Source organism: Thamnophis sirtalis, unplaced genomic scaffold (genome assembly GCF_051295495.1).
Source record: "Thamnophis sirtalis isolate CommonGarterSnake01/CBP01778 unplaced genomic scaffold, rThaSir2_p1.2 scaffold_7, whole genome shotgun sequence".
NCBI classification, from domain to species: domain Eukaryota; kingdom Metazoa; phylum Chordata; class Lepidosauria; order Squamata; family Natricidae; genus Thamnophis; species Thamnophis sirtalis.
The window spans coordinates 31,051,680-31,612,488 of NW_028261387.1; the positions used below are offsets into that span (position 1 = coordinate 31,051,680).

At 40.0% G+C, this 560,809-nt stretch overlaps 8 protein-coding genes and 1 pseudogene across 17 annotated transcripts; 5 read left to right on the plus strand and 4 right to left on the minus strand.

Annotated features, from left to right (window-relative positions):
• Window positions 1–10,512: 10,512 nt before the first annotated feature.
• On the plus strand, window positions 10,513–28,244 carry LDLRAD1 (low density lipoprotein receptor class A domain containing 1). Of its 2 annotated transcripts, none has more exons than XM_014055560.2 (6): window positions 10,513–10,680; window positions 11,084–11,138; window positions 13,603–13,767; window positions 21,720–21,857; window positions 25,463–25,591; window positions 27,220–28,244. In XM_014055560.2, exons 1-6 carry the CDS (start codon window positions 10,660–10,662, stop codon window positions 27,366–27,368), a joined length of 657 nt encoding a protein of 218 aa, XP_013911035.2. In that variant the 5' UTR covers window positions 10,513–10,659; the 3' UTR covers window positions 27,369–28,244. The 2 variants fall into 2 exon arrangements, with proteins under 2 accessions (XP_013911035.2, XP_013911036.2); XM_014055561.2 differs by having other exon boundaries at window positions 13,606–13,767.
• Window positions 28,245–28,420: 176 nt separating this feature from the next.
• On the minus strand, window positions 28,421–40,518 carry LRRC42 (leucine rich repeat containing 42). The gene is made up of 8 exons (XM_014055557.2): window positions 40,310–40,518; window positions 39,260–39,750; window positions 37,695–37,826; window positions 34,590–34,708; window positions 31,145–31,233; window positions 30,385–30,498; window positions 29,553–29,637; window positions 28,421–29,181 (listed from the first exon to the last, which is right to left on the minus strand). Exons 2-8 carry the CDS (start codon window positions 39,733–39,735, stop codon window positions 28,928–28,930), a joined length of 1,269 nt encoding a protein of 422 aa, XP_013911032.2. The 5' UTR covers window positions 39,736–39,750; window positions 40,310–40,518; the 3' UTR covers window positions 28,421–28,927.
• A 273-nt stretch (window positions 40,519–40,791) lies between these two features.
• Window positions 40,792–51,856, plus strand: IFT25 (intraflagellar transport 25). The gene is made up of 5 exons (XM_087719632.1): window positions 40,792–41,281; window positions 45,192–45,298; window positions 46,573–46,641; window positions 50,385–50,428; window positions 51,541–51,856. The coding sequence occupies exons 1-5, from the start codon at window positions 41,184–41,186 to the stop codon at window positions 51,646–51,648; spliced, it is 426 nt and encodes a 141-aa protein (XP_087575758.1). The 5' UTR covers window positions 40,792–41,183; the 3' UTR covers window positions 51,649–51,856.
• DIO1 (iodothyronine deiodinase 1) lies at window positions 51,541–56,496 on the minus strand. Of its 2 annotated transcripts, XR_015697265.1 has the most exons (5): window positions 56,100–56,496; window positions 54,188–54,331; window positions 53,375–53,574; window positions 51,853–52,898; window positions 51,541–51,630 (listed from the first exon to the last, which is right to left on the minus strand). XR_015697265.1 is itself a non-coding variant. In XM_014055558.2 (4 exons), exons 1-4 carry the CDS (start codon window positions 56,428–56,430, stop codon window positions 52,830–52,832), a joined length of 744 nt encoding a protein of 247 aa, XP_013911033.1. In that variant the 5' UTR covers window positions 56,431–56,496; the 3' UTR covers window positions 51,541–52,829. The 2 variants fall into 2 exon arrangements, 1 of the variants encoding a protein (XP_013911033.1); XM_014055558.2 differs by having other exon boundaries at window positions 51,541–52,898.
• Window positions 56,497–62,053: 5,557 nt separating this feature from the next.
• On the minus strand, window positions 62,054–76,394 carry YIPF1 (Yip1 domain family member 1). Of its 2 annotated transcripts, none has more exons than XM_014055555.2 (10): window positions 76,141–76,394; window positions 73,414–73,490; window positions 72,368–72,531; window positions 71,283–71,363; window positions 69,376–69,463; window positions 69,150–69,266; window positions 67,636–67,802; window positions 66,275–66,457; window positions 64,817–64,914; window positions 62,054–62,303 (listed from the first exon to the last, which is right to left on the minus strand). In XM_014055555.2, the coding sequence occupies exons 2-9, from the start codon at window positions 73,442–73,444 to the stop codon at window positions 64,822–64,824; spliced, it is 924 nt and encodes a 307-aa protein (XP_013911030.2). In that variant the 5' UTR covers window positions 73,445–73,490; window positions 76,141–76,394; the 3' UTR covers window positions 62,054–62,303; window positions 64,817–64,821. The 2 variants fall into 2 exon arrangements, with proteins under 2 accessions (XP_013911030.2, XP_087575767.1); XM_087719641.1 differs by lacking the exon at window positions 76,141–76,394 and adding an exon at window positions 73,794–73,917.
• Window positions 76,395–76,406: 12 nt separating this feature from the next.
• On the plus strand, window positions 76,407–104,881 carry NDC1 (NDC1 transmembrane nucleoporin). Of its 6 annotated transcripts, none has more exons than XM_087719633.1 (18): window positions 76,407–76,556; window positions 78,786–78,906; window positions 79,480–79,581; window positions 80,173–80,353; window positions 81,257–81,395; window positions 85,228–85,336; window positions 87,260–87,311; window positions 88,241–88,373; window positions 88,632–88,724; window positions 89,090–89,171; window positions 89,918–90,076; window positions 94,441–94,698; window positions 94,818–94,936; window positions 96,691–96,741; window positions 97,292–97,355; window positions 100,277–100,377; window positions 103,418–103,578; window positions 104,579–104,881. In XM_087719633.1, the coding sequence occupies exons 1-18, from the start codon at window positions 76,524–76,526 to the stop codon at window positions 104,640–104,642; spliced, it is 2,022 nt and encodes a 673-aa protein (XP_087575759.1). In that variant the 5' UTR covers window positions 76,407–76,523; the 3' UTR covers window positions 104,643–104,881. The 6 variants fall into 6 exon arrangements, with proteins under 6 accessions (XP_087575759.1, XP_087575760.1, XP_087575763.1 ...); XM_087719634.1 differs by having other exon boundaries at window positions 85,231–85,336; XM_087719637.1 differs by lacking the exon at window positions 94,441–94,698.
• A 13,083-nt stretch (window positions 104,882–117,964) lies between these two features.
• Window positions 117,965–408,471, plus strand: GLIS1 (GLIS family zinc finger 1). Its single transcript, XM_087719642.1, has 12 exons — window positions 117,965–118,021; window positions 118,872–118,965; window positions 119,640–120,040; window positions 239,635–239,830; window positions 255,861–256,956; window positions 342,612–342,773; window positions 358,958–359,068; window positions 362,587–362,719; window positions 374,996–375,146; window positions 399,609–399,778; window positions 405,298–405,465; window positions 407,864–408,471. Exons 3-12 carry the CDS (start codon window positions 119,788–119,790, stop codon window positions 407,998–408,000), a joined length of 2,577 nt encoding a protein of 858 aa, XP_087575768.1. The 5' UTR covers window positions 117,965–118,021; window positions 118,872–118,965; window positions 119,640–119,787; the 3' UTR covers window positions 408,001–408,471.
• An 18,851-nt stretch (window positions 408,472–427,322) lies between these two features.
• DMRTB1 (DMRT like family B with proline rich C-terminal 1) lies at window positions 427,323–443,466 on the minus strand. Of its 2 annotated transcripts, XM_087720789.1 has the most exons (5): window positions 442,984–443,466; window positions 442,624–442,794; window positions 440,861–441,099; window positions 438,748–438,892; window positions 427,323–428,196 (listed from the first exon to the last, which is right to left on the minus strand). In XM_087720789.1, the coding sequence occupies exons 1-5, from the start codon at window positions 443,405–443,407 to the stop codon at window positions 428,096–428,098; spliced, it is 1,080 nt and encodes a 359-aa protein (XP_087576915.1). In that variant the 5' UTR covers window positions 443,408–443,466; the 3' UTR covers window positions 427,323–428,095. The 2 variants fall into 2 exon arrangements, with proteins under 2 accessions (XP_087576915.1, XP_087576916.1); XM_087720790.1 differs by lacking the exon at window positions 442,624–442,794.
• Window positions 443,467–452,167: 8,701 nt separating this feature from the next.
• LOC106539395 (solute carrier family 25 member 3 pseudogene) lies at window positions 452,168–454,600 on the plus strand (annotated as a pseudogene).
• Window positions 454,601–560,809: the final 106,209 nt, after the last annotated feature.

Here is a 560,809-nt window from a genome sequence, read left to right on the forward strand (position 1 = left end):
AAGGCTTCCTGAGGAGGGGTCTTACCACTGCATCCTTTAATAGTTGCGGGAAAAACCCCTCCTGCAAAGATGCGTTGGTAATCGTCTGGAGCCAGCCTCGTGTCACCTCTCTGCTGGTCGAAACCAGCCAGGAGGGGTACGGGTCCAGTAAACAGGTGGAGACACTCATCGCTCCCATGGCCTTGTCCACTTCCTCCTCAGGGGTGACAAGTTCAAACTCATCCCAAAAAATCTGATTAAGACTAACCCTCGGCATCTCGGCTGGTACTGCCCAAGCGGAGTCCAGGTCTGTCCGAATCTGAGTGATTTTATCCGACAGAAATTGAACAAACTCCTCAGCTCTTCCCTGCAAGGGTTCCCCCACCTCCTCACCTTTCAGGAAGGAGCGGGTCACCCTAAACAGGGTGGCTGGGCAAGATTCCACGGATGCAATAAGAGCGGAAAAATGTGTACATTTTGCCGCCCGTATCGCCACTAGATAAGTCCTAATAAAGGCTCTTAATAGTGATCTATCAGACTCAGAGTTACTAGCCCTCCAACGTCACTCTAGGCGTCTCTTTTGACGCTTCATTTCCCAGAGTTCCTCGGTAAACCAAGGTGCCCTCCTGGATCCACTGCCGTGGAGAGGCCTCAAAGGCGCAATCCAATCCAATGCTCCAGCCACCACAATATTCCAAGCAGCGACCAAAGACTCGGCCGGATTGCGGACAAGGGAGTCAGGTATCTCTCCAAGCTCCCTCTGAAATCCCTCCGGGTCCATCAGGCGCCTGGGGCGGAACCACTTAATTGGCTTCACCTCCCTGCAATGGGGGAGTAGTGTCCTGAAGTCAAGCCTCAGCAAGGAGTGATCTGACCATGACAAGGGCAAGGTCTCTATTCCCCTTAAATCAAGATCACGTCTCCACTGCCCTGAGAGAAATACAAGGTCAAGCGTGTGTCCTGCCCTGTGAGTCAGAGTCTGAACTACCTGGGTCAAGTCCATGGTTGTCATGGAAGCCATGAACTCCTGTGCCCCATCTGAGTGTTCACCAAGAGACGGCAGATTAAAGTCCCCCAATACTATTAGTCTGGGGAACTCCACTGCCAACCCATCTACTGCCTCTAGCAGCACAGGCAGGGCTGTCGTGACGCAGCTGGGAGGCAGGTACGTCAACAGCAAGCCCAATTGAATCCTTAGGTCCAACTTCAAGAGGAGAGACTCACACCCCACAATCTCTGGGGCAGGGATCCTGCGAGGAACTAACGACCTTCGGATGATAACTGCTACTCCCCCACCCCTTTACTGGTGTCGTGGTTGGTGGAGCACCTGAAACCCATCTGGGCACATTTCTGAGAGGGGAAACCCCCCCCCCTCTTGGTCCAGCCAGGTTTCGGTTATACATGCCAGGTCTGCCTCCTCGTCTAATATTAGATCCCGGATGAGGGGGGCTTTGTTCACAACCAACCTGGCATTTAGCAACAACAATCTGAGACCAGGGCCCTATACTCCTCTGCCACCAGATCCTTGAGTTGAGCCTGAGGGGCCAGAACAAGCAATCGCTGTAATATAGCGAGTCCTTCTTCCCCGGTAATGGCTAGCCCTACAGCTCCCATCATATCTGCCCCTCCCAGTCATGACCGAAATGCTCCGACGTCCCTCTATCCCCGTAGACCCCTCCCCCTCTCCCATGGCCCCCATTCTTCCCGGCAGGTCATGTATTCCATTCACACAAGGACCAGAGGTGAATCTGGGCCCCCATCCACTTCTGCTTCTGCACTCAGTGGAGGGGACTCCGGGTCGCATCCCCGGTCCTACCATACTCACCAATCAAACACTCTCCTCAGACACGCTGCACACTAATTACTAAAATACAATAGAATAAATTAAAAGTGGGAACATTTTCTCTCACATTCATACACTCATACACCCAGCAAACCGGCTAAAATGCCATTCCTAATTAGATAGGCAATTAAAATAATTTAAGAACGGTAAAAATTAAATGTCCTGGAAGGGAAAGAGGGGGGGAGGAGCACTCAGACAGAGGCGCTTGTGAGCGGTGGCCAGGTCCAGGTGCAGCGTGGCAGGCACTGGCTGGATGACCTAGAAGAGGGCTTTCCAGATGGTGTATTGCAGAGGCCCCATGTATTTCAATGTGGGGAAATCCTCATAGGCGAGACTCGTTTCGTGGATCTTCCCCTTCAGCCTCTAAGAGAGAGGCGATGCCCGCCAGGAAGTTGTGCCTGTCGATTACTGCCAGTCTTTTCTGCAGGAACTGGTTACGTTCCTGCACTCTACACAGCTGCAGGCTGTAGCGCTGGATCTTCTGCTCGATGTCAGTCAGCGCCTGGGCCGAATTGGCCTCCAGCTCCTCCAGCATGGCCTTCTGGCATTCACGGAGCAGCCAATGCAGCCACTCAGAGGCCTCGCCGATGTGCCCACGCTCGCTGTCCCAGAGGGTCTGCAGCTACTCCTTCAGCTCCTTCACAAGGATGTAACCCACCACGGCAGGGCTATAGTTCGTCTTCTTCCACAGTGTGCCAGTGTAGGTCGGTTCATCCGGCGTGCCCAGAGGCCTCCCCGAAGGCCTGTTCCCCAAAGCCGGCCCGCCGCTTCCCTTGGCGGGGCCCAGCAGCAGCATGCAGTTGAAGCTGAAAGTGCTGGCCTTGTTGTCCCGTTTCCTCTTATTGGTGGCCGCTGCCACCGCTGAAGCGGCGGCCGAAGTCACACAGGGAGCTGAGGCCGCGGCGGCCGAAGAAGGCCCCGCCCAGCGTTGCCCAAAGAAGCCGAGGCGGAGGAAAGCCCTGCACGAAAGTCGGTGCACGCTGCCAAACCGGCAATGTCCTCACACAGATCCCTTCTCCTTCCAGCTGTCGCCTTCCACTGCAAACAAAGTCCATCCCATCCATGGCAAGACAGGAGGAAGGAAGCGGCGAGGGAGCGAGGGAGCGAGCTGAGAGCTTCCTGGTCACCGCCCTGAAACTCTCCAACTCTCTTTCTTCCTTACAGTTCCTGTGTAGATTGAAAGAAAGTTGTACATTCTCTGTTGGAGGCTCTTCAATATATTATAATTAATTTGTTCAGTATGAGAAACATTAACAAAACCATAATCGTCATTCTACGATAAATTCATTGAAAGAGCCAGTAGTTCAGTATTTATAATATTCAGCTTTTCTTTCTTTAGTAGGCATAGCCTACTTCAATGATATTATTATACAAAACTTAAGGTTCTGCTCTGAGAACAATTCTGAAAATTCCTCAGCGGGTTAGATGGGAGAAGTAAGCTTTTCTAGGCTAGATAATCTCACAATAAAAGCTTTCTCTAATTCCCTGCTATCAATATATCACCATAGCCTGTTAAAAAAAATGAAGCCAATTGTATAGGATATAGGAAATACAAGTGCAGAAATTTCAGAAGTTTCAAGAAGTAATGTCAACACCTGACAGGTAATGAACTTGCTAATTAAAACAATTACAAGAACCTCTGATCAAAAGACAAAACTAGTAGAAAATTTAGATTTGAATGAACTTAATTTTTTGCCCTTCATCTCATAAAATCTCCAGGAATAAAGTTTGGGGAAAAAACTGATTGAGAGAATATGGTTTCTTAGCATTTTTTTAAAAAAAGGAAAATGTTGTATATCAACTTTTCAAGATCATTTCAATCCTAATGTAAACAAGTATAAAATTATACATACTTCAAAATATATCTTTAAGAAAATATGTGTTTCAAATTATACCTCAAAATTAGTTTGACCTAGTCATGCTCAATGAATCTGATTTAAGCTACAGTGAGATATCTGAATCTTTCATAACTATAGAGATCTATAAAATATATCTGTTGTGGATGTAGTTCTCAATACATGGGAATTATTCTGGTCCTTCCCTCTTTGCTGGACAGAAGAACATTTGGAGTTATTTTAAAGTCTGGCAGAACTCCATAATCTGTAGATTGAGGCAGTCATAGCTGTGATTTCCCAGAACTTCTCATTGCAGTGTGGATATGTCTGGAACCTAAGGATGTCTAGCTAATTAAGATATGAAAAATCTATCTCATGAGAATTCTGGTTTTTAATAAATTCAACCAAGAATCTGTAATAAGATGTCTTTCACTGTATTGTGATAAGTCTCCTGTATTGAGACTGATAAGGACTGAGGCTTAAACACCTAATTCTATAATTTAAACAGAAATAAATTATAGAATTAGGTGTTTAAGGCTTAGTTCTTATCAATCTGGGCACCAAATTACTTTGAGTGTAATTTGTATTGATTTTTTAAAAACTTCTCCAGACTCTTGCTTATGAAGTTTCTGGTTGAGAGAACAAACAACATCCTGTGGTCTAGGTTAGAACATTTTTTTTTACTGAGTTACAAGCTGTATAACTCTGCCATGAATAGCTTTGTTATTTAGCTCCTTACAATTGAATGTTTGCCTAAAAGATTTTAAAGCAAAAATATTTTATATTTTTCCTTTTCTTTAGTAAACTTTGATCTTATTTGTTTCTTGTGAAATTTGGCTATCTCCCAAAGAGTGGTGGAACCATGGAAGGGCTGTATAGTCTAGCCAAAAGCTTATAAGCTACATGGCCAGGAGGTTGAACAAAAGAAATTATTTCATTCCCCCATTCCATTTTTCCCTTTTAATCACAGAAACAGCATAGATGATGACAGGTCTACCGTATGTTTTTGGAGTATAAGACGCACCAAGATTTTGAAGAGGCAAATTAAAAAAAATGTTTTTGCACTTTGCAGACATCCCAAAAATGGTCAATTTTTCACGAAAATGGGCCCATTTTTTTAAAGGGCATGCATAGCCTTTAGGAGGCTTGTAGAGTGCTCCTGGGGACTGCCCCCCCCCAAAAAAAACGAGCAAAAAATGGCCCATGTTTTGCAAAAATGGGTCCTTCTTTTGTCAAAAAAGGCGCCTGTATAACTGTTAGGAGCCTTGTAGAGTGCTTCTAGGGCCTGAGGGGGCAAAAATGACCAAAGAACAGTCTGTTTTTCACTCATTTTTGCCCTTCCCAGCCCCCAGAAGCCCTCTGGAAGCCTCCTAAAGGCTATGCATGACCATTTTTGCAAAGGGGGCAGGGTTTTGGATGGCCAAAAATGCTGTATTCAGTGTATAGGACACACCCAGTTTTTCACCCTCTTTTCTGAGGGAAAAAGGTGCGTCTTATATTTCGAAAAATACGGAGTATAAAAATTCTTGCGCCATTATGATTGGGGGGGAAGGAAGATACCATATGAGTCACACACTAAAAGATAAATGATTTTATTTGCGAAGTACCAAGCCATTATCCCTAAGGTGACCAGATTTTCAGATTGGTAAAGAGGGACACCATTGACCGGGGGGGGGCACGGGGGGGGCGCTTGATTAAAAATTTTATATTTTGTCAAACATGACCCCAGGACACTGAAACCATCATAAATACAAATCTGTTGCCAAACATCAAAATTTTGATCACGTGACCATGAGGATGCTGCAACGGTCGCTAAGTGTGAAAATGGTCGCTAAGTGTGAAAATGGTGATCAGACACTTTTTTCAATGCCATTGTAACTTTGGTCACTAAATGAACTGTTTGAGACTTGCATTATAATGCCTTATGCCAGCTTACATTTTCAAGAGAGAGAAGCTAAACTCCTTGTTAGAATTGAAATAGAAATGAATAGAGTAGAGTAGAGTAAAATAGAATAGAATAGTTTATTAGCCAAGTGTGATTGGACACACAAGGAATTTGTCTTTGGTGAATATGCTCTCAGTGTACATAAAGAAAAATAAAATAGTAAGATAGTGGGATCCTTGCTGCACCAAGCCTTCACTAATCCTCTCACTTTCATCAAAAACAGTAAAAATCACTCATGCTTTTTTATTTCTATTTATTATTTTGCTATGGCCACATATGAATATATATGCACATTCCAAACAGATTTTCTTACTAAACAGCCACCATTCTCATCCATAGGCCACTAAATGCCTCACCAACCTTTTCTGTATTCTTTCATTTCCTTCCATCTATTTTATTTATTTAATACAGAGTAGATTAGGCTGTCAGCCTTAGTCATTCTTCTAACATGACAACAATTCTTACCAACAAGGACGGTATTGGCACATTTTAGCTAATGCAACCTAAACATAACCAAAGCCTATTTCACTTCAAGTATGCTAACTTTATTCTATGCCTTCCCACGCATTACATGGCTTGAATGTTTGCGGATCGCCACCAAATTGCACAGGTGGTTGTTCTACCAGATGGACATCCTTACTTTTTCTTGAAAACGGGAGAGAGGCTGCCTTTCCTAGTCTAGCCCCGTAACAACAACCCTACGAGGTAGGCTGGGTTTTTTAAAAAAGCGAGTGTCGGAGAATTCTGCAACTGCATCACCTCTTCGCTGCTCTCGCTTCCCAGGGAGCTCCCTTTCCTCTCACCAAGCAGCCCGTTCTCGGAACAAAACGGAGAGGCTCAGAGGCGGATACGCCTGGCAGTCAATGGGGACGGTGCTGAGAGGGGCGTGCGCTGGGAAAGGGAGCTTGCACGGTCCGCCTCTGAGCCTCTCCGCGCAGTCACCCCCTTCCCCGTCACGCCCCCCACCCCAAAAACAAACCACCAGCGCTCCTCCCGCTCCCCCACTCCCCAGGCCTGCAGCGCCTTTTCTTCCCGTTCGGCTCCGAGCCACCGTCACAGACCTCTTTTGGCTCCGCTCTAGGCACCGGCTGCCGCACCACCGTCCTCCCCTCCATCATTCCCCCTCCTCCCAGAGCACCACCGGAAACATGCCAACCTCAATATGGATGCAAAGGCGTCACATCGCTGCTACCCATGTTCACGAGGCGCCGGGCATTGCAGGGCGCAGAGGAAGCCAGCAGACAGACGGGACACTTGGGGAGGGGGGAAGGAAGAGATCCCATCCAGGGTGAAAAGAGGGAAAAGCGGAGAGCCTACCCTGGATGGGATCTCTTCCTCCCTCTCCCCCCCCCGGTCTCCCGTCTGTCTGCTGGATTCCTCTGCGCCCTGCGATGCCCGTCTGGGTTGGCTTCCTTGGACACTCAGCTGCCACCCCCACCCCCCACCTTCCCTCCGACCAACTGTCAGTTTATTCTTTCTGCACGTGAAAGCGCTTTAGTCAGTGGAGTGTGCACTGGGAGGAATCTCTCTTCTCCTCCCTGCACGGACCCCACGGTGCCTGCATCAGAGCTCGGGCGGGATTCAGGTGAAGGAAAGGACTTTTCTTTTGCCGGCATCAGAGCTCGGGCGAGCAAAAGCAAGTATTTTAATCAGTGGGCTATGCGCAGGAACGAATATATCCCCTCCTCCCTGCACGAATCCACTGAATAAAGTGCTTCCTCTGGCCCGCCTGATCTCTGCTGCGGGCGAAAGGGAGCTGGGAGGACAGGAGATTCCTCCCTCCATGTGAAAGCGCTTTAGTCAGTGGAGTTCGTGCTGGGAGGAATCTCTCTTCTCCTCCCTGCACGGACCCCACGGACCCCAATTCCACTTTTGGCCTCAGGTCTATTTACCAGTTAGAGGGTCTGGAATTGATCGTTGCCAGTTGGGGGGCGCAGAGGAACCCAGCAGAGAGACGGGAGACTTGGGGAGGGGGAAGGAAGAGATCCCGTCCAGGGTGAAAAGAGGGAAAAGCGGAGAGCCTACCCTGGACGGGATCTCTCCCTCCCCCACCCCCCCGGTCTCCCGTCTGTCTGCTGAGTTCCTCTGTGCCCTGCGATGCCTGGCGCCTCGTGAACATGGGTGGTGGCGATGTGACGCCTTTGCAGGTGCCTCAGTTGATCGTAGGCGGATCTCGATGAGGAACTCAATAATGCTGGCACATAAAGCTTTCCCCCCCCCCTCGGAAACTGAAGCTCGTTTAAAGAAAAAGGGAAGGGCGGGCAGCCTCACGTGAGTGAGTAACTCCGGCGGTGGGAATCAGGAGGCTTCGGGTGGGCAGCGGCGCTTCCCTTGCAAATGGGGATCAGCGCACTCGGCGCCTCCCCCTCCCCCGGGAGGAGCTCTGCAGCGGGACAGACGAATGGAGGGGGAGATCACCCCTTCCTTCTCCGAGCCCCCAAACCCCATCTTCCCTGGCCTGCACCCCTGCACCCAGGCTCCTTTGGGTTTGGGGCTAATCCGAATGGGTGGAGCAGGGGATCCCCAGGGCGGAGGCCTCCCGGTGCAACTGTCTTCCGCAGCTCCGGAGCTAACCTTCGCCTTCCCGCCCAGGATTGCAAGGCTGGAGGCCTCGGCAGCAGCCACCCCCACCCCCAGCCGGCCAACCCTCGCCCGTACCATGAGTTTACCAGCCAGGTATCCATTGAGCTGGAGGGCAGGCACCGTGGCTTCCTTGCGGCTAGTCTCGCTGCTTTCCCCGGGCTCGGCTCCATTTCCTCCCCGCCCATTTTCGCTCCCTCGACTGAGGCCTTCGCCCCGCCCAAACCTACCTGCCAGCGGACCCTTGCTACGAACCTCCGCAAGGAGAACCGATACACATGGCTGCCTCTTTTCCCTTCCGCGGCCACTTCCAGCCTGCCTTCTCACATACTGGTCAAGCGCTTCCCACCCGTCCTTCGCTTTGGGGATCCTTCGCTTGCTCTCTTCGGCGCGCTTTGCATTTTAGCCCTCACTTCTCATCTCTGCCTCCCTGGCTCAGCTGCGCCCTCGCTTCCCCCACCCGCCAATGATCATCCCAGAGGCTGCAAGCAGAGACTAAAGGAAGACCGCATTTCAGTTAGCGCACCTCGGAGTCACCGATGCCGGCTTCCCCGCTGCGACTGGCGGGAACGGCAATGAAAGCTCAGGCTTCACTCCTCCCCGTCTGGGGCTGCGGCTAACAGGGACGGCCAAGCGCTTTCCTCAAAACCCCCGCCTTCCACACACACTCGGCTTCCAAAATCCGGGGAGTTGCGGGGTGAGGGACAATCTTCTTCCCCTCTCTCAGGTTGCCCAGTCCCCCCCCCAGTTCCTCTCATGAGTAGCTCGCAAGGGAAGGCCTTCCCTTCCCTTGCTAAAGGCCACCGCCGCCCACCCGAAGCGGCGAAGCCTCCCGATTCCCACCGGCACCGGAGTTACTCACCAGGGCAGTGCAGCAAAAACAAACAGCGAAGGCGAAATGAAATGGAGACTCGTGAGAGTCACGACTCGCGCGGCATGCTTAAGCGGACTCCAGCCAATCAGTGAGCTGGCTGGGATGGAAAATTTTAAGCACCCTCGTGCGTGCTTAAAGTTTTCCATCCTAGCCAGCTCAGTGATTGGCTGGAGTCCAGGCCAATTAAATCAGTGAGCGGCAGGCTGGGCTGGCTTAAATTTGTAGGTAGCATAGAACAGAACGATGAGCCAGCCCAGCAGCTGATGGGCGGGAGCTGCGAGCGCTCAAAAAAGCGTGCCTTTTAAAAAAGCGGGCGGGACGCGGGAAAATGTATCAAAAAGCGGGGGTGTCCCGCCAAAAGCGGGACGTCTGGTCACCTTAACAAGGTAGGAAGATCAAACTGGGATGTGAAATCTAGAAAGATTTTGACACAGGTTTATCTCGGGCTTTCTGCCCTAAAGCTTAGCTATGTCATTATTCTGTATGTTTTATTTAGATCTTCTGCAAAATTAGTCCTCTGCGCTTATTTTAAGTAAATCTGAGGTTAAATTAAAACACAGAAAGATCTTCAGGCAATTTTTAAAGATTGCTCTTTCCACAGCAAGACAAATGTACTTATCTCAAAATTTAAATAGATTATTTTTTCTAAAATTTCTGTTACTGTGACAATGGGCTGTATATTAATCTATTACATATAGACTGAACACCATATGAATGTTATTAATGAACTGTACTATATGTAGTAATGTGTTGTATGTAGCTCTTGAGGCTATCTAGTTGAAAATCACTTGTAAGAAATAAGATACTTCAAACAGCTAAATCAATGCTGTTTAAAAAGTATCTTCTTTAATTTTTTTAAACATCTCATACCATTAAAGGTTATCCCAAATTTTAAAACTAAATTGGTGGTTTTCCTATACCAATTACATTATAAATTACACTGGTCAAAGAAAGTTTAAAAAATGCAACTATGAACTACTTCAGTAACAGAGTTCTAACTTTGGCTAATTAAGAACAAAAAACACTCAAAGACTGAAAAAGATGCTCACATCATGTGTTTATATCATTATAACTTTACAAAGAGGTTGTGTTTCACAACGGTTGCCTTTACAGATAAATAATTTAAAAGTTAAGTTGGTTTATATCCTGAGCTTTCAAAGCAACATCATACTTGCCTATAATTAGTTTGTTCTTGCCTATAAATACATTGTTGCTATTTGTAAATTTTACTTATGTGTCTAGCAGTGGCTGAATCATTAGTCATTTTCTTTGAAAGCTGAAAGGGACAACATAAATCAAAGGAGATTTTTTTCCTCTTTGTGCTTACGGTACTTCCATTTTCTTCAATATGATGGGGATGAAGTCCTATGTAAAAGAAGAAAAGAGTCATTCTCTTTTGTTCTTTTGTTTCTCTTAGTAACCAGGTAACCCAACCCCAGGTATGTAATCTGGTGGTTTGGTCTCCTAATCAACACAGCATTTAATAAAAGCTAGCTCCTCTTTCTGTCTTGAGTAGCAACACCATTTTAACACTGATGTTTGAATGGTCAGAACAATTTTCTTTTTCTTGTCAGTATAATCCTGCTTGGCTTCTAGAAGGAAAATGAACAGAATTTACTCACAGGTAATCAGCCATATCTTTAGGATAATTATAATTACCCTTATGGATTAAAATAACAAATTTTGTTTTCTGTAAACAAGCTACAAATGCTAGACTATCATGTGCAGTTACTTTAGTAATAGAAAGTTGAATGGAATATAATTGAATATATTTATTGACACGATTCTTCAAATATGCATAAGGATATATGATGTAGTATTTTTTAATTACTTCAGTTTTTTCTTTAATTTTATCCCAGCAATAATACCCTGTATAATAACCCCAATGTGTTGCAATGTGCTTCATGGTAAAGCATCTTCAGAGCTCCTGAACTTGGCCTCTACTGCCTTAACTGAGGTAGCTAATAAAGTAGTTACTTGCTTTAAAGATCTTGGCTCAATATTTATTTTATTTTTATTAATTATAGAATTTTGATACGGATTCACTGGGTTCAACCAAATCCCATCTCACTGATATGAAAGGTAAAAAGTTCTGAATACTTAATTCAGTGACAAAGTACTAGATGCTTATTAAGTATGGTGAAGTGATTTTTTTGGGGAGAGTAGAAAATACACAGTCACAGCACACAAATACACACACAATTAATGATGCCATAGGAATTTTTTATAGTTTTGAATTAGAAAATTGTTAACAGTATATAAATATGTTAGAAATAGAAAATGTTACCCATGCAAAAATGACTTCTCATAGGTTATAACTAGGAAATGTATATTATGAAACTTGGAACAGAGAGAGGTATTATGATCTAATTCCATATTAAATCTTAATTTAATCAATTTAATAACATTTGTGATTTTAAGGTACTAGAATAGTGGATGGATGGATGGATGGATGGATGGATGGATGGATGGATGGATGGATGGATGGATGGAAAATGTGGCTGTACAAATGGAAAACAGGATAGCATTTTTAAATCATTATTATTCATCTTTCACTTCTTTATGTGCATATATTCCCAGTCCTACTAGCTGGGGATTGTGTCAGTGATGATCCAAAACTACTGGATGAAATAAAATTGTACAAGGATGTACTAACATTTTACTACTTTGAGTAAGAGAGTTTGTAGACTTTCAAGATAGACACATAAAAGGATAACAGTTATTATTTTACTTAATTTTTCTAAAGCAATTTTATGGCCACCCAACTTACACAAAGCATACAAAAAGGGAAAAAATGATAACCAACAAATACAAAAAACATATATAATTAAAAGCTAATAAGCAAAAATAAAAAGAGATGATTGTGGCAGAGGTATACTATAATTCCTCAGCATGGCGCTCTACACACCTGATCGTCGTACAGGAAAGGAAGCAAGTCTTCCCTGCCTTTCTAAAAGTCTGTATGTACATCCATATCTACGCTAAAGAAAAAGAGACATATGCACTTGAGAAGGAAATGGGGAAAATAAATGGCACGATTTTCCTCTAAAATAGCATAAATGGAAGGATCTGATATCACTCATCAGTACAGAATAACATTAGAAATATTGAGAAATTTATTCTCTGTTGAGCTACTTAAAGATTGAAAAGCCAAAACCCAAAATGTGATAAATATATTCCATGTGGGCTTGGAATCCTGTTTATTTCCTTAGTTTTCTTGCGATGTTCGTTGAACAAGAGGCGTAGCTTGGAACACACCCTTTTAACTGCAGAAGAATCAGATTCTGTCTTCAATCTGTTAATGTTTGTAAAACATTACAAACAGGAGGTTTAAAAAAAACTTTTCCAAACAACCTAAAGAATATTGCCTGAATAAGGACCCTACATTTCTAAAATAAATGGCATAAAAGACAAATGTTTTTATTTATTAGATGTTACCATATAATTTGATGAAGACCGATTTGGAATTCCGCCTGGACAAAATAATCTTTGTGTTCCATGACATTAAGGCAAAAGGAAGTCCATTAGATGAATGTTTCTCAGTTTCAGGAACTTTAAGATGGGTGGACTTCAATTCCTAGAATTTCCCAGCCAAAGTGAAGTCCACCCATCTTAAAAATTCTGAAACTGAGAAACACTGCATTAGATTTTGCTTTAAGAGATTTGGAGAAATGAAAATATTACAAAATTCATGCTGTTACAAGGTAAAGATAAAGGTTTTCCTTGCACATATGTGCTAGTCGTTCCTGACTCTAGGGAGCAGTGCTCATCTCCGTTTCAAAGCAGAAGAGCCAGCACTGTCCAAAGAGGTCTTCATGGTCATGTGGCCAGCATGACTAAACGCCGAAGGCGCATGGAACACTGTTACCTTCCCACCAAAGGTGGTTTCTATTTTTCTACTTACATTTTTTTTTACATGCTTTCAAACTGCTAGGTTGGCAGAAGCTGGGACAAGTAATGGGAGCTCACTCCGTTACGCACTACTAGGGATTCGAACCACTGAAGTACTGACCTTTCTGATCAACAAGCTCAGTGTCTTGGCCACTGACCCACTATGTCCCACCATGTAGCTATACAGGCTTTATTTTTAATGTGAATAGATCATATGGTTCATGACAAGAGCAAAGACTTTTAAGCATATAAATATTTTATATGAAGGAAAAAGTAAAGTCTCCTGTAAATCAGGTTCAGATGATGGCTAACCTCTCTGTTGTTTTCCTGGCAATGATACAGAAGTACTTTGACACTGACATTTTCAGGAGGTTCTTTTAAAAAAAAAATCCCATCAAGCTACGGTCCTGGCGTTCCTAGTAATCTCCCGTGCAAAATCCAATCAGGTCCAAGTTGCTTATGTTTTTGTGATCTGCCATGGTCAGGCAAGCACTAGTCACTGTATGGAGCAGATTGCAATGATGCTAGAATCCATGTATTTTCTCCATGACACTCCAAAGGTCTTCTGTAGGTATTTTAGAAAGAAATTAATTATTGGGAGCTGGCAGGAACCAATAATATGCGCGTGAATTTTACAGTAGTTTTCTTTCAATAGCAGGTACCACTCATGACCAACCAGACTGCTGCAGAAAGTGTTTTTCATGGACCCTTTGCACTCGACGATGCATCTGTGTATCTGCCATTAGTCTTATTATACTTGGTATTATCATTGCGATCATCGCATTGGCTGTGACCGTCGGCATTCCTCCTCCTACCCCAGGTCAGTTATTTCCAGATTTCAGTTTTAGTCTGACATCTATACCACAGGAAGAACAGTCGTGGCTCTTTCAGTATGTTGGATGCAGAGGTGATATTCGGCAGGTTCTCACCAGTTCTGGAGAACCAGTATCGGAAAGTATGAGTAGTTCGGTGAACTGGTAAATACTGTCTCTGACTGGCCCCGTCCCCATCTATTCTCTGCCTCCCAAGTCCCAGCTTATTGGGAGGGAATGGAGATTTTACAGTATCCTTCCCCTACCATGCTCACCAAGCCATGCCCACCAAGCCATGTCACACTCACCAAGTCATGCCCACAGAACCGGTAGTAAAAAAGTTTGAATCCCACCACTGGTTGGATGGTGACAGTGTTGTCTGAAATATCAAGAGTTAGAAGAAAAGAGAACTTGATTGTTTATCAATATAACCAGTAATGGACATTTTTAAAGCACAGTTTGATATGTCATCAGTAACCACTTCAGAGGGTCTCATACGCTTTTTGTGCTCTTTGTAAAGTTTCACGGTCAGGGAAATATCTATTGCTTGTAATATTTATATAGTGGGTGGTTTTTTTATTTAGTATTCTAGGTATTTTCCATAAACAGGTGTCTATGGACTGATTCAGATACTCTGATTTCGAAACAGCGTTGCCATGGTTGCAGCTAGATACTAGAAATGACAATTCTAGCCTTATGACCTAGCATCAGTAAGTCTCTTATGAGTCACTATTGACTTTTCAAACATAACCATGGAGTTTTCTTGGCAATAGGATGGATATGTTTTGTCATACCATCTTTTAGGGCTTCATAGTCGTACAAACCAACCCTGATCCTGTTTAGTTTCTGGGCAAAGCTAGGTCAGCCAGCTCCTACTATATGTACTCAAGTGAATCAACATAAAACCCATAAATGAATCACTTGATCACCTCTTTTTCTGCCCAACTGACATGAGCATGGCAAGATTGTTATGTGGGTTTAGACTAAACTAGGTCCACTAAATCTATGGAAGCTAAACCATACAATTATTATTTCCCTCTTAATAAAAATGCATCTATTTCTTTAAAGAAACTAATTTTATGGAAAACCACATTTATATTATGCAGGACAGCATGTCACTATCAAGAGCAGTGAAGGTAGTGCAGCCTCATATACTATTTTTGTCCCTCTCCATCCCTCATTTACCCATTTAAGTGGGAAGGTCTAAAATGAGATCCTAAGGTTAGCAGTACATCAGTTAGATGCAACCTTCCTTCAGATTTCCCTCCTCAAAGTGGGAAGATCAGGGTGAAGGTGGCAAAGTCACCTTACATAACCTTTCTATCAGGGGTGGTATACACTTACTTTACTTCCAGTTCGCAAATGTGAGTGTGCATGCATCCTTCTGCGCATGCACTTTTGGTGAAAAAATAGCCTAAATGGGATGCCATAGAGCCAGGCTACTTGTTTCGGCTACTGGTTTGGGCGATCTGGTTCGAACTAGTAGAATACCACCTCTGCTTTCTATGCTTATACATGCTGTAGTAGAGTATAAAAGGGGCTTATTAGATAGAGATAGGGCCACTCTCTTAATTGTATGTCAGCTATGTAATTATCCAAATTGCTTTTTTGAGTCAGATGTGTAACATCCATAATATAGCTTATAATTGGCCAACATTTACCTAAATGAGTGTTAATAGTTCCACTTTGATATACACTGTCATTTTGCAATTCACATCAAGTTCCACACCTTTTGAAGATGAGTTTGACTGCCACTAAAAGGTATATGATCTAATAAAATTAATCATGTGGCTGTCAAAACACTAAGTGCTCAATGCTTTGTAGGACACATATGAAATATATGTAGATGTATCTAATTGTTTTTCAAGTAGACCAATTCTCCTTTAATTCTCATGCTGCTCTAAGTTCAAAGTTGCTTTTATCACCATATAATTAACGTATCTGTTACAATATTATATAACTGACATTTTATAGGTATTCCTCGACCTGCAATAGTAATGGAACCTCCCCATTACAGCTAAAACGGTCTTGAAACGGCTCGTGTGACTAACCTGATTTAACAACTTTTGCAGCAGACATTAAGTGATTAAGTCATTAAGTAAACCAATTGTTCACTATGGCTGGATTTGCCAACAACCAGAAGTAAATGCTGTTTTTTGGCAAAACATTGTAAAACCCGATCACAGGACCACAGGACTAGAGGTGGTATTCAGCAGGTTCTGACCAGTTCTGGTCAGAAATTTCTGGTAGCAGAAATTTTGAGTAGTTCAGAGAACCAGTAAATACCATCTCTGACTGGCCCCGCTCCCATCTATTCTCTCCCAAGTCCTAGCTGATCGGGAGGGAATGGGGATTTTGCAATAACCTTCCTCTGAAGTGGGGAGGGAATGGAGATTTTACAGTATAGTTCCTCTTCCACACCCACCAAGCCACGCCATGCTCACCAAGCCATGCCCACAGAACCGGTAGTAAAAAAAAATTGAATCCCACCACTGCACAGGACACTGCAAAAGACTGCAGATCTAGGCAGTTGCTAAGAGCCGAATGCGCAGTCACATGACTGCACAGGGGGTCAGCCACCAGAATTTTGGAACTGGGTTGTAAGAACTCCTGGGGAGGTCCATCATAACTTTCAATGGTCCCTAAGCCACTGGTCATAAGTCAAAGAATACATGCATACACTTCAATTAATATTTGACACATAGTATATGTGACAGGATATGTGTCATGACATATGTGACATGATAAAGGCATACATCTTTTAATATTCGATTTCCAAACTTCATGTAATTCCAATTATTGGCCAGAATGGACTGAAGAGGGGGCTTAGCCATCTGATCTGGAGATCCACTAATATGGGTATGGAATCTGTAAGGTAATTACAGTGTTAGGGAGACTGACTATGCTCTCCTGCAAATGATGTTTTATGGTTTTAATGGTTTTACTGCTTCTAATTTTTGATTATTTGTTGCATAATTTTTGACTATTTGTTGTACAGTACTGTTCTTTGTGATTTTAACTTTGTATACTGCCTAGAGTCTTAGTAACTGTCTATTTGTTCTGTGACAGTTCTGTAGAAATTACCATGTTTCCTTGAAAATAAGACTTTTGACCCTCGAAATAAGTGCTTGGCCTTATTTTCAAGGAGGTCTTATTATTTTTTAGGTGCAGGAGGCGGCGAGCGTGGTCACTTCATGACTGCTGCTGTGTTGAAATATTTTTGGGGAGGGCTAATTTTCTGGGGAGGGCTCATTTTAGTGCATGCGCTCAAAAGCCCAATTGGTCTCATTATCCAGGGAAGTCTTATTTTCAGGGAAACAGGGTATGTTAAATTCAGTTTTAAAAGAAAAGTGGAAAGAAGAAATTATAGTATCTGAAGATTAATCTGTAGATCTAAAGCCTGGCCCGCGACACCGGCCTCTCCTTCACCCAGGTCAGCAACTGGTTCAAGAACCGGCGGCAGCGCAACCAGGGAGGCGGTGGTGGTGGAGCGGCCGGAGGAGCCGCGGGAGGAGGAGGAGGCACGCCCAGCAAGAGTGAATTGGATGGCAACCCCAGCACCGAGGATGAGTCTAGCCGTGGTCCGGAAGAAACGGAAGCCACGCGGGGCCTGTCCGCCAGCCAGGAGGGACTCGCAGGCCCCGGCAGCCTCTTCCTCCCTGGGGCCTGCACCAACACCTCGTCCACCCTCCTGAACGGGAACTTCATCACTGCCAGCTCTCCCCCCGCCGTGCTCCTCAACGCGCCATGCTCCTCAATGGGGCTCCGTCATCCAGACCCCCACCGGAGGTGTCATCCTGAACGGGCTGATGCTGGGAGACAACCAAACAATCACCCTCAGCCCCGTGGCTGCTCCCAGCCCGCCCATCCTCCTGAATGGCTCCGCCAGCCTGCTGAGCCCTAGGACCCCCAAGATGAAGGAGATGGGCAAAGCACCCCCTGGAGACCCTCTCCCCAGCCACGGTCATCCTCAACCCGGCAGCTCTCCAGGGAGAGGTGAAGTCGGAGTGCATGGACCCGCTGGCGTTCAGGGTGGAAATGAAGCCGGAGACTGCTGGGCAGGGGGCAGTTCTCCCTCCCCTCCTATCTCTCCCGGAGACCTCCCCGCTCCTCTCCGAGCACAAGGGGGCGCTGTTGGCTGCGGTGCCCATGCCCCAAGTGGTCCCTTCCAATGAGGAAAGCCCCACAATCCCCCTGTTCCCCATAGCCCCTCAACCGGCAGTGCCCCAAAGTCCGCAGATTGTGCCTCTTGCTAAACTGCTACAGTTAAGTGACTGTCTGGGGACAAGACCGTTCGGAACCACTGATCGGGACTTCCAATTTTTTTACCGTTCCTAAATTATTTTAATTACCATCGATTTAGGAACGACATTTTTTAGCTGGCTTGTTGGGTGTATGAGTGCATGAATGTGAGAGAAAATGTGCCCACTTTTAATTTAATTATTGTATTATTGTATTTTAATAACTATTGTGGGGTGTGCCTGAAGAGAGTGTTTGATTGGTGAGTATGATAGGACCGGGAGTGCGACCTGGACTCCCCTCCACTGAGTGCAGAAGCAGAAGTGGAGGGGGGCCCAGACTCGCCTCCCATCCTGGAGTGAATGGTACGTGTGGCCTGCCAGGAAGAATGGGGCCATGGGGGAGAGAGGGGGGTCTACGGGGATGGGGGGATGTCGGAGCATTTCGGTTATGACTGGGAGGGGCAGATATGACGGGAGCTGTAGGGCTAGCCATTACCGGGGAAGAAGAACTCGCTACATTACAGCGATTCCTTGTTCTGGCCCCTCAGGCTCAACTCAAGGACCTGGTGGCAGAGGAGTTCAGGGCCCTGGTCTCAGGTTGTTGCTGCTAAATGCCAGGTCATTTGTGAACAAACTGACCTGGCATTTAGCAGCAACAACCTGAGACCAGGGCCCTGAACTCCTCCGGGATCTAATATTAGACAAGGAGGCAGACCTGGCATGTATAACCGAAACCTGGCTGGGCCAAGAGAGAGGAGTTCCCCGCTCAGAAATGTGCCCAGATGCGTTTCCGGTGCTCCACCAACCACGACACCAGTAAAGGGGTGGGGGAGTAGCAGTTATCGTCTGAAGGTCGTTAGTTCCTCGCAGGATCCCTGTCCCAAAGATTGTGGGGTGTGAGTCTCTCCTCTTGAAGTTGGACATAGGGGTTCAATTGGGCTTGCTGTTGACGTACCTGCCTCCCAGCTGCGTCACGACAGCCCTGCCTGTGCTGCTAGAGGCAGTAGCCGGGTTGGCTGTGGAGTTCCCCAGACTAATGGTACTGGGGGACTTTAATCTGCTGTCTCTTGGTGAACACTCAGACGGGGCACAGGAGTTCATGGCTTCCATGACAACCATGGACTTGACCCAGGTAGTTCAGAGTCCAACTCATAGAGCGGGACACACGCTTGACCTTGTATTTCTCTCGGGGCAGTGGAGACGTGATCTTGATTTAAGGGGAATAGAGACCTCTATTGTCATGGTCAGATCACTCCTTGCTGAGGCTTGACTTCAGGATGCTACTCCTCCATTGCAGGGAGGTGGAGCCGACTAAATGGTTCCGCCCCAGGGGCCTGATGGACCCGGAGGGATTTCAGAGGGAGCTTGGAGAGACTCCCTTGTCCGCAATCTGGCCGAGTCTTTGGTCGCTGCCTGGAACGTTGCGGCAGCTGAGGCACTGGAACAGATTGAGCCTTTGAGGCCTCTCCATGGCAGGGAAGCCAGGAGGACACCTTGGTTTACGGAGGAACTCTGGGAAATGAAGCGTCAAAAGAGATGCCTAGAGCGATGTTGGAGGGCTAGTAACTCTGAATCTGATCAATCACTATTAAGAGCCTTTATTAGGACTTACCTAGTGGCGATATGGGCGGCAAAATGTACGCATTTTTCCGCACTTATTGCGTCCGCGGAATCTCACCCAGCTGCCCTGTTTAGGGTGACCCGCTCCCTCCTGAAAGGTGAGGAGGCCAGGGAACCCCTGCAGGGAAGAGCTGAGGAGTTTGTTCAATTTCTGTCGGATAAAATCACTCAGATTCGGACAGACCTGGACTCCGCTTGGGCAGTACCAGCCGAGATGCTGAGGATTAGTCTTAATCGGATTTCCTGGGATGAGTTCGAATTGGTCACCCCTGAGGAAGTGGACAAGGCCATGGGAGCTATGAGTGCCTCCACCTGTTTATTGGACCCGTGCCCCTCCTGGCTGGTTTCGACCAGCAGAGAGGTGACACGAGGCTGGCTCCAGATGATTCTAACGCATCTTTGCAGGAGGGGTCTTTCCCGCAACCATTAAAGGAAGCAGTGGTAAGACCCTTCCTCAAGAAGCCTTCCCTGGACCCAGCTATTTTGAAAAACTATCGTCCTGTCTCCAACCTTCCTTTTTTAGGGAAGGTTGTTGAGAAGGTGGTGGCGCTTCAACTCCGATGGACCTTGAATGAAACGGATTATCTAGACTCCTTTCAGTCCGGTTTCAGGCCTGGGTACAGCATGGAAACCGCTTTGGTCGCCCTGACCGATGAGCTCTGGCGGGCCAGGGATAGAGGACATTCCTCTATCCTGGTGCTTCTTGACCTCTCAGTGGCCTTCGATACCATCAACCATGGTATCCTTCTGCAACGCCTAGGGGAGGTGGGAGTGAGTGGCACCATTTTACGGTGGTTCTCCTCTTACCTCTCTGACAGGTCGCAGTCGGTGTTGGTCGGGGGGCAAAGGTCGACCCCCTAGGCCCCTCAAATGTGGTGTGCCACAGGGTTCGGTCTTGTCCCCCCTCCTATTTAACATCTACATGAAGCCGCTGGGTGGATCATGCGACAGCACAGGGTAAAGTACCATCAATACGCAGACGATACTCAACTGTATCTTTCTGCCCCGTGCCAGCTCAGTGTAGTGGTGGACGTGATGTGCCGATGCCTGGAGGCTGTTAGGATCTGGATGGGGGTGAACAAACTTGTGCTCAATCCTGATAAGACTGAGTGGCTTTGGATGCTGCCCCTGAAGTACAGCTTAGACAGTCCATCCTTAACCCTGGGGGGTGAAAATTTACGCCCCTCAGAGAGGGTTCACAATTTGGGGGTCCTCCTGGATTCACAGCTGAAACTGGAGCATCATCTATCGACTGTGACCAGGGGGGGGCTTTGCCCAGGTTCGTCTGGTGCACCAATTGCGGCCTTATTTGGATCGGGAGGCACTTCAAATGGTTACTCACACCCTTGTCACCTCAAGGCTGGATTATTGCAATGCGCTCTACATGGGGCTACCCTTGAAAAGCGTTCAGAGACTGCAGTTAGTCCAGAATGTGGCCACGTGAGCGATATTGGGTGCACCGAGGTACACTCACGTTACACCTGTCCTCCACGAGCTGCACTGGCTACCAATTGGTCTCCAGACACAATTCAAGGTGTTGGTTATCATCTTTAAAGCCCTACATGACTTAGGGCCAGAGTACCTTCGAGACCGCCTACTGCCACATACCTCCCAGCGGCCAGTAAGATCCCACAGATTGGGCCTCCTTCAGATGCCGTCAGCCAGACAGTGTCGGCTGGCGGGCCCCCGGAGGAGAGCCTTCTCTGTGTTTGCTACGACTCTTTGGAATCAGCTACCCCCACAGATCCAGACCATACCCACTCTCATGGTCTTCAGGAAAGCTGTAAAAACTTGGCTGTTCCGGCAGGCCTGGGGCTGTTGACCTCACTGTTAGAATGAATGCATGAGGTGTTGCTATTTTAAACCGTTTTCTTTTGTTATGTGTTCGTTATGTGTCTTTTTTTTCCTTTTTTTCTTTTTTGTAAGCTGCCCGGAGTCCTTCAGGATTGGGCGGCATATAAATTTTATTAATAAATAAGTAAATAGATAAATAATTTGAATTGCATCAAATTTCATAGAAGTATATACAGCAGTACTGTTAGTTCTGATTATTGAGTGTCAGTATTTACAATTTGTTTGCTCTTGGTTTTATTTTTCAGTTAACCGTTTATGTGTGACTACCAGTAAGCAGACAGGCTTTTTATGTGATAACAGAGAGACCTGCATTCCAGCCAGTGAAGTTTGTGACACAAGACAAAATTGTGCCAATGGGGAAGATGAGCAAAAAGCATTATGTAGTAAGAGCTTTATGTTGTGCTTTTCTTCTTGTTCTCTTCACATCACAATATTTTTCTATAGGACACTTTAGACCAGGAGTGTCAAACTCGATTTCATTTAGGGTTGCATCAGGGTTGTGTTGGACCTTGGGGGGCTAGGGTGGGCGTGGCCAGGGTGGGCATGGCCAGTTTGATGTCACTTGTGTCAGGGGCGCCTGTGTGGCCCGAGAACTCTGCCAGCGAAAATGGCTCCTGAGCACCATTTTTGGCTGCAACGGCGTCCTGCAACTCTCTGCCAATGAAAAAGGAGCTCACACGCAGCCCTCACGCACTCCATTTTCAGTGGCAAAGGCACCGGGGGCCAGTTCTTCACTGTTTATAGGTCAACCCCAGGCCAGATATAAGTACCCCACAGCTGGATCTGGCCTCTGGGCCTTGAGTTTGACTCCCCTGTCTTACACTCCTTGTAAAGGATATGTGATTATATATTCTGCAGTTTTAATGTTATTTTTTCTATTTAGAAGGGAATGTTTGGTCATTTATGCTATACCTTAAAACAAACAACTGGCTTACTATAGGGCTACAAGATCTCAAGGTCCAAAATTGGTGTACAAGTGTTCTTAAAGTAATATAGAAAATATGTAAATATGTTAGCCCATGTGCACATTAATTTCTATATAACTTTAAGCACACTTGAATAATAAGTCACATAATATCATGAGTAATTTCTCCTCAATAACATCTGAATTTGAATATTTGTGGTTTTCAATTGAATCTAATATTCCTTTTCTAAGTAAGATCCCTTCATTCCACTGCTCTAGCAAATAATGTAAACATTACCTAAGCTGAAAAGAGAGCCATATTATCAGGGTAAGCACAATATTACTGAAAAGCCGAATATATATAGTACAGGAAGTCCTGAACTTAAACCATTCATTTAGTGACCATTCAAAGTTACAATGGCACTGAGAAAAATGTGACTTATGACCATTTTTCACACTTACAGCCATTATAGCATCCCCATAGTCACATGATCAAAATCCAGATGCTTGGCAGTTGCAGTGGCCCAGGGTCGTATGATCATGTTTTTTGACCTCCTGACAAGCAAAGTCAGTGGGAAAGCCAGATTCACTTAACAACCATGTTATTAACTTAACAATTGCAGTGATTAATTACTGTGGCAAAAAAGGTCATAAAATAGGGCAAAACTCGATTAGCAATTATTTTCTTGCGAACATAAATTTTGGGCTCAATTGTGATTGTAGGCTGAGAACTATCTATAGTAACCTAAGTTGCTGTACTTTTTGAAACAGAAACATTATAATAACTACCAGAAATGAACCAAGAATAAAATGATCTCAGACCTCTTTTATTTCTTCGGATGTCTCTGTGCATATTTCTCATTTCAGCAAATATTTTTAATACAGTTGCATTGTCCTGCCAACAATATGGAAGTTTGTGCTTTAGTGTCAAATCTTGTTTGCATTCATCCTCTGCTCCAATTCATTTTTCCTCATCTTATTCCCAGTCCATATGGTCAACCAGGTTTTACTATGTAATTATTTGAAGATGAGCCCATTGGGATTATTTTTAAAAATCTGCTAGCATAATTCAGGAAAATACAGCAAAGGACAGCAGGAAATGAGAAGTTAGAAGGACTTCTCATTGACTTTGGATAGCTTACATTATATCTGAATATTCTAGAACATTATGTTTTAAATTAGAATTAGGCTATGGACAAAAACAAGATTCAAATGTTCTGCATTTCTTTAGCCTCACCACTACAAGCTCTAGGTGTCCCTTTTTGGAAAATTGATCCATTTTGTTTTAAGATTGCAATTAACAGATTTGATCTGAGAAGTTGATTCTAAATGAAATGTGTCAATAGGTGTTGATCACCATCCCACCTCACACTTACTTTATTTCCACTTTTTTCAGAAGCTAGATTTAGAATAAAGCATACTGACTTGACATCTTAAATTAGGCTGAACTGGAATTACGTAGTAGTTTATGATTTAGGAGGTTGTGGGAAGCCAGCCTTTGTCTTAACATGTCTGAGCACTAATGAGTTGTATTGTGGAAAGAATTTTAATTCAAAATTAGATTTATTTGTATACCTATACGGTCTCTAACCCTCCTTTTGATAATTAACTTGACTCATAAGTAACTGAAACTAGAATACTGTGTTGCAAACAAAGTCAATACAATGTTGCAAAGATTGCTAATCCACTTCCTCCATTCATATAATGGCCAGGCTAACCTAATTAATCTGGCAAATAATAGCAGGCAGGGAAAACCCTTTTCCAATACAGAGTTTCCCTGGGTACACAGAAATGGCATCCAAAGTCAGCACATAAGCACACACCAAAGGAAAAAGATTTACATGCACACTAAGCAAAGTAAGATAAGAACTTTTCCATCAGACCTGAACATCTACCAAACAAGGGCACACTTACATACACCGCACAAAGGACCATCTCTCCTATAAATATTTCTAGTCTCTGTACCCCAAATTGTAACTACCTCAAGTGCTGCTTCTATGTTCTTGAATAAATTTCTTCCTCTTCAAGCAGCTGAATCCTATGTCATTCTTACACAATCCCAGCTGAGATTCCGACTAGAATATTCTTCTCACAGTAAGCTCTCTTTAGAGTTGAACATGCTATGGTCGCGTCACATGATATATCACGACTTTCCCCCCTCCCTTCACTAATCTGGATGTGGGCCAGAAGTGGTATTCTGCAGGTTCTGACCAGTTCTAGAGAACTGGTAGCGGAAATTTTGAGTAGTTCGGAGAACCGTTAAATACCACCTCTGACTGGCCCCGTCCCCACCTATTCTCTGCCTCCCGAGTCCCAGCTGATCTGGGAGAAATGGGGATTTTGCAGTATCCTTCCCCTGCCATGCCCACCAAGCCATGCCCACCAAGCCATGCCATGCCCACTGAGTTATGCCCACAGAACTAGTAGTAAAAAAATTTGAATCCCACCACTGACGTGGGTGTGGGCAGCACATGACACATCTGGCCCAAGGGCCGTGAGTTTGACAGCCCTGATTTAGTGTGATTTGTTTGGTTTTGGTTTAGTATATTGTGTGAATACAGACATTTATGGATTATTTAATAAATCATTGCACAAACTGCAAGTTTGATCAATGCATCCTATTTTGGCATGCAAGCTCATTTTACCAGGAATCTCTACTTTTGTACAGTACTCTCTAAAAGGCCATTCTCATGGGTGAAAAACAGTTCAGAATTCAAGGGGACAGTTTAACTAAGCAAAACCGGATTATTATTTTTTAGACACACTTTAGAATTACAATCAGTATATACAAATATTTAAACTTGGCATTCAAAAGGTTTAAACCAAAAAAATACAACTGAAGTAATCAGGTTTTTTTAATCATCAAATTTATTCTGCAATAAATATTTCAACAACTAATAGCTTGCATTTCTAAGCAAAATAAGTATTTCATCAACATTGCGGGGATATCCTTTATATTTACTTGTCAGGTCTAGATTTATTTGTTAGCATAATGTCTTTTCTTGACTGGTCACATTTTAAGGAAACTTCTTTTTTTTTTTTTTACAACAGTATAAGCTTACATTCATTTGTTTGTTTTGGTAGGTGATTTGCCAAAAAGCCTTCCTGGACACTTGATATTTTATTGCAAGAATCCCAGGCTTTGGATCTATGCCGACAAAAAGTGTAATGGATTTAATGATTGTGGAGATTGTTCTGATGAAATAGGGTCACGTGAGTCCTTTATTTGCTGAAAAATTAAAGTCATGGTTTTAAATATAAATGAATATTTTAAAGCTTTAGTTGTCTCCCACAGGGTTTGTTTTCCATTAGTTGACCTTGCCCTCAACATACATACACACTCATACACAAACATATACAACAGAGGGGAAACAGAAGACTAGTTATTCAAGTCAAGAGCAAAGGAATTAAGTGTAACGCAGCATAGAACTATGCTGTGCTGGTTGGTCTGTTCCTGTTTTGTTGATGTTCTTCCTTATACAGGTCGTTTGACTTTCTGGCCAGTAGATGAGAAAAGAGTTGGCTCCATAAGGAAAGGAGTCCCTGTAGAGGTGGTATTCAGCAGGTTCTGACCAGTTCTGGAGAACCGGTAGTGGAAATTTTGAGTAGTTCGGAGAACTGGTAAATATCATCTCTGACTGGCCTCAGCCCCATCTATTCTCTGCCTCCCGAGTCCCAGCTGATCTGGGAGAAATGGGGATTTTGCAGTAACCTTCCCCTGGAGAGGGGAGGGAAGGGAGATTTTACAGTATCCTTCCCCTGCCATGCCCACCTAGCCATGCCACGCCCACTAGGCCATGCCCACAGAACGAATAGTATTTTTTTTAAATCCTACCACTGAATCCCTGTGAATTTTACTCTGCTAGTCATTGCGAACTCTAGGGGAGGTGGGGCAGTGCGCATCTCCATTTCAAGGCCATAAGCCAGAGTTTATGGATGGCTATACAGCTAGTCCTCGACTTACAACAGTTCATTTGGTGACCATTCAAAGTTACAATGGCATTGAAAAAAGTGACATGACCATTGTTCACACTTATGGCCATTGCAGCATCCCCACGTGAATTACAATCGGATGCTTGATAACTGGTTCATAATTATGATACTTGCAGTATCCTGGGGTTATGGGATCACCTTTTGTGACCTTCTGACCAGCAAAGTCAATTGGGAAGCCAGATTCACTTAATAACCCTGTTACTAATTTAACAACAGTGACTCACTTAACAAAGGTGGCAAGAAAAGTCAAATTCGTAAAATGGGACAAAACACATTTAACAAATTTTTCACTTAGCAACATAAATTATGGACTCCATTGCGGTCGTAAGTTGAAGACTACCTGTAATTATAAATTGATCAGCTCCCACTAAGGGTTTTTAAAAATACCTGTTCCATTATGGTCTATGCATTGCTTTCTTTTCTGTACATGCTCTGCCACACCATACAGGCATAATATATTCAAGAAGTAATACAAAACTGGCAGATCATTTTTGACTAGGAAGCACAATGGAAAGTAAAGTGCTGTGAGTTGCTGTGTCATTTGTTGACCAACAGGATTTCTCCCTGAAATAGCCTCGTAAATAAGATCAAGAGATTGCGTTGACATACTGTAAATATATTTAAAAGACTCAGAATTTTCTTCGGCATACGATTTCTCTAATCTTGAACCTTTCAGGTGTGTTACGGCTAGCGTTTTCATAAGTCTAAGTAAGCACTGTCCACAGCTAATGTTTCAGAGTTCTGGGTGGGGGACACTTAGGTAGGATTAACCACCAACCACTGTTATGATTTTTGGGAAGAAAAATCCTATTACTTGAGTTCATGTGTGTGTATTTTTAATCTTGTAGAAGCCAACTGTCCTCCTTGTGGACCTGAATCTTGGAGTTGTACCCTGGTGGTCTTCCATGATTATTGTACCTGCATTCCTAGAAGTTTTTGTCGAGATGGAATACAACACTGCTTTGACTGGTCTGATGAATACCGCTGTACAAGATAAGCAGAGGATGGACTATAACCTTGGACAAACTAAAAAAACAATCCACTGAGAACCAGGCTGTTGTGGAATTGCAGTTAATTTTAAAGGGACCTCACAAAGAATGTTTTATTCAGTGTTGTTGCTCTTCACAGCATTTGCCCTGCTTGGTTGCAGGGGCCGTTTGTTTGGCTCTGTATTCACCTAGTTCTCACAGTGAAGCCATTTATCCATGACAGACAAGAGGATTTTGATTTTCACTCAGTTTGCCACAGAGCCTGACACGGCTGTTTCCGGATCAGCAACTTGCTTACATTCAGTCTTTATAATCTTCAAATCTTGCACAGATGCGCAAGTACCAATAAAAAGCACCTTATTTGTAAATGAGAGGTTATGAACTTTCACCTTATATCAGCTTCCATTGTTTATGAGAGAAGTGTTTAAATATACAGAACAGCCATGTCTGATATTTAGATAGCAGGCTAGGAGAGGAGCGATACTAGCTAGAAAAAGTCAGGGAAAGAAATCACATAATTATATGCAAAGAAAAGGCTGCCAAATTTATGAATACCTCATCCCACATTCCTAAATATTTGAGATTCTTTTCACAGCAATTATTTTAATACAGGTAATTCTCAGTTCAGTTCATTTAGTGACCAAAATTACAACAGTATTGAAAAAAGTGACCATTTTTCGCACTTACGACTATTGTAGTATTCCCATGGTCACATGATCAAAATTCAGATGCTTGTTAACCGATTCATATTTACAACAGTTGCCATGTCCTGGGGTCAGCTTTTGCAAACTTCTGACAAGCAAAGTAAATGGGTAAGCCAGATCCACTTAACTATCATGCTACTATAAACTTAGACCCTCAAGACTCTTCCTGATTGTTCTGGGTGCTGCTTTTATTCACCTGTAAGCCAAAATTGCTAAACTCCTGTCAGGGAACCTATTTCTATACTGCAAATGTGTGTGTTTGCATGCTTCATTTAGTGAAGAGAATAAAGCCACCCTTCATGTATTTGGATGTGCTTGGCCTGGCCAGGACAATTTGTAATGTGGAAAGGTTAAACTTAGTTGGCGAGCTCCGAATTTTAAAACCTGAAACTGCACATGCAGTCTTGTATTACTTCCCCCCCCCAAAAAAAGTACAAATATATATTTTTGAACATCACAATTTACATAAACAGTTCAACCATAACACTTTTCAACCCTTTTGTTTACTGTATCATATTTAATTTCTTGTGGCTAAGTCTTGCCCTGTTTCTTCAGATACAACACACAAGAATGACTTGCATGAATTAAGACGTCCAACAAAAATCAACACTAGGGGAAAAAATGAATCATAGCTAGTATCATTTCCATCAGTTTCTCAGTGAATTCTCCTTATGTTTACCCAAACATGGTAAAGTGTTCATTTATTGTATGTATAGAAGTATAGCAAGTGTTTCATTTTCTTTACAGTGGTTTAAAGTTGATTTCTTTCCAGTCCATCAACTGCAAAAATAGAATGCACCATTTATTTTCCAAGAGAGACAAAGCTGAACATCAGCCAATTAAGTTTGAAATGTTCACTTTATTCAATAAGAGTTTAGCAGGTCCCATTCTGTCTGTGAAAAGCTAAAGAGTTCTGATTGAAGGGGGTGTTTTTTCTGCTCCGCTGCAGTTCTCCTTCTCTTTGGGAATTCTTCAATCATTTCCATGTCTCTTTGTGGTAAGAGATTATCTGATGTCTCTGTTCTTTCTTTGTAGAACTGCAAGTTCTCAGAATTTTCTCTTTGCTTTCCCTCTAACAGTGATTCTGGAGGTCCTTGTGCTCTGGGTCTTTTTCCATCTGCAAACAACAACAACAACAACAACAAACCCCTCATGAAGTGGTCACAACTGCATTGTTATGTTGTTATGTTTGGGCTAGCAGCATCAAGAAAAGAATATTAACTTATATAGATAAGGCATTTTGAAGGCTTCCAAAATGTTCAAAGGATTACTGCTTTTAATTCTTCTAGTCATTTTAAATGAAGCCTGAGGAAAGGGGGAATCTTATTTCATAAGGAGAGCAGTTTTTAAAAATCCATTTCAAGTTAACTGTTACCATCTGTTTCTGTACAAACCCTTTAGCTCACAGCTTCAGTGAGCAAAAATATACCTCGCTTTTTTAAAAAGTAGTTTTAGATTGGAAACAACTGCCTTTATTGAATTACTTACAGAAATGTTGAGCTGCTAGTCTAGATTTTATACTTTCTTTGGAGTTAACTACTTCTAGGACTGTATGTTTCCACTGCAAGATAACCTGAAAAAGTTAATTTCAATAGTGAGTACACTGATTTCTGTATGACAATCAATCTAAATGCAAAATATATTACTTAATTGTGTATAAATTATGATACTTAGGATGAACAAGTGTCATTAATGTCAAAACTAAGTGATAGCTAACTGAATTGAAAGAATATGCATTATAATCTCTGTAATAACTATCCTTTACAGTCTTAAACCAAAAATAATAATTCATTTAAAAATACATTTTTTGTTAAATAATCATTCTAAACCTCTCTCAAAGAAGGGCACTAAAATTAATTATATATTATATTACATAATACTTGTAATAGTATACAAAACTATAATTAATATTGGTAGAATATACAGTTATATATATATATATATATAAAACTTTAATGCATCTAAATAACAGAATATTAAGAATGTATTGTATAATTTTTATGCTAAAATAATGTATAAAAACTGAGAAAATGGAACAACATTTAATAACATGTCAAAGGACTGAGCTAGTTCTATATTAATATATTATGTATGTTTCTCCAAATGTTACTCATTTAAATATTTTTTGATTATATAAGCAAAGGTACATTTTTGCACTTCATCATATCTTCTTGTACTTATACTTTATGAGTAAAATATTCAAGCATTAAAAAAGAAAATATGTCTTTGTTATTGATGTCTGACATTTTAAAAATATTCAGACCCACAAATTCATCCTTTTATTATTATTAAAAATGGATATTAGTAATTTAGGAAGTACCTGCTCTGCCCATCCTTCTGTTTTGCAGCTGCTATGATCAAATTCTTTCAAAGGGATCTTTGAGTGGACTAGTTCTATGAGCATCTGGATTTGATCAATGACTTCTTTTGTGACCTAGCAATAAAGAGAAACCAAATTAGATTGGCTATGTTCGTGTCATATACAATGATGTCTAATGGTTTGGCTTTTCAAAATGTTTAAATTCAGCCTTTTTGTTTGTAAACAATGCTTTGTAGCTTAGTGCAATGAGGTGACCACACTGACTTCATTTATTTATTTTTACTGATTGAAAGAATGCCTAGCTCCAGATGATTCTGGGTGCAAACAAATGATATATATCTAGAGGAACTCAGTAAAACAAAACAAAGTCATAGCAAGCAAAATCTTACAGGGGCTTTCACGCTACTCTGTCCCAAGACCTAGAAACAAGGATTTCACCACCTCATGGAGTATAATCAGGGTGGAATATCATTCCAGAGGGCACGTACCATGAGGAGCCCCCAACGGAAGACACTGTTTTACAGAAAGGACTCAAAGCACACTGATTCTGCCAGATCTTATCAGCATGTTTTCTGGCAACATTTAAAACAAATCATGGCTTAAGATTAATATGTGAATCCACCCATTCTATAAAACAAAGAAGTCAATGACAAGACTTATGACAAAACAGAAATGTTGACCTTTTTTATATGTGTGAATGTATGGTGTGTAAATATACATGTGCCTAAATCTAGATGTTAAAGTAAACACTTCTTTTTACCCTGAGGCCAGTTCCAGAGAGATCCAAATAGTTCAATTTCTTGAAAGGACGCAGACACCGAACTCCTTTATTTGTGATTCCTGGATTATCTATATAAAAAAACAATACCACATTAAAATTATACCTGTTATATACTCTAAAGCAATGGTTCCCAACCTTCCCAATGCTGCAACCCTTTAATACAGTTCTACATGTTGTGGTGACCCCCAACCATAAAATTGGTGTCTCGGTTCCTAAGACCATCGAAAATATGTGTTTTCAGATGGTCTTAGGCGACCCCTATGAAAGGGTCGTTCGACCCCGAAAGGAGTCCCGGCCCACGGGTTGAGAACCACTGCTCTAAAGGGTGTACAAGATAAAGTACCGTATTTTTCAGAGTATAAGACGAACCTTTTTCCCTCAAAAAAGAGGGTGAAAATCTGGGTGCATCTTATACACTGAATACAGCATTTTTGGCCTACCAAAACCCTGCCCCCTTTGCAAAAACGAACCTGCAGAGGGTTTTGGAGGCTTGTAGAGTGCTCCTGCCCACTCCAAAAAACAGTCCTTTTTTTTTTTTTTTTTGCTCTCCCCAGCCCTCAGGAGCACAAAGCTCTGCATGCCCTTTTTTTTCTTTTTGCAAAAAATGAGGTGTGCAGAGAGTTTGGGAGGCCTGCAGAGTGCAAAAAAATGTTTTTTAATTTACCTCTTCAAAATCATGGTGTGTCTTATTCGGTGTGTCTAATAGTCCAAAAAATACGGTAAGACAAAACTACCTAAATGTTTCTTAACTTGACACTTGTTAGAAATACTAAACAATACGCCAATTAAGCTATTATTGTTACTTAACTGAAAGGGGTTCAGAAAGCTTCACTTCCTTGCCAAAAAGGACTACATTTTAACAAGTATGGTTACATTAAGAGGCATTTTAGGAATTACAAGAAAATGTGAACTAGCAAACCATGGATTGCCAAACATAGGAGCAATAAGATTGAGTAGGATAGGTGCCCTATAGATCCCATCTTTCAAGCATTGTCATGATCAAGGCTTATGAAATGATATCTTCTTGACTGCAGCTCCTCTTCTTTGAAATACTATCTCTTGTGGTTAAATTAGCCTTTATTTTGTTATATTTTAGGAAAGCCATAAAATCTAACATTTTTAGAAAGACTTGGAAGGGGATCTGTGTGTTATTGTTCTGGGTGGGTTTAAGATCTATGTAATATTGTTTGTGCTATGGAAATTATTAATTTGTTATACAGTCTTATTGTTTTAATATTCTTATTGTAAGAAAGGAATATAAACCACTCGGAGTCCTGTTGGATTAGACTGGCATCTAATTCTGATACAAAACCTGAGAAATATCAAATTTCAGGACAGGCATTTGCACCTTTTCTTTCCCACAAGTAGTCCTCAAATTACGACCACAATTGAGCCCAACATTTATGTTGCTATTGGAGACATTTATTAAGTGAACTTTGCTCCTTTTTTTGTCCTTTCTTGTCACAGTTGTTAAGCAAATATTGTAATGGTTAAGTTAATAACACCGTCGTTGAGTGAATCTGACTTTCCCATTGACTTTGGTTGCCAGGCTACAAAAGGTGATCATATGACCCTGGGGCACTGTGACCATCATAAATATGAGTCGGTTGTCAAGCATCTGAATTTTGATCACGTGACCATGGGGATGATACAGCAATCCTAAGTATGAAAAATGGCCATGTCATTTTTTTAGTGTCGTTGTTACTTTGAATGGTCACTAAACAAACAGTTGTAAATCAAGGATTACCTGTATATGAATAAAGATTAGGTATTTGCTATCAAATACTCCTGTTCCACAAAACTCCAGAAAACCTGGATATTGTGCCATCTTGTTTGCTGTATTCAAACTAGGAACCATTTGCTCAAGGAAGTTAGGAACATATAAGCTTAATAGGCTAAATTAAATTAATAACAAATCATTTATTTAACTTGACCACTGAAGTCTTTCAGCAATGTACAGCAGAACACAAAGACGAAATTAAAATTAAAAATAGTAAAAATCTAGGATTTAAACTCTGTTTAAAATAATGTCTTCATTTTGTTAAACGATCAATTTGGCAGTGAATGAATTCTAAAGAAGTAGAACAGCTTCAGAGAAAGATTAACTATGAGCCATTTACAAGATAACCTTGAGAAACCATAAGCAAATCGCCTTAATTAACTAAGAGGATCAAATAGAAAGGGATATATACTCATATAAGCCGAACATATCCCAATGAGACTATAAAGTTGAATTACTAGTCCTTTGCCTGGAAACAAATTGGCAGCCAGTATAATGATGTTATCATATGCATAATGGGAAGTCTTTGACCAAGCCATATGCTGTATTTAAATTTCTAAACAAGACATAAAGACATTCCCATGGGAGGGTATTTAGATTAGTCAAGGTGGAGCTAGAAGAATGCACAGGAAAAGGGTCAGAAAAAAAGGTAGATCCGGATGCACACCCCACACTGTGTTTCTGCTTCTTTTGGAAGTGTCATTTTGTTCAGTACAGGGAAATCTCTCTTGCCTACATTCAGTTTCAATTTATTATATATTTTCTAGCGTTAGATAGTAGATTTTGATCCAACACCAGATTACCCTTAACTAATCCATTACCTGAATTCAAATGAGCTATGCCAATTATCTAAGGTGATACAAAGAAATAGATTTTAAATCATCACATGCAGATAATATCCAACATCAGATTATCTGATAATGCCCCTCAACAGTTCATATAAATATTGAAAACCACCAGTGATTGCTATTATGAAACCAACTATTTCCAAACAACACTACCTCAAAGTTTATCTGGAAGAGAACTGGAACAACTAAAGAAAATTGAGATTTAAATAAAAACACACCCAAAGAACTTGAAGTCTTTTGAGTAACCTTCCAAAGTATTCGAATAATCTATTGAGTCTTGATGCTATTCATTTCAAACATGAAGGAGAACATTGCTGATTTTGTAGCAAAAAATAGTAACTTGTTTCTCAAAGTTCAGTTAAGGACAGGAAGGTACAGGCAGTCCTTGACTTACAACAATTGAGCCCAAATTTTCTGTTGTTAAGCAAGACAGTTGCTGAATTTTGCACCATTTTATCACCTTTCCTGCCACAGTTGTTAAGTGAATCACTGCAGCTTTGAAGTTAATAACAGGATTGTTAAGTGAATTTGGCTTCCCTACTGTCTTTGCTTGTTAAAAGATCGCAAAAAGTGATCCCGTGACCCAGGGACACTGCAATTGTCATAAATACTTGCCAGTTGCCAAGCATCTGAATTTTGCTCACATGACCAATGAAATGCTGCAATGGCCCTAAGGGTAAGAAATGGTCATAAGTCACTTTTTTCAGTGTCCTTGTAACTTCAAATGGTCACTTAATGAATAGTTGCTAGTTGAGGACTATCTGTAATCTGCTCTCTAATCTTAATTTATACTTACAAGACAAATCCAATACTGAGAGATTTTCAAGTCCTCTTTTCATCACTCGAACTCGTGCTGTCATTCTGCGAAGCCCAATATCTGATAAGCAGTTATCTTTCAGGAGAAGGTGAGTTAGACTGAAGTAAAATGTAAAAATTGCAGTTTTTACAGAAATACCTGGAGTAAAATTAATTGTTAAAAAGCATTTCCTGAAAAGTATCAATTATTGTTTCAGGTTTCCTCTCTCATTTTAAGACCAGCGTGAACTTTTTATGTAATCACAATGCGTGACCCGTCAAAAGCGCGGACGGCAAAAGCGCGATCGACAAAATCGCGCCTTTGACGTCATCACAGCGCGACGAAAAAGATCGAAAAATTCAAATAAAAATTAATAAAAATTAAATTAAAGCAAGCCGATTCACATAAAGGTAAGGGTTAGGGTTAGGGTTAGGGTTAGGGTAAGGGTAAGGGTTCGGGTTAGCTTTAGAGCGTTAGCGTTAGCGTTAGGGTTAGGATAAGGGTTAGCGTTACGTTTTTCGTTACTTTAACGGTTAGGTTTAGGGTTAGGTTTAGGGTTAGGTTAAGAGTTAGGGTTAGGGTTAGGTTTAGGGTTAGGTTTGGGGGGGTTAGGGGAAGGTTTTAGCTTTATTTTTACATTTTTTCGATCTTTTTCGTCGCGCTGTGATGACGTCACAGCGCGCTTTTGTCGAGCGCGATTTTGTCCTACGCGCTTTTGTGGTGGAACCATCACAATGATCATACATTAATAATATTCACAAAAAGAAAATGTTCTTCAGAAAACACATTTTAATACCTTAAAGTTTATTTGTTTCAGAAGTGTATATAATAAACCTGGTTAATTTATTGGGTTAGATTTATTTAATCTAACCCAATTTGTTGTATATGTCTAAAATTGCAAATTTGAAAAAACTTCAAAGAACTGTAAATTAAATAGGTATGACACTATTAATCCAAACTTATGATTTAATTATTTAAACAGGGCTGTAAAAAGCATTTAAAAGAAATGGTCTTTTTGTATCACATGGGTTATAGTACACGTATGACATCGGCATGAAAAAAGTACCTTTCTTTCTTTGAAATATTTAAGCAGTCACATCCTTTTAAGACTCTCTGCTTCAAAAACTGTCCTCAGTTCATGTGCTATACACATACATGTGCATGTCCAGGTAACATTTCTGCATGGGCTATTAGTGAAGAAGTTGGTGAACATGTCTATAGAAACAGCTGTTGTTTGAACTATAGACCAGATTTAGATACTGCACTAAATTATGTTTTGATTAATCTGGTATGTGGAGTAACCTGTAATTGCTGAATTGATACAATATCCCAAATCATAACTCAAACAGCAGTTTCATTACCGCTCAGTAGGAGCTCTATCATCCATCCATCCATCCATCCATCCATCCATCCATCCATCCATCCATCCATCCATCTATCTATCTATCTATCTATCTATCTATCTATCATCTATTTACAGAGAGATACCAGTCATCTCCCAGCCCTCAAATTTTAAGAGGGTGTACCTCTGTGGCACATGGAGCTGCATCAGTGGGCACGCAAGCCATAGGTATCATGGGTACACCCTCTTAAAATTTCAGAGCTGGGAGATGGAAAGCCTCTGGAGCCTGGGGAGGGTGAAAAACAGAGCTACCGGGCCCACCAGAAGTCAGGAAATGGGCTATTTCTAGCCTCCAGAGGGCCTCCAGGGTGGTGGGGGAGGCCATTTTCACCCTCCTCAGGCTCCAAAAGGGGGCACAGCGCGGAGAACATTAAATTATGGGTGTGGGCACCTGCACATGCGTGTGTGTGTGTGCTTTTGGCACCCAAGGGGAAAAAAGGTTTGCCATCACTGGGGTGTACAGTAAATTCACATGCTATATGATGCTAAACTGTAATGAAACCTGTTTGATTAATGATTTGGGATATTGTATCAATTCAGCAAACACACACACACACAGCAATATTGTATCAATTCAGCAAACACGTAGGCGCACACATATTTTATCTGGTTTTTCTCCTTAATCTATCTATTCTTGTAAAACCAGAAAAATTTAAGTACTTCCTCCTATGGAAGGAAGTGTCTATAGAGATTTTCAATCAACCAGTTAGAATTAAAGAAGCTTCTTGGATGAAAAGCAAAGGGAAAACAATCAAGAAAGTCTAGTTGCCTTTTGGGAAAAGCATCTTTGATTCTTCCTTCTACATTTTTTTCTGCCATGAAGTGCATCCTTGAGAAAGAAGAAAGCACTTATTTATAATGACCTGTATAGAGAGGTAATATACAGTCATAGTTCTCGACTTACAACCAGAAATGAGCCCAAAATTTATGTTGCTAAGCAAGAAGTTGTTAAGTGAGTTTTGCTCCATTTTATTTTTCTTACCACACTTGCTAAGTGAATCATTGCTAAGTGAATCATTGCAGTTGTTAAGCTAGTAACACGGTTGGTCAGTGAATCTGGCCTCTACATTGACTTTGTTTTTCAGAAGGTTGCAAAAGGGGATCGCGTGACTTTGGGACACTGCAACTGCCATAAATACGAACCAGTTGGCAAGTGTCCAAATTTGGATCATGTAACCATGGGGATGCTGCAATGGTCACTAAGTGTGAAAAGCAGTCAAAAGTCACTTGTTTCTGTGCTGTTGTAACTTTGATCAGTCACTAAATGAATGGTTGTAAGAAAGACCCAGAATCAAATCTAGCATGACCCTTAGAAACTCTGTGGGTCAGTGGCTCTGTCTCTCTCTCTCAGCCTAATCTACTTCACACGGTTGTCACTTCGACGAAAAACAGAGGAGAAAGAAGGGCTATGCATGCCACTTTAAATTCCTGAATGGAAAATGAGATATAAATCTAACAAATAAATAAATAGTGGCATTTAGCATGTTCTTTTAGCTAGCACATACAAAATCAACCATTTGAATAAAAATTTTCCAACAAGTGAAATATGTAATAATGTATTCCATTTGTAAGATATGTAACAGGTAAATGAATTTCAGGCTTGTTATAATTAAATCTGGAACTGATTTCAGTTGCCCTAGTTCTTTGAGCAATAAACAAACAAATGAGAATGCTACTTTCTCTCACAATTATTATTACTGTACCTGGACAGACTTTCATTGGTGACATGCTCTAGCAGCTCATGGTCATCTCCAAGTTTACAACAGGACAAATCCAAATATGTCAGACCTTGGAAAGATTTAATTTCTTCAAGTTTTTCAGAGATAATTAGAGAACTGTAAAGAATAAAAACAAAAATGTAAACTTAGCGTTGTATTGGGCACTGTCTTCTATTGCTGAAAATTTAATACTACTAATCATCTTTACAAACAAGATTATTTTCTACAATATTTTGTTTGGTTTGGAAAGTAGTTTGGGCCTCATATGTTTTGGGAAAAGCAACAACAGATTTTGTTAATGCCCAGCCTAAGCCACTTCTAATTATGCTCAATTCCATTTCAATATAGTATTGAAAAGAAGTCATGGAGAAATGTGATAGTAAAATCATACAATACAGTCAGGATCTCAGAAGTAATCTGTCTAACTTCCTGTTTATGCTTGTTCTATTAAAGCAAGGATTATGCTTATTATTTAAAGCACAACTACCATAATACCAATTTTCTTTCATTTACAATTTACAAAGCATCTCAACAAAAGGCAAATTTGATGAAGGTACAGCTGGGATCAAAATAGTTAGGTGCAAAACTGCAAGGAGTAAGCCTTAATTCATTTTCTTTAGATGTCAATACAGTTTATTTTCAGTTGACTCTGTTTAAGAAGGTTGTAAGTATTCCTTTGCATTTAAAATCTACAGTAATACTATAGAAAATAGGATATTTTTTTGGGGGGTGCAGATACATCAACTTCTATAATTCTCAATAAGCATGAAGTCTTAACACATTTCTGGGGTAAATTAAGTTGAAGAAGGCTACCCTGTATCTTTTGTAAACTTATTTATACGTTTACAACATTATTTCTCATATAAAACAGACACTACAGCAGCACAATTTTAAAAACTAATGATAAAATAATAAGATTATCTTATAAATATCAAGCCAGTATGATGGGATTCGAACCTGTGCTGTATTACATCTTAGGCAGATGTCTTAACCATTAAGCCACAGGTCCTCCTCCTTATCAGCTGAAGCCAGGGAAGTAGGTATATATTTAGTGTCACAATGCCTGGTATGCCCCAATTATGGGAGGAAGCTAACTGCTTCCATTATCTGTCTATCAGCTTGTCACAAGAGACCATCACGACAGAAACCCAATATTTTTTTTACTGTTGCCTTTGTTACATTTGTGTTGTATTTGTGCTGATAAATAAATAAAGGGAGACTAGTATAGATCTATTTCAAGCTATTTAGCTCTCATCAGCTAGCCATACTCTTACTGGGATTCGAACCTGTGCTGTATTACATCTTAGGCAGATATCTTAACCATTAAGCCATATATATATATATGTGTGTGTGTGTGTGTGTGTGTTTTATTTGTGCTGATAAATAAAGGGAGACTAGTATAGATCTATTTCTATTTTTGTGACTATATATATATATATATATATATATATATATATATATATATATATATATATATATATATATATATATATATATATAATTTCATTAGCGTACAAATATACTACTATTAGCAAACAGTATGCGCTTACCCATTTCTCAAGCATAGTTTCTGAAGCACTAAGCATCCATAAGCATTAGTGAAGGTCTGCAAAGCACAAAGCCCTGTTTTTGATTCCATGAATTTCTGCCTGGCATCTGCAGCATAGAAAAGCTTTTCTGCTATCTGTTCTGGAAAGTCATTCAGTGAATCAACATGATTAATATTGTCAGCAATATAGCTCAGGACTAGGCTGAAGAGAGACTTGGAAGAATAACGAAGACTTCCCTCCTTTGTATAAGTAAAGATAAAATGATCTGTCCTTCCATTGTCATTTTCCTTGTTGACACAAAGCTCAACCGAGAATTCTTTGGAGAACAATCTTGAAGGCCTTGAATTTGGAGTATAATTGATTCCTCTTCCTGCAGCTTGATTTATCATAAATAGCTGACCATTCTCTCGAACGTATATAGGTTCTCCTTCTGGTTCTCCTTCTGGAACATTTTCGGCACCAAGATAGCATGACATCCTGCTTTCAGATTTCTGGAAGAAAAAGTCAAAATGAACAAAGTAAAGTATTAAAGAAGCGGAGTAAATTTCCAAAAGTTATTTCATTTTTGGCTTTTTTCACTTATGCAAAGTATTTTTATACATAAATATGTTAATCTTAAACACCCAAGCTGAAGGAGCTTCCCAAAAGCATAGAGATAATTGTATGCCATTATGTCCTTGCAGAAGACAAAAAAAAAAAATCCATTAACAGCTGTCCTCATTTTAAAATCATAATCTTAAAGCAGTATTTCTCAATCCTGCAATTTTAAGATGTGTGGACTTCAATTCCCAGAATTCCACAGACAGCTTAATTGCTTGCTTGCTGTCTGTGGAATTCTGGGAGTTGAAGTCCACACATCTTAAAAGTTGCCAAGCTTGACAAACACTAGTCTATAAAACAAGATGAATCCAATCCATGAAGAAATGAATATACCTGTTGTCCAGAGGAATTTCTGAATACGCTTACAGCGAATTTGTATGACTACAAAGGAGCAGTTAAGCTTCATTTATTGCCAGCATTTTATTTAACCAGCAAATCCTTTCAACTTACATGCAATATAGCCAGGGTTTGTTTCGATTTCAGCAGGGGAACATTGGAAAGAACCGGCACAGCAGACTATCCAAATCCACTATGAGGTGCGCAGGTGGGGAATCCACCGCCCCAATCCGGCGCCTCCCCACGAGGGAGGTTTGTGTGAAACCACCCCAGAAAATACAAAAATGTAAAAGAAGAATCACTTGCCCCCACTTTAGACCGCGAGATTAGCGACTGAAAAAAAGCAATGCGCATGCGTGCCTGGGCGGAGACCCTAGAGATGAAAATGTAGAGCCGTTTTCCGAGAACGAGAGCTCTTTTTGTTTCTTTGTGTGTGTGTGTGTGAGAGAGAGAGAGGGAGAGAGAGAGAGAGAGAGAGAGAGAGAGAGAGAGAGAGAGAGAGAGAGAGAATTTAATTTCCCAGTCCGTGTGGTTGAACGCCTTTGAGTGTTCACGTACCACACTTTGAAGGGCATCACATCGCCATACCCTTTCCTATTTTACAATATATAATTGAAAGAACTACTGCTCATGGATTGGTTTCCCGCACGATACAGTTGGACTAGAGCGCTTGCCAATTTTAATACTTGCGGACTTCAACTCCCAGAATTCTCCAGCCAGCACGATTGGCGAGAGAATTCTGGGAGTCCAAGTCCACAAATCCCTGGATTAGGGGATCCCTGCCGTCCCTGCCACTCTCCAATTATTGTGCCTCTCTTTCACTGTTTGATTTCATACAATGCCCTCAGCCACAAATGATCTAACCCAGATTTTAGGACGCCACTTCCGGGCTTTTAGGCTAGGTGCTGCTAGGCAACTGAGCCGCTCGGCTGGTAGGAGGGAAAAGAAGGGACGGTTTGAGGCGGCCGTTGGCGAGGCTTGAGCAAGGATGAAGTTTACAGATTACTGCCTCAGCTCCGAGGGAGCCGATGTTATTTTAGCAACGTCCGGTGATGAAATGTACCCGGCGGAAAACATCATTGACGGGTGAGCCTTGAGCCTTCGGGGTCGTGTTGAATATTGAAAGGATTGACTCGGGATCTCGGGAGACTTTCCTTTTCTACTCTGGCGACTTTTAAGATGAGTGGACTTCTACTCCCAAACTTTATTTTATTTTTTATTTATTTATTTCGTCAAGCATGAATTAGATCAGTGTTTCTCAACCTTGGCGACTTTAAGTCCTGTGGACTTCAACTCCCAGAATTCTGGGAGTTTAAGTCCACAGGACTTAAAGTCACCAAGGTTGAGAAACACTGAATTAGATAACAGATATAAGTATACACATGATTATGAATACATGAAATGAATATGAATAGAAGGGAATATTTGGACAGGCACGGTAGGCATGCTTGTGTGCTTATGAAACACCCCTTAAAGACCTCTTAGGAATAGGATGAGATCGACAGTAGACAGTCTAAGGTTAAAGTTTTGGGGGTTTGGGGAAGAAACCACAGAGTCAGGTAGAGCATTCCAGGCATTGACCATTCTGTTGCTGAAATAGTATTTTCTGCAATCAAGTTTGATGCGATTTACCATAAATTTATGGGGAATTGAGTGGAAGAAATTAAAAAAAAACATTAAGCATGGTAAAGTCATTTTAAAGTTGCCAAAGTGGAAAAAACACTGCCTGTGGGAAAGTGGAAGGTGGAAAAAACACTGCCCGTGGGAAAGTGGAAGGTGGAAAAAACACTGCCCGTGGGAAAGTGCAAGGTGGAAAAAACACTGCCTGTGGGACAGTGGAAGGTGGAAAAAACACTGCCCTTGGGAAAGTGGAAGGTGGAAAAAATTGCCTGTGGAAAAGTGGAAGATGGAAAAAACACTGCCTGTGGAAAAGAGGAAGGTGGAAAAAACACTGCCTGTGGGAAAGTGGAAGGTGGAAAAAATTGCCTGTGGAAAAGTGGAAGATGGAAAAAACACTGCCTGTGGGAAAGTGCAAGGTGGAAAAAACACTGCCCGTGGGAAATGGAAGGTGGAAAAAACACATCCTGTGGGAAAGTGCAAGGTGGAGAAACACTGCCTTTGGGAAAGTGGAAGGTGGAAAAAACACTGCCTGTGGGAAAGTGCAAGGTGGAAAAAACACTGCCCGTGGGAAAGTGCAAGGTGGAAAAAACACTGCCTGTGGAAAAGTGCAAGGTGGAGAAACACTGCCCTTGGGAAAGTGGAAGGTGGAAACACTGCCTGTGAAAAAGTGGAAGGTGGAAAAAACTGCCTGTGGGAAAATGCAAGGTGGAAAAAACACTACCCGTGGGAAAATGGAAGGTGGAAAAAACACTGCCTGTGGAAAAGTGCAAGGTGGAAAAACTTCCTGTGGGAAAGTGGAAGGTAGAAAAAACACTGCCCGTGGGAAAGTGCAAGGTGGAAAAAACACTGCCTGTGGAAAAGTGGAAGGTGGAAAAAACACTTCCTGTGGGAAAGTGGAAGGTGGAAAAAACACTGCCCGTGGGGAAATGGAAGGTGGAAAAAACACTGCCTGTGGGAAAGTGCAAGGTGGAAAAAACACTGCCCGTGGGGAAATGGAAGGTGAAAAAAACACTTCCTGTGGTGAAGTGCAAGGTGGAGAAACACTGCCTGTGGGAAAGTGCAAGGTGGAAAAAACACCGCCTGTGGAAAAGTGGAAGGTGGAAAAAACACTTCCTGTGGGAAAGTGGAAGGTGGAAAAAACACTGCCCGTGGGGAAATGGAAGGTGGAAAAAACACTGCCTGTGGGAAAGTGCAAGGTGGAAAAAACACTGCCCGTGGGGAAATGGAAGGTGAAAAAAACACTTCCTGTGGTGAAGTGCAAGGTGGAGAAACACTGCCCTTGGGAAAGTGCAAGGTGGAAAAAACACTGCCTGTGGGAAAGTGCAAGGTGGAAACACTGCCTGTGGAAAAGTGCAAGGTGGAAACACTGCCTGTGGAAAAGTGCAAGGTGGAAAAAACACTGCCTGTGGGAAAGTGCAAGATGGAAAAAACACTGCCCGTGGGAAAATGGAAGGTGGAAAAAACTGCCTGTGGGAAAATGCAAGGTGGAAAAAACACTACCCGTGGGAAAATGGAAGGTGGAAAAAACACTGCCCGTGGGAAAGTGCAAGGTGGAAAAAACACTGCCTGTGGAAAAGTGGAAGGTGGAAAAAACACTTCCTGTGGGAAAGTGGAAGGTGGAAAAAACACTGCCTGTGGGAAAGTGCAAGATGGAAAAAACACTGCCCGTGGGGAAATGGAAGGTGGAAAAAACACTGCCTGTGGGAAAGTGGAAGGTGGGAAAACACTGCCTGTAGAGAAGTGTAAGGTGGAAAAAACACTGCCTGTGGGAAAGTGCAAGGTGGAGAAACACTGCCCTTGGGAAAGTGGAAGGTGGAAAAAACACTTCCTGTGGGAAAGTGCAAGGTGGAAAAAACACTGCCTTTGGGAAAGTGGAAGGTGGGAAAACACTGCCTGTAGAGAAGTGCAAGGTGGAAAAAACACTGCCTGTGGGAAAGTGCAAGGTGGAAAAATCTCTGCCTGTGGGAAAGTGCATGGTGGAAAAAACACTGCCTGTGGGAAAGTGCAAGGTGGAAAAAACTCTGCCTGTGGGAAAGTGGAAGGTGGAAAAAACACTGCCTGAGGGAAAGTGCAAGGTGGAGAAAACACTGCCCTTGGGAAAGTGCAAGGTGGAAAAAACACTGCCTGTGGGAAAGTGCAAGGTGGAAACACTGCCTGTGGAAAAGTGCAAGGTGGAAAAAACACTGCCTGTGGGAAAGTGCAAGATGGAAAAAACACTGCCCGTGGGAAAATGGAAGGTGGAAAAAACTGCCTGTGGGAAAATGCAAGGTGGAAAAAACACTACCCGTGGGAAAATGGAAGGTGGAAAAAACACTGCCCGTGGGAAAGTGCAAGGTGGAAAAAACACTTCCTGTGGGAAAGTGCAAGGTGGAAAAAACACTGCCTGTGGGAAAGTGGAAGGTGGGAAAACACTGCCTGTAGAGAAGTGCAAGGTGGAAAAAACACTGCCTGTGGGAAAGTGCAAGGTGGAAAAAACTCTGCCTGTGGGAAAGTGCAAGGTGGAAAAAACACTGCCTGTGGGAAAGTGCAAGGTGGAAAAAACTCTGCCTGTGGGAAAGTGGAAGGTGGAAAAAACACTGCCTGAGGGAAAGTGCAAGGTGGAGAAACACTGCCCTTGGGAAAGTGGAAGGTGGAAAAACACTACCTGTGGAAAAGTGCAAGGTGGAAACAACACCGCCTGAGGGAAAGTGGAAGGTGGAAAAAACACTGCCTGAGGGAAAGTGGAAGGTGGAAAAAACACTGCCCGTGGGAAAATGGAAGGTGGAAACAACACTGCCTGAGGGAAAGTGGAAGGTGAAAAAAATACTGCCTGTGGAAAAGTGGAAGGTGGAGAAACACTGCCCTTGGGAAAGTGGAAGGTGGAAAAAATACTGCCTGTGGAAAAGTGGAAGGTGGAAAAAACACTGCCTGAGGGAAAGTGGAAGGTGGAAAAAACACTGCTCGTGGAAAAGTGGAAGGTAGAAAAAACATTGCTTGTGGAAAAACAATGTGAAAAACACTGGCTTCAGAAATGGCCAAGACTCAAGAATGGTGACAAGAATTTAAGATTTTAAAAATGTCTTTGTTATGTTATATGTACAGTATTATTTTTCAGTTTATTTATTTGTTAAATTTATTTGCCATCTATTCCTGAGGCAGCTTGCAGTAATATAGTTTCCTTTTCCCCAGAAAGTCTAAGGAAAGTATATATTTTTTGTTTCTCCAGTTATCCCCACAACAATAAATCCCCTTAGCAACAGGCTAAGAAATATGGGTAGGTTCACCCATATGAGTGAATATTGTGCTAAGCTGTGGTTTGTTTAATTATGTTAAAACCATAGTTTCATTTTGATACATAGCCTATGATGAATAATTGCATTTTATTCTCTCCTAATAGGCGATCTGAAACTTTTTGGACCACAACAGGGATGTTTCCTCAGGAATTTATTATTTCCTTTCATAAACGTGTGACCATCAGCAAACTGACAATTCAGTGTTACTCAGGTAAATTATAGTATGCTTATGTTTTCAAATTATGTGTCTTTTCTGCAATTTTATATACTCATTTTAATGTACTATTCCATAATGTAGTTGTATACTTCATATAATGAAAAAATAGTCATGCATTTATACTAAGGAACACTGTATAGATATTTCCACTTTAGAAGAATTGAGCCATAGCTCATAATATTTTTATTATTCATAATAGTTGTGGAGGCAATTCTCTTTATAATTATAATTCTTTCTGGGTGTGCATCTTTGAATATAAAATGAGAAATTAGAACTCTCCCATACTTGTATTTTGGGATGAATACGTTTAATTTCTGATTAATGTAAACCATTCTGTAATAGGGATTTTGAAACAAGAATAACCCATCAGGTTTTTGGTGACACAAACATGCTAATATCATTAAATCAGATTACAGGTAGTCTTTGACATATGATCACGACTCTGCCCCAAATTTTGTTGCTAATTGAGATGTTTTTAAAGTGAGTTTTACCCCATTTTTCGCCCTTTCTTACCACAGTTGTTAATCAATGCAGCTGTTAAGTTAGTAACACGGTTGTTGAGTGAATGTGGCTTCCCCCTTGACTGTGTGCTTGTTCCTGCATCCGTACAACCTCATATAAGCCCAAGTATATGCTATTCAACAAATTATAAGTTTTGTCAACGTTTTTAATACTGATCAGTCACTTCAAAGGAAACTCTAGTTTATGGTATGTATGGTTCTGTAAATCTATATAGTTATGTGGGAGATAAGAAATGTGTGTGATTTTTTTTTGTTTGGGTGATCCCTAGAACCCATCTAATTGCATGTTTCTGAAAAGTGTGGCCAGTTTCCCAGAGTTTTAGGAGAAAAATCGCCTAAAACTGGTTTATGCCTTAAAATAAGGTGAACACAATTAAAGAAAAGAAAAGCCTTTTCCAAGCCAGATTATGATGGTCCCAATATTTTATAGCATTGTCCTCTTTATATAACTCAATCCTCCATCTGCAAAAGGTGTCCATAACAAATTATTTTTTGTACATGGAGGGGAATATATTGATCACATATTTCTCATGCTCCTCATATTTGATGTAGCCTAGCTTTCTAATGTATTTTAATGATTCTTTATCTGATAATTTTCTTTGGTGAATTGTAAAAATGAAATTAGTTTTACAAGTACCCTTTTGTTAGAGCCTTGTGTTAAAGAATTATTGTATTAATAATTTTGAAATATGAAGGTGGAACTAGTATTTTTACAATTAACAAGATTTTTAAAAATATTTTCTTTAGTGAAGAGGTTACGCATTGAAAAAAGTGTATCTAAAGATCCAGTTGATTTTGAAAAACACATTGAAAGAGGTAATTATACTTAATATTGTTATGATTCAGTGAATGATCATACTGAAATCTACCGAATTCAATCAAGTCTGAGGACTATGGTTATTGAAAAGAAATTCTGTTCATCTCAATTTTTGTATAACATTAGATTAATAGTATACAATTAAAAGTTCAAAGGAGATATTGCATTTTTTAAAATTTCAGTATTAGCTTTGTAATCTGCAGAACCAAAGGCTATTTCAATATATTTTACAAGTTGAGTTGTTGCACTTAGCAAACACAGTTGATTCTTTGTAATGCATTATCCAATTATCAATTTCACATATGCTCTGAATTGAACCTGACCTTTTCTTTGACATTTGACTATAGGTAAAAGTCAGTGCCCCGAATTCTTCTCCATCTTGTTAGGGAAGAATAATCCACAACAGTGGGTGATATTTTAAACTCCATTTCTGTTTTTCATTATATATACCATTACGAAATAGATAGAAAGATAGACAGGCAGACACAGATAGACAAACACAGTAGTAGAATAATATACCAATAAGAGCTATGGTATCTCTGAGGTTTTTAAATGGAGGCTGCACAGCCTTTTCTCATGAATGATTTAATTGCTTTTCCTGCACGTTGCAGAGAGTTGGACTAGATGTTTCTTGTGGTCCCTTCCAACTCTACAATTATATGACTATGATTCTGACATACATATATACATCAAGGTGTGAATGCTGACTTATTTCTTCATTGGCTGACAGTTAATGTGCTTAGAAATTAAAAAGTGGGTTAACCAATTTAAACAAAGAAACCCACCAGGTAATGATTTCTTAATGGCAAAATGCATATGTAAGAATGGTGAACCCCAGTTTTAGCCACTCCCTTCTTTGATTTTTCTACAATGATTGCTCTGCAATGATTTCAAAAGACTTCAAAAGCAGTAATAGTTCCGTTTATAAAAAGAGAGAATGGGACATACTATCAACCTAATAATCTACTAAGCATTAGCAACATTTATGCCAAATATTTAAATACAAAAATAGTGAATTGGCTGGAAATAGGACAAGTCCAGAGAAATAGGCTGATATTAGACCCAACATACCTTGATCTTGCCTTTATTTTAAGTGTATGGCTAAAGTAGGATTTGCCTATATGCTGCTTTTGTTGATTTTAAGTTTGCCTTAAACTAAAAATCTGGGCCTAAGACATCAGATAAGCTCATCAATTCCATTATAGATATATGTCTATTGTTATTGTTGCTTGAGCTTCATGAAAAAGCTTGTCTAAAAATCCAATTTATTTCACAAACTTACACAACTAAAGTAATTAACTTGGTTTGGGAAGGTAGATAGGATTGTATGTTGGCATCACTGTTATTTACTTTTTACATAAACTCTGACCATCTATCTGAATACTCTGACTCCCCACCCCGCCGCCGCCACAACAGCAGCTCATATGTTTCAATAAGCCAAAAATGGTAGTTTTATCTCAGACTTTCATTGGACTGAAACATGCCCTAAGATCATCAACTATGTACTGTAGGGACTGTGTAAAGGCAAAAATATTGATATTGGCTAAACGTATTAGAATTCAGAAGTAGTAATTTAAATGGCCATCAAATCAAATAGGTCAAGGTGTTTAAATATCTTGCAAAGTTTTTTTGATGTCCAATAGATGTGCTAATCTGGATTATGTAGTCCAGAAAGCTCCAAAATCAGCTTCGGCAATTGGAATATGTTTTGATGAAGGGATGCCTGCTACCTTAAAACTATTTTCTGCCAACGGCTGATCCTAGCATTTTAATAGTATGTAGCTTGGGCCTTATGGCAATAACTCAAAATTAGAAACTTGTGCATTCAAAAATTTTAAAGATCATCTTTCATACAGTAGCCCATATCTTGTTTTAGTGTTCACCTCCTTTGCGGGTTGGAGTTAATTCAGATAATAACCAAAATATGAATAATTTTCTTTTCTTCTTGGTTAACATGAATATTTTTACCCACTGGCTTAACCCCACAAACATTAGAAGATAATTTTAATACTAGATGGAGGAGATACTTATCAGAAAAAATACCCTGCATTTTTATGAATTCTCTCAAAGATCCTTCTTTGGGACACAAGCAGGCTAACAGTATTGATGCAACAGGTTCTGGACAATTACATTAGTCCAATTTGCCCAGTGTTGTATTTTTAAGTAAACAGGCTCCCTGTTCAGCCCTGCAGTGTGCTTAAATTTTACCAGAGTTTCTAAATTGGAAATTCTAATACTAGATCATTTTAATACCTCGCCATCAGCTGTTTAAGGCAGATATAAAAAAATATCCTGCAGGGCTCAATCATATTGACAGGAGGTATTAGGAATCCACTGCCCTTTATACTGGAGTTTTTTTAATAGAGATCTTAGATCCTGCTTCATTTATCTTCAGATAGTAAAATATCCAGAACTGATCTATTATATACCGCCATTTTTTTATTTGGCCAGTGAGATTCCAGCTCTCCATATTATTAAGTTTTGCTATATGGTATTACTTTCAACATAGGAGCATGGTGGCCTAACAGTTAAGATACTGGGCTTGTTGACAGAAAGTTGGCAGTTTGAAACCCAAGTAGTACTAGATGACAGTTCCCATTCTTGCCCCAGTTCCTGCCAACCTAGCAGTTTAAAAGCTTGCAAATGCAAGTAGGTAAACAGGTACCACTTTGGTAGGAAGGTAACAATGTTCCGTGTGCCTCGGTCATGCTGGCCACATGACCATGGAAGTGTTTTTGGACAACACCAGCTTCCTTGGCTAGGAAATGGAGATGAGCACCACCTCGTAGTGTTGGGCACGACTTGGCAGGGAAAAACTTTAGCTTTATTATTTCCAACATCTCATAATGATTCATACTTGCTGACTGAAATAAAAACCTTGATTAATTGTTGAATAAATTATTGTATTGTTGTGTATATACCATACATGCAGCTGTTTTAATTTTAAATTGTAGTATTACCAATACTAACTCAAGAATTGTAGTTCTTTGAGATTAATTTACTTCATATTTTAGTTTTAGGGTTAAAGTAAGTAAGATCTTTATTACGGTCAAAGACCAGCAATGTACATTTGTCTTTACACTATATTAAAATACTAACATTAAAATATAATTAAAAGTATTTACATTAAAAGTGGATAATAACATTATGGTCCAAAGATTGTTAAATGTATGTCCAGATAATTGGTACAAGATGGTACTATACTGTAGCCAATTTTTTTCTTATGGACATTGCAGCAGCACAGAACTTTGCTACTGCATACGTGGTAACCGGGTTAGTGTCCTGGAGGAGAAAGCCTAGATAAAAATTGTCTGCCCTCCCTGGCAATCTCTCTAATAAGGGGAGAATATATGCAGACCTACAAGCTCTGTATAGCTCGCAGTTTAGGGTTAAAGTTTTAATTTTAAATAATATTTTGAATTTAGTAATATTAATATTAAACTCTTATGAAGTTTAGGATCAGTTTTAATATTGCTAATACCTTGCCCAATATTTTATATTTATATAATATATAAATATAAATTTTATTTTGTTTTGTGATTCTTTTCTTTGATTGCTTTTGTTTTATGTTGATCGAGATCAAAATAAAGACTAACATAAAGATATGGGTTAATTGTTAGAGATTGACTTTTAAATTTTTTAACTGGCTTAAGTATTAGTTCCAATAAAGATGTAAGATTTATATTTTATATTTATATTTTAATTATTTTGTATAGTTAAATTGTACCATTTTTATTTTCAGAGCTACAATGTAAAGATGGGGAACTACAAACAGAAGATTTTTCTGTAAGTATCTTTCATTTAGTATTAACACAATATAAAAGATAATCACTTTTTAACTTGAGTTTGCATTTTTTTTAAAAGTAGAAGTTTGAAAATATTCATTAAATTTATTTTGTAATCTGAAAAAGACTTTCAGAAAAATCTGAAGAATATTTTTATGTTTACACTATGATATAAATCCATTATCAATTGGCAGCACTTAAGCAACTCTGGATAATCCTAATCATGGTTAAACCTGGTTACTTCTTAGATGGGAGAATTCTAAGAAATATAAGGACCACATGCTGATCAGGTAACTTAAAAATGAATAAATGGAGAGAATAGCAAACCACTTTCATATTGCTGGAAATAAAACAATGTGTTCCTGTTGTTACCAGGAGCTGTTTTCAGCTTGAGGGATTTTTTAAAATTATTTTTATTGCATGATCTGTGAGAAAATCTAAAATACACAAATGGCAGCCAATCCCACATATCTGAAATTACTTAGTTAATGCTAGCGAATATTGAGAATTGTTTTTAAAAGCTTGCTCACATTAATTAGTTACTTATTTACATGATGCACATCTAAGCATATTTACTGAGAAGCAAGTTCCACTGTGCTAGTGGAACTGTTGGTTACATGTTTTTTTTTAAATATTGTAGGCTTTGTACTGTATAGAACTGTTAAGACGCATTCATGAATGTTGATAACTTAGCATTTTGGATGTTGCAATTTTAGTTTTGTGTGTAAATAGGGAACTGTACTTGCAATTACATACAAATATTTAACTTCAAGATATGTAGTTATTCATTCTCTAAGGTTGTCCATTTTCTACAGATAAACGTCAAGCAAAATGGTAATAACGTAGGGACATTCTGTTCCTAACAATCCAAAACATCTGCCAGCAAATCATGACTGGGGAATCAGAATATAGTAATATTTTATAAAGCCACAGTAATGTAGTACTTCATATATTCCATTTTCAACATTTAACAGCAAATGTTTAAATGCACTGAATATGTTTATTCACTTACACTGAAATTTTCCTATGGGAATTAATGGTATTTTAAAATGCTGTATGTCATTACATCATACCTATAGTTTATTGCTGTTAATATTTTTTTCTCTTTGATAGTTTCCTGAGATCCAAGCAACATATCTTCGAATCATCATTTTATCTGCTTCTGATGCTTTTGTGTCAGTTCATAGGGTAATAGCAGAAGGACTATCAGATGAAAGTTAAATTCAATATTCAGTTTATAACACATTAAACATTAAGCCTTTTAAAAAATGTAGCAGGCATTAACTGCAGTTGGTATTTAATCTTTTCAATGGAAATTTGTTAAAAAATTTCAACAATGAATATTATTATATAATATTTATATGATGATGTACAGTATATTATAGATGAAATAGAGTAATAAACAAGAATGTTAAATCATTAAACCTTCTGTTATGTTGTCCAATATCTTCAGTTTATCTTAATTGATAAGAAATTGACTTCATTTAGTCTGGGGCAATCTTTCCTTTTAGACCACCAGGTTCCACTCCATCATTTTATCTGTATTATAAGATGATACCATATTTAAAGAAAACAAGTTCAACCTGGACGGAGATTTTTGGACCAAGTTTAATATTGCATCTTGTTTCTATAAATATTTTTCCATATCAGGTCATAGTTCTCTTCTGTTTTAAACTATGACTATCATAAACAAATATTAATAGAAACAAAAGTAAGAAAATTATTACAACTATTCCATTTAGAAAGTTCTTCTCTGCAGACATCTTTAAAACTGGATTTGATTGTGCTTCTGTCCTTAAGTGGTTTGGCTTCAAAGGATCCAATGCATCTTTACATGGTAGGAGTTTCATGACAACAATCATGTATATTTGTCTGCTACAAGTGGCAGCAGTGTTCTCCAGAAATTTGATTCTATACAAAGACTGCTGCTGTTCAGATCCAAAGATTAACAATTCCGAATACAGCTCTTATAGAAGAAACATAATTGAGAAATGTTGCACTCCTGTCACTAAAGGAGAGATCACTGCTCTGTGTGACTATCTAGAGACTGCTATATATAAAGCAACCCATCATGTTATCCTATTTCAATTGAATAGCTTGCTTCACTAAAAAAATCACCACAAAGATATTTTTCAAATGTGTAAAACAGCTTGTGCATCTGCTACTGGCAATTATAAGAATGGAGATTAGCATTGGCAGGTAATCTAGGGTAAATATAATAAATAGATCTTACATTATTGTTTAATTGAGAGTTTATGACTGCTGAATATTAATGATGTAAGGTTTTCACCATTTTTTTCCCAAATAAATATAGCCCTTTATAAATAAAAATACTTTTTAAAATGTAATCAGGTAATGGAGTGTATGTGCTGCTCAGAAACAAGTTGCTTTGAGGTGTTCTTTTACAGGTAAAACTGTTCCAAAAATTGATGTACTTCTTGTGGGCAATAATTCCAAGGTCCTGGTCTACCCTGTAAAAGGGAGGGGGGAAATTCAGTGACTAATTTCTAAGGACAGGAATATAAAGTATAGGCAAGGGATGTAAAGTAATATAAAGAGATTAATCATTATAAAATAAATAGATTAAAAGATTAGGCTTTTAATGAAAGCATACATTGTAAGAATATGAGCATGTGGCAGTAATAATAGGATGCCAATTATTTCAGAATTGACTAGACAAGATTACATTTTCACATTGAATTGGATGCTACTATTTTCTTTCAGTTATGGAAAATGAACAGCAAAACACAAAATGTTACATGAAAATATTTACAATATTAATAATATTAATAATAATGCATATTTAAAATAGTTCAACTGTTTTAGAAAAAAGAACACTAGCTAGCAGTCTCCCCACACTAACTCATCTCTCCCACAAGGTTTCAAGTACATGTTTAGCTTTGCAAACTTGCACCACACATAAATATGCAATAACTTTTCTTTTTACCTTATACACAACTTTTCCCTTTTGAAGCACATACAGTCTCTCTGGCAGAGCTGCATATTTGTTACTGCTCAGGTTTTCCATTGTGTCTAGAACCACTGGACATAAGGGTTCCTGTTTTAGGAGCTTCTGTGCAGCCATTATACGATCTTGAAGGGTTTGGTGACTTTTAATGACAATATTGTTCTTAAAGGCCCATCCATCTAAAATAAATAATAGTTCTAACAGGAATTAGACTATCAATACTGGATATATTCATCCTTACATTTAGTAATAGAAGTGGGATATGTAAGAGCTCAGATTTCTTGGTTTTTGTATTCCTTTTTTTCTTCCAGAAGTGCAAAATCATGAAACCTGTTCACTCTCATGGGCTATTATAATGACTATACCTAAATGACTCTACAATTGTCTTATCATCTTCCAGAGTCTGCTGCCTGATAAATACACAGTGAAAGTATGGCTTTGATACTATGAATTTTATAATTTTTTTGCTTCTATTCATGCAGATAAAATGTTATTAGGTGTTAGAGAAAGCAGTGAGGGTGCTGTATCTTAGCTGTTGAGTCTCAATAGCAACCTTTCTTAAATTACATTTGACTTAGACAATCAAATATTGATCGTTTCTGAAGATTATACATACAGTATTAGATACACTATAATTGTTTACCAAGTTAAATTAGCTTCCTCAATCACATAATGTTAAACCTGTCCATTAAGCTCTATGATTTATATTTAAGAAGAAATGCATCCAGATTGTTAACCTGGAATACAATCATTTACAATCTAATGCCTAGATTTTTAGCACGCTTGCCTTACCTGAGGCATGAGCTTCTTCAATGTAGATTACAAGAAAATCTGCTACAGATTTGAAATCTTCAACAAGTTTATTAAACTCGCCAAATCTGAATATGAATGAAGGTCAGGTACAACTTCCAAATGTTAGAACCAAAGGCCTGTTACCTGCAAGAAAACAGATCAGTCTTGAAAGGTAAAGATGAGAATAAGGATTGTTATAGTTTTCATTTATTCAGGAGTTATTTACAATTAAAATGCTACATATACAGTAATTTTAAGAATTTGGTTACATTCTTCTGTATATGAGATACCTAACATTTAGTGGCTGATTAATATAATATTTGAGAGATTTAAAAGGGCAATATGCTTTAATGGTAGACTTTTATTCGGTGCCATTTTGAACAAGTTCCCAGTCAAACTGGGGAATTCAGGGACTTAAAGTCCACACATCTTAAAGGTGCTGAGGTTGAGAAACATTTGGTCTAGAAGCCTCCATGTATTCATTCCACCACATGCAACCTTTATTAAGACCCTGCTAATGTCACATGAATAATTTTGCCAAGAATATTTTATGATGGTACAATTCTAATTCTCAATAAGCATTATTGGATAAAGAACAACATGTTTTGTTTTTCATAATGAGCATCTACACATTGTATGAAAATGTTGCATGTATTCAGCAGGAATGTTATATGTATTCAGTAGGAATGTTGCATGTATTTGGCAGCATGTATTTCAATTTAAAATGGCCCTTTTCCATTTTTTCTAAACCCAACTATATTTGCAAGCAGAGCAAAGATTTAGAACATTATTGGCATCACCAATAAAAATCCTCTAATTAAAATGATCTATTCAACATTGCCTCTGTTTGAATTTTATGATATGGTAAGCTATTTTTGTTTTTTAACTTATGTTTGTACTTGCAATAAAATTGTGTATTATAATGTTCTAATTTTTATTTGAGTATCTGTACAATCTCTTGATCTAAGTGATGACCACCATGAGTATGTTCAAAATAAAACTAAGCCAGGATTTGTTGAAGAAACTTTAGCAGCTTGATTCACATTACAATTAAGCAAAAACATAAAATTATCTCTGTTCTTCACATCACCCTTTATCAATATCTTATCAAATGTATTTTTGTTTCTCTAAAATATTTTGATTCAATTACTTATAGTAACTATTTGAATTATGCAGAATAAGTGTACAATGCTAGTTGTTTAAAAGTTGAGTTTTATCTTAATTTCCAAAGCAGTGCAGTTAATTAGTTACTATGAAGTAGAAGCCAATAACTTATGAATATGTTAAGAGAAAGGCAAAGTGCAGTTTGTGTTTGTGCTGGCAAGATGTATATGGATTACTTCAAGCTTTATCATGCTCTTTTTCTTTTTTCTTTTCTGTTAAGGCATTTGTTATATTTTTAAAGAAAAAAAATCTGAGGCATAGATTGCATGCATTTATTTGAATGTGTGTATCTTTGGACCCAGTACAGTAATAAATGCATATGCATAATCTTGTATATCCATATGCAATATGTAATATGTTACTTAAGAGAGTCATTTTGCTTGCATCAATCATGCATATATAAAGTTAAATTATTTCCTGTTAATATGTCAGAATTAAACCTGTAAAGTCTGTTTTTCCCCTTTCCCTTTTGGATTGTGAGCCGCCCTGAGTCCCCCCAGGGAAAAGGGTGGCATATAAATAAACAACCATAAACAACCATAAACAACCATAAACCACTCAACTCAACAATTCTAATGCCACCTTAACATTTTCCCCAAACATTTTAACATGTTTTATGTCAATTTCAACTGCATGAAAAAAGCGAATTCTGTCTGTTTAATCAATGGTTTTAAAATGCAATTCTATTTCACTTATGTTATTAGCAAATGCCATATTTCCCAAAAGCATTATCCTGGTGTTTACTTACCTTTCATGAAATCTAGAATGCGATGCATTTTCCCACTGAGATCTGCTACAGGGGTGTTAGGAGCAGGACAGCCTTGAAAGGCTTCATCTTCCAGCCTCTTCCATTTGACTTTCAAGACAAAGAGTAAGTAAGGGAAGCTGAAGAAAGTCGGACCCCAATTGTCATAGATGAATTTTGGGTTGTCTCCCATGCCATTCTTTTCTCTCTGCTTCAGGAGATAGCTCTTCACAGTACCTGGGAAGAAGAACATGCAGATTTTACCAATGACAGTGGACAGACACACATGCAGAAGAATCCAGAACCTCTGTATAAATCTCTTCATTCTGAACATCTTGGCAGAAGAAGAGGCTGCTACATTCTGCAAAGTAAAATTCAATGTGGAGCAAAGTGAAAGGGGGGAAAAAGGAGAGCCTGAGCTAAAGTTAATAATTGCTAGGCTCGTTAGCTGCCTCAAATGACCAACATCATAGCAGTTATCAGTTCTTTACCTTGAAGAAAATCCAAAGCCCTTAACAGAACGTTGGTGAAAATAAATAATGTTGTAAGGTTCAACATGTTTGAAAACAAGGAATATATAATCTATTTAGGAATTGAAATCCAGCGAAATTTTCCCTGGAAATAACTATAATATTAGATTTCTTCCTTGCAAAATCAATGACCCGACTTTTCTAGAGGGTTTAATCAAAATAGAAAACCATCTAGGGCAACAACTCTTATTGATTTCAATAGATTTTGCCTTGCTATCAAGTATTCAGAAGTTTATCTTGTTTTTATCTTGCTTAACCTTCAAGGAATACAAATGTGGGATATTTAGGACTTTCTATTTTATCTTGTATTCACTGCCCAGTTCCTTGAACAGACTTCTGAAAAGACATGCTCAAAGCACCTTATTTTGATCATATTCGCAATTCCCACAAATTGTTTTTGAGCATCAACTATTTTCTGAAATATGCAGGATGAAGCCTGCATATTCAGATATGGCTTTTTCACAAGTGTAGCAATACCTTCCCTTATTTATAAATACTGGTGTTCCATCAGTGCTGTAAGATAATGATTTTCAAACTGGGCAAATTTAAGATGTGTGGGCTTCAACTCCCAGAATTTCCCATCCATGCAATTTTTTTTAAAACCAGACAAGCTAATAGCTTCACTGGGGAATTCTGAAAATTGGAACCCACACATCTTGGAGTTGTCAAGTTTGAAAAGCAGTGCGGTAAGAGATGGTGCAAAAACCTGGGAATAATGGAAGGAATGCTGACAATAAACAACCAAGAGATAAGAATTTGTTTCTGAACAAACCTACCAAATTTTCTAAGATTATGTACCATATCCATAAATTTGACGATAAAAATTCACTAAATAAATCTGTGAAGTTTATATCTTGCTGAAAGTACTTAAGAAGGGCTTATCCCTACAGTATACAATTCTTCTAATCTATATCATATCTCACAAAACAGTGAGTAACCAAACCAAATATCATTTCTGGGTTTCCAGTGATAAGAATATCAGTTCCACACAGTTCTCTTTGTATGAGAAGAATAGGGGAATTTTCTCAATAGCTCATCCTGCCTGCTTTCCTATATTTGTTGCATACTTGACAATTGGCTTTTCAACTTTTTATCTATAGATAATGGTTCATTTACTGACTTGTTATGAGTAATGCAACTCCACCCTTGGCAGCAAATATTGTTGCTTTCCAATTAGCATTTGCTTTCCAATCCATTCCTTTGAGAATTTCACCAGAGCATTGAAGGATTCCTGGTAGATATATCTATTCTATAGCAAGTAAAATCAATTAATTTCAAGTAAAGGCTGTTTTAAAAATAGTACTGTTTTTCGCCAGCAAAAATTAGATCAGTGTCAGTGGGATGCAATCAGTGTGCTCTTGACTGATAATTGGCAATTACCATCAGAAAATAAGCTACTCCAGTGAAATTTCATGTGAAGATATGAGGATTTTTTAAAAATCCAATTTTCACTTTTTTGAGTTGAATGTATGAGATCCCAGTTCCACTTGGTACATTCATGTGGACTCACTAAGGTTAAACACGCTTGAAATCTTTTCATTATTGTTGTTTCTGAATGTTAGTTGCCAGTTATGGTATATTATCTTGTATATTCTTAAATGAACTGGTTTTCAGCTAATGATTAATTTTTTTGGTGCAATAACAAAGACCCTTGGCTCTGATTTGGCCAACTGACTGGCACGTTATCCAGGGATATGGTACCAAGACAGTGAATGGCTTGGGTTTAGCCAGCTGCCTGACAGTGACAGGAGTTGAGGCAGTGAGAAAGATCTGACAGAGGAATATGGGAGGCAGACCACCTGATCAATCTACTGCATTCAAACCAGAATGATCTGCAGACTGTAGTTTAAGATCCAGCACCTCTGTTCCATGGAATACCGAGTTGTGGGGTTGAGCTGCCAGATATTGCAGTTTTCTGTCAAAGATTCTATACCACCCCCAGTGCATGTCAGTTATTTTGGGGGCTAGTTTTAAAAATTGGTTTAGAGCTCTTCTGAAATAGATGGTTCCAAAATCTGCAGTAAAACTAACGTATAGTACACAGACTTAAAGTTTGGCTAATCAATATCATACAGTAAACCTTAAGTAGAAGACAGGGAAGTTCTTCCAACTAATGTGCTTATTTGCTTTAAAACACTGGTTTCTCTTCAGATCGTATAAATCTTTCGCTTCAAAACACAGGTACAGAACAACTGTACTTTGGTTTAGTTGAATTCACATGAGGGTTTCCTGAATAGTATCGGAAACATGTGACTGCACTCTCTAAAAAATAACTTGCTGTTCAGATATATTTTTTAAAAATTCCTCTATACTTAGAAATCAAAGGAAAGAGATGTCTAATGTTAGCTTGTTGAGCACTACTGTATTTCCACAAGTTTGGTTAATATTATACAGCAATAGCATATCAGAGATAAATCCATCCCATACATTAAAAAAAAAGATAAATCCATCCCTGATAGTTTGAATAATTTTCAAAGAATTTCTTCTTGGTTTTAATTCTCCAGAAGAAAGCAGTATTTGATGCAAAAGAAGTTTGTTTCTGAATTGGATCCCTGGTCCATATAATCCAGCAATCTGTTTCCACAGTGGCCAACCAATTGCACAAGGTACCTCACTGGTCTCCCAGGAGGAGATGGCTTTTAAGAGGCAGTCACACTGCCATGAAAGCTAGTATACACCGATCATCTTGACTTTGATAAGTTGGGCCAACTGTCTATGAAACCAGGAAAGCTATTTTATCTCCTATCAGGGAATTCCATAGTTGTGTTTTGAAAAATATCCTTTTATCTGTCCTGATTTTTTGTCCAGGATTCATATTCAAAGATTTATTGTTTGTGGTCTTATGCCTTAAAATGTCCTTGTCAACCATGTCTTTAAAGGGATGGCATTGTCGGCTGTTATTTATTTCTCAACTAATCTCTTCGGATGAAAAGGCATTTTGCTTCATGAGAGTCAGCCAAGTATTCTTCTATGTACATTTGAAAAAAGAATCCTTTTTAAAATCCGTCAGTGCTTGGAAATATCACTACATGTACATGTACAGTACTGGCTAGAGTTTGGCAGAAAGGTTAAATTAGCCAAGATTTGTGTAGTAGCTATGAAGCTTTGGCCTTGCAGAATTTGGTATATTATATTATATTATATTATATTATATTATATTATATTATATTATATTATATTATATTATATTATTATTATATTATATTATTATATTATATTGCTGTTAAATGATCAACAGATAGAATTTAAAACAAGTTTTTCACCCAAAGTTCACAGAGTCTTCACAATTCTTACCTATGATGTAACCAAATTACAAAAAATGGCTGAGATAGCTATAGTTCAAGGACAGAAAAAAACCTGTTTTTATTGCACTGATTTTATTACAGTCTTTAAACCAGATAATGGTATTCAGATAAGGACTGGGAAGAAAGATAAGTCTTTGGTTAAAAGGTTGGGCAGCAAACCAATACAAAAATCTGTACAGGTAATTCCTCTAAATTCAACAAGGTTACATCTGAATTCTGTGTACCTTTGGCATATAGCCACGCGGGCCATTCATTTGACCACGAAAATTGTCTTTGGACAACACTAGTTCCCTCGGCCAGGAAACGGAGATGAACACCATGCCTTTGAGTTGGATCTGGTGGACAGGGAACCCTTTACCTTACTTCTGCCTGGCATTAATTAAATAATCTATTTGGCAAGCAATGATATCAGTTCCAGGCAAAAAAGACAATAATTCTGTAGTTATACAACTGTTTTAAACCAATGATCTATAAATATCTTTGAAGGTTGTTTACTTGTGTACTCTTTGGTTTTAACAAATGTAAAATGTATTTCATAAAGTCTAATGATCTTCCTTCTAGCTATTTGTCCTAAATAGCATGGTGAGAGTGGAAGTTGTTGCATTACAGGGCAGCAGAAAATCCTAAACTTATATAGAAGTGATTTCCAACATCTCAAATGTAGGATTGTTGGGAATATAATCTAACGGTTGGGTTGGCAATATATAAACCAGGTAACAATGCTGTACCTGTTTCTTTAAATCATACTGTAAAATTTGATTGGTTGCTGTTTTCCTCAATCGGCCATAAGAGGGAGCCAGAATGACTGTTAGCCCTCTGTTTGTTAAATGCTGGGCGGATCTGATCTGTTTTGGAAGCTGGCTGTTAGAAAGTGCCGTGAGCTATTGTAAGTTTTGCAACCGCTAGCAAACTTTGAGTACCAGACTGTTTGTATGATTATGGACTATGTTATTTGGATTATCCCTTAACTGAAAGACATTGATGACTGTCTTATCCGTGTATGACTTGGACTGTTTGATGGACTCTGATACCTCTATTTCCACGAAAGTAAAAGCCTATTTAAACTGCAGTGTCTCTGTATGCTGGTTTGTGTGTTCTCCAACACAACTCTCACAACGCTTCTCTGAATGCACTCACTCTCCCAACGGGGAGCTTACCTAACAAGGATGATCATCGAAAAGTTCTATATATTCTTACTGTATCTATATGCAGAAGTATACTTAATGGAAAGTTTCTGTAACTCTTGGCCATGTTAAATGATCCCTACAAGTGAAATTGCTTTCGGGAGGGGAAACATTCTGCCAAATTGTAGACTTGTAGTGGAAAAGATTATAGACGTAACTATTTAAAAATGTATATAGAGCTTTTCATTTTATTAAAAACATTAGATTTACAATAAAATGATCAAAAGAAAATAAAATACAGTGAAATAAGTTCATTAAAAAATGAAAGCCAAGGGAATTCAACTATCTTGGTATAGCTAAATTGAAGAAATAGTAGAAGTCCCAGAATAAAATGATTTTTGTTGACAAAGTGGAAACCTGTCCAATGTCAGTGAGAGATTATTTAACATATATAGTCCTCGATTTACAACTGTTTATTTAGTAACTGTTGGAAGTTACAACAGCACTGAAAAAAGTGACATGACAATTTTTCATACCTACAACCACTGCAGCATCCCTGTGGTCATGTGATCAAAATTTAGAAGCTTGGCAACTGGCTCATACTTATGACCGTTGCTGTTTACCAAGGTCATGTGACCACCTTTTGCAACCTTTTGACAAGCAAAATCAATGGGGAAGCCAGATTCACTTAACAACCGTGTTACCGGCTTATCAACTGCAGTGATTCACTTAACAACTGTAGCAAGAGAGATTACAAAATGAGGCAAAATTCACCTAACAACTGTCTCACTTAGCAGCAGAAAATTTGGGCTTAATTGTGGTTGTAAGTCAAGGATTATCTGTAGTAGCCTCACACTGGAGAATACGTCTGTCATATCATTGCTACATGAGCATAAGCAGGACATTATAGCACAGGAAGGAAGCCATCCCCTACAAAACTGTAAATACTAAGTACAGTTGACTTAATTTAAAAAAAAACATGGTTCCTAACGACAACAAATGTTCAACAGTAATTAGTTTAATTTGGAAAGTTTTAAAATCATGTTCCATTTCCTTCTGTGACATTTTACAGAAAAGCAGACTGTATATGTTTTTATAGACAGTGTGTCTGCATTGAAACAGTATCTAGAGACATGAAATCCCACTCAAAGTTTCCTCCTGGTCCAGGTTTCATTTCGGGTTGCTTCTCTTTGTGCAGCAACAAAATCACTCTCAAGCAGACCAATTCAGCTGATTCATAGAAATCTCCTAGGTGATAACAGAAATTCTAAAGTTAGTTGTAATGAGTAGACATTTAAAAAAAGCCACAGAATTCACCCTCATTGACACTATTAGCCAGTATCTTAGATCACTACCAAAACCTTATTTAAGAACCATGCCACATATAGTTTTGTAAGAAAGTAGTTCATAATCAGAGACCAGTCAATATTTCTCCCATATTGGTGGAAGAAACAGGGACGTTTTCCCAGTTCCTAAATCAAAAAAATTCAAGAAGGCTAACACAGTACTTCAAATAAGCAACATCAAGTGACTAAATAGCCTTGAGATCAACCTTAATAGCACTATGGATTTGGCTCAGAATCAAGTTGGCAACTACTGCAGTTCTTTCAACTCTACTGTTGTTATTAGGTATATTATGTAACAAAAGTATTTCTGGATTGTTATCAACTGCTTCCTCCATATGAAATGCACTGCATTGGTCCAAATGAAAGATTGCATGAGAATCAATAAATAAGGATTGGCACTCTCAATCTAGGTTCAACCATAATCAGTGTGTTTGACCAACACTGGGCGGACTCAATAAGTGCCAGGCCTCCAGTGATAAAACTGATATCTCTAGCATGTACACCTCCTTCCGAACGAGCTTCCTATACTCTTTCAGATCATCAGAACCACCAATTCAGTAGGACCTCCATCTTGTCAGATTTAAATTGCTTGACTATCATTCAACACATTATTGCCTCCAGACCAACTGGTGATCCATGGACCACTGGTGGTCTGTGGGAAATTTTTTGGTGGTCCACAGAAAATGTATTTGCATTTTTTATATTGCATTAAATCAGGTGTCCTCAAACTACAGCCCCTGGCCGGATACATGCAATGAACATTTGTGTTGCTGCAGAAAGTCTCCCCCTTCAGGGTCTTTTTCTACAGGTCAGAGGGGGGAAGAAATTCCGACCTGGGCTCTGCTTTAGCCTCCTGGTGCCAGGGTTGACAAAGGCTGGAGGGAAGTGCCGCTGGTGGCAAAGAGCCAGAGGACTTGTTCCAGTGGGACTCATCATGGCCTGGAACTGGCTGACCATCTCAACCCACTGAACCTCCAGGTGCCAGTACATGGCCTTGCACTCCCACAAGTCTTCCCTCTGCTTGGAAAGCCTATGTTTGTAGTCCTCAGTGAGGTGCTTCTGCTGAGCCTCCTTCTCGGTTAGATCCAATTTGAACTGAGCCAGCTGCTTTGCCAACTCTTTCTCGTGGTGGCTGCTTAGCTCCAACAACTGCTTCCTGTTGGGGTCCTAAGGAGCCCGGGTGGGGAGGTGAGGAGTGGCTGGGAGAGGAGGAATGAGTAGAGGCCGTCAAGGCGCCCCGTGATGTGAGTGACATCAAGTTGGCCACATTGACCCAGTCACATGACCATCTAGCCACACCCATCCAGCTGGTCATTAGGCAGATTATATTAGTGGTCTGCAGGGTTTCAAATTATGAATTTAGTGGTCCCTGAGGTCTGAAAGGTTGGTGACCCCTGTTCCAGACTGATCAAGCACATACACTCTTGGCTCAGAAGAGAAGAAAAAAGCTGAATATTATCTGCATATTGGTAGAACCTTGTCACCAAAAGCTTGATGATCAGTTCCAGCAGGCTCATACAGAGATTGAAATAGACTGGAAGACAGACTGGAATTTTATGATTAAAATGTTATTTACTGGGCCAGTTTTTAATTGAGTTGAAAGTTCAGGCTTTAAGCAGACATGGGGATATTCGGTATACTGTTGTACCTCCTTATTTCTCTACAACAAAGTACAGAAATGGCTTGCTAGAGTAACAGAGCAGTGATAGTGAGCCTTTTGGGCATGGTCAGGTGTGGTCTGCTGGGGGTTCAGAGGGGTTAGGGAGAACCTCTAGCTAAGATTATGTGCAGTTTGGAGAACCCTCAAATCCCACTCCTGGCTGACCCTGCTCACTCCACTCCCTTCCCAGGAGTCCCCACGCAGCCTGTTTTGGATGCAGTGTGCGCGGAGGCTCGGGGAGGGCGAAAAACAGGCCTACCAGAAGTTCGGGAAGGCCAGAAATGGGCCTGTTTTCCAGCCTCCAGAGGGCCTCCGGAGCCTCAAGAGACCATTTCTGGCCTCCCGGAGGTTGAAAGAAAGCTTCCAGAGCCTGGGGAAGGCAAAAACGCCTCCAGTCGGTATGGTGCAGGAAGCTGATTAGGCCACGACCACTATGGCCACGCCCATCCAGCAAACAGGCAGAGAACTCCTTGTTAAAATTTTTGAAGCCCACCACTACTCTATATGTCAAAAATTTAGAAAGTGCCTAACATGACTCAGCTGGCATGTCACCACCACCCCCAATCGTTGCTTTGTGTAAGATGCTCTTGAGCTGTTGTGCAATAAAAGACTTCTACAACAGCCAGGAAAAATGTGCTTGAAATAACATCTAAGAATTGAAGCACATTGAACTGCATGTATTACTGCTTAAATTGATACCACTTGCAGTGAGGCCCGGTACACTTAAAAGTTTTTCTAAGCAGGTAATTTCTTACCATATTTACTGAGCCTTTGTTACTTCTATTGTTCCATTAGGTGGAAATACTGTAGTCAATGAAAGGACTTCCAGTTCAGGGGCATCAAAAAAGTATGCCTACATTAATGGGGAGCAAGAAGGAGATATAAGAATATCACGGATATCACAATCCGATATGTTTGTATAGGTAATCCTCAATGTATGACCATTCGCTTAGCGATCATTCAAAGCTACGATAACCCCCTAAAAAGATATTTGCAATTTGGATTTGAAGTAGGGTTGGTTGGCCACCGCCCCATAATCACATGATCGTGTTTTGGAAATTCGGTAACAGGCCCACATTTATGGAGGTGTCCCACAGTGATAAGTGATAAGTGATCACGTGATAAGTGATCACGTGATAAGTGATCACGTGATAAGTGATCACGATGTACTTCTGGTTTTTAGCAAAAATGCCCATTGTGGACAATGGATTTGCTTACCAGTCACAGCACTCATTTAATGACTACCTCAAAAAAAGGTTGTAAAATTGGGTACAGTCATGGGATGACCCGCTTCATGACTGGCATGACTTACAAGTGTAATTCCATGCTCAATTACAGTTGTAAAACAAGGACTACCTGTAATGTACTTGGGCAGGGAACAGTCAACATCGAAATAACAAAATATTCAAAGATGACCAAGATAGAAGATGCAGAGTGTCAGATATGGGAAAACAATACCAAATCACTATTTATAGTAGATATAACTGAAAAGTATAATACAGGTAGTCCTTAACTTACAATAGTTAATTTAGTGACCATTCAAAGTTACAACAGAACTGAAAAAGTGACATGTCCATTTTTCACACTTACAACCTTTGTAGCCAACCTATGCTCATGTGATCAAAATTCACATGCTTGGCTACTGATTCACACTTATGACCATTGCTATAACTAAGACCATGTGATAATCTTTTGCAACTTTTTGACAAGCAAAATCAATGGGGAAGCCACATTCAACACAGTAACAACCGTGTTACCAGCTTAGCAACCGCAGTGATTCACTTAACAATCACGGCAAGAAAGCTCATAAAATGGGGCAAAATTCACTTAACAAATGTCTCACTTAACAGCAGAAATTTTGGGATCAATTGTGGTCATAAGTTGAGGACAACCTATAGTAAAGATGAAAAAGGAAATAAGCCAAAAGTTACTTAGTAATTGAAAACTGTTAATTTTCTCTCCAACCAGCTTCCTGGGATTCTCTTCCAACAAGCTTCTAGAGATATTTAAGTAACATCGTACACTTACATGCTTATGGATACACACAAATATACAATATATGATGTAAGTAGCTTGCAAATATTCTGATTGTGTTAATTAGCCATGTCATTGTCTAATTCTACAACAGCTAATCAAATCTAAATAAAATCAATATTGAAAAATAAAAATGGAATCGCTGAAAATAATACTTGACAAGTTGAGAGTTGTCATACCAAGCAACCAACAGCCAGTAAGGCATGAAGAAGAACAACTGTTACAATTGTAGCCATTGCGATTCTCCGGTTGTCATCTCTCACGGCAGGCCAAAATGTCATTACTAGAACAGATCCTGAAAGACACAGAGCAAATACTACCAGAACCCATCGGAGAACTTTCTGTGGAATGATCCATAAAATCTGCAAGGGGAAAGGAAAGAAATAAAGTCCTGGCTTTACTGGCTGCAAAGTAAAACATTTTAATCTGCTATCCTAAATACCATCCAGGTACACCCTCAGCATCACCTGGGATAGAGAAACCTGACGTACAGGAGTAGCACATTTGTCTCATCCTATCTGCACCTCACGACAAGGAACTCCATGGCAGAGTCCTGTACACAGACAGAATCCTGTATCACAGAGTCCTGTATCTTTGTCCAGTCAAACAGTTGTTATTACGGTCTGCCAGCAGCCTGAGGAGCTGGCAGCAGAATCAGACAGTGAGGAGGTTGGGGAGGAACATGCGCCAGAGAGGGGGTTATGGCCATTTGGTAGTTATGTGCTGCTTCCAGAGTCTGACATCAGCGAGGCAGAAGAACAGCGTGAGCCTGTTACCACTGTGCGCATGCGCAGAGCTTCCAGAAGGCAAGAACAATTAAGACAAAAAGACTCGGGAGTAAAACTTGGAGATGATTGGCCCCTCCCATAAGACATAAAAGAGGAGCCAATGGATGTGCGCCTTTGCAGGAAGCAATTTTGTTCATTCTGGTTGGTTCAAACTCTGAGAAGCTCAGTTTGACTCTGTGCTCTGCTTGGTCTTGCAAAACTAATTGGCAATTAGGTTTCTGGCAGCGTTTCAAGAGAGATAAAGGTGGGTGCTTATCAACAGTATCCTGAAAGACTGTGGCAGACATCTGTCGGACTCTTCACAGACTGTTTGTGAATCATTACAGGCTGTGAATGACCATAATTCAAAGCCATTTAAATAAAAGAGGGTTTGGGAGACTAAAAGAGGGTTTGTGATTTATGCTTTATCAGGAAGCCTAGGTCAGAACAGTTTTAGCCTCTCTATCAATACACATTTGTGAGAAGAAAGGCTGTGGTGTCTGTCAACTTCCAGAGATTTTGAAACCTTTCTCCAACTTGAAGACCTCCCCAGTAGGTGGGTAGGGACTGCAATCCCTAGGGTTCTCAGCTGCCATAACTAAATCAAGAAATAACAGCCTAAACAATTAAACAATTATGTCCTGCATCACATAATACAGATATGTCAGTTAAACTTTGCATGTGGGATATAAAAATCTGAGACTGGTCTATTTAGCTATTCCACATATTAGCCACATTGTTCTTCCTAAAATACTTAATTATACAATACTTACCGCTGTTGGTATGTAGATGAAGAGTGAATAGCCATAAACACACACAATCTCGAGAAACGAGTAGGAGACAATGTTCACAACTTTATTATTTCTCCACATAAGGAATCCCCAGAGAGCGAGAGGAACTAGCCAGGCATAAGCATAGATGGCTGTCGCAGCTATGGAGACTATAAAGACATGTATTTTAGGATTAACATTCATTTCAAGATTAACAGGCATTTTACATTATAATATGTTTGGCTTCAAGAGCTGCAGAGTAAACTCTGCAAGAACCAGTGATATCCTTCCAGATGTTCTTTTAAATTTATTAATCTAAATGAGGACCTTCACGCTATATACCAAACCTTGGAAAGTGACAATTTTTCTATCCCATCACTTTCACGTCAATGTGCCAAGCGACACATCTTTTAAAATGGAAACCCCAGGACAAATGAGCAATTCAGGACAAAACTGCTAATTAAAGAATTTAGCAGGAGATAAAGTTAGAGTCTATGGCAATATAATTCTGGGCTAAATATCCAACTTGACAAGTTATTTGTTTCTTAGTTTATGTGAGGGGTGATTTATCTTTAGCTCTTCTCACAAGTACTGAACCCATCCATTCTGGTTACTGCTGTGGCTTACAACATGGAGAAGGACACAACTGGTCTTTCCTTGTCTGGCATGGATCCAGGAACCACCTGCCCCAGGCTGGTTTAGAATACATCCCGGCATAGTTAGCCAAGCAAATGCATCTCTTTCACCAGTGATGATTCATGTTATTGAGCTTGGCATTCTCATGTTCTCTTCCTAGACTCCATCCAAGTACGGGATCTCTTCACCCTTCAGATGTTTGTGAGCATCTCTCTCCTGCCTTCTTCGGATGTCAAAGCTGTACAGATGCTGTACTTCCCGCCCACCCACCTTTCGGCTACCTAGAGCTAGAGGCACTGATTCCAGGGTTTGGCTGCAATGCCAAGCCTCCTGTGGGTGGTTTGTTTGAGCTCAGCATGTCAGTTTTTTTCTGTCCTGAATGATGCCTATAGAGCAGTGCTGGCTAACCTTCACTGCCAACAAGGGCCGAAAACGTGCACACAGCTATAATGCAATGCGTGTGTGACCCATCCCCCCATATGCACCCCCCATACCCCTTGTGCATGCACCCAGCCCCTCACACATGTGGGGCAGAGACCCGAAAACCAGTTGGCCTGTGGGAGGCGTGTGCACATGCGCAGCAGAGCTTAGCTGGTGTGACTGCTTGCATGCCCGCAGAGAGGGCTCTGTGTGCCACCTGTGGCACGTGTGCCATAGGTTCGCCATCACGGCTCTAAAGTGAATGATGCTTCTCCTCCCTATTGGAACATGTCATGGATTCCTTCCTCCTGCCACCCCTGAGAATCAAGAGCTCCTTGCCTGCGTTTCAACATTTCGGCTACAAAGAAATCTGCAAACTGGTTTGCCACAATTCCCGCACCAGACTCTTCCATTGAATAAAAACTGAATAGATATGAACTGTTTGAAATAATTTTACGAACCTTTGCGGAAATCTGGCACATAATGAAAATCACGTTTACCCAGATGGATGAAGAATTTTGAAAGGTTACCGCTAATTGCAACAGCAAAGACTAGGGTGGCACATATCCAAAACGGACCTTAATTGAGACAAAAGCAAATTCCCAATGTAGTTTCATTTATTTATTTGTATTCAGCGCAAAAGCGGGAGAAGAACCCTTATTCAAAAATTATATTGTTTGCACATACCATAAAGATCGGGATTACTCCGAACATACAGTCTCACGAAGTTTTTCCCTGGCACTGGAAATACAGAACCTTTGATTCTGTCCAAAACCTGATAATAATTAAAGCAGCATAGATCATATGGCTGAAGATAAATAAACTGTTTAAATGAAAGAAATATTGAATACATTTTGGATTTAACAAAGCCATCTATACATTGCCCCATTGGAAATCAGGATCTTGGGCAAATTAAGTATGGTTTATTCAGTCAGAAATAAACAATGTGCAACATACTGCTCGCATTCATACATCAAGTAACCAAAAGCAAACAAATTACATTATGATTTGGATAATTAAATCCAGCCATTTTCTTTCTAATTTTTTTTTAAAAGCCTTGTTAGTTCCCTTAATCATAGGTTTGGTTTGCAAATAAGCTAACTCGTAAATTGGTATGTGCTTGCTTTGAGCATTTAATGAATTCAGCCATTGTAGTTTAATGTTAGGTGCAAGCTGGTTGCATTGAATTCTGGGGAAAAAAAACAATACTTAAAAAAAAACTACAATGTGGTGATGGCTATAAGTGAGAGAAAACAACAGAGGTCTTTTCTCCTTAAGCAGCAAATAAGGGTTTATTAGATCTAAACTACATGCATGGTAAGGTATACCAATGGACAGTTAGTAACTGATTCAAAGATCAAACAAGATGGAAGGGGTATGCTGTATAGTAGAAATGTCAACATCCAAGATTCCTTAGGAAATATGTCTCTCTCGCAAGAACATCTAGTACTAGAAGAAGTAGTTAGAACTTAGCTATAGGAAGTCATGGAAAAGCCACAGAAATATGGCAAGCAACAGGAGAAGAATCAGTCAAGGTGCCAATCAAGCTATGGCAGTAAATCTGGAAAGCCATGCTAAAGAGCTACAATCTGTGTAGTGGCCAACAGATTGGAGGAGGTCAACCTATTTCCAATACTAAAAACAGGCAACTTAATAGAATATGCAAACTATTGCACAATATCCTAAATTTCACATATTGGCAAAGTAATAGGTCATACAATGCATAAAGAAATGCCAAAAGTTCAAGATGGTTTTTAAAAAGGACAAGAAATGCAAAACTTGATGTCAATTGCAGTATCCTGGGGTCATGTGATCATCTCTTGTGACCTTCTGACAAGCAAAGTCAATGGGAGCCAGATTCACTTAACAACCAGGTTACTAACTTATCAACTGCAGTGATTCTCTTAACAATTGTAGCAAAAATGTTTTAAAATGGGGCAAAACTCACTTAACAAATGTCTCACTTAATAACAGAAATTTTGGGCTCAATTATGGTTGTAGGTCGAGGACTATCTGTATGAAGAACAAGAAAAATCTTTAAAAAATAATACATGATCATGAAAAATTAGAAAAATGATGATCATATCCACAAAGTTCTATTCCAACTATTTAAATTGGCAGCAAGAAGCAATGGATATTTGGAAGGTTTTCAAAAGGATAGTCATGTATACCTTTTCCTTAAGTCACATATGGACAAGGAAGTAGCAAAATAAACACAGAGCAGGATCTGCTATGCAAGATTGGCTCACGGAAACAAAAAGAAAAAAGAAAACTATTTCATTAAAGTAAACACATTATGCACAGTTGTAGGATCCTACCAGTTTAACAACTGGTTTGATGATTGCATGCTTTGCCTGTGCATTTTTGAGAAAACTTGCCTTCCTCATTACTGCTGGGGAGGAAAACAGCTGAAGCGTGGCAATCCACTCTGTCATGCAACTCAGCTGAGAAGATACTCTTGTCAGTAAAGCCTGTAGGGGTGGGTGGGTAGGTGGGCCCAGCTGATCATCGGAGCTACCTGTTTGCCCGAACCAGTCTGAACTAGTAGAATCCCACCCTGATTATGCACATACACATATGTGGAGATAACAAACCTGGTACGTATCCACATCAAAAAATGTCTGATAATATTCAAATGTCCAGAATGGAGCACTTTTCTTCTGCCCAGCAAGCAACTGGAAGACAGGATTTTAAGAAGAAAGTACAGGTTTATTTCTTATTCAAATATATTATTTACACATACAAACAATATCACTTATGACAGAAACAGGAACCTCTCTGGATAAAGTTGAATTTGGCATTTGTGCTGGAAAGCAGAGCTTTCAGAAAAATCTATGCCATATACTCTACGTTAGGGTTACTTACATTGTGTTAATTCTACAAACTCATCTCACTGAAAGCACATGCATGTATTTTTGCCAAGTCTCTTATCAGAGAGACAGACAACCTGGAATCAACCTGGCCAAAGCCCAATAATTTAGACCACACTGTAGTGAACTAAAAGAATATATTTGTGAATGAGGAAATGATTTGATTCACGGTTTTACCCAAGCCCAGTTATTATTCATTTCTTCATTCCCAGTCATAGATGCATATATATATTTTCAATTTGTAGGCTAGATAGCTGTGAATTTACTCAACCCATCTCAAAGTCAGTGTAGAAGTTCAGATTTAATATTAAACACAATCAAGTATTGTTACTATTGTCCATTGGCAGGGACAAAAATCCCTTCTAAAGTTATTGGAGTGGAGATTTATATCCAGTTTGCATTGCTATTAGAAGTGAAAAAAGTCATGCAGAATATCCTAAAGTTAAAATTAATCATAATCTGTTTACACATAAGTGTAACCCTAATCCTTAATATTGACTTATTAAACCAGAAATGCAAACCAAGATTGTAACAATGGCAACAACACCTTTGTATATCAGCACAATGCTAATGGATGATTCAAGTCAAAGGTAACACTTCATTAAGGGGGAAAATCCCTCACCCCATTAGATGGTTTCTAGCTGCGATCTAAATTTATAGTACATGAATCATCCCAAGACTATTGTTTCCTGCAGAGAGATGTCCTTAATAGTTTTATTGCTTTTTTGTACACAATATGTGCAGTGTTTATTAACAATATGAGGAAGAATAGCAGTTTGCCAGATAGAATCAGTATGCTTTCATCAAACCTCAGTTTTATCAGAATCATCTGTCTCCAGAAGTTCATCGTCTTCTTCTCTTCCAGATTCTTGCAAGTGTCCATGTTTTTTCTTTGGTTTTTCAGTAGGTTTATCAATACTTATAGTGACAGCATCTGGATTGGCTGCCAACAAATTGGCTGCATCGTCAAATTCTGAAAATCAAACATTTCCTGCAAATGACTTTATTTTTCTTAGCATTTCCTCTCAAGGCATACAGCTATATGGTATTAACTCTTGCATCTTATTCTAAAGTAAATATATTGTCAAATTACCAAGACGTTTGTTTACCCAGTTAAGCAAGGCTTTGGATCCGTGCCCTAGAACTGAGTTCACCAGAACTGTTATTTATTTTAAAAAAAAAATCATTATACTGTATTCTGAAATTTAATATAAAAAGCAGCACCACAAAGCAGAGACCCAACAGGGAGACTTGTAACAAGTAGCAGTTAAACTAACAAACAATACTTACCTAACATCAGGAAGGCGTATTACACCTTCTCGGTCACTTGAGTTAATCTTATTGTACAACTATAACGAATATGCTTTGAATGAAACCAATGCACATCTACTGCATCTCCTGTTTTGGTCAAGGAACAATTAAATGCCGAAGGAGAAGCTGGCATTAGGTTTAAGCAGAATATTTTGTGGAGAAGATAAAAAGAATGAAGTACATATGTCATTTGAATTCCTTGGTGCATTAAAAAAATTACACCTTGAGATAATTCCCATTGGGAAAGGATAATTGTATTCAGTTTCACAATGATAACATTGCTTGTTGAAAAATAAGTGGCAGCACCATGCATTATAAATGAGCAGAGATTAAATTTGCAATGCAAAGCTACGACCAGTCGTGGGATTCAAATAATTTAACAACCGGTTTTCTGCTCTAATAATTTCTTCCAATAACCAGTTCATCAAACTGCTCAGAAAGTTAACAACCAGTTCTCTCAAAGTGGTGCGAACTGGCTGAATCCCACCACTGGCTACAACACAAAACAATCTAAAGATTTTGGAAACCCCTTTTTGAAATGTACCTTGGAATTTGAAGTCATCCACAGCAGCCATTCATGCAGTGATATCCTTAGTTTGTTAATAGGAATTGAGCAAAATCCTGAAAAATATAAAGGGAACAAATATTGTCTAAGACTGAAAACCATAATTCTATTCTTCATTGTTGAAACTGATTTCCAGAGCTCTTGCAGTTATTCAGCATCATACAACAGCTTCTTCATTTCATCCAGAACACAAACTTGCCACAAACATTGAGAGGATACATTAACCTACTGGGCAGAAATGCCTGCATCTAATAGGGAAAATGCAAATACTCCAAACCAGTACTTTATAAAGGAAATTATCTCTTCTGTCATCTTCTATTAATATTATTAATTCAGCCAATTTGACTTGAGATAAATACCTTTACATATCTCAATTTAACTGGATAAAAAGAAAAAAAAGTATGACAATCAAATTGTACAGAGAAGTCATAATCCAATGTGTAGTTGAGTTCCCATTATGAGTTGCCCTGGTAAGAGGTATGTGTGTCCACAGTTTAACTTCCTACTACCAATAACGGAAACTCACTGCGTGACTTTGCACTAGTCACTCTTTTGACTTGTGGGGGAAAATAATGGTATGTTTACTGCCTTAAGCCTCAGAATGAAAGGGATTAAAAATTGGTGAATTAAAGCAATTTTAATGCAAGGAAAAGAACACTCTGGCTGGCATTTAGTCAGAGAAGAAGTGATGCAAAACTTGATTTTCCCTTCCTTCTTACAAGGAACTCTTATACTTGCATTTGGCTAATAAAAATTTGTATCTCTAGCAGATGTTGAAAAAAAATCTCATCTTAACTGTATTTGGAGCACAACAGATTTTGTTCAACTTTCACTTGTATTCTGGTTATTCCATGAAAAATATAAAGCAAAAGCATTTACTTTTCCAAATAAAATAATTCAGTTTATAATCCACAGTACTGTACAACATTATACGAGAAAACTTAGATAATGCTTAAGGGATTTTGCAGCAGCACTGTGAAATGTAATCATATTTGCTGCAGTATGCTTTAAAAAAAAAATTACACAGAAATCTGTATCTGGGTTTCCTTTCTTTCCAGCACACCCTATACTCTGTCAGTGTCACACAAGGAGTACAGTACCCTTAAAGGAAACTTATCATCTGGCCGCATCTTAAGCCCAGGAAACCTCCATCCTCCCTTTGTCCATGGTTGCAAACTTACAATTAGGAAGAAATAAAATTGCAGATCAACACCTACAGAAATCTGCTTCTAATTAGTTAGGATCATTTAAAGAAAAGCAGATTAAGAATTGCTCTTATGTGGGGGAAAGGGGTTTGATCCAACCACTCTCAATTTCTTGAGCAGAGTTTACAAGGCTCCTATGTTGACATTCACACCTGACATCTCTTGGGAGTTGGTGTGGGGGGGTGGGTGGAATGGGCTTTTGCTAGCCAAACACGGATTTTATCCCTGTCCCTAAAGACAGGCCACAGTCAGAGTCCTACTACCCAACCACACCACCAGGCGGCGCCGTCGCTACCTCCTCGGGGCAATACAACCCCGATGGAAGACGCTGAGAACCAACCTGTATTGCTGGAAACAGCAGGCACTAAAGTAAACCCCTCCCTCGTCGCTCTCTCCCTCCCTCTCCTCCCTTTAAAGAGACAGCAGCAATCAATTGAGAATGCATTTTTCCCTAGCTTGGTACTCTTAAAATGTGCCCCAATGATGTTCTAATTACAGGAACAGTTGCAGATCACGAAAGCATTACGGAAAAGGCTAAATTAAATGGTAAAGCTTTTCCAGAGCATAAAAAACTTAAAGCCATGGCAGTTTAAAATATAGTGGATATGTTAACCTTCCAGGTAGCAGAGTCACTTTAAAGAAGAAAAAAAAAGACCAGAAAATCCATTTCCTGAATTGGCTATGACGTGTCAGCAAGTAGCCGACTGTGGATGCTCTTAGGAGTTGAAGCAGAATTGGATTTGAGTAGAATTTGGATAGGAGACCACTCGGCAATCCTAGAACTGTCAGTCAGACCTGTGTTCCTCAACCTCAACAACTTTTAAGCTCTTTGGACTTGCTGGCTGGGAAATTATTGGGAGCTGAAATCCAAATCTCTTAAAAGTTGCTGAGATTGAGAAATGCTGAGCTAAACTGGGAAGTTGAAAAGCATCTTGGCAAAAGGTGATAGCAAAAAACTTCCATATCGTTGCCAAAACAATCTGCATGAATACAGTGGTAGATTAAGGCTCACTGGTGCCCTAAGCACTGACAAATCTTGATGCTCCCCTCCTTTGTACATAGTGCACATCTTCATTGGGTTTTTTTTTCTTTCTCAACTTTGTGGTGCCTCCTTGGGCCTGGTGCCTTAAGCATGTGCTTAGTCTGCTTAATGGTTAATACACCACTGCATGAATATAACCGAGAAATGACCAAGAGAAAATCTTGTAGATTTCATTTCCCTTACTTATAATATTACTTATAATACTTATAATATATATTACTTATAATAAGCCTGTGAATTCCGGCTAGGAAGCAAACCACATTTAACTGTAGTGGCTCTTCTGTATAAGATCTTCCAATAAACATTAATTAGTCAAAGATGCAAATATATTTTGCATTCTCCCATGAGAGACAAAAGGTGTCTTTTTAAAGTCCGACTTCGAAAGTGAAAAACTCAGGAATTCTATATAGAAGTTATTGGTCCAATTAAATGTGATTTTAATTTTTTTTTGCCACTCACTTTTAGTTGCTTTGATGTGGGATTCCGGCTTAAAGACGCCCCCCTCCCCACACTGTTGTGATATGGTCTCGGCTTTCTTTTCTTTTCTCACTACTTCTCGTCCCGTTCTCCACTTTTGCAAATTTTCCGAAAGGGATTCGTGGATTAGACATTCGATCACGCGGAGGAAAAAAAGTCGAGTTCTACTAAATATATAACCCTAACCCCTTTATCTGTCTGTTTTTGTTTTTGCTGATGGTTTTTCCCCACCACCACCAGGAACGGCGTTACGATGTGTGGTCTTAAAAAGACGTCATTGAAGCTATTGCCCTACTACTGGCAGGAGAGCGGTGGTTGCTGGGAGTACATCCGGGAACCGATACCGTTCATTGCCTTTTTGCACGATGGGAGATGTTTCAACGCGGGAACAGCTCAGTGTACGTATAATTCCACGCTCGTATTAAACGCTCCTAAAGACTAAGCGCGCACGCTGGTCATCCACATATTCATGACTGCGATGATTTCGTGATACAAAAGCGTGTAAAGGATACTTGCTTTCTCGCACGAGAATCTGCAACTGCTCTTATGCGTTTAGGGGATTCGTGTCAAAACGCGCCTGCAATGACTCAACATAGATATGAAAATATAAAGATGCCACGCTTTTTTAATTTTAATTTTCTATTAAGCTGGACATTTTTTCCCATCCATGGAAAATCCTGAAATTGCCACTGGCCGATCCTTTTTGCTTTTAAAGGAGCCGTAATGCTGTCAGCAGGTTTTCAATGGCTGGATTCACGTGGGAAGCTAAGCCATAGGCGGTTATTTTGCACATAAACGTGCAAATCCAGTAATTGTGATTTACAAAATATGGCTTTTTATTCTTTTGTGAAGCCAGCATTGTCTTTCATTCAACAATTCAAATAAACCATAACTTTATCACTAAGTTTATGTAAGAAACTAACCAGTATGTTAGGTCCTGAAGCTTTCTTTTTTTTGGGGGGGGGTGTAATCTTGTTAGGAGAAGGGGATAGAAATTTCGCTGAATTGCTAGTGCTGGAAGATTTCTCCTTTTAGGGAATTGAGCATGGAAAATGGAGATTCTGCTCATCACTTTAAAAGGAAAATAACTTGTAGTCTTTCCCAATCTAGTGCCATTCAGATGAATGGTGGGTTGCCCATTTTTTATTACTAGTTCACTCATGCGCATGCGCTCACTCACACGCATGACGTTTTTACACAGAAGCATCCAGGCAGAGCCTCCCACCGCTACTACCGGTTCGCCTGATCCAGGCTAAACCGGGAGCAACCACCCTTTGATTCAGATGTTTTGGAATTACAACGTTCAGAAGTCCCAACCAATCTTTGGCCAAGTTGGTTGAGAATCATAGAAATACTAACACATCTGAAAAGCAGGAAGTTGGGAATCTGAAGGATTGTGGCATATTTAATTATATTTTTATCCCATTCATCCTCAGTAAGGTCACTACTACATTTGCATATTTTGTCAGTATGCAATAATTATTCAGTTCTGCAACTGAAAAAGCTTACCTATTAGAGCATCTCTAATAAGATAATTAAAAATATCCTCCAAAATAATCCCAAAGTAAATTACATACACATGAAGGGCCACTGATCAGGCTAGCTAGCAGGTCAGGGAGAAAAAGAATTACGGTAAATGTAACCAGTCTCAATAAAAGTGATGGACTGAGCCCCCTTTCCCATCCTTTTCATTACAGTAGATGGTGCTTTTAAATAAAATACTATCCAAGTATGTTAAATCTGTTTTAGATACAATTGGCCTAATTTTCCTGTGGTAGACAAATACAGCTCTTTTGTAGATTGACAACTATACATGCCTTTGAAAACTGCTTAGACAACCCCATGTGCCAAAAAAGCTTACCGGAACTTGAATTGTAAACATTCAGCTGTGTGAATGGAGCTTTAGAATCAGAACCATAATTTTTCATAACTTTTTCCTTTGTGCTTCACTCTGCCTATATAGATTCTGAGATCATTGACTTCCAAGGTTGAAATCCTCTATGATTATGAAAGTGCCCTCTTTCCCACAGCCTCTGGATAATTTTAGTGAATTTGCCACTCGCAATGTATTTCAGGCATGTGTTCGTGCACCATACTGCATCTAGTTTGATATGAAACAAGGGTTTTTAATGGAGTATCCTGAGGGGCCCCCTTGTTTGCTGGCCCCCTGGCCAATGCCCAAGTCAACTTACACTATTTAGCAAATTCATGCTTCCTCTTTTATTGTTATTGAAATACAAAAGATCAAAATAAAGTCTGTGGAAGCCTGGTAGTGGTCTAGGTCATCCTGCCTGTGGTGTAAGAAAGGATGGGACTTTGTAGCTGAGTTTAAAAAAACAACTAAAGAAAGAAATGATTACCCTATTTTGTCCCTGTTTCTGCCTCCAATTCCCATTCCTGGATACTAGACGAATGGTATTAGGTGAATTTCAAATTAACTCCCCTTGTTCTGGTGACCTACCGTATAACAATCTCGGGTTAAAAACTATTTAAGTTATTCCACTGTGATCTCAGTTTGGATTTATGTGACATATTTTATATAAAGCTGAGTATGTTTGGTGGCCAGAATTTTTATTTTTAAACGCCACGTTTATCTTTCCCCAACTATCAGATTTTTTCCTCCCTAGATCTTAAGATGGAGAGCAGCAGCAAGCATTGCTTGGTCTGTGCTATTGCTTCCTCTGTGTGTGGCAGTGTTCATCAGCATTACCACTATTGACCTCTTCCATCCTGTTCAGTGGATCACAGGTATGTACAAAATGTACCCAATGTTGGATAACAGTGCTGCAGAATAATACAGCTGCATAGTATTTTGTTGTATTTTAATCACGCTGCTTGGTACTTATTATGTTGATAACACTTATGCAGCATTTCAAATTGATTGTCACATCTCTGATTATGGTTTATGATAACCTCTAATTTAATTAGAGGTTTAGTTAAAAAAATCTGACAAAATCTTGTCAATTTAAGAGAAACTGCCAGAATAATTTAGTTGCCTTTTGCCAGCTCTTAGCTTTTACTAAAGTTAGATAAAACTAAGATTCAGGGAAAGGCAGCTAAAATTTTCTCCTGCATGCATGGATCGTACATAAAACCATGGGATTCTCAACACTGGGTTGAGAATTGTGTTAGAAACTGTAGAGTCTTTGGTGCTTTCTGAGCTTGGTTGTTTTCTTATAGACATTTCATTATCCAACTAGGTAATATCTTCAGTGCAGATGATCTTAGGACGTTATTCAGACGTATAGGTCCTAAACTGTTGTTCCAGTTATAGCTGCTTTATAATCCTTTCTCAAAAGGAATTCACTTTTTCTGTTCCAGATTCTTTCAATGATTTATATACATCCTATGTGATCTTTTGCATACTCCTGCTGTCTGTGGTGATACTGGTAATAAATGTCTTCAATGTTCAGTTTCACGCAGGTGGGTACTGAAAGCCGTATCGAATAAGATGCACCGCCTGGCCCTGATTAGTGTCCTAAAAATATCCTTACTTTTAAGATACATTTTGGGGTCTCTCTTATTCTATAATCCAAAAAGAAATTGAGTTATTCTCCTAATTGTTCCTTGAGTCATCAGTATCTTAAGAATTCTCACAAAGCTTTATCATTGAAAAACTTCTCTAATGGGCAGGGTGGTTTGAATATGAATACCTTTCATATTAAGAGCTATCTAAGAGCCGAGGTGGTTACTGCAGGCTGCTTCAGCTGACTGTTAGCTGCAGTTTGGCAGTTCAATTCTCACCAGCTCAAGGTTGACTAAGCCTTCCATCCTTCCAAGGTGGGTAAAATTAGGACCCAGATTGTTGAGGGCAATACGCTGACTCTGTAAACTGCTTAGAGGGGGCTATAAAAGCACTATGAAGCACTATAGAAGTGCTATTGCTATTGTTATCTAATATTAAAATAAATGCTGTGGTTGGAATGCCATGGTTTGGAACATAATGCAATAGAAGGGAAACCTAAGGAGTCATTTAAGGAGGAGATGGTTAATGTTGTTTTCTTTATTTTGCAGTTGTGCCTTCTATTCACTGCTCCCGTTTAGCCCTAATAAGCAAGATTATCCACCCGCAGCAGGTGATCCACTCAGTTGCTCATGCTGTGATGGGGATGCTGGTGGCTTGGTGTGCTGCAGTTATGACCAAGGGGAAATTCCTCTTTTTGTCCATGCCCTGCACAGCTACCACTACAGAAAGGTATAATCCCAAAGCTTTCCATTTATACATAACATGGAAAAATGAATAAAAACAACATGACCAAAAATTTTACAATACTATATTTATACACTTTGGCTCGTCCAGGGATCTTCTCCTGGCAGTTCTGTGATCTTTGTTTGCCAGCAACAGACAAGCCATAGTGGATGGCATAGCAGGCTGGTGGGTGTGTTTGTAATCTTTCCCCACTGCAAGGAGAAAATGCAGATTTTGGGTTTGGACATCATGTTTTTTGCCTTAATTAATAAGTTACTCATGTATGTTGTAAAAAGCCCAATAGTGATCTTTCTCTCCTCTGCCCCCTCCATTTCAAGTGTGGCAATAACACAAATAATTTTGTTCAGACCAATTCTTTAGGATTAAATCGTCGTTAAAAAAATAATTGACATCAGTAAGCAGAAATATTTTCTTTGGGCTACCTTTGAGTAGAAGTCACATTGTGGCTTCTTGCTTCTGAGACGTTAATCATTGAGGAAAAACTATTTTCACGGCTGCTAATCACAGTCCTGTAACATTTGTACATTCCTGTCAGATAGTGCTAAGACACTTGTGCTGTGGGAAAGATCTTGTGTGAAATTTTGCTGCGTTGTTTTTAAAACAAGGGGAATTAGTTTACAAAAAAGAGGATTCCTATCCCTTCCAAAAGTACTAAATTATCATGTATTTAAATCAACCTTCTCCATTCTCATGATCTCCAGATATTTTTGAACTTTTATTGAATGGAAATTCCTGGAGGTCTGATCTCAGCATATCTGGAAGTTTGCAACATTCCATATAGATCTTTTTAAGAAATGCAAAATCAGATGATATATTTTTGAAAGGGAAGCAAAGAATAGAGTTCTGCGTGAACTGTATGCAAACACTAAAATTGCTGTTTTGCTGCAGTGCTGCTGATGCTACCCTTCACACATGCTTGAATGAATATCATCTCTTCCTTTTACTCCTTGGAGCTTTTATGGGTTACAGTTACAGTCTTCGATATCTTGTCAACAATTTGAACTACCTCCCATTTCCTGTCATACAAGTAAGTTCATAAAATATAAGTGTACAAAGACTTTACATCTGATCTGCAATAATGCCCAGGAAAAGAGCTTTCCTCAAAAAATACCTACAACATTCCCACATTAGGCTAAGCCAGTGCAGGCTTGGCTTTAGCGTGATGGATAAACCCTTTGTTATGCTGTAGTTACTTTTTTGTTTGTTTGTTACATAGACAACATAATCACATAACAATAGAAAAAGAAAGGCAGAGGGAAAAGAAAAAAAAAAGGAAAAAAAAAAACCCCACACACAAAAAAGAAAAAAAAACCCATCATCCCATACAGTATGTCATTTGATTACAGGTGCTTTAACCTTTATCATTCTTATACATTCGTTGTTTCATTTAATCGTTTTTGGTTTCGTATCGTTTCTTACTCCCCTGCCTATAGCAATCCATCCCTACTACCTTTCCCCTCCATACACACACCCCATATCTCTCTGTTATATATTTAATAGACGCCACAATAATCTAGGGTTAAAAAAAAAAAAGGGAAAAAACACAAAAAAGAAAAAACAACAACCATGCTTTAGTTACTTTTATAGGATACATTCACATATTACCCTAAACCCACACAATCAAGTCATATAATGGCTTGTTGTGATGTTTCAGCTCTTAGGATGAAAGCTGGGACTTACATATAGGGAGATACAATTTAATGAGGACAATTTAACTACATGTGACTTCTTAACCAGAACAATATGTTTTCCGTCCTATTTTTTTTTAAGCCTGTCCTTCTCAGGATTGTTAGGCAATTTTACAACTGGCTACTTGGGAGTTACCATTTATTTTCATTATTTATAAGCCATTCCAATTAATTCCCTATGCAATTATTGAAAAAGGAAGTATAAAACAGCTAGAACCTTAAGACAACAAGGTTGTTATGCAACTTTACTTATGTATTGTAAACTGTTTTTATGAAGTTAGCAGTATCTCTTTGTGTGTTAGCTAGAGAATAGTGCCTAAAAGTACATGCTAAGTTAGAACAAGAGCACTAAGTATTTGTATATAGCTAGCAAGACCATTTATTTATACACACAGACATATACCGTATTTCCCTGAAAATAAGACAGGGTTCCCTTGCGAACTGGCTCCCAAAGAGTCGGGCACAGCCTCCGGGGCGAAGCAGCCATAAGATGACCACACTCATGAGCAGCTGCCCAGCAAACCCCCTTTCCAGCCAGGCAGAGCGCCATTCACTGACCTAGGGAGTATCTCTAAGGCGCCAAGGCATGTGGTGCTCTGCCCGCTCCCCAGCTCTTGTGGCTTGGCACATTAGGGATACCCCTTAGGTCAGTGCATGGAGCTCTGCCCGGCTGGTGAGGGGGGTTGCACAAGTGCCTGTTCTACCCCTGCCGCGCTCCGAGCATAACATCTTCTCCGGCTTCGAAACTCCAAAGCCCGGCTGCCGAGTCTTCCAGCAGCGGCCACTCTAGGAGTGCGCTCTATGGTTGTGGGCCGGCTGCCGGACAGAGAGTCTTCCATCAGCCTGCTCGCGCAACCCCCCTCTCCAGCCGGGCAGAGCTCCATGCACTGACCTAGGGGGCGTCCTTAATGTGCCAAACTGCGGGAGCTGGGGAATGGGCAGAGCGCCACGTGCCTGTGCTTTAGGGATACCCCCTAGGTCAGTGAATGGTGCTCTGCCCGGCTGGAGAGGGGGTTTGCTGGGTGGCTGCTCGTGAGCATGGTCACCTTATGGCTGCTTCGCCCCTGAGGCTGTGCCCGGCTCTTCGGGAGCCTGCTCACAAGGGAGCAGCTGCCCGGCAGCTCCCCCCTCTGGCCAGGCAGAATGCCACTCCCCAACATAGCGGTATCCCGAAGGCACCAAGCAACATGAGCGCCTTCCCTCCCCTGGCTCCCGCGGCTTGGTGCCTTCAGGATACCGCTAGGTTGGTGAGCGGTGCTCTGCCTGGCCGGAGGGGGGGATTGTCCAAGGGGCTTATTTTCGGGGGTGGGCTTATATTTTTGCCCATGCGAAAAATGGGCGAGGTCTCACTCGCCAACTTCAGGCTGGTGTTTTCGGCTTAAAGAGTGGTCGGAGCTGCCGTCTTTCTATAAATCTTGGTGGGGTGTATGTAGAGTGCTGGCTTTGTTTCAGTATGTGGATTAATTAGTTGTGTGGTTGTATCATGATTGGTAGATTGGTGTTGATTGGTGCTGGCTGTGTGTCCGTTGTTGTTTTGTGTTGTAACGTCCTGGATGGTGAGTGGGGCTCGTTGATTAGGGCTGGTTTCCAGATGTCTGGTAGGTGGGAGGTATCGTCACATTTATTCATGTTGTGGGGGTGTTTCTCTATTTTGATAGCTTCCATAATTATTCTCTTGTTGAAGTGTTCAGTTTCGGAGATTAATTTTGTTCTTTCAAAATTAATTTCATGTCCTGTAGCTTTATGCACGTATCGCAGAACACAAGAACGCAGTAAGAAAAAAAGAAAAAACTTCCTCCCTTTTCCAGCAAGCTACAGGACATGAAATTAATTTTGAAGGAACAAAATTAATCTTCAAAACTGAACACTTCAACAGGAGAATAATTATGGAAGCTATCGAAATAGAGAAACACCCCACGACATGAATAAATGTGATGATACCTCCCGCGTACCAGACATCTGGAAACCAGCCCTAATCAATAAACGAGCCCTACCCACCACCCAGGCCGTTATAACACAAAACAACAACGGACGCACAGTCAGCACCAATCTACCAATCATGATACAACCACACAGCCAATCAATCCACTTACTGAAACAAAGCCAGCACTCCCCACTCCCCACCAAGATTTATAGAAAGATGGTAACTCCGACCATGCTTTAAGCCGGAAACACCAGCCTGAAGATGGCGAGTGAGACCTCACCGAAATGTTGCAAATATCTTTATTTTTTCTCAATAATAACTCTCCAGGTCAATTTTAGCAATTTATTTATCGATGGGGAAATTTTTTAATCTGATTAAATATATTTGGTTTATTTTAGTCTATGACTTATATCAGAAAATTTTAGAACTTGAACAGCTTCGTTGAATTTCAACCTTTGTATTTTTTGCACATTGCTAAAATTGTTTTAGCCATTGGAAAAAAAAGTAGGTATTCTAATTTGTCTACATCAGGTTTATCTATTTTGGAAGACCTGCTTAGTCATCAGGAAAACCAGAAATGGAAGACCTGTTACATGATGTGATCAGGCTCTTTTTAAAAAAATTTGAAACCAGAGATACAGCTGCATGAATTCACATAAAGTTGCAAGAATGTTAGTGCAGTTTAAAATCCAAGTAGAGAAAAAGGGTTCTATGTACAGTAGTTGGGAAAAGTGTCTGATCAATAATATTGAGCTCCAAACTTGGACAAATATATCTGAAATTTATCATTTCCACTACCAAATATGCTGCTGTGTGCGAAATACACCTTTGTTTTTTAGATGAAGGAAAGGTCTTAGCATAGTCTTAACTTCATATGTACCTATGGTAGACCATAGAACCCTATGTTTTACTGTCGAAATGTATGGAAAAAAATGACTTTGCCAAAGTACACCTAGTGCAACCTCTTTGTACTGATTGCCTGTCATGAGATATGTCATAAAGCAATAAAGCACGTATAAAAAGTATATTGATGTGTAGCTGCAATACATAAATTAAAGTCCTACCGCTAGCTAATAAATATTTTACCGTATTAAAGTAGGGAAAAAATAAAACTTTAACCTGCAACTTTATCAGGCAAGCTCCTATAATGTGGTAGGATTGGAAGATTGTCCAATTTAAAGCATGAAAAAGGTCATCACGTTCAATATGATATTCCATTCAAAAATATATGTGTATATTTTTTTCAGCAGTACAAATATCTGCGCTTCAGAAGATCTCTTCCCCTGCTGGCAAAACATAGTTGCGTGGAGTCGCTTTATATGGTTAGGAACTTCTGTGCTGTTTATTACTTCTTTGGTAAGAGTTCCTTCTCTATCCCTTCCTTTCCTGGTGTGCAAAGCGATAGAAAGAGGTGAGGCACTGAGGTTGGTTTTAAGACAGGATGAATCTTAACTTTTGGTCCTGGGATCAATGGAAGAGGAGTTATTGCAACTGTTTCTTTTCTTTTTTTCTGTATATCCATATGGGCAATATAAATGTGGGAGGAGCCCAGGGGTGGGATTCTACCGGTTCAGACCGGCTTGGGCAAACCAGCAGCTCAGACTATCAACTGGGAGCAAACTGGTTCGCTCCGACTTTCAGCTGGACCTGCCCACCGCCCTTGCGCTATATTCACCTATATTCCCTTTTCTGAAGCCCAGCTGATAGGCGTGGCAGAGTGGATTGCCGCGCCTCAGCTGTTTTCTTCTCCAGCAGTAATGCGGAAGGGGATTTCTCTGTAAACTGCATGCATGCACAGCGCACGTCAGGCGGATGCTCAGTGAACCGGTTGTTAAACTGGTAGGATCCCACCCCTAGAGGAACCTATTTATTGCATTTACTGTATATGGTGCCCTGTTACAGAAGTTCAAGATTATGTACATAACATGCCCTCTCATTGTTTCTCACAACAATCCTGTGAAATAAGATGGATGAGAGAGTGACTGATTTTGCTAATGACTGACACTGGACTTGAACCTAGGTTCCCCAAGTCTGGGTCTGATTGCCTTGACTATTTGTTGTGGCCCAGCAGGAGCTGTTGGAGCTGCCGATGGACTCCGATAGCGAGGACCCCTATGAGTCTGCTATGGAAGATGTGGAGGAGCCTGGGCAGGGTTCAGACTCAGAGCAGGGACCAGAGAGGCTGGTTGGCCATCAGGAGGCGCCTGAGGCATGGATCAGTGGGGAAGATCAAAGGGAGTTTGTCCCTGACGCCAGGCAACGAAGGGCGGAGAAACAGGCAGCAGTTATGGAGACAGACTCATAAGAGATAATCAAGCCCAGGTGGTTGTGGCTTGGCCCCTCTCAAGAGAGTATATAAGAAGAGATTTTGGGAGGAGTCCTTTTGCAGGACACATTCGTAGTAATCTGGAGAACTCCTTTTCTGGTCTGCCTTGTATTCCCGTGTCTGTTGGAGTCTGGGTTGCTGCCAACGTCTTGCCAGTGAGTCGCGTCTGGGCTTTCAGCCAACAGGATTATAATTGCTATGAATAAAGAGTGGCAAACAGCTACGCCTGTGTCTGTGTTCATTACCGGACGGAGGGGGGCCAGAACAACTATCATTATATCATTCTGGCTCCCTAGAAAAACTGGCCATTTGAGGAATACAAGAAGATTGTTCTGTGTGATTATTTTATTTATGCCAAGTATAGCAGCTACTTTTCGGCAACTGAAATCAGATGAAGTCCATTACTATGACTTCAGAAGTCCCAGTTAATAAGAACATAGAAAAACATATTTTGCTGCAAGATGCAAGAAGCATTTCTTGGTGCGTTGTTGAGTAATGTAAAACGTGAGTTTGTGTATAAATGGTGATCTGAAACTACTCAAGAAACCAGGATCGCGCTCTCCTCCCCTCCATACTGATACTTCTGTTTGCATTTTGATAGTATTGATAGCACCCTTAAGATGTCACAGAAGGAAGATGTGTCTTTCTCTGTAGGGTTCAAATTCAGTTCTCTATCCCTGGAGCAGTCTATACATATAAGAAGGTATTTATATTGGGGTGTGATCCTGACATAATGAGACTTTGAAATCAGTGGAATAGGTTAATAATAACCAATCATGCCCTGTTGATAGTGCTCAGATTATTCTAACTGAATTTGGACATTAAAGTATATTAAAAACAAACTCTTTGGGTTTTGTATTGGCAGTATAATTTTTTTGCTGAAAGTTCTGCATAATTTATCAAAGCAAATTATGTAATGTTACCCATTGATTGTCCTGTTTATGATTTCTCAGGTTATATTCCAAGGACATGGATAATGACCACAATGAACCTTCGTGCTGATAGGTTAGTACCTATAAACATGTATTTAGGTTGAATTGTATCTTCCCTACTCTATAAACTATAAAAAGCAATATAAGTGCTTCCAGTTAAGTTCACAGGTTGTGATGAAGTGTGGGATAAAGTTTGCTTTTTAAGTGTGTTTTATTGGTGAGGACTTAAAGTGCTTCTAAGAAGGGATTATATTCTAAGAATGTATCTGTAAATTGAAAGGATTCTGTACAATGGTTTCAAGGGACACATATTTTCAGGTGACAACATGAATCCAGTAGGGCTATAAATTATTTCCGTGAAACATTTGTTTGATAACTTTAATAAGTAAATTCCTTAAAAAGATTTTCCTAAAAAAAACAGCATATCCATTTTTCTAAAACATGGGTGATGATATCAACGCAATAACAATATATTGAGCATTCATCAACCAAACTTATTCAAAACACATCTTTGAATATTCAATTTGTTCACTTACATAACTTACAGGTAGTTCTCGACTTGATTGTAATGAAGCTTGTTCACCATAGTCATAAGTCGTGACAGTCGTAAAGCAGGTCACTCATGTGACCAACCTGATTTTACAATGGCGGTCGTTCAACAAACACCACAGTTCTTTAGTGAACCAATTATTTGCTATTGGCTGGTTTTGCAAGATATTGGAAGAGCCAGTTTTCCGTTTTTCTCATGTGACTGAGAACTGCAAACTGTCATATATGCCAAAATTCATCCATGTGGCCATGGGGATTGGATTATAAGTTCCCCTGGGGAGGTCTAGCTTTGAATGGTTGCTAAGCAACCAGTTGTAAGTCGAGGATTAGCTATACTGTGTTTAAGGCTCAGAAGTTGTGCTTTTGATAAACTGCTTATATATTCATATCGCACCCATCAAATTGTATGAAGGAAATAAACTGTCTATTTTTATTTGTTTAATGGTCTTTCAGCAATCTCCCTCTTCTAGACACAGTGGCTGGTCTCCTGGATTTGTCTCTTCTGTATCATAGCTGGTTATGTGGTTTGTTTCTACTCATGACTTGGTACATTGCATGGCTTCTCTTCAGAATTTTTTCAACTGAGGTGGGTGCCATAGGCCCCCTGCTACCCAAACACACTATCCCTGCTCTCAAAGTAGCTTTCATTTCAAAAACCCCGCTGTTTAATACAACTACTGTTATAATAAAGTCAACATCATGGCATTATATTGAATAGATAACATTCCCATCAGTGTGTTGATTTTGCTATTTTGACAAGCTTGCAAATGAGTATTGTGCCTTAAGTAACATCCATAAAAGATGGCCTCTTGCTTCAGCCGCAGTAAATGTGTTCTACTTTCAGGCACATCACTTTCCTGTCCAGCCAACCTTTGCAGAAGAAGCAGACCAGTGTTTACCTAAAATCTTAAACAGCAACCCCCCACCCCTTTTAAAGGTATGGCTCTGGCTGGATGTGGAAGCTGTCAGGCGGTATAATTATGTGTGTGATTATAATAGAAATTATACAAGGAGAATTTGGCAACAAAATCGAGTTTTTATTATTGGTTGGCATGTCAAAATCACAAATTAGCTGTAGGTTATCCTTACTTGCAGAAGCTAGATTGGCACCTTGTCTGTTATCAAAGCCAAGCAAACTAACTTGTGTCTTAATTCAATTTGTGAATCCAACCATATGTTCTGATTGCTCTTTTTAAAGTTTTTTTTTAAAAAGAAACTTTGTATGATTATGGTTCAACTCTGGAAATTAAAAAGCAAGATAGCCAGCTTTGCACTATTTCTAAAAAAAATATTTCTCTGTAGTTTTTGGCTTTACAGGACCTGATGTTTCTTTCTCAATATTCTTCTGTGCGTCGTCAAGAGGTGTTTAGCTTGAGCCAACCAGGTACTTGAAAAATTACTGATGTTTTCCTAAATGAAAAGGAAGGTAATAAAGAGTGAGAAGTAAATTGGTTTCCTTTGAGAAGAGTTTTGTTTGCATTTGATATTTTGAATGTGAGCATGACATAGCTTTACTTTTTTATTATGAATATTTAGTTATAAAATTTACTTATACATTACTTATATAGATTTTTATAGAACCACATATTTTTGGGACTTCAAAGTATTTAAGGTCAGAAGAAAACTGGCTTAGAAAATATCTTAAGACAATTATTTGTACTTTTTGTCCATTGGTGAATATAAAGAGGTATAAAATAGAACATGGCAATTAGAATAATTACCTTGCACATTTTTCCTAAACTGTTGTTGGTCAATAAACCCATATAATGTTGTGTTATCACCTCTGACATTCCAGGATGTGTAGGCTTGATTCTGATAACCTAACAGCTTAGGAGCAATAGAATCTTGATTAAAAGTTTATATTGTATGGGGATGTAAATTCTGTACCTCACACATTGCTCCATTAATTTTTTTCTGGTTAAATATTTTGGATTAGAAAACTGTTTGTCATATTGTTGACTGATGCTGTTGCAACAAATGATTATTTCTATTAATATTAGTAAAATATGTTTTTTGTCAAATAAGTGGTTTTCTTTCTGTTCTAAATCTGTTATCATAAAATCAGAATTAAAGGCACTATTTAAGGTTATTGTTATAGGTACTCATTGGCATTCTGTGTATCTCTGACAGGTGGACATCCATACAACTGGACTTCAATTTGCGGGGAGTGTTTGAATCTACTAAGTGATCTGACACAAAAGCTGATAATCCAACAAGAGATTGCAGCTGCAAATGGAAGGTTGAAACAGCCATCTGCAGGAGACTTGCCACAGTCCTTCAGTTCTCCAGGTAATGAACAATGTTTAATCCAACAGCTACCCAATCTGAGTTGCCAAGATGATTGCTAGGTGGCAGCAAAGAGGTAGAGATATTTCTTTGCTGCCATCTAGTGGTCATTTGGATTTGCAAAATCAAAATCTGGTAGCCTTAGCCTTGCAGTTTTTTGAGCCTTTAAATCACACCAAGTCTGTCAGATAGGAAAGAACTGCATTAGAAAAAGAGTTGGCTAGTGTACTAATGTAGCATTCATGAAAGTGTGAGAGAAAAAGCAGAGTGGGTTTCACTGGCATTTTAACTTTTTTTGTCTGATAACAAGCAACATGCTAATGAACTGCTTTAGAGTTAATTTCTTGGTATAGTTTCATTGGCATAATTAAATCATGTCATGCCTCCCCCCCCCCCAAGATCCCATGGCTACATTTTGGACACTTGACAACCAGCTGACATGGCAGCACACCACAGTCACATCACCACAATTTGTGATTTTTTTTGCCAGTTTCTGACAAAAGTACCCATTCGGGAGAATGGTTTGCATCTACAACCACGTGATTTGTTTAATAGTCACCATAAAAACAGTTGTAAAATCAGGTATGTTCATATGGTACCTAAGCCTATGACTTTCCAGTCCCAATTGTGGTTGTAAGTTGAGAGCTATCCGTACTCAGATATATCATTGTGGCAATTTAAATTGCTGTGGTCTATGTCCTAATACAGTGATGGGTAAACTTTTCCGGATCAAGTGCCCAAAGCATGCGTGAATGCGTGCGTGCGCACCCAAACCCCCAAAATGCAATGCATGTTCACCCCATGTGCCTGTGTCCTGTGCACGTGCCCCATCCCCATGCAGGCGCGTGTGGCCCCGCGTATGCATGTGCATCTCCCACATGCGTGAGCGGCCCCCCACACACCCCACACCCCTGTGCATGTGCAGCAGACACCCGAAGACCAGCTGACCAGTGGGAGGCATGTGCATATGCGTGGCAGAGCTGAACTGGGGTGATGGCTCAAGTGCCATCAAAGAGGGCGCTGCCTGCCACCTCTGGCATGCATGCCATCGGTTCGCCACCACAGTCCTAATACATTGGGTTTATTCAACCCACATTATCAAGGATAACCATGACAAGTATAATTAAATAACCTCAGAAGAATGGATCTTTATTTTTTATCCCACAATCTATAGCTGGTAATCCACATGTGGCACCTTAGCATCTCATTTGCAGTTCTCAGAGCTAGCATTGCAGAGGTTTATATACAAGTAGTCCAATTTCAGTTATTCTATGTTTTAGCTTTTTTGGATTCCCCCCTCCCCCCCCCCAATTCAAGAATTTAACACTTTTGAAAGCAAGTATTCTCATTCTTGGGGACGTGGTGGCTAAGAGGCTGAGCTTGTCGATCAGAAAGGTCAGTGGTTCGAATCCCTAGCACTGCATAACAGCTTCTGTCAACCTAGCAGTTCGAAAGCATGTAAAAATGCAAGTAGAAAAATAGGAACCACCTTTGGTGGGAAGGTAACAGAATTCAGTGTGCCAGCCACATGACGACGGAAACGTCTTCAACGCTGGCTCTTCGGCTTTGAAATGGAGATGAGCACCGCCCCCTAGAGTTGGGAACGACTAGCACATATGTGCGAGGGGAACCTTTACCTTTATTTTATTCTCATTTTTATTGAATGTCCACAATACCCCAAATCAGGTCAAAAGAAATATTTGGGGCCACTTTTTTAGATGAGGATGGTCAGAGTTGAAATGGAAATAATTTCAGATTCTCAATTCTACTCTCAAAATCCTGAAATAAATGGGCCCTCCTCCTCCTGATAACATCCTAAAATAATCTTCAAAGATCTGAAGACTGAAAGGCTCCTAGCTACTTTGATCATTTAAACCCTATTCATTTCTATTCTGTACCCTTAATATAATATCTATATTGCCAGCTATTATTGATAATCAAAAGATACAACATAATCTCCAGGTGTAACTTGGAGATTCATTATTGGATTTACACTTTTCCATAAGTCATGGTTTGTCTTAACCATGGCTTGTTGAAGAAGCCTAAATTAAGCTATAAATTGTGATTTATAAACCAAAGCAGCGGAGTTCAGACAACTAAGTCAACCACAATATATTTAGTCTCTCTCTCATTTTCTGTATTCGTAAATGTCCTTTCTGCAATGCCATTTAATAATAATCGCTTCAGCTGCTGTAAAATCATATGTACACATCTATTTAAACTACTTCCACAAATCTGTTTCAAAATGTGAATCTAGAAATGCGAAAAATCGGAGAGAAGTAAGATGTTTCTTAATAAAATCATGTTTGATTCATCAATTTTCCAATTTCAATTTAATAAAATTTGTATGCCGCCCTCTCCCTAGGGACTCTGGGCGGCTTACAGACAGATAAAAAACATTTAAAAATTTAAAAATAAAGGTACATCATTAAAATTGCACATCATCCATTCAGTGTAGGAGGGGCTGGACGTTTATCAACAGCCCCAGGCCTGCCGGAACAGCCAGGTCTTGGTGGCTTTATGGAAGGCCGGGAGAGTGGTAAGGGTCCGGATCTCTACGGGTAGATCATTCCACAGGGCTGGCGCAGCTACAGAGAAGGCTCTCCTCCGGGGAGTCGCCAGCCGGCATTGTCTGGTCGACGGCACCCGGACGATGCCCAACCTGTGAGATCTAGTTGGTCATTGGGAGGTATGTGGCAGGAGGCGGTCTCTCAGGTAGCCAGGTCCTAAACCATGTAGGGCTTTAAAAGTAACGACTAGCACCTTGAAGCGCGTTCGGAGACCAATAGGGAGCCAGTGCAGCTCGCGGAGGATGGGTGTAACATGGGTGTATCTAGGTACACCCAATATTGCTCGCGCGGCTGCATTCTGGACCAACTGCAGTCTTCGAACACTCTTCAGGGGCAGCCCCATGTAGAGCGCATTACAGTAATCCAGTCTTGAAGTGACGAGGGCGTGAGTGACCATTCGAAGTGCCTCCCGGTCCAGATAGGGCTTCAACTGGTGCACCAGGCAAACCTGGGCAAACCCCCCCCTGGTCACAGCTGACAGATGGTGTTCTAACGTCAGCTGTGGGTCCAGGAGGACACCCAAATTGCAGGCCCACTCTGAGGAGTGTATAATTTCACCCCCCAGGCTAAGAGGTGGAATTTTTGTCCTTGGGAGGCAGCATCAATAGCCACTCGGTCTTGTCTGGGTTGAGTGCAAGCTTGTTCGCTCTCATCCAGATCCTGACAGCCTCCAGGCACTGGCACATCACTTCCACTGCTTCGCTGAGTTGGCACGGGGCGGACAGATACAATTGAGTATCGTCCGCATATTGATGATATTTGATCCCGTGCCGGCGTATGACCTCACCCAGCGGCTTCATGTAGATATTAAATAGGAGGGGGGACAGGACCGAACCCTGCGGCACCCCATATTTGAGGGCCTAGGGGTTGATCTCTGTCCTCCAACCAACACCGACTGCGACCTGTCTGAGAGGTAGGAGGAGAACCACTGTAAACGGTGCCTCCCAGTCCCACCTCCCGTAACCGCTGTAGAAGGATACCATGGTCAATGGTATCGAAGGCCGCTGAGAGGTCAAGAAGCACTAGGATAGAGGAATGTCCTCTATCCCTGGCCCGCCAGAGATCATCGATCAGCGCGACCAAAGCAGTTTCAGTGCCGTAACCAGGCCTGAACCCCGACTGAAAGGGATCCAGATTACCTGCTTCATCCAAGGTCCGTCGGAGTTGAAAGGCCACCACTTTCTCAACAACCTTCCCTACAAACGGGAGGTTGGAGACTGGACGGTAGTTGTTTAAGATGGCTGGATCCAGGGAAGGTTTCTTAAGGAGGGGTCTCACCACCGCATCCTTTAGGGGGTGTGGGAAGGATCCCTCCTAGAGAGAGGTGTTAACAATCCTCTGGATCCAGCCACGTGTCACCTCCCTGCTGGTCGAGACCAGCCAGGAGGGACACCCGTCTAGTAAACAGGTGGAGGCACTCACCGCTCCCATGGCCTTGTCCACTTCCTCAGGGGCGACAAGTTGAAACTCACTCCATAAAATCGGATCAAGACCCTCCCCCGGCATCTCGGCTCGTGCTGTCCAAGTGGAGTCCAGGTCCGTCCGAATCCAAACGATCAAGCCCATTCCGAGAAGAGTGATATTTTAATATCGATTTAGCATAGCCACTTCACATCTCAGCAGTCTTGCTTTTCTTAGTGGAAATTGTACTAGTAATTTTCTTTTGTGTTTCATACAAGTTACAAAAAGAATTAACTCCGTTATTCGCTGTATCTAAGTTAGCAGCTGCCACTTATTTTGTTGGTGCAAGGCATCCTGAATGTAGCTTTTTAAAATATGATTCCTTGCTTGGAGCAGCTCCTGAAGAAAGCTCATTCCAGACGCCAAGGACCAGCATATTTCCTCGAGCCCATATGCATTCCCTGGTTAAATCGTCTCTGTTGCCCTTAAAAACATCACCTGCATCTGATCTTGGAAGCAATTTAGGATCACCTTTTAATACTTCCCTTTTGGGTCATAAGCCTGGACTGTTGGAGTTAAACTCTCCTTGGCATGGATCTGTCCAAAGTCCCCATATTATGAGAAGAGGACCAAAACTATGGACATCAAGTTCAGGTAGGAAATATTATTATGTCAATTTTGATCTGGATCATCCAGTAAGATAATTATTAAGGAACTTTGTTTTAAAGAAATAACCTTTTTTTAAAAAAAAATGGGATGGATTTTTCTTACAGATCTGCAATTGACAGGCTACCCCGATGAACCTCACCCAGTGATGGTGGTTGCAAAAGATGCTAAGGAAGCAGCAGAGCCAGGTTGTTTCTACATGTGGTTACAGAACAAGAAAGAACAGGTATTAACCACAAGTGAAACAATGCACAGTATATTTTCTTTGTAGGTGGTCCTTGGTGACCTCCTGTTGGCTTCCCCAGTGATTTTGCTTGTGGGAACCAGTGTGAATATCTCAAATGTGACCACTGGATGCTGCAATGTTGTATTTGCAAGCCAAGTGCCCAGATTATGACGATTGTAGGGATGCTACAATAGCTGGAACTCCAAGGATTGGTTTTAGAATAGAATAACAGAGATGGAAGGGACCTTGGAGGTCTTCTAGTTCAACTTCCTGCTTAGGCAGGAAACCCTACACCATTTCAGATAAGTGGTTATCCAACATCATCTTAAAAACTTCCAGCGTTGGAACATTCACAACTTCTGGAGGCAAGTTGTATCACTGATTAATTGTTCTATCTGTCAGGAAATTTCTCCTTAGTTTTAAGTTGTGTCTCTCTTTGATTAGTTTCCACCCATTGCTTCTTGTTCTACCCTCAGGTGGTTTGGAGAATAGTTTGACTCCCTCTTCTTTGTGGCAGCCTCTCAGATATTGGAACACTGCTATCATGTCTCCCCTAGTCCTTCTTTCTATTAAACTAGACATACCCAGTTCCTGCAACCGTTCTTCATATGTTTTAGCCTCCAGTCCCCTAATCATCTTTGTTGCTCTTCTTTGCACTCTTTCTAGAGTCTCCACATCTTTTCTACATCGTGGTGACCAAAACTGAATGCAGTATTCCAAGTGTGGCCTTACCAAGGCATTATAAAGTGGTATTAACACTTCACATGATCTTGATTCTATCCCTCTGTTTATGCAACCTAGAACTGTGTTGACTTTTTTGGCAGCTTCTGCACACTGTGGTCATAAGTACCACTTGCTAAGCACTGCTATAAGTTCAAACAGTTGTTGAATGAGTGGTTGTTAAGCAGGTGTACTTATAGTGCATTTCTTTCTTTTTTTACATAGGAAGGATTAATTCCAATCATTTTAAGACTTGGGTATATTTATAGTTCAGGATCAATCAAAGTGGTGCTTCCAGATACCCAAATATCTGTCTTAGCACAAAGCTCCTTGATTCAGCTGATATTTTATAAAGATTATTTTAATTGAAAGTGACCATGTTAAGAACATAACTGATAGCATCATATTGTGGATCCAGCTAGTGTGCTAGAGAGACCTCCAGGGAGCTACTTTAAGTTTTGGTAAAAATGTATTTTTTAATTGACAATTGTCCCTCAGGCCACCAATTTTGAAAATAGGCACATCTAAGACAATGATTTGTATATACTCTTAGAATTCCAGTTGTGCTCTCTGTTGTCCACCCCAGTACGGGTTGTCCTCTACTTACAACCACAATTGAACTCAAAATTTCTGTTGCTGAGACATTTGTTAAGTAAGTTTTGCCCTGTTTTACGACCTTTCTTGCCACAGTTGTTAAGTGAATCACTGCAGTTGTTAAGTTAGTAACACAGTTTGGCGTTCCCATTGGCTTTGCTTGTCAGAAGGCCATAAAAGGTGATTACATGACCCCAGGACACTACAATTGTCATAAATATAAATCAGTGGCAATGGTTATAAGTGTGAAAAAATGGTCATAAGTCACTTTTTCAGTGATGTTGTAACTTTGAAAGGTTACTATGAACTGTTGTAAGTCGAGGACTACCTGTATAGGAGAAAAGCTTTGATTAAAGCTTACAACTGGAATTATATATTATATATTATTCTGAATTACTTCATATATTCTTTAGCACTTCATAGATTTCTTTTTCTTCCAGATCAGAAATTTCTTGTCAAAACGAGTCCTGATAATGTATTTTTTCAACAAGGTAAGACAGCATGTGTAAGTCAATAATTGGCCTTTTTAGGATAGCAAGTATTTTTACTAATAGCAATAACACTTAGAATTATATACCACTTTACAGTGCTTTACAGCCGTCTTTAAGAGTCAGCATATTGCCACCAACAATTTGGGTCCTCATTTTACCCATCTTAGAGGGTTGAGTCAACCTTGAGCCTGATGAGATTTGAACTGCCAAATTGCAGGCAGCGGGCAGTCAACAGAAGTAGCCTGCAGTACTGCACTCTAACCACTGCCCCACTGTGGCTCCTAATGCTTTTCTTTAATTCTTAAACTAGAATTTTGTACAATGATTTTTGAAATGGTACTTTGGAAACTTACATTTTAACTACTGATTTAAATTTTAATAATTGATTTAATTTATCAGCAACTTGGTTTGCAAGGATATTAGAATTAATTGGTTGAACATTGGAACTATTAACACATTAAATAGAACTCTTGCAGATTAAATTTGCTATTAGTATTTAAAACCTGCAGCTAACTTCATTAATTAATTTGCAAAACATTTTATTCTCCAGCACCCTGAAGCATCAATCCAAGCCCTGTTTTCGGATACCCAAATACATATTTGGGCTTTGGAAGGTAATCTCTTTATTTTTAAAAAAGTTTTTTTCATTGTATTATATTTCAAAGGAAAATTACAAAAAATAAACAATACAGAAAGTAAACAATGAAACAATAAAACACTCTATTAAAAGCTTAATGAACCACCAAAACCCCACATATCCCTAAACAAGATTTTTTTTTTTTAAAAAAAAACAATAAAATAATAGGAACAATTTCTTTATACCTGAAACATCTCCCAAATAGGTAACACGTTGCCATATATCTGTTACTTGCCCTGCTTTTTAAGGTCATTGAATATCACAGATTCATCTTTAGGTTGCTTTTTAAGCTATACATACACATGCCCTACAACTTTTGGGGCGCCCGGGACCGGTTCCTTGAAGAGAGGTTTTTCCATGGCCCAGAGGGGGCGTGGTTTCACATGCTGCCTGGATCCCACAGATGGGGCTTCACTTGTTTGTATTGTATTGTATTGTATTGTATTGTATTGTATTATTTGTATGCCGCCCTTCTCCGGGAGGACTCAGGACGGCGAACAATTCAAGGGGGAAAAAAAGGGGGAACATAAAAAACAAAATACAAATAATAAAAGTAGACAACAGTCGCACAACCATACATGTCGAGAGGGGAGGGAACTCATCACCCCCAGGCCTGCCAGCAAAGCCAGGTTTTGAGGGCTTTTCGGAAGGCCTGGAGAGAGGTGAGGGTCCGAATCCCTGCGGGGAGTTCATTCCAGAGGGCCGGAGCTGCCACAGAGAAGGCCCTCCCCCGGGTAATAGCCAGGTGGCATTGGCTGGTAGATGGCACCCGGAGGAGGCCAACCCTGTGAGATCTAATGGGTCTGTGGGAGGTAATTGGCAGCAGGCGGTCTCTCAAGTACGGGTTTGCACGGGCCAGTTTCTGGCATGCCGCAGATCAGTGCTGGTCCATGGATCGGGGGTTGGGGACGCCTGCCCTACAGGACTGAAAGGCCTAACCCTATCATTGGCTTTGGGTAGACTAGGTTAGACCTTTATGGAGATGGGCGGTAGATCAGTGAACAGGGTATTGCTTTTCTTCAGATCCCCCTCTATTCCAGCAAATAGCTCATCTACGCAGTCTTTGGGACTTTACTTATCCAGGGGTTTGTAAAAATTGTGTTTAGATTTTTGGAGACATTACAATTTAACCAGGCAGAGAATCCTCCATTGTTACTGAAGAATGGCTGCCACACAGTTTTCATAAAAGCCTTGAACAAGAGATTGGGAAAATCTCTCCCTTAGAAACCTGGATATAAATTGCATTCTGAAGGTGAAAAAAAATCTTCACCTTGTTCTTAAGATTTTTATAACTTTGTTTGGAACATGTTCAGTAAATCTTCATAAAGAAGCCCTGAAAAATCTTGCTTTCTTTGAAGTAGGAGTGGCCAAGAATTTGAAACATCTTTCTGCTTTTTATGATCTCATACCTGCTGCGGTGGCTCAGTGGCTAAGATGCTGAGCTTGTCGATCAGAAAGGCCGGCAGTTCAAATCCCTAGCACTGTGTAAGGGAGTGAGCACCCGTTACTTGTCCCAGCTTCTGCCAACCTAGCAGTTTGAAAGCACGTAAAAAATGCAAGTAGAAAAAATAGGAACCACTTTTGGTGGGAAGGTAACAGCGTTCCATGCGCCTTCAGCATTTAGTCATGCCAGCCACATGACCACGGAGACGTCTACGGACAGCGCTGGCTCTTTGGCTTTGAAACGGAGATGAGCACTGCCCCCTAGAGTTGGGAACAACTAGCACACATGTGCGAGGGGAACCTTTACTTGTTGCTTGCTTGCCATAGGCAGAGGTATCCTCTTGAATTTGCTATAGGTACTGTCGTTGATTACAGGTGGCCTTTTTCACCTGTTGAGCTGATCTTGCAGATCCCAACTATCTTTCTTCTTCACCACCTAGCTTGATTTCTGCCAATTTTTATGGCTAGATTCTAGATTAGGGTCCTTTTTAAGGAGTATTAGGGTGGGGCATTCAGCTGGAGGACTCCATGCTGGTATCCAAATCAAACTATGCTTGATAGCAGTCTGAGTAATTTTAAGAAGGGGAATGTCTCAATAGCTCATGGCAGTGGCCTCTTCCTCTATGTAGGAGTTAGGAAGAGTCTCTACTGATTCAAAATTTCTTATCAGTTTCATGATTAGGGAGGAGGGATTTTTTCTAATTAGGTTTTGGCAGAATTGGGCTTCAAAGTTTTCCACAGATTGAGGAGAATACATTAGCCTTTGGGGAGTGGAAATGCCACCAAGCTTCCTTTTCTCTGTTCTCTGGAGTTGTGATCAGAGGTCGTATTCAGCAGTTTCTGGAGAACCGGTAGCAGAAATTTTGAGATGTTTGAAGAACCGGTAAATGCCACCTCTGACTGGCCCCGTCCCCATCTATTCTCAAGCTCCCGAGTCCCAGCTGATCGGGATGGAATTGGGATTTTGCAGTAACCTTCCCCTGCAGTGGGGAGGGAATGGAGATTTTACAGTATCCTTCCCCTGCCACACCCACCAAGCCACATCACTCCCACCAAGCCACACCCACAGAACTGGTAGTAAAAAAAAATGAATCCCACCACTGGTCCTGAGGAGAGGGTAGATATATTTTTTCTGGGGGATACAATATCAGCTGTGCATATTTTGAACATATTGATTTGTTACAGTATCTGAAATGTTTCTTGTTAGTGTACAAATACTTCAACACCCAGAATTCTCGCAATGACCATGTTGGCTGGGAAATTCAGAGAGTTGAGATTTAGAAATCCGGTAGCTCTCCAAGTTAAGGGGAGATTGGTTTTACATTCTTGGAAAGAAAGAATAGTGAAAATAAATATCAAACTTTTGTAAATTAAGAGCCCCATGAAAAAACACTGCAATCTTAAATTTCATAATATTTAACCGGTTGGAATTAAAAATTACTCTTTTTTCTGAAGGTTTATCACATCTTGTAGCAACCTCATTTACTGAAGATAGGTATGGTGTTGTTCAGACGACACTGCCAGCAATTCTGACTACTTTGCTAACTCTTCAGGAGGTAAGGAGCCTTAATTCTTTTCACAGAAAAGAAGTATGAAGTCATAACATACTACTAGAAAAATGATTATGTGCTGTTTCTTTTAAAGTCTATTAAATGTTTTTCCTATAGTTAAAGTGGGTATATTGGTTAGGCTAAAATCAAAAAGATGCTTTTAAGGGTAAAGCGGGCTGTGATTGTAGCACTTCTTCTGCAGCACCTTAAAACAGCTATATCTTTTTTTGAGATCACATAGCTACAGAGCTATGTATGTACATAGCTGGAGAATTCGTATTTGATTTAAGGAGCTGCAGACAAGTGCTTTCCTCCTGTCCTTATACTTTCTGAAACGTTTTTTTGGCCTTTCAGTGGAAAGCATGCAAAACCCGTTATTCTGTTTTTATCCTCTATAAGTCTAGTGTTAGTTGTTTAAACAATATTGGGCAGAACAGTATTTTTTGATTGACAAAATGTAATTCTATTCCTCATGGGGCTTGGCCTCCAAAGTTGATACTAGCATTTTCATCATTTAGGGCAGCGGTTCCCAAACTTTTTCAGTCCACCACCCCCTTGGTATTACAAATTGATCCTCAGTGCCCCCCACCCAGTGGTGGAATTCAATTTTTTTTTACTACCAGTTCTGTGGGCGTGGCTTGGTGGGCGTGGTTGGGAGGGTCATATGATTGGGCGGTTTGCACAACAGAAGGAAGATAGTAACAGTAAAATTCAAAACTGTAACAATTAATTGCACGTTTATTCAAAATCCACATGCGCACACGCTCACAACCAGCAAACCGGTTGTTAAAGGTAAATGAAGCCCACTTCTGGATCAATTGTGATCATAAGTCAAGGACTACAATTATATGTATAATTATTGCAGGTAATTGCTGTAGTCTAGCAAGATTGTAGGTGAGCAACAATAAAGAATGCAATAAGGAACGCAAGAGGTGTCTTGTGAACACTGGAGAGATGTGCCAGTGCCTCCCAACACTGGAGAGATGTGCCACTTCCCAAATTCATTTTTGTTCCCCACAATAGGTTGCTGATCTCAAAATAATGGATAATAAGCAATACTAATTTGCACTTTGTAGCTATGGTTGAAATAATATGGACTTATGAAGAAAATGCCACTTTATAGCTAGTACAACTGATGATTAAAGATATTTCACTCATTAATGGGAATGAGATCAGGGCAATGACAATTCATTTTGTGGGGGAAACACAAGGATGTAGTCAGGTCATGATGTTAAACTGCACTGTAAGCTACTTTTGAAAGGTGTGTCAATGCTTGAGAACCACTTGTCTCAATTCCACAAACTATTCTGAACAAAATGTTCCTCCCCCTTTTAGCAGATCAGCCAGACAGCTAATGCTATAAAAATTATTACTAATTTAAAACACATTTTCTGGAGTATTTCCAGCAGTGGGCAAGATTAAGATTGTTTATTAATCAGATGATTTTAAAAAGAATCCTATTAACAATACTAATAGTATAGAAAAAAATGTGCATCTATGAAGTAGCTGCAAAATCATGCCCTGCTCCAGCATGAAAGGATTACAATCCACAACCTCTTTTGTATGCTGTTCAATCCTTATTTACATAAGAAAGTAGCCCAAGCGGAGTAGACACTCTTCCCCTTAGAATCACATTCCAAAATTTCAGCTTCCCCTGCAATTTTTTACGGAGGCAGCAGCTCAGTTTCTACACAGCATATGGGACAGGACCTTCGGCTCTTGCGAAGCTGTTCACCCACACGCCCATTCGTTAAATAACCGGGCCGCGGAGAAGGAAGGGGGCAAAGCTGTCGAGAAGCGGGGAAGACAACTCCATCGCTATGTTTAGGGGTTCATGGCTGCCCCCCCTGCAGCTGGAGCAGCAGTTTTAACTGCCAGTCTCGCACGCTGAAGAAGAACCCAGCCCTTCCACCTGTTGAAGGCGCACGCGAGACCTGAGCTTCCCAAAGGTGCGGCATTGCCGGTTCCTGGTGAGGCGAGACTGAGCCACCACTTCCACACAAGCCACGCAGGGAAGGACTCTTGCTTTCGGTCCCATCGCATTCCCTTCCGCGCCTGCGCGCTAAGCTAGGCAAGTCGAGAGTACAGTACAGCAGAACACCTCCAGCACTCCTGCCACCTCCCTTGCCTCTTACCGCCCCCATACAACCCCCCTTGCCTCGTAGCGCCCCCCTAAGTCATCCCACCCACCCCCAGGGGGCAGTACCACCCACTTTGGGAGCCACTGGTTTAGGACTTACCACAGTTGGTTTGCATTGGAGAAGACACGGAAAGAATTTGCACAAAAAATATCTAAATTATTAAACTTGTATTAGCTTAGTTAGTTTTCTGGGCATTATTTTCCTTGGTTCCTTGTGGTTCATTAAATATTGGAATAGTATGTGTGTAGCCCTTGAAATTTGTAAATCATGATTTATTGATAATTACTTTTTATAGACTGGCTTAGCATGGACAATGTCTAGCAATTAACAGTCATTTTCTCATAAGGGAAATTTTTTTTTTAAAGAATTGAATTATGTTAGTTAATTTTTAGAACCTTGATCTTTCTGATTTCTGAATTGTTTTAATACCTTTGATAAACATTTAGTATTTACTAAATGTGTTGGGTCATCTTTCAGAGATACTTTTTTATCCAAACAGAGAAACAGAATGATGATATATGGGCAAAAAACACTGGGAGCAGGAGTGTTTTTGGCTTCTGATTTCCTACTGGCTTCCCAATTGACGTTGCTTGTGGGAAACTGGCAGGGAGTATCAGAAATATTATGTGGCTGAGTGTGGTGGCCCTGCACTAGCCAAAAGTTTGCAAATACAACTGATCTGAAATTCTTTGAAATTCAATTCCATAAAAGTAAGGAATTTCTTATTTTGTACGCATCCTTCAAGTTAACACATTTTAAGTACGTTGATTAAAAAATCATTGCCTTATAGTGTACTATTTTGGATAATTGAAGCTTACAAACAGACAAGAGTTTTAGTAGTACGTAAATTGTCACATAAGACTTTAAATGTCAGCATGTTTATTGGATTTTTTTTTTCATTCTAGGTTGTAGACAAACACTTCAAACTTCCTCATGTTTCCAGCAAACCTCCCAAAACTTCAGGAAATCTTGCAGACACTTCCTACAAGACCCTTCGATTTGCTTTGAGATCATCACTAAAAACTGCAATCTATCGGATAACCACCACCTTTGGAGAACATTTAAAGTGAGTTTGAAGGATCTAAAACTGTATTCGTGTTCATTTACTAATGTGCTAAAATATATTATGGATGAATGAAAACCGTGATGGATTGTTATTGGGAAAGATGGGAGGAACACTATCTACACTACCTTGAGCTCCTGAAGAAAATATGGACTTTAATGATCACATTGAAATGTCTATGGAGATTCTCAATCATCTAGATCAGTGTTTCTCAACCTTGGCAACTTGAAGATGTCCGGACTTCAACTCCCAGAATTCCCCAGCCAGCGAATAGCCAAGGTTGAGAATCACTGATCTAGATCATGGTTGTTCCAAAGAGATTTTTCAAAAAGCCTTTTTTCTTTGGTTTTTTTCTTTGAAAACATTTCACTTCTCATCTAAAAAGCTTCTTCAGTTCTAACTGGTGGGGAATAAAAGGATTTATGTGCTTCTGGATATAACCAGATGACTGCAAAGAATATAAAAAGGAAAAAAAAACCAAGAAAGGCCAGTTGCCTTTTGGAAAAAGCACCTTCAGAACATCACAACGAAATGTAATGCATTGTTATATCAATTAAATAAGTATTACAAAGAACAGCAGCCACAACTAAGCCTGTTTTACCTATCTAAAAAAAAGTCTATACTTCCTCTGAGCTTGTATTGAAAATAATTTGGAGTGAGCTTAAGTACATTCAGCTGAACATGCTTGAGATCCTTAGATTCAGGGTGGAAACACTGAAGTAGAGCCAGCAAGGCAGGTACCCTGGAGGCAAGTGCTCTTCAGACATGTGCTCTTAACAAATGTCTGAATAGGGCTTAAAGCCATGTCAGGATTGGAGGAAATAACTCACATCTGAATTTGCTTTCTTAATTTTCTTATTTTGGATCCCTTTTTTTCAGCCAAGGCTATTTAGAAAAATGTTCCAGGAGGTCATCACAACTTTTTATAGTGCGTATTTTAATGCATCTTGGAACAGGTTTTGCAAAATATGTTTTCTGATCTCTCTCTGTCTCTCTTTTTTAGTGCAGTGCAAGTGTCTTCAGAACATAAGAAAAGACTGCAGCAGTTCTTGGACTTCAAGGAATAATAGAGAAGCCAAATTGCACATACTATTGGAGATGGATAGTAAGGTTGCAGCAATCTCTGGTCAAAACAAAATTAAAGTGACTTGATCTATCATACTGGCTTCTCAAATATGTACTTTTTTTCCTTTTTGGCAACTCATAAGTTGATGTGTATGTATTTTGTAATACATATACATGTATTTTTTAAATTTTGGGATTGTTTCACTCTGATATTTTGTATAATAAAAAGATATTTAAAGTACATGCACTTTGGACTAATTGAATAATATTTTGATTTAATATACTTCCTGAGGCTATTGATCCTCTATGATTTGACTTTGCATTGGTAACTGTTGAGAAAAGTTAAATTCTCACAGATCTGATTGTCACCCAGTTGCCACATACATACAGATAAAATAGGCTTCCAGAGTTTATGGCAGCGGTCTCAAGCTGTGGGTCGCAACCTCTTTGGGGGTCGAATGATCCTTTCACAGGGGTTGCCTAAGACCATCCACCTCCACCGGCGTCATCCATGTTCAGGAGCGCGTCCTGAAGCGGCAGGTGCATGAAGAGCACTGGATGGCGAAGCAGCCTTGGCTCTGACGGACGTCTGAAGTGAGCGCGGTCGGCAGTGCTGCTTCAGCCCAGTCGCCTGCACAGGGGATCGAAGACGCCCAGAGAGCAGGAGACCGGCAGGGCAGTCGGGCCACCTGCTTCAGCCAGCAGGACAGGCTCTCGCCCAGGCCGGCACATGCCGGGATTCAAGCCGCCTTGGGCCTGGATGCTGCCTTTACCGCCCCCGCCGCTGGTCCTGTCCTGCGGGCTAAACTGAGCTCGGAGGCTTTTTGGCCCCCAGGAAGGGCTGGCAGGAGAGATCGGAGGGGAGGACAGGCCCTGCCCACCCATTCCTTCCGTCCCAAGGAATTCCACTCGGGACGTAAGCACAGTTTGATGTATCTTAAGCCCCTGTTTAAAATCCCATTTAAAGGGCAACTTCTTAATCTGTGTTAAATCGATTGCTCACATGAATTAATCGCTATGCGCTCCCACTCCTGGTTGTAACGATTCTTGAGAAAGAAAGAAAGAGAGGGAGGGAGGGAGGGTTGGAGGGGTGAGGAATGGAAAGAAAGAGAGAAGGAAGGGTAGGAATGGAAAGAAAGAAAAAGGAATGGAAAGAAAAAAAGGGAGGGGGGAATGGAAAGAAAGAAGAAAAGGGAGGGAGGAATGGAAAGAAAAAGAAAAAAAATGGTGGGTGGATGGGGGGAACGGAATGTAAAAAAAGTAAACTTAATAAAGTGAAACTCACGTAAACCACGAACTGCTCCTGGAGGCAGGCAGGGAGGTCGTTTTATCCTGGAAAATCCCAGCCTGGCTGATCTCCCAAACCAAGATTGGCAGATTAATCACTATGCTTTAATTATGTTCAATTTGTAATAATGAAAATACATCCTGCATATCTGATATTTACACTATGATTCATAACAGTAGCAAAATTACAGTTATGAAGTAGCAAATAAAATAATTTTATGGTTGGGGGTCACCACAACATGAGGAACTGTATTAAAGGGTCGCGGCATTGGGAAGGTTGAGAACCACTGGTTTATGCCATTGGCTAGAGACCGATTACTGCAGATGAGGTTTTTACATGCTCTTCAATCAAAGACTCTTCTGAAAAGAAGGGAATGCAACTCACAGAATTCCTCAAAACATGGGCATCATTGATTGTTGTGGCCCAGCAGGAGCCGTTGGAGCTGCCACCAGACTCTGACATCGAGGGGCCCTATGAGTCGGCTCTGGAGGATGTGGAGGACCCTGAACAGGGTTCCAACTCCGAATGGGCGCAGAGAGGCTGGTTGGCCACCAGGAGGCACCTGAGCCTTGGACCAGTGGGGAGGAGACAAGAGAGAGTGAGCCGGATGCCAGTAGTGAGTTGTTCCTGGATGCACAGCATCGAAGAACTAATAGGCGTCAGGAACAGTTGTGCAGTTACAGGAGGTAATTGCATTCAGCTGGTGGTCATTAGGCTCCTCTCCAGACTATCAAAATACTCCTTGTGCACACGCCCCTCTTTGCAGAAGTCAACGCAGGATTGAATGTCGGAGGACATTACTGTGAGCTTGGCAGGCTGGATTGCTGCCAAGCCTTATCTGTGTTTATGCTGCCCAAGCCTGTCTGTGCCAGTTTGCTGCCAAGGACCTGTCTGTCTGTTAATTAAATGCCATAACTTATCTTTGGCTCGGAGTGTGTGTTGGTGTGGGACGAGGGGAGTCAGAACAATTGACTGTTGATTGAAGACTCTAAAATCGTACATCTAATGATTTTTATGGTGGAATCAGAATAGAGAAGACCTCTGTGAGTTAGATTTCTGGACTTTATAGACTGGCACAGTCTGCCATGTTCTTTTAGGTTTTCTTGTGCTTCTATCAGAATCAAGTGTCTAAAACATATTGTACCCAAAAGAACAATCTGATGTCTAATTCTATTCTATACTTGTTATGCCTTATTGAAAACTTAGGAACTTTTTTCACGGGGTTGCTTAAATAACATCTCTGGGAATTTGGCTTTTCTTTGTCCTCAATAATATGCATCCGTCTAGCTAGCACATCACAATGAGTTATAATGTTACCATCAATTTCAACAATGAGTGCCATATGGTTTTTGCTGTTCCCTTAATCTTTGCTTTAGTTCTATTCAAGACGCTGGAAAATTTTCTAAAACAATGTAATCAAGTACTGTACAGAGGAGCCTCTGTCCCATTGCCCCTTTTACCTATCCTTTCTCCATTAAGTAGGATGATCTGGCCCACCCTTTCAGTGGTCTTTCAGTGGTTTCAGTTAATGATTGAATGCAAGCAATCTGAAATGGGCCTTAAGAATTTCCTGAGGATTTTCTGTTTTGTTAGATTTGCAAATATTTTGGAGAACCTTTCTAATTAAGTGTTTTCATAGTTTTCTCATGATTTTTTTTCAACAGAATTAGATATGTTTTTATTTCATTCAAAGCAGAATGTGAGCCTCTAAACTTGTTGAAATGTTTGCTTCTAAGTTGCAGTATTATATATCTGAAAAACTCTGGGCTTGGAAACAATCATCATTATTAGAAGTGTTAATCTAGGTCAAATAGGAGAGCATAGGTATCCAGCTCCAAAATAAGAAAAAGTTAAGACGTTCCTATTCCTACATACAATAGTTCTCGTCATAATATGTTCATACTTAATATTTTTGGGAATAGATTAGAAGAACAAATTCTACAATTCCCTATTTACCAAGGGCGGGCGGGTTGATCAATAATAATTTACCAAAAGTTTCAAATTCAGTTTGAAGATAGTATTGGAGCACGGAATGTTTATTGGCTTCTAATTTCAAAGGACAGTACCTAAACTTACTTTATGTTAAGTATGACATTTCTCTTAAATCCATACAGTAACTTTTCCACCAATTTTATTTTTTAGCTATTCAATAATTTGCTTAATTTGGGGGAGGGGGGAAACACATTTAACTTTTCCAGAACTTGTATAATAATTTATTTCAGTTTCAGTCTTGCAAATTCTAAAAACGAGTGATTTTCCTTGTTTAAAAACTGAATTTGAATCTGTCTATTGATCATTTCTTACAATGATCCCACAAAGCACTTAAATTCTAAATGTCAATCTTTGCATTTGGTTGAATTCAATAACATTTGATCACAGATTGATGATCCATAGGAACCTGGGCCAGTTGATTTAATTTTTCCTCTCACTATAATATTTAACATGTAGAACATAAATACAGTTTTTGCTTTATTTGAAATTCTGATCTATAAAAAGCTAATCTGGAATTGTGCAGATTTTGTTTTTGCTCATTCTAAAAATCTATTGGTAGCATTATATTCAGCATTTGTTTCTCTATAGCAGAATGATGAGTGGACAGGATCACTAAGAACATACTGCCATCTCAGAATAGAAGTAATTTTTGAGGTTAAAATCTGAAATGGGCCTTAACATGGGCCTTTTCATTTTGTTAGTTTTGGAAATCTTTTTGCTGGAGATTTGGAGAAGCTTATAAGACCCAATTATCTAAATAACTTGTTTTGAAAACATGTTAGACAAAAGGTTATACTCTTAAAGGTTTTTACTAAAAGAATTTGTGCTAGGATTATTGTGGAAAATACTTCAAGTAGTATTGTCTTAAGCTAGGAGTAATTCCTTTGCCACTGCTTTCTTTTGCTCATATAGAAATAATAAATGTGGTTAAATATATTCCACTTAAAAAGGCAAATCCTTTGTGAATAAATTAAAGTATTTCCCCATATTATTTCTCCAACCTGTTGATTTTTGTGTGTTGATTCGACTAAGGAAAACTGGCTGTTCAAGAGAACAGAAAAAGCTGACCATTGTAACAGTGGTGTAAACTCAGCAATAAAAAGACCATCCAGAGTTAGATAACACAATGGTTATTGTTTTCCAAAATCATCAGAATAGTATAGTGCTCTTTATGACTGGCAGGAAAAAACAGTTTCCAGAAGGCATTACATCCTAAAAGTAAATTAGCTACTTCACATTATTTCCACCCTTTCTTTGATATACATTCATTCATTCATTCATTCATTATCCATCCCAAATATGAAGAGTTGGATGTCATATTTGCAGAAACAGAGGAGATAATTAGAGCAGAAAATTTAATGTAGGTTGCCTTATATATGGTATATACTTAAAAGAAAAGATTTCTTAACTTTTCCTCCCTAAGTTTTCTTGCTTAATTTTTGAGTTTTCTGTTTATATGAAAGTTAAGCAGTGAAATGAACATGTCCCATCCACATAAAGGAATCCTGAACAACTAATCAATTTTCAGAATATCTGTTGATAGAAAACATAGTGTGAACTTTTATTGTATTCATTTGAAAAAAATTATTTAATAAGGAGGTACTTATTTACCAGGGAAGTATGTGCTATTCCTCACATAATAATTGTGTTTTCTTACATTTTAGCTGCTTAATGAAACATACTGCTTTATGAACAGATTTTTAAGACAGAACAGAAATGTCACAAAGTTCCTGCATTAAATCCATAATGATGTTTTATTTATTTTATTCTTATTAATATTTTTGAGATTACCGAAACTAGAAATAAGTGGTTGCATCTGTGTTTGCTTTTTGGCACATCTTTTAAAAGTTGATCCAAGATTTTCTCTGCACTCTTATATAAGAAATTCCACAATCAGATTGATTGACCAAAACATTTCTAGACTACTTTTCATTAAACAAGATCCTGAGACAGTTTATGATTAAAAATGATTCACAAATGATCAAATTAACTTAAAATTCATGAAACTGTTGAGAGAACTCAAATCTTAAACCACTGCAGAGGAGCGATGTTGAGTCATTCTATGTGAAAGGTATTTGTCAGCAGTTTTCAGTTAAGTAAATTAAGAGATCAGATAAACATACTATTCATTTTGCTCTGGAGAAAAAATACAACACACTCACAATACAATTCTTCTAAGTACAACTTTCTTTTACCAGAAGAGGTCACTGTTCTACACTTTGTGTAAGTGTGCCAGTGTATTCCTGCCCTTAATGGCAGATATACTTTCTGTTGATAGTCCAGGCAGCACATTTATAACCCCGGGCAATCAAGATGTTTGGTTATAACTTTCATTATCCCATCCAACCTAGTCATAATTCAACATAAGTAGGGGGGGAAAATGATGGAAGGCTAATCTAGGCCTTAGCTTCTGAGTTGAAAACCATGAAACTCCAGACATAAAGGATAGGAAAACTTTCCTTTCTCCAACAACTTATAAAATTCTGTAAGTTAAGGGGGGGAACCAACATTTTAAAAGTTGAATGTCGACCAGTATTAGGTTTCTTGGAATTACTATGTTTTTGTTTGCTTAGAAAGAGCTACTCTGTGGATATATCTTCTGCAAAATGTGAACTTGTTCTTACATCCTTTAGTTATCCAAATTTTTACAACCCAGATATGGTAATTTCAGCCAGACACAGAAAAAAATAACTTGCATGGGCTGAGAAAAAAAACAGAGATGGTGAGGCATAAATTAGGGAAAAGTTAAAATTAGCTAGCATATGTAAAACCTACAAACAGGGAGCACGGCATAATTCTGGATAAGACAAAAAAAAAAAGATTACATTTAACCTGTGGCTCAAAAATTATCCACCCCTAGACTATTTATCTTGAGTGATTTGTTCAATGTTTAGACTCTTGAGGTATTATATTTATCTAAACCATAATTTGTTTTCAGATAGAGTAACCATTTTGGAGAGAATATAAAAGATTAACTTGTATAGAGTAGTCCTTTAAAATATGTGATTGTAAAGAAGTTTCAGTCTGCAGCACAGGCATCTATCTGCAGGGGAGGTGGAAAAAAAAGTCAAGATGGTGGCTGCACAATTCAACCACAATTAAAGCTGCACCTCTTTAAAGCCCAGATGTTCCCCTTAGAATGATACAATAATAACACTCTCCATCTGATTTCTTGTATACGGATGGCCTTCAAGTTCATTCTACTTCCTCAGTAGCATTGTTTGAGAATTCTACTTTGGACTAAGACATTATTTGAGCAAAGTGTGCCTTCAAATCAGGGTTGACTCCTGCCTAAACTAAGTCCTGCAGTTTTCTTGGCAAGATTTGGAAGTGGTTTGCCATTGCTTGCTTCTCAGGGCTGAGCAAGAGTGACAGGCGGAAGGTCACCCAACTGGCTGTGTGCCTGAGGTTGGACTAGAAGTCAGAATCACCCAGTATCTAATCCGGTGCCTTAACCACTATATCAAAGTGGCTCAGTACGCCAAACTAGCTCAGGATCAAAGCATTATCAGAAAATAACAATTAGATAATTTGCAAAAACCTAAATTATTGTCAGATGGCAGCAAAAATACACGGAATATCCAGTGTTACCAGCATTAAGAGTTGTTGTTGTTTTGTGTGTGTGTGCAACATAGGGTTTATAGTAGGCTCATCAGAGGAAGATGGTATTTTAATATCTTGCATCCACATATATGACAGACTGGATTCATATAACTCTAATATTGCTTGCTTGCTTGTGGATCATCACTCTAATGTGTAAACCCAACAAATAGGTTATGTTAGTGGCTGCTTGATAGGTTTAATTTGAAATAAAAGATAAAAACCTGGATTTTGCATAACACTTGGATGAATTCAGTTTGAAATCCATTTTTCCTTAACAACCTCTTATTATAGCATTTTGTCAATTTTTTTAAATAGTCATAACTATTTAAAAGCAGAGGGATTTTAAAAGCAATAGCTATCTGAAATTTCTGTTGTGTATTTAGTCAACTGGTTTATGGTACACAAACACCAACTGCTGAAAAAACTGTGCTCCTATCTAGTAGCTTATCTAGCCTTCCCAGAGATTCTTGTACAATTTGTGCACACATCAAAGCACTACAGTGTAGCTCTTGTATCACTGCGTGAGAGGTGATTAACAATCTCTCCATTTTTATAGCTGCAAATTGGTAGTAAAGTTTTAGTTCACTATAAATTTTTGGAAAACTGCAATTGCAGGGCTGGGCAGATGGAAACAACTGCTTCTGTAAAGCTCTGTAGTAGGAAAAAAGCAGGCGATTATTAATTATTTGATTTTCTATTATTGCACTTTTATTATAAGCAAAGGAGGCAGGGTTCCATGGGACTTTCTGCTGAAATAGTTTGGCAGACGTTTGGTACAATGTACTCTGGCTACAGAAGAGGGACACAGCTTCCTGCCTTCTTCAAGCAGTGAAATAACTTGGTTGAGATTTGCTTGGACTCCGATAGGTACCTTTTCTGTATTTTCTGCTAGACAGTTGTGTCATTGTTCGGATGCTTCGAGTTACACTGAGATAAGATGGGTAGCCTATAAATTTTATAAATAAATAAATTCTTCAAAAATAATTACTAGCACATAAATAATGTTCCTGTTGAGAGAAAATTGTGTATTTAAAGTTGAATGATGGAGAATACACCTCAAGTGTTGTTGTAATCTGGACTTGGAAGATGTCATGTGTGTTAACTTTTTAACATTCCTGGAAAGAAGCCCAAATGTTAAGTTTTTTTTTAATTTAAACTAGTTTTAAACATGATAGTGAAATCTTAGTGCTGACGGGTAATACATGAAGTTGATGTTGTTGACAAACTAAGAACAATTGTTTGCTTTTCCTGAATGTGTGTCAGTACATTACATGCACCTCCAAGTTGGTGGGATGAAGGCAACAGAGTGTTGTTTTGTAAGGTAGTTTCTAGACAGGAAATACTAGGTTCCATAGAGAATGTTTGGATAAAATTGGGCATGGTTGCAATCGTACTATATTGGACAAGATGTATCAAAACTGATCAGTAGTACATAGCATGGAATCAGGAGTGAAATGCTACCAGTCCGGACCAGTTCATCGAACCGGTAGCAAAGATGCCAGCTGTTCGCGTGAACCGGTAGTAAAAAAAATGCAACCATTTTGAATGAACCAGTTTTTCCGATGGTAAGTGGATTTCACCCCTGCATGGAACACCAGCATAGCTAAGTCTGGTGATACAGTTAACATATGCACAAATGTTGGTCATGTGAACATGGGGATACTGCAATGGCTGTGAAAACTGGTCATAAGTCATTTTTTTCAGTGTTGTGACTTTGAATGGTTACTAAATGAATGGTTGTAACAAGGGCTACTTGTGTTTATTACTACAACACATTATGCAAAAGCCTTTACCGTCTAATGGCATAAACTGGTTGGGGAAATCTATGGGTCCTCTGGGGATGGCCGTGGCACATGGATGATTGCAACATAGAATGTAAGAGGAACAAAATGGCAAAGTGAATGAGAAGGTACCTTTTAGAAAGCAGATAAGAATAGAGAAGGGTATAATGAAAGAATCACTACAAAAATTAGGATGAAAGAAAAGTATTAATATGTTCACAGGGAAAAAAGGTAACCTAAGGACAAATGTAATTCATAGGTGCTATGAAAATATTGAAAAATTAAAGTGTCCAGGTATAAATAGCATAACTGGAGAAATGGAGGAGGTTTGCTTATGCAGTGACTGTTTAATGTGCATTTGAAAATAGCTGTTTTGCTTGACAATTGGAAAAAAATTAAGAACAAATAAAAAATAGCAAGAATGAATGCAAAAGATTACATGGAAAATAATTGGATAAGCAGGGAAGATGTTTGGAGGATTTCAATTAAAGGATATAAAAGTGACATTAAGTAAAATATGTAAAATACAGGCTTTATCGCAGTGACGATGAAAACCAGAGTTTTGCTTTTTCAAGAGTAGCAAATCAATTATATCTATGATGGAAAACTAACGTAATTTTGCTGAATGAAAAAGAGTACAATAAAGCACATAGGCATGAAGTACAACATATTTTGCATGAATATGAAGCTGGAAGTTGATCAATAATGTATAAGTAATACTACAAGGAATAAGGCTTCCAAAAGGGCAAGTAGAACAATTAGCAATGATTCAATATTGAGGAGGGGGTGAGACAAGGTAGTGTGATATCCCCTTGGTTATTTAATTTGTTTGTAGAAAAAATGTCTAAGTAATGCTTGAAATGATTCATCTAACAAGAGTTGTCACTAAGAAGACTGCTTATCCATGGAATACTCATCTCTCCCGGGACTAATAATAAATTCACATTGGTCAATATTACACATGGCTTCCCAGAAAAAGCTAATTAACTTTATAAATACCTAATCCACAAGAAAACACGGAAGCAAAACATTTTGGTTGTAATTTGTTTTGTTTTATTAATTTTCATTATTAACTCATTAATTTCAATTAATTATAAAGAAAGCAAGCTTCTGGTAAGTGTCAGAGTAAAGAATACTAAATCTTTTAAAGCAAAAACAGAATTAAATGCTTTTTGACTGATATATTTCTAAAATATTTTAACATTTTTAGAAGTAGGTTTATTATTATTTTGTCTAAATTGTATATATTGCTCCTTCCAGGTTCTTTATTATTAACTGCATTTATGATATAGTCAATATGTTAACAGACAGAAGGACCTAGTTACAGAGCTGAGGTGACACAGTGGTTAGAGTACAGTACTGCAGGCCACTTCAGCTGACTGCTATCTGCAGTTCGGCGGTTCAAATCTCACCGGCTCAAGGTTGATTCAGCCTTCCATCCTTCCGAGGTGGGTGAAATGAGGACCCAGACTGTGGGGGCAATATGCTGACTCTGTAAACCGCTTAGAGAGGGCTGAAAGCCCTATGAAGCGGTATATAAGTCTAACTGCTATTGCTATTGCTATTGGTTGATTTGAAAAAAAGAAAATAGCTACATAGGATAGGATTTGGTGAGTGTTTTAATGATAGAACACAGACACATGACATATGATGATATTTTTGGGATATTGTTTAAAATATGTTTTATTTGCTTTTTTGTGTGTGAGTTGCTAGAAAAACTATGTTGAGATTGGTGACTATAGAATGATGCTTAAATAAATCAATAAAATGATATCATTTTCCATATACAATAAGATTCAAATTTTTAATAATCGGCTGTGATGGATAGGACTAATGAGAGCTGGGTAGGACTAACAAAAGTGAATGTTTAATTAGTTTTTGGTATTCTAAGATCTGGAAGATTCCTGATTCCATGATTGATTGATTGACTGATTGATTGATTTATGCTGCCCATTTCACTGATACAGTGTGATTCTAGGCGGTTTACAACATATTACAATGATTTAGGGTTATATGCTGTCCTTGATTTATGACCATTTGTTTAATGATAGTTTAGAGTTATGATGATCCTAAAAAATGTGATTTAGAACCTGTCCTCAAAATTATGACCACAATACCACCCCCATGGTCAAATGATCAAAATTTGGGTGCATGGCAAACAGCTAGCATTTAGGATAGTTACAACATCCTATGATTATCTGATTGCTGATAAACCTAGGATGTTTTAGTAACCATAAGATGTATAGGATGTTGTATTGACAGAATTGGGATTATCTAATCTTGTGAAAAGAAGGATTAGGGTTGACATGATAGTAGTGTTCCAATATTTGAGGGGCTGCCACAAAGAAGAGGGGATCAACCTATTTTCCAAAGCACCAGAAGGCAAGAAACAATGGATAGAAACTAATCAAGGAGAGAAGCAACATAGAACTAAGGAGAAATTTCCGAACAGGGAGAACAATTAACCAGTGAAACAGTTTGCCTTCAGAAGTTGTGGGTGCTCTTATCTTTGGAGGCTTTTAAGAAGAGACTGGACAGCTGGTTTTCTGAAATAGTATAGCATGTCCTGCTTGAGCAGGGGGTTGGACTAGAAGACCTCCAAAGCCTCTTCCAACTCTGTTATTCTATTTACAATTTGTGACCTTCCCAGCCAGCTTCCGACAAGCAAAGTCAATGAGAGAAGCTAGATTCACTTAACAACTGTGGTGATTTAATTAATGGTTGTGGTAAAAATGTTAATAAAATTGGGTCCAGTCACAGATAGTCCTTGACTTAAAAACACAATTGGGAAGGGAATTTTGGTCACGAAGCAATGCAGTCATTAAACAAATCATCAAGTCAAGGACTATCTATAATACATTTTCTGGTCTTATTATATGATGCATTTGAAGAACAGTAATACAATTGTAGTTCACTTGGTATATTATTTCTTTAGATTAAAAAAAATCTGTTTCATGTCTTCAGGGATTGTGCTATTATTTTTGCTTTCAATAGAATGCTAGGAATGATTCGGGAAATAACTGATTGTAATATTATTATAGTTTCTAAAATTGGCACTGGTTTGTATGAAGTAATAAAATGACTTATTAAAATCTGCAAAATATTGAAGTTGCAACAATTTGAGGGAGGGAAATACTGTCCAAACCCTTTAACAATTTTGGATGTTTGCTGTTGATTAAACTGTCATTATTCAAGTTAATATTTTTAGAAGCAAGATATATTTGCATGCATTGGCAGGAGTGGGGAATAAGAATTAATACTAAATGCTGGATTGATAAATTCTCATACAAGCCATTTTCAATTATTTTTCATGCAATGAATTGTTTATGTGGTGAGTTTTAGTCTCCCTTTTCCCACTTTGAACTTTGATACTGAGAAGAACCTATTTTGCCTTATGTTACCTGCTGTTTTGAAGGGCAAGCTTGTTAGCCTATTGGTTATTTCATTACGTGCAATCCTATTTCATGCAGGTGAACCAGTCTTGCAAAAGCATAACTAGTATGTTACCTAATAAACAGTAAGGCCTTATTCAGAGGAAGTGTTTATGTGCAAGAATAGACGTTCGCTCAATTTAATGAGGAATTTGGGAAATGTAGTCCTGTTATTTCTTCTTATAGGATAAATACAAACCCCAGCCTTTTGAACAGCATAGGTAAAGGTTCCCCTTGCACATATGTGCTAGTCGTCCCCGACTCTAGGGGGCGGTGCTCATCTCCATTTCAAAGCCAAAGAGCCAGCGCTGTCCGAAGACGTCTCCATGGTCATGTGGTCGGCATATGACTAAGCACGGAATGCTGTTACCTTCCCACCAAAGGTGCTCCCTATTTTTCTACTTGCATTTTACATGCTTTTAAACTGCTAGGAAGTTGGGACATGTAACTAGTGCTCACTGTTAGACGTTGCTATGGATTTGAACTGCCGATCTTTCTGATCAACAAGTTCAGTGTCTTAGACACTGAGCCCCCGTGTCCCTTCACTTATATACCAATAGAAGAGAATATTTGTAGCTCAGGATTGAACTGTGGGGTTCTTGATGCTCTCTCTAAGCCTAGTGGTTTCCTTGCAAAAGTTTCATTACCGAACTAGGCAACATCATCAGTGCTCAACATCCATGGAGATTTTCAGTCCTCCAGGACAGTTCATCCCAAAAGTGCTTTTTCAAAAGGCAACCGGACTTTGTTTTTCCTTGAAGACCTTTCGCTTCTCAAGCTCCAAGAAGCTTCCTCAGTTCTGAATGATTGGGGAAGCGCTAGCGCTCAAAGATTAAAAGGGAAAAAAATCAACACGCCAATATTGTGCAGCGATGAGAGTGCTGCGGATTGGCTTTTGGTGAAAGCCTTCCTTAGAGAATTGGTGAGGCGGGTCAAGAGCGCAGGGGCAAAAGTGTCGAGTGGCCGGGCCACGTGCCGACGGGCGCCACACTTTGCACACGTGCCTGCCCCTTTTGCACGCTCACTCTCCGGCTCGCACCGAGGAGGCGGGTCCCTCGGCGGCTCCTCTCGCCGCCCAATCTGGCTCAGGGGCCGGGTTTTGCTCAGCCACCGGCTCTTCGGAAGGGCAATCGCCAGGTTGCTTTAACCCGGAGTTTGGCGGCGCGGGAGAAGCACTGGGCGACGGGCGAGTTGAGGTTAAGCGAGGGGCCGGCCGGCTCGCGCCACAGATTGAACTCGGGAGCGCTCGCGCGAAGTGATACTATGTGCCAGCGTCGTTGCCTTGGGTAATGTGTGTGTGTTTGTGTGCGTGTAGACCCGGGCAAGAGCAACCCTGTAGTAGTTCTCTTGAGCGAGAGGCGGACTCGCTTTCTCACCTGCAGGGCACGGGTGTTTGGGCGGCTTTCCCAATTTCTTGGTGTTGCAACTGATTAGATGAGAGAAATCCCAGTTCCGCTATTCTCCTAAGGGGAAAGTATCCTACCCGGCTGGATTGGAGGCGCTGGGTTTTAAATATTGGCGGAACATCTGTTTTATGATACCCGGCTAGCTACTACGTTATTAGGCCAGCCTGGTTCCTGAATGATAAAAAGCTTTCGGTTTCTGTTAGAAGGCTTCGTTTAATCGACTTAAGACAGTGAAGATAAAAGACGAAGATGTAGGCAGTTCTGCTATTCGGGAAGGGTGAAGCCATCTTTCTCTTCGCTAATCGTCTTGCACCAACAGTGGGGATTTTATATTGCTTACATCCTTTTGTTGCAATTTAGCCTGATTAGTGAAGGTTGAGGAAGGAACCGGCAGGATCGAAGCATCCAAATCCTACACCCGCTCTTTTTTTTTTTCCTGAAAGGGGAAAAAAGTTAGATTGTCCTGTTAAAAAAAAAGAAAGAAAACCCACAGAATCTCTTTAAACTTTCTTCTGGCTGCAAATATCCAACTGCAATTATTTTCTTTGGAAAACCCCAGGTTTTGGGTTGGTAGTATTGTTCTCTATAAACAGACTTTTAATTTAGATTATATTGGGGATTAGTTGAATAGTGGTAGAAAGCTATAGCTGGTCAAGACACCGACTGATTCATCCGTTTGGAGTTTTAAATTTAGGGGAAATTCTTTTTTTTTTGTGGTGCATCTGATTAGAAAGCTCTTGTCGTAAATCATCAGGAAATGGAAGGAAGCTGTTAGGTTGCTGAATTATGCTGGATGGTGGTGTTAAATCCTGCCACTTAATAATGTAAGTTATAACTCATGGCATACTTGTTTAGCTACTTTGTGTTTAAAATCGTGCCTTTCCTAGTAATTGCAATTAATTACCGAAGACACAGCTTGAACCAATGAATAATCTCTTCATTTTCTGCATCTAAGGAAGAGAAATCATAACATGCTGGAATAGAGGGATGGTTACATAGTTCAATGAATCTCTTGCTAAGTTTGTACTTTACATAATGAATAGCAAGTTACATTAACAAAATAAACAGAATATTCTTCTAATGCAACTCTTCTTTAGAGTTGTTTGGGTTATTACACCAGTTAATGAATAGAGTTAAATCCAGGATCGCAAGGCAAACCATCTGGGTTTGACCAGAGAAGCTGATGCTACAATATAGTAATTTGACTTTAAAATTTTATAGGACAGCTTGTTTGAATTGCAGTGGAACTAGGGCAACTGCTCTGTTTGAAGTCAATAAGGGTTACTGTGCTACAAAAATGTGTTACTTTCCAGTTTTCTGATGTTAATAATTTTGCAGCAAGTAGTTTAAAATTAAAACCAATCAACCAATTTATCTTCTAGCTTAAAAACCCATTTCTTTGTGGTCACCTTTCTCTTGCAGCAATGAGTGGCAAGTTTAAAAGTATGAGTTCAGTCAGTAAAAGGCTGCTTCTAATTTATTTCCCATTTATTGACAGATTTCATTGCTCTGTATTTTGCTGTTTTGTGCACTCCTCAATATAAGAGATTTGGAAGGGTCCGTCTTGAAGAGGCATGTTACACACTATGCATGATGAGGTAGTAGAAATCCAACAGTAGCACAGCATTCTCTGAAGTCCATGACAAATGTCACGTTATTCCTATGAAGAAGCTACTCCAAGTCAACTTTTCCAACAGTGGCACACTTTCTTGAATTCCCAAATGTCTTTTAAAATCACTGTCAGTAACAGCAGCGACAATGCTGAAATTCAGAGGAGCCCACCTGAACTCACAGGTTTCTTTCCAAAACGATCTAGCATCTTTGAGAGATTTCCTGTTCTCCAAAGAACACAGGAGACAAGATGTCCTAAAATTGCTAGAGAAGATTTCCAGCAGAAAGGTGAGGTTTTTTTTAAAACGTTCATCAGAAAATATTTCCTGTAAGATACATATTTTCTTTCCTTTGTCAGATTAATATTTGTTAACAGTATTCATACATTTACCAGTACTTATGCAAATATCCTTTACCTTCTTTCTTGAAGAACATTTAGAGCAGATTTTCTTTATAGTTCACAAATTTATATCACAATATGTAAATAATTGCAAGTGTAAGGTTTGCAAAATACTATTGTGAAATGAGTATCAGAGAAGGAAACCTCTTTTTCTTTCATTTAATAATAATATGAAACTGTCACTCTTTAATGGAAACTCTGTTGGCAGATCTATTTAATGTTTTTATATAAATATTATAGTTAATATAACTACATTTCCATTTGGAATGTGGCAGTTCTTTTACAATGCACCATCATTTTATACTGTGTTTATTGTAAAATGATAAACACCTTTATCATAAGTGTTCTTTCTCAGAGCTTGTGAGTAGAATGGTATTTATGTAAAAAAGTTAACCTGAATGATGCAGGCAACAAAAATAAGATGAGTATAGATAGTTCAGAATGAGCATTGATAATATTTCTATCTAATCAGCTGGGTCAAAATTAATCTAACATGCTAATTCAGTTATTTTTCTTGATGTCAGAAATAAATTGGTGTGTTCTGGCCTATCATTCCTCCTTAGTTTTGTTAATTCAGCTTTTAATCTCAGCTCCCTCATTGTTTCACAATCTAGAAACATAAATCAAGGTTCTCTAGATAGTTAAGAAGAAGTACCCCACCTCAGCTATAATACTAAACAAACCTAGGTTTGAGGTTACATGACTTTCCTAGTTGTTCCCTCTAGCAGAAAAAAAACAATGGTCAAGCAACATATACAATCTTTTTAAACAGAAATAATCTGCATTTATGCACATGGACACTAAGAAAGTTCAATCAATTTTTGGCACATTAGGTATCTTGAGATCTACTTCCTTCAATACATTTTAAATTATTGCTTGATTTTCCCCCTCTCTGGTTTGTGTTCAAAACACTGGCCTGGAAGCTATGATTTTGCTATGTGTCTTTATTATTAACCCACTCCTGTCTCCTTTAATCTCAGAATTCTCAAAAATAACCAGCATTATAAATATTGTGAATAATGCATTATTTTCAGCAAAGCACATTTTTAAATGCCCTTGAAATCCTTTAAGAAAAAAAGCAAGAACATTTGAGACATCAGCTTTATCTTTTGTAATATTTGTAACAACTTTAGATAGATCATATTTATAAGACCAAAATCTATGTAATTTAACCTTTGGTTTTCAACACAGGCCCACGGAAATGGAGAACCATAAGAGCAATATCCATCTCCTGTTATTGTTCTGGAGTAGTTACCATATTTTTCAGAGTATAAGATGCACATTTTCCCACTAAAACAGGGTGAAAATTTGGATGCTCTTATATAGTGAATGTAGCCTCGCCCACACTTTGGCGTCTGCCTCACAGCAATTTGCCTCCTTGCAGCAAACAGCAAACAGCCTGTTTCAGTTTCAGCATAGCCTGATTAGCACAAGCAGCTGATTGTTGGTTGGATTGGCCTCCCAAGGATCAGCTGTTTCAGGCTGCAGGAATTGCCATTACCTATGGCCACCTCTGCACGCCCCATTTTCAGCCTCCACATCCCATTTTTGGTTTCCACGCACCCCATTTTCCGCCCATTCTAATCCCTGCCACCCGGAATGGGTGGAAAACAGGGTGTGCGGGGGTTGAAAATGGACTGTGCGGCTTAAAATGGGATGTGGAAGCCAAAAATGGGTGTGCAGAGGCAACAATAGGCTATGGCAATCCTTGGGAGGCCCGACAATCAACTGCTTGTGTTAATCAGGCTGTACTGAAACTGAAATGGACTGTTTGCTGTTTGCTGCAAGAGGCAAATTGCTAGGAGGCCGAGGGAGAGGCAGATTTTTTTTCTTGTTTTCCTCCCCAAAAGCTAGGTGCGTCTTATACTTCGGAGTGTCTGATACTCTGAAAAATATGGTAATTCTTTGTTTCTGTGACAGCAGATTGCCATCCTGATTGTATGTTTCTCCAGGCTTCTTTAAAAACAATCAGAACTATTCCGCCTGTCTGAATTTGCACTGATGATACAGTTATTTGAATAATGAAAAGTCTGCTAGAAAACAACCAAGTGTCAGAGAGCACCAGGGACTCCCTCATATCAGAGTTTACAGTAAATTCAATAGTTCAATTCTTTTCCACTTCTCTGAGCTCCTCATTATTCCACTAGATAATGCTCTGCAAGTTTATTAATGGGGCAGTGGGAAATAATGCTTTACCCATTCCTTTTTTTTAATCCATTTATTTTTTCTCTCCCACTTAATCTTTCCATGTCTTTCTTCTTTCTTTTAGTTGCTTCTTCTCTTAATGAAAAAGTCCCGAATGTCATAATCGTTCTAATGGTATAGTTGCTAAGTTGCTGAATTCCAAATTGGGAGGGGGGAAAAAAGGAAAAGTCTTCAATGTGTTTTCTATAGAGCCTTGGATCATATATTTTATCTGCTAAAAAGAAGGCTAACATAAAAATAGTTCAGTAGAAGATAATATCTAGCAACGAAAAATAAAAGATATTTCTGAAGGGATGCAGCAGTAACATATGTTCTCAAAAATCTTCATAGGGCAATCCTATTTTTTAAAATAAATTCCTTGGCAATATTCTTGATGGTGAATTACTAGTCCAAAAGATGTGGAAAATTTAAAGAATGTTGTGTAGACAATTTAGCTGGTTGCTGAAATGCACTTTGGTCCTTTATACTACTTAGTGCATTTGCATTGAGTTGAATGTGACTGGTGATATATTTTAATGTCTTGGATGAGGAAACTTTTATTTCTTTTTCTGGGTAGCAGGTGATCATTTAATTTCTATTATGATTTCCCTTTTAATTTAAAATTACACCTATTTATTTCCTTTTTTTAATTAAAAAGTAAATTCATCAGCTTCTTAGTTGCCAGTTTTCTCTCTGGCCTTTTTGCCTAAGGTCATGTCTTGGAGGGAGTTAAGGAATGAATTAGAGTCATTACCGTAATTGTTTGATGTAATTAAGAAGAAAAGGGTTATTTCTTTAAAACTGGGGATAGGTGCCCTGGCAGCCCCCTTTTTCTGCTTTAGAATGCTCATACTGAGGAAGACTTCAATTACATTTAGCTATCCCATCATTAAAATAGTTTTTAAAAAGATTTATATGGCCACCCATCTTAAAACACAGCTTTGAACAGCCATACATGTATTGGGTTGTTGTTGTTTTCTTGCTTATCCCACCATGGATTTGGTATGGATACAGTTTGATACAATTTGATGCACCTCACCAACCATTCACAAACTGATTCTCTCTCAGGGGTGGTACTAGGCCAGCAGAGATTGGACAGTTTAGGCTCATGCAATCACACGCCCTCTCCTCTGGTTTCAGGATATGTTTGTGGGCTTTTCTGCTTGGGCAACGGGAAATACAAATTATTTTAGATTGAATACTCTCCTAGTCCAGTCAAGTCTCTGAGCCGATCCCAGGTTTGATGACCTGGATCAGTCTGAAAAGCACCTGCCCAATGATGGTGGTGGTGGCAGCAGTGGATGGGAGTGGTACAATGAAGAAGGAGAGACCGAGCTGATATCAATAACCAGTTGGGTTGCATTTGGAGTCAGGACCTGACCGTCTTTTGTGGTAATGAGCGCTTTAGCTTAATTATGCACTGTGTGAAGAAATATTTTATTTTGCTTATTTAAATATTTTCTAAACCAGTTTCTTTCACTAGCCATTGATTGTTGTGTTTGGAAAATTCCCCCCTTCCCCATTTCTCCATGACATGCATGATTGATAATGTTTCCTTATATGTCTTTTTATATTCTAAACATTCTCAGATACATTAGCATTCTCCTAAAGGCAAGTGTTTGATTTCCCTCAATTCGTTTTCACTGCCTTCTCTTACATTTTCTCTAGATCTATTATAACCTTTTTCAAATATGGCCATCAAAACTATGGAGTTTTTTCAAAGTCTGACATACCGTAGATCTGCTTAAAGGCATTACAGAGTTGACAGCTTTATTTTGAGTTCTTTTCCTAAGGATCCCTCTGACTGAATTGACTTTCTCAAAGCTACTAATTATTCATTATGACCCCAGATCTTTTTTCTAAATAGTTACAATCATTTAGTCCTCTATCAGTATATGTGTGAGGTTAGAAGGGTTTGCCTCACTGTGCATCACTTTACACATACCTGGTCCTGTAACCATTGATCTGCCACATCATTCTATGAGATCAATAGTGATAAGTAGCCTTATTTTTCAAAATTATTCCTATATCATATAGGAAAAACAATGTAAGTTGTTGTTGGAATCCATACTTGTAAGAATGTCCAGTTTCATCTTTGTAGGCAATTCAGAGACTGCTTGAAGCAGTTCAAAGAAGCGTAGGTGTATAATGCACACAGTAAGAGTTAGTTGTGGATAGGAGTTACATGCATTACTTAAATAGAGGGTCAGTTTGGTCTACTGGTAAGGCTAGAAAGCATGAAACCATGAGTTCAAGTGCTATCTTAACCATGAAAGTGAGCTGGGTGAGCTTGGCCAGTCATTCCCTCTCAGTCCAAATCACCTCACAGAGTTATTGTTGTGGGGAAACTAGGAAAAGGAAGATGTGTTGAATATGTTAACCAACTTGAATTATTTGTAAAAATAATAAAGATGGGATATAGATAAACAGTAGAGCTGCTTGATATTTTTCAGTTGCATAAATTTAAGATTTGCTCTTTGTTATAACTCAGTCCTAGTCTAAATTATTGTGCTATCCAGTAAATATCTGTACAATTGATTTATATTGATTTGATTTATTTGACTAATTCTACACATTCCAAGTTCTTTGTGTGTGTTCTGTCTTGGTCTTAATAATACCCTGCAAAACAAAGTAGACCCATATAGTAACTATGAGAACTCTGGCCTGGTGACCAGCTTCAACTCACTATATACTTTATCCAACCTTTTCTTGGTTTGCTTCCAATTTCATTTGGAATTGAGAATACCGTAGTTTTAGTATTTTAACAATGTACTGAACTACGCTGCTTGTATTACCATTTTATTTCATATAGAGATAGAAAGAGACACATAGCTGCGTGTTTATATATCTGTGTGCAACTTAAAATCAATATTAAATAAATCAATGTAAAGTATATGATTTGACATTGTGTGCAGATTTTTAAAAATCTAAATTGTGAAGGAATGGTCAGCAGTAAGAAATGGGAGAAATCTCTATCAAAATTGCTTCTTTTTCACTTTTCAGAGGAAGAAAGAGCTTATGTTTTTTTAATCTGAATTTCAAACGTGGAAAATCTTAATTTTGTTTGGGAGTTTATTAGTCAAAATGCCAAAGTCACCTTTGTCGTGTTTCTATTGTGGCTGCATTAAATTAAGTTTAAAAAATGCATAAGAGAGAGTGGGTTGCTTGAGGTGAGGTCATGTTTATAGATGAGGTCATGTTTAAATTGGACAAATCCCAAGTCTTGCACTTTCTGCCTTACATTGACTGTTGCTAGGATGGGAGAAGTTACATAGAGAGCTTATTGCTTGCAAAGTGGCTTTGAAATTACACTGGATTACAAAACATTAACATCAGGGCTGCAAATATATCTAGAGCTACAGATTGCCCACCCTGATTTAAAAGTGTTTTTAAATATTTGGTTATTTAAAATCATATGATGATAACACTATTGTAGCAATACATGGACAATTCTTCATTGTTTTTCCTTCCAAGCTTCTCCAGAAACATATGGTTTCTGAATGAATTATAGCTATGGATGGATTTTAACAATTCAGTTTGTCTTGAAAGATAGCATGACAGAAGAACTGATTATAGCTTTTATTTTTTACAAGTTATCTTTCTACATAGACACTCTGGGGGATCATTTGGGCAAGTATCCCATGGTATGATAGTACATTGTGGTAGAATGCTGGAAGAAAGATGCTATATTTGAATGCTTTCTTGAGAATTTGATATTGCAATAGGAACACTTTGACTTTGAGTTGTGAATAGCAGGAGTCATGGTGGCACAGTGGTCATGGTGGCACAGTGGTGGCACAGGAGTCATGGTGGCACAGTGGTGGCACAGTGGTTAGAATGCAGTATTACAGGCTAATTCTGCCAATTGCCAGCAGTTTGATTCTTACCGGCTCAAGGTTGACTCAGCCTTCCATCATTCCAAGGTCGGTAAAATGAGCCAGATTGTTTGGGGCAATATGCTAACTCTGTAAATCACTTAGAAAGGGCTATAAATCACTATGAAGCGGTTTATATGTCTTACTGCTATTGCCATGTCTACTAAAGAGCAATCTAAAAAGACATTTGTCAAATGATATTTGCAGAATACTTGTGGGAGAGGAGGCAGACAAAGATAGAGTCACATAATATTAATTAAATTAGAAAAGGGTTTTTATGAAGAATTAATTATTCTTCCTGTACCATAAGTACCAAAATAACCACATTATAATATAAAAAGGAGGAAATGAAGCTTTTGGTAGCCAGTATACAAAGATTTAATTGCAGCTATATATTATCTGAAAGTAGCTACAACAGAGGGTGTGATAAGCCATAGAAAATATTATATACTGCCACTTTAGAGAATTCAGGATCCTCAAAATTCAATATGAAAAGAAGCAAGTAGTAATGCTGTTCAGAGCATTCTACAGCGACACTTCACTAATAAGTTAATGGGAGTATAGGACTTCTCCCCAGTCATGAAAGTAGCATCTCATCTACAAAGTGTTGGAAGGTTTTTGAAGACCATTTCCAGTTGTCTCCATGCAGGAAATCAGAGAAAAAGCTGTTTTAGAAAACGAATAGCTGCTCACTCATGGTCATATACCTTACAAAATGCCAATTTCAAATGTTTTGCACAATCTTCATAAATAGCAATTAGAGCCACATTGGTATATGAACAAATCAACAGTTCGGCAAAATCTAAAAAGAAACCAGAATGGCACAAAAGGGTGGGCATGCGCTCATGTTCTCCATAATTTGTCATTAGACAAATTATTCTAAGAAATGCATGGTGGAATAAATGTAAAGAAACCTGAAGTTAAGCCAGATCTTTTAGCAATTAAAAAAAAAATCTCCGAACCAAGATGGAAGGGTGAGCACAATAGGTAGTGATGGCATTATTCATGTCAACTAACCCAAATGTTTAAGGACAAAGGCAAATTATTATTCCTGGCCTGTTAAAGAGCGGGTAGAAAATAGATAGATAGGTAGGTAGGTAGGTAGGTAGGTAGGTAGGTAGGTAGGTAGATAGATAGATAGATAGATAGATAGATAGATAAGATAAAATAAGATAAGATAAGATAAGATAAGATAGGATTTGAATATTTTGAAAAATATATACATTTGCATTAAAATCATTAAGGAAAACAACTTTCTGAAATAGTAAATTTTCTCTATTCATAGCATATATGTAAAAGCTCATTGTATTTAAATTCTGTTCCAATTCTATCTTTATGTTGGATTTGATAACTTTTGCAAAGTAGTTGCCAGGTTTTCTCAAACTTCTCTATATTGTTAAGGCATATTCTGTCTGAATACTTCCTTATTTACACAACACACTTCACTGCTAACCTGGAAAAAGGCTCTCCCCATTTTTCTGTGGTTTAATTTGTGTTTTATTAAATGATTATTCATCACTGATGATTACTGGGAAATAAGCTGCTGTATGAAATACTGTAAACCAATTTATGCCATCTCAGTTTTCATGTGTTTTTTTTATTTATGAATTGCAAGAGCTTATTCAAACCATTGCAAAGTAATGAAGCAAAGTCTATCTGGCCAATTGGTGCATTAACATAAATATTGCAAGGCTTGATGTTGCTGGCTGATTTTGATTGGTTTTTCTTCTGCTGTGTTTGAATGGGGCTTTGATGGGTTTATGCAGTTTCTTAACCAAAAAAAACAGCAGTAAAATAAGTCTCAATTATTAATATATTTCAAGAGTTGAGCAAATGATTTTCATATTCAAGGACATTCTAGGTAGTGACAGATGTCAGGATAGCAGCAAGATGAGAATTGATCCAAAAAGCAAAATAATTTAATTGTGTTTTTTTGCATGTTTACTTTGGGGAAAAATTGCCCTAAAAAGACATTAGCAAATACTGTAAAACTAACTTTTAATGCACATTTCAATTGCTGTTATTGTAAGCTCTTCAGGGGTTGAATATTTAGTTTATTCTGAAACTTTGCTGCACTACATGAAATGTGACACCTAGGACTTAGCATTTTAATACTTAGACAAAATATGTATAATAGTAGATGATGTATTTTGCCTGCCTTACAGATCTGAAGAGGTTAGACATTCTGACTAAGGTACTCAGTATCCAAAGTGTAAATCGATGCTTAACTTTCTAAAAAAAATAATAATCTTTCAGTAATCAAATAATTTTACAAGTGAGTGCATATGCAAGAATAATATATGCTACAAAACTGGAGCCAAGTACTTTCCCGGCAACTGGTGTAAGGCCTGAATTTCATTGCCAATATGTGTCAGTGATTCATTGCTATTCTATGAAGTATTCCACCGAAAAGGTTAAAAATTAAAGCCACCAACTTGTGGGTGATAAAAATAACAGCGTTAAATAGTTCATAGAAGTGAAATTGAATAGTATTCATCACCAAGCCACACTCTGTTTTAGATTTCTTTAAATAAAATGCCACCATAAAAATCTTGCTTTTGTTTAAAAACATTCTTGTTTTTGGAGGGAATGACAAGGCTGCCAAATAAGAAATGAAATGATTCTTTAGGTAGATGTGCTCTTAGTACTTAATGCCTAACATAGAACAGGTTTCTTTATAATATATTTAAGTAATAATTCTTAGGAATGTGGGATGCCTAGAGCAAAGCGCTTAAATAAAGTGTTGTTTTAGATATCTAGGAGCAGGTTTATGAAACACTACAGGATAGTTGTCTGGGAAGGCAGAGCCTCACCATTCAGAGCTATGAGCCTAAAAACAGCTCAGGAGAGCAATGTTAAAATGTTAAAAAGCAAAACAGAGCATCCTGATATTTGCCTAAAACACCTAATGCTTTTGGAAAATAGTTTCATGCATGTAGAGGAGAAACTGCACAATTTTTAAATGGTTTTCTTGAGTTTTAGTCTCCTCTGCTGCCCTATTGAGCAGCTGAGTTTAATTTATTCTGACTTGCACACTGAGGGTAGGCATTTGTAAGACCCAGATAAAATTTGCTGTTTCCTGGAATTGTCTTATGTTGGTGAGTAAATCCAAAATAGTAGTGCTTGAAGAAGGCTCCTGATGAACTAGACCACCCAACTACTTTCCCTATTTTTTTTTAGTAAGTCTTGACTCATTCTGACCAAGCAGTTGAATCTGGGTCAATTGTTGAACTAACGTGAATTGCAATGAAAAAAAAAGCATGAATTGATTTATTGTTTCATGTTGTCTCAGAAGCTTTATCTACTCTAAGGCACCCTATCTCAATTTAATGGCTTCTAAATTATTGGAACTGCAGCCCTCAGAATTCCCATCTTTCATGCTTTTGTCACACTGGCTGGGGATTCTGGGTTTTAGAGTATCAACACATCTGGAAAGTGTCGGGTTAGAAGATTTTGCTATAGGGGATATATTGCATACTAAGGATTGCTAGAGCTGCTTCTATTTTAAATCAAAGGAAGTTTTTTTTTTCAAAGAGAAGAACTTGGCTGTGAAGTTTTTATGGAATGCTCATCCCAGTTGGACTCGAGGAACAGACGCTACAATCTTATATGGATCAATCTTGTTTTGTTCCTCCTGCATTAAAAATATGGTGATGTTGAAGGTGGGGAGGAATGATACAGTGGAGATTTGTGGTCACCTTTGCCTTCAGATGGTATATTTAGGTTCTTTGTACTATTTCAACAACAGTAGCAAAATGTTAGAAACACTGTTCTAACGAAATCTGCAGTAGGATGGGGGTACACAAAATCTTTTTAAACCTTGACATAATAATATGATATTGATGGTTACACACTCAAGCAGATGTTTAGACTGGATTTGGCATTTTTGTCCAATTATCGAGTCCTTCCAAAGGACCTGGGACAGGCAGATGTTGTTTAATAATATTAATTATATCGTTGCAGAATGTAAGCTGTTCCAAGTAAAGATGCCTTTTGTAATTGACTGATGTTGACTTTATCAATGCCAGTGGTGTTCAAATGGTGCTCCGAATATATTGAAGTTACATCCTAGGCACCTATTACTATTGGTACTATCTTTGCTTTCTTTTGCCTTCTACTTCTATTTTCAAATCTCTACATTTTATGATTTTTCTCCGGTTCTTCTATTCTGCTGTCTCCAAGTATTTTATTGCTACTAGCCAGACTTTATTATTATTTTTCTTTATACAGAGAGCCAGATGTTTAAACTAGATTTTGAATTTCTGTCTACCTATCAAGTCCCTCCTAAGGTCCTGGGATAGACAATAGCAATAGCAATAGCAGTTAGACTTATATACCGCTTCATAGGGCTTTCAGCCCTCTCTAAGCGGTTTACAGAGTCAGCATATTGCCCCCAACAACAATCCGGATCCTCATTTTACCCACCTCGGAAGGATGGAAGGCTGAGTCAACCCTGACAGAGGTTGACAGAGGTTGTTGATTAATATTAATATTATTTTATATATTATCACTTCCTCTTTTGTCCATTTTCATAACGTATAATCACATGTATACTATTACATAGCCAATATCATGTTGTGTTAATTAATAATTACATCAGTTCATCTTGCCATCAACTCCCGGAAAAATAAAAATAAAAAATAAAAACCAATTATTGGCTCTTCCGCTCTCCATACACCATATTTATGCCTTATCCAACACTTTCTTCTGCCTCTCTCCTCCCCCTCCCTACCTCCTTTCTTCCCTCCATCATCCTTTTCTACTCTACTTCCCCTTCCTTTCTCCTTCTCCTCTCTCCCTTTTCCACTCCTCCTTATTCTCTTCATCTTCCCCCCCTTGCCCTCTCTCCTATCCCTCTCTTCCTATCTTTCTTCTCTCCTCTGCTTCCCACTCTTCCTCTCATTCACTTGGTGTATTTCAGCTTCTGAGCAAACTCCATTCTGTGTTGATGGTATTTATACTTCCATTTCAATATACATAACATATCTTTGTTTTAAAAAATAAGAGAAAGACAGTATACATGTACAATCATATTACTTTAAAACCTAACACCCCTCCTCAAGCCTAATATACTTCCCTCCCTCCCCCCTCCCCCCATGACCCCCCCAACCTTCCCTCCCCTGACTTCCCAGAACCAATACACGGTATAAGTCTTTAACAAAAATAGTCTAAAATATATTTGAAAAGAGAGTAGAAAATTAATAACGTCTTTAAATTGAACTTAGCTCCTCCTTGCTAGGCTAACTCTAAACAATTTATATCATTCCTTATCTTAATCATAAGCTATCTGGAATTTCTTAGTCCCATATTTATTTTGAGTATAATCAATCCATTTTTTCCAGTCTTGTTTATATCTCTCGTTTGAATAGTCCTTAAGATATGCAGATATTTTACCCATCTCGGCTAGGTTTGTGACTTTCAATGTCCATTCTTGGATAGTAGGCAAATCTTCATTCTTCCAGTATTGCGCCACCAACAATCTAGCTGCAGTTATTAAGTGCAAAATCAAATTAATCTCTACAGCTGTACAATCAGTAATTATACCTAACAAAAATAACGGCGGGGGGGGGGGGAAGAACTTTATCCTTTTTTAAAGAACATAATCCACCATATTTTTATCCAAAATGCCTTAACCTTTTTGCAAGTCCACCATATATGAAAATATGTAGCATCCACAAAGTCACATCTCCAGCATTTAGGTTGTAAATTCGGATACATAGAGGCCAACTTTTTAGGATCTAAATGCCATCTATAAAACATCTTGTAAAAGTTTTCTCTTAAGTTTTGGGCTTGTGTAAATTTTACATTTCTTACCCAAATCCTTTCCCATGTATCCAACATTATTGGTTCTTCAATATTTTGGGCCCACTTTATCATATAGTCTTTGACTAATTCTGTTTCCGAGTCCATCTCTATTAATACATTATATAATCTCTTTATATGCATTGGACTTTGATCTCTTATTTGTTTAAGTAAATTATCCTCGACTTGCATAAAACCAATTTTTTGATCTATTTTCCATCTGGCCTGTAGCTGCCCGTACTGAAACCATGTTTGGATTACCTTTTCCTCTTTTAATTCATCGAAGGATTTTAGTTGTAATGCACCCCTTTCTAGGGTAAGAAGCTGTCTGTAAGTAATTTCATCATGTTTTTGTACTATGTTCATATTTTCTATTGCATGTCTGGGAATTGCCCACATGGGTATCTTATCATTTAATTTTTATTGATATTTTTTCCAGACCCGCAGTAGAGCATTCCTTAAAATATGACTTTTAAAATTCTTGTCCACTTTTTTGTTATATAACAGGTAAGCATGCCACCCATATACCAAATCATGCCCTTCGATATTAAGTATTCTATCATTTGGTAAATTAATCCAATCACTAATTACAGATAAAACTACTGCGTTGTAATATAATTTTAAATTGGGTAATTTCAAACCTCCCCTCTCGCGCACATCTTGCATTATTTTTAGTTTTACTCTCGGTTTCTTCCCTGCCCATACAAATTTATTAATACCCTTCTGCCATTCTAACAGGTTCACATCTTTTTTAAGTATTGGTAACATTTGGAAAAGAAATAAAAATTTAGGTAAAATATTCATTTTCACTGCTGCTATTCTTCCAAGCAAAGATAACTATAATTTCTCCCATTTTTTCATCTCTGTCTGTATACTATGCCAAATTGGTTCATAATTATACTTGTATAGCTTCCTGTTTGAAGTTGAAATATGAACTCCTAAATATTTGACCTTTTTAACTATTTCACATCCTGTCATTCCTTCTAGTTCTTCCTTTTGTTTAGTATTCATATTTCTGGCTAATATCTTTGTTTCCCCTAAATTTATTTTAAATCCTGACACTTGACCATATTAATTAATCATATTTATTAAGATCTTACTAGATTCCTGCAGTTGGGTTAATATTATAACCAAATCATTTGCAAAAGCACGCACTCTATATTCTTGCTGCCTAATCTTAATTCCCTGTAAGTCCTCTGAACCCCGTATTTTATTCAACAATAATTCCAAAGTTATGATAAACAATAATGGGGACAAGGGACAACCCTGCCTTGTACCTTTTTCAACTTGAAAAGAATCTGTTAAACTTCCATCAACTATAATTTGAGCTGTTTGATGTTGATATATTGCTTTGATTGATTGTAAGAAATGTTCTATTTGCATTTTTTGCAATGTTTTCAGCAGGAATTGCCAATTAACTTGATCAAAGGCTTTCTCAGTATCTCGAAATATGAGCACAGCAGGGATTTGGTTATTCTTTCCCAAATATTCTAGTGTATTAACAATTAGTCTTACATTACTTCTCATATGTCTCTCTTGAATAAAACCTGTTTGATCATTATGAATCAATTGCTGGATAACCAACATTAACCTATTCGCTAGTATTTTGGTAAAGATTTTATAATCTACATTAAGTAATGATATAGGTCTATAATTTTTTGGTTGAGTAATATCTTGATCTTCTTTAGGTATCAGGGATATAAAAGCTGTCTTCCCTTCCATTAACTCATATTAATTCAAATATCTTAACTCAAATGTTTACCATATTAACATCATTATACCTCCAGTTTTAATTACCTATAGTTATTTAAACATCCTTCATCCTTAGCTTGCCAAAGAATTAATCCATAACACATGCTGACATTTCATTTACTTACTTGTAAAATCCTCTATTAACATCAAATCCTCATATCCTATTTTAGCTGAACATCCATAATATTTAATTATATCATATATCATAACATTTTCCCAGTATTGATTAACATTTGATTGTATGTATTTTATTTAGTTTTTATAATAGTGATAATTATTGTAATTAATACTCTTTATGTATAATCCAAAAATGTTTTCTCATATCCAATTGTTATTTATCATATCGACTCCACATTATATACATTACTATCAATATCAATTATTATTCAGCTATATCTGTTACAAAGAGAGCAATTAGGTTTAGCTAGATTTCAATTGTATTCTTCAATCTATCAGCCAATTCCACATTATATACATTACCATCAATATCAATTATTATTCAGCTATATCTATTACAAATTAAAGTAATCAGATTTAACTAATTTTAAGTTGTATTCTTCCATCTGTCAGCCTGTGTCCCTCCAACAGCAAAATTTTCTCAATCCAATTGCCATTCGTTGGATAAATTTACCAAATGTTTTTATAAGCAAGTCCAGACAAAGATATCTTCACATCTTTTGGCTCTGAATGTCAGTGATGAAATAATAATGTTGTCCCGGGCTTGTAAAACTCTTCAAATTGACTTTAATTCTCAAGGGTGGAGTTTTCATTTCTCCTGCACTCTGTCTCTTTAAATGAATCTTCTTTATAGCTCCCCCCCTCCTTTCTTCCTCTGAGATAGACCAGACACCATTTCTCACATTTTCCATTTGTATTTCAGGAACATTCAAACATTCAACGATCTCAGTTTTTCCTTCATATTTTAAAATCAGATGATCCAATTTTCTTTCCAATCTCTGAAAAGAGTCAAAAAGCTCTCGACATGCGGAAAAAAGAATCTGGAGTGAGACCTTAGAAGTATTTTCAGACGCCATGATGTGTCGTAGTTAGAAATTGCAAGTAAAAACACGCTGGAAACTGCAATCTTATCTGATCGTAAACACAGCCAAGTAATAAAAATGTCAGATCGTGAAGGGCTAATTAGTAGAAAGTTGACTTTACAATCCACTTAGAAAGAGTCAGTGGGGAGGGCTGCCGAAGCGTTCCTTGAAGCATTTAAGAAATAAAGTAGCCACCAGCCATAAATCCATTAAAAAAAGACCAATTCGCCGCTAGATTCTTCTATTTTTTGGTTTCAATTAGCTTAAACTTTTAGTGCGGACAGTCTCTCTTGAATAATAAAATCAGCTTACCAGATGACATCACTTCTGCCATTCTTAGGGGCAACCTGCAGTTTCAGTTAGCATGCAGCTAATCCAGAAAGGAATTGGCACGAGGGGTTAATACCCCCCCCCAGAGACTTTGCGAATGTCTCTGAGGTCCTGGGTCTCCCCTCACCTTCACTGTCGTCTCCGGGACAGCTAGGGTCCAAAAAACCCGTCCAAAAATCCTTCGGAATAGAGGAATTTCAGGAATAGCCTGAAACTCCGTCTTCTCACTGCTAAGCCCCGCCTTCTTCCCTTGTCTTCCAAGATGGGGGTACCTTGCCTTCCACTTGAATCTTATTAAATAATTCCATAAGAGGTTCTACCATTTCTAATTGTAGATTTTTATAATAAGCCGCCGACAAGCCATCTGTACCCGGAGCTTTCCCTGCCTTTAACTGTTTGATTACCTGTAGAATTTCCCCCAAAGTTATTGGTTGGTTCAATCTTTCCCTCTGCTTATCTTTAACTATGGGTATTTTTTCTTTGTCCAGGTATCTATCTATATCTAGGCCTTGAATTTTATCACCCTTGTACAATCCTATAAAAAATTCACGAAAGACCTTTTGAATCTCATCCTGTTGATACACTTCCTTCCCTCTATAGTGTAATTTCGCTACGTTACGAGATTTTTGTTTTTTCTTAATCAAATATGCTAACCATCTACCAGATTTATTTGCATTACAGAAAGTTTTATGTTTTGCATATAACAGATTGGTAGCTACCTGGTCTGAAATCAGCATATTAAATTGGTCTTTTAATAAAGTAATTGCTTCTTTAATCTTTTTATCTCCTGGTTTTAAAATTAACTCTTGCTCTTTCTTCCTAATTTCATCTTCCAGTTCGATTCGCTTTCCCCCCTGTTTACGTCTATGTAATCTATTTAGATTTATTAAAGCTCCTCTCATATACGCTTTACTTGCATCCCATACTATTTCCATAGATGTACCCTTATTCATATTAAAAACAAAGTATTCTGTTAACAATTTTTTACATTCATTAATATATTTCTCATATCTAAATAAATTTTCATTCAATCTCCAAGACCTTCTTGGTTGCGTCCCAACTCCCAACTCCATCCAAACCGGATTATGATCTGATAAAACTCTGGAGCATATCTTTGTTTTCTTTACCCTAGAAAGCAAATCATTGGTAGTTAGTATGAAGTCAATCGTAGAAAAGGATTGGTGTCTATCAGAAAAGAAGGTAAAATCATATTCTTCTGCATTCCTTTCTCGCCAAATATCTCTCAGTTCAAAATCATCTATCATGTCGAAAAAGGACTTAGGTAGTTTTGCTCGCATTTGAGTATTTTGCTGAGAAGACTTCTTGTCTTTCTTGGTATCCATAACACCGTTCCAGTCACCCAATAGTATGCAGGACCTATAATCCCAATGTACTAATTTAGCATGGAGCTTTTTATAAAATCTATCTTGTTGTTGGTTGGGAGCATATATTCCCAGTAGCAATATTCTTTTACCTTCTAATACCAGATCTATTGCAATGTATCTTCCTTGGGAATCTGCTTCAATTAATTCAGCTCTCATATCCTTCCTTGAATAGATAACTATACCATTTTTCTTCTCTGGAGCAGAAGCTATAAAGTGTTGTCCAAGTCTTATATTAATCAAGTACTTTTGATCAGTTGATCTAATGTGAGTTTCTTGCAAGCAAATTATATCATACTTGAATTGTTTAAGATAGTGATTTATTTTCTTCCTTTTCTGTGGGGAATTTAATCCATTAACGTTCCACGTTAGGAATTTAGTTGTCATCTTTGGCTCCCTGAAGCTTTTTTAGAGCCATCTGGACATCCTGGAATTTAATCTTTGGCCTGGCTCCTCCCACTGGTTCTAGTCTGATACCTGTAGCTTCTTGACCGGTGGCAGGTGTTTGTTGTAATTGTTGCTTTTTTAATTCTTGGTCCATTGGTCTGGTAATCACACGGGTTTGTCTTTGTTCCTTGGCTCCTTGTACTTCTGAGAGAGAAAGTTGATCCAACCCTGTGTAGTTTGCTGTCTATCTTGTCCTTCTTGTTCTCTTTCTCTGGGTCCAGGCGGGGGTGGGATGTCCAGCCTTCAATATGTTATTGTAGAAGTCTGGGGCCTTCCATACTGAATTAAGATGGTATCTTTGCCCTGATAAATGAGTGCTAAACTGTCTGGCGCATCCCATTTGAACTGTAACTGATGATTTTTAAGCTCTTCAACTAAAAAAGCGTAGTCTTTCCTTGATCTCAGCATTTTAGGTGGTATCTCCTTCAAAACTGTCACCTCCTGACCCCCAATTTGAAGCTTAGTTTTATAAGACTCTTGCAATATTGTATTCCTCCTGTCTCTTGTAGCAAAATACACCACAATGTCTCTTGGTAATTACTTTTGTCTGGTAAGCCCGGAGTTTACACGATAAACCTTTTCAATTTGCCATTCAAAATTCCCACCTGGCCTTCCCATCAAATTATCGAAGGCTTCTGAGAAAATCTGTTTCAAATTTTCTTGATTATTTTCACGTAAACCTCTTACTCTTAATGCAAATTCCATTTGCCTATACTGTAACAAAATAATTTCATTTTCAGCATCTCCAACTTTTTGTTGAACCATATCCATTTTTGATGCCAAGTTGGTATTGGAATCGCTAAGATCTTCTAGTCTCTCTTCAATTCCAGACATGTATCCTGATAGAGAATTAAAAGCCCCCAAGATATCGTCCCTGATCTTCTGATCCCGCGTCACAAGTTCATCAGACAGTTCTTTATAAGCAGCAGATATCTCTTCCTTAATTTTTGTTTCAATCGCAGCTGCATGATTTTTAAAAGCTTCGGCCAATTCTTTCTGAAAAATTTCTTTAGTCAGAGGCTCCCCTGCAACAGTAGGGGGGGGGGAAGTAGTGACTGTAATTTCGCAACAGGAGCAGGCGAGCTGCCCGCACTTTTAGAGATATTAGAAGGGGGGAGGAGGGGGGGAACCTTTTGCCTAGAAGCCATTCCAAGTTTAATCTTCTTCAGCCAATTAGTAAGTCTATGCTAGCCGATTGTACAGCAATTGCTGTTTAGTTTAGTGATAAATCACTTCCTTTTCTTTAAATGTTCTAAGCTCCGTAGAAATATTTTCAAAGTCCGACCCGTGCTACGAAACTGCTTGGCGCCATTTTGTATATCTCTTTAGAGATATATCTCTTTAGCAAGTAATTTATCAGAAGGAATTCTTGTAAAAATGAAGCTAAGGATTAATACATACAATTAGAAGTTCACGCGTAGAGAATCTGCCCGTTCTGAAATCAGTAAATCAGATTTTATGCTTGTGCTGAGGATGAGTGGATTGCCTTTGTTCTGCAAATGAAAGCAGAAGAAGTTCTTGGCGCGGAGAATATTATGCTGACGGGTGCCCTTCCTCCCTTTCCCAGATTTATGGTCTGGGAAAGTTAGTTGGCGCGCTGCCCAAGCATAATTAGCTCACCTCCTTCTAAGACCGAAGAAGAGGTAATCAAGCTGTCAAACGACTGATGAATTGCTGTTCAGAGAGTTTAACGCAACCAAGAATCCGGAGCTGTTAAGAACAAGCTCCCACAGGCAGCCCCCCCACCGGAAGTCATCACTTCCTCTTGAAGTTTAAATTGAAAGCCGAAATAGAATTCTTTATTGAGAATCTTTTTTTTATTTTTTTCTCTGAACAACATTATAGTGTAGTTCATCCCAGTTATGTTCTTATTATCAGGTGGGACTTCATTTAATAACCAAGAAAGAAACCACTCAACTCCATTTGTTTGAAATTAAGTGTACTTTTACTAATTACAAATGAACAGTTGCGAAGCTAAGCTGAATCTGGTTAATTAGGCGCGAAAGCAAAGAATACCATGTATAATTCAATCCCCTCCCCTTGGCACCCCAGTCCATAGTCCAATTATAATTCACCCAACAGTCAGGTGGGAGATAACTTCGAAAAACATCACCAGGATGGAATGCTGGACAGTTAACCTTGGCGGGAAACTCCTTCCCTCCACATGCGCAGTAAGATGGTCAGATCAGCATCTAGAATCTTCCTCCAGCACATAATGATTCCCTTCCCAAATACCATGCTCCCCCTCCCCGTTTCAATGGCAGCTGAAGCAGCAGCAAAGCAGAGGCTGACATCCGGCCCTCCTCCAGAAAAGGGCGGTCAGACCTGCAGAAACGAAAAGAACACAAACAAATCGACAGACAACAACACATGAAAGAGAGAAAGGGGAAGGGAGAAAAACAAAAGGAAAGAAAATTAGGAGACTGTCCAATAATCAGGGCTTGTCAGGATAGGCAGTGTAGAACTTGCGGAGCAGATGAGGCGCTCGAACATGGGATCCATCAACCCATTCAGTGTGAGATGGGGGAAAATGCGTCCAAGCCACCAGGTACTGGACACGGTTTCGCTGTTTACGAGAGTCCAAAATCCCACGAATCTCGAAATGCTGCTCTCCCTCTATCCAAAGCGGTGCAGGTGGAGGAGGGAGAGGTGTTCTGAAAGAAGAAGTGTGGAGAGGCTTCAGGAGATTAACATGAAAAACAGGGTAAACCCGGTTGAGATGCTTAGGCAACTGGAAACGGACGGAAACAGGGTTGATGATCTTGACAATGGGAAACGGGCCAACATACTTGGGGCCCAATTTCTTTGACTTCTGGGGCATCTGAAGAAATCTAGTGGATAAATAAACTTGATCACCAACTTTGTACTCATAGGGCTGAGTCTGTTTCTTATCAGCCTGTTTCTTATGAGCGCGGTGCGCAGCATCTAGAGTCTGGAGAGTCAAAGGCCAAATGGCCCGAAGGTGATCACTCGGACAGCGAAGACACCTGCGGCTGCTCGCGAGGAATCTCAGGAATGGGTACAAAATCTTGGCCGTACACCACACGAAAAGGGGTAAAGCCAGTACTGCTGTGCATGGAATTGTTGTAAGCCACCTCAGCGTGAGGCCCCAAATCCACCCAATCATCTTGCTGGTAGTTGATGAAACAACGTAAATATTGCTCCAGCACAGAATTAGTCCTTTCGCAAGCCCCATTAGTTTGAGGGTGGTGGGAGGAGCTTAACCCCTGGGCAGAGCCAATCCGCTTGAGAAACTCTTCCCAGAATAGGGAGGTGAACTGAACACCGCTGTCCAAAATGATGCAGTCGGGTACCCCATGTAAGCGATATATATGAAAGATGAACATCTTAGCGAGAGATTTAGCTGAAGGGATCTTGGAGCAAGGGATGAAATGAACTTGCTTGGAGAATAAATCCGTAACAACCCAGATTACTGTGTGTCCTTGACTCTCCGGAAGTTCAACAATGAAATCCATGGAGATCTCCTTCCACAGGGCTACTGGGCGAGCCACTGCCTGGAGCAACCCCTGGGGCTTACCCGGAGGGCGTTTAGCAGCGGTACAAATGGGGCAACTAGCAACATAAGCCTCAATGTCTTTTTTCAGTGAGGGCCACCAAAATTGCCTCTTGACGAGGTGTAGAGTCTTGACAAATCCAAAGTGTCCAGCTATCCGGGAGTCATGAGCCCGTTGAAGAACAATGGCTCTAATGGACACAGGGATGTATAACTTTGCCCCAATCCAAGGCAATCCATCTTTCATAGTGCATTCATCCATGTGTTGCTGGAACCAGTCATCCTCAGTAAGGGCCTTTTTTAGGTTAGAAAGAAAGTCCTCAGTGACTTCTACTTTAGAAGTTGTTTGACTTCTAGTAACAACAGGAGCGCCGAGGCTCTTTGTGGGAATGACGACACTGAGCTTTGAACAGTTGTACTGAGGGAGCCTGGACAAAGCATCAGCCATAAAGTTTTTCCCTCCTGGAATGTATTTCAAGGTAAAATTGAATCTATTGAAATGCTGAACCCAGCGCATCTGCTTAGGAGAAAGTTTTCTGGGGGTTCTCAGTGCTTCCAAGTTTTTATGGTCAGTCCACACCTCGAAAGGGTGCTTGGCGCCCTCCAGAAAATGGCGCCACGTGGATAAAGCCCAGTGAACAGCAAAAGCCTCTTTCTCCCAAATGGCCCAACGTCTCTCCGTGTCCGTCAGTTTGCGAGAGGTGTAAGCTCAGGGTTGTAATTTACCTTGGTTATTAGTTTGAAGTAGTACAACTCCCACTGCCACATCACTAGTGTCAGCTTGGACCACAAAAGGTGCATCCATGTCCGGGTGTTTGAGAACTGGTTCCTCCGCAAAGAGGTGTTTCAATTTCTCGAAAGCAGCTTGACAGTCCATAGTCCAATCCAGCGGTTTGCTAGGTTTAGGCTTGGCCCCTCCTTTCGACTTAAGGAGGTTAGTTATAGGGAGAGCTATCTTAGCAAAGGAGGGAATAAATTGATAGAAGTTAGCAAAACCCAAAAACTTCTGTAATTGCTTACGTGTACGTGGGGCCTCCCACTTGGTGACATATCTGACCTTAGCGGGGTCCATTTCAATTCCCTTGTGGGAGATGCAATAGCCCAGGTAATCAACCTTCTCCTGATGAAATTTGCACTTGGACAATTTGGCATAGAGTTCCGTCGCCCGGAGTTTTTTCAGAACTGTGCGAACAAGTTTCACATGTTCTTCACGTGTTTCCGTGTAAATAAGGATATCGTCTAAATAGACCATTACGCTTTTGTAAAGATGGTCATGTAAAACCTCATTAATTAACTGCATGAAGACTGCTGGTGCCCCCTGGAGGCCAAATGGCATTACCCGAAATTGGAAACAACCAAGGGGGCAGTTGAAAGCAGTTTTCCATTCGTCCCCCTCTTTAATTCTGACTCTATAGTACGCTTCCCTCAGGTCCAATTTAGTGAAAATTCGGCCCTTCCCCAGTTGGGCCAGCATGTCCTTCATCAGTGGTAAGGGGTACAGGTTCTGAGCAGAGATGCAGTTTAAATTTTTGAAGTTCATACATAATCTGAAGGAGCCATCTTTCTTTTCCCTGAACAATACTGGAGCTGCTAACTTGGGCCTTGCTGGCTTAATGAAGCCCCGTTCCAAGTTTTTTATCAATAAATTTCCTCATTTCCTCCATCTCCCTAGGGGTCATGGAATATATTTGGGGCTTTGGAAGCTTTACTCCAGGTAAAATATCAATGGTGCAATCAATGGGTCTGTGAGAGGGTAATTTATCAGAAGATTTTTCACTAAAAACATCCTTGTGGTCCCAATATTCCCTTGGTATTTGTTCCTCCCCTTCAATCTTCTCCTGCCCCCTGGCTGCCAGTGAGGGGGTAGTAGTATCAGAGGCTGGAGCTTCACCTTTTCCCTCTGGGGGTGTGGATGTTCGAATCCGCAACCACCCCTCCCTCCAGTTATGCGCGGGTTCCATCTACGGAGCCTGGGGAGTCCCAGAATAAGGGGCCGGTCCATGCCAGGCGCTACAATAAAAGTTATTAGCTCTTGGTGGGTGCCCATACACATCTCGATGGGTTCAGTGGAAAAATGAGCAGGACTGCCTCCTGCAATAGAGCCATCTATTTGGCAAAAAGCAATAGGGATTTTTAAAGTCTTTAGTTTCAAGCCCAGCTTCTCAACCATTTCAGGGCTTATCATGCAACGGGAACACCCAGAATCTTAACAGGGCCAGAGGTTTTTCTGTTGCGCCAGAAGAGGGCACTCTAAGCTCAATTGGGATAAGCATAGGGCCAGAGCGGGAACTTACCCAGCAATGAGAATTTTCATCATCAGTGTTGTCAGACGAGCTGGGGCTTTCGTCTCCCTTCTCCTCTGGCTCGAAGCGTCGAGAAACATTTTCAGCAGCGAAGGCGGCCTCCTTCCTCTTGCCTGGAGCTTTCTCAGGTTTCCTTTCCCTCCGGGGGGTTGGAGCGGGTTGGGTCAGCTTGATGCGGCAATTCACAGCACGATGCCCCTCCTTTCCACAGCGGAAACAAGCGGAAGACTTGGCTTTGCCTGCAAAACCTCCCCTGCCCTCACTTCTTGGGGGGGCTTTAGGGGGTGCTGGGGGGGATTTCTCAACTTCTCCCTCTTCCATGCAATGAAGCCTGATTAAGTCTAACTCAATGTCTGCAGCGTTCTTATACCAAGCTTCCAAACGACGGGGAAGGCGTCTGTTTATGCATTGCTGGCAAACATCTTTATCCAAGCCATCAGCGAATCAATCCAGCAAGGCCTCTTCCGACAACCCCCTCATATAGGCTGACAATTCCTGGAATTCCTGCACATAGTCAGGCACAGTTTTCTTTCCCTGTTTAAGGGTCGTAAATTTCAGACTAGCGCGACGCTCGGTCAAAGGATCGGCGAACCTTCTCCTCATGGCTGCCATAAATTCATTAAAATTCCTCAGGAGAGGGAAATTACTATTATGTAGTCCGACCAGCCAGTCAGCTGCTTTCTTCTCTAAGGCCATTAACACCATTCTCACTTTAGATTCATCTGTTTCTAAATCAGGCCCATATATTTCCATATAATTCCAGACCTGAATAATAAACAACCCGAGACCTCTGGGTTCTCCATCATACTTTACGCTTAAGGGTGGGACCTTAGCCATCCAGCATCGCCTGCTCTTGGAATGTCTCTAGCCGCGGGGGGGGGGGGATTTTGGTTCTGGGTTTTCTTGCGCACATCCCCCTTCGGCCCCTCCAGTCTCCCTTAAGCTATGCAGTGAGTACCTTTTCTCCAGTTCCTCTGTTGGTTCCCTTTCCACAGCTCTCTCTCAAATTCGGCATTCACTCCATGCCTCTTCAAGGAGCCTCATGGCGTGGGAGATTTTGTAGTCTTCCTCTCCAGAGCCACTCCAGTCAGCCACTGGCTTTTTCTTTGGCCTTCTTCTCGTGACTCCAGCTTGTAATTCCTCAGGTCCCTCTTTCTGTCCCACACCCCAAGTTCATCTGGGACGGACAACAGGTTCTTCCACTCTCAGTTCGGCTAGTCTTTCTGTTAGAGATGGTCCTGCCATTGCACCCAAGTCTTCCTCTTGGTCGCTTTCATGCAAAGACATTTTCTTTTCTTTTTGTGAGGTAGTTGTTCGCTCCGGGTTGGGTGCGAGGTGAGATTCAGCTTATTGTCAGGTGCGACTTCATTTAATAACCAGGAAAGAAACCACTCAACTCCATTTGTTTGAAATTAAGTGTACTTTTACTAATTACAAATAAACAGTTGCGAAGCTAAGCTGAATCTGGCTAATTAGGCGCGAAAGCAAAGAATACCTTGTATAATTCAATCCCCTCCCCTTGGCACCCCAGTCCATAGTCCAATTATAGTTCACCCAACAGTCAGGTGGGAGATATCTTCAAAAAACATCACCAGGATGGAATGCTGGACAGTTAACCTTGGCGGGAAACTCCCTTCCTCTACATGCGCAGTAAGATGGTCAGATCAGCGTCTAGAATCTTCCTCCAGCACATAATGATTCCCTTCCCAAATACCATGCCCCCCCTCCCCGTTTCAATGGCAGCCGAAACAGCAGCAAAGCAGAGGCTGACACTTAATGTTCTGTGGTTTGCAAAGTGGTTTGCAAAGAAGGCAATGCAAATGTTACAAAAGAAACATATTACCTTAGTTTATCATGTTTTTGAAGCTTCTGAATCAATTAGGTTGCATATTGTTCGGGTTAATACCACTGTAGTGAGCTTTCCTTTCTTAACAAGACAGTATCACATGACATGAATTTCCTTTTTTTTTTGTTGTATAATAAATTTTGCATACAGCTGATATATATTGAGGCCATAATAGCAATTTTTTCTATAAATCTTAAATATTTTTTTTACTAAGTTAAAAAGATAAATGCAAAACAATGTAATGAAAGAGTTAGAAAAGTGAAAAGGAGCAAAATACCAATCAAGAGTAAAATAGAAAAAGGAAACAGAATGATGATTAAGGAAGCAACTTCCAATCTTCATACGTGTTATAAGGGTATTTAAAACTGTTTCTTCTTCCAATATTTTTCCTTCATTAATCAATAAATCCAGAAATCATCCAGTTCATTTTTATCCATTTTCAGCTTCTCAAAACATCTCAACTGGCTTGGAAATTTGGGAATTGCCATTCAGCCTGGGGAAACACTGACAGAGCTGTACATGAACCAAATATTTTATAATATTTATGGTACTAAGAGTCTGGACATTTTTAAAAATACATTGCTATGCATGTGTAAATAACTAATATATACAACATACACATATACACATACTGTAAGGTGACCAGATTTTCAGATTGGTAAAGAGGGACACCTTTGACCGGGGGGGGGGGGGGTTGATTAAAAATTTTATACGGAGCAACAAAAATTTTCATACAACGCAAAAATAGTATTGTAATATTTTTTTTATTTCAACATAACTACAATTTACAAATATAATACGAAGTAGGAGAGGAAGAAGAAGTGTGGAGGAGAGGTAAGAGAAGAAGAAAGAGGTAAGGGAAGGTAGGTAGAAGGGAGAGAAAAAGAGGAGGGAGGGAGGAAGAGAAAAAGAGAAGGAGAAAAGATAGGAAGGAGAAGAAAAAGGGTAGGAGTAGGGAAGAGGTAAGGGAAGGAAGAAGGGGACAAAGACAAGGAAGGAAGTAGAGAAGGAAGGGAGGGAGAAAAGAAAGAGAAAACGAGGTGGTGTCTTAGCAGGTAGGAAGGATGGTAAACAAAGCATTTTAAACTATACCTTATAACCTTCCAAATGGAATAATAATAATATAAGAATGGCAAAGAAAAAGAATAATTATGCTTTATATTTTTACTGTCATTTATTATCTTACAGGCAGGCAGGCTAGGAAATGGAATGAACGAGCGGGCAGGCAGGCTGGGAAACGGAATGTTTAGGCAGGCTAGGAAACAATGAACGAGCGGGCAGGCAGTCTGGGAAACGGAATGAACGAGTGGGCAGGCGGGGGGAAACGGAATGAACGAGTGGGCAGGCAGGGGGGGAAACGGAATGAACGAGCGTGCAGGCAGGGGGGAAACGGAATGAACGAGCGGGCAGGCAGGGGAGGAAACGGAATGAACAAACAGGCAGGCGGGAGGAAACGGAATGAACGAGCGGGCAGGCAGGCTGGGAAACAGAATGAACGAGCGGGCAGGCAGGCTAGGAAATGGAATGAACAAGCGGGCAGGCAGGGGAAGAAACAATGAATGAGCGGGCAGGCAGGCAAGGAAACAGAATGAGCGAGCGAGCAGGCGGGCAGGCGAGGAAACGGGGACGGGCACGATTGGCAACGTCACGCCCATCCCCTCTCAAAAGGATTCGGCTCGGCCACCGCTTCCTCTTCTTCTTCTTCTTCCTCCTCTTCCTCCTTCTCCTCCCCGTCCAAGCGCCAACACCACAGCCGTTTGCCATCACAGACCGGTCCACCTGTCACTGTCTGTGACCCGGTTCGTGATGGAAGGAGGCAGGAAAGCGCGGGGCACCGGAGAGCTCACCCAGCTGGAGGCTCTGCACGGCCGTCAAAGCAATCTCCACCGCCGTGCGCAAGGGCAAGGCGCAACCTGTAATTTTGCCAGAGGTCTCTGGCTGGCCGCAAATCCAGCCAACGGCGATGAATCCCCCCCTCCTCCCTGCATCTCCTCCCGGGTTTCTCTCTCAGGGTAGGGAGGCCGCAAGCTGGCTTTCCCCCTCCCGCCCCGCCCCACCTCCTCCACTAGCCTTCCCTTGCTAAAGGCCGCCGCCGCCCACACGAAGCAGCAAAGCATCCCGCCGGAGTTACTTACTCACCAGTGGAGCAAGCAAACGGCGAAGGCTAAATGAAATGGAGACTGCGCGGCGTGCTTAAAGTTTTCCATCCGCTGGAGTCCAGGCCAATCAGTGAGCGGCAGGCTGGGCTGGCTTAGAAGATTACGGAAGAGTGAGCTAGCTAGCCGCTAGCGGCAGGTGATGGGCGGGGGAGCGAGCGAGCTGCGAGCGCCAAAATAAAGCGGGGTTTTTCCGGAACGGCCCGGGACGCAGGAAAAATTATGGGAAGGCATGCCTGTCCCGCCAAATGCGGGACATCTGGTCACCCTAACATACTGCCATATATAAATCTGTGTCTACTTCTTATTCCTGGTAAGAAATCCTTTATTTCTTTTGTTCTGACATGCATATTATGCCCAAATACATTTGAATGAAGAACATAGAAATACTATTTCAACAATCAGCATAGCATGTTCAACAGATTTCAAAAAAACATTTTCAAGCAGAATTTCACAGGTTTTGTCCATTTTTCTTGGAATTATTTTGTATTGCTTTATGCAATATAGTAATGTATTTCAGATTTTTGGGTAGTGTGGGAACAATTAGATATGATAAAAAAAGCTTATTCTTGTGCTACTGATTACACTCACTATCTTTTTCCCTACCTCAACTAATAGGGTTTCTCCTTGCCAAAACTTGATTTCCCCCCTTCTCTAAATGGCAAAAATTCTGTTCTGTTTCTGATTGCTCAGTGATTGCTACAATGACTTTTTTAGCATGCCACTAAGATCACAGCCTACAATTTACTTCTATGTTTTCTTCTGTGGGAAGACCAAAAAGCTAACTTGCAAATAGCTTCTTTAGAAGTTCAGTTAGTCACACATTTTTAAGACATTCCAAAAATCCTAGTAAGCTCCTTCTGAACTCATTCGGTTGACTACTAACTGAATCAAACATTTAAAAGCTCTCCTTTCAGATTAGATTTCACGTGTTGGTCTTTAGGGAAATGGGTTTTTCATTTTATTTAAATAAAAAATGATTTTACAGATTTGCATCACTTTATGTAATTGATACCTGGCTTTCCTATTTCTTATTTATTTAATAAAATAAGTTCAATTAGACACACAGAGAGTGTTTCTAAAACAGTTTTAATAAATATGTGCAGGACAAATTAGGAAAGACAACTTATTAATAAGATTTTTCAGAAAGGAAACCTTCCTGATGAGGTTATAATGTATAGTTTGTTATAAATTTGTGAGAGGTTATGCATATGATTTTGTTTCTGACTACTAAATGTATTAGAAATAAAGTTCATATAAAGAAATACATAGAAATATAAACAAATGAGCTTCAGGAAATTTCTTATAATGTTATCTTCTAAGATATATTCTTATATGTTCTTGAGAGCCATTTCTTTGAATAAGGGTATGTGTGTGTGGTATGGATGTATAAATGTGTGTAAGAGAAAAATTCAAAAACTAATTAAGTGGTCAATACAGTGGTTCTCAACCTTTTCTTCACTAGGAAGGCCCGTTAAATACCTTTTGTGGCCACAAACAACGGCCACAGATCCCCGAGATCTAACTCAAGATTTAAATCATAACATTTGTTCAAGTCTTTGCAGACCTTCTGTGACAACATCATGCCCCCCCCCCCCCCCAGTGGTGCACGGACCACAGGTTGAGAAGCACTGCAGTAACCCATTAATAAAAATAATAATGAAGTCCAGACAGGAGTAAATCAACAGTAAGCATTTTCAGGATTAAACCCAGGTTTCTCTTACAACAGTGAACAATCACACAAAACATATAGCGCTCTACATGTTTGTAGAGGCTGACTTAGCAAGAAGAAAGCACTCATCCTTTCTCTGTGATCTAAACTATTAGTTAGCTGGTGTATTGTTAATTCAGAAGGCAAGCAGAAGGCATTCTAACATATACCCGAGACTGTTTCTTTGACCCTTCATTATAGAGCCATAGGCCATGTTGCAATGGAATGTTATTCAGCTCTCTGTTCGGAACATTAAGTCAAGAAGAAAATTGCCCTGTGCAGAAGGAAAAGGAGTCTAAAGGAATCAAGTACAATCATGTAAAAGGCTTACTATGGAGGATAATTTTACATTGATGAGAAATTTTACTTCTCTTTCTGCAAATCCCGGCCAAGGATTTACTGCTTTTTCTCTAAGGTAGCACTCTCAAAGCATCAAGAACTAGAATGAGGGACCATAGTAATTTAAGCCTACATTTATGATTTTCTTCCAAGAAGCAGTCATATCAAATAGGACTAACTGGACCAAAGATTTTTCTGTAAAGGTCCTTGGGAGATATACAGCATAGCTCTTTAAAAATATTTATTAACTTCATAGTACTTATACATTTTCAATCAGTATAGATTCTTGAAGCCACACAAGGAAACCTTACTCCCTAATCCTTGCTCACATAAAAGCAACAACTAGGTGGTCATCAACAAAACTCACTATGGACAGAAAGACTGTCAGGAAAAAAAAACATTTTGAGAGATTTTTGAAACACAAGATGAGCTGGAGCCAAGTATAGGGCATTCCATCATGTGGGAGCTACTATAGAGAAGCTGGCCTTTGGCCCTCACCCTTTTAACTTCTCAAGGAACATTATTTAGATATTTAGACTGCACTGGCAGAATCATGCTCCGTAAGGTGGTCCACAATATTCTTTGGGTTGGAAGAAGGTGATGCACTCCTGGCCCCGAAACAGCCTATGTAATTGCATCCTCATATCTTCTTCTGCCCGTCACAGTGTCTAAATGAACCCTGGGAGGCTTACTTACAGTCACTCATGTCTTGGTCACTTCTTAGATTATTGCAGTGTATTACACTTGAAAATCATTGAGAAATTAACTGGTCCAGAATGTGGTGGTACATACAGTTTTGAGCTTCCCTTGGTTTGCCTATATTAGATAATTGCTGCATGAACCACAGTGGCTTCCATGTTTTTTTCTATGATGAATTCAAAGTACTAATTATCATCTTTAAAGTCCTGTATGGCAGGTCCCCAGCTTCTTCTTGACAATATCTCAGGATAGACTGGATGCATTCCTTTAAAATGTCCCCTGGCAGGACATAGGAAGCACTTTTTCCACAGAGGTCCTTACCCTGTGGAACACCCTCTTTCCCATGTTTTCTGGCAAGCCCTTGATCTCCTAGCTTTTTGGAAAGCCTTAAAAAGCTAGCTCTTCTCTCAAGGGCTGGGATAAAATGAAGTTGGATCCCAGTCATTTGTGTTTCTAATTGTTAGTGGGTTTAGGACCATTCATTGGAGCCCCGGGGATTCTTTTTAGATGTTTTGGAATTTGATTTTATTGTTTCCTTTTGTTTTATTATGGCTTTATGAGCTGTCCAGAGTTGTGATACATAAGATAGGCAGCCATACAAAGCCTTACAAATAAATAACTACAGCTGAGCAAGTACACCTGGAAAAAAAAGTTAATCTGTCTCTCATTTAGCATATGTGGAGTCCTTAGAAAAAAGCTCCCATGAGCTAGTACAGAACAAAAAGGGAGTATTTTGCAACAGATTCAAACCAGAGGTTCTAGTTACGTCAGCCACAGAAGTATACTGTACAACTCATCAGTCCGTGTTGGAAGATTACACTTTACCAGTTTCAGAATAGATAGAAAACTTAAAAAACCATATTGCATGAACTTTATAGTTACAGGTAGCCTTGTTTAGTGACCATAATTGACCATAATTGGTTTGTTTTCAGGCATGCCTTGTCCCAGATGGTTCCTCACTCCAAGGGATGTGACTAGCACACATATACCATGTGCAGGATGTTTGCAGAACATAGCTGGGCAAAACTAATTTACTGAGATCCCCTAATAAACCTATAAAAAGAACATCAGGTGAACAATAAGCTTAAGTGTCAATTATGAGCAATTATTTTCTATTAAAAAAATTCAGAAGGAATGTATGGGCAAGTTCAGTGAAATTTCTTACAGTTTAGTTCATCCAAATGTTAACTTTAGATGTGGTCTGTTGAATGCCTTAATAAATACATTATGAGGAATAATTAAACCTTAATTTAATTGGGGTTTGAGAAAAAGAAGTGTGTGATTGTGCAACTGCATACATATTTTGGATTTTTAAGTTAAGATACTGAATTTAAATTGATATTAATGCTTAGCACAGATTTTCTCCAGGATTATCCATTCCCAATCTGTTTCTTCAGGTCTTGCAATGGTGCATGTTCACCCATCCTCATTGTAATTAAATCCATCCGCTAGATTCCTTTTCTCTCTTGCCTTCCACCTTTCCCATATTATAGACTTCTCAAGAGAGCTATATCTTTACATGTGTCCAAACTATAGTAATTTAAGACTAATCATTAAGACTATGCCCTGCAGGATTATGATCTTTGTAAATGTAACATAGCTGCTTAGTTCTCTTTATATATTTATAGTAGCAAACTATATAGACCTCTTTATAGTCTCCAAAACAATATTGCAGGCTTACCCCATCTTCTATTTATAATACATAATAGGTTCTCTAGATCAGCAATTCTCAAAACATTTTGATCTCAGGAATCTTTACACTTTTAAAAGTTTTTGAAGACTTCAAAGGACTCTAGTTTTTGTGGGTCCTATCTATTGATATATACTGCATTTGAAGTTAAAACAGAGAAAATGTAAAATATTTATTTATTTGACCTCGCACCTAAAAGCGTCTCTGGTATCTCTAGTGGTCCCCAGAACACACTTTAAGAATTGTTGGTCTAAATAAGATGATTTTATAGCATAGTTGCCAGCTTGAGAAATGGTTGTGCAGATCCTGCTATCGTATCAAACTTTGACGCAATGATAGTGTTTAATAGGTGCCTTACAGGCATGACTCTTGTGTAATCATTATCTATATATTAGCATTATGTAGATCAAAATTGCTTAGGTGCACAATTAATTGTGAACACTTAAAACATTTCTGAACACACAAAACAATGTATTGAGTTCCATTTTAAGATGTTTCAGGTCAGAGGATACATATGTTTTTATTTTCTTATTTGTGGCATAATGTGTTCAAGGCAGATTTATGTCACAACCTTTGTTTATTGACTTGTCCTTTTTCAGCATGAAAGTAATGGAACATGACAGATTATAGTTATGAGGCATGTGTTTCTAATTAAATTACACTAGCATCAAATCCTGATAAAAGAACATACTTTAAAGGACAGGTTACTAAAAAGGTTAGGATAGTTGCTTGATTGAAAATTTTGTAAAAAATTATCAATTGTTGGCTTTTGATTGACTATCATCAAAATTACATGGTTACAACATTTGGATACTGTCTAAAAGAAGGTGGCTGAGTTTGTCAAAATAACTTGCTTGCCTTTTTAGTAATCATTTCTTAAGTAGATGGTATCAGATAAGACACTTATTTTAAAAAGTGTCTTGTTAAGTTTGAGTTTGCAGCTTAAATTACTACTCTGTGTATTCCTATTTGTAAGTGTGCTGCATTGTCTTCAGAGGGGTTATTTTCTTGTAAATATGATTTTAATATTATATCTTTATTCATTCCATACTATTGTGTTTATAATTGATTTACTTTCAAAATAACAATTTCCATTTGCCTCCCAGAATTTATTTAGATTCTTTTAATTTACTCCGGAGGGACGCAGTGGCTCAGTGGCTAAGATGCTGAGTTTGTCGATCAGAAAGGCTGGCAGTTTGGCAGTTCGAATCCCTAGCGCCGCATAACAGAATGAGCTCCCATTATTTGTCCCAGCTTCTGCCAACCTAGCAGTTCAAAAGCATGTAAAATGCAAGTAGAAAAATAGAAACTATCTTTGGTGGGAGGGTAACAGCGTTCTGTGCGCCTTTGGCGTTTAGTCATGCCAGCTACATATATGACCATGGAGATGTCTTCAGACAGCATTGGCTCTTTGGCTTTGAAACTGAGATGAGCACCTCCCGCTACAGTTGGGAATGATTAGCACATATGTGTGATGCGAACCTTTACCTTTAATTTACTTTGAATTTTAAAAGTCACCTTTTAAAAATACTTTTTTCACTTTCAATTAATCTGAAAGATGATTTACATGGGTTTGCCACTGCATGAAGCTATGATAGAGACCCACAATTACTCCTAGATCCTTAATGTATTAACCTACATGATCCACAGTATAGTTACTTGTATAGTTTACATTGATAGGAAGATATCCAAAATATATAATAATGAATTAAATTAATTTAATATAATTAAATTTAATGTAAATTAAGCCCTTAATTTAGGGCTTTTCCATGCAGTAGCCTTTATCTGCTTGGCTTCTGAATGCAAACTGACCAAAAGCAAAGAAACCAGCTTAAGAAAACTTTTTCTGAATTTCAGCCCGTTCCTTTTCTTTGGTAACAGAGATGTCCAGTTGTTTGAACTTTGCTAAATTTCTGCAGAATCTTCCATTATAGTAGAAAACAGTAGGGCACCCAGTTTTCACATTCACTAATGCAAAAAATTACCAATTTGAAACCAAACAGAAGTAATTATTTTGTCTGAGTTGGGCAATTTTCTGGTAGGCTATTCTTAAAAAGAAATCTGGCAACAGACTTTTGAAATGCTGCTCTTTTCTTCTTTGGTCTCCTCAAACTCAGTGAAAAGTTCTGGAGTGAAATTGATAAAACATTTGCTGGTTTTCCATGTTACCTTAAGTAAGAGAAACAAAGATAAAACACCCACCATTGATTTGTTTTCTTTGTTATTTTAACAGCACTCAAGTGGATATCTTGGAGAAAGAAAAATCAATAGTAAAAAAAAGTAGTTTTTGCCTTGTTTTAACTGGTGATGTGAAGCAAATATAATATCCATAATGCCATGGACTGCATGAAAGATTATGGAGTGAAATCTGAAAAATACTTTTATTTTAAAGTTACTTTTTATGCAGCACCAGATTAAAAGGTAGTGGAAGGGCAACCATCAGGGTTCTCAAAGAAGATGTTCCTGTCACATGTGCACTGACCAGTTTGAGTGGGGTACTTGCCACAATGCAGTGACCCCTTTTGGAAAAAGCACCTTTGGGAAAGGGGTGGGCTTCAAAAAATTCAGCAATGGATTCTCTGCCCAGTTGCTGGGTGGGTGTGTCCATGGTGGGCATGGCCTAGTTGGCCTTCTGCACCATAGTGGGGGACGTTTTCTCCTTCCCCAGGCTTCCTTGAACGCTGGGAGGGCAAAAACTTCCTCCCCTGGGCTTCTGAAGCCTTCCAGAGGCTGGAACCAGGCCAGTTTCTGGCCTTCCGGAACTTCCAGGAGGCCCATTTTCCCTCCTCTCTGAGTCTCCGCGTGGACCCTGCACTTATCTCACATCCATAGCGGGCTGGATGGAAACTCCTTGGAGGGGTGGGGGGGGGCAGCCAGGGGTGAGATTTGGAGGTTCTCTGAACCTGCCGTAACATTAGCTACAGGTTCTCCTGAACCTGGGCAAATCCGTAGCAGCCCACCCCGGCTTTGGGACAACCATGACCTGGATGATTGAGAATCTCTATAGACAGCAGATTATCTATTCATCAACTGCAGTAGTAGACACTGGATTTAGGCATTATAGGAAACACAGCCAGATGTTGCATTCCTTGGAGGTCCAAGAATGGGTTTAGGATGCCAGTTAATATTCTTGCCATCCAGAAATGGTAGTTGGTTCATACTCGTTCTGGACCAAACAGGAAGTATGGATCTGCTCTTAACCACATTACAATAGCTTTTTGTTCAATGAGTTCAGTGCCACATTAATTGTTCTTTACCCATTTAGAGTCAAATGTGCTGAAATCTGGATCTTTTATATCTCAGTCTAAAGATGTTTGAAAAGTTGTTGGAATAAGAAGGCAGCTTTGTATCCAGAGAATGCTTGTTTGTTTAACTCCTGTACAAGTTTTCTGTTTTATATTAGTTCTTTATTGTAAGCTTAAGATGTCAGATTTCCTGTAATAAAATAAAGATGCATATGCATTTATAATACATTTGTTTAATCCAAACAAGAGAATTAGGATAGTATGTGCAGAATTGCAGAATGTTCTCAAAATGTGCTCTAATTCCAGATATGGTGATTTTTGTTAAACTTCCTAATTTTGTTCACAAATTCAGTTAACATATTTAGGAATTCTTATTTAGCAATTCAGCATGGTCACAAAGTTGAACTTAGAGATGAGCTCTGCATGGAGAAAAAAGAGTATATTCTCTTACAGCAGAATATAGGAAAAGTATCCCTTTGCCTAACGCGATTATGGCTTTTTAGTGGCATTTAATAAATCCATTTACTCAGATTTAATAGATTAGATTGAAACATCATATTAAACCATCATTTAATCATGATATGTGGAGTAAACAATTTATTGGTAAAGGGAGGTCATTGTTTAAATTTCTAATTTCAAAGTCAGATTGCTTTTAAGAAATCTTCCTAATGTTTAAACTGAAATCCATTCCCATATAATTTAAACTCATTTTTCTGTGACTTTTCTCTGGGTTGATCTAGAATAGGCTTTATTCTTAAGTACTTACAATAGTTAAGGACACATTTCACACTTGTGGCTGTAAGATAATTATTAGCAAAACTGTGAAACAGTACAAGGGCCTTAATTCTGGAAATATGGTACCGTGTTTCCCTGAAAATAAGACAGGATCTTACTTTCTTTTGACCCCCAAAATAAGCACTTGGCCTTATTTTCAGGGAGGTCTTATTATTTTTGAGGTGTAGGCAGCGGTGAGCATGGATACCTCATGGCTGCTTCTATGTTGCAATTTTTTTCAGAGGGCTTATTTTTGGGAGAGGGCTTATTTTAGCTCATGCACTCAAAAGCCCAATTGGCCTTATTATCTGAGGAGGTCTTATTTTCAGGGAAACGGTATAAAATTATACTACATTATTTTTCTTAAAGGTTATCTCATTAAATAAAAATGCATAGAGGAAAATCAAAACCAGATGCATTTTTATTTGATATTGCAAGTTTTATCTTGTACATAGAGAAAATGTAGGAAGGTAGTAATTTTTAAATATCAAATTATGGAAAAATGGTCAGGTCCATGTTCTCTATATTAAGTTTCCTTGCAAAGTATTGTAATGAATTGAAATGTAGTGTGTCAGGGTAGCATATATTTGCCAGTTCATGTTGCGTTTACTGTAAAGATTGCCAATTGAAAATTAATGACAATTCAATTTTGTTTTTAATGAAAGAAAAATACATTTTAGCCAATACTTTATTAGAAAATTTCACTTTTGCAAACATGGGAAATGTAAATTATGTTGTATAATGATAAAAACAAAAACAAAATTCAGGGCTTTACAATGATGCATTTTGTTTCATGGATTTCATTAATAATTTTTAGTATTAGATAGGAAGACTATGTTTAATAATACTCCACAAGAAATAACATTGGTTTACATGCAGCAGAAATTAGTGTGATATAGTAGAGTGCGTTGTATTGCGCCAGAGATACTTGTAATCAAGTATGCAGCTACAAAACTAATGGATCTCTTCTTGGCTAATCTACCTTGCAGAATTATTGGGAATGTGGAGATGAATATATATGAAGCTGTGATAAGAATGAAACAAACAATATTTTTGGTGGCTAAAGCAAGAATAATATAAATTGTGTATAAAATTTTTGATATCTATGGAACATAAATATGGCATTTTCTTATTTTGAACGACTGTTCTCAAATATTGGTTCTGAAAAATGAATGACATAGATATGTGAACAGACTTATTATGTCAAACATGAAACATTTCTGAATAATAGTTATTTGAGATGGAAATTAAACTAATGAGATGAGATAGACTTAAGGGAGCAAACTCAGGAAACCAGCAAGAAGTAAAGCAGAATTTTGCTACTAGCAATCCATGAGCAATGGGTTAGGACTCTCAAATAATTTTTAATATCTCTTATAGGTACATTTTCTTCTTTGAAGCATGCAAAATTAGTTCATATTATGTTTCAAAATGTTTGTTTTTTATTTTCCCCATACACACACACACACACACACACACACACACACACACACACACAACTTTAATTCTTCTTCCCCCAAAAGGACCTATGTATGTATGTATGTATGTCTGTCTGTCTGTCTGTCTGTCTGTCTGTCTGTCTGTCTATCTATCTATCTATCTATCTATCTATCTATCTATCTATCTGTTTTGCAAATGTGTATTTTATTTTTTGATAACAGCTGTTAATTTGCATGATGATAAACCATGAATGTGCTATTGTTTTATGAAAGAAAAAGATAGATGAGCTCATGAAGTAAAAGTATTAAGTATTTAAGATTATTCAGTTCTGCCAATTTTGTTCAGTAATCAGAATACAATTTATTTTGGGCCACTGATAACTTTCATCTCCTCATTGGTTCCAACCATGCAGTGGCAGTATATTTTCAGTATATTAAATGGTTTTTTTTTTATGAATCCCAAAATATTTGTTTAACCAGATTCAATAAACTTGCAAAAATGGCTTCCAGTGACTTTCTGGAGCCTTATGAAAAAAATAGGCAAGATATCTGTCTGCTTTTAATTTTAAACAATTGTCCTTCAATTAAACTTGAGTTATTCTTATTAAGCAATGACATCATGGCTCAGTGTTTTATGCAACATCTCACAGCTTTCATTTCACCTATTAACCTGATAACAATTCCAGTTACAAGTGGCACAGATTAGAGGTAATCAGAAATATTACCTCTAGAAACTAGGATCAAACTCATAAAATAAAACAAGGACAAACATTAATATATTTTTTCAAGGGATTCTCCGACTGATAGATACTTTCTATGGGTTACTGTACTCCATGTGGTTAAGCTTTATGAACTAAAAGTATATTTAAGTCATACATAGCATGAAAAGTTGCTATTTTAACATCAAACAAAACATTTATAAGGGCTGTTTCTTTTCTGTAAATAATTTTATATTATTCCTGGTACAAAATAGCAGCCACTGAGTTAGCTAAGAAAATTAGTTGAGAAAAGTCAGTGTGAAAGAGAGAGTGGTGCAAATGTTATTACTAAAACAAATGTATTTGTCAGATAAATGGCACACTTTAAAAATAATTCAATTACATTGTCATGTTCTTAAGTTTAAATTATAATTTCTGGAATTTCCTTCCCATAAATTGAAAACCACGCAGTGGATTACTAAAGGCAGTGCTATATAAGCAGGTTGTCTATTTTTTCTTACTCAAATCTTCTACAGAAAATGCTCCAACTGCTTGGAGCAAATTCGGAAACTATGGAGAGGGAAACAATATTGGATCCACCCATACTGACTGTTCCACTGGAAGGGCACAGTTGGCTATACACTGTGTATTTAAATTTTGTTATGGTATAAAACATAACTACAAAATATCCATTGTGATTTTTCTATGTTGACTTTTGTTCTCCTTATTTCTCATTACCCAGGCAGTGGAAATGTGGAACACTCCACAATTGCTCTTCTAATGTGAGAAACAAATTAGAAATTACAATTTTGCATTTCACTCTTTTGATTAACTTCTTAGTGTTTAAGATGGTGGCTCTGTGATCGTATCATACAGTCTCTGAATCACATGAAAAACATGTGGAAAATATATTGATGATACCAACATCACTCATTATTAACTCATTATTAACATCAGAGTACCATACCTTCAATTCTTTACATGAAAATTACATACATATCCCTTAGAAATATTTCCTGGAAACCTTGAGTATTCAGTGAGGGGAATTGATTTTCCTCACAGGATTACTTTAGGCAAAGATTGGTAAAAGGTAATAAATTACATGAAAGGAGGGGAGAAAATATAACTATCACACTTTTTAAAGCAAAATCCTGACACTACCTCCTTTAATCTTTATTTTGAAGTAATAAAGTAATGAAGTAAGTAATTTTAATACATTATCTATGTCATTTTTAACAACAAGAAAAAATGTCAATCCTTCCACCTGAAGACAAAGCCATCATTGGATTAGGAATCATCTCAGGGCAAATTTAGTGGTGAATTTGAGAATACAGAAGTTTAATCAGCTGCTATGGAACAAATGTATGGTCTTAAAAATACTTACAGAGTTGTAACTGAAAGTAAGAAGATGGAGATTGTGTGAGGTTGACATTTGTCTGTTTAAAGCCATTTAAGAAAAATTCTCATCTACTGAGTGCCTATCAAGAATACTTAAGTAGACAAGAACAAACCCCCCCCCCCAATCAAAAGAGGGGAACATGGGTATTCTTATTAATATTACTGAAATAATTATTTATGGTTCTCCAAAGACTGAAGCTTATCTGTAATACTTCTCATATATAAGAAAGGGGATAAATTATATCCGGCCAATAAATACCCAGGAAGGCTCCCAAGTGTGATAAGTAAATTATAGTTGAGCTTTCCCCCCCCCCCCTTGAAAATGCCTTGGCTGGCTTGAGCAAGAGAAAATTCTGTACATGTTTAAGCAGGATATAGAGAAGAGAAGTCAACATTTGATCATTTTTAGTTTGGTACATGTTAATAGAAAAACATCATAGCCCCTGAATGGAACGCTGTACACATGCTTTTATTGATTTAAAAACACAGTTTGACTCCATACTTAAGGATAGGCTGGGCTGGAAACTGTTCCACTTAAGATTTACTTTTAATTAAGAAATTACATGAAAATATTGCCATGCCATGAAAATATTGCCATGCCATATCATAAAATTGCATGAAAATGTTGCCATTTTGTGCCAAAATTTCTATACAGAAAGGATTACATTTTGACTTTTCTTGTTATTATCAGAACTCTAAGTAAAAGGGAGTTTCATCTTCAACAACTGGGTAAGGACAATGTGACTCAACAACAGAAATTGGATTTAGAAGAAAGTTTTAGCCAAAGCAACTAGTTTTTAATGAGAAAAAGCTAACCAATGGGTACCCCTCAAAATCAAGATTATGATCTTTTCAAAGGTGGTCTGGTGTCAAAGCAATTTCTGGGAAATACTGTAAATGGAAATTTAATAGAGCAAGTCAGGTGCTGTGCATATCTTGGGCTGACTTTCAGTTGCTCTGGACCTTAGAGCAAACAAATTAGGTTAGCTGCGGAAAAGGCCAACAGGAGTGCAAGGGCTGTATGGGGTTTCTTCTATTCATGAGGAAGACATTCTATACTAACAATTATTAATATATTTAAAGAAAAAAACAATTTTTCAAAAACAGTATGGTTCTTCCGTGTACTTATGAATAGTTAAAATGTCAAAAGCCTTATTTCAAACATTTGCTGTAAAATTTCTAACACAGCTACACAACGTGACTCTGGTTGGCCTGGATTTTTTTCACTCAGTTGTTGGCTTGAATGAAATGTTCTTCAAATTCCTTAACTTCTTTGATACCATTTGAGCATTTAAATAAGTCTTTCAAGTCAATTTGTATTAGTACTGGCCCTTGATAGAACCATACTGGAATTAAAAAAAACCTCAGCGACTATCTGCCATGCTTTGGATTGGGGTTAAATAGGAAGCTGCTCATCTCAGCAACACAGCTCTGAGATGTAGCATGCTTAAGTCACTACAGAACCATCAGTACTTCCTAACAATAATCCTGTTTTGGAGCAAAGATGTCCATATGAGATTCAAGAGATTAAATTTCTAACTGATGTACTTCTATTTTCAGCAGGATTCCCTACTCTAATTTTTGTGATTCTCCTTGTACCTTAAACTTGGTGGAAAAGAGAATTATATCTACTACCTTCTTGACTAGCATCCCGAGGCCACTAGAAAATCCCTATTGGCATTTTACTCCACTAGAATATATTAGATCAGCCTAGTTTATGTGAATTGCTAATCTATCTATGATATTCTTAGTTTTCCCTTTGACTGCTGTTTTTTTAAAAAATAATCTCTTTACTTTGGTTTTTTGTGTGTGCATAATGTAGTATAATAACCTGAAATCATATTATGATACATGATATTTTAAAGCAAAATTGATGTGAACGTGAGTGCAATGTACACATGCCAAAAGCCTTGCATAGACACAAGATGTTCAAGGACATGCTCCCTTCATAAGGCATATACATTATTTTTTTTCATTAACTCGCTGCTTAAAGTTTGTACAATAACAAGGTTTTCTGAAGCAGGAAGCTAAAAGTAAGAATGTGACAAGACAAAATCAAACACCATTTATGTATTTCATGTCGACTGATAGGCCACTTCAATAGTCGATGAAACGCAAGTGGTGTACACAACAATACAGTTTAACATAATACAAAAAATATTAAGTCCTCATCCTGAGGAATGTCATATTGAAAACAATAATGTTCTATAAAACGGGAATCTAAAATTCTAACAGTCTTTGAAGGTTTCTAAAATAAGCTAAATCTTAGCAAATATTCCGAGTGTTGATCTGATTTGATGCTGAGGGATCACAATAAATGAATGTAAAGAGATTTAAGAGCGCAATGCAAATTCGACCCTTGTTTTGCAATATATCACCTCAGCTGTAAGCATCCTAATAAATCTAAGAAACCCTATTTTTATCATTTTGTTCATTTTTTTTAATAGTCAAATTGCTTTCTAAAGCCTTATTTTATTCATTTTTGCAATGCTGGATAAATGATGATTTGCCTAAGGCTATCCGTTCTGTGATGAAGCCCGGATTTAAACATAGTCCAATAGCCTTCATGAACATCTTGAATTTGTTGTATTAATAAACCATAGTTTATCTTATTAAATGTCCGAATCTTTTTGGCATTCTGCCATAACCATTATTTATAATGTACTGGTTACTTTTATATGACACCATACGTGCAATATAAAGTCAGTTTTATTTAAATTCATTTATGTAGGCTTTTGCTCCTGTTATCAACTAGTGAAGGATTTATTATCCTTAATTTCTACTTCATTACTGTTCCAACTGTTTCCATTTCATTCGTCTTTCTGTTTCTTTATAGGAATATTGTAGGAAAACTAACAGCTTTTAAGTAATCATCATGATTTCAAGTACTAAAACATAATATATATAAAGAACAAAATCTAAAAAAGGACAATAGAACCACCATAACAATGAAGTAAAACCAAAAGCAATTAATGTTAATATACAGATATAATTCATGATAACTCTGGTGAAATGAAAATGCCCCTGCCTAAAATCATAAATAACAGGATTTGTTCTTGAGAAGGAATTTTGCAGTGAGATGCTGTTGCCAAAAAACTGGTCAAATGCAGGTAGTCCTCAACCACAATTGAGCTCAAAATTTATGTTGTTAAGTGAGAAATTTGTTAAGTGAGTATTCTCCCATTTTGTGACTTTTCTTGCCACATTTGTTAAGTGAATCACTGCGGCTGTTAAATTAGTAACATGGTTGTTAAGTGAATCTGGTTTCCCCATTCACTTTGCTTGTCAGAAGATAGAAAAAGGGAATCACATGTCACCAGGACACTGCAACCATCATAAATGTGTGTCAATTGTCAAGCATCCAAATGTAAATCATGTGACCGTAGGGATACTGCAACAGTCATAAGTGTGAAAAATGGTCATAAGTCTTTTTTTCAGTGCTGTTGTAATTTTGAATGGTCACTAAATAAACTGTGGTAAGCCAAAGACTATCTGTACAGAAGAAAACTTCTATTAACTGTTCCAACTGGTGAATAGGTTCCCATGAAAAATTGATGGTTTTCAATACACTCCATTGTCAGTACAGGTAGCCCTCAACTTAACAACAATTCATTTAGTAACTTTTCAAAGTTATAACTGCATTGAAAAAAATGACTTATGATGTTTTTACACTTCTGACTATTGCAGCATCCCCATGGTCACCTGATCAAAATTCAGATGCTTGGCAACTGACTCATATTTATGACAGTTTCAGTGTCTCAGGCTCACTTTTTGTGACCTTCTGACAAGCAAAGTCAATGGGGAAGCCAGCTTTATTAACAATTATGCTACTAACAGTGATTCATTTAACAACTGTGGCAAGGTTGTAAAATGGGGCAAAATTCACTTAACAAATGTCTCAATTTAGCAACAGAAATTTTGGATTCAATTGTGGTTGTAAGTCAAGGACTACCTATAGACTTAAGTTTATCAATACAATAAAAAAATCTGCAAATGCGGAGGAGCCTGTCGCCGTCTGGAGCTCAACGGAGCTCCCCTCAGAGTTCTGGTCTGTATATCTAAAAAGATCTATAGATATCTCCCCTTTCTGGCAGAAAGGGGCAGGGAGTAGCTCAGTCGTTAGGATCTCTTTGTAATTCACAGCCCTTTTTTTCGCTGTGAACGGAGAAGAGGTTCAACAATAGCTGAGCTTTTTTTTACTCCAGCCAGTTCTTCTCGGCTGTTTCTTTTCAGCCCTAGGCAGGTTGCCCCCCCCCCCCCTCAGGACAAAGTTAAGCTATTTAAGATTAATTCGAGAAGGGACCATTCCTGAGAATTTTTTTTTAAAATTACTATTCAAATACCAGCTTCAATTTTGTAAAAGGCTTTCTTATGCAGCTGCGTTACAAGATGGCGATTTTATAGCTTCTGTGTTTGATATATGACGTACTCAATCAGCTCTATTCTCCTGAAGACTTCTCCTTATCAACTGTTAAAAGTCTATAAATAGTATCCCATTTAAAACCGAGGGGAGCAGAGACTTTGTTTGCTTGCTTGTTTGTTTGTGCGGTTTTTTTTATAATGGCTCCCAAATCGAAGCAGTCTAAGCGTTTCCTTAATAATATATCTCAAGAAATTGTTACAAAATCGCTGCCCTTGCCTCCCACGCCCTCTACTGGAGATTTCTTAACGCAAGAATTTCTTTTTGAAACCCTTAAAGAGTTCAGACAGGAAATTAAACAACTTTTATCGGACTTATATGATAAACTGGATGCCAAGATTGCTCAAACAAGGGAAGATATGATCAGAGTTATGACTGTTATGACAGACTATGTTGCTGTAATGGAGGACAAATTGGAACTTTTGGAAACAGCTAACTCTAATTTGACATCTAAAATTCAAACGTTACAACAGGAAGTTGAAAATGCTCAAAAACAACTCGTTATGATAAATTACAACAAGACTGCATTTGCAATAAGAGTCAGAGGATTGCGCGAAAAGGAACAGGAGAATTTGAAACAGACCTTTTTTGAGGCTTTCAGACGTTCGGTGGGAAGTCCGGGATTTAACTTTGATTGGCAGATTCAAAAAATTTATCGCCAGAACTCGTGTGTAGCAAAACAACGACAGCTTCCGAGGGACATAATTATATATTTCACCACAAGAGAATCCAGAAATGCGATAATACAGAAGTTCTACAATAACAGGCTGCGAATCGATGGACAGGACTTGATTGTTTTTAAAGAAATACCATCTCAAATATTAAGAGCAAGGAGAGACTACACTTTCTTAACTGAAAAACTCAGAGATTCTCAGATACAATATAAATGGGAAGTGCCATCTGGTATCACAGTCACATTTGAGAACCAAAAATATCGTCTCAATTCTGTTTGGGAAGCCCGAGATTTTTACTACAAAACTCTGAAGGCGGGACTTCCGGATTCACGCGGACTTGGAGAAAGACAAGGAGAAGGAGAAGATAAGCAGCGGGACACATGGCTACAAGGCGGAGGGTGTTGCTTTCCCCTTCCGGAAGGGCACAAGAGTAAAGAATAAAGATCCAGCTATGCCTTTAAAATACTTCTTAAATTTTTAATCTGAATAAAATTTCAGGACTCCTGTCTGGTATAAAATGACAAAGCTGTATACCGATGAGATATTGAGACTGAAAGAAGAGGTGCTGATTTTGGACATATACTGTATGGGACTTATATAAGACTTGTTTGAATCTTAATTTAAACTGCGCATGATCTATTCTCTGGGGCGAGGAGAGCGGAGATCGTAGTTTTCTTGGATTGTGGTTTGGGATGAATGGAGTCGGGTGGCGCAGGGTAGATGGAAGGGTAGTGAAAGTTCAATTAGATTACCTTGATCCAGAATGTAAGCTGATTTTTGTATAAATTGTTATTTGAATACAAGGTTAAGAAAGATTATCTGGAGAGTCTACACGAGGGTGGAGTAAATATGAGAGGAGCAATGGATGAGGATAAAATATATATGTGGACACGGGTAAAGGCAGGATGGGAGGTATAAAATTTATATGCGGAAGCGGGTAAAGACATTGTTTAAGATTTTAAAAATAATGAGAAGCTGAGTTTAATGTTAGAGAGTTTATTGACTTCTCTTTCTTGGGGGGGGTTCCCCCCTTTTTTCTTTTTATTATTCTTTTCTTTTTTGTTCTTTATTTTTTTTTCTATTTTTTATTTTTTATTATTTTGTAACTTCTAATCTATTTGGTTTCAATATACTCCAGACTTTGCTTGATAAAGAATGATGCCGGGAATGGGATCTGGGAAGTCGGAAGGGGGTCAGGGAGGGGGGTTCAGGGGGTGGGTGGGTGGGGGAGGGTGGAAATATAGACTCAATTTTCAGAACAATGAATGCACTTGGATACTGTTGCCTTTTTTTTCTTTTTTTTCTTTTCTTCTTTCTTTTCCTTTTATTTTTCTTTTGTTTTAGTACAAAACAAATAGACCAATGAATACTAGAAATACACCGAAGTGAGGTGTAGAGGGAAAGAAGAGGGGGGAATTAAGAGGGAGTGAGAAGGGAATGTAAGGAGGGTGAGATGGTGGGAAGGGGAGAAAGGAATGGTTGAGGGGGAGGGGAAGTAGAAGAGGGGATTGTTGGAAGGGAGAAATGAAAGTTGGAGGGGTAGAAGGAAGGGTGTATGTAGGATAGAAGTGTTATGAGTTGTTTATTGCTTTTTTTTTAACTGCACAGTATTTAAGTGATTGTATAAAGGAAAAGGAAAATGTAATAAAAGATGTCAATTTAAAAAAAAATCTGCAAATGCAAAGAAGATTAAAGCAAAAAACTACATAGAACATAAGGGGAAAAACAGAATTATCATTTTTATACTTCATTCTATTGAATAATAACCACCTTATTCTTTTCCCTTCCTCTTTGACCCTTTTCAATCTTTAAATCCATAAATTCTTCTTGCAACAAAAAGTCAATATAAAGCTTCAAAAGTTTTAAAAACATATTTATCAACTTTTACCTGACCAAACTGGTTACTTTAACAAACCGACCAAGCTTTATCACTTTCATAATCAAATATTCTTTTCTGGGTACTTCATTAATCTTCCATCTTTTTAGCTTAGATTGGTGTTTCTCAAACTTGACAGTTTAGGATGTTCAACTCCCAGAATTACCTTGCCAGCATTCTGAGAGTTGAAGTCACACATCTCAAAGTTTCCAAATTTGAAAAACGCTTGTTTATATCTCCAAGTCATCTAAAATTAAGATTGCTAATGTGATAAAGATGGATAAAGTTATGAAATTCTACTATATATTCTATTTGTATAATGTATGCCACATTGCACAACTCACAAAATTAGTTCAATTCAAATGTAATATCAAACTAAAGTTACTTGGTATGAAAAGTTGGTGAAGGACATTTAGGTCTACATGCTCCTTTTTTCTCTTTTTGAATTGCAATTCTTTCACTTTTATCCCTTTCTAGTTATAGTACACTATTGTCTACTATTTCACTTCAGATTTTCTATTTTTTATTTTTGGACAGGTGTTTTGGATTTGTTCTCAATCTAGGTAAGTACTTATTGAAAATTTGAAGCAAATTGTAATGAGCCAGGATCACAGGAAGAAATCATGGTACATGAATTTAGAAGTAAGAGGAAGCATATGAGTCTAAGGGTCTTTCAAATGTTAAGTTGTGCTAAATTTTTATATATGAGACAGTCATCTCTTATGTACCTCTCACACTTCCATTAAAGGTACCCAATAAAATAGTTCATTACTTTTTATATCCTCAATTTTATCCAAAAGATCTATGGCACTTTGAATAGATTTCTTACTTTATCTTTGTAACATACTTTGATGATTATTTAGGCTCATGACCCAGGGTTAGGGTTAGGGTTATAACGTTTTCGCGTCCCACTATGTTGTTTGTTTTGTTGCGGCGCGTTTTCATTGGCGCGGTTTTGTCAGCGTGCATTTGTCCAGCGTGCATTTGTCGGTGAACCATTTAGGCTGATGTACAGTTGTTTGTTCAAATACATCACCTGACAGAGAAAAAAACCACCCCACATTTTGTTTTTTGTGCCTTTTACCCAAAATACAGTCTAAAATGAAGAAATGATATGTTAGACCACAAAGGTTAATTCATAGGTGCTCCTATGCAGAACTGCTGTTTTGTGAAAAGATTTATGAACTTGAAGGAAGGTTCTATCAACAACTGAGCTCAGCTTCTTAAAACCTTGGGAGTAAAGCTCTGTTTCCTTCTGAGAATAGACCACACAGTAACAAGAAACTCGTCATCTGTCTCCAAGCATTCCAGAAGAACATCTGTAAACTAGTAACAGTCATAGATTGTTGACAGAATTCAGTGTGTTAGCTAGTTAATATGCAGATATGTCTCCCAGCTTGCTATTATGGCTTTCCAGTCCTTTTCATCTTTATTCCTGATTCACCAAAACACTTGCTTTAGTAGCTTAGGGCAAGTACCAAGCTTCATGTGTAGGCAGAATATTACAGACAAATGCAGAGTGGAATGGTAGTATGTTTAAGAAACCGTATATTATAAGAAACCAGAAAAATAAACAATAATAAATACATACTTAAATAAAAGAAGCCATATGTTTCAGGATGAAATTATGCTCTTGGTTAATGTATCCTAAAGAGAATTATAGTACAGGGTACCTAGATTATGTGATAAAAGTTTGGTTAATCTACATTTCAAGCTAAAGAGACATGCTGTAATAATTTATCTTGATTTGTTCATTAAAAGACAAGTCAGAAAATTTCAAAATATTTAATTTTAAAGATTTCTTGCTTACTTTCTATAAAATGCTACTTGGAGACCAAAATGCTAACTATATAAATCCCTTTTATTTTTGCCAAATACATATGGTCCCAATTAAATGTAACAGGTGTGGAAAGAGAAATGCAATATTTAAACTAATGGTGATTCTGTAACTTAGGCCTGGCAGAAAGATACTAGGAGTGTACGTGAGAATTAACAAAGACAAATTTAAATGGTAAAAGTGGATTCATTATCTTCTGAAGCAGTTTTTTTTAAAAAAGACATTCAACTCAGTTTAGTCACATTAAGTTAATACAGCTGTCAGGACACTGACACTATTTAACATAACATTTTGTTCATTACAAATTTTCATTCTGTATTTTCAAGTGGTGTCCCAATTTTCTAATTCGTTCCTATCCTACTAGTAGTTTCGTTTTTCAATTTGTCTATCATTAAAAGTGGTATACAAACTTGGGGACAATTGATGGCTTTTAAATTCTACTTTTAACTGGCTTTAATTCTGATTTTCAACTGTATCTTTACGGCTTTTATCTGTAAACTGCTCAGCATCACTTAAGAGGTATGGGTGGTATATACATTTGATTGATAGACAGACAGACAGACAGACAATTCAATGACACTGCCTGACCTGTGATTCATAAATATTTTATTTATGTATTAAGCAAATGTAATAGCTTCTCTTCTATTAAAAGGAACCCCTGGTATTGATATTAATATATAAATGGTTCTGTGTATTAAATAATTACAAATTCTACAACATCTTTGTTCTAGGTTGAAATTTCATTGAAATTAGCCAGTGTTGTTACTACCTCTTCCCTCCATTTTCCAGAGGAAGGAAGGGAATGGTCACGTGTGGGTATTCTCAAAGCCTGATTGGTCCAAAGACTGAGAGCAAACACTTAAATACTGGTGCCTTCCAATCCTAGCCCAGTTTCCTCTCAGTCTACTTGGTCCAAGTGGTGTTGAGAATATTCCATGGTAGGATCTTTATTTATTCCAATCTCGTCTCATTTGGCTTAATTGGGCATTTTAAAAAGTTTTTCCAAATTCCTAAATTTAGCAGCTGCTGCCCTAAGGGACAGTTCTCTGCCTCGGGCAGTTGGGGAGGGCCCTGTGGGGCATTCTGCCTCCCCCCGTGGGCCCGGAGCCTCAGCCCTATCCCTGGGGGTGCGGGGGTGCCATCTCCTTTGTTAGCGGCTGCGCTTGTTATTTGGCGTTTTAAAAGCAGCAGTAGCGCCGCGAGGCATCTACAAGCCATTTGTGGGGCCAACGATCATCGGATCGGCCTCCGCGTTGTCTCGTGCTTCTCCCTGACTGCTAGGGGCCTCTGGGGGAGGGAGGTGCGAGCCTAGACACTGCGTGGCCTCCCCCGATCTCTCTGAAAGCGGTGCGGGTGCCTGGGAGCCCGGCTGAGCCGCTGGAGGCTTGATTTGGCCACTGGACTTGTGGGGAGGTGTCCAGCGGCCATTTTGGATTGCCGCCATGTGCGTGAGGAGCGCGCTTTGATCTGTGGCTGCTCAGGTCTTGTATTTTACAGCAGTCAGGAGGCCTCGGTCCCGATGGGGCCTATAGTGCCTTGAAGCCCTCGTTACAGCATCGGACATGTGAGTAGCCATGGACGAGAGGGCTGAGATTCCCCAGGGCCCGGAGGTGGGCCCGATCAGGGGTGGAGAAGGCAGGGGGCAGAGCAGGAGGTTCCCCCCAGGTTCTTTGGCTGCCCAACACCCATCTAGGTCCTCCATTAAGGAGGAAGCCAGGAGGCACAGGGCGATTGAGAAAACTTTTGCAAGGGCAGAGAGACAGGCCAGGTCTACTGGGCCCTTATTCCGGGATAGATCAAGGTCTCCTCTGGGGTCTCTTTCCGCACACTCTTCTCCTAGGGGATTTAGCCCTTCTTCTCCCTTGGTCTCTCCAAATAGGTCTCATTCCTATTCCAGGAGGAGGAGGTCCACCTCTCCTTCCCCTTCGAGGGATCCATTGGAGGGTACATCAAGGGGGGCCTGCCCCTTGGGCAGATTGGCTCCACAGGGGCCTAGCTCTGCCTTTGGTGATATAGAGGATTTGGAACAACTCCCTGAGGGTCTTAAGAGGCTTATTTCTGCTGCCATTTCACGGAGCATTGCCCAGCGGGATAAAGGCTCTTTTTCTTCCAGACATGGGGGGCTAGGCAGGGCCCAGTATCGGGTTTCCTCTCCTTCCATGGTTAGCGAAGTTTCGGTCATGGAGGTGGATAATCTCCAGGACATGGGCTTCTCAGATGACGAGAATGCGGGTCTCTCAGATGAGCCTTCCTCTGCAGGACTCTTTGTCCCAGCCATGTTCAAGATTCCCTTGACAAGGCACAAAAGACCACCAAGGTGGGGACTGGGGATCCTTCGGTGCTCCCACCTAGGGATCCTGACACGGCCATGTTTTCTCCCACGGCCACTAACAAGGAGGAGATTCCGGCTCCTCCCCTGTTTCTGGAGGTCTTGACCAACCAGTGGGCTCGCCCCTCCAATTTCTTGGCTCCTGGGAGTAATGACCGCTGGCACTATAACGTGGAGCAGACCTTTGCTCAGGCCGTTCAGCTGCCGGCCATCGACACCCCGGTGACCGCTCTTGTCTTCTCTTCTCCGGTGGTATCAGGCGATGCGGCGGATAAATTGAAGCCGGAGGATAAGCGCGCGGAGCTTACCTTGCAGAAGAATTTTAAGGCCACAGCATGGGCTATCAAGTCCACGGCCTCGGCCTCCTACTTTAACCGCGCCACGGTCATGTGGCTTAAGCAGCTCCAGGAGCGCATTCCCATCCAGGATGAGCGGCTACACCAGGATCTCTTCAAGATCATGGCGGCCTGCCAGTTTTCCGCTGATGCAACCCTGGACACGGTCAAGTTTGCGTCCAGTGCTTTAGCTACTTCTGTCACTTTTCGCAGGCTCCTTTGGCTGCATCACTGGCAGATGGATAACAAGGCAAAGTGGAACTTGGCGGGCGCCCCATTCAAGGGGCCTAATCTTTTCGGGGAGGCCCTCGACTCCATTCTGGTCAAGAAGAAGGTTCTTCCATCTAACGCTAGGAAGCCCGAAACTAGGTCTCATCCTTACCATAGGCAACAGTATAGGGCTACGGATTATGACTATAACCAGCATTTTTCTTCTTTCTGCTCTGACAGGCAGTTCCCCAGGTCGTCCTTTCAGGACAGAAATCGTTTCCAGCACCAGTCCAGGCGGCCCTTTCATGGAGGAGGCGGCCCTCAGCAGGGGGAAGTGACTTGAACCTGAGTCATCCCATTGGCGGCCGCCTTTCCCTCTATGCAGATCAATGGGATGAGATCACATCAGACGCTTGGGTCCGAGCCACGGTTCGTCACGGTCTCAGATAAGAATTTCTCTCCACCCCACCGAATCTCTTCAGGTCGTTCCCTCCGTCTTGGAGCCTGGAGCGCCGCTGCCTGATGGGTCAGGCCATTGCCCCCCCTTCTCGACATTCGGGTGGTGGAGGCAGTTCCTCTAGAGGAACAGGGCCTGGGCCACTACTCCAACTGTTCGTGGTTCTGAAGAGCATGGGAGGCTGGAGGGCGATTCTAGACCTCAAGCGCCTGAACCGTTTCCTAGTGTACAGGCGTTTCAAAATGTCCTCCCTCTGCATTCTCAGAGATGCAGAGATGTTATTAACTTCTTTTTTTATTTCTTTTGTCTTAATATATTTTAGACTGTATTTGTTAAAAACCTATACCTATACCTCTGGGAAGTCGGGGGGGGGAAGAGAGGTGAGGTGTTATGGGGGAGGGGGGAGGGGGGATATATAGTATGTGTTAGATCTTAAAGTAACGCTATTGCACTTGTATACTGTTGCTCTTTAATTTCACTGTAAAAATAGGACAAGCTGAATATATTAATAGATAGTAGAAATACACCGAAGGGAGGAGTAGAGGGATAGAAGAAAGAGGGGTAGAGAGGGTGGGAGAGAGGATGGGAGGGAGGGTGAGAAGGAAGGGAGGGAGTGTACTGGGAGAGAGGAGTGGTAGAGGGGGAGGGGAAGTAGGGTAGAGGGGAATGTTGGAGGGAAGATGGAAAGTTGGAGGGGGCGAAAGAAAGGGTGTATGGAGGGTCAAAGAGGTAAATTGGGTTTCTATTTTGGGGGGTATTGTTGACAAGAGGAATGGCTGTGTTTATTGTTTATTGTTATATGGCCCCGGTTATGCACAGTATATATGTGACTATACGAAATGAAAATGGAAAATAAAAACACATTTACAAAAAAAAAATGTCCTCCCTCAAATCTATCCTTCAGGGCATCAGGAGAGGGGAATTCTTGGCTTCCGTGGACCTCACGGAAGCCTATCTTCACATCCTTATTCTGTCCTCTCACCGCAGGTTCCTGAGGTTCTCTCATGGGACCCGCCACTACCAATACAGGGCTCTTCCTTTCGGGCTGGCCTCGGCTCCCCGGACTTTCACAAAGGTTCTGGCAGCCCTGGCAGCTCATCTACACTCCATCCCAGTGCAGCTCCAATGTTATTTGGACAATGTGTTGGTTCAGGCGGAGTCTCTTCCTCAGGCCATCTCGGACCTTCGGCTCACCATTCGGAGCCTTCAGAGCCTGGGTTTTTCAGTGAACTTTCCCAAAAGCCACCTTTCCCCCTCCATGTGCATTCTCCATATAGACTCTGTGTCGGGGGTGGTGCATCTGTCCCAGGAACGTCAGGGCATCCTTCGTCAACTGGCAGGAAGCGTTCGCGGAAGTCGGTTAGTTTTGATCCTCTCTATCGCAGTTATTGGGCAAGATGGTCTCTTGCATTGGAATTGTCCTGTGGGCCAGACTTCACCTTCGGCCTCTCCAGTGAGAACTCATCCCCTTTCAGATGGGGCGATTGAGCAATTCTCTTCGGACTCTCCGCCTCCCAGGGGGGGTGGCTTTCCCTGGACATTCAGCGGGGCTGCTGCTTCTGGGAGCCAGACAGGGTGACCGTTACCACAGACGCGAGTCTGTTCGGGTGGGGGGGGGCTGGTGGGTTCTCGGATGGCTCAGGGCAGGTAGACGGCCTCGGATCTCCGCCACAACATAAATTGGCAGGAGCTGAAGGCGGCCCACCTGGCTCTACGACACTTTCAGACCTCGATGGAGGGGCGTCACGTGCTCCTTCTGACGGACAATGTGTCCACCAAGGCCCACATCAATTGTCAAGGGGGGACGCACTCTGGCTAGAGGCTCTGAGGCTAGGCGCCTGGGCGGAGAGACACCTGTTGTTTTTGTGTCGGAACACATATCCGGGCTGTCCACCGTCGAGGCGGATTGGCTGAGTCGGGCGACTCTGGACAATGGCGAGTGGCAGCTCCATCCGTCGTTGTTTCGGAGGATCTGTCAGAGGTTCGGGACTCCTCTGGTGGATCTGTTCGCCTCACCCACGAACTCCCAACGTCCTTGGTTTTTTACCTGTTTCCGGTGCAGTTCTGTGGAGGCCACGGACGCCCTCGGGAGCAGGTGGCCCTAGGGCCTTCTTTATGCATTCCCTCCCATTCCCCTCATCCCGGGGACCATCAGGAAGGTGGTAACAGAGAAGGCTCTGATCATCGTGGTAGCCCCTTATTGGCCTAGGAGGCCTTGGTTCGCAGACCTAGTCCAGCTGTCGGTGGCCCCTCTGTGGAGGATTCCATGGGAGGAGGTGGTCTTGCAGCAGGGGCCCCTGCTTCACCCGGAGCCCCAGTGGCTCCATCTTACCACCTGGCTCTTGAACGGCGGCTGCTGAGGGGGGCTAACCTGTCCTCCGGGGTCATTCGTACCATCGAGGTGTCTCGGCATCCATCGACGACCCGTATCTACAATTCCACCTGGGTGGCCTTTGTCCGGTGGTGTGCTCCTCTTGGCATTTCTTCTGACAGGACCACTATTCCCAACGTCTTTAACTTCCTGCAGAAGGGCCTTGACGACGGGCTTTCACAGAATACATTGCGCTGCCAGGTGACGGCTTTGTCTTCGGTCCTGGGGAGTGTGGGGTCTTCTTCCCTCTCCCATGTTCCCCTGATCAAATGTTTTCTGAAGGGGGCGGCTAATCTCAGGCCTGCCCCCGTCCACAGGTTCCCCAAGTGGGATCTTCCCCTGGTGCTCAGGGCTTTGAAGGGGCCCCATTCGAACCTCTCTGGTCTGTTCATCTACGGTTCTTGTCACTGAAAGTGGCTTTCCTGGTAGCGGTTACCTCCGTCCGACGTATTTCGGAACTGGGCGCCCTGTCTTCCAGGGACGACCTTTGCCATTTTAACCAGGACAGGGTGGTGCTTTGCCTTGATCCTACCTTCATCCCGAAGGTGAATACTCCCCTTCATAGGGCTCAGGAGATCGTCCTGCCCGACTTTTGCCCGGGCCCATCCAATGATAGGGAGAGGCTCTGGCATCTGTTGGACGTGCGCCACGCTCTGTGGATCTACCTCTGGCGGACCGAGGGGTACGTAGATCGGAGGCCTTGTATGTTTCATTCCAGCTGGGAACGTTGGGTTCTAGGGTGTTCTTGGCCACCATTGGCCGTTGGCTGCATCAGGCCATTGCGGAGGCCTACGAAGCAGCTGGTCATCCGGCCCCATCAGGCATCATTGCCCATTCTACTAGGAGTGCCACCACCACAGTGGCGTGGGCCACGAGCGCCCCGTTTGAGGACATTCCTCAGCCACTTGGGCTTCTCCGACGCCTTTCATCCGACATTATCGTCTGAATGCCTTCCCTTTGGCAGACGTGTCCTTTGGTCAGAGAGTCTTGTAGAGGGTGGCGGCTGATGCTCCCATTGGGCCCTAGTAGTTTTCTTGTTCTCCCTCCCTGGGACTACAGCTTGGGTATGTCCCACATGTGACCATTCCCTCCCTTCCTCTGGAAAAAGAACGTTGGTCTTAACTGAACGTGTCTTTTAAGAGGAAGGGAGGGAGTGGTCACGACCCGCCCTGAGTGTTGTTCCGTTGGGGCCGGGGGTGGGTGGGTGGTCCTGGGTTTTTTTGTTGTTGTTGTGTTTGTTGTTTCAGTTCTACTGTTCGCCTTCGAGGAAACTGGGCTAGGATTGGAAGGCACCAATATTTAAGTGTTTGCTCTCAGTCTTTGGACCAATCAGGCTTTGAGAATACCCACACGTGACCACTCCCTTCCTCTTAAAAGACACGTTCAGGTAAGACCAACGTTCTTTTTAAACCTGTATCTCCCTCTGTTTGCCTTGAAATACTGTAGACAATATATTTACTATATAATTGTTCAACAACTGCAGTATGTTTGGATATGTTCCATTAAAAGTATTAAGCAGAACATAGGAGCATGGTATTTGAAAACTACCTCAAAGTAAATACAACCTGGAATGGATATCATTGGTGGAGATATTATAGCAATAGCAATAGCATTTAGACATATATAGTGCTTCACGATGCTTTACAGCTCTCTCTAAGCTGTTTACAGAGTGAGCTTATTGTCCCCAACAATCTGAGTCCTCATTTTACCCACCTCAGAAAGATGGAAGGCTGAGTCAACCTTATGACTTCCAAACCACATTTTATGGCTATGGATCAAGGTTCTTTGGCATTTAGCTTGCTAGATCACCTTACTGAATTGGGAAGGGGACAATGGCCAGCAAGACAAAGTCTCAATTACTTGGTTGACGTTACTGTTCAGTTCTGTAAAGCTGTAATAAAAGCTATAACGACTTTTAGTCTTTCCTATTCTTATTTGCCTTTTTCTCTCTCTATTCTGTGTCACACTTTAATTTCCTAGGTGGGAAATACAATATTTTAAGCCGGTTTTTGGACATGACTCTTATAGAGTGAAGTGTAATGTTCCAACCCTGAATTTATCAATATTACATTGCATTATTAATGTACGTATAAAGAGTGTGTGTGTGTGTGTGTATGTATGTATGTATGTATGTATGTATGTATCTGTATGTATCTGTATGTATGTATGTATGTATGTATGTATGTGTGTGTGTGTGTGTGTGTGTATATATATATATATATATATATATATATATATATATATATATATATATATATATATATATATATATATATATATATATGTATGTATGTATGTTATATTTGTGCTGATAAATAAATAAAGGGAGACTAGTATAGATCTATTTCAAGCTATTTAGCTCTCATCAGCTAGCCATACCCTTGCTGGGAATCGAACCTGTGCTCTATTGCCTCTTAGGCAGATGTGTTAACCATTGAGCTACAGAGCTTGAAGGAGTCGAGCTCTGTAGCTCAATGGTTAACACATCTGCCTAAGAGGCAATAGAGCACAGGTTCGATTCCCAGCAAGGGTATGGCTAGCTGATGAGAGCTAAATAGCTTGAAATAGATCTATACTTGTCTCCCTTTATTTATTTATCAGCACAAATATAACAAATGTAACAAAAAGGCAACAGTAAAAAATATTGAGTTTCTGTCTGGATGGTCTCTTGTGACGAGCCGAAGGACAGAGAATGGAAGTGTGACCTTCCTCCCATATTTGGGCATACCAGGGGTTGTGACTTTAAATATATATATATATATATATATATATATATATAGATAGATAGATAGATAGATAGATAGATAGATAGATAGATAGATAGATAGATAGATAGATAGATAGATAGATAGATAGATAGATAGATATATATAGATATATATATAGATATATATATATATATATATATATAGATAGATGGATAGATGGATAGATGGATAGATGGATAGATGGATAGATGGATAGATGGATAGATATAGTATGTATGTATGTATGTATGTATGTATGTATGTATATATGTATATATGTATATTTATGTATAGGTGAAAGTAAATGTTCCCCTCACACATATGTACTATTCGTTCCCGACTTATGTATATAAATACACATATAAATTACCTAATTAGCTAGCAGTTTGAAAGCATGCAAATACGGACAGATTAAGAAGTATCTCTTTGGTGTTCTATGCACCTCAGCGTATAGCCATCTGGCCACATGATCACAGAAATGTCTTTGGACAATGTTGGCTGTTTTGACCCCCCTCGTCCTACACCAAAGCACGCCGAGACAAAGATACTGCAAGAATTTATTGACACACAGACAAGACGTTGGCAGCAATCCAGCACAGTCCAGGCCTTGGCAGCAATCCAGCTTACCAAGCTAGCCCCAAGAGTTCTCCAGCTCAAGTGAATACGTTGACTCCTACAAAAGGGTGTGTGCACAATCATTCCTTTTATAGTCTTGAGAGGAGCCTAATTACTACCAGCTGAGTGCAATTATCTCCTGTAACTGCGCAACTGTTCCTTACGCCTATTAGCTCTTCGGTGCCGAGCATCCAGGAACAACTCCCTTGGCTCCTTCCCACTGCTCCAATGCATGACATCTGGATCACACTCCCTTGTCTCCAGCCCACTAGTCCAAGCCTCAGGCGCCTCCTGGTGGCCAACCAGCCTCTCTGCGCCCTGCTCGGAGCCGGAACCCTATCCAGGGTTCTCCACATCCTCCAGAGCCGACTCATAGGGCCCCTCGCTGTCGGAGTCTGGTGGCAGCTCCAACGGCTCCTGCTGGGCCACAACAGTTGGCCCTCTCAGCCAAGAAATGGAGATGAGCTCTGCACTCTAAAGTCAGAAACAAGTGGACAGGGAAATCTTTACCTTTATTTTTAATATACATATATCTGACATTAATTTCTATATACTTCAGGTTTTTTTTACAAAAGAATTCATTTTCAAAATGTTCAACATTTGAGCAGTTTGAAAGTAACCAATACAAAAACTTAGAAAGGAAGTGATAGCAATAGCAATAGCACTTAGACTTATATACCACTTCACAGTGCTTTACAGCCCTAAGCAGTTTAAAGTGTCAGCATATTGTCTCCAACAATCTGGGCCCTCATTTTACCGACCTTGGAAGGATGGAAGGCTGAGTCAGCCAACTTGTGATCATTTCAGATTGAATGAGTGTATTAACAATGCGAAAGTGCATCTATAGTTTTGTAAATGTACATATATTCAGCATGCCCGCAACTGGAAAATTGGCTTCTTTTGTGGTCTTTCAAATGAAGGTAACAGTATTTTATACAAATAAGGAGTGTTTTCTACTTCATTGTTAGATTTGGTTCTGGAGCACTGTATAAGCTGCTGCTGCTTCCATCCTTTTGATGTTTTTGTTTGTGTTGCTACTTTCTTCCAATAGCTACAGTTTCTTTAATGTGATTGCCTTTTTAGAAAATTAAATTTCCTTTCAAGTTTGTAATGTAACAATTTCCAAAACATGTTTACTGTGCTCCATAAAAGGATGATTATTTTGGTGTGTTTTCCAAAAGTAGGCCTTTCTTGCTGCCAAAACAGAGTGAAGCCATGACTTCTTGTGCATCAGTGAACATGGAATTTAGTCTATAGTATAGAATGGAACAGTTGTTGCACTGTGTTTACACTGAGTGACATTTGGTTCTACACAATTTCTGCTTTTTAATCATTCTTTTGTAAGGTTTCTGCCTAATCTGGGCAGGCAATTTGTCTTGAAAGTGTTCACTCTACTGACTTAAGAAGGAAAGAGTTGTTGATATGCAGGAAAGAAGTAGGTCCGAGTCATACCTGCTTGCTCTTACCAGGTGTTCAGTTCTATAAAACTTTGAGATACTTTGTGCATAAGTGTTGCGATAGTGGAGAATAAGCAATTAAATATATATTCTGGGTTTTTTTTTGCATCAGTATTAGTTGTTTTAATTGCATTTGTAAGAAACTGGAATCTTGATTATTACCTGAAAAGTTTTCTTGGCATAAAGGGATGTTGTTTTGTGATTGGGTGTTCCACGTTATTTGTATAATGAATATTTGTTTTTTATACAGCTTAGAGAAATGAACATAATTAAGTTAAATAAACATAATTTTGATGCAATAAAATTAAGAATCACTGGAAAATCCTGCACTCTTACTGCTTTCTTCCTGTCAATTTTCAGAGAGATAAGTAGTCTAAAAGTTATTTGAATTCAGTTGTGCTAACATTGCAAAGTCGATTAACAGGTGCAAGTAAGAATATGACTAGAATGATGCAAAGACAATACTTTGAATGTGCCAGTTGAGACTATAGATCAGGGGTCCTCAAACTACAGCCTGGTAGGCCGGATATGACCCGCCGAAGCCATTAATCCGGCCCACGATGAACCACGAGGCTGCTCCACCCACATTGCCCCACCTACCCTCCAGCCCCCACCCACCTTCTGGAGGCTGAGGAGGACAAAAATGGGACACGTGAAGGCCTCAGGAGGCCAAAAATGGGCCTGTGTTTGGGGGGGCAGAGTGTTTCTGGAGCCGAGGAGACCAAAAATGGTCCTATTTTTGGCCTCCCCGGCCTCCAGAGAGAGGGAGGGAGGGAGACAGAGAGGCAGACAGACAGAAACACACCCCTCCCCCACCAAGGCAGCCACATCCTTTCATGACCACCTAGACACACCCACCCAGTCACCTGACTACCTAGACACACCCACCCAGTTACATGACCATTTAGCCATGCCCACCCAGCTACAGCCAGCCAGTCTGGCCCCCTAATAATCTGAGGGACCGTGAATTGGCCTCCTGTTTAAAAAGTTTGGGGATCCCTGCTATAGATAGTTGAGAACAGCCTTGAGAACTGAGCCAATGTTCCTTAGCCTTGGCAACTTTAAGCTATCTGGACTTCAGTTCCCAAAATTCCCTACGTAGCATCCTGAACGTTACAACATCCAACAGGAAAGTAGTTCCTTATATCTGCTATAGATGGTGATAGAACAGCATGGAACTTTGGAACTCAGCAGAAAGCTTTCTGTTGCTCTTGTTTTTTGTTTTTAACTTTTGCACTAGTACTAATAGAGGCAAGCAAAAAAATGGAGGTCTCATATGGATTATTCATTCTTCCCAGCGAATGCCAATCCTCTATTCCATGTTGTCCGGTTCATTAGCAACACATTTAGGGATATTCACTCGCGTTGTGATATTGTATGATTACTTTTGCTGGGATATATGTTGTATGGAAAGTAACCCTCTCAGTAGCATTGCTATGGTGTTGAATCCAAAAATGTGGTTGAACCATTAAGCATGAGTAGTTGTTAGATGTAATAGTAGAAAACTAAACTAGAATGGTTACTCATTTGAAGTGGCAATGCTCGTTCTGCATTCAAAACATTTTTCCTCCAGATCATCTTCTGAATAGTCTGTCAGTACTACCCATTTTTGATCATATTGTATGGCTTGCCTAGAAAAAAGTTGCAAGTGCCAAGAGATTTATATAATCTAAAATGATAGTTGCTGTTATTTAGAACACATCTGTCTTGTTAGAGGTTTGGTTGAGTTATTTTGGAAAAATGAGAATATCCAGGAAAATAAGAGAATAGCTTAAATGACAAAATGTTGGATTTAAATAGCACAGAATTTTCTTCCCTACCCCTCCTATTTATCACTTAAATTGCTTGAAGCATATTTCTTAGAAATAGTCAAAATACAGACCCAGACATATTTTATATTTAATGCATCCCTGCTGGTAGTTTTTTTGGATGCATGACGGTTCTGCCAAATCTGTGGAGATGTTTAGATAGAAAACATTGAGTAATGAAAGTCTTGCTGTGAATTCATTATGGATAGTGCTGCAGTAAGTCAGAATAGTGCTTTGCTATATCTTTCTCCTTGCTCAATAGTTAGTCAAAGTGATTGACGTATTGCTGATCAGCTCTTGAGACAGGTGGCAATCGGTGTTTGGGCTTCTCTTGAATGAGATGTCTGTGTCTGCATCAGTAGAAAACAGCTTGATGAACTGGAGGGCAGTTGAATTGCAGAATGGGACAACTCGCTGCAGACAACTCGCCATGGTCATCTTGCTGTGGCTATCTTTCCAGGGCCAACTCACCATAGGACAACTGCTGTGGGACAGCTCCATGTGGGAAAATTCCACATGGAAAAATTCCATGTGGAATAACTCAACATGATAAGACAATTGTAAGGCAAACTTGGAGGTGGAAGAATACACTTTGAATTGAAACAGTAGCAAAACAGTTTGGCTGTATAGCGTATTTGTTATTTTGAGACATAATGCAAAGGTGAGTAGGTAACTATGAATTGCAAAGTTCTTTAAGAAGAGTGAAGTGGAGACAGAGGGAGAAAAAAGCAGACATTATGTAATTTCGGGAGACACATAAGAAAAAAATTGTGCATCTGAACTTAATATTTAACCAGTTGAGTGTACAGAAATTCATCAGGAATGTCAACAAACAGAGAATTAATATGTCTTGCTACACAGCATTCCTAAAACAAAGTGTCAATGCCAATGAGATAATTAGCAAATTATCTCATTGCAAAAGAAGATCATTTTACCTCATGAGGGTTTCTTTTAAGCATATATATATATATAATGTATTCAGACATCAAACTTTCATTATTTTTTTGCTATTACATTAGCATGAGTGCATTCACCAGAGAATCTGGTCTGTTTGGTTCATTTATACACTATGGGACAAGTTAATTTGGCACCACATTTCTTCATTTAGAATTTTGAACCAATGTTTGGTTTAATTTACATTACATACATGTTTGATGAATGTGCAGAAAATGAGTTGGATTTCACAGTACATTAATTCTTCTGCTTAAAATTGTCATATTTGAAATGAAGAACATGGTATTCTTAAGGAGCTGTTGCTATGCAGAACTGTGATTTGTTGAATCAGCATGTTGGAAACATATAAGATTAATTGTATGTTGGCAGCAATGTACATAATTCATTATCAATAAGTATTTTGGAGATGAATTTTATTGAAGTCATTAGAAAAGACATAATTCAAGTAGCAATTCATACATTTTCAATTTCATGCATATTTTGTTTCATTTAATGAAACAAATTTAGTGTAAATTTAGTAATATACTTTTTTGAATGATGAGGGATGTGAAATGACTTCTTTTAAATTAAATTATAAAACAAAGTGATGGCAGACTTTGTAAGTATAAAATTAAATATTGTATTCCAGTTTTTAGATTAAATGGACCTTCATTTCAAAATTTAAGACAAGCCATTTATTGATAAAGCATTCCTCAAATTAAACAAACCCTAGTTTATTCTGGTAAAGAAGTAACATCTGTCCTGCAACGTACGGGGAAGAGCAGAGTTAAACGTCTCATCAATTTGGAGCCCCCCCCACTGCCGCATGAATTCCATTGATTCTTATTTAGCACCAGTTTAGCTTTGACCATTAGTTGACTAGATGCTTGTATAGATGTAGTGATAATAAACTTTTCTGTGCTTTGAAATTAACAAATGCTCCTAGGTTTTGTTTGCTCCTGACAGCACCGAATGAGAAAGCCCTACTTCTTCCTCTGTTTAAGTCTACTCACTCGATTAGATCTGGCAAAAGAGGTATTTTCCAGGTCCCAAGAATTTAATATTATCATCTGGTAGGACCTGGTGTGCCTTTTCTTCAACAGTATTTGTCCTCTTCAATACTATTTCCCATGAAATCAGATCAACCCCAACTTTGCTTTTCTAAATCCCTTAAGAACTGCCTTTCCCCCATGGTTGGGAAGTAGCTGAGTAGCTTACAAGGCAATAAAAACACAAATATAAAAACATTAAAATTAATAAGTTAAATAAAATTAGAAATCAAGAACACTAGTAGAATCCAGGTGGGATCATTTTTCTTACTCTGGCAGCCATCTCCAGCACAAAGTGCTTCCATTGAGCCCCAAACCAATTGATAGAGTGAGGTTTGACGCCTTCAAGAACATCAAGACGGTGATCTCACCTCCAGCAGCAAGATGTTTCAAAGGGCAGGAGCCATAGTAAAAATGCTCTTCTCCTAAACTCTGCCAGCCAGAATTCCTTGAATGATTATTAGCTGCTTTATGTAATATAGGCTGCCATATAAATCTAATGAACAAAGAAAATAAATAAACAATTGCCTCCATTTATAGGAAATAATATTTAATGAAACCAACATTCTTTTCTAGCTAAAATGTCTAAAGCTAAACAAGTAGGGAGTCAATCACAACTTCTGTTCAGTTATAAAGCTAAATGAAATTCTTCTCCCACTCCTTCAAACCCCTTAAAAAATGCCACGTCCACCTAAAATTCTCTCCTAAAAGCACAGGGTTAAGCTTCGGGAAGGTGTATGGAGTCGGCTCTATGATTTCCGAGTCTATATTTCTTCCTGGCCAGTTTACAGCTAGAAAAATCACATTTCTTCTCAATATTTTCTACCATCAGTATTATTTCTGTGTCTAGATTTCTTCACAATGAATCTGCTGCTACAAGTGCTTCTTGTAGGTTTAAAATATTTAATGTCCGTTTAAAAAAAAGAGTTCTGCGGTATGACTAGAAGGTTTGTTGCATTGATTAACAATAGGAACTTTTTGAAGTGTTTCTTTGGGAATTCTATTTGTTAGAAGCAGAATCAAGACAAATTTTTGTCATTAAGATTTTAATGGTTGATCTTTATTGTGTTACTTTATATCTTCACTTTTCTATTTTTGTGTAGTCTGCATTTTATTGTTAATCACTTTGGGTGCTGAGACTAAGTAGAAAGGGAACTTATTTTATATTCATTAATTCATTCATTTAATGTCAATTTGTATAGCCCACTGGTTATGTGCTACTAGGGACAGTGAACAGGATGAAAAACAATCAGTTGACATAATTAAAAAAACATCCTGCTGGGAAAAAAGGGCCACAATTACACAACAAACCATCTCAGGTTTGATAGTGATCCCACTCAGTATCTCACCCCAGTGCCTATGGAAAGAGCCATGTCTTTTGCTGCATAGCAAGGTTAGGTCCATCTGAATCTCATGGCTAGATATAGCAAGAGAGACATCATACCTCCTAGGTCCATGATGACGAACTTATGACACGTGTGCCTGAAGTGGCACATGGAGCCATGTTGGCTGGTATCCGCAGCATCGCCTGATCCTCTTCCAGGTTTCTGGTGTGCATGCGTGCATGATAATCAGCTGTTTTTTGTGCACAAGGCAGTGCTGGAAACTGGAAGAACTGGTCTTCCATTTTCAGATTGGCCATGCACGCCAGTAACCGGAAGACAAGCTGGCTAATGTGCATATGTGCACCAGAAACGGGAAGTTCATTTCCTAGCACGCGCATGCCCACTAAACAACTTTTCTTCCAATGCACATCCCTGAAGCTTGCATGCATGCGCCCTCCCTTCACTGTCCTAGGTCTTATAAGTTGACATTGCATAGCTGGGTTCTGAAGGATGGGATCTTTTAGATCTGTTGTAACTAGCAGATACAATTGGAGAGATCAAACAAGCAATAGCCTTTTATGCGTAGATTGTGTGAATGTCTTACCTTGTGTGTTTGCTGTTTGCTAATTGCTCTGAAGGCCTTTGTCAGTTGGACTAGATAAAAATTTAATGCATAGCTTGTGGAGGCATTTTTGTAAAGCTGCTTCTGTGATTAATGTAATTGTTCCATATGTTATAGAGGTGATGTTTTCGAATTTTGAACTTATTGTGTATGTCTGTTTTATGCAGTGAAGTATCAGGCAATCATGCTGCAGTATTGCAAGACTATTTGGCTGTAAAGGAAATAATTATGCTATATTAAAGAGGCATGGTAGATAAAGTGAATTGGAAACAAAATGGTTCCCACATTGCACTATTGGATTGCTTAGAAAATGTAACCTATGTTGACAATTCAGAATTTATTATTCATGATCTTTTCAATGCTTAAATCATATTGAGAATTGATTGATTTTCTTATACCAATTTTCAGATAGGCACATCTGTTCCTATCAAATCTTCTCTTAAAGTGCGGTCACCCTTCACTCAGGTTTGCCGAGGAAGAGCAAATTCTTCATTAGTTTTCGCTATCTGGAAAAGCCTAGAAAGAGACAGCTGCAGCATGTGACACTGTAAACATTCATTTAGCAGTAGTGTGGAGGCCTCAGCATGGTGGAGTAGGATTTACAGCATCCCTGGAGCCCAAGTCTTTGTAAAAGGAGACATCCTTGTGCTAGATAACAGGGATTGTATTTTGTTTATAGGAGACTTTATATCTACAAAATCAAAATGGAACTAAAAGCTAAATTTTTAGTCCTGTTGTTCATAACAGAAATGTAGTAGGGATTCCAAATAATATATTTAGATGTTCCTATTTTTATTCTAACTCAGTACATAGAAATCATCCCAATATCCCAATGTATGGTTTTCTGGTTGTAATTTTTGGTTGTTCTTATTAAACATATGTTACTGCTTTTATTCTTTTGTTTTGTTTCAATAGTAAACATTGGTGCCTGTTCTGACCCCCTCCGTCCAGTGATTAACGCCAACACAGGCTTAGTAGTTTGCCACTCTTTATTTACAATTACAATCCTGTTGGCTGAAAGCCCAAAACACGACTCACAGGCAAGAACTTGGCAGCAACCCAGACTTCAATAGATAAGAGATACAAACAAGGGCTTCTCCAGCTTGTTATGAATGGTTGTGTCCTGCAAAAGGACTCCTCCCAAAGTATCTTCTTATATACTCTCTTGGGAGGAGCCAAGCCACAACCACCTGGGCTTGATTATCTCTTATGAGTCTCTCTTTGTAACTGCTGCCTCCGTTTCTCCGCCTTTCGTTTGCTGGCGTCAGGGACAAACTCCCTTTGATCTTCCCCACTGCTCCATTGCCTGACATCAGGGACAAACTCCCTTTGATCTTCCCCACTGCTCCATGCCTCAGGCACCTCCTGGTGGCCAGCCAGCCTCTCTGGTCCCTGTTCTGAGTCTAAACCCTGCCCAGGGTCCTCCACATCTTCCATAGCAGACTCATAGGCTTCCTCGCCATCGGAGTCCATCAGCAGCTCCAACGGCTCCTGCTGGGCCACAACAGGTGCCTATTGCTAATTTTGAAGTGGATAGTAGGCATCTTGAGTGAAATCACTTGTTCATCATTAATTATTACCACATTCCTATCAGAAAACCTGTTTCAGATTTTATTAAGAAAGAAGATGCAGTAGCCAATATTTACGTTATTAAGGGCGTTTTTTTTCCTTGCCAAAAATCCTATTAGACTCCACATTCCCAACTGGAATATGAAAAGTAACATGCTTTAGTATAATTGAATGGAATTAGCATTCGTGTCATTATTATTTTATTTTATTATTGTGTTATTTTATTTTATTTTATTTTACCTGTTTGGAGGCTTTCTGATTCATGGTGAAACTATAATTTGTAATTGGTACTAAGACAGGGACGTGCAGTCACTACAGGCAGGGGAGGCAGGGCCTCACCAGTGTCCTCAGGAAAAGGAAAGGATTTTAAAGAATTTTTAAAAAATAATTAAAGCCAAGGTAGTTGCTACCAGACTCCAAGTCACAATGGCTTGGAGTCTGCTTAGTGTTAACTATAGGAGGAGGCGAGAGAACTAGGGGCCTCCTTTGCATAAGGAATTTTTTGCCTTTTAAAAGTTAAGCAAGGGTTAAAAAGCGAAAAATTTCGTATGCAAAGGAGGCACTGATTCTCCCGCCTCCTGATCTGGGAGCAGTGAATCATGCCTTGCACTTGAGCGACTGCGCAATCTAGCAGCAGGAGCCTTGCTTGTAAAACGCGCCTCTGTGAGCAAGTTCAACTCTCCACTTTGCATTGCGGGAGCTGCCAAGAGCAGAACCATCAGAAGACTTAGAGGTCTCTTATTTCCCCATTAACCTGCAATATCTTTAACTAGCTAACAGTTAATATACATTTAAATTTGTACTGAAATATTGGTTTTACAAGTTTTTTTATGTATCAATATCTATTTTAGTTTAAATTAATATTTGCAGAGAATGATTCTCAAAGTATTCATACAGCTGTGGCTATGGAAAATGATAAGATGTTAAAATGTATTCCAAATAATTGTCCGGCAGGGCACTTTGCATCGCGGGAGCCGCCAAATGCCTTTGCCGCAGACCCGGGTCTTGGCGGCTCCCCGATGCAAAGTGTCCCGCCGGGCACTTTGCATCGCGGGAACTTCATCGGCCGCCGCTGCCGCTTCCTCCACTGCCACCGCTTTCCCCTCTGCCCTGGCCGCTGCTTATGCCGCGTTCGGAGTGCTGCCGTTTCCAAAAGCCCTGCCGAAGCCCCAGCACTGTGTCCGCTAGAGAGCGAGACACATCCTGCCTGTATGGCGGACACAGCGGCGGGGCTTCAGTGGGGCTTTTGGAAAGCCGCGCCAGGGCTTTGCCTCACCAGCCATAAAGCTTACCGCACGTCACTGTACTGAGAATAGTATCAATAAAGAAAAAAAAATAGTGTGAAGAGAGACTTTTATAAGTGACCAAACAATCAAACAAACGAATGAATAAATAAATAACCCCATTCAACAGGGGATTCACCCATAATTGTTGAGGATAATAGATTCACTTCCTGAATATGGGTGGGAGAAATTGTATACATAAATGATATGATGAATGCATGTAAATTCTCCTTGTTTCATATATATTGGTGGAAATATGGTACATACTGCATTCTAGATTGTGGGACAAGGAATAGAAGGTGAAGATTTGTATTATGTGGTGACTTGCTCCTGATGGATCAGAGTTAACTTTTTTAGGCAGACGTTAGTCCAGTTGCATGTTAAACTGGTGTCAGATTTGATTGTTGTCTTTGTGGAAGTGATATCCACATTTCAGTTTTCTGTCTAGGAGAATGGTGTGGGCTAGGATAATTACCTCTATTGCACAATATTGAAAGAAATCCAAGCCAGCTTTTGGACTTGGATATACAGTGTTTAGCAAATGAAAACTGGCATCCATAGTACAGGCTTCAGGAGAGAATGAGATAATTTTAAAAGGATTTGTTGTATCAGCTGGGAATACTTTGATATTATGGAAAATAAGAAGAATCTGGGGAAGGTATAAAGGGAGAGCATTAAAAATATGAGCAACAATAGGCCATTTTTGAAAAAATGCTGTATTTGCCTCTCAGCTTTGTTCTAATCTCTGTCTTCTCTGTCACTTTCATTTCAAGTCTGTCAGACTTCCTTAGTAAACAAACATTAAGTTCAGCAAAAATGTCCTTCTAAGAGACAACATCTTAAAAGTAATATGAGGATTTTGTTTTAATTCCATCCATAACCTAAGGCTGTCTGCTTTGGTGGTTAGAATTGATTTCTGTTATGAAAATAATTTTCATAATTTTAAACATGTTAATCTTCCAATAGGGATCAATTAGATATATCTTGTTGGATTTTTGCCTCAGAATCTTATTCAGCAATAGATGCATCTTGATTCAATTTGTGCCAAATGGTGGGACAGCATGATGTAAACATCTTGGTTTTTTAAAAGAATTCTTATGTAAAGTCAATTTATAGCTATCCTGTCTTGGCTTTCAATACCTTTCTTCTTTGAATAAGTGATACAGACAATTACTGTTTTCTCCATTGTTCTAAAGAATATCCCATGTTTTTCCAAACAATTGACAATTTACGTTACAAATGGGAATCAGCCATTGTTTCTTTGCCCTAGTGATCCTCTAGATTCTTCCTATCATAATACCTAATCTAACTGTTTGTTACATCATAGAATCCTCTATATGAAGACCAAAAGTAGATACATTTCATAATTTGGACATCAGCCAACCTTTTCCTCTCTCTGCTACTTGAACACCACTGCCCATCTCCATACTTCTTTCTTGACGTTTTGGTACTATGTCCTCCAGACTGCCCATTTTTCTTGCCTACTTTTCCTGTACCCCTATATTTTCTTTTTGAACAGTTTGTAACTCTTCCACTGCTGCGTTTTTTTAAAAGTAGTCCTGAAATGCAAACTGATTGCATGTTGGCAAAATAGAAGAATGACAAGGAAGTGGCATATTACTGTTGTAGTGCCTTCGTTTACCGAATGCCCATAAACACGTCATCTGCTTGTTTCAATTGTTTATTATTTTATCAATATTTTTCTTTTAAAAATACAGCAATCTTGTCTAGTTTAGCCCACCACAATAGTATAGAGAATATCAAAAGCAAACTTTACAGGCCCCATTTTTAGTGTGTTTATTTAGGCAGAGACACTGAAGTTTCTGAAGCTCTTTTTTCTGGGTGTTTCTGAGATAAGCTATCTATTAGTTGTTTGTATTTAACATTCATTCAATTACTTTATCACACCATTACAGCTTTAAAGCAGGGAGACAGACAGCAGATTCAATAATGGAAGTCCAGAATACAAAATAACAGTGTTGGAAGGGACCTTAAAGGTCTTCTAATCCAACCACCTCCTCAAGCAGGATCCCCTGTGCCATTCTGGACAAATGGCTGTCCAATCTCTTATGGAAAACCTCCAGTGAGGGAGCATCCACAATTTCTGGAGGCAAGCCATTCCACTGATTAATTGTTTTCACTGTCAGGAAGTTTCTCCTTAGTTCGTAGGTTGCCTCTCTCTTTGATAAATTTCCATCCATTACTTCATGTCCTGCCATCAAATATTTTGGTAAATGGATCAATCCCCTCTTCTCTATGACAGCTCCTCAAATATTGAAAGACTCCTATCATGTGTCCCCTACTCCTTCTGTTTGTTAGACTTAACATACCATTTATTGTATGCTTTAGCCTCCAAACTTCTAATCAACTTTGTTGCTCTTCTTTGCACTCTTTCTAGAGTCTCAACATCTTTTTTGCATGAAAAGAACCAGATGCAGTATTCCAAGTGCAGTCTTACCAGGACAGTATAAAGCAGTACTAGCACTTCACACGATAGTACTTCACCTGCATCAAGTCTCTTTGGGTTCAAAGTTTGAAACTTATCAGATGGCAATGGAACTACCACATTTACATATTTTATCATAACATAGTGTATCATGGTTTAACATCAGAGTTTAACATTACTTGACATCAGCAGTACTGGAACCTTCAGTAATCCAACTCTGAAAAATAGAATATTCCAGATCCATGTCACTATTTCTAATGAACAGAAATATACTCCAAAAATTGCAATTGTGGCAGAATTTATAATTAAAATTTACAACAGGAGTTTCTTAAATTTTGTGGGTTAATAACCACAGCCTTCAGAAAATATAACAAAGAAAAGGAAGAAACCAAAATGATGTGTTTCTGTGGAAACTAAGTTTTAATTCCTAAACAGAAAAGAAAATCAACAAATAACATTCCTAACAAGATTACTATTGGCAATAAAAAGCCCAAAAAACAAATCCTAAGCCTACTTTAGGACACTGGCTTTGCAAAGTGTCTGAATAATGTATGAACTTTCAAATTCCTCAGAAAATCAATATTTGCTGGGTGGAGCAAGGAGGATGGAATATACTGCTTTGGGAACTGTACTACCCAGAGACTAAATAAATGCAGATTCCAGCAGAACTGCTATTCTGTCCATATTCCTTGCATTGAAATATCTTACTATAGTCTGTAATTCTTGCTCCCTTCATCATGCTGTGAGGGCTCAGCATGCGGGGAGCTGGCCTTTTAAATAATTTCAGAAGGTGCGCTAGTTATTTATCTCTCTTTCTTGTTCCCACAATTGTGGGTCTACTAGCCGCTTCAGGGGAAGTGGGAAGCCACGTAACAAGGAAATTGTCATGAAATATAAAGTTATCAGTGAGGATTGGTTGTACTACTTTCAATAATGAAACTCTCTGAATATTGTTTAATGGGAAACATAAATAGGAGATTATAGTAGCCTTCAAGCCCTACATATGATTGTCCCTTTAAAATCTGTTTGGTGATTCTAGGAAAGTGTCTGGGCTAGACTAGACTTTGTTGTAGGGCTATAAATCTCTTCTAAAGGTTATAATTAATCCTAGAACTGTTCAAATTAACTTTAGAGCTTGCTCCATGTAGAAGTGATCCTTTAAACCAAGGATTTAACAGTTTATGGTGTTTTGTTCTCCTGGTTTTCTGTTTTGGAATCCCCTTCAGCTGCTTCCATTACTTTTAAGCAGATTAGGTTTCTTTCATGAGAACTCTTTTGGCTTGGAAATGGGAGGTCAGTTCCAGGTTTGCTTGTTGATCACTTCCTTAGCTTTGGAATAATTCACACATCTTTATGAATAAGGAAATGTTCTATTTGACTGGATTATCCATACTGCTTATAAATGCGCATGTGTATATAGTCCACACCTTCATAGATTCTGCTACATGTCATTGGGAGAGAGGAAGTGTTGATATAAAAATGTTTTAGAGAACTTTTTCCCCTGTACGCTGCTTGGAGAGTCCAAGCATGGGTTAAACTCAGCCAATCTGCCCAGGACCGAATTGAAACTTTAGCCACGCCTCTGGTGTTGCCTTGACTTGCCAGATTTTCAATTCAGTCAAAGCCTAGTGGACGCGTTTTAGTTTCTTCAGTCCTTTATAGATTGCTTGGACTCTCTAATTTTATTTTAATTAATTTTTTTGCTGCTAATTTTGGATTTTCCTTCCTTTTTCTTCCATTAGAGAGCAGGAGCGGTGAGAAGTACCTCTTATTTTTCCTATTTGTTTCCCTTTCTTCTCCTCCCTCACCATTCCTGGCTCCCACGGTGTCCCGGGCTCGCTCGGGCGCTGTGGAGGTCGCAGGCAGCTGATGGTGGAAGCGTGGAGTCGTAGCGTTGATGCCCACGCAATCGCGCTGTTTTCCTCTCTCCTGTGCGATTGTTTTCTGGCAAGGGTTTTCGTCTGTGCTCGCTGTGGGAAGCCAGCTGCTGGTGTGGAGCCTTGACAGGTTTATTTATTACTTCCATCGGCCATTTTGGATCACTCTTTTTTGGTGCGGCTGCCATTTTGTTTCACGTTTTCCTGCGTTTTCTTGCCTGCCAGTGCCCTTTTCTGCCCTGCTCACAGCAGATCGCTGCGTCAGACTGCTTGTCTGGACCTCTGGTGGAGTCTTTGTTTGCGATTGCTTCCCTGCAGCTTGAGCTTTCCTTGGCCTCAGCGGTCAGGTTTGTGAATCCTTGATCTGCGCTGATGCTGGGAGTGATTGACTCACACACAATCTACTGCCCTCTGCTTATACCAGGTCCGTCTGGCTGCCGCCCTCAGTGCCTCCACCTCGGGATTGTTCCAGGGTCACTAGGGTGGTGAGTGAAGAGCCCCTGGTCACCTTCCAGTTACCCAGATTGCCAAATGGCAGAGCAGGGCCCTGGGGATCGTAGCCAGCCAAGCCCCTCTACCAGCAGGGTTCTTCTTAGGCAGGCTAGCAAGGCGGCCAGGGAGGCCCTAAAGGCAAACAAGCCTTACACCAGGCAGGATAAGCAGCTGGGGCCAGGCCTTGATAAGGATGCCCTTTGGCGCCAAAAGGCCTTGGAAAAACAATTCCTCAAGGCCCAGCAGCAGGCCCAGGCTTCCAATCGGTCTCCTCCCAGGGATTCATCACCAGAGGCCAGACCAGGGGAAAGGCCTCCCATCTCTGATAGTGAGGGGGAAAGGCAGGAATTCTGCCCTCAGGTCTCGCTAGCTATGGCAACTTCCCCAGGCTTTTCTGCATGGTCAGCTTCCCTGACCATGCAGACCTTTTTGAATGCCTATCTGAGGGAGAGGGGGATCCTGCTCCCTTGAGTCATCTGGCCCCACAATTCCCACTAGATCAACCTCTCCATAGAGGTCACCCTGCGGAAGATCAGGGACCCGATCTTTCCGTTGAGATGCAAGATGTTATTGCCAGGGCCATATCCCAGGGCATTGAGAGCGGGATGCACCAGCAGGGCAAGTGCCAATGCAAGACCCACCACATTCAGGCCCCGACCCCTCCCAAAGAGGTTGCACAGGTCCCACGGCCTGCCTCTTCCTATTTCTCGCTAGATAGCGAAGATTCTGCCTGGGAGGAAGATATCCTACCCAACCCTGAACCAGATTTCTCAAGGGATGAATCTGCTGTACCAAATAAGCCCACCTTCACCGGTTTATTCAAGCATGCTAATTTCAAGACTATCTTGAATAAGGCAAAGGCCTCTACTCATTTGGGTTCTGCCATCCCAGACCAGGCGGCTCCTGATCCCTCGGACCTCAGTGAGGGCCTGTTTGAGGAACCGGTTCAGACCCAGGAAATTGTGCCCATTCCAAAATTATTCCTCAACGTAGTGCAGGAACAATGGGCACAGCTAGGTACCTTTGCCACCTTTAGTGGTAGTGACAGGAAGTTATATACAGTGGATGCTAATCTAGATGACCTGCTAAAGCTGCCTCCTGTGGATGCGCTCACTTCTTCCTCAATACTTCCTCCCGACCTCCTGGAAGGGCTCAAGGCTGAGGACAAGAGAGCAGAGAAGGCCTGCCATAAAACTCATCAAGCGGCCGCTTGGGCAATTAAGATGTCTGTCTCTGCTTCTTTCCTCTCCTGAGCCTCTCTCCTCTGTCTGAGACAGTTACTCACCAAACTCCCAGCTGGGGATAGTAGACTCATATAGGATGTCAACAAAATTATTATGGCCACTGAATGCACGATGCCACCTTGAATGCCGCCAAGTTTGCTTCTAGGGCCCTAGCTTCCAACGTTACCACCCGTCGCCTATTATGGCTTAGACATTGGAATATAGATAGGCGGTCTAAGTGGAAGCTCACTTCCACCCTGTTCAAATGGGGTAAGCTTTTGGGGGAGGCGTTAGATCCAGTCCTCACAGAGAATAAGGAAAAAAAGAAGGGGGAGGCGTTAGATCCAGCCCTCACAGATAATAAGGATAAAAAGAAGGTTATGCCTTCAGTCACCAAAAAATCTGATGAAAAGGGTTCCAACTTTTATAGGAAGCAGCCCTTTCAGACCTTAGACGAGCCCTCCACATCTGGTTCTTACCAGAGCCCCAACTCCCAGAACGCTGACAGGCCTCAGGACCATCAGTCCTTTTGGGACTGAGGCTACCAGCAGAATTTCTTCAAGCAGCCCTTCCACGGGCGCGGTGTGTGTGTCTGGCTCCAGACCCTTCCGCCGGTATAAGTGACCACCATCGGGGGGCTCCCATAAGTGGGTGTCTTCAGCTGTTCCATGCCCAATGGGAGCACATCACATCAGACCAACGGGTCCTGTAAACAATCCGCATAGGTCTGACACTAGAATTCACCTTGCCCACTCCTCATCACTTCATCCGCCTCCTGCCCTGCAAAAAAGGCCCTCATGGAACAGGAGATCTTCAACCTCAGGGAGTTCAGGGCCATAGAACCAGTTCCACACGGTCATGAGAGGACAGGGTTTTATTCCATTCTCTTTCTTGTCCCAAAGAATTCGGGTGGGTGGATGGAGGGGAATATTAGATCTAAAAAAGCTAAACCACCACATAGGTACAAAAGATTCACGATGCAGTCCCTCCAATCCATCCTGGGCTACATCAGACCAGGGGACCTTTTAACATCCATAGATCTGAAGGAGGCTTACCTGCACGTACCCATCCGCAAGGCCCACTGCTGATTTCTAAGGTTCTTTTATGCAGGCCAGCACTTCCAGTACAGGGCTCTGCCGTTTGGCCTGTCATCGGCCCCCAGAACTTTCACAAAGATTCTCGCAACGGTAGCAGCCTACCTCAGATCGTGTCCAGTGTGGCTCCAGTGCTACCTGGAAGACATTCTCATCCAGTCATTGTCCCTCCAGCAAGTGTCGCAAGACCTGCAATACACAATGGCAGTCCTTCGAGACCACAGGTTCTCTGTCAACCTAGAAAAGAGCCACCTGGAACCAACCACCAGGTTACAGCACCTCAGCGCCATCATAGACACGGTTGCGTGTCAAGTCTCCCTGTCTCCTGACCGAATGACAAGCCTCAGATGCCTCGTGCAACAAGTTCACCAGTCGCGACACACCCCTATTGTACAGTTATCCCAACTGTTGGGATATCCTGTCTGTCCATCGTGCCTTGGGCTTCACTCTTGTCGGCTACAATGGCATCTTTTGCCGCACCAGAGGGCCAAACAAAGCAATTCACCAGCGCTGATTCCGGTGCCTCCTCGCATATGTCAGTCCTTCGGATGGTGGATGACTTCTGCCCTAACGAAGGGCTCCTTCTTCAGAGAGCCGGACCATCTCACCATCACAACAGAGGCCAGCCTGTTTGGCTGGGGGGCTCACCTCCACAACCAAATAGCACAGGCAGGTGGTCAGCATCCAAGTTGACACACAGCATCAACTGGCTGGAGTTGAGGGCGGCAAGGTTGGCTCTGCATCACTTTCAGAGCAGCATCCAGGGACACCACGTAATGATCCTCACAGATAATGTGGCACACATAAATCGCCAGGGAGGCACTCAATCCAGGTCCCTGATGGCTGAGGTGAAATCCCTGGGAAGGTGGGCAGAAATACATCTGTGCTCATTTCAGGCAGAGCACATCTCCGGGATGAACAATATCCAGGCGGATTGGCTGAGCAGGGCCATGGTGGACCATTCAGAGTGGCGCCTGCATCCAGACCTGTTCCATCATCTGTCGCAGAGGTTCGGCCGACCTGTAGTCGATCTGTTAGCCATCCTGGAGAACACTCACCTTGCCAGTTTCTTCACAAGGTTTTACAGCCCGCAGGTGGAGGGGTTAATGCCTTATATTGCCCCTGGCCGCCAGGACTTCTATATGTATTTCCTTCACTGTCCCTCCTGCCCAGAGTGATTCGAAAGATCCTGGCGGAGGGAGCATAAATCCTACTCGTGGTTCCCTTCTGGCCCAGGAGGACCTGTTTGCCGATCTTGTGAGTCTGTCCATCAATCCACCTTGGTGAATTCCCCTGCATGAGATCTCTCTCAGCCAAGGGGCTCTACAACACCTGGAGCCCCAGTGGCTGCAACTGGCCAAATGGCACTTGAGAGGGACCTCCTGAGCAGGGGCAGACTCTCCGCCAAAGTCATCCACACCATTCATGCATCCAGAAGACCAGCTATGACCAGAATTTACGACTCCACCTGGAGATCCTTTGAAAAATGGTGTGCTGCACACGAGGCAACTATGACTGTGACTACTGTTCCCCAGGTTCTGGACTATTTACAGGATGGACTAGATCAGGGCCTGGCATCATGTGGCTGTCTTATCCACGATACTTGCTCCTGACAGTCACTTGTCACTTGGACATCACCCCATCATACGTAGTTTCCTGCAGGGTGCCACCAACCTGAGACCACCGGTCCTCCATAGGTACCTGTCATGGAAACTCAAGGTAGTGTTATGGGCCCTAATATCCATGCCCTTTGAGCCGCTCCATTCTGCCAGTCTGAAACATTTGACTTTTAAGACAGTCTTCTTAATTGCCATCATGTCTGCGCGACGGATCTCGGAGTTGGCAGCTCTGTCGGTTAGGGAGGACTTGTGTCTGTTTCACCCTGACCGAGTGGTCCTTCGTCTGGACCCAACATTTATTCCCAAGATCAACTCCTGGTTTTACCCTGCCCAGGAGGTCGTTCTGGATTTTTGTCTGCATCCCAAGTATCCGAGGGAAAAGAGATGGCACATACTTGACGTCCGCCGCACTCTACACAAGTACATCAAGCGCATGGCAGCTTTTAGACGTTCTGAGTCACTTTTTGTCTCGTTTCAACCTGCATCCCAAGGTCGCAAAGTCTCTTCGTCTACCATAGGACTTTGGCTGCAGGTATGCATTTCCCTAGCTTACGTCCTGCAATCCAGACCAGTGCCCCACCATATCACTGCACATTCTACATGGAGTGCAGCTACCACCGCAGCCTGGGCGACCCAGACACCAATAGAAGAGATTTGCAGGGCAGCTACTTGGACTTTCTTATCTCTGTTCGTTCGGAACTATAAATTAGACAAATTTGCTTCTGCAGAGGGGCATTTGGGAGGCGAGTCCTACAAGGGATTCACACCAGAGGAGAGACCCTGGACTCTTCAGCTTCCCGCCCTAATGACATTTAGCTTGGGTATGTCCCATGCTTGGACTCTCCAAGCAGCGTACAGGAAAATGACCATTGGCTTACCTGAAGGGTCGTTTTCTGTACGTTGCTAGGAGAGTCCAACCCCACCCTGGGGTCTTTCTCTGCTGTCAATTACTATTCTGGACCTTTTTATGGACTTACTTGGACTACCTTTCAACGTGCACAGATCCACGCCTTCATTGAAAATTTGGCAAGTCAAGGCAACACCAGAGGTGTGGCTAAAGTTTCAATTTAGTCCTGGACAGATTGGCTGAGTTCAACCCATGCTTGGATTCTCCTCGCAGCGTACAGAAAACGACCCTTCAGGTAAGCCAATGGTCATTCTCACATAAAGGTAGTCCTCAACTTATAACAGTTCATTTAGTGACCATTCAAAGCTATAAGAGCAGTAAAAAAAGTGACCATTTTTCATACATGATTGTTGCAGCATTCCCATAATTAAAATTCAGATGTTTGGCAACAACTGACTCATATTTATGATGGTTGCGGTGTCTTGGAGTCATGTAATAATCTTTTATGACCTTCTGACATAAGTTAGGGAAGCCAGATTCACTTAACAACAGTTATTAATTTAAGAACTGTTTAAGTGATTCACTTAACTGTGGCAAGAACGGTCATAGAATGGGGAAAAATCACTTAACTGTCTCAATAATATAAATTTTGGGCTCAATTGTGGTCGTAACTTGAGGACTAATTCTACCAACTAATTCTACTGTATCTTGTTTTTGTCTTGTTTGTTTTTTGTATCTCCCCCTTCCCCACTTGTTTGTTAGCCGCCCTGAGTCCCTCGGGAATAGGGCGGCATACAAGTATAATAAACATACAAACATACAAACATACCAAACTTTACCAAATGCTGAGCCGGATTTCCTCCTCGCAGACTTATCTTGCTAGAAATGTCAAAAGAATAATGTTGGTCTTAGTCATTTTTTATTTTTGACATAATGAACAAAATTACTAGCCTAAGTAGAATAACATCACATAAACAATGAAAAATGGAATTCTAACAGATAATATTGTGAAACATTTCTATGTTAAAAAGTTCTGTTAATTTCAGAGAGTGGCAGGACAATCTTAGTTCTATTTTGCTCTTTTGCCATTCATAAACCTTTGCATGTTTCTAGATAACATTCCTTTTCGGATATTATGTGCCATGTTAATGAAAGAGAGTGAGTGGGAGGAAAGGGATGTACGGGTGTTATTATTTTTGTTTTTAAACCTCTCTTATTTTCTCACAGCTGTTTTCATCTTTTTTGACTGCTGTTTTCATCTTTCTAATTTCATTAAGAAAAAATATCAAAAGATATGTTCTTTGTACAATGTGTGTTATCAGAAAAATATATAAGGATCTCTAATGAAATGTGAATTTATTTTGGGGACTATGTCCATTGCAAATAAACATGAACAAATAGATCTTCTATCAGGTGCGAAGAATCAGGACCAACATAAAGTTTCAGTTAAGATTTATTGCTGAATCCTATTCATAAGAATCTAGTCAACTAATAGTGCTCAATTGGCACTAGATAAGAGTTAATAAAATTCAAGGGAGATGGACTTGGATCACTTCTGGGAACATAATGACTCCAGATGAGTCATTTTGCTAGATCAGGGTATAAAGTCTGTTTGGTGAGCAGTCTTTCTCCCAAAGTGATCAAACAGGAGCAATGATTCACCCTCAGTGTAGGTGTAACAACTTGAATTCAGAGCTGATAAAGTGATGAAAACTGGAAAATATTGATTGGAAGGCGACTCATAAAAGAGAATGAGTTGCTTAAATTCAAACCTGTATTATAAAATTTGCAATACTCTAATTGGCCCAGGTGAATGCAGGGGGGGGGGTGAGTAGATTTCTGGACACTCCCACAAAGTTATGATAATCAAAGAAGGTGAATTTGTGAGTTGATACTTGTATACCTATAGATACTTTCCCACAAGGTTTGTATCAATTAAATAAGAACTGTAGTTAAATATGAAGAATGCATCCAAATACATAGACCTGGAATATTGGAACAGTAGTTCCATTTTTTCCTTCTCCTCTTCTCCCACTGAATGGGTAGAGAGGTGCATGACAGACATAGATAGGCAAGCATATACTATTCCGAATCATCCTGTAGGGAAAGATTCGAAGAGCGCAGATGTGCGGTCTCAAGCAAAACAAAGTTCTGAGGTCAAAGAGCATCACTGTGGGATCCAAGCCCTGGGAGACCTGTCTAGTCAAAGGAGCAGAGCCCAAAATTAACTGCATTTTGTTTATACCCAAGTCATAATATCTTTAGTCAGAAAAACAAATTTTGATTAGACTCTAAACAAGCAATTCTCCTTGCTACAAAGCAGGTTTATATCATTTGTGCCAAAGCAAGAGTTTCAGTAATACTTGGAATAAATGAAGAATCATGGTACTTCCTTTCTTGTATTTTACTTTAGAAATTATTTTAATTCACCTAATTTTATTTTATTTGGGAATAGGGTTAGACATACACACTTCTCAAATGTTTAATTGGGTTTCTCGTTCTCTGTTAATGGTCAGCATGCTTTTTTTGTGTGCCTTGACTTTTTAACATCTTCATAGTTCTCCATTTAAATTCTTGTTATACTATGCAATACTCAGGTATGTTCTGCTACCTTGATTAGGAGAAAACATTTATGAATATGAAACCTTAATATTTTCCATGACCACCCTGTGTGACTTAACGAATGTCAACAGAACCTCTCCCTTAACATTCTGCCCCTAATGATGGATGAAACACCACTGAATATTTTGCCAATTTGGAAAAAGCATGACTTTACTGTCAAGACAAATGTCTGTGAATCAGTTATACCAGTTTGCATGCACACAGAAGCTCTTGATGATATTCTTGTGTATGCCACTATGTATTGGGTTGCTAGTATAGGTTAGGTTAGGTTTATTTAGGTTTATTTAGCTCGTATGCCGCTCTACTCCCGAGAGACTCAGCGCGGCTAACAATAAGAAGGGAAGGGGGTACAAAAATGAAAACAACAATTAAAAATTCAGCAACAGTCATAATATCGAATGGGGCTGGATAGATTAAGATTAAGATTAAGATTAAATTTATTTGTATGCCGCCCTTCTCCGGGAGGGTCTCAGGGCGGCGAACAACTCAAAAGGAGAAAGGGGATACAAACATAATACACGTAATTAAAATACACAAGAGTCATACAGCCATACAAGTCGAGAGGGGAGGGGAACTCATCAACCCCAGGCCTGCCGGCACAGCCAGGGTTTGACGGCTTTCCGGAAGGCCTGGAGAGGGGTGAGGGTCCGAATCTCCGCGGGGAGTTCATTCCAAAGGGCCGGAGCTGCAACAGAGAAGGCTCTCCCCCGGGTGGTAGCCAGATGGCATTGGCTGGTAGACAGAACCCGGAGGAGGCCGACCCTGTGCGATCTAACAGGTCTGTGGGAGGTAATTGGCAGCAGGCGGTCTCTGAAGTACCCAGGTCCAATACCATGAAGGGCTTTATAAGTTACGACTAGCACTTTGAAGCGTATCCGGAGACCAATCGGTAACCAGTGCAGCTCATGGAGGATAGGTGTAACGTGGGTGTACCGAGGTGCACCCACAATCGCTCGCGCGGCTGCATTCTGGACGAGTTGTAGTCTCCGAATACTCTTCAAAGGCTGCCCCATGTAGAGCGCATTGCAGTAGTCCAGTCTTGAGGTCACGAGGGCATGATTGACTGTCGCGAGTGCCTCCCGGTTCAGGTAGGGGCGCAACTGGTGCACCAGGCGAACCTGGGCAAATGCCCCCCTGGTCACAGCCGACAGGTGATGTTCTAAGGTCAGCTGTGGGTCCAGGAGGACTCCCAAGTTGCGCGCCCTGTCTGAGGGGCGTAAATTTTCACCCCCCAGCCTGAGTGATGGAATACTGGCCAAATTCTTGGGAGGGAAACACAACAGCCACTCGGTCTTGTCTGGATTGAGTACAAGCTTGTTAACTCCCATCCAGACCCTGACAGCTTCCAGGCACTGGCACATCATGTCAACCGCTTCACTGAGTTGGCACGGGGCGGACAGATACAACTGAGTATCGTCCGCATATTGATGGTATTTTATCCTGTGCCGTTGAATGATCTCACCCAGTGGCTTCATGTAGATATTGAACAGAAGGGGGGATAGGACCGAACCCTGAGGAACCCCATATTTCAGGTCGACCTCTCTCCCCCAACTAACACCAACTGCGACCTGTCCGAGAGGTAGGAGGAGAACTACCGAAAAACGGTGCCGCCCACTCCCACCTCTCGTAACCGTCGCAGAAGGATACCATGGTCGATGGTATCAAAGGCCGCTGAGAGGTCAAGGAGCACTAGGATGGAGGAATAACCTCCATCCCTGGCTCTCCAGAGATCATCGGTCAGTGCGACCAAAGCGGTTTCCGTGCTGAAGCCAGGCCTGAATCCCGACTGAAAGGCGTCCAGATAATCGGCTTCCTCCAAGGACCGTCGGAGTTGAGAGGCTACCACTTTCTCAACAACCTTCCCAATGAAAGGGAGGTTGGAGACTGGCCGGTAGTTGTTGTTCAACAGCCCCAGGCCTGCCGGAACAGCCAGGTCTTAGTTGCTTTGCGGAAGGCCGGAAGGGTAGTAAGGGTCCTTCTTATTGTTAGCCGCCCTGAGTCTTCCAGGAATAGGGCGGCATACAAGCCAAATAAATCTAATCTAATCTAATCTAATCTAATATCTCTCCTTTCCAACCATTGCCGCCTATTTGCCCGATTCCCTGATGCAATTCGCGAAGCCACTTGCCCTCATGAAAATGTGGTGAGGGGCAGTTTCGGTATGCGGAGATCGAAAAAGTGATTCTTATTTTTGGTAATCTTTGTCGTCTGGAACGGCATTTTTCGGGCAGTTAGCCACTTTTTTGGCCTCTTTCCAAATCAGTGTGGAAAGCATTTTTGGATGGCAGCACTGTGATCCCCTCTCTGAATCCAAAAACGGGACGTACAGCCAGAGCTGCCAGCTGAAAATGTTTTCCTCCCCCGGTTCCCCGTTGCACATTGCAGAGCTGCGCACCCTCCTCCTCCTCTTCCGCAGACTCACATCTTTCCTTCTCTGTCAGGAGCAGAAGTTAACTGCTCTCCGCCTGGGTCATCTGGAAAAGGGGCAGGCACAGCTGCTAGCTGCCTTACCTTACACCTCCTTTGCCAACTGAGTCCCGACCTCCATGCTTACCCGGGCTGTTTGCGGAACCAGGCTCTGACTGAGGCAGCAAAGTCACAGGGGGCTTGCAGGGAAGCCCGCCGTGTTTATAAGATGGCAGCGTCAGGAGGACTGAAGTTCTGCGTCTCTATCGGGCCTTGCTGAGAGAAAGCCAGGCTTTCAATGCCTAGGGCTATAGGTGGGAAGATGGGGGCGTCTCAGGAGCGAAGCCTTCAGTGCCAAGTCCCTCTTCTGCTCCCATGAAAATCAGCCCCCACCCCAACCACTCCAGTTCTGTGTGTAGGGTGATAGGGTTTGTTTTAAATGGTTAGAAAGATCTGTGCTGCTTGTTATCAAAATCTGAGTGGAAGTACCGCTTATCCTGATGCTGGTAGGCAGAGGCAGAATTCTTTTTTTCTTGTCCCCCCGCCCAAAAAAAATTAAGGTGCATTTTATACTCCAGTGTGTCTTATACGCCAGTGTGTCTTATACTCTGAAAAATACGGTAACTTGAAAAAAATGTATTTAGTAAAATGCCTACTAAAACGAATATACAATACAAAGTAATGCATGCATTTTGTTAACAAAACTATTTGAATTAAAAAAAATCCTAGAAGCAAATGTTCTCTAGTAATCTGTTGAGTGTTGTTTTATTTTTCTGTGAATTTAGTGATTCATTTACTCTTAATATTTGGGGATTAATAGATTTTATTATGTCATGAACTATAGTCCATTGTATGGTCCCTTCCTGACCTACAATTATTAGCATCTCTTTCCAGGTTAGTACAAAACATGGAATCCAATATGGCTTACTTAGTTAATTTGCTGAAGGCAAACGTTAAGCACAAGGTAGAATATTTTAATCTTAAATTGTAATTGTAGTGATTTATTGAAGTACCCTACCGAGAAAATGAGATGACATGGAACTCTGAAAGGCTGAAGAACAAGATGAGATAAATAGGAAGTTGATACTATGAGCCAAACTGATCTAAAAAGAAGAATGACATCCTAATATGAGCGTAAATGCCTACTTTGCAGAGTTCTTTATTCCAAGATCTACAAAATAGAGTTTAAGACATGATGTATTTTCGTTATTAACTTCTGTTACAGTTGGATGAGCACATATGTACACCCACACACACACACACTTTTCTTTTATTACACTACAGTCATTTGCCATTACTACATCCAGGATTTTCTTTTTGTAATTTTATTAGTATTTTTTTGTTACTCAGGCCAGGTTTTCTATATTGAAAGAAGGCTGCCTTCTTTTGGCTTTGTGCCTAGGTTTATATACAATTGTGTGTAAAAACAAAACAGAATTACTTTAAGAAACCAAGGTGCTTACAACATTTTAGAATTACTTACAAGTATGCAGATATTTGCTGCTTAGTTCACTCTGTCCATAGCAGCAGACCATGAGAGTTAGATTGGATTTTAAAAAAAAAAATAAAGGAAATTATACTGTACTGTTCTCTCTTAGTGGTTCAGGAGGCAAATTCAGAGTGTTGCAAAGGAGCAGCATAATACAGTAGGAGGAGGAGTAGAAGTCCGAACAAAATGAAACAAACAAGATTTTGTTTTATGATAGAAACTTCATCTGGTTTATTAAAGCATTCTTTGGGAACATATTTCTATATTACTGAAAAAAGATTGCTTTTTGCACTGTACAAAATTAAGGATCTCATGATGGAATGTGTTTTGATTTAAGAAGTTGTGGTTCTTTGCTCTCATCAAAATTACTGCATTATGGAAAACTTTTTAATTTTCATTTCCATTTAAGTGCCACTAGGGGGAATTCAAATCACTGAACTCATTCACCAGCTGTTCAGTCGATGTATTATTAGCTGTAACCTGCTGGTTATAGACTCCATAATAGTTTCTCTGTGATTCAAGCTGAAAATAAGCCTTGAAACTAATGGCTTTTGTAGCCAAAGTTTTCAGATGCTAGATTCTAACTTCATTAGCCGCTCTGACATGATTTCCTTAAGGTAAATCATCTAATTATAGTTTTATATCTTTAAAGCATGTTGAGATAAATAAGACTTGATAACAATCAGATTCTCTCCAGTGCCTCTAGTGATTCAGATAAGCCCAGAAGTTTCACAGTATGCAGAAGGTATTTTTCCATTTCTCCTAGTCACTATTGTGAACCTAATAGCTGCATTGTCTGCTTTAAAATGAAATTGCACTGGTTAATGGAGAGTGAAAAGCCTGGCAAACACCAGATACTGTTCAGAGGTTTTATAACAGACTTCCAGATATTTAGGATATGTAAATTCAACTTTGTTAGTAATGTGTAAGGATTATTTTTAGCTTTGCTGCTCTTTTATAATACACAGCTTTCTCTCTTAAGCTTGGTTGTTTCTTGCATGTGTTTCATTACCAACTAGGTTGCATCAGTGATTAATAGTTGCTTTACTAGCTAACTTCTAGTTGATTAGTAACTGATTAATTGTTAATTAGGTAATAACATGTGTGCAAGCAAGCAACCAAGTTCAGAGAGCACCAAGTACTCTACATCTCAACCCTGACCTGCATCAGTCGTAGGTTCAGGGCGGTATGGCCCAGTACTGGGAATAGTCGCCACTGTACTGGTATGGTGGCTCATTTGGTCCACCCACCCGCCTGTGTTCCATGGCCGTTTAACAACGCGACCGGCCCATTGCGCACATGTGCACAGCTTGCGGCACCTGCATGACCTCTGCCAGGCAGCTGGGTGTTGCAGGGTGGTGGTCTAGGACACCTGGCCCTGTGCACAGCGTATCGGCTGTGCCGTGGTCCGGAACTCACCACTGGCCTGCATTGTTTTCTATTGTTTTATAATACAGTTAGTCTTCAACCTATGACCACATTTCTGTTGCTAAGTTAGATATTTGTTAAGTGAAGTTTGGCCCATTTTATGACCTTTCTTGCTACACCTGTTAAGTGAATCGTTTCAGTCATTGAATTAGTAACGGTTGTGTTGTGACTCAGCAGATGTCTGCTGTGAGTCTTTTCGGGATACAAAATTCATTATGCAGCTGGGCTTGTGAGAGGCAGGTTTGGAGATAAAAGGATGGATGCTGCCACGCCCTAGTTGCAGGAGTCAACATTCGTTCCTTCATACGTTCCTTCATGGGTTTCTTGGTCGTACAACATTGCTTGTTACACTTGGATAAGTGCTTTGGAGTTTCCTGTAACCCTGATTCGTGGAGACTTTGGAAGAAGTGCATTGCTTGTAAGAGTGTTTTGTATTCTGTTATCTGCTTGAAAGAGACTGTATTTCTGTTATTTTTGGGCTCGAAGCCAGTTTGAAGTGAGAACTGATAAAGAAAGACTTCCTTTTAAGTTTGTCTGCTTCCGTTTGTTAAGAGCCGTGAAGGGGGGACAGAACAGGTTGTTAAGTAAATCTGCCTTTCCCATTGCCTTTGCTTGTCAGAAGATTGCAAAAAGTGATGATGTGATTCCAGGGCACTGCAGTCATCATAAATATGAGTCAGTTGCCAAGCATATGAATTTTGATCACATGATTATGGGGATACTCACTGCAATGGTCGTAAGTTAAAGAAAAAGATCATTAACTCATTTTTTTCAGTGCTGTGGCAATTTTGAACGGTCTCTAAATAACTTGTAATTCGAGCACTACCTGTATTTAAGATCACCTCTCAGAAGACAAAAGACTGGGATAGTGCAAGAGAGAAAAGGTGTATCCTGTAGAGAAGGAAGGCGTGCAGTCAAAGAGGATGGTTTCTACTGTCACTAAAGGGAAGAGAAGAGAAGTCTAATTAGGAAGAAAGACTGATTCTATGACTTTAACTCACAAGTCTGATTTTTTTTCTTTTGCTAAACATATTCATCTTAACAGCAGATAGAGTAGTGCAAGCCCATGGACCGTTTTTCTGAGCCAAGAAAACATAACTCAGAGAATTTTTAGCTTTCATGCTATGCAGTACATGAGAAGATGTAAGAAAGACATACCCAGCCTGTTTACACTGTGGTGAATCTACCTGGGAATGCATTCATACTATCAAAATACCCTCCTTATTCTTTTCATTAATTTCTCAGCTATTTATGCTTTAATTGTGGCAAATGGAATAGATGCTGTACAGAAGTCCAATAAACCTGCAGCCTGTCTTCCCAGTAATCAATCACCGATTATGAATTGCATATAAATATATATAAATATTTCCATTTCCAAACATATATTTTTTATTTATATATATATTCATTCGATGTTCTCCGTGTCTAGTATCTTGGGTTATTTTCATGTCTTGTGGTTTGCATTTGGCCACTGTCATTTTGAAGGAATTTCCTGCCATCTGCATTCAATTTAATTTTCTCACAGATTTGGACTTGCTTATAAATACTGAGATCTGGCAAAGGGAGAATCTTTGCTGTCAGGGGCATTTCTTAAAAACCATTACTATGGAATTGGCAGTCTGCCGGTTTAGAAAATATGCAGAAGGTAAAAAAGGTACATTCTATTTTCTGATGTTTTGAATGGATGAAGCTAACTTGCCCTGTTATCAGCTACTGTTGATGGTTCAATGCAACTTTCTTCCTGTTTAGGTTCTTCTGTCCTTTTAGCCCCCCCCCCCCCCTTTGTTGGCAGAGTGCAAACCAGTATACAGCAGGAAACCAAGCAGTCCTTAGAATTATATTTATTTCCTGGTGGTTTTTCCCCCTTGCACTGCACTAATCACATGATACCTGATTTACTATCTTATCTAAAGAAAGGAGTTTGGCTGTTGGTTTTGTTCTGTAGATTAATAATCAAACAGCGAATATCTATCATCCATGTTTTCTTTAATAATTCAGCTGAGGCTTTACTGCAATGTCTGTATGCCTGACTGAATATTACAAAACTGTATATTTTGATTTATATTTTAGACAAAGGACCTTTTTTAACAAGCAAAAACTAATTTAAAACAGTTTCACATAGTATTTTCAATGGCCTAATATTGATACCTGGGGGCTGGGTAGTTTAAGATTTAGTTGAGGTGCTTCTCTGCTAGCAAATGCTGGCAGAGATCATACTGGCATTAATCTTTGTGAATTTTTAAAAAAGGGGCAGCAATACTTTTACCAGGTTTAAGAAGAATGTCTAAATAGTGAAAAAAAATGTGGCTTCTCATAGTCAGCTACATCAGTGAAGCTTTCAGCAAGGGAAGGAAATTTAGAAGTTAAAAATAATATGGAAATAGTGTCGTGTCGTTCCCTCCTCTCCCCCTTATAATTTGTCTGGAGTTGGAGATATGCTAGCACTTCTTATCACTACAGTCCAGCTTCAGATTCCTGTGATATTTGGAATTTGGATATTTGGCATAAATCAAATGCTTAGATCAGGAATCCTGAACACAGATCTTGGATGTACCAGTATGGCTGCAAGCGCCCTTCTTGTTTTGCATGATTTTTTAAAAAAATATCTGTTTGGAAATGGAAATTTGGCACGGTGCAGTAAAACCATCAGTTTCCATTATTAACTTTATTTTCTAAGAATGCCGTTGGATGCCAAATGAATTGCATACGCTATCTTCGAAAATGAAAACAGTGAGAGTTTGCAGCCTGATGCATTATTTAAAGAGTAGTAGGACTAGAAGGAACCATTGGGTGGAAAGTGGCAGGTCAGGAACTAAGAGATAATCACTCATAATATTCTACAAAAGTCCTCATTTAATGACCACAAGGGATTGGCAATTCAGTCATTAAATGAAGCAGTTTCTACGTTAAGCCATGATATAATCTGTTTACAATCTAGTAGTAGATTTGGTGTAGTAATTTGGTGCTGACTATGCTCCCCATATCTATCATTCTACAAATGGCAAATTCTTTTCAGGAGCCATTTTACAAGCACATCCACAGCATATTTTAAAGTTCCAAATATATTGATTATCTCCTGTAGTTTGGAAACTCCTATCCTCCTTTTGCCAATTCAACAAAATTTGGAAAGAAGTGATGTAATAGGCTCAACTTTGTTCCCCTTCAGCAGGCTAACTGAACAGAATGCGACCAAATACAGTGTAGCAGGCGAAGCCAGAAAAGGGAAGATTGAATTCAAAAATGGGCCTTATTTGGCAGGAGCTATAAAGAGAAAATATCTATAAAAAATAATACCCATTGCATACCTTTGGGAGAGGTAAACAGCAGTTTGGAATGATGCTCACTGTTATATTCTCAGTTTTCCCCTCTGCTCCAGTAATGTGACCAAGAATAGTCCTGGCTTTTGCTGCCTTATCTATTTTCCCCATAGCCTTTCCTGTATTTCCCCCCTACAAAGCACATGGTTAAAGAACCTTTTTTCCTCCTGGAGACATTTTATCTCACATATCCAACATCTTCTGGATTGGAGGCAGTGGTAAAATCCTCCTGGTTTGGCTGAACCAGTAGGGACGATTGTCCTTGGTTCTGCAAACCGGTTGTAAAAAGAAAGCTTCTGAGGATTGCACGGCTCAGCTGTGAGCCGTGCGATCATTGGGAGCTTTCCCTCCGCTTTTCAAAGCATTTTCCCCCCTGTCGGTTCGCCCGAACCGTTGGGGGAAAAATGCTTTAAAAAGCTAAAAAGAAATAGCTGAAAGTGAAAAAAAAAAGTTGGCCACACCCACCCAGTCACATGCCCCCCAAGTCACGCCAACCGAACTGGGGGAGGGGATTAGATTTCACCACTGATTGGAGGATGTCTTTTTGCCAGGTACGCTGAGAGGAGATCATGAAGAACTGTAGCTGAAAACATTTTTTAAATGGTCTAAACTGCACATATAAGTCATATTTAGAGCTCTGCTCATCTAAAGAGCAGAATACCCACGAACAGGTCAATGTGCCTGTGCGTAATTGTGGAATGCTTTTTTCCAGTGAGATGCATCTAACTATATTATTGTCTACTGTGTGCCCCTAATTAATGATTATTATATCAGGCATTTAAATATTTGGATATTCTCGTATTTTACATATATGTTTGTGGAAAAAGATTAGACTGCTGGTATACTTTTTACATGTAGCATATTATATAATCACTTTGGTTGTTTAAGAAAATATAAAGTAATTTTAATGGTTATAATCTGCTCTGAAATAACTTGGTTTTGCAAACACACAGAGAGAGAGAAAGAGAAAACTTTCACAGTTGTATGATGATAATCGTTTCCCATTCTTAGTAACTTAACTGCTCCCTGATTTAATTATTGGGCTAATTAATTGTAAACAGTGCAGAATAACATTATTTATCCAATAAGATTTGTATTAGACTATCCTTGCATTATACATCCTAGTATGCTCCAGAGAAGAAGAGGGTCAATTAAATTGGAATATTTTTATGTGCCCCCCCCCATTCAACACAATGTACAATGCAAGTAATTTTTTGTGGCATTAAAAAAATAAGTGTGCCTTTTTCTTCTTTTATAAAAGACCACAGATTGCATCGATGAGGATGAGTAGTTTTAATATGTTGTAGAATTGTGTATTTATTTCCAATGGTCTTGATTTTTGTTTGTTTATTGACATGAAATATCTCTAGATTCACGAATACTTTTAAAAAATATTATTTTATTTTTTATTGGATGAATGTGAATGATATAGGCTTTTCGGGGAGTTGAATAGTTCAAAAAAAGTTTAAATGGGTAAATTCTTGTTTACTATACTTAACTTCAAAGAAATATAAACTTATCTCCCAACGAGTGACTTATATCTAAATTTATAAACAAACACGCAAACACACTTGCCCTCATACTTTTTTGAACAGGAAAAAAGAGAAAAGGGAAAAATGCAAACTTATAGGGAAAAGCAGTTACTTCTGACTTTTTTCAGGACGATAGAGAATAGTACAAAAAGGTTACAACCTGAACACATGTAATAGCAAAATTCCAATTTTTGATTAAAAGGCACCTTTATTACAGTTAACATTTCTAGCAGGCATTTGAGACACATTCATCTTTGACAATTTCTTGGGCATTGAATAGCAATGATACATTGTTTTCTAAAAGTTTTGTTTTTACAGATTATATTTTCAATATAAATTTAAGTTTATTTGTCCATATATTTTCCCACAGATTAAGCATTATATTATAACTAAGATTTTTGCCCATTGAATCCTACAATCTTTAACATATTCATTTTCCAAATCTCAATGACCGTTTCTAATCTTGAGCTATTTATCAATACTTTTCTGGTTCATGTTTCTTTTGAGCTCAAAAGTTTGTATACCTACTTCTCTCCATCTTTATTTTATCTTCACAACAACTCTATGAGAGTTGTTAGGTTGATATACTGATTGAGCCGGTTTATTCTGGTCAAGTGGAAATTAAAAGTTTATCTTTTCCCATAGTTTAGCTTCATTTGAATTTTTCTTCTTCTGTTCAATCATGTCCAATTCTTGGAGAATACCTGGAAAGGTCCCTCTAGTTTTTTTGACAAGGTTTTTCAGAAGTGGTTTGCCAGTGCCTCCTTCCTAGGGCTGAGAGAATATGTCATGCCCAAGGTCACCCAGCTGGTTTTGTGCCCAAGATGGGCCTAGAACTCACAGTCTCCTGGTTTCTAGCCTGATGTCTTAATCACTGCACCAAACCTGCTCTCATTTGAATGTATTAATTTTATTCTGGATCACTTAAATGACGGATATTTTATTCGTTTTTAAAATGATGTTGTTTCTACCATTGTTGTTACACATTTATTCATGAAATTCTTGACAGGATATAGAATTGCATTAAACAATTCAGTTAATAAACCACTTTCTTTTTTGTTTTTTGGAACTTGGTCTTTCCTATTCCAGTGTGTTCCTGATGGGTTGAATTACAACTGTCATCACCTCAGTCTCCTGCTGGTTATGGATGATGGGAGATATAGGTCAAATGGATTTGGAAATGGTCAGGAGAACAATATGTGTTCTGCTTGACCACAGCATATTCATGAGGGAGCATCTGTAGAAAAACTCTTTGAAACTCTTGAAAGGCTCCAGTTCTCAGGGAGGGAAAGAGGGAGAGAGAGAGTGTGTCTTTTTTATTTCAGCAAAGTTTCCAAGATTCTTTGGGTCACTGGTTTATAGTTTATTTGTTTACTAAAGAAAGCTGTACATTGCCCAAGCCAAATAAGGCTAGTACCACAAGTAGAAAACAGATTCCACTTGTTGCATTAGTCAGCTTTTCTTTGAAAATGTTCAATCATGAACAGATAACATAATGATGTCCCCTAGTTTGTTGGCCTGTAAAAGGAAGGATCTTAGTTCTCTGCATAAAATGATAGCTGTTGCCCTACTTTGTATTTCCAAAGCAGCCTGGATGGCTTTGCTGAATCATAGCTCTATTGTTACCCCATATTTTGTTTATTCTTTGTAAGACAAAAGTCCTCAAGTTGATTCCTCAAAAGGCGAGAAGATTGGAAAATGTGCATGAAGTTAGGTAATCCATCTCAAAGTGGTGGTGTGAGAATAAAAAGAGATGAGGGGATGACAGGTAGGCTAGCTTGAGCATTTGGAACACAGTTGTAAGTCCAAACACACATATAGTATGGATAAATATCAAGAGGACGAATGACTAATGGGGAATTATTTCTTAGAGAGCTTGCAATTATATAGGAATATCAAAGGATGTAGAAATAAAGTGCAATCTTTTTGTCCTTATGTAATGCTAGAGTCAGTTGACTAAGTAAATCAGCTGGTGTACTAGTTTCAATTACTATACTAATGTCTGCTTTATTACTTTTAGATTTTTGACTCTTGGCATCAGCTGGAGTTACTATCTTGGTGTTGCTGGGTCTATAGCATTTTTAAAAAAATATTTTATTAAATTATTTTAACAGCTACAGTTGTTTCAATTAGATAAGAAGAGTAAGAATATTCATGAACTGGAATAGGTCATAGCAGCAGATCAGTTATTGGGGACTGGCTGGAATAGGACATGGTAACACGGTAAGCCAACGCATGACAACTGGGTCAGCCAATGGGAACTACTTGGTGACTGACCCATGCTAGATGGCTCGGAGCCTGAGCGTGGCTTACCTATGTAGCTCGGAGTCTGTGCAAGAGAACTAATCTAGTCTGCTCTCTGAATTGAAACTGGAAACTAATATTTCCTCTGCCTGTGTTTTGCCTGTAACTACTACCACATTGGAGAATCCACTATTGGTATTGCACATTTACTCACTCGTTATTATGTGTATAAAGAAGTTAATGAATCTTGCTGAATCAGTTAATCTGTGTGTGCTTTCTGGATGTGATTTCTGCAACAAACTCTGACAAGATTAACTGCTAAATTTGATACATTGATTTTAGAAGAATTTTGTAAATCTTTATTCACTCACCAGTTCTTTACAAATAGTGAGCTAAATTAATAATATAATACTTCCCTCCTGCCTGCCCTTCCTACTTAGTAAGAAATACTACTATCACATAATTGCCATGAGAAGTTGTCTTACTTGAGAAATAATTACTCTTGGCATGTTGAAAACAAAATCCATGGTGGAGGCAGATTCATGTAACAGTCGGTTACTAACTTAACTGCAGTGATTTACTTAACAACTGTGCCAGAAATGTTGTAAAATGGGGCAAAAGTCACTTATCAAGTGTTTCATTTAACATCAAAATTTTTGGACTCAATTGTGATCTTAAATCGAAGACTATTGTAATATTATACCATCAACACCATCAAACAATAATATTTGCCTATCTCAGGTCCTTGGGAATGACTTGATAGCCAATAAATATGCCAATTCCAGTCTAACATCTGGCTGACCATGCGATGAACAAAGTAATAAAATGCCAAATCCAGCCTAATATCTGGTTGACTCCATAATAATAATATAAGCATATGTGTGGCCCAACTCCCATCAACAGTGTTATGGAATCATTGCAACAGTGAGATGGACGGCATACACATTTAATAATCAAATTCTGGATGGAAGTATGGCATTTTTGTACCATTTTATATCATCACCAGATTGATTTATGTATTTATAGGAACAAATTTCTGATTAGCCTCTTTCTTGTATTCAATTTCTAGGCCAAGCAACATATCTATAAGCTTTTCTGGTTTAACTTGTATAAAATAGTGTTAAAGCAGACATTTTCATTCTCTGGCTCCACATTTCTTTTTGTAGAAACCACAACAGCAGAATAAGCAAGATTTTTGTATACAAGTACAATTCCTTATGCTTATATTTGTTTGCACCCATTTTGGGGGCTGAAGAGTCTTCCAAGTCAGTTATTGACTCCTGGTTACTGCATGGCCATGACCCTCCAATTGTTTTGACAAGGATTTTCTGAAGTGGCTTGCCATTGCCTCCTTTGGGCTGAGAGAGAGTGACTACCTAGATCTCTGTGCAGTCTTTCAGTTTCTAGCCTAGTGCTTTAACCATTGCACCAAACTGACTCACTCCTATATATCTCAAAATCATCATAGGCCCACCTTAAAGTCTCAATTTGTATTGATGACATATACCTTGCAAGAAGTGTTTTTTAAATCTATTTTTGTGTTATATTTCCTGACAAAGAAATAAAGGAAGATGAGTATAGATCTATTTCAAGCTGTTTATCTCTCGTCAGCTAGCCATACCCTTCTGGGATTCAAACCGGGCTACTTACACATTAGATAGATGTATTAACCTGTAAGCCATGGGCTCTTCTTGCTTTGTCAGCTATACCAGGGGAAAGATTACAAACAGGGCAACTCGGTCTATCCAAATATGGGAAGGAGTATACTGTTTCCGCTTAGAAGGTAAATATAAATTTAATACCTTGCAAGACAGAAAGGATTCTGAAGAATTCCCCTCCCCAACTTCACCCTGTATCTTACAGGATCATATTTCATATCATCCTAAAGATTTATTGGCACAGAAGACTGGCTTTTTAAAGTGAGAGTAGAGACTATAGTGAGGGAAAAGCCTCATTTTGGAAAAGAAAGATTGCTTGTGGTCCTCTTGTGTAGGCTAATGTTACAGTGCTACAAATGAAACCTGAGACAATATGATTTGACAATGGCATCATTTGATTACCTATAAAAACTTATAGCATGATGGATGGCAGTAGAAGAGCATGGGAAAAATATTGTCTCTGCTATACAGCTTGATATTTCAGTTTGTTAGTGAATGAGGTCAAATTGGTGGTACAGATTTGTCCAACCATTTCTGGCAACTGATTGAAAATTATGCTTGCAATTACAATAGAGCTGGAAGGGACTTTGGAGGTCTTCTAGTCCAACACCCTGCTCAGGCAGGAGACCCTACCATTTCAGACAAGTGACTGCTCAGTCTCTTCTTAAAAACATCCAGTGATGAAGCACCACAGCTTCTGATGGCAAGCCATTCCACTGGTTAATTGTCCTTAATTCCAGGTTGCTTCTCTCTTTAATTAGTTTCTATCTATTTCTTGTCCTGGCCTCTGGTGCTTTGGAAAATAAGTTGACCACCTCTTCTCTGTGGCAGCCTCTCAAATACTGGAATACTGCTATCATGTCTTCCCTAGTCCTTTCTTTTGTCTAGCCAAACTCAAATCCTGCAATCGTTCTTCATATGTTTTAGTCTCCAGATCTTTAATCATCTTAGTTGCTCTTCTTTGCATTTCCCCTCAAAGTCTCAACATCTTTTCTGTAATGTGACCAAAACTGGATGCAGTATTCCAGGTGTGGTCTTACTAAGGCTTTAGAAAGCGGTAGTAATACATCACATGATTTTGATTGCATTGCTCTATTTATGCAACCAAGGATTGTATTAGCTTTTTGACTGCTGCCTCATACTGCTGGCTCATATTTAAGTGATTGTCCACTAAGACTCCAAGATTCATCTCACAGTTACTGTTTTTGAGGTAGGTTTGGCCTAATCTGTACTTGTACCTTTGGTTTTTCCTATCTAAGTGTAAAACCTTGCTTTCCTCCACATTAAATTTCATTTTATTGGATAGGCCAATTGTTCAACTCTGTCAAGATTTTTTTGGATCCTGAGCTTGTCTTCTGGGGTGTTGGATATTCCCGCCATCTTAGTCTTAATCTGCAAATTTGATGAGTTCCTCTTCTATTCCCTCATCTAAGTCATTTATGAAGATAAAGAAGAGTACCGGGCCTAAGATGAAATCTTGTGGTAACTCACCACTTACTTCTCTCCATGTAGATTTAGTACCATTAAGGACTACTCATTGAGTATGGTTTGTCAGGCAATTATAAATCCATCTGGTGGTGATGCTGTCTATCCCACATTTTTCTAGCTAGCAAGAAGTAGCTTGTGGTCTACTTTCTTAAATGCCTTGCTCAAGTCTATGTCCACAGCATTGCACTGGACTACTTATTTAGCCACTTTGTCAAAAAATGAAATAAGATTAGTTTTGCATCATCTATTTTTAACAAACTTGTACTGGCTTTTTGTTTTTAACTTTGTTTCTAGATGTTTGCAGATTTTTTTTTAAACTATCTTTTCCAGTATCTTCCCAGGTATTGATGTTAGGGTGATTGGTCTGTAGTTTCCTGGGTCTGTTTTTTCCCCTTTTTTGAAGATGGGAACCACAACTTCAGCTCTTTTCCAATCCTCAGGTAATCCCCAGTGAAAGATATGGTACAGTGATTCTGAGATAACATATGCCAGCTTCTTTAGAACTCTGGGTTGTAATCCATCAGGTCCAAGTGATTTATATTCGTCAAGTTCAGATAGGTGTTCTGTAACCATTTTCTTGCTTATTTAATTTTTTATTTCTAGTCTGTTCTTTACAGTTAGGTTTTTGGTAGGTTGGACTATAGTTTCTTTTTGTGTGAAGACTGATGCAAAGAATGAGTTAAACAGTTCTACTTTTTCCCTGCTGCCCATTACTTCCTTGCCACCTTCTCTTTTAAGTGCGCCTTGACTTTTTTCATGTTTTAACCTGAAAAACATGAGAGTATTTTAAAAGCAAATGAAAAAAAATATCTCATTAGCAGGTGGTGATGGTGAACAGGAGTATTGTGTTCTTTATAAAATCCCAAAGCATTTTCCCACTAGCAACTCAAGGGTTGTTTTTTTATTTGAAAAAAAAAAACTGGTTTCTTTTCTTTAATAAAACCAAATTCTTTCTATATTCTTTCACATAACCAGCGAAGTTTATTTAGCACTTAACAAAGTGGGTCTTAAAAGTATTTTCTCATATATAGAAAGAATTTATTATGTGCAGGTGTTTACTGTGGTCAGTTCATGTCTTTAATTTAATTTAATAATTTAATTTAATTTAATTTAATTTAATTTAATTTAATTTAATTTAATTTAATTTAATTTAATTTAATTTAATTTAATTTAATTTAATTTAATTTAATTATTTAATTTAATTTAATTTAATTTAATTTAATTTAATTTAATTTAATTTAATTTAATTATTTAATTTAATAATTTAATTTAATTTAATTTAATTTAATTTAATTTAATTTAATTTAATTTAATTTAATTTAATTTAATTTAATTTAATTTAATTTAATTTAATTTAATTTAATTTAATTTAATTTAATTTAATTTTTAATTTAATTTAATTTAATTTAATTTAATTTAATTTAATTTAATTTAATTTAATTTAATTTAATTTAATTTAATTTAATTTAATTTAATTTAATTTAATTTAATTTAATTTAATTTAATAATTTAATTTAATTATTTAATTTAATTTAATTTAATTTAATTTAATTTAATTTAATTTAATAATTTAATTTAATTTAATTTAATTTACCACATTTATATGCCGCCCAATCCCAAAGGACTCTGGGCGGCTTACAAAAATATAGAGAAAAAAAAGACACATAACGAGCACATAACGAAAGAAAACGGTTTAAAATAACAACACCTCATACATTCATTCTAATCAGGGCTGGACCTCAACAGTGTGGTCAACAGCCCCCAGGCCTGCCGGAACAGCCAAGTTTTTACAGCTTTCCTGAAGGCCATGACAGTGGGTATGGTCCGGATCTGTGGGGGTAGCTGATTCCAAAGAGTCGGAGCAGCCACAGAGAAGGCTCTCCTCCGGGGGCCCGCCAGCCAACACTGTCTGGCTGACGGCATCTGAAGGAGGCCCAATCTGTGGGATCTGACTGGCCGCTGGGAGGTATGTGGCAGTAGGTGGTCTCGAAGGTACTCTGGCCCTAAGTCATGTGGGGCTTTAAAGGTGATAACCAACACCTTGAATTGCGTCCGGAGACCAATTGGTAGCCAGTGCAGTTCGCGGAGGACAGGTGTAACATGGGTGTACCTCGGTGCACCCAATATCGCTCGCGCGGCCGCATTCTGGACTAACTGCAGTCTCTGAACGCTTTTCAAGGGTAGCCCCATGTAGAGTGCATTGCAATAATCCAGCCTTGAGGTGACAAGGGCGTGAATAACCGTTTGAAGTGCCTCCCGATCCAAATAGGGCCGCAATTGGTGCACCAGACGAACCTGGGCAAGGTCACAGCCGATAGACGATGCTCCAGTTTCAGCTGCGAATCCAGGAGGACCCCCAAATTGTGGACCCTCTCTGAGGGGTGTAAATGTTCACCCCCCAGGGTTAAGGATGGACTGTCTAAGCTGTCCTTTGGGGGCAGCATCCAAAGCCACTCAGTCTTATTGGGATTGAGCACAAATTTCTTCACCCCCATCCAGATCCTAACAGCCTCCAGGCATCAGCACATCACATCCGCAGCTACACTGAGCTGGCACGGGGCAGAAAAATACAGTTGAGTATCGTCTGCGTATTGATGGTACTTTACCCCATTCTGTCGCATGATCTCGCCCAGCGGCTTCATGTAGATGTTAAATAGGAGGGGGGACAAGACCGAACACTGTGGCACACCATATTTGAGGGGCCTAGGGGTCGACCTTTGCCCCCCGACCAACACCAACTGTAACCTGTCAGAGAGGTAAAAGGAGAACCACTGTAAAAGTGTACCTCTCACTCCGACCTCCCCTAGGCGTCGCAGAAGGATACCATGGTCGATGGTATCGAAGGCCACTGGGAAGCACCAGGATAGAGAAATGTCCTCTATCCCTGGCCTGCCAGAGATAGAGAGGGCCCGCCAGGGTGACCAAAGCGGTTTCCCTGCTGTACCAGGCCTGAAACCGGACTGAAAGGAGTCTAGATAATCCATTTCATTCAAGGTCCATCGGAGTTGAACGCCACCACCTTCTCAACAATCTTCCCTAAAAAAGGAAGGTTGGAGACAGGACGATAGTTTTTCAAAATAGCTGGGTCCAGGGAAGGCTTCTTGAGGAGGGGTCTTACCACTGCTTCCTTTAATGGCTGCGGGAAAGACCCCTCCTGCAAAGATGCGTTAGTAATCATCTGGAGCCAGCCTCGTGTCACCCCTCTGCTGGTCAAAACCAGCCAGGAGGGGCACGGGTCCAATAAACAGGTGGAGGCACTCATCGCTCCCATGACCTTGTCCACTTCCTCAGGGGTGACAAATTCGAACTCATCCCAGAAAATCCAATTAAGACTAACCCTCGGCATCTCGGCTGGTACCGCCCAAGCGGAGTCCGGGTCTGTTTGAATCTGAGTGATTTTATCTGACAGAAACTGAACGAACTCCTCAGCTCTTCCCTGCAGGGGTTCCCCTGCCTCCTCACCTTTCAGGAGGGAGCGGGTCACCCTAAATAGGGCGGCTGGGCGAGATTCCGCGGACGCAATAAGAGCGGAAAAATGCGTACATTTTGCCTCCTGTATTGCCACTAGGTAAGTCCTAATAAAGGCTCTTAATAGTGATCGATCAGATTCAGAGTTACTAGCCCTCCAACGTCGCTCTAGGCGTCTCTTTTGGTGCTTCATCTCCCGGAGTTCCTCGGTAAACCAAGGTGCCCTCCTGGATCCACTGCCACGGAGTGGCCTCAAAGGTGCAATCTGATCCAATGCTTCAGCCGCCGCAACATTCCAGGCAGCAACCAAAGACTCGGCCGGATTGCGGACAAGGGAGTCAGGTATCTCTCCAAGCTCCCTCTGAACCACTTAGTCAGCTCCACCTCCCTGCAATGGGGGAGTAGCGTCCTGATGTCAAGCCTCAACAAGGAGATCTGACCATGACAAGGGCGAGGTCACTATTCCCCTTAACTCAAGATCACGTCTCCACTGCCCCGAGACAAATACAAGGTCAAGCGTGTGTCCCGCTCTTTGAGTTGGACCCTGAACTACCTGGGTCAAGTCCATGGTTGTCATGGAAGCATGAACTGCTGTGCCCCATCTGAGTGTTCACCAAGAGACGGCAGATTAAAGTCCCCCAATACCATTACTCTGGGGAACTCCACCATCAACCCGGCTACTGCCTCTAGCAGCACAGGCAGGGCTGTCGTGACGCAGCTGGGAGGTAGGTATGTCAACAGCAAGCCCAATTGAACCCCTAGGTCCAACTTCAAGAGGAGAGACTCACCCCCCACAATCTCTGGGGCAGGGATCCTGCGAGGAACTAACGACGATAACTGCTACTCCCCCACCCCTTAACTGGTGTCATGGTTGGTGGAGCACCTGAAACCCATCTAGGCACATTTCTGAGAGGGGAACTCCTCCCTCTTGGCCCAGCCAGGTTTCAGTTATACATGCCAGGTCTGCCTCCTCGTCAGATATTAAATCCCAGATGAGGGGAGCTTTGTTCACAACTGATCTGGCATTTAGCAGGAACAACCTGAGACCAGGGCCCTGAACTCCTCTGCCACCAGGTCCTTGAGTTGAGCCTGAGGGGCCGGAACAAGGAATTGCTGTAATGTAGCGAGTCCTTCTTCCCTGATAATGGCTAGCCCTACAGCTCACGTCATATCTGCCCCTCCCAGTCGTGACCGAAATGCTCCGACATCCCCCTATCCCCGTATACCCCTCCTCCCCCATGGCCCCCATTCTTCCCGGGAGGCCACGCATATCCAGGATGGGAGGCGAGTCTGGGCCCCCATCCACTTCTGCTTCTGTACTCAGTGGAGGGGACTCCAGGTCGCACTCCCGGTCCTATCATACTCACCAATCAAACACTCTCTTCAGACACACCCCACAATAGTTATTAAAATACAATTATACAATAATTAAATTAAAAGTGGGCACATTTTCTCTCACACTCATACACCCAACAAACTAGCTAAAAAATGCCGTTCCTAAATCGATGGTAATTAAAATAATTTAGGAACAGTAAAAAATTGGAAGTCCCGATCAGTGGTTCCGAACGGTCTTGTTCCCAGAAAGTCACTTAACTGTAGCAGGGGAACCTCCAAGCAGGGGGTGTTATCAACCGCTTGGGGGAGATCTCGGGTCTGCGTCCTCTGGGTCTTCAGCTCTGGCACGGGGCTCTCCTCTGCTGTTTCCCGCAGCCTGGCCTGAAACTGGGCCCTCGTCCGAGCTCCGCAGGGAAGGACCTTCGTCTGAGCCCCACAGGAAAGGCGCTCAGTGCGAGTCCGAAGTGGCTGGAGCTGGTGGTAGTTTGGGGGGGAGTTCCTCGTTCTCGTTTTCCTCCTCTGTGGGGCCTGGAAGTGGCGCAGGAAGTCTGAGACGGCTGGGGCAGCTGGCAATAGTTGGAAGGGGCAGGCTCCCCGTCCTCCTCGTCCTTCGAGGTAACCAAAGTGGCTAATTGATCCAGCATAAACTGAAAGAACTGAAAAAAGTGAAACATAATGAGTCAATATACAGTATATCTCTGAAATCTAAAACTAGCATTCAGTTCAATTCAATTTTTTCCTGCCCTCTGCTAGGTTGGGGTCTGATTTATTCGGTATTGGAATCCCTTCTTCCCTCTCAGGGGGCGTAGCAGACCGGATGCGCAACCAACCTTTCCTCCAATTTATATGTGGGTTCCATTTAACGCAGCCAGGGCAATCCCAATATAAGGGGTCGGTCCATCCCTGGAGCTACAATAAAACTTATTGATTCTTGGTGGGTTCCCATCCACATCTCAATAGGTTCAGTAACAAAATGAGCAGGGCTCTCTCCCGCAATAGATCCATCTAATTGGCAAAATGCAATTGGGATTTTCAAAGTTTTTAGCTTCAATCCCAATTTCTCTACTGTTTCCGAGCTCATAATGCAGCGTGTACAACCAGAATCTAAGAGAGCTAGAATTTTTTCACCAGAAGAGGGCACTCTAAGCTGAACAGGGATAGTCATGGGCCCTGAGCGGGAACTTACCCAGCATTCCGCATCGTCAGAGTCACTTTCTTCCGAAGAGCTGGGGGTCTCGTCTCCTCCTTCCACAGGGTTGAAACGCTGAGAAGGATCCTCCCCTTTCAGGGCCGGTTCTTTTCTCCTACTGGGAGGTTTCTCCAGCTTCTTCTCTTTCCGGAGGTGGGTGGGGTGGGGTATTTTGGCTCATTTTGACCCGGCAATTCACAGCATGATGCCCCTCCTTCCCACAGCGGAAGCACATGGAAGGCTTGGGTTTGCTTGCAAATCCACCCTTCTCCCCTTTCGGCATTCTTGGGGGGGAGGGGTTGGCAGGGGGGATTTTTCGCCATCACCTTCTCCTTTGTAATTCAGCCTGACTAGGTCAATTTCCACATCAGCGGCTGTTTCATACCAGGATTGCAATCTAGGGGGGGGGGGTGGTCTTATGTTCACACACTGCTGTAAATCTCTTTGTTTAATCCATCAGCGAAGTGATCTAGCAATGCTTCTTCAGACCACCCCCTCATGTAAGCTGACAGCTCCTGAAATTCTTGTACATACTCAGCTACTGGCTGTTTCCCCTGCCTAAGAGTTGTAAATTTAATTCTGGCCCTACGCTCTGTGAGGGGATCATCAAAACGTTTCCTCAAAGCTGCCATAAATCCATTAAAGTCTCTCAAAAGTGGGGAGTCAGCATTGTCCAACCCCACCACCCAATCTGCTGCTTTTTTCTCCAAAGCCATCAATACACTTTAGCTTCATCAGAAACCAGATCATGACCATACATCTGCATATAATTCCACACTTGAATAAGAAATAGGCCAAGCTCTTTTGGTTCTCCCCTGTATTTTACACTTAAAGGAGGAACTTTAGCCATTCGGTGTCTGCGAGGTGTCCCCCCCTTCTTGGAATGTCTCTAGCCGCCGGGATTGCGGTCAACTCCCCCTTTGGGGAGTTGTATAACTCCCCCTTCGCCCTCCCAGTCTCTCTCAAGTCAGGCAAGGTATACCTTCTCTCTGTCTCTTCCTCAATTCCTCACTCCATTCCACACTCCCGAGTCTGGCATCTCTCCCATGTTCCTTCGAGAAGTTTCATGGCTTGAGACATCATAAGATTTTCCTCCTCATGATCTTGCCAGTCAGCTGCTGGTTTTCTGGGTCTCCTCACAGTAATCCCAGTCAACGGTTCTTCAGAGTCCTCTTTCTGTCCCACTCCCCAAGTCCACCTGGGTCGAACAGATTGTTCCTCTACCTGCAGGTCAGCCAACAGCTCTTTCACCGAAGGGCCTGTGGCCGCTCCCATATTTTCCTCTTGATCACTGGCATGGAGAGACATTATTCAGCATTGGGTGCACCCCCCTCAGAAGGTGTTCGCTCTGGGATGGGTGCGAAGTGAGATCCAGCTTAATGTCACGGCTCCTTCACTTAATAACCAAGAAAGAAACCACTCGACTCCATTTTTCATAATTAAGTGTACTTTTACTGATTATAAGTGATGAGAAGCTAAGCAAAGCTGGATCTGAGCAAAAGAGCACGAAAGCAATAGATATCAATACATGATTCATTCCCCTCCCCTTGGTACCCCAGTCCATAGTCCAATCGTATATCACCACAGCTGTCAGGTGGGAGACATCTTCAAAAATCATCATCAGGTTGGAATGCTGGACAGTTGGCCTTGGCAGGAAACTCCCCTCCTTCCACATGCGCAAATGAATGGTAAGAATAACCCCCAATTAACAGTCCTCCTGCACAGATTGTTTCCCTCACCCAATTACCATGCCCTCCCTCCCCGTTTCAATGGCAGCCAAAAAGCTAGCAGTAAAACACTTTTGATCAGATGAATACATGACTTAGATGTTATGTGTTAATAGTAGGGCTAAAATCCTTGTAAAATATAGCTATAGCTAGTGATATAAGGTAGTAATTGAAAAAATATCTGAGTTGAGACAGATGTTTGAAAGTAGCATTTGCTATATTATTGCGCTGGATATTTTATTTTTAAAAAGTTCATTTAAAATGTGTTTCAATGTAGCAAAATGTTGACTTGTTTTACACAAAATGAAAGTATAATAGCATGGATAGAATTTATATTCAATCTAGACTATTGGCAAGGTATTGGCAAGGATTTTGATTCACAAATGTTTAGCAAACAAACAAAATGATCAATATACCCCCATTCTAATTATTCTGCTAAAGCAAATTAGGAGTTGCGGTTACACAATCTTAACCAAAAGGCCACCAATATTTGTATTATTTCTTACCAGGTATACCAGACAGGAAACACAATCAGCTTATTCTACCGTGTTGTAAGGTGAAATTAACAGAATCTTGCAAGTCTGAAAGTATAATTCTCCTCCCATGTCCCTTTATTCCCAGGAAATTGGAGGGGGGGGTGTCTCTTCTGAGCTTCTTGTCCAGCTGAGGACAATGCTGTCTCTTATCTAACTTTTCTCTTGGCACTTTCTCTGAGCAAGTCTCCCAAGGTCATTCCCACATACCATTGAAGTATATCCATGGAAGAAAGAAGGAAGAATTTCAACCTAAACAGCAATTTTGTAAACAAAATTTGAGTTTTGTTTGAGGAGGGTGGTGAAAGCATCTTAGAGAGAACTCTCCATTGTACAGTAAGGCTGACAGTATGGTACTGAGAAAACATTTGAGTTTAGAATTATATTTGTCTCTTTTTCACCTGATCTTAAATTTCTTCTTAGTTAAAAATCAGGGATTTCTAATGATCAGTTGGTCCTCAACTCCTTGGAAAAGAGTGATGAAAAAGATTCTTGATCAGAATAATGAGTGAAAAAAGAAGACAAACTTCAGCAAGCCTTGTCTTCTACCTCCACCACAAATTCATGTTTAGTTGAAAGAATGTTTAACTTTACTAAAAGATTTTGAGCAATAAAATTACACATCTGTTCTCATGATAAGATCTAGTTTTTTATCTGTCATTTTTTTTTAACAAAGATACTTATGGTTTATGATAACATGTTGATAAATGTAAAAGTTTTGCTCTGTGAACTAATCATTTTGTATATGATATTATGTGCAGAAATGTAAAAACTGGTGATTATCGATTTAAGTTGAGTCTTACACCTGATCGGACTCATGTTTTAAATTTATGAGACATACATCAAGAAGAAATCTGAATGTAAGGTTCATAGTCAATTTTATAATGTTATGTCTGTTCCAACAGTTTATTTCTTTAACCATTTGATTCTTTCCATATGAAAGGGGAAAATCATTGGGATGCTATAGCTGTTTCTTTCTTTAGAAGTTGAATAATTTTTTCCATGGGTATAGATTCTTTCAAATTTACATACATAAATCAAACTTGTTGCATGTTCTTCTGATTCATAGTGTCCTTAATATTGTATGATTAAAGATATTGCAATTTACTAACAAAAGATGCATTTTTGAAGACTAAAGGTCAGAGCAATATTTGAAGATTTCCATTGCCTGAAATGCCAAAAGTAATTTTAATCAAGCAGTTTTTCTAGGCCATCATCAAAGTCCTTTTCCTTTCATGATTGAAAAAAGCTTTACTGCTGATGTTTATAATTATGGTGTACCACCATCAAAATCTTTGTTCATCAAACTTCATTACAAGGATTTATTTGACATGCTGTAAGTCTAGTAATGCAGAACAGAAATGAAACTATAGATGTACCAGGAAATTCATTAAGATATTGTAAGCCTTAATGCCAATATGTAGAGCAAGAAAATAAATTATCTATTAACTTTATAGTTTCTTTATTGTTGATCAATTCCATAAAAACATATATAACCAACATTCCCATACATGAGTGAGTAATGCTATGACAGCTTTCTTCTATTCAACTGAATGGCTGAGCAATAATATAATGGAGAAAAACTACATGCAATTTCCTATGCGGTCGCAATGTAGTAAACATGATAATATGTGTTTCTAATTTATGATGAAGAAACAGAAAATAAATCCTTGTCAATCCAATGCAAAAACTTCTGCAACTGATTTTTCCAATGTTTGTATTCATTAAATTCAAAGTAGTTATTCGGACAATTGGTGGTTATATTTGTTAAAATCTTGAGAAGGCATTTCTACCTGTTCTTGTGGTTTTTTTTTAATTATTATTATTATTACTACTACTACTACTACTACTACTACTACTACTACTACTACTACTACTACTATTTATTAAGGTAACTTTGTCTTATTCTCCCCAGATAACATATCTTAATCAAAAAAAATATGTTGATTCTACTAGGCTAAATTTAATTTTTATAGCACTAATGTATTTGGATACAGTATACATTTTAGCATGGTGACTTTGCTGTAATATTTCTTATATTACAATGTGATATTTTTATGTTTCCATTTGGAAGATTTAAATAGACTAACACTCTATTGTACTATGCATTGGTCAAACAAATGACAATCCATTACCTAAGATTTGTGTGAGTCTTGACAATTCTCTAAATCAGTGTTTCCCAAATCTGGGAAATCACCCAGAATTGGGTAAAAGTGGTTTTTCTTTGGGTAATGTGAGTAAACATCAATAAACCCATTATCCAATTACTACAGGGACATTTAAATAGGAAATTTTTAATAAGTGGTAAAAAGGACTTTCTGGTAAGCAATTTTGGGTAATAAAGGAAAAATTTTAGGAAGTGCTACATAGTTATCTTAACTTTAACGACAACATTGAGGCCAAATTCTTTTTGTGAATACTGGTAGAAGTCTCTCTCTCTATCTTAGAAAGAAAAACATCTGTAGCTCTCAAATTGACCCCATTTCATTTGCTCCAAGGGACAGATGTGATGTTGAATATTTGGAGAATTGCCTTTTTTTAACCCTGTTCTCCATTTCGTTTATTATTGTTTCCTTGGCAGTTGTGTGGCTTGCTTTTTGTGGTTTTGTCAGCTGCTACATAGATCTCTCCCCAGAACCAGCTATTGAATATATCTCCTGCAATAGCATTAATTTTATATTAAAAAATGTTTTGTGCCATAAATTTAATTAGGAGGATAGGTTTTTTCCCCCAAAACTCTTTTCTTCCATTTTAGAAAATCCTTACCTGTCCATTCTACCACATAATATGGAGATTTCTGTCTTAATCAACAGAACTGTACATATTTTGATTGATTTGTAATGAATTAGAATAAGAAATATTATACTAAAATTTAGTAGCCAGTTGAAAATGAATCTAGGTAAGTTCTTTTCCATCCAGAAAAACACTCTGATGTTAAAGCCTTACTGCACAAATCTGCAAACTACCAATCATTATTTTATTCTATAAATTATTTTTGGATGATATTTTACCACTACTAAATCCATTGTCTGATCTAATCTGGAAATGATCTTATCCAAAAATCTTTCTATTATAAAACAGCTCACAACTGTTACAGCGCTGAGATGTTGTAATAGAAACTCTGGCTAACAATGAGAACTATCGCAAAAACATTCAAAGAATGCCAGTCTCTTTTATGCGTAATATATCATTTCCAAATTTTATTGGAGCATTAGAAACTTTTATCTTCATCTGAGCTTCAATTAGATTTCATAAGAAAAACAAAATATTGAAGCTCATTCAAACACATAAATAGTTGACAAGATGGCAATTAAGGGAAAAGTGTACACTGTGAAGAAAAATGGTTTTTATTCATCATTGTTTCTTTTTCTAAGAGCTTTGTATTAACTTATTATATTAAGTATGGGAAAAAAATGTCCTTCTCCAGTCCAAAAGGAATTTATTCTCATTAAAGGTAACATTGAATGCACACAAACCAAAAGTGTTAGTGCAGGAAACTGACTTGTCAATTTTTGTAGATGCTCTGCATGTGACTAAGCATTATGTGTGAAATGTTTGTAATCACATAGCTCTTACACAATGTACATAGAATCCTTATGAGAAACATAAACAATAGGAACAATCCCATCCTTATTTACATACTTGTAATATTGTGACATAGTGAGAGAAGAAGAACAAAGCAATAGATGAATGAATAATATGGCTCTGAGAACAGGACTAAATCAAAATAAAATTGCCCATCCAATCATTTATCACCTGAATGAGATTTTACTTTTATTAATTTACTATGGCTTATGAGCCCCTTTGTACTGAACTCCATATAAAATTGTTTTAAATGAGTTGAGCTGCAGAAAGTCAATCTTTCCATTTTTAACTCTACCCAGATTCTCACTGGTTGTTGCATTTTCAGACAGTTGATTTATTCCTTTATCAAACATAATAATGTTCTTTAGGAATGTGATGTTTGAAAATAAATGCTGACAGCTAGAAATGGCTATTTAATTCAGAAGATGACTTGGAATTTTTTAATGTAAATGTCCAGGATGTATTGTTGGTATCTACTGTAATGCTCCAAACTGTGCCCACCAATGGTCAACTGAGCTGCTGCCCCTGGAGCCTTTGCTGCCGAGCAACTGATTGGTGGTTGGATCGGCTTCCCAGATTACAGCTGATCAGCTTTCTAGGTGGCGTGGATCGCAACTGCTGCCTAGAATAGCTGATTGGCGGTATTCCGGGAGGCCGATTTCCCAGCGGTGACAAATGGCAGCAGCGGTGACAGGCAGCAGCAGTGAGTGGCATCGTCATACCCTCTCCCTTACCACAATATTTGCTCTATAAGATGCACAGACATTTCTACCCACTTTTTGGAGGGGAAAAGTGAGTCTTACAGTGCAAAAAATATGGTAATTTCTGCCATTGAATAGATAATGACCATTGGCTTACCTGAAGGGTCGTTTTCTGTACGCTGCGGGAGAGTCCAAGCATGGGTTAAATTCTGTCCTTCTGCCTGGTGGACTGGATTGAATTTTCTGACCACGCCTCTTGGTCTCCTTTAATATTCAGCTTTTCAATGAAGGCATGGTCCCGTGTAAAACAAATCCATCACATTAAATCCATCGATTGCGACAGACCAGGAATAATCTATTCAGATGGAAAAAAGTATCCCAGGGCGGGGTGGACTCTCCTGCAGTGCATAGAAAATGACGCTTCAGGTACGCCAATGGTCATTTTCCTGTGCGCTGCTTGGAGAGTCCAAGCATGGGACATACCCAAGCAAAATATGTCCAAGAGTGGGGAAAAAAGGAACCCCAACCCTATTGAGGTGTAGAAACAACAGTCTGCAAAACTCTTCTGCCAAAGGCAGCATCTGTGGATGCAAATTTGTCCAATTTGTAGTGTCTGATAAATAATGATGGGGACACCCAAATTGCTGCCTTGCAGTTCTCCTCAACTGACGCTTGGGTGGCCTAGGTCGCTGTGGTGGCTGCAGTCCGCGTTGAGTGCATAGTAACATGAGAAGGAGTTGGTGTAGCCTGTTGCTCGTAGGCAAGTGAAATGCATGCCTTGATCCATCACCCGATGGTAGATGAGGTGAACTTGAGGCCCATGGATGCTGGTTGAAATGCGACAAACAGGGCCTCAGAATGATGAAAGGAGGCCTTATGTTTGATGTATCTCTTAAGTGCTCTACAAACGTTGTGGGAGTGCCAACGTCGCTCTCTGGGATGGCTTGAGTGTGGACAAAAGTCCAGAAGAATCACTTCCTGTGCATGGTGAAAATAGGAGTTGGCCTTCCGTAAGAAGGACAGGTCGAGATGGAGGACAACCCTATCTGGATGTATGGTGCACAAATCGTCCTGGACCAACAAGGCTGCTAACTCCGAAATCCTGCAGGCTGATGTAATTGTGACAAGGAAGGCAGTCTTAAGAGTCAGATGCTGCATTGAAGAATGATAGATCTTTTCAAATGGAGAATTGGTAAGTGCTCTGAGAACTGTGGAGAGATCCCAGGAGGGATATTGGTGAATGACCTGAGGGCTTAGATTTGAAGCCTTATGCAAGAAGATATGCACCTCTGGGTGCCTGCTGAGCAGCTGGCCTGTGCCGAATGGGAGCACGGTAAATAGAGCAGCTACCTGGCATCTCAGTGTGTTAGGGACTAGACCCCTATCAAGGCCCTCCTGGAGGAACTCCAAGGTTTATGGTGCGAAGCGGTAGTAGGGTGAATGTGACGTTCTACGCACCAGCAAGCAAAGGCAGCCCAGATGGCATCATAGATCTTCATGGTGGAAGGCTGTCTGGAGGCTTGAATAGTTCTGATGACCTTGTTGGAGAACTTGGCCCTCCTCAGGCAGTCCCTGTCAAGTGCCAGATGGTTAGTTTGAGCCACTGGGGCTCCAAATGGGACAACGCTCCTGGCTGAGAGAGACCGACTCCTGTGGAATTCTCCAGGGTCATGCGATCGACAGGGGAGTCAGGTTGGTGAACCAGGTCTGTCTGGGTCAGTAAGATGCCACCATGAGAATCTCCACCTGTTCCTCCAGAATCTTCCTGGTCACTCTGAGAATGAGAGCCAACGGAGGAAAGGCATAAAGCAGACCGGGTGGCCAGGGACAGCAGAGGGTGTCGACTCCTTCCATTTAGGGACACTGGTACCTGGTGAAGAAGCGGGGGAATTGGGTATTCTCTGGAGTGGCAAAAAGGTTGACCAGGGGATGACCGAACCTCTGCGACAGTTGCTGGAAGATCCGAGGATGTAGACGCCACTCCGATCCGCCTGGACATTGTTCACCCCGGAGATGTGCTCTGCCCACATGGACTGTAGATGCCTTTCCGCCCAATGACCGATCGCCTCTGCTTCTGACATGAGGGATCTTGATCTGGTTCCCCCTTGGCAGTTTATGTGCGCCTTCGTCGCAATGTTGTCGGTAAGAATAAGGACATGGTGGCCCTGAATGTCCTTTTGGAACTTCCGAAGTGCAAGTCTGACTGCCCTCAGCTCCAACCAATTGATGTTGTGTGAGAGATCTTGAGCTGACCACTGTTCCTGTGCAACTTGGTTGTGAAGATGGGCTCCCCAGCCAAAGAGGCTGGCATCTGTCATGATGGTCAGCCTGGCCGACTCCTTGAAGAAGGTCCCTTTTGCCAGAGCCGGAGACTGAGAGAACGGACTACCTTGGGGGGAAGTCGCACTTTGACTGGCGAGTTGCTGGCTTGGCTCTCTGCATCGGGAGTAGAAACCACTGCAGTTCTCTCGTGTGAAGCCTTGCCCAAGGTACTATTGAGAGACATGAAATCATCTTGCCCAGCAATTGTGACAAGGTGAGAATGCGTGCGCTGGGAGAGAGGTGGACACCCGCTATGTCAGTTCCTGAAGACTTGCGATGCGGTCTTGAGACAGAAATACTTGGCAAGAGGATGTGTCTATCACGGCTCCTAGGTGTAAGATCCTGTTGATGGGAGTCAGGTGGCTTTTCTCGAGGTTGATGGTAAACCCGTAGTTCTGCAGTGTTCGCATGGTGATGTGCAGGTCGCATGCTGAATGAAGTGGTGACGATGACTGGATGAATATGTTGTTGAGATAGCATTGTAGGCGGATTGGGTGTGACTGTAGATGCGCAGCAACGGCTAACAGGATCTTTGTAAAAGTCCTGGGGGGTGATGACAGGCCCAACGGAAGGACTCTGTACTGAAAATGGGACCCTGCAAAGAAGAACCTCAGATCCTCAGCATAGATTGGAGGGACTGCATTTTGAATTTTTTGTAGGCCTAGGATCGCTCTCCACCCCCATCCCCCTGAGCTCTTGGGAACCAGAAATAAAATGGAATAGAACTCCCTGCGCCCTTGTCCAGGGCCCCCTCTTGGTGGTGAACTTTGCCGCATTAAGGATGGCATCCCCCAAATATTCCACCGCGGCCACGATCTTATTTACATTGTGGCACAGTCTAGCATCCCCTGCAGGCAACCTAGTGAGCAGCTGGTGAAGCCAGCCTATAGTGGCCCTGTTAAAGAATGAGGTTGAGGTGCCGCTTTAATTGCTCAAGCTGCGGCTTGATGAGTTTTATGGCAAGCCCGTTCAGCTCTCTTGTCCTCGGCCTTAAGGTCCTCCAACAAATCAGATGGCAACACCAAATATGAGGTAAGGGTCGCCACCAGAGGATCAACAGAGGGAAGCTTGAGAATCTTTTCCATGGTGGGATCCACTGAATAGAGGCACTTGTCATTACCCCTCGGGGTGGACAAAGTCCCTGGTTGTAACCACTGGCGTTGGACCATGTCCTTGAAGAGTTTGGGAGAAGGGACAATCACTAGCGCCGGGACCTTCTCATCAAATAACCCCTTGCTAGGATCTCCTGGATCCATAGCAGTCTGGTCTGAGTTAGCCTCCACTTCCATATGGGTGAAAACCTTGGTCTTAAATAGAATAGATTTGAATAATGTGGGTTTAAATAACCCAGCGAAGGCCAGGCTTGTCAGAGACCATGGTCTCGTCCTCTGACAAGTCCTGATCTTCATCACCCCACACTGATTCTGCACTAGCCACCGATGGAAGTGGGGAAGAAGGCCTGTGGGAACAGGAACGCTCCTTGTGTGCCTGAGAGGCCTGGGGAGCCTGTGAGACCTGGGGGGCCTGCTGCACAGCCTGGAGTTCAGGTGGCTGCATTTTTCTTCTCTGCAGGCCCTCTATTATGCCCTGGAAAATTGCACTGGCAATAACTTGCCGCAACTTCACAGAGAGTGCAGATCCCTGGTCTTCCACTGGGTGGGTCTCCACCACAGTGGCCCCAATCACAGATTCTCCAGTGAGGGGAACCGGAGAGGGAGGGCCCTCCCTATCACAAAACACCTCACATTGAAATACCTCCACCCCCCCCCCCAGGGAAGGGGAAGGGGATCTAGACCCCTTAAGATAGGGAAAATTCCCAAGAGACCCCCTCACTGCTAGAGATGGATGGGGCAGGCGCAGGCAATCCCATACCAATTGAACTTTCTGGCTGGTCCACCTGGTGAACCTGAGCCACAGTCTGCCTCTGGGTCCTAGCAAACTCCTTTTCCAGGGCCTTCTGGTGCCTGATGGCATCCTTATCTTGCCCCTTGGTGGCCCTCCCGGTGTAAGGTCATCTAGACCTGGCCTCCTTCATGGGCTCCCTAACAGCCCTGCCCGCCTTTCTGAGATAGAGTCCCGCCTGGCTGGAAGACTGGCCTGCAAGCTCCGGAGCCTCTGAGATCTCATCTGCCATGATGAGGATGCTGCCCTAGCCGACAGTCGAGACAAAGCAGGTGGTAGATGTTAACCACTGGCCTGTGCAAGGCAGGGCAAGCGTGCGCCAAAGGTGGACACGATACAGCTTGTCTCCGCAGGCTTGTGGGGCTGAAACAAGTCAAGTGCTGAAATAAGGCAAGCGGCAGAAGGCCTGACATAGAGATGGCTACTGCAAAGACCTCCAAAGTGCTGCCTCCTCTCTTGCCGCCGCTGTCCTGAGCTCCGATGCTCACTCCGGTTGTCGCTGAGCCGCTTTAAAAAGAGCAGTTAGAAAGCGCAGGAAGGAGGGAAAATGGCACCCCCAAAATGCTGCTACAAAATGGCCACGGCCAGAGAGGCAACCATGCTGCCTGACTCCGGCAAGACAAGCCATCCACCATTGGGATCTTCGCACTGCACCGAACGAATGGGAAGTGCCTGGGCATCTTACTGTGCGGGTCGCCAAAACAGACAAACTCCAGCAGTAGAGAGCCAGCTGGTTGTGAGCCCCCAGTGCCTGAGCCGACCCCAGGATGCCTGGAAGGCAAGCCTCTCTCTCTGAGTCCTGAAGCTGAGCAGAGCAACTCAAACTGCAAGCTAAGCCCAAGGTAAATGAAAATACTAACTAAAATACAAATCTAAATCCAAATAAAATAATAAAATCTGGAGACTATTAAAGTGTGTCCAAATGGGCTGGACTGAATTGAAAAACTGAATATTAAAGGAGACCAAGAGGCGTGGTCAGAAAATTCAGTCCAGTCCATTGGGCAGAAGGACAGAAATTAATCCATGCTTGGACTCTCCAAGTAGCGCACAGGAAAATAATGAAGAGGTCCTTACCAAGCAGCCAATTGAAGGGAAGAGAAGGGACCATTGGTGGGTTTCCCCCCTTTTTTTTTACTACTGGTTTGCTCGCTGGCACGTGCACAGCTTCTGCGCGTGCCACTCCCAATTTGACAACATGGCTGGCTGAGGAATTCTTGGAGTTGTAGTCTACAAGTCTTAAAATTGCTAAGTTTGGAAATCTCTGGTCTACACCATTATAGTGTCTGGTGGTTTATTGGGGTGGGATGGGGTGATTATCCATTGAAATGTTTCTTAGCATCGAAGCAGCCAACAACAAGGATTAATGGATAGTGGCCTCCACATAATCGCAATTCACTTCTATTCCTAATTCTAGAAACTAGGAGTTGAGAGGTATAATGAGAGGTCTGCTCTTCCTCCAAACATATGGCTAGAATATTGTTTCCAGTTGTTCAGCTGACGTTAATGAACAGCCCCCTTTCCTTCCAGTTATACATATTATAGCAAGAGAACAATTGGATGCCGTTTTCTTTAGAAAGAACATACAGTGTTCTTACCATTCTTTGGCAATAATTTCAAAGTGCAACTGTTGTCGTCTTTTTTCTGCTTAGTGTCAGAATATGCTCAGAAAAGTATCACAAAAGAGAGGTTCTAGTTCTTTCAACTTCTTTTTCTTCTACAGTTTAAAGACATGGTCTTGTCTATGCATCACAGTTTCCTGTCTATGTCAGGACTTGGGGTGGTTTTCCAACATCTGTAGTGGCTGTGTCTATGTGACTTCTCTGCATAAGTAATGTTCATGTGTGATAGAAACATATTTTTTTTGGTGTTTTTAAGGCTGCAACCACTACCTGGAAACTACATTAAAAAAAATCTAATTCTTAATTTAACAAACCAGTATCAGAAATCCAAAGATGTTTTTCCAAGAGGCAACTGGACTTTCTGTTTTTTCTTTGACGACATTTCGCTTCCCATCTAAAAAGCTTCTTTAGCTTCTTCAGAAGCAAAACATCTTCAAAAAAAACCCAGAAAGTCCAGTTGCCTCTTGAAGAAGCAGCTTTGGGACAACCATGACCTGATGACTGAGAATTTCCATAGACGTTTAGCTATGCACTTTGGGATGAACGCCCTTTGAATGATGCGGGACTATAAACGTAGAATCAGTTGTAGATCCAAGTTGTAATAATGGAATTTGGACCACATCTAAATGTTTATCAATGATATGGGTAGCTGGCTACAGATATTGTATCAGTTCTCGAAGCAGGATAGTAAACTATACTCTGATAGACATGTAATCTCAATTTGGTGTTCATTGCATGCAATATTAGTCAAGTTTTTCTGGCAGCCAAAGATGGAATTTTCTAGCTGTACAAAAGTGCAATAAATTAAATAATGTACAGCTAAATGATCTGATGTTTAAGGAGAATGTCTCACTTTGTTCAATAAAATCAATTCTGGGTGACCAGATTATTCCCTATTGCTACACAGGTATGTCCCATATCATTCCATCAATTGTTCCTTCTTTCTATACCCACAGTATCAGCTTTTCTGGAGCACCAGAAACTTGTGGAGATATTTATGGTAGAAGGGGTCTCAGCCAGCAAGATAAGTGATGATGTGTACTGGGAATTTAATGGGGGAGCCATATGCTTGCAATCCTGCTGTTAAAAAAAAAGTGTAACTGACTTTGATTCTGTATGTTCAAGCTTAAAAGTTTGGAAGTGCTAAGGGTTATTAATTTCTTAATTCTTTTATTTTAAGGTTTATTACTCATATTTCTAGATAAATGTGCCAATTTAAGTTGCAGGGAGGAAAGGAACTCATTTTGACTAAATGACATATTGTACAGCATGATATATGCAAAACCCAGAGCTTTGAAAAATTAGCAAACTAATAAAACAAAATACTGGATTTTACAGACTGATACCGAACAACTTATTTAATTTTCTTCTGAATTATTATCAATGATGCTTAATTTAAAATCCTGAATAGCAGAAAATTAAAATTAATACACACACATAAATAATTTTATTAAAGTTTTTAAATAAACATAGTAAAAACTAATACAAATGAAACTAAAAAAAGTTCAGACTGCAGAAAAAAGAAATAGAAAAAATAAGAATACAGTAAATAAAAAAATATACAAAGAAATGCTGTTCATAACAAGTATGAACAATTATTCTGGATATATTTCACTCCAGTATTCATCATATTGCCATTCACCCTATTCTTGATCTTACCACAGTGCTGTCTCCTCTCCTTCAGAGATGTCTAGTTTGCCATGAATCCTCACTGAAAGTCATTAATTAATTAACAGACACATAATTTCATTAACAATGTGACAAGATTAATTGCAGACATGGACCACCGCATCGCAGAATAATTGCTTCTGTAAAAATGGTGTCTGATGTCCACATTGAAAATATTATTTCGTTATTTATTTTTTACCCCTACTTCCACCAAAATCTATACAAAGACTCATTCTTCATCGAAATATTGCCAACTTGCTTGCTCCTTTTTATATCATAAACTCAAAAAAATGTGATTACTCAAATAGATTTGTATTTATCATCACTCTTATTTAAATTTAGCATTTTATACAGCACTGTTGCTCCCGTAAAATAAATCTCTTATCCCATCTCACCAGTTTTTATTTTAACATTTTGTTGAAAGGCTGTGTGTGTATTCAGCTCTGTGGTGTATGTAACTTATGACTTCATCCCAAAGTAGCTATTCACCTATCCTAACTAGCCAGGAATGCATTATCTGCATGGTTTATAAACAGTCTTACTGCAAAACAGTCTTTTTTAAGAAAGGAAAATTTCATTTTCTCTTAGACTAATAAACAGGTACTTGTCTGTTATGGAAAGACAAACTGGAAATGTAAGAGCAAGACAGGTGCTGATTGCTCTGATGGATGATTTGATTTATTTCAAATCAGTCTCATATAAAGCCTCGTTCTGAAAGGATACGTCACTGGTAGCTGCCAGTTAAAAAGTAGCTATCTTTAGACATGTTGTAGGTGCATTGTGTATGATGTCTCAAAATAGTAAGAATAAGCAAATGACTTAATTTGGCAGATGCCACAAAAGCCACAAAGCCTCTAGGGATAGTTCAGTGTGTTAGGCAAATATTTCAAACCCATCTTTGTTTGGAATGTGAGTCATTAGTTTTAAGTGACATTCATTACCACTATTTGTTTATTGTTCTTAATTGGGTAAATTCCTAAAATACAAACTCTGTTTTGAATTGATTGCCCTTTCCATCCAGCCTTTGCAATTTCACTGTAAAGTTCCATTGGTGATTTTTTTTTTTTTTTTTGTATTTCAAAACATTTATTGGATTGCTGATTTTAATCGGCGTAATTGAGGGTCTTAAACTCAAGGTATAATCCATTTGGTAATCTCATTAAAATCATGCTAATTTTCCTCTTATATAATTAGGGAATGGGTAGCCTTTGAGAATAAATAATTGGTGTTTAATAGAGTATGATGAATTTAGATTTTGGGTATTCATCTCAAGTATTAATTTATATGTATAAGAAATAAATTATTATCTAAACATAAAAAACCATTTAAATTTGCTATATATATTTAGAAAAAATAAATATTTATCATGCACCATGCATGACATCATGCACTGCCCACACCCACGCCCGGTTAGTGAAGGGGAAAAAAAATCCTGATACATCATGTGACGTATCATATGTCACCATGGTGATGTCGCTAGAGCCAAGGTGGCACAGTGGTTAAATGCAGCACTGCAGGCTACTGCTAGATCAGCAGGTCAGCGGTTCAAATCTCACCGGCTCAGGGTTGACTCAGCCTTCCATCCTTCCGAGGTGGGTAAAATGAGGACCCAGATTGTTGGGGGCAATATGCTGACTCTCTGTAAACCGCTTAGAAAGGCCTGAAAGGCCTATGAAGCGGTATATAAGTCTACTGCTATTGCTATTGCTATTGCTAGTTTGACACCTCTGATATAGATAGTTCTTGAATTACAGTTGTAATTAAACCTGCCCTTTATATGCTTAAGTTGTGATGTTCATCAATTGGGTCATCCATATGACAACCTGATTTTGCAAATTTTTTGTGTGGTGTCCATTAAGCAAATGATGCTGGTTTTCAGCAAAACTGCAATATGTGGTCACATGACTCAGATGCTGCAAATGGTGGTAAATGTATGTAGTTGCTGACTACTTGAAATCTAGTCACGTGACCTCATGAACTTTGAATCTGGGTCATAAGTATCCTCCAGGGAGGTCCATCATAGTTTTGACTGGTAGCTAGGTGACCGGTCATAAGTTGATGGCAACACCACCATTTTCCATTTTAATCTGAATATAGACCCAAGAATAGAATGAACTATTTCTACAAATAAGGAATCATAAGATTGTGTTGAAACAGGAAAGGAATAAAATAAAAAGTAATGGCTTCACTTCAGAAACAGTAATAATTGTAAGTGGAAGAATACCAGCCAGAGCACCAAGGTGATGACAGTAATCTGCACTGCAATTCTGAGAATATATTTAGGAACCTGAAAGTCCCCTGAATTTATCCTGTTGTGAGTTGATTGAATTTATTTATCCAGACTCATATTTTTTGTGTGTAAGAGATTATTAGTAACTTTCCTTTAAATGAGAAAGCTGGCTAGTTGTAACTATTTATTCAATAACTTTGTTGTATTCTTAGTTGCTAGTAGTGCTTACTGTGTTTTACTTTCTTGAATTAAAATTACTTGATGAAGCAAATGGTTGCAATGCAGCAGTTTTGCTCATAGGAACAGGTGATATCAATAAACCATCAGTATTTGGTTCAATGCTGATTAGATTTAATCAAGAATTTGACATTACGTCCCTAGAAAACCGTAGCAATGAGAAACTTAGATTTCAAAATCAATAATGCAGACTAAGAATAAAAAGAAATCTTCCATTTCTGTGTGGAATATCTTACATTCGCAAGGAGGAAAACTATTCATATTCTGTACCTTTATACATTTAAGACATATATATTGGACATAGGAACACCAAGAGGGAGCTTTATCATGCTTAGTGGACATATAGAACAGCTAAAATTTTGGATTTAAATATTTTTATTATCTTCAAAGATCTTAAAGATTAATGTACAGTTGACACCAGAGATATTCCTTTTGAGACTGCTAGGCAAACAGCCTAGCAGTCCCATGGAACTCATGGAAAAAACTCATGGAAGTTCATTTTTGTATATGACAACAGCAGTAAAACTTTTATATGCACAACAGTGGAAACATTTGACACTACTCACAATGAAAGCATGGATGTTGAAGTTGAAAGAGCTGACTGATGGCAAAATTGACAGCTTTGATTAGAAAAAAAGACATTGATTAATTTTAAGGCTCATTGGAAACTCCCTTTGGACTTTTTCATGAAAACAGAAAAAATGAAATTATTAAAAGTAGATTTAATGATTATAACAAATGGTAGACAATAGAAAAATGAAAATTATAGTGATGTCTGTTGTAAAAGAAAATCAGAAATCATTTTCTTGTGTTTTTTTCCTTCTACACTTTTTCCTTTACTTTTTCATTATTCGCTTCTTTTAATTATTAGTTTCTGTTAGTTTTTATGACTTTATTTGACAATCTAATAAAGTTGTTTAAGCCAAAAAAAAAACATTACTCCAGTTACTCCAATAGAATAGAATTAGTATAGAATGTACAGAAATAAATTCTATATAAATTGTGAAAAAAAATGATTTTGTTAATGTCTAAAAACTAACATTAATATAAAATTGGGAATGATTACAATTTTCTTCAAATAGAATCGAATATTGGAATATAATTCTTTTCTGTTTGTTATTGTGCTACTATATGCCTATAATAAATATTGATTTATCTGTTAATACACTTTATAGTTTAAAAGCTGCTCTCTTGAAATCTTTAAAATAAGAAACTTATCTCCAAAGCTGTACAGTTCTGCATGTCATTTGTAGCTTTAAGAGACTTATTATTATTAACTTATAAACAAATAAAATTCTTGTTTAAATCACAAAATATTTTAAGTTGACTTTCTTTTTTTCTTAATAGTTTTCTTCGAATTAATATTGGTATAAACTAAATATATTGAAATCCTTTTTAAAAATATAGTTTGCCTTTTAAGTCAGATTTTTTTTCATTATAAAAGCTTCCATCTTGTGAACTTGTTCTTAATAAACTAACATGTAGGTGAAATGACAGTATTTTATTTTTTATTTTATTATTTTATTTCTGCTTTCTTTATATTCCTTTCATTTTTATTCCTTTCATTACACCTAGAGTAATTCCACAGTGATATTGTCAGGAAGTAAATTTAACAAATAAATATTAGATACTAATAAAGTGACTTGAATATTAAGTTAAGGCTAATTGTCAGATTCCTGAATCGTCGTCATCCTTCGATCCTGTGCAGAATACATTGATCAGCAAGTGAAATTCTAAAATACTTCTCTGGGATTTGTAGAACAGAATAGAGATGGAATAGCAATAGCAATAGCAGATTTTTATATACCGCTTCATAGGGCTTTCAGCCCTCTCTAAGCGGTTTACAGAGTCAGCATATTGCCCCCAACAACAATCCGGGTCCTCATTTTACCCACCTCGGAAGGATGGAAGGCTGAGTCAACCCTGAGCCGGTGAGATTTGAACCGCTGAACTGCTGATCTAGCAGTCAGCTGAAGTGACCTGCAGTACTGCACTCTACCCACTGCGCCACCTCGGCTCTTTGGAGGTCTTCTAGTCCAGCCCCCTGCTCTGGCAGGATACCCTATACCATTTCAACTTTGGATTTGAGCTTACAGTCCTCTTTTCTTCTGTGCAAGAACCACAGAGATGGTTAAGATGCTGTCACTTTTTGAGGTTGGTTTGTTGGGTCCAAAGCAAAGGGGATTTTAGGCATTGGGAATTTCTTTCAATCTTTATTCTTGCTACTTTAGAGAAAGAATCAAGATTTTCTATTTCAGTAGGCCCTTTTGCATTAATTGATACTTGATTTGGATTGTTTTCATAAGATATTTCTGTTTTTAATTTTTACTGTTGTCTGAGTAAAAAACAGTTCAAAATAAAATAGAAAACATTGGTGCATAGTAGTGTGCTCGTTCCTTTTGAAAAGAATCCTGTTAAAACTGTAATGCTATCTGCAAAAGGCAATAATAATCAGTCAGGGTGGATAAATCTTTTAGAACTGAATCACAATTAATGTGAAATGTTCTGTTTTGTATCCTGATTTCATGAAACCAATTGTCAAAAGCAAATGGGAATATGGTGGAGGGGAACCACGAGAGAGGCTTCAACTCTCTTAGTAAAGAGTTCATACTTATTTTTCTCTTTCACTTCTTCTTTTAACAGTGAATTGTGGCTTCAGCCATTGTAATTTGATCTCTGAGAATAACGTGGTGGACATGGAGATGACAAATAGTTTGGGGCCTGTGTGTAGGCAGAACCTGCTTTCCCACTCAGGAAACTCATTTGCCCGAGAGCACCTGTTGCCGTGTGAAAGACTCCTCCAAGTTAGTCAGCTCAACATGTCTTGCGCAGATACCAGGTATTGTTTTCAGCTTTGTTTAACTTACGTGTACAACCATTTTTGAAGTTGTGACAGTTCCCCACTGAATGTGGTTCCACATTTGCATATCCTGCCTTCATCAGCCTTTCAGTTTGTTACAGATATACCTTATACCTGAAGTGCACTTTGTTGCTGCAGGATAGTTCAACAGAAGAACATGGATGATTTAGCTGCAAAAGGAAAGTAATCCTTTCTTATCTGTGGAAGTTGTTAAACAATACAATTGTAAAATAGAATGTCATGTGATTGTGTCGACATGATGGCAGTTGTGGCAGTGTACTTATGTTTGTTAGGTAAATTTCATGCAATTCCTATGGATACATCAGCACCATTTGCAATTTCTTGCTAGCTTCTCCATTGAAATTGTCTGTCAGAAGTCAATAGTGAAGGTTGCAAATGATGACTGAAGCTGCAATTGTCATAATTATGAGCCAATTGCCGAGCACCCAAATTGTGATCAATATGACAGAGGGTATGTGTCGACCACAACTATGAAGACCTGTCATAAAGTCCCCCTTGCTCAGCATCCTTGTAACTTTGACAGTCACTGAATTAGTAGTTATGTACTTTAAAGAGAACAGATTCAGTTCTTTGCCAAATAAAATTTCCTGAGGGAGCATCCCTTACCATGCACTTCTAATTCAAAATTCCTAATGAAAGTAGCAACCCACATCCTAGGACAATCTTCTCTATTATCATAGAATCATAGGGCTTGAAGGGACCTTGGAGATTCTTGAGTCCAACCTTCTGCCCAGGGCAAATTGATATCAGGTAGCAACTAAACCATATTTTGTTTTGGCTTACTGTGTTTTGTGAAGGCAGACATTTTGACAAATTCCATAAACCATGAACAAATTGTGGCACATTGCCATTTCTTTGATTTTTGTAAACTAATTTAGGTCTTTAATTCTGGAAAACAGTTTTGCTGTGTTTTAGCAATGGTCCTTCCTATTTTTGAATAATGCCATGGTATTTCAAGTTAATTCATTTCCTTCATTGCTATAGTATCTGGTGTGGTTTCCTAAAGCTAAATTAATATTGGCTAATCACTGGGTAAGATGGTAACTTACTTAATGTAGAGCTAAAACATCACTCTCTTTTAACTTTGCCTCTTTATGTAATATATGTTGGGTGTATGTGTCTCTTGAGCCTTATGAGAGAGCTAGAATATCTTTCACATTTTTCTCCAGAGTTGAGTAGGGCTTATACAGAGCATGATTTCTATGTATTCAAATTGATCTCTAACCTTTCCCATAAGCTGTTGTGGATGATGAGAAATAAATGTTTGTAATCTGAGTTCAAATAAATCATCTACTTAAATTTAAAGTGGAACAGAGGCTTAGTTTCAAGTACCAGAAAGTAGATAGTTCCAAAATACAACATGAAAGAAAAAAAGGTAAAGCGGTATCTCCTGTAAGATGATACAACAGTATAGAGTCTTCTTAATAGTATTAGTGCTTTTAAAACAAGGAATAAAAGCCATCAAACAGTTTAATTTCTAGAAAAGGAAATGTAGCAGGATAAAAATTATCCTCTTAGGAAATAACGACAATTGCATTTCTGGAGATAAGGATGTACAAGGTTTGTTTGAGTAAGAGTATATCTTTATCATTACTTAGCAGAATATCTGCACTTCAAATGATTGTACCATAAAATCCTACTTTTATATAGAGATTCCCAATTGTTTTGCCTATTACTTGATTCTGAGGATTTATGGTGTGGGTGGGTCAAAATCTGCAAGATAGTTACACTTGTCTTGCAAGAGCCGAGGTGGCGCAGTGGTTAAGGTGCAGTACTGCGGGCCACTTCAGCTGACTGTTATCTGCAGTTCAGTGGTTCTAATCTCACTGGCTCAAGGTTGACTCAGCCTTCCATCCTTCTGAGGTGGGTAAAATGAGGACCCAGACTGTTGGGGGCGATATGCTGACTCTGTAAACCACTTAGAGAGGGCTGAAAGCCCTATGAAGCGGTATATAAGTCTAACTGCTATTGCTAAAAGGAGCACAATTTTCTCCCTTTGAATTGCTTTTGAATGACAAAATTTAGCAAGCAACTCTACTATAGGTTTATTTTTCCAAATTATAAATTGTTGCAGTACAATAAATTATTTTTTAATGTTAACTGTCAGATTGAAATAGAAATACAATGCATCTTTTAGCTCAGTGGCATAACATTTCAAAATGTAGAAAACAGTTTTACTATTATGATTCTATACAGTTGTATAGCATGTGAAGGATGTGTGTTTGTGTTTTATTTTATAATTATAATGTACATTATAATATATAATATACATAATGTATAATGAAGATGGCATTCAATTTCATTGTACGAGGTGCAATGACAATAAAGTAAGCTCAAAACATAAACTACTTCATATATGTTTTCAAATTACTATTTTAAGGTTGTTTTTTGTATTACTGTTCCATAAAATATTTTGTTGTTTTTTATTTTAAGTTTTATTGATGAATTTTATTGATAAAAACAAAGAAATATAAACTTTCACATTTTTGTGATTATTGACTAACTGATTTGGTAATTTTAATCTGACAATTTTTATTTTCAGGTCAATTTTATTTAAGAAATTGAAACATCCCTTTTAAAACTAATGTTGTAAAACAACATTTTAATCAGATTTTCAGTCAAGCTGCTTCCTTAGTAGATAGGGAATTTCTACTGAAACAGAAATTTGCTACAAATAAAAAATATACTTCCCATATTTATCATGTTTGACGAACACACTTGTAAATACCATGTAAGATTTGGCCTTCATATTCTGTAGCTCATGGGAATGTAAATTAACCCATATCTAATTTGGAGGATTCCTTCAGCTTTTAGACCAGTTTTTGTGCCTATGCTGAAGACTGTGAGGGGAAATGTTCCCCTCTCTGTCCATTGACAGATACCCTTCCTTTATTGGGAGTGATTAATTGTGTGATTAAACACAAACCTTTTTTTTTAAAAAAAAACCCAAAATCTTGAAATATTTTGCTTCTTTGAAAATTTGAATAGTAATTGACAAAAGCTTTTCAAAACTTGAGCATTTATCTGGAATACTATCTAATGCTAGTTTTTACAGCCCCAGCATGAGACAGCAACGATTTTAATTCAGTCATGGAAGCTTTGCTGTTTTTAATTTTATTATATATGTTAACGCCATCTTGACCTTGTTAGGAATCCACATGCTTACTACTAACAAGCTGGTTTTATTCTGTCATTGACGACAATTATGATGCAAAGATAATTGGGGTTGGAGCAAACAAAAGGAGGAAGAGAAGACCAGGCTTAGATCTTTTCAGGAGCTTTTTGAAAAATCCATAATGAGGAAATGACAGATGTCTGTATTCAGGGGATCATAGTATTCCCTTATGAAATATGAACTCCTTACAACTCTGTTTCAGAGAAGATTCCCAGAACAACACAGGATTCTATGCCACAGAACATGAAAGAGATGCTATTGTGATATAAAGCAGCAGGTGACTGAAATAATTACTTTTACTCCTGAAACCTGCCCTAGGTTCTGCAGTTTTGCCATTTTCTCAGTAACTGAATAGTGAATATATATCAGTTTGTTGATCTCGTCATTAGTTTGCCTGCTTTTGGCATCATGGGCACTATGGTGACCCAGTGATCAGCGTTGCCCTTCTTTCCCCATCGTGTTTTAAGCATTTCCCTCAGAACTATTCCCTTCCTCCTGCTGCTACTCTTGACAGCCATTTCTGCTTATAACTGCAAATGGTCCGCCCCCCAACTCATTTCTTTGGGGGGGGGAGAGAGAGAGAGACAAAAATAAATATGAATGTGTTAACCAGAATCTTGTTAGAAAGATTTCTAAAACATACATACTTTATAAAACATAAAGAAAAGACAAATCAGGTGATAAGATGATTCTGGAGAAATTCCTGAAACTAAATGAATGATTATTTTTCTTTACAGGTCATATGTTCATTGTTATTCAGCTCCTTACACTATTATTGTATAAAGAAACCTTTATATGATAGTCTCCAGTGAAGTTATAAAAGCATTGGTTTAAATTTTTCTTTGTTTTTTGCTAAGATCTGTCAAAAATGTCTGTTTCCTTTAGAGGTAAAATTAACCATCCAACATTCAAGGAATGTATTTCTCATCAAAATCTTTCTCTCCCTGTCTAAAAGTTCCTTTACTTGACATCTGATTTATCAACCATCACTACCACGTTTTCTAGGACCCTCCAGTTGCTTCAGCAATCAAAATAGTTATGCCTTGTCTTTCATAGCACAAATGAGTTGTACATTTGTAATACCTTCCTTCCTTATTACTGTATTCAAACCCTCCAAAGTAAGTGACTGTTTGATAAGGAAGCCCAAGTAAATTTTTTAAATTAAAAGTTTTAAAGAGTTTTACAATTATATACCTTCCCTCCCTCCCCCCCCCCGACCACACATGCCCTCCTCCCTTCCCCCCCTCCACAACCTCCCAGAGCAAATATGGGATATAAACATTTAGCAATCATATACTAAATTAAACTAACTAACTTTAGCATCATCCCTCGCTTGTACTTTAACTCCCCTTTTGTAAAGCTAACTTTAGATAAGTTGTAACATTCCTTGCTCATTCATTCATAAGCTATCTGGAGTTTCTTAGTCCCATATTTATTTTGAATGTAATCAATCCATCTTCTCCATTCCAGCTTGTATTTCTCATCTGAATGATCCTTGAGATATCTCTGCTAAGTTTGTTACTTTTAACATCCATTCTTGAATAGTAGGCAATTCTTCCTTCTTCCAGTACTGCGCCACTTGCAGTCTTGCTGCCGTTGTTAAGTTCAGAATCAAATTAGTCTCTATAACTGTACAGTCTGTGATTATACCTAACAAGTATAACTGAGGAGTAAACTTTATCCTCTTTTTAAGAATATTTTGCATAATCCATCATATTTTTATCCAAAATGCTTTGACCTTTTTACAAGTCCACCATATATGATAATACGTAGCATCAGCACAATCACATCTCCAGCATTTAGGTTGTAAGTTTGGATACATACAAGCTAATTTTTTAGGATCTAAATGCCATCTATAAAACATCTTATAGAAATTCTCTCTCAGGTTTTGGGCTTGCGTAAATTTTACGTTTCTTACCCATATCTTTTCCCATGTTTCCATCATTATTGGTTCTTCGAAATTTTGTGCCCACTTTATCATACAGTCTTTAACTAGTTCTGTTTCAGAATCTATTTCTATCAATATGTTATATAACCTTTTTATATGCATTTGACTTTGGTCCCTAATTTGTTTTACTAGATTGCCCTCATTTTGCGTAATATCAATTTTTTGGTCTTTTTTCCATCTGCCTGTAGCTGTCCATACTGAAACCAGGTTTGGATTACCCTTTCCTCTTTTTCCTCTTTTAGTACATTCAGAGGTTTTAGCTGTAATACACCTCTTTCTATGGTAAGAAGCTGTCTGTATGTGGTTACATCCTGTTTTTGTTCTATGCTTATATTCTCTATTGGGTGTCTGTGTATTGCCCACATAGGTATCATCATTTAATTTATGTTGATATTTTTTCCAGACACGCAATAGAGCATTCCTTAAAATATGACTTTTAAAAATCTTATCCACCTTCTTATCATATATTAAATAAGGATGCCAACCATATACCAAATCATACCCTTCAATGTTCAGTATTGTATCCTCTGTTGAGTTGATCCAATCACTAATTATTGATAAAGCTACTGATTCATAATATAATTTTAAGTTTGGCATTTTCAAACCTCCTCTCACATACATCTTGCATTATTTTAAGTTTTATTCTCGGTTTCTTCCCTGCCCAGACAAATTTATTAATACCCTTCTGCCATTCTTCCAAGTTTGCATCTATTTGAGTATTGGTATCATTTGAAAACGAAATAAAAACTTGGGCAAAACATTCATTTTTACTGCTGCTATCCTTCCCAGCAAAGACAGTTGTAGTTTTTCCCATTTCTTCATCTCTACCTGTATTCTATGCCATAATGGTTCATAATTATACATATAATTTCCCATTTGAGGTTGTAATATAAACTAAATATTTAACCTTTTTTACTATCTCACATCCTGTTATTCTTTCTAATTCTTCTCTTTGATTTGTGTTAAACAGTTAAAAGTTGGGAAGGCACCTGGTACAGATGGACTGACAGCGGTTTATTATAAAAATTTACAATTAGAAATGGTAGAGCCTCTTAAGGAACTATTTAATAGAATTCAATTGAAAGGAAGGGTACCACCATCTTGGAGAACAGCCTTTATCTCCCTGATTCCGAAAGAAGATCAAGATCTCAGCCAGCCAAAAAATTATAGGCCCATATCATTACTCAATATAGATTATAAAATTTTTGCTAAAATATTAGCAAATAGGTTGATGTTAATTATACAACAAATGATTGACAATGATCAATCTGGTTTCATACAAGGGAGACAAATGAAAAGTAATGTAAGACAAATTGTTAATATATTGGACTATCTGGGAAAGAATAACCAAGTCGTAGAAAAAGCCTTGCAACAGAACCCACTAGACGATAGGAAAAAAGAAGAAATGGCTAGAATTAAGCATGGGATCTCTCTTTTAGACCAGGAGGATGTCGCCCGAAAACTTAGGGGGATTAAGCAAAACTCTTTTGAGCATGCTAACAAACCAGGTCGCTGGCTCTCTTATAGACTTCGAAAAGAAAGAGAGAGCAGACATATAGCTCAACTGCAGAATAGTAAAGGGGAATTAGTAGAAACCAAGGGGGAGAAACAGGAAATTATCCAAGGCTTTTTTCAGCAACTATATAGTAGGGAAGAAGTTTCTGAGGTCCAAATTAAGGAATTTTTAGATAATGCAAATCTACCCAAGATCTCAAATGAAGCAAAAGGGGTACTGAACCAAAAGATAACATTAGAGGAACTAGAAAAGGCAGTTAAAAAAATGGGAAACAACAAAACTCCTGGCATGGATGGTTTGCCAGTTGAAATCTATAAATCTTTTTTGGAAATTTTAGGACAGGAGATGATAGCAATATTTAATGCTGTCTTGACGGACTCTATTGCACCGAAATCATGGGCCGAGGCTTATATAACCCTTTTGCCTAAAGTTGGAGCTGACCGTACCCAAATTAAAAACTATAGGCCCATTTCACTTTTGAATGTGGATTATAAAATCTTTGCAGCTATACTGGCAGATAGACTCAAATTTTTCCTTAACAAATTTATACACTCGGATCAGAACGGCTTCCTGCCGTCAAGGCATTTGAAAGACAATGTCAGAATTATTTTGGATGCCTTAGAATATTATGAAGCTCGGCCAGATAAACAAGTGGCATTTATGTTTCTTGACGCACAAAAGGCTTTTGATCGGGTAAATTGGAATTTTATGTTGTCACAACTAGAAAACATGAAGTTTGGAGAAAGTTTTTTAAATGCAATTCGGGCAATTTATGTACGACAAACCGCGACAATATTGGTAAATGGAGAAGAGGCGGGTGACATTGTGATTGGCAAAGGCACAAGACAAGGATGCCCGCTATCCCCCCTACTGTTTATCCTCACATTAGAACCCCTTCTTAGAATAGTGAGAAGCGATACACAAATTAAAGGGTTACGAGTTAAAGCTCAGGAATTCAAGGTCCAGGCTTTCGCCGACGACCTTGTCTTTATCCTGGAGGACCCTATGGAGTCTGGGATACAACTTTTATGTAAAATAGAAGAGTACGGTAGGATAGCGGGGCTACGTATAAACAAAGAGAAGACAAAACTGCTAATTAAAAATATGACTCTGAACCAGAAAAGGGAAGTACAAAGCCTGTTAGGGATCAACATGGCCCACAAAATACAATATTTGGGAATTTGGCTGACGGAGAGATGTTCCTCTATCAAGGTAGATAACTATATGAAATTACTACAACAGGTATCCAAAGATATGACTAATTGGAGTAGCAAACAATTGTCTCTGATGGGCAGGATCGCGACAGTCAAGACTTATGTATTACCAAAATTTTTGTTTTTGTTTCAAACGGCACCAACTAAATTGGACAAAATTTTTTTTAAATCCTTGGAGACAATAGTGACACAGTTTATATGGCAAGGCAAGAAAGCACGAATTAAAGCCCAAACTTTACAAAAACGCAGAGAACTGGGAGGCTTCGGAGTACCCAACTGGGAAGCATACTATAACGCAGCAATCATGACATGGGTGAAAGATTGGGTGATGCTGAATAGAAGGCGCCTATTGGCTATAGAGGGACATGACCTCCCCCAGGGATGGCATGCCTCCCTCTGGCAAGAAAGAGACACCCCCCATAGGTACTTCATGGGACATTATATTCGGAAGATTTTGATGGGGGTCTGGGAAAAAATGAGGAAAAAATATTATCTTAGGGTTCCGTGTTGGTTGGCACCATTAGAAGCCTTAACGCATCCGAGTTTATTTAATTGGACAAGAAACATAACATATAAAGATATTATGACAGAAGAGGGCAACATAAAAACAAAGATGGAATTAGAGCAACAGGGCAGGAATTTGGAATGGTGGGAATATTTACAGGTTAGAAACAGGTTTAAAAGTGATAAGGCACGTTTCGGGATCTACCCAAACCCTCAGGGGCTAGATAAGATCTTGTTTGGTGGAGACAAAAAAATGTTATCGAAGATCTACCAATTTTTGACCTGCCACGATACTAATGAAGAGATGGACAAAAGCCTTCTAACAGTATGGGAGAGAAACCTAGGTTATGAAATTGAAATGGGCAAATGGTGGGATCTATGGAGTAAGACCATTAAACTTACAACATCCACTGCATTCAAAGAAAACATATACAAGATGGTTTATAGGTGGCACTTCCCCCCAACGAGGTTAGCTAAGATGTTTCCTGGGTTATCTCCATTGTGTTGGAAATGTGGAAGAAAGGATGGCACATTCTACCATATTTGGTGGTCCTGTACTGAGGCCACGAAATATTGGAAAAGGATTAAAAAATGGTTAAAAGAGGTTACCGGGGCAAACATTGAATGGAGACCTGAGAACCTGTTACTAAGCATCAAACCAGATAACATAAGTAGTTCAATATGGCATTTGAGCCTGCATATAATTGTGGCCGCAAGAATAACCTATGCACAATTTTGGAAATCCACCACTATACCGCCGGAAGACGCATTAATTAAAAAGATCTACGAATGTGCAGAAATGGATAGAATGACGGGTTGGCTGAGGGACAAAGGAGAAACAGAACATTATCTTAGCTGGAACCTATGGTATATGTGGGCGACTAGGAGAACAGCAGGGACTTAAAATGGGGAAAGTTAACATAAGTACTGTAATAGATCCCTGAATCTTGCAATGAGAAGATGTGGCTTAGAGATCTAATAATTGAGGAAAGAAAGAAAAACTGGGCTGTGAATGACTGTCACCGTGGGGGGGAGGAGGGGGGGTTGTATGTCTAAAACGGTATCTGTATCTGTATGTTTTACTTTATATTGTTATGTATGATTTGTCTTGTTTATGTCGTTGTATTTATGTCGCTGTATTGTGTTTTTCTGTTTTTTAAAGGTAATGTTTAATAAAAACTATATTTAAAAAAAAAAAAAAAAAAGAAACAGAAATGGTAGAGCCTCTTAAGGAACTATTTAACAGAATTCAATTGGAAGGAAGTGTACCTCCATCTTGGAGAACAGCCTTCCTCTCCTTGATTCTGAAAGAAGATCAAGATCTCAGCCAGCCAAAAAATTATAGGACTATATCACTACTCAATACAGATTATAAAATTTTTGCTAAAATATTAGCAAATAGGTTGATGTTAGTTATACAACAAGTGATCCACAATGATCAATCTGGTTTTATACAAGGGAGACAGATGAAAAGTAATGTAAGACAAATTGTTAATATATTGGCGTATCTGGGAAAGAACAACCAAGTCCCCTCAGCGCTCATATTCTTGGACGCAGAGAAAGCATTTGATCGAGTGAATTGGCAATTTTTAATGAAAATAATACAAAAGATGCAAATTGGAGAGCATTTCACACAATTTATCAAGGCAATATACCAGGAACAAACAGCACAAATTATAGTTAATGGTAGTTTAACAGAACCTTTTAAAATTGAAAAAGGAACAAGATAGGGGTGTCCCCTATCGCCATTATTGTTTATCTTAACTCTGGAGTTATTGTTGAATAAAATACGGGGGTCAGATGATTTACAGGGAATTAAGATTAGTCATTATGAATATAAATTATGAGCATTTGCAGACGACTTGCTTGTAACTTTAACTCAACTGGGAAAATCAACTATGGCTTTAATGAACATAATTAATCAATATAGTCAAGTATCTGGGTTCAAAATAAATCTAGGAAAAACAAAGATGATAGTTAAAAATAGGAAGCCCAAGTTATTATGGTAGGTTTATCAAGGGATGTCCCCATTGGAAGATGAAAGAGACTGCAAATTAATTGGGTTTCAAGTCAACATAAATTTGTTATTAGAGATCATAGCTATATTAAAAGAGAGGCATATTACTGATTTTTCAAGTTTAATTCAGTCTGCAGATAGTCCTCGATTTATGACCACAATTGAGACCAAAATTTATGCTGCTAAGTGAAACATTTGTTAAGGGAGTTTTGCCTCATATTTTGACCTTTTTGCCACAGTTGTTTAAGTCAATCATTGCAGTTGTTAAGTTAAAAACATAATTTATAAGAGAATCTGGATTTCCTATTGACTTTGCTTGTCAGAAGATCGTAAAAGGTGATCATTTGACCTGCAAGCATCACAAGTACTATTCCATTGCCAAGCTTCTGAATTTTGATCAAATGACCAAGGGGATGCTGCAACAGTGTGAAAAACAGTCATAAGTCACCTTTTTCAGTGCTGTTGTAACTTTGAATGGCTACTAAATTAACTGTTGTAAGTAGTGGATTATCTGTATAGTGTTCTTATGAATTCACAGTGTGAATAGTTGACAAACCAAACTTCAAAAAGTGAAATCCAAGAAGTAATTGATGGCTGAATGTGACTTGTGATCTGTGCTTGTAATTGATAGTCTCAGCCTAATTTCATCACTTGTGTTTAGAGTTTTAGAAAGCTTCTGCAAACATGACTGCACCCGGCATTCCTAGATAATGCTGGTAATATGGTTGTGGCTTGGCAAAACATCTAATAAACACTGTCTAGTGCTGAAACAACCACTTTTTTCTAATATGGATCCAAGGAACACATTAATATCTTTGTGTTTAACACTAGTTTGATATAATTTTTCTGTTTAGGCTTTCCCTTGATTGATTAATCAAAATTTTAAGTGTAAAAATACTCTATAGATTATCTCACAGCAGCAATATATTACTAGGATTATATAACATCAGTACCAGCAGTGCTTTTCATTAATATTGTAAACACAATTTTAGTGCTGGTTTCTTTAGGGACCAACTTGTGCACCATCGCCCTACAACTCATAGTAAATGGAGACAAATGAATCCATCCTCTTTACATTGTACTTGTTACTTCCGTTTGGTACAATCATTTCATCTGTCAGTTCGTCCCATTATTTCTGTCAGCCTGCCTGACACTTCCTACCCTATGAAATCCAACACTGCATATGTGTTGTAAAATATTCTTATGCTGCATGCTAAGATGAAACCAAATCTGCAACAAAGTTAAGAAAGAAAAATGTAAGTGCACTTCGATTGTGTAAAATACCTTGAAACTTTATCTGATGGTAGCTGATTCAGGGCTTAAAATTTATTTTTGCCAAATGACACTTAAATGGCAAATGTTAGGCCCGCACACTGCTTTGGATTCAAAGGCCAAAAGAGACTGCAGACGGCATCTCCATGACCCTGGAAAAAGCTGTAGCTGCTTTAAGAAGCTGCAGATGGCTCTGGGACACTCCAAAATATCTTCTTGCCTTGGAATCTTAAGCACTGCACAGCTGTAGTAAATGTCTCTAGAATAGATGAAGGCGAGGAAGATGTTGACATTTTCTGTCAGCTTCTACATTGCCTTATGTTAAACACAACCCTTAAGCTGTTTTCTTTAGTCTATTTCCTAGGATTTGAAATCTATCTAAAAGTGAGTGAGTATCCTAAAAATAAGGACCATATTTATAATGATGTCATATAGGGATCAACATCTTTTCCCACCTACCATATCTCTGTTTTAAACATGCTTTTTTAATATTTAGTAGAGTAGAACGCTCTGCCTTAGGTAGCTTTGCCAACAATTTCAGGACATATTTTTCTGTCTTTTTTTTTTGCTTGAAATTTCAGACCATACAATTCACTAGTGCTTGTTAATAAAGAATGCTAGCAGAGTATTTGATTGGCTATATTTATCTTCAAGCCAAAAGCCATTACAAATTAAAAAAATAATGGAGTTTTGTTAATACCTGTTACCAGCTATTTTGGTGGAGAGGTGGATACTTTAAAAAAATAGTGTATAATTACTTATAAATAAATTCAAGAAAATGTCCTATCAGAGGTTAAAAACAAACATATATGGTTGCGGCTATTGTCAGCATCCCTTAAATTTATAGCTCATTCAAAATTTAAGATTTGCAATATAGAAGAAGAAATGAAATAATTTGAATACATGATATTTTGCTGTGCTTGTTTGATCATTCCTGGAAATTTCTTCTGACCATTCCAGTTAATTTCTATTATTTATCTTTGAACTCTAGAAGAACAAGGCAAAACCTAAAAAAAATATTCGGTGTATATTGTAGCTAGAAAAAAATGGATGTTATCAACAAAATCATCTATTTTTCCTAATGTGCTCAAATCATTTTCCTTTTCTCATTCCTTCTTAATTTAAGAATAATATTCCACATATACAGTAGCTGTTTATTCTCTTTTTCTATACATTCATCTAATAGAATTCAAAAGTGTACTTCTGCTTTAGTACAGGAAGTACTCAACTTACAAACATTTGTTTAGTGACTGTTTAAAATTATAACAGCAGTGGAAAAAGTGACATGATCATTTTTTACATTTATGACCATTGCAGCATCCCACGGTTACATGATCATAATTTGGATTTTTAAAAACTATAGTGTATTTATCACAGTTGCAGTGTCCCTAGTCATGTGAACATCATTTGTGACCTAATAAGCAAAGTCAGTCTGGGGGCCAGCTTTACCGTTTACAACTGCAGTGATTTGCTTAACAACTGTGGCAGGAAAGGTGGTAAAATGTCGCAAAACTTCCTTAACTGTCTTGCTTAGCAATGGACATTTTGGACTCCGTTGTGGTCGTAAATCAAGGACTATCTGCATGTTGCAAAACATGATGTCCAGAAGTCTTGACTAATCTAGGAAATTTATATTCTCAAATTTAACAATTGTTTGCTTTATTGTTGCTCTAATGAGAATCATAAGACTTTTAGGAAAGGTTCACTAGTACCGATGTCAGGTTCCATGAAGCTGGAAAGATCAAGGCAATAAGAATAATACACATTTCAATAAGGTATCTTTGATGACAGCATGGGGGACTGGGGAGGAGGGAGCTATCTTACAAAATCTTGGAAACATGGAATCTTGAAATTTTCCATCCTTACGTAATCATTCAGATAGTCTCTTTGAAAGACTTCTGCCGAGGTTTGGGTCATCTTGACTGAGTTACTGTTTTTGAGATAAATTGTCAGTAAACTCACCTTTAACACTTATTTCTTTATGTCTATTGTGCTTTCCTTCTTTTCTCTGCCTCCCCATAACCTTTCACAAAAGGTGTCAGGGTTTGTATCATAATCATATGGTTAGGTGAGGTCTTGAGGGGCTATCCAAACAAGTGTTTTTCAAACTTGGCAGCTTAAAATATGTGGACTTCAATTCCCAGAATACCCTAGCCAGCAAGAGTTGAAATCCCATCTTACACATCTTAATGTCATGAAATTTGAAAAACATTGATCTAAACCAGGGGTGTGAAACTGGCAGCCGGATATGCGTAGCCATGCCGACCCCAGCTCCTTAAAGGGAAAACATGTCGCGTGACGGCAACGTGATATGGCGAGTTTCACACCCATGATCTTAACCAGTCTACAATTTAATTAATGTAGAATCCACTGGAACATCTCTGAGAGATGACCATCTAGACCCCATTTGAAGACCTCTAGGAAAGGAAAACCCACCACTTCATTTGATATATATTTTTTCTATTAAATGACATTTCTTCATAGGACAGCTTTCTAGATGTGTAGCATAAACCTGTTTCCTTGCAATTTTGACTTATTAGTTCTGAACTTGAATCTCTGAGCAATAAAGAGAAAGTCTACTTCCTCTTCCTTATGACAGCTCTTAAGATCTTTGAAGGCCGCTATCATATCTTCCCTAGGTCTTCCCTAGGAAAAATATCCAGATTCATCACAGGACTAGATTTCTAGGTAGTTGACTACCTGGATTTGTTCCAGTTTGTTTCTTATTTTTCAGTTGTGATACCTAGGATTGGATAAGGGCATTCCAGGTAGGATATGACTAGGGCAGAATAGAACCACAATGACATCTCATAAACTGGACTGTGTGCTTCTGCAGTAGCATTTGCTTTTTTAGCAGCTGCATCATACTGCTGGTTCATATTTAACTTGTGGTTGAAAAGGACACCCAGATCCTTTTCACATGTAATATTTCTATGCCAGGGTCTATGATTATTCTATACATATGCCTTTCATTTTTGTTACCCAGATGTAACATTGCACAACTCGATGTTATTACAATTTTTTTCAAAGTCACCGTGCTTTTTATACTATGATGTGGTAGCAAATCCCATGCCCCAAACAGCTGAAACCATTAATCTGTAAGAATGGAGGATTGATCTTCTTCCTACTGGTGGAACCATGTCATTTTGCAGAGGCTACCTCACAGTGGTAAATTAACAACTTTAGCCAGTTGTCTGTCAGTAAAAATTTAGGGCTGTCTGATGTGTTTTCATCTAAGACTTTGGCAGTTTCTTACTTATTTGAACAGTGTCTAGGACCAGAATGGGTAGATTTGTGAGTGAGTCTACCCAGTTTTGGCCTGTAACGTAAGGACAAATTACATATTTGTTCTTCCTGAAGATAGTATAAAGCAGTGTTCAGAAGGGAGGAAATGTAAGTGAGGGAATATTTATCTTTTTAAAGAAGCTGCTTCAGATTGGAAACTCTTCCAAATAGAGAGAGAGAGAAGAGAGACCGAGGGGGGGCAGGAGAGGGAGGGAGGAACAGACAGACAGACAGAACTTATGAATAGATGTATCTTCAAATCAAAACGTGTAGTTAAGAATACTGCCACCTACTTCTGAATTGTATTTGTACTGCATGCAAGCTTATTAATCTTAATGCTAGTCTTTCATGAAATTGGCTACAAGTCACTGATTGGGGAAAATTTAAAAAATGCTTTTTATAGTAGTAAATAAAGTAGTAAATTTCAGAAGGTCTCAACAAGCACTAAGTTTTTAACCTATTACATGTATTAATTGATGAGATACAGTACTTTTAATCTGTTCCATATCCAACCTGCGTCTTCATAACTGTTTTGTCTTCTTGCCCCCATTTCAGTTTCAATATTAACACCGGTTTAGCCACTTCATAATCTGATGATGTGAGCAACAATAATTTTACAGCTTTATTAAATGGCTAATAAAATTGGTTAATCATATAATGTGATACCAGAGTCCTAAAATAAACGAAACATTGTTTCTGCTTGATCTGAACTAAATTGTACTATGGGAAAGCTCTGAAAATGACTAATACTCTATATTTTGTCTATATTATCTGTTGAATCTACAGCTTGCTTTAAATATATGCATTTTGCAAACTGTTGTAGTGGTACTTTAGTTAGTATGAGTGCAGTTTTCTCACACCTTCCCAGAGATAGTACTCTTTTTTATTGCTAGTGAGGAAGCATTCAAAAATGTTCAAATGCAGATAGTGCAATAGAGGGAAAGCATACACAAGAATTCAGCCCAATCCGTTCTTAAAAGTTTAATTGATGTTGCACCTTGCACGGAAATGCTAAATTCTCAACATGCTAGTGATGATCCATGAAACTGTGTTGCAGGCCTCTCCAATTCCAAGAGTCGGCAGATTCTACCACTCCGTGCATGAATGGAAGTCACACTACTCAGCATATAAAACAGGAGTGCTTGGGTGATTATAAGGGCGTATCTGAGGTTTCTGCACACAGAAGGATTACTGACGGAATGGAACTGAAAGGCTCAGGCGGCCTTCATCTTGAAGTTGACCACAATAGCCTTACCAATTCACTTTCATCGCAATTGTTTAATAATGAACATAGCCCCTCCCTGGGCTCCTTGTCACTCAACAGCCCTCACCATTCAAGTCGACAACAGGCAAGTAACCTGAAGAAGAGATGCATCTCTGTGCTGCCATCTTCTGCTGATGGGATTGATATTACAACTATCATCCGCACATCCCAGACCTCGCTGGTTACCTGTGTGAATGGACTGTGGACTAATTCAGCTGGTGTTTCCTCTTCTCCTAGAGAGATCACTCTTCATAGTGCTCAGAAACCCTCTCACCCCCAGTCCTGCTCGCAATCTGGGAACCACTGCCACATTCCTTCCCCTTCAGTATGCCTTGTCCCTGTTTCCACTGAAACTATCCGAGGGGACTGTGACCATTCCCCAATGCAGCACACAGGAGAAAATGCAAGCTTCTGCTTTATAATGAATACTGCTTCTGCTCCTCAGCCAGATATTTTACACAGCAAACAGAAGTTGAATTTCTTAAAACAAGAACCACTTGATGAATATACTTCTGCCTCCAGTCTTTTTCAGCATCACCAAGAGCTGCCACCACCTTATCATTTACATGAGCAGCAAAACCACATTCAAGGGGCACTAACACATTTACAGGCCTCTATGTCTCCAAAGTCTCTTCAGATGAGTGAAGGTGATGAGCAGGAGGCCAGCAGGGGTAAGCAGATCTGTCGATGGATTGATTGTAGTGCTGTGTATGATCAGCAAGATGAATTGGTTCGGCACATAGAAAAGACTCATATTGATCAAAGGAAAGGAGAAGACTTCACTTGCTTCTGGACAGGCTGTGTTCGTCGGTATAAACCTTTCAATGCTCGTTACAAGTTGCTAATCCATATGAGAGTTCATTCAGGAGAAAAACCAAACAAGTGTATGGTAAGTCTGCAATGTATTTATTTGACTGGAAATACTCTGGGCTTGCTCCCCCCCCCACTTTTCTGCCTTCTAAAATATTCTTCCAGTAGGAATTATAGGGTTTTATGTAACCTGTATAGTGATATTATGAAGCAGTAATCTTATCTTAAAAACCAGCTGCTCTTTTATTACACAATATTCTTTTATGCTATTACCCTATAGTAATGCTTCATTTTGTGTTTTTTTTTTAGAGGAAATAACAAATTTAGCTTTTAAATACAAATGGTTTGTATTTGAAAAGGCCACTGAAAAATTAACAGGACATTCAAAGCAGTTTGGAAGAGTTAAACATAGTGGAGAGTCACTGTGCCTTGGGTGATATTTTAAATCAAGAAATATGGAGCACATTTTAATGCTTTCCCCCCAGTTTGCTTTTGAACAGTATCCCAACTGAGCAGAAACTTTTGAAATGATAGATGGCAGAAAGAAAGACAACCCTAGTAATTATTATTAATGACTAAAATTGAGCATCTAATATAACTTTCAGGATGGATTTCATTTAACACACACATATATATATATAGATATATAAAAACAGTTTTCAGAAGAGAGCTATTGTAGCTGTTTTTCTCTGATCAGGCAGATCTAAGCTATACCATAATGCCAACATGTTGAGAGAAGCATTTTCTCTGGTTGAAATATTAGTTATGTGGTAAATTAAAATAAAAACTAATGATTTGCAGTTCAGTGGCAATAATATGAACCTCTTAATAAAGTAAGTAACCACAAAGCAGGATTGGAACAAGCTTCCAAACTCCGTTGTGAAATACAGAATGTTTGTTTGCTACCCAAATTGTATTGTTTACAAAGGAATAACTCTACTAAATGTCATCAAGAAGGACCACTTTGAAGAATTGGTGTTTATTCATAGGATTGTGGTTGAGTGTGTTTTGGAAAAACAAATACCCCCTAAGTATAATACTGGTCAGATTTTGAAGTGAGAGTTATTCTTTTCAAACTAAGATGTACTTTATATTGAAGGGGTATATGGTAGTGTTGTTGGACTTATTTTCCCCAAATGCTGTTCCTAAGAAGCAAAGTCTTACGGTTAGAAATAACGTTGAGATGTTCTTAACTCTGATGAGAATACGTTCCTGACAGCCTTATTTTCCCATAGTCCTGTTTATGCAGATGATCGTATTAGAAAGTGAAATAAATAAATAATTAAAGTACTGTATGGGGTTTCTTCTACTCATGGAATAGTTCATAATGCCTCATTACCCATGTACTTTGTTTTTATACACTGTGTGCTTTTTGTATATTAGTATTTATCTATTTTTCTACTCTAAATATTCCTACATAATTTATTACCTAATATAATGCCCAATATATTGAATGCTATATTTTCAAAAGATTAAAACAACAGGGATTTTGCTTATTATCCATCCCATCCTAAACTATTTTATGTATATAACAACCTTTAAATCTTTCCATTGACCTCATACTGGTAAATTATGTGTCTTATATACTCATGACAAGAATCCAAGCATAATAAAGTAGTACACATAACTTTCCACTGCAGTAGATGTTGTTATTGCATTTAGAAAAACATTAAGATTGTAAGAATTGTCACTAACACTAAGCAGCACAAATAGTTTGTGTACAGACAGGGGAAGAATCAGACGTATATTCAAATCTTCAGTTTCATTATGTCTTAATAAGATAATTGTGCTGTATTTCTAAGTCAGAAATATGAAACTATGGAAATATGTCGATTTTTCAACAGTGTGTGTGTGTGGCACACTGGAGGTTGCTTTTAAAAGGTATATGAAAACAGTCCTCACTGTTTTAAAAGTATAATTTAAAAACAAAATTACAGATGAAACTTTGGTGAAAGGTGGAACAGAATTATGGAATTATTTAATAACAGAAAACATGCTGTATATTTTTTCCTCTAATGTGTACATTTGGCACTTATTATGTGGCAGTTTTTAATGTTACCTGTCTATTCAGTTATGTCACACAAATCTTTATGTGATTATGGTTACCTCATATAATGGGTAATACTGGAAGAATTTATAATTGTAAATTGGACTGTAGACACTTATAAATAGTGTATTAGTCTATGGGTCTAGATATTAGGCTACTTCAAGTGTAAGCAAACAATTGTCAGTAGTGTAGTCAATTCAGTATATTTGAATGGGTATTTTGTCTGATCAGAATTGAGTTTTTATGTAGTATTACAAAATAAATGCTTGGTGTCCTGTTTTTTTAATGACTGTAGAAGAATTACTAGTAAACTATTAAAATACATTTAGTTTTAAAAGGGAAAGGAGAAGTTAAATATTTAAAATAATTAAAGTTTTTTTTTTACAGTCCAGCAGCTCCAAAGTAAACCACAATTGTAGATGATCAAAATGGATTTTCTTTAAATATTAGCTTAATTAAAAATACTTTTAAAATCTTAATTCTTAAACTAAGGAAGCAGTGAGCAAACTGCTTGAAAAAATAGTGTTGGTTAGGAGTTTATTTACAGGCTGAAATGTAATTATGGTTTATCGTGTTTTTGTGCAATTCAAATTTAAAGAATAATCATTTTGCAAATATCAATTTTCATTTAAAAATAAGACTTGTTTTTTTAGAAAATCTAAATTAAATGTACTCTCATGATTTTTCTTGGAAGATGCTCCCCTTCCCAATTGTTTCCAGTGTCTTTTGAAACAACATTATTGCTTTATTTGAAACTGGGTATTTTCCCAGTCTGATCAACATTGTTTGTTGGTTAAATATGTGTTGAACAGATTCAAGGGAAGCTGACAGCAAGTAGCTTGCTGTCTGCATATATAAAAGCTCCTTTCTATGTAAAATTATTAATTTCTTATGACAGTCTTTGCTACTATGTACTGTAATAGACAAAGGAATTTTGGAATTTAGGCTACTTGAGAACAGGAAATTCATGAGACATTTTGATTGAAAAGTAAATGGTCCACTAAAATGGCACTTAATCCTTTTATTATCTTCCAACAGCAGTTTCCACAATGTATTTTCATGAGGTAAGCTTCCCCTTCAGTCCAACTGTAATACTCATCATTACAGCTGGTTTAAATTTAGACAGTATGTTCCCTTCTCAGCAACAGAGAGTGGGAAAAGTGGAACACAAATTATCATAAAGGCATTATTGATATTTTTGAGTTCCCTGGATTTGTTGCCAAAATTTATATTTTTATATTTTCAGTTAAAATATATAATTGATGTATTCTTTTTTCAACATTGTTTCCTTTCATTTATGTGGGGTTATGTTATGCTTTGCTTTTGTTCGTTCTTTCTTTATTCTTTGAGCTGTGTAAGTAGTCTGAAGGAAACTACCTAATCTCTTTGCAATATCCTGTTATGCTTCATATATAGCTTGTGTTATTTTAGTTTTATTAAATTTGGTGCTCATCTGCATTATAATCAGAAAGATAGCTAACAAAAATAATGATGCAATGCCTTTAAAACCTGAACTTTTGAAAGATTAATTTGATGCTTTTTTATATTTGATGTTCCAGACTATAGGAATTTTGATTTGTCTGAGAACAAAAATTAGACCGCTTAAATGTTTTCAAGTTTAAAAAAGAACCCTTACTTTTTGCCCTACCATTGTTTTGCATAATAAGTGTGAAGCAACCATTTCATCCCAGAATGAACCTAATATTATACAAAAGTGGCTAAGTTCTTGCTTGTGAGTGTAATTAAGTTATTTCACTTAAAAAACACATGTGAGTATGCTGGACTTTATTCTTCATCCTTTAAGCCAAATAATAAATTGTACTGAAATATTTAATAGTCATCATATTACTATTTAAGTAACAATTTATAATACTTATTAAATTCAATGTTTACATCAAACAGATTAATAGGTAGTATGATGCAAAAAGAAACTTTTTGGATAGCAAATAACATGTTTAGTTACTTCTCATATCCACATGATAGTCACATGACATCCACATGATATGCTATTTGCAGGAATAGGCAAGTGCCCAATTTCTGATGAACAAATACCTCAGTTTCTGTCATCTATACAAGTGACTCTTTTATTGATGGCCTCGTGTAGCAACCATTTGCAGTACAACCATGAAGAAAAGGTAACTTTATGATCCATCCTTGCATTTACAACCTTTGCATATCTGTAATGCAAAGGAAAGCTGAAGTTGCAATTTCACAATGTCTGCTTTGCTTATTGACCAAGTTGTCAGTCCCAATTATGATCACTAAACGAGGATTACCATAAAACCAAATTTCTGTTAAATACATCAGATTTTTTCCAGCTATAATCTACCTATATGGGAGATATTATCCCATATATTATGCCCCCTTTCCCCCTAGAGAGTGGGTTAACAAGTCCAGCAGAGCATTAAATGTTCCAGTAATTGGATCCAGTGGAATTGATGGCTCTGCAGATTTTTTTTTTAATTGGGATTTATACAGGTGGTCCTCAACTTATGACTGGCCACTTAGTGACCATTCAAATTTCCAACAGACTCCCAACAGCTACTTATGACTCAGTTCCAAGAGCTGAACATCAGTGGTGGGATTCAAAAAATTTTACTATCGATTTTGTGGGTGTGGCTTGGTGAGTGTGGCATGGCTTGGTGGCGTGACGGGGGAAAGGATACTGTAAAATCTCCATTCCCACCCCACTCCAGGGAAAGGATACTGTAAAATCTCCATTCCCTGCCCACTCCAGGAGAAGGTTACTGCAAAATCCCCATTTCATCCCGATCAGCTGGGATTCAGGAGGCAGAGAATAGATGGGGGCGGGGCCAGTCAGAGGTAGTATTTACCGGTTCTCCGAACTGCTAAAAATTTCCGCTACTGGTTTTCCAGAACCTGTTGAATACCATCTTTGCTGCACATGCGCGCATGCAGACATATTCTTTCTTTCTTTCTTTCTTTCTTTCTTTCTTTCTTTCTTTCTTTCTTTCTTTCTTTCTTTCTTTCTTTCTCTCTTTCTCTCTTTCTCTCTTTCTCTCTCTCTCTCTCTCTCTCTCTCTCTCTCTCTCTCTCTCTCACACACACACACACACACACACACACACACACACACACGATTGCATTTGAGGTGTTTGGCAACTATCACACCTTATGACCAGTTGCAGAATTCTGTAGTCACATGACTGTGATTTATAACATTTTTGCCAGTTTCCAGCCTTTTTTGGCTTGTTTCCAGCAAAATATAGCCCATAAGAAGACATTGATTCGCTTAACAACTATGGCACTCGCTTATTGATCATCAGAAAAAAACATAAAATCATGCTAGTTATGTGGGTGCCTTGATTATTGTAACAATCATGATTTACAATGGAAATTTGGACTCTATTACGGTCATAAGTGGAGGACTATCTGTGATCATCTATTAGTTAATGTAGGGAATGTGGAGATTATTCCATTTGTTTAACTGGTTGGTCCCTGAACATATTTTCATAGTTTTTGAGTTTGTTGAGTTCCTTGATTTATTTAGGAGCCAATGCAAATGATAAAAGAGTTGGTACGTAATGAGAATCTAAAAGGATTGTCTTGACCCATTTCAGACTGATTTTAGGTGCATATTTAGTATTGAAATGGTTGATGATGAAGAATGATCTTTGCTGGAAGAAAGAGGAAATAAACATATTTGAATAAGTTGTTTTTATATACAGGTACTCCATGATTCATTTAGTGATTGCTTCAAGTTACAGCAATAGCAATTATATGCTGCTTCACAATGCTTTACAACCCTCTCTAAGCAATTTACAGAGTCAGCATAGTGGCCCCAACAATCTGGGTCCTCATTTTGCCGACCATTGGAAGGATGGAAGGCTGAGTCAGCCTTGAGCCTGGTGAAATTCAAACTGCCAAATGCTGGAAAAGTTGACTTACAAGTGGTCCTCACACTTGCAACTGTTGTAGCATCCCACAGCCACATGATCAAAATTTGAGCTCCTGGCAATTAGTATGTATTTACAAAGATGGCAGTGTTTGGAGATCATGGGTTTGAAATCTTCCCAGCCGGCTTCCAACAAGCAAAGAAATTTTGGTCCCATTTATGGTCATAAATCAAGTACTATCTGTACCTGTGGACTGTCCCTTCATGCTTTCCTTCTAGTTAAAACATATGTACAAAAGAACTTCTCTTAACCCTTACTGATATACTCATTGGGATGAGATTCATAAAATGTAAAGAAATATTTAAGGCGATTACTGCAGTTTTCACTGTAACTTTTTGGTAGGCATTAATGATCTGAAGTGTTGTTTTCTGAAGACGAAAGAGAATGTGCTGCTAAGTGACATGGTGAGAAGAATTGCAAAAAATAAGTAAATGGGAGTATTTTTTGAGATTGCAGGACAAGGGAGCAAGCATTCTAGGATTAATTCCAAATATGAGGAGAGCTCTTTTTTGTCAGAAACATGGCAGGAAAGAAAAGTAGAAGCTGGTTTTCCTGTGCACGGCGGTCCTGGCAACACTCCTCCTTCATACTATGAATGGTTTTTTTTCAAGTGCCATAGATGTTAACGATGTTTATCATCTTGTCTAGCTTTGCCCTGTAGGACACAGACCACATTCAAGCATCATATAGCAAGTGGCATCTTCCACCTACAGGAATTGGTTTGTTTAATACTTATTTTACCATCTGTAGGCAATGTTCATCTGACAACAACCAAACCAATGTTGTTTTAGATCTCTCGCTCTCTCTTTAACAAGGGTAGAAATTGTTGGCCAAGCAGCATATGCCTGAAAAAAAGCCAGTGGCACTTATCAGAGGAGCATGTGTAAATAGCCAATTGATCTATTGGGTGCATTCTCAAGTAATCAATTTATTTATCTGCTCCATATCATTCCAGGATCTCAGCCAAAATATATCATTATCTGCTTACAAAAGTATATGTGCATTCCCAATTAACTAGAACATCTCTGATAGTGTAACAAGCATTCTATATATGTTTATGCATAAATACATTGAACAACTAAGTAGATATTACATAAGCTGGTCATCCTCTCTATTCAGAGTTGCAGCATTAACAAAGCATACATGAGAGATGGTGCAGACCCACTGGAAGGTGGCTCTCAGGATTTCCTTCCGGTCTCTCACCTAGCCCCTCAGGGGCAGGGCTTTCTGAAGAGGACCTGTAAATCAACAAATGTGGAAATTTTTCATTTTCCAGTAGAGATGGCGTGAGAGGCTACAGCTGTGTTTTGTCAAAGCCCGATTGTTCCAAAGACTGTGGGAAATTTCTTTAAGAATCCTTCTTTCCCAGTTTCCTCTCAGTCTTTGGTCCAAGCACTAGCTTTGGCTCCATTTGAGGAAATAGTATTACTGGTTCTAACTTGTTCTCATTTGTCTAATTTGATTAATTGGCTTTTCCAATATTCCAAATTGCTGAGCTGCCGGCCACAGAGACCATTGTTTCTGTCTCGTGAGGAGGTAGGACAGCCTTGGCTTTCTCCTACTTCTGGGCCTTGGGGAGTTCTATCCAGTCCCTAGGCATGTGGGGGTGATAGGCTCCATCGAAGCAGCTGAGGGAGCGACTGCAGGCATTCCAGCATGGGCAGAGGCTTACCAATAGCCTTGCAGCCCCAACAAGTGTGTCACGGCTCGAAGAAGCTTGCCACAGTTTCAAACAGTGCGGTGTGGCTTGAAAACAGCAGCCGTGGCTTTAAAGATGTGCTGCAGCTTTAAAGAAGCACCACAACTTGCAGAGAACGGCTGCAGCTTCAAAGGAGCCCCGTGGCTTGGAGAGACAAGCCACGGCTTAGAAACAATTTGACTGAGCGCAAGGCGGCTGGGAAGCTGCACAGCGAGAAGGCTAGCTGCGGCGCTGAAAGAGACACGAGACGCTAAGGGCGGCCTTCTCTCCACAATGAGGCAATTGGCCATTTTAACGGCGGACGTGGAAGTGGCCATTTTCGACCCAGTCTTTGAGTGCCCTGTGGGCCTGCATCTTAGCCATTAATCAAGGCTGGCAGGTCGCAGAGCGACAAGCGCAATTCTCAGCTTCCAGAATGGGGTCAGACACCGGCAGGCGTTTCCAGGGCCAAAAATCAACTTTGTGGCGCACGTGAGTGAAGGGATGGCTGCAATTGGGCCAGATCCAGTGCAGGCCCCTACGGAGGCCTGAAGTGAAGCTAGGAAAGGGGGACATGACAGGCCCAGAACCAGGGCAGTGACCTCCAAGCCATCCGCTGGCCAGCACCCTTCCAGAGCCACTTTTAGAGATGAGCTCAGGAAACAACGAGCCTTGGAGAAACAAATTGCCAGGGCGGAGAAGCAGGCCCAGCTCCCCCAGCAGGTCAAGGTTCCCTGTTAGGCCCAGCTCTCACCAGTCAGGATCCCCTCCTAGGGGCTTCAGTCCTTCATCTTCCTCAATCTCTCTTACTAGGCCTTGTAGGCAGGGGGTGTCCTCTTCTCTACCCATCTCTCCGAAATCATACATGAGAGATGGTGCAGACCCCCTGGAAGGTGGCTCTCAGGATTTCCTTCCGGTCTCTCACCTAGCCCCTCAGGGGCAGGGCTTTCTGAAGAGGACCTGGAGGATTTGGATCTTCTGCCTGAGAGCATTAAGAGGCTCATATCTTCAGCCATTACTAAGGGCATAGCATCAGGCCTCCCAACGGGAGTGCGCATCCCAGGGGGAAGAGAGGAATCGCACAGATTTCCGGTATTGCAGTCCCCATCTTCTTCCTGTAGACATGATTGCACTAGGCCGCCTTCCCCTTCGGTGGTCAGCAAGTGATCTGTTCTAGAGAAGGACACACACCAGATATGGGGTTCTCCAAGGACGAAGACACCGTCCCTCCTAATCTTCCAGCCTTTCCTGGTCTCTTTTCGCCTCCTACATAAGTCTAAAAAGACCACTAAGATAGGGACAGGGGCTACCACAGTGTCCAAGCCTAGGGTCCCGAACCTGGCCATGTTCACCAACATCACCATGGATAAAGAGGAAGTTCCTGCCCCACCTTTGTTTCTTGAGGTGATCAAAAACCAGTGGGCCTGTCCTTCCACCTTATCCAATCCTGGGAGTAATGATTGCCGCTTCTATAATATGGAGCAGGCGTTCTACCAGGCCCTCCAGTTGCCCACAGTAGATGCCCCGATAGTAACTCTGGCCACTTCCTCCACGGTGGTGTCAGGGATGTGGCCGATAAGTTGAAACCGGAGGACAAGCGTGCGGAACTTACCTTGCATAAAAACTTCAATGCTTCTGCCTGGGCAATTAAATCTGCCGTGGCGGCCTCCTACTTCAACCGCACAGCGGTTACGTCAATTGCAGGACTGTATTCCAATCCAGGATGAGTGTCTTCACTAAGACCTCACTAAGATCATTTCTGCCAAACAGTTTTCAGTGGATCCTGACCTTGGCCCGCTTGTTGGGCAAGATGGTGTCATGCATTGGGCTTAATGTCCTGGCCCTTCTGAACTCCCGGCCACTGCAGTAGGTGCTCATTCCCTATCAGTGATAACGTATGAGTAACTCCTTAAGGACCATTCCCCTGTCACCGGACCTACATCTAGCCCTGTGGTGGTGGCTGTCTCCGGCCCTACGGCACAGGTCAGAATTCTGGGAGCTGGATCGGGTTACGATCACAACGGACGTGAGCTTATATGGTTGGGGGGCCCTGATGAACTCCAAGCTGGCGCAGGGATGTTGGACGAACTCAGACCTGCGCCACAACATCAACTGGCTGGAGCTGAAGGGAGCTCGCCTAGCCCTCCTACACTTCAAGGACTCGACTGTCAATCGACACATGCTTCTCTTGACAGACAACGTAGCCACGAAGGCCCACATAAACCGTCAGGGGGGCACACATTCCAAATGCCTCTGGCTGGAGGCCCAGATACTCGGCTGCTGGGCGGAGAAGCAACTAGTGTCAATAACATCAGAGCACATCTTGGGCATGGCCAACCATCAGGCCAACTGCTGAGGCGCATGACAATCGACCACAGAGAGTGGCAGCTGCTACCCGAGCTCTTCCAAAGAATCTGTCATCGCTTCGGTACAGCGCTGGTGGAGTTGTTCACAACCCCAGCAAACACACAACTGTTGCAGTTCTTCTCCTGCTTCCCAGCCCCGAACACAGAAGAGACAGGCGCCCTCAGGAGCAGAGGCTGCCAGGCCTACTTTATGCCTTCCCTCCTTTCCCACTAATCCAGGGGACCCTGAGAAAGATAGTGGTAGAGAGGGCACACATCATTCTGCTAGCACCATATTGGCCCAGATGGTCTTGTCCAAATGTCAATATCTCCCCTGTGGAGGATTCCTCAGGAGATCGCCCTGTGTCAGAGGTCCTAATCCATCTGGAGCCCCAGTGGCACTTGAGTGGTGCCTCCTAAGGGACGCAAACCTGTCAGCCAAGGTCATAACGACTATCGAGGTTTCCAGCCGTCCATTGACCACATGAATTTACAATTCCATGTGGTCAACATTTGTCAAATGCTGCAAGAGATTCAAAATTTCTACAACCGAGGCTTCAGTTGCCCAAGTTCTTGAATTTCTACAGAAGGGCTTGGATGAGGGCCTATTCCATAGTATCCTGTGCCGACAAGTAGCGGCCCTGTCCTCGATCCTTGCTGGAGATGACCATTTCCCTCTATCTCCGCTTTCCCTGGTCAAGAGATTCCTAAGGGGAGCAACTAACCTCCGACCCCCCCCCATTCATCGGTTCCCCATGTGGGATCTACCCTGAGTCCTCAGGGCCCTGACAGGAGCTCCATTCGAACTGTTGAGGATGGTACACTTGAGTTTTCTTTCCCTAAAGGTAGCGTTCCTTGTTGCCGTGACATCCGCTAGGCAGATATCCAAACTGGGGGCCTTGTCATCCAAAGATGACCTCTGCCAATTCCATCAGGATAGGGTGGGACTTCATCTGGACCCGGCCTTCCTCCCGAAGATCAGTTCTCCCTGCCATAGAATGCAGGAAGTCATTCTCCCAAATTTTTGCCCAGCTCCTTTTCACGAGAGGGAATGCCTTTGGCATTGGCTAGACGTCCACCGTGCGCTGCGTATTTATCTCAGGCACACATCAATGTTCCGTCGGTCTGAGGCTCTTTTCATTTCCTTTCAACCTGGTTCCCTGGGGCTAGGTTCTCCTCTGCCACAATTGGCAAATGGTTGAGGCAAGCCATCATTGCTGCCTATGAAGCCTCAGGTGAGTCTGCTTCTTTGGAATCATGGCCCATTCCACGTAGAGTGCCGCCACTACTGCAGCGTGGGCCACCAGAGCCCCGTTTGAGGACATTTGTAGGGTGGCCACCTGGTCGTCCCCGCCTTCCTTCATCTGGCACTATCATCTGGATATATTCGCATCGGTGGAGGTGTTCTTTGGACGCAGGGTTCTCCAGCAGGTGGTGACCGCCCCTCCTCTGGGGTCTTAATTCCCTGCCTGGGACCTAGCTTGGGTACGTCCCAGCTGTAGCCCCTTAACATATCTTTTCAGTAGAGTGGCGGGAGGGGCTACATCCCTGCCTCGTTTACAATATGTATAGCTAGTCAGGAAGGGTGAGGGGTGGTCAGGTGGTCTGTTTCTGTTGGGTCTTACAGCTTTCATCATTTGACCTCAAGGAAACTGGGAACAGGGAAAGAAGGATACTTAAAGAAATTTCCCTCAGTCTTTGGACCAATCAGGCTTTGATGAAACCCAGCTGTAGCCCATCTCGCCACTCTATTGAAAAGGTATGTTCAGGTAAGGACCAATGTTCTTTCTCTCATATATGTATTTTTCAATGAAATGTTGAAGAACAATCTACTTTGTAGACCACACTAAAACCACACTACACTTGCCAGATGTGACTTTCTCTTATTCATAATTTTGCTCAACACCTCCCCAGGGACATTCAACAAAATTTCCTTTATAGTTGTTGTATTTTCTTTTTTTTTTTGTAGGAAGTATAATATTGATATTCTGTAATCACACACAATGCAGTCTTATGGATAGATCCAACAAATCCTAATACCTCAAATTTTGGGTCTCTTGGACCATAATGAATAATAAATAAAATGCTAGGTGGTGGTAGGAAGAGGGAAGGCTATAATTCTGGATCTCAGTTTTGAGTTTCTTTTTAGGAAAACTCAGTAAAAAATATTTCTAATGGTATATTACTTCTACAAAGTATTACATTTTATGAAATAAATAAATTGCTGAAGTGAATATTTTACCTCTATATACTATATTTGAACAATGTTTAATTATTTTTACGGTAGAAATAATTCATGAAGTAACTGAGATTAAAATGTGAAGCAAATAGAATGGTTTGATAATAGTGGGGTGATATACAGTATTAATAGCACTGTGAATCTGTGATGGATATAGGTCCATGATGGCACGAGGAGCCATTTGTCAGGGCATGCAAGGTGTTGCCCTGTTAGCTGGCCTGCATGCATGCGTGCACTGGCTAACTGATTTTGGCCTTCTTTTGAGGCTGTTTTTTGCCCTCTGGAGGCTTCCCTAAAGCCTCCAAAGTGTGAAAAACCAGCCCTAAGTCAGGAACAGACTTCTAGTTTGTCCGTAGGGCCGTTTTTCACCTTCCAGAGCCTTCAGGGAAATCTCTTGAAGGCTCCTAAAGGCTCTGGAGGTCTAAAATCAGCCCTATGGACAAACCGTAAGTCACTTCCGGTTTGCTCGTAGGGCCATTTTTTACCCTCTGGAGCCTTCAAGGAAGTCTCCTGAAGGCCCCCAAAGCCTCCGGAGGGTGAAAAATGGACCTATGGGGAACCCGGAAGCTCGGGAATGGTGACTTCCGGTTTGTCCATAGGCTCGATTTTCAACCCCGGAGCCTTCAGGGGCTTCAGGAAGCTTCCCTGAAGGCTCCGGAGGGCAAAAAACGGCCCTATGAGCGGAGGAGGCTGTTTTCGCCTTCCCCAGGGTCCTAGAAAACCTCTGGAGTCTGGGGAAGGTGAACAAAACCATGGCAAAAGTGGGGGGGGGTCGCGCGCATAGCATTATGGGTTTGGCACGCCGCCACATGACCCCCTGTGCTCCCCTGCTTTTGGCACGGCAGCCAAAAAGTTTGCCATTGCTGATATAGGTCGTTCAAAAATGTGATGGATGGATGGATACAGACAGACAGACAGACACTATTTTGATTAATGAAGAATTATAAATCAGAGTTTTGGAAATAGTAGATTAAAGAAACTGATTATAGAAATGAATTTTAATGTCATAGTGTTGTAAAATGACAATGAATTTCTATTGAATTTTGAGTTAAAAGCAGGCATATTTGGAAAGTATTTGTCTTTGTGAATTCAAAAAGAAAGGGAAAATTAATGTGATCCTTTATCATTCATGTTTTGATGCTAGTTGCAGAAAAGAGTTGTGCTGCACATTTTGAGTTAGATCTATTTACCAAACAGTGTGAATTCTTCATTTCTTATGTTATTTTTGGTAGGTATGGAGATAACTTGTATACAAAGGCTCAGATAAAATGCAACTTGTTTTTCTGTATAACTTGTCTTGGTCTTTATTTTGAAACTGCACCCAAAGCAGTTACATGTGGGAAATAGAAAAGGCATGTTTTCATAATCCAGCTCAGTAAAGTTTGCACAACTTGCTCTTTGTTTCATCATCCTAACAATAAATCTCTCATTTATGTCAACTAAGAGTGCCTACCAGGTCTGCAAATAATTATGTCTATGAATTGTGTTGGTACTCTTTCACTTTATAGGTAAATTGTATAGGTTAAAATGGGGAGTTCAGTAAGGCTCTCTTAAGACATCTCTTAAACACCCCCCCTCCCAATTTTGGTATTTTCAAGTTCTTTACAGTTCCTTCAAATTTTTCCAGTCTCTTGTTCTCTTAACTACTGCATGGGAGTATAGTAATTTACTCTCCTTGATTATGAAAATCAAAGTTAGTTCTGATCATACATTGTTCATGAAAAAAAGATTTCCCCTGTTACATCCCCAATCTGGTATTCTTCAGATGTGATATTTTAACAGTGCCATTAATTCCCTTCTCACAGGTAGAACCTTAAGTATGCTGTCTTTGAATGGAATTGTTTTCACTGACTTTAAAGGTAAATATTCTTTCTAGCTTCATCTTATGCATTATTTAATATGGCTCTTTACGATCAGTGGCAGTTACTCCCTGGTAACCAGACATCAGATTGAGAAAGTCTGAAAATCTTGATAATTAGTTGCTTTCCTCAAAACAACCAAAACATTTTTGCTGCTCAAAGAAAGTCAGCTAGACTAGCATTGACACTTTAGCAGAAGACCAGTTAAAGAGGCTCAGGACAGGCAGTGGGACATAGGCAGCTCTGACCCACCAATATCTGGAGTGGTCACTGCAACACAGTAGTATGTGTCTCAGTTACAGAATTACACATTCTCATGTGCATTGTCTGTTGAAGATAGTGGCTTTACATAGTTACCTGTATGCTTATCTTTTGTTTGTTAGGAGAGTCAGGAATGAGTAAGCATTGCTTCCAGAGTTTCAGTTTGGAGAAATGAAAAGCTAGAAGACTTGGATAAAAACAAGAAACACTGTGACAATTTCTACTCAGGATTCTAACACTGTCACCTCACTCTATTTCAGGGGACAGATTTGTCTGTTTTAAAGGCAGGGAATATTAGGTCTCTTAATTCAGCAAGAAAAACAAACATGAAACAATAAATTTGGATATTTCTCACTCTGAATTTCTCTTATAAATACTTCTTGTTTTCTGTTTATTTACCCTTATCATGAACATTTGGAGAAATACTTAGAATTGCTTGGCAAAATGGAAGTGTTTCTGTGATTCTTAAAGCAATCATCTTTGCACTTGTTTTCCTCTTGAACATCTGCTAATTTGCTGAAAATGAAACTATGATTCACTTCCAGCCATTGGATTGTTGTGAATGTCTCCCCTCTAAAGGCTACGGTTTGCATTGCAGACAGACAATGTCCAGGTGTTTGATTAGACCAGTTCAAATTAGGTTAGCAGGCAGAAAAGGCAATGCCATTATACAGTGGCACACAAAAGTTTGAGAACCCTTCTCAATTTTCAATATATGTAGAAATATGACCAGAACCAGAATCTTCTCCAAACAAGAAGAGAAAGAACTCAAACAAATGAATCAAAAACATTATTCTTTCATTTATTATTCTTTTATTTATTGAGGAAAATGATCCAACACCTATTGTATCTCTAGTTAATTCTTATCACTGCATTAAAAATAGACCCATTTATTCTTCTTTAAAGTACAGTTTTTGTTTTATTTTCCTTATTCTTTGAACATATTAGTTATTTTTCAGATTAGTTGCTAGATACCTCTGTTTTACTGATTGGCTCTTAATTTGAAGCAAGTGGCTCATTATCTTTTGGGATAGTGCCACCAGATAGCATTTGAAGAATAAGCAAGAACAGTGTGTCTACTGACTATTTAGTTTTACATAAGTCCATTAAGCACCTCGGAGTTATATTCTAATTTGCTGGTGCTCACATCAAGATTGGCTGAAAGAGTTTTCCACCACTTACAGCCTCTTAGGGAAATTTTCCTGCAAACACACATGCATATCTTTTATTACTGCTAGGGAACAAATGCCAGGCCTTCTAGCAGGCCAGCTCAAGAAACAGGAACCACAAGGATTTTTAAAATCCTATATTATTTTTCAAGGTGGAGAATATATCTAATACTTCCCCTTTTTATTTCCCATTTGTGTTGTGTATCTGGTTCTGATAATATTTTATAAACATTTTGCACCTTGGCGAGCACTGAGCAATTTGGACAATTGTTTTAAAATATTATGATGTGACTGAATATTGTAATTATTTTTTCAATTTGGATGTGGTCTGTGGAAACGTGACAGAAATTCGCCCTTTTCAAATGTGATCTTATGACAGAACAAGTGACTCTCCAGAGACTTAGACTATTGTGAAACTTCAAGGCATATTGAAATTTGATAAACCTCTTTATTTTAATAGCTAAAATTAAACTGAGTCAAGACTTAAGATGAAAATCACATTTTCAATGCAGTGGGCTTTCCCTTTCACTTGAAACATTACAGAATATTTACTCAATAGATATTTATTTGCAGAAATACTGTAAAAACCCGGTATATAAATATTGTGCACCTGGCTTTTAGTTGTCTGTGTAGACATACAGATTTTACATTAGAGTTTACTCATAGAGGAAAAGTTATTTATGCAACAACTCTGTTTTTCTATTCAAGGGGAGTAAAATGTATTTTTTAGACAAGCTCACTGTCAGTACTAAAATAAAAAGAAAAATAGTTTTTAGGGAATAATTTTAGCTAAAACCAACGGACTGAATAACTGTGTACCGCATATATGCATACATATACTGTATATAAAAATACCTAATCTGAAGAATCAGAACTGAAAAATCAGTTCAGAAGAATCAGAATCTTTTATATCATTGTTTAGCTACAACTATTGAATTCTAGAGTCACCTTGATCTACTATCAGTGAAAAGCATAATTGAAATGATTGTAAACTGTCAATGTATTAGCCACTAATGGCACCAAATAATTAGAATATTTATATCATTTGGCAATTATCAAGAGGTTGCCCCAATTTGTGCAGCTGAGATGCAATATCTGGGTAAGTGTTGAAGAACTAGAGTTTGAAAAAAGAAAGAAAGTTTATATGTGAATAAGTCAACCTGGCCTTCAGTGAATAAAATAGATGTGGAAACCAGGTTTCATGTGTCTTATAAACAGAGCAGTAGTAAATACAGCCAAAGATTCCTGCCATCCAGGAGTCCCCAATCCCTGGGCTGTCGATCGGGTCTCCAGAAATTGGACCATGCAAAGAAGCGAAGCCCCATCCACGGGATGCAAGCAGCATGCAAAACCATGCCCCCTCAGGTCTGTGGAAAAACCTCTCTCCATGGAACCGGTCCCTGGTGCCCAAAAGGTTGGGGGACACTGCTCTACCCATTATCCATATAGAAATCCGACTTAAGTAGAACCAGTATTCCGAAGCAGAAATAGCATGTGTACAATGTCCTGGATTGCTGTGCTTTGGATTGCATGGTCTCTCAATTGAGACAGCAATTGTTTTTAGGTTGATTGGTTCATCTATGTTTTGAGATGAGGGGAACAAAGCACAAAGAAAATGGATGTTGATGCCAAGGTTCTGGTCTCCTACAGATGCAAAATACATGTTCAAGCTTAGCAATCAGAACCAAGGGGATGGTGTCACCCTAGCTGCATCCTTTTCTTATGTTGCCTCCTATATGTGCTTAGATTGTCCAAATGGAACAACTTGTCATGTCTTCACTTGCAAAACACCACATCCACCTCTAAAGCTGTCTTCTAGTTGCTTTAGCAGGGGTTTGATGATGACATAGAGCTCACATTGTTCATACATATCCTATATAAAAGAAAATGTTGATGAAAAACGAGGCATCTTTGTAATGAAGCAAATCCTGAAGCAAAAAGTTCATTGAGGAGCAAGGAAGCACATTTTAAGTTAAATATGCCAAAATGTCAAAACAATTGGTGTAGATTTAGTTTCACAAGATACGGATATACATAATTACATGTTCCCAAATTGTATTCATTCAACTGTGTCTATGAAAACACCCTTGAAAAAAAATGTCCTGTTAAATTGTACCATAATTGCTAATAACTTTTGTCATGGTAATGCTTTTTATCTTATTATTAAACCTTATGGGGAAAAAAATTCAAATTATTCTTCCAAAAATATTCAACTGTTGTGTTATACTTTCCCTGGCTTTGATAATCCACTTCCAAAAGTATATTGGTTTTTGGAAAAGAGGACTTGTTAGGAGTGGTTTTTCTAAATTGGCCACAATGATCTATTGTGACCTGCCAGCTGAATCATTGCTATATTTGCAGTATTGCCAAGATTGCTGCTGGAAAGGGATTGAAAGTTCACAATACATCAGTGTGATTCAAATATTTTCTTGTGTGTTACCTCAATAAATTGTATCTACAAAAGTCATTTTCTTGCAATATTCAATAAATGTATTGCTGTGGTTGGACTGATAGAGTTGTGAGCAAAAGTGACAGAACCGTAACTAAACAGTCTTGTTCGCATATCTTATTAAAAAACCTTAGGCCAACTCTTAGGGTAACTTAATCCTCAGCATAGTTGTGCATATCAGATGTAAAATGCTTTCAAAATGGTTAGAAATGGAGACCTCAATGGGAACATGGCTCCAATTCATTGAAAAGGAATTAGCTAATTATATACAAATGAGCGTACTGAGAAAGAAGAGGGCACTTTTCCCCTTAAGCAAGCATCTATATACATGGACATGCTGTTTGGCATTTCTAGATGTGTCCATCATTCACCTATATGTATACAAAAAAAAATAATTTTCTATATGCTCATAACTTTTATAATTGTTGCTCCTAGTTTATCAGTTATAGGTGAGGGTAGATTGATAACTAGAAATTATATAGAAAGAAAAAAAAAACCTTTTCTATATTTTCTGTAAATATTCTTTTTTTAATATATAAAAATCCAGTCAGAGGGAGTTATTAATGGGGGAGGAATGGAGGAATTACAGAAGAACATGATTTTACATGTCACATAATATCTCCAGGTTGATTTAAGTGTTTTTCTGGCAGGTGCAATTGTCCTCCTCCTTCAACCTTGATAGTCAGTTGATAATGACATGTAAAGTGTGCTTTTAACCTTTAGGAGAAAACAGCTGCCATTTTAACAATTCCTAAAAAAGGTTTATATCTCCTCCCTGAAATTTCCAGTTTCAATTACTACTTCGTTTACCAAGTGTTATTTTTATGTTGACTCAACATTTTTGCTGTGTAAAACAACCCTTATTTCTAGCTAGAAACATCTAATCAATTTCTGCTTCACTTACATGCCTGTAACCTACTATAACTTAATGGCTGTACAGGTAAACTGTATACTTCACAGCCGTAAAATTGTAAGCATTTCTTTCTGCACTGATGTATACTTCACAGCCGTAAAATTGTAAGCATTTCTTTCTGCACTGATTGAAACTGCAACTATGGTTTAAATGGGTTTATTTATGCCATTCCATACAAATCTAATTTAGCTATTAGAGGAAACTTTGTGGCTTTGGTGCTATGAATTATTGTTCTCTCCCTTTCATTCTGCTCTAGACAGTATTCATTGAAATACAAATAAATCAGGAGAAGAGAGGAAGATTGATTTCTTTGCAAATGTGTTTAGTGTTGTTTGCAAGTATTGAAGTTAAAGTTTGCTTGGTAGATGAATACAGAACATTGGAGGAAGATTTGGTTTGCTGATTTACACTGCTGTCATTATAAAAGCCATAATGATGTACGAAAATTTGCAACAGAAAAAGATTTGCACTAGATGCCACTGACTGTGTTGGTGGTCCAATTCATCCTTAAAGAGCCATTTCTAGATAAATGGTGCTAAGTTGCTTGCTACAACCCATCTTATAGCCAGATTCTGATCAACATTTTGGGATAGCTCCTTCTAAATGTCCACTTGGAATGGTTCTAAAAATTTACACGATAAAAACAATTGAAGACAAACCTTTAGATGCAGATTTGATTTGAGCAATTAGGTAACAAATACATTTTTTTTCAGAGGAATTCTGTATTCCACTCCAGATTCTTTGAAAGTTAAGAGAGGCATTAATTTAGTTAAGAAACATCCATTCTGTTGCTTTGTGGGTAAATATAGTTTAAATCTAATGCAGATTTATCAGGGAGTGTAAAAAGGCACCTTAGAGAGGACGGCAGTAATATTAGTTCTGGTAATTCTAAAAAGCACAGTTGTGTACAAATTAAGTAATTGAAATTAAATGCAAGGTCTCCCGAACATGCCCTTTATCCATGAGATATGTTCAACTTTCAATTGTGCATTTAAATATTTAAAAATGCAGTTGATGTGCATTTTTAGTAAGATGTCATGTATATACAGAAAACATCTATACTTTTGGGGCAGATTCAGTACTGAACAGTTTGACTTCTTGTTTCCAGAATTAAATATAGGTATAAATAAAGTTACTTTGATCCTATTGCATACTCATCAATAGGTGGGATTCAAATTTTTTTACTGTGGCCATGGCTTGGTGGACATGGTGTGGCTTGGTGGGCATGGCAGGGGAAGGATACTGTAAAATCTCCATTTTCCGGAATGAGTTGCAGGATGGTCCAGTGATGGTATTAACATTGGTATTAAATTGGCCTCGAGACTGGGTTGAAGCTGAAGCCACGCCTCTGTGCTCCTCCCTTCTGACTCCAGTTTCAACTCAGTCTGGCCTGAGATGAGACATAAAAATTTGGACTCCTGATCGTTTTGAATTTTCCTGTACCCTCCTCACCTCACCCCTGCCTCTCCAGATATCCAGAGCCCCTACCTCCATTCCTCAGTAAGTTCCCTGGCGTTGGCTGTGCTTTTCCGACCACCTGAGGGTTGGGCGAAGGACTTGGGGACTCCAGAGGCTTGGTCGCCGTTCCGGTGGCCATTTTGAGCCACGTGGAGGCTGTTCCCAGATCGCGATGGTTTTGGGGGGCTAATGGGCCTTGGGTTTCCAGTCCGACAGCCCTCGACGTCCCTGGCAGCATTCCCCTGCTGAGAGCCATCGTGGAAGAGGACAGAAAAGAGTGGAAGGTTTTTGCCACTCCGGCAAGCTGCTGGAATGGCAGAGAGGGGCGTGCCCTATCTGATGCCTCAGGAAGCCTCCACAGCAGCCCCAGAGCGCGCTGATCGTGGCGTTTCACATTGGGGCGAGCTGCAAGGAGGGAGGTAAAGATCTTCCTTGCTGCTGCCAACGTGAGTGGAGGTGCGAGGTGGATTGCAACGGAGAATGCACGAGGAGGATCGTAAGTAGCAATCACACTGCAGGGTAAAGGTGGCAGATGGAACTGGGAGATCCTTCTGGTTCCCCAGATTGATGGAGGGAGTTTTTTGGGAGGGCTTCCCCTTCTCCACCTCTCTCCATGTAGGATCAGGACCTTTACCAGGAAAATTCTGGCCTGCATGGAGCCCAATCTGGGGAGAGCACTACGACTAGGCTTCTCTTGGTCCCTCAAGCCAGCTTTGATCAGGCTTCAGGGGGCCTTGGTTGGGATTCATTGGATGTTGATAATCTGCCTGTTGGTCTTCATAGTCTTATTGAAAGGGCAATCTCCAATGGTATTGCTGTAGGCTTGCAGCAGCAAGGCCCCCACTTCTCATCCTAGGGCAGGATCAAGACCCGCAGAGCCAGTTCTTCTCGGGTGCGGCACCCAACCCAGCCTGTGAGCCACTCTGTGTCTCCTTCCCTAGCTAGTGAGGGCAACCCCTCTCTTGGGGGATAAGGGTCTCAGAGAGACCCAAATCTTTCTGAAGATGAGGAGGTCCTGACTCCACACACCCCCTGCTTTTACGGGATTGTGTTCCCCAAATTTATTCCGGTCTCTGCTGCGCAAGGTGCGTCCTACTGCGCAGCTGGGCAGCCATGAGGCAACCAAGGAGGGAGCTCCAGCAAAGAAGCCTGAGGGCCTGGTTTTCTCTGAGCCAAAGACTGCTAAGGAGGAGATTCCTGCCCCCCATTTATTTTTGGAGGTAGGGAAAAAGAAATGGGAGAATCCAGGTTTTTTTTCCTAATCCTGGCAGTAATGACAGGAAATTCTATAACATCAAACCAGATTTCTCTCAAGCATTACAGATGCCCACCGTGGATCCCCCAGTGGTGGCTTTGGCGTCCCCCACCTCTCTAGCGCCCAGAGATTTGGCGGGCAACCTGAAGGCTGGCGACAAGGTGGAGATGACCCTCAGAAAGACTTTCCAGTCATCAGCTTGGGCCATCAAAGCAGCAGCCTCAGCGTCGTTTTTCAACTGCGCAGCTATCCTTTGGATGGAGCAGATCCAGGAGTGTATCCCGCTGGAGGACATTTGTCTACACCAGGATCTGAACAAGTTAGTGGCAGTCTCTCAGTTTTTGACCGACGCAACCTTAAATGCTATGAAGTTTGCTTCCAGGGCCTTAGCATCGTCTGTTACATCTCGTCATCTCCTCTGGTTCCGGGGCTGGCAGGCGGACAACAAGATGAATGGCAGCTGGCATCGGCTGCATATGCCGGGGGTTCTCTTTTTGCAGCTTCCCTTGACTCCATCTTGGTCGAGGACAAAAACAAAAAGAAGGTCCTGCCCAACTCGGCAAAGAAGGCAAAACAGAAGGCCACGCCTTATTACTGCTCTCGTATCACCTGCAGGAGCAGGAGACGCATCAGAGCAGGTACCTTTCCGCCAGGTCATAAAGACAAACCAACAGGTTATAACAGGGATAGATCATGTTTCCAACCCCAAGGTAAACGACCCATTCAGGGGGAGGTGATCACCCTTATTGCCGGGGCAAGTAGGTCATCTTCAACTCCACCCATTGGTGGGCGCCTGGCACTGTTTTCAGATGCCTGGCCGGAGATTTCCTCTGATGCTTGGGTACTTAGTATGGTCTGGCCTCCGTCTGGAATTTCTCTCCCTCCCTCCCAATCATTTTCTAATGATTTCTAATGTTTTTGCTCTGGCAAAATGTATAGAAAAGCGCAGGCAGATGCGTCAAGCTATCCAACACCTGGTTGACATCACAGCAATAGAGCTGGTCCCCCCGGACCAGGTGGGCCTGGGATTCTATTCAAATCTTTTTCTTGTGCCGACGTCTTCGTGGGGATGGAGAGCCATTCTGGACTTAAAGCTCTTAAACCAGTTCTTGGTTTACAGACAGTTTAAGATGGCCTCTCTCAAGTCCATCTTGGCAGGGATACGTGAGGGGGATTATATGGCCTCCATTGACATCACGGAGGCCTACCTGCATATTCCCATCCTTCTTAAGCATATACAGTTCCTTAGATTCTCCTATCTAGGGATGCACTATCAATACAGGGCCCTGCCGTTTGGGTTAACTCTGGCACCCAGAACTTCCACCAAAATGTTAACTGTAGTTGCTGCCTACCTGAAGGAGGTTCCCATCAGACTACAATGCTACCTGGATGATATCCTCGACCAGGATGCGTTGCCACACCAAACTAAGGTGGATCTTCAGCAAGTCATATGCACTCTCCAGAATTTAGGTTTCTCCGTTAACTTCAGAAAGAGTACCCTTACCCCAGCCACTAGGATTCTTCATATATGGGCAGTTATAGATTCCTGTTTGGGCAGAGTTTTCCTTTCCCCAGATCACAGATCCAGTTTGTTAAAATTAGTTAAGCAGATTCATAGGGATCGTTGTGTTCCCATATCCCTTCCCTCCAGCTTGTTGAGGAAGCTAATCTCCTGTATCGAGGTGGTACCGTGGGCATGACTGCATGTCAGGACTCCAATGGAGGCTACTCCCATACTAGAGATCCAATACCTGCAACTTGGTGTTCAAGGTGCCAGCTATGCCACAGGTACTGGTGTCTCTCAAATGGTGGATGTCCTCAGCCTTGCTCAAGTGCTGTGAATTCAGAGAACAGGACAACAGTCTGTTCGACTGGGGGGGCAACCCTGGAGTCTCAGCTGGCGCAGGGCTGGTGGTCGTGGAGTGACCTTCAGCACAACATAAATTGGCTGGAGCTCCGGGTGGTCCATCTAGCCCTGTGTCATTTTCAGTACACAATCGAGGGTCACCACATCCTCGTCTTAACCGACAATGTTGCAGCAAAGGCCCACATAAATTGGCAATGCGGCACACGCTGCAGGGCACTACACAAGGCAGTGTCGCTCGGGCACTGGACGGAGAAACATTTATGCTCCATCCGGGTGGAGTGCATCACCGGTGTCGACAACCACCAAGCTGACTGGCTGAGTTGAGAAACGGTAGACTGGGGAGTGGAGGCTCTCCAGGCAGCTGTTTCTGAGGTTTGCCAGAGGTTTGGGAGACCAATGGTGAATCTATTTGCCACTCTGTCCAATGCACAGGTCCCCTGTTTCTTCTTCCGGTTCCTAGCTCGGGAAATGGAAGGGGTTGACGCCCTTCATACAAGATGGTCAGTCAGGCTCCTATACATTTCCCCCTTTCCTCTCCGTCCCGCGGTCATTCAGAAGGTAGTCATGGAACAGGCAGAGGTCATTCTGGTGGCTCTGCATGCTACCTGGATGATTAAGTGAGGCCCAGGAGGGTCTGGTTTGCAGACTTCATGGGCCTGTCAGTAGGGAGACCATGGAGGAGTCCGAGGGGGGAGATAGAATTACATCAGGGGAAACTGATTCATCTGGAATCACACTGGATTCAACTAGCCGTGTGGAGAATGAGCAAGAGCACCTGAAGGATGCCCATCTGTCCCAAAGGATTATTAGGACTACTAAGGCTTCACGTAGGCAGTCAACCAACAGAATTTATGATTCCACCTTGGCAACCTTCGTGGCTTGGTTTCAGTCTGCCCATGTAATACCGACCAGAGTCTGGACTGCACCCAGGACGGCTTGGACAAGGACTTTCCAATGCCATGGTGAAGAGGCAATTAGCAGCGCTCGCTGCAGTGATTCAGGGTGAAGGCCCAATTCCACTGACCCAACTGCTGGTAGTTAAGAGATTCCTCAAGGGGGTAGCAAATTTGCATCCCCTTCCAGTTCATAGGTTTCCTTTGTGGAGCCTTTCCATGGTGCTACAGACTCTTATGGCCAATCCTTTCGAACCATTAAGGACGATCAGTCTGAAGCTGCTCACCTTTAAAGAAGTGTTCTTGGTGGCGGGTACTTCAGCTAGGTGCGTGTCTGAACTGGGAGCCCTTTCCTTCAGGGAAGACTGGTGTATGTTTCACAGCAACAGAGTCGTGCTCCGCCTAGATCCGGTTTTCCTGCCTAAGGTAAATTCAATCTTCCACCATTCGCAGGAAGTTATTCTGCCAGACTTTTGTCCAGCCCTGGCCAGGGAGAGGGAACATAAGCACTGTTTAGACGTAAGACATGCCTTGCGGATCTACCTGAAGCGGACAGCTAACTTGAGGAGGTCCGAGGCTCTGTTTGTATCTTTCCAGCCTTTGTCGTTAAGGAAAAGGGTCACTTCTTCCATCATTAGCCATTGGATTCAATTGACTATCACCCTTACATATGGGGTGCAAAAGTTGCCTGTGTTGGTTGGTATTATGGCACATTCCACGAGAAGCATGGTCACATCAGCGGCCTGGGCAACACAGGCGCCAATAGATGATATCTATATCCCCATCACCATTCATCTGGCATTGCAGATTGGATGCCTTCGCATCCTCTGATGTGGCTTTTGGTCGCAGGGTTTTGCAACAGGTCCTGACAGATTGGTAAATGCCCACCCTATGGGATCATAGCTTGGGTATGTCCTATCACTGGACCATCCTGCAACTCATTTTAGGAGTTGTTTTAGGAGTTGTTGCAGGATGGTTCAGTTCCTGCCCAATAATTATGTAGATAGAGTCTGTGGGTAGAGGTGTCGCCTTTGTGATTTGTTTTCAGGGTCTTGGGAGTGCACACTTTGTTGAAATTGGAGTCAGAAGGGAGGAGCACAGAGTCGTGGCTTCAGCTTCAACCCAGTATCGAGGCCAATTAGACGTGTTAACACCATCACTGGACCATCCTGCAACAACTTCTAAAATCACAGTTCAGGTAAGACCAACTGTCATTCCCACCCCATTCCAGGGGAAAGATACTGCAAAATCCCCATTCCTTCCCAATTAGGTAGGACTCGGGAGGTAGAGAATAGATGGGACGGGGCCAGTCCGAGGTGGTATTTACCGGTTCTCCAAACTACTCAAAATTTCTGCTACCGGTTCTCCAGAACTAGTCAGAACCTGCTGAATACCGTTTCTGATACTCATGCATGTGCTAATCAGTCCCTGGAAGCAATGCATCATCATACCCTAATTTATCCTCTGATGCTATTTTGAAAGAGTCACTGTCCTATGATGTGTTTGTTCCTCCTATATAGGATAATTTTCTTGCTGATCATCAAGATTAGGTTTCTGATTGCTGCTATGAGTTAGTGATCATATTTGTTGAACTTTGTTGCAGAATTTAAATCATGTTGCTGATTATCTGAATTGCAAATGCTACATATATCAACTTAAGTTAGAGACTAATATTTGACAATTTAAAAGGAATTCCTTTTACTGTAGGTTTTATATAAAGCTGTTTACATTAAAGTAACATCCAATTAAAACGTATTATGTAAGCCACATCAGAGTTGAGTACAGATTTTCTGTTTTAACTGACATATGGCCTTATTTATGAAAATAAAAATCATCATGTTTTGATGGTATGTTCACATAATTTATGTGGAAAACCACGGGAGAATGCTTTTACTGAGCATACTATTTTCTGGGATTCATTAAGTTCTTTTTAAACCATGTGCGAAGTGGCCCTCCCTACTTCAATTCTTTAGCCTGGAACAAAGAGCCAATATCAAATACGAGAAGAGATTGGTGTACAAGGAAGGACAAGATGTAGTATACCATCCCATGGCATCAGTAATCTGTTTAAAACCATCTATTTATTTGACTCATTAAATAACAAAACCTTTTAATAAATCCCACAGCTGGTATTGCAGGTAGAAACTTACATAGTCAAATGGAGTACATTTTCGTCTCTATTGAATTAAAATATTTTACTTTGCATTTTGTCTCTATTGAATTGAAATCTTTTACTTTGCATTTCTTGCAGAGTAAGTCCTTTAAACAAGACATTTGATCTATGTTTCCTTTAAGGTAGACATTGAAAATAAGTCTGGCTGGAAAGATAATGGCATTATTGGGTGGCTATTGAATTCCTTGTTAGAGTTTTTAAGGTTAATCAGAACTATACTATTATCCTTGCAATTTACTATTGTGGAATTGCCAGGTAAATAACAGGGGTTATATCTTTCCAGTTCAGTGTATTGGTGATCATCATTGTACACTTACAGTCTATATGTGTGTTGTGGCATTTTATCTTGCCTCTGAAGATAATAGCAATCTGGCCAGTGTATACAAGATGCTGTACAGTAAAAGTTTGGAAAGCTACTAAACACTGTAATAAAGTAATTACTTGAATGAGTCATACCAGGAGACAAATACTAGTTCAAGCATCCACATAATATTCAAGGCTAACTTCTCATGATATGCTTCTAAACTACAGTATCATTCTGTTACTTTACAAGAAATTTTGTAATTATCCTTTGTTTCTCATTCCTTCCCGTTTGTTTACCTAAGTGATCTTTTTAGTTAGCATTTTCAATATTTATTTAATTATTGTTCATGCAGTATACCTTTCTGTTTATGTTCTTCTGTCACAATCTGCAACTTTCAGTTATGCTGTTTCCTTTAAATCCATGAAGACTGCTCATAATTTGGATATTCCTATGTGTTTTTTATAACTTACAAAAAACAGTTTGGTGTAGTGGTTAAAGTGTTGGGCTGGCAATGGGAAACCCAGGTAGTAGTCTATCTTCAGCCATGGAACTTAAGGCTGCTATATTTGTTGTTGTGAACTGAAGGAAATGTGTGGTACAAAACTAATTAAACTAAACTATTAAAATATGTGGAAATTATTAGTATGTCAGTTGTTTCAATTTGGGGGCTGTATTCAAACTGCTTTAAGTAGCAGATCTGATCAATTAATGATATTTCAGAAAAGACCATGTTAGCAATATTTTGAATATTGTATGTTCTAAATTTATATGCATTTGTCTCATGGCTGTAAGATCTTTATTAAAATTCCAGGTACATGTCACATTTAGCTTTATCATGCTCTAATATCTTAATTATTGTAGTGTTTTATAGCAGTGTGAGAATGTTTTATTTTTTCATTCATTCAAATTTGCTTGTGCTTTGTTTTAGAAAGTAGGGAACAAATTAAGAAAAATACCTGGTATTAACTATAAGGAAAATTTCTTTCATGTTAAGTTCAGTTTCTGATTATTTCATGCATGTATTCATGAAATGTTCTTAAAAAGCACTATGTAAATAGATTGCCTCAGTCCTCTTACTTTTTTATACTTTTTATCTTATCCTTGGTAATTCACAATCAAATGCTACTTTAAGCTTACTTTGCTTCTGACACCCCAAATAAGCTAGATTCCATTGAATAGCTGGGGGGGGGGGTATTGACAATTTCAATCTATATTTTACTTGTATCTCTTCCTCTCCCATTTCCTTCACTACTACTCAGCCTTCTACAAGTTTTTTTACTACTCTTTTCCATCAACGTCTTTTCTCTTGGGGAGATGTCACGGACTCTACTATCTCCTGGTTCTTCATCTTCTCCGTTGAAACTGCCCTAGCAATTTTCCATGATCAGGATGGTGGTCTTATACAAAGTAGGGAATATCTCTATATTCGGTACTTCTTTCAGGGATGAGAAGGTGTACGTGCAGGTCTTGAGTACAAAACTCCCATGAGCAGGAATCTTACGCTGATATTTTTTTGGGGGGGGGGTTAGATAATAAAGCTTCTAATACCTATATTTGTCCACCCTGGTATCCAGCTTTGACATTATCAATAAATAAAGTCTTAAAGAAAACCAAAATGTACTGGGCCTTGATTAAAGCCAAAGCATTATGGCAAGTTATATTCATTATGCTACCTCTAGTGAATGGCAGTGAATTATGGGAAACATGTTGTTTCAGTTTATTCTTGGATGACTTATAGAACCATTACTCTCAAAACATGTTAGGTAAAACAAATTCAAAATCTATTTTCTTGCCAGAATTTCTTTAACAGTTGTGAAAACTACTAAATGTTATTACCATTTCAATTCTACTGAGACCTAATCCACATGATGGTAGTATTCATTTCTGAGCATTGTAATACTTCCAATCAAGTGTAGCAGCTCCTGGCAGCACCTCCTATTCCTAATGTAATTTGCTATTTTATGTACCGTTGGAGAGCTAAATAGAGCTAGGTTAAGAATTGTGCACTCTGGTTTTGATTGTTTTTACTGGAACTACGTGGACTAAGTGCCAGGTATGTGGGGCAAAATAACCTAGGATGAAAACAAAAGGGATGATGAATGATTCCTTTAAAAAAAAAAAAAGGCTAAATAAGATTAACAAATCTTTGATTCGACAGATGCCTTCTTTTTGTTTAAGCTGGATGAAATTAATAATGACATATAATGACATATAATAACATAATATTACGTGTGAATTCACAATATAAATTTCTTCTCTCCAGCTTTCACAATGGACATTCCTTTTTATGCCCTACTGTTCTGCTAGAAAAAGGTGGAGAGAACCTTAAAAAGTTTCTGACAGTCATCTAAATTTATTTGAGGGGAAATAAGTTTGCTTTGTGTGCTCCTGTTGCATTTAAAATGTTTTCATTATAGATTGTAAAAGACAAAGATAAAACAGGTATTGGGGAAGAGAAACCTGATTGGATAATTTTAAAATAATTCCCCCTGCAGATTGTAGAAAGATTAAATTTTCTCTCTTAGAAGGTTATATACTATAAATTATATTTTATTTATTATAATTTGCATAAAATAAACAGTGTTTGTATTTTAAGGTCACAGGCTTAATGGAAAGCAAAGTTTCAGGTGGCATTGTGGCTGTCGATACTGTGTAGTTAACATTGTGGCACTATTTTCAAACTCTGAAAGAGCTATGCAAAAGTGTCGAATCTTGACAGCAAAAATGCATGGATCCATAATAAACATTGTGTGTCCAGGAGGTTGCTATTTTATGTCAATAGTTTGCTGATTGTTCGTAGTAACCATCCAATAAAGTGTCCAGATACCAATAGAATTAATTTGATCAACGTAGACTCTTTCCTATTCTGCCTATCCTCTTTTGAAATGGCAGCTTCATTTTCTAGATAGCAATCAAAACAGTATGATCTGCGGCTTTAATTGCAAATTCAATTCTTAATATGAAAGCAATTTGCATGAAAATTATTGAGGATTACTTCTAGATAGGGTTGATTCAATGTTATATGTTTTTTTGTTCTGCTCTGAAATCTGTATGGTTTATTTAGGTATATAGAAAACAGTATACTGTGCAGTATTCAGCTATCATTTGCATGTGGAAATCATTTATTTCAGCAATTAATTTACTGATTCAATAGCCTAGAGTATATCTATGGTAAATATAGAGATTTATATCCAACTCATTGGAAGATTTCAGTCCAGTGTATTTCACAGAGTTGTTATTGTTAAGAAGAAATAAGAAGAAGGAGTACTGTGTGCTCTACCTTGAGTTCCTAGATGAAAAGCAGTATATAAATCTAATAATTAAAAACTAAAAATTATATAAACTTTGACCTATTTTACAAATAGAATTTCAGTCCTCTAAATTACTATTAGAAATGATGATCCAAAGAAGAAACTTAAGCATTAATGTAGCATCTTAATTCCTTCATAAGTAGAATATGTATGTAACTCTTTCTAGAAAATGTAGAGTCATTTGGCCTTAAAAGCAAATTCAAGATGAATTCTTATGTTCAATGTCTGATCATTTGTCAGTTAATTTGGTTGATAATGTTCAAAATGTAGGCCAAACAATTAGCCAAGTTTCTTAAAAACCTACATATTTTTTTCCTAAAGACTATTTCCCTGCTTTTTAAAATTGCAAACTGTAGCTTTAGCATGATGGAGATTAGCATATCAGCAACTTTCTACCATATTGTGCTGATACTCTGCCCTTATCAGATTGAGGATTTACTACTTTATCGTTCATGTTGCCTATTACATTTATCAATCCATGAAAAATTCACTGAAGAAAAAGATCTAATCTGATTTTAACAAAAGTGTTTCAGAGAGTGCAGCTGTATTTGCACTAGTGGCACAAAAATCCATGTAAATCATGTGAAAGTTAAATAGTAGTAGAGCATCGCCTTAAATCAAAGTCCCCTGCTTTAATCGTATTAAATGTCTGTAACTCTAATAGATGTGATGGCTTATTTCATAAATAAAACATGAAATGTGAGCTAATGCCATACTCATGAATTTATCACATACATGGCACTGCACTTTTGGGTAGCCAGTCCAATAGGGGCATGAGAAAATAATTTTAGACATAAGCTATTCCATGTGCCAGTTTAAGATGGAATTTTTCTGCTCACTTCTAGAGAACTTCAGGCTTTTAACATTTTGTGACTTGCTACCTTCTAGAGTCTTCTTAAAGGATTATCCCTCATGACATCTAATAATTATACATTGTTCATGCAAATAATTTTTTTAAATCTGACTTGTTCTGTCCATTACTTACAAGATGATTTCACTATATTCTTGGATTAACGTTTGTAGCTGGTTCTGAAAATCTATCTAGTTTGGTAAATTAACAGAGGTCAAGGAACCAAGTACTTGTTTCAGTAGTACTTATTTACTATTGTTATAGTTCTTATTTTTCAATGTTCTGCTCCTACTTTCTGAGAAACCAATAGATTTGCCAGAATCTGTCCCTATGCATAACTGTTTTTTAAAAAAGTGATTATAACCTATTCCTTTAGCTCAGCACCATTAACTAAAATGTTCAGTAAACAGTTTTGCCTCTTATTGTAGCTACCCTGTTTCCCCAAAAATAAGACCTCCCTGGATATTAAGCCTAATCAGGCTTTTGAGTGAACACGCTAAAATAATCCCTCCCCCAAAAACACCCCCCCACAAATATTGCAACACAGCAGCAGCCATGAAGTGACCACACTCAATGCCTTTTGCAGCTCAAAAATAATAAGACCTCCCTGAAAATAAGGCCAAGCACTTATTTCGGGGGCAAAAGAAAATAAGACCCTTTCTTATTTTCAGGGAAACACAGTAGCAATTAATGGAGTAGTGTAACACAAATGTTTAAAACATTAAATGCAGTTTGAACTGTTCTGTGCACTGCACTGATGTACGCCATCTGCAGGAACCTATAAAATTGGCTTCCTATTATTTGCTTGTCCTCAGAATTGAAAGTAGCCTTCATGTCTAGGAATGTTACCATACCTTGAAGTACATGTGTACAGTATGGGTGTGACAGACAGACCAACTGACAATCATTTAAGGATTACAGTTTATTCCACCTCAAGAGTGAAGGTTTGTGTTAAGTTACAAGTGCGTCTTTGAGGATTATAAAAGATAAATACAAGTGGCTCCAATTTGGTAGGAGTGTCCTTTCACATTCTACACAAGACCAAGTGAGCATTCCCATTCTCTGTCACACACACAGGCCATCATGTGTAACAATATTTTTTTTAAAAAATATGGCAGGATATTGCACATTTCCCCGGAAACTCTGTCCAATATTGCACGAAGGCTATTTAAAGACAAATAAATTACAATTAATCAAAGGGTTGAACTCTTATTTCCTGTGGCTTGAACAAAGCATACTTAATAAATTTTAATCGTCATGCCAGTGTAGACATGCCTGTGTTGTAATCTAGCAACTGTTTTGTAAATGTCTATTGTTAATAAGGTAATTATTACTGTATGTTCTTACCGTTTTAATTTTCCTCTGACCTCCTGATGACGTGTGTGCATAATGTATACTCAAGAGTGCTCAATACATTTGCTCTTTTTGATGCCAGAAGCAGCTTCACTGTGAAAGCTTTATTTCTATACCAGACATGCCAAGCTATTCCTCTCCTGGACTTTAACCCACAGTATAGAAGATTCACAGCTAGACTTCTGGTGGTGACGTCAAGACGAATGTGGGGAAGAAATCAGGGCTCTGACTTCTTATCTCAATCTACACGTTTGGAGGTTTGGAGGATCCCTTTGGGGGTACGCTGATCTTGGAGAGAGATGTGGAGGAGTAGGGAATCCCTAGGACTAATGAGGCGGAGGGTGACCGCCCGTTACGACGTGGGAATACCCTTTTAATCTGGCGTGCAAGCGTCTGCCTTGTTTCAATGGCGGACCTGAAGTTTCGACAAACTATCTAAAAGGGAAGGAAGAATTTAATCAACTTGTTTTTGTGTCACCAAGTGGATTAGCGGACTGGCTTGCGAGTGAAACAGCGGTGAGTGTGGGCAGAAAGGGAAGATCGCAGAGGAGAACAGGCAAAGCAGTGAGTCTCCAGAAATTGGGTGAGAGAGCCCTATAACCGAGAGGCCACTTGAAGGAGAGAGCGCGACAGATTTTTAAAGACAAAGACCAGCCCGAAGAACTAATTAGCATAAGTGAGTGATCGATTGGAGGGGAGACAACAAGAGCGTGAACGGACTCTAAGTCAAACAGATTCAAGTAGTGGAAAGAAACCAGAAAGAAGGAGGACTTGGAGAACTCTGGTGTGCTCGAGAGCAGGGGTTGACAGACAGTATTTAGGAAGAGAAGAGAACAACGAAACGGAAGGGGAAGAGCCTAATGCAGCAGCTGTGCTAAAATTATTTAGAACTATTTAGAACAGAACGTGGACAATTCTGCAAAGACTGAAAAGAAAAGTAACTCAACCCAGAACTTAAAGAAAAAGTGGTGAATGAACTGACTGTATTAATAGTTTACTGAAATAAGTTACAATTATATACAATATCTATATATAATATTTATAATACCTGCAAATAAGTACTTAAATCAATATTTATATTCATAAACAAGTAAGTGGAAAGCTTGTGGATATCCATATATAGGCATTTCTAACATGTTATAAATGCCTATCTGTTAAATTCCAGTAATCATACTAAGGATATAATGAAATAATCGCAAATTTAAGATATGGTACTGTTGATATGAATGAGCACTGAGACTTTCTCTCTCTGTCCTTCCCCCTCTCTATTTGTTTTCTTCTGTTTACTATTACCAGTTATTATTGAATAACCTAGAGATATATATAGATATTATTTAAGTTGCTTATATTGCTTTAAGACTACTGTTTGTATGTTAATATAGATAGAACAAGCTAAGTTAAGGAATCATTTAAAAGGGGAAGATATTGGATCTTAATTTGGGATAACATATATAAGATATTAAAAGAACAAGATAAAATTGTAAAAGAGATGGCGAATATCACAACAACAGCACTGAGATCTGGTAAAAAGACAATTGTAAACCCAGCGACAAATCCAACGACAAAGGTATTAATCGCTTCTCCAGCATCCCAAAGGTCAACAGAAGAAATGACTACAATGGAAAAACCAAATTCTGGATCGAGTATCGAAAATGTGCAGACAGCACTGCTAATTATCCAAGAAACTATGATTAAGCTTCAAGAGGCAGTAGCTAAAAACCACAATGAAATGAAAACGGATACGAATGAAATGAAAATAGAGATGAGTGAAATGAAAAATTAAGTTAAAAACGACATACAGAAATTAGATGACAAAATGTTAATTATACAACAAACACTGGAAAAAAATGAACAGTCAATAAAAGCGGTAGAAAAAAGAACAGAACAAACAGAGAAGAAACTAGACTTAGTTGAACAGCAGATGAAAACATCAAGCAAAAACTTAGAAGTGTCTCTCATCCACCTGGAAATGGACTGTGCAGCATTTTACTTTCGATTCCAGAATGTAATAGAGACAAAAGAGGAAGATCTACCAATGATAATGTCGGGATTAATAGCAGAGATGTTAAAGGGTTTGGTTCTGTCCCCCCTCCTATTTAATATCTACATGAAACCGCTGGGTGAGATCATTCGACGGCACGGGATAAAATACCACCAGTATGCGGACGATACGCAGCTGTATCTGTCCGCCCCGTGCCAACTCAATGAAGCGATTGACGTGATGTGCCAGGGCCTCGAGGCTGTTAGGGACTGGATGGGGGTTAACAAGCTTGTACTCAATCCAGATAAGACCGAGTGGCTGCTGTGCTTCCCTCCTACTAATTGGCCAAGTGTTCCATCTCTCAGGCTGGGGGGTCAAACAGTACGCCCCTCAGGCAGGGTTCGCATTTTGGGAGTCCTCCTGGACCCACAGCTGACTTTTGAACACCACATGTCAGCTGTGACCAGGGGGGAATTTGCCCAGGTTCGCCTGGTGCACCAGTTGCGTCCCTACCTGAACCGGGAAGCTCTCACAACAGTCACTCGCGCCCTTGTGACCTCCAGACTGGATTACTGCAACGTGCTCTACATGGGGCAGCCCTTGAAGAGTATTCGGCGACTTCAGCTTGTCCAGAATGCAGCCGCGCGAGCGATTGTGGGTGCACCTCGGTTCACCCACGTAACACCTATCCTCCGCGAGCTGCACTGGCTGCCTATTGGTCTCAGGATACGCTTCAAGGCGCTAGTCGTCACTTATAAAGCCCTTCATGGTATTGGACCTGGGTACTTGAGAGACCTCCACCAGACCGATTAGATCGCACAGAGCAGGCCTCCTCCGAATTCCATCCGCCGGCCAGTGTCGACTGGCAACTACCCGGAGGAGAGCCTTCTCTGTGGCTGCTCCGACCCTCTGGAACGAACTCCCCGTGGAGATTCGCACCCTCACCACCCTCCAGGCCTTCCGCACAGCTCTTAAAACCTGGCTGTTCCGACAGGCCTGGGGCTAAAGAATCGTTGCCCCTATCTCGAATGGTATGATTGTTGCGTTTTAATTATGTATTGTTTTTGTGTTGTTGTTAACTGTCTGTATCCCCCTTCCCTTGAGTTGTGAGCCGCCCTGAGTCCCTTCAGGGAAAAGGGCGGCATACAAATGAAAATAAAACTCAAACTCAAAAAAGAGACAGACATGAGATTCTAAATGAGTTGGACGATATATACAGGATAAGCACCAATTATGCCAGAAAACATCGATTGCCCAGAGAAGTACACATCAGATTCGCGAGGAAAGAAGTAAGAGATATAATTTATAAAATAACAAGAGATGAGCCAATGATGTACAAAGGGAAAGAGATACAAACCCTGAAACAAATCCTGCGAAGAGTGAGGGAGCAAAGGAGAGAATATCAATTCCTGGCGACACAACTGATTAAACGACATATACTATTTAGGTGGTTGGTTCCTGAAGGGATGTTGGTAACCTGGCAGGAGAGAAGGATTAAAGTTGACAATCTGGAGAAGGCACAGGATTTATATGAGCAACTAGTAGGCCCCAGAGGAGCAGAGTAGTAAAGAGGAGATGGAATATAGAAGCCGCGAAGAACGACAACAGAGAATAAGGGAAGAACAGGGAGAAGGTAGTAGGGAGGAGGAAGAACAACAGAGAGAGAAGGAAGTGAGACCAAAAACAAGGAGCCAAAAAGGAAACTATAGAGTTAATAAAAAACAAAGACAGGTAGAGAATTAGGAGGATGGAAGAAGAAATTCAATTATTGTCAGTAAATATTAACGGTTTAAATTAGCCAACAAAAAGAAAGCATATCTAAGCAACATTAACAAAACAAAAGGCAGATATAATACGCTTACAGGAAACACACATTAAAAAACAAGATACAAAATACCTGAAATGTCCTAAATTAGGAAAATTATATGCAGCATCAGCAGAAGAAAAGAGAAAAGGGATTGCGATATATGTTTAATTTATGCAGACCCAAAGGGAAGAATATTAATGATAGAGATATGGATAAATCAAAAATCAATACTACTGGTAGCAATATACGCCCCAAACGAAAATCAGAAGGACTTTTATAAAAAATTAGAGAAATTGGAGTGAGAAATATCTGCATAATAGGAGATTATAATGCCATAGTAGACAGTAAAAAAGATTACATAAGTGACAAAAAAACTAAAAATAAAAAAGTATTACCAACAACCTGTTTTGAGATGATGGAGGAATTAAATTTAATAGATATTTGGAGAAAAACGGAACCAGAAAAAAAAAACAATTTACTTTTTATTCCAACTCATTGGAATATTACCAAATACCTGGGCAAATCACAACCCCATTAAAATAATGTGGAAAAGGGAAAAAAAGACTAGGCGAAGATGGATGTTAAATCTGCAAATATTTTTTAAAAAAGAATTTATTCAAAAATGTAGAAACAAATTGGCGTTATTCCTTAAGGAAAACACAAAAGAACAGACATCTATACAAAATTTATGGGACACCATGAAAGCTTATTCCTGTGGAATTATTATAGCGCATTCACCAAAAAGAAATAAAGAAGAATGGGCACAACAGAAGATATTAGAGGAGGAAATCAAAAAATTAGAAATAGAATTACAAAATAAGCCACAAAGTGACAAAATTAGAAAGGATTGGATGTTATCAAAACATAAATTAAATATATTAGACCAGGAAGAAATGGTAAAGGGCCTAAAACTAACAAAACAAAACTTATTTGAGCAAGCAAATAAACCGGGGAGGTGGCTGTCATATAGATTGAGAAAAGAAAGAGAAAAAAGATTAATATATCAACTTCAAGAGGAAACTGGTGAACTACAAAATAGAATAGAAGGGAGGAAAAAGATTGCATACAAGTACTTTGAGAATCTGTATAAAGGGGAACAAGTAGATGGAAAACAAATAAAAGAATAGTTAAATGGAGAAGAAACCCCGACAATAGCAGAAGATATGAAAGAAATGTTGTCAAAAAAAATAACGAAACTAGAATTGAAACAGGCGATTCAGAAACAGAAAAATAATAAAACGTCAGGCCCAGATGGATTCCCAGCAGAATGGTACAAAATAATGGAATTGAACGAATTGATAGAACCCTTGATGCTGGAGATGTATAATGAGGCACTGATGAAAGCAAAAATACCGGACTCATGGAGGGAAGCACATATTACATTAATATTTAAAGAAGGTGCAGATAAAAAACAGATTCAAAACTATAGGCCAACCTCGTTGTTGAATGCCGACTATAAAATATTCACAACAATAATAGCGGAGAGATTGAAAAAACTATTAAATGGCTATATAGATCCAGACTGAAATGGATTTCTCCCAACAAGAGAAATCAGGAATAACACTAGAATAATTGCAAATATTTTAGAGTACTATGAGGCGCATCCAGACAAACAAGTGGCACTCGTCTTTCTAGATGCACAGAAGGCATTTGACAATTTAAATTGGGAATTCATGATAAAACAAATTAAAAATATGAAATTAGGGGACCAATTTGAAAGATTAATAGAAACAATATACTCCACCCAAAAGGCAAATATATTATTAAATGGGGAAAGTACAGAGACCTTTAAAATAATGAAAGTAAGGCAGGGATGCCCACTATCACCTCTGCTCTTCATCCTGACGCTTGAAAGTCTTTTAATAAGAATTAGACAAAATTTGGAGATAAGAGGAACTAAAATTAACTAAAATTTAAAAAGAGGAATATAAAATCCAGGCCTTTGAAGATGATTTGGTATTCATTATAGAAGACCCACTAGAAACAGGAAATAGCTTAATGCGAGAACTAGGAAAATATGGAGATGTAGCAGGGTTAAAGATTAATAGAGAAAAGACTAAAATGATAACTAAAAATTTGAAGGAAGAACAAAATAAAGAATTAGAAAAAATAATAGGACTGCAAATGACAAAGAAAGTTAAATATCTTGGAATATGGCTAACTGCAAAGTGCTCAACTATAAAAGAAAATAATTATACAAAATTAGTGCAACAAATAAAAAAAGATATAGAACTATGGGGGAAACTACAACTAACATTATTAGGGAAAATAGCAGCGCTAAAAATGAATGTACTACCCAGACTATTATACCTATTTTAAACAATCCCCATAAAATTAGGATATTTTTTTTTACTGAATTGAATAAAGCCAGGATAAAGTTGAAAGCTCTACAGGATGACAGAAGCAGAGGTGGTATGGGACTCCCGGACTGGGAGCTTTATTACAAAACAGCAGCACTAACATGGATCAGGGATTGGATAAATTTAAAAAAATAAAAGAATACTAACATTAGAGGGCCACGATTTGCAAATGGGATGGCATTTTTTCCTATGGGAAGAGGGTAAACAGAAACAAAAATACTTTCACAGACACTCTATTAGAGATGCACTGATACAGGTCTGGAATAAAATTAGAGAAAAACATTACATGAAAATACCGACATGGCTTTCCACTATGAAAGCCATGACACATCCCAATACACTAGATCTATCGAAAATGGTTAGGTATAGTGAAATTCTAAACAGCCAAGGGAATTTGAAAACAAATCAAGAATTAAAGGAGCAAAATATAAATATAGATTGGTGGCCATATCTCCAACTACAATCGAGATACAAAAAAGACGTAAAAGTATATGGAATATACACAGAATTACAACAAATAGATAAAATTTTAATTGACCTGGAAAATAAATTCATAACGAAAATTTACAAATATTTATTAGAAGTAACATTAGAAGAAGAAAAAGTTAAAGGTTGCATGATAGCATGGGCCAAAAACTTTGGTTACAACATAGATCTAGTGGATTGGGAAAGAATTTGGAACACAAATTATAAACTAACACGATCAGCAGCACGTAAAGAAAATATATATAAAATGTTTTATCGTTGGCATTTTTTGGATTTTATTACATTTATATGCCTCCCTTTTCCCCGAGGGGACTCAGGGCGGCTCACAATTCAAATCAGGGAAGGGGGGTACAACAGGAAATAAAAAGACGAAACATAACAATACATAATTTAAAAACACACAACAGTCATACCATATGACCAACAAGATTGGCTAAAATGTACCCAAACATGAAGCCGAACTGCTGGAAGTGTAAAAAAGTACAAGGGACCTATTATCACATATGGTGGACCTTCCTGGAAACACAAAAATATTGGACAAAAATTTGGAAATGGGTGCAAGAAATTACAGGAGAACAGATAAAATACAAACCCGAAATCTTTCTACTGGGAAAAATCAAAGGGAAATATAAAAAGAAAATTAAGTACATATTAACACATCTGCTAACTATAGCTAGAATAGCATTTGCCCAATGCTGGAAACAAAATAATACCTCCTCGGACGAATTAGTGATAAAAAAACTTTGGATTGTGCAGAGATGGACAAATCAACACTGAAATTAAAAGATAAAGAAGAGTCGGAATATTATGAAATTTGGAACAATTGGTACAAATGGCTGCAAAACAGAAATAAAATTAATTAAGCCAAAAAACAATATATATAAATATATACAGAACTGTGTATAAAGTGTGTAAATATAGAAGCAAAATATTATATACATGTACAGTATGATGACATAACAATGTTGATGTAATGACTGTAAGGTGTTGTAGAAGGGAAAAAATAAAAAAAAATCTGCTAAAAAAAATTCACAGCTAGTCCTGATTTCTTAGCAGGTACACAATTCTCAGGATATATATTTTTCTGTACATGGTGGTAAGTTAGGAATTTATCTATAGTAACCCCACTTCCCACATCCCTGGGTTATTGTAGCATTTAATGTATTTATGAACTTGATCTAGATCTACTTTAGGAAAACTGCATAAATAACTAAGCTTCTCTGTTAAACAATATCACTTTTCGTTTGTTTATTTACATCTATTCACAAGATTTGAAAGTGTATGTGTACAACATTGTGAAAATGCATCTGATAATAGTATGATTTCAACATCTACGCAAAAATCCTTTCTGTTAAATGAATTCTGAATTTAAGCTTTGTCATGTGCGTTGTTGATTAGTGAGCATATGGTTCTGAGCACAGTGTAAATCTCCCTGAGTTCATAATGAAATATGTGTTGCACATGCACAATGTTGCAAATTTTGTAGAAGTAGATTTTGAAAGGTCATGCGTGCATTTCTTAGTCTGTTAATTGCATGTCCATCTCCACATCTCTATGACAATGCGTTGGAATATTGCCTCCGTAAACAAATGAAGCCTGTGTATTCCTCCCCATTTCTAGCAGCTAGATATTGAGAACTTACCCTCCTAAGGGTTCTTTAGAAATAAGCCCTTTGGCTTATTTGCATGAATCCCGTGCATGGATCCTTGCATGGATCCAAGTGAATAACAGTATCGCTTTGCTTGTTCTTTTCTGTTTCCTCAATTGTCCTGGTCTTCTCCAGGAACTGTAATTTCTGCAGGCTCACTTTTAAATGGATGAAGCAGATAAGCTTTATATAATGGAAAGAAAATGCGCAGAAAGTCCTTTGATGAATTGACCTGTTTTTAAATGGATTTGAACAAAATAGGTGGTCTTTCCAAACTTTGTATCTGATCTTTATATCTTGGAGGATATGGCTAACATATGTTTACTTCTCATGCACAGAATACTTCTTCAGTATTCGATTGATATTACAAAAATGCATCTGTCTAGAGTATCTTTGAAATGCTCTTCACACTTTGGATTTATTCTCTGGGGTTTCTACATGCATACACACACACACACACACACACACACACACACACAAAATGCTGAGGTTCTTTTTGCATTGTCTTTAAAATTAATCTGTAGTTTACAGAGCTCAGCTGTTACAGTGAGATCTAGTATTGTTGCTTTTGTCATCGGTTAAGCTGTTCATGTGCTGGGTTTCAGCATAAGATCAGTCGTCTACTCAATTCAAGATATGGATTAATTGGACTATATGTTAGGGATCAGCAAGTGCTGACTATTATCAATTAGATTCCCTAGTAATTGCCATAATTGTGATTCTGGTAAGGTAGCAGAGATGGAACTGTCACCTAGCTATCCTAGAAATTGTATTTCAAAGGTGCTTTTTCAGGAGGCAGCTGATTTTCTTGTTTTTTCTTTGAAGACATTTCGATTCTCATCCAAAAAGTTTCTTCAGCTCTGACTGGATGGTGGGGAATAGAAGGATATATATACTCCTTACAGACTGCTAGTCATTGTATGTGGCATTGTGCTGAGGATGTCTCTTAGTGACACTCAACAGGATAAAAGTGGACTTTTTGATTTGTTCAGGCTGGAGGGTTAGATGTGGTGGATTGCAGTGGAATCGTGAGAGATGGCTGTACTTGTCATTTTGCGGTGCTGGTTGTACCTAATGAGCCATCTATGTTCCTGGACTGTTGGGTGTTTTAGGATGTTTTGAATTGTTTCCTGGAATAGCATATCAAGGAGCAGGCCAGCAAGCTTTTAATGTTCAGGAAATCTCTCAGAACCTAGCTGTGACATCAGACCTGGAGATCCCAGAGGACTGTTGAAATTCTAAAATGGCTCCATGGCTACAGTTAATGTTCACTCTTTCTTGTGTCTTGTTTATTTTATTTTAATTTGACTGTTCTAGTTTTTAATAATGATTGGTCTTATATATTTATTGTCTTCATTAGCTGTTGTATAGTACCCAGAATTGCTTTTTGTGAGATGGACAGCCATATAAATTTAGTAAATCAATTATAAAGTGGAATAGTTACACTTTAGAGCTGTGAAGAAGCTCTCACTATTGTTGGAATGTCACCAGAGTTATATATTGATTCCAAGGTTGCATGGACTCACCAGAACCCATTTTTCCAGTCCCTGGAGTCCTGTTCTAGCGTGATTACTTAAAGTTGTTAGCTTAACTTCACAGTATTTTTTGGCGAGGAACAAACTAAATTGTAGTGTGAGCCCTGAAATAGACTTTGGAAATAGTAATATCTGGAGACAGCAGAATAGAAAAGAAAGAACTGGAGAAAATCATAAAACACAAAGACCTGCAAATAGAAGTAGAACAACTGTGGAAAAGAAAACAAAGATAGTACCAATAGTAGCGGACTCTTTGAGTGCAATCACAAAACATCAGGCAGTTTTGTTTGGAACAACATATATCCTATGACAATACCTTTAACATAATCAGATAACAATATCTGCCTATTCTATTGGGAAAGTCTCAATAGGGGGACAAAAATGACAAATCTGGTCTAAACATCTGGCTGACTATGCGATGAAACATAATAAAAATCACTGCATTTTCCCCTTTCACACAAACTCAACTTTATTTCCACGTGCAATGTGGTTTCACCTGCATTGTAGTGCAATTTTGCACAAAAGCTGAGTGCAACTGGTGGCTAATCAAAACATTGCAGATTACCATGGGACAACTTTCTCCAATCTAGTGATCTCCAGATGTGTCATAATTGACTGGGAATTCTTGGAGTTCCAGTCTTATGTTCCTCAGGATGCAAGGATATGAAGTTGGGAAGAGTAATTGATTCCATTCATTGATTTTAGTAAATAATTAGGATAAATGTCAGCCTTGGTTTTGCTGCTTGCTTTTCGGCTGCCATTGAAACGGGGAGGGAGGGCATGGTATTTGGGTGGGGGGGAAATAATCTTTACAGGAGGACTGTTAATTGGGAGTTGTTCTCACCATTTCGTTTGCGCATGTGGAAGGAGGGGAGTTTCCCGCCAAGGCCAACTGTCCAGCATTCCAACCTGATGATGATGTTTGAAGATGTTTCCCACCTGACAGTTGTGGTGATATACGATTGGACTGTGGACTGGGGTACCAAGGGGAGGGGAATGAATCATGTATTGATATCTATTGCTTTCACGCTCTTTTGCTCAGATCCAGCTTTGCTTCGCTTCTCATTGTTTATAATCAGTAAAAGTACACTTAATTCTGAAACATGGAGTTGAGTGGTTTCTTTCTTGGTTATTAAATGAAGGAGCCATGACATTAAGCTGGATCTCACTTCACACCCATCCCGGAGTGAACACCTTCTGAGGGGGGTGCACCCAACGCTGAAAAATGTCCCTCCATGGCAGTGATCAAGAGGAAGACATGGGAGCGGCTGCAATTCCTTCGGTGACGGAAATGTTGGCCGACCTACAAGTAGAGGAACTATCTGTTCGACCCAGGTGGACTTGGGGAGTGGGACAGAAAGAGGAATCTGAAGAATCGTTAACTGGGATTATGGTGAATAGACCCAGAAAACCAGCAGCTGACTGGCGAGGCCCTGAAGAGGAAAATCTCATGATGTCCCAAGCCATGAAACTTCTCAAAGGAGTGTGGGAGAAGCACCGGATTCGAGAGAGTGGTATGGACAGAGGACTTGAGGAGGAAACAGAAAGAAGGTATACTTTGCCTAGTTTGAGAGAGGCTGGGGGGGGCGAAGGGGGAATTGCACAAGATGACCCAGCGCCGACCCCAATCCCTGCAGCTAGAGACATTCCAAGAGCGGGGGGGGGGGGCTCAGAGACGCCGAATGGCTAAAGTCCCTCCTTTAAGTGTGAAATAGGGGGGAGACCCTAAAGAACTCGGGCTATTTCTAATTCAGGTGTGGAATTATATGCAGATGTATGGCCAAGATCTGGGGTCTGATGAAGCTAAAGTGACAATTGTATTAATGGCTTTGGAGAATAAAGCAGTGGACTGGATGGTGGGGCTACATAATAATGACTCCCCTCTTTTAAGAGACTTTAACAGATTTATGGCAGCTTTGAGGAAGCGTTTTGAGGACCCCCTCATTGAGCACAGAGCAAGAATTAAATTTACAACTCTTAGACACGGGAAAAGATCAGTGGCTGAGTATGTGCAAGAATTTCAGGAGCTGTCAGCTTATGTGAGGGGTTGGTCTGAAGAAGCCTTGCTAGACCGTTTCGCTGATGGATTAAACAAAGAGGTTTATCAGCAATGTGTGAACAGGAGACCACCCTGAAAATTGCAGCCCTGGTATGAGGCAGCCGCTGACGTGGAAATTGACCTAGCCAGACTTTATTACAAAGGAGAAGGGGAGAGTGAGGAATCCCCCCTGCCAACCCCCCCTGCCAAAAAACCCCTCCCAAGAATGCTGAAAGGGGGGAAGGGTGGATTTACAGGCAAACCCAAGCCTCCCATGTGCTTCCGCTGTGCTTCCGCTCCCATGTGCTTCCGCTGTGGGAAGGAGGGGCATCGTGCTGTAAACTGCCGAGTCAAGATCAGCCAAAGCGCCCCACCCCCTCGGAAAGAGAAAAAGCTAGAGAAACCTCCCAGCAGAAGGAAGGAACCAGCCTTAACAGGGGAGGATCTCTCGGCATTTGGACCCGGAGGAAGGAGAAAATGAAACCCCCAGCTTGTCCAATGACAGTGACTCTGATGAGGCGGAACGCTGGGTAAGTTCCCGTTAGGGGCCCATGACTGTCCCAGTTGAGCTTAGAGTGCCCTCTTCTGGCACCCCAGAGAAAATTCTAGTTCTTTTGGATTCCAGTTGTTCACGATGCATTATGAGCCCAGAAATAGTAGAAAAATTGGGATTAAGACTAAAAACTTTGAAAATCCCAATTGCATTTTGCCAATTAGATGGCTCTATTGCGGGAGGAAGCCCTGCTCATTTTGTTACTGAACCTATTGAGATGTGGATGGGAACCCACCAAGAAATGATAAGTTTTATTGTAGCTCCAGGGATGGACTGACCCCTTATATTGGGATTACCCTGGCTACGTAGATGGAACCCATGCATAAATTGGAGGAAAGGTTAGTTACACATTCGGTCTGCTACGCCCCCTGAAGGGGAGGAGGGGGTTCCAGAACTGAATGAGGCAGGCCCCAAACTAGCAGCCAGAGGGCAGGAAAAAATTGAAGGGGAGGAGAAAATCCCAAGAGAATACTGGGACCTGAAAGATGTTTTCAGTGAGAAATCTTCTGCCCTCTCACAGGCCCACAGATTGCAGCATTGGTAAAACTCCCTAAGCCCCAAATTTATTCAATGACCCCTAGGGAAATGGACGAATTAAGAAAATTCATTGACAAAAATTTGCAAAGGGGATTAATCGAACCTGCTAGGCCCCGAGTGGCTGCTCCAGTCTTGTTCAGAGAAAAGAAAGATGGGTCCTTTCGTCTCTGTGTGAATTTTAAAAACCTTAACGGAATTTGTGCCCAAAATGTCTACCCTTTACTGTTGATGAAGGACATGCTAGCCCAATTGGGGAAGGGGAAGTTTTCACAAAGTTAGATCTGCAAGAGGCATACTATCGAGTCAGAATTAAGGAAGAATTAAGGAAGGGGATGAGTGGAAAACTGCGTTTAATTGCCTCTTGGCTGTTTCCAATTTCGAGTTATGCCGTTTGGACTGCAGTTTTCATGCAATTAATTAATGAGGTTTTACATGACCACCTTTACAAAGGTGTGATGGTCTATTTGGATGATATCCTTATTTACACAGAAACACGTGAAAAACACGTGAAAAACACGTGAAACTGGTTTGCACTGTGCTCAAGAATCTTCGTGCAGCAGAACTGTATGCTAAATTGTCCAAATGTGAATTTCATCAGGAAAAGGTGGACTACCTGGGGTATCGCATCTCCCACAAGGGGATAGAAATGGACCCAGCAAAAGTCAAAGCGGTCACTGAATGGGCAGCCCCCCGCACATGTAAGCAATTACAAAGCTTCTTAGGTTTTGCCAATTTCTATCGTCAATTTATTCCTTCTTTTGCCAAGATTGCTCTGCCAATTACAAACCTCCTGAAATTGAAGGGGGGGGCGAAACCCAGACCGAGTAAACCCTTGAACTGGACTATGGAGTGTCAGGCTGCCTTCGAGAAATTAAAATGTGTCTTTGCAGCTGAACCATTCCTCAAACACCCGGACATGGATTCACCTTTTGTGTTCCAAGTGGAGGCTAGTGATGTTGCAGTGGGGGCGATACTACTTCAGGCGAATGCACAAGGGAAGTTACAACCCTGCGCTTATACCTCTCGTAAGCTTACAGAAACAGAGAAGCAATAGGCTATTTGGGAAAAAGAAGCTTTTGCTGTCCGGTGGGCTTTAATGACCTGGCGTCATTTTTGGGAAGGGACAAAACACCCTTTTGAGGTATGGACTGATCACAAAAACTTGGAGGCGTTGAAAACCCCCAGGAAACTGTCTCCTAAACAAATGCGATGGGCACAACACTTCAATAGATTTAATTTCACTTTGAAATATATCCCAGGAGGGAAGAACTTTATGGCTGATGCTTTGTCCAGACTTCCTCAATATAACAATTCAAAGCTGAGTGTTGTCCAACCTGTCATGCCAACGAGAAGCCTGGCCATTCCTATTGTCACCAGAAGCCAGGCCGATTCCAATTTGGAAGTCACACAAGACCTCGTTACAAGCTCAAAGGAGCTCTTTCAGATGATGACTGGTTCTGCCAACATACGGATGAATGCACCATGAAGGATGGCCTAGCTTGGATTGGGGCTAAATTGTATGTTCCCGCAACCATTAGAGCCATGGTCCTTCAGCGTGCTCATGACTCTTGCATGGCCGGTCACTTTGGTTTTGTGAAAACCCTGCATCTCGTCAAGAGGCAATTTTGGTGGCCCTCATTGAAAAAAGACATTGAATCTTATGTGGCTAGTTGCCCCACTTGTGCTGCGGCAAAGTGTCCACCAGGGAAGCCTCAAGGGTTGCTCCAGGCAGTAGCCCGTCCTGAGGCACCGTGGAAGGAGATCTCCATGGACTTCATTGTTGAATTGCCAGAAAGTCAAGGAAATACAGTGATTTGGGTTGTTACTGACTTGTTCTCCAAGCAAGTTCATTTTGTTCCTTGTTCCAAGATCCCATCTAAATCCCTGGCTAAATTGTTTATTACGCATATTTATCGTCTGCATGGGGTCCCAGACCGCATCATCTCAGATAGGGGAGTCCAATTCACCTCCTTGTTTTGGAAGGAGTTTCTGAAGTTAATTGGCTCCACCGAGGGCTTAAGCTCCGCCCATCACCCTCAAACTAACGGTGCCTGTGAGAGGACTAATTCTGTACTGGAACAATATCTCCATTGTTTCATCACTTACCAGCAAGATAATTGGGTGGAGTTGTTGCCTCATGCTGAAGTAGCATATAACAACTCGGTTCACAGCAGCACGGGATTTACGCCCTTCAGGGTGGTGTACGGACATGATTTTGTGCCTATCCCCGAAATACCTTGGGAAAAACCGCAAGTGCTGTCCCTTTCCGAGTGGAGTGACTGGCTCCGAGAGATGTGGCCTTTGGCTTACCGGGCGCTGGATGCTGCACATCAAGCACACAAGAAACAAGCGGATAAAAAGAGGGCGAAACCAAAGGGGTATAAAGTTGGTGATCGTGTATATTTATCCACCAAATTTCTTCAGACCTCTCAAAAGTCTAAGAAATTGGGCCCCAAGTATGTTGGCCCATTCCTGATTATCAAGGTCATCAACCCTATCTCCGTACATCTGGAACTGCCTAAATATCTCAACCGTGTCTACCCTGTGTTTCATGTTAAACTCATAAAGCCGGAACGCACTTCTCCGTTGCGGAGCCCCTTACCGGCTCCACCTGCCCCACTCCTAATTGAGGGTGAACAACATTTTGAAATTAAAGAAATTTTGGACTCTCGAAAACGTAGAAATCATGTTCAGTATCTTGTGGCATGGAAGCACTTTTCTCCCTCTCATGCTGAATGGGTCGATAAATCGCATGTACGGGCCTCTCGACTTCTTCGTAAATTCTACTCTGCCTACCCAGACAAACCTTGACCTTCATTGATTTCTCTTTTCTTTCCCTTTCCTTTTTTCTTCTATGTTATGTTGTTCATTTGTTTGTCTGTGTTTTTTCGTTTCTGCAGGCGTGATCGTCCCTTTTCTGGAGGAGGGCCAGATGTCAGCCTTGGTTTTGCTGCTTGCTTTTTGGTTGCCATTGAAACGGGGAGGGAAGGCATGGTATTTGGGTGGGGGAAATAATCTATACAGGAGGACTGTTAATTGGGAGTTGTTCTCACCATTTCATTTGCGCATGTGGAAGGAGGGGAGTTTCCCGCCAAGGCCAACTGTCCAGCATTCCAAACTGATGATGATGTTTGAAGATGTTTCTCACCTGACAGTTGTGGTGATATACGATTGGACTGTGGACTGGGGTACCAAGGGGAGGGGAATGAATCATGTATTGATATCTATTGCTTTCACGCTCTTTTGCTCAGATCCAGCTTTGCTTCGCTTCTCATTGTTTATAATCAGTAAAAGTACACTTAATTCTGAAACATGGAGTTGAGTGGTTTCTTTCTTGGTTATTAAGTGAAGGAGCCGTGACAATAAACTTATTGGTCGTCCCTTTGTATCTGCTATTCTGAATTTGCATTGTAATGCATTATTGTAATGGACTTATATAGATTTTAGTAATTATGATTCCCTAGATAGCAATTTTAATTTTGAATATTTTAATAATTTCTAAGAGTTCAGATATTCTAGGGTTTTTTCCTGCCTGCCCCCCCCCACTCTGGCGATTTGAAACCCCCAGTTATACTACATTTCCAGCAGACAACTCTTTGTGTAAATAGGAAAACTTACAGTGTGGGAAAAAACCTTAATTGTTGGAAACAGTGACATTTATTGCTGTATAATGTTTTAGATTGACCTATTTCAAAAGGATAGATATGTTAATTGTTATTTTAATCATATGAATTCAATTTGACTTAATAGGGTAAAGTCTAAGCAGTATTGCAATTTATTTGAATTGAAAATAATCCATGAATATTTGGTAAAGTCAACCTTAATATTTCTTTTTGAAAAATGACTACAAAGTGTGATGAGAGTTGACTTACTGTATCTTGAAAAAACATTGGATACATGGAATGAGAAGGGAGATTGCAATGAATAGTTTATTTTCTTTTATGACATTAAGTAAGTACAAAAGATTTTCTTAAATAAAAAGAAAGAAAAGAAATCCTGAGAATAAATAGCTGTTGGAGCAGGAAAGTAGAGTTTTCAAATTAGGAACATATGGTTCAGGCATTGACACTATCCAGGTTGACACTTACATGGCGACATCACTCCTTGGTGATTGTTGTTACTGTTTAGAAAACCCTAAATCATATTTTCTGGTAGAAAGTACCAAGACAACATCAAAAGGATTTTGAAAAGATTTGTAGTACAATGTCCTACCAACAAATTTTTCAAATCCACTGAATCTGGGACAGACAATTCAACCCAGATGATTGAGCTTGGCATCCTGATTTACCTGGACATTATTCTGTAGTTGCACACATGGTCCTCCTCTTTCTTTGCCTTGAGCACACAAACCCACTTACTCCTGACTCTGATTAGTGGGAAAATCTTAAGGTACTGGAAAAATGAGATCAGGGAGTATTAAAACGAAAGTATTAAGTCCAAAAACAGCACAGTAATGTCAGGAGGTAAAGTCATGATAATGGCTTCATTCATATAGGTATGTATGTAATCTTTGATTTATGACTATTCATTCAATAACTGTTCAAAGTTACAGTGGTGCTGAAAAAATTGACGTACAGCCTGCGCTGAAGCTGCTATGGCTCTGAAGTTGTGTGATCAAAATTCAGGTGCTTGGTAGTTCATCCCCATTCATGATCGCAAGACTTTTTCAGCTTCTCCTATCCGCTTATCTCCCCCTATCTCCGTCCTTCACTCACCCTGAAGTTGCCCAACCTAGTCCAAACCACAGATCACCTTGCACTCCTTGCTGCCACTGCACTAGTTCATCTTCACTGTCTTCTTGTACCCACCCCTGAGGTGAGCCATGTCTGGCTGCTGGGCTTGATTGGAGCTGGACTTTGCTATGCACTGCATACTAAAATGACTGTTCTGTTGCATTATATGGCGACCAAAACAACCATTACATTGCCTTACATGGTGACATCACTCCTTGGTGATTGTTGTCCTTTGGTCACCCTGCACCCTGCAGCTTCCCCAACCTAGTCCCAACCACAGGCCATCCCCATCACCTTGGCTCTTGAGATCCTTGCTGCCATGTGCTCTACTGTGCTTGTTCATCTTCACTATCTTCTTGTTCCCACTGCTGAGATGTGCCTCATTTGTCTGCTGGACCGGGCTAGGTCTGGCTTCACACTGCAAAAAATGCAGGGAAAAAAGCAGCCCCAGAGCCAAAATACCTTTCTGCGCTGTGCTCCTGAGCTGTAAGCTATAAAATCAGAAGTCACTTCTTTACAATTTCCTTTGATTTCTGCACAATTGTCTTTGCTCTTCTTTATTTTCATTCATAATAATAAATATTAGTGATTGTTGGTTTTATTGCCTTTCAAAATTCTAATAAAGTTTATTTAAAGTTTATTTAAAACAAACAAATGTGAAGTGGGTCAAAGTGTGTGTATCAAGTGTGTACTGTATGATTACAGTAAGTCTGTTAATAGCTTAAATGTTAAGATCGTACATATACAGTAACATCCCTGGAATATAACAGTTGTATATGTCAACAAAAATAATTAGTTAAATGGTGGCTAGTTTTAAAAACAAAAGAAAACACCCAACTCTTTACCTCTTTCATTAGATACTGCTTTAGATGTAACTTCTGAATCTGGTTTACTAGTGATGATGAAACTACCAAAATACCCTCAAAATTCAATCTCTTACTTTTATAACATTTCATCAGGCAAACCTAAAAAATACATGGATTTTATGTCTGATATAATTTCGGTTACTTGTTAGCCCAAAATAATGTAAAAGCATATTGGTTTTTTTAACTATTGTAATTAGGAATTTGTATTTTTAGTTTGCAAACTTTCCAGTTACTATACTTTGACAGCTAGAGACATGTAACCAGTGCATAACTTATAATGGCAATATCCAGAGTATAACAGTGCTTTCTATGTTCTTTTGGTCAAATTGGTTAAAAAGAAAACTTGTATAAAATGAGTCAAAAGAATGTCAGATAACACTTATGTATTTAGAGTTATGGTTGTTACTCCTTCAGTTCTTGTAGCAGAACTTCAACTCCATTTCTTAATGTCTCTGCTTGGCAGCCCTGCAGGTCAAGCTGACATTTGGTAACTTGATAGTGTAAGAGTATTCTGCTGTCCTGAGCAAATTGCTTAATTTTCTTCCTTGGCCAATGTTGATTCAGTGTGACAATAATATGGCCACGCATCTCTTTTGTTTTTACAAAACCAAGACTGGTCACTGAAGCATGTGGAATGGCATTTGGTTGGGAATCAGATAGAAATGAGATTGCAATATAGATCACTGTGACCCTGCCTTGTTGGCAAATGCGGCAAAGCTGGAGAAATAATGCTCCATTCAAAAGACCCCACCAAAACAACAGAGCATTCAAAGTCATATTTAATTTCAAGTAAAATGAATGCTTCTATCTTATTGTTTTGTGAAGGTCTTTCTCTTGTCTGTGGATCCTTCCCCAATTTTGGATGGATGGAAAGAGAATTCTCATCTAGTTTGAGACAAAGGCACCCTGGGCATTTGAAGATACTTTTATTATCTTTCTGGCACAATATCTGAGGTGTAAGCTTGGCATAAGAAAAATACTAAGTTTTAAGGATTTCAATATTTGAGAAATAAAAAGAAATTTTTTTCCAAGAATGATCCTTGTATGTACGTATGTCTACAGGTAGTCCATATGCTGCTCTATAGGTAGTGCTTGGTTTACAACCATTTGCTTAATGATTGTTTGACATTATGGGACTCAGAATTGGTGCTTTACAGTCCATAAAACAGTTCTAGCTAATGTTAGGCAAACCCCCACTGTGGTTTTTTAGTACTCGGCAACCAACTTGCCTTTATATCAGGTTGCAGTGTATCATTGTCACAATACTCTGATCTGCAATATGTTTTGCCTGTTTTCTGTTTGTGCAACATATTGAACTTAGTTGTGGTTTTAAATGCCAGTGCAAAATGGATGAGCTTGACATTAAAACAAATATGATCTTTGGTGATATCACAATCTACTGCAAATTTTCTATAGTATAGGCCCTTGATGGCGAACCTATGGCACCTAAGGCCCCTGAAAGCTCCGGAGGGCTAAAACCGGCCCAACAAGCAAACTGGAAGACTGTTCCCGAACTTCTGGTTTGCCCATAGAGCCAGTTTATCGTGCCCCGGAGGCTTCAGGGAAACTCCTGAAGCCTCTGGAGGGCCTCTGGGGGGGGGGTGTCGGGGAGGTTGTTTTCGCCCTCACCAGGCTCCTATAAAGCCTCTGGAGCCTGGGGAGGGCAAAAAAAGCATGCCAAAAATGGAGGGGGGGAGCGCTGGTCCTGCGTACATGCGCTCTGGGATCGGGCACGGGCATGCCACACCCATAATGCTATGTGCACGGCCCCCCTGCACTCCCCCGCTATTGGCACGTGAGCCACAAAAGGTTCGCCATCTCTGGTATAGGCAAGGTGTGTGTGTGTATATATATTTCTAATGAAACACAGTATAGCTTTTAAACAAATATAAAACTTTATATTTGTGCTGTTTTTGGTTTTCATGTACTTCTGATTTCTAAATATCCCATTATTTGTACCATATGGACCATTGAAATCATTGTTTAACAGTGCAGCAAAAGAAATACATAAGTAATCTGGCAATTTAACGCAAGTCTGTGATTTTACTTCAGTCACTGTCAATCATCTGCTATTCATGTAATTTGAAATCAGTGTAGAGCCAAAGCATGTAATCGAATCAGGGAGGATGTCCTGGGATGAGGTGGGGAGAGAAGAAATATATGACTACAGAAAACTGTCATGTGCAGCTGGTATTGTATATATTGGTAAAGTAATGTTTTGGCTAATTTTTTTTTCCTGGAGTACTGCACAATCTACGTTTCCTCTTTCTCTTTTGTTTTGTTTTGCTCGGTTTAGTTTTCTTTTAACATAGCTCTTCCTCCTGACGGACCCCAGAACAGAGCGCAAAAAGAATAAAAACAGACTTCAGTAAAACAAACCAGCAATGCAACTACCAGTCCTGAACAAAACAATAAACATGCTGTAAGGAAAACAAAATTCATTAGGAAAAAGTCATTGTAGAAGCAGCTGGGTCTTGGTGAACTGGCTGTCTTCAGTTGTCACATGAAACATCACAGCATAATGGCCAGCACACTTCTCTCTGGCATGAGTTCCCTTATTTATTTATTTTTATCCCCTCAATGGAGCAATAATCCAGGGCAATCTGCACTAGATGTTCAAGAGCAGCAGAACGGCAGCAGAGGAGAACGAGGAACTCCCCCCCTCAAACTACCACCGGCTCCAGCCGCCTCGGACTCACACTGAGTGCCTTCCCTGCGGACCTCGGATGATTCTGGCCAGGCTGCGGGAAACAGCAGAGGAGAGCCGTGCCGGAGCTGGAGACCTGGAGGACGCCAACCCGACATCTCGCCCAAGCGGTTGATAACACCCCCTGCTTGGAGGTTCCCCTGCTACAGTTAAGCGACTTTCTGGGGACAAGACCGTTCGGAACCACTGATCGGGACTTCCAATTTTTTACCGTTCCTAAATTATTTTAATTACCATCGATTTAGGAACTGCATTTTTTTAGCTGGTTTGTTGGGTGTATGAGTGTATGAATGTGAGAGAAAATGCGCCCACTTTTAATTTAATTATTGTATTATTGTATTTTAATAACTATTGTGGGGTGTGTCTGAAGAGAGTGTTTGATTGGTGAGTATAATAGGACCAGGAGTGTGACCTGGAGTCCCCTCCACTGAGTGCAGAAGCAGAAGTGGATGGGGGCCCAGGCTCGCCTCCTGTCCTGGAGTGAATGGTATGCGTGGCCTGCTGGGAAGAATGGGGGCCATAGGGGAGGGGGGGTCTACAGGGATGGGGGATGTTGGAGCATTTCGGTTACGACTGGGAGGGGCAGATATGATGGGAGCTGTAGGGCTAGCCATTACTGGGGAAGAAGGACTCGCTATATTACAGCGATTCCTTGTTCCGGCCCCTCAGGCTCAACTCAAGGACCTGGTGGCAGAGGAGTTCAGGGCCTTGGTCTCAGGTTGTTGCTGCTAAATGCCAAGTCAGTTGTGAACAAAGCTCCCCTCATCCGGGATTTAATATTAGATAAGGAGGCAGACCTGGCATGTATAACCGAAACCTGGCTGGGCCAAGAGGGAGGAGTCCCCCTCTCAGCAATGTGCCCAGATGGGTTTCAGGTGCTCCACCAACCATGACACCCGTGAAGGGGTGGGGGAGTAGCAGTTATTGTCCGAAGGTCATTAGTTCCTCGCAGGATCCCTGCCCCAGAGATTGTGGGGTGTGAGTCTCTCCTCTTGAAGTTGGACCTAAGAGTTCAATTGGGCTTGCTGTTGACATACCTACCTCACAGCTGCGTCACGGCAGTCCTGCCTGTGCTGCTAGAGGCAGTAGCCGGGTTGGCGGTGGAGTTCCCCAGACTAATGGTACTGGGGGACTTTAATCTGCCATCTCTTGGTGAACACTCAGATGGGGCACAGGAGTTCATGGCTTCCATGACAACCATGGACTTGACCCAGGTAGTTCAGGGTCCAACTCATAGAGCGGGACACACGCTTGACCTTGTATTTCTCTCGGGGCAGTGGAGACGTGATCTCGAGTTAAGGGGAATAGAGACCGTGCCCTTGTCATGGTCAGATCACACCTTGCTGAGGCTCGACTTCAGGATGCTACTCCCCCATTGTAGGGAGGTGGAGCCGACTAAGTGGTTCCGCCCCAGGCGCCTGATGAACCCGGAGGGATTTCAGAGGGAGCTTGGAGAGATATATGACTCCCTTGTCCGCAATCCGGCCAAGTCTTTGGTCACTGCTGGGAACGTTGCGGCGGCTGAAGCATTAGATCGGATTGTGCCTTTGAGGCCTCTCCGTGGCAGTGGATCCAGGAGGGCACCTTAGTTTACCGAGGAACTCCGGGAGATGAAGCGCCAAAAGAGACACCTAGAGTGACGTTGGAGGGCTAGTCACTCTGAATCTGATCGATCACTATTAAGAGCCTTTATTAGGACTTGCCTAGTGGCGATACGGGCAGCAAAATGTACACATTTTTCCGCTCTTATTGCGTCTGCGGAATCTCACCCAGCCGCCCTGTTTAGGGTGACCCGCTCCCTCCTAAAAGGTGAGGAGGCGGGGGAACCCCTGCAGGGAAGAGCTGAGGAGTTCGTTCAGTTTCTGTCGGATAAAATCACTCAGATTCGGACAGACCTGGACTCCGCTTGGGCGGTACCAGCCGAGATGCCGAAGTTTAGTCTTAATTGGATTTCCTGGGATGAGTTCGAATTTGTCACCCCTGAGGAAGTGGACAAGGCCATGGGAGCGATGAGTGCCTCCACCTGTTTATTGGACCCGTGTCCCTCCTGGCTGGTTTCAACCAGCAGAGAGGTGACACAAGGCTGACTCCAGATGATTACTAACGCATCTTTGCAGGAGGGGTCTTTCCCACAACCATTAAAGGAAGCAGTGGTAAGACCCCTCCTCAAGAAGCCTTCCGTGGACCCAGCTATTTTGAAAAACTATTGTCCTGTCTCCAACCTTCCTTTTTTAGGGAAGGTTGTTGAGAAGGTGGTGGCGTTTCAACTCCGACGGACCTTGAATGAAATGGATTATCTAGACTCCTTTCAGTCCGGTTTCAGGCCTGGGTACAGCACGGAAACCGCTTTGGTCGCCCTGATCGATGATCTTTGGCGGGCCAGGGATAGAGGACATTCCTTTATCCTGGTGCTTCTTGACCTCTCAGCGGCCTTCGATACCATCGACCATGGTATCCTTCTGCGACGCCTAGGGGAGGTGGGAGTGAGAGGCACCATTTTACGGTGGTTCTCCTCTTACCTCTCTGACAGGTCACAGTCGGTGTTGGTCGGGGGGCAAAGGTCGACCCCTAGGCCCCTCAAATGTGGTGTGCCACAGGGTTCGGTCTTGTCCCCCACCTATTTAACATTTACATGAAGCCGCTGGGTGAGATCATGTGACAGCATGGGGTAAAGTACCATCAATATGCAGACGATACTCAGCTGTATCTTTCTGCCCCGTGCCAGCTCAGTGTAGCTGCGGACGTGATGTGCCGATGCCTGGAGGCTGTTAGGATCTGGATGGGGGTGAACAAACTTGTGCTCAATCCCGATAAGACTGAGTGGCTTTGGATGCTGTCCCCGAAGGACAGCTTAGACAGTCCATCCTTAACCCTGGGGGGTGAAAATTTACGCCCCTCAGAGAAGGTCCACAATTTGGGGGGTCCTCCTGGATTCGCAGCTGAACCTGGAGCATCGTCTATCAGCTGTGACCAGGGGGGCCTTTGCCCAGGTTCGTCTGGTGCACCAATTGCGGCCCTGTTTGGATTGGGAGGCACTTCAAACGGTTACTCACGCCCTTGTCACCTCAAGGCTGGATTATTGCAACACGCTCTACATGGGGCTACCCTTGAAAAGCGTTCGGAGACTGCAGTTAGTCCAGAATGCGGCCGCGCGAGCGATATTGGGTGCACCGAGGTACACCCACGTTACACCTGTCCTTCGCGAGCTGCACTGGCTACCAATTGGTCTCCGGACGCAATTCAAGGTGTTGGTTATCACCTTTAAAGCCCTATATGACTTAGGGCCAGAGTACCTTCGAGACCTCCTACTGCCACATACCTCCCAGCGGCCAGTAAGATCCCACAGATTGGGCCTCCTTCAGATGCCATCAGCCAGACAGTGTTGGATGGCAGGCCCCCAGAGGAGAGCCTTCTCTGTGGCTGCTCCGACTCTTTGGAATCAGCTACCCCCAGAGATCCGGACCATACCCACTCTCATGGCCTTCAGGGAAGCTGTAAAAACTTGGCTGTTCTGGCAGGCCTGGGGCTTTTGACTTCACTGTTGAGGTCCAGCCCCGATTAGAATGAATGTATGAGGTGTTGCTATTTTAAACCGTTTTTTTTCGTTATGTGTTTGTTATGTGTCTTTTTTTTCTCTTTATTTTTGTAAGCCGCCCGGAGTCCTTCGGGATTGGGCGGTATATAAATGTGGTTAATTAAATTAAATTAAATTAAATTAAATATTAGTAGAGGAAGATGCTGCTGCTCATGGGAAGATGCTCCTTTGTAGCACAGCTAGGGGAAATTCTGTGGAGTTGGGCGTTCTCTTTTTTGCAAAACTGAATATTTTTAGTGTAATGAGCAACTCGTAAAAGTAGAATATTCACACTCTTCAGTTCCTTTGATTTGCCAACTTTACTGTTACTTAGAAAAATCCTGCCTATCTGTTCAAAAGGAAAAAAATGCAGTAAATAAGGGACATGCAAACATCCAAATTGTTTGAGAGAGATACCAGTTGTTATTAAAATGTTATACAAATATAGTGTGTGCTTTTATGTAAAAGCTACGAGTGGGTAAGTGAGTTTTAGAAAGCATGTGCTTTCTAAAAGCTACAAATGAGTTTTGCAGGTCTAGATTTTCCCATTTCAGATTACCTACCACTTCTTTTGATAATTCATAGACACTAGAGTTTAGACAGAATTGAAACTTGTGAATAACACTTTTCACTTTAGGATCAGGCCCAGAAAGGAATTAGTATGTACATGTTTATAGCAAAGTGATGCATTGTTGAGAGTAAACAAGTGGATTTACACATGCCTAACTACCCAGCGGTGGGATTGAAAAATGTTAGCAATCGGTTCTCTGCTCTGGTTGCTGGGTGGCCATTGTCATGTGGGTGTGGCCTACTCAGCCTCTTGCACCATGGCAGGAGGCTGTTTTTGCCCTCTCCAGGCTCCGGAGGATTTCCTTGAGCCTCTGGGAGGGCAAAAATGGCCTCCTCCAGGCTCCGATGGCCGGAAACGGGCCCATTCTTTGTACTTCCGGTAGGCCCATTTTTCACCCTCCTGAGCCTTCAGGAGGGCAAAAATGACCTGCCCAGGCTCCGGAGGTCAAAAGCAGGCTTGTTTCTGGACTTCCGGAAGGCCCGTTTTTCGCCCTCCCAGAGCCAGTCTTGCAGTCTTTCTGTGCTCTCCACCAATGTCAGCAGAAATTTGTTCAAGGTGAAATTCAATTGCAAAATGCTTCTAAGATAAGTAGTTAACCTTAAATAATTCCATCTTGGTCTCTCACTCTATGAATTACTCTTGTGAAATCATTATCCTTCAATCTTTACTCTTTTTGGAAAGGGGGTATCAATTTTAAAGCTGGAGAAAATGTAACTTTTTGTGACTCTCTCACTTTCTATCAGCACATGGAATCATTATGCACCTTATCAGTAACCTCAACAACTTTCAGTGTCAGAGATACTTTAACAGGATTTTTCTATTTATTTTTTTAAAATTATGCTATACTACCTGTTCACTGACATTTATAATATGTTTTTAAAATAGCTTTTCGGGAATTTTTAAAATTGATTTTAAAGTGCTTCCTTGTTAATGCTGTTTTATTTTAATTGGTACAAAAATAGTCTTAAGCAGTTTTCGTAGTATGTGAAAATAATTATGCAATCATTCATAAATATTTTCTGGGAAAATAAAATTGAAAAAGGTGGTTTTTGTGTTAGAATAGTCAGAATACTTCCTATACATGTATGTCACATTTGTAAGGATGAATATGCTATGCAAGCAGAAAAAACTAATATGCTGTCTGAATGATGGGTACTATGCTATACCAAGGTTAGATCAGATTATGTGCCATCAAACTGTTGTCAACTTTTAGTGACCACACAGATTTTATCCATGATGATCTGCCCTTAATTTAGTTCTTCAGATCTTCCAACTGTGCACTCATAGACGTTGTAACTAGGTCAATCTATCTTGCTCCTGGTCATTCTCTTCCCTTCCCTTCACTTTTCTTAGCATTAGAATGTTCTCTAGATAGCTAAATTTTTGCATAATGTTCACAAAATACTATGGGATAATTTGTGGTTGATTCATTTGTTCCTTGAGTGAGAACTCTGGATAAATTTTTTGGATTATCCATTGGTTTGTTTTCTTGGCTGTATTTGCAGGGGTCTTCTCCAATACCAAAGTTCAAAAACAACAATATTCTTCTTACTTCCATAGAAGGCAAATATTTAATAGAGCTCTGTCCAAAGCATCAGGATAACATGAATCCATGTTTTCTATTACTGTAGTTTTGAAACGAGAATGTGCATATAATAATCAAGATATTATTTTTGCTTTCAACCATATATGAAGCTTTCAATGCTTGTTTTGAAATCTTTTATTGAGAATAAATAAAGTGTCATCCATTTGAGTCAAGCAAATTAAATAAAAGGCTTCTATGAATTCCAGTACTATATGAAACAAGAACAATATTGTTTATTATTAAAGGAACATTAAATGAAACATGTCAAACATTACCATTGAAACAATGACTACTGTGCTTATAAAGTATCATACCACATAGCATTTGCAGAAAATTTCCAGACTTGCCTTCCAGCTTTACATATGTGTCTATCTCCTTAATTTGAAACTGAAATGGGGCACTACTAGAGTTGAACAAAGTAGTTGTTTAGTTTTATACATTGAGATTGAGTGGGATTTTGTCCAGGAAAATGCTGTATCCACACTAAGGTTATTTAGAGTAACGTTTTTCATCTTTTTGTATCTTATGTGGATATAATTGACAAGTTCAAATAAATCTGCTATATTTAATAACTTAGAAGATGAGATTGCATGGGGGTTGGTTGAAACTGAGCCCGGATAACTGCATGAACAAATGCTTACTATTTAAACTTCTCCTGAGTCCATAGAATTTTCAAGTACATTATAGTGATCTCCATTATTGTATCCCTATCCATTGGTTTGGCTCCTTTTACTTTCCTTGACATGCATAGTCTCCTTCCTGTTTTAATCATCCATTCACATCATATATTCAAAATGTGTTGTTTCTGTTTCTTATTTTTTTCTACAACTGTAAAGTCAGTCTTCATTTGGCTCAAGAGTAGTATTTCTTTTCTTGCATTCCATGATACCTTAGTAGCTTCTCCAAATCTATAATACAGCACTATCTTCTTACTGTACAGCTTCCAAGTTTCACAAATGAACATTAATTCTGGAAAAGACCATTCTTTAACTGTCCTGAACTTTGTTGTCCTTCATGATCTCCTACATGGTCTCTCCATTTGTCATTGCTTTCTCCCTAGGAGAAGCTTATGATGGAGAAGTGATGGCATTGGATAATCTTTGTTAGATAAAGATGAGAAACCGCTAGATAAGTAAATATGAAATTATTCTTCCTAGGAGTAATTTCATATTTACTTATCTAGCAGTTTCCCATCTTTATCTAACAAAGATTATCCAATGCCATCACTTCTCCTTCATCAGCTGTAAGTTCATTAAGAACGTTGATTCCCAACATTTATACTTTTCTCACCTTATAGACAAATGTTTTAATATCTTGAAAATTATGATTGCCTGCATTTTTTCTAGCTGTGTATTTAAAAATACTTCAACTATGGTAAAATGTACACAATATTCTAGATGCCAGAATACTCTTTTCTATAAGAATTTATAAAATGGGCAAATTTATTTTCCATCCCTTTTCTTCCAGTGTGGAATCTACATTTACATTCATAATTGCCTCAGATTGAGCTGAAACCTCTTTTGAGCTTTCCATTGTGATCCAAAGGTTTTTTCATGATTATGTACACATAGCTCTGACCCCACCACAATTTGGGGTGGGGGGATTGCTCCAAAGTTTATCACCTCAGATTGAACTATATTTACCATTTTATTGACCATTCCTCTACTTGAAAGAAACCCTTTTACAGTAGTTCCCAGGCATTTTTGGTTTTTATAACAACCTAAATAGCTTATAGTATCATGCAGAAATTTGGCTAACGCAATGCTTACTGCTAACTCAAGACCATTTATAAATAAGTTAAGAAGCACTGGTCACAGCACCATTGAATGAGTCCAATTCTTAACTGTTCATTTTAAGAAAATTTGCTAATTTATTCCTTCTGGAATTTATCATGGGCCTGTTAAAGTGAACTGCTGGTTTCTAATTTCAAATGATTTTTTTTTAAATGAAAGAAACAACAGTATCAGTATAAAGCAGGGTCCCCAACCCAGTGCTGTAGCCCACTACCAGACTGCCGCCTTTTTGGAACCGGGCAGTGCAAGCAACAGGTAAGTGTGCACGCACAAAGTTCCACTTGTACGAGCAGTAGTCAAGCATGCACACGCAAAACTCTACTCATGCAAGGGGACAGCACTTGTCTTCGCGTGCATAGCTCGACTCGCGCAAGCCAAGGGTGCTCAGGCGCAAGCACTCTCCACTCGCGTGAGTGGACCTTTGTGCACGAGCACAAACACCCCTCAAGCCTCCTCCACTCACATAATTAGAACTTCGTGCATGAGAGCAAGTGCCCGCTGCTCATGCGAGTGGAGCTTTGCATGTGAGCACAAGCGCCCTTCACTTTCACGCAAAGCTCCATTCTTGCGAGTGGAGGGCATGCCCGTCCACCACTCACATCAATGGAGCTATGCTCGTGCCTGCACCTGCCACACATTCCCCTCCCTGTAATGGACCAGACTGAAGCTGGATAGGTTGGGGGCTGCTGATGTAAAGCATTGGGAAGTCCTTTTTAAAAACATTTTAAATTCCCCTGAGAGGTGAGTTGGGCTGAGAGAGAGTGACTGGCCCAAATTCACCCAGCAGGCTTTCTTGACTAAGACAGGAGTAGAATTTACAGTCTTCTGCTTTCTAGATCAACATCTTAACCTCCTCAACCACTGGACCAAACTGGGGTTTTTTTTGTTATAGAGTTTTCTTTTTGTAAGAATTATGCTGCTATTCTTTAACAGTTATCAGCCCAGCTCCAGTTTCAATCTTCGAAAAGTAAGCATGGTTCATAACATGGAAAAAATTGAACTGCAGTATAGATAATGCTCCCATTTCTTAGATCATTACAGAACAAATACTCAGCAATGCTCTTTTTTGAATTAATTTCCGTGAATTTTCTAATTTGCTTTTGCTCCACTTTATAGCTCTAATTTACTACTTGAAAGTCATCTGGATCTTTCCTTCTTTCTACTCCCTGACAAAAAATGAGTGAGATATCACAATTAAAAATACATATTTAATTGAAATCTTCTATTTGTACCAAATGAATACAGGTAATTGACTTATGATCACAATTAAGCCCAAAATTTCCATTGCTAAGCAAGACAGTTTTGTTAAGTGTATTGTTCCCCATTTTACAACCTTTCTTGCCATAGCTGTTAAGTGAAGTACTCCAGTGGTAAACTTAGTAACACTGTCGTTAAGTGAATTTGGCTTCACCATAGATTGCTTTTCAAAAGGTAACAAAAGGTAAGACCCTGGGACATGCCAGTTGCCAAGCATCCAAATTTTAATCATGTGACCATGCGGGTGTTACATTGGTTATAAATGTGAAAAATGGTCAGAAACTATTTTTTTCCAGGGCTATTATAACTTTAAACAGCCACTAAATGAGTGGTTGTAAGTTGAGGACTACCTATACAGCATGAGACGCCAGGACCTTGGGTGCTTTGGTATGATAATAAGTACAGATATTGAGAAATCTGTTTACAGTATTTGTAGTGCTTGATATATGAAAGTTTGAGTAAGTTGTATATAAAAGAGAAAATAATACACCTTCGTAACCTTTCTTATTAAACTAATCTGAAAATTCAACTCTGTCTCATTACTCCAGCACAATGCTGGCTGCTCCTATCTTTCTTGATTGCATTGAAACAAGTAAGATGTTCCGTATTTAATTAAAAGCATAGATTTGAGGCAACTATAAGGCAAGAATGCAGATCCTTAGGGATGGTGACCAGGCCCAAGATTTTAACATACCAACTTGCCACAGCATCTGGGAACAGTCATTATATTTCTTTATCACTTTAATTCCTTTTGTATGGAACAATACAATTTGGCAAAGGAAAAAATGCCTTATATTGTATTAACCTAAAAAGAACTATAATTGAAAATGTTTGCTTTACACTGGAACAGAACCACATCCTCCGTACTTTTGCACACTCTTCTGCTGCTCAATACTGTTCCTCAGGATTGGTCAATGTTCAAGAGGACATCCCCATTATGATTCTCCTTTCAATGTGGCAACATAAAAATCACCCTCACCCTATACCTGAGCTACAGATATTTGCTACTATTAGAAAAACGTATCTTTTTAATTCATGGAAGGGTTATTGTGTCTGTCCTTATACAGAAAAAAATGATTTTGCAGGACATCAGAAAGGCATAAGGGAGCAATTTAAATGACAGAAAATATAAAGACACAATTTATTTATTCATTCATTCATTTATTAATTTTGTGTAGCTGCCAGTTTCACATACTGTATGGATTATGTAGTCAAAAAAATGCAAAATAATACAGGTAGTCTTCGATTTACAACTACAACTGAGGCTAGAATCTATGTTGCTAAGTGAGGTCAATGTTAAGTGGTGTACCCAATTTTATTAACTTTTTTTTGGCCATAGCCATTAAGTGAATCATCACAGTAGTTAAGTGAAGCATGCAGTCATTAAGAAAATTCATTGAGTTTATTTGTAGGAAAACAGCTGGAAAGGTTGCAAAATGGCGATCATGTGACCATGAAGTGCTGCAACCATCATAAATCCATGATGTTTGCAAAGGGCTTGAATTTTGATCATGTGATCACAGGGAAGTTGCAATGGTCGTAAGTGCAAGGATTGGTTATAAATAACTTTTTTCAACACCACTGTAACTTTGAACTCTCACTAAGCAATTAGTAAGGTGAGGACTACCTGTAATTGCAAAAACAATTAAGGCGTATTAAAACAATTAAAAAACCATAAAAAAGATTGCAGCAGTTAGCAATCTAAATTAATCTAAGTAGGTTGTGGCTTGTTGGTACTCTAGAACAAGCTTCTCCATCTGATGCTTATTACAGCTATGCTACCCAGATGTGTTAAGAACCCAACTCCCTTCATCCTTGCCATTATGCTTCCCATTTGTAATTGAGGAAATGTAGAGAAAGTAGTAACAAAAATGGACAATATGACTAGGGCCCAAATAAACAGGCTAGTTCTGGAGAACTAGAAAGAGCAACATAAATAAACAAAGGGTGATTTTGGTTTATAATTGAATGCCAGAAATTGTCCTTAGTATATTGATATCCTCTAGAATTTTAAACTGGAGGAAACATTTATATAAATTAACTAGTTTGACTTAATCCATTCAGTACACCCGCCAAATTGTACAGATTTTAAAAATCCGTTACTTGCCTTGTAACTAAGAAAATAGAACATTTTATACACAAAGCAGATCAAAGGCAGTCCTGTATTGTATGTTTTCACTGGGAAATATTTTAGATACATTGCAGATACACAGCAAAAAGCTCCTTCACAGCTAACCAGCCAACAGCAAAAATTGGGTCAGAGTGACATTTCTCTAATGAATGTTTCCATGATATTAATTAGGGAGTTGTTATAGCACTGAAGGTTATTTCCCTGATTTTACGAGAGCACAGTGACTATTGGGCACTCCAGAATGAGGCTAAGTGTGATGAATTTCTGTACACAATTAATTTTGCTGTCATTTCTCTAGTTCCTGTTTCTTTCATGCAAATATAAATGTGTTACGTGAAGCTGGCCAGATAGGGGATTGACTACATCTGTGGTGAGCAAAATCCTTTTGGACCAGAGACTGTAACACTGGTGGCAGGCAAAAAAACAAACATTCCTTCGTTGAATTGAACAGAGAAGTTGGATTTGATGACTTCCTAGTGGCTTGTATTGATATACTTAGTAATGTTGAGTCAATAGTCTAATGCTTATACACAAGACAGTGATATTAATTACTGAGTTCTCCGTGTATTTAGAAGAATTTTAACAAGCGTGAATCCTTTCCCAATTATAATTGGAAATAGCTGATTAAAGTATTTTCTGCAGAACAATTAAAAATGCATGTTTTTACTTAGTGTTCACCAGTAGTAAAGAGAAATCAAGTAGCTGCAAAAAAGCAGAATGATATAAAAACATAATTGCAAATTTCACAAGAGAGTTCAAACTTAAATGTTAGGAATATAAGAAATTGTGTTATCCAAAATAAAACTCTAAAATGTTGGACAGGTAATTCAACAGGTCTTTTATTGCCTTACTTGGATTCAGAGACTTGAATCGTAAGATCTTCTAAATGAAAAGCATGTATTTATCCTAGGGCTGTAGGCCTTCCTGAATTCTACTTTAGGAAGAGGAACTCTATGTATTGATTATGCTATTCCAGAGCTAATTAAATTTGAGTAGAACTTGTCAGCTATCAAATTATTCATTTTTACCTTGGAGAATGTTTTAGGAAACATCCACACATCTGCATATTCTGAAAACTTGATGATGAGTTGTGAAGATTAGTAGCAGCTTCCCCAAAATTAATGTTCTCAAGATATGTTAGGCCTTTTCCCAAAATTCACAACCAGCTTGGAATTGCTTCAGTATTGCTTCAGTCTCCGCATAGATGACTTAGAAATATTGTTTCAGGTAGCTTCTACCAGAATGTGCACAGATAATACATACAAGAAGTAAAGCACTTCTTTTTTCAGTTGAAAAATGTTTCTTTACCATCTGGACAGTAGTTATAGGAGGTAAGTATTTGAGCATGATTGCAAGGGCCCAAAATCAAGTTTTTTGCAGAATGTTTTGTGTATCTTGCATGTTGCTGTGTGGAAAAAACCACAAACTGGGTCATAGAAACATTGAAAAACCTTTTGTCCAGGTTTTGTTTGTTTGTTTGTTTGTTTGTTTTCTTTCTTCCTAAATTTTGCATTGTAGTGGCTCATGAGCTCCAGCTTTTTGAGGGAATGGATAAAAAATAGGGAGTATTTGTTTCCCGACAATGGCATTTACTTTTTACATTGAATACCTAGATTCTGTGTTATATGATTTTTAAAAAGTCATACTGGTTTTAGGCCAACAAGTATAGGAGTAGATCTATACTACATAGAATCAATTATGCAGGTGCTATTTTTTTAAACTTTGTTAGTTTTTGTAGTATGTGTTAAATCAAATCATTAAATCTTTAATTGCTTCCCAAACAATGAGATCAGAATAAAATATTTCTGTGCCATAAATTATCAATTTATGCTTATAGATTATAGTCTTTTCCCACTCTGGGTCAACATGTTTTGCTGTTTATTTATTTATACTCTTGTAAACATTCAGAAAGATATTTCTTGTTTCTACTGTAATTCAATTAACGTTATTGCACTTCCACATAGAACACTTAAGTTGTGGGCTGAGTATGGCTACTTTTTAAATGTGTGACAAATGGAAGAGAGAATAATGGCTCCCTTGAGCTTAGAGGCTGGGAGGAAGATTAGGCAAGACTCTGGTGCATGTGGCTTATATAATCGGGAAATCAAGTTAGCTATGTTTCTTTCTTTCTTTTTTTTTGGCAGCCAAATTTGTTTATATAAATAGGGTAAATCAACACTACCAATTTTTTATGGAGACTGAAACTCTCTAGAAATTAACAAGTTATGCAACTTACAGTGGGGAAGAGTTTGCTTGCTTCCATAATATGAAGGCCATGTAAAAAGCAAGAGAAAAATCAATAGAAAGAATGAAAGATTGCCCAGAAGCCTCAGCATTAAAAAAATATTCAGCTTTGTTTTGATTTCAGATAAATTAGACTAGAATTAGGAAACCACTGATCCAGGTTTTAAAACACATTGATACTATAGGCCCAAGTAGGTTCAAATATGATCCAAAAGTAGCACCAAGAGTATTGAGAAATCCCCAAATCAAGGCAAAAACTCTTAAGAAAAATAGAGGAGTCTTAAGTCTTAACAATTCACAGTCATAGCTCTGGGATGATAGTGAAGTAGAAATACAAATGTCATTACCTTTTCCTCAAATCTTGTAATGAGAAAGGGGAGATCTTGAAGATATCTACTTTGTGAAATATCTAAGAGGTCCCTACTGTCATCATACTTCTTTTTAAAAAATACAGTATCTACATAAAACCACTGGGAGACAGCACACATCAGCAATGGGTTCAGTGTCATAAATACAGGTGAAACTCACCAAATTAGAATATTGTGCAAAAGTTCATTTATTTCAGTAATGCAACTCACATTCAGTGTCTCTTTGCACTTCTACCATCAGGCAGAAGACATCAAAGTATAGCCAGCCGAACAAACAGGTTTAAAGAGACTTTTAAATACAACCACAATCACTCCATGCACACACTAGTTTTTTCTTTCTTTCTTTTTTCTTTTGTTATAATTTTGCACCAGTGCGGTTAAAAGCAATTTCGTTGTATTTAAGTACAATGACAATAAAGATTATACTTATACTTATAAAAGGTGAAACTAATATATGAGATAGACTCATTACATGCAAAGCAAGATAGTTCAAGCCGTGATTTATCATAATTGTGATGATTATGGCTTACAGCTTATAAAAACCCCAAATCCACAATTTCAGAAAATTAGAATATTACATGCAATCAATAAAACAAGGATTAAAACAAGGTTTCAGGCCTGGGTATAGCACAGAAACCGCTTTGGTCGCACTGACCGATGATCTCCTCTATCCTGTGCTTCTTGACCTCTCAGCGGCCTTCGATACCATTGACCATGGTATCCTTCTGCGATGGTTGGAGGAGGTGGGAGTGAGAAGCACCAATTTACGGTGGTTCTCCTCTTACCTCTCTGACAGGTGGCAGTCGGTGTTGGTCGGGGGACATAGGTCAACCCCTAGGCCCCTTAAATGTGGTATGCCGCAGGGCTCGCTCTTGTCCCCCCTCCTATTTAACATCTACATGAAGCCGCTGGGCGAGATCATTCAACAGCACGGGGTTAAGTATCATCAGTATGCTGATGATACACAATTGTACCTCTCTGCCCCGTGCCAGGTCAGTGTAGTGGCGGATGTGATGTGCCGATGCCTGGAAGCTGTCAGGATCTGGATGGGGGTAAACAAACTCGTACTCAATCCCGACAAGACTGAATGGCTGTGGATGTTGCCCCCGAAGGACAGTCCAGACAGTCCATCCTTGATCCTGGGGGGTGAAAACTTACACCCCTCAGAGGGGGGCCGCAATTTGGGAGTCCTCCTGGATTCACAGCTGACACTGGAACATCATTTGTCGGCTGTGACCTGGGGGGCCTTTGCCCAGGTTCGCCTGGTGCATCAATTGCGGCCCTACTTGGATCGGGAGGCACTCCAAACGGTCACTCATGCCCTAGTCACCTCAAGGCTGTATTACTGCAACACGCTCTACATGGGGCTACCCTTGAAAAGTGTTCAGAGACTGCAACTAGTCCAGAATGCAGCTGCGCGAGCGATATTGGGTGTACCTAGGTACACCCATGTCACACCGATCCTCCACGAGCTGCACTGGCTACCTATTGGTCTCCAGACGCAATTCAAGGTGTTGGTTATTACCTTTAAAGTCCTACATGGTTTAGGGCCAGCATACCTCCGAGACTGCCTACTGCCACATTCCTCCCAACGGCCGGTGAGATCCCACAGGGTGGGTGGGCCTCCTTCAGATGCTGTCAGCCAGACAATGCCGGCTGGCGGCTCCCCGGAGGAGAGCCTTCTCTGTGGCTGCTCCAACCCTTTGGAACGAGCTACCCCCAGAAATCTGGACCTTGCCCACTCTCATGGCCTTCAGAAAAGCTGTGAAAACCTGGCTATTCCAGCAGGCCTGGGGCTGTTGACCTCATTGTTGCGGTCCATCCCCGATTGTAACGAATATATGTGTGCTGTTTTTAACATGTTTTTATTGTCATTTTTAAAATTATTATTCTTTCTTCGATGTAAGCCATCCGGAGTCCTCCGGGATTGGGCGGCCTATAAATCAATCAATCAATCAATCAATCAATCAATCAATCAATCAAATAAATAAATAAATAAATAATACATAGAACAATATTCGGACCTCTGAAAAGTATAAGCATGCATATGTACTCAGTACTTAGTTTGGGCCCCTTTTGCAGCAATTACTGCCTCAATGAGGTGTGGCATGAAGCTATCAGCCTGTGACACTGCTGAGGTATTATGGAAGACCAGGATGCTTCAATAGCGGCCTTCACCTCTTCTGCATTGTTCGGTCTCATGTCTCTCATCTTTCTCTTGGCAATGCCCCATAGATTCTCTATGGGGTTCAGGTTAGGCGAGTTTGCTGGCCAATCAAGCACAGTAATCCCACGGTCATTGAACCAAGTTTTGGTGCTTTTGGCAGTGTGGGCAGTTGCCAAGACCTGCTGGAAAATGAAGTCAGCATCCCCATAAAGCTCGTCTGCAGAAGGAAGCATGAAGTGCTCCAAAATCTCCTAGTAGATGGCTGCGTTGACCCTGCATTGAAGCACAATGAACCAACACCAACAGATGACATGGCTCCCCAAATCAACACAGACTGTGGAAACTTCACACTGGACTTCAAGCATCTTACAGTATGTTCCTTTCCATTCTTCCTCCATACTCTTGAGTCCTTGATTTCCAAATGAGATGCAAAAGTTGCTCTCATCAGAAAAGAGGACTTTGGACCACTGAGCAACAGACCAGGTCTATTTTTCTTTAGCCCAGGTAAGAAGCTTCTGACGTTGTTTGTTGTTCAGGAGCGGCTTGACAAGAGGAATACGACATTGAAACCCATGTCCAGGATCCGTCTGTGTGTGGTGGCTCTTGATGCACTGATTCCAGCCTCAGTCCACTCCTTGTGAAAGTCCCCACTTTTGAATGGCCTTTTCCTGACAATCCTTTTCAGGCTGTGGTCATCCCTGCTGCTTGTGCACCTTTTTCTTCCACACTTTTCCCTTCCACATAACTTTCTATTAATGTGCTTCTATACAGCACTTTGGGATCATCCAACTTACTTTGCAATTATACCTTTTGAGGCTTTCTCTCCTTATGGAGGGTGTCAATGATGGTTTTCTGCACAACTGTCAGGTCAGCAGTCTTTCCCATGATTGTGATTCCTACTGAACCAGACTGAGAGACCATTTAAAGTCTCAGGAACCCTTTGCGGGTGTTATGGCTTAATTAGCTGATTGGAGTGGGACACTTTGAGCTAGAATATTGCACCTTTTCACAAATGTGCGGCACACCACATTTAAGGGGCCTAAGGGTCGACCTATGTCCCCCGACCAACACCGACTGCGACCTGTCAGAGAGGTAAGAGGAGAACCACCTTAAAACGGTGCCTCTCACTCCCACCTCCTCCAACCGTCGCAGAAGGATACCATGGTCGATGGTATCGAAGGCCGCTGAGAGGTCAAGAAGCACTAGGATAGAGGAATGTCCTCTATCCCTGGCCCGCCAGAGATCATCGGTCAGTGCAACCAAAGCAGTTTCTGTGCTGTACCCAGGCCTGAAACCTTGTTTTAATCCTTGTTTTATTGATTGCGTGTAATATTCTAATTTTCTGAGATTGTGGATTTGGGGTTTTCATGAGCTGTAAGCCATAGTCATCACAATTATGACAAATCACGGCTTGAACTATCTTGCTTTGCATGTAATGAGTCTATCTCATATATTAGTTTCACCTTTTAAGTTGCATTACTGAAATAAATGAACTTTTGCATGATATTCTCATTTTTCGAGTTTCACTTGTAGGCTTGTGATACCAAGCTATACATCTCAATATTATACCAAAGAGGTGATGGGCTAGAAATGATGACCCAGTACTTGGAGGCTGTCAGAACCCAGATTAGAAGGCTTTGGTTTTGTGGGCCAATCTGTTCCAGGGAAATACCATATTAGATTTGAATAGTTACATTCCTCCTTTAAGAAATGGTTTGCTTTGCAGTGGGCATAACTCCTGTTCAGTCAGCAAGTGAGAAGGGAACAGCCATCATAACTTTGAACGGTCACTAAATGACTGGTCATAAGTCAAGGACTATCTGTAGTTGGAATAGAGTTGAAGCATCTCTATATTTATAGGTGCAGCAAGAGCCCAAAACTTCATCTTGTGACCGTGCAACAATTATAATTTCAGGGATTGGAAGTAAGTATCATTTGTTCAGTGCTGCCATAACTTTGAACAGTCAGTGAATGACTGGTTGTAATTTGAGGACTACCTGTTTAAGCAAAGCAGATAAATAAATAGAAACCCACTCTTTCCATATTTGATGATCTCTTTCATTTGAACCCTTTCCCAACCTAGTTTGAAGCACATGGGTTTGGGTAGTAAGTGCTGAAAGAAGAACACTGTAATCTGATATCAGAATCCTTTCGGGTTGTATTTGTACTCTTAAGCAGTTGTTCTCCATGGCTTGCTTTAAGCCAAAGTGCCTGTGGGCTGCACTCTTATGTTTAAGGGCTGCAATTTTGTCATGGTACATTTTCAAGGAAAATCATAGATTAGTCATGGTATTTTAAACAAAAATCTACAAAGAGCCCAAGAAAAACATGAAAAGTTATTCTTTTTCCCCCCTATGAGATTATGTGAGAGTTCATAGCATACATAGATACATGGTTATTTTGTTTTATTTTGATTATTTGTGAATCAAATTTATATAGCTGCCCATCCCACAAGAAGTGACTCCGGGCGGCTTACAATGATCAGTAAAAAAAAAAAACAATACTTACATAAAATCAGACATTAAAAATGGATATGATTAAAACTGAAAATATATACAAACCTAAGTCCATCCATCTCAATATTAGGTAACTATTTATGAATTACTTTTAACTTTTTCTAGTAGTTTGTAATTTCTTCTTATATTCTCCATTAAATGTAATTTCTTCTGCAACCAGATCTTCCCCAGAACTTTTCAATAAGTAACTTTTAATTTCTGTAGATCCCTTCATGCATGGTGAAGTTAAAATCCAACATATCCCTCATTGAGAATAGGCTGTTCGGGAGCAACTATTTACATTCTTACATTTTCTTTACCTTTAGAACTTTTCATTACTTTTCATATCTTTATTTGTCTTGTGATCGGGTAAGGATCCATTTCAGCTACCTTTGTTGGGTTACCGGGCCCAATTCCTATCCATACCAAGATGGCGCAGTGGTTAAATGCAGCACTGCAGGCTACTGCTAGATCAGCAGTTCAGCGGTTCAAATCTCACCGGCTCAGGGTTGACTCAGCCTTCCATCCTTCCGAGGTGGGTAAAATGAGGACCCAGATTGTTGGGGGCAATATGCTGACTCTCTGTAAACCGCTTAGAGAGGGCTGAAAGCCCTATGAAGCGGTATATAAATCTACTGCTATTGCTATACCTGGATTTTAGTTGAGGAGAACTGCAATTCCAAATGACAAGCTATATGACAAAGTGGCCTACACACACAACACACACACACACACACACACACAGTTGCTGAAGAGTATATACATTTGGTTACACTGGCGTACTTTGATGTAGCTGTCAAATTTTGGTGGAATGAATTAAGAACCACTGTGATCATGTAAATTAAACCAAATTAAACCCTCTTAGACTTCTATATTTTTAAAGCAGCCACCATAAAAATTACTACTGTTTCATTACTTGAATGCATCACAGACAATACTGAAGACAATTAATACCAACCAGAACAACAAATAGAGCATATTTATGAAGAACGGCTGCCAGCAATTTGGCAGTTCGACTCTCACCAGGCTCAAGGTTGATTCAGCTTTCCATTCTTCCAAGGTTGGTAAAATGAGGACTTAGATTGTTGGAAGCAATATGCTGACTTTGTAAACTGCTTATACAGGGCTGTAAAACACTGTGTAGTGGTATATAAGTCTAAGTGCTATTGCTATTACTATTATCAGCTTTACATTTTCATGAAAATATTTCCTGTATATGATAAAAGTGTCCTAATAGTCACTATTATGTCATATTATGGATGGATGGATGGATGGATGGATGGATGGATGGATGGATGGATGGATGGATGGATGGATGATTTTCAGATTTAAGGTGTAAACCAATTTGAAATTCTAATGTAGTAAAGCAACTGAGATTAATTTCCAAGTTTAGAAATTATCAGATGAATCTTACGATTAATGTTTTTCCAGCCTAGGGTTTAAAAGTTAAATAGCTGTTCCCTTAATCCCTGTCCAAGTTGCTCCCAGCCATACTTCTATCTACAGCTCATTTTGTGATTCCTCAGATATTCTCTGATCTTATTCATCATTCTAGAACTCCAATAACATGCTATGATAAATGCAAGAAAGGAAAAGAGTTGGCTCTCCCTTAATCTAACTTCTCTTTTTGCTACTTGTAGAATACTAAGGTGGTTATTCAAGGAAAAGAAGGCATAAATTATATAGAATGAGTAGAAAGAAAGAACACAGATGAGTTGTCTGGTTAAGAGAGGATTCATCACTCAAAGAACAGAGAAGAAGAATAAGCCAAGGTTGATTAAAATGAAATATTCCATAATTTGTATGGAAATAATGCAGCTGATTTGCATTGAAGAGGGGGATGTTTTGTCCCCCCTCCCAAGTGATTTGATTGATATTGCGATTATGTCAAAGAGTGGACATGATTCTGTTACCAATCTCATTATCTCATGAATGCATACATATACACATGTATAGTGGAGGAGGGAACAAGAAAACCTTCATAGAGGTATAATGATTTAGTGTGCTAACAAATGGAGAATATTATTAAACTAACCATAATACACTTGAGAGGGGTGGATGGAGTTGTCATCATTTCAGAAGTAGAGACTTGCTTAGTGATTGCTTGTCTATGGAAGTGTTTGGGCCTAAAAAAATATAGCAAAATTAAGATTTTGTAAAATGTGGCCTACTCTAAGAGCTAGCTTTGTAAGGCAGTTAAACTCTTTCTCCACAAAGCCAGAAAATAGAAGCAAAAAAATCTAGCAGTTTAATAAATAATTTAATCTTTATCTATGTCAGTTACCTTTATACTATAAGCCCCATTCATTTCTAGCTCTGACACAAATCTTACATTATTATCTTTATCCAGAATGGCTAAACCAGCCTGGATTTTCACAGTCCTAATTCTACAGACTCAGTGATATGCCCTTATTAAGCAACACAGAAAATAACTAATATTAACCTTTTAAATATGTCTAATATTATGACGGGTCAGGGTAAAAAGTCGACTTCTATTGAATAAGTAGGTTAAACCCATCAGCACTGTGTCAGTCCCTAGGTTTTATATTTAATTTTAGAAGTCAAAACTAAATGTTTTAATTTGACATTATTCTTAATATCATGCTAATTTCTTCCAGATGCCTCCATGGAGAGAAACACTGCAATTTTTGCACAGAAAGCATGTGTTTCAGTGATTTATTCAAAAAGAACTTCTATTTACTGCATTACATTTTCTTCTCAATTAAGCACTTAACAACATGTTTCTCTTTAAGGATTTTACTTAATCATATGGATATATTTTTTTCAATTTACATTTTCAGTTCTTTAGTACTGTGGTCACAGGACGTTTCTTAAACTACGTAAATTAAATGCACATGTTGAAAACAAGTTATATACAAGTCCAAAGCACTTTTTGTTGTAAAAGCCTTTGTGGCAGGTAGACAAACGATGGGTACTTCTCTGTTAGTTTGTGGGATAGAATTAAAAGTACTATAAGAACTTAACTTTTTCCATCCAAAATATTACATAATCATGTATTAGAATAATGTAACTTACTTTTTTTTATACCCTAAATAGCTGAAGGCTGAATGCACTGTTCAAAACATGAGAGAGAATCAGAGAAAAACATACTTTTGGAGAGAGGAGGGTGACTTCTGGGCTGGTATTCAACATTTCAATTTAAAAATTCTGTTAGGTTATATTTCAAGTTTTTTTAAGAACTGTAATTAAAGAGACATTTTTAGAGCTGAATGCAAAATCTTTCAACTTTAAACTTGCATCTTATGAACATCTTATACCAGGCATGTCCAAAGTCCGGCCCGGGAGTCAATTGCAGCCCATTTTCAAATTTCGAGCTGCCCACAGCCTTTTCGAGCTGCCCACAGCCAAGGTGGCGCAGTGGTTAAATGCAGCACTGCAGGCTACTGCTAGATCAGCAGGTCAGCGGTTCAAATCTCACCGGCTCAGGGTTGACTCAGCCTTCCATCCTTCCGAGGTGGGTAAAATGAGGACCCAGATTGTTGGGGGCAATATGCTGACTCTCTGTAAACCGCTTAGAGAGGCCTGAAAGGCCTATGAAGCGGTATATAAGTCTACTGCTATTGCTATTGCTATTGCTATTCTCCCCGCCCGAGTTATTTGTTTAGTCTTTCATAAAATAGTTCATTTGCATTTAATGTTAATGGTTCGAAGAACATCAGGCTGAATGGTCACCCCACACACATTTTCACCTCACCTTTTTGCCCTCCTTGCAAAAAGTTTGGAGACCCCTGTCTTATACAGTCGCCGTTATACCCTGGAATCCCATTTCTGAAACATTTTGAGAATCTAGTCTTGGTCTTTCAGAATATGATATGTATACAATACAGGTCATAACAAGACATCACCATAGATAAGAAGCTGCGGAATGGTGTCCAGAATATATGCTCTTCTTCTTTTCACTCTTTAATGACAGAACAATTTTGAAATTGAACTTTGCAGTTTAATATATTATCTTTGCCCTGAAACATTTGAACATCTCAAGTTACTGACCAAAGACCCCCTAAAGAATTATAAAATTAAATAGACTACATACATAATCAATTTTATCTTTTGCATGTCAGCTCATGTCTGTTGAAAACAGCTTTAAAAGGAATAAGAGTTTGGGAATTGCAGATGGGAGAGAGAATGATCAAGCAGAATTGTTAAGGTATCAATTCAATATTTGACACAAATGATGTTTGCTCAGTAAGCTCATATATTAATGTTTTTTGACTTTAAATAAGTACAAGGAATAGGACATATAGGCTCTTTGAGCCCAATTGCTTTTCCTAGTTAGCCATATGTTGCTTTTATGCAGGCCAAGATTTGTTAACACTGGTTGAAAAATAGGGTTCATAAACAATGGTGTTGTACAAGACAGGAGCTTGGATTTAGATATAATAGTAGGTTTTCAATTTCGGGTTACAGTAGTTATTTGTCTAGCAGGAAGAACCAAGGTGAGAGCAAACATACTGTGTGTAAAAGGTCAGACAAATTTTATTATTCAGTGATAATATGGTTACACACCAAAAGTGTTTTAAAGAGTATAAATTTATATAATAAAGAACAAGAGTTCTTGGATTATGACAGGAAAAGAAAAGGGAAAGGAAGAAATGGGAAATAAGACCAACTAACTGTGAAACTGGTTAAACTAAATTTTGACATCTATTAATTCAAATGTTTTTATATGCATTCTTTGATACCTATTAATATTGCTTCACTTTAACATCATTGAATTTTTCAGGTATTCTAATTATGTAGAGATTGTAAATAGCACTGTAGATGAACAACCCACAAAATATGGGGTGATATTGATTTAATACTTTTTCCTAATACAGATTTGTGTAGAAGTATAATCTTGTATCTAGGGAGCAACTATATATCCCAGCCACTTAGTTTACATGTTAATTTGGAGATTTCATTGTAAACTCTTTATGTTGACAATTTGGGCCCAAGAACCAGGCAACGTAATAGATACCATTGTGGAAGACAATGGTGTAAATCATTTCCTATTATTAAACTGGACAATCTTGTGGGAATCAACTGGATAATCCTTGAACAGGCAATATTTTTTAACTCTTTAAATGTCACTGTCTCTGTCTCTCTGTCTCTGTCTCTCTGTCTCTGTCTCTCTCTCTCTGTGAGTGTGTGTGTGTGTGTGTGTGTTTGTCTTTTTCCATTTGCCTTTCCTCCACAGATCTATTATTGTATCATAATGGTCTTCATTGTAGAATAATGCATTGCATTGAACATTTTTTTCATATTGTTTCCCCTTCTTATTTTAAAACTCCAGATGCTTGGAATTCATGGTTCTTTTTTAGTTTAATTTTCTTTTGTAACATGCCACACATGTGGTGTTTTAGCTTTTAAAATGGTGTGCTGTGCTAATCAGCCACTTCTTTTCATTCTCTTCCTCCTGCTGTTGTTTTCTTGACTTTGATATATTGATTCTAATACAAAGCAAACCTTTGTACCAAATTAAGTTGAAATTAGCAGAGAAGAAACAGAGAATGGTTATAGAACTATAGTTATTTCTAAAAAGGATGTACAGGAGATTTTTGTAAAGCCTGTATTCTTTGTTATAATGAGAAGCCTTCTGAATGGGACACAGGTTAGAAAAATCACTTGGTGTAAGAAAAGGAGGAAAGGGGCTGAAGTCACAAATCTACTGTAAATCACTGCTCAGTTTCCTGTTTTATTTGAAGAAGTTGGAGCTGTAATGTTATAATGGATATGTATTGTGTGGTTCATCATATCCAGATCATCAAGAACAAAAAAAAATCTGAAAAGACAGATGAATGACCTTAGACTAATAAATATCTTTGCTACAGGATCAACTTGTGGAGCTCTGTGAAATGTTTGATTTTCATGGTGAAAAAAAATCATTATTCTCTTCTACAGTTGAAAATAATAAAATTTATATAAACATTGGCCAAGTCATATTCAATGCATATTCAATGTAAGTTTTATTAAGTACTTCAAAAGAAGGAGGAACATTTAGTAGAGCTCAGAAGAAGCTCAACTCTTTTGAGAAAACAGAAGATTTCCTATTGATAGACTTAAATGTTTTGGGAATGAAACATTTCAGGTTTTCCATCTGTAGGCTGTCTGAGATGTCAACAGCCAATATGACCTGCTGTTTTCCTTGTAAGTCTATAAATAAAAGGTAGCCTGTTTAACTGATCTTGCTCCTGAAAGCAGAAGTGTGTATTAATGAGCTTTCTCTAACGGCACACACTATTTACAGTAGTGCCCCTGTAAAACCTCCTCCTTTACAGTCATAACTCATTTCCAGTGAAAATGTGCTCCACCTAATGGCCCCAAATGTTGTATTTTTTATTGGTTTCCTCCCCCTTCCTGACAACAGTTGTCCTAGACACCATTGCAATTAAGTATCCTTAGGAACACATTCAACTTTTAATAATGTATTGACATTTGTGTTTAACCATGTCTTTATGAATTGCTGTGTAAATACATGGCCCTGATAATATGGCGCAATTATTTTTGAAAAATTCAGAACAATGTACTTTGTCATTTTTTTAAATGTTTTCAGCTCTTTTCAGTAAGAAATTGTTTTGTTAAATATTTAATTCAAAAAGTCTTATGTGTTAAAATGTTCAGTTATACGAGCATTGTCATGCAAGGATAACAGAAGCGTTATAACAAACAGGTTTGGAAGTTTTCACAGGATGAAATTGGGTCCTCCAAGTCACAAACATTTGTACAGATGTGTCTGTTGTCACATTTGTTGACATATGAACCAGTTTTGCATCTATAAAAATTAATATCTGACCTTCACAGAATAATGGTGTAAAATAGTCAAATTGTTTCTAAAAAGAATTCTTAATATGTAAATCAATAGATAACGTTTATTATTCTTGCAGGCATATTAAATGCATTGGGATAAATATGTTTGTGAAGTTTTGCAATTTCTAAATTTGCAATCATGTCTTAATTAAGTAAATATGTGTTAAGTAAATGTGTGTTTAGCTCCACTAACAAAAAACAATCCATTTGTAGCAGAATTGTACAAATGTAAAAATTAATGCTTTCTTGTTATCCTAATTATCAGAAGCTTTCTAAAATAATAGAATTTATATTATTCATAATAATAATCTAGACTAGGTAAGATAAATAAAGGAAAAGATTGTGGAATCTATTAACCTATTTGTAGCACATCGAAGATATTTACATGCACAATTACAATTGCTATTTAGTAATGCAACTATTTCCCCTATATTATACCTGTAAGCAATCAGAGTGGCTTTGGGAAATCCTCTATAACTAAAATTTTAAAATTGGAGATTGGATATTTTTGTTCATAAATTCAAAAAACTGCAGTCTTTACAAAAGATAATTTTGTTTGCATTCCAATTTTTGTTCATTTGGAAAATGTTATTTTTGTATGTGCTGAAGACACAAAATCCAGAACAAACTGTACTCCTTTTTTCTTAATGAATTGGAATATCCACATCAGGAGAGTTATCCTCCAACATCTGTATTTTATGGGATTTATCTCCCCCCCCCCTCATCTTCTGGCATGTTGCTGCATTGTTTTCAGTGGAATTGTGCCAGAATCAGCAACAAGTTCAGCAGCCAGGGAAAATCATGCTTGCACACTGCAAAATTAGTTACTCTAAAGAAACGGCAGCAAAATGGTTGTCATCAGATCTAAGAGCTGGAAACAACACAATGGATCATTTGGCTTAGAGATTGCCAATTGGCAGTCTGTGAATCAATTGTGGCTTGCAAAGCGCTTTTATCTTGCCGCCTCACCAAATTTGAAATAAAGACTTGTAACTCTTTTGATATGTTTCTTTATTCCAAAAATATAAAATTGTCTTAAATTAGATCTTTTATATATATTTACACATTGCTGCTTAGATTTTCCTATTAATATAATCCCCGATTGGTTGTGTGTATCGATATATGGGTAGAATATAATATGTTTTGAAATGTACAAATCTGTGTATTTTATAGGAAGGCTATTATTGTTAGCCAGTTTGCTATAAAGACACCATACTCTATTCATGTAAGTTTTTAGAATCAGATGAGTTACCAGATGGAAGTCTTGGATGTCATCTGGGAGTTCTCTTCTATGGTATTTCAGAATTTATGGAAAATATATATAATGCCAAAGGGAAGTATTTTTCTTGCCTTCTTGTCTAAAGATGATCCACTTAACTATAGATGAGTCAGCAATTTACTGGTGCAAATTGGATTTAGTGACTGTACATTGTCCTGTGTTTCATTAACAACTGTGTCTTGTATCCTCAGTGCCAAGTGAAATTTTAGACAACCTGTTGTCTAAATCATGGTCACTAATGTTAAAGCTCAGTGCTCCGAACAAATATCAGCTGTCAAAACCTACAGCAGTAAATAACCAATTTCCCCAGGGTTTGGCCATTTGAGCCTAGAGCAGAATGCATGACACTGAAATAAGTCTCTTACGAGTTTCATCATGTGACCTACTCTAACCATTGTTGATGTCAGAGTGCATGAGTCTACCATCAGAAAGCAGTTGCACTAACTAGATCTGTATAGGAAATGTACCAGGAGCAAATCTTTGCTGTCCAAAAAGAACATCAGGGCAAATTTCTTCCTGAACACCTAGGTAAAGAGCGAAAAGTCTGGAACAACATGCTCAGGATAGTACCAGAAGACATGTTTGGTGAAAACCAAAGATAGCATTTCACCAAAAGGACCAGATGTCAATTATAAAGTATGATAGTAAAAATGGTTCATTATCACTATGGCTTAGGGCTACTTTTCTGCAACAGGGCCTACACAGATCATCATTGTAAAATCTATTATGATTTTTTCGATGTACCAGAGAGTGCCAAAGGATAATGCAAGAACATCAGTCAGAAAATTGAAGCTCAACTGAAAATGAAAATGACAATAGCCCTAAACATTCCATTCAATCCCTCAAGCATTGGCTGAGGGGGAAAAGGGGTGGTGGTGGAGGTTTCTGGGATAGCTAAGTCCAAGCCCAGATCTCAATTCCACCAAGATGCTGTTGTACAGTTGAAAAGATTCTGGATGGAGGAATGGGGGGAAAAATACCTCCCAGTTGATATTAGAGACTGTTAGACAATTATAAGAAATGCCTATTTGAGGTAGTTTCTGCCGAAGGGGATATACCAGGTATAGACTCATGAGTAATATCCCTTTTTCTAGAGAAAAAAATGGCAAATCTTAATTTTTTGATGAATAATTTCAGAGTCAGTTTTTTTCATTCCTTTCATTCATCAGTTTTTCATATCTTTTACATGCTTTTGAATGGAGATAAAATATGTATACTGTATGTCTACATATATTTAAAAAAACTGTACATGGAGTGCACCTACAGATACTTTTTCACATGATAATAAATTGCCTTGGGATTGTCCTTTCCTTTGGATATTTAAATAGATTAAATAATTAATACTAATTATCCTATACCAGTAGTAATGGATTCCTGCACTGAGCACAGTGAAAGAATAGATAATCTTCAAAAATATTCCTTCTAGCTCTTTAATTTAGTGGTTCTTATGAATTTATGGAGGACATGAGCATCAAGTCTGTTTGCATAGAATACTCAATATTTACCTTTAAATTAGGAAGCACATATATCTCCAAATACTCAGAGAAGGGGAATAAAAGAAGAGTTTTTGCTTCCTGTGTGTAATTATACTAAAGCCTTCTGATTGCCCATTATAAGAATTAAAATGCTGGAATAAAATGGGCCTTAAATGGCCCATCAGGACTTTTTCTTTTAATGTTCTTGTGTGTTATTTAAAGATTAGTCTTTTGGTTTGGAGTCATTGTTGTCTGCTTCATTTAATAGCAGTAGCATTTAGCCTTGTATACCACCTCATAGTGCTTTACAGCACTCTCTGGGTGGTTTGCAACTTAGAAGCATTATTTGCACATTACCTCCAAAAATCTGGGTCCTCATTTTTCTGATCTGGGAAGGATGGAAGGGTTGAGCTAGTCAGAATCGCACATCAGGCTATAGGCAGTTTGTCTGTAACACTGCACTTTAAAAATTGTGGCACCTTTTTTTTAACTTTAAGGGGAACTTCTCCCCCTTTTTCCCCTTCTGTGTCCGGTTACCTCTGAAGTACATGGATACCCTGAAGGGACGAAAGTGCATTCCAAAGGAGCAAAAGACAGCAAAGTTTAGATAGTACAGAAGAGAGTTGAGACAGCCCCTTCCTAGTAACTCTCAGAGTATTCTGTATGCTTAATAGTGTAAGTCTGTGATGGCGAACCTATGGCCCAGGTGCCCAAAGTGGCATGCGGAGCAATGTTGCCTGGCATGTGTGGTGTCGCCTGTTGGTCTTCCAGGTTTCTGGCATGCATGCATGTGCGTGCAATGATCAGCTGGCCTTCGTACGTGCGGCAGTGACAGAAAGTAGAAGAGCTGGTCTTCCGATTTCCAGCTTGAGAATGTGTGCTGGCCAGCTGATCTGTGTGCATGCGGATGCCTAAAATTCGAAGTTCATTTTCTGCCATGCTCAAACCCCCTGGGCAGTTCCTCTTCTGAGGTTGTGGCTCAGACAAGCGCGCCTGGGTGCTTCACACACTAGTTCACTTTTCGGCACTCAGTGCCAAAAAGGTTGGCCATCACTGGTGTACGTTTTCTGCTTTAGTTTGGAAGATTTCTGTCTACAGGTGAGAAACAATAAAGGAAACTGGTTAGAAGAACTTCAACATGTCTTTCTTGGTTACTGAAGTGCAGCACCTCTTTTTTATGGCCATCTCTGTGTCCATTATCTCCTGTACTGTGTCCCCCATATTTCTCTTCTGAGTGCCGCTGTTTTTCTATTTTGTTCATTTATATTCTGTTTTCCCCCCCCCTTCTCCTCATCTTCTTCTCTTTTTGCTAAAGTCAAAGGAAATGGAATTAAGACAGAATTGCAAAGAAAGTAAAAATGATAGGATTCTAGCCAGGTGTTTTTACACATGCATATTAGTCATTTCTAAATCAGCTTTAAAATGTTAACATTGTCAAGCATATTCTTATTGCAGGATTGAAGTAAATTGCACAGTTGTACATTTGTTAGGCAGTAACTAGGTTGTTTCTAAAATATATTGAATATATCTGTGTTAATCAATGACTTTATTAATCTTGCATATTGAATCTCAGCAAAGGCATCATATTTCAAGAGGCAATTTCCTCTCCAAATATATCTCTGAATTCTAGGTCAGTTATTTCCTCAGTTTTAATATAATTTATCTCAGTGAAATATTAGTCCATCCTTCATGGATATAATTGTTGCCTTTTGTGCTCTGGAGAGGGCTACACAGTAAATTCTTGTAAGCATAACCAGGCTTTTGCAGTGTAGGAATGATACAAGCATTCCTCTCATGTGTGCACCACACTTTGTATCATAGTGACATATTCTTTTATAACCCCTTGATCTTCCCGTTGTGTCTCAAAAATTGCAGAGGGTTCTTTTACATCATGTCTTAAATAGGTCTGAAATTCCTGTGTGGAGTTCCCAGAACTTTGCTTTGTTCTTACTAGCACCAGGGGAATCAGTACAGTAAATCTACCTATTTAGTTAGTTAGTTAGTTAGTTAGTTAGTTAGTTAGTTAGTCTGTCAAACATATACGAGATACCAGTATAAACATAAATATGAACACAGTAAATGAGCATGAATAAATAGAGACAGTAGGAGAGGGAGGGCAGGCATGCTGGTGCGCACGCCGTGGCACGCCCCCTTACAGACCTCTTAAGAAAGGGGTGAGGTCCACGCTAGACAGTTTAAGGTTAAAGTTACGGGGTTTGACCTAGCCCTAGTCAAAGCAAAAAGAAGGAAAAACAAAGGCCCCCAATATTGGCATTTGTATTTAGGATTTCAGCTCAGAATAACAGAACAACAGAATTGAAAGAGACCTTGGAGGTCTTCTAGTCCAACCCCCTGCTCAAGCAGGAGACTTTTCAGACAGGTGGCTGTCCAGTATTTTCTTAAAAACCTCCAGTGATGAAGCATCTTCAACTTCTGAAGGAAAGCTGTTCCACTGGTTAATTGTTCTCAATTTCTCCTTAATCCCAGATTGCTTCTCTCCTTGATTAGTTTCTATCCATTGTTTCTTGTTTTGCCTTCTGGTGCATTGGAAAATAAGTTAATCCCCTCTTCCCCTATATCATTTTAGACAAATGTCAAATAGAGTCACTGATCTTTATTTGAGGTGCAATATATGTTCGTGCTTCTGGGTTGATCCATTTGGACCATCTTTCTCTTTTGGATTAAATCTTAATTTTAGAATGTGAATAAATCCCAATGTAGATCATGTTTCCTGCACCATTCCTCTGCATTAAGGAGTGACTAGACCCAGGGCTTCCCACCTTCTTTATTTTTTATTCAATCAGGTCTGTAGCCACTTCTCCCATGACCAGTCTGCTTTCAGGACAGTGGTGGGATTCAATATTTTTTTACTACTGGTTCTAAGGGCATGACTTGGTGGGTGTGGCATGGCTTGGTGGGTGTGGTAGGGGAAGGATACTGTAAAATCTCCATTCCCACCCCACTCCAAGGGAAGGTTACTGCAAAATCCCCATTCCCTCCCAATCAGCTGGGACTCGGATGGCAGAGAATGGGGTAGGGGCTGTCACAGATGGTATTTACTAGTTTTCCAAACTACTCAAAATTTCTGCTACCAGTTTTTCAGAACTGGTCAGAACCTGCTGAATACTATATCTGCTTCAGGGTCATTGACTCATATCATGTCCTCAATCATTGCTTGCTTCTAGGACTATCATCACCACTCTACAGTCTCTGGTGAACCCCTCTATGGAGGCCACAGTACTATGATGCTGATTACTAAATTTAGTCTTCTTTATATCATGGTGATCAAATAGGGATGCAGTATTCTTTTTTAAAAAAAAATATAGTTTTTATTAATTTATAATATGACATACAAAGAGAATACAAAAGTAAATATTAGGGAAATTAGGGAAGGAAAAAGGAAAGTGGATAGTGGGAGAAAGCAAGGGAAAAAGAAAAAAAGGCATTGACTTCCAACTCCTTTGGTGCAGTAAAATAAGATATTAACATCTACTCTCAACTTTTTACTTTTTCTTAATAATATAAACTAGCCATTTCTATAACAACAAATCTAATTGGTAAAACCCAAAATCAAAGTTCCATTTTTTCCACCTCAAGCACAAAGTCCGGAAAAGGTTTCCAAGTAGAAATAAAAGTATTTGCTTTGTTTTTCTTTAATCAAAACAGTCAATTTAGCCATCTCTGCTAATTCCCTCAGACCTTCTATTTCTTGGACGCTATATTCATTCGGTAAGTGTGGTCTTACAGAAGCATTATAAACACTTCATATGATATTGATTCTAACCCTCTGTAAATGCAGCCTATGACTGTGTTGGCTTTTTTGACAGCTGCATCACATTGCTGGATAATATTTAAGTGATTGTCCACTAAGACTTCAGATGTCTTTCTGTTCAGCACTTTTCCAAGTTGGTAGTTGCAATTGTCAAACTTTCTTACAAATTAGCAAAGGAACCATTTCTTTCCTGTGACTAATTACATGTGGAAAGGACAGTGTAGCCATCAAGAAATTCTGTAAATATTAGAAGCTTCTAAATGTGCTCTTTGCAGGGATATAGCTCATACATGTGAAGACCACTCCAAGAAATTTAGGTATTGGTAAGTATCTAGTAGTTTGTTTCATAAAGGAGCTTAAGCTCCTTTATTTAATGCCATGTTTTGGAGGCGTAACACTATGCATATGTGAAAATAGTATTACCAACCCACGTGCCATTCATAGTAAAAGATTCAAACAGCAAAGCCAAATGTGTTTCATCCATAAATTTTAGCAGATGTTCTGAATTCTGGTTGATTTGTTGCATGCTCACTTTGGATGGTCTTTTAAATATTGTATTCATTATAGGATATAATGGTTTATTTAATAAAGGTTTACAGAGGTTTTCTTATGGCTTTATTGCAGTTTGAAGGATGTAACAAAGCATTTTCTCGGCTTGAAAATCTTAAGATCCACCTACGAAGTCATACGGGTGAGAAGCCTTATCTTTGTCAGCATCCTGGCTGCCAGAAAGCTTTCAGCAACTCTAGCGACCGGGCTAAGCATCAGCGAACCCACCTGGATACTGTAAGCATGATGTTATTTCATAAAATGCTCAGTGAAATACAGCTGTCATAGCAGGTCCTTCTCTGCAACCATCAGAAGTTTCTTTTGATAAAATACAACAATGTAGTCATTGCCATAATGGAAAAATGATGAAACTAAGGCCCATGGTATTTGTGAATGATAGCTTTTTTCAGTAGACTCGAGGGAGGGGCTACACGTGGGATATTCAGAAAGCCAGATTGGTCCAAAGACTGAGGGGAAATTTCCCTGTTGACACCCAGCTTCTCTCAGTCTTTGGTCCAAACAACTGCTTTTGATTGCCAGTGAGTTATTGAGAGAAATAGGTAAAGTTATTAATTCTTCTATTTGATCCATTGGACATTCTAAATTCCAAAATAAAGCTGCTGCCCCGCAGGGACAGGGTCCTCCGTCTCGTAGCGCATCGAGAGAGAGCTAATTGACTCTTGCGCTCTCTCCTCATGGCACCGGGACCCCAACTGATCCCTGGAACTACGGGGGTGTCAGGCTCCTTCCAGCAGCTCTGTGGGTGAGGCGGCAAAGTGAAAAGTGCCGGTGGGCTAGCAGCAGCTTTTTTACCTTATCTCAGCCGCATGCCCATCAATCAAGCAGCGGCTATTCAAACAAGCCGCAGCAAAGAGAGTGAAGCCTTTAAACGGCACAAGGAGCCTCCGGCGGCCATTTTGGAGCACACATGTGGAGGCGTCCATTTTGGACATTAATTGCTCCTGATTGCATCGTGACCAGTGTCGGGCTGGCAAAATTGCTCTCTGGCAGTGCACCTCTCACTGCAAGGCCTCTGCACCGGCTGGTGTCTCCAAGGCAATTCCACAGCGACCAGAATGCGTGAGTGATCTGATGGCTGAGCTCAAGTCAGGCCCTAGAGAAAGCCCTTAATGACGCCGGAACAGGGGGAATGGAAGGCCCTAGAACCAGGGCAGCAGCAGCTAAACCTTCCGCCACTCAATGACCGTCCAGGGCAGTCCAAAGGGATGAATTGAGGCACCAACGTGCCCTTGAAAAGAGAATTGTCAGGGCAGAACAACAGGCCCTGGCCACCAGACCCAGCTCCCCCAACAGATCCAGGTCCCATTAAGGCCAGGATCTCACCAATTAGGCTCTCCTCCCAGGGGCTTCAGCCCTTCTTCTCCATCTGTCTCCCCTGCTAGGCCTTCAAGACAAACTGGTATGGAGATCTCTCCTCCTCCCATGCCTACCCAGGGGATCCGGGAGGATGATGGGGACACATTGGAGGGTACTTCTAGGGGATTTCTTCCTCATCACACCCTAGCTCCCCAGGGGCCCCTTGCTGACCAAGAGGAGGATGAGTTTGAGAATTTAGAGTTATTGCCTGAGAGCATTAAGAGCCTGTTTTCCTCGGCCATATCGAAGGGAGTTGCCTCTGCCCTCCCCCAAAGTCAACATCTCCCTCCAGGGGATAGGGAGGCTTACTGTTCTCAACAGCCAAGGGACTCTTCTTCTGTTCAGAGACATATCCCTACCAGGCCTCCTTCCCCCTCGGTTGTTAGCGAGGGATCGGTGTTAGGCGAAGACCCTCTTCAAGACATGGGGTTCTCAGAGATGAAGAGTCGATTCTTTCTGATCCTCCAGCCTTTCCCAATCTTTTTTCTCCTCCTTGCTTCACAAAGCCAGGAAGACCACTAAGATAGGGTCTGTTGTCCCTCAGAGACCCTAACCTGGTCATGTTTTCCAATACAGTCACCAATAAGGAGGAGGTTCCTGCCCCTCCCTTGTTTCTGGAGGTGGTAAAGAATCAGTGGGCTCGCCCTTCCACCTTTCCCAACCCTGGGAGCAATGACCACCCCTTCTACAACATGGGGCAGGTCTTCTCCCAGGCACTTGAGCAGCCCACAGTGGGTGCCCCAGTGGCAACCCTGGCCAATGCGTCATCTGTTGTGTCTGGTGATGTGGCTAATAAGCTGAAACTGGAGGACAAGCGTGCGGAGCTTACCTTGCATAAGAACTTCAACATTTCCGCTTGGGCGATAAAGTCTGCTGCGATGGCCTACTTCAACTGCTCAGCAGTCATGTGGCTTCACCAACTGCAGGATCGCATTCCTGTTCAGGATGAGCGACTTCAGCAGGATATCACCAAGATAATTGCGGCCATCCAGTTTTCCGCGGATGCCACCCTAGACGCCGTAAAATATTCGGCTGAGCCCTTGCTAACTCGGTGATTTCTAGGCGCTTACTTCGGCTTCTCAACTGGCAAATGGACAAGTCCAAGTGGATCCCGATGCCTGGATATGAACCACAGTCAGATATGGTCTTTGTCTAGAGTTTCTCTCCATGCCTCCGAATTTCTTCTGGGTGTTCTCTCCATCTCGGGATCTGGATCATTCCCACCTGATGTCCCAAGCCATACAACACCTGCTAGACATTCAGGCGATGGAGCCGGTCCCGGAAGCGGAACACAGATTGGGCCACTATTCCAATCTGTTCATTGTCCGAAGAACTCGGGGGGGGTGGAGAGCCATTCTGGATCTCAAACACCTGAACCAGTTTCTAGTATACAGGTGCTTCAAAATGTCCTCCCTCAGATCTATTCTTCAGGGAATCAGGCGGGGGGATTACCTAGCATCATTGGATCTAACGGAGGCTTACCTCCACATCCTAATCCAATCCGTCCACCGGAGGTACCTCTGGTTCTCCCATGAGGGATGCCACTTCCAATACAGAGCGCTCCCCTTCAGCCTAGCCTCAGCTCCGCACACATTTACGAAGGTCTTGGTGGCATTGGCGGCTCACCTCCAATCTGTCCCGGTGAGACTCTAATGCTACCTGGTCGAAGTGCTCGTGCAGGCCAACTTGAATGTACAGGCGGTTGTCGACCTCCACCTGATCATCCAGACCTTGCAGTCCCTGGGGTTTTCCGTCAACTTCCCCAAAAGTCTTCTCTTGCCCTCGACAAAAATTCTTCATCTGGGGGCGGTGATAGACTCGGTTGCAGGCCTAATTTGACTTTCTCCAGAATGTCTTGCCAGTCTCCAGCCATTGGCATGGCAGGTGTGCTCAAGAAGGTCAGCTTCCATCCTGACCTCAGCCAGATTATTGGGCAAGATGGTGTTGTGCATAGGGATCATGCCCTGGGCTTGCTTCCATTCCCAAACCTTGCAGTGGGCCCTCATCTCATTCCAACAGAAGCACATGAGCAACTCCCTGTGGCTCATCCACCTGCCAGCAGATGTCAATGAAGTGGTGACTGTCTCCGGCTCTATGATGCGGGTCCCAAAGTTTGGAGCCAGATCGCATAACCATTACCACGGATGCGAGCTTATTCGGTTGGGGGGCCCTGATGAATTCCAGGTTGGCGCAGGGGCATTGGACTGTGTCAGACCTGCACCACAATATAAATTGGCTGGAACTGAAGACTGGCCCTCCAAGGGTTCAAGAACTCCATCACAGACCATCATGTTCTTCTTTTGAGAGACAATGTGGCCACAAAGGCCCACATAAATCACCAGGGTGGACTCACTCCAGAGCCCTCTGGCTGGAAGCACTGAAGCTCGACTCTTGGGCAGAGAGACATTTGGCATCACTGGTGTCAGAACAAATCTCGGGCACGGCCAATCACCAGGCCAATTGGCTCAGCCGTATTACTATAGACCATGGGGAGTGGCAGATTCATCCCAATCTGTTCCACAAGATTTGTCACCGCTTTGGATTTCCACTAGTGGTTCTGTTCTCAACCCTGACAAATGCTCAGCTCCCAAGGTTCTTCTCCTGTTTTCCAACCCAGGCAGCAGAAGGAGTGGACGCCCTTCAGACCAATAGCAGTAGACTTATATACCGCTTCATAGGCCTTTCAGGCCTCTCTAAGCGGTTTACAGAGAGTCAGCATATTGCCCCCAACAATCTGGGTCCTCATTTTACCCACCTCGGAAGGATGGAAGGCTGAGTCAACCCTGAGCCGGTGAGATTTGAACCGCTGACCTGCTGATCTAGCAGTAGCCTGCAGTGCTGCATTTAACCACTGCGCCACCTTGGCTCTTGGGCTCTGGGCCTTCTAAACACCTTCCCCCTCTCCCACTAATTCCAGGGACCTTGAGGAAGGTAGTGGTAGAGAGGGCAGACATAATTCTGATTGCACCGCATTGGCCCAGGCGGCCTTGGTTTGCGGATCTTGTCCAGCTTTCCAGCTTTCCCCCGTGGAGGATTCCTCAGAAGGAGCTATCCCTGTGCCAGGGGGTCCTAATCCACCCAGAGCCCCAGTGGCTCCACCTGACCGCCTGGCACTTGACCGGAGCCTCCTGAGGTAAGCTAATCTGTCCTCCCGGGTCATAACAACCATAGAGCATCTAGGCGTCCGTCAGCCACACAAATTTATAATTCCATGTGGTCGGCCTTCATTAGATAGTGTTCCCCTCTTCAGATCTGTCCAACTGAGGATTCAATTGCTCAGATCCTCGACTTCCTTCAAAAGGGATTAGACAGGGGTCTCTCCCATAACACCCTTCGGCGTCAGGAAGCGGCCCTGTCCTCGGTCATTCCTGGTGAGTGGCACTTATCTCTGACTCGCCTTCCCCTAGTCAAGAAGTTTCTATGGGGAGCTGCTAACCTGCGGCCTCCACCATACATAGGTTTCCCACTTGAGACCTACCACTAGTTCTTAGGGCCTTGACGGGGGCTCCCTTTGAACCATTGCGCACAGTTCACCTTAAGTTTCTATCCATGAAGGTGGACTTTCTAGTCGCCGTGACATCTGCCAGGTGCATTTCTGAGTTGGGGGCTCTGTTGTCCAAGGACAACCTTTGTCAATTTCACCAGGACAGTTGGTCCTTCGCTTGGACCCTACCTTCCTCCCAAAGGTCAATTCACCCTTCCACCGAGCGCAGGAGGTCATTCTTCCTAACTTTTGTCCTCATCCCTCCCATGAGAGGGAGCGTCGTTGGCACCATTTAGACATGTGCCGCACCCTACGCATATATCTCTGACCCACGTCGGCTCTCCACCGATCTGAAGCCCTTTTCATTCTCCTGAGTGCTGCTTGGAGAGTCCAAGCATGGGTTAACACAGTCTATCTGCCCTAGGACTGAGTATCTTTTTTCTTTGACCACGCCTCCCTTTGCCTCTAATATCTCAGTTTAAAAACTCAGTCCACTCAAGAGGACTTTAATTTGGGGAGTTCCTTGGCCTTAGGGCAGATAGACTGAACTTCCCATTTTAATTAGGAGTCTATAAGTATAGATTTGCATCCTGTGACCACCAGGAAAGGATTGAGACCTTGGAAGCCTGTCTCCGTTCTGAGGGCTGAGAGATTGCTGGGGTCGCTTCCTAACGCTAGCTTCAAGTGAGGCAAGACATGAGTCCTTCGCCCGGCGGAGGCCAGTGAAGGGAGGGGGGACGATAGCGAGGTCTCAGATTCCCATATCACCCCCCCCAGCTCTGAGAACCTTGTGGGCACAGGCCAAGCCTCTGTGGAGCTGCGGCAACTCCATCATCCTGGTGGTTGTGGCAGCCATTTTAAAGACCCCGTGCTTTTCTTTGCCGGGAAGGGTGAGGCGGTGCGCGCAGCCGCAGCTATTTTAACGCAGTCGGAGTCGCATGTGACAGTGTGCAAGCAAAGCCGAAGCAGTCAGTTAATGGAGCGAAGCGGCAGCCGCAGAAACAGCATCGCGGCCTGCTATAACGTAACGAGTGACAGGTTGGGAGGCCCTCGAGGCCGCAAACAGATGTGCGCTATTTCTACCCAGCAGCAGTTTCAGCAGTGGATCACTGCCGGGAGGCCGGAGCTTTGCCTGGGACGCCAGTAGGCCTCTCCTCCAGTGGAACATCTATCCGGTAGCGGAGGACAGCTGGAGGAAGGGTATTGTCTCCCGGGCTTCCCTCTCCTCCCTCAGATCTGTGGACACTCGCAGCCAGCAGGCTCAGGCCCATTAACGGCCCATTGGCCCCTTTCTATATAACCACCACTACTGAGCCACCATGCCAGACGGAGGTTCTGAGGCCCAAGAAGCACAGTCAGGGCCCTCAGCCAAACGAAGCAGGGTGGAGCCTCCACCCAAAGGGGGTAAAGGGGGCAAGGGTTCCACTAGCAAAGGCCCTCGGGGGCTAGTGACAGGAGAGACAGTGCCAAACAACAGAAGGCGGGTATGGGATCGCCCAGGCCATGGGGACAAGATTCATCCCCAGAGCGCATGGAGATCTCTGAGCCAACCCCAGCCCAGAGGGGGGATAGGGAGCCTGACTCCCTTCAGGAGAGCAGGTCTCCCTCATCTGTTGGTAGCATTTCCAGGGATTCCTCACCTGAGGCCCCCTGGGGTTACCCCGATTCTCCCAGCTCCTCCCTGAGAGAGGAGCAGGATCCATTCCAAAGTATCCCTCCGGCTGATGAGGGTTCCCATTCTGGAGGTATGCCAGAGGGCCTCCAGCAGGGCCCAACACAGGAGGAGCAAGAAGCCAGGCCTCTCCGCTGCGATGTGGGAGATAATAACTCTAGCTATCTCCCAAGGGATCGCAGAAGGCATGAAGCAGAAGAGTAGCAGGAAGGCTGTGGCTTCCAAAGCCAAGCCTACTCCCAAGCAGGTTGAGATCAGGATCTGGCAGCTCGATTGCTACGGAGGAGTCCGCCCTGGAGGAAGGGGAAGTAGAGGACTTCGAACTGTCAGAGGATGAAGAGCTTCCCCCAGATAAGCCAGCATTCACTGGGCTCTTTAAGCCTTCCCTCTTCAAGTCCATCCTACATAAGGCAAAGGCTTCCACTGAGCTGGGCGCTACCCCCAAGAGCTCAGCTACAGGGACATCCACTACTAGGGACCATAAAGAGGGCTTGTTTAAAGAACCGCCTTCGGCCCAGGATTCTATTCCGGTCCCGGATCTCTTCTTAGATGTGGTTCAGAGGCAGTGGATTCAGCCTGGGACCCTGACAAACCCCAGTGGGGGGGGGGAGACTCTATACACTGTAGAGAATAGGATGGAGGAGGCCCTGAAGCTTCCAGAAGTGGACGCTCCGGTGGTCTCCTTGACCTCTAACTCTAATCGGCGGACCTCTTGGAGGGTCTCAAGGCAGAAGACAAAAAATCAGAGAAGGCTTGTCTTAAGACTCACCAAGCGGCTGTCTGGGCTATTAGGGCATCCACCTCTGCATCATTTTTCATCCGTTCCTCGCTCCTCTGTTGAGGCAGCTGAGAGCCAAACCTCCCTCTCGGAGATCTCGGTGGAGACATGACCTAACTAAAATTATTACCGCAGTCGAGTATTCAGCTGACGCTTCCCTGAATGCAGCAAAATTTGCGTCCAGGGCGCTGGCTTCCAACGTGACCTCTCGCCGCTTGCTCTGGCTTCACCATTGGCAGGTGGAAATGAAGGCCAAGTGGAAGCTGGCCTCTGCTCCCTTCAAAGGGGGGCTTCTGTTTGCGGAGGCACTAGACAAGTTCACTATTGAGACAAAAGATAAAAGAAAGATCTTACCTGCAACTCTCGAGAAATCTGATCTGGTCTGGCTCCTTTCGGAGGCAGCCATTTCAGTCACAGGACAATGCCCTCCACATCTTCCTCCTATACCAGGCCCTACTCCCAGCAGGGCGATAGAGGTCAGGACAGGGATTCCTTCAGGTCGCGTGGTAGGCAACAACACCAACACTCCTTTGAAAGCCCTTTCGTGGTGGATCCATCTCCCGAAACTTCCGTTGTGGGAAGTGACCACCACAGGGATCCCCCCATAGGGGATCGGCTTCAATATTACGCCAACAGATGGGGGGAGATAACCACAGACAAGTGGGTGTTGAGCACGGTCAGGACCGGCCTCTGGCTGGAGTTTCTATCATTTCCCCAACGGACATTCATCTGTTGTCCCTCACCCAGGAGTCCCCTGAAAAGGGAGCTCATGCAGGCGAAGATCCGTCACCTCATCCAAATAAGAGCTATAGAACCAGTACCCAGGGAGCAGCAGAAACAGGGCTTCTATTCCATCCTGTTTCTGGTTCCCAAGTCATCCAGGGGGGAGGGCCATCTTAGACCTGAAGCACCTGAACTTCCATCTAGCCTACTGGCAGTTCAAAATGCAATCCCTGCATTCCATCTTGGATTGCGTGAGGAGGGGGGAACCTTCTCATCTCAATAGATCTGAAGGAGGTTTACCTCCACGTTCCCATCCATATGACGCACAGGAAGTTTCTGAGGTTCTTCTTCGAAGGGGAGCACTACCAATACCGAGCTCTCCCCTTCGGACTGTCATCCGCGCCCAGAACTTTCATGAAACTACTAGCTGTTGTGGCGGCTCACCTCCGGAACCGCCCCGTTCGCCTGGAGTGTTATCTCGACGACATCATAATTCACTCCTCAAACCAGGCCCAGGCGCGGCGGGATGTCCAGACTACCATCAGGACTCTCCGGCAACACGGCTTCTCGGTGAACCTGAAAAAGAGCCACCTGGAGCCAACTACACACATACAACACCTGGGCGTCATTCTGGACTCAAACTCTTGTCAGCGCGTCCAGGTCAGTACAGATTGTCCAGTTGTCCCAACTACTGGGCATCATGATCTCATGCCTGAAGGTGGTTCCCTGGGCCCGTCTTCACGCCAGGGAACTACAATGGTTCCTCCTGCCCATGCAAAAGGCAAGGAACAGCAACTCACACAGGTGCGTCTGTGTACCACCAAAAGTAACTCGCTCTCTAACCTGGTGGAGGTCGGACGCAGTAAAGAAAGGGTCTCTGTTCAAAGAACCCAAAAGGATTGTTGTGACCTCCGACGCCAGCCTGCAGGAGTGGGGAGCGCATTGCCAGGGCCAACTGGCTCAGGGACTATGTAGCTAGAGGGAGTTCTCCCACAGCATCAACTGGCTGGAGCTAAGGGCGGCCCGGCTTGCTCTGGTCAGTTCTCCGCTCAGGTTGCGGGACAGCACATTCTGTTGCTCACCGACAACATGGCAACAAAAGCCCACATCAACAGAGAGGGCAGCACGCACTCCAGATCACTCATGACAGAGGCGGAAGCTCTGGGCAGGTGGGCGGAACGTCATCTGCTCTCCATCAGGACAGACCACATTTCAGGGACCAGCAACCAGGAGGCGGATTGGTTGAGCTGGCAAACGATAGAGTGGCGGCTGCACCTGGACATATTCAATCAGATCGTGTGGAGGTTTGGCAAACCACAGGTCAACCTCTTTGCCACCCGCCTCAACACTCACCTGCCGAGATTCTACTCCCGTTACTGGTCTCCAGGGGCAGAGGGGACGAACGCCCTGAGGTGCTGATGGCCTCCTGGGTTCCTGTATGCATTTCCCCCTCTCCCGCTCATCCCACAGATTGTGGCCAAGCTCCTGGAGGAAGAGGCAGAAATCCTGCTTGTGGCACGCCATTGGCCCAGGAGGTCCTGGTACATGGACCTTGTCAGTCTCTCCGTACAAAAACCCTGGAGGATTCCTCAGGAGACCATCTCCCTCAGCCAGGGGGCGATAACTCACCCAGAGCCCCAATGGCTGCAACTAACCGTCTGGCACTTGAGGGGGACCTCCTGAGGAAACAGAAATTTTCTGACAAGGTCATCGAGACCATCCAGGTGTCCAGGAGACCTTCGACGAACAGAATATATGAGGTCACCTGGGGAGCCTTCTCTGCATGGTGTCATGACAAAGAGTTGCAAGACAGAGAGGCATCTATTCCGCAAGTGCTGGACTTTCTGCAAGTGGGGTTGGACAAGGGCCTAGCCCCCAACACCTTGCACCGTTAAGTAGCAGCCTTGTCCACCATTCTCTCTGGGGGTTCCTCCCGTTCCTTGAGCCAACACCCTCAAGTGAAGAGATTCCTGAAGGGCACATCGAACATCAGGCCGCCCACGGTACATCAATATCCATCATGGAACTTACCGTTTGTCCTTTGTGCGTTAACGGGGGTTTTGTTCGAGCCGCTCCGGACTACATCTCTTCGACATCTGACCATTAAAACAGCTTTCTTGTTCGCGATCACTTCAGCTAGGAGGGTGTCAGAGTTAGCGGCCCTCTCGGTCAGGGAGGACCTGTGTATTATGCACCCGGATAGGATCATATTACGGCTTGACCCTACATTTGTACCTAAAGTCAATTCACTCTTTCACAGATCACAGGAAGTGATCTTTCCCAACTTCTGTCCTAATCCATCACATCCCAGAGAAAGGGAGTGGCACAAGTTGGACTTAAGACATGCAGTTGGCATCTACATCAAGAGGACCAAAGATTTTAGATGCTCTGAAGCGTTATTTGTCTCCTTTCATCCCAGGTCGCAAGGGCGAAGAGCATTGTCACATACCATTGGCCGTTGGCTGTTGGCCGGAATTAAACTGGCGTACGAGATTCAAGCCAAGCCAGTTCCGGGCCGGGTGACTGCTCATTCTATGAGAAGTGCGGCCACATCAGCGGCGTGGGTGACCCAGGCGTCGATCATTGACATCTGTAGGGCAGCCACATGGACGTCTCCCACGGCCTTCATCCGTAACTATAAGATAGACACCTTTGCCTTGGCCGAAGCTTCATTGGGGTGAAGAATATTGTAGAAAGTTGCAGAGGCTCTGGACTCTAACAATTCTCCCCGCCCAGGGACATCATAGCTTGGGTATGTCCCATGCTTGGACTCTCCAAGCAGCGCTCAGGAGAAAGACCATTGGCTTACATGAACGGTCGTTCTCTGCACACTGCGGGAGAGTGCAAACCCGCCCAGGGTCATGATGGCCGATGGTGATCTCAAGGATCTGTGGAGGTGGTCCTTAACGGAGTGTTATTCGTTTTTAAACTGAGATATTAGAGGCAAAGGGAGGCGTGGTCAAAAAAAAGATACTCAGTCCTAGGGCAGATAGACTCTGTTAACCCATGCTTGGACTCTCCCGCAGCGCCCAGAGAACGACCGTTTAGGTAAGCCAACGGTCTTTTCTTTCCAGCCTGGCTCCTTGGGGGCCAGGGTTTTATCTGCCACAATTGGCAGATGACTACGTCAGGCCATTTCCACTGCTTACGAGTCTTTGGGCCGGCCGGCCCCTTGGGTATCACCGCCCACTCCACACAGAGTGCTGCAGCTATGGCGGTGTGGGCCACGAGGGCTCCATTAAAGGATATATGTCGGGCGGCCACCTGGACTTCCCCGACCCCCTTTATCCGCCACTATCGGTTGGATGCTTTTGCATCTGCTGAGGCGTCCTTTGGGCACAGGGTTCTTCAGCAGGTAGTGATCGCCCCTTCCCCTGAGTCTTAGGTTCCCTCCTTGGGACTGAGCTTGGGCATGTCCAATGTGTAGCCCCGCTCTCGAGTCTCCTGGAAAAAGAATGTTGGTTCTTACCTGAATGTTTCTTTTCAGTAGATGAGAGGGAGGGGCTATTTCCCACCCCAATTAGTTAGTTGCTAGTTAGCGGGGTGCAGGGTGGTCGGGTGGTTTTCCTTCTGTCTCTTTGTCTGTTTTATGCAGCTTGGCTTTGGTCATTTGTCTTTGAGGAATTGGGAGCCAACGGGGAAAGGAGGAGGTTAAAAGAATTTTCCCTCAGTCTTTGGACCAATCAGGCTTTCAGAATATCCTACGTGTAGGCCATCCCTCTAGTCTACTGAAAAGAAACGTTTAGGTAAGGACCAACGCTCTTTTGAAATAGAAAATAGAGCAAGTATTAGTAACAATCCAGAGATAGCAATAGCATTTAGACATATATCGCTTCATAATGCACTCTCTAAGTGGTTTACTGAGTCCGCATAATGCCCCCAACAATCTGGTCCTCATTTTACCGACCTCAGAAGGATGGAGAGCTGAGTCAACCTTAAGCTGGTCAGTAACAAACTCCTGAATTTGGGCAAAGTTAGCATGCAGTAGTGTACTCTAACCACTGTAACACCATGGCTCACGGTTTTCCATGTTATTGGGTTTATGTATATTGCTCTTCATTAACGTATGATTCTAGATCGGGGTGTCAAACTCACAACAATATGCTGTTGTCATGTGACATATCACAACTTTCCCCCCTTTCTCCCCTAAAATGGGTGGGCATGGCCAGCGCATGACACATCTGGCCCATGGGCCATGAGTTTGACACCTCTGTTCTAGATAGTTTAACATAATGTTAGACTTTTAAATTTTAATCATTTCAAAATATAACATACTAAAAACATTACCATTCATCAGATAAAAGAGTCGGCCAAAGTATATAAAATATTGGGGTGAAGAAATCTTACCTAATATTTTAGAATAGTACTAGCAGAAAACAAAGTATTATAGCCAGATATTATGTATAGATATAGTTGATTTCTTATTCTTTCCACTACAACTTCCAGCATTATTGATAATAGTGGTAGGGAATCCTGGAATCCCCCCCCCCCCGAAACATCAGGAGAGCATTTGGTTAAGGAAGGTTATAATATATCAACTACAGAGAATCACCAAGTTTGCTTTTCTACTATTTTTCCATGCAATTGATTTGTCTTCATCTATATTAATATTTTACATATCTTTGAAAATGTTTCTTTGTCGACTTAAAATCTTGGCTGTGTGTTTTTTTTAAAAAAATTGAAATTTTTCCATGAATTATTTGAAATATCAGGCCATGTTTCAAACTAAAATGCATTTTGTTGCCCAAGATTAAAAGTGAAAGCATGCATGCTTGATCCCTCATCGGCTGTCTTTTATAGATTTTGGATAACAGTTCAGAATTGATAGCCAAACACATCTGTAGGTCACCAGATGAAGAAAATTGGCCTCTAAATACATTTAATTCTTTTCTATGGTCCACCCACCATTTGCTCATATAACCTACATTTCTATAAAGGTGTCACCTGAATGAATGAGTGAATAAATTAGTTCCTTATCTCTTCCTGACTTTGTTTCTGCCTTATTAGTGAATAATGTGCAGAAACAAATTTGTACTTTTAGGACATTTCCCAGGTTCATCTAAAAGCACTTTTCAAAATTAAAATAGGCATTCTCAACCAACGTAACCCGACAAATGCGCGCACGACAAAAGCGTGCCGATGAAACCGCGGCGAGAAAACCGCGACATCATAAACGCGCCCACAACAACGCGCCAACAAAACCGCATCCACAAAAGCGTGATTTAAGTTAAGGTAAAGATTAGGGTTAGGGTTAGGTTCAGGGTTAGGTTTAGGGTTAGGGTTATTAGGTTGTTAGTAGTTGTTTGTTGAAGGCGTGCTTTTGTCGGCACGCTGTTGTCAGCGAGCTTCTGCGCTCATTCGTCGGCGTGATTTCGACCTCATGGTTTTCTCGCCGCGGTTTCATCGGCACGCTTTTGTCGAGCGCGCATTTGTTGGTGAACCCTCAACCAATAGTCCTTTTTGTTTAAATTCTTTTCATGGTTTACAACATTATAAGTCTCTCCACCCCCTGCCCCTCCGACATTAGCACATGTATCCACTTAACTCTTTGGAATATTAGAATGCATTACTCCATCCTTTTTTTTCTTATACCTCATAATAATGAAACATTATTAATACAAATAATCCAAAACACTTGCAAGAAAAAGAGATCAACAGGAGATATAAAGGGGTTTGTACATGGAGGCAATTACAACAGATTGTTCTATTAACTTTCTAAGATACTTGAAGTGATTGGAGTAGGGAAAATGGCAATGTTACTCTGCTGCCCAGGTCATGTTAGCCTCTACTTTGTTCAATCACCCATCATCTTAGCTACTGCTCCACAGCTCATAAGTCCTCCCTTTGTCTTTTTGAAAGAGGTGAATATGTGGTTTAATGTTTGGCTGGGTGTTTATATGGCAGAAACCTAGAGGTTAATTGATATTTACTTTCAAACTAGCTACACATTTCAGACAGTGCAGCATTAAGGAATGTGTAATGTACATTATGCCTTCCAAAAACAAACAAGCCATTCAGTCACATTTTCCAACCCAAGCACGCTTACAATAACAATGTTTTATTTATTTGAAAATCAGCTTTAGGGATTTGAATTTGTAATTTACTTCTAAAATGTGGCTCTTTTGAAATTTAATATGTCATATAGGATGCACCTTTTTGAAGTTTAATGTCTTGACATTAATACAAGTGGAAGGGAGGGAGGGAGAAGGCAGTTGTATCCTTCAAAGCAGTTTGTAGACTCTGTGATGTACACAGAAGCAAGTCCCTCTCTTTCCTTGTATATTTTTGGATGGTCTTATTGCAAAGAGCCTCTTTAACTTTTCTATTCTGTTTTTCCTCCTTTCTTCCTATTTCTTCCTTTGTTTGTTTATTCCATATTCTTCCTTCCTATTTGAAATACTTCTAATCAGCAAAAAGGTACAGTAATAATTTTAACTAACCTTTTATTAATAACTTATTTATTCTTACTGAACCTATTCTTACATTTTTTTTGCGGTATTTATAGTCTGCACAAGATAACATCCATTTTTATCCTGTTGATCTTCCCAGGAATTTTAGCTTTGTATCACATTAGCAGTTTTTGTTTTCGGTTACTGAATATATAGTAAATTAGAATGCATCTTGCATGCTGATGTTAGTGCTTCAAATGCATGTAACACAAAACTGGCTGTTCATGACAGTTTAAATGCCAATTTCCTTTATAAGCGAGCTGTGTAACTGAATACTGTGTGACAGTGAGATTGAAAAGGCTTGGACTAATATGGATGGAATTTTTCTGGTCTAGTTTTCCTATCCTTAATAATGTGTTGCCATTGCAGGGTAAAACTCTACCTGGTTAATTCCACTAAGGAATTATTTAATGGTTTCCACCATCCTTCCTCAAATTTCAGTTGTCTCTGTGTTCAGTAAATTGACTTTCATATACATGTTTTTGGGTACATATCAGGTTAGCCTTTGGAGTCTCAAGCTGGTGAATGATCTTATTATTCCTTCGGAAATTTCCTGCTAGCACAAGAAGCAGGACTACTTATTCCTTTGGAGGTGTCTACAAAGAAAAGGGATTTATATGGACTGCCTATTTCTTATTAAATGCATGTGGAATTGATTTCAGATTCCAGATGCAGGTCAATCTGTCATTTATCTTCTCTGAAAGAGAATCTGTAAATAATTACAAAGACCTGCTAGAATGTACTGGTTTGATTGAATAGCAGATTATTAGGTTAGATTTAAGTCTCAGGCTATCCTGAAACTGGATTACATGTACATTTTCTTTTTAAAACGCAGCAAGCTGACTGATTTTTCAATATTGGCAGTGCTATTAACCTTGTAATCCAAAATCATTTAATTTTGTCAGAACTTTTCTAGGTGCCAGTGAAAAGGTATTAAAACTATAGCAAAAATGCTTTAAGATGGTGTTCTATAATCATCCTAAGATTGGGTATGATAGCTCAGCCTTCCATACTGTGGGATAACAGGCATTAGAGAGCAATGATGGGGCCACCATGTAAACAGAATAAAGAATAAATATTTCAGATCAGGGCTGCCTCTAATTTGTTTTACAATCCCTTGGTTAAATTAGCTAGGATTAAGTCCTATGCAACCATAGAACATCATATTATCATTGTAATAGATAATAAAAGATAAAATATGCATATAAGGTAGAAAGCAAGTTTCCTTTAAAAATCTGACTTTGAGAAATACATTTTATAACTGCTTAAATACCGATTTATGTCAGTATAAATTCTTTCAAAGCTGTCCAGGCGATATTCACTAGGATTGAACACAATGGTGTTCATATACAAATACTATATCATATAGAACTGGTGTTTTCTATCTGTGGGTTGCTCATAGGAACTCAGGATGCATGACCTTGAAAACTTGATAAAATATCTGCAGAATTGTATGTATTGTTTCTGAGTATTGGAGACAGCAGGGGTACTTCTTAAAAATGATATGAATAAAATATATAAAACATTATTAAATCATTGTATAGTTCAGGTTTTTTACTGTACTTTTATCCAGTTGCCTTTATTAAAATTTTGTTAAATTCCCAAAGATGTAAAGCATTTTGGCTAAATTGAGAATGAAGAGAATAAAAGAGAATAAAAAGTGACCTTTATGTCAAAGCACCTGGTATGCCAAAATATGGGAGGGAGCGTACATACATATGTACGCATGTATTCATATATTTATATATATTCACCTGTAATTTGTAGTTTCAAGCTGAACACAACAGTTAAATGCTTTACAGCATGTTTGAACATCATCAATGAATATTAATGTTTTATTTTGTTAACATAATAGTTCATATCTTGAAGATGTTTTCAAAGCAAATGTAATTTCCATGTTATCTATTTTTCCCCTTATTCCTCTCCATGTACTTATAGAAGCCGTATGCTTGCCAGATTCCTGGATGCTCTAAACGTTACACTGACCCAAGTTCCCTTAGAAAACATGTGAAGGCTCATTCTGCCAAAGAACAACAGGTGCGTAAGAAGGTAAGACCAACTTTCCAAAGATCAGGAATTCCAAAAAACATTTTTCTTTAAGTTTAACTGAGTGGATATTGTTTTTTTCCTTCAGTGATTTCGCTACAGGAATAGGATCCCAATTCATTTTCTTAAACCCAGAGTGTTTGTCTTAAATGACACATTCTTTTGCTTGCAACTATTGGACATGAGGACATTGTACCCCTAATTACATTTAGATCATTTGATAAATTGGTCTCTGATCAGATCAGGGGTGGGTTTTAATTTTTTTACTACCTATTCTGTGGGAGTGGCCCATTCTGTGGGCGTGGCTTGGTGGTCATGTGACTGGGTGGGTGTGGTCAATTTGTAAAATGTGAAGCTCACTTAACAACACTCTTGCTGAGCAACCAAAATTTTGGGCTCAATTGTGTTCATAAGTTCTTTCTTTCTTTCTTTCTTTCTTTCTTTCTTTCTTTCTTTCTTTCTTTCTTTCTTTCTTTCTTTCTCTTTCTCTTTCTCTCTCTCTCTCTCTCTCTCTCTCTTACTCTTTCTTTCTATCTCTCCCACCCTTTCTCTCTCTCACACACACATCCCTTCCAGTTTGCAAAAAATTCTGTTTTGCCAGGTGGGAGGCTGGCAAAGAAGCCTCCATTTCTCCGCCACTGCCGAACGGTCCGTGCCCTCCCCCTACGGATTGACATCACAGGAGGGAGGGAAAGAAGCCGGTATTGGAAGAGACCTTCCCTCTCCCTTCAGAGAGCCCATGTGAGGAGAGAGGAGAGGGCCTGGTTTGAACGTGGATGGGGTGCCTCCTTCGCTCATTGGGGCAGGTGGAGAAAGAAAGGAAGTGCGCAATACCCGAGGACGAAGGAACTCCCCTTCACCCTTGACAGCAGGGGCTGCTTTATTGTGCACCTCCTTTCTTTCTATGGCCCCTTGCTTGTCCTGGTGGCACCCCAGCAATAGCAGCTGAGGGAAGGAAGGAGATATGTGATAAAGCAGCCCCCGCCCCCCACCACCAAGGGCGAAGGGAAGCATCTTCACCTTCAGCTATTGCATACCTCCTTTCTTTCTATGCCCACCCTAATGAACAAAGGAGGCACTGGCCACTAAACCACCAGCCTGCATTCAAACCAGGCCAACGCGTCTCTCCCCCACACAGGCTGTCTGAAGGCGGGAAGGTCTCTCCCAAGACCCACTTCCCTTACACTGCGGCGCAGTTACGGTACGACAGGATATTCTTTCTTTTGCCAGTATGTGGGCATGGCCAGACTACTACCGGTCCAGTATGCCAGATTTTCACTACCTTTTCTGGCATACCATACCGGGAGGAACCCACCTCTGGATCAGATCCTGAATCTTGTCTACAGATAGTCCTTGATTTATGATTGGTCCTTGTACCAACTGTTCAAAGTTATAACAGCTCAGAAACAGTACTTTAAACATCATAATAAAATTATCACACCACGCAGTTGTATTTTGAGTGACCAGTTGCCAAGAACCTCACAATCATGTGATTGCCATGGAAATCTACTATGAATGTTATTAGTGAATGAGTATAGAAGTTGATTTCTCTCTTTGGTGATGGACTTTTCTTTTTTTCCTTTTATTGGATTTTGTATTTTTATTGACCCGATGACCTTACTAACTGCTCTTCCATCAAATGTGCACTTTTATTTAAACACAATAAGATAAAGCATAAAACAGAAGAAGTTGAACCAATATCATAGTTGTCTGTTTTCAAAAATGCTTTAATAGTTTAATTTATAAAATTAGTAGTTCATTTACTACACTTCGCTTACAATAGATTAAGAAACAAATCTCAATTAGTTTGTTTATTCACAATAAATTTCTTATACTTTGTATTCCTATGTCATAAGCTGACTTGAAGTAATCAAACAAATTCCAATCTGCTTAAGTGTCATTTATATATGACAATGGATTTCTGGTTACTTTGATGTTCAGTTGAACAAGACTTTCTTACCTATTCACCTTGAGCAACTAAGTATTCTGGTTATCTTTCATAAGAAATACTGCAGTGATCTGTGAAAATAAAAGCAATACTGATCATTGCAAATTAAAAGTATGTTATGGAAAAACAATCCTTAGAAATGATAAACGATAGTAGATTTTTAAAAATAAAAGTGAGTTGAAAAAAAAAGTCACTATTCAAATGTCAAACATTTCATTTTCAAGAATCCATCAGGAAGAGAAAATGAATGAATTTTCTGAAAAGAAAAAAAGCCACAATCTGAGTATTATGAGGAAAATGTCCTATTCCTGAAAGAGGCTAATAAAGCATCCAGCATCTGAAACACCCACGTCAGAGTTATTGGGGGGGGGGGGTGGATAAAAAAAATAAATCACAATGACAGATGCAACCATGCAGCCTCTTGCCACTTTGTACATGTGTGAAATGAGATACAAAAGAAATGAGGTTTTCATATTTTAATTCCTTTCTTGAATAGTTCTATCAAATGCCTTGATTAGTACCAATATTTTCCTGAGCTGAGCTTTCTGAGAACCAAGGACCTAGAAGGTTTTGAAGCAAGCTTCCCCCATCCTCAAGTTTTCAACCTGAAATGTTTTATTGCATGCAGTACATCTGCTTCAACACTCACCCTTTACTTCCTACTTTATTTAAGCAGCATTGCCCTAATGAAATTTATGCTTAGATGAAAACTAAGCAGTTATGCAATATTTACAGCAGTAGTAGTAATAGCATAAACCTTGATTAGCTGGTTTTGTTCTAGAATATTGAATGTTTATATAAATTGACTGTAAGACTGAAGGCTAAACTGCTTGGCCTAGATCTTTTAATTTAGAATAACCAAGCCAAGAGAAGGGCAGAATTGAATTCTATAAACTTCAAAACAATAACCATTTATTAGCAGCCATAACAGGGCATAGATATTTGGCGGTAATTTGAGCTTTGTGTTACGACAAAAACTTGGCAGCATCAGTATGTTTGAAAAAGAATTAGAAATGCTTTTCTTTCTTAATTCTCCTCTCCTGCTGTTTCTAATATGATCGACATTGTGGTTTGTGAAGAGCGCATGCTTCAGACACTTTTGCCAGTGCATTAATTTACATGGAAAACAGCTGGCAGATCAGCAGTACCTTTTGCACATGGGCAACAGCCTACCAATTTGGTCATTTTAATCTGATAAGTACCAACATTTTTCCTTATCTAGGAAATTCTGACCAGGACAGTTACTAATTGATGCATTTCTTTGAGAAACAGAACTTAAAATTTGAGAGACAAATACCGTGCAGCTCAATTACTCCGTAAAATTATAAAATGCATAGTAATTTTCTAAGAATCAACTTGATGTTGATAGATTAGCATGATAAATTTGCATATGCAAGAAAACCCAAACTAGAAGCACCAAGTGCGTAATATATCTCTGAACTAAGGGAAACAATGATGTTTTGTTTCTTGCATATATGTATAGGCTAGGGGCAAAAAGCCATATGCATTAAATTAGCTGCATTTGAGTTCTACTCTTTGAAATTTAATCTCTTTGTTTTATATCCTCTTATAGATACATTTCTATTCTGATGCTGAACAAGAAATATTAAGTGAATGCTTAACTATGCAGCAGCTTCATCCTTCTTCACAACACATTTTGGATGGGAAGTGTGGGAGATCAATGAGTCATCATGGCCTCATTACAGGTGGGAGTATTTCTTTTAAATACAATAAATAGGATTCACCATGGAGAACTTGGATGCAAATTCCATTTAAATATAAAGCTTGCTAGATGCCTTGAAGAAACATATCAGCATACTGTTCAGGATTTTTTTAAGGATATACTACACCAAAGAACATATGAGAGGAAGAATGTAATAAAGAATGTAATAAATTCAGTTCAGACCTGAAATTCAAAAGTAAAATTAAAACAATTCATTAATAATCAAATTGTTCAGACCTGAAATTCAAAAGTAAGGTTAAAATAATTTGTTAATAATCGTGCTGTCAAAATAAATATGTAAATAATCAACTTATATTTTGAAATGTGTCCCTGATATAACTGATGGCATTATTTTGAGTTATTGTTTTAGACAGTAAAGGTAAAGGTTCCCCTCGCATATATGTGCTAGTCGTTCCCAACTCTAGGAAGCGGTGCTCATCTCTGTTTCAAAGCCAAAAAGCCAGTGCTGTCCGAAGATGTCTCTATGGTCCTGTGGCCAGCATGACTAAACTGTAATTGACACTGTTACCTTCCCACCATTTTTATGTGCTTTCAAACTGCTATGTTGGCAGAAGCTGGGACAAATAATGGGAGCTCACTCTGTTACCCAGTGCTAGGGATTTGAACCGCCTGGCGACCTTTCTGATCCACAAGCTCAGCATTTTAGCCACTGAGCCATGTCTCTATTAACAGTTACAGTAGTTTAAGACAGAAGCAGTAACTGTGGTCTTGCATTTTTTACAAGTTCCATTAAGAACTCTTTCCATAACTATGCCCTTCATACTGTATGTACATGATCACATAATGCAGAATTCCTAACAATCTAGGATTTGCTGTCTGAAAGCAGTCGGTTTACCATGTCATGTAAAATACTTCGTAGCCCAGATTGCCATATTGGCATGATTTTGAGCTCAGGTTATCTACATGTGCTATAGACAACTGGAGAACACCAAGTTGGAGTGGGACTTAAGTAATACCTGGCTAAATATAGCTATTAATTCAAGACTAATGTGTCAGAACCTTACAGGGAAGATGTCAAACTATCAAAAGATATTTGAAAAACATAGCATAGAACAACATAGACCTCTGGCCACCAGGTCCTATTGCAAGCTATAGTAGGATTCCATCGGAAGGTTACTTTATTAGCACCAGTGAATCAAATTACTTTGTAGTATACATAGCAGACTATGTACCATCAAATCTATACTATTCCTCATTCTATTCTCGTTGAAAGTAATTGTTTGTTCTAAAATGTGTTTTAAAAGAAATCCTAGCATAAGAAATAGAGTGCTACTTATTTAGATTACCTGGAAACTTTCCCCTTCAGATTAGTCTGCTGCATATTTTAAATATGCCAAGAACAAAGCTATCATCTGGAGATGTTTTCTGTGATTCTACTGCTGTCATGCTGCATTTCAAAGCAACCCCATGTGCTTAGGCTAAAAGGAGAGAATATTTTAAAAGTGATCTTGTGGTTGCTGGTTTTGCAGTGCTGCATTTCAAAATCGTTAAAGTTAATGCAGTACTGCTGCTTCATAGAAAATTTAGACTGCAAATCCTTATGTGAAGAACACCAAAAGAACCTACTGTATTTTTCAGAGTATAAGATGCACCAAGATTTTGAAGAGGTAAATAAAAATAAAAAAAAAATTGCACTCTGCAGACCTCCCAAACTCTTTGTACACCTCATTTTTTTGTGAAAAACGGGGCATGCAGAGAGTTTGAGTACTGCAAAGTACTCTGGCGGGGGGGGGGGGAGGTGAGCAAAAAACAGCTGGTTGTTTTTTTTTGCAAAAAAGGGTCTGTTTTTTGCCAAAGAAAAGGGGGGTATGCATAGCCTTTAGAAGGCTTGTAGAGTGCTCCTGGGGGCTGTCCCCCCCCCCAAAAATGAGCAAAAAACATTTAGTTTTTCACAAAAACGGACCCAGTTTTTGCCAAAAAATAAGGAGGCATGTATAGCCTTTAGGAGGCTCGTAGAGTGCTCCTCGGGGCTGGGGGGAAGGCAAAAATGAGCAAAAAACAGCCCTGTTTTTGCTCATTTTTGCCCTCCCCTGCCCCCAGGAGCACTTTGCAGGCCTCCCAAACCCTCTGCATGTCCATTTTTGTGAAGGCAGCAGGATTTCAGGAGGCCAAAAATGCTATATTCAGTGCATAAGGCACACCCTGATTTTCATCCTCTTTTTTGGGGGGGGGAGTGTGTCTTATATTCTGAAAAAATACGGTAGTTAAACCAGGCAGAGAGGTCACCTAGCCCAGCTCTCTGTTGCCAACAAGAGCCAACTGAACAAATACCTTCCCTTGTTCCCAACATATTACTGTTTTAAAGGAATTGTTTCTCATAATTTACAGTCCACCGTATGTCCATGTGTATGTTAATTCTCTATATGAAAGCTATTGCTACTATATCAGTTTTACAAGAGAGACTATCTCACATCTTTTAATTAATTTGCAATAAATCCAGCTTGAAACACAGCTAGAAGAAAAAAATGAATTCAGATATCTTTGGATGTAACATTTTCACCTGAAATTTAAAGTGAAATCTTTGTAAAATCCAAAAGTTAGTATAGGGTACTAACTTTCTGGAATATGAGCCAACAGTTATAATGTTTTGATAGTGGCAAATATCTGTAGCTTGGGTGTAGGATGAGGGTGAAGGTTTGTTCTCTGAGCTTGTGGGTTGGTGCCCGAACATTCATTACCAGGCTACATAACATCTTCAGCAGAATTTAGAGGATGTCAGTGTCAATGTTCTGCTTATAAGGGCTTTGTGTGATCAGTAGGTCATGTCAGATCATGGGGAGGTCATTTCAGGTGAGGATCTTGTGATGGGCTTTATGATGGGTCAGGTGTGGGTAATGGCACGTGATAGTCACATTAAGATCCATCATAAGACTCTCACTTGACGCGACCTCCCCATCCAAGACTTACTGATCACATGAAGCTCTTATAAGCAGAAGAACATCAACACTGACACCCCCTAAATTCCGCTAAAGATGTTACCTAGTCTGGTAAAGAAATATTCAGAAACCAAGCCACAAACTCGAAGAACCAATCTCCACCCTCAGTTAAAATGTTTTGTTTAAGTATTTAAGTGATATGGATAACATTTACGAATGTGGTATGTTTTCTGAGTGAATGAAGCTTGCCAGTTTTCAGACCAAAAAAGTCAGAATAGTTTTTATGACACATTACAATACATTAAGAATGCATACATTGATATTTGTAGATATGGTGGGCCATTTAAGTGTAAAGGTCTTTTTTAGGAGAAAATTTTAAACTGTTTATTTTTTAGTAAATGTGACTGGGTAATTGTTAGCCCCTCCTGAGAGAATAAAGTTTCCACAAATTTATCCAGAATTGATGGAAGGGAAGGATTGTTCCCAAGAACCTGGCAGAGAGTTAAAAGGGATTCTTCTTTTCCCATCACTTTAGAAGCAATTTATATGAATGTGACATATATTTTAGAGATGGGCTTTAAAAAATAATCTCCAAAATTTTGGAAGAGTAGGTGAAATGCAAGTGCTATTATTATTACTAAACAGTAGTTTTAAGTAATTTTAGAAGAAATGAGCAGTATTTTTGCAAATATTAATGTAGAGAGTGGGTGTGAAACACATTATTGAGAGGTGTAGCAACAGCATTTTTTGTACTCATTAAAATATCACACAAAAATAAAGGTGCCTTTTGTCAATTCATAAGCATATAAGAAGTATATGATGCAAAACTCAGTTTCTTAAAATAATTGGCACACAACCAAGATTCTAGCATTCAAGCTGCTTGTGCACGGAGTAATGGGTTGGAGCTTTTTCACTCTTTAGCTGCAGAGAAATGAAGACCACATCTGATCATTATGGCTTTGAGTTCATCAGTCCATCTAACATCTCCCTGCTTGTAAACTCTTCCAGGCATTCCTCCCCTTACCCGCTTTTAGGCAGAGAGGTGGTGGGTTTTTTTTTTACTCACTTTGCTTCATGGGGAAACCCAGGTTGATTGAAAGGTTTTCTTTACGTTATGAGCCAGGAGTACAGAAAACAGCACTGTTGTCATTCTCTTCCAGCTACTTGTAACTCAAAGATTCCCTTTTTAATTGCAGACAGGCAGCATCTTCAGTAAAAGCAGGGGAAAGCAGATTTTAGCGCTGATCGTAAACCAGATTCTGAACATTTCTACCCTGTTTTCCTGAAAATAAGACCTCCCTGGATAATAAGCCCAATCAAGTTTTTGAGCACATGTGCTAAAACGAGCTCTCCTCTGAAAATAAGCTCTCCCCAAAAATATTGCAACACAGCAGCAGCCATGAGGTGACCACACTCGCTGCCTCCTGCACCTTAAAAATAATAAGACTTCCCTGAAAATAAGCCAAGCGCTTATTTCAGGGGTCAAAAGAAAATAACACCCTGTCTTATTTTTGGGAAAACACTGTACTTGCACCTTCCATCAGATACAGATAGTTATAAATATAGTGAAAGGCTATATAGTCACTCCTTGTGTAAAAACAACGTTTGTCCATCACAATCTACTTTTTATTCTCCATTCTCCCTTTGCTGTGTATGTGTGTGTGGAATCTATTCCCAAATTGCAGAAGGGAGAGGGCTTTCCCAGAAAACAAAAAGACAGCAAATGTGCTGCTGTAATCTGACAAGATTTATGTAAGGCCTAAGGAACCAAAAATGACATGTATACTTACTTTTGAGTAGTTACTTTACTGTGTTCACCTATTGACAGAAATCTTGCCAGACTAATGCAACAGTCTGCTAACTACTAGATATACTCTGTGACTTTCTAGGGAGGGTCTGCTTTCATCCTTTTCCTGAATATCAAATATTCCAAGCTTCATGATCTCTTTGCTCTCTCTCCTCCAGCTTTAGACTGCATTCCACGACTGTCTGTGGTCATTTTTATCTGATTCTGTATTGCCTAAATCCCTTTATTGAAGTTCTAATCATTTTGGAGTAACTTGATTGATTTTGGAGAAAGATCCACATTACTTCAGGTGATGTACAATCTTCTCTGAAGTAGTTCACTGTGATTTAGAATAGTTTTCAGCAAATCATATCCTTAGAGTGTTAACAATCTACTAGGCGATGTTGACCTCAGTTTTGAGATGTTTGTGGGACTTACAGGAAAATAATACAGTGTTGAAAACTTTTGTTTTGTTTGCTTTTTCTGAACTTACAATTTTATTTCTTTTATCTTTGCATTTACTTGGCAGAATCCCTAAAAAGCCTTTAGCCCAGATGATTATGTTGCTAGTTTTCTAACAGATGTTAGTGCTAAAGGTTAAGCCATTTAGATTTTGATGGATTACACGTATTTATAATCTGAAGCGGTTAATGTGTCAGGAAACACACACATACAAACATACACAGCTAAGATATATTCCAGGAGCCTGCATTTATGCAGCTTAGGTGCAGGACATTGTACCTATAGTAAGTGACTGCTCCTCATTTGAAAATACACAGAGGGTCTAAAATAACTAAATATTTTGGTCCTTAGGATCTGTCCAGGGAAACAAAATTTTAGCCTATGTTACAGTGGCCTTGCTTTACTATAATTACATAGTTTCTACAGAACAGACAAATAGTAATTTGCCCAGAATACCAGTTAAAAGTATTTTCTGCAAATTAGCAGCATTGAATGTTTCTTAGTCATGATAATGAATAATGTCCTAAAATTGCTATTTTATTTCATTTCATTGGCACGTTATTTATCAAGGTAAGCAAATAAGCCTAGTATAAACTGGCATGTGTACCATTTAAAAACCTCGTCAATCCTTTCAGGGACACTTTAAATCTTATGGGAGAAAAGTATAGCCCCTTTTAAACGCAACTTTATAGAACTAAATGAGTATGAAATGGTTGCTTTTTAGTGCCCAACTTATGAATGTTTATTAGAATGCCTATACAGGATCCCATACAAATAGGGCCCTATGCACCTAATCAGAGCCTGTTATAAATATTTACATATTTGCTTTCTATCCCACCTTTATTATTTTTAAAAATAACTCAAGGCAATGAATGTATCAAACATACATTCCTCCTCCTGTTTCCTCCACAACAATAATTCTGTGAGGTGGATTGGGCTGAGAGAAAATAACTGGCCCAAGTTCACCCAGATTGCTTTCATGGCAAAAACAGGCAAAAAAAGGGCTGGAACTCATGGTTTCTAGCCTTATGCCTTAACCACTGGATCAAACTGGCTCTCTAATAATTAATAATTAAATAGACACTGTGTTGTAAACATGAGAGATCTTTGTTAAGCTGCCAATAAAACAATCAATGGGATGTTATCACAGTGTAGTCATATTTATTGTGACTTCATATCTAAACTAGAGGTCTTCCTTCTGTTCTTATTTGACTTATCTGTCTTCCTTCTGTTCTTATCTGAGATTTATACTGTTGTATGCTAGCAAAAGAACTTGGTGTGTATTTAAACAGCTAACCCCAAATACATCAAATTCTTTTTTTGCTTTATTTTACATATGACACTTAAATTCAAGTGTTTTATATATGAACTGAATACCAAAGAAATTATACATGCTACATTATAGTATATGCCCACAAATGTTGAGAAAACTTATAGAAATCGTTTTTTTAAAGAATCAATTTATAGGTTGGTAAGAATCCATACATTTCAACAATCTGTAAATGCAATCTAGGTAGATTTTCCTTTCCAATGTTGTATAATAATCACCTTAGTGTTGTTGATAAAGGCTGCTTCGAGATAATTTAAATAATATAAAATTCCTAGATAGAAATGGTAGTTCTAGGTCCATAAATTCAAAACAAAAATGTATCATCTGTATGACAAGCCCATACTTTATAAATTAATGTTCCATTTTCTGTATTACATTTCTAACATTATGAAACCAGCCTTTGGTAAGCATTCTCTGAATTGTCCAATAAATTTGAAGTACTGTTGTATGAACCACATTGGAGAGCAAAAGAAGCTTGTTTCACAATTTTTAAAACAAATTGCCACTAGTTTAAAAAGACATCTGATTTTTGCATACTTGTTAACTGTTAGGGATTAAAAAGAAATGGTACCCCAGATGTATGTCTAGACATTGTAGATAAGATGGCAGAAGATAGGCTTAAGATACAGAAGGATCTTGACAAACTTGAACATTGGGCACTATCTAATAAAATGAAATTCAATGGTGAAAAGAGTGAGGTTCTACATTTAGGCAGGAAAAACGAAATGCACAGGTACAGTATAGGTGGTACCTTGCTCAACAGTAGTAACTGTGAAAGGGATCTTGGAGTCTAGTGGACAACCATTTAAATATGAGCCAGCAGTGTGCAGCAACTGCCAAAAAGCCAACACAGTTCTAGGCTGCATAAACAGAGAGATAGAATCAAGATCATGTGAAGTGTTAATACCACTTTATAATGCCTTGGTAAGGCCATACTTGGAATAATGCGTTCAGCTTTGGTCGCCACGATGAACAAAAGATGTGGAGACTCTAGAAAGAGTGCAGAGAAGAGCAACAAAGATGATTAGGGGACTGGAGACTAAAACATATGAAGAACGGTTGCAGGAACTGGGTATGTCTAGTTTAATAGAAAGAAGGACTAGGGGAGACATGATAGCAGTTTTCCAATATCTCAGGGGTTGTCACAAAGAAGAGGGAGTCAAACTATTCTCCAAGGCACCTGAGGGTAGAAGAAGAAGCAATGGGTGGAAACTAATCAAGGAGAGAAGCAACTTAGAACTGAGCAGAAATTTCCTGACAGTTAGAACAATTAATCAGTGGAACAGCTTGCCTCCAGAAGTTGTGAATGCCCCAACACTGGAAGTCTTTAAGAAGATGTTGGATAGCCATTTGTCTGGAATGGTATAGAGCTTCCTGCCTAGGCAGGAGGTTGGACTAAATGACCTCCAAGGTCCCTTCCAACTCTGCTATTGTATTATTGTATTGTATTATTGTATTGTATTATAAACTAATACACTCAATCTTTTTTTCTTATATAGAATTAGCTAAAATAATTTTTTGATATTGCATAGCAGCCAAAACAATTCATCATGCTAAAAATACAAGATAAAACTGTAATCCTTACTTGGAACTATCTGCTTAAGATCTTTTATTTCAGTGGATGCCCCATTTTTGCACAAGATAAAGGAAAATAATATTTAATGTGCAAATAGATGATAATTGTTAAAATAATCAACTGATTGTAAAAACATTAACAGTATAGTGCAAATTCATTCCATGAATAAGAAACTTCTAAAAAAAACCTTAGAACATAAGTTTACCGAAAAGTGTAGAAAAATTAATTAATTAAATTAAATTGAAGTTACGTTTGTAATTGTGAATACTAAATAAAAACACTCTTTTTATGACCATGTAATCCCTAGAAAGCAATTTAATAGATCTATACTTCTAGAATAAACAACCCATGTGCATTCCAAACAAAAGAGTTTATTGATTAGAGTATAAATTCTCAGCTTTAAATTATTAATATTTGAGGTAATTCTATCTGAAGGACCAAAGTCTTACTAAATTGATTCCATTTAAAACAAACCTATTTATAATAGAATTGTCCTGTTTTATAACAAGAGATATGAATTTATTTTCCTTAACTTCCATATTGATTTCTTAACTTCTTTCTTTCCTAAAGTAGAATTAATTCTGCTCCTAGTTCCATTGTAGTATTCTGCTTTTTTAAAATTTTATTCTTTGTATGAAATTTATTATACAGGTAGTGCTCAAATTACAGCCATTCGTTTGGTGACAGTTTGAAGTAACTTGTGACTGTTTTTCTCACTGACAACTGTTGCAGCATCCCCATGGTGATGATAAAAATTTAGATGGTTGGCAAGTATCTATGATGCTTGCGGTACCCCAAAGTCATATAATCAGCTTCTGTGAACTTCTCACAAGCAAAGTCAATGGGGAAGTCAGATTCACTTAACAATCATATTACTAACTTAACAGCTGAAGAGATTCACTTAATAATGGCAAAAAGGTTGTAAAATGGGGCATGACTCACTTAACAACTGCCTTACTTAGCAACAGAAATCAGTTTGAATCAGTTGTCATAAATCGAGGGCTATCTGTAGTATGAATGATAAAGCTGATATAACAGCAATTTTGATAATCCAACTTCTGCTCACGTGTTTCAGCTAAATCCTATTGCACTCCATAACTATAAGATTGTGTCTTAATTTCCAAATTGTTATTCCAATAAAAGTACTTTGTTACTTGCAAAGTTTTCTTTTAGCAAACTTACATCAAAGATTTTTTTGCCATATTATGTTGAATTATTAAATGTACCATTTGGCCAGGATCCGCAGGACATCCCTCAAACTACTTTTAGACACCAATTAGTGCACATCTTATCTGATTGTTATAAGACCTAAATATTTTTAGTTTGCTGTGGTACTGTTATATTCAGAAGCAAGTTCCAAATGATATTGCCTATAGTATCTTCTGTGTTTATGTCAGCTGGTTCATTTATTTATTCAGAATTTCAACTTTTCAGATAGTGTAAGCTTTCTGGAAGTGAATGTCTCTGGGAGCACCTGTATTTTTCAGGAATCTGGACATGTGCATTTTTTTCCTTTTTCACCTCTTATATTTGACATTTATTTGATTTCTATTTCAATCAAATAGTAAAATAGCAGCAATGTGGTATATAAGAAAAATATAATAATATAATGCAGTCAATGTAATGTAATGCAATATAATATAACATAATTTAAAATGTCATATGGATGTTAGTGTATGGATTAAGCATACCAAGATGTCCTAAGAAAGAAATTATAATACCCTGAAATCACACAGGTGTCTGAAATATAAATGGAAACAGAGGCAGAATCTATTATACCATCTGCAGAGAATAAAATGGTAAAACAATATTTTCTTTAACAGCTTGTAATAACTTGTCATGTGTTCTCAAAAGGACTTTCCCTCAAAAAGGACTTATCCCTAAGAAAAGGCTTGTGGTTGGAGCACTTATAAAAATATGAGGGAAAAATGGAAATGTGGAGAGCGCTAATGCACATCACGTGCAAGTCCATCTGTTTGTTCCAAAGCCAGTACTGTTAGTAGGAAAATTAAGGGACCAAACTGGGATTAAAAAATGCAAGTTTCAGGAAACCAGTTTGACTTTTGAAGGATGTTAGTTTATACTATTCAAAGATATATAAGTCACTAGAGTTGTACACTCTCTTACTAATGTTCATATAATTTCTTGATTGGTTTTAAGAGGTTGGTGCTGAATTTGAATATGTCTTTCCTGATATGAGCATTGATAAAACTTTCATCCTATTTGTAATTTATTCAGAAATAAAAACAGTCTATGCATAAAAATTATGTTAGCAATGTTAGCTTGCTAAGGCATTATTTTAAAGCTGGTACACAGGCAATCCTCAACTTATGACCACAATTGATCCCAACATTTACATTGCTAAGTGAGACATTTGTTAAGTGAGTTTTGCCCCATTTTATGATATTTCTTGCCACAATTGTTAAGCGAATCACTGTAGTTGTTAAGTTAGTAACATGGTTGTTAAGTGAATCTGGTTTCCCCATTGACTTTGCTTGTCAGAAAGTCACAAAAGCTAATCACATGACACTGCAATTGTCATAAATATGAACCAGTGGCCAAGCATTTGAATTTTGATCATGTGACGATGGGGATGCTATTATGGTCATAAGTGTCAAAATGGTGATAAGGCACTTTTTTCAATGACGTTGTAACTCTGAACTGTTACTAAATGAAGTGTTATAAGTCGAGGACTACCTGTACATTGCCAGAAAAATATGATTCAAAGCTGCCCAATCATAAGAACAATTCTCCCTTAAACCATAAAAAGACTTGGCATCGGCGTTGTGTTTCCAATGTCCTTCTCCTCGTCCTTTTGACCTTCAGCTCAGGCAAGCATATTTTCCATGCAGGCGGCTGACCTCATGAACAATATTGGGTAAGTTCAGAGCTGCAGAGCTTTTATGCTTATTCAGTAATTTCACTTTAAGTGATGCATATGAAGATTTAGTTATTTCAAGGAACAGAATTCAGTGCTTCATCTCTGTGTGATTCCTTTTCTTTAAATACGTGAACATCCTTTCAGAACAAGCTGACTTCTTGGTGGTTCAATTACAGTTCACCTGATGGGTTGTCCTCCTTAGTGTATTAGGGCTTGATTCAAACAATGCAATTAAAATTTTTATATGTTATCATGTATAATTTGTTTGTGTTCTTTTATCTCCAAAATTGCTCTTCACTAAGGGGAAGAAATACTTTCTTGCATTTTTATTTGTACCCAAAAATAAATTGATATCATTTATTTTCTGTCTGAATATACATGTCCCAAGATAATGTTGCATGATCCAATCTGAGTTGGTCACCGGGACCAGAAGTTTTGTCTTCTGAGCTTTCGGACTCATGCTGGAGCCTATCTTCAGAGAACTTCTCTCTAGCATAAATTCTCTAATTTATGTAATTTTTACATTACATGAATTTGAAGTACTTTTATGCATTCTAGGCAATTTTTCTGGAGTCATATACCAATAGTACATCATTTTATAAAAATTCTCTGAAGTTATAACATAATGTAAATGTCAAACCTTTTAATCACATATTTTCCCATTGTTCCATCAGTTTATTATGTGCAAACATATGTTAGCCCATTTTATCATACAGTGTTTCACTTGTTCTTTTGCTGCTTAAATTTCAATAAGTTTATACATTTTAGCAGTTATACGTTCATCATTTATACATAGTTCAGCCTCAAATTCTGTTTTCTGTTATTCAGTTCCAATCCTATTATCCACTTTTAATCTTTCTTTTAACTGTGAATTCAAAAACCATTGAAAACTATTCTCTACAGCCAGTTGTTCTTGGATCTGTTAGTTATTTCCACCAGGTTAATGAGCTTTTAAAAGGGAAATTAGATAATTCCATGGCAAATAAGTAATTATAAGCAATGATGATTATATCTTATTTCCAAAATTGGAGGCAGTGTGTCTTTTAGTATAAGTTGCTGGGGAATACACGTTAAAGATTTTTATTTACCATCTTTGTTTTTCCATGCACAGTAGAAACAATCTATTGGATCTAGTTCAGTTTTTTTCTATACTATATTCTAAATATTTAAGATATACATGATTTTATAGTTGTAAAATCTGAAAGATACTTTCATTCTCATCCTCAATGTAAGACAAAAACCTGTTGCAATTTGTTTGAAACATCTGTGCTAAAAGATGCTTTTTAGAGGAACTATAAAAGTTTTCATTGACATTTTCTTTCCTTAGGAATGTATACTAGTTCCAGCACAAACCACAATGGACTATCAACTGGTCTTCTACCACAGCATCAGAATGTTCTGTCAAGGCAACATATACTTGAGTCATCTCTCACTAATGCACATCATCATGTATCATCCATAGAAAGTGACGGAAAAGGGTATGTAATAAAATATTTCTCAATTTTTAATATTCCAACTTTCTCTCTTTGGTTTGTGTCTTCTGAACTCAAGAACAGGAAAGATCTTTGCATGCAGTCATATACATTCAGCCTGCTTACTACCTGTGAAGTTTCATTGTCTGGCAATTATTTCCATTTGAAGAAAGAAAGAATGAGTTTTCTCTAAACAATATGTATCTTAAAGATACATATTGGAAAAGTGAAGGACAAAAGAATGACTCTTTCTGAGCTTCATTTGTAAATCATATTAGAGTGGTGGGACACTTAGAGAGCTATTTTTCTAAGAAACCAAAATGGATCCCTAAAGGGAAATGGAAGATCACTTGCCTAAGCCTTATTGGTCCATGGAACTTTTAGGACAGTCCTGTTAGATTATGATAACAAAAAAAACTTTGAAAGTCTTTCAGACTATCAAATTATATTAAAAGGTATAAGATTTTGTGTAACTTACTTCATCAGGTGCATAGAGGCATATCTCTGAAACTTGAGCTCTGTGCTCATAATTTCCCACGTCCTCTTCTCATGTGATTGAGTATATGCATTTTGGGAATTATATTTTCTTTTACATTAAATGTGGGTAAGTGCGGATACATATATACACACACTTTTAAAAGATACTTTTGAAAACTACTGTTATGTGGTAATATTGGATAAACTGAATGCTTCTCGGTTCAAAACAAATTATAGGTGGCAGTGTTTTATTTCAAAAGTATACTTAAGAAAGAGGTTAAGATTGTAGCTTCTAATGATGACAGGCCTTTAGAGTGGAGAAAGAGAAAATTATATGTGACCCATAATAATGCCTATAACTGTATGGCTTACCAGCATCTATAAGCCCTATTTGGGTAGTGGGAAAATTAAATTTCCTGAGGTCCGGTAATTTTTCAGGCATTTAAAAACTGAGTGTATTTAAAGAAAATAGAGCTTACATCCAATTTCTATTAAAAAGTTTTCCCATACTGCAATTATATAGGCTTGTTCTTTTGGCCACCCAGCTTTTGTTCTATTTTGACTTTGCTCTCATAAAAAACCTGAATCACACACTGCAATAAGAGTGATTTTTAGTTTTGAGAAGTAAATAAAAACTGGAAGAAACTGTTTCAAATGTGGAACTGGTAGATGTTCCCTAAACATTATTTAAAGGAAAAGGTTTTGCTTCTGAATCTCTACTAACATTGCCTAATTATGCTTATGTTTCAACTTGTTAGGCAATGGAATGTTAAATGTTATTAGCAAGTATAAAATGCCAGTCTTATCAGAATTGCAAATATAATTTTGGATCATAGCTCAAAGATTGCCTTCTATTGGTGATGAGGGAGCTAATCACTTAATTTGAGAGTTATAGTCCCAGCTTCAAATTCAGACTGCTATCTGAGGAAGGAACATGGACTGATTTATATTTATCAGAAGGCCATAATGTACATGCACACATAGACACTTTTTAAAATAAATCCATCTGCTTACCATATCAAGGAGTACTAGATTAAGTGATTAATTCACTCCTAGTTAAGGAATTCTAGTTTTTCAGATATAATCTTTATGACCTCCTAAATTATTTTATGAAGTAGTATGTCAAGTTATTTTAAAAAGTGTGTGTATCCATGCAAACACCCATGTATATTATAGCCTTCCTGTAAATATAAATTAGTTGATATTCTTTTCTTAGGAAACAATCTTAGCATGAAATTGGGACTACAGCTCAGAGTTTGTGACTTGAGGATCAGTAAAGACTAAAATTCTTTCTGTAACATTCCACTTGAGGAAGTAGGATATTGGGAATACAAATAGAGGATTTTTTTGTTTGTTTCTGTTTTTCTTCTCCACTTGCTTCCTCAGGTCTTCATTATCTTCTCTGGTTTTCTCTTCCCATTGTCATGATACTGATTTTGAGCCTTCTTAAGGAAATCCATTATTTCAAGAATCTTTTTCTTATATATTACTGATTGATTTATTCCTTTCCATTGATGTAATCTATTGTGTCAGAGATATATGAAACAAGCCAAATGATTTCACTTTTTATTGGATGTTCCTCAAGCTTCAGCCAGGAACAAATTTAATATTTATTGGTTTTGACTGTTACTGGATTGAATTTGGACACAGAGAGATATTGCTAACATGCAATGGAAGAATATGCTAATCTAAGAAAGCAAATAGTGTCAATATGCTTTTAACTATGCTTTTTTTTTCAGAAGCAAGTCTAACATTTAATTTAATTAATTCAGAATTTATTTGTCTAAAAACTAGGAATATCTGAAAACTGACAAAAAATACACTGGCACATATTAATTTGAATACTTTTTAATGAGGTTTTAAAAAATCTAATAATTGTGTTGATGATAGAGTGAATTATTATAAATGCAGTAAGAAATATATATTTAAAATATATATTTAAAATTATGCTACTGGCCCCTCACTTAATTTTTGGACTGCAGTCAAGTTGATTAAATTAGAAAATATGCTAATGTGTGTATGCAAATATATGATAACATTATATCCCACTAGTTTATAATACTATTTATTCTAGTCATAGTGATCTCACTAAGGCAAGATTTGTTTTAGCAACAGAATTTCTGGTGTTTTTCCATCATAATGAGTTTTGCAATAGATTCTGCTTACATAGGCCCACATTTCCTGTGCTGAATTTTGAAGTAAACCACTAGTTGTATTCAAGACAAGGCATTCTCTATAATCCTGCAGTTTTGTATTTGGGAATACTTTAAATCAAGGAGTTGCAGTGTCGTGGAAAGGGGAAGTAGTGAATGGTATATTAATTCTCTCTTAATTGATACTTAGCTATTGTCATTTGTTGAAGGAAGCTAAGTAGAATGGTATTCAGACAAATCTGAAACAAACCATCGGAATAGTGTTTCATAGCAAATTAAGGGATTGAATCTTTTCTAAAGGGTTTGTTTCCCCTAAAAGGTTAGGAACTCTGGGACTCTTTCTGGATTCGTAACTGCTAGAACCATTATGGGGAATTTATGGCACACGTGCCACAGTTGGCACATGGAGCCATATCTGCTGACATGCGAGCTGTCAGCTCCAGCATGCATGCATGCAGGAGCCAGCTGAGTTTCAGCCTTCCGAAGGGCAAGGGGAGGCCATTTTCATCCTCCCCTAGGCTTCAGGAAAGCCTCTGAAGCCTGAAGAAGGTGAAAATCCCTCCACATGCACACACATGCGCAGGTGGGCAGGGCACACTATTGTGCGCGCACACACAATTTTGCCATGTGGTTACAAAAAGGTTTACCATCACTATGCTAGAAGAAGCACTAACAGATTCTGTGGCATGGCTTTTTATCAGTTGGTATCACATCCTAATTCTGTCTGGAAGTATATAATCCACCACGATTAATGTTCCACATATATTGATATAATGTATGTGGGTGTGCTTTTAAAGATAACCTATCATTAGGTAGTGTAAAAAATAATCCTGAGAAATTCATTGGAATTTTGCAGCCATGTTTGCCACTTCTCACTTAAATCTTGACTTCTACCTTTTTATTAGCCTAATTCAAAATTGTGGTTTGAATCTACAAAACAAACTGCTTTGGAATCTCAGGTGATTCAATGCACCCTCTCACAGATATCTACCCAAACTCCAAAGTCATTTATTAAAACCTTTCCTGAAATAATGCTACAATATTCATTCTTCAATAGTAGGAATAATGACTTAGGCAATAGCATTGAATCTAGATTGTTCTTGCAAGTGAAATTGGTTCCATGTGCTCCCATTACTATTGCTTTGACAACATGTACAGTTATTTTTCTATTTCAATGATTTTAAAATAATATAATAAATAAATATATTATTTATGTTAAGATCACCTTTATAATATCTTATTTTAGGGCTTGTTATTCTCTGATGGTGGCTACACTTTATATTTGTATTATTGTACCAATTCTATCTTACAGAGTAGTGTTCTTTTAGTGGTTTACTGCATTTTATTGCAACATTGTACAGGGACTAGAAATAGTATTTGATACTCTATTGAATATTGTTATTAACAACAATAAAAAAATCCAAAGTAAGTACTGTAACACTCAGATTTGCTCTGGGCTTTCTAAAACCACAGGAGAATATTTTGTAGCAGAAAATGCACTTGAAATAATCACACAGAAAGCTAATACTATTGCTTGCTAACGCAAGGCTGATGTCCCTTTTAAGAGTTTTCTACAATCTTTTTAGAGCACTCTATTGAGGTTATTGGAATGTTGTACTTTTGTTAATACAGGGTGTCCTCACTTACTGACTATAGTTGGGAACTCTGTTGCAAAGTGGTGCAATTGTTACGTGAAATGCAACATCCTATTGGTTTCCCCCTTGACTTTGCTTGTTGGAAGCTGGCTGCGAGGGACACAAATGGCCATCACATGATTGTGTGACATTGTGGCCATCGTGGATGTGCCCCAGTTGCCAAGCACACAAATTGGGATCATGTGACTACGAGGATACTACAACAGCCACAACTTTGAGCATGGGTTGTAAATCTCCCTTTTTTGGTGCCATTGTTAACTTTAAATGGTTGCTGAATGGGTGATCAGTAAGGGAGGACAATCTGTAGTAGACATATGCTCCATCAGATAAAAATGTATACTGATTACCTACTGCACAAATTCAATCTGTGGCCATCATTTTCTACTTGTTTTACCCTTTTGGTAAGCTACAATATTTGCCTCATTTATCACCTCTCAGACTCCTTGTTGAAGTATACAGAATGTACAGAATTTGTGCACCATGAGCCAAAGTGATGACAGGGTTGAATTCCTGGTCTTTGGGATGGAGCAAAACGATTGCTATCACAAACTGCAATGACTGAATCATCAAATATGAAAGAAGCCAAACACCACAAGATGCTGAGCACAAGAAATCTACTCATGTTTGACCGAAAGGCTAAGAATTTGATTCAAAGCCTTCTTTTTTTTAAAGCAACAACAAAAAAGGCCCTTGTTATTTTATTCTTTGCCAAAGTCAGTAACAACGGCAGCACTCAGTTTTCCCAAAAGGTTTTTAAGACGTTTACATAGTTTGAGAAAAAAATATTTAATTTACTTGAAAATGATCTAACAAAATCTGACTTCATTACCAAATATATTTACCCTGGCTACGTATGAGAAGTATTTAATTCCCTTTAATAAAGAAGCATGTGACACATAGAGATCAGGTAACTTCATACCTATTTATATTATTATTAATTAAGGATGCCTTTTTAGGAGCAGTTGGTCATATAAAAAGTAGAGTTTGTCATGTTAGAGTTTTTTGTTATTGCTTTTAAAGTTCCAGGTAGCAATGTGCTATATTAACACTTGCACTTGGCCAGTTTGATCTGTAGAGCCTGACAATGTGTCTGTGTGTTTGGGGAAAATCCTCAACTTACAACCATTCATTTAGTGAGGTTACGAGGTATTGGAAAGCTGACTTATGACTGCATTTCACACTTGTGATGGTTGTAGCATCCCTGTGGTCACATGATCAAAATTCTTGGCAAGCGTCCCAGGGTTATATGATCATCTTTTGTGATCCTCTGACAAGCAAAGTCAACGAGGAAGCCAGATTCACTTAACAACCATGCAAAAAAAGTGGAAAAATGGGGCCAAATTCACAGCTGTTTTGCTTAGCAATGGAAATGTTGGATTTAATTGTGGTTGCACATCAAGGACTACCTGCCCTTCAAAAAAAATTAAAAACTGAAGCTACAGAAGATAGGTGTGGTGCCTAAGTATGGCTAAATATGTGCACATTAAAACAATATTTCATATTTCTCAGCTCCCATTGTGGTTCATCATTCTAGACAAGCTAAATTGTTATTTGTAGCACTACTTCTCTCTTCGTAGAAGAGTAGAATTGCCATCTTTAGCAAAATGAAAGTTTCCACCTGCAGTTATTCATAATCCTGGACAGTGCATACCATAGTATGCTGTCCCCTTAAAGGAAAATATTCCTCATAAGCATATTTGCAGAAACAAGTAATATTAACCAAATAACAGAATAATAGAGTTGGAAGGGACCTTGAAGATCTTCTAGTCCAGCCCCCTGCGCAACTAGGAAACCGTATACTATTTTAGACAAATGGTTTTCCAATCTCTTCTTAAAAACCTCCAGTGTTGCAGCATCAACAACTTCTCAAGACAAATCATTCCACTGGTTAATTTTTCTGGCAGGAAATTTCTCCTCCTTAGATCTAGGTTGCTTCTCTCCTTGATTAGTTTTCCATCCATTGCTTCTTGTCCTACCTTCAACATTAAATGAGATAGGTGGTATATTAATTTTATATATATGGCTCCCAAGCGGCTTTCCTAGGAGACTCCAAATTTGTGTTAAATATCTATTTTATTTCAGTATTTTTATACGATCCTTCATATTTAGAATCTCTTGTTTGGAGGACAATATGTTAAAAAACATTAGATTTTCACTTTAAAAGGGAAGTAGATATAAGCTGGTATATTTTCCAGGGCACTGTTCAGGAGAGTCCAAGCAAGGGTTAAATACAGCCAAACTGTCCAGAACTGAATTGAAATTTTAAGCCACGCCTCTGGTGCTGAATATCTCCAGATTGTTTCAATTCAGCTAGCCCAGTAGGACGCGCTTAGAGTTTCTCTTCATTTCTATTACTTAGCTTGGACTCTCTTGAGCTTTTTATTGTGAGTAATGCTTAGTTTAGGGTGTGAGCAGGCTGAGTGAGTGTATTTAAAGTTTATTTAGTTCATTTACACTCTGAGCTCACTCTTCGTTCCTCCGGTGTCCTGATCACCCAGGCACAGCTTGGAACGTAGGCAGCTGCTGGGGAAAGCGCAGTTCCGACACCAGCGCTGCTACGACCCCTGCTGGGGGGGGAAGCCCGGTTGAGGCTCTTGTGGTTGGCGTCCGTGCCTTTGGTGGCCAGCGTGCAGGTGCGGTGCCTCAGAGCTCCGGATTGCTTGGTGGCAACTTTTAAAGTAGTTAGTTCTCTTCCGGCCGCCATTTTGGAGCTATTTGCAGTTTTGGTTTCTACTTTAAACCTCGTGCCACAGCTGCCTGCAGCCTGATTCACGGCAGGAGCCGCGAGGAGCCATTCTTTGTCCGGCCTGGCTGGCAATTTGGCGTGTGCCTCTTCCACCTGAGTGGCAAGGATTGGAGTCGCTGGTCACAAGCCTCATTCCTGCAGGGAGCTGTTAATGCTTGCGCTTTATTCCAACTGCTGTATATTGGTGCTGCAACACCCCCCCCCCCACATCTCTTTGGAGCATCTGTTGGTCTGCAAAGCTTTTGCAAGGTGGTGAGTGGAGGTAGCCCCTGGTTATCATTTGGCCCACAGTTTACCATATGGCTGAGCAGGTTCCCAAGGATTCCACCCAGGCAGGGGGTCCTTCCAGGGCTTTCTCCAGGCAGGCCAGCATCGCTGCGAGGGAGGCCATCAGGGGCTCCAAACCATACTCCAGGCCCGGGCCTAAGAAGGGATCAGGGCCAAACAAGGATGCATTGCGTCGCCAAAAGGCCCTTGAGAAGCAATTCTCCAAGGCCCAGCTCCAAGCACAATCCTATCAATTGGTGTCTCCTGAGGAGCCCACCATGGAGGTCCCTCCAGCCCAGCCAAGGCCTGTTTCAGACAGCAAGGATGAGGGCCGGGAGTTTTCCCCCATGGCCTCCATGTCTAGGGCAGTATCACCAGGGCCTTCGATGGTAGATCAGGCTGATCTTTTTGCTTGCCCTTCGGATCTGGAGGAAGGCCCTGCCCCGGGTCCCTTGGCCCCTCAATATCCGCCTCCCAGGCCCAAACCCAGGGCTCGCCCCATGGAGGATCTTGGGCCTGACCTTTCAGTGGTGATGCAGGAGGTTATTAACAGGGCCATTTCCCAGGGCATCGAAGTGGGCATGTTGCACAAGGGCAAACGCACCCACAAGACTAAGCATCTAGAGCTCCAGCCAGTTCCCAGGGTCGTGTCTCCTCCACGTCCCTTGCATTTCCCCCATTCCTCTTCGGATTCTGAGGATTTGGACTGGGAGGAGGGGGAGGATATTCTTCCTGTTCAGGAGGCTGAACTCTCGGGGAAGGAAGGTGCTGCGGCTCAGAAGCCCACATCTTCGGGGCTCTTTAACATTGCCAATTTCAAAACCATTTTGGACCAGGCCAAGCTGGCTACCTGTATGGGGTCCACTCCACCTGTTCAGGCTTCTGCTGAACTGGATGATTTGTCTGGGGATTTGTTTGAGGAACTTATCTCTGTCCAAGAGATCATTCCTGTTCCCAAACTTTTTCTTAATTTGGTTCAGAAAAAATGGGCCCAGCCAGCTACCATGGCTATGCCCAGTAGCAATGATAAGAAACTGTACACAGTGGATGCCAGTCTGGAGGATTTGCTTAAGTTGCCTCCTATTGATCCTCCGGTAGCGGCCCTCACCTTGACATCAGCGCTTCCGCATGATCTCTTGGAGGGTCTTAAAGCTGAGGATAAGAAATCTGAGAATGCCTGTCATAAAATGCACCAGGCGGCTGCATGGGCAATTAAGACATCCGCCTCAGCTTCCTTTCTTTCCAGGGCCACCCTTCTTTGGTTGAGACAGTTAATGGCGAGGGTTCTGGTTAAGGATACCAAGTTGAGGCTGGAGATTAACAAGTTTATAAGTTTATAAGTTTAATAACATTTATATGCCACCCAATCCCGTAGGACTCCGGGCGGCCACTAAGTACACTGCCAATGCCACCCTCAACACGGCTAAGTTCGCTTCTCGGGTCCTGGCTTCAATTGTTACCACCAGGCGTCTCTTGTGGCTGAGGGACTGGAACGTAGACATGCGTTCCAAGTGGAAGTTGGTTTCTGCCCCCTTCAAAGGGGTCAAGCTTTTCGGGGAGATCCTGGATCCTGTCCTAGTTGAAAAAAAGGACAAAAAGAAGGTGATGTCGTCAGTTTCTAAGAAATCTGACAAGAAGGGCTTCTACTCCTACAGGAGACAGTCATTTTGGAACACAGAACCTTCTTCCAGTTCCGCTCTGTCGCATCGGCCATTCAACCAGCAGGCAGACAGGTCCCAGGACTGTCAGTCCTTTCGGGACAGGGGTCGCCAACAGTACTACTCCAGACGTCCCTATCAGGGGGGATCTGGTTCCTGTCCTTTCAGAAGGTATAAGTGACTGTCGGGAGTCAGCTCCCATAGGAGGGTGGCTCCAATTGTTCCACGCCCAATGGGAGCAGGTCACATCGGACCAGTGGGTCTTACAAATGATCCGGCTGGGTCTCACCCTAGATTTCCCCTCTCTTCCTCCCCGTCATTTCATCAGGTGCCCTGTTCCCTCGTGTCCAGTCAAAAGATCTCTCATGGAACAGGAAGTAAGGGAAATCAGGGCCATAGAGCCAGTTCCACCTGGTCAGGAGGGGACAGGGTTCTACTCCATCCTGTTTCTGGTCCTCAAAAACTCCGGAGGGTGGAGGGGGATCCTAGATCTAAAGAGGTTAAATTATCATATCACCTATCGGAGGTTCAAGATGCAGTCCCTCCAGTCTATCCTGGGCTGCATCAGGCTGGGAGACATCTTGACCTCCATAGACCTAAAAGAGGCCTACCTCCACGTACCCATCCGCAAAGCCCACCGCAGATACCTGAGGTTCACTTACGCCGATCAGCACTACCAGTACCGGGCCCTGCCATTCAGCCTATCATCGGCCCCCAGGACTTTCACGAAGGTCCTCGCAGCTGTGGCGGCTTTCCTCAGGTCGCAACTGGTGCAGCTGCACTGCTACCTGGACAATGTGCTCATCCAGTCGTCATCCCCCAGCAGACGGTCAGGGATCTGCATTACACAATGCATGTTCTGCGGAGTCACAGGTTTTCCATCAACTCGGAAAAGTGCCACCTTCACCCAACGAGCAGGCTTCAGCATCTAGGGGTCGTCGACACCTTCACCTGCCAGGTCTTCCTCTCACCGGAGCAGGTGGCAAGCCTCAGGGAGATGGTCATGCAGGTTTCGGCGATCTCATCGTGCCAAGATCGTTCAGCTATCACAGCTCCTGGGCAAGATAATCTCATGCCTGTCCATTGTTCCGTGGGCACATCTTCACTCCCATCCCCTCCAGTGGCTCCTCCTTCCTTATCAAAGGGCCAGTGAGAGCAGCTCACCAAGGCTCCATAACGGTGCGTTGCTCGCTCAGGTGGTGGTTGTCTCCTGCCCTGAAGAGGGGGTCTCCGTTCAAGGAGCCGACCCGGCTCACCATTACGATGGATGCCAGTCTGTACGGTTGGGGGGCTCACTTCCGCAACCAGATAGCTCAGGGCAGGTGGTCCTCAGCCGAGGCATCACACAGCATCAACTGGCTGGAGCTGAGACCGGTCCGGTTGGCCCTGATTCGTTTTCAGACGGGCATTCAGGGTCATCATGTGAGGGTGCTGACAGACAACGTCGCAATGAAGGCGCACATCAACTGCCAGGGGGGCACGCGGTCCAGGTCCTTGATGTTGGAAGCTGATGACCTAGGTCGGTGGGCGGAGATCCATCTGTTGTCCATACAGGCGGAGCACATCTCCGGCACGGTGAACACCCAGGCGGACCCGTTGAGCAGGGCGACTGTCGACCACTCGGAGTGGTGCCTGCAGCCCCATCTGTTCCAGCGCATAGTTCAGAAGTTCGGTTGCCCCCAGGTGGATCTGTTCGCCACAGCGGCCAACTCTCATCTTCCCAGGTTTTTCACCAGATTTAAGGGCTGAGGGGGTGAACGCTCTGCACTGCCCTTGGCCAAAACAGCTGCTCTACCCCTTTCCACCATTACCTCTCATTCCCAGAGTCATCAGGAAGATCCTGGCGGAGGCAGTGGAGGTCCTGCTGGTAGCTTCCTTTTGGCCCAGGAGGACCTGGTTTGCCGATCTGGTGAGTCTTTCCATCCAATATCCGTGGCGGATTCCTCCACACGAGATCTCTCTCTGCCAGGGGGCCCTTCAACATCCGGAGCCCCAGTGGCTGCAACTAGCCGTCTGGCACTTGAGAGGGATCTCTTGAACAAGGACAACCTTTCCACCAAGGTGATCTGCACCATCCAGGCGTCACGTTGCCCTTCCATGACCCGGATCTATGACGCTACCTGGAGAGCTTTTGTTGGCTGGTGTTCTTCCAGGGATGTTTCAGCTTCTTCAGCTTCGGTTCCTGTCATTCTGGACTTTCTGCAAGATGGTCTTGACAAGGGTTTGGCACCTAACACTCTTCATTGTCAGGTGGCTGCACTTTCCACCATCCTGGCCCCTGTAGGTCAGTTTCCTCTCGGCCGTCATCCCACCATTCGCAGTTTTCTCAGGAGGGGGCGACTAACCTGAGTCCCCCAATGGTTCACAGATACCCAACTTGGGACCTTAATGTGGTTTTGCAGGCTCTGGTCAAACCTCCGTTCAGGCCTATCCAATTGGCCGGTTTGAAACACCTGACATTTAAGACCATTTTTCTCATTGCCATCACTTCAACCAGACGTATCTCTGAGCTGGCTGCTTTGTCTGTTCGTGAGGACTTGTGTTTGATTCACCAGGACAGAGTGGTCCTTAGACTGAATCCTTCTTTTGTTCCTAAAATTAACTCCTGGTTCCACCGAGCCCAGGAGGTCATTCTTCCTGACTTCTGTCTGCAACTTCTGTCTGCATCCGAGGCATCCTCATGAGGAGCGCTGGCACAAGCTGGATGTACGCAGGACGCTACGCAGGTAAATCAAGCGTACGGCCAGTTTTCGACCTTCTGAGTCTCTCTTTGTATTCTTCCAGCCATCGTCTCAGGGCAAGAAGGTTTACTTGTCTACGATTGGTGGGTGGCTTAGGGCCTGCATCGCCCTCCCTCATGTTCTGCAGTCTCAGCCGGTACCCAGTCGCATCACGGCGCATTCGACCAGAAGTGCTGCCGCCACCGCGGCCTGGGCAACTTGGGCTCCCATTGAGGAGATTTGCAGAGCGGCCACATGGACTTCCTTATCTCCATTTGTGCGGAATTACAAGTTTGCTTCAGCGGAAGGGGCCTTTGGGAGGCGTGTGCTTCAGGGTATTCATTCCAGCGGAGAGACCCTGACTTTTTCTGCTTCCCGCCCTAGTGACATTTAGCTTGGGTATGTTCCTTGCTTGGACTCTCCTGAGCAGCGCCCTGGAAAAGGACTGTTGGACTTACCTGAAGGGTCGTTTTCAGGGTGCTGCGAAGGAGAGTCCACCCCACCCTAGGGTCTGGCTGCACAGTTTTCATGTTTTTCTCCCTGGATGTTCCGGTTGGACTTGTTCCTGTTCTGTTTGTTGTTGATCCATTGTTGGATTTCTCAGCGCACAACAGTTCCACGTCTTCATTGAAAAATCTGGAGATATTCAGCACCAGAGGCATGGCTTAAAGTTTCAATTCAGTTCTGGGCAGTTTGGCTGTATTTAACCCTTGCTTGGACTCTCCTTCGCAGCGCCCTGAAAACGACTCTTCAGGTAAGTCCAATGGTCCTTTCCCTGGAGCAAAGTCTCCTAAAATTAAATAGGACTTATTTCTGCATAGGAAAAAAGAACTGAAGATTTTTCAAAGCCTATTTGATTTTGCCTCTAGTAGCCTTGTACAAATAAAGCTTATAAAGAAACATATTTCTATACTAGTTCCAATTTTCCTTTAGAATAAAATTAAATGTTGATTATTCTTTGGTGCATTTTGCTTGTGAGGCACTTCAGATTTCTAGTTAACAAGCATTCAAGAGGAAAAAATGTTAAAAGGTGATAATATTGTAAAATTATAGGGACTCAGAGAAAAGCATATTTCTGTCAAATGTGATAGATGTGTGTGTGAAAGAACAAAATGACAACTGGAGCTTGTTAAAAGTTTCAACTGAATCACCGTTTAAATCCTTAGTGGAATAGGCAAGAATCTTTACAAGGATAGGGAAAATTGATGGATCCCATGTGTATAGTACTTTTTTGTTATCCTAGTTTACTGGCAAAGCTTTAAGGGATAGATTTAAAATAAAGAACATTTTGTAGGATTAGTGTGATATCATAATTGGATGTGGGATCCAGCAGTAAGACTTTTCTTTATGAGAGAAATGACTTCTTCAGAATAGCCATGGCACTTGGTCAGAACATAAACTGACACAGTATGGAATCATCTTTGCTAAATTCAAAACACATGGGAATTCTTTTTCATTTCTGTGAACATTGAGGAGCAATCTTGCAATCAGTGAAGAAAAAATGAATACCTAAAATAGGATTTGGCCTAGAGTTATGTTAACATTTGGGAAAACTTTTTATCTTTTGTCTGGCAGACTGTAACTCATGCCTCACTAAAATATAACATTATGTAACCCTATATGAGGGAGATGGGCAGTTATGAAGTTAGATATATGAAGTTTGAAGTTTTATAAATAATGATTTTTCTGGTAGAATGTTGGTTTTTTTATAAGCTAAGCTCTCGTCTCAAAAACATTAAAAATAAGATAATATGCATGCACAGTGTATTTATTGTGTTGTATAAAGTAATTTTAATTAATAATAGCAATTTCTGGTAAAAAGCTGAATGATTTTCATAGTGAAAATGTAGATTAATCTATGTAATGTAATGTTAGCCAGTGTAACTACTGTTATAAAAAAATTATAAAAATCATGTTACAGGTATTATAAAGTCCATCCGGTGTGGCTCTCAGGCTCAAAATATCTGATCTAGCTAGCCTCCCCAAATCTGATATCCTTCATTGTCTTGACTACGGTATGTCTTTGATAATTTCCAACCAGCCCAATTATTTTTCTGACTTGTAACCTAATAAGCAAAGTAAGAGAAGGCTGATACAAACCAATTTCTTCTCAGAGCAGAACTTTCCAAACTCAAAATACCCTAAGCTCTCTTGAACATCCAATTGTATGCATTGTTGAAAAGTTCTGAAATTTCTCTAATGTGGAGATGAAACCTGCCCTCCCGTAACTACAAATATTAAATCAACATTGCTTATCTTAGTTTAGAATGTTCACAGTTGATTATGCTTAATACTGGATATCCGATTTGATGTTACAATGTCTAACTAAAAAGAAGATTACTATGACTGGCAGGTTTAGAAACCAAGTTTGGACCTCCTTTTGTTTTGATACTATTAAAAAAAGAACAAAATAAAACTTTAGAAAAATAAATATTTCTGCAAAATGTGTGACTATATAGGTGTGCCTAACTTCTGAAGCATTGAGCCTTTTCTTCACATTCATGAGAAACACTTGTTTTGTCTAGTTTATTTTTGCTTCCAGCTGCAGGGGATGATGTCATGAAGGTAAGACAGTTCAGATAATGAGGGATAATAAGAAATGAAACAGGATTCTGAAGCACCAATGGCACCAATTTTGACTCTTAACTTCCCACTCCAGAATAGGAAAATGTCCAGTTTTTGAGTCACTGAATTCCTGCAAAAAAGAGGAAAGAAAGGAAGGAATGGAGGAAGGAAGAGACAGAGAGAGATAGAGAGACAAAGACAATAAGACAAAGAAAGGCAAACAGATAGATTTTGGTCCAACTAAATATATGATCATAAAAATGATGTGGGGGGAACTACCAGAGACATTGACTGTCCAGAGTGTGAACTCCAGTTGAAGGTATAATATGATACAACCCTATGTTTGTTTCCTACAGTAATGTAATGAAAAAAAAAAGTAGAATATTTGGAAGAGAAAATAACAAAGACTGATTTAGTAACATGCTATTAAAAGGAATGCTGCATATTCTGTAAAATGAGGCAAAGGCACCTGGGACTGATTAGTAGTAAAGTTCACCAAACTTCAGGGTTTTTTTTCTTTTTCTCTAGAAGGTCTATGGTAAGACTATTTCATGAGCTTATGTTGACAGAAATTCCCCTAACGCTATACCTAGAAACAAAATGCATAGAAAGAAACTAAGCACTCTACAGAAACCTAATTAGGATAGCTTTGCACTTCATTTTTAATATTAGAGGAAGAGATGAAAATCAGTGTTAAGGTGTGGGGCAGTGGTGGGTTTCAAAAAATTTTGGAACCTACTCTGTGGGTGTGGCCTCCTTTGTGGGAGTTTACTTGCCAGCCATGTGGCTGGGTGGGAGTGGCTTGCCGGCCATGTGATCGGGTGGGAGTGGCTTGCCGGCCATGTGACCGGGTGGGAGTGGCCAAGATGATGTCACTGAAAAAGAATATATAAAAAAGGAAATTTATTATTTTGTGCCCTTATTACTTAAATAAGATTAAAATAAGTACACAAAACAATAAAAGAGCTACTTACAGAAGGTAAGTAGCTTACTACTTACTACTTGTATTTCAAAGGGAATAAATACATATTTAATTTTACACATGTTAACAGCTATTGGAATTGTGTTTGCACAACAGTGGAAAAAACAAATATATGAAAATGAATAAATATTAGAATGTGCAGGAATGAATAAATTGACAATTAAAATCAAGAAGGCTTCGAATATTTTTTTCACGTGGGATTTGTTTTATCAATTGCTAACTAACAGAAACAGCAATTAGAAATCTAAAAGTATGAAAGTATGCTTTCTGAGCTTGGTGCAGCAAGGATCCCACTATCCCCCACCTCCTCTTTCTCCCTCTCTTTCTCCTTTGGGGGGGAAGGAGGAGAAAGAACAAATGACGAGGTGGGGGATAGTGGGATCCTTGCTGCTTTCTGAGCTTGGTGCAGCAAGGATAAGGTGACCAGGTTTTAACATTGGTAAAGCAGGACACCATTGACGGGGGTGTGTGTGTGTCTTGATTAAAAATTTGGTCTATGGAAGTTGATAGGAGATTCTAGGCCCAACAAGTTAAAATACTCGCCACCTAGTTTAGTACTCAAGGAGAAAAGTGGGAGGAGGGAATCGAAGGGGTGCTCCCCTCCCGTGGATGAGAGAAAAATACGAAGCGAAAGTAACTTTCATTGATGACTACAGAGAGCTAAAGAAAGAGGGTGGAAGCGCGAGTACGAGCAAAGTGTGGCTGCCTGGTTGCATCCTTTGTACACCACGTTTTACGAGTCTTTGCACACAAAAAGAACCGGCCCGGTAGTATTTGCGGTTCTGAGTGGCAGTATCCATTTTATAAAATTATGCGGGTTTTGTCCTTTTTTTGAAAAACAACTGTTCATTCCAAAATCTCAAAGGTTTCCAAAAGAAAAGAGGAAAAAAGAGATGAAAAAGATAAAATAAATCCATTGGCTTACCAGAAAAAGTTTTGATGGCTTTCATAGCCCATTGCTCATCTGGGCAGTCGACAAAGGCATAGTCAGACTTCACCAAGAACTGGACAGAGAAGGATATTTTGTGGCGGTTGAAGACTTTCTCCAGATCCGCCGGAGTCACGTTCTCATTGAGGTTTCCAATATACAGCTTGTTCATGGCTAATGCCTTTTGCACAAAATGTTGGGTAGGTCCAAAACGGGAGTGAGTCACTGGAGGTGGGAGGGAAAAGAAGAAAATAACTCACATACACCAGGTAGAGAGAGAGGGGGACGACTAGGTTTTTCAAAACTTTTAACAATTGCTTTATATTTTAAAAGTTTCTTATTCTATGTTGGGAGGCTAGCAAAGTAAGAAAAAATGGCTATTTTGGTTGTGGGAAGGAAAGGGGAAGGGGGATAATCTAAGAGGAAAGAAGGGAGAATGTTCCCTGTTTTGCAGAATCAATGGGGCCAGTTGACTTGGATGCAAGTTTATACGGTGGGCTTGGGAAAATGGCTTTTTTTTCCAGTGGCCCCCCAACTCTTTTTGAGTCGCAACATGTGTGTCGCACACACGCGCGCGCACACAAACATACACGCACACCAAGAGAAAGGCAAAAGACATCTCCGACTGCGAGGCAGGACTTAGCGCCGCCCCTAAAGAAAATAGACCTGGGGGGGGAAGGAGGAGAAAGGACAAAAAGGAGAAAGAGAGGGAGAAAGAGGAGGTGGGGGATAGTGGGATCCTTGCTGCTTTCTGAGCTTGCATCCAAGAAGAAAAAAAGGAATGTTTGTTTACACTTGCCAGTGAAGGATGATTTGACAATGTGTCCTTCACATACTGATTGGCAAACTAGCTGTGGGCTGGATGTATAAGAAGAGCCGAGGTGGCGCAGTGGTTAGGGTGCAGTACTGCAGGCCACTTCAGCTGACTGTTATCTGCAGTTCAGCGGTTCAAATCTCACTGGCTCAAGGTTGACTCAGCCTTCCATCCTTCTGAGGTGGGTAAAATGAGGACCTGGATTGTTGGGGGCGATATGCTGACTCTGTAAACCGCTTAGAGAGGGCTGAAAGCCCTATGAAGCGGTATATAAGTCTAACTGCTATTGCTATTGCTATAAGTGGCTCCAAAATTGCTCATCAACTGTTTCTTATCAATTCATGTCTTATAGAAATACAGACTAATGTGAATATTAGTTATAAACTAGCTTTCAAATGACCAGCGACTTTTGGTTACTGTATTTTTCGGAGTATAAGACGCACTGGAGTATAAGACGCAGCAAGGTTTTGAAGAGGAAAATTTTTTTAAAAAGATTTTGCACTCTGCAAACCTCCCAAAAATGGCCTGTTTTTTGCGAAAACAGGCCTGTTTTTTTTTAAAGGGCATGAATAGCCCTTTGGAGGCTTGTAGAGTGCTCTTGGGGGGGTGGGGAGGCAAAATATTGGTGGTTTTTCGCTCATTTCTGCCCTCTCCAGCCCCAAGGAGCTCTCTGAAAGCCTTCTGAAAACTATGCCCGGTCATTTTGGTGAAGGGGCAGAGTTTCGGGAGGCAAAAATTGCTGTATTTAGTGTATAAGACGCACCCAGATTTTCAGCCTCATTTTTGAGGGGAAAAGGTGTGTCTTATACTCTGAAAAATACGGTATTTATGAGATAATGGACTTGAATTTATGTGATAATTTCAGACCCTGTGATTTTATTCTGGCCTCTCTCAATCATTTTGGTCATGGTTGTCCCAAAGGTGCTTTTCAAAAGGATTTGCTTGATTTTTTTCCCTTTGAAAACATTTTGGTTCTCATCCAAGAACCTTCTTCAGTTCTTCTAGCATCCTATGTTTTAGGAATTAATTTCACATGAGTTTGGATTGAATGTAAATGTTCACCTGTGTGCTTTCAAAGCATATGCACAATAGGATGTGTATCCTTCTACATTTTGTTTGTGCTTCTTATAAAACAGATTCTCCACCAAAATTGCTGGGACTATATTAATTAAGTTAAATCAAACCATATGTTAGAAACCATTGCTTTGTTGTTAATTTAGTGGTTTTGTCTATATGCTGATTGGGATACACAATAACATTGTTTGGGTTCTTTGAAAAGTTGTAGTATGAGATACTGTGTGGTGCATATTCCCGTCACCAAAATAAGCTTTTGTTACAATAGATTGTTCATATTACATCAAACACACATGAATGTGTAACATAACAGTATGTGATGAAACACAATACATGAATTTGCTATTTTTTTCTACTATTTTATAGGACTATTGTTTTTCTTATGTGTTAGCATTTAGTAAGTAACCACACTACTTGATAAAGTGGTTTGAAGTTACAGGCAAGCACCACATCACAAGCTATACAGGAATTTATTTGAGATAAAGTACAGATGGGCTGAACTCTGGATCTGATCTTCTTCCTGCTGCGATGGATGGAAGAAATATTGAGATCCGTTGTCTTAAGAGAAGAATCTCACTGTCAAAGCTTTTATTTCTAAACAACAACAAAGTGAGGCAGCGTTCATATTGGAAACATCCATGTCTCTGTTGTGGTTGTATTTTACCCCCAAGTATAAGTAAAAGAGAAGTAGATTTTTGTCATTCAATTTTATATCCTTTCAAAGTAGTTACCAATTACACAGGCTGTGTTGTATTTTCTATTGTCAGGAACATATTAAAAGGGACCAACTTGGTAGCAAAGCGCGAAAATCACATACCTTAAAATCTATGTCTGTGCACGCACAAACATGTGTGAGGGCACATTTTGGGGCTTGCATACATATTTTTTATTTTATTATGACATTTGCATACAGCAGATTTATTGAGACTCTTGGTTGCATTTTAAAACTCCAGCAGTAAAATATGCTACAAAACATAAAAAGTACAACATACTTATAACAACATATGAAGATATGTATACAGGTAGTCTTCGACTTACAACAGTTTGTTTAGTGGCAGTTCATAGTTACAAGGTCATTGAAAAACGTGACTTACGACCAGTTTTTACACTTACGACCATTACAGTATCCCCATGGTCACGTGGTCAAAATTCACATGCTTGGCAACTGACTCATATTTATGATAGTTGCAGTGTTCCAAGGTCATGTGATCCTATTTTGTGACCATCTGACAAGCGAAGTCAATGAAGGAGCCGGATTCACTTAACAATCATGTTACTAACTTAATAATTGTGGTGATTCACTTAACGATTGTGGCAAAAAATCATAAAATGGGACAAAGCTCACTTAACAACTGTCTCGCTTAGCAACAAAATTTTGGGACTCCATTGTGGACTTCTGACCCCTGGATTTCCAGTAATATAGATCACAATGACCTTAACCCATTGCAGCCTTTATAGAGAGGAAAATGCTATTGTGCAGAAGGTTTCTCTTTTTCTTCCAACACTGAACAGGCATGACATCTGCATAAAAGATAATTGCCCAAATGGTTTCTACAAAAACACATTTTATCCTCTAACACCGCAGAGCCATCGCTCAAAAATAATAAAAGCCTGTCTTCCATTGAGGGGACCTGTCTACTGCACGGATCAGAAAGAGGGCTGAGAAAATATCTGCAGACCCAGGACATAAACTGCTTCAACTCCTCCCCTTGGGACGCCACTAGAGACCATTAAATGCCAAAACAATTAAGAGACAGAGACAGGTTTTTTCCTCTTGTGCCATCATTCTGCTAAACATCTAATTCCCACAGCACTGTCTTACAGCTGTATTACTATTATCCTTCTCATCTTTCCTACTACCTTCTCCTATTGGTATCTTATGATTATCTTACTTGGTGGCTTGTAAGTACATTGGGAGTTTATGCACCGGAGACAAATTTCTTGTATGTCAAATGACACTTGGCCAATAAAGAATTCTACTCTATTCTATTCCATTCGAAAAAAATATAGATGCAGTCTGAAGGGCAACAGGTGTAAGGAGGAAAGAAAGCCTTCAAAGCTAATTTAATGGCTAGGGGAATGCCTCTTAATGAGATCACGGATCATAGTGACAAGTTTAAATATTTGAATAGCCTTCTTCCAATCCTCATGATCATCACCTCCACCTCTATTTATCTTTCTCCTCTCTTTTACTGTAAAGAAACTGAATTACAAATAAACCTCTGTTAAATCATAAAATAATGATGGCTTAGTTTTTTCTGCTCTTCTGAAGGATTTACCGTGCTATATTAATGTATAACCTCTGCAAAAATCTGGGATTGTTGTATTGTGCATAGGATTTAGGTTGGCAGTGGCATCCTGCATGACAACAAACTTTCATATAGCCATTCAAATATGGAGGCACTAACATTTCAACCATGGGAAAGCATGCTAATTATGGGGAGCACAGTACAATATTTTGTTTCCTTGTTTCTGAGCATATTGAATATAGTGATGGTTCTTGTGTATGTAGCAGTGTGTGCAACACAAAAAAATCCTTTGGAGAGTGTGGTTGCACAAATGTAGGACTTTGTGATGTGCATGAAATGGAGAATCTGTTTTGTTTCAAACCAGAACAAACTAATCCATAAGCTCTGCTGAACCATTTCAAGTCAGACAAAGGCAGGGATAAAATCCAAGATATTTCAGTTTGTGTGGGTCTGAAATACGCCTGTTGCTGACTGCAATGATCCCAGGAAATGAAATGTTTTATACTGGTTTCTAATCCATTTGAAAGACAAAAAGAGGCTCACTATTAGCCACAGTTATTAAGTGTATAGAGTTCATAAAATCTTAAATTGGTAACCGGTTCACAGGCTAATATAGGAAATCAAAAATGAAGTGATGTATTGTGAGTCTTCCTTGTGTTGTCTTGCCCCACCCCCATTCTTTTTGAGGCCTCCTCTGCTCTCCCTGCCTCCCTTCAGCCAGCCTTGATTTTCTCCCATTGTTTCCTGCCCTGTAAACAACTTCTATCCAGAATAAGCCCATTTCAGTTTGTTTTGTTCCATGTATGCCCTCTTCAGGGGTGGGTTCCTCCCGGCATTACTACTGGTTCGGCACCCCAAAAAATTTGTCCATGTGTATTTGCACTTAAAAAGGTCTGCTCATATGCACAACATTTAAAAGGGGGTGGGGTTACATTTTTTCAATGAAGATTGTTTGTGCATGTGCAGAACAGAAAATCAAGATGGCGCATTTTGGATAAAAATCTGGTGGATTATGCAAAATATTTTTAAAAAGAGGATAAAGTTTACCTCTCAGTTATTCTTGTTAGGTATAACTACTGATTGTATTGTCATAGAGACTAATTTGATTTTGAACCTAACAACGGCAGCAAGACTGTTGGTGGCGCAGTACTGGAAGAAGGAAGATTTGCCTACTATTCAAGAATGGACGTTAAAAGTAACAAACTTATCAGAGATGGCTAAAATATCAGCATATCTTAAGGACTATTCAGATGAGAAATATAAGCTGGAATGGAGAAAATGGATTGATTATATTCAAAATAAATATAGTACTAAGAAACTACAGATAGCTTTTGACTGAAGAAGCAAGGAATGACATAACTTGTTTAGAGTTAGCTTAACAAAAGAGGAGTTAAAGTACAAATGAGGATGATGCTAAAGTTTTTTTTTAGTTCACTTTAGAATATGATTGTTAAAGATTTATACCCTGTATTTGCTCTGGGAAGTCGGGGGGGAGGTAGGGGGGAGAGGGTGGGGGAGGGGAGGGTGGGGGAGGGGAGGGAAATATTTGTAAAAGCTTGTTAAATTTTCAATAAATTAACCCACCTCTAGCCCTCTTGTAATAGTCCTGAGCCTCTTTTATTACAATAGTGCTAAGTATACTTGCCAGAGTTCAGATATACAGTACTTTTTTCCCTAAGTGAATGGAGGAAACCCTTTGGTTTTATAAAATTATTAGTTAAAGTCAAAGAACTTTACTTTAGTTGTGAATCATGTTCAAAAACATGGACGTAAAATTTTGCTTTAATTATTTTTTTCTTTCATTTATGTTATTTTAAATGGAAGATAAATTGAACGCAGCCCGCAAAGTTATATTTTCTTAGCTTAGGTAAACTACTTTGAGTACTGAAACTACAGGTAGTCCTCGACTTGTGACCACAATTGAGGCCAAAACTTCTGTTTCTAAGTGAGACATTTGTTAAGTGAATTTTGCTCCATTTTGCAACCTTTCTTAACACAATTATTACGTGAATCATGACAGTTATTAAATTAGTAATATGGTTGTTAAGTGAATCAACTCCCCCATTGACTTTGCTTGTCAGGTGGATGCAAAAGAGAATTACATGACCGTAGGACATTGCAACCGTCATAAATATGAGTCAGTTGGCAAGTTTCTCAATTTTGATCATATGACCATGAAGATGCTGTAAAGGCTGTTATGTGTGACAAAAGGTCACAAGTCACTTTTTTCAGTGTTGTAACTTTGAACGGTCACTAAATGAACTGTTGTAAGTTTAGGACTATCTGTATTAACACTAAGGCTTAAATGAAAAAAAACATAAATATAGTTAGAAACAGATAAATAAAAGGGTAATAATAAAAAAAACATTATTACTATTATTGCTGCTGCTGCTTCTACTACTACTACTAAATGTGAAATTTATTTAATCAAGTCACACTGTTCCTGCTGGGATCCTGTTGAACCTTGCCAGTTTTTAAACAAAACCTGATAACAGTACAAGATAATATAATTACCCTGATCAGCTAAAACATAATTGAAATGTAAAAAATCACTACAACTTAGATATTGAGCATTTGTGTTGTAGACCTGGGTTCTTATTGAGGGGGGTATTATTTCAGTGGTTCCTAATGTACTGTAACAAATGTGCTTACAATATGAGATTTTGTGTCTCTTCCCAGAAACAGTTTCCAGGGCATTACAGTGTATGAACATTAAAAATCTTTGCAATTTGGTCGTAATCAGATTAAGCTGTCTAGAAGGCTTATCAAAGTTGGCTGCCCAATAAAAAATCAGTAAAAATAAGACTATGCCCAATTTGATGCTCCATAGCAAAGATTTGTTTCCTGAGATTCTTCCTGATGAACTCATACCCCAATTTCAGGTAGTCCTTGAGTTACAGCTAGTTGTTTAATGACCGTTTGGAGTTAGAATGCCTTCAGAAAGAGTGACTTATGGCATGCAAAGCACTTCTGGCTGTTGCAAAATGTCATACCACACCTTCCATGCTCACATTTTTTTGCTTGTTTTTACCAAAAAAACCTGTTTGGGAGAATGGCTTCTCACTTATGAGTAGCTTAACAACTATGTGATTCACTTAATGACCATTATAAAAATGGTGAGAAAATTGATTCCAGTAATGTGGGTGGCTGACTTAAGACCAGAATCTGGGTCCTAATTGCAGTTGTGAGTCGAAGACCTGTATCATTTGTGCATGAGAGTAGCCTTAATGATAAAGGCTTCTGCTCCAAGCCTTTTTCTTACTTCAAGATAAAGCGGTCAACTGACACCTGTTGGAATAAAACTGTAGGGGAAAAAACAAGCCAGTCAAAACATGAAATATATATATATATATATATATATATATATATATATATATATATATATATATATATATATATATATATATATATATATATATATATATATATATATATATATATATATATATATATATATATATATATATATATATATATATATATATATATATATATATATATATATATATATATATATATATATATATATATATATATATATTATATATATATATATATATATTATATATATATATATATTCAGGTTTGGTGTTTCCAGGAGTAGTGGTGTTTCTACTCCTGGAAACACCAAACCTGAAGTAGTCAGCAGCGGCCTGAAGATGACGAATGTGACTTCGTCGAAACGTCGCCAAGACATCTCCAATTCTACGCGGGAGAAAACCCGAACAACTAGAGACCTACATATATATATATACACACACACACATACATACATACATACATACATAGGCTTCAACTTTAAATAGCTTCCATATGAAGAACAGCATTAGGCACATGCTGAGCCACTTGAAGAATATGAAAAGAGAAATAATGGTTTAATGGATTACATAGATGATAGCTTTGAATTCCATATGGACAGAATTACAGCAAAATAAAATATAATTAACTTTATTTTACCCAATAAAAATGCAGAAATATGTCACTAAAATGGTAATCTCTATTTATGTGTCTCCTGGAATATGTTCAAGTCAATGCTTTATAGAAGAATTTTTAGTTATCCTGTACTTTTCAATCCACATAATTAATAAAAAATTTTTTAAAAAAAAGCTGTCATTTATGGAGCACCAACGATGAGATGAAAGCCAACTGATCTTTTTTTCTCTCTCTTTTCTGGTTCTAGGATAGTCCCAAATGCTCTTGCGAGTCCACTGAAAGCTGTAGTTGCTCCTTCCCTCCTTCAGAAACACAGCTCATCACCATCACATAGCCAGTCTCCAAACGGGCATCATTTCTCAGCAAATAAATTATATGTGCCGTTTCCAAACCAATCTACACAGCAGGGGCCACAAGGTAATCCCATACCTATATTTATAGAAGGTTGCACCATGCATAAAGAAATGTAAAACGCATACACTAATCTACTCTCTGAGCCAAATTAACCAAAGTATAGTGAAAGTTAACCGTTCCTTGACATTATTATTATCTTTGCCATTTTATAATCTGGATAAAAATGGGGACGTATGAAATGAAATGACTTTAGACTATATAGCTTATTGTATGATTACCATTATGAGTAGGAAAGCCACATGTGCTTACTGTTTTCTGTGGATCCTCTGTGTTTCTCATAATGCCTAATTTGAAATGAAATTTAGCATTCGACAGCATCTTGTATATAATCCCAAATACTATGAGCTTTGGCTGATTATGGGACCTGTGCTCCAATTATTGGAGATGTCATTCATGCTGATGAGCATCAGGTTAGAGGGAACCATTTGGTTCATTTAACGTCATGCTTTACAAAGTAACATGACAAATATTTTATATTTTCGTATGAAGCAGAAATAGTATACATAGAGTCATTGGTATAATAAAGGAAAAAGTAAAGATTTCCCTTGTCCAGTCATGTACGAAGATGTTTCTATGATCATGTGGCCAGCATGTCAAGGCGCACAGACCTCCCACCAAAGTGGTACTTATGGTACTCTACCTGGGGCAAATAACAGGAGCTCACTCCATCGCGCATTACTTAGGTCTCGAATCTGGGCTGTCGACTTTCCAGCTGACAAGCCCAGCATCTTAACCTTACCCCTCTCATTGGTATAATAGACTATAATAAATGGAAAGTTATTTTGTAATAAAAATAGAGCATTTTTACTGGAAAGAAGTAGCCACTGTTCGTGAGATGAATGAATGTTTGCAAATAAAGTACACATTTTGACACATTCAAATGCAATAGCTGCTTATATGCTGAGGAGGAAAAATAATGAAAGAGCAAGCAACTAGTGATGTCTTCAATTTTTAAAGGATGTTTTCTTGAATGCTACAATTGACCACTGCTGGCTGTTGTTGGCTGAATCATTGTTCAAGTATACCATTTCCCATTTATTTGTTTTTGTGAACCTGCTTTTAGCCTGCTTTTGGACAGATTTAGTAACTTAGATAGGTCTATACAAAGTATTAGCTAAAATAGGGGAGTAGGTGCATGAAGTCCTGAACTATTAACCAGCCAAGAATATTTTCATTCAGTATATAACAAGTGTTCAGTGTGTCAGAGAATTTGATTGAGTATACCGTAAAATTAGCATGTAAGAAACTACATTACTATATTGATTCAGTAGTTAAATTGTGGCTGGAAATACAGCTAGTTCTTAACCTTTGATTTATCTTTGTTCTTGTGGGGCGGGGGGAAACTTTACAAAATCAACAATCAATTTTTGGAGAAAATATACTAATAAGCAGTTCAACTTCTTTCAGAAAGAAACCTTTCAGCACCAGATTAGAGCTAAACTTGCAGAAAGCTAAGAAATGGAAAGATTTCAGATTGTTTTGATTTACAGGTAGTCCTCAGCGACCTATAGCATAACAATCTTTCAAAGCGATGACAGCCTTGGAAAAAATGCTATATCAAATTTTCTATGCCAAGCGCTCCCCTCTACCTGCCAGAGGCAGTTCTTGCTCCTTACATTACTGCTACCTGTCCATTCAGGCACCTGCCAAAATCCAAGGACACTAAATCTCCATATGTGCAATTGCTTAGGAGTGGCTGAAATGCCAACGCCCATCTCCCCCTGGAAAAGCACCTGTGCCTTTGGCCTGGATAGCAAGAATGACACAGTGGAACAGGAGGGAGCAGGGGAGGAAAAGCGAATTCCATAAAGGAATCAGTTCCACAAGAGGATTCCTAGAGAGGAAGCAAGTCCATCAAGTGGATTTTGAGGGAGGAGACAGATCCACCTCTCTAGGACTGGCCAAAGCCAGTCTGCTTATTCCTCTAGGAATCTAATCTGCTCAGGAATGGGAAGAAGATCGTGCATGTGTAAAAGAGAGAAGGGGTAAGAGTGAATGAAAGAGCAGAATAAAGGATGGAAGAAGGGAGGAGGAAGAGAGAGGGAGAACAGCCAGAGGGCAAGGAGAAAATGAGGGGATGAAAAGAAAGAGGGAGATGGAGAGGAGCTGGTGCTACACAATAGTACCAGCTGGACTTTTGGAAACAGCAATTCTCTGTTTCTTTGCTGGAAGACAAGGCTCCTCTGCAACCCTATTTCAGTGAATTCCCATTGTTTCTCAGCAATTGTCTGCTTGAATTTCAGCAGATGCCAGTGCAGAGAGGGAGTAGTAATGTAAAGAGCACGGGCTGCCTCAAGCAGGTGCAAGTGACCTTGGGAGATCCAGCATATGCCATGCACGAATGTCTCTCTGGTCTAGTGCTGAAAATCCTGCTTGCAAGGAGCTTTATCAGCACCAGAGTGGATCCTAGGATCTCCCCCACCTCCCTGATTCACCCCATATTCCTTACCTGGGACTTTGTCTGCTTAACAACCCAGACATCTGCTTAACAACCACAACCCAGGAGTGCCAGAATTGTGGTTATTAAGCAAAGCAGTCATGTAGCATCTCACTTAGCGTCTGCTTCTCTCAACAACACAAATTATGGTTTCAATTGTGGTTGTACTTTTAATTAAGGACAGTCTTAAGGCTTCTTTTCCAACTGCAACCTGCAAGAACTTCTGTTTCTTTTCCCCACTTGCCCATTGAAAGAATGAAAGCAGGTTTGAAAAGCTTTTCCTTTGTTTTGGTAAGGTAATTCAAACTTTTGATATATCCAAATTTGAAAGCCTAAGGCTATAACACATTAATAACACATTAATAAACTACATTTTGTCAATGAAAAGGTAAGCTGTATAAGCTATATATAAGCTTATATAAACATATAAACATATATATATATACATAAGTTATATAAGCTATATATAAACTAAGCTATACATAAAAAAAGAAAATGGAAGTTGTTGCAACACATTATTTGTTTCTATAATAAATGAAACCTAAAAAATTAATAATAAACAAAATTCATTATCTCAATCTGGCAGTTTAGAGATACGCAGGTTTATCAATCCAACAGATTCGTTGCGATAAGAGAAATTATCTCCAACACATTTGAAAGGTGCCAGTTTGAGAAGGCACCTGCATCACTAAAAGCTAGTAACCATGGAAAGTCAAGGATAAAATTTAGTTGCTTATCAGTGTAACGAAAGAAAAAAATGCCTGAATTGGGGCTTTTGAAGAAGACAGCACTTCCCTAATTGTTCTGTGTCATAGGGTTTTTTAAAAGTAGTAATTGTCAACTCAGACAAACATCAACATGTTATTTTAAATGCCATTTGTGGTAATGTCACTCTGTTTCTGTTAATAATTTCAGATCCAGTTCTTAAGCTGAATGCATTTTTAATCAACATCTGCCAGGAGACATACATACTCAATTTAAGCCTACAAATTTTAAAGAACACTCATCCAACTGCAAAATCAATTATAAAGTCATTGTAAATGAAAAGGCATATTTGTATTTCTACTCTGTTTTTGGTACAGTAACTCAAACAAACTATTTCTGGACATGTTAGGGATATGAATGCATAGACAATGGGGGAGAACAAAACTCTAGTAGAATTTATGACTTCAACTGCAGTAAGATCCAGATGGAAATTATTATAAATTGAAAGAATTTTGGCAATCAAATAAAATAGTACATCTATTTATATCTTACATGATATATTTGCATAGAAAGTATATAATTTGATGAGTTTGACTTATTTATATTCATACATTAAAAGGAATGACACAAACGAATTGCATTTAGGAGGCATATTCCAATACATTTACTCATTATATCATTCGTTTAAAAGGGCTTCAGATTTTTTGGCTGAGGCTTGAGGGAAATAGGAGCACCCAGCATACTTTATGATGTGGTTAAGTACAGCTTTTTTATGTGTTACATACAGCAAAATTATAACTGAATGTTACGTTTGGAACATGGTTGATTCCTTTATTAACTGTTGTATTTCTATATTTAATTCCACATAAAATATTTAACAGGGATCATTTAAACTGACAGCATGTTTAGGAAATTCTTCTTTAGAAATTAGCTGCCACAGATTTGATTTAAATCTGAGAAACTGAAGGAATGCCTGCAATCCATGTGGTGGACCTGGTGGTGGCGGCAGTGTGAATGTCAGCTTAGCTATGCCTGCCAATATGTACTACATTTCTTAACACAAATATAAATGTTTTGTGAATTTTCTTTGCCAAGCAAATGTAGCAGAGGATAGACATTTTATGGTACACAGTTTAAGGGAATGGTTCACATATTTTAGCCCCATGGGAGTTTAAATGTGGATCTTTTAGAAATCTCCTTAGATTTTTGTACAAAACCACACATGGTAGTTAATTGCACTATAGTTATAGGTTTTGAACCTCACTTTAAGCTCCTACTGTTGCCATCTGTTACGTTTTGAAAGGTACTTACTTGGCACACAGGCTCAACAAATTGTGAATAATTAAAAATAAATGGAATAACAAAAACAAAAAGTTCATTGTCGATGGAAATAACTAGGTTAAGTGCAGGCAAGGCCCATTTGAAAGCTCACTTCTGTACTGTGACATCACTCATCATTGGTATTAATTCTGAAGACAGAGGGAGAGTTAACTTGAAGAGTTAACCAAATTGGATTGTTCTTACAATAGGTTGGGAGCAATGTTTTCAGAACAAGAACAACCAAGGGAAGTTGCTTGGATAGCCTGAAAATAAAAAGAAACAAAAAAAAAATTCCTTCAATGCAAAAGGAATATTCTTTTAAGCGGTAGATACCTCTGTACAAAAATCTCACTGTAGACATGCTATCATAAAACAACAACAACAAAAAGGTTTCACTGGATTGTCTTTTCTCCACAGCATAACTTGTAATCACTCTAAAACACTGTAATTGGCAAAGCCAATTTATAACCCAGTTATTGTATCTGCCAAACATGCTGTTTAGTTTCTGTGTTGGACCTTTTAAACAGTCCACTATGACTGCAAATGCTAACAATAGGTAAAAATTAGAACCATACAAACTGAGAAGATAATAGTTATGGTAAATATGAGAGTCTGTGAGCTTTAACTTCAAATAATATTGGATGAAGTGCAGTAATTTAAGGAAAGGGCTGTTAAAAAGAGAAATAATTTGAAAGCAAAATTGCTGTTCCATTATAAAAATAAAAAAAAATAAAGGGCCAACAGAGATGACGCTGACCATATTAGACAATCCTGGCCTGAAACATCATTGCACCCTAAGACAGAAAAACATTTGGTATTAATGGAGTAAAAACATCCCTGTTTATATATCTAAAAACTTTACTAGGCAATTGTGACCCATTAGATCTGATCAAGGGCAATATATGCTGCTTGATTTATTTGCAGCCTTGTTAAACCAAATCAGGTAATGGGTGTTTGCCAGATGCCAGACTTTTGCTTAGCATCGGTTATTGAATGAGCATCAGTTTCAGAAAGAAGCCGGTTGCATTCTTCTAAATGTCTGAACGATCTCTGTTTGCAGGTTACCAAGGTAGCTTTCACTCTATACAAAATTGCTTCCACTACGGAGATTGCTACAGAACAATGGACTCATCTTTCAGTAATGATGTGCTATCAGGGGAATCTCATTGCTGTAACCCTCTGCGACAAAATGGATATCACATAATCAGTGCACCTGTAGCTTCAACAGGTAATGAATTTAGACTGTATTCCTATCATTTTTGTTGGACTTTCCCCCTTACAAAAACATTAACAGGTAGAGGGTCTAAAATTTTAGATACATTTTTCCCCCAGATTCTGAACTGCGGTTCTTTAATTGTATCCTTCTAAACAATAGGGGTTTTATTTGAGGTTGCAACAAATACATGTATTTTAGAGTATGTGAGAGAAGGGTGACTTCTCCCCGTGCCCTGTTTTGGGCCTGGAAGGCCTCCTGCACCAACCTGGAAGCCAAAACGGTGGGGGGAGGCGCATGTGCAGGGAGGAGGGGGAGCAGGCGGGGTTATGCACTCTGTCGCATGTGCGAAGACAGAAAGGTTTCCCATTCCTGGTCTAGGGTACTCCTTTAACTAAATCCTGTTGACAATTTGAATGGTAAAAGTTTCTAAAAAAAGAAGAGTGCTTGAATTTATTTTCAAATTTATCCATGTGGAATTTTTAATGCTTTCCAGCACTGAAGTTAAACAGGCTCCTAGTTCAGTGGCTCTCACTTCAGTAGCTATCTGCTTAGAATCTCTCCTGGACTTGAATCTCTGGTTCCACGACAAAATCGCGGTCGCCGAAAGCGCGCATTTGACGTCATCACAGCGCGACGAAAACATCGCGCTGTGATCGAAAAATGTAAAAATAAAGCGAAAACCTTACCCTAACCCCCCTAAACCTAACCCTTAACCTAACCCTAAATCTAACCCTAAACCTAACCGTTAACGTAACGCTAAACCTAACGCTAACCCTTAACCTAACGCTAAACATAACCCTAACGCTCTAAACCTAACCCTAACCCTAACCCTTAACCTAACCCTAACCCTAAACCTAACCCTTACCTTTATGTGAATCGGCTTGCTTTAATTTAATTTTTATTTCAATTTTTAATTTTTTTCATCGCGCTGTGATGACGTCAAATGCGCGCTTTCGTCGATCGTGCTTTTGTGGACCGCGGTTTTGACGGGTCACGGAATCTCTCCCTAAAGATCTGAAATGAAAAAATGGTTTGGAAATTATGAACGACATACTTTCCTTAACTCCATCTTCACCTTTTATCTTCAAAGGTGTCCTTTTCTCCTTCTCTCCTTCCCACATCTTTACTTGACTGACTTACTTAAGAGCATCTGGCATCAACCATTTTTGGCTATAATTCTATCATTAAATGTCTTGTAAATTGTAGCCTAGGAATAAGATGTTACAATTAAAATGTGGATAGTCTTAGCTCCTTTACAGCACATTCTTAAGTACAACAGAATAACAGAGTTGGAAGGGACCTTGGAGGCCTATAGCTTCAGCAGGAGACTCTATAGTCTCTTCTTAAAAACAGAAAAAAGCATGTATATATGTATACATGAATGTAATGTGATGTACTGTATGTATTTATATATGTATGTATTTGTTTGGTTTCTACAGGCATAAAAGAAGGGAAAATTTAATAATTAGATATTTCAAAAGAAGGAATTTAATGAGAAACAGACATTGTTCTTCTGAAATGTTTGATTGTTACAAGTAACGCTGCAGGGCTATATGAAGTTGTGAAATGCAGAGGCAACGGTTCACTAATAAACAATCCAAACTGAAAAAGGACAGTCTTCTAAAACAGCAAGGCTTTGCTGTTACTGCTTATTTTTCAGAGACTTAAAGAACGACAACAACAAAATCAAAAGTCTAGTCACTACAGTTGCCTTTTAGAAAGCTTCTGTTTCCATGCCTTAATCCAGAACATAAGAACTGTCACTAGTTTCTATTAGTATGACGTCTTAGTTGATGTATGACAAATCCTTAGTAGTTCCGAATGATTATTACCAAAGTCATTTAAATGTGGACATTAAACATTCAACTTAAATGTGGACATTTAAGTTGAATGGTTACTGAACATGTTGAATGGCACTGTAGAAGGAAATATCAATTACTCATTCTTAGAAGCTATAACACTGTTTTCTGTGTAGACTGAAGCAATCATTAGTTTTAAAGTTCTAAGGCAGCATCCCTCATCTGACGTCCTTCAGGTGTGTTTGGGAGTACAATATTCAAAGTTCCCATCTATCACAATTAGTTATGGCAGTGGGAATTCTGGGAAGCAAATATTTCAGCCTACCAAGCTGTTGGACACCTGTTTATTTATTTATTTTCCATGTCTTTCTTCCTGATAACCAAAGGAAAGGAGCGAGATTTGCAGTAGACAGATGGAAAGAAGCAGAAGAGTCAAGCAACTTCTACCCCTTCCTTGCTAAACAACTTAGGAGGCTTTTTTGTATTAAAAACAGAAACAAGGGGGGGGGGGGAATCTTACAGTAGAGCATCATATTTAGTCTGAATCTGCAATTCAGATTGTTCTTGCTACCTCATAGTTACTATGTCTCATATGCTTACCATATTTCCAGGCTATGAAGCCATTTCTGAAGCAGAGTGCATATCAGAAGAAGTTATCAATGGAACTGAAGAGAATAATGGATTTTTCCAAAATGGCACTTTTGATCACTGTTTAAATCACATTCCTCCCATCTATACAGATACATAAGTCTTATCTTAAATTGTTACTTTGTCTACCATACTTATAATGCTTTTTGTATTCACAGAATTGTTGTTCACGTACGTTGACTGTATTTAATCTGCAACCTTTTATGTGTTCATTTAAATCAACTGCTCACATTTACCAATCTATTTTATAAAGGAATATACTGTGTAATTGTTGGTATCTATTCCTTTGTTGTGGCACTTTGAAACTGATTCTCTTAAGGGAGAAGGAGAACCATTTAAAACTGCTTGATGTGTAAGTCCTTTTGAGTAAAATATAAATTTAAATTATAAAATATGCTTGTAAAGATTTTTTTAAGTATGTTTTCAATTTAAGACTGCTGGTCCCTTTAATCACAGTTAATTCATGGGATGTTTTCTTGACTATAAAAGGACTTCTTTAAAATTCACAGACCTCATGTACATAAACGTTTTCACTTTGCTGAGCAGGTTTTATATTTTCAATTTTACAAGAAAGAATTAAAAATTGGAAACCAGCGTGCTCTCCTTTTTTTTACTTCCTTCTGTCAATGAGAACAATCTTCTGACTTAGAACTCATACAATTCTACATGCAATTTCTGTCTTCTTTCCAAAATACTGTAATTCAAACCATTTATCATTTGACATTCCAGTGTTCGTTCTGCATGAAAGTAATGTAATTGACTTATTATGGGAAACCTAAAAGTATAAAAATTAGTGTCCCAGAAGGTATGTACTATACTAAATCTGTTGTTATTTTGGCTGCAAGAATTTAACACAACCACATTTCTCAAAATGAATAGCTTTAATAGAAAATAGAATTAATAATATTTTTCACTGCTTCATAAAGACATGACTTTATGTTATGAAGTGTAAGACTTCATAAAGAGTCTTAGAAGTGGCAGTAAGCTAATAGTAACCCGGGTGATGGTAAGTGAAAGTGGAGACTCACTGGTGTGAATCAAAGAAATGAGAAGGAAAAAACAATAATAGTTGGAATGTACAGGATCATCTGACAAGGATTAAGAAGAAGGGAGAATTGAGGACAATGGCAAGATAACCCATCATATGGTCAATATCAGTATGAGAAATTCTTTTGAAAAGTGTTTCTGAAAAAAAAAGGATGAAATGTATGGCTCATGCTTGAGACAGCAGCATAAAAACAAGTTTAGAAGATTTTTTTCCAATAAAAGAGAATTGAAATCTGCTGTATACAGTATTTAGCATCCTTAAACAACCTTTCATTTAATGTATATGAAATAGATGTCTCTAGTGAGCACCATCAATTTGGCAGCCATTTGGGGTGTGATACCTTTGGAATAATTCCACCACTATTATCTAGGGTTACCATATCTGGACTGCAAAGATCCACATAACCACAAGATGGAAGCAGAGAGATGCAGAGAAATTTTTCTCTGCTGCATTCCAAAAGTTGTCTGGATTTGCAGCCCAGATATGGAAACTCTAATATTGCCATCATAGTTGAAAAGAGATTATCAGTCCTGGGGTTGCACTTGTAGCATACGTTTTTTTAATGACTTATCCAACCCCCCCTCCCCGACACAAATCCTCATAATACAATATTGGTTGCTACTATCACCATGAGCTTTTTAAAAAACAGTTATTACTAGACATAATTGCAGAGGTGACACAGACAAAAGTTACAATAATGAAACAAACTGTATTTATTCAGAAATTTACTAAGAAAACCAGACACACGAAAGAAGACTAGGTGCATATTACTTTTTCAAGTATTTAATTCAGTCTCCTCACACAAATAATATTACACAAAACTGAGAAATTCTTGGTTGGGTGCAATCATGCAATTAAAACAATGCATTAAGCACTTATAAAAGGCAACTAAAAGTTAAAAGGTTGACTTAACCTTCCATCGTTTGAGGTCGGTAAAATGAGGAGCCGGATTGTTGGGAGCAATATGCTGACTCTGTGACCCGGTAAAGCAAGGGCTATAAAGCAGTGTGAAACGGTATGTATGACTAAATGCTGTTGCTAAAATATGAAAATCAAAAAGTAGCCAGTCAAATAAGGTGCCATTTAAGAATCAAGGACTGTCTTAAACAATTCCCCTTTAAGTCACTTCCTAAAACCTAATAAGAGAAGAGTCTTCCTGCAGGAAGAGTGTAAGTTGTAAGTACAACTTACGCTGACTGGATGGAAATTCACAGTCAAAACCTAACTAAAGATTGGATTCTTGCAGATTTTTTGGTTTTTCTCTTGGTCTCTACACTGTCCCTCAGTTGGAATGCCTATTTAGACATCCAAGTCCTTGCAATAGTTGAAAACATCAGGTTTTAAATTTTTGACTCTCTAAACAGCGGGATTAAAGTGCCTAACTTCTCTCATATGTTTGTCATTCAAATTAAATACTGTTTTATATTTGAGATGATACTCCTCACAAAGAGGAAAAAAGCCATTCTGCAATGCAGGCATTAATTTCATAAAAAGCCATTTAAAATCAAAATTGCCACACCATGATATTTTCTTAAAGTTCCAGATATGCTTACAAACCCCAAAAGATAGGCGACTTCACATTTAGTGAACGATTACCACTAATTGCCCAAATATTGAGGGCATACAAATTACAAGGGCACAATTCCCATTCTTTTTTCAATTTTTCACAGATTATATAAAATGGACTCATGTTTGTATTATTGTTTTTAAGGTAAATATCTTTTTAAATCCATCTCTGTGAAAGTAATGCATATTCAGAACAGAAGATGGAGGAAAAAATATTCATCAAATCATGTTTTAAGCTTGGAATTTACATTGGTTAAAAAAGTAGGCTCAAGCAATTTTAGATTTCACTAAACCATGCCAATATCTCCCTCTAGTGGCTACTTTACCCCAACAAATTTAGGTGATTTTCATAGTTGTCTGCAAAAAAAAATACAGTTATACCCTCAGATGTCCCAAGTATCAAAGTACAGATAGTCCTTGACTGACAGCAGTTCATTTTATGACCATTCCAAGTTACAACACACTGAAAAAAGTGCCTTCTGACTGTTTTTCACACTTATGATCATTGCAGTATTCCCTATAGTCATGTGATTTGACAACTGGCTCATACGGTGATGGTGTCCCAGGGTCCCAGGTGAACACCTTTTGTAACCTGATAAGCAAAGTCAATGATGAAGACAGATTCACTTAACAACCGTGTTGCTAACTTAACAACTGCAGTTGGCATGAAAGGTCGTAAAATAGGCAGAATTTGTTTAATAAATGCTTCATTTAGCCACAGAAATTTTGGGCTCAATTGTGGTCATAAATTGAGAACAAGCTGCACTGAATGACCTATTGTGAACACCCATGGAAATTTTAGCATTCCTGTATTAAGTCTCAATTTCCACTTCTCGGTTTTCATTGCCTTATTTTATTAAGCCTTATTTTTTAAGCTTTTTAAGCACATAACCATAGTCTGAAACATGGTACTGCTAACAATGCGAGTATATTTTTTACTATTAAGTTTCCTTGAAGCCACCTCTTTATGTAAGAAATATTAGAAATAATCCTTACCAGTTGAGGCTGCTTATGTGTAATTTTTCTCAAAAAAAAAAAAAAAGATCACAGGTTAGTTGTTGAGAGCAGGTGCTGAAAAAATTATCTGCTTTTTCAAAAGTGCAGAAATAAAAAAAGCACAAAATGTAAAGCAACTTGCAATTTTTTAAAAATGTAAATCTATCAATTAGTCTATGATTACATTATAACCATCAAATTATCTAACTTGTTTATTTTCTAATTATCAAAGTACTATATAAAGCATCTCCCACCAGTGGCCTGCAGGTCACATCCGGTCCTCAACAGCTGGTAATGGGGTCCCACAATATTGTAAACGTTAACATTAGTATGTGATTTATATACATTAATTACATATTTTCTATGCAGCCCAAGACAATTCTTGTTCACTTAATGTGGCCCAGTTAAGCCAAAAGGTTGGATGCACATACCATACATCATAATTTCATCTTTTTCTGTTGCACGCAAAAAGTCAGTAATGGATTTCCAATCAGCTTTAAGCCTGTCCTGTCTCTAATTAATTTGGCCATCTCAGTAAGCTCTATCATCTTCACCATCCATTCCTCTATTGTGGGTCAGGTTGAATCTTTCCATCTTTGTGGAAATAGAGCTTTTTTTTTCTGGCACCGTTGCTCCTTTTCGTAGTGTTTTTGGGATGCCATACAAAGGCCCTCAGCTGATAAACATTTGTTAAAGCATGTCTAGCAAAAAATATGGTTCAGATCTGATTAGTTTGAGGCCATTTAAAAATGTGTAAATTGGAAAAGATTATAGTCTTTCCCAATTTAATCTGACCTGCTTAAAGAGATGTTTGTTTCAATCCAGGTTTGTGTTATTCTGAGCATTTAAAATTTATTTTCCTGCCTCATTAGATATTAATGATTAATAGCTTTGTTTCTGTTTAAAAAGAAATACGGATTATGCAAGAACATTTAAACCACATAATAGACCCAGCTGTTGTTAATTAGGAGAATATCAGAGTCCTTATGTTACTCAGTTTTGTTGGATCTGTTCAACATCCTGATTCAATTATTTGCTTTATGATACATAATTTAATATACCATTTAAACCTGGTTTTTTTTAAATCCAGTATTCTAGTTATAAACAAAAGCCCCATTCCTTCTACTGATATATAGATAGTCCTTGACTTATGACCATAATTGAACTCCAAATTTCCATTGCTAAGCAGGACAGTTGTTAAGTGGGGTTTGTTCCATTTTACAACCTTTCTTGCCATAGTTAAGTAAATCTAGCTTCCCCATTGACTTCCTTGTCAAAAGGTCGGAAAAGGTGATCCAATGACTCTGAGACACTGCAACCATCATAAATATAAGCCAGTTGCCAAGCAACAAATTTTGATCATGTGATCATGAGGATGCTGCAACGATCATAAGTGTGAAAAACAGTCATAAGTCACTTTTTTCAGTAAGGTTGTAACTTTGAATGGTCACTAAACAATGGTTACAGGTCAAGGACTACCGATCTAATAACCAATGGGTAAAGCTTTTCAGGAACAAATGGTGCAAAGCAGTGACTGGATTCTCCCTTTCTCCAAAATATATTCAGTGCAGCTCGGGAATAAAAGAGATCTCATATAGCTAAGTGCCATCATGCCAGTGGTGGGTTGCAGGCGGTACGCCCTGGTACAGGCTTATGGTGCCTGCCCGGAGCACTGGGTACAGTTCCAGTACAGTGCTCAGGAGGGAAGAGCTCCTTCCTGAGCTCCTTATCTGTATTTGAATTCTTTGGCGCTTCCGTGCACAGAGCACATGGCGCCTGCCCGACACTCCACTGAGCAGCTGGAGCATCGTGGAGGCGCTACAAGAGGTAAGGACGCATGCGCATGCTGCGCACATTCATGTGGTGCACGCCAGGCCCCATTGCACCGTACCGGTTGCAACGGGATCTGGAACCCACCACTGCATCATCCTTTCTTTTCTATCTTTTATTTATCCTCTGAAATCTCTTTCCATTTGAATTATACCTCCTGTCTTCTGGAAGAAACATCAGGTCAAAAGAGGTGAGAAGGGATTCGTACTGAGAAAACAGAATGGGGAAAGTGATTTAAAACAATTTTCCTGGTCCCATTTCCTGAAGATAACTGAGACATCCCTACTCACAACTTCCTTTGTCTTTAAATATTTGTTCATACTGTTGTGATGAGTCTCCGCTTGGGAATTAATCAAAACAAACACCTGGGTAAAAAGAGAATCATGTCAAATAAATATACTGAATAGAAGTGCATACAGACAAATGTTGCATTAAACCAGGGATGTCAAACATGCGTGATGTATCACAACTTTTCCCTCCTTCGCTTAAATGTGGGTGCACAGGAGGCATCTGGCCTGCGAGCCACAAGTTTGGCACCCCTGCATTAAACGTGAACCCAGTCACTCATCTTGAAAAGCAGCCCATTTTGGGTCTTGTGTCTATTTGAGAGCTGATGACATGCTTTGCAGGATTGGGGCAGCCCTTCAGCTATATTGCACTTCTGCTCTATGGCTCTCTTGTCCCATGACCACCCATGTAGCAACCTGCAGATACATGACTCTGCTTATAATCACAGGGGGTGGGGGAAGTCTGATGCTAAGATACAGATTTGCAAATATGCAAATATTATCTGAGCATTAATGATTACAGTGAATATAAAAAGAAGTAAGTAAATATGTGCTATGTAAATGACTTTCCGGCCAGCAGAAATAGATAGCAACATTACATGGTTCCAATTCTAAAGCTGCTACCACTTGAAAGCAATTTTAATCATTTGTTTGCTATCATCACAAACAAGAGTAAGAAGCCTATGGTCAACCAGATTTTCCTGAATTATCTGACGTTCTTCACAAATGACTAATGGCTGGGGGCTAATGGGAGCTGTAATTTAACAAGGACCCCCGTGCTTCCCAACTTTGCCTTCCAGAATTTACTGGGATCAGAATTTTATTTTTTAATATGTGCTAGTGTGTTCATGGGAAAAAAAATGAAACAATAAAGGTTGTCTTGTCTCTTACCTATCTAATCTTATCTTGCATCTTATCCTGTGTTGTATCTTAACTTGTCTTGTTTTCTCCTCTTCTCTTCCCTCTTAAGATTTTGTTAAGGCTGATTATTAACTGTAATTAATCCCCAGTGCCTTGCTTGGAACCAAACCTTATCCTTAGTGGTTCTCCGTTTTCCTGATCAATTAATTAATGGATCCTGCTATGGTGAGAAAGGTTTATTGTTCATATTGCCATTTTCATAACCATGAACAGGAGATACAACATCTTGGGCTCTGCACAGCGGTTCAATCACTTGCCTTATAATGCAGAAGGAAACTTCTATGGTTCTCCATTAATATTATAATAATATTTAAATAATCAATAAGCTGAGTTATATCATCCAAGTTCTATTTTAATAACATGGGTTATGCTATGTCTGCCAAATAAAAATATTTTAATGCAAGTCATAAAAATTAGATCATGCTTGTCAAGCAAGCCAAATATTCTGCAGAATTATGTCCACTTGATTGTATTGGCTAAGTATTTTGAAGTAATATTAGTAACACAATAAATAAATGACTACATGGGATGGGAATTCACTGGTAACCTGATACTTATGATGACAGCTAATGGCAACTATACAAGAAAAGAAGAAAAATATTTTATGTAACAATTGTCATTATGGAAAAAATTAAGAGTACCTTGAAACATTGTTTTTTTTCCTATAAGCACGAAGGAACCAATGTAGAACAACTATTGCTCAATCAAATCCTTATGTGTTTGATTTAATTTTACAATAATAACTCATTACATTCAATCATTAAAAGAATTATAGAAGTACAAGGGCACCCAAAAAAGCTAACAACAACATTCCATTCCAATTCAATGTTAAAGGAAGTTATTCAGCTTACTGAACAAAGGTGCTGATTTCCATCAACTCTATTGAATTACAATAAGAATGAATCTGGCCAAACCAAATCATGAATACAAACATTAATTGCATCTGCTGCCTCTTTCTTTTTCTCCTTCTCTCCTCCTCCTCCTCTCCTTCTCCTCTTCCCCTTCCCCTGTCCCTCCCTCTTCTTTCCTCTTCCTTCTTCCTTCCTCTCCTTCTAAAAGATAAAAATAAAAAATATTTTTCGATTGAGCTAGTCTGTTGGGAAATAAAACTCCATGGATTTCCAAAATTTGAAAACGGAATTTGTGTGTTTTGGCTGTACACCCTGACTAGCTATGTAAAATCATAGCACCAGTCATGCTACAGAAGATGTTTTATAAACATGACAAAAGATCATGCAATCAGTTTTTCAGTTACAAAAAAATCCACTAGTTTATTATTGATTGAGGGGACCAAGAATTTGTGACAATATCAATTGACTCTGACTTAAATGAATAATACAAAAGATGTTTTATATTGTCATTTAAATTATGTTTCTCCAAATCACATTTCTCTTTCAAGGATTATTACTTTTTTCAATCAAGAAAGAGTGGTCTGAAGAATCCAATAGAACAGATGGAGGATTCTCTGGCAATAATGCATAACCCTGGCTATTAATTCAATCCTGATTTTTGAGGCTTGTGGTAGATTCTTCATATTAAACAGATCCATATGAAAATCTCACTGTATGGGAGGAGGGACTGAAAAAAGTTACTTCTGTGATGGGAAAAATATGTCTCTGTCCATGCACCCACATTTGGTATTAATTTCATATTTCTTTCATATTTCTGTTCTGCTTAGGGGAGCAATCATCTAAGCATGGAATGATATTACTTCTTTATATCAACTGAATGGCTTGCTATACACCTTGGTTGAACCAGAGGTGGGTTCCTACTGGAAGTCCTGGGCCACTGGAACCAGCAGTGATCCAGGCCTGCCATGCCCCCGAACCAGTTCTCTCAGTGGCACCCTAGGTGGCACCATTTTGTTTTTGATTTCTGCACATACTCAGAGCATTTTTGTTGCACTGCGCATGTGTGCACAGCGAGCATCAAGCACATGAAGTGTGCACACACACATGGTGCGTCCCTCAGCGAAGCTGGAAACCCCCACCCCCCTGGGTTGAACAATTGTACTCTTACCCCTGAAGCTTATTTTCTTTGTTCCATGGGAACTGAATTCCAACATCAACATAAGATGGAGTACCCCAAGGCTCTGTTTTAGGCCCAGTACTCTTCAACATCTTCATCAATGATTTAGATAAGGGAATAAATGGGAACTCATCAAATTTGCAGATGACACCAAGCTGGCAGGAATAGCCAACACTCCAGAAGATAGGCTTAAAATACAGAAGGATCTTGACAAACTTGAACATTGGGCACGATCTAATAAAATGAAATTCAATGGTGAAAAGAGTAAGGTTCTACATTTAGGCAAGAAAAACGAAATACACAGGTACAGTATACGTGGTACCTTGCTCAATAGTAGTAACTGTGAGAGGATCTTGGAGTCCTAGTGGACAACCATTTAAATATGAGCCAGCAGTGTGCAGAAGCTGCCAAAAAAGCCAACACTGTGCTAGGCTGCATAATCAAGAACACATGAAGTGTTAATACCACTTTATAATGCCTTGGTAAAGCCACACTTGGAATACTGCATCTAGTTTTGGTCACCATGATGTAAAAAAATGTTGAGAATCTAGAAAGAGTACAGAGAAGAGCAACAAAGACAATTAAGGGACTGGAGGTTAAACATATGAAGAATGATTGCTGGAATTGGGAATGTCTAATTAATGAAAAGTAGGGCTGGGGTGACATGATAGCAGAACTGGTGGCCTACGGATGGAGCTCTCATCTCACAATCAGGAGGCTGAGAGTTCGATCCTAGGTAGTGGCAGATATTTCTCACTCTGGGCACAATGAATAATTGTCTGCTGCAAATTCCACATAGGCATCAGGAAGGGCATCCAGCCAGTAAATGCTCAAACTTCATTGAGTCACACCGACTCCCCTCCCCCCCCCCCCCGATGCAAGGGATTACAGGGTCTATAAAAGAAAAAGAGAAGGGAATTATTTCATTGTATAAAAAACACTTCTTTGACAGTTCTACAGTTAGGCAACAAAAACGAAATGTTCAGGTATAGTATAGGTGGTACCTTGCTCAATAGTAGTAACTGTGAAAGGGATCTTGGAGTCCTAGTGGACAACCATTTAAATATGAGCCAGCAGTGTGCAGCAGCTGCCAAAAAAGCCAACACAGTTCTAGGCTGCATAAACAGAGGGATAGAATCAAGATCATGTGAAGTGTTAATACCACTTTATAAGGCCTTGTTAAGGCCACACTTGGAATACTGCGTTCAGTTTTGGTCACCACAGTTCAAAAAGATGTTGAGACAAGTAAGCTGATATTTCTTTGCTTCAAAAGTCCATTGTTTTGTTTTAAAAACTGTAATCGTGTATAATAACAATAAAAGGAACATTTTCCCCTTGCATAATATTCATGATGAAAAGTTACAACAGCATTGAAAAATGTGACTTATGACTGTTTTTCACAGTTATGATCTTTCCAGCATTTCCCTGTGATCAAAATTCAGATGTTTAGCAAGTGATTCACATTTATGACCGTGGCTGTGTCCCAAGATCATTTTGCGACATTCTGACAAGCAATGTCAACCAGGAACAGGGACTGTCTGACATTAGAATCTAACACTACACTGTAGGCTGATGGCTTTTATATTAGAACTGCAGCTCTCTCTTGTCACAAGAGGGAACTCCAGTTTTTAATTTTAATTTTTAAAAAAAGGCTTAAGTCAATTTACTTCAGAACCCCAAACTGTGTGCAAAGATGGCATGATGAAAGGTTTTGGAGAAACAGAAAGCTTAACTTGTGTCTCTAAATTGAACTAGTTTAGTAAAGTCACTCATTTTTTGTTTGTAATCATATTCTTTATTTTCTTCATTCTCTCTATTGTTTCATTGGGGAGGTATATATGATTTCCCAACTGTGAGCTTCGCATTACTGTCACTTCCAGTCAGTATGTCTTTTGTCCATGATGTCAGTATGTATAATCCAAACAGGAAGATACTAGACCAGTGTTTCTCAACCTTGTCAACTTGAAGCGAATGCTGGCTGGGGAATTCTGGGAGTTGAAGTCCAGACACCTTCAAGTTGACAAGGTTGAGAAACACTGTACTAGACTGTGGGAGCACTATTTTTGAGACGTGTTAGAACAAGAGTTTCTGCAAATATTTTGTCTTCCTGCTCAGGAACTCTATAAAAATTATGTACACAAATACTGTAACTAAGCTGTGCTCCACAGCCTGTTTAAAAAGTCATTTCCAGGTCTTGTATGTAGTGCGAACTCAGAATTTTCATCAGTTCGAGGTGAGCAAAAAAACTAACATCAGAACACCCTTACTACATGACCCCAGGAATCTATTCTCTTCAAGATACTTCAAACTTTATTTCCAGAGATTTCCTCTAATTTCAGAGAATTTACTTCTGCAAACTGTCACTGCTACCAGAATGAAAGAGAATCCGAACGGTTTGGAAGGAGAATAGATATTTCATAGCTAATCGCTGCATTTTGCTCATCTCTAATTCATCAGAGACCTAAGATAAACTGGAATTAGTGCACTTATTTCCCCAGAATGGTAGTTGATTTGATCAGTGGAAATGTATTTTGACACAATAGTTAGGAGCACAGGGCTGCCTGGTTTAAATGGTGAATGCATTTGTACACTAGTTCAAGCAGAACCTCAATAGAGTATAATGCACAAGTGACAGTCCAATAAATGGACTCTTATTTTTCCTTTATATTTGATACCATTCAACATTCTGAATTTGATTCTGGATTACTTCCAGGGCCACAAAAGTCAGGAATTGTTTTGGTAAAATTACAAATACTATAAGGCAGATTTAAAATAAATACAGGAATTATAATAATCCCAGAATACTATTATGTGATAATATTGTGATATTCATAAAAAGCATATATTACTCCATAGACTTTCATACCTCAAACTGTGTAAATAAGGGGTTAGATTTTAAAAGCAGTGATATAAAATATTATTACAGTCTTACTCTTTTGAGAGCACTTTTTTCTGATTTAAACAAATTTTACATTACCAGAATGTTTAAAAACCTTGGGGTATTTCAAATGTCATAAATTTTGCTTTGCTATAATATCCTCAGCTTCAGGATACCTGAGCAATTAGGGTGATTAATTGCATGTTTGCAATAAAAACAAAAGAGTAGGAGTGTTCCCTTACAGGTTAAATATCTAGAGAAAACTATATTTGCTGCTAGACATAACAGATGCAGTCAACCCAGCATGCAGTTTAGTCCTGCTTCAATGGATGCTTTCTCATTTGGTTTGGGACCCAAGCTTTCTAAAAGAAGCCAACTTGTTTAAAAAAAAAACTTGTAAGATTCGTGCAGAGAGAGAAGTACTGACATGTGAAATCAATGTTATCAAAGCAATGAAACAGTGTTTTCCTCCCTTCATCGGTTTATTCTTCAAGGTATGAGCTACCCCAGAAGGCAATACACTCACAATGTAGCTTCATAAGACAAAACTAGTGATTTAAATGCAAGATCAATCAAGTCAGTAAGGCATTTGATAAGGTAGACCATAACCTACTACTAGATAAAGAAGAAGAATGTGGGTTGGACAGCATCACCACCAGATGGAGTCATAACTTGCTGACCAACCGCATTCAACGTATAGTCCTCAATGGAACTGATCTTCATGGAGGGACGTATGCAGTGGAGTACCCCAAGGCTCTGTTTTAGGCCCAGTACTCTTCAACATCTTCATCAATGATTTAGATAAGGGAATAAATGGGGAACTCATCAAATTTGCAGATGACACCAAGCTGATAGGAATAGCCAACACTCCAGAAGATAGGGTTAAGATACAGAAGAATCTTGACAAACCTGAACATTGGGCAAGATCTAATAAAATAAAATTCAGTGGTGACAAGAGTAAGGTTCTACATTTAGGCAACAAAAACGAAATGCACAGATACAGTATAGGTGGTACCTTGCTCAACAGTAGTAACTGTGAAAAGGATCTTGGAGTCCTAGTGTACAACCATTTAAATATGAGCCAGCAGTGTGCAGCAGCTGCCAAAAAAGCCAACACAGTTCTAGGCTGCATAAACAGAGGGATAGAATCAAGATCACATGAAGTGTTAATACCACTTTATAATGCCTTGGTAAGGCCACACTTGGAATACTGCATTCAGTTTTGGTTGTCACGATGTACAAAATATGTGGAGACTCTAGAAAGAGTGCAGAGAAGAGCAACAAAGATGATAAGGGGACTGGAGACTAAAACATATGAAGAACGGTTGCAGGAACTGGGTATGTCTAGTTTAATAGAAAGAAGGACTAGGGGAGACATGATAGCAGTGTTCCAATATCTCAGGGGTTGCCACAAAGATAAGGTGACCAGACCTCCCGATTATGGCGGGATGGTCATGCTTTATAACAATTTTTCCCGTGTTCCGGGCTGTTTTAAAAAAAGTCCCGATTTTCTGGCTTCATGTTGAAAGCCCAGTGGATTTGCTTAAGAAATCCTAACCGGGGCAAGACAAAAGACACCCTGTCTAATCCCTCTCTCTGTCTCAGTACTTTCATTGAAGATATTAAAACGTTAAAGCAAAAAAACGGACACTCCCCCGCGCTCCTTTTACTCACTTTCATAAGAAAAAATGACCAAGCACCATAGAGCTGCAGGAAACACTTGGCTAGAGAGGGAAGCAACTGTTACTTCCTGGATTTTCCGGAGGGGAGGGGCACGGAGATTGGAGGTCTGCTCCAAAATGGTGGCAAGGTTTCTTTGAAAAATATTTCCCTGACTAATTTCACATTTCAATTTTCTCAGTTCTTTGTATTAACATCTATATCATTCTGGGTTGACTTGGAATGTCTGCCTGCTGGTAAGTGAGCTGGCTTTTTTCTTTTATTTTTTTAATGTATTTTAAAATAATATTTTATTTATTGTGCATAGGATTTTTTTAAATAGTATTATTCTGTGTGGATTTAAGTTAAGAACTCCCTGTTATTAAGCTTTCCTCAATTAATCTCTGAGTAGATTCCCACCAACTTCAAGATCCCAAGGGAACATCTTGGAAGCTACACCTTTGCCTAGTTTATAGATGATGCCTTTCCTTAAATATGAAAATAAATACATTGTTCAAATGTGTACATCTCAATAGAAATGACTGTCAGGGGTGTACAACAATCCACTAAAATAATAATATAAAACAGTAATTACAAAAACAGGAGCAACTGTTATGAAAATTATTATTAAAAAATAAAGAATAAAAATGGAGTTATTAAGTATATTAATTGCAGCAACCACAATACAATACCTCGCTCCTTCTTTTCATTAAACTAGACATACCCAATTCCAAGGAATTAAAAGACACTTGCTCCTGGGGAGGAAAGCTATGGCAAATCTAGACAGCATCCTAAAAAGCAGAGACATCACCCTGCCAACACAAGGGCGTCTAGTCAAGGCTGTGGCTTTCCCATTTGCAATGGATGGCTGTGAAAGTTGGACCAGAAGGAAGGCTGAGTACCAAAGAATGTGAAAAATGGTCATCAGTCACTTTTTTCAATGCCATTGTAACCTTGGTCACTATACCACCTTTCTTGCCACAGTTCTTAAGTGAATAACTGCAGCTGATAAGTTAGTAACATAAGTGAATCTGGTTTCCCCATTTGACTTTGTCAAAAGGTGATTATATGACCCCAGGACACTGAAACCATCATAAATATGAATCTGTTGCCAAACATCAAAATTTTGATCACATGACCATGAGGATGCTGCAATGGTCGCTAAGTGTGAAAATGGTCGCTAAGTGTGAAAAATGGTCATCAGTCACTTTTTTCAATGCCATTGTAACTTTGGTCACAATACCATCTTTCTTGCCACAGTTCTTAAGTGAATAACTGCAGCTGGTATTTTGTATTTTGGATAGAATCTTTTTTTAAAATTTGTCTAAGACAATTTAAAAAAAGATTCTATCCAAAATAAATTGAAGTGAAACCATTTTTAAAAATTCTATGCACAATACTGTGAAATATATTGTGCATAGAATTTTTTAAAATAGTTTTACTTCAATTTATTCTGTGTGGATTCTTTTTTTAAATTGTCTTAGACTATTTAAAAAAAGATTCTATCCAAAATACAAAATACCAGCTGCAGTTATTCACTTAAGAACTGTGGCAAGAAAGGTGGTATAGTGACCAAATTACAATGGCATTGAAAAAAGTGACTGATGACCATTTTTCACACTTAGCGACCATTTTCACACTTAGCGACCGTTGCAGCATCCTCATGGTCACATGATCAAAATTTTGATGTTTGGCAACAGATTCGTATTTATGATGGTTTCAGTGTCCTGGGGTCATTTTAATTGCCTTTTGACAAAGTCAAATGGGGAAACCAGATTCACTTATGTTACTAACTTATCAGCTGCAGTTATTCACTTAAGAACTGTGGCAAGAAAGGTGGTATAGTGACCAAAGTTACAATGGCATTGAAAAAAGTGACTGATGACCATTTTTCACACTTAGCGACCATTTTCACACTTAGCGACTGTTGCAGCATCCTCATGGTCACGTGATCAAAATTTTGATGTTTGGCAACAGTTACAATTTATATTTGTAAATTGTAGTTATGTTGAAATAAAAAAAATTACAATACTATTTTTGCGTTGTATGAAAATTTTTGTTGCTCCGTATAAAATTTTTAATCAAGCCCCCCCCCCCCCCCCGGGTCAAAGGTGTCCCTCTTTACCAATCTGAAAGTCTGGTCACCTTACAGAAAGAAGAGGGAGTCAAACTATTTTCCAAGGCACCTGAGGGTAGAATAAGAAGCAATGGGTGAAAACTAATCAAGGAGAGAAGCAACTTAGAACTGAGGAGAAATTTCCTGACAGTTAGAACAATTAATCAGTGGAACAGCTTGTCTCCAGAGGTTGTGAATGCACCAACACTGGAAGTCTTTAAGAAGATGTTGGATAGCTATTTGTCTGAAACGGTATAGGGTTTCCTGCCTAGGCAGGGGGTTGGACTAGAAGACCTCCAAGGTCCCTTCCAACTCTGCTATTGTATTGTATTGTATTAAGTAAATGCCAATTACCGTATATACTCGAGTATAGGCCGACCCGAATATAAGCCGAGGCACCTAATTTTACCACAAAAAACTGGAAAAGTTATTGACTCGAGTATAAGCCTAGGGTGGGAAATGCAGCAGCTACCGGTAAATTTCAAAAATAAAAATAGATACCAATAATGTTTTTGAATATTTATTTCAAAGAAAAACAGTAAACTAGCGGTGTATTCAATGAAATACTTCACTCACCTCATGATGCTGATGTCCCGCTGTGATGATGATGTCCCGTGCAGCCGCGGGAGCGATGTCCCGCCTCCTATGACACACGGCACAGTGATTCCTATCATTGGATCACTGTACCAGAGGAGGTGGGACATCGCTATGTGGCTGCTTGCCATAACAAGGAGGAGGTGGGACATCGTTGCAGAGCGGCAGGAGGGGGAGGAAGGGGAATCGTAAGACAGCCCTGCATTACATTAGAACGTGAGGAGGGGGGATGGTGCGGTGCGCGCTGCGCGGCAAACTGACACAGAGGGAGGGGAAACTCACAGGGGCACTGGGCCATTCACGAGTGTCACCCAGCGGCATGGCCCCGCCCCTTTTTCTCCTCCATTTCGGGCAAATTTTTCACTGACTCGAGTATAAGCCGAGGCGGCTTTTTTCAGCCCAAAAAGTGGGCTGAAAAACTAGGCTTATACTCGAGTATATACAGTACACAGAAGCTTTTTGCTAAGTTCGGAATCAGCTTTCTGAGAGTTAAAGATGATTTCCCCCTTATTCTGCACATGCATTTGCAAAGCTTGCTTTTTCCTTTCTGCAAAAACATTGTTGTATGAATTGTGTGGCATGTAAATATGGTTGTAGGTTATAAGAAAAAGCTTGAGTTGCAGTAATGCAGAAGGAAAGCTATGCTATTGTGAAGCTTTTCCTGATAATATCATCTTAGATTTTGTTTTGTTTTGTTTTGCAAAGAACTAGAAAAACCATACTTTACATTAATTTTTGTCCTGGGGAATTGCACTACTATGAAAAGAAATGAGGTACAGTATATTTCAAATCCACTAAATCTTTACTGTTACTTTACTGTTTAGTTACCTCAGCTATCATTTAGAGTTTACTACTTACAAAGCTGTCTCTCATGAATAACTCAGTGCAAATCTAGGACAGGGAAAATCTCAGACCGAATTGATCTACTCTAAGAAAAGTGACTTTCTACTTGCTAAAAAAAACCCCAATGCTTCAAAAAGACCAATCACATCTTCATTGTTGAACACTGAATAGAGCCTAAAATAAACAAAACGCCAGATTTAAATGAGAATATGTTACTCCATGTTCTTGTCAGTTGCTTTCCTAAATCTGAATATTCAATTTTGCCTCTGAAACTATAAATTTCATGAAGTAAGTTTTAAAAAAATCCTGAGTACAGGTAGTCTGTGTTTGGCAACCACAATTGGGGCCAGCAACTCACTCATTAAATGAAGGAATTGCTAAATGAAACATCCCAATATTACCATTTTACTTTAGCTTTCCTCAGCTTTACAGACCAGTGAAAGTCATAAAGGCAAATACTGGTTTGCAAAGTTACTTTTTCATCACCCCTGTAACTGTGAAGAGTTGCTAAACAAGACAGCCACTAAACTACCTCTAATAGCAGTCAAATATGTTTTACTCCCTACTTACAATGTTAAGCTGGCTCACCAGACTGGACACATGAATAGTGATTAAAGTCAGCCTAAGACTAATATTTTTGCTCTTGTGCAATTTTTTTTACTATAGATTCCAACAAAATGATATTTTTTGTTTGGTGGCTATCTTTATTGAATGCATATTTAGAAAGTGAGACTTTCCCACTTAGTGTTTTACAATACAGTGTAGCTTTATTTATTTTTAGGATCTTTGCTCACTGATATTGATTTTTACTAGTATTCAGCTGAAATTCTTTAATACTGGAAAAAAATATCAATTTCTCCTCAGCTAAATGTCGGCTACTGTGGAGTGGGCTGCACGAAAACTACTGTGACTCTGTAATATTGACTGTCCATTACACTGTCAATGATATAACAACCTTGCTTACATTTATTTGATCTTAATTAGAAACAGACAGTAGGATTGCAGGGATGGTATGCAAGTTTACTTGGAAGTATTCCTATTGAATTCAATCTTATTTCTCAGATTTGAAAAGCCTCAAGAAGTTGCAGGCAGTCTGGAAGATATACTACTCATGCTACGCTCACTTATTTCACTGTCACTTCTGGATAAATTTTGCAGGCATTTGAAACAACTAAAATATAATGGGAACTATTCACAATGACAATATGTATCCAAAGTAGTATTGCTGTCATGTCCTGCTTGAGGGCTTCCTATAGAAAAACTGACTAGACTTTCAGTCTATTGGAACACATTTTATGCTCTTACATGGTGTTGGAAGAAATGTACTTCTGGGTTCAGTTCCAAATGCGGAAAAAGACACTGGAAACATGGAAGCTGCTTGACAAGGTAGTTTAATGGTGAACAGGGTCATTTGGCTTGAGCTCCTGAACAGAAAAGGGGGAACACATGCTTCCAGATGTTGAGTGAAGTAGAAAAAGAGACCGAGATGCTGAAAGTTCCTGGTTTTATGCACTCTCGCCTTTGATCTTGAGCTTGTATTCTGATTGGTTGTCAGACTCCAATGGGGCCATTGCAGGGGCAACTCTGTAGGCTGAGTCCACGTTTGGTTGAGTATTGCTTCTTCCCAGGTGCCCTATGGTGAGATGGGTAATACTATCACGCATTAATCCCATCTCCTTGGAGCTGAAGGGGGTAGCTTTGTTATGTAGAATAGACTGGCTCAGGCATTTTAATCGGCCATTGACAAAGGTGGGGTTAAGAGTGAGTCTGTTTCTGCCCTAAAAACATGTTTCTCCATTTCTGATCCAGAGAAAAATAATATTCTGCCTTTTCAATATTTCCCAGGATATTTCATTTTTTTGGGAGAGGGGTGGGTTTTAACCGCATACAATGGAAAACATATCAAACGTACTGTGTGTCTTTTTTAATTCAAGGTGTAACTTTAAAGTGATATCAAAGTGAATGGCTGACTAAATTTCATTACCCAAACAAGACTGATGATGTTATCTAGTTTGGGTAATGAAACGTCTGCAAGAAAACAACCAAGCTCAGAGAAAACCCTTCAATTATGCCTGGAGTTGTCCTTGCTTTACAGTAAAAGGTATTAGCCTAGTTTTTCAAATTCGGCAACTGTGAGATGTGTGGACTTCAACTCCCAGAATTGCCAACCGGAGTTCTAGAAGTTGAAATCCACATACCTTAAAGTTGTGAACTTTGAAAATCTCTGGTATAGAAATCCAGTTCAAGCACGGATCTTTTAAAATCAGTTTCCCACTTCTCTTTTTGCTTGGTTGCTTCAGGTTGCACTTGATTAAAGCCCATGAAAAGCAACCTCTGTTTTCATGCTGAATCGACCTCTGTTCCCAACTCTCTAAAGCTGAACATTTTGAAACGTTCCTAATGAAAAAAAATGCTGAAAGGTTAATTTTTTATTAATGCTTACTATAGCTCGCAAAAGGGAGGACAAGCAAACAATCACTTTTCAAATTTCCACTAGCCACACTATTGCATAAATCCATTTGGAGATGACATATTACTTCAAATTTTTCATTTCTTCAACTCATTAGCTATTATCTTCTAATAGCCATATATGCCTAACACATTTCAAAATGTAATTTTTGAATCTGTATAGAAGAAAAGATATATAAGAGTGTACCACCATTTGAAAATGTTTTATTTCAACAGGCTAATATAAGTATTTTTACAACAGGTAATGGAACTAAACTAGAAATACAAAGTTATTAGCTAAAACCAGATTTTTCTTAGTGCCGTTTTTCAACTTGAAACACGGCATCTGAAAAGGAACTACTTGTTCTTGTAATTTAGGAGCAGCTTAGCATAGAGGAATTGGTAGATTAATCTTTTTATACGTTTCCTTACTTGATACCCTTCAGTTGTACCATGTTTCCATAATTTCAACTTCTCTATATATATCAATAGTATTAGGTTGAAAAAGTAGCTGTAGCAAACAACTATATAGTTGATGCCAGCTATAGGCTGGCATCAACTAATAAAAGCTGAAAATCCTAAAGCTAACCAGTATGTTTCCTTCCAAAGTTTAGGCATATGTTAAATTGTGCTCGGATTTTATGGTAAAGTCATAGATATTTACTGAGCACCTCTGACTTCTCACAATATGCATCACTTCTGAGCTCTGCCTGCATTCACTATCTGACATCCAATTAGGGGACTGCAGTGAAGATTTTCAATACAGGCATATTTTTCTAAACTTGCAACTTAGCATCAAGACAACAAATTCTAGTGGGACATATTACACCAATAATGCAAATAGAACTGTATAAGTGCTGTATTCTAACTTTATCTGACTGATAAATTAGGATTAGCAGCGATATAGTTTAAAGTAATACAAAATAACATTTATAGCAAGGCGGCACTTGAAGGCAATATTTCACTTTAGATAGTGAAGATTTACTGTTCGTTATATGAAGAACAATCTTCAGAGGCATCTTCTTGAGATGTTTGGCTGGGCTTACATATAACTGCAGAATCCTGGCTGTCTTCAGGGGAAACTAAAAGACAGAAACAAAAAGTAGTTTACAATTTCTGCTTGGACAGAATTCTTCTGCTTTATTAAATGACTATTATTTAAATAACAAAAGCAAAACACATTCTTGTATGTATGTATGTTTATTATACTTGTATGCCGCCCTATTCCCGAGGGACTCAGGGCGGCTAACAAACAAGTGGGGAAGGGGGAGATACAAAAAACAAACAAGACAGAAACAAGATACAAAAAACAGATTAAAAGCTACACAACAATCACAACAATTCAAGTGGGGCTAGGAACTCATCAGGTCTTGACGGCTTTGCGGAGAGCCTGAAGGGTGGTGAGGGTCCGAATCTCCACGGGGAGATCGTTCCAGAGCAGCCACAGAGAAGGCCCTTCCCCGGGGGGTCGACAGTTGACATTGGCTAGCTGATGGTATTCGGAGAAGGCCTAATCTGTGGGATCTAATTGGTCGTAGGGAGGTAATTGGCAGGAGGCGGTCTCTCAAGTACCCAGGTCCGATACCATGTAGGGCTTTAAAAGTAACGACTAGCACCTTGAAGCGCGTCCGGAGTCCAACAGGCAGCCGGTGCAGCTTGCAGAGGATAGGTGTAACGTGGGTATACCGAGGTGCACCCACAATCGCTCGCGCGGCTGCATTCTTGATAAGCTGAAGTCTCCGAATGTTCTTCAAGGGCTGCCCCATGTAGAGCGCATTACAGTAGTCCAGTCTCGAGGTCACAAGGGTGTGAGTGACTGTTCTGAGAGCCTCCCGGTTCAGGTAGGGACGCAATTGGTGCACGAGGCGAACCTGGGCAAACGTCCCCCTGGTGACAGCTGACAGATGATGTTCTAAAGTCAGCTGTGGGTCCAGGAGGACTCCCAAATTGCAAACCCTGTCTGAGGGGCGTATAATTTCACCCCCCCAGCCAATCTTTGGGAGGAAAAAACACAAGCCACTCGGTCTTGTCGGGATTGAGTGCAAGCTTGTTCACACCCATCCAGACCCTGACAGCCTCCAGGCACTGCCACATCACTTTAACCACTTCACTGAGTTGGCACGGGGCAGACAGATACAGCTGTGTATCGTCCACGTATTGATGGTACTTTATCCCGTGCCGACAAATGATCTCACCCAGTGGCTTCATGTAGATGTTAAACAGAAGGGGGGACAGGACAGAGCCCTGCGGCACCCCATACTTAAGGGGCCTAGGGGTCGACCACTGCCCTCCAACCAACACCGACTGCGACCTGTCAGAGAGGTAGGAGGAGAACCACCGAAGAACGGTGCCTCCCACTCCCACCTCACGTAACCGCCGCAGAAGGATACCATGGTCGATGGTATCGAAGGCTACTGAGAGGTCAAGGAGCACTAGAATGGAGGCATGGCCCCCATCCCTGGCTCTCCAGAGATCATCAATCAGTGCGACCAAAGCAGTTTCCGTGTGTAGCCAGGCCTGAATCCAGACTGAAAGGAGTCCAGATCACTGTTCCCTCTAAGGTGCACGGCTGCGCGGCCGCGCACGTGGAAAGAAACCCCCGCGCAGCAGTTTCTAACTGCCGCGCAGAGATTTCTGTAAAATAAACGTGGGGAAGTCCTTTGCAGGCGGCTACAACTGGCCGCCTGCAAAGGACCTCCACAGACTTGTTTTGAAGAGCACGGCTCTTCAAAGGGGGATTCCTTCCTGCGAGACCCCGTCCAGAAAATGCGGGGAGCGGCAGTGGAGCCCTGGGGCTGCTTCTGCTGCGTCCGCTGGACTGTGGGGCTTGGAAGGGGGCGGGAAGAGCGGCAGGGCTGGCGGTGGCCGGCGATGGCAGGCTGGTTCACCTCCTCCTCTTCCAACAGCACTGCCGGATTTCCGCCCAACGCTGCGGGGGCGCCAGCGGGAGCTTTGGCGGCTTCACCTCAGCCACAGTGCTGGGCAGCAAATGTGTAGGTGCTGTTGGAGGAGGAGGAGGAGGCAGCAGCAATAGCACCTGAGGACAGGACAAGAAGCAATGGAAACTTGTCAGAAGGAGACTCAAGCTGGAAATAAGGAGCAATCTGTCAGTAAGAACAATTAAAATCAATGGAATATTAATTCATTTGCTACAGGTTTTCAAAAGACTGGACGGCCATTTGTCTCAGATGATATAAAAACTCCTGCCTTGGACAAGGGGCTGGACTAGAAGACCTCCAGTATCCCTTCTGATTCTATGATTTTAAAAACCACAAGCTTTTTACAGCTCGCTTGCAACTTTACCAAATTTAATTCAGCCATTTCCTTTTGTTATTAAATGGGTATTGCTAGTTCAATGCACATGCGCTCCACTTTTAAGATGCTGAAAAAATCCCCATGACCTGCAACAAAATTCATTCTTCCACTCTTATCTTGCCCTAACTTCTGATAGGTTCCTGAAATATAGATCTATAAAATTTAGTGAAAATATTTCTATCTATTTTAATACAGACTCGTAAAACAGATTGGGACAAATGACATTAGTGCTCTGGGATAATAGCAGGTTTACTCTATTTGGATTTTCAGATAAAAGGTATCTTTTGTGCTAAGTTCTAACAATGTAGTTCTCTAATGTAACTATGAAACAGTCCAAATATATAATTCCCCTCAGGGAGGAATTCTGGGAGTTGAAGTCCACAAGTCTTAAAGCTGTCACGTTTGAAGACCCCTGGGTTTTTTTTCCCCTAAAGAGTTAGGGGTGCAAGGGTCTTGTAACAACAGCTTTAAGACTTGCGTGCTTCAAATGCCAGACTTTCTGAGCCAACATTTTGGTTGCTAAGCAGGAGCGTTGTTAAGTGATACTGATATTATATAACACTTTTAATTAAGCGGGTACCTTGAATAAACATAACTTTGAGTTTCAAATAATACTGATTTTGTTGTTGTCTTAGGTGACATCTGTGAAAAAAATTCAGGTGCCCAGGCATGAAAATATGCCGCTCAAACACTATACTTTTCTGCTCACACTGAAAAAAAATTAGAGGGAACATTGGTCCAGATAATCGGTTTCATCCAAGGACCGACGGAGCTGAGAGGCCACCACTTTCTCAACAACCTTCCCAACAAAGGGGAGGTTGGACACTGGATGGTAGTTACTTAAAATGGCTGGATCCAAAGACGGCTTCTTCAGGAGGGGTCTCACCACCACCGCCTTTAAAAGGGGTGGGAAGGCTCCCTCCCGCAGAGAGGTGGTAACTATCATCTGGATCCAGACCTGTGTCACCTCCCTGCTGTTCGCGACCAGCCAGGAGGGGCACGGGTCCAGAACGCAAGTGGAGGCACTCACCGCTCCCATGGCCTTGTTCACTTCCTCAGGTGTGACAAGTTGAAAATCAATCCATAAATTCCGCTCAAGACCCTCCCCCGGTACCTCGGCTGGCTCTGAGCAATTGGAGTCCAGGTCTGTCTGAATCCGAGCAACTTTATCCGCTAGAAACTGAACAAACTCCTCAGCTCTACCTTGTAAGGGATCACCCACATTCCTCCCTCTCAAGAGGGAGCGGGTTATTCTAAACAAGGCGGCTGGGCGTGATTCAGCTGATGCAATCAGAGCAGCAAAATGTGCACTTTTTGACGCCCGTATTGCCACGAGATAGGCTCTGATATAGGCTCTCATCAGTGCTCAGTCTGACTCAGACTTACTGGCCCTCCAGCGGCGCTTGTGGCATTTCTTTTGGCGTTTCATCTCCCGGAGTTCCTCGGTAAACCAAGAGGCTATCCTGGATCCGCTACCTTGGAGAGGCCGTAAAGGCACAATCCGGTTTAGAGCCTCCGCCGCCGCTGAGTTCCAAGCAGCAACGAGGGTCTCCACTGGACTGTGGACGAGAGTATCAGGTATAACACCAAGCGCCGTCTGAAAACCCGAAGGGTCCATTAGGTGCCTGGGGTGAAATCACCTAATCGGTTCCTCCTCCCTACAGTGGGGGATTGGCCTCCGAAAGTCAAGCCTCAGTAGGAAGTGGTCCGACCATGACAGGGGCACGATCTCAGTACCCCTCAAACCAAGATCACGACTCCACTGCTCCGAGAGGAATACGAAGTCGAGCGTGTGACCCGCTGAGTGAGTCGGGCCCCGAATTACTTGGGTCAAGTCCATGGCTGTCATGGAAGCCATGAACTCCTGCGCTCCATTAGAGTACTCGCCGAGCGAAGGCAAATTGAAATCCCCCAGCACCATAAGCCTGGGGAACTCAACTGCCAGCTTGGCTACTGACTCGAGGAGCGAGGGGAGGGCTGTTGTAACACTGTTGGGAGGCAGGTACGTTAACAACAAGCCTGCTTGACCCAAGGTCCAACTTCACCAGCAAGGACTCACACCCAACAAGCTCCAGAGCAAGGATCCTACGAGGAACTAGAGACCTTCGGATAACAATCGCCACTCCCCCACCCCTTCCCTGGGGTCGCGACTGATGAAGCACTTGAAAACCCTCTGGGCACATCTCAGTGAGAGGGACTCCTCCCTCTGGACCCAGCCAGGTTTCAGTAATACATGCCAGGTCTGCCCTCTTGTCTAAAATTAGGTCCCCGGACGAGGGGAGCCTTGTGAACCACAGACCTGGCATTTAGCAACAGCAGCCTGAGACCAGGGCCCTGACTACTCACGCCATCTGGCCTCAGAGTGGAACTAATAGGGCCGGAAGAAGGGATCTCTGTGACGTAGCGAACCCTCCTTCCCCGGTAATGGCTAGCCCTAAAGTTCCCGCCATATCTGCCCCTCCCTGTTATGATCGTAATGTTCCGGCCCACTCCCGTGTCTGTGGTCCCCCCACCCTCCCCCATAGCTACCCCATTCTTTGGCAGGCCCTTCGAATCAGACATCCTAGGCTGGGATTCGGCCTAGGCCTCCCTGACACTTCTGCAGAGCACTCAGTGCAGGGGGTACCCAGCCTTCTCAGACGTACACAATCATACAACCAAGCACTTCCCACAAAACGCTTTAAAATACACAAATACAACAATATGGAATAAAAGTGGGCACAGTCAGTCAACCACATACACTCACCATACCATTTAAAAAGTTGTGCAATAGTGCAATTTGAGATCGTGCAAGAACGTTCTAGAATGAGGGGGGGAAGCTAGAGTCCCAATCTTCTCCCACAGGAAGAGCAAAGTCCAAAAGTCTGGGGTAAACAGCACGTTATCAGCAATTGGAGGGACAGTTCTAAAAGCGAGTGTCCCAAGGCCGGTCATAGCTGAAGAATAGCTGGGATGGTAGTAGTCAAAGCACAGTCTTTCCCACAGACAGAGGAGGCCAGGGGACTGCATGCTCGCTGACTAAAGACTGTAACTAGAGGAGAGGGGAAAGGAGGGGGGGGAGACCCCTCTCGCAGCTGAGCTGCCACGTTCTCAAGCGGCGATTATGAGCCAGCAGACCACCAGGCTAGTAATCCCACCCCCACCCTAATTCTAGCCCTAACCCTAAAGCTCACCAACCCTAACCCTAGCCCTAAACCTAAGTTATTTGAAATAACTTTCTGGATGTAGAATATCTTGGAATATATTAGATCACATACTTGGGAAAAGTTTTTCCTGTTGAAAAAAAAGCCACTCAGTCCCTATTTATATATGCAGAAAGAATTTAAAAATGATTCTCAGTAAATTTAATATGACTGTTGTGCAATAACTTATTTGGGGAAAACACTGAAAAAAGTGTTTGAAGTTTACACAAATATTCTTTCATTGTTCTTATGTGGTTAAGGGAAACCAGCAGAGTTAAATTTTAAGTTAAATATTTTCAGAGGACAGTTTATTACCACCCAAAGTCACGTGTTGTGATGTGATCATGATTTAATCTCAGATATACTTAAGATACAATTAAAGTATTGCTTTACTTATGTGCCCCTGTAGTTTGAACAAATAATGGAATCAGGTGTTCAGATGATGTTTCTCACCATTGGCTAATAATTAAAAATAGTTTTTTGGTTTGCAAGCATTTGCTATTGGAATTATGCAGGCAGTACAGGAATGTACATAGAAAATAATGTAGGTATATTAATTTGCACAATATAAACATTATGAAATCTGTATGATCCTCTTGGTAAAATCTAGTTGCATTAGACTTCTCTAAATCTAATCATGTGTATCTAGCAAATCATTGTGGTCATTAAACGAATCCACACTGGTTAAGGAATAGCCGCAGTTGTAAGTGTGAACTCATTTTCTGAAATGTGTCACGTGATGATGGGACATCAGTCATAAAGGCAAGGCAGTTGCCAAGCACCTAAAATATGGTCAAGTGACTGACGAGCAGGGATGGCATGACATTTTACAAAAACCAGAAATGTTATATATATATATATATATATATATATATATATATATATATATATATATATATATATATATATATATATATATATATATATATATATATATATATATATATATATATATATATATATATATATATATATATATATATATATATATATATATATTTATTTATTTATTTATAGGCCGCCCTTTTCCCTGAGGGGACTCAGGGCGGCTTACAATCAAAAAAGGAAGGGGAGTGTAGGACAATACCAAAAAGAAATGTGCACAAAGTAAATTAGACAATAAAACTCAACATTCACTCAGCATTCGGGAGGGGCGAAAATAAGATTATCCCCAGGCCTGACGGGCTAGCCAGTTCTTGAGGGCTGTGCGGAAGGCCTGGACGGTGGTGAGGGTACGAATCTCCACGGGGAGATTGTTCCATAGTGTCGGAGCCGCAACAGAGAAGGCTCTCCTCCGAGTAGTCGCCAGTCGGCACTGACTGGCAGATGGAATACGGAGGAGGCCAACTCTATGCGATCTGATGGGACGCAGGGAGGTAATTGGCAGAAGGCGGTCTCTCAAATAGCCAGATCCACTACCATGGAGCGCTTTATAGGTGGTGAGTAGGACCTTGAAGTGCACCCGGAGATCAACAGGTAGCCAGTGCAGCTCACGGAGGATCGGTGTTATGTGGGCGAACCGTGGTGCGCCCACGATCACTCGCGCAGCCGCATTCTGGACTAGCTGAAGTCTTCGGATGCTCTTCAAGGGCAGCCCCATGTAGAGCACATTACAGTATTCCAGCCTAGAGATCACAAGGGCTCGAGTGACTGTTGTGAGGGCCTCCCGATTCAGGTAGGGCCGCAACTGGCGCACCAGGCGAACCTGGGCAAATGCCCCCCTGGTCACAGCTGAGAGATGGTGGTCAAAAGTTAGCTGTGAATCCAGGAGGACTCCCAAGTTGCGGGCCCTTTCTGAGGGGTATAAATTTTGTCCCCCCAGCCTGAGTGATGGTATGTTGGTCAAATTTTTGGGAGGGAAACACAACAGCCACTCGGTCTTGTCTGGGTTGAGTATCAGCTTGTTTGCTCTCATCCAGTCTTTAACGGCTTCCAGTCCCCGGTTCATCACGTCCACCGCTTCATTGAGTTGGCACGGGGCGGACAGATACAACTGTGTATCGTCCGCATATTGGTGGTATTTTATCCCGTGCCTTCGGATGATCTCGCCCAGCGGTTTCATGTAAATGTTAAATAGTAGGGGGGATAGGACCGACCCCTGCGGCACCCCATAGGTTAGGGGCCTCAGGGACGATCTCTGCCCCCCCACTAACACCGACTGTGACCTGTCCGAGAGATAGGAGGAGAACCACTGCAAGACAGTGCCGCCCACCCCTATCTCCCGCAGTCGTCGCAGAAGGATACCATGGTCGATGGTATCGAAAGCCGCTGAGAGGTCCAGGAGAACTAGGATGGAAGCATGGCCTCCATCCCTAGCTCTCCAGAGATCATCAGTCAATGCGACCAAAGCGGTTTCTGTGCTGTAACCGGGTCTGAAGCCAGACTGGAAGGGGTCAAGATAGTTAGCTTCCTCCAAGGTACGCTGAAGCTGGAGAGCCACCACCTTCTCAACAACCTTCCCTACAAAGGGGAGGTTGGAGACTGGACGATAGTTATTAAGAACAGCTGGATCCAGAGACGGCTTCTTCAGGAGGGGTCTTACCACCGCTGTCTTGAGCGCGGTGGGAAAGTACCCCTCCCGAAGAGAAGCGGTAACAACCGCCTGGATCCAGCCTCGTGTCACCTCACTGCTGTTGGCAACCAGCCAGGAGGGACACGGGTCCAGTATGCAGGTGGAGGCACTCACAGCTCGCATAGCCTTGTCCACATCCCCAGAGGCAACTTCCTGAAACTCAACCCAGAGATGGTTTGCCAAGTTTTCTCCTTGTGTCTCGGCTGGATCTACTGGGGTGGAGTCCAGGTCCGCTCGAAACCGGGCAACTTTGTCCGCCAAGAACTGGACATACTCCTCAGCCTTACCCTGTAAGGAGTCCCCCGTCTCCCTCCTATTTAGGAGGGAGCGGGTTATCCTAAACAGGGCGGCTGGGCGGGACTCGGCGGACGCTACCAAGGAGGCAATGTATGTTCTTTTTTGTTGTTCTTAAGGTCCGAATATACTCCTTGGTGCATGCTGTTAAAAGTGCCCGTTTCGACTCGGACCTATCGGACCTCCACGAGTGCTCTAGGCGTCTCCTCCGGCGCTTTACCTCCCGGAGCTCCTCAGTGAACCAAGGAGGCCTCCGGGGGCCGCTGACCCGGAGGGGCCGTAGCGGCGCAATCCGGTCTAGAGACTCCGAAGCTGCCGAGTGCCAGGCAGCGACGAGGGTCTCCGCCGAACTGTGGGCGAGGGTATCAGGAATAACCCCAAGCTCCGTCTGGAACCTAACAGGATCCATCAGTCGCTTGGGGCGGAACCAGCTGGTCGGTTCCTCCTCCCTACGGTGGGGGTTTGGCCTCCGAAAGTCTAGCCTCAGTAGGTAGTGGTCTGACCACGACAGGGGTATGATCTCATTACCCCTCAGACCAAGATCGTAACTCCACTGCTCCGAGAGGAATACGAGGTCAAGCGTGTGACCCGCTGAGTGAGTTGGGCCTTGAATTACTTGAGTCAAGCCCATGGCTGTCATGGAAGCCATGAACTCCTGCGCTCCATCAGAGTGTTCACCGAGCGAAGGCAAGTTAAAGTCCCCCAGAACTATAAGTCTAGGGAACTCAACCGCTAGCTCGGCTACTGACTCGAGGAGCGAGGGGAGGGCTGCTGCAACGTAGTTGGGAGGCAGGTACGTAAGCAGCAAACCCACTTGACCCTTGAGGTCCAGCTTCACTAGCAGGGACTCACACCCGACAAGCTCCGGAGCAGGGATCCTACGAGGTACTAAAGACTCCCGGACTACAATAGCCACACCGCCACCCCTTCCCTGGGCTCTCGGCTGGTGTAGCACCTGAAATCCGGCTGGGCACATCTCAACGAGGGGGACTCCTCCCTCAGGGCCCAGCCATGTTTCAGTAATACATGCCAGGTCTGCGCCCTCATCAGTTATCAAGTCCCGGATGAGGGGGGCCTTATGAACAACAGACCTGGCATTTAGCGACAGCAGCCTGAGACCAGGGTCCTGAGCACCCGCGCCATCTGACCTTGGAGTGGGACTCCTAGGGCCGGAAGGAGGGATCTCTGTGATATAGCAAGCCCTCCTTCCCCGGTAATGGCCTGCCCTAAAGTCCCCGCCGTATCTGCCTCTCCCTGTTATGACCGCAATGCCCCGACCCTCTCCCGTGGATGTAGTTCCCCTGCCCACCCCGGTGACCCCCGCGTGCCCCGCCAGGTCCTCCGAATCAGTCATACCCAAACTCTCACACAGACAGTCCTCACTAAAAAGTTAAAACACAAATACAGCAATATTAATAGTAAAAAGTGAGTTCATTCATACCATCCCATGCAATCCCATGCACTCAACATACCTATTTAAAATAAAATTAGAAAGGTTGCGCAGGTTCGCAAAGTCCGTACTAGATGGTATACAGAGGGGAAGGATAACGTTTCCCCTCTCTAGTAAAGCTGAAAAAAAGTCCCAAATGTCTAAGAAAGTAATGTGAAACCGGGAGTCCTCCTACGCCCAGATGTTTAGAGGCCCAGCTGGAAAAGGGCCAAATGGCCAATGGGGGAGATAAACTGAGGCTCCCCACTGTCGATAACAGGCAGTAGAAAAAACTCTTCAAGTCCACCAAGGGAGAAATCCACCCAAACAGGGTTCTGAAGAAGATGATGATAAAGTTAATACAAGGGCTGAGTTGCAGAGAGGGGAGGAGGGAGGGAGGAGGGCGTCTGGAAGGGCTATGGGGGCACCTGAATTCAGGATGAAAAAGTCTAACAGCCATCTTAATCTCGCAGATGAGCATTAAGTTTAAGCCTTCCAACTCTGACTTAAGTGATGTTATAGTGCTTAATGCTTAGTAAATGATGGTAAAGTGCTTGTTAAAGTGCCAATAAAGCCAGCATCTTCCTCTCTGTGCTCTCAATGTTCCCCTCTCAGCCCTTCAGCAAAGCAGTCTCTCAGTGAGGCAACCCCTCCTCAGTCAGCTCAGGAACTCCAGGTGCCTTCCGTATTTTTCAAACCTGGTTATGGGCCATAAAGCACCTGTTCTGGGCCCATTGTAATTTTGACTGGTTGTTAAGTGGCTGTTAAGTTGAAGAATACCTGTGGGTGCATTGCAAACATCAGTGTAACAGCTTCATAACCAAATATTCTGATCACTTACCAGACGTTTCCTTTGTAGCTTCAGTCACAAGGTTGAGCTGGAGAGGTGGTGGAAGGTAGTGAATCCCTGGCAGATAGCCTCGGGGTATAAAGGGTGAGAGTGGGGTATAGTATCCTGACCGGAAATCCCCACCTGTGTCCTGTAGCTATATAAAAACAAAAGTGCATGAATGGCTGGTGAACTGAGCTATGCAGATGATAGCTATAAAGTCGTGAAATTTAGTCTAAAACATATTTCATTATCTCTATCTCTCTATTTATCATTGTCTATCATCTGTGTGTGTGTGCACGCGCGCGCACACATGCACGGACACACCCACACCCACACACCAGAGGTGGGTTGCTGCCAGTTCAGCCCGAATCGGGCGAACCAGTAGTAGAGGTGGCGGAAGGCTCTGCCCATCCGCCCGGACTCTTCTGCGCATGTGTAGAAGTGTTGTGCGTGCGAGCACACGCTGGAGCATACTCAAACTGGTAGTAAAAAAATTGCCAACCCACCACTAATATATAGGGTAAATCATCTATCTTGCTGACGAACTACACAATAACAATTAAAATAGCCACAATCATATTAAAAATTAAAATATTATACTCTGTGTGTGTGTGTATACCTCAGCTAGAGTGGCATTACATGCCAAATCTCCTTCAGAAGAACTTAGTTTTCAGCTGCTTCCAGAAAACAATTAAAATGGAAGTCAATCTGATAGAAAGCTAACTTTATTTATCATATATAATTTTATTAGGCTTATTTTTATTCTTGGAAAGGGAATCAAGAACATTTTCAAATTTTACATTTTCTTCCTCTGACTCAGTTCTTGGATAGGCACAGCTGGAAAAGACCGCAACCATTTAAAAGAAATCCAAATCTGTGTACCAAATGGTAAATAAATGATATTAATGTCAGACAGCAATAGTTACATTAGCCGTGGCATCGGGTAGTTAACAATCCATATTTAAGAGAACTAAATAACAGTTCAATACTATGTTTTTCAAACATAGAAGACTTAACATTGTATGTTTGCTATGTTTTTTATTTTCCTAAATTGTTATTAGTCCATTCCTAATTTTCAAAAAAATATAGCTATTTTTTTTAAACATATTTTTCTGACATACATAGGGGAGACAAAATGGTTTTGCCTTTATAGTTTGGGCTACTGCTATTAGCTGCTATGTCCTTTCTTGCATTTCTGTAATTAAGTACCAGGAAGAAACCAGGGGGGGGGGGGGGAGAAATTCATTTTATAGAGATGTTGCAAATGCATTGTGTAAGAAGCACTGTTTCTGATTCAGACAAGGCAGAACCATCTCCTCTCACATTCTTTTCCCCATACTTTTAGATTAACTCTCCAGTCACAGTTACCCCTGGATGTATTAGCAGTTGCAACAATTAGGTGGGCTCTAAACCAGAATAAATAGAGTAAACCATCAACTATGCATCCTAATCAATGTTCTATTGAAAGATGTGGACGTGTGAATGTGCAGCCAATTTAAATGGAGAATTCTAAAAATAGAATATTTGAGATTTTCTCGGAAATTCTATTAACATTCATAACTAGAATAGAACTCAATGGAATTTAAATTACTGTACAAACCCAGCAGCTATTCATGATTCATCAATTTTGCCAGCATACTATACAAACTTAGTGGGTTCCCAGTATGGCAGTATCAAAATACCAGCATCTTCAGGCATCTCCTTTGGCACTTATATCATTCTTTAATTGAAAAAAAAATGGAATGTGAATGTGCTGAAAAGCATAGTGCCAGGCTCTATCATCCATTTTATTGCCAAAAACTGAGCCCAGATGCAGTTTTTGAAATACATGCAGCCAGGTGCTGCTTTGGGTGGATATGTGACTTTGCGATTAAAAAAAAAAGTCATCATGAGAGGTTAAATAGAAAAGAGTAGTAATCTTACTGGTTCAGTTTCTGCTGTTTTGTGACTGACTATGCCTGACTATGATAACCATTTTACCACAGTATAATCAAGGTACTAAAAATTCAAAATATGCCATTGATTTAAAATCATTACACCAATGGCTAGCTACAAGAGACATCTGAGGGTGTTGTGCTTATGTGAGCTGTATTAAACCATGTGTGGAGAAAACTTTACTTACTGGTATAGAAGCAGGAACACTGCTTGGTCCATGATTGCTGGAAAAGTGTCTGAAACTTGTTTGTAGAGGCAAAACAGGTGCAGGAGATGGACCTCTGTAAGCTGGTTGATTGATAGTGAATCCCATTGAAAATGGATGATAAGGATACATCCCAGAGTAACCAGGGTACATTTTGGGAGAGTCCCTCTCCCCAAATTCTGGACACACAGCAATACATTCTTGAGGCAAATTGGGATAGTCTATTAAAAAAATGGATTAAATGGGTTACCAATATTTATTTGTTTATTTATATCCCACCTTTATCATTTTTACAAATATCTCAAGGGGGGGGGACATATCCAGCATATCTTTCTCTTCTTATTTTTCCCCGTGAGGTGTGTTGTGAGTGTGAGTAAATGGCCTAAAACCACCCAGGGGGCTTTCATGGCCAAGGCAGCACTTGAACCCATGGCCTCTGGCTTTCTAACTTGGTGTCTTAACAACTAGACCAAACTGGCTTGTATCAGTAACATATAAAGGTATGTACGGTATTTTAACATCCTGAAAGTGTTGCATTTTGGCTAATTAAAATTTCAAAAAGATACTCTTTATGTGCCCTATCAGGTACTTATCCTTGAAAAGTGGATAGCTTAAATGCAAGAAGTATTTTTTTAACATAATTGTTCTACTGAGAGGTATAAAGACACCTTAAATGGCCAAGATCCTACTAATGCAGAGTTGTTACTCATGATTTGTATCAATTGGAAGAATGCATAGAGACCTTTGTTAGTCACAGAGAAACATACATTACACATTATTCAAACTAAATCAAATATTATTTATTTATGAATAAGAGATATATTAACATAAAATGTGATACTGTAATTTATTGTTTTATATAGTTTGGACTAATTCAATTAATTGTTTCTCCTTTTTAAATCAAAACTTTGATTACTACGGATAAATACCTAACCTCTTTGAATTAGAATGACTCATAATAAACAAATTCATTTTTTTCTTAAGTAGAAAATGTTATCAGATCAAGCAACAAAAATAAATTGCAAGGTATCTTAATAGTATTTAATATTATATCAAGCCAGTAGATGGCAATCCATATTCATAAATAGAACACAACATGGATCTCAATTAAAACAGTAAGAGAGCAGAATGGAGGATAAGCTATTTTTAATGTAACAAAAATTCTGAATAATTAGGAAATGTATAACATCTAGCAATGTTTCAGGTTTACTTTTGATAAGCAATTTTGAACCTGTTGATTTAATGAACAATGTTCATTATCAGCTTTGTAAATACTGTATAATATTAGAGGAGTTTAAATGCTCTCCTTGGTGCTCTCTGAGGCTGGTTGTTTTCTTGCAGATGTTTAATTACCCAAATAAACTAACATCATCAGCGCAAGAGAACATCTGCAAGAAAACAGCCTAGCTCACAGAGGACTTCACCAATATATTTTCTACACTTTTCCTGTATTTAAGATGTTGATTAACACAGTTTTATTTAAAAATAACTAACCATTGCAATTTGAATTTTGCAGAGAAATTCAAGTTAAGATGCTTCCCTTAAATATACTGCATCTCTAAATATTCTTCAAAATATGGCTTGCACAATATCTATTCAATGCAAAAATAAATGGTTACAAAAGATGACAGCAGTCAAAGATTTGTCAGTTCTCTTTTGTTCATACAAAAACCAATCGAGCAAATTATTTTCGTTATCACTGAAATATTCCCTCTGCTGAAAGGAATGTCATAAAAATATAGTACAAATCATATTAATTCCAGACTCTTTGTTTTTATATTTGCTTGATTGGCAGGTCAGTGTTTTGTTGGGCCTGCTGCAACTCATTTGACTCCTACAGCACAGATCCTGGCTGTGTAAATTTAGTTTTGCAACAATGAAGCATGGTGGAGCAGCTTTCAAGCAGGATATGGAAGCTGCAATAAATAAATAAACAGCTAAGCAGTATTGGACAGGGGAAAGAAAAACAATAATCCAAATCCTATAATTTGGCATAGCAGGGTACATACATCACTAATGCTCAGGACAAATAGAAAGTTAAATTCATAAACAGAAAAGACATAGCTAATCACCAATGTTTGAATAATTATGGCTGGTACACATACCTAAATCTATGAAGGTCGGGGAGCTCGGTTTAGGTGGTGTTGGATTATTCGCTGTTCTGGTACTGGAGCTAACTGCTGAAGTTACTTTAATTCCTTCATGCACAACTGACTCATGAGTGGAAGATTCTGAGGAATTCATTTTTAGGCCCTTCTTACTGTTAGCAATGGCTGCTCCTTCTTCACTGGGCCTACCCTGAGTGGGAGGCAAGATCTCCCTAGGTGGTGAATCTGGTCCTTGTCTTTTTAAGGCCTTCTGCGCAGCCATGATCTTCTGGCGTTCAGTGATGAGAGAACATTTCTCACACGGGCACTGCTTCCATCTGCAGTGACCAGCATGACCCTTGACCGGTACCACAAAGCCGTGATTCCGGCAACGTGAACATTTCGGAGCCCGAAGAGACTGAGTCCCATCTTGGTTCTCCATGTCTGGCAGCTCTTTCTCTAGTCTACATCAACACTGGTTCTAAAATGGTATGCACTGAAATCTGCTCTTATTGCTTGCAAAAATGGCTACAATCTAGCAATTAAGCCTGGGCCCTAGCCTAGGGAAGGGAAGGATTCTGCTTCATGAAGAAGGGAAGAACATTTGGTGCTGGGTCTCAGTTCACAAAATGTACTATGTAGTATTTTGTGATAAGTGACAAAATAGTTCAATCCCTTTCTTCTTTTTATTTCTGGAGACTCTATTTTAAAACAGACCTTCTCTGGAAAACTTTATTTTAGTGGAAACTTTAACATTTTGAAAAGGGCTTCCATCCCTGCAAAACCTACAGATCTTGTCTCTTTGCCAAGAAGGTGGAGTTTTTGTTTTTTAGGGCCACAGATAATTTTTTTAAGCAGAAGGCAAGACATTCCATTGTCTGGTGGCTCTGCAAGAAAGATTTAAGAGGCTGGATGCAAACTGTATAGCTTTGTGCTTCAGTGAAGAATCTGTGGTGTGCAATATTAATTGAGATGGTGCTGATGTGAAGAGGAGAACATTTTATCCAAGATACAAGTCAAGTAATTGAATTTGATACCTGTGCTACCTTAGAATTATCCTGCTCTGTTTGTTTCAATTCTGAACTTCAGACAGTAATTGGTTAAGATGTGCATGAGTTCATATCTTGTGACATGCAGGGAAAACAGCTGTCTTTTATTAAACAGTGATTGTATCATAAACTCCAAATCTCTTTCTTTTGCAATTTCTGATATCCACACAAGTTTGGAGGACATTGTATGTTACCTGTTTCTCAGTACAAACTAACTATTTATACATTTATTTCTCTGAACCTGAGAGCCAGTCCATACGTTGTTTTCAAGATGCAATAAAATGGCATATCGCCTGGAGGGTTGAGTGGTATCATTTCTATGAAACAAATTTATATCAATTTGCAAAATGAAAAGTGTTCTATGGCTCCCAAGTTATATCTTATTCCAATACAGTAAACAAAGAACAGAATATTATTCATAAATAATTCTGTATGCTTAATTATGTTGCAAGAAAAGGAGATTATTAAATTGTTTCCCTGTACAGTGATTTTTTAATGTTGGATTTTTATGACTGTGCCACTTACTTACAAATCTGTTTATGATATGAATAATGAATTCCACAGTAACTCATACTGGATTTAAAAAAACTTTGTCCAAATAAAGAAGCTATAATAAGTTTTAAAAAATGCTGTATATTAAGAATAAATCTGCATCTGCAGCATTTTACTAAGTTTAATTCTCATTGGAAATGCTTTTCTGCTTTTTGATTAACTGGACTGGGGCTATGGAAGTCCTAAGGAACTTCCATATTAACAACTTCCTGAAAGTTCTAAAGGACCACTTTTCCTTTTTTCCCAAGAGCATATTATTTGACTTTTTGTATTTAAATCAATATTTACTGACTGGTTTCCTAATACTTTAAATATTTCCAGCTATCACTGTGAATTGTGTCTTTTCCTGCTCCTGTTTTGCATTTTAGAATAATGTATTAAAGTATTTAATGGCTGCCAGCTGCTTTTATGGAAGATAAGGAAAATGCAATTCTTCTAACAAAACTTCTTGTGCAAACAAAAATACTTTCTGAATTTGTACTTTAGTCGTTTCTCTTTAATTCCCATTTCACAAGGGTTTTTATCCAGTGGTGAAATTCAATTTTTTTACTACCAGTTCTGTGATTTGGTGGGTGTGGCAGAAGAAGGATACTGCAAAATCCCCATCCCCTCCTCATTCCTGGGGGGAGGGTACTGCAAAATCTCCATTTCCACCCCACTCTGGAGCCAGTCAGAGATGGTATTTGCCTAAGGTGACCAGATTTTCAGATTGGTAAAGAGGGACAGCATTGACTGGGGGGAGGCGGGGAAGCTAGGCCGTGGCGGTTACTGCCAGCCCGCGGCCTCACTAGGGAAGTCTTGTCACCTTAATTATATCTATCATCTCTCTCTCTATCCATCCATCTGTCTGTCTGTCTATCTGCCTGCCTATCTGTCTATCTAGTTATGGTATCTCTCTCTCTCTCTCTCTCTCAGTCCGTCTATCTGTCTGCCTACCTATCTCTCTCTCTTTCTCTCTATCCATCCGTCTATCTGCCTGCCTATCTGTCTATCTAGTTATGGTGTCTCTCTCTCTCTCTCTCTCTCTCTCACCCTCCCTCTCTCTCTCCCTCTCCCTCCCTCATCTCATTATCATCTATCTCAGTGTTTCTCCACCTTGAAGACTTGAAAGAATTCTGGGAGTTGAAGTCCACACACTTTCAAGTCTCCAAGGTGGAGAAACACTGATCTATCTAATTAATATAATGATTTCTCCCTCTCTTTTTCACTCTCTCCCTCCCGCGCGCACAGACAAATGCATAGGGTAGCCAACATCACACACAGGTAACTCCGGGCAGCTTACAACATTATGATGCACACCCAAAGCAAATAGAGTCAGGTGCCTGTGATCCCAACCCTCCTTTTCCGAGGGGGGAGGGCCGTGGAACACTGCAAAACTCTTCTTGGTTGTGTCACTCTCTGGGGCTTTCACTTTCGCTTGTCCCCCCCCCCCCAACCTTTCCAAAGCCAAGCTTTATCCAATTCTAACCAATCCCAGCGCCTCTTGCATCTCTCCTTTGCAAGCATTACCCTGGCCTCTGAGCATGTGCAGAGGGCTGGGATGGGAGCTGGAGTCCAATGCCACTGGTGATCTGGGGCTGCTGTAAGCAGGCGCTGGACTTCAGGGGAGGGGGGGATGCGCAAAACCCCCTCCCCTAATGCTTCTGGCTCTTCTAAAGAAGGGGGTTGGGGGGGGGCTTGTGCAGATCCCCTCCCCCCTATTCCCGCATCTCCTTGCAGGAACCTCCAATCACCAGGGGCATTGGACTCCAAATCCCATCACAGCAGCCCCCAATGGCCAGTGTCTTAGGATTCCAAATCCCATCGCAGGAATCCCCATTTGCCAAGTTTGTAGGACTCCAAGTCCCATCCCATCTGCTTCAAGATCTCCCTCACAAGCTTCAGCAGCCCCGATGACAGCTCATCACGCTTCTTCTCCACACGCCCCCCCTCCTCTCCATTCTTTTCCTCAGTACTCACACCCCGGCAGGTCCGCACAAGTTCCTCACCTAGTTAAGCGCGCCTTGGATCCCAGCCCTGGGGCACCTTTCCGCAGTTGGCCAAGCCCCTGCTCTCCCCAGAAAAGGCAGCCTCGCCACCGCCTATCTCTATTCCCTTTGCCCGCTGTCGGTTAAGAACAAAGCCCACAGTGGGGAAGCTGCTTGTTTGTGTGTCTGGGATTCTTTGGGCTGTGTGTGTGTAATTGTCTCCAGCTAAAGGAGCAAAAGCAGGAGGGACGAAGCTCGGAGAAGCCGGGGAAAAGATGCAACCCCCCCCAAACTTCCCGCATGGGTTAAAGTAGAGCCTCGGGATACCCTCAGACGGAATCTCCCCCCTTCCCCACGGCTTTGACCTAGGGAGATCCCAGGCGCTCCCGCCACCCACCTGGAAAGGAGGAAAATCATGCGGTTGGGGAGAACCAGCAAGCCGGAGAAGGCTGTGGGTGTCTCCGCCAGCCCTGCTGCTGCCGCTACTGGGCGGGAGCACAGGGGAGGCATCCAACCAACCCGCTGGAAGCCTGGCAACTGACCATGGCAATCCATCTTGCTTGCCCACTCCGCTCCTCTTTCTCGACGCAAAGGTAGACGGACGGAGAGATAAGGCAGAAGAAGGGAGAGCAGCCGATGCCTCGACCGACAAGAGGCGCGTCCTCTGCACCCTTAGCAGGACCAGACAACAATGCATCCCACCCAGCCACGCACTCCCCACGCCGGTGAGTGCCTACCTTCCCCTTCTTCCTCCAGCAGGCAGGCAAGCAAACCCTCTCCGCTCCTGGCAGCCCCCAACTCCCTGATGTCTCGCCCTGCTGAAAAGCAGTGACGGTAGACAACTCGGCCAGCACTGGTCCGTTTGTTCGCCTTGGCTGGCCGGATCCCGCGAAAGGATTTTTATTCCTTCCCCCGAGCTTAAGCAGCTCTTCCCAACAGCGCACCCTGGTGTGTGTGTGTGTGTGTGTGTGTGTGTGTGTGTATGGCGGACATACCGCTGGAGCGGCCAAAAGCCTCTTTCTTGACAGCACTTGACAGTGTTGTTGGGGCCTGCGGGCGAAAGAAAGCACTTTAATCAGTGGGGTGAAGCGCTTTCTTTCGCTCGGCCGAGCTCTGATGCGCAAGGAATGAAAAATGGAATTGGGGAGGTGCTGGCGGACTGATATTATATGATCTATTTATAGCATCCTGAGCTTGCTGGAACTGCCTTTTCAGGCCTGAATTGGCCATCCCAAGCAAACTTCGGTGAAGGGGCTGATGTTAGCCCCCCTCCCTTCTCCAATCCAACCCCCTTCCCCTCCCCCACAATTCAAACCTGGAAGGAACAGCCTCCCTTTCCTCGTCCGCTCATCGAATCAAAAGATTGATACCCACGAAGCTTTAACCCCCCCAATCACCAACCCCCCACCCCCAAATAGGCAGACCCCCTCCTCCCTATCCACAACCCCCCGCAGCTAGAAGAGGCCACACGGTATTGTGACCCACCTGATTGACAAATGCACAGGCATACAACCGGGGCAGGAGCATGCAACTGCGCACGAAGGTCTCCAGAGCAACTTTTCTCCTTTTGGAAAAGGCGCGTTCTTGACGCGCCGGGACCGCTCTGCTTCTCAAAGGGGTCGAGGTGCCCCCCCACTCCTTACTTTCCAATGTGGGGCGGCGGTGGGAACGGGAGGAAGCTTTCATTTGCAATCTCGCCTCTTTTTTGGCACTTCCCACAACAGCGCCAGCAAAAAGGCAAAGGGGGAAAAAAACGGAGGGGAGCCCGTCCCGGGGAAAATCTTTGGATCCGCCAAGCCCGGAGAGAAGGAGAGAAAGAAAGAGAGAGAGGGAGGGAGAGAATGAAAGGAAAGAAAGAGGGAGAAGTGGACCAGCCCTCGACGCAGAGAGGGAGGCGCAAGGAGGAGAGGAAGGCGAGTTCCCCTCCTTGTTTGGCTTTTCTGGCCCGACCGGATTGGGAGAGGCGCCACCCAAAAAGGTGGAAGCTTTTGCAGGGAGGAGGAGGAGGCAGCCTCTGGATCTGTCTAGCCCAGGAACCGGAGTGATCGGGGATCTGGCAGGGCGGGCTAGGGCCCTATCGCTTTGGGGATCACACGTTTCCGAGCCAGAGCAGGATGCCGGCAAGGTCGAAGAGGAAAGCCCGGGAGCGGGGTTGGATCTCTGGCTTCGGAGAGGCCCGCCAGCCAATAGGGATGCAAAAGGGGAGGGGCGTGGCCCCGAGCAACCAGCCAATGGGAGGGAACAGCTCAGGCAGCCTCTAACTCTCAGCTAGCATAGTGAGAAATCATCGGTGGATTTCTCAAAATCTTTGGAGTGAAACTGAGATACTATGTCATGCATTCTTTCAAAAATCGGGACTTTTTAAGAATGCCGTGGGACACGGGACAAATTGTGCAAAATTATGACTGTCCCGCCAAAATCAGGATGTCTGGTCACCTTACATTTGCCAGTTCTCTGAACTACTCAAAATTTCTGCTACCGGTTCTCCCGAATCTGCTGAATTTCACCCCTGTTTTTATCTCATAGTAATAGGTAGGAATTTTGGATCTAGCTTTTGCTTCAATGTCAACTATCCCTGTAGTTTTTTTTATTTCTGCTTTTAATCTTACTCTGCAAAGAATTCAAATAAAATTTATTTTCTTGAAGAACGTAAGTAGTCATGTCTTCTGTGCACTCAAGCAGCTTTTCAAAAGCCATCCTTAGTTGTGCATCCACATACATCTGTATGCATGTCTTAGAAATTTCTTTCCTCTAATGTTTTGCAGTTAACCCTGTTGTCTAATAACATGTTTTGATAATTAGACATTCATTTTTACCGTTGGTTTTTATGTTTTGTGAACAAGGGTATACTATTTTCGTTTATATAAATAAATAATATGTTTTCCAGCCCATGGGCAAGCTCAGACCTACCCACATGCTAGAGAATTAAACTACTCATAAAATGGAATTACCCAATTACTTTTAAATACATGGAATGGAATGGAATATTTATTATATACAGTACAAAATATCCAAACCCAGACATAATCAAAAGATTTATCATCAAATAAACTAGTACTGCAGATAAAAAAGTTAATGGTACAACACAAAACTTTTACAAATTTAAAACTTAACGTATAAGTAAAGATATTATTTTTATAGCCATAGTTAAAATGTGACTATCTCCATCCAATCGCACCAACTCTACTCCAGATTAAGGGATTACAGGGTCATTAAAAAAAGGGGAGCTAAAAATTGACTATCACCACTGTAATTCTATTTTATTGAAAATAAAATTTTAATGTCCGAATTTAACCTTAAGGAGTACCTCTACTTGACCTCAGTTTTTAAATAGGCCATATTATACCCAGCTGAAAACTCTTATAATATTCACAATGGAGTAGAATGTGAGTCACAATTTCAAAATTACATGGGAAACATCATTGAGAGGTAGGAATCTTTTGAAATCTATCATAAAGAGCCGAGGTGGCAAAGTGGTTAGAGTGCAATACTGCAGGCTAGCTGCAGTTCAGCAGTTCAAATCTCACTGGCTCAAGATTGACTCAGCCTTCCATCCTTCCGAGATGGGTAAAATGAGGACCCAGATTGTTGGGGGCAATATGCTGACTCTGTAAACCTCTTATAGAGGGCCGTAAAAGCACTATGAAGTGGTATATAAGTGCTATTGTTACTGCTATATAGCATATTTGACGGCAACGGTTTTAATCTGACTTTAGAGAAAGCTGTTCTATATTTCCTTACATGAAAACTGATATAGCATATAGAGAACTGAAAGATGTAATTGTATTTATTTGTACTGTATTGTATGTGATTGTTTGTGATTCTCTAAGTTGGGGTAATGGAATTCCATGTCTTGCCATTAATTCTTGTACTGAATTGTCTCATCAACTATAATACATTAAAATCCTGGCATCTATATGCCTAGAAAACAAACAGATCAATCTTTCTTTTATCTAAAGTATAATCCCCAGGGCATCTACAGGTTTCACACAGAAGTATAATAAAGGACATTTATTAATTAATATTGTAATTTAAATGGCAGAATAAAATAGATTATTTTCAAGATGAATTTAAGTCCTAGTGACTTTTTAATGAATATCTTCATGCCTTTTTCTTAGAAAAATTATAACTTTCTCCAGAAGTTTTGCTTCTGTCATATTAACAAATTACAGTAGTTAAGGGTGCTTTCAGGTGACTTTCAATTAATCCTATCATGTAATTTGTTGAGGTTGCTACGGTTCCTGTCATCTATAGGTAGAATGTCAGGGTCTGGCCAAAAAGCAAATGGCAAAAATACTATGTGTAAATATGTGCTGCTCCTAAAACTGAAGTAGAATGAATAAACCAACATCTGTCCCAGAGGTTCTGTCCCAGACAGAACTCTCATGTAAATACAGAGCCAGTGCTTCTGATACTTAAAACTAGAAGAGTTAAAAGACTGTTATCTTAAAGGTGCGGGGGGGGGGGGAGGCTTAGGATTTACACCTGGAGGCTGACATATATAAAATATTTGATTCTTGTGTTCTGCACTACTCAGATCTTCTGCACATCTATTACCTTTTTCTTGACTCCACCATTTAGCTCTATTGGGTCTGTGTCACTCTGTGAAGTATCTGCTGTTACCTAGTTACCATACTCCCTAAAAGGGAGACTGTGTTCTTAGAGAACTGAGATTTATTGCTTGTGTCTCCTGTGAAGTCTGACAGGATGTGACTCTATTAGTTTTCTTAGTGTGTGATTAGCTTCATTAATCACTCTGCTTTATTGAACAAATTATTATTATAAGCCAGACTGCATTGTTTTCCATTTTGTACTATCCTATATTTTATATTCAGATTTCCATCTTTTTTTTTGGACTAGAAAAAAAAGTAAAAAGATTAAGATGGAAGTAGCTTTATTTCTTTTGTTTGTATTAATCCACCATACGTCTATCAGGATGGTATTTACATAAGCTGATTGACACATACCCCTTGATGCTGCATAGCTATGTAATAATTAATCTATCTGTTGCATATTAAGGTAATCAGATCTTTAACATCACGCGCAATATTCCTTATAATTGAGGAATATTGAGGAGCATGGATGTTTATTCCCCATGTTTTACTCCTGTGGTGCTAATAACATATTATTGGTGATGATTTAAATATGGAACAAAAATACATATGCTATCATAGATAGAAAGTCAGGCTCTATGACCAAAAAGCAAATGGCAAAAATAGTGTCTGCAAAGAAGTGCTGCTCCTAAAACTGAAAATAGTAGGAATAAATAAACATCTGTCCCAGAGGTTTTGTCCCAGACAAAACTCATGTAAATATGGAACCAGTGCCTCTGATACTCAAAAACTAGAAGGCTTTGCTTAAAAGTTGGGAGAAAAAGGCTTCTCATTGAAGGTTATTACTGCTTTAGAACATGGCACCTTTGAGTTTTTTCTCTGAGGTTATGCAATTGCCCATATATTTTGTGCATTTAATAGCCTCCCCCACTCTTCAAAACTTTCTATTCTTTAAACAAATTTTGTTCACAGAGGTTCCTCTGTTTCCAGCCAACTATTCTAAGAGAGAGAGTGATTAGAGTGCCCACTTACAGTCCTTATTCCTTCTGCCGCTTCTAGGCTATATCTCTATAGCCAGAAGAACCCTGAACTCTCTGGCAGTTGGAAAGAGGCAACAGCTTCAGCTATTAGCAGGCCTTTCCTTGTGCACCGAGTATGCCTGGCCCATCCACAGACCAGGGGAAAGATCAGTCTTGGAAGGAAGGAGCCAGGGATATCATGGCTCCCTTTTCTCAGCACATATCCTGGTTCTGGAAAGCAGATGAGACTTTTTCCAGGAGCCTTAAGAAAAATGGCCCTAAGAACAGGATCTTTAACAGTGAAGACAAAATGGAAGGAGAGCCCCTTGAAGGCAGCAGGCACACCTACCCCAAGCCCTGGTCTCAGCTGCTGGCAGGGCTGTGGCCCACAACCTGGATCCTAGAAGGAAGGGGCGGCAACTGGCCTTTCTTTTACTCTGGGCTGTCAAGTAGCTGCAGGGAAATGAACCTGGAGCCCTCCAAAGATGGCAGACCAGCCCTTCCACCGAGGGATCTGCTCAGCCTGTCAGCAGCTTCAGTAATTAAAAAGGACAGTCCCATGGGACAGGCGGTGGAGGAGGAGGAATACTCCTGTGAGTATGGCTCATTTACCTATCTGCTGCTGTGCTCCTTAGGTGGGGTGGTGAGTTGTGGTGCAACGCACACAGCGGTAGTGCCACTGGATATTGTGAAGTGCCGCATGCAGGTGGAACCCAGGCGTTACCAAGGGCTGGTGCAAGGCCTTTCTCTTACGGTGCGAGAGGAGGGGATTCCTGGTCTGGCTAAGGGATGGGCTCCAACAGCCATAGGTTATTCCATGCAGGGCCTTGGCAAGTTTGGTCTCTATGAATACTTCAAGATACAGTACTCTGACTTTTTGGGTCCAGAGCAAGCTTATCTGTGGCGGACTAGCCTCTACCTCACTGCTTCAGCCAGCGCCGAATTTTTTGCTGACATTGCTTTGGCTCCGATGGAAGCAGTCAAGGTACGGATTCAGACCCAGCGTGGTTATGCCAAAACACTACGAGAAGCAGCTCCCAAGATGTATATTGAAGAAGGACTGTGGGCTTTCTATAAGGGAGTATATCCCCTCTGGCTGCGACAGATCCCTTATACCATGATGAAGTTTTCCTGCTTTGAACGAACTGTAGAAGCACTCTATAAGTATGTCATTCCTAAGCCGCGAGTTCAGTGCAGCAAGATGGAACAACTTGGAGTCACATTTGTTGGAGGATATATCGCTGGCATCTTCTGTGCTATAGTCTCACACCCAGCTGATTCTGTGGTATCAGTGTTGAACCAAGAAAGGGGCACCACTGTTTTGGGTGTCCTCAAGAAGCTGGGCATGCGTGGGATCTGGAAAGGCCTCTTCACCCGTATTCTGATGATTGGTACCCTCACTGGACTGCAGTGGTTCATTTATGATTCAGTTAAAGTTTATCTCAAGTTGCCTCGTCCCCCTCCACCTGAAATGCCCGAATCTTTGAAAAAAAAACTCTCTCAAAATTAACTCCATACTAAATGGCTGTGTTTCAAGGATATTCTAATTCTGTAGGTATGTTTAATTCACCTGATTTGTGAATATCACTGAGCCATGGAAATATGCTATAGTGTTAATCCCAGAACTAAGCTTTAGAGAGTTTCAACAATCTATAAAAGAAGCTTCTTAATGAAACTTGAATGCATGTCATTTAACAGAATAACATTGTCTTGCAGTTTTATTTTGTTCTTAACTGCATTCAAAATACATAGCAGATAATGCAATTACTAGTTTTTATAAGCTGTTAAATGTTTTAAGGTTAACCAGTTAATAGCCACTGCTAGACAAGTTGGTTGTTGTAATACTGTTGTAATGATTTGATAATTATTGTCAACAAGACATGTTGTCAGGCAGTCTAGATTGTTGATTCTAAGATATTGAGCAAAAAAATTTGTGTTCATTTGCTAAATCTGATTCTACATTTGAAGTAACATAAAAGTATAAACTCTGAAAAATGGCATTCTTAGCAGCAATGTATTAGAAATCTTATTTTATTTTTAAGCGTCATGGATCTGTAATGATCCAAAGTGCCTGTTTAGACATCAAAAAATATGTATTTTTGTCGCAGGGCATTTTTTAAATAGATCTCTGTAACAAAAGTTTCTACTAGTAGCTTGAATCTTTAAAAAAGCATTCTTTTCATCCACATAGAATCTGCTGTGCTGGAAAAAGGGGGGGGGGAGTAATTTTGTATTGTGATTTCCATGTTTATTGGACAAGTCTTTTGGAACTAGCATGACTGTTGTTCCTCTCTGCTCTTAAAGCAGCCCATCAGACTTACATAGGTGCACTTCCTCCAAATTATTTTTGAAACATGTACATGTTTCATATATATTGAATAATCCTTTCTCTGTATAAAAATGCTGTAGCCTCTGATTTGAGCCAAATCTACTTTTTCTGTGAGTATTCTGCAAGTTACTGGAATTATAGAAATAAAAACAATATATTTCTTCTTTTTGATGATTCTTTACCAGTATGTTATTCCTTCTTTTGTTGTATAATTTAATTTGAACATTTATTGTTACTACAGCAAATAAAGTTATTGTAGTTATTATGGAACTATAAATCCTGTATTGGACAATGCTTTTTAAAACATATTAGCTACTATATATTTTATACAAAAAAAGCAATCTTTTTCATTTCAAACAAATGGTCTTGCCATTTAGTATTATTGCAAAACCTGTATAAGTGATATCCAATTGTCTTTTATACCTTTAATGATGTAACCTAATTCTTAAAATTATATTCAACTAGTTTATTATTGCCTGTTGTATCCACAAGACTTAAGTATTCTTTCTAGAGCCTAGTTTAAAGGTTCAATTATCAGGAATAATTGTTATTATAATCCCAACTTCTATAAGGCAGCACACCATTGATCTACTCAGCAAAGCAAAATGTAGTACATGTTGCAAATTTAAAAGAAAGATGATTTTGAATCGACTGATCAGTGACAAATTATGTTTTAATACTTTGCTTTCACTCATTATTTGGATTTATTTCCCGATTTTGGTTTCAGATAAGACTTATTCAACAGCATCAATTCTCTTCAGAGCTAGTTGGCTCTCATTATTTGAATATGTTTTGATTTTGAGATTAGGTAAGAGTGGTCCCACAGTGTCAACTATAACTTCAGACCTAGTTACTCATGTCTCATTTCTATCCCTTCATAGCTTGAGAGATAGAATGATATTACGGTGAGTGCGGGTGGAAGGAGAGGAATTGTTCAGAGAGCTGTGAACTACATAGTGCAATAAACATGCCCTTGTTGGTGATTCTGAAATGTTGGCAACTGTGGAAAGTTCCATAGAAATAGAAAATCCATAGTATGAAAAGTACATTATGCTCCAGTTCTATAAAAAGTACTACAGTAAGCAATAGCAGTAATAGCAATAGACTTATATACCGCTTCATAGGCCTTTCAGCCCTCTCTAAGCGGTTTACAGAGAGTCAGCATATTGCCCCCAACAATCTGGGTCCTCATTTTACCCACCTCGGAAGGATGGAAGGCTGAGTCAACCCTGAGCCGGTGAGATTTGAACCGCTGAACTGCTGATCTAGCAGTAGCCTGCAGTGCTGCATTTAACCACTGCGCCACCTTGGCTCCTGCGCCACCTTGGCTCCTAATATGTAGGCATCCATGAATCATAACACTCAAAATATACAATATGTAGGGCTTTTTAAAAAAGTTTATTGTGTAATTGCTATGTAAATTTGGTAATGTAATATTGTTGCCATGATCAATAGCAATATTGCTTAATTTTCATCAAGGGTCGGATCAAATCCATCAGATCATACCATACAAGATGGTTTAAAATAACATAAAATAACCCCAGACCTAAAATTATAAAATTAAATAGGTGTAAAGATTATTTTGTAAGTAGGATTTTTTTTAACTGTTAAGTGCAGAGAACTGTTGATTCTAACATAACAGTTGTAACATAGTGATCCATGTCACTTGCTGTTTTGCATCCTCATATGAAGTTTGGTTTCTAGGGGTGGCCTCAAGGAATTAATAGGATCTTCTCAATATCAGGAGAGCAAATCCAAGGGGATTTATTTAACTGATAGTTAAATAATTATGATTCAGATCCCTGTCCTATGTTCAAAAGTCCAGCTTTCCATTGCAAAACTTGCCTTATGAACACAGTGAGGAACTTGAAGACTACCTTGAGATTTTGATTAGCTGAAGTTGAGTTCCATATAAGATTTCAGCTAGAGCAAATTAAAATTAAACCTTTAAAGCCAGTGAAATAAAAGAGACAGCTTTGGTGCACTGCAGTGATGAATTTACTTTACTTTTTAAATTCAATGTTCAAATTCCTTATTGTAGTTAAAGATAAATAGTGTAATGCTTACACTATTTTACTTACTTTTTTAATAAGCAAAAAAATTCAGGCTGAGGAAAGATTTACTGTGTCAAGAGGAAAACCACTGCAGTATTTATAATTTTAAAAATGGGGTGCCCCCCTATTCTTAATGAGCTTTAACAGCTAATCATGATCTGTAATACATCTTATCTATTAAAGAAGAAGTCAGTTAGGAATATATTGTAGGTATCATAGATTAGAGATAAAGCTTATTTAAAACAATTAATTCCTTGCTTATTCTATTTGTCTATCAACTGCAGTAAGGCCAATCTCCATCTTTTGCTTGCAATACCTTAATAGTGTAAAATTTATTTTATTTCAAATTGAGGTGTAAATTTAGTTGGATTTGGAAAACTATCTTATGATTTATTTTGCAAAAAATCATGATCTAGCAAAGCACCTGACACCCATCATTTATTTTAAAAACCAAAAAAGATAGCAAGCAGGCAATGTTGGGGCATATCCAATTCTGAAGCATTGCTAGTCATATGAAGATTTCACATATTTTCCATATAAAGAATCCCAATTTATGTTGTAATGTTTTATATCTCTAAACAGATTAGATTACCAATACAACACCTTTAGAAAATTCATTAAGAGAAGATGATTGGTAATTTAATAATAGTGAGAAGAGCTTCCATGCATTTTGCAATTTTATGGAACATACTTAAAAGTGGATATGCTTTAGTTGCTTTCCCCCAAACCCATGCAACAAATAAATCTTACCCATTTGTTTCATGGGATCCAATAATATTTTTTAAAAATTAGCTGTCCAAATGTAGTGGGCTAATTTTTATAAGCAACCTTGATTGCTTTAATGGGAAAAGGTACTTTTCTCTCCTTCTCCCCCTCCCCCCTCTCTCCGTGTGTGTGTGTGTGTGCGTGTGTGTGTGTGTGTGTGTGCGCACGCGCATTCATACATAAAATGTGTGTATATTTTACCCTTGAAGTATTCTTTATTGATTGAAAAGTGACTGGACTGATCTGTATAATATCCAGGATTTACAAGCCACAATACTTTATATCATCAGATAGAGTGTTAAGATAAATAGTATTAATTGTATTGCACAATAACCAAGTAAATATGCAAAATGGATCATTTGGTACCCGTTGAGGAAAAATAATTAAAATTTGAAGTAGATTTACAATCCAATTATATATGTGTGATATACAGTATGTAAGTATACTTGGATAGCAATCCTAACATATACTTGGGAAATGTGTCATTTTATCTCAAAGGATTTTTTATTAAGATGACATAGTGCATTGGATTGAATCCAAATACTTTGACTTAATAAGCTTGGAGATCATGCATATTATCATATGTTTCTTAAACAGCATATGCATATTTGCCCATTTTATATTACTGTACATTCACTGGAAGTACAATGAACACTTCCGAAATGTACATTCTCAGTTGATCCAGGTTCATTTTTATAATATTTCAAAAGCATTTTTAAGAGGGAAAAATAAGACCCTACCAAAATTGTAACCAGCAGAATCCTGGCTAGTACCTCTAAAATAATTCTTGTGATCTCAACTGATTTTTTTTTCTTTTTCTCTTGAATTAACTCAGTCCACCAAGCCTCCCATGTGAATTTGGTTAGTCATTCTCTTGCATAGAACAGTAATAGAACAAGAAGATAAGTGAGATAGAATAGATATCTGATAAATGTTTTTGAGAGTATGGAAAACAGTATTATGCCTATACATTCAGAGTTCCTTGAACATGATTTAGCAGGCATGAACAACTGCAATTTTCTGTTCAGTGAAAGAACATTTGTCATGCCTTGAGATTTGGAATTAGTTGGAAGGTTGCATTGCTATTGTTCATGAAATGGAAACTTGCCGTGAGTATCTGTCAGTGTACTTTAAACAATACAGGTAGCACTCATTTAGCAACCACAATTGGGACTGGTCATTCATTAAGTGAAGCAGTTGCTAAGTAAAATACGACTGTGCTTATGATCTTACATCAGCTTTTCTTTGCTCTACCAAATTGCAAAAACTAAACAGCAATAGCACTTAAACTTATATACCATTTCACAGTGCTTTCACAGCCCTCTCTAAGTGGTTTACACAGTTAGCATATTGCTTCCAACAATCTGGGTCCTTATTTTACCAACCTCGGAAAGATGTAAGTCTTGAGTCAACCTTGAGCCTGGTGAGATTCGAACTGCCAAATTGCAGGCAGCTGGCAATCAACAGATTACTTTTTCATGACTGTCATAACTGCTAATGATCACTAAACAAGTCAGTCGCCAAAAAAGAACTACTTGTATGCCATGATTGAACTTTTTTACTGCTGAAAGAGTCCTTCCAATTGAAATTTACTATTAAATGTAGATAGTTTATGGTATTGATTATGTCAAGATAAGTAATATGCATTAATTAAGCCAAAAATATAAAAATGGTGAACTGGAAAAAATTGAACTGCGTGACCAAGAACAAAGTGGACAACCTTGGCAACAAGAAACAAATTTCACATAAGATTGGTGAACTGATTAAGGACATTTGACAGATTACTCAAAGGGAAGTTGCTATCAAGCATAGGAAGATGTAGGTCACAATTTTGTTTTTTCAGTGTTGGATATTTTGTGCAATATTGGTTCCTCACCTGTTGACAGCAGAGCTAAAAGCTTCAAGAGTTAAAATTAGTAAATATTGCCACACTAATAAAATGCAAATGAAGAATTTCCTCACAACATTGTGAGAATTGACAGAGCATGGGGTCATTATTTTCCTAAAACAAAGTATCAAACAAAAAATGAACAAAACCTCGAGGCTTTGGTGGAAAAATCCATAATTTGGAGAGGGAGAACACAGGTTCACATATAGGTTATAGGTTATAGGTTTATTCGACTTGTATGCCGCCCTATTCCCGAGGGACTCAGGGCGACTAACAAACCTGGAGGGAAGGAACATCATACAAAAGGGGAAGAACAAAGACAAACAACAATACAAAACAGTTAAAAAGGTCTCAACTAGCACTCCAATTCGAGCGGGGATGGAACTCAGCAGCCCCAGGCCTGCTGGAACAGCCAGGTCTTAACGGCGATACGGAAAGCCTGAAGGGTGGTGAGGGTCCGAATCTCCACGGGGAGATCGTTCCAGAGGGCCGGAGCAGCCACAGAGAAGGCCCTCCTCCAAGTGGTTGACAGCCGGCATTGGCCGGTCAATGGAATTCGGAGGAGGCCTAGTCTGTGGGATCTAATGGGTCTTTGGGAGGTAATCGGCAGAAGGCGGTCTCTCAAGTACCCAGGTCCAATACCATGTAGGGCTTTATAAGTGACGACTAGCACCTTGAAGCGTATCCGGAGACCAATAGGCAGCCAGTGCAGCTCACGGAGGATAGGTGTAACGTGAGTGTACCGAGGTGCACCCACTATCGCTTGCGCTGCTGCATTCTGGACAAGCTGAAGTCTCCAAACACTCTTCAAGGGCTGCCCCATGTAAAGCGCATTGCAGTAGTCCAGTCTTGAGGTCACAAGGGCGTGAGTGACTGTTGTGAGGGCCTCCCGGTTCAGGTAGGGACGCAATTGGTGCACCAGGCGAACCTGGGCAAATGCCCCCCTGGTCACAGCTGACAAATGGTGGTCTAAAGTCAGCTGTGGGTCCAGGAGGACTCCCAAATTGCGAACCCTGTCTGAGGGGCGTATAATTTCACCCCCCAGCCTGAGAGTTGGAATACATGGCCAATTATTGGGAGGGAAAAACACAAGCCACTCGGTCTTGTCAGGATTGAGAGCAAGTTTGTTTACCCCCATCCAGACCCTGACAGCCTCCAGGCACTGACACATCACCACATATCATGGAGAGGGGCACAGATTTACACAAATTTCCTTGAACCTAGCAGCACCATCAACTCTGTTATTTTGCAACACTCAAAACTGAATAATTTAAATAGATTTAGAAGCACAAGAAGGAAAGTTTGCTGCCATGTGACAACTTAGCCTTCACACCTCACTGGCCATTCAAAAAGCAATTGCAAAGTTGGATCCCACTATTTGACAGAAATGAAGAGATGGACAAGACTGCCAAGATCTGGTCAAATAGACAAAATATGGAGTTATTTCATGACAGTTTTAAAAAGTTTGCCTATCTTTGGCAGAAGTGTATAGTGAATGACAGTGATTAAATCATTATATGGAAAACAAAATACTGGTCTTAAAAGAAGTCATTTCAACCATTATTTGTTATTAAAGTTATGGAGGTGGCAGCATTGCTTTTTATCTAAATCTTATGGAAATGCTTTTGTGAGGTATCTCCCCACATATGTCTCCACAGCTTATATATTGTTTAGTAGAAGTGAGTAACATCAGGATAGAGTTTGATATACTTGTATTTTCTCTTTTTGAATACCTGAAGAGGGAAATAAGGTCCATTTACTTTAAGTATTTCAAAGTAATCACAATATAATCCCTTGACTGCCATCTATGAGATCAGTCAGAATCCTAAATTGGTCCCCAAATATCATACTGAACAGAATAAAACAAAATATATAGGATTTCCTCAAGAAAAGGCTACAGAAACATGGTGATCTATAATTAGTCCTCTGAATTTTCTCAGCTGTTCTGTTTTAGCTTCATGCTAAAGAGAAAGCAATGGGGGGGGGGAAGCATGGACAGAGATTATGAAATGATATCGTTAAGCATTGTTTCTATGCATCAACACCACTGGCCATAAAACAACTCAGATTTAGTACATACAGTATATTTCTATATAGTTGTAACAATTTCTAAAATCACACGATTTTGCTTTGAACTCCATGTAATCTTTGCTTGGAGTCGAAGCCCTGACATTCGAACCACACGCAGGCTATTTCCTCCAAAGCACTTGAAGAAATGCTTCTGTCAGATAAGTGTCCAGCATCTATGAATCACATCAGAATTTCACCAGGAAGATGACAGAGGTCTTATTAGAGCACATTAATCAAACTAGAAAGCAGGCCATCTCCTCAGCAGCAATTTTTCTCCCTTGTTTCTAGACTGAATGAAGCAGGATTTTTCCACCCAGCTAACTTCATGAACTTTCATAATGCTGTTATGAAAAGAATCTATTCAATTAATCATCATTTGGTGAGTTCTCTTTAACCGGCCTTCCAGAAATTAGTGCATATGGCCCAAACAATGTTTTGTTACAGATATTCTGGCTATTTTGCACAAACCTCTCCTTTCAGCTATTTTATGTTTTAGATAAAACTAAAAGAGAGGAATAGAAACAAGCAACTATCATATTGATTCCCTGTATTGTTTTCAATTATCAGGTTAATTTAAAAAATAATAATAATTTATTGAATAAAGATTAAAACATTGGACATAGAGCAACTTTTCTAGTTTTGTCATTTCCATACATATTTTAACATAACAACAAATATCAGCTTAATTTTTATTGATCTTGTTAGATAGGGTGAATGGATGAAGCAGACTCAGGCTTCAGCAACAAACAGCTCTTTATTAAGTGACAACTATGTATAATCCAGCAAAAACTGTCTAGCAGCAGCCCTTTTATAGGAAGCTGTCAGACCATTCAACCAATCAGATTTGAGAATTGTTCCGCCGCAACAGAGGACCTTGGTGGAAACTACCGTACTGATTGTCAGTATGTAACACTCCTCCCCTCTTAGTTGGGCTCGTCCAGCTTGTAATGTACGCACACAGGTAGGTGGGTTTTCTGGTGGCTCGCCCAGACCTGTGCAGTTCAGTCAGTGCTGGATTTTCAGTCAGGTCAGATGGACCTGTTGTCTCTCTGGCTTCACGTGGTGGAAGCTCCTGGAACTTTCCACAGGGCGCGGCTGGAGTTTCTGGAGCCAGTTCACTTGGAACTTGCTGCGGCAACTTCCCCAGATAAGTAGCCCAGTACCTTCGGGCTTGAGAAGTCTGTGGAAGGAGTGAGTTCATGCTCCTTTTGGGTAGGGCTTTGGCTAACTCGTTCAGGAGTTACCTCTGGTTGTCTAAGATTGGATTGGGAGAGGCGGCCATGGAGTTGGTCTATGTGCCGCCTCCAAGTCCTACCATCCTCGAGCTCCAATTGATACGAGCGAGGTCCGGTAATTCCTGTAACTGTGGCAGGAATCCAGAAGGGCCCACCAGCGTAGTTGTGGGCATAAACTCAATCCCCTATGCTAAAGTGTTTAAGTTTGCCGGTCGAATCTGGGGGTGTCATAGCAGAGTAGTTTAGGTGTAGCTGGTCTAAGGGCAATCTTAGCTGGCGACCCATTAGAAGCTCAGAGGGGCTTCTCCTGGTGGTAACACTTGGTGTGATGTGCTGAATGAGGAGGAATTGATCAACCTGTGTTTGCCAATCTCCCATCCCCATTCTAGATAGGATCACACCATTCTCTCTGCCTGTCCATTACTGGCCAGATGGAATGGAGCGACCAGGACATGCCTGATTCCCTGTGATGCTAAGTACGTCTCAAATTGCATGGCCATAAATTGGGGCCCGTTGTTAGAGACTAGGACATTGGGCAGGCCGTGAGTGGAGAAAAGTCTCCATAGTGCCTTGATGACCACTTCTGCCGTGGTAGTGGCCATGAGGACTATCTCTAACCATTTCGAGTAGGCGTCCATAACTAGCATGAATACTTGGCTGTGAACTGGGCTGGCAAAGTCAATGTGCACCCTAGACCACGGTGTTTGAGGATGCTCCCACTCCTTAGCGGGTGCCTCCAGGGGAGCTGGTCTGAGTGCAGATAGTCACCCATTCCTCAATCTCCCTATCCATGTTAGGCCACCACACGTAACTCCTGACCAAAGATTTCATCTGGACAATTCCCAGATGCCCTACATGCAAGGCTTCTAATATTGCAACTCGCAGTTTGGTTGGAACAACGACCCAGTCCCCCAGAGTATACAACCATTAACAACAGACAGTTCATTACTTTTAGTTACAAATATTTTGAATTCAGGCCCAACTGGCTCATTGGACCACCCCCTCCACACCCAGTTTAAAACCTGTGCAAGAGTTTGGTCTTTCGGTGAGTGGTGGGCGACTTCGCTGGAGGAGACAGGGCCTGCCTCAAGACAGTCTATGAGCATGACTGGAGTCTCAGGGGTCAGATCGGCAAGCAGTTCTGGTAGAGGGCACTAGCTGAGGGCATCAGCATGCCCTAATGTGGTGCCCAGTCGATGAATGAGGCGGTAGCTGTAGGCCATCAGGAAAATAGTCCAACGAGTCATTTGCAGTGACAGCGATGCCGGGGTAGGCTGGTCCCCAGCCAACAGGCCCAAAAGTGGTTTATGGTCCATGATGATTTCAAAATCACAGCCATACAAGTACTCATGGAACTGTTTTATGCCAGTTACCACAGCCAGAGCCTCACAGTCCAGTTGGCTGTAGTTCTGCTCGGCAGCTGACAGGGTCCTTGAGTAGTAGGCGATAGGCGCCTCGGTTCCATTGGGCATGCGATGGCTGAGGACGGCCCCAATGCCAAATGGGGAGGCATCACAAGTCAGCACAAGTGGCAGAGTCTGGTTGTACTGGACCAGGAATGTGTCCACTGACAGCAGTCTTTTTACAGTGGCAAATGTGGCAGCTTCAGCTGTGCCCCAGGTCCATTTCGCCTTCTTGCTGAGGATGCAAGGGCTCAGCAACCGTGGCTTTCTGTTTGAGAAAGACACTGTAGAAGTTAAGGACTCCGAGGAACGCCTATAACTCGGTCTGATTGTGAGGTGTAGGGGCGTCCTGGATTGCCTTATTTTTTTTGTTTGTGGGGTGAATTCCAGAGCCTTCGATCAGGTACCCTAGAAATTCAACCCTAGGAACATTAATTTGGCATTTTTCTTTTTTGAGGCGGAGACTTTTTTCCCGAATTCTGGTCAAAACAATCCTAAGTCTTTTGAAAAGTTGTGCCTTGTTTGCAGCTGATACCAAAATGTCGTCAAAATAGGGGATGACTCCTGGTATCCCGTGCAAAAGGCGTTCCGTGATGCTTTGGAACAGTCCAGGGGCAATACTAAAGCCGAATTGTAGCCGGGTGCATTTAAACGCAGCTCTATGTGTCACAATGGTTTGGGCCTCTGCCATGGCGCCATCTACAAGCAACTGCTGGTATGTCTGCGCCATATCTAATTTAGCGAATACTATTCCCGGGCCAAGGGAATGTAGTAGGTGCTGTACAATGGGCACAGGATAAGCGCTTTGTTGTAAAGCTTTGTTTATTGTGCACTTGTAATCTGCGGTTCCCTTGGTAGTCGCTCAGGCACAGGTCTGGAACCTTTAGCTTGTGTCTTCGTAGACTGGGTACAGCTCTCTTTAGCATAGCCCAGGACATAATGGTCAGTGATGACCCAGTGTCAATTTCCATTGAGCATGGAAAACCCTCAAGGAGAATTGTGACCAATGTTCTCTCTATTTTTTTTCCAGTGTGAGCAGAAAAGTATAGTGTTTGAGCGGCATATTTTCATGCCTGAGCACCTGAATTTTTTTCACAGATGTCACCTAAGACAACGAAATCAGTATTATTTGAAACTCAAAGTTATGTTTATTCAAGGTACCCGCTTAATTAAAAGTGTTATATAATATCAGTATCACTTAACAACGCTCCTGCTTAGCAACCAAAATGTTGGCTCAGAAAGTCTGGAATTTGAAGCACGCAAATCTTAAAGCTGTTGTTGCAAGATCCTTGCACGCCTAACCCTTTAGAAAAAAAAAACCAGGGGTCTTCAGACCTGACAGCTTTAAGACTTGTGGACTTCAACTCCCAGAATTCCTCCTCCAGTCATGTTGGCTCAGAAACTCTGGCATTGAAGCATGCAAGTGTTAAAGCTGTCAAGTTACAAGACCCTTGCACCCCTAACCCTTTAGAAAAAAACCTCAGGGGTCTTCAAACCTGACAGCTTTAAGACTTGTGGACTTCAACTCCCAGAATTCCTCCTCCAGTCATGTTGCGGCGACATCATCTGTGTGGATCTGCTCCATCTTCGGTTTTTTCACTGGGGGCAGGGCTGCCGCTGAAGATGCCGACGAGCCCCCCCCCCCCCACCAGAATAACTGCTGCCACCTTCCCCTCCTCCTCCAACAGCACCACCACATTTGCTGCCCGGTGCTGCGGCTGAGGTGAAGCTGCCAAAGCTCCCGTTGGCACCTCCTCCGCTCGGAGCACCTGAGCTGGGCACCGCATTTACCCCTGCCTCCGCTTCATCCTCTGCCGTGCTTTTGAGAAGCCTTTTTTTCCTGCTCGGTGGCTGGGTTGTACGGAGCTGGTGGGGCGTGCATAGTCATCTTGTCTTGGCAAGTGGATTTAAATTTGCCGCTTTAACTGCTCGATGCTGCGCTTCACTCCAGGCTGGATTGACTCCCTGGATTGTATTTGCTCTTTTTGGTGCCTAGTTGCCTTCCAATCCCACCCTCATTGCCAGTGTTAGATAGGGTGAATGGATAAGGCAGACTCAGGCTTCAGCAACAAACAGCTCTTTATTAAGTGACAACTATGTATAATCCAGCAAAGACTCTGTCTGGCAGCAGCCCTTTTATAGGGAGCTGTCAGACCATTCAACCAATCAGATTTGAATATTGTTCCCGCCAGAATAGAGGACCTTGGTTGAAACTACCATACTGATTGTAAGTATGTAACAGATCTTTAATCTCCAGGGAATATCACTGGAATGAGTAGTGTTTTTAAATTATGAAGAATAATGTAAATTTGCTGATAATATTTTTAATATTAATATTTTTAACAGCGTGTGGTCTGTGAAATAGACTCCACGGCTGGTTGTGAAGAATGTAAGTTGCTAGATAAATTGCAGAAGGGTGTTTTTGGGGCTGTGCATAATAGTTGTCAGCCATAATACTACAAATCCAGGAGAGATAGCCATTTAGCAGTATAAACAGGAATGCTGGTGCCCAGCTTTCTTCTTGTATTTGGGCCAGCTTTGGAAATACTTGTACATCAATTTAACATGTCTGGTCTTTTTAAATAATAGTCGTCAGATAAAGTTTGTTCCTGACAAATCCCTGCACTGAATCTGCAGAGGAAGGAAGGAAGCTGTTACTGATGCTGCTATATTGGCACTGCAAGAGGCAAATGAATCCTTTGGAGAGGAGTAAATGTTTTCATTAGGATTATGTCACTGAAAATAAAGCATTACGCTTCCCCTCTCTGAATGCCATTTCAACTCCGTGCCAATTCCAGTCCTATACACAGCAAAACAGACATATGAAATACGATCACACTTTAAAGAAGTTGTGTCATTCATTATATGTGTCCGTGTCTATATCTATATTAATTATATCTTCCTTATGCCCTTTTCTGAGAGCCAGCAATAGAGAAAGATGCAACTCAACAAATGGATTAATCAAGCGGATCGTACTTGAGAGAAACGTGTGCAGAAAGTCAGTTAGAGTTGTTGAATTTCTTCTTAGGTTTGTCCAACTTACAATAACTATGCAAAAGATACTACCTATACTTCCGATATGGACCACCCATTGGAATGAAAAGGATGCAAACAAATATTCTGTATTTGTTTGCAAATAAATCTCCCAAAATAATATTTTGAGTAGTAAAAATACAGCTGGTAGATTTTTATCTCATAAATTAGCAACTTCAATCTGCATCCTCACACAAGGGAAGTTCTTTCAATAATCATCATTATTCAGAAGTTGACTCTAAAATGAAAAACTTCCATGCAGTAAAAGTCATAAATAATTAGTTTTCTGGTGAAAAAGGCTGGCTCTGTCAGATTTCTTTGGTTTTTACTTCTGGCCAAAACAACACAGCAGTAGGTCCTCATTACAGCCTGTATTTTTTCAATCTTAAAAAGCTTTTTTTTTTTTTAACTTTTTCTGCGCTAGATTGTGTATATCATCACAGCGACCCCAGTGACTGGTAAAAACCTGCCTGAATTTTAAAGAAGCTCCTATCAGAAATGGCTTTTGTTATTACATTTAGAATTAAAGGACTTAAACGGACCATGTGCTGATAGAGCCTGATTAAGTGAGAGACTAATGAAAAGACAAGGAAAGGGTCAACAGAATCAAAGCTCTTATTTGGGAAATAAACTGCTTTAGGCATCAGTTCTGCAGAAGTGGGTCAGTGGAGAGCTGCAGGAACATAAAAATAAGAAAGTTCAAAGGTTCGTATTTGTGTTGCTGTACTATTTATTAAGATAATAAAACAGACATTCTTAGGAGCATTAGGGTTCACTGCTTATCTTTCTTGGTATTTCTTACATTGATTGGCTGTGATGATATAAGATGTAGGTTTATAGTCTCTTTAACTGGAGTTGTTGAAGGTTGAATCCAAGTTTTTTGGGATGGAAAATTTATTTTCAGTAAACTGAGCTATATTTCCATCCTAAAGGTTTGAAATCTTGGGGTCTTGGGTTCTTTTTATTTTCTTTTGATACTTTGACCCAGGAATAATTTCATCCTCTTTTTGAGGTTTACAGAATTCTATCAGAGTATCCATCATTGTGTACAAGTAACACAGTTGCATGGGTCTTGCTCCCAATAACAATGCTATAACTTGGGGTAGAGATGGGAAGTCAGGAAGCAAAGGCAAAGAAGAGATAGAAAAATAGCCAAGTATTATTACAAATACTTTATGTTGATTGGGAATTAAGAAAATAATCCAAAGGCTGAGTTGGGGAAAAAATGGACACTAGGAATAGAAAAGCAGTAAAACAAATCTGTAAAAGAGAAATGATGAGGGCCATTTCACTAGCAGAAATTCTGATCAACTGAAAGTGGTTTGTGTTTGACGGCAGTGAGATGAATGTGCAGCTCCTGAAAGTTGTGTCTTCAAGCACCAGAATTAAAAGTTACACCAGCTAAGAAACTTACTTTATCAAAAAAAAGAAGAAATTCCCCAGTATACCAAAAAGCTTTAGGGGATACTGATTTAAATACATAATTTCTATGAACCAAGGCAATCAAACTTTGCTGCGAAGAGCATAATTCTTCAAGTCATCTACACAGAGTGTTATTTCAGCACTCCAGATGCTCATGGCTCTTAGTCTTATCAGCCCCACTTACAGTGTAAGCAATTTGAGAAAAGGCATGGAAACAAACTGGAATTCACATTCCAATTCATTTCTAATTTTCCTGGACTTCCTTGCCTTCTTGGTTACCTCTGAGCTGCCAAAGAGAGAGGAATCAGAGTGTGGATTACAATAGTGGGCCAGTGAGCCAAAATAAAATGCTTATTCAAGTAGCAGATACTGTAGTTCAGTGATGGCTAACCTTTTCCGGAGCGAGTGCCCAAAGCATTCCTGAACCCCCAAAATGCAATGCGTGCATGGCCCACGTACATGTGCAATGCGTGTGTGGCCCACGTGCATGCATGCCATCCCTGCATATGCCCCACCCCGCGTGCATGCATGTGCAACCCATGCACATGCCCCAACCCCCCATATGTGCACATGGCCCCCTGCATGCATCCCGCCCCCTGCGCATGCATGCACACACCCACATGTGTCCCATCCCCTGCACATGCACAACAAAAACCCAACAACCATCTGGCTGGCAGGAGGTGCGCACACATGCGCAGTAGAACTGAACTAGGGTGCCAGCTTGTGTGCCCACAGAGAGGGCGCTGCATGCTACGTGTGCCATAGGTTCGCCATCACAACTGTAGTTTGTAGATGTTACTAGAAGACTGCATGATATTTTCATATTTGCTAGCTGTTCAATTCATGTGTTTATATTATATTTTGGCAAACTATGTCAGAATCATATCACTACATTGGAATTAAAATATTGTACTAAACAGTGACTTCCAAATAACTAAGCAAGTCAAAATAAGAGGGATTTTTTTTCCTGATTCACAAGACAAATATTTTACCAGTTAATATAATTAGCTTTAAATAATCATTTGAAAACCAAAACTACATTTATAAGGGAAAGTTGAATTAGGACATCAAACACTGTAGAAAATACAGCCCCAAATATTTAGTTTTAAATACCCAATCTCTATTTTCTTGGAAATCAATAGTAGGGCACTTGTAAGAAGTCAAAATTTAATTTAGTGCAACTGTAAACTTAAAACCTTCTCAGTAAAATTCCCAGTCTCAGCAATACAATATAAAAAGGTGTATTACTATTTCTTTGAAAGTTATTTTCCACCATGTCCATACCCCTTGACATATACAACAAAAATAACAACATAAATACAATAAAATCAGATAGGGAGGGGCCTTGTCGTATTGAAATAGTCACTTACAGATGTCGTAGCCTTACTGTACTTTTGTCAGTTCTCTCATATTCTGGAAGGCTGGAAATAATGAAATCATCAGAACAACTAGAAATGAAATGGTGAAAAGGTCAGAAGTAGAATTACCAAACATGATGGACAGCTATAATAATCTTATATTGTATGTTGTAAATGAGATTAACAAATTGAAATCCTCTGTAATTTACAGATATCCAGAAAAACATTTTGAGATGATGGGTCTTAGGCTGTTGGGTGATACTTCTTTCAAAGATCCATTATGAGAAATTTCATAATGAATTTTTCAAAGGAAAATATTACTTACCTATGTGGATACTATAATTCTGACAAACTAGAAATTAAATGGAGCTGAGACACTTCATAGCTGTGTTGAATATTTTGAATTGTATTCAGTGAGAGTGTGAATAACATCCCAGACGGACAAAGACCTAGCATCTGTCCTCTGGATTCCTACTTTTTTGAATATCAGTATCTTCTAAGATTGATCTATTATTCATTTTTCCAAAAGACTGTGGGTTTAGCTGCTTTAAAAAACATTAAAATAAATCTTTTATCATTCTGGATAAGCATGCTTATCCAACATGCCCTAACTAATATTCTTCTCAATTTAATTTTTTTAATCATGCTTATTATTGAGATCTATTTTAATTTAGATATATTTCGGTTACCCTGATCCATTCCAATTTAGAATGGAACAGAAACAGCTTTTAGTAATCCTGATAGATGACAAACAAGGGTAATACCACTGCCTAAAGACACATTTTACCATCTGTAGCTGGTATGACAGCAGCGACAATTTATCTAAAATCCAGTAGTTTGGGCTCAGGGCTCAGAGTAGTTAGACAGATTTAACTACACTAGTTTTACATCAGTTGCAGTTTGAAAGTCAGAGAAACCTTACTTATGGTCACTTAGGCAGATAGGCAAAAGAGACACAGCATCTCTGAGAGGGATATTTGACTCCTTCCTTGTTTGCATTTAGGCAAGCTTTAAGGATTTATTTATTTTTTAGTTTGGATTCAGTTTGTCAAACTGGTGAAAGTAAATTTTAAAGGGAAAGTCTCAAACTCTTTAAAGAAGCATACAACCTTTTCCAAACATTCTTACAAAAGGATGCTACTGAACTCCCAACAAAGCTCCAAGGTCCAAGTAGGACCCCCATCAGGATGTATTGCTTGTCTTGGAATAGATTATAATCCTGGCAGTTGAAAGTTATCTCGCCTGTTGTAATCTCCAATCTAGCTGTCAATCTCCAATCTAGCTGTCAATCTCCAAAAATTGCCTCTACTAACTTTTTTGTAGGCTTTGACCCTTTTGCTACACACACAGTGGTGGTTTGGATGGCTTCAGGTGAACTGGTAGTTGAGACTGGCCTCACCCCGTCCCTGCCATGCCCCCACCCCAGTACTATTTTGTTCTATATCACCATGTTTTCGGAGTTGTGTGCATGCATCAGGGGTGGGTTCCTGCCAGTTCTAACCTCTTCTATAGAAGAGGTTCCACAAATCTACAGTGCCGTTTAGAACCGGTTCCAGCTCCCGTCTGCACATCATCAAGATGAAGAGCAAGAGGAGGAATTTTGGGAGTTGAAGTCCACAAGTCTTAAAGCTGTCAAGTTTGAACACCCCTGGGGGTTTTTTTCTAAAGGGTTAGGGGTTCAAGGGTCTTGTAACTTAACACTTTAAGACTTGCACACTTCAATGCCAGAGTTTCTGAGGCAACATTTTGGTTGCTAAGCAGGAGCATTGTTAAGTGAGTTTCACCACATTTTACAAGTTGGCCACTCCCACCCGGTCACATGGCCAGCAAGCCACTCCCAGAAAGCAGGCCACACCTATAGAAGAGGTTCTGAAAAATTTTGAAACCCACCATTGGCATGCATGGATGGCACACATGTGCACTCACATTTCTGGTGCTAGCCGAACCGGTTGTGACATTACGTGACACACCCCTCTGTGCTGTCACCCCTCTTTCCATTCTGTCTTAGGAGTTATTTTTGTATGCTAAGAGGTGGGGTGGGGTGAGGCTTGTCTGCACATCCTTGAAAATGCCAGTTGGTGGCTCAATAATCACAGGCAGTTGCAACAACCTGCTTGGATACTTGTGAGTAAAGTTGTGCGTGAATGTATGAAAGCAGGAGGGAAGTGGGGGTGGGAACTCTGCCTGGCTGCAGTTGCTTTTCTAAAGCACAGACAGCAAATTTCACTCCCTCACAATTGAATAAATAATGTCGAAACATATCTGTTTTCTCACCCTAATATGTCCAAACAACTACTAAAAACTAAAACAATTCAGTGGTAGCTTATTCATCCTATTGTGTAATTTTTATCTTATTATAGACAGTTTTGAAATTTTTGATCAAGTGAAAAGAAGCATTTGGATTAAAGAGATAAATGGGCAGAGCTGAACTGCATCGCCGTCGCATAACATCCATTCTCTAGAAACGTGCCTTTTCTGAAGTAGGCTTCCTGGGTGTAAGTGGCCAATTGAGTTATAATTGTAATCAGAAAAATGTCATTCCCACTGCATTCTGAATGACATTTCATTGCAAAGGTTCCACAAGACCAATTAAACATTTTGCAAATTGTTAGGCTGGAGATAACAAACATTTAGAAAATGCTTTCTGGGGTTCTGGAATTCTCTAATTCTCACCTCAGGAAATGCTGATCAGAGCTAATCCCATATATTGGCAATTACATAATTACTACAATGAACAGGGAATCCGGTTTGGTACCACTGGGACTAATCGGGGGTAAACTGAGGATTGTTCTGCCCTATTTTTTATTTGATCACGTAAAAGGAAGGCATGTATCAAAAATGATGGGTAGAGCTTCTAGCTGTATTCACATCAGTCGTGGGTTTCAAAAATTTTTAGAAGCTCTTCTATAGGTATGGCCTGCTTTGTGGGAGTGAGTTTGTTTGAGAGTGAAAGGGGGTAGGAGAGGCAGGGAGGGCAGCCTGCCAGCTTTCTTTCTCTGTGTCCGCAGCAGCCCACCAGCAGAGGCTGGTCTTTTGCCCATCTCTACTGGCGGGCTGGCACTTTCTTTCTTTTGCCCAGAGGCAGGCAGCTCAGGCGGGCTGGCACTTTCTTTCGTTTGCCCAGAGGTGGCAGCCCATCTGAGCTGCCCGCCTCTGGGCAAAAGAAAGAAAGCGCCAGCCCTCCAGCTCACTTTCTTTTGCCCGCCTGAGCTTTGCCCTGAGCACAGGCAGGCGAAAGAAAGCACTTTAGTCAGTGGGGGGAGAGGAGAGAATGGTCAGGCATTCTCTCCTCTCCCCCGACATCCCACTGTCTAAAGCGCTGTCTTGCTTTCGCCCGCCTGTCAGAGCTCAGGCGGGCGAAAAAAAGTGCTTTAGACAGTGGGATGTCAAGGGAGAGGACTGCCTCACCAGCCATAAACCTCATCGCATGTCACTGACATGTAGCACAATTTGGCACTGCACCTCACCCCAAAGCATTCTGGGTTACTTCAGGCTGAACTAAACAAATTACTTTCTTTCGCCAGATGAACAATAGGACTGCCTGACATCAGGACTGTGGACCTATTTTCTTTCTTCACTAGAAATAAGGGCCTGTTCTGAAAGGGGTCATTTGTTTTTTTCTCTCTCCAAATTTACTATTGCCTCACTTCTTTTTTCTCCTACTTTAGTTTTGTTTTTAATTTGGGCAAGGAAGTGCCCAAGTGCAAACCCCTCGTCTTAATTATCCCAGCTGTTTTGTCATGGGAGCCACTACATCTGACCAAAAAACAACAACAGAATGCTTTTTAATTAAAAAAAATTAAAAGGTGCAATTAGACTTCTGATTATTATCATCCAGTCAGTATAGGACTTAAAAGATGTTAAAGTGGGGACTAGTTTCTCCTGTTTAAGACAGATTATTTACACTAAAGGAAGCAATAGCCAATAAATGTGACACAGAGTTGTGATAAAGGCCTGGGAAAAGATATTCAGACGCTGTGGTGTGCATATTATGAAAAAGACAAGTCTATAAAAACAAAACAATGGTTTCCTTTCTGACTTTCTGTGGAAGCAAACTTTAGACTTTGAAGAAGCTGGTTAAGAAAAGTATTGGAGCTTTTGAACTTTGGTATTGGACAAGGCTCCTGAGAATTCCACAGATAATCAAGAAAATTAACAAATGGCTCATAGAACAACTCAATTTAGAATTCTCATCTGAGGCACGATGACCAAGTTCAAATTATCATCTAGTGGACATTACCATGTGAAGGCCTGGCTCTTTGGAGAAATCTATAATGCTGGGAAAGGTGGAAGGAAAAAGAAGAGGGCGAGCAACAGCAAGGTGGAGAGGCCCAGTTACAGTGTATGTGGGTACACCATTGGAAAGGTTGGAGAGAGATTGTCCTGGAGAAAATTTATGTGGTCACTATGAATTCACACTGACTTGATTGCACATAATTAATCAACCCACGCTGGGGTTCTCCTTCTCTTCCTCCTTCAGTGTAGATTTCTGGCAACTGCCTAGGAAAGCCTCTATAGTTTTCTTGGCAATTTTTTTGAAGTGGTTTGCCACTGCCTGCTTGCTAAGGTTGAGAGAGAGAGAGAGAGAGCAACAGGCCCAAAGTTACCCAACTGGCTTAGAGCCCAAGGTTAAGGTGACCAAACGTCCCGATTTTGGCGGGATAGTCACAATTTTTAATAATTTGTCCCGTGTCCCGTCGCGTATTGAAAAACTCCCGATTTTCCAAAAGAAAAAAAATCAATTTTAAAAAGGACGCCGTTAAAAAAAAAAGTTTTTATTTCTCTAAAGTGTCATTCCCGATGTGGCCTTTAGAGGGCAGTGGTTTCCCTCCCTACCCTTTTGCGCATGCGCGCGCTGAGGCGTGCCGTTTTTCTGCAGGGAGAGTGATGGTAAGGAGGAGGCTTGGTCCTGGGCCAAGCAGCTCAGCCGTCGGAAGTTTCCCCCCCCCCCCGCTTCTTTTGGGCGCCGCTCTTCCTGCAGCCATGCTGTGCAAGCTGCTGTCAACCTGGTCTGGGTGAGCCGAGGGGAGGCAGGCGGGGATCCGGTTGGGAGAGGCTGGCGATGGGGGTGGCTTTTAAAAGGGTTGGGAGGCGTGGGGGAAGGCAATCGGGAGAAGGCTGCTTTGCAACTGCCAGCAAAGTCCCATCCCCGCTCCTGCTCTTGCCTTTCCTTCTGCTTGCTCCATCCCAGCGGAGGCTGAGCCCGCCTCTTATTTGGACCTCCTGCATCCCCCCCCCCAAACGGAGCATCCCATTTCAAGCAACGAGGGGCGCCAAGCAGGGCAGGGTTGCAAACACCCCCCTCCCCCCAAGGCTGTAGGCGAAAGCTGCTCTCCAGCGTCCCTCCCTGCCCTGCCTTCCCAGACCCAGAGCCATCTCTGTGGAGGTCCTTTTTGGCTTTAACGCGAAGCCTTGAGGGGGGAACAGGGCGTGCCCAGGCACCTCTGCCCCTGAATCAGGAACGCTGGAGAAGCGGGCGCAGATCGCTGGCTTTTTAAATCAACTTTTTGGAAGGAGAATGGGAGGACGGATGGGGCGAGTACTAAAGGCATCCCGGCTGAAATCACTTAAAAAAAATAGCCATTTTTTAAAAATCCCACTAAAAGGCGGTGAGCAGATCTAATGCTCCTTCCAACTCCCCACAACAGAGAAAGGGAGGGGGGGAAGAAAGTTAGGGAAGGAAGGAAAGAAGGAAGGAAAGGAAAGAAAGAGGGAAGGAAACAAGGAAGGAAGGAAAAGAAGGAAGGAAAGGAGGAAGGAAGGAAGGAAAGGAGGAAGGAAGGAAAGAAGGGAAAAAAAGAGTGACTGGCCTCATTTCATCCAAGCAGGTTTTCATGCCCAAAATGGGACTAGAAACTCCTATTTTCTTGTCTGGTGCCTGAACCATTAATGAAAAGAAGGACTAGGAGAGACATGATAGCAGTGTTTCAATATCTCAGGGGTTGCTACAAAGAAGTGGGAGTCGAACTATTCTTCAAGGTACGTGAGGGTAGAACAAGAAGCAATAGGTGGAAACTAATCAAGGAGAGAAGTTGTGAATGTTCCAACAGTGGAAGTTTTTAAAAAGATGTTGGATAACCATTTGTCTGAAATGGTGTAGGGTTTCCTTCCTAAGCAGGGGGCTGGACTAGAAGATCTCCAAGGTGCCTTCCAACTCTGTTATTCTATTCTAACATATACTGTTTTAAAGAAGCACAGAGGGAACAATCCTCCAGGCTTTAGTGACCATCACTAAGTGTTGTAGCTTATGATTCTTGATGAATGTATTCTATTTTATTTTTCTTTATGTACACTGAGAGCATATTCACCAAAGACAAATTCCTTGTGTGTTTAGGAGTTTAGCTTCTCTCTCTTGAAAATGTAAGCTACCATAAGGCATTATAATGCAAGCTAGCCTTAGCTTTCAAACAGTTCATTTAGTGACCAAAGTTGCAATGGCATTGAAAAAAGTGACTGATGACCATTTTTCACACTTAGCGACCATTTTCACACTTAGCGACCGTTGCAGCATCCTCATGGTCACGTGATCAAAATTTTGATGTTTGGCAACAGATTCGTATTTATGATGGTTTCAGTGTCCTGGGGTCATGTAATCACCTTTTGACAAAGTCAAATGGGGAAACCAGATTCACTTATGCTACTAACTTATTAGCTGCAGTTATTCACTTAAGAACTGTGGCAAGAAAGGTGGTATAGTGACCAAAGTTACAATGAAAAAAGTGACTGATGACGATTTTCACACTTAGCGACCATTTTCACATGTAGCGACCGTTGCAGCATCCTCATGGTCACGTGATCAAAATTTTGATGTTTGGCAACAGTTACAATTTATATTTGTAAATTGTAGTTATGTTGAAATAAAAAAAATATTACAATACTATTTTTGCGTTGTATGAAAAATTTTGTTGCTCCGTATAAGATTTTTAATCAAGCCCCCCCCCCACTGTTCCCTCTAAGGTGCACGCCTGCGTGGCCGCGCACGTAGCAAGAAATCCCCGCGCAGAAGTTTCTAACTCCCGCGCAGAGATTTCTACCAAAGCAAACGTGGGGAAGTCCTTTGCAGGCGGCTAGAATTGGTCGCCTGCAAAGGACCTCCCCAGACTTGTTTTGATGAGCAGAGCATGGAGCGACTGACGGTAGTTTGTGCCGGCCGCAACCCCTCCTGTTCCTCGGGGCGGCGCTGATGTCTCTCTTGCGGGGCGGGGAGGTGGGAGGAGAGATAGCCAGGGTCCATGTTTGGGTCTTTCTCCCTGCCTCCAGCTCTGAAGATAAACAAACAGCTGCGGCTTCCCAGTTTCCACCCTTCCTTGCGCCTTTTATTACCGTGCGAAAAAAACCTATTACAGTTTTACAAACCGCAATCTGTGGGCTGGAGGAGAATTTCCGCTTAGCTCGGAGGGGGCGGGATAGGGGTCGAAGGGGCGGAGTGAGGGTGAAGACTGGGCGCTATCATTGGCGGAGCGAAGGTACCATCCGTTGCAGGTGCAAATGCTCGTTTTGCCCGGCGCCGCTTTTGCTCCAGGAGCACCGCCTTCGTGTCCTTTGTCCTTTGGGACTGCGGGGGTGAGAAGCACGAGGGGAAAAGGGCGCGAGTCCCTCGTGAGTCTTGCTGGGGCCCTTGGCAGAAAGGGAGCGGGGTCCGAGCCTGTCGCTGCCCAAACATGCGGCGATCCCCTTCAGATCTTCCCCCAAAGCTCTATGGGGCGAAGATGGAAACGATCAGTAGCCTCGCAAGCAAAATTAGCGAGGAAGGCATCGCGGTGGCTGCATTCACACAACCGGGGTAACCAGGACGTTTGAGCACTACCGTTGCCAGGTTGTGGGCAACTTCTCCCTAGGAGCCCTCTCTCCCTCCCTCCCTCCCTCCCTCCCTCCAGGGCCCCCGGAAGACAACAAGGGAACCGTGCTCTTTTCTCTCTTCTTCACGACCCGAACCTGGTGGATCTTGTAACTTGACAGCTTTAAGACTTGCCTGCTTCAATGCCAGAGTTTCTGAGCCAACATGACTGGAGGAGGAATTCTGGGAGTTGAAGTCCACAAGTCTTAAAGCTGTCAGGTTTGAAGACCCCTGGGGTTTTTTTCCTAAAGGGTTAGGGGTGCGAGGGTCTTGTAACTTGACAGCTTTAAGACTTGCACGCTTCAATGCCAGAGTTTCTGAGCCAACATTTTGGTTGCTAAGCAGGACCATTGTTAAGTGATACTGATATTATAAAACACTTTTAATTAAGCGGGTACCTTGAATAAACATAACTTTGAGTTTCAAATAATACTGATTTCGTTGTTGTCTTAGGTGACATCTGTGAAAAAAATTCAGGTGCTCAGGCATGAAAATGTGCCGCTCAAACACTATACTTTTCCGCTCACACTGAAAAAAAATTAGAGGGAACATTGCCCCCCCCCGTCAAAGGTGTCCCTCTTTACCAATCTGAAAATCTGGTCACCTTACCCAAGGTGGGACTAGAATTCACCGTCTCCTGGTTTCTATTCTGATGCCTTAACCACTGCATCAAGCTAGTCTGCACTATTTGCTTATTGAGTACTTTTTGTGGAAATGGAAAACAGAAGCTGTTTTCAGGAAACAGGGTATGAAAGCATGAAGAGAAGGTGAAGACCTATGCTTCACCCCTCTTGCACTCTCATTCTCCTTTATGGATAGTTCCCAGTCCAATTGAGCAGTTGTACCTTTTGCAGCCTTTTCTTCAGATTTCTCTGTCAACATGTTGACATTAATGGCAGAGGGGTCAGGAAACAGCACATGCCTGAGGCTTACATGAAGAAATCTAGCACAGCAATAACTATGTTGGCTTGAAAGAATGAGAAATGCCAAGCAATCAAAAATGATCTTTTTTTTGCAATGCCCATATACTGTACTTACATGTTTTTTAAAAAGCTTGTGAAACTCAAAGTTTCATCCACCCTGGATTTATTTGAAAGGAACTATTTGGAAATGTTGTACTCCTGAGACCTGTTTACTGTTTTCTGAATTCCGACTTTTCTCTTCTTCTATGTATGTGTGATGAACACAGCAGTGTATGTTGATTTTACTTTCATGAGATATTCACATATTTGTTCACCTGCTCATCCGATGTGAATGCCTATTAATTTTCTAAAGCAATTTGGTTACCAAACTCTGGGCCACAGATTCACCCAACTAAACAACTCAAAAATACTCATTTGTCTGAAGTTCTGTCATAGCTGATGTCCATGGATAAGTGGGAATATAGTAGTCTGGACTGCCTGAGAAATAGAAGGAATAGCACTGGATTGATCCTTCCTTAGCAATAGCAATAGCAGTTAGACTTATATACTGCTTCATAGGGCTTTCAGCCCTCTCAAGGCGGTTTACAGAGTCAGCATATCGCCCCCAAAAATCTGGGTCCTCATTTTACCCACCTCGGAAGGATGGAAGGCTGAGTCAACGGTGAGCCGGTGAGATTTGAACAGCCGAACTGCAGCTAACAGTCAGCTAAAGTAGCCTGCAGTGCTGCACTCTAACCACTACGCCACCTCGGCTCTCTCCTTCCTTCCTTCCTTCCTGCTATCACTTGTGTTTTTCTTTTTCTTTTATGTGCACATTTTGTCCCCCACCTACAGTATGCTACTCTTTTTGCTTTATATGTGACTGAAGTCCCATCAGTGATCTCACCATATAACTGGGCCCACTACTCCACACATGCCTTGTGTGGAGGACCTGATACTCAGCACTTCACTGCCATTTACTTCTGAACCTTAGCTGCACCTTTGGGTACTTTTACTGGGGAGAAAACCTATAGGAGCGCAAAGAAGCTGTCAACATTTTGCCAGATCTGCTCCTTTGTGGGAAGTTATCATCCAGCCCTCTCCCAGAAAAATGAAATATCCTAGGAAATATTGAAAAGGCAGAATATTTCTCTGGATGTGAGGAGAAATTTTGTTTTAAAAGACAAAATAGTTGCCTGTAGCATCCTGCCCATCCCCACTGTTAATGGGCCAGGCTAGCCCACTTTACATAATAAAGACTTCTCCACTGCAGCCCCAGGGGGGGATGGGAGTAAAGGCATGATAATGTTGGAACTTTACTCAACTGACCACAAGGCATCTGAGAACTCATCACAGCCTAGAGAATAAGAGCCGAGGTGGTGCAGTGGTTAAATGCAGCACTGCAGGCTACTTCAGCTGACTGCAGTTCTGCAGTTCGTCTGTTCAAATCTCACCGGCACAGGGTTGACTCAGCCTTCCATCCTTCCGAGGTGGGTAAAATGAGGACCCAGATTGTTGTTGGGGGCAATATGCTGACTCTGTAAACCGCTTAGAGAGGGCTGAAAGCCCTATGAAGCGGTATATAAGTCTAACTGCTATTGCTATTGCTATTGCTATAGTACAGTGTTTTTCAACCACTGTGCCGCGGCACACTAGTGTGCCGTGACATAATGTAAGGTGTGCCGTGGGAAAAATACCCGCCTATAGTCAATATAGGCACAGAGTTACATTTTTTTAACATTTTCTAATGGTGGTGTGCCTCGTGATTTTTTTCATGAAAAAAGTGTGCCTTTGCACAAAAAAGGTTGAAAAACACTGCTATAGTAGTGCATGAGTCTGACAACCAATCAGAATACATTTGTTACACAGGAACAGGAAACAGAGAGGTGGGTCTAAACAGGATATAAAAAGCCTAGCAAGCCCCTCCTTCAGCCCTTCTCTCTTCTTCTCCACCAACATTGAAGCATGTGATCACCTTTTCTGTTCAGGGCTCAAGCCATGTGGCCCTGTCCAACAATAAACCATCTTTCCAAGCAGCCTCCATGTCTCCAGTGTCTTTTTCCCCACTTGGAGCCGAACCCAGAAGGACATTTCTTTCAACACCTTCAAAAGTTAAGGAATGTCTGGCCTGGTTCGTATTTGAAGTAAAAAAGAATATATGGAAACACTGGATTTACATAAAGGTTTGTATTGGTTTTGGCCACCATTTCTGCCTTAGTGTATTGGACTGCCTTCAGGGGTGAGATTTTGCACGGACCAGTTTGGGCGAACTGGTTGTTATGATTTTGCACAGTTCAGAGAACTGATAAAATCGACCACCAGCTAGCCCTGCCACAGCACAGAGAACTAGCATTCAACATGATTGTTGCTCCTCTGTGCTTCCCGGTTTTCAGATGGGCCTTAGAGGGAAGTGGCAGCTCACAGCTGCTAAATTGCACAAGAGACGCTTTCTCTCCCAGCAAGAGTAGCAGTGGAGAGAAGCAGCCGCTGCCCCGGAGAGCAAAGATGGAGCAAAGCAAGTCCCGAAAGGCTGCTTGGTCGACTCTCACAGTGTGGTGGAAGCTGTGCATGCGCAGAAGCCATATGCACACGCATATGTGGAGGCAGCGCGCGTACGTGCACACTCACATTTTTGGCAAACCGGTTATTAAGTGAGTTGAATCCCACCACTGATTGCCTTCCCTAGTTTAGGTGGCCAAGGCTGGGTTTGTGTTATTTGCTTTTCATGTGGAAGAAAATAATTTTATTTTGTGGGTTTTTAAAAAAAATATGAGGGGTCCCTGGTGCTCTCTGAGCTTGTTTGTTTTCTTGCAGATGTTTCCTTACCCTAACATCATTAGTACTAGTACTGTGTTTCCCTCAAAATAAGACAGGGTATAATTTTCTTTTGAACCTCGAAATATGACCCTGGCCTTATTATTGGGGGGGGGGGGGATGACATATTATTTTCTGGGGCAGGCGAGAAGCGAGGCATGCCGCTTACCTTTCCAGCTCTGTCACGTTCCTTGCTATTGTGTCCAGGGAAGCCGCTGGTAAAAAAAACCCACTTCTCATGAGTTCAATCAAACTTCTTGAACTCGTGAGAAAGGGTTTTTTTAAACCAGGGGCTTCCTTGGACACAATAATGAGGAATGCGACGGAGCTGGAAAGGTAAGAGGTGCGTCTTGCGGCCCAACATCTTCCACCCTGCCCCAATGGTAAAGGCAGCCTGCCTGGTTCCCTTCCCTTATAAAAAAAACCTTGCAAGTTGAACTCATGAGGTTTTTTTTTACAAGGGGCTTCCCTTGACAAAACGGCAAGGAACACAGCGGAGCTGTCAGTCTCTGGTAGCACTAGGACACACGACTCGCTTCTTCCCCTCTGCTACCCCTCGCTAAAGGGACGTTGGGGAAGGGAACCAGGCAGGAAATCATTACCATTGGGGATGGGGTGGGAGGTGGCAGGCCAGCAACGCGCCTCGCACCCCATTCCCTCCCACGCAAAAAGAACACCTCCCACCCCACCCCCAATGGTAAAGGCAGCCTGCCTAGTTCCCTTCTCCGCCGTCCCTTTAGCGAGGGGTGGCAGGTTGGGGGTGGTGGAGAAGTGAGACACGTATCCTAGTGCTACCAGAGAATGACAGCTCTGCTGTGTTCCTTGCCGTTTCATCCAGGGAAGCCCCTTGTAAATAACCCTCGCAAGTTGAACTCATGAGGGTTTTTTTTTTACAAGGGGCTTCCCTGGATGAAACGGCAAGGAACTCAACAGAGCTATCAGTTTCCGGTAGCACTAGAACACTGCAGGGAGAGCTGGCCAGGGCATCATGAGGCTGGGGCATGCAATCGGGAAGTGGAACAGCTGCCCGGCAAACCCCCTCTCCAGCTGGGCACAACGCCACTCACTGACCTAGCCATATCCCGAAGGCACCAAGCAATGTGAGCGCCTTTGCCCCCTCCAGTTCCCGCGGCTTGGTGCCTTCAGGATACCACTAGGTTGGTGAGGGGCGCGCTGCCAGTCCAGAGGGGAGTAGTAGTCCAGGGGGCTTATTTTCAGGGGGGCTTATTTTTTTGCCCATCTGAAAAATGTGGCATGGCCTTAGTTTTAGGACATGTATTTTTGGGGAAACACGGTAAGGAGTGCTGATTGTTGTCAGATTATATTCTGGTGATTTGCCTGTGTGGGAGGGGCCAGTGTTATAGATTCTTTGGTTGGGCTGTTTATTGATGGCTCTGGTAATCTCTTGATTGGGGTATTGTTTACAGAGATTTTTGGTCTCAGAGAACACCAAGGACCCCTCATTTGAGCCCTGAGCTACAAATATTCTCCTGGGTTTTTTAAGTATTACACACAATCTGAGGTAGGAAATAGTTAAATTCAGTTCAAACCAAATTTTCACACAAACAGCTGACTGGCATCCCCCACCCCCTTGCCACTTACATGCTAATTATGGATAGACAGAGATTGCCTCCTTCCCATTTTTATGGGCTGCCTAAGAAATGCACAAGTGGAGGAAACATAGGAAAACAGGCCAGAATTGTATGTAGGTAGCCCTCAACTTACAACCATTCATTTAGTGACTGCTTGAAATTATAATGGCACTGAAAAAAAATAGCTTTTGACTTTTTCACACTTATGACCATTGCAACGTCCCTAGGGTCATGTGATTAAAATTGGCAACTGGAATGTATTTATGACCGTTGCAATGCTCCAGGGTCACATGATCTCAACGGGCAAAGTTAATGGGGAAGCCAGATTCACTTAACAACCATGTGACTAACTTAACAACTGCAGTGATTGACTAAATAACTGTGGCAAGAAAGATCGTAAAATTGGGCAAAACTCGCTTAACAACCGTCTTGCCTAGCAATGGAAATTTTGGGCTCAGTTATTCTCATAGTCTGAGGACTATCTGTATAGAAGCTAGCATCAAAAAAAGTAGTTCATGTCCAGGCTGAGTTTTGAAGATAGGCTAGAAAAGGTCACGAGTCCAGAGGAGTTTGATATGAAGTGTAACAGAAGCATAAATAGAGGTCAAGGAGCTCAAATGAAGAAGGAAACAAAAAAGGCAGGGTTTCAAGCACAAGATTTCAATACTATCCTGGTTTCTAGAAGAAGCTTTATGCTAGAAATGGATGAAATCCACCTGAGTGTAACTGGTGCTTATTAATCAACACAGGAACTTAGATCTCATTAAGTCAGTAACTCTTGAATTGTCCTAGGTCCAAATCTAGTTCTCTTTGATTTGGATATTTCAAGGTTTCTTCAAGATTAGAGTCTTGCATTTAGTTAGAACAATTAGTCAGTGGAACAACTTGCCTCTAGAATTTGTGATTGCTCCAACACTGGAAGTTTTTAAGAAGAGATTGGACAACCATTTGTCTGAAATGGTATTGGGTTTCTTGCCTGAGCAGGGGGTTGAGACCAGTGGTGGGGTCCTACCAGTTTGGACTGGTTTAGCCAAACTGGTAGTGGTATGGCGGCCTGAGTCGCTGGAACCGGCAGTGACCCAGGTCTGACACACCCCCGAACCGGTTTCCCGGTGTCTTCTGCCATTGCCAGCATGTTTTTGCACATGCACAGAACAGTTTTCAGTCAACTACGCATGAGCAGCAACGTGCGGCGGGCACGCGAGCAAAGAGAGCAGCACGGGTGCAAAACACCCTCTCAGCAAACCAGTAGTAAACTGGTTAGGAACTCATCACTGTTGGGACCTCCAAGGTCCCTTCCAATCCTATTCTACTCCTATTCCTATTCCATTCTATTCTAAATTCTGAAGAGGTGAAGGGGGTTGATGTTCATTGTAAGATGCAGTGTTTCAAGTGAAATTCTATCCACAGGGCACTCCCTCTTCCTCTGATGAGGACGTCTGGAAGAGACCTGACAGTTTTGGATATGGTAGAATGATTTATCTTTATCAGTGGTGGTCATCTGTGAGCCTCCAGATATTACTGAATTACAGTTCTAGCACTTCTCACCATTGACCAGTCAGGCTAGAAGGTCTTGGGATTGTAGCAAATAAAACAGTAGCTACAGCAGTCATGTGCATGACCTTAATTTTGCAAAGAGCATGGTATTGATTGCTTATGACCAGGAAGCTTGACAGCCGGAGTTATGCTTAGAATAAATCTATAAAACTCTGCCACTGAGCCAAGGTGTACTTGAAATAGAGCTATCTGTTAACTTGGAGGACTGGTGTAGTAATAGAATTCAAAATATGGGAGTTTATCTGTTCTTTTTTATATTTTAAGGAGATCTGACCAGAGAGGAATCAAAGGCTTCTTTCTTTCAGTCCTGAAAACAGAAATTTTCATTCCCTCCTTTCAAGATAGAAAATAATTTGGAGAGAGTAAAGATAGGAGTGGTTGACTTGGCCACCTATCTTGACTAACAGTTTTACTAATAAGCAAGTATGGGCTGACATACAATATTTATTTATTTACATTGTTAGAAATCAACTGCTTCTCATGGGATTGAAAGCATAGTTTTGCAAGTGCTTGTTATAAGGGAAGAAGGAAATTTGACCTCTGATGGGATGGATTCTATGGATGCAGATTCCACAGCCCTGAGGAACACAACAGTTTTTCTACATCATTCTGAAGTGGTTGGAGGCAGAGGGTCCCCATTGCTGAGGTTTTTCAACTTTCTGAAGAACATCTAAGAAATGAAATGCAGCCTTAAGCAGCTGCAAGCCTAAATAAACCCATTTTCCCTTCTTAAATGCTTCAACCTAAAGTGAAAAACAATGCAGGACAATTTTGGGAATTCTAGAGGGTCACCCTCCGAAAGCTGATTTTTTTTTATTCTTGCTTTCCAGGTGATTAATACATGTAACCCTTGATTTACAACCATTTGTTTAACAACAGCTCAAAGATACAATAGCCTTGGAAAAGGTGATTTATGGCCTGTACTTGCACTTACAAATGTCACACCACTCAAAGGGCCATGTGATCACAATTTGGGTGCTTCACAACTGGCTCACATTTATGATGGATTGCAGCTTCCTGTAATCACATGATCACAATTTGCTACCTTTCCTGCTGATTTCCAGCAACAACAAAAAAGCCACCCACGGGGACCCTGGGTGACCAATACAATACAATACAATACAATACAATACAATACAATACAATACAATAGCAGAGTTGGAAGGGACCTTGGAGGTATTCTAGACCAACCCCCTGCCTAGGCAGGAAACCCTATACTATTTCAGACAGGTGGCTATCCAACATCTTCTTAAAGACTTCCAGTGTTGGGGCATTCACAACTTCTGGAGGCAAGTTGTTCCACTGATTAATTGTTCTAACTGACAGGAAATTTCTCTTCAGTTCTAAGTTGCTTCTCTCCTTGATTAGTTTCCACCCATTGCTTCTTGTCCTGCCCTCAGGTGCCTTGGAGAATAGTTTGACTCCCTCTTCTTTGTGGCAACCCTGAAATATTGGAACACTGCTATCATGTCTCCCCTAGTCCTTCTCTGCATTAAACTAGACATACCCAGTTCCTGCAACCGTTCTTCATATGTTTTAGCCTCCAGACCCCTAATCACCTTTGTTGCTCTTCTCTGCACTCTTTCCATGTGATTATTTTAATGCCCATGGTGATCCACTTAATGACTGTCATATAAATTGCAATAAAATTGGGTCTGATTTGATTTACAGCTGCAATTATGGAAATTCCAGTCCAAAATATGGTTGCTGTAATAAATCAACAACTGTTCCTATTTCTAGTGGTTTAGCAATAACAGCAGAAATGAGTTACCGCCTTTCTCTTAAACAAAAAAGGTTTATGTGTTTTTAGGGGAAGATGGGGGAACCGTATATATTTGTGTGACAGATCATTTATGCAGTGGCCCAGATTCCTGGGCTGAAGTGATCTGAAATTCTATGCCCACTTCCCTAACTAGATGAAAATGGTGCAGGTATCATTTAAATAATGCTGAGCTGAGTTTCTTGCATGAGACAAATAACTAATTTAAGGTTGGATTTTAATCAAGACCATCTGCAAAGAAACATTTTAAATCCTATGTTAAAGTACTGGAAATGCCATCCCACCTTTACATTGAACAATATGTAAATTCATATTAATATGGCATACATATTATTGGTATAGACATAACAACACATCTATACACCAGTAAGATTTTAAGAGATAAAGCAGGATTTCTCCCAAACTCAACTCAAAAGGCAGATAAGATCTCTGTATGACTGAGTTGTATGCGTGTGTTGGTTTGGGGGAAATTCCAACTTTAAGTCCCCACTTAACCATGGACTTCATTGTATGACTCTGCACTGATTACTTTTTTTTCAATGTATCTTAGTGAGCTGTTGTGGAGATAAAATGAGGCCATTTGCAAAGAAAATATGTGGGGGATACATGCAAAAGAAAAAAGACTGGGGTATATCTGTAATAACATGTATATTATACTAATAATATACATTTACCAAAAAAAACCATCTACTGAAAGGTCACATTGCTTTTGCAGTACTTTACTGTGAGATTTGAAAATTTTCCTTACCGATTGTCATGATTAAAGTCCTAAAGTTCTAGACTAGTTATTTGTCTCATGCAGGAAAACTCAGCGTTATCTAAATGATTCCTGTAATTTTCATCTGCAGGGCAAATAACATCTTTTGGTTGACAAAAAACACTGTAAGTGTCCTTCACTGCTTTATTCCTGATATCATTGTCCTGTCTCACCCCACACATCATCTTTTTTTAAAGTGTGTGTGTGTGTGCCGGCATGTGTGCATGTGTATTCACATGGACCCAGGAATGAAATTTCAATTGTTTGATGTATGGATGCCATCTGAACTCTTGGCAACTAAACTCATTCATTCATTCATTCATTCATTCATTCATTCAATTTATATGCTGCTCATATATGTAATAACCAGTGAGTGAAAAACTATTACAACAATTCAAAAACAACAAGTTTGCTAACCATCTTACTCCCATGCTTGGGAATGCAATGCATCCAAGTCTGGAAGACTTTCTGAAAAGGTGGCAGCATCCGAGATAATCTAATACTGGATGGTATTCCAAAGGGCAGGTGGTACAACAGAAAAACATGCTTTTTCTGCATCTTGAGAGATGACATACTTACCTTTATATCCTGCTAGATGAAATATTTAGATTGTGAATAGTATTACTGCTAAAAAAAGTTCCTTCTCAGTTTGAGGGGGAAAATGCAGTTATTTTTAGCAATGTGAGTAGCACCGAGTATAGACATTTATTTTGTGATGGGTTTGCCTGCCCAAAATTGTAAATACACCTTTTACAATATGCAGAACTACACATGAATTCCAAGTTCCCAATATTTATGGTATGCCTGCCCGATAGGGATAACTTAATTTGTGCTGACAGGTATTTCTAACTTGTAATTAATCTGGCAGGGTTTTTCAGCTGCCTGTTGCTACTTTACAAAGGTTGATTCACCCAGCTAATAACAAAGGCAGATGTGGCAAATGGCAGTCAAAGAGAAGAAAGACAATTTTTACTCTAAACAACTGACCAAATTTAGGTGCTCTTACTATTGTCAGCCTTTTTGATCTGGGCTCTGAGGTAAACCACATATCTCCTGGTGCTTATAGCTTATCTCCCTCCTTTATTGTAGATAAGAATGAAGCCACACAAACTCATACAACAATTGATTGTCTACTGCTAGTCTTAAAATGGAAGCTCTTAGTAGTTACAGTTGTTTAAACTCAAGTGTTCTTCCTCCTACCATTTCAGATTAATAGAAATTTGGTGTAATACTTGGTGGCCTTGAAACAGAGGGGTCATATGTTAAATGGCCATTTCTGGACTGAAACTCCATCTCCATCTCCATCACAACCTTATGCTTCCTTCGTTATTTTCTTTAATTTCTCCCTCTCTGATTCTGGAACTGTTGTTCTTTCCTCCTGATTTTTGGCAGGTGGAGTAGGTGGCCTCCATCTTTCATTTCCACTTCTTTGTGAGGACCTGTCTCCATCTTAGAAACTCTCCTCTCATTCTTACATTCTCTGTACATCTCATTAGTTTTGCAATTCTCTGTGTTTTGTTTATAATGGGATCTTTATTGTGTGGCCAATCAGGATGTCTGAGATAGTGAGGATATTGTAAAAGTTGAAGCTATAACATTGCTGCCTCCCCAAAACATTCTGTGCCCAAGAAGCCTATCCAATGAACCAGATACTCCCATCCAAACTTCCTTCACCAATAATAAAAACACTTTTCCTTAGATGTGTGCAAGGAGCATGGAGGCATTCCAGGAACTAGAGGGAACAGTGAAATTGGGCCTATTTATATTATGGCTAGATGCTTCAGGCAAAGGATCATAGGGCCAACTTGTTCTGTCACAGAGAATAGTTCACTAAACTTGACATCTTGACAGTTTCTTAGATGGCTGTAAGGAAGAGGAAAATCTTGTAGAAAGCTAGCTATGATCTTCAAAAGCCATGTGGAGAGGACTTACTGACAATTGTGGTCATCAAAATCTTGTAAGAAGACTTTGCACTATCTAGGCCAGTGTTTCTCAACCTTGGCAACTTTAAAATGTGTAGACTTCAACCCTCAGAATTCCAACCAATGATGCTGGCTGGGGAATTCTAGGAGTTGAAGTCTACTCATCTTAAAGTTACCAAGGTTGAGAAACACTGATCTAGGCAATTTTAAAAGAGCTGCTGGATAGCCAGAAGTTCAGAAAAAAATGTGAGTCCTATGGAGGGCCAGGAGGCACTTGGCCTGAGATGTGGGTAGTATTGACTTGAAATGGTTATTATTAAATTGAGGCATGAATTCAGTTAGTCTAGGCAAGCTCTGCCAGGGCTCAGGCTATTAGTCTTTCTAACAGTTTACATAGCAACAAATATGACATTTTGTTCTCTCACGATTTCCCCATATCCACCACTTGTGTCCTTTCCACTACTACAGCTCTCCACCCATCTCTTATGTCATCTCAATAACATTTAATCTAGTTATAATTCCCTGTTTATTGGAATTGAGAAGCAGCCTGGATGCAATTCTGAAAAAAGAAATCAATGAATTATTCATTTAGACTGAATTTGAACTGCCTATTGGGCATAGCTTTAGGTTACCTTAATTTTGGACCTGTTTTCCTGATCAGGATATCCAACCAGAAGTTATTAAAATATTTGCTTGATGGCAAATAGTTCCATGTTTCAATTTTTATGGCCAAATTATATCATTAAAATATTTGAATATATGTATGTATGTATGTATGTGCAGGTCTTGGCGTATTCGGGTCTTTTCCCATGTAAGATTGAGAGTATCTTGGCAACATTTCGACAAGGTCCCACTCGCCATCTTCAGCCTGGTGCCTTTGGCTTCGTGCTTGTGCGAGCAAAGTGTGATCAGAGCTGTCGTCTTTCTATAAATATTGGTGAGGGTGTGTGGAGTGCTGACTTCGTTGCTGTAAGCAGATTGGTTGGCTGTGTTGTAACATCTTGATTAGTTGATGGAGTTGATGTTTGCAGATTAGTCGGCTGTTTCGTAACATCCTGTGTGACTGAGGTATTGGCTGTGTGCCTATTGTTCTTTTGTGTTGTAACGACCTGGGTAATGGGCTGTGTGATGACATCCTGAGCTCTATTTTAGTGATATCATGAGTACTGTGCTGCAACCTCCTTGGGAGGGGGGGTGGTTGGCTGCATTGTAACATCCGGAACCTTTGCGTTGTAACCTCCTGAGTTCTGTGATGTAATGTCCTGAGCAGATGGCTGTGGTGTAACATCCCGGGCTTTGGTTTGGCTCCGAGTTTGCAGTCTGGCCATGTATTCATGGTGTGTGTCAGTTTGCTTTGTGTGGTGGTTGGAGGGGGGTGCAGCAGTTGGTGATGCCACTGTGGTTTGGCTTCTGGGTGGTGGTCTATGGGATGGGTTTGGGTTTGAGTCTGGTGAGGGTGATTGGTGGTTGCGTCCTGTGTTGTTCTGGATTCGGTGTCGGTTTTCGTGCCTGGGACTCGTTTGTTGACTAGGGCTAGTTTCAAGATGTCTTGTAGGCAGGAGGTATCATCCCATTTATTCATGTTGTGGGGGTGTTTCTCTATTTCGATGGCTTCCATAATTATTCTCTTGTTGAAGTGTTCAGTTTTGGAGATTAATTTGGTTCTTTCAAAATAAATTTCATGTCCTATTGCTTTAAGAGGGAGGAAGTTTTTTCTTCTTTTTTGACTACGTTCTTGTGTTCTGCGATGCGTGCATTTATTCTCCTATTAGTTTCCTCTAGCTCACGGGTGTCAAACTTGTGACGTCATGTTGTCGTCACAGAATGTATTGCCACTTTTCTCCCCTTCACTAAACTGGGGTGTGTGTGTGTGTGAGCATGGCCAACATGTGATGGATCCATCCCATGGGCCACGGGTTTAACACCCCTGCTCTAATGTTAAATAAGATTGAGCACAATTTAGTGACCAATTCATCAAAAGCATCTCTACTCCAACATTATCTTATGAAACTGTCCTCTTAAGGAAAGACTCAATGCATGTGATGAGATATCCATCCTGATTCTCTGTCAGTCCAACGCTCCTCAAAGGGTTGTTGTTATGCTGAAAAAAAGAAGAGGAAGAAATGTTAGGTACATTGATCACTTTGCATTATTTCTAGAAGTAATAAAGGCAGGCAAAAAAAAGTCTTTAAAAATTGCAGAAAAGTTCAGCAGAATCAACTGTGCTACACACTGTTTGCTTAGGTATACAATTTCTCAAAGGCCAATCATAGGCTTTGTTTCAATTTGCTAGTTTCTTTTTCCTGGGAATCTCTTTCTTACACAAAGATTAAAAACAACAAAAACAAAAATAAACTTATGTGTCATGGGAATATTGTCTCTACGTGAAGTAAGCCTAGGTTTAGGATTTTCTATGAGATGGCTTTACACTCGATGACGCCTCTTATCTTATGGGATACATTCTTAAAACAAATGTGAGAGATAGGATTCAGTGTTGTAAAATCTGTCCCGATAGCTATCTGAGCATGTAATTACAATAAATAATCCAAATAGTTTTAAGTGCATCTTTGTTGAAACGCCTCAAATGCGCTCTGTTTCCTGGACTCCTGGGATCATTTTTCTCCATTATTTGATTGGTTTAGGATTAGTTTTTCTCACTGGAACTATAACATTAAACACTTGCCACATTCCTATCTCTTAATTCTGGTTATCTTTACTTCTCAAATGGACTAACTGAACGTACATTTTCTTTCTTCTCCTCAGGTACTATAAAAATATTCCTACTGGGTAACCTTGCTTGTCTGGGATAGGGGGCATTTTGTATAAGCAAGGAGTAATTCCTTGGTGTACAAGTTTAATGTGAGATTATGTTTATTTTCCTTTTATGTATGAAATGTCAGGATATACAAAATAGGCTCTACTTAATCCCTACCCTTTCGGAGAGGATTAGACCGAATGTTAGTTTAATATCTGATATATCCTACATATTGACTGGGGGAATGAAAGGCTGAGGGGGAAAAGAATCATGCACTTTATACCAATCTGATGGTTTATGTTAATCAGAAAATAAAATAAATAAATACAACTACTTGGAATTGATGGAATATGGCATCATTGAAGTGTGTGTCTCTGTGTGTACTGAACTCATTCAAATTACGCTTGCTGGTTTTTATTTCTATTTTTTTTATTGCTATCCTTTATCTGGTCAAACTCTAAAACCAGTGGTGGGTTTCCAATTTTTTTTACTACCGGTTCGCTTGTGCACCACGCTTGTTTGTTTGTGTGAGTCCTGGTGGGTGGGCAGAGCCTCCTATAGCCGCTACTACTGGTTCGCCCGATCCGGGCCGAACCAGGAGCAACCCATCTCTGTCTAAAACAATAAGTTTTAACAATGTAAGTCTTAATGGGTATACCTAGTTTAGTGAAAAGAAGGGCTGGGGTGACATGATAGCAGTCTTCCATTACTTGAAGAGCTGCCAGAAGGAAGAGGGGGCCAACTTATTAGCCAAAGCACCTGTAGGCAGCACAAGAAACAATGGATGGAAATTAAACAAGGAGAGAAGCAACCTAGAATAAGGAGAAAAATCCCTGACAGAACAATTAACCAGTGGAAAAAATTGTCTTTGGAAGTTGTGGGTGCCACATCACTAGAGGCTTTTAAGAAGAGAGAGACTAGACAGCCATTATAAGAAATAGTATAGGTATCCTGCAAGAGCGAGGTATTGGACATCCAGCAGGGATGAAATCCAGCAGTTCTGGAGAATCGGTAGCAGAAATTTTGAGTAGTTTGGAGAACAGGCAAATACCACCTCTGGCTGGCCCCAGAGTGGGGTGGGAATAGAGATTTTGCAATATCCTTCCCCCAGGAGTGGGGAGGGTATGGGGATTTTGCAGCATCCTTCCCCTGTCATGCCCACCCAGCCACGCCCACAAAACCGGTAGTAAAAGAAATTGAATTTCATCACTGCCTCCAAGGTTCCTTCCATCTCTTTTACTGTTACCTTGTAAGAAGATGTTTTATATTATTTATGATTATTTTGAATGATATGGTTTGCAGTTAAGATTAATCTTGACTGGCTAACACCAGAGACAATTTCAAGCATATGGCTTCTGCATCAAGTCTTAGGAAGGCGCAATTTGTACCATGATCCTAAATTTAGCTCTTTATGCATTCTCGGTTTGCTTTACTTCCTACCACTTTTACACTGCTCAGAGCTGGTTTTCTGAATGAAGTGACAGAGAAGCTTAATAAATAAATAAAATTATTAGGACCACCTGTTGGCAGTCATCTGCTCCATCTCCTAGTAAAGGGGGATAGAAGTTGTAAATGAGCCAGGCTAATCTTAATCACATACAAGGCCCATGTTATGGACCCTCCTTTTCCAATCATAAATTGTTAAGGGATTCTGAGAGGTCAAACAGTTCAACTCTCAAAAAACACCTCTTGTAGAATTCAAAGTGTGCCATTAAGCCATTACTTATCCATTATTTGTCAAAAGGTTTCACTTCTACACGAGGCCTTTAAATAAAATGAAGCACTTCAGTGAGGCGCTTATCACTTCCTTGCCTTGATGAGAAAATCACATTATCTCTCTGGTGTAAAGTATTTTATCAAGGAAAATTGCAGCTCCTGCTCTCAGGTTTATATTAAAGGCATTCACTTCAGTGAGCCTAAGTGTTTTCAAGAGAACCCATTCTGAAGGCGATCTCCTTACCAATGTATGAGTATAGGTGGCATGGGCATGCAGTGTTCAGCTATTGGCCAGTGACAAACCAAAGCAAGTCATTGGTTAATGGTACATCTCTATAACTGTCTGGTTTGTTCTGCAACCAAATAAGACAGACACCGACTTCAATGGATAATTAGAACTGCAGAAAAAGCAATTACTACCAACCTGCCTTCCATTGAGGACTTGTATACTGTACGAGTCAAAAAGAGAACCATGAAAATATTTACAGACCCCTCGCATCCTGGACGTAAATTGTTTCAACTCCTACCCTCAAAACGACGCTATAGAGCACTGCACACTCCTTACAATTTATATTGATATTGATTGCTTAGTTGTACCCTATGACTATCATCAAGTATTCTACCTTATGATACTTGACGAATGTATCTTGTCTTTTTATGTACACTGAGAGCACATGCACCAAAGACAAATTCCTTTTGTGTCCAATCACACTTGGCCAATAAAGAATTCTATTCTATTCTATTCTATTCTATTCTATTCTATTCTATTCTATTCTATTCTATTGGCTGAAAACAGGAGTTCCCAAAAACTTTGCAACCAGAATGGAGAGGAAGCTCAATTCAGCAACAATGTCAACTGAAGAATGGGAAAATGAAAATTATTATGAATATGAATTCCAAGCTGGGAAAAATTATTAGAGTCACTAGTGCAACTCATTATGCCTAGCTAATAGCTTTTAAAAATTGTATAACAACTGTTCATAATTTTATTATTCCAGTTTGCAGCCTGCTTCATTTTTCTTGTGCAATGAAAAATTAAAAACAATAATTACAACATCATTTTCTTTCGGAGGAGAGGACTGTGGTGACATGTGATGCTTTTTCTGGTAATTTGTTTATTTAACAAGATATGGGTTAAAAGAGGATTACAGAATGAGAACTACGGCTGTAACAATACTGCCAGTTTGACAAAAGCACTCAGAAACTACTGCTCCTTTTCTCCTAAATCTCTTTTGGTTCTTAAAAAAAACAAACCTTGACTTTATGCCAATTTTATGTGGATTACAAAAACAAATTGACGCTTGTTTTCCAAATAATCTTTTCCAAAAAGAACTGGAACTCCTTCTAAGTGACTGATACCAGTTTGCAATAAGTGCAAATCAATTCTAGGTAGAAGTGGAAGAAATGCACGGTTAATATTTTTATTGCCACTGGTGGAATCATGGAAAGATACAAATCAGTTTTGACATGAGCACTTTCCAGGTTCTCCCTCCCTTTTTCAGATTGACCTTAATTATATAGTTCATCCAAGAGATGATTGTTATCCAGGTTTTCAAACGCTGCCAATGTCAAGTCTGTACTCTAGGATACAGGACTCAGACACAATTAATATTGCCTTATGTTAACGAATAGGCAACATGACAAACATACTTAACAATGTGAAATTAATGCTAACTAGTATCACTGTCATTCCAATTTTCTTTCAGATGGATAAGAATGTCATTATCAGTCACTACGAACTAAGCATCTCTTGGTCTGTTAGATAGGAATGGTACCTCGACTGCACCAAGTGTTTTTGAACTGATACAATTCTTCCTTGTGTCTTTACATCCAATTATTTTCTTAACACAAAAAAGGATATCCTTGGAATCGAAATAGCCTAGATTCAAGTCATGCTTTTCTATGAACTTGGTGAATTCCCTCACTAAGCTCATGTGACAGGCTGTCCCTTCCCTCTGATTCATGGGAACAAATTGTTGCGGCCCATCGGCTGCCAGCAGAGCTAGCAGCAAAGATGTGGATGAGATTGAGGGGGACCCTGGGCTGGGTTCGGAGCAGGGGTGGGTTACTGCCAGTTCTAACCTCTTCTATAGAAGAGGTTCCACAAATCTACAGTGCCGTTTAGAACCGGTTCAAGTTCCTTCCCCCCGCCCATCTGCACAACATCAAGATGAAGAGCGAGAGGAGGAATTCTGGGAGTTGAAGTCCACAAGTCTTAAAACTGTCAAGTTTGAACACCCCTGGGAGTTTTTTTTCTAAAAGGTTAGGGGTGCAAGGGTCTTGTAATTTGACAGCTTTAAAACTTGCACACTTCAATGCCAGAGTTCCTGAGCCAACATTTTGGTTGCTAAGCAAGAGCGTTGTTAAGTGAGTTTCACCACATTTTACAAGTCGGCTACGCCCACCCGGTCACATAGCTGGCAAGCCACTCCCACCTGGTCACATGGCTGTCAAGCCACTCCCACCCAGTCACATGGCTGTCAAGCCACTCCCACAAAGCATGCCACACCTACAGAAGAGGTTCTAAAAAATTTTGAAACCCACCACTGGTTCGGAGCCTTTAGAAGGCTCTGATGAGGAAGCAGGACCAGAGGCAGATGCAGAGCCGGGCCTTCCATCCTCCACCAGGTGGAGAGGCAGCTGTCTTCAGGGCCTGAGCTGAGCGAGGGGGGAGAACAGATGGGGCCCATCTCAGATGCGCGTACGCATAGGGAGGAGAGGAGAAGAGAGCAAAGGAAAGCAATAACCAGTTATCAGGGAAAAGAAGACATAGGCGCAGCCCCTCCCTGGCTAGGAAATAAATAGTAGGGGTTTGGGAGTGGCCAGTTGTTGCAGACAACAGTTCGTTTCCAGTGTACATAAATCATGTAAGATTCCTTTGCCAGAACCTGGTTTGTCGGGATCAATTACTCTGTATTTGAAGTGCCAATAAATCTCCTTGCTGAAAAATAATAGGGAATGAATTTGCCTCAGCTGAATAGAGACTATTCTTGCCCTGTTTTTAGATGGGGAAAACTAATGATTTGGTTTAGAAGGCCAAAAGTAATGAGTCACTTGTGACTCATTACTTTTGCTTTTGTTTATTCAATGTGAACAAAGACTGAGGTACATAAAAAGGGGATTGGGTTACTCGTGAGTAAGCGGTTTCTCATTGCTTGTGAAGGCTGGGTCAGAACACAAACAATAATAAAGACTTGCAGTAGAAGCAATAGTTATTCATTCTGGAGTATGCTCAATTACAGTGAACATACACTAGATAAATAAAGTTTGAAAAATCCTAGAAATGGACCAAACCAGAGGTGGGTTTCTGCCGGTTCGGCCCAGATCAGGCAAACCACTTGTGGCGGTTGTGGAAAGCTCCACTCACCTGCCCGGATGCTTCTGCGTGCGAGCGCATGCACAAGCAAACCAGTAGTAAAAAAATGGAAACACACCACTGGACCGAACCATTCCCTTCTCTTGGGTGATAAACCAGTTTCCAAGATAAAGTTATTCATGTGACAATTTATGAAGTGAAACTGAAGGATACGGTGTAGTATTGTCTTTGAAGCATTTACTGCCATAAATCAGGTGGAAGAAGTCTTTATAGATCCACATAAACCTGGGGTGGTGCAAAACTCCTGTGTTGTCAGAAATGGGCTCAAAATCAAGTCCTCATAAATCCAATACATGCTGTGCCAACTTCATGTGCGTAATAGTATAATTCATTCAGTTTGGAATGACCTAGCTCTTTGGCTTATCCTTTTTAAATGCAATACATAACTATATTTTCAAATGACCCCACCTACTATCACCTCTCTCTCTTTTAATTTGAAATCAGGCTTTGGATAAATACTATATCTTGAATAAAAAAGCCTTTGCAATAAAATGAAAATTTCTGGATTCTGTGTTGGACTTAGCAATTCTAGATGTGGCTGTTGGGTGGTGCTGGAAGTGTATTCAGAAACCTTTGTAAACCTTTGTAAAAACCAAATAGTTTTAAGCCTCAGGAATTCTACGAACTTCATTCATAAGAAGATAAGATAGATGATAAGATATAAGATATAAAGCAAGGCAAGGCAAGACAATATAAGATAACTTTTACTGTCACTTTTTTTGTGAACACAATGGCACACATTAAAAATGAAATTCTAATGCCTATGCATCTAATATATATATTAGATTCTCCTTCCCCTTGTAATGAATTAAGATTATAGTACGATATAACAAAGTATAATTAGACAAGCTACCAATCATAGGCAACACTATTTCCACTCTCTGGTCATGTCAAATAATATTTGGTGCTTTTCTACTGCATTTAGCAGTAGAATTTAGCAAATAGGCAAGGAATTCCATGAGCCAATCAGTGTTCTCCTTTCAGCTGACCAATGGAAAACTGCCAAAAAAGGGTCATGCAACCAATATTGTGCCCCAAGCTATTGTGACTCTGCGGCAAAAAAAAAATGTCACCCTCCAATTCCATAATAAATACAGTTAGTCCTTAACTTATGATCACAATTGAACCCAAAATTTCTGAGTGCTAAGTGAAACAATGATTAAGAGAGTTTTGCCTCATTTTATGATCTTTCTTGCTACAGTTGTTAAATTAGTAACACGGTTGCTAACTGAATCTGGCTTTCCCATTGACTTTGCTTGTCAGAAGGTCACAAAAGGTGGTCACATGGCCCTGGGACACTGCAACAGTCATAAATATGAGTCAGTTGCCCAGCTTCTGAATTTTGATCATGCGCTCATAGGGATGCTGCAATGGTCATCAGTAAAAAAAGTCACCTTTTTCAGTTGCTGTTGCAACTTGGAATGGTCATTAAATGAACTACCTACTACATAAATAAATTTTCCAACTGAGCCACTTCCCATATTTTCCAAATATATTACAGGTATGTGCATCTGTCAGGCCATTTTGGGGGGCGGGGGAATACCCTACACAAATCCTATAAAGAGGTAACTGAACTGCAAGGCTGCCACATTACAATTTCTCTGTTGCATTTCTCTTGCTAGGTGAACTGATGAAAAAGTTTGTCTACAGTTTTGTAGTCAAGTAATTTTTTTTCTAATAGTTGTATCCATAGTTGTATGTTGATAGAATAGTTAGAGGAAGGGGAGAGAAGAGAAGTTAGAAGATAAGCTAGCAGCATTATGGTAGTGATGAGATCCTGTTTTATTATCATTTTATTTGCTACTGATGCCAACCCAAGCACTATATCTCCCACAAGTTTTGATATTGCTCATTAAGAAAAGATTTAATTCCTTAGATGGTACCACCTAGCCGTGACCTTTGAAAAACCAAAATTGAAAGAGCATTGACACTTTTGACTGTTGGTGTTGAAGAAAATTCCTAAGAATACTATGGATATCCAAACAAACTAACAAAAAATAACCACCACAAAGGAATAAAAGACCAATTTGCTCAACAAGGAGCATTGGGAAAATAAACTCATGCACACTATAAAAATCGCAGTAGAGGCGGAGAATTCAGTGGACTCAGATCTCACATTTGCTTTGAAACATGGGATGTTTCTTAATAACATCCCATGAAATCGCAGCATTGTTCCCAGTTGTAAAACTAGTGGTGGTTATCACGTCTTTGTGATCTCTTAGAGATTGCAGATAAGATACAAAAAAAAACAACAGATAAAGCACAAGTACTGGATATCAAAACCAACTTCAAACCACTTCCTCAGGTCTTGAAAAGGATGGAAAGGAGATAAGTGTGCTGTGGCAGGTTTTAAATAATTTTCTGCTACTTTGGAGAAAGAAAAAGGAAGAATAACTTGAATATCAGACTCATTACTGATGGTTATTGTAGCCATTTAAGCAGAAATTCAGTTGGGTAATCATATTCTCAAGTGGCTTTGCTAAACATAAGAAAAATCAGACTATCTGACTGTAAACAAAATGTTGCTTTCTTTTGCCTTGCTTTTGCTTCCATTGGGCAATAATAGATGTTTAAACTGTTTATTTTCAAGTTCTGCTGGAGGTAGATTGTATACTTAATCATCTGAAAGAAGTCTCAGTGATTACAAAGTACAGTTGCATATAAAGGTAGATGACGCTGAGCCCAAATGGCCTTTTGAAATACTTTGAAACCAGATAAATTTCTTCAAAAGAAGGTAACTTTTTTAGTAATTTCACTAGTAGCACAGGAGCTGAAGGGAACTAGTGGCAAAAACTCTCCCTTGGAATTTAATGGAAGAGTGGGGAATCAAAGAGACAGTGGCCTGCAAGAACGAGTATAGCCCTCGACTTATAACCACAGTTGGGACTGTAATCTCAGTCACTGAATGAAGCAAGTGTTAAGCAAGATGTCCCCATGACCATTTTGATAAGCCACCGCAATCTCAGCTCTCCTTGAATTAAGCAGATGGAGGAGGTTCTGGTTCAGTTGACCACATGGAGTTGAGAGTGGGAGGTATTTATACCTTCTCTTGGGCCTTGCACTTGAGCTTTCTGTTCCTATGCAAGAACATGTATTCTATTGGCTGTTGTCAGACTCCCATGGGGCCAAGTACAAAATCCTAGCAATTTTTCTGAGCTAAGTTTGGTTGAAGTTTCTGAGGGTGATGCAATGAAGGGGGATTGGGCAATTCCTATTGTGGCTGAGGGCTAATCCTACCTTTGTTGGATCTTGGGTGAGAGTATTTGCTTATGAATAGAGCTATCTCTTAAGTGCGGACATCTGCTGAGGACTATTAAGAAAGGTGGGGGCTGCTTTCCAAGAGTATGTTTCTCCATTTTTCATCCAGGGAAATATGATATTCTGCTTTTTTAATATTTGTCAAAATATTTCATTCTTCTAAGAGAGGGGTGGGTGCTAACTTTCTACAGCAGAAAGCAGCAGCATGCAACCTTCCTTGCCGACCTCCCCACTGATTATTGGGGAAGGTGGCAGAGAAGTTTGCAAATGATAACTACATGATCGCATATACTTGGCAACTGTCATGAGAACAATCAATAAGTCATTAGTCAAGGTCAGGGCTACCTGTAATAAATATGGCTCAAGACTTCTGCAGCATCTCTGGCCAGCCTGGAATAACACTGTACAATTCAATGTTATCAGTATTCCTAATGATATTTCACCCCAAACAGATAGATGATCTCTGCCCATGTTTTCGTAGAAATATTGAAAAATATGGGAAAGAGGATTTATCCCTATAACAGCTCATACTGAAGTAATTATAGTATAGCATCTTCATTGGGGAATAATAAAAATAATGACAGAAACTTAGACAAAACTTCCTACCAAAAGTTTGACAATGGAACTCAGGGAAATTTTAGGTTCTCCTGCACTGGATTTGTTCAAGGAAAGCAATATATGTAATGTAATGTAATGTAATGTAATGTAATGTAATGTAATGTAATGTAATGTAATGTAATGTAATGCAATGCAATGCAATGCAATGCAATGCAATGCAATGCAATGCAATGCTATAATATAATATAATATAATATAATATAATATAATATAATATAATATAATATAATATAATATAATATAATATAATACAATACAATACAATACAATACAATACAATACAATACAATAATAGAGTTGGAAGGGACCTTAGAGGTCTTCTAGTCCAACCCCCTGCCTAGACAGGAAACCCTACACCACTTCAGACAAATGTTTATCCAACATCTTCTTAAAAACATCCAGTTCTGGAGGCAAGTTGTTCCACTGATTAATTGTTCAAATGGTCAGGAAATTTCTCCTCAGTTCTAAGTTGCTTCTCTCCTTGATTAGTTTCCACCCATTGCTTCTTGTTCTACCTTCAGGTGCCTTGGAGAATAGCTTGACTTCCTCTTCTTTGTGGCAACCCCTGAGATATTGGAACACTGCTATCATGTCTCCCCTAGTCCTTCTTTGCATTAAACTAGACATACCCAGTTCCTGCAACCGTTCTTCATATGTTTTAGCCTCCAGTCCCCTAATCATTTTTGTTGCTCTTCTCTGCACTCTTTCTAGAGTCTCCTCATTTTTTCTACATTGTGGCGACAAAAACTGAATGCAGTATTCCAAGTGTGGCCTTACCAAGGCATTATAAAGTATTAACACTTCACGTGATTTTGATTCTATCCCTCTGTTTATGCAGCCTAGAACTGTGTTGGCTTTTTTGGCAGCTGCTGCACACTGCTGGCTCATATTTAAATGGTTGTCCACTAGGACTCCAAGATCCTCTCACTGTTACTACTATTGAGCAAGGTACCACATATACTGTACCTGTGCATTTTGTTTTACTTGCCTAAATGTAGAACCTTACTTTTTCCCCATTGAATTTCATTTCAGTGATTCATCAGAGATGCTTTAATTTAGAATCCTGCACGGAGCAAGCTATGGGTATGAAAACTGAAGTGGCTCTTTCAAGACTTATCATTCTAGTATTCAAAATCACATTTGAGCTGGACTATATGAAAAGGTGCTGGGTCCAGTTTAAAGGTACCCATAACAACCAACATTTATGAGGAAAAAACCTTATATATGTACATAAAGCGGGGCTTGTCTTTCGAAAGAGCAAGTGAGACTTGATTTTTAAAGAGCAAGTGCCCAGTGTGATACAAGGTTCATTAATGACAAGTTAATAACATGGTTTAAAGTTCAGCCATCTACTACGGTTGATTATCCTGATTCCATTTGAGATGGTGGATGAAAGGAGAATAGAATACATGAAGATGTGTAGAGCAAGAATTTGATTGCAGCAAGGCTGTAATAAAGATTGGTGTCCTTCTTAAAAATCTCCACTGTATCTGCTCATAAATTTAAGAATACAAAATAGATGGGCCTTGTCTGCCACAGAAGCAGCCTTAGTATTGGAGCAGATCCAGGCTCTATCCACTGCAGGTCTTTGACTTAGAACAATTTGCATTTATAATGGCCATGGAATAGGTGTTTTACAGACAGCAAAGCAGTCCCTAGGCATCATAAATAGTTGCGCCATCCTGTGGTCACATGACTGTATGCCAGGTATTTGGCAACCAGTCACCTTTATGAGCATGTTCCATGATCATGTGACTGGGATTTGTGATTCCAACCCCCACCCCCAAGTTTCTGGCAAGAAACACCCATTCAAATAAATGGAATCAGACTTACAACCTCCACAACTACATATCCTTAAGGACCACCACAAAAAAGGTTGTAAAATATCACAAGGTTGCCCTCTAGACCTCCAAAACTAAGAAAGACACTTAGTGATTCTTCTAAGCAGGTTCATTCTTGTAGACAGAATCCTCTCTCCTTACAACCATTACAACTTATGACTGGATTTCACATGAGGGATGACATATTATCAATAAATTATATGCACCAGTATTTGACGCTACATACAGTATATATTAAAAGTTTTCTAGCAGGTTTGCAAAGGCCCTCTCCAATGAGTCCCACAATTGATGGAATTGGGAATGTAGAGCAGAAATACCATTGAAGACCAAAGCCCTTGGATAAATATAAAGGAGCAGAAACTTTCAATTAGACATAATCAAATTCAAATTTTATTGAACTTTAAGAATCACACTGCCAGTTTGAATTGGTCTCACAACTGCACCATGGGCGAATGAGTGATACTAGGATTGGTGTTCCATGGTCCTAAAAGAAATCTCAATCAAATCTGTAGTTACTACATTGTGAAGTACCTGTTGTACTTTATAAATGCTTATCAAAGTGGTCCTAACCAATTTCGTTGTAACCAATTTTGTTGTATTTAAGTACAATGACAATAAAGATTATACATACTATAGTATGTTTCATCTTTAAAATAGAGGAATAGCCCTCTATTCTCCTTGTCTGCATCTTTTTTTTTTCTTTTTGGGGCCAAAAGTAAAAATGTCTTCATTAAAGATAATTTTCATTGGGGGTAGTTATAGGATTGCACATGTCAATAAGTAAAAACATACAAGCAGTGATGGGATTCAGCCAGTTCGCACCTATTCGGGAGAACCGGTTGTTAACTTTCTAAGCAGTTCGGAGAACCGGTTGTTGGAAGAAATCTCATTTTGTTTTTTTCCACTTTACAGGGCTAATCCTGTAAGGAAGGCAGGAAGGAAACATTCTGCTGTTGTTTCTAGCCTAATCTTTATTGCCCTGCTTACAGAAACTCCCTTTCCGGTTAACCCTTATGAGGATGGCAGAGAAGATCATCGTGGTTGTTCTTCCCTCTGTCATGGACATATACATCACACGCTGCATCCGTAAAGCCAGAACCATTGTGGCTGACCACACACATACACGCTCTTTACTCTCCTGCCATCTGGAAAAAGGTACAGAAGCATTCAGGCCTGCACAAACAGATTGTGTAACAGTTTCTTTCCACAAGCCATCAGACTCCTCAACACTCTCTAAGTTCTTAAATTTAGAGCTATATGTAGTTCTGTGTGCTGCTCTTTTTCTTTTTTATCTATGTCTGATGTAGCACCTTGGTCCTGGGGAAACGTTTCGTTTCACTGTGTACTGTATTGTATATTGTTGAAATTACAATAAAATCTACCTTCCACCTTCCTTTCCCTATTACATTGTAACAGCTAAGGCGAAGCACCCATCGACGTGAGTGACGTTGAGTTGGCCACATCCACCCAGTCACATGACCACCGAGCCCCACCTACCCAGCTGGTCATTAGGGCAGAAAACCGGTTGTTAAATTATTTGAATCCCACCACAGCATACAAGATGCAAGGACACATGGATAGGATCATAAAATCTGTCTCAGGGGATACCTAATCAGTAACCATCGAATGATGGCTGTTGTGATTGAGAAAAATGTTTCTGAAAGACAAGAGCGTGGTCAGTTATAAATAATGAAAGAACATGAACTATGCTGAAACCAACACACATTCATTTTTTTAATGCTGGTCCTGCTTATTGCACTCCATGCATTGCAGCAAAACATTCAGAGTAAAGGGGAGGATCTCATCTTAATAGTGATGGCACAGAGCTGTTGCAGCTAAATACTGCTGTATTATCGGTCACACTTGCTGATAACTCTGCTTCTGATCTGGAAATCATTCTTATAGGCCTGCTTCCAACTTGCTGGTGGCTCACAAGCGGCAGCCCGACAGCTTGGCTGCTCTGTAATGCCTGCAGATACAATTCCTTCCTGCCCACTTGCTTTTGTGTCAAGAGGGGCACACTTCCTCGCCTCTGTTTCCAGCCCTTTGCACTGCAGCTAGAAGCACTGGTGCCCATTCATATTGGCTACCTCTCTGCCCTGAAGTTGGCAAACTGTGACAGCCGGAACAAAGCAAGGCTCTAAAAAAGGTTTCAGGGGAGAAGGCTTGATATCAAATGATGCAAATGCCAATAAAGCACTATTTGGTGCTTTGTCTGTAGGACCAGAAGATAAAAATGAAGAAGAGATATCAAGGAGCCAAACAGTTACAAAGTCTTTCTTAGCAAAATAATCATATGAGACAGAAAAGAGAGAGAAGTGTAGACTAAACATTATTTTGTGTAGCTTTGCATCTTACGTCCATTAGTTTTCTTCCAGTTGGCTGTAACTCAAAAAAAAAAAAAACCCCACAAAACAATTTCATTTCTATTCAGATTACTCTGGCATCTGCAAGCTGCGGGCAAAAAGATGTCAATTGAAGAATGAATCTGGTTCAAGAGTGGTAGACATTTAATGTCTTTGGCAGTGATGCAAAAAACAAATGCTCATTTCCACTTGACAAGCATAATCAGTGTTCAATTTGTGCTTAAATATACAGCTAGTTCTCATGTCTTAGATTCCTGATGCCAGAAGAACACAGTATTTATACATAACCTTTTAAATATAAGTGTTCCATTTTAATGGAAGACTTATATTTAAATACTTTTTCGTTTTCTGGTATGTTTTCACTCAGTGCTACAATTCCTGGCTTTTCAGTCAGTTACTGTAGTAGGTCATTACTGCCTTGAATTTAAACAGGATATGCAAAGCAGGTTACAAAATTAAGCAAGAAAACAGAAAAATAATATATTTCCCCAATGCATATACTGTATAAATTTATATGTGTTCCATTTCTACTGTGTTCTAGTGTGCATGTGTGTGGGATGGTTGTATGTGTGTATGGGCATGCATGCAGGCGTGCACATGCACCAGTGTGGATTCCTGGTGACTTAACAGGACTAATGCTTGAATTTTTTAAACAAGGTTTATGTAGGTGGTTTGCCGCTGGTTCCTTCATAGGGCTGAGAGAGAGTGACTGGCCCAAGGTCACTCAGCTGTATTTGTGCATAGGGTAGGGTTAGAACTCTTGGTCTCCTGATTTCTAGCCTTGTGCCTTAATATCTACACAAAACCTACACAATTATACCTCTGGATAAATTGTGGGAGATCAAATATATTTCTGTAGAGCTGTAGTCTACCTTTTGCTACATTTCAGACCTGTAAAACCTGTAGGCCTGAAGTTATATATCCATATCAGGTAGGTACAAATTGCTACTTGTCAAATTCATCATAATTTGCCTTGCTAGTGTAATCACATGGGAACAAAAACTCCTGGAAATTGTTAAATTTTTGATATAGGGAGGTACAAAATTGGCTTGCCTTGTTCAAGTCAACAGCTGCATTTTTTATATGATTATTATAGATTACCTAAAAAGTACCAGATTCAAAAGAAAGAAAGAATTTTAATAACAATTTAATTTAATAATAATCTATTGATATAATAAATAATAATACAAATGGAGCTTACATTTTCCAGTGAAAATTAGATTTCTAAGAATTACAAACAAGGAATTGTCTGATCAGTTTCAAGAACAAAAGACTCACAGGAAAATATGGAATTTCTGGAAAGAGATTTTAGCAATAATGAATCAAATAAATAAAAGAAAATATCCTATCCTATTACAATCTTAATTGTAATAGTAGGACAAAATTGATCTATCTATCATCTATCTATCTATCTATCTATCTATCTATCTATCTATCTATCTATCTATCTATCTATCTATCTATCTATCTATCTATCTATTTATCTAAAGTTTATAGGCTGCCCATCTTACCTCAAGGTAATTCTTCTGGAAATAGTGCTGGGGAAGTAATAAACTTTGGGCAAATATTTACTAATGTAGGGATGTATATTCAGTTACGTCTATATTTACTTTGGTTGTATGGAATCACAACCTTTTCTACTTCTTAGAATGCCTAGGAAGTTAGGATTCCCAGTGGTAGATAATTGTATAAACTGAAAATGCTTTCAGATATTTGTTCCAAATACATGAAAAATTAAAGCCAGTTGCTTGTAAACAAGTTGCTTGTTGCTTGTAGACACCTCCAGTCCCATAATGAGTAAACAAATGCCTCCATAAAACTAATGAGATCTATTAGACATACTTATTTATACATGACCTGGCAAAACCTTGGACCATCCATTGATTAGTTTCTTTGAGACCACGTTATTCATGTCTCTTTTGGTTTCTATGCTCCACATTTCTAAATGTGGTGGGTGTATATGTGTGTGTTGAATCCAGGCCCTTTTGTTTGTGAAAGCAATCGAGCAAAGGCTGATGCTTACTAACTGGCTAAATTAACAAGAAAGGAAACTAAGATAAAGCCTTTGATACAGCAGGAGCCTTAATTCTTAATTAATGAGGTCACCAGAGGTAGTGAAAAGGTTAAGCTTCTAGTCTTAAATTACGTGAGAATAAAACTCTGAGCTCCAAGCTTTCCCTCTATTGCTAATGTTCTTAATTGGAAGGGGTTCTACAAAGGGTACGAAACACACACGAATTCACAGGCTACTGAAATGAGTCCTTTACAGTATTCATGTCCTCTTTCACATGCTGTTACTGTTCCTAACCATCAGGGTAATCCCTTGCATTTACAAGATACAATTGTGTGAACAAAGGAGATAAATGCTGTAGATCAACCTTCCCCAAACAACAGCTTTGGGGACTGAAACAACAGCTATGCAGTCTAGAATTCTGGGAACCACATTGCTGCTTGCTTCTGACAAGCAAAATCAATAGGGAAGACAGCAGAAGGCCCTAATTGAACTGCTGTCATTAGTCAGCATGGTCATGTGAGGTCACACTTCATATGTCAACACTTGCATCGCTTAACAATTGAATTCCCAGACCCAATTACTGTTGTTAGTCAAGGACTCCCTGTTCATTGTTCATATACATTAAAGTTCTCATAAGTTAAGAGCAAAGTTATAGTAACATTAGCAAACCTGTAGTACTTTGGTCACATTCATGACCCTTAATCTGTGTCATACATCATCATATGCTTCTAAAAATCAGTGCAAATGGGATCAATTTATTCAGAAACACCATCATGTTCATTAAGGTGGTGCGGTGGCTCAGCAGTTAAGACTCTAAGCCCAGGTTCAAGAACCGAACACCACATGATAGGGTAAGCTCACATTCTCGCCCCAGCTCATGCCAACCTAGCAGTTCAAAAACATGCAAATGTGAGTAGATAAATAGGTGACACTTCAGTGGGAAGGTAACTGCACTCTGTGATGTCATGCTGGTCATACGACCCCGGAAATGTTTTCGGACAACCCTTCACCTTTTTTTAACCATGTTCATTAATATACTTATTACTGAACCAAAGTGAACCAAAATGCATTTTATCAAAAGTATGTACACTGAATTTGTTCCACAATACAAGTCCATGTGTGCACACATATTCATAGGCACTTAGACTATACACTCCATGAAAAGATGGCAACAAAGTTAGAGCCTCCTGTATTTCTTTGCTGCCATCTAGTGGTCATCTGGATTTGGCAGTCCAAATCTGGTGCCCTAATTTATTATGCAAAGTGCATAATAGAGACAGTGTATTAGAATCATGTAGAGCACAACAAACTGGACTATAACATTTATGTGAATCACATAGTATATATATTCTCTATCTCTATCTCTATCTCTATCTCTATCTCTATCTCTATCTCTATCTCTATCTCTATCTCTATCTATATCTATATCTATATAAGCCAAATACCACTCACATATCACAAAATCTCCAAAACTGCAAAACCTACAAACCTGAAATTCGGCACGTATGTGCCTCTTGGCTTCTAGGTGCTTGCCAAGAAAAGATTTTTCGAAATGACCATCACATCATCAGTATTTCTTATAACTGCCAGTTGCCTTATAGTAATCTTCACTAAATCGGGCGTGGCAGCGTGTGACTCATCCGGCCTCCGGGCTGGGAGTTTAGATATTTTACTCCCCCTCCCCACCTGAAAAGAACTCTGTTTCAACTGCCAGTTGCCTCACATTCCATTACCTCAGTTCAAACTGGCAGATGTTCCACTCCTTCACTTAGGAGCAGTCTGGGGCTACATACATACAAACTTTAAGTGTCAATTTATCAAGCCTGATCACATAGTTTCGTAATGAAGCAAGGGTATCTGGCTAGTATATAAATAAATATGATTTGGTGTAGTGATTAGAGGACTAACAAGGCAAGAAAGCAGATTGTACATTCTTGTCCCACGAAGTCAGCTGGGTGACTCTGGGCAGTCATTCTCTCTCAGCTTACCTTCCTTACAGGATTGTTATTATAAGGGAAAATATGAGGAGGAAGGAATATTGAGCTATTTATAAAAATAATAAAGGCAAGATAAAAAAAGTTTCAAGGGATCTAAAGTAAAACCAGCCAAGCCTCTTGTGTTCAAACAAATTAAACAATTTGCTCTGTATTTAGAATTAATTGTTGGCAAGGGGAGAGGGAGTTACATTCTCACAAAGTATCTTCTGCCAAAAGACTGCCTATGGGGGGAAAAAAGAGCTTACTAGGAAATGTAGAAAGTGCTGAGAATTAGATTTTGTGTCTTGGCAATTCAGTGAAGTGTACCTCTGAGGCTACATTTCTAAGCACAAAGAATGGCTGAAGCTAAAATTAATTTGGGAATTAAAATTATTTACACTGACATCACCAGCATGGTTACCCAAAGAAATAAACATAACTGTTAGGTTCAAAAGAATTATCTGAGTTTTTCAGTTAAGTGGTATTGATATGCCTATCAAAGATTATCTGCATCTTCTTTGTGGGAATGCAAAATCACAAGGTAATGGACATAACATTATAAATCACCTTCTACCCAACCAGCTCTTTCCCTCTTGGACCCTGAGAGTCACATTGATCTACAAGTATCATTGCTGCTGTTAAGAAATTAAATCAGTGATTCTTACAATTGGTCACTGTCAGAGGTGGGTTCCGGCTGCTGCTACTGCCGGTTTGCTCAGGTACGTGCACATCTGCACTTGATGCACACTATGCACACATGCAGAGTACTTTAAAAAATGCTTCTGCGCATGCACAGAAGCAAAAAACAAGCTGAGTTACTACCTACTCGGCCAAACTGGTCCAAACCAGTAGGAACCCCTGGCAGTGACGTACGGTGAGGTTTATGGCTGGTGAGGCACTGACACAGTGGTGGGTTTCAAATTTTTTTTAGACTTGTGGATTTCAACTCCTAGAATTCCACAGCCAGGCATGCTCAGTTCCGATTTAAAGCGACAGCATTTGTTTTTCTCCTTTGTGATAGAAGTTTCCTTCTTTCTTTTTCTTCTCCCTTCACCTCCTTCCTCCCTCTCTCCTTTCCTCCCCCCTCTCTCAAACACACACACACAAAAGTTGGATTGGACTATCTCTCCTACCCCCTTCCCTTTCTCACTCACTCTCTCTCTCTCAAACAAACAAACAAAAAAACAAACACACACAAAGTTGGATTGGAGGGAGAGCACCAGCGAGGAGCCCACAGGAGGAGGCAGGAAGCCAGTCAAAGAGCCATACTGGAGCACACACACTTTCCCCCAGCCCCGGAAGGATCCAGCCCAGCTTCACTGATTACAGGTTTGAAAAGGCAATGTGGCTCTGCCTGCAATCAAACTACACTTGGGGAGGGAGAGCACAAGCGAGCCAGGGTCCTTCCCTCCAGCCTTTGCCCAAAGCCCCACACCAGGAGGATGAAGTTTGAATTCCTCCTCCTCCCTCCGACCCACACGTACCTTTTCCAGCTGCTTCAAAGAGGACTTAAACTCTGCTCTTGCCTCGGGTCCTCTGAAGAAGTCCCGTCCAAACGAGCACCCTCTACTATGAGGCAGGAGAACTGCATGCCTCACCTATGACAGGAATTTTTAGGCTTTTAACCCTTGCTTAACTCTGCTTGAGTGATCATAAAACACCTAAAAGACTAGATGAGGCACGTACTTCTCCTGCCTCATAGTAAAGGGCACTTTTAGAGACTTTTTAAAACAGTTAAGCAGAATCATCCACGGTGAGGCAGCAACTAGCTCAGCCTGACCTCAGCTCTCGCCTTTTTCCTTTTACATTTTTCTTTCTTTTCATGATGACAGGGGTGAGGCTGGGCCTCCCATGCCTCACCTGACTGCACGTCACTGACCTCTGGTCACCCAGGCTTAAAAAATTGACGGTCAAGTCTACCCATACTATACTCTGAAAGTACAGGTAGTCCTTAGCTTATGGCCACAATTGACCCCCAAATTTTTGTTGTTAAGCAAGACAGCTGTTCAGTGAGTTTTGCCCCATTTTACGACTTTTCTTCCACATTTGTTAAGTGAATCTGGTTTCTCCATTGACTTTGCTTGTCTGAACGTTGCAAAAGGGTCTTTTGCACATACCCCAGGGGTCACTGAACTGTCATAAATGTGAGCCAGTTGTCAAGCAGCTGAATGTAAATCACATGATTGTAATGGTCATAAGGGTGAAAAATGGTCACAAGTCACTTTTTTTCCACTGCCGTTGTAACTTCGAATGGTCACTAAGTAAACTGTTGTAAATTGAGGATTAGCTGAATGAGCCAGTTGCCAAGCATCCAAATTTTAATCATGTGACCATGGGGATGCTGCATGATCGTAAGTGTGAAAAATGGTCACAAGCAGGGGTGGGTTCCTGCCAGTTCTAACCTCTTCTATAGAAGAGATTCCACAAATCTACAGTGCTGTTTAGAACCGGTTCCAGCTCCCTCCCCCCGCCCATCCGCACATCATCAAGATGAAGAGCGAGAGGAGGAATTCTGGGAGTTGAAGTCCACAAGTCTTAAAGCTGTCAATTTTGAACACCCCTGGTTTTTTTTCCCCCTAACGGGTTAGGGGTGCAAGGGTCTTGTAACTTGACAGCTTTAAGACTTGCATGCTTCAAATACCAGAGTTTCTGAGCTAACATTTTGGTTGCTAAGCAAGAGCATTTTACAAGTTGGCCATGCCCACCCAGTCACATGGCTGGCAAGCCACTCCCACCCAGTCACATGGTTGCAGTATCCTGGGGTCATGTGATCACCTTTTGGGACCTTCTGACAAGCAAAGTCAGTGGGGAAGTTAGATTTACTTAACAACTGCGTTATTAACTGTAGTGTATTGCTTAACAACTGTGGCAAGAAAGGTCATAAAGTGGGGCCAAATTCACTTAACAATTGTCTTGCTTAGCAACTGAAATTTTGGACTCAATTGTGATCGTTTGTCGAGGACTACCTATAATCATATTAGCTCCTAAAGACTTATTCAGACTGATTTGATCATGAAGATATTGGAATGCAACAGCACAAGCTGTGCACAGAAGAGGCCTGTAAATCAGGAGTGGATAACTGAATCCTGTTGAAAAGCTAGCACACATCTTTGAAGAGAAGAAGGATAAAATCAGATAGAACTTTAATCAACAGTTTTCCCTCTTCTGAATTCACCTTCTCTATCACATATGTTCCCATTCTTGGCAACTTTAAGATGTGTGGACTTTAATTCCCAGAATTCTCCAGCCACAGATGAATTCTGGGATTTGAAGTCCAGATGTCTTAAAGTTGCTAGGATTGGGAACCTCTTGTCTATCATTCTGTAACAATCCCTTTTTCCTCATAGTTCATACTCTCCCTAAGAGCAACTTTCTAGGATCTCAGAGTTCTTCTATAGGCCAACAAATCTGGGCTGAAAAAAATTGGATAACCAATAGATGGAAGCAGTGAGAATTTTCTATGCTTACCCAGATTTTTTGCATCCCAGTTCTGGTAGACATACACTATTCAAACTCCATTTGACAAAATGTTGAAATCTTGATTTATTCTTTTTCATTATTTTTTCATCTCACAAATCCTATCTGTAGCTTGATCAGATTTTGGCATTGCTTCAGTGGCTTATGTAGCTTCAGAAACAAAGTGTAATGTTATTTAAGTTGATAAATGTTATGATATAAATCATAATATAGGAAGCTTCACCCTATGGCCTGTCAGTAATTCACAACTCTCCTAACATTTAACTCCTTATTCAGGATTTTGTTGACTAGGCAGAAAATTCTTTGACATGGCCAGATTAGACTCTTTAAGGCTACAAGAATGAAGCCTTAAACACAACAGGTAGATTTCCCTCCAATCCTTTTGAGTTACCAGATAATGGCCAATGTCCCATTGGGAGGCAGCTATAATACACTAATACACTTATTCCCTCTGCCCTAAGTAATGTGGTACCTGCTGCCAATCTCAACTCTTTCAATGTATGTTCTTCCATGAATGTATTATCTAATATATGCTATTTAATGTCATGTAACTTGTAAGAATGGAACTGAAGAAAACAGAACAGAATACTTTATTGGCCAAGTGTGATTGGACACACAAGGAATTTGTCTCTGGGATTTCCAATACTAAGGGACAATACTTTTTCTGATATTTAATTTCCTCTTTCAGCTAGATGTAAATAAAACAAACAAAATAAAAAGAAATAAATTTCTACAGTATTATTCAGACAGATGTTTTTATTTTTTTAAAATCAGCTAATTTTACAATAATCTGATACCCACATTATATATTATATATTAATACATGTAACATGATTCTCTTCATCTATTTTACATTAGAAATTACTTTTAAAATGACAATTGGGATTAAAATTGGGAGAAGAAAGGAATATTTAACCCTTTTCCTTCAGCAATTTTTCTCTTTGCACCATTCTGAGTGCTGTCAAGTCTGGCTTGTTTTAGCTGATGGTTTTTTCCCATTCCAAAAATATTTTTTAAAATCTGACATTAAACATTTTGTTAAAAAACAACAGCAGGTTGCTTCTGTCCATTAAGATATGAAAATCCTTCTTTTAATTCTATTACACATAATATTTTTCTATCACCTGTTATCTCAACTGATGGATTAACCACCAGCTGAGAAAGAAATTTATCTGTAAATATTCATAAAGCACCAATTAAAGCATATGAATTTTTAAAATAACAGCATTTTTGAATTTAATGCTTATTAAATTAATCTGTTAAGCGGGAGGCATGATTATTAATATTTTTAAATTTTTCCAGGAAGGTTAGGTACAACATCCACATTGAGTTCTATGTACATTCAGTTTTTCTCAAGATAGGATTTTATAGATACACTTCTTAAATTGTTATAATCCATGATACATAATGCATAGCTTACTTTGTTAATTATCAATTTCTGAACCTATACAGTTAACTTTCCTTCCGATTTCTTCCATTTTAACTTTATAGTTGGACAGAAACTGGTTGCTATTAACTGCCAAGGAGCAAACAAACATTTCTTGGCAAACAAATTTCCAGAATTTTCCTGAGGAAAGGTTGGCCATGACAATCCAGAGATTTAACATCAAAGGTTTTTCTCAGCTTTTATCTCACCCAGCACCCATATACTTAAAAGCAGAAATACTGCATCCTCTGCCTTCAAACTTGTCTGTTGTGTTGCTGGAGGCTCACCAATAAATTTGAAGGTGGGAGGTCACTCTCGGACCATCTATTATAGCAAAATAAATAAATAACTGAACTATAAAATCAGATCATTTATTGTCAGAAAACATAACCATGATAAAACATGGCTAATGAAAACAGACAAGTATCTACAAAATTATGCCTCCAGAGCTTCTCTGGAAATCTAAGAAGGAAAAATAAAATGAATTCCTGGCAGCACAGAAGCGGAATTAGTTGCCCCTAGTGGCACTGCTCTTCAAACTTGGAAGCTCTGACAAGGTGATGAATAAATCACATCGTTTTTGTTCTCTTAGGCAAGCCACTGTATGTGTGCATGAGGAGAGAGGTGTGTGTGTGTGTGTGTGTAGGGTTACTTGAATCCAGTTGTCACAAACTTCTTCTTCTAACCTATTTACTCAAACTGCCTTTTCTTCCTTTCCTTCAGCTCAGGCAAACGATTGATAAATCAGAAGCCACAGACAATGTAAAGTAGGATCTGCTTCTACATGTCTTACCTGTCAACGTCTTCTTCAGCTTCAACCACAATAATACACGGGCAAACAATTGATACAAACTCAAGGTAAACCACTCCAAACTCGATTGTAGAAAATACAACTTCAACAACACAGTGGTCAATGCCTGGAATGCTCTATCTGACTCCACTGTAATATCCTCAAACCCCCACAGCTTCAACCTCAAATTGTCTACTGTGGACCTCACCCCATTCCTAAGAGGTCTGTAAAGGGGGCATGCATAAGCACACCAGCGTCACTACCATCCCTGTCTTACTGTCCCCGTTTATCTCTACTTATTTCCTTTGTTTATGTTTATGTTAATACCTATATCTGCCATCTTGTACATGTTTGACAAACTAAAATAAAATAAAATACACAGCAGACAATATGTAAGTCTAGAGAGGGATGGACAACAATTTTATGACCCGTGGATTTCAAATCCCAGAATTCACTTGCTGTCTCAGGAATTCTGAGAGTTGACATCTACAGTAAGGTGACCAAATTTTCAGATTGGTAAAGAGGGACACCTTTGACCGGGGGGGGGGGGGGCTTGATTAAAATTTTTATACGGAGCAACAAAAATTTTCATACAACGCAAAAATAGTATTGTAATGTTTTTTTTATTTCAACATAACTACAATTTACAAATATAAATTGTAACTGTTGCCAAACATCCGAATTTTGATCACGTGACCATGAGGATGCTGCAACGGTCGCTAAGTGTGAAAATGGTCGCTAAGTGTGAAAATGGTCATCAGTCACTTTTTTCAATGTCATTGCAACTTTGGTCACTAAGCCCATTATACCACCTTTCTTGCCACAGTTCTTAAGTGAATAAATGCAGCTGATAAGTTAGTAACATAAGTGAATCTGGTTTCCCCATTTGACTTTGTCAAAAGGTGATTATATGACCCCAGGACACTGAAACCATCATAAATACGAATCTGTTGCCAAACATCAAAATTTTGATCACGTGACCATGAGGATGCTGCAACGATCACTAAGTGTGAAAATGGTCGCTATGTGTGAAAAATGGTCATCAGTCACTTTTTTCAATGCCATTGTAACTTTGGTCACTATACCACCTTTCTTGCCACAGTTCTTAAGTGAATCTTAAGTGAAGATGTTATATCTTAAGTGAATCTTAAGTCTTAAGTGAAGATGTTATACAGTAGAACCTCTGGTCACGAACACTTCTGACCAAAATATTCACATTCTCCCTGCTACTGATTTCCCCTTCTGCACCATTTTTTTTGTAAGCGCCAAATTTCCAAAATTAGGTTTGATTCATGACCAAATCAGTTTGCGACCAAAGTTATGGAACGAATTATGGTTGTGACCAGAGGTTCTACTGTATTCATGCCTTTACATACTCTATATCACCTCAAAATGTTGCACAGCCTTCATAAGTTTCTAATACAGATAAAATTAAATACAACATCAAAACCATAAAAAAGTAAAATTAACCTGGCTGGAAAATCCTATGCCTGTCTTGCTATTATTACTGACACACTTGCTGCAGTATTTGATGGCTAAAAGAAAAAAAATATTGTTAAAGTGTGCATTATGTTCACTCCCATGTCTTGTCTGCTGCGTTGATTTTGAATTTATTAAAAGAGCTTATTTTACATCAAATCCCTCTCATATTATTCTCCTATGTTCAATAAACCCTAAGAGACAGCATACTATACATGAAATTCCTGTAACTGTATATTTAGTAAATTGTGGAGCTGAGTTTATCCAATTAACTCAGTTTTTGGACTTGAGTAATCACATACAATAAAGGAAATAAAACTATTTAGAATGAAGTGTAGTTAGCTATTTGTGATTAAGGGTGTCATGCAGAAACAATTATAGTTTTGATCAGGAAAATACCCTAAAAAAACCCTTTTGTTCTTTCAGGGTTTTTTAAAATGATTTTTCCATGGCACATCATAGTGTTACACATATTGTTTTGAATAAAAAAATAGCAGCTGCACATTTTTAAAAACCTACATTATTTTAAAATGCATTAAAAATAAAAGAAAAAAACCCAGCACACTTACCAGCAGGCAGAAACTCCAAGTCAATCCAAAATGATATAGATGTTAACACAAAGAACTGAGCAAATTGAAACTTTCCCACCATTTTGGAGTCCTCCAACCTCCGTGCCCCACCCCTCCGGAAAATCCAGGAAGTAACACTGGCGACCTCTCTAGACATTTCCTGCAGCTCTATGGTACTAGATCATTTTTTTCTTATAAAATGAGGTAAACGCGACCGGCGCGGGGTGTGTGGTGGTGGGGAGGTCCGTTTTGTTGCTTTAATGTTTTAATATCTTCAATGAAAGTACTGAGACAGAGAGAGAGAGGGAATTTAGACAGGGTGTCTTTTGTCTTGCCCCGGTTAGGATTTCTTAAGCAAATCCACTGGGCTTTCAACATGAAGCCAGAAAATCGGGACTTTTTTAAAAGGTGGAGGGACGCGGGAAAAATTGTTATAAAGCGTGCTTGTCACGCTGAAATCGGTACGTCTGGTCACCCTAATCTACAGGTTGTAAAGTTGCCATGCCCCTGCTTCAGAGCTTATATAGGAGACTCCCAAAACCATCAGTTTTTCTCATGCCACTGAAAAGATAGTTCCATATGTTTTGGGGTATAACAGCAGGATGCTATTGTGGCTTCTCTGTCTCAAACATCAGCAAACTCAAAAACTTTTTCCAACTGACCTGAATGCAATTATATGAAATGTCTGGAATCTCACAACCACTGTATGTATGAAAAATGTGGGCCAAACGGATTTTCATTGCAGTTGGAGGCTGATGTTGGCATCTCTTCTTTAACCCCAAATTCAGCCTCAGCTCAGCAAGTGTTTTACAAATTATGCTAGGTTTAGAGCATAATGTGATACATTTCACCATTTTTCTAAAAACACAAGCAACAAGTTTTCAAACAGTTTTAAACTCTCACCGGGAAATATTTTGGGGGCTCAGCAATATTATTTGTTGGGCTTAAAGTAAATAAATAATTCCGGAGATGCATTTCGAATTTCATACATACTCAGTCGGAAGGCAGTCTTCCAGTCTTCAAATAAATGCAGCCTTTTTATTTACAATAGCATTGTATGCATGCTTACAAGTTCTTTTTTATTTTATTTTATGGTTTTAATTTTCAGAATAAAGAATGGGGAAAAAATAAAAAAAATAAAACCAAAGTACATAGTAGTAGTACACAGAGACAGAAAGAAAGAGAGAAACAATTCACAATGTAAAGTTTAACCACAGGACAATACTGTATTGATACATTTTTTCATTGTGTCAATAGAGACTCAATTCATAAGTAGACAAATATGTGCAATCAGTCCAAGACTGTAAATTCAGAGTTATGCTTCTTTTCATATATCAAATAACTTTTGCTGGATGCTTGAAACATCATAATTGTTGTGGCCCGCCAGCAGCCAGTGGAGCAGGCAGCAGATTCGGACAGTGAGGAGGTTGGGTGGGGGGGACATGGGCCAGTCCTGGAGTCTGGGGAAGGCTCTGATGAGGGCTCTGTGTTGGAGGCAGAGAGGGAGCCAGAGCCGCATGTCAGTTATTAGCTGCCTTCAGAATCAGACATCAGTGAGGCAGACGAACAACTGGAGCCTGTTCCCAGTGTGCGCATGCACAGGGTTGCCAGATGAGGGGAACAGCTAAAGAACAGGAGTTGACTTGGGAGTAAGGCCACAGGTAGACAATGAATGGCCCCTTCCATTGGTTGGTAATGAAAACAGTTGCATGAATGAGTATGTGTGCCACAACTCTTTCCTGCTGTATTATCTCTGGACTTTTTCTGGCACAATTTAGTTGCTGAAATGTTGTTGTCAGATTGAATTTGTAAATTCAGTTTATTCTAGGCTAAAATTAAAACAATTTTAGAGAAAGTCAGCAGAGTAAGGCTTCTGGTCCAATTTTGTTCAGCTTTTAGGGGGAAAAAACAGAGTCCTGAGACCTTTTGCATAATTTCTTCACTTTCCAACATCGTGATGTGTTAGGAAGAATAATGAAGGAAGGAAGCTCTGCAGATCTCAGAATTCTTTTCAGCCTGTTTCTTTTCAGCAGTGGCTATAGAAGCATCTGCGTTTTCCTCTGTGAATTAAAAAAATGTGTGCACGTGCATGCATGCGCATAGGCGCACATTCTGTCAAGAGATTAATTAGGATTGGCATATATATGCCATCTCTTTTTGTGTTTCAGATGGGGTTTGGGTATGTTATGTGTTCAAGAGTCTTGAACACTGATGCATGTCACTTGGGACTATTTGCATGTGCTTCTCTCCTAACTTCCTATTACATATAGAAATACACTTGTTTCATATATATGTGGCACCAGGAAAGCCGAGGTTGCTGCATACACTTAGTTCTAGGCCATGTGACCAGGAGCGAGGAGGGAGGATAAGCAATATTGCAATATTGCAAGCCACTGCCCAGTTGCTTCTCCCAAAGTACAGTCTTTGACGTATGACCACAATTGAGCCCAAAATATCTGTTGCTAAGCAACGCAGTTTTTAAGTGAGTTTCACCCCATTTTACAACCTTTCTTGCTTCTCAGTTGTTAGGTGAATCACTGAAGTTGTTAAGTTAGTAGCATGGTTGTTGTGAATTTGGCTTTCCCATTGACATTGCTTCTCAGAAGGTCACAAAATCATGAATACATGCCAAGCGTCCACATTTTGACCACATGACCATGGGGATACTTCAATGGTTGTAAGTATGAGGAAAAGTCACCACTTTTTTCAATGCTGTTGTAACTCCGAACAATCACTAAACAAACAGTTGTAGGTCGAGGACTACCTGTATCAGCAGACTTTATTCCCACATTTTTTTGCTCTCCATAGTCTCCAGCCAGATCTGATCCATGTTTCAACTTCATCTTTGCTGGCTTTTCCAACCAAAGCAAAGGAGGCCCTGTTCTGTTCAGTTGTTGGAAGATTATCTTGCTGGTGGATTGAGAAACAGATTCTCTTTTGGTATATATTTCCTTCCCCCTCCCTTTATTCTATTTGGCTGGAAAGACTATAGGAGCAATATTTATCCAATATTAATAGTGGAAAGAAAATCAAAGCAGTGAGCTTTTAGCAGAATTGCAATCTCGTAACAATGAATAATAAATCCAGCAAGGAAGAAAACCTTCCCAGTTAACAGCTTTACTACAGAATGTTTTAACATAAAGATGGGAGCTGCCAAATAATGTGGCATTTGATTATGAATTTATCTGGTCTGGCTGACTTTATTTATTAACATAATTCCTACAATAGACCATAAATTGAGCAAAAACATATCACAGTATCTCACTGTAAAGAAGAGGAAAATATTCATCAAACAGAATGGATCGTCATTGCATTTTGCAAGCCATTTACTCAAGTGCCCTGTATTTATTATCTGATACAGGGCACTGACATTTATTAGTAAAAATGACATTTATTTCACATCACATTGAGGCCAGCCACCCTATTAATCATGCAGTTAGGTTCATAAGAAAGGGCCCTTATCTACTAAGGCTGGAGACAGACCCTTGAAAATGGCAAAGGCTACAGTACTTTTACTAATAATATCCTGCATTGTTCCCACCTGAATAAGCTGTAATATAGGAATCTGAATATGTGCAGCTGGGGTGTCCATTTGAGGAACAGCTATTCCTACAAGTGGAGGGAGTTTTCTCTCCTTACAGCAAAAGGAAGGAAGGAAGGAGGGAGGGAGGGAGGGAGGGAGGGAGGAAGGAAGGAAGGAAGGAAGGAAGGAAGGAAGGAAGGAAGGAAGGAAAAATATTTTTCCCATAAGCATAATTTAATTTCTTGCCTGCAACATGCGTCAGATTTGGAGGTCATAGCCAAGTCCAGATAGACATTATTTTACACAGATAAAAATGCAAATGGGACGAGAAGCACAATTCAGAGACACATGAAGATAAGAACATATATATTCTTATGTATATATATTTGTCCTTTAGAAAACATTTTAAAGTAGCAGGCTGATAAGTGTTACCTGAATTGTTATTAAAATAATAAAATAAAGAAGTAAATTATATTGCTTGGCATATTAGGCCTAGTGAGAAACTGGAATTTCATGAAAATAAAAGCAAATAGGTTTGTTCCATGGCTTGTCTACATATGGTAGATTTTAAATTTTTCCTGATCCTATGATACTCTTAGTTCAGAGTAGATTCTATTCACTCAGCGAGACTTATTTTTGATTAAACATCTATTAGTTTGCATTGTCATCTTCTCACTCTACCACCTCCACCCCAAATGATGGATACAACATGCCTCTAAGGAGAGCATGTGTGTTCAAAACATGAGCAAAATTAAATATTTCCATAATTATATCATAACTTTTATCCATCAAGTGGGGAAAATGCATATTTCTTATCAGAAATAAAATTAGTTTCCTAGACATGTCCACACTATATAAGGTGACCAGACGTCCTGCATTTGGCGGGACAGGCACGCTTCTTCATAATTTTTCCTGTGTCCCGGGCCGTTGTCAAAAGATCTCGCTTTAATTTTGGTGCCTTCTTTGATCCCTCGCTCCCCCGCCCATCGGCTGCCTCTCGCAACACTGCGCAGCACTTTTCAACTCCCGCGCAGCCGCAGTGATTTGTTTTGATGAGCACGGGGCGACTGGACTGACGGTAAGCCCCCGCCACCACCGGACTAACTGCTGCTGCCTCCTCCTCCTCTAACAGCACCACCGGATTTGCTGCCCGGCGCTGCAGCTGAGGTGAAGCCGGCAAAGCTCCCACCGTGCTTTTGAGGAGCCTTGAGGCCACGGGAGCCAGTAGGAAGGCAGCGGAGGGGCGGGAGCAGGAAAAAAGGCCCGATGGCTCCTCAAAAGCACGGTGGCGGCGGAGGGGGCAGGGCAGGGGTAACGGGGTGCCCAGCTCAGGTGCTCCGAGCAGAGGGGGAGCCGCCCCCTCTGCCAGTGACGTCCAGGGAGGCTCAGCTGATCTGAGTAGGCAGGACAGGGGTAACGCGTTGCCCAGCTCAGGTGCTCCGAGCAGAGGGGGAGCGCTGAGATGTTAAGCTTTGCTGCCCAGTGCTGGCAGAGGGGGCGGCTCCCCCTCTGCTCGGAGCACCTGAGCTGGGCACCGCGTTACCCCTGCCCTGCCTACTCAGACCAGCTGAGCCTCCCTGGACGTTGCAGCAGCAGCAGCCCCAAGTGCGCCGATCTCGGCGTTTTTCGCATCGGGGTGTGCTGCTAGAAGAGGGAGTGAGTGAAGACCTTTTCTAGCCGGCACAAAGGACTTCCCCAGACTTGCTTTGCAGCAATCCAGACTCCCTCCCTCCCTCTTGCAGCCCACCCCATTTGCGCCGGTTAGAAAAGGTCTTCACTCACTCCCTCTTCTAGCAGCACACACCGGCGCAAATGGGGTGGGCTGCAAGAGGGAGGGAGTGAGTCTGGATTGCTGCAAAGCAAGTCTGGGGAAGTCCTTTGCGCTGGTTAGAAAAGGTCTTCACTCACTCCCTCTTCTAGCAGCATGCCCCGATGCGAAAAACGCCGAGATCGGCGCACTTGGGGCTGCTGCTGCTGCGACGTCCAGGGAGGCTCAGCTGGTCTGAGTAACGCAAGGGATCGCCCTCATGTTACTAGTCTTCCCAGATGGGCTCTTTTATTCAGCCTGTAATTAAGGTTCTTTGTTATGTCTTAGTCTTAGAAGATCTCCTGGTTAAAAAGAAGGAAGAGGCTCCCCTGGTCCGGAGCCCATCTGCATGTTGGGAAGGAGGGAGAGACACACAGAAAGACAGACAGAGACACAGAGAGAGAGACACACACAGAGTGTGATTAAGTGATTAAGTGAGTGAGTGAGTGACAGAAGAAGGGAGGGGAGAGAGATTGAGAGATAGAGAGGGAGGGAGGGAGAGAGACAGAGAGAGACACACACAGAGTGAGTGATTAAGTGAGTGAGTGAGTGAGAGACAGACACATACACATATACACACAGAGTGACAGAGAGAGAGGAAGGGAGGGGAGAGAGATAGGGAGAGACGGAGGGAGAGAGCTTTCAATTTGTAGGGATGTAACCTGGCTGTTTTTGCCTGCTCTCAAAAAGATGAGCAGGTTTGAACCTGGCTAATAATTGGAGGGGAATCCACCTGGGAATTTCAGTACTGTATATTTAATAGGAAAATATTAAAAATTGTCCAAAAGCAACAATGACAATTTCCATACTACTGCTAAGAAAATTACGACACATCAATAAAATTATAGGAGCTGAGTTTAACTCAAGAGAAACTTTTCTAAAGGTAGACAGTTATATAACAATTCCACAATTCTGAAAGAACAAGCTTGTTCTATATGAAATTTAATGCTACAGCAGAATGAAGTAACACTGAAGATAAGTGCAGGTAGTTCTCAATGCACGACCACAATTGAGTCCAAAATTTATGTTGTTAAGTGAGAAATGTATTGAGTTTTGCCCCATTTTACAATTTTTCTTGCCACATTTGTTAAGTGAAAAAAAAAATTTTTGAATCCCCCCCCCCCCAGTCAAAGGTGTCTCTCTTTACCAATCTAAAATCTGGTCACCTTAACACTATAGCTTGTTGTTAATTGCGAAGTGGTGTCCGACCCATCGCAACCTCTTGGACAACGTTCTTCCAGGCCTTCCTGTCCTCTACCATCCTTTGGAGTTCATTTAAGCTCACACCTACTGCTTCAGTGATTCCATCCAGCTACCTCATTCTCTGTTGTTCCCTTCTTCTTTTGCCCTCAATCTTTCCCAGCATCAGGCTCTTCTCCAGTGAGTCCTTCCTTCTCATTAGGTGGCCAAAGTATTTGAATTTCATCTTCAGGATCTGGCCTTCTAAAGAACAGTCAGGGTTGATCTCCTCTAGGACTGACTTGTTTGATCGCCTTGCAGTCCAAGGGACTTGCAGGAGTCTTCTCCAGCACTATATTTCAAAGGCCTCAATTCTTTGGGGCTCAGACTTTCTTATGGTCCAACTTTCACAGCCATACATTGCAACTGGAAAAACCATAACCTTGATTATACACACTTTTGTCGGCAGCATGATGTCTCTGCTTTTTAGCATGCTGTCTAGATTTGCCATAGCTTTTCTCCCCAGGAGCAAGTGTCTTTTAATTTCTTGGCTGTAGTCCCCACCTGTGGTGATCTTGGAGCCCAGGAAAATAAAATCTGTCACTACCTCCATTCCCCCCCCCCCCCCACATCTATTTGCCAAGAATTGAGAGGGCCGGGTGCCATAATCGTAGTTTTCTTAATGTTGAGTTTCAGGCCAACTTTTGCATTCTCCTTCTTCACCCACATAAAGAGGCTCTTTAGTTCCTCTTCACTTTCTACCATTAGAGTGGTATCATCTGCATATCTGAGGTTTTTGATATTTCTTCTGGCAATCTTAATTCCAATTTGTGATTCATCTAGCCCCACATTTCTCATGATGTGCTCTGCAGGTGGCTAGTTGGTAGTAATGTGTGGTCTATTTTCTCTTTAGTGGCCCTGTGTGTGCAAAGGTTTTGTGGTGGGCTTCAGTCACATTTGTTAAAAACATCACTTTTTATTTTGGCCTTTCCCAGCCAATATCTTCTGAAATATTTTTATGAATTGTTTTTATTGTGCTTTGAACATTGTTTTATGGCTTTTATTTAGTATTTTTCCTATGCCTTTGTAATTGTAAGCTATCTCAGGATGGAAGGAGAGGTAGGAAGGATACAATTTGCAGGGAAATGTCTGGTCTAATGGGGTAACATGTGCCAGGTTTTAGACAGAGAGATCCACTGGATTTTGTTCAAAATCAAACTTTTAGATTCAGTGTACTTTTAAGGTGGATTTGCATAGCTCATTAGATTATCTGACCATAATGCATAGAATAGGTGCAAACTGTTACTTGAGAAGGTTCCTATGCACCAGTGGTGGGTTCCGGATCCCATTGCAACTGGTACAGTTGCAACGGGGCCCGGCGTCCACCACATGAACATGTGCAGTGTGCGCGCACACATGCATAGAGCGTGCATGCATCCTTACCTTTTGCAATGCCTCCGTGAGCCTCCACGATGCTCCAGCTGCTCGGAGCATCGCGCAAGCGTCGTGCGCTCCGTGCATGGAAGCGCCGAAGAGCTCAAATACAGGTAAGGAGCAATAGGTTTGAACAATAAAACTGTAAATTTGAATCTTTCACATTTGGACCTGGTTCTTTGCACCTGACATGTATACTGGGGTGGAGGGTGGGGACTGAAGATTGCCAGAATGATAAATTCAGGGCTTTATCCTATTATTTTTATAGTATATTGGTGAAGGATAAAAGATGATGTACTTTTCTCTTACTATGTTTCTGTGGGCAATTTCTAAGTCTGTAACATCAACCTGCCCTAGTAAATCATCACTAAAACTTTGAGCGTAGGTTTGCATTGTTTTTTGTATACCCATATAGTTTGACAGATTTTGTAGATAGATTTTATAGATATTTTCAGGTTTTTGTTTAGACAGATAGTTTGCAATTTTGAGAATGGGATTTGTTCTCCCTGATCTCCTGCTTTGATTAGAGTTTTTTTGTTTTGTTTGTCTTGTTGCATAACTATTTTTTCTTGCTGTCTCACCCACTGTTACAATAATACTTTCTGCCATGATAAACTCTACCTGCTTGTGTTTCTATTGCTTTCGGTATTTCAGAATACATAGCCTTGTTGGTTTTTACATTCAGGAACAGGAAGAGAGGCAAGTGGAGATTTTTATTTGATTCGGTATCTCCGGAATCTTTCCAAATAGGTCTAATGTAAAACTGAATTTGCTCATTTTGTCAATAACTGTAAAGTGAATAAACAAAATAAATTTGGATTTTAAAAAAGTTTTTGCAGGCCCACAGAATAAAGGGAGAAAAATCTTAGTGCATTTTTGATGGAATAATAATCAGATTTCAGTTAAGAAGACTCTTGCAATGTAATTCTGAAATGCATGGTACTAACAAAAAAACAACAGCATAACATAGGGGCAGGTTTAAGAAAGCAATATGGAAGATCTGTGAGTAATATATTAATTGACGTAGCAAAATGGAAGATCTGTGACTAACATATTCATTTTTATATTTCCTCTATCTTACATGGAATTCAGTGAATACATATGAAGTTGGCACAACTGGCCCAGTTATTTAAGAATCATAAAGCTGAGCAGAGTTCTATATTTACACAGGATGTTTTAACCAAAAGGATCTTTCTATCTCTACTGAAGGGGGGCAAATGACACTGTGGGTGTTTTCCAGTAGTGTATACTCAAAAAGATTCTGGCACAGATCTTTTCTGAATGGCTTGCTATAGGTTGAAAACTGTTTCTATAATGAAAGTTAAATGCTACATTTTTTTTTAAAAAAATCATGCAATAACCTCCCTGTGCAGATCAGACCAACTCTGCCTCTGTTGAGGTTGCAATGTTGGTCTTTTTTAAATGTATTATTGAAGTGTTGCATTTTTATCTTTTACATTGGGTATGTTTTTAATTGGATCTTTGGTACATAAGCTATTGATTATAACATAATTTTGATTGCTGCAAAATAGAAATATAATATAGATGGATAAATAAATAAAGTAATTTTTCTACTCAAATTATTAATTCAAATTCACATTTAATAAACTATTCAGCAGAAGTTGGGAGGGCAAACAATAATTTAGGGATTTTTAAAAAATATAATAGGTACCAATAGGTTGCCTTAAATAGAAAATAGATTTTTGAAATGCCATCCTCTTCCCTTATCAAAATAAATATTTTCCCTACATATTCATACAGTTGAGAAATAGTTTTGATGTCACTCTTCAGAATATTGTTTCCTTTTTCAGAGATCTTGGATGGAAACATTAAAAATCAAGGTCCTTGTTCAGTTACTAGTATTTTGGGTTCAGTTCCACTATTTAATGACAGACTCATTCTCATTCCACTTGACTGTTGGTATTGCAGTGCTTTCATTGACGTTAAAGCCATTAATCTGGTTATGAAGGAAATGTGGTTCTTTCCCATCATTCCAGCAAGATCAGGAAAAAAGACTGTCATACCTAAAAATTGAGGTCCCGATAAACCATTAGCAAAAATGAAAGAACAAAATAGGGGAGAAAAGTGTTGTATACATTTAAATGCAAATATTTACCCTTGAATTTCAGAAACATTAACACTGCATGCTTTGAAATGTGATAAATGTGATAACAGTTATACCATTCCCATTTCTAAAGGCTTCTGATCTTAGATATGCAAAAGCAAAATCTGTAACATATAAATTTACATGGTCCAAAAGATAATTAAACATGTGAAAAACTGAAACCACATTCACCCCCAAAGGTACATGCCAACCTATTTATTGTATCTATTCTATTTTAGATTTTGTTTTTCTATCTATATCTGAGGTAGGTAGGTTATCTAAACATGCCCTTTATTCTATTTCTTGCAGGACACAAGTTTAAGATAATGACTACTTAAGGCAAACATTAATTTGTAGAAAGATGTGGTGTAAAGGAATATTAATACACCATGATATTGATGTTACAGTTAAACCCGCATTTAAAGCTAACAACAATTCATTCCTGGTTCATTTATATTCCAAGATGCCTAAGACAGCTTAATAGGGCTTGAATGGCAACGTTATATGAAAGATTGCTTATACAGGGGCTCTAGACAGAGAGGATGACCAGATGAAATTTCCTTGGATGCATTTGTACTTTACTTAATTGGGATCTTTTAGATTAAAATTCTACCAAGTACTTTAGGTTTTTCACCTTTAGAGGTTGTGCGCTGAGCACAGCATTCAAATTAATTTATTTATTTTATATATTCATTAAATATTTGTGCTGCCCATGTCCCTTACAAGGTGATTCTCTAGCTAAGTCTATGCAAGAAGAAACTCACATAATTTCAATTATAATTAATTTTGTTAATTGCTAATGCTGCAGTCTTGCTTTATAATACTAAAAGCAAAGCAAATTACAAGCATGGAATGCTAATATAGCTTTTCCACAACTTGGTCCTTTCCAGTTATGGTAGATTACAATTTCCATAATTCCCAATAATCATATTCTAAGAAGTTTTGGAATTATGAAGTTTTTAGGCTAGCACAAAAATAGCTGACTGCTGAAAAAGAGCATGCCTGCAGAGCTGTTCATACGAAGGAACCCTGAAGATTGCAACTATATTACTTCTCATCCCTTTCCCTATCCTCCATTGATGGTGGGAATTCTCATAGCTATTAGCATGCAGAGGACTATTACAAGAATGCATTATAAAATCAGTGTCAAGTGAAGTGCTACTTCTAGCAATAAAATGCTCTTTACCTCAGGCATTCATGTAGAGTCAATCACTATGTCAAAGGGGCTCTAAAATTAAAGGTTTCATATCCAAGTTGCAATCTGTATCTATTTACAATATTTCATATGAGCCATTAATAACAACTGGGTTTTTTTTGTTTTGTTTTTTCATTCTCACTCCCTCAAGATTCCTGGAAATTGTCAGTACTGAATGCAAGCTGGTTCTGTATCTATTAAGATAGATGCGCAATTCAAAGTCCTCTGTCACAGCAGCTGGCAAACTGATATTTTTCCTCATATTTATTTTTAAAGTTTAAAATGGAATTCCAAAATATGGCCATATTTGGAAATGGGGCCTCTAGGGCACTTCCCGGCTGGTGTTTTTAACTCTTTTAGGATTATGATTGCTCTCATGGCATTGTTTGTTTTCTGTGGCTGAGGTAATTCATACCAGATTCTGCTCTGGGTTATTTTAATCTCTGGAAAGCTGTTACCTTCTTTCTGAAGACTTTTTGGGTAGTCTGTTTCCTTTGGTAGGAACTCTTGCCTCACACTTTCCTTTGCCTTCTCCCAGGGATCATCTGGAATGTGAATATACATTGGCTTATGGTGTTCCCTGTGCGTGATCTGTGTTTTGTGTTTTGAGATCAGCAGAATGAGAACAAACACAGACCAGATTCAAACCACTTTCTGTGTACCTGGAAAGTAGAAATGTAGATGGAAAGTAAATGGTCTACATTCACATCCCCATTAAAGCCTTAATATTCACTGTGTGGCATGGTAGTTTTGAAAACAAGATACAGCTCGTCCCAGATGACTTGCTGCAGCCGACTTGCCCCGGCCAAGTGGCCCTGGCCAACTTACCACGGGGCAACTCACTGTGGGACAATTCAACATGGGATAACTCAAGAGAGCTACACGTGGATTGCAACAGAACTTGTCGTGCTTTAGGTTTGAATCTTTTCAACTTAGAAGTCCTCAAGGCTGGAGTCAAGCTTCAGTTCTATTTGTCCCTCTCTTGAATTATCCCGCGTTGAATTGTTCCACAGCAACCTGTCAGCTATGGTGAATTGTCCCATTCCATTTTAGATAAGGGTGTACAAAGTTGTAATGATAATTAATCAGTTATTAAGTACTATATTTTTTTTAATGGAAATGGTAGGGGCAGAAGACATCATATTCCTCCAGCAGTGAGCAGAAATAACAATAGAAATGGCTACCGATGTGCTAAGCGATGCTGAGAGAAGAAAGTGGAAGAGACTGATTGATGGTGAATAGTTTGTGCAGCATGTCACTAATGACTGCATCATCCAGGACAGCGTTGTCACAATATTTCACCTTGTCTTTTAGTCTTCTCTGATTCTTCTCTCCTGGGACCAGATGTAGTGGCGGTAGCCACCAGTGCTTTAGACACTTAATTTATTTTGATTTGTTTAAAAATAACCTATAACAATGCAATTTTTCTAAATATATTTTTCCTTTTCCGCAGGACAAATATTTCAGCATAGAAATGTGATTAATTGGGTCAATCACCCTAACAGGCCAAGGACTAAAATTATACTAAATCTTTTATTTAAAATCTTAACAAATAATGCTGCTTTAATGTTGTAAAAAAATCTATTCCCTCCCACCCCAAATCAAGTTGCTTGAGAACAAAGAACATACAGCTTTAAATCATTTTAGCTTCCATCAGATAATCTTTTTTAATCTGTATAATTGAAGTCCAAGAGCCCACAGTTTGCCAGTGTGTCTCAGTGTCATCTTGATCTGAGATTTACACCCCAGATTTTGTGAAGAGAATAAATGGCTGAATAAACATGATAGGAATTATTCAGCATTCAGTATTGAGAACTGGGATAGGAATTATTCAGTATTGAGAACTGTGGCATATACTGTAGAGTGTCTGTATAGATATTAAAAATAGTTGTTCTCATACTATTTTTTGTCACATTTTAGGGTGACTAAGGAATGCAAACTAAATTCAGATTCCCATTTCCTCATAGAAAATCTATGAGAGGTATGGATGAAATAAGTAATGGGTAAAACAGAGTTAGAATAGCTGAGGACATCTATTCTCAAACATTACGCCTCTTTGCCTTCTGTTCATCTCCTCTTCTTTCTCTCTCTCTCCTTCCCAAACCTCTTGTTATCACCAAAGATGTGTTTTTTCTTTCTTGTAAACCAATTTTTCACACTAAAGGAAAGGGTGCATGAAATTAGGCTAAGGAATACAGACTATCCACCCTGATAATAAAACTATTCTCCAACTATGACTTTATGATGTACTTTTTCAAACAAGCGATATCCTTCTTCTCTCCCATTTAATTGTGTCTCTTCCTTCCTTCCTTCCTTCCTTCCTTCCTTCCTTCCTTCCTTCCTTCCTTCCTTCCTTCCTTCCTTCCTTCCTTCCTTCCTCTTTCTTTCTTTCTTTCTTTCTTTCTTTCTTTCTTTCTTTCTTTCTTTCTTTCTTTCTTTCTTTTGTGTAGTTTATCGTACAGTTAAGACAATGTCCCTTCACTGTAATGGAATGTGGCAATTTGAGACTTCATTATCTTCAAGTTAGTTTGCTTTTGGAGCCAAGTCTATTTGCATTCGCAGATGGATCTTTGCTGTGGGCTGGCATGTTTGTCTTCTCCATTTCTCACTGACACCTCTGCCAGCATTCTTGTCTGCCTTCTATCAGCAGCTTGCTGAATGTTGTCCCGGCTTTTCCCAAAGCCATGCTTGCGTTTGAGCACACTCACTTAAATATGGATGAGCCTGGATGGCTCGCAATTTGTCTTGTTCCTTGTGTGATTATACGCTTGTCATAAATGCTGTTTAGAACTTAGGCCTGCTGAAATATTGAAGAAGCAGCTTCATTGTTCTAGGCATACTGATTAAAAGCTGTTAATTCTTTAAGACTCTGGGGCTGTTTTTTTTTAAAAGAAGATTTTGTTTGCAGGGTTAGTTGCAAATACTTGCAAAGATAGGGGAAGATCATAATAAAAATGGAAGCTTCAAAATCAGGGCTATTTGTATTCTTCTGCCATCTTCTTCTCTGGTGATAATGATAGCCCCAGGATGAAAACAATACCAGCCTGCATTACACTCGGTACAAGTAGTGCTCTACTTATGAGCACAATTGAGCCCAAAATTTCTGTGAGACCCTGGTTCAGTGAGTTTTGCTCCATTTTATGACCTTTCTTGACACAGTTGTTAAGTGAATCACTGTAGTTGTTAAGTGAGTAACATGATTGTTAAGTGAATCTGGCTTCCCCACTGACTTTGCTTGTCGGAAGGTCACAAAAAGTGATCACGTGTCCCCGGGACACTGCAACTGTCATAAATATGAGCCAGTTGCCAAGCGTCTGAATTTTGATCACATGATCATGGGAATGCTGCAATGGTCATAAGTACGAAAAACTATAATAAGTCATTTTTTCAATGCTGTTGTAACTTTGAATGGTCACTAAATGAACTGTTGTAAGATGAAGGCTTCCTATGCAGTTAGTGTTTCTATTGTAGGAGGAGAGTCTAGAATAGGAATAGGAATAGGATTAGAGAATAGAATAGAATAGAATAGAATAGAATAGAATAGAATAGAATAGTTGGAAGTTGGAAGTGACCTTGGAGGCTTTCTAGTCCAACCCCCTGCTCAGGCAGGAAACCCTATACCATTTCAGGCAAATTGTTGTCCAATCTCTTCTTAAAAACTTCCAGTGTTTACAATTTCTGGAGGCAAGTTGTTCCAATTTCTTCTTAGTTCTAGATTGCTTCTCTCCTTGATTAGTTTTCATCCATTGCTTCTTGTCCTGCACTCAGGTGTTTTGGAGAATAGCTTGACTCCTTCTTCTTTGTGGCAAACCCTGAGATAGTGGAACACTGCTATCATGTCACTCCTAGTCCTTCTTTTCATTAAACTAGACAAACCAAATTCCAGTAACTGTTCTTTATATGCTTTAGCCTCTGGTTCCCTAATCATCTTTGCTGTTCTCTTTGCACTCTTTCTAGAGTTTCCACATCTTTTTTACATTATGGTGACCAAAACTGGATGCAGTATTCCAAGTGTGGCCTTACCAAGGCATTATAAAGTGGTATTAACACTTCACATTATCTTGATTCTAATGCAACTAGGACTGTGTTGGCTTTTTTGGCAGCTGCAGCACACTGCTGACTCATATGTAAGTGATTGTTCACTAGAACTCCATAGTGTCTAGGATAGCAAAAATCAAATGCAGTCCGGTAGCATCTCTTCATACAAACACATTTTATTAAAAGGTATATTTTCATGAGGTACAGCAGCTTTGGATATCCCAGTGCCTCAAGCATTGGAATAATCACAACCAGAACCTCAAGATTCAGGACTCTGTCTTCAGACTTTATGCCAGCAGCCCCCGAGCATATCATAAAGTGAGCTGTAACTCACAAAAGCTTATTGCTGTTAATAAAATAGATTTGTTGGAAAAGTCGCTGTCTCACTTCTTCTGATTTAGGGCTTCCAGGACTCTTAAGGGCCTATGGTTTGTTTGTCCAGCTTTCTACTGTGCTTCATATTGCCCAGAGGCTGCTACATCTTGTAATTCTGTAAAAGAGAATCTTGGCCTCCAATGACAAGACCAGGTCATCATCTGTACATTTCCTTGTGGGTTTTGGAGAACTGAATTACCCTCAACACATCTTGGATTTTTCATATCTTGCCAAATATACCCCCAAAAGGGCTATCCTTTTAATAATTGTCAATGTCTACATTTACGTTTTCCGGGGTTTTATTGCAAGATGGTTAAAACTACATTATGTTGGTTGAAGCATTTATTCTTTTTTAAAAAACCATTTATTTTCCTTTAGCAACAAAAATAAAATACAAGACATAAAAATGAACATCCAACACTAACAATGAAAATAAAAAAATATTGTGTACAAAATAAAGGAGGGGAGGAGGAGAAAGGAAAAAAAAAATCCCAAATGTCAAATAGATCTAACATTAAACATTAAAAATCCATCCCAGCTGGATGCTGAAAAATAAATAAAAAATATTCAATATGTTCTCCTCCCCTTAGGTGATGTGTCTACAAAAACTTTCTCATCTATATTAAACAAAAATGCCATATTAATAAACAAATATCCCACATGTGAAAATCTATATAATAATCAAATAGACCCAACATCTAATAACAATATATATGTAAAAGAAAAACAACAGTCAACGGATTCCGGCATTCACACTTTCATTTATTTTATTTTTCTGTTGAGATTTCATACTTTTCCATGTGTATATCAGTTTGGTGGTAGGTTTTTTTCTTTCTTTCTCAGCAGTCTGTTTCATCTGCCTTTTATCTGCCTGTTCAGTCCGCAAGCGCTTTTTTTTTTTTTTGCAACATTGGGGATCCTGCCATATCTATGTGCATGTGAGTGTATGTGCTGAATTCATTGGTCCTTTATATATAATGGATGTGGTGTTTTCATTATCTCGGAGAGAGAAAAAATTGAATAGAATCCTTCTGTAGCTGGCAATGCTATGAATGCCACAAGTAACACAAAAGACTTTTGTGATTTTATGTGGTACTGGATTCAAAAACATTAGGGATGTTCAGATCTTGTCCAGCATATTCTCCATCTAATTAACGGAATACAACCAGATCATTTTCCATTTCCCTCCATGCTCTTCCATATTAAAGCCTTTATTTTAAAGGCTCTTTTCCCGCCTCTTGTGCATTGTTTATTCTGGATGGTCTATTTATTGTTTAAAAGATTTTAAAAGATTTAACAAATAGAAATTATATTTCTTGGCATGCATTCCTATTTATTATATTAACTCTGGCATTCTGGAATGGATGTGTGGGGGAGACAATAATAATAAAAATTTAAAAAAACAAATCAAAGGATTAAAAATTAAAATATAAAGTACAATAAGTTTGGTTTATTTTAGACTTCAGATTCTTGTTTATAGATATTGAATCCCCAAAGTTGAACTGTGATTTTCTTCAGATTTCTATCAGTTTCTTTAAGGATTTTCCAAATATAGTTTGGGCTTCAAGAAATTCATAACAAATACAGTATAGTGGTAAGTGCTTATTTTAAAAAATCTGAAACAAAATTAAGGCTTTCAGAACAGATACGGGATTGTAAAATTAAAACAATTATCTAGAACATTTTTGTTCAAAGTGTTCCTTGGCATTTTCAAGTAAATTAATAATAATAGAGATAATAATTCCAGCTTTTCCATATTTCTTTTCATAAAATAGTTCATAATGTAGCTCTGATCTAAATTTAGAAACTAAACTAGCAAATCTCAAAAGGATAAAGAAGTATAAATTGACATTAACATTGAGTATTTATTGATTAGCCCTTGGGCCATATCAAAGTGCAAAGTCCCAAATTATTACTAAAATTATTTAGTAATAATTTATTACTAAATGATTACTAAAATTTGATAGAAGCAATTTAAAATAGAATTTGGCAAAATACAATTTAAAATGAAATTGGAATAAAATAGAAATTGGAATTGGAATAGAATACAATAACTTAAGATAGAGATAAAATATGATAAAATTATATTTCTGTGTCATCCCTGCCCCAATCAGTCCTACATATGCAGATCTCAACCGAATCATTTTGTTCAAGTACTGTGCTGTGTTAAATATTATTTTCAGGTTCTGATCACAAATAAGGTAAGTTGTTTTGATATGGGGATCCCAATCGGTCATTTGTTTGGTATATAGACCTTGGTACCTGTCTCTTACTCCCTTATATAAGCAACAATCAATTAGAATGTGAACCAGGTCTTCTACCTCTGCTGCTTCGCAAATGCAGAGATGCTCATTGTAGGGTATAGAATGGAATCTCCCATATCTCATCATTGTGTCAATTCTAGAGGAGGAAGATTGAAAAAATCAGAAGAAAGTGATCAGTTTTAAGCAAGTGTAGTACTTTATAGTTCTTTCTGACTGAAGGTGTTTTGGATCACAGTGCGGTAACATAATGATGGTCATTAATTCTGTACCTAATAGCAAAACTTTCAATCATTTCTTCTGTGTTCAGAGAAGCTCTTTTAATAAAATTCCAGTACAATGTGTATGTGTCTGTGTGTTCTTTTTCTTTAGACTTCTGAGCACTTTTTCTTTGAAATCTTATTATGGTTATATTTTCCCTCCAAACACCCATCATATAGCATAATATTTTAGTTCATCAGGATTAAAAAGACATTGTCATCTATTCTAGTACCATGGACAGTTCTCTGGTTGGAATAACTTTTTTTCAGTGTAAACCATTTGCTTTTGTAACACTTAGAAGTAATAATATATTCCAAGGAATTATGGATATTCATAGCACCATGAGTCAAACTTTCTTCAGATTTACATATGTGCTTACAACAGAAAACACCAAAAGGTACACCAATGTAGCTCATATGCCAAATAAAGCATGAAGTATGAAATTGCTTTTTAAAAAGAAGGTATAAGATGAGCCAGTTGTGGTGTGCAAGTTCATGAAAAAAAGCCTAATACAATTTAAAAATTTTCTTAGCTTAAACTTTGCCAGAAATTTATTTCTTCCCTGGAGAATTGTTTCATAATAAACATCTGAATGTGTGTGTGTGTGTGTGTGTGTATTTGTTTCAGGGAGTCTCTGGTGAATCCAGCAAAGCACTTAGGTATCTTGCTACGGACTCCTGTAAAATTGCTGATGAAAGTGTTTTCAAGAAAAGTAGCATTAACAGTTTGACCCCTAGCAAGACAAGGACCTCACTTGTTTTCTCTGCTAGACACTTTCATTGGCAGGAAATGACAAAGGGACAACATTATGTACAACTAGACAAGCAGGAATTGAAACTGGACAATGGAATTTGTGATTGTTGAGTCCTTTGCCTGAAAATTGCTCTTTGCCTGAAACAAGGGCAAATGCTTTTCCAATACTGATAGAGACAAAACCTTGAAAGAGGCTAAAAATGTCTATTAGAATTAGAAAAAGAGTTGAATTTTTGCTTGTGACAAATGCCAGGGAAATCTCTCATTTTTGAGCTTTAAAGCATCTTGAGTGTCAGATAAAGAAACTTGCTAATATGATTCATTTTCCAATACTGGCAGATTTGTAGTACCTTTTATTTAACCTCCAAGCAATGTATGGAATAAACAGTTCCTTTGGGAAGTGTAAATTGAGGATGAATGTTGTTGGTTTATCTGCATACAGAGCAGAAACCAAACAGAAACACAGTAACCTACTTATGGCCTGATGATATGATAGATGTAGGTGATTCTCTATGCAATTCTCATTATTGGCTTGAGGGAACAGTGATTACCCTTATGCTATGATCCATCAAATTCTAGCCTTGGGACATCAAAGAATGTTATGGCAGGACTAACAGTGGTCCATTATATATAATTTAAGGACCATCACAGCAGTCATGGAAGAACTTATCAATTTTATGGAGAGGTAGGCAGTCAGTTGCCTCCAGTTATTGTCAACTTTAATACTCATCATTCAACTATCAAGGCTAGTGGGAAGATATTGTGGGATTTGAATTTTCAAATATCTTGAAAGCAGCAATGACCACATAGAGAAGCAATACTAAAGCATTGTTTAGTGCTGCCTGCATATCGTCTAATATTATAGTAGCATAATTTAGTGATACATGAACTGTTTTTGTGCATTTGTCTTTCCTCGTCCAATACTGGCCGCAAAGAGGAAATTGAAAGCATTTAAGATATTTTGATGTTTAAATATGCTGAATAATTTTTTTTTCAAGTAACCAGAATTTGTTATGTTATCTGAACCAAACAAAATACACTTTATTTCATCCAGAAATCCAAGATCAGACTATGCATTCTAATACCGGCTTATAAGAAGCAGAATTTATCCAGCTTGGACAAATGCCAAACTGAGGTTAGCAGAAAAATGTCACTAATGCTAATGTGATTACATTGGAGAAGAACTAGTGAGAGGGCAAACTAATGTACCAAATATTCTATTGTTTAAGTGTAAGTGTGAACCATTTCAGACAGAGTCTGTATCACTGGCTAATAACTTATTATCACATAAATGAGTGGATACATGCATACACACGCACAAACAAACAAACAAACAAACACACACACACACACACACACACACACACACACACTAATCCCATTCACACCATATCTATTCCATTCTTGGAAACACATGCAACTGTCAGCTACAATGTTAGTCTGGTGTCTAATCACATTATCAGGAGGAATATGGGGCGCAGGGGCTCATGTGGCTAGGATGCTGAGTCTGAAGACCATTGAGAGATTGACTTGCAAATGCGAATATATAAAAGGTACCACTTTGTTAGGAAAAATAACAGGGACATGAAAACTCACTTAGGCATCCCCTGATCAATGGTGATGTCACCAGGTAAGCCTTTCAATCTGGAAGTCCTGAGTAGGTGCATGTGACATGAATGTAGCAATATCTGGAGGACACATTTCAATAAATCAGCTGTTCCTTATCTATTATTTTCTAGGAATGTAGAATTACAGTTTCTAGCAATTGCTTATGTGAGAATGATGGGAGTTATAATCCAATGCAGATAATAGATTGTTCAAGTATTGATCCAGATAAATGTTGAAATAGCATTTTCCTACATACCTGCTTGCCCTATTGATTTAATTAGAGAAAAACTCTCTCTCTCTGTGTTTGTGTATACTGATTTTATTAAAATACAGAATATCATTCTTCTCACTTCCAGAAAAGTAACTGTTTTTGTGTGTAGCTACAAGAGTATTTAGATTCATTGTTAACCCAGAAAAATTCAAGATTGAGAGAAAACTGCCTCACTTGTATACCAAAATGGATTGTAAGGCATAGACATAAGTTAATGATACACTCTTAAGTTCCACTTCGTTTTACCATAATGAGAGTGCATTTATGCTTTCATTTAAAAATAAATCACTTGCTCTTATAGCTCCAGGAAAGTTGGCTAGAATAAATGTATATGAAAAGAAGAACAAGATATATTAAGAGGAAAACTATTTTATTAAGAAAATAAGTGGTATTTTCTAACTGAGCATGAGACAATGGCATTTTGTTGTTATATTACATATTTTTGAGAAAATGCTAGGTGTTTAGAAGCTGCTGTTTCTAGATTTCTGGAATTGAAAGGAATCAAAAGTCTTTCAAAAGACTTTTCCTACTAAAAAAGAAATCTTTAATTTTAATCTCTTAAGATTTAAACCTTTTGATTTCAAGTGCGTACATTATATCGGTTAGTTTTCTTAATTTAAATTTGAGAACTTGCTTTATAGCTTTGCTTTGGAGAAAATAATGTAAGGAAGCCTAACTAATTTCCCCAAATCACTATTATTCACCTATACCATCTGAACACAATCATTCATCTAAATGAATTTCTAAAAATTAAGCAAATCACCCCGATTCCAATCTAATTTTATTAATGTTACTAACTTTTACCACCAACTTTTCAGAATTGCAACTCTGACTTTAAATTGTCCCAAAGCCCAGGGCAGATATTGATCAATTATCATTTCCATCTGAAGACTGGCTTTCACTCCAGCCTTGTTTGAACCCTATTATATAAATAAGACATGGAAAAAAAATATCTTGACCCAAACCCACTTGGGTAGATTTTACCATCAGTCTCAAGGAAGACTAACTCTAAAAGAAACCAGGAGATCCTGAGTTTTAATTCTGTCTTAGGAATGATGCTATCTAGTGACCTTAGGCCAGCCATCTTCTCTCAATCCCTAAGAAGGCAGCAATGGCAAACCACTTCTGAAAAACTTTGTCAAGAAAACCACAGGGCCATACCAGTCAGTCATCAGGAATCAGAATAGTGAAAGCACAATTTTCCTTGAGGATTAGACTTCTTTGAAACATTAGCATTATCATATTCACCGTATCTAATTTTAAATAAGCTTGCTAAAATATAAAAATATGTATAATTTTTATCCTAGACCTACTTATTTCCTGGTGTGAAACATTACTTCACAGGCCCAATTGCCATGGAAAACAAAGTTATTCCTTATAAGAATAGTGGGACTGGGCTTTTCAAGAGAATTAGAATTCATCAAGTTATGTTTGGTATTCTTTTTCTTTTATGCAATCAAATAGCAATCAGCTATAATTTAGTGAGAAAAGTGCTTTGGACGAAAATGATTGCAGCTTTCTATCAGAAGGGCTTCTGCATGGATGGGTCTTTCATGAATATATGGGCTTCATTAGTAAGTGAGCTTTCTATTTAGGGAGGGGCCTAGTCTTCATTTAGTAGTCCAAGCCAGAATGCTGTTTTATATGTACTATCAAAGAACCAAAATGAGGAAAATTGAGTTTAAAATAAGATAGAGAAAAGAGTTCTTTCTGGGATAATAATAGCCAGATTTTCATAGATGATGAAACATCCATGAAAGGATTTAGCTATTCTTTCCCCTGCCTTCTTATTCTAAAACTGTTGAACCAAATGAGCAAAGCCAATACAAATTTTCCATTCATGATCTGAGGGAAAATCTGTCTTAATGTCTGTGTATCTTCTCAATATGAGTCTGACTGACTGACTGACCAACAGCTCCAGCTGGACAATTAGAGGTTTTTCCAGTATAAAGAGATGATAAGACTGTCTATTTTAGCTACCAAATATACTTGCAGATAAGCCCTATATGGCTTTTTCACCAAAAAAGGGGGGGCATTTGCCCAGGTTCGCCTGGTGCACCAGTTGCGTCCCTACCTGAACCGGGAGGCCCTCACAACAGTCACTCGTGCCCTTGTGACCTCTAGACTGGACTACTGCAACGTGCTCTACATGGGGCAGCCCTTGAAGAGCATTCGGAGACTTCAGCTTGTCCAGAATGCAGCTGCGCGAGCGATCGTGGGTGCACCTCGGTTCACCAACGTAACACCTATCCTCCGCGAGCTGCACTGGCTGCCTATTGGTCTTCGGATACGCTTCAAGGCGCTAGTCATCACTTATAAAGCCCTTCATGGTATTGGACCTGGGTACTTGAGAGACCGCCTGCTGCCAATTACCTCCAATAGACCGATCAGATACCACAGATTAGGCCTCCTCCGAATTCCATCTGCCGGCCAATGCCGACTGGCAACTACCCGGAGGAGAGCCTTCTCTGTGGCTGCTCCGACCCTCTGGAACGAGCTCCCCATGGAGATTCGAACCCTCACCACCCTCCAGGCCTCCTGAAGAGCTTTTGCCCCCCTCCTCGAATGGTATGGTTGTTGTGTGCTTTTAAATTGTGTATTGTTTTGTTCGTCTTTTTATCCCTTATCTGTATCCCCTTCCCTGACTTGGATTGTGAGCCGCCCTGAGTCCCCTTCAGGGAAAAGGGCAGCATATAAGTGCAATAAATTCAATTCAATTCAATTCAAAATACCATGAAAAATGAATCACCTCAGATCAGGCAATTGTGAAAATTTAAAATGGAATCTGTTCTGTAAAACAACATTTATTGATACAAAATACAAAAGGAAATTAAGTCCTTTAGAATATGTTGAATAAGCCATTTTCTTGCCTATTTTAACTTGTATTCCTAATCTGTCATTTGTGGTACTGTTTTTGATAGGCTGGGCTATTTTTTTGCTCATCACCTTCTTGCTTTTTCTCCCATTAATGGACCAATTGTTTCCTTGTCTTTTTTTCTTGTTTTTTATATGTTGAAAGAAGATTTTTTTTGTTATTTCTGACTTTTGTTGCAAGCCTCAGTGCATTTTGAACCTTAGTTTTTTGGACTTCATCTTTGCAGGTTTGGGCTATTTGCTGATATCCTGCCTTAGTTATGTTTCCCTCTTCCCATTTTTTATACTTTTCCCCACAAGCTTCTTGGGTTGTTTTCTCCTTGAGGATTCTCATCAATGGAATCCTTCTCAAGCTCTCTCTAAGTTTATTGAAATCATTTTTCTTAAAGTCCAAGATTCTAGTTTGACTTTGTTCTATTGCTTATGCTTGCATAATGTTGAATTCCAATATTGCATGACCAGCCACCCCTCCATGGTTCCTTCTATCATTGCATCTCTATTAGTGAAAATTTAAGTCCATATGGTGGGCCGTCTAGTTCCCTTCTCTACTTTTTGAAAGACAAAGTTTTCTGCTAGGTTTATCTGGTCATAGCATATAATTTGTGCACTTATTTGAATATAGACATATTCATTTTATAGAAAATGACAGCCTACATATTTAATAGTTTATAATAGTAATATGTCTCCAAATGTCTCCCATATTCTCATTTCTTCCTTCCTTGGTTTGAATTGTAGCATTTTCCTCATAATTTACTGTTGCTACAATCCCTGTTCTCCATGGTTTATTACTATTGTAACTCCCTTTTCTATTTCTGTTTTGCTGTCTTCTGGAACTAATTGTATTTAGGTTTTAAATTATGGGACAAGAGACAGTTTGCATTTGCAAAAAAAAATCAATTAAAACAAATTTTATAATGATTTTGTATCACCATGGCTCAGTCACTTAATCTGTGACATAAAACATTCTAAGTATTTTTGTTAGTACTATTTTTTTTACATTTCACACATTTACTTATTTTCTGTTAATATCTGAGGATGGGTGACATAAGCTCTTTTGTGTAAAGCTAATTTTGTAGTAAAAGGATCAATTTTGTAGGAAAAGAATCAATATAGTCAAAACATTTCTAACAGATAAATAAAATAGCCTACGGCACAATTGCAAAACTATAAAAATGATATTGTTAGGTATGTATATTCTTATGTAGTAATACCATGTTTAAAAATTAATCAGTTAAAAAACAGGCATACAGTGGTTAAATTTTTAATTAGCACAAAACAGTGATTACTTCAGAAAGGTTCTTAGGGATAACACAGTCACTATTTCAAAAATAATCTTAGGAATTACATAATTGAAGATTGCAACTATTCTGTTGTGATTCCAGAATAATTTATTTTTAGCATCCACAATAAATTTTCAAATAGTCATCAATGCATTCATATATACAAATGTTGCTGTCAATGCCAGAAAGCTATTATTCCCCATATTTGTTTATTCCTGTCCTAAAGGCCACTAAAACCTATCACACCTGACCACTTAATATACAGATGACTGCTAAGCATTGGAAAATAAACACGGATATCAAATATACAATTGTACTTTAAAATTGTCTTGATTTCCACAAGTGAGGTTCAATGCATTACAACTCTAGATGAATGATTGTACATATTTGGAAGCCTGAATAACACTTTTCAAAGGTATGTGTAATGGTCTCCATGAATAACCCCTGTACTACCACAGAAAATTAACCATACAAGCATTCTGAATGTGTCAAAAGGAATGGTAGGAATCTAACTTTCCCTCAGAGTCAAACTCAGCATGTGGCTCTCCTTCAGATGTTATTGTAAATACAGCATTCAAACAGGCCTGTGTGAGGCTCATTGAGACAAGGCTGTGTTAATTTATGTGAATTGCATGTGTTACGCATAATCAAATTTGGGAGTGGGGATGGGGTCCCCAATGTCCTGGTTTGTTTTCTTGGTTTTCTTTTCTTGCTAAATCTGAAAGATTAGAACAATTTTTGCAGGATGGATGATTGTGTTTGATTTATCCATTACTACAATTAAAAACTCTATCCACCATTTCTTGGACAGTAACCTATTATCACATCCCAGATGAGGTTTCTTTTTAGGCATAATTAGCTTTATTAAAGCATTCAGTTTATAGTTTTGTCTTATTGAAGTCATAAGTCTGTGGGCTGACACTCAGCAGTTAATAAAATAATGGTGACAAAAGTGGCTTTATAAACACGGTTGTTACTTTGCAACTTCCTAGTCAGTTCTTTGTCCATTCATTGTCTTCCCAACCACATTGATGTCATTTATTGGGGTCATTTATTGACCAATAAGTGTGGTTTGATGGGGGTTATTTTTATATCACCACTGTTGAATATTTCATGCTCTCTCATTTCTTTGTTTGTTGGCCTCAGTAATGTTGTTATAAATATATGCGTTACAACCTTCTGTTGTGTGGGAGTTTGAAAAAAGAATGAACTTTAAGAGTCTCATTTCTATTCTCTTAATTGATGTGTGCATCGGAGAAAGGAAACAAGTAAATAGTAGTCATTATTATTCCAACAAACACAAATTTATATCTCATAAACCTTGAGCTAAAAAGTTGTAAGTGATGTCCTGGGAGCTTGCAATTTGTGATATTATCTGGTGATTCTTTTTTGATAGTTTTGTTCCTTTTAACCAGCCCAATTAATATGACATGTATTCTTCAATATTCTACTGAACCTTAGACTCAATTACAGTGGGGATTGGATGAAATAGTACTTTGTTGGCATGACACTAAAGCCAAATTAGATAAAATTAGCTTCACAATTCATATCCACTCAACTTTATCAAAAACAAGAGTCTAGAAAATATATTAATTAGGTAGTATGCACAACCGATTGATGCTCAGTTAAGCTTGCATGAAGGGTATGTCTCATTTCCAGTTTTCAAACAAAGGAAATTGACAAGCATGCCATGCCTCACTGGGCAGAGTGAAGAAATAAAATTGTTTAACAAGAATATCATCAGCTGGGCCATGTTGCCAATGACTTCTTAATACTATACTAAATCCAGATTGGGAATCTAATTTCATGCTATCTATGATCATGGTTAGAACCAATTATTGTACCCTGGGGATCTCTCAAACTTTTTATTAACAAATTGTTTTTCTGAAGGGAATTTGCTAAAATATAATAATAGTAAATTAATATATAGTATCACTCAAAGTAACATCAGGATGAACATTTACTCATAACATTCACAACCTTCATTATCCAGTAATGCTCAGAGTATAGAAAAGAATAAGTATGAACTTAAATTGTTACCATAGGGAAGCAAGTGTGACTTAACAGAAATAATTACGACCTGGTGAATAAATCTCATGCATGCAACTCAGCAGTGAAGGATACAACTTGTTCAAAAGAGGCAGAAGTAATTGAAAAGGATGAAGAATCCACTAAACTTTAAAAAGCATTCATATCACCCCTGAAATCCAGGGAGTTCACTTTGCAGCATATTTAAGAGTATCTGGATTAAATTAAATTAAATTAAATTAAATTAAATTAAAAGTACTGCTGTTCATGCTTATTACTGGTCACCCCCACCAAGGAGAACACATGGATGATATTTTCTACAAGCAAATTGTAGTTTATTCAAAGTGATATGAAATAAGAGCAAGTGAAGGAAAGTCTCAAGGCTGCCAGTGTGAGTTCTTCTTCCTTATGGTTTGGGTTCCCTGGGACTTACATAAATTATTGTTGATATTATTTCATAATTTATATGTCAATTTAAATACCCCATGTTGAGATCCATCACAATTAACAAGAGGTTCATTAAAAATAAATGCTTACCTACTGATCCTTATGTATATGTGCTATCTCAAACAGATAATTTCCTGTATTTTGTTTGGCAAATATTATTTGTTTTTAGATTTATATTCTACCTTTCTTTCTAGGCAGCCTATATAGTATATTCTCTTTTGATTTTTCCTCACATCCACCACTTTGTGAAGAAGTTTGTGTTCAAAGAAATTCGTGACCCGTCAAAAGCGCGGACGACAAAAGCGCGATCGACAAAATCGCGCCTTTGACGTCATCACAGCGCGATGAAAAAGATCGAAAAATTCAAATAAAAATTAATAAAAATTAAATTAAAGCAAGCCGATTCACATAAAGGTAAGGGTTAGGGTTAGGGTTAGGGTTAGGGTTAGGGTTAGGTTTAGGGTTAGGTTTGGGGGGCTTAGGGTAAGGTTTTCGCTTTATTTTTACATTTTTCGAACTTTTTCGTCGCGCTGTGATGATGTCACCGCGCGCTTTTGTCGAGCGCGATTTTGTCCTACGCGCTTTTGTGGTGGAACCAAAGAAATTGACTGGCTTAATGTCACTCGGTGAACTTCCTTTTCTGACAGAAGATTCGAATTTACATCTTCTTGACCTTAACCAGGAACTGGGCAACTAACTAACTCAGGGGTGGGGAATGACTTTACAACCTGTGGACTTCAACTCCCATATTTTCTGAGTCAGCATGACTAGCTAAGGAATACTGAGAATTGATGCCCACACATTGTAAAGGGTTCATAGTTGCCCATTTCTGCCCTAACAACTATATCACAATGGTGAATTATATTCCAATACAGAATATGCACAGTGTTTTGACTTAAGAGAAACATAGTTATATTGTAGCTAGTCAAATGCATATTATGAGCAGAGGAATTGCAAACGTCACTGCTGATTATTTATTTATTTGTTTGTTTGTTTGTTTGTTTGAAGAATTTAAGTATAGTCGTTCCCTATCTCATATGATATAATGATCCTAGATTGATAAAAATTGATAAAAACAGGAATAAGAACAAAACCAACATACCCACCAGGTATTAGTTGAGTGAAGTTGTGCCCTTATTTCTCTTTTAAGTATGAAAAGCCCCAATTCCTTGGTATCTAAACAGTTACTTTTTTCGTAAAACTATATGTGTGTTGACCATTCCCCCCTCCCTTTTGAAAGCACATTTCCCAATTGGTCATGGATTTGTGGTTCCTTTTGTGGACCTTTTCCCAAAAAGGTACGTAAAAGATTCAATAACAGATAGAAAGATTGCTATCAAAGCCAAGCAGATTTCCCAATTCTTTGTAAATGTTTACATGACTTGTAACACTCAGTTACTTAGCCTATCTTTGGTTGTTCATCCTGGGGTCCAGAATGGTCCACCTGGTGCTTTTCATAGTCCACAGCATAGATCTACCATTTTTAGTGTACTGTTTTGTCTTGTATAGTGGTTTATTTCTCTTGAGAGCAACAACAAAAATCAATGAAAGCCCTATTACTTTGCAGAGAAACGGTGCAATATTAAATGCAGCCCTGAGATCACTTAGTGGGGAGTACGCCTCAGAAGAGGAAAAAAAACTTGCAATTAATTTCTCAGAGGAAAAAAATATTAGCTTTGATACCTACCTCTCAACTCACCTTCACCTCTGCAAAAGAAGTCAGAACACATGAGCTCAATTAAACTCAAGTTAGTGTTTAATTAACAAAGGACAAGTATCAATAAAGAGAATCTTGAATGTCAAAGGTAATATGGAAATTGTGACTCTAATGTAATACAATGAAGTTTCTGATCAAAGCCACACTATATAAATCAGTTCTAAAACTGCATTAAAGTGGAAAAATAGCAACAAGGAAGAATGGATAATCAGCAGAACAGCACAGACTGGCTGGGGAATTCTGGGAGATGAAGTCCACAAGTTCCCAAGTTTGGACACCCCTGGACTAAGGGATTTTGGAGGTTTTCTAGTCCAATCTCCTGCTCAAGCAGAAGACCCTGTTTCAGACAAATGGTTTTGTCTTCTTAAAAACCTTCAGTGTTGGAGCACTGACAACTACTGAAGTCACTTGCTCTCTATTGCTAAGCTTATTTATAAAGGACTAATTTAGTTTTCATATCTTCAAAAATTTGCAAATGCAGCACTGTATGTAAGAACTTTACTACTTTAGATTCCAGTGTTTAGCCTTACTGTTGCTGTCTATGGAACTCTGCTTCACATTATCAGTTTACATTGGATGTACAAACTGAATCAGTAGGAAAATATGTACAGTTTTTTGTACCAAATTAAAAAAACAAATTCACCTTGTGTAGTAAACTTAACAGTAGACAATAAATGCCATAAAATCTCACATTTTGTTTGCAAAAATACTACATATTGCTTCACCCCTTGATTTGTACAAAAATTGCCTTTTCTAAGACAAATTACACATTTCAGGAACCAGGTCTTAACATCTGCAATAATACCACTTTTCCAGTTTCTCAAGTAGCCACACCTCCTCTCCAGGCTGAATACAACTATAATTCCTGATAAATGGAGAGATTCCAGAGTGTATATAATTCAACGTCACATTAATATCTTTAACATCTGAAGATTTTCTGGTATATTTACTTATTTACATTCAAATATCTAAAAATGTAAACATGGCTGGGTCAATGAACTCTCATTGTTTTTACATCTTTGATGTCACCACACTAAAAGAAGCTGCTTGAAGTTCCTGGGAGTGGGGGGAATAGTTACCATAATCATTAGGACCTCCTAAAAGGCACTTAGGAAAATCTGCCTGGAGAACAGCCCTCCAAAAGTAAGGTGTGTTGTGTAGTAAATGTCTTTAACCAATTACAATTGCTGATGTAATCTGTAAAGTATATAAGTATCTAAAATCGCAAAATGGTGACTTACTTATTTTGGCCATGTCATGCAGGGGAATTCAATGAAGAAAGCAATTATATTTGGAAGAGTTAATGGTTAATGGTGCATAAGCGCACCAGTATGCCTACCGTCCCTGTCCTACTGTCCCCATTTATTTGTACTCATTTCTTTGTTCATGTCCATGTTTATACTTATGCCTGTTATCTTGTACATGTTTTACAAACTAAATAAATACAAAATACAAAAGGAAACCAGGCCTCCAAGGAATATGGTAGTTGGACACCATCAAAGCTGAGACTAGCAGAGCATTGAACAGGTCAAATAAGTAGCACAAGATCAGAAGATGTGGAGAGATGGTGATCCATAGAATCACCATGAATCAAGCAAAATTGAAAATATACCATCTACTTCTTCATCATCATCATCATCTCATCTAAATATTTGTTGCGAGGACATTGTATGTGTGTGTGTGCATGTGTATGCTTGCTTGCTTTGTAATTCTACTCTCAAGTAAGAGCTCTTCAGATATACATTTCTAAATATGCTCCGACCCACCTCTATGTACCGTATTTTTTGGAGTATAAGACACGCCTTTTCCCCCTAAAGAAGAGGGTGAAAATCTGGGTGTGTCTTATACACTGATTTTTTTTGGCCTACCAAAACCCCATCCCCTTTGCAAAAATGGATGTGCAGAGGGTTTGGGAAGCTTGCAAAGTGTTCCTGGGGGCAGGAGAGAGCAAAAACGAGTTAAAATGGGTCATTTTTATCTGCCACAGCTCCTAGGAGCACTCTACAAGCCTCCAAAGGCTCTGCGTGCCCTTTTTTTTTGCAAAAAACCCGAGTCATTTCTTGCTCGTTTTTGCCCCCTCCCAGCCCCCAGGAGCACTCTAAGAGCCTCCGAAAGCTCTGCATGACCCTCCCGTTTTTTGTTGCAAAAAATGTGGCCTGCAGAGTGCAAAAACTTTCTTCTTAATTTACCTCTTTAAAATCATGGTATGTCTTATACTCCAGTGTGTCTTATAGTTCGAAAAATACAGTAGTTATTGTCTAACTTGTACCAGATGGAACAAACAAACCAGTTTTGGGCTGGTTCAGCTCCTCCCACGAAGAAATTCCAATGCCTATCCTTTCAGGTGCACTTTTAGGGGAGTCCAAAATACTCTAAATGGATTTTTTTTGATGAATCAACTTTAACCTCATATCTACTGATGCCATTTTAACATTTTAAAGGACATGATGCCATTGAGGGGGCAATATTGGAGATTCCAGTTTCTTAATCCATGTTTGGAATATTCCAGAAATGTCCTCTATGAAAATATTATATATATATATATATATATATATATATATATATATATATATGTGTGTGTGTGTGTGTGTGTGTGTGTGTGTGTGTGTGTGTGTGTGTGTGTGTGTGTGTGTGTGTGTGTGTGTGTGTGTATATATGTGTGTGTGTGTATGTATGTATGTATGTGTATGTGTATGTATATATATATACATATATACATGAGGGAAGCGTGCAGTAGTCTGAAGCAGCCTGAAGATGACGAATGAATATATATATATATATATATATATATATATATATATATATATATATATATATATATATATATATATATATATATATATATATATATATATATATATATATATATATATATATGGAATATTCTGTCACAGATTCCATCAAATAACAGAGCATATCAGGTGCTTTCGAAGCAGCAAAACTGTTTGGAATTTGACCCATTGAAATATGTTTAAGTTAAATATACTACTACCAGGAAGGCCAGATTCAATTTGAAATTGTGATTGGGTCTTAGTCCGTAAAAAAAAAAACAAATACATTTGAAGTTGAGAGACATTCTTAAAGTATAATAATTGGTTTAAAATCATAATCCCAGCTTCTGCTCAAACTTTCCAACAAAATATTTTCAGAGTAGAATTTTTCCACAGAATAAAATATTTATGAGTCTCATTATCAAAATTCAATCTATGCTCCTACAGGGCCCAACATTTTCTTACTGCCAGCACTCCTAGAAATAAAACACCTTTTCTACTACACATTGTAGTAGAGCTAGGAGCAGCCGAAGTCCCAGCAGCCGGGCAGCCTCCATCGGGCAGATGGAGATTAGAAGCGGGGCGGCTGCTGGGACTTCAGCTGCTCCTAGCTCCCGCACCACTTGTTGGCTGCCCTTCGCTGCCCTTGCATTGGAGACAGCCGGGATGCAGTAGGGCATTTGCAGAGGATCTGGAACCTTTAAAAAAATGCCGGATTCCTTGAATGCCTGCGCGTGTGCGCAACGCAGCTAGGCGTGGGGAGCTCCGGGTCGTGCGCGCTTGGGATGACCCAGCCATGGAGGCCAGGGAATCCTGAGGACTGAAGCGCAAGAGTACTCGAGAAGGACTAGCATCTTGCAAAGTCCTCTAAGGAAAACGGAACCGAGAGGAACAGTGGAAGCCTCTAAATTGCTCAGCTAACTATAATCCTGCTTTTTGGGGGGGGGGGAAGCGGTGGGTATGTGTGTGAGTTTGCAATGCCAAGATCGTACTGGCTTTTCGCTCCGATTCCTGAGCCCCCAGCTGTTAGTGATGGAGGAGGAGGAGGATGAAGGAAGGGGTTGCATTTTGTCAGGCTGACAGGTCATTCCTAGATCGGGTTCCCTCGTCTCCCCCACCCCTTCTGCGCAAGATATCAGCAGCCCCCAGGCTGAGAGCTCCTCCCACTATGAACAACTTTCGCTTTTGCTGCCAATGCAAGTGAACTCCTTGACCTTTTTGTTATATTCATTTCCTTTGTAACGCACGTGTCAGCACAGCTGGCAACTCTCCTGCAACACCTCTGCTGGCGAGGAAGAATGGATCGGCGCTGAACGACGCCCCCTTCATCCCAGAACCCAGAACAACTATTGCCCTCCCGGGACGCGGCCCACTTCCTCTACCTGCCCGCGTCGCATCTCTGCAGGTAAGCCAAAAGGTTCTTTCTTGCTGGCCAGAAGGTTCAATCCTGTTGCCTCGTTCCTTCGAGTGAGGTGTCTCAAGGAGGGGGATGCCACCACTTTTGTTTTTGGGGAGGTGGAGCGGGGAGCCTTCCGGGGAATGTCAAAGGCTGAGTCCTAACAAGGATAACAGGCGGGGAGGCTTCAGGGACTCTTTTCCTATAAGCTCAGTGAGTTGGAGGCTTGTTCACGTGGGGCACCTTCTCTGCGCTTGGTTTAATCCTCTCCCAACCCCAGCTCAGGAATTTGGGGTTTTCTTCAGGAGAACCACCTGCTGGATAGGCTTGAACGTGGGAACAAGGAGCTGATGGTCTGGGACTGATAATTATGATTTCTGAGAATCCTTCCCTGGTGAACTTCCTGGGCTCCCATGGTGCTTGGGCTGGTATCATTTTTAAGGGGTTCTGGACAGAGCATCCTCATGTGGTGGATATTGGAGAGGAGTTTCTGATGTATCTTAGCAAACCATCCTTTTGGGGCTAAATTTTTGCAAGGCAAGAAGTTTTGCCAAGCTCCCCAAGCCCCAGTGTAAGCAAAAAGGATGGAGAGAATATCCCCCCCCCCCAATTTATATAAAAGTTTCTAAAAACAATCATCAAAAGCTGCTGTCTCAGCTAAGCCATAAGGAACAGCAAAGAAAAAATTTCCCCTCCCGCTTCGGGAGGGATTTTAGTTTTTTTCTTGCTATTTAAAAGCAATCCCTTTTAATTTGGGGGGGGGGGGGGTTGGAGACATAATCCTCCATTTACTGATGCTAAGTCAACAAACTTTGGTTGGTCTTGAAAAATGAGCAGAACCAGACCTAGAAAAGACTAGGAGCAAAATCCCAGGATTACAGGGTAGATTGGAAGCTGGGGCAGTGATTTGGGGTGGGGGAGATGGTGGCAAGAAGAAGAAGAACAAGACAATTGGCAAATTACTTCTAGAAGCCATTACTTCTGCTTAGAAAACTAGTGAACATGTCCATAATGTTATCAGAAGACAATTTGAAGGATAGGATGTTTTAAAATCTTTTTTTAATTTTTTAAATCAAGAATTCCCCCCCCCCCCGGTCAATGGTGTCCCTCTTTACCAATGTTAAAATCTGGTCACGTTAGCCATATAACTATAACAAATTGATCAATAAATAAATCACAGGGCACACATATATTGAAAACCTTTTTGTTTAAACTTGAATAGACTATGTTGGTCTGTCATCTTCTGCCAAGATATCATGTGGCAACTGCTGGGCTTTTGTAAGGCCTTGAAAACTTGGTTTTGTATCCAAGCCTGGGACCCTCTCAGTCTTTTGAGGTAGTTCAAGAAGTACCCAGGACTACAAATAGTACCTTTATTGTAAAGTTACAGTAACTTAATTTTGCGAGTCTGAAAGTTCCTGTCTCCTCCCTTACTTTTATTCTCCTGAAAATTAAGGAGAGTCTTTTCTGAGACTTTTTCCTCCACTCCCACTCCTCTTTCATACTTAGGTTTCATTTATCAGACTATTGCCTAGGCTGTAGCACTTCTTCCTGGCTTCCAAGGTTGTTCCCTCATACTATTGCAGTATGAGAGATAGGTGTGAGATGGAGCCTGTCTCATGATTCTGTTAATGGTAGGTTTTTTAAATGATTCCTTGCTGTTGTTTATATATTTTGAATTATATTTTTAACGTATTTTATTGTAAGTTACCCAGAGATAAAGAAGGGAGATCAGAGGCCATATAAATTGATTAATAAATAAGTATATTTGTTCCTGTAGTTTCCTTATGAGCAGAGATTATTTCAGATATGCATTTTGGTTTTGGAAGATTTTTCTACAGGAAATCCTTGCGTTACAACCCCATGTTAAGTGACCATTCAAAATTAGGACAGTGCTGAACGGGGGGGGGGGGGGGGGCTTAAGACCAGTCCATAAAGTTGCAGCCAATACTGTGTCCCCTCAGTCAGCTTGGGTGCATAAGATCACAATTGTAACTACAGAGTACGATATCCCAGGGATCTCGTTCTACATAACACCCCTCCTGCCAAACCACATTCCATTGTGTACTTCCCCATGGCCCCCTATGACTAGCCCATGCTTCCTAGTGCCCACCTGTGGTCCTTGACAACCTGCCTGCACCCTTGCCAGCCCACCCACACATTTCAGTACCCCCCCCCCGGCAGTTCTCTGTGACATCCACGTTTGGTATTCCCCAACCAGTGACGTGCGGTGAGGTTCACTGCCGATGAGGGAAGCGTGCAGGACCTCTATATTTTCCTCCCCCCACCCCTCCAATCTAGGCAGGGTCCAAGCCGCTCCGGAAAAAAAAAAACCTGCCCCCTCTTGCCTTTGAAGGAGAGAAGGAGGAGGAGGAGGAGGAGGCACCCGCTTGGGGAGGGGGGGTAGGACAAGCTGCGGGGTTCATCTCCCCACCGCATAAGGATCGGAGGGCTCGCCTCAGAGCCCACCTCTCCGAGCGCGTGCTCGCTCGCTATAGCTTGGTGAGGGGGGGGGCGTGGGGCTTTAAGTCAAGCGTCTGAATGCAAGAAATGAATAATCTCCCCGAGCAGCCTCGCACACCAGAAGCACCGAGGAGGGGCAGCAGCGGCTGGCGTTGGCAGAGCCCCCTGCCTCCGCCCACCCTCGCGCGCCAGGATTTTCCTTGTGGAATTTCACCTCCCCCCCACCAGCCCGAATAGTGCGCACACACACACCACCCCCCTCACCCCAGTTGCACCTGAGGAGAGGGGGAAAGCCAAGCAGAGCCCCCCCCCCTTCCCACGCAATGGCCCCTTAAAGCAGAGAACAAGCCTGCTCTATGGCAGACAGGCACACTGGCACTTTAAAGTGGCTGCTGCCCCGCTGTATGGCCGGGGCGGCGGCATGCACTTTAAAGTGCCAGCGTGCCTCCTGGCCACAAACCAGGACATGTTTCACTCTATGGCGGGCCGAGGCGGCATGGCTTTAAAAAATAAAAATAAATAAATAATAATAATGTGCCAGCAGAGGCGGGTAAACACACACACACACACAATATAAACAAATTACAATTACTTACATTACAAATAATTTTGAATTCCTCCCCCCTGCCCCCTCCTTCTGACCCACAAACCTTCCAGCTGCCTCAAAAATGGAAGATTTGGTCTAGCCAGGGCCAGGCAGGCTAGGATAGTTGCTGCTAGAGTCACCACGTGAATGACTCTGCTTAACTGTTTAAAAAAAGCCTCTAAACAAAGTGCCCTCTGCAGGAGGAGGCGAGAGAATCACATGCCTCCTTTGCATAAGGAATTTTTCACCTTTTAACCCTTGCTTAACTCTGAGCTAGGGTTAAAAGGCAAAAAATTCCTTATGCAAAGGAGGCCCATAGTTCTCTCGCCTCCCCCTACAGTTAGCACTAAGCAGACTCAGAGTCACTGTGACTTTGGAGTCTGGCAGCAACTACCTTTGCCTTTTTAATTATTTTAAAAATTCTTTTCCTCATGAGACTAGTGAGGCCCCGCCTCCCCTGCCTCCCCTGACTGCACGTCCATGTCCCCAACCCTCTGGGCTCCTTGCACGGGACTCCCATGTCTTCTGGTTTAACAATTATGTGTCCTGCATTACCACAGCAACTGGAACTCTTGGAATTACCATGGCTAAACGATGTGATCATGTGACATTATGCTTTAAAACTATAGTATTTAGTAATGGAGATTCAGTTCCTAATTGCCAATATAACTTAAGGACTACCTGCAGTTGCTTATGTTTTTTTAATATACATATCAATGACTTAGAAATGAATGAAAGGACAACAATAATAAATATTGTACATTTTACATCATTCTTAAATTCCTTGCCTGAAGAGCTTAACTCTTTTCCTATATTTGAGCAAAAGATTTTTCCCTAGCTGTGGGAAATGTGACTCTCTGAATGTCACTTATATTGAGATCCTTGGCCTAGAAAAAAGGCATTTCACTCTATTGCAATTAAATATTAGTAATTTAGTCAATAAGGAGCATCTACGCTGACATAGAAGGATGATCGTTCACTACTGAAATATGCTTTGTATGTAAAGATTCTCAGACTTTATATATGCTTCCAGTCACAATTCACAGTACTGGACTACATGGCGAATCTGCTGAGCTTCATTAAACCAACTTCCCACATTAATACTAACACTTCCATAAAACCACTTTTTTTCTTAAAGAGAAAAGGACTATTAATTTAGATTCTGACCAGCCTTTAAATACAATAAAGAATTTTAAATAAAGTTCAAAGATGATTTGACATACTGTGCAAGAAGCCTTGATCAATGTTTCTCTAGTTTTAAATACCGGTAGATAGTTCAAAAGAAAATATGACTGTCATTTTTTGGTAACTTCTCTACAGTGCGCTTGTTTCTAAGAGTTTTCAGTATGAATCTAAATCAGTATTTATAATACAGTTTTGTTCAAAGGAAATAAATAAATGCTGTCCTCTGAATGCGTATGAGGTTGTACACTAAAATAGCAGCATTTTAATAACAATTTAGGAAAAGTCACTAATATCTTTAGACAAAAATAAGTGCTATAAATGTTTAGTAATAGTTGTTTGGTTAAAAATGCTTTTGAATGACTAATACAAATTAAAATTACTTAAGATGAAAGAATCATTAGATAAAAATACTGCAGGAATTTTTAAAATTAATATTAGTAATTAGTAGCCTTAATTTTGCATAGAAGCATAATCAAAAGACTTTTTTCCTTGAAAAAATCCAGAAACTAAATACTGACCAAGGAAATAGAAAGGAAGCAAGAAACAAGAATTAACAAGAAGAATATCCACAAATTATATAATACAATTTCCAACATTTAACCTATTTCCAAAAAGGCTTGGCTGAAAGGTTGCAGGTGTGGGTGGAGGGCAGATGATGAGGGAATCATAGATAACAAGCAAGGTCTGCTCTTATCTTCTCATGCAAAGGAATGATAATGGTTGCATGATCTGGAAGCAGCCCATAGAATTCACAAAATGGCATCAGAGTATATAATGGTTGGAAGACAGGATGAAGAGCCACAGACTAGGCAACCGGCAGAGAATGTTTCAGGAGGGACCGTCCTTAGCTTCTTGGACTGTGAAGGTGAAGGGAATTAGACAGAGGTGGGTTTCACAGATGTTTACCAATGGTTCGCCCCACGTGCGCATGCTCGCTTTGTGAGCACGGGTGCCTTCTGTGCATGCTCTTTGCTCATATGCGTGGCTTGCACGCATGCGCACAGCTTCGAAAATATGGCTAAATAGGACGGCGTAGAGTTGGCCACTATCAGTTTGCCCAAACCAGTCTGCACCAGCTGAATACCACCTCTGGAATTAGAGATTTCAGACAAGCAAGATTGATGGTAGCTTTGCAAGGTAGTCCAAACCAGGAGTACTAGCTGTATTTTTATTGTAAGGTTATATTAACAGAATCTTGCAAGTCTGAAAGTACCCCTCCTGTTCATTTTCATTTCATTTTTTTTTTCATTTTCCCTTTATTTGTATGCCGCCCTTTTCCCTGGGGGGACTCAGGGCGGCTCACAGTTCAAAAAAAGGGGGGAGGGAAGGACAAGCAATTTCTAACATAAAGACAATACATCATTATTAAAAACACAACAGTCACACAATTCGAGTGGGGTTAGAATCTTAACCCCAGGCCAGCCGGGACAGCCAGATCTTTAGGGCGGCGCGGAAGGACTGGAGGGTGGTGAGGGTCCGAATCTCCACGGGGAGTTCGTTCCAAAGGGTCAGAGCAGCCACCGAGAAGGCTCTCCTCCGGGTAGTTGCCAGTCTACACTGGCTGGATGATGGAATTCGGAGGAGGCCTAATCTATGCGATCGTATCGGTCTAGTGGAGGTAATTGGCAGTAGGCGGTCTCTCAAGTACCCAGGTCCAGTACCATGAAGGGCTTTGTAGGTGATAAGTAGCACCTTGAATCGCACCCGGAGATCAACAGGCAGCCAGTGCAGCTCGCGGAGGATAGGTGTTACGTGGGTGAAACGGGGTGCACCCACGATCGCTCGCGCGGCCGCATTCTGGACCAGCTGAAGTCGCCGAATGCTCTTCAAGGGCAGCCCCATGTAGAGCACATTGCAGTATTCCAGCCTAGAGGTCACAAGGGCACAAGTGACTGTTGTGAGGGCCTCCCGGTTCAGGTAGGGACGCAACTGGTGCACCAGGCGAACCTGGGCAAATGCCCCCCTGGTCAAATCTGACAAATGATGTTCGAAAGTCAGCTGTGGGTCCAGGAGGACTCCCAAGTTGCGAACCCTGTCTGAGGGGCGTACACTTTGACCCCCCAGCCTGAGAGATGGAACACTTGGCCAATTCGCGGGAGGGAAACACAGCAGCCACTCGGTCTTTTCTGGATTGAGCACAAGCTTGTTAACCCCCATCCAGTCTTTAACAGCCTCAAGACCCTGGCTCATCACATCCATCGCTTCGTTGAGTTGGCACAGGGCGGACAGATACAACTGTGTATCGTCCGCATACTGGTGGTATTTTATCCCGTCATCACATTTACTCTCCCAAAAACTAGAGACATCCATCTGAGGAGCTTACATCATTTTTTTTGGACTGAAATCTCCTTTATCTGATCATTGTCTAGGCTGTGGATTTTCCTCCTGCCTCTTAAGGTCATTCCCACATGCCATTACAATAGGTGAAAGTGCATTGCCACACAAAAAACCAAAGCAGCAGACAACCTGCAAACTACTCATTGGTGACAGCTCTCTTAGTTCTATGGAACTGGTGTTCTAAGGAGTTCTTTCAAAAACAGTGCTAAACCTCAAAAAGGAATACAGAAATATAAAATGGTCAAATTGGAGTTAGGCATATCCCAACTCCAAATCTTGTTATCAGCTATGTTGCTAAGGAGGGATACTATGCTATGCCCACAGCAAGAAGAGGAAAAAACACTAATCGAGACCTGGAACAACTAAAGATGACTTTAGGATGTAGGCTAGGAATGAGACAAAAGCAGGGTCATGAGGACATGGCTTTAAAAAATATTACTAGGGCAGTTTGAGAGGTATGAGGATGAGAGGTATGAGGATGAGACCATTCAAAGCAGTTCTCCCCAGACTTGATACACTCTGGGGTGAACTGCTAGGGGTTCACAGGGGTTCGGTAGAACCTCTATCTAAGCTTATTGCAGTTCGGAGAAACCCCAAATCCCACTCCTGGCTGGCCCCACCCATCCTTCTCAGGAGTTCCCACATGGCCCGTTTTGGATGCAGGTAAGTGCAGGGCAAGTACAAAGCAGAGGTGGGTTGCTGCTGGATCGGCCCAGATCGGCCCGGATTGAACCGGTAGTAGCGGTGATGGGCGTCTCCGCCCAGAATGGTAGTAAAGAAATTGGCAACCCACCTCTGGTGCGGAGACTAGGGGAGGGCAAAAAATGGGCCTACTGGAAGTTCGGGAAGGCTGGAAACATGCCCATTTCTGGCCTCCAGAGGGCCTCCGGAGCTTGTGGAAGCCGTTTTTGTCTTCCCGGAGGCTCGAGGAAAGCCTCTAAAGCCCAGGGAGGGCAAAAATGCCTGCCCACTATGGTGCAGGAGGCCAAGTAGGCCACCCTCACCATGGTGATGCCCACCCAACAACAGGGCAGAGACCCCTTGCTAAAATATTGCTTAAGGCCTATAAAATTATAACTCCCCAATTTCCAGGAATCATAGCCAAAGAAGAGGTAAGGAGTAAGAGAAAGTTTAACCATGCATCATAGAGAATGCATTTCAGATGCTTTCAGTGATCTGGTTAAACATGGATTCTTGCTAGAAAACATTGGTGACTAGTAGTCTTTTTTTCTTCAAAATTCTTAAAGTCTGCCCATAAGCAGAGCCACAGAGACACGCAAAGAAATACAGCTTATTTTCAAAGTTGTTTTTGTATGAATCCATATTTCTTGTCACTTGAATGACTTTGTATGTGCAATTGAGGGATGTGTAGCAGGACAGCCACAGACACTGCTGATAACCAGTTCTTCAAAAGCTTCATTTGGCTTTTTTCTGTTGCTTTGAGGCTGATGACATTCTGGCAATGTTGACTCTCCGAAGAATAATTTGTCTGTAATTTAAAGCACACTGACAGCGGTAACTTCTGAAATTGTTATAGAAGTGCCATCTAGGCTATTTAATTTTTTATAAAGCTTTGAAATGACATTCCTCTCATTTTTTTTCAAGATAAAATGCCAGGAGTTGTTCTTCAAATTGCTCATATTGGATACCTCGCAATTGGCTTAGCAAATGAGAATTTTGTAATCTGGATGTCAGGATGATACAACCAGCAAAATGATTATGCCATCATAGAGCTTGGAGTCACAGTATAATAACATAGCCTTATGGATATGTCAGTTTTGTAATTTGAGATAATATTTAATGAAATTAACTCGTGGGCAAGCAGAGAGATGTAACAATATGTCAGCTAGACCAGAAAATCAACATACCTGCATGACTCTTTTTTATCCTTTTATCCCATTCAATATTTTTTCCTCTTGATTTTTGATTAGTTGTGAGGCAACCAAGAGACAAACCAATTTCCCCTTCAGTTATTTAAAATTAAACTGTTAATTTGAACAGAACACTCCAGATCAGAATGTAATGCATAATTTTTTTTGACAAATTACTTTTATAGTTACATTTTACCTTACATCAGAGTGAGGAGACTCCCTGGATTTACAAGACAGTATTATTCTCAATACTATGTATTGGTTTAGTATTTGTCATTTTATGTTTTTTATTATATTTTTTGTGTTATATTGTAGGCTGTTTAGAGCTGAGAAGTGACATGCCACACAAATTGCAGCATCTAACTCACTGAACAATTTTCGGGACTCAAGTGATCAAGGCAAAAAAGTAATGAAGTCATGGAAGTGGCTGGGACCATCTTGGGTTTGGTTAATTTTGTGGTCCACAATTAAAGGCATGACGAGTCCATTTTTTAGTAGTCAAAGACCATAATTAATATGTTTGGGGGGACCCTAAAGACAGCATCACATATGCTAAGGTTGGTTTCTTTCCTTTTTTAAGTTATGTATCAATTTAGGGCTTATATTAGCATGTCCATCTCTTTCCCAACTCAAAATGATGGGAACTATGCTGTCAATTTTCAGAAATAATGGTCAAAGATATGATCCTGAGTATCACAAAAAGAGGCCATGGGGGCAGGATGGCCAACTATGGCTTGTGGCTAGGAAACATGGTATCAGGATTTGAGTTGAGGATTTGTTGAAGAGGCTCTGGATTTTTATTTTATTTTTTTTGCATACTTTACTAGCACCCTGCCTTCCATTGTGTACCTATATACTGCACCAGCCAGAAAGAGGGCTGTGAAAATATCTACAGACCCTTCACATTCTGGACATAAAGTGATTCAACTTCTACCCTCATGACGATGCTGTAGAGCATTGTATGCCAAAACTAGACACAAGGACATTTCCCCCTCTGCCATCACTCTGCTAAACAACTAATTCCCACAACACTATCAAACTACCTAGTAGGGCTGTATTACTATTATTCTTCTCATCTTTCCTAATACATATTTCCTTAGCATCTGATGACTATAACATTGTTGCTTTTAATTTATGATTTATATTGTTTTATTTACTATCACAGCATGATTTATATTGATAGCTTATTTAGTATCCTATGACTATCACTAAGTGTTGATTCTTATGATTTCTGATTAATGTATTTTATAATGGTTATGATCATGATTGATAACTTGTTGCTTTTATGTACACTGAGAGCTTATGCACCGGAGACAAATTCCTTGTGTGTCCAATCACACTTGGCCAGTAAAGAATTATCTTCTCTTCTTCTCTTCTCTTCTGAATAAAAGAGGGCTGTGAAAATATCTACTGATCCCTCACATCCTGGACATAAATTGTTTCAACTTCTACCCTCAAAACGACGCTACAGGGAACTGCACACCAGAACAACTAGCCACAAGGACAGGTTTTCCCCAAATGCCATCACTCTGCTAAACAACTAATTCCCACAACACTGTCAAATTATCTACTAAGACTGTATTACTATTATTCTTCTCTTCCTTCCTAGTACCTATCTCTTTCCTAGTACCTATCTCTTTCCACTTATGATTATAACTATGTTACTTGTATCTTTAAAATTTATAATTTTTTACTTGTTTCCTTAGTAAAGTATTTCCTTTACTAATTTGATTGCTTGTATCTTATGATTCTTGATGAATGTATTCTATTTTATTTTCTTTATGTACACTGAGATCATATGCACAAGAGAAATTCATTGTGTGTTCAATCTTACTTGGCCAATAAAGAATTCTATTCTATTCTATTCTATTCATAGTTCCTCAGGTTTTGCAGTAAGGATGGTAATCATTTTTAATCATACGAGTTTATGTTTTACCTTGAAAATACCTTGGAATTCAACTGGCCTTCATGGACATCAACAAGGACAGGTCTGAGAAACATGGATAAGCACAAAGGGTGTCATTATGACAATGAGGTTTCTTTCATCGATTTGGATAATTGCACAGCAATTAGCAGTGAGCAAAGTGAACCATCCATCTTACACAGCAAGTGAAACCTTTAGCAACTGGCATGATGCAAGAAATGTACTGCTCTTTTTTATGTACTTAGTACTTGCAATCTTGAATCTCCAAAATGTCTAACTCAGTAATGCAACTATTATTAAGTTGTTTAATAAAAGAAGGAAGTTGGAAAATGAGGACTGGGGCAGCTGCAGCTCTGGCTGGATATTTAGTTTTATGTGTTTTTTTCTGTTGTCAACCAGATTTGTCATTTTGTTTTTCCCTTTTTTCCAGCTTGGCTGTGTTCTGTCTTACCTTGCTCCTATTTATCTTGCTTTTATTCTTTATATATTTCATGTATTTGTATTATTTGTATATATTGTTAGGTGTCCCATCTTTCTGGAGTTGGGTGTTCTCAAATGAATGAGTGAATAAATGAATCAATGGACATTGGACTTATTTTACTTTTCAGTAACGCTTCCCTTCAAAGATTTTTTTTTT

Coding starts and splice junctions, on each gene's coding strand:
- LDLRAD1 (XM_014055560.2), top strand. CDS start 10,660: ATGAACAGAATTTACTCACAG. Junction 10,681..11,083: donor TGAACAGAATTTACTCACAG/GTAATCAGCCAT, acceptor TATTAATTATAG/AATTTTGATACGGATTCACT. Junction 13,768..21,719: donor CATTCCTCCTCCTACCCCAG/GTCAGTTATTTC, acceptor TTTATTTTTCAG/TTAACCGTTTATGTGTGACT.
- IFT25 (XM_087719632.1), top strand. CDS start 41,184: ATGAAGTTTACAGATTACTGCCTCAGCTCCGAGGGAGCCGATGTTATT. Junction 41,282..45,191: donor GCGGAAAACATCATTGACGG/GTGAGCCTTGAG, acceptor CTCTCCTAATAG/GCGATCTGAAACTTTTTGGA. Junction 45,299..46,572: donor GACAATTCAGTGTTACTCAG/GTAAATTATAGT, acceptor TATTTTCTTTAG/TGAAGAGGTTACGCATTGAA.
- GLIS1 (XM_087719642.1), top strand. CDS start 119,788: ATGTCACGTTATTCCTATGAAGAAGCTACTCCAAGTCAACTTTTCCAA. Junction 359,069..362,586: donor AACAACAGGTGCGTAAGAAG/GTAAGACCAACT, acceptor ATCCTCTTATAG/ATACATTTCTATTCTGATGC. Junction 362,720..374,995: donor TCATCATGGCCTCATTACAG/GTGGGAGTATTT, acceptor TTCTTTCCTTAG/GAATGTATACTAGTTCCAGC.
- YIPF1 (XM_014055555.2), bottom strand. CDS start 73,444: ATGGCTGCTGTGGATGACTTCAAATTCCAAG. Junction 67,803..69,149: donor TGTGCCAGATTTCCGCAAAG/GTTCGTAAAATT, acceptor ATGTCTTTATAG/TCTCCATAGCTGCGACAGCC. Junction 64,915..66,274: donor TACTGGCTGTTGGTTGCTTG/GTATGACAACTC, acceptor CCATTAATGTAG/GCATACTTTTTTGATGCCCC.
- DMRTB1 (XM_087720789.1), bottom strand. CDS start 443,407: ATGGAGAACCAAGATGGGACTCAGTCTCTTCGGGCTCCGAAATGTTCA. Junction 442,795..442,983: donor CCCGACCTTCATAGATTTAG/GTATGTGTACCA, acceptor TATTTATTGCAG/CTTCCATATCCTGCTTGAAA. Junction 428,197..438,747: donor AGCTACAAAGGAAACGTCTG/GTAAGTGATCAG, acceptor TCTGTCTTTTAG/TTTCCCCTGAAGACAGCCAG.
- NDC1 (XM_087719633.1), top strand. CDS start 76,524: ATGGGAGATGTTTCAACGCGGGAACAGCTCAGT. Junction 88,725..89,089: donor ACCCCCCACCCCTTTTAAAG/GTATGGCTCTGG, acceptor ATTTCTCTGTAG/TTTTTGGCTTTACAGGACCT. Junction 103,579..104,578: donor ACCTTTGGAGAACATTTAAA/GTGAGTTTGAAG, acceptor TCTCTTTTTTAG/TGCAGTGCAAGTGTCTTCAG.
- LRRC42 (XM_014055557.2), bottom strand. CDS start 39,735: ATGTCATGCTATCTTGGTGCCGAAAATGTTCCAGAAGGAGAACCAGAA. Junction 34,709..37,694: donor ACCAATGAAAGTCTGTCCAG/GTACAGTAATAA, acceptor ATTTTACTTCAG/TCTAACTCACCTTCTCCTGA. Junction 31,234..34,589: donor CTCAGTATTGGATTTGTCTT/GTAAGTATAAAT, acceptor TTTTTTATATAG/ATAATCCAGGAATCACAAAT.